The sequence below is a fragment of the Nesoenas mayeri genome, assembly GCF_963082525.1.
Source record: "Nesoenas mayeri genome assembly, chromosome: 10".
NCBI classification, from domain to species: Eukaryota; Metazoa; Chordata; class Aves; order Columbiformes; family Columbidae; genus Nesoenas; species Nesoenas mayeri.
In genome coordinates this window covers 7,810,253-8,385,117 of record NC_137560.1, presented here as the reverse complement: position 1 = coordinate 8,385,117, position 574,865 = coordinate 7,810,253, and the positions used below count along the sequence as shown (strand labels likewise).

General features: G+C 43.1%; 16 protein-coding genes across 31 annotated transcripts; 9 read left to right on the top strand and 7 right to left on the bottom strand.

The window, feature by feature from the left end:
• Positions 1–118,534: 118,534 nt before the first annotated feature.
• Positions 118,535–151,428, top strand: SFMBT1 (Scm like with four mbt domains 1; the record flags this gene model as incomplete). The annotated part of the gene is made up of 20 exons (XM_080350357.1): positions 118,535–118,603; positions 124,926–125,020; positions 129,781–130,021; positions 130,473–130,561; positions 131,485–131,731; positions 133,220–133,317; positions 134,417–134,518; positions 135,696–135,846; positions 137,721–137,803; positions 139,256–139,382; positions 140,079–140,192; positions 141,606–141,648; positions 142,926–142,990; positions 144,436–144,575; positions 146,467–146,576; positions 148,217–148,392; positions 149,140–149,318; positions 149,502–149,747; positions 150,254–150,382; positions 151,288–151,428. The coding sequence occupies exons 1-20, from the start codon at positions 118,576–118,578 to the stop codon at positions 151,426–151,428; spliced, it is 2,604 nt and encodes an 867-aa protein (XP_080206483.1). The 5' UTR covers positions 118,535–118,575.
• Positions 151,429–158,703: 7,275 nt separating this feature from the next.
• LOC308044263 (store-operated calcium entry regulator STIMATE-like) lies at positions 158,704–196,514 on the top strand. 2 transcript variants are annotated; one of them, XM_080350831.1, is made up of 8 exons: positions 158,704–159,113; positions 177,044–177,092; positions 178,864–178,959; positions 182,581–182,702; positions 188,775–188,887; positions 189,807–189,884; positions 190,767–190,916; positions 191,811–196,514. In XM_080350831.1, the coding sequence occupies exons 1-8, from the start codon at positions 158,939–158,941 to the stop codon at positions 191,925–191,927; spliced, it is 900 nt and encodes a 299-aa protein (XP_080206957.1). In that variant the 5' UTR covers positions 158,704–158,938; the 3' UTR covers positions 191,928–196,514. The 2 variants fall into 2 exon arrangements, with proteins under 2 accessions (XP_080206957.1, XP_080206958.1); XM_080350832.1 differs by lacking the exon at positions 189,807–189,884.
• Positions 196,515–198,697: 2,183 nt separating this feature from the next.
• On the top strand, positions 198,698–202,808 carry MUSTN1 (musculoskeletal, embryonic nuclear protein 1). The gene is made up of 3 exons (XM_080350833.1): positions 198,698–198,772; positions 201,612–201,732; positions 202,478–202,808. Exons 1-3 carry the CDS (start codon positions 198,764–198,766, stop codon positions 202,582–202,584), a joined length of 237 nt encoding a protein of 78 aa, XP_080206959.1. The 5' UTR covers positions 198,698–198,763; the 3' UTR covers positions 202,585–202,808.
• A 4,114-nt stretch (positions 202,809–206,922) lies between these two features.
• ITIH4 (inter-alpha-trypsin inhibitor heavy chain 4) lies at positions 206,923–225,394 on the top strand (the record flags this gene model as incomplete). The annotated part of the gene is made up of 22 exons (XM_080350487.1): positions 206,923–206,994; positions 209,445–209,605; positions 210,052–210,156; positions 210,851–211,013; positions 211,117–211,227; positions 211,312–211,440; positions 212,318–212,434; positions 212,994–213,162; positions 214,130–214,246; positions 215,737–215,918; positions 216,808–216,990; positions 217,563–217,702; positions 218,291–218,445; positions 218,922–218,954; positions 219,726–219,758; positions 220,342–220,395; positions 220,718–220,756; positions 221,231–221,344; positions 221,987–222,161; positions 223,632–223,786; positions 224,657–224,759; positions 225,319–225,394. The coding sequence occupies 22 exons, from the start codon at positions 206,923–206,925 to the stop codon at positions 225,392–225,394; spliced, it is 2,586 nt and encodes an 861-aa protein (XP_080206613.1).
• Positions 225,395–229,621: 4,227 nt separating this feature from the next.
• Positions 229,622–250,437, bottom strand: LOC308044107 (inter-alpha-trypsin inhibitor heavy chain H3-like; the record flags this gene model as incomplete). The annotated part of the gene is made up of 19 exons (XM_080350583.1): positions 229,622–229,751; positions 229,851–229,962; positions 230,891–231,063; positions 232,173–232,377; positions 232,956–233,069; positions 236,917–237,191; positions 237,582–237,721; positions 238,623–238,808; positions 239,765–239,946; positions 240,193–240,318; positions 240,619–240,787; positions 241,574–241,690; positions 242,248–242,373; positions 243,019–243,129; positions 244,053–244,215; positions 244,631–244,735; positions 245,724–245,890; positions 247,042–247,065; positions 250,348–250,437. 19 exons carry the CDS (start codon positions 250,435–250,437, stop codon positions 229,622–229,624), a joined length of 2,715 nt encoding a protein of 904 aa, XP_080206709.1.
• Positions 250,438–251,576: 1,139 nt separating this feature from the next.
• Positions 251,577–268,837, top strand: NEK4 (NIMA related kinase 4). Its single transcript, XM_080350551.1, has 16 exons — positions 251,577–251,813; positions 255,145–255,411; positions 256,332–256,529; positions 257,380–257,487; positions 258,068–258,222; positions 258,866–259,007; positions 259,807–260,232; positions 260,667–260,720; positions 260,948–261,091; positions 261,934–262,074; positions 262,462–262,528; positions 262,928–263,034; positions 263,973–264,061; positions 264,741–264,946; positions 266,558–266,691; positions 267,371–268,837. The coding sequence occupies exons 1-16, from the start codon at positions 251,721–251,723 to the stop codon at positions 267,461–267,463; spliced, it is 2,424 nt and encodes an 807-aa protein (XP_080206677.1). The 5' UTR covers positions 251,577–251,720; the 3' UTR covers positions 267,464–268,837.
• SPCS1 (signal peptidase complex subunit 1) lies at positions 265,941–271,512 on the bottom strand. Of its 2 annotated transcripts, XM_080350550.1 has the most exons (5): positions 271,032–271,512; positions 270,356–270,415; positions 269,975–270,061; positions 268,990–269,153; positions 265,941–266,064 (listed from the first exon to the last, which is right to left on the bottom strand). In XM_080350550.1, the coding sequence occupies exons 1-4, from the start codon at positions 271,425–271,427 to the stop codon at positions 269,031–269,033; spliced, it is 666 nt and encodes a 221-aa protein (XP_080206676.1). In that variant the 5' UTR covers positions 271,428–271,512; the 3' UTR covers positions 265,941–266,064; positions 268,990–269,030. The 2 variants fall into 2 exon arrangements, with proteins under 2 accessions (XP_080206676.1, XP_080206675.1); XM_080350549.1 differs by lacking the exon at positions 265,941–266,064 and having other exon boundaries at positions 268,965–269,153; positions 271,032–271,506.
• Positions 271,513–271,727: 215 nt separating this feature from the next.
• GLT8D1 (glycosyltransferase 8 domain containing 1) lies at positions 271,728–278,584 on the top strand. 3 transcript variants are annotated; one of them, XM_080350546.1, is made up of 11 exons: positions 271,728–271,784; positions 273,237–273,298; positions 273,409–273,507; positions 274,104–274,320; positions 274,979–275,096; positions 275,637–275,721; positions 275,912–276,024; positions 276,594–276,760; positions 276,953–277,065; positions 277,737–277,857; positions 277,961–278,584. In XM_080350546.1, the coding sequence occupies exons 2-11, from the start codon at positions 273,283–273,285 to the stop codon at positions 278,040–278,042; spliced, it is 1,131 nt and encodes a 376-aa protein (XP_080206672.1). In that variant the 5' UTR covers positions 271,728–271,784; positions 273,237–273,282; the 3' UTR covers positions 278,043–278,584. The 3 variants fall into 3 exon arrangements, with proteins under 3 accessions (XP_080206672.1, XP_080206674.1, XP_080206673.1); XM_080350547.1 differs by lacking the exon at positions 271,728–271,784 and adding an exon at positions 272,410–272,484; XM_080350548.1 differs by having other exon boundaries at positions 277,737–278,584.
• Positions 278,585–279,624: 1,040 nt separating this feature from the next.
• On the bottom strand, positions 279,625–288,991 carry GNL3 (G protein nucleolar 3). The gene is made up of 15 exons (XM_080350709.1): positions 288,922–288,991; positions 288,628–288,686; positions 288,094–288,231; positions 287,376–287,489; positions 287,126–287,209; positions 286,467–286,602; positions 285,458–285,561; positions 284,374–284,509; positions 283,750–283,837; positions 283,183–283,366; positions 282,558–282,700; positions 281,724–281,860; positions 280,948–281,162; positions 280,544–280,625; positions 279,625–280,457 (listed from the first exon to the last, which is right to left on the bottom strand). The coding sequence occupies exons 1-15, from the start codon at positions 288,932–288,934 to the stop codon at positions 280,369–280,371; spliced, it is 1,722 nt and encodes a 573-aa protein (XP_080206835.1). The 5' UTR covers positions 288,935–288,991; the 3' UTR covers positions 279,625–280,368.
• An 86-nt stretch (positions 288,992–289,077) lies between these two features.
• On the top strand, positions 289,078–353,950 carry PBRM1 (polybromo 1). Of its 8 annotated transcripts, XM_080350332.1 has the most exons (31): positions 291,256–291,954; positions 293,034–293,189; positions 293,915–294,012; positions 294,605–294,752; positions 297,055–297,198; positions 297,908–298,024; positions 298,582–298,650; positions 299,500–299,598; positions 300,702–300,787; positions 303,352–303,450; positions 304,864–304,955; positions 309,534–309,750; positions 318,273–318,414; positions 318,959–319,056; positions 322,141–322,417; positions 323,486–323,591; positions 324,859–325,501; positions 326,336–326,547; positions 327,456–327,641; positions 329,057–329,214; positions 330,121–330,387; positions 331,775–331,920; positions 332,224–332,381; positions 333,039–333,222; positions 334,463–334,673; positions 338,630–338,831; positions 342,671–342,829; positions 346,559–346,714; positions 349,097–349,167; positions 350,374–350,590; positions 350,916–353,950. In XM_080350332.1, the coding sequence occupies exons 1-31, from the start codon at positions 291,916–291,918 to the stop codon at positions 351,086–351,088; spliced, it is 5,130 nt and encodes a 1,709-aa protein (XP_080206458.1). In that variant the 5' UTR covers positions 291,256–291,915; the 3' UTR covers positions 351,089–353,950. The 8 variants fall into 8 exon arrangements, with proteins under 8 accessions (XP_080206454.1, XP_080206455.1, XP_080206457.1 ...); XM_080350333.1 differs by lacking the exon at positions 342,671–342,829 and having other exon boundaries at positions 291,259–291,954; XM_080350328.1 differs by lacking the exons at positions 291,256–291,954; positions 303,352–303,450; positions 342,671–342,829 and adding an exon at positions 289,078–289,192.
• Positions 353,951–357,898: 3,948 nt separating this feature from the next.
• Positions 357,899–359,824, bottom strand: UQCC5 (ubiquinol-cytochrome c reductase complex assembly factor 5). The gene is made up of 2 exons (XM_080350410.1): positions 359,663–359,824; positions 357,899–358,248 (listed from the first exon to the last, which is right to left on the bottom strand). Exons 1-2 carry the CDS (start codon positions 359,811–359,813, stop codon positions 358,181–358,183), a joined length of 219 nt encoding a protein of 72 aa, XP_080206536.1. The 5' UTR covers positions 359,814–359,824; the 3' UTR covers positions 357,899–358,180.
• Positions 359,825–360,020: 196 nt separating this feature from the next.
• Positions 360,021–386,400, top strand: NT5DC2 (5'-nucleotidase domain containing 2; the record flags this gene model as incomplete). The annotated part of the gene is made up of 14 exons (XM_080350409.1): positions 360,021–360,801; positions 368,195–368,379; positions 369,166–369,240; positions 371,142–371,197; positions 372,632–372,725; positions 375,031–375,159; positions 378,858–378,918; positions 379,597–379,699; positions 380,188–380,289; positions 381,987–382,068; positions 383,723–383,809; positions 384,297–384,437; positions 384,672–384,736; positions 385,193–386,400. The coding sequence occupies 14 exons, from the start codon at positions 360,021–360,023 to the stop codon at positions 385,452–385,454; spliced, it is 2,223 nt and encodes a 740-aa protein (XP_080206535.1). The 3' UTR covers positions 385,455–386,400.
• Positions 386,401–387,586: 1,186 nt separating this feature from the next.
• On the bottom strand, positions 387,587–444,623 carry STAB1 (stabilin 1; the record flags this gene model as incomplete). The annotated part of the gene is made up of 69 exons (XM_080350582.1): positions 444,528–444,623; positions 438,807–438,943; positions 437,218–437,333; positions 435,955–436,040; positions 434,804–434,873; positions 433,805–433,900; positions 433,230–433,346; positions 432,213–432,409; positions 431,866–431,999; positions 430,313–430,440; positions 429,074–429,165; positions 427,393–427,515; positions 425,698–425,832; positions 423,820–423,882; positions 422,758–422,871; positions 422,360–422,413; positions 420,921–421,001; positions 420,462–420,620; positions 419,526–419,588; positions 418,068–418,169; positions 416,997–417,083; positions 416,521–416,632; positions 415,795–415,978; positions 415,441–415,534; positions 414,393–414,551; positions 413,388–413,483; positions 412,913–413,008; positions 412,568–412,615; positions 411,610–411,740; positions 411,113–411,224; positions 410,807–410,884; positions 410,324–410,425; positions 409,742–409,849; positions 409,126–409,257; positions 408,804–408,932; positions 407,978–408,034; positions 407,077–407,172; positions 405,801–405,996; positions 405,241–405,336; positions 404,128–404,173; positions 403,071–403,150; positions 402,086–402,211; positions 401,229–401,302; positions 400,810–400,884; positions 400,190–400,309; positions 399,133–399,180; positions 398,923–399,006; positions 397,873–398,019; positions 397,568–397,705; positions 396,829–396,888; positions 396,546–396,722; positions 395,917–396,003; positions 395,306–395,452; positions 395,064–395,129; positions 394,285–394,486; positions 393,508–393,657; positions 392,545–392,649; positions 392,028–392,135; positions 391,646–391,839; positions 390,924–391,068; positions 390,328–390,461; positions 389,832–389,997; positions 389,511–389,617; positions 389,172–389,291; positions 388,610–388,762; positions 388,363–388,482; positions 387,991–388,137; positions 387,693–387,857; positions 387,587–387,625 (listed from the first exon to the last, which is right to left on the bottom strand). The coding sequence occupies exons 1-69, from the start codon at positions 444,606–444,608 to the stop codon at positions 387,587–387,589; spliced, it is 7,791 nt and encodes a 2,596-aa protein (XP_080206708.1). The 5' UTR covers positions 444,609–444,623.
• Positions 444,624–452,390: 7,767 nt separating this feature from the next.
• On the bottom strand, positions 452,391–483,561 carry NISCH (nischarin). Of its 5 annotated transcripts, none has more exons than XM_080350343.1 (21): positions 483,356–483,561; positions 477,625–477,708; positions 476,688–476,870; positions 473,378–473,426; positions 471,558–471,721; positions 469,931–470,026; positions 468,182–468,277; positions 467,456–467,608; positions 466,163–466,231; positions 465,504–465,689; positions 465,169–465,297; positions 464,612–464,725; positions 463,674–463,782; positions 460,955–461,076; positions 460,023–460,078; positions 458,211–459,518; positions 457,400–457,574; positions 456,051–456,204; positions 455,330–455,458; positions 454,218–454,379; positions 452,391–453,739 (listed from the first exon to the last, which is right to left on the bottom strand). In XM_080350343.1, exons 1-21 carry the CDS (start codon positions 483,440–483,442, stop codon positions 453,111–453,113), a joined length of 4,254 nt encoding a protein of 1,417 aa, XP_080206469.1. In that variant the 5' UTR covers positions 483,443–483,561; the 3' UTR covers positions 452,391–453,110. The 5 variants fall into 5 exon arrangements, with proteins under 5 accessions (XP_080206469.1, XP_080206470.1, XP_080206471.1 ...); XM_080350344.1 differs by lacking the exon at positions 483,356–483,561 and adding an exon at positions 478,413–478,431; XM_080350345.1 differs by lacking the exons at positions 452,391–453,739; positions 454,218–454,379; positions 455,330–455,458; positions 456,051–456,204; positions 457,400–457,574 and having other exon boundaries at positions 459,207–459,390.
• A 5,234-nt stretch (positions 483,562–488,795) lies between these two features.
• TNNC1 (troponin C1, slow skeletal and cardiac type) lies at positions 488,796–495,053 on the top strand (the record flags this gene model as incomplete). The annotated part of the gene is made up of 6 exons (XM_080350356.1): positions 488,796–488,819; positions 492,606–492,636; positions 492,878–493,024; positions 493,936–494,050; positions 494,159–494,295; positions 494,913–495,053. The coding sequence occupies 6 exons, from the start codon at positions 488,796–488,798 to the stop codon at positions 494,942–494,944; spliced, it is 486 nt and encodes a 161-aa protein (XP_080206482.1). The 3' UTR covers positions 494,945–495,053.
• Positions 495,054–501,498: 6,445 nt separating this feature from the next.
• On the bottom strand, positions 501,499–504,160 carry RPL29 (ribosomal protein L29). The gene is made up of 4 exons (XM_080350406.1): positions 504,116–504,160; positions 503,800–503,844; positions 502,985–503,049; positions 501,499–501,695 (listed from the first exon to the last, which is right to left on the bottom strand). The coding sequence occupies exons 2-4, from the start codon at positions 503,834–503,836 to the stop codon at positions 501,582–501,584; spliced, it is 216 nt and encodes a 71-aa protein (XP_080206532.1). The 5' UTR covers positions 503,837–503,844; positions 504,116–504,160; the 3' UTR covers positions 501,499–501,581.
• Positions 504,161–574,865: the final 70,705 nt, after the last annotated feature.

Here is a 574,865-nt window from a genome sequence, read left to right as displayed (position 1 = left end):
TTAAAAGAACAGCACGTAACTTCCTTCCCTGGGGTGGATGTTCTCAGCATTAGGAAGAAAGGTCTCTTGCTGTCTTGGCTAGCTGACATTTTGGGTAAGAGTTGAGTCATTGTATTCCCAAGCTTCTGTTTCCGCCTTTCCTGCTTCTAGATGACTCTCTAAAACCATGTTAGTGGGACTGAACATTTAACACTTCTGTGCATTGCCTTCAAACATTGTCAATATGTGATACTGGGCTAACTTCCTAACTGGTTGTTTTCAGTAATGATATTTGCATTTTCTCCAAATGTTAGTTTAGCAGCAGAAAACAGAGCAAGTCCTAGATAACCTTAGATAGCTGAGCTCTTTTAGAAACTGATGTGAGATAAGCTGGTTTTCATTATCATGCCAGAAGGCTGTGCTGCCATCCAGCAAAACCTGGACAGGCTGGAGAGTTGGGTGGGGAAAAAAAAATAATGAAATATAACAAGGGAAAGTGTAGAGTGTTGCATGTGGGTAGGAACAACCCCAGGTTCCAGTATAAGTTGGGGAATGACCTATTAGAGAGCAGCGTAGGGGAAAGGGACCTGGGGGTCCTGGTGGACAGCAGGATGAGCATGAGCCAGCACTGTGCCCTTGTGGCCAGGAAGGCCAATGGTACCTGGGGTGGATTAGAAGGGGGGTGGTCAGTAGGTCAGAGAGGTTCTCCTTCCCCTCTACTCCGCCCTGGTGAGACTACACCTGGAATATTGTGTCCAGTTCTGGCTCCTCAGTTCCAGCAGGACAGGAAACTGCTGGAGAGAGTCCAGCGCAGGGCAACAAAGATGATTAAGGGAGTGGAGCATCTCCCGTGTGAGGAAAGGCTGAGGGAGCTGGGGCTCTTTAGCTTGGAGGAGACTGAGGGGTGACCTCATTAATGTTTACAGATATATAAAGGGGGAGTGTCAGGAGGATGGAGCCAGGCTCTTCTCGGTGACAACCAGTGATAGGACATGGGGTAATGGGTTCAAACTGGAACACAGGAGGTTCCACTTAAATTTGAGAAGAAACTTCTTCTCAGTAAAGGTAGCAGAACACTGGAACAGGCTGCCCAGGGGGGTTGTGGAGTCTCCTTCTCTGCAGACACTGAAAACCCGCCTGGACACCTTCCTGTTTAACCTCATCTGGGTGTTCCTGCTCCATGGGGGGATTGCACTGGATGAGCTTTCCAGGTCCCTTCCAGTCCCTGACATTCTGTGATTCTGTGATTATCTTGCAGCGTGAGAGCACGGGACCACACATGTTCATCCGACATGCCTGACGTGAGGAGCAATAATGTGGGTAGCACACGGAGAATTAGCAGTGTTCAAGGCATCTCAGCACAACAGGGATTTTTGCTTTCCTTTTGAGATTTGAAAAAATGATTATATACTGTTTAAGGTAATTAATTTATGTATTGCTTCAGCAAGCTCTTATCCTGGGTATTATAGTAAAGTGTATTTCCATCAGCAGTTGTAGTCTTTCATCGTAGCAAACTGATAATGGGGGAGGCAAGGCCTGATAAAATTAGGAAGCAAACTCTTGATCATTTGGGTAATAATATCTTCTGCTCTGTCCAGACCTCAGCTATCAGAGAAGTCAGGCAGAAATCTGGTTGCATGTGTTTCCTAATGCACCTAGAATTATTTGGGAGTAGAAGGAAGGGGGGAGAAATTAGAAAGCTAGGTCTGGGAAAGGCATTGTAGTGAGGGAGTTTTTGTTTGTTTGTTTGTTTGAGGGTTTTTGGCTAAAAATAAAAGGCATTTGGAAAAAAACCCCAACCAACCAACCAAAAAACCCACAACCAACCACACAACAAAACCCCCAAACCAACACTTTAAGAAAAATTAATTAATAAAATTGACAGTTGAGATTACCCGATCTCTCATCTCAGCCTACAGGTTTGTAGATGCTGCTCTTCTGGTCCACCATAACATGGGTAATTCACCGTCTGTGTTGACTACCTCACCGCTGAGGAGGGATCATTTGGGGGAGTATGTTACCGTATCAAGGATGCCTCTTTGGTTTATGTAAGTTGTTATGAGAGTAACACTCCTGTGAGTTATTAATCTATACATTGCATGTCACTGTCTTCATATGGCTGATTTTTATGGAGGACAAAGTAAAGGTGGCATTCAGAAACAACCGTCCTTGTTCTGGGAGCATCCACCTGAGGAGTGCTTGCCCCTGGCAGCATGATGTGGTCGGCAGTGTTTGCAGCAGAAACTCTTCTCCAAAGGCAACTTTGTGACAGGCTCCCTGGGGCTTTGACTGGGGGCACGGGGGTGCACAGGGCAGATGTGCCCTTGGACCAGGCTCTCAGCTTTTTGAGCTGTCCTTTCCTGAGCTGGAAGCACAAGTCAGTTTTGAAACTTGCTTGTGCTGTTGCTCGTGGGCTGCATGTGCTAGTGGGACATGCAGGTGGCAGGAGGCCATCGCAGGAGCTTCTGCTTTTGAAGCAAGTCTTAGATTACAAGGGAAAGTGAAGAATCTCTTCAAATATTCCTATCTGACATAACTTCACCCAGTTATCTGAGGACCTGAGTTCTTCACGAACCTAATGGATGCTACAGTGCAGCCCTAACATCAACTCAATTACAGTTGCACCCGTGGAAATTACAGTGGAGTGCAAGCACTGTCTCTGTGATCACAAAGATGAACTGTGTTAGAGCTGACGACATAACCTTGGCTGCCTGGTGCAATGCTGTGGAATAGAGATCAAGTGAGCAATAAACTTTCTAAAGAGATTTAAATTGTTCCAGTCCCATCCAGGTAAAACCCTAGAAATTTATTATGATAATTCTGTTCTTAAAATAGTAAACCCCACGAAATGCTGAAACATCTTCAGCATCTAAGACTTCAGACTCTTCCCCAAGGCCATGTAACTCTTTGTGACTTTACACTTGACTTAAATTACTCCAGTTAATATATTTTTGTCCTCTAACCTTTGTCAGAAAGGTTAAAATAATTTGCTAGCAAATGATAAACTCATTTTGTACCGAAGCACTCTCAGGAGTATAATGCTTTCTTTAACTTACAAATATATTTCTGACCAGCATGGGCAAACTTCATGAAGGATTTTACTTTCTACCACCTGCTGTGCCCCATGTACTAATTCACTTCTACAGGGACTGCTCATGAGCTGAAGAGAGTAACTTCTGCCACTATTTAAAAATAAATAAGTAAATAAATTCAATACATTTAGATGCATTTCCATCTTCTTCCCCTTAGATGTGCTATGGGCCCTGTCAAATTACACCATGTGAAAGGCCAAGATAAGCAGGTTTCAGTCCTGCACCAGTGGCAGGTTTTCCATACATAAACCCCACAGCTTTGAAGTCCATTATCTTGTCATTCTGGGTTAGAAACTTCTTTTTTATTGGAGAGAGGGCTCCTTGCATACCACATCAACTGGGTTTTCACACTCAGCCATGGGAAGTCTGATCGGCACCAACATAGTTTTCAGATCATTTGTGAGCGTACAATGTGTTTTCTAAGTTGGACTCGGGATCAGTAAAGTGTCTAACTTCATTTATGAAAAATTATGAAGTAGCAATGACAAACCAGAGTAGCAGTGCCGGAGCACTTTGATGCAGCTCTAGTGGGAACAGCAGGTCGAGGACATGAGAGGTGGGAATCTTTTCCTGGCGCTGGCCCAGTGGATGCTGCAGAACTTCGTTCTCCTGTCAGTCTCTCCTCTTCCAACCCACAGAGCCTGTCTGTGATTTCAGGGCTTGGGGTTAGGATCTTACATACATGGCTCACCTTTGGGTGTTAGACTTGCGGTTCCCCAGGACAGGTTTTCTGTGCAAGGAGGAGGTTCAGCGCTTGCTGACAGTCCAGACTTTGATATGCCAAGTTCACTGCTTTCTGTTGGAAATCCTTCTCATTTGTGGAAATTCTGCTATGCCTTTGAGTGTGAGAAGTATGTGATTCTAGCTGTAGGACTGCTGTGAACTCATTGATAAATGCACAACTTTAAGTTGCTTTTCCCTATGCAGGATGTATTTATTTTATTTTGTTTGTTTTTCAGATTTTGCTGGAATGACTTTCTAAAGACAGGCACATTCTCTACACAAAGCAAGGAAGAAAGCATATTTAATTTGTTTTCCTTTAGAAGTTACACCCCTTTGGCATGGCTTTCATTTACAACTGCAGTGATAACTAAGTAATTCATCTTCAGCGCAAATCAATAAGAGAATCTTATTTCATCTCCGTTTCCTTTCGTTTTGTTTTTCTGTGCTATGCCACTTTTCTCCTGACTGTCTAATCCCTCTGTTTGATTGGAGGCTCAGTCCTGCCAAGGATTGCCTTTGGGTAATTGAGTCACTCACTCTTCTTCCTGCAACCTCTGTGCTATTTGAGAAAGGTTGGAGCACTCAACTGTTGTTCATATACGCTGAAGTTTAGCTGAATGTAGTCGTGCATATGAACATTTATGTGAATAACTATGTCATTTGATTTCCTAAATTGCCCATTCCTCACTGAGCTGGCACACGGTGATTATCCTCCGATAGCCTTGCTCTATCATCAGTGCTGTTTCCTCCACAGGATCTCTGCTCCTATTCTGCATGTGCTGGATGAATCAGGGAACAGATCCTGGCTGGGCAATGAGCGGAGCTTGTCCCTGCAAGATCTCTGCCTCCCCTTCCAGAACCTGGGGCTTTTGCAACAAAGGGGAAACATGTAGGAAGAGGTCCTGGATTCATGGTTAGTGATCACCCCGGTGTGGGAGAGTCCTGGCAACACTGAAGTGTGGTCTTAGGCATTGTCTGTCGATACAAACTGTATATATTTGTGAAGACAAATGAGAAGGATTTTTTCTATGTTCTAATTTACAGCAAAACACACAGTAGCTTTTAGTTTTTTTCTGGGTAGATGGAGGGAGCTGGAGCACCACATTTTGAACAAAGGTACTGTATAAGCAGCATTCTGGTTTGATACATGTAACATAGACATTCCCAAATCGGTGGTTTGCTACATTATATGAAATACCTAAATTTGTAGATACCATTATTCTGAAATGTTCTGGTCAAAAAATGTCCTTTGCTGCATGTTTCTGGTGGTCTTAAGTAGCTTCAGTTGGGATTTCATTAGGGTTTATTCCCCTCCTTTTTCTAAGTATGTTGTTTTCATATAAAACTTGCAAACTGCCAAAGCAGAAGCAGAGCATCTCTGAGACATCAGTGGGATGTCTCTCTGCCTTCAGTCTCTTCTCTGAGCCAGCATCCATGCTCTTTACATCCTGCAGTAAAGTTATGTGGGGCTCTGTAAATACTCTGCAATGGCCAACAGAGGGGAACTATTACCTGCTTTATTGCCTAAAATATATAGCTTGGTCATAAAGGAGAATGGTGACCTGAAATACAGAACTGCACCACTTGTAGAGCCACTAGGGTGGCACAGTGATCTAGAAGTGTTGCCAACAGAATTTCAAGTGATTTGTCCAAGATTTTCTGCTTTTGCTTAAAATTTTCCTGGGAGCTTAAAATACTCTTGTCAGTCTCTTCCTGATGGAATCCAGTTGTGGTACCAGCTATAAACAGGATCTCCTTTGCATTTCCTTGTGTCGATTTTCTCCTGTGCATCATTCAAATGGTCTTTGAGCTGGTGAGCAGAATTGTTGCTTCTCCCCTTTTGTGGAGAGCACTTCTGATGAGCAACCAAAAGAATGGCTGCTTCTTCCAGTTTAACAGCTGTTTTAATGAAGTAACTGAGCTGTAATTAAACCTTTGACTTATTAGTCCCATATCATTTCAGTTGCTCCTGACATGAAGCAGAGGTATGAATTTTATTACTGTGAGTTTCTAGCTGGAGAAACTGTCCAGGTCAGAGAACATCTCTGGATGTCAGTCACATCAGTACTGAGCACTAGTTGTTTATTATCTGTATGTAAAGACTTCATTAAACTTTCCAGAGACAAATTTTCAGACCTAATATATATTTTACAGTTCTTCAAAGCTTTCCACTCATTGCAGGCAACACTGCAAGTATCTATTGAGCTTTAATCCATGGTTTTGAGGCGTGCTGTACTAAATACAGAGAAGGGTCACCTGCGTAGTAAAACTTGAGCGTGCTCTAGTGGTTCATTTGCAATAAAAAAGGGGGGGAAGCAAAATTAGTGATACTCCAGCAGAGGACAGGGTGTAGCCTTGGCATATCACTGCAGAGGTTTCGAATGTTCAGTATGTGCAGTTTTCTTTAGGAAAGTGTGCTAATGGATGTGCTGTCAGTTTGCTGTTTTTAACTCGTGGATGTATGTCAGATTGTTAAGGAAACAATAACAAACCCATGCTGAACCGAATGGCATAACCAGGAGGGGACAAACAACTTCTAACTTTTGAAGTTCCTGATGCCGTGACGAGCAAGAATCTACAGATATTAGGCTGCTTCTCATAAGAGCTGCTTTAGCTTATCCAACTTCTTGGTAATTTACAGAGACCTTTTTGGGGGGGAGGTAGGTAAAAATGTTCATCTTTAAACACTTCTAAAACAATATCTGTGAGAAAAGGAAGGTGACACTGAATGTGAGGCACAGTTATATCTGAAAGTGAGTTCTCTCAGAAGAAACTCTGCCCGTGCCCAGCTAAAGCAGAGCCTGTCTCGCGTCACTCCACATCCCGCAACGCTCGCTCTGATACCCAAACTGTGCTGAGGAGTGGGCACCTTGTATGCAGAGGAGCTGAAATGATCGTTCCTCTGCAGCAAGAAGCTGGTGGAGCCTTTTAATCAGCCTTTGGGCTTTGAGCATTGGCAATTCAGTTTTTATTCCATGTTACACTTTAGAGCTTTCTATCACAACTCTGAGCCTTCATAATAGTTCTAAAACACCCTCCTGGTGATTCTTACGTAAATACAGGGCCTCTAGAAAAAAAATCCAGATGTGAAACTTGAGGTAAAATGTTGACAGTGGGCACTGTTGTTCTTTGTGAGAATACCTGTCACCTGGTGTGGAGGTCTCGCGTGGTCACTGTTCCCAGTTTGAGACCAATTATTGCTGGGCAGGGAAGAAAGAATATGCAAGAATTCTGTGTAATAACCACTTTTAAGATGCCTTTGTAGTGAGTTTTTTGTAGCTGGCAGTCTGCTAAACTGCTTACCTCCCAGGGACCGTTTCTGATGAAAGGCCCAAGGCAGTTTTAGCTGTAGGTTTTTGCAAATTCCCCTCAAAAAGACCTTCCTGCTCTTCTTGTTGTCGCCCCTTTTGTTACGTAGTTCTCACTCATTTTTATAGACATAACCTGAATTTTTATAGGAGCAAGTAAGGTCAGACTCAGCCTTTCCATTTCTGCTGTGATTTGGAAACTGCTTGCGTGTTCAGGGAGCTATTGTTCTCCAACCTCAGCTTGGAGAGCTCTCACAAGGATAACGCTATCTCATAAAATTAAAATCCATGCAGTCAATTACTGGGATTTTTTGGTTAGTAATTAACCATTTTGATTGACATTCTGTCTGGGTTTTCGGGGAGGGATTTTGCTCTGAGGAACTCAGTCTGCACATTTAATAGCTTGGCACTGAGAAAACCTTGAAATATTAAAAAGATACTTTAATATAGGGTATAGCATGGCTTGAGGCATCAGAACTTTTTAAAAAGTTAAGTGTTTGGTTTTGTGGTCAGAAACTCAGAAGTACTCAGCCCATATACATAGAGGTCTCTTCAAATCTGTTCACAATTATGAATCCCAGCTCTTTTGCAATCTGACTTCTTTGTTTTTGAATTAAAATGTAGTTTTCCTTAGGCTGAGAGGGCCACAATAGGAATCTCTTCTTGCTGTCAAGCACATTTTTGCTGGACTCAGCTGGCAGCAGCTGTTACAGGAACTTGTGCAAAATCCTATAAAACCTGGGATTTTTCTAGCATGCCAAATGCCACATAGTTCAGGCCATATTGGATTAAAGTAAAGATCAAGTCCAGGCTGCAAGACCTCTCAGAGGGCTCTCTGCTTGTCTTGCCCGCTGTCTGTAAAGAAGCCTGGTAGGCTGGCCCAGTGCTCATCTCTGCTTGTTTTTGTGGAAGCGAAAGCCAGTAGGAGCGGGTTACTGCTGTTGCAGTTGACTTTCTTTGCTGTTTGCCTGACTGTTGCCGTTTCCTCTCTCATCACAACCTGTAGCTACAGGCATCAAGGGTAATATGGCATCATTTGGAAACTGCAAATGAGGACTTACACAGTGCTTATACACTCACATATGCAAAATCCAAATTGTCCCACATGGCTCTCTTTTTCTTAAATGTTCCAAAAGGTCTGTACCAGGATTGGCTTCATTTTTTTTCCTTCTAACCAAGTACTTTTCAAGTGCTAAGTGATTCCAGAACCACTGCCAAAAAAAACAACCAACCAACCAACCAGCCGCAAACCATTGAGAGAAAGTCTAGGGCATTCATCCATATTTTCCAAGAAGCAGCCTGAAATTTTGACAGTGCTTCTTTGGAGATGTTGGAAAGTGCTGTTGAGGGGTCAGGTCATTACTTAATGACTTGTTTTGTAACTTGGCTCTCAATAAGGTGCTCTCAAGATCTGACAATACCTTAACCATTGTTTCTAGTCATACTTGCTATTTTTTCACCATAACGCTGTCCAGCATAACTGCATTGTTTCTACATCTTCAGTATTTTGAAGAGGATGTGTAGAGTTATCACTGGGATGTGATAAGTGCCTTTAAGGAGCAGCGAGTGATCAGAATTTACCTAGAGCACATATTATGGGCTTATGAGAAAAATGCAATTTACTTATTCCCTTGAGAAAGATTTCTGGATGTTATAGAAAGTTTATAAAATGGAATATAAAGGAATTAACAATCTTAGACTGACTCTATGTTTATCCCCAGAAAATGAGGCTTTTTAAGGTGTGTCAAGATGGGCACCAGGAGAGGAAGCATCTGTTCATCCTTTTTTTCTCTTTTTTTTAAAACCAGCATGTGATGTTGGTGCTTTCCCAGTGCTGGGTAATTGAATTCAGCAGCCAAACTGAATCTGCTCTTCAGATGCACATACCCTTTATCTTCTATAAAGAGTCAGGACAGCTTTAAGCATTCAGAGGATGATTGGGCTGGGGTAACTGGAGTGTAGAAAGAAAGACCATCTCAAAAGCTTAGATAAGAAGCTCAGTCCTGAACAGAAAACCCATCATCCAAAAGTCTGGGTGTAATGCTTTGACAGACAAACTTTGCAAAGCAGAGAACACAGTCAGCCCTGGCAATCAAAATGTCAGTGCTTTGGACAGTCCCAGTTTTCTGCAGAGAACTGAAACATCAAATCAAACAAATACACTATGTTCAAGTCAGTGAATGCTGATTTTCTTTTGAGATGCCATTACCTGCAGGTGACTTGCAGTGGCTGCTGGTTTGCGTGCTTGAATCTCAGGAAAAACACGTGCCCAAGGCCTGATGGGCTGTTTGGCTGAGGAAGGAAAGGACCTTTCTCGCTAGGGCTGCCAGTGGCTTTGAGACACACCGAGGCTGAAGGTGGCACTTGCCTTGCTGGGACTTGCAAGCGGTTGAGTGTAGGCTGCTGATGGGTGACTGCGTGTGGTCACTGAAGATTTTGGTGTTACATATATAAAAGGCATAAAATACAGACAGATATATAAATAATATAATATCTACAACATATTTGTTTGCAATATGTAGCATTCATATAAAAGACAGCATTATGTCATTCTCCAAGGGGAAGCAATTACCTTAAACAGCAAAGGAATATTTTAGATTATTTTTAAACTAAAGAAAGTTTTCCTGAGCATGCCAAAGCCATAGCAAGTGTAGATTTAATGCTAAGGAATGTGTGTATTGAAAATACCGAGTGACTAAATGTCAGCATCAAATGGAAAACAGCGGCTGACAGTGAGTGAGTGGGAGATTGGGCTGTCACATCAAGGGAGAAATCAATGCATGGAAACAAAAACGAAGTAACATTTTATCAGCTAGTTGGATAACTTATAATGATGTTCAGCTTTTGGACACAATGCCTTAGGCAGACTGCTGATGTGTGAGGAGCCCCAGCATAGATCTGCCAAGTCATACATATTTTTAGGTGTTCACACAGTTTTCAGTGGGTGCGGAGAGGAAGAAGAGTTAAAAAAAGCAATATTACATTAAAAAGTGCTAGTGCTCTGACATCGTGATCTCTGGGAAATGATGCCCATTAGAGAGGAATAGGACTCTTAGGGAATAGACTGCCTTAGCAAGAAATACGGATGGTTACTTGACAGGACAACCGCAATTGCATCTGTACACAGTCACTGCTCTCATATAAAATGATTGCTGGCAAAAAGTGAGTGACTTAAAACAAAATCTAAATTTTAGAGATTTTCTTCATCCTTTTAGTTTGCTTCCCAAGGACCCAATTATCTGGTGCATGAAAACAGATGCTTATATATTCACCATGATCAGTCAGTGTTTTGCAGGTGTGGAGCCCCCTTCTTTTGGCATGATTTTCACCTGCGGTTTGTGACCTCTCCCAAGGAGATCTGTGCCAGCGTGTTGCTCTTATTTTCTTTTTTCAACAGTTTCATGTGCATCTGCATGAAAGTTGGCTCATGACTTATTAGCAGAACACAGAAGTGGTTTCTCTCTATGTCCCAATGTTGCTTCAGTCCAGTCATTCTTGTTAATTGCATGGGAGGACCAAGGATGGGAGAGGAGGCTGCTGGAAGGGCAGGGGCAGCCTGGGCAGCACTTTCCCTCACTAACAGGCATTTGGGTTGTGTAACAGAATTCATTTCCACAGTTCCTTAAAATCTGTGTACTTATGGCTGATCCTTTCTCTTAATCTTGCTGCCTTGAGAGGGGCTGCAAGCCCTGCAACTTGGGGGTGTTGCTGGTTGCTGCTTTGGTACCTCCCTGCACTTCCAGGCTGGGCATGAGCCTGCAGCCCCAATTTCCTCCATCCATTCGGGCAACACAGTTTCACTGTTGGGCAGGTTCGCTGCAAAATTTATGAATCTTTAAAGCAATGGGACCTATTAAAAGTCCTAATTTTAAATACCTTTCTCTGTGGTACCTAAGCTGGAAGTAAAGCACCACATGGGCTTGGTTGCCCCCATCCTTACAAACGTCTGCATGTTTTTCCCAAATTTTAAAACCTGTCATTGTGTCTAAAATGTGTTAATCTAATGCGTTCAGATTTTATAGGCTAACAGGTCACTTCAGTCAATGATGCCTATAGGACTGTGCTGTTACTTAAATAAAATATTTCAAAATTCCGATGAAACAATTCAAGCAATAATGTTACCCACCTGAGATCGCTTTGGTTTTGCAGTTTCTTTGTGCCTGAAAGGTGTCACTACTGACCAGAAAAGTACAAACCAGCTGCTTAGGCTGATATTTTTATACTGTTTGTTGTCCTTGGATGTTAGAAATAAATGCATATGAGAGTCAAGCTTTATAAAATTGAGCTATGTTTTATTATTTGAGTCTGTATTTCACTTCCAATTAGTCTTCTGCGGGTGCTTATTTTGACTGACCTCTTCTTATTTGCATTAAAAGCTCAGGGAGTAATTTCCATTTCTGAAGACCTTTGCTTATGTGACTTTTGCTGTGATCTTGCCAGGGCTAATGCACTCAGCAGGCGCAGGGCGGGAGCAGTGCCTCGACCAGGAGCTTCCGAACCAAGAGGAACTGCTAATGAAATAATGATGTTATTCAGCAGATAATACTCATTTGCTTTGGTGCTGACTGAAGTGGAAGTTGCATTTGGAATTAAAGATTACCATCCTGATGATAGATAAAATAGAGGAGGAATAAGAAGTGTTGTTTCTTCTAATCTTTCCCTTTGAAGTGTCTGCATGCATAAAAATTATTGTTTCGGGAAGATGCACGTTTGAAAGCCAGAATGTACTAATGTGTTGCTTTTCAAACCAAATGCCTTGGTATGCTTTTAGAAAACATTGATGAAATGTCTCTGGCATGAGAGAGAATGCAGTGAGGTTTTTTTTAACAAAAAGATTGTTTCTATTTTATCCTACAGGAACATTCTGGATTGGTTTTCTTTGCTGTTGGCTACATGTGAAGTGGCAGCTCAGGCTGAGAGGATATTTATTTCTGTGGTGCTGGAGCCTTTGGTCAGTGCAGGTGGGAAATGATTCTGTCCAAATAAGTTCCTCCAGTAACTGAGTATCCTTCTGGATGTGCCCTCAGCTGACAGACATGGCCAGTTCAATTTAGCTTGTGAAACCTACCTGCTTTCTCTGATTTCAGGTAGCAGGTCTCTGTAGCTCCCAGCGTATTTTATACTCAGATCCACAAAGCAAAAGACCTATATGTCATATATAGAAAATTTGAGTCATTTCTACAGAAAACATTTCAAGAGTCAGTGAAGCAAAAATTCTGTGTATGTGTTCTTTGCAGGTTGAGATGTTGTCTTAATAGCACAAAGAAAAATAACTCAGAAGAACCTTTTGTCTGTGCCAAAAGCTGGCGTTAGGGAGTATGGACCATAACCCCACAAGACCTGCATGGGGATGTCGTAACCCAGATCTTGTCTAAAAGTCTCATCTGGGAGAAAGTACTGAGAGCCAGTGAAATTTAACTTCTTTCTAATGAATATTTAGTGGAAGGAAAACATATTCTAGTTTTTAGCTGTAGTGATTCCAGTGTATTGTTGATCATTAACTGCATTGTTTTCATTTGGGGCAGTTTCTATAATTATTTCACTTTCTCATTCCTTGGCTCCCATGTTGTAGGGCCAGCAGGCACTGGTCTGTAAGTGAAGGATGATACAGCAAAATGATTTAATTCTTGAACAGCACAGACTGCGAAAGGCATCAAAGCCTGTCAACTGTCCATCTTCACCAGCTAAACACCTGGGTAGGGACCAGGCAAGGGTGGAGCAGCCCCAAGGGCTGTTGTGTCACACACCGTGCACTGCGGGTTGACCAGAGAGACAGAAGTGACCCCTCAAGCCAAGGTGCTGAATCAGAGCGCCACGTCCATCAGTGGCCATGGATTCCTTACCCTTAGCATCTCAGGAGGAATTCTGACCATCAGTGGGGTTGTAGGACAATGTCCCCGGTTTGGTCACAGCGTGGGCATGTGGAGAAGCTAAGCCATGGTCGGAGTTGCTGTGAAATGTCAAGCTGTCTGGTAGAGACTGAACAGCGGCCAACACAGTCGAAGGCTGAAGAAGCCAGTAGAGTTAGGGATCAGGTAGCTGACAGTGAAATTTTGGGTTGGTTAGATGTCGTGTGTAAATGGTTTCTTTAATTTACTGACTAATTAGTGCAGTTTGTGAAAAGGCTCCTCCTTAACAACCTTAAAAGCAGCCTGGGACAAAATGTGCAACAGAAAGCTGCTTTTTGAGGAAAGATCAAAAAGTACATTTTTCTTATGAAACTCCTACTTTTTCTTCTATTATTTTCATATGATTTCATGGCCTGCTAATACCAGCAAAGTGGACTGTTACATGTCAAATCACGCCAGCTCTTCCAGTCATCTCATATGGTGTAATCCCAATACTGTATTTCATTTTTATTTACTTTAAATATTGCATTACATTGTATTTTCAGCTCAGAAAAGCTGTTATGCATTACCAAGAAATATTTTTATACTGTGATTAGATGCCGTGATTAGAAAGTAATACTGCTATTGGCGTGTCACGCAGGTTAAATAAGAAACATAAACAATTAAATAAAAAAGTGTTTCAATTTACCTCAGTATTAATCTGGAGGGGAATAATTTTTTACCATTTTAATTTCAGTGTCTTATCCTTCAGAAGGAATTTTGAAAATGAACAGATTTTTAATTCTGACTTGTGATGCCCACTTTGGACTGAAATCAAATCTGGAAATAGTGATGCATCAGGAGACGCTGAAGCCTCGTACTCTGGTTTGTCATCATAACACTTTCTGCTGCAGCTTCTAATCAGGTGAGATCTGCAACTAAAATTGATAGAAACCCTGCCTGTGGAGTTTTGGCCTTGAGAAGTGTGCTGTGAACAAAAAATAATCAGGGAATCAATGCCAGAAAAAACCCATGATAATCCGAAGAATTGTTTCTAAAGAAAAAACTGCACTGAAAGTACTAATGATAGAGTACAACTAATCTCTCAAAAGACATAATACAATGTTGCATGAGAGAAAAACTTAGTATAATGTTACAGAAATAGGTGAAATAAAATATTGTGATTGTTGAAATTCTGGTATGTTTAAGGATATTAAGAAACAGTAACACCATGGCAATTACAAATCCAACCTGCAAGGGCAAGTCTTGGTCCATGGTAAATAACTGAGTTTCAAGGCATTTCTTGGCATTCCTGTGATGCCCAGTCCCTGCTTATACTCAGTATTGGGAATTGTCTGCCCTCGGGTTACACAGCCCCAGTGCTGTAGTTTTTGTCGGTGGCTTGGGGTCTGTGCAGCACTAAGTCTGCAGGACTGAGTCTGATCCATGTTATTTTGTATGTTTACGCTATCCTCAGGTGGCAATCTCTTTCTCAGTAGGAGCTTAATTGTCCAGTGTCCTTTCAAGAAGAACTGTGTGATCAGGTGGAAATGTTTTGGAAACTGATGCTAGCTGAGCTTCATGCCAGTATAAATTACAATCAGCTGTAATTATATACTTAAGAAATATTATCTAATATGACAACCTGCTATTTGCTTCTGTGCAAAAACCCCCACTGTTCACCTGATCAAGGAGATCTTTGTTTCTTCTGAATCTTCTAAAGAAAGTTGTATGTCTCTGAATGTATTGAAATGGTAGCCAACATAAAGAGATGAGCTGTGTGTCCCATCACTTGGTTTTAACTACAAGTAACAAAAAAAGGGTTAAAAACCTTCCCTGCTCTGGGACAAAAATGCTCTTCTGGAGCAGTTAATTCAATCAATTGGCGACAGACAAATGACCTCATAAATCAAAGCAACCTATGGAGAGATCAGCGTGGAAATTGCAAGAAGATATATCAGTGGTAAAAGTTGTCTTACTGTGAGATTCAGTGCTCCCTCTGGCTGTTTGGGAGGAGTTAATGATGTGTGGAGTTAAACCCTCTGCTCTTTCCCCACACCCCGTGACTCTCAACAAGACCCAGTTTTCTCTCTCAGATGTAGGACTGACCCAAAACTCCTGCACCACAAGATGACTTGGGATAAAAGGAGTCCAATGAAGTCTGTTTTTCAGAGCAACTGCAGGAAATAGGTGCTAAATGATTACTTGTGTAATTTAAGTTTGAATTAAGAAAATCATAAGTAAGTTGTTAAATCACAAGGAGGATAAAACAAGCAGCAAAATATGCTTCCGCAAAAGCTATTCCACTTGTGTGTATAAATTAGGAGACTGTGTGCTCAAGTAGAGAATTAGGCTGAGTTGCCTGCTGTTATGCATTTAAATGAAGCAGGAGCCTAGCAGCTTTTTAAAAATCTGGCCCTAAGTGTTGGGAGTTTTTTGTTTGGTTATTTGTTTTCCTCAGGGAAAAGATCATCTAATCAAATTAGTGCTTTAGAAGAAAGAATACTTTAATAGCAAACGTGAGCGAGGAGCTCTAACTACTGATAAAAACTCCACTGTTTGGGTGAAATTTGCTGCCATTGGTAAAAGGCTGAAGTGGCTCTTTGCAGCCAAGTTGCTGGTGGAGATGGGAGCAGGGAGAAACAGTGCCATGATGTTAACAAAATGAATGGTGTTTCTGTCCTTGGGGTGGGCACTGATGGAAGGGTTGTTTTAAGTTTACTCACTTTCTTTGCCTTACATGCTGCTGCTGCAGAGCTGCACCGAGGTTTTTGAAGAGGGAAGGCCCTGGATGTCAGCTCAGCAGTATTCAGTCACAAGATTTCTTCCTGTTAATGTTTCATTTCCACATGAGATTGCATACAGGTTTCTATAGAATTTCTCTCCTTTGATCTTTTGAACCGTGTTCTAAAATAGGCGGCAGAAATTTCCTAGAAAGTTTTGACCTAATTTCTTGTCCATATGAATAGACACAGTGGTGTTTAAATCAGCTGTGTCGAGGTGGTGTAAGGAAAGCAACCTTCCCCCAATCCGTTTGCAAAGAGGTTGTGCTTCGAGCACAGCACCACAGCTCAGGAGACTCAGCTCTATCCTCTCCTTGGCTTTTCAGCAGTTTGTTTCTCTCCCTGCAACAGATAATTTTGCCAGTTTATCAAAAAGCCTTTATCTAAACATGCAATTTCTGTGTGAGCTGAACACAATAGCCCATGTGCAAAGTATTTTTTGTACAAAGCACCTGTATGTTTCACCTTCTATTGTACTCTACCAATACCTGAAAATTATAATGTAATACAAATACTTTTCCTGCAGAGATCAGTTGCTAGCAGGGACTTTCAAAGTGAGTTCAGTCTAATTGCTGTTTTTTGGAGCTCTACAGAACAACTTATTTCACTTGAATATTAGGATTTTTAGGTCTGCAATTAGAAGAAGATCTGAAGGTGCCTGCACTGTCTCTGGGAAGGACATGGCTAGAAAGCCAGTCCAAAATTCAAACTTCATTCACTTTGCCTGCCCCTTTTTGAGCTTCATATTTACTGTCTGTATCTGCTGCAGCTGGAGATCCTCTGACAGGTGGAGAGGCAGAGGATAACAGGGAGCAAAGGTGCTGAGCCCCCGCTGCCTGCACGTCTCTCTGTGCATTTGGGAGAGATGCAGGAAGCTGAAGGGAACAGTTTTCATTCCTGTCCTTATACACAAATGCTTCTAATGCCTGGGAGCACTGGGCCCTGCACGAAAGGAGGTTGCAACAGCCAGTGGCTGGGCAGCAGTCCTGGGAGTCAGAAGGTGTTCAGGAGGAGGGACTGAACCTCCCCACATCCAGACATGCATCCAAAGCTGGAAGGAGGTTCTGAGTTTGTTCTTGCCATACACTGGACATGTTTTCATTTTTGTTGTTTTTGTAAAAGGCACCAACTGATTGAAGTTAAAACTGCCCATGTAAATATCTATATCTGCTTCAGTGTAGATGGGATTTCTGCTGTGCTACGTGCTTTGCATGTGCGCTGTCTTGGAGCTCACTGGTAACAGGCAAGAGACACTGAATCTGTTTGAATTATTACTGGGCCAGTGCTAACTTTCTAACTCTCGTGAAGGCCACTGTTATTTTTAAAAGGAATGCAATGTGTCCAGATATTCCTGCTCGAAACCAATCAGCCTCTGAACAGTAGTTGTTTCTGCAACTTCCACTGTGTTTTATGTCCTAGGCTAAACTAATCTATGGCACAACTATATTATCTACAGGACAGAACAACATCTGATAAATCAACCCTCAATTTCAATTTTCCCTTTATTCTTTTTCCTTTTGTGTCCTGCTGTCGTTTCTTCGTTCCCTCTGTATGTTAATCTGCTGCTTTGTATCTTAGAATTTTTAAGGCTCTTCCCTACTACCCAGCTTCTCTCCCATCATCTGTTAACCTTCATGACACTCTCTTCCCTCTTCCCATGCTTTCTCCCCTGGGAGTTCTCTTTTGTGTCCTCCAGGACATCCTCTGCTGATACTGTTGGCTTGTTTGATACATCAGCAGGCAGAAAGATGACTTCAGCATAAGATAAGCCTTTAGGATGGCAGCCCAGCTTGGCCTTTGCACTGGTTGAATTGTTTCCATTAATTTAGTAAAACTATAATAAAGCAAAGTTTTTATATAGACAGCCACAGAAACATCATGTCTTTTCTTCCAAGTAACTTACAGCTATTTTGAGAAGAAACCAAATGTGCTATTTGTTCTCATTTCTTCAATGACTTCAACACATCTTGTTTCCCCAAAACCTAAATACCAGTGCAGTGATGTGCGGGGGGCAGGCAGGAACAGTTGTGTTCATGTCCTTCTGAAACAGGACCCTCCAGTTTCTCCTGCAATAAGGAACTATATTGTGCTTATAGCAAAAGCTTTACCACTGCTCTGTCCTCATCTTACCCTTAGCCTACTACATCCTACAAAGACATGAGTGTGTTTGGGATGGATGATGCTAAAACAGAGTAAGGACTCAAAGATCTTTTGTAACACTTTAAATTTTATTGAGAACTTTGTTGAGTAAAAAGTAAGATGTGCAAAGGCCTGCTCTCTGGGAAGAAGATTAACAGCAGAAGATTTTTCTTTTGTTTTTTAGAGGTAGGAGAAATGTTTGCGGTGTGTGTTTAAGTCCAAATCAGTTTCTGAGCATTTCAGTTTGCAACATCCACTCCAGCTTCTTGCCATAGGAGCTGCTGGAAGACCAGCAGAGCACTGGGGTGTGGGAGTGATGGGGCTGGTGACTCCTCAGACAAGGAGGTGCCAAGCTCTGCTTTGTTAGGTTCTAATTTTGCATTGCTAGGTTCTAATTCTGCATTGCTAGGTTCTAATTCTGCATTGTTAGGTTCTAATTCTGCATTGCTAGGTTCTAATTCTGCATTGTTAGGTTCTAACTAATTCTGCATTGCTAGGTTCTAATTCTGAATTGTTAGATTCTAACTAACTCTGCACTGTTAGTTTCTAACTCTGCATTGTTAGGTTCTGATTCTGAATTGTTAGGTTCTAACTCACTCTGCATTGTTAGCTTGCAATAAGAGGACACTTTCCTGATGTTATTAATTCCCGAGCATCTTTCAGGGTGTTCTATTAGTGAACTGTGCTGGCTTTTAATAACCAAAATAGGTTTTAGTTTCTAAAGCGTGCTGATGTCTGTGGCCGGGCTCTGTGAGCTATGCTCCTGCTCCTCTGCACTGGCAGAGTCAGTCCCACCGTGAGCCCCAGTCCCGGCTGCAGCCTTGGCCATGGGGAAGGGTTTTATTCCACCTCCTGGCTCAGTGCTGTGTTCCCAGTGCAGAGCTGGGAACCTCACCAGGTGAGGGGAGCCCTCCGCACCCCATTGCCGCAGCACGGGGACTGCTGGAGCCTGGCTGGGTGCTGCTGCTCCTGTTCTGTATCTCCAGGCTTTCTTAGCCCCGTGTGTCACTACACCTATTTATACCGTGTTAACAGCTTATCCTTTACGCGATGAGTTAGAGGCCTGCTAATCTTGCATCATTTGTAGTCCTGTCTAAATTCTGATCTTTACAACCGTTGCTCTAGAAATAACAAGATTAATCAAATGCCAGAAGATTACTAGAGCTTCATACCGGTCAAAATCTGTCTGGGAAAACATGTTAATCACTTCTGCCTTAACCTCAGCACAGAACTGCATTTTCTATTTCCTCTCCTGTTCTTATCAGTGGTGTCTTGTGTAATGTGGAGCTCTGTTTTTGACAAATTCAGAAGAAATTACAGCGCTTCTTGCCTTCTTGTTTTACCAGATACACCTGCGTTTAGATTTCAGACATTTTTAGACATCCAACTTAAGACGTTATACAGAAGAGGCAAGATCTGAACACCAAAATTCGCATGTAGAAATACGATTGCAGAGAGTTACAGAATTATTTGTAAAGTTTACCAAGTACTGCAGAAAAGCAGTAAACAAGTAAAAGCAGAAGGGTAAGATAAACTATTCAACAATCCATTTATCATTTTTTTACTAATTTGAACATAAAGCTTTTTCCTCAGTAAGCAGAATTCATTTCAAGCCTTTTGGCATAAATGCATTTACTTTAACAGTACAAAATAAAAAAACCTGGATCTTTATTGCCATTTTGAGAATGTGAATAAAAAATAATAAAAAAAATTAGAACACTTTCCAAAGACTTAAGCTTTTTATTGGTATCCAATGAATTATTCTTGCTGCTAGAGCTGCTATGGACAGGGTTGCTGCAAAACTTCCCCAATATTGAGCTGAACTTGAAGAAAATCGTGATGTGCCCTTCTGGCAACATCACCACACCAGGAAAGAAAATAAAGAAACAGAAGTTTTGGGGTTTTTTTCCTTCTTTAGGAACCTGAATGTGTCTCACAACACCACAGACCAGTCTGTGCATGCTACCTGACAAGTACATAGGTATCCCAAAGTATATACGGTGTACAGATAGATCCTGTATTTGAATGCTCACTAATTAAAGAGACAATTAGCAGGAGATAAAAGAAGAAAATATATTAATTTGTTTTGCTCTTGTTTCCATCAAGGTAGCTACTGATACCCTTGCTGTTCTTTTCTATCTTCTTTGTCTGATTTTTAATTTACAGAATGACTCCACTCCCTAGCACACTCATTGATTTGTTTTAGAGAGAAGTTGCCTTTACTCATCTGCACACAGCTCAGGTAAGTTTCTGTTTCTTCTTAATTTTTTAGTGATTTTACAGTGGGAGATGTTCCCTAGTGTGGTCCTCTACAACTACTGCTATTTAATTAGAGGGGGGCAGACTAGAGTATATGACCATCTGGCTGCAGCTTCTGTGTATTGGGTTATGCTGTATGGTGATCAGATCTCAGAAAATCCTGATTTTTGCACGAGACCATGTCTAGCAACTCAGGTCCTGGGCCAGGATGACATCCTAGATACAGCGCTACTGCAAAAACTCTCAAAAAGACTTTGAATAATCATTATTATAAATGCTGTAATAGGGATTTCTATTATTGTTATATAAATAACTCCAAGGAGAGGCCTTATTAGGTAGAAGACAAAAAAATCCATGTAACAAATATAGTTTCTCCTGATACTTCTGTCTCTGCAAGAGGGGCATGGCTGTACATGTATATATCAGCCTCATTAATATAAAGGAAGACTGTGAAGAAAGCCTAAGCTCATTCAGACTTTCTCCACATGGAAGAGTCTGTAGGATAGGGAAAATATTCATTGACTTGCGGGAAACAATAAAATATCCCAAAGAAAATATAGAAGCCAATTGTGTCACCATTTGCAATCTATAAATACCCTTGTGGCAAACTCAAAAGATCTCAGTTTATTTGTGACTAGGAAATGGAGACCAAAACCAGCCTCATATATAAATACACTGGATTTTACAGCCTCATGATTTATTTTCTCTCCTTCAGCAACGTGGGTTATACCACTGAAACAATACTGCAGTCATAATAGGAAAACTGTCCTGCTTGGGATTTATGAATTTATAAAGGATATAGTCAGTTTTGTTGTGTGATTCAACAGTAAATCACTACTCAGAAATGGCAGGGCATGCATCAGGTGGGAAGGTGCTCATGGAAGGATGCAGCGGGATTTCCAATGCAGCCACTGGGCTCTGAATGGTCATAAAGGCAACCGCGGCTGAGCAGGTGACCTGCCCTAAGTCCAGACAAAGTGCTTATTGAAGCACGCCAGTAGCCAGCACTAGGAAGATAAAGCTCAGAGCAAATATTTGGAGGGTTTTTTTTTTATTAGGAAAACCATTCTATAGGGCTTGGATTTAACTTTATGATTGCTTCACCCTTTCCTCACCTCTTGGCTTACTTTCTGCCTGTGAATAGATTAGGACAGGTCACAGTTATATGCACATGACTTTTATTTTCCTGCAAATTTAAGTTTCCGTTACTTTATCTCTGCATTATATAATACACAGTGTTTAATAATGTGCTGCTGCATCTATAAAAGGGTTTATCCTCTTTCACAATTGAAGCTGGCCTAATAAATTTTATAAGAGGAGGGGAGGATAGAGGGTTCTGTCCCCAGCCTGATTGTCGCAGGGAGCACTCCGCTTTCATCCTCACAGAGGACGTGCATGTTGTGAGACATGTTTCCGAACAGCAGGCACGTTGCTGTATGTCGAGGCTCAGACTTCAAATGAGCCATAATCAGGCATTTCAGGCCCCCACTTATGCTGCTGAAGAGTTGGCCTGATTTTCAAAAGTACCAAGGAATCGACATCTCTTGATTTCAGTGGGAACTAGTCAGTCCTCAACACATCAGAAACATATTGTGCTGGTTACTTAGAAACCTGCATATGATTTTCAAGTCTATACTATGGGCCTGTCTTTTTTTCATTGCTGAAACTAGACTTGGTTTTCCTCTGCTGCATATGTTCTTCATATGCTAAGTATCACTTTTGCTTACTCTGCAAACAGTGGCTTTTCTGGTGCACTTGAGCCTCAGAATCCTGTAGATGAGTACATGTTGTGTTCTCTAGATCTGCCTTGGGGAAGAGGAGTTGAGGAGTCAGTTTTGGTAATCATACAGCTGTTTACCCTTTACTGCATTTGTCAGAATTTCTCCAGTTACTTTTGCTGAGCTGGAAGTATTTTTTGGTCTCGCCTGAGACCCTTCTGTCATTGACATGATTTATTACCACTGATGTCTACAGGTGACAATTCCCATTCCCACTTTGGTACACTAGGTCCTCTGCTTGTTGTCTCTCATCCAAAAATCAGCCAAATGTCTGCTCTCCCCTCTCATCCCAGACCAAATAAGCCAGGTGCACATGGTGGCCACAGCACCCACCACAGAGAGGAGCATGTGGGTCACTGCTCTGCTGCTGTGGGGATGCTTATGGGGTGTAATGGAGTATAGGAACCTTGATCTCAGCCATGTGTTGGAGCTTAGTCTCCCCATTGGCATCCCTTTCCTCATGATGGGGTGCACCAGTGCTGTCCCTGGGGTGCTGAGGATGACTACAAAGATAACTGTGATTTATCAGCATCCAAGCACAAAATGGATAAATGCTACTAGACATAAAAATGACAGAAGACCTGTAGCTCAAGTTAACAAACCAAATATAGACCAACAATGTGGTGTGTTGTGGCATGTGTCGTCCTGAGATGTGTTGTTGGATATATCCTGTCTATGTCATAAAATGTTATTATTTATTTCAGTTAAAACTGGTAAGGTCTATGTCTGGCTTTGCCTCCAGTTCTGAGCAGTGTGGGATGAGAAGTGAGATATCTGAGATATCCTGAAAGACAGCCATAAGAAAGATGAGAGGTCAGAAAAAAGTTATCTGTGAGCAAAAGCAGAGTTTTAGCAGAGGAAAGAAAAGTCTCGGCTATGACAGCAGCCATCCCGCAGGTGAAGGGACTATTTCCCTGTTGCCCCGGTCTCTTTCTCCATGAGGGCAAAAGGATGTAAATTTTGCAGCAAAGCAAATGCAAAGTGGATATGAGGAAATGTTTCTTGACTGTGTTGAGAGAGTTCAACAACTTGCATAGATAGGTTGTGAAGATTTTAGAGAATCAATTAAACAAACAGGTTTGGGATTGTGGGGCATTGTTTGATCCCTTACAGACCAAAGAAAGTGACTGTCTCTGTCCAGGGAACTGCAGATGCTGGAGATCTGCTGAGCCTGCAGTGCCAGTGGGTGGACGTGCAATGGGTGGTCCTGAGTGGAATAAAGCTCTGGAAGAAGGTCACTGAAGGAAGAAGGGCAAAAGGGGATGACTCTTCACTTACTGGTGTGACTGGAGGTATCAGTGGTTGTTACAGCCAGGTGCTGGTTTCCTTCCATCTGATGACTGGGAGCATCCTGCTCTTTTGACGTATGCCTGAAATAATTCACAGGCTGGAAGAAAGAGTGAGTCTCTGTGGATGCTTCTCTTGCCTCTGCGCCCAGGGGTTTTCTTAGATGATCTTGCAAAGCCTCTCCCAGCTCTCAGTTTTTACCTACCCATCATAGGAGCACTGTCCTTTGAGGTAGTAGAGTGCCACAGAAACTAAATTTTGAAAAGGCAGCCAGAAAGCTGCACAGGTGTTATTTTCAAACCAGAGAGCCAAACAGAGCCTTTATTCCCACATTAACTTGGGATATGTTTTTGTAAGCATAACAGTGGAACAAGCTTGCAAGCAGCCTTCCTAAGGGCTTGGGTGGGTTAGAGGTCCTGTCCCTCTGGCATCAGTCTTACAGCTTCCCTCACCTTTGGTCGGATACCGGGGGAAAGGCTTTCTGTCTGGATAAATCTCTTCATTTCTTGAGCAGCTTCCCGTGCTGCTGGGGAGCAGCATGGGCCGTGCCCAGGAGCAGAGCAGCAAAAGAAGCATTGCCAGGCCCTGATTTCTCCAGGGCACCTCAGCTGCTTACAGTCCTCTATGCAAAGTACTAAGCAAAGGTTTTGTGCAGCCATCATGAGACTAACTTTATGACAGATGCTATTGATATTGTTCTGACACAGGAAGCATGTAAAGAATTAGAAACAGACTCCCCTGAAAGGAGTAAGACAATGGGATATATTACAGTATCAAAATGTACTTGACAGGCAGAATGTGTATATCACATACTGAAAGAAAGTGTTTGGTGAGTGATAAATTTCATATTAAAATATATAAATCATCCACTTGGAGGAGAATTGGGCTCTCTGGGCAAGTAGCTTAGCTACTACATATGAAATGTTGCCTGTTAGAACAGATATATTCATTTCTGAACCTGATAATCATTGCCTATTTATTTTTATATTGGTTCCAGGGTAAAATTCAGAATTAGATGTATCATTCACAGCATCTGACAATACTGTGTCTGTTACTGGCTTGATTGTGTTATTCCGGTGTTGTAGTGTAGTGACTAGTCCCTAGTTAATCAGTGTATCTATTGATTAATATATATTCCTGTTACAGTAAATATATATCATAATAAATTAGATAATATAACCGTAATAAAACTGCTATATCCAGTATGTAACATACTACATCAAAATTAGGAATTACTAATTGAAATTATATCCCCTAGTATAGCATTCTATAAATCAAAGGCATTTTCTCTAAAATCCATGCATCATTCAGAAGATTAATCCTCCAGCAACTGTAAATGTTTTTCTACTACATTCACTTGGCTAAGCTGGATAATGGTAATAGCTGTAGAGTTAAATACACAATACAGTATGTTAGAGCTGATATAGTGGTTATTCCCACGAATTGCCACTGCAGATCACGCTGTGCCAGCCACTGAGCCACAGAGATGGTCCCTGCACTGCGCCCACCGTGTCCTGTGAGTTGGGATTCGTCAGCTTGCAGGATTGAGAGGAGGTTGTGTGTACAACATATGTGGAAATATTTTGTCCTGTGCACTCAGACACAAAAAACTGAGACACAAGAAAAATACTAATTTGAAAGAAACATTGGTGATGTGAATGCTCCCAAACCCACTGATACTTTTCTCTTTTTTGCTTCCCATTGGAAGCTTGGAAGACTTGGGAGAGGCATTTCGTTTTCCCTCTGCAACATCCCAGAGCGCAGATGGGAACATCAATGGGAACTCCTCCCGTTAGAGGGCAGGACAGCAGCTGAGCAGCACTGCACTGACCCAGCAGCCTCGCATGGACATCAGTCTGAGTGAGGGGATCCTGCCAGGGGCCCAAGGAAGTGTATCTTGAGAGAAATGCCTTTCATGAATGATTTTAAATATGTTCCTGTAGGGATCATCACTGGCCCATCCATGAGGGTCTTGGAGAAGCTCCACTTTGCAGAGCTTGCAGTGAGGAGAAATACCAATTGCTCTGGAGTGAGAAAAGAATGAGAAGAAGCAGGTGAGACAGCCTGAGCTGCCTTATGTTGCAGCAGCTTCACAAGATGTCCAGGCCACACACAGAAAACAACTTGGAGGTTACACAAACCTCTCGTGCTTACTTTGCATTTTTGAAGCAGAAGACTGGGCATTGGTCCAAACCCATAATCTGTGCAAGGGCGTGTCACAACAAATAAGAGAGGGATAATTAGAAATTTATGAAGTGCCTCTCTATAATGCTACCTACTGTTTACTTACCAACAATCAAAATTTAGCAACTGATGCATTTTAAGTAGTATAAATTGAAAAAAAAAAAAAAATTCTAAACAGCTCATTTGCTCTTAGTTATGTGGATTTTTTTTGAAATAACCCTATTTCCTCAGTGGGACCAATATCTGTGCACATGTGTGTGTCTTATAAAACGGTACTGAAATGTATGAGAGCATAGGAATACGGTGTAGCAGATAATAACTCTCAATTTCATTGTTTCAAGTGTTGTTTGGTTTTGATTTTGGGGGGTTTTTTGTTTGTTTTGGGTTTTTTTTCCTGCCTTTTTTGTTTGTTTGTTTGTTTGTTTTGTTTTTCTTAAGTCAGGGGAAGTCCAGTTCACTCAAGACAATAGCAGTCTGAGAACTATTCCTGTACTTTCTAGCAGTGTGTGAGAAGATACATGTGCATGTAAGAGGTAAGTCTAAAAGCAATAGAAAATGTAACATTTTCTTCATTGTCTTCCATTACAGTTCTGTACTTCAGCTGGCTGGAGTGGCTGTTGGCTTTTACCCCAGGTAGGACTCTGTTTCAGTGGTATCCAACTCCTCTACATTTAGTCCAGCAACATAGTAATTTGACATAACCTTTAGGGAAAAAAAAGGGTGCTTTAGCAAGATATTACATTTTACATTTTTGATGTGTTGTAACTAATATAGCTGCATGGATAGTCTTATCCATGGGCAAATCTGAGAGTATTAATCTACCCATAGCCTAAATTACACCCACACAAAGATTTATTTTAAAAGTGAACACACAGAATGTAGGTCAGCATTAAGTATTTTTATCATCTTAAGAAACCCCCTGAAATCAGCAAAAGAAAATAACATGTACAAGCAAATAGTCATCTGATAATTTTTTCTCCATAAAATCAGTCAAATTTTAAAATCCTTTATTGTTTAGTTACTTTTAACCCAACTGACATAATTCAAGCATCTTATTTTCTGCATAAGTAGTCAAAACCAACCATATGTCTAATTGCTTTCCCAAGTTGTGGTCGTTTTTGAGCAATTGTATCACTGGCTGTGTCTCCATCAGCGAGCGCTGTGGTGCCATGTACGTGGGAGTGAGGCCACAGGTGCTGAGGACTGGACATCCACACTATGCCTGTTGCTATGGGGAAACTTCCCATGAGCTCTAGTGAGGTCTCAGGGGCCAGCGTATGAGGTTCACGGCTCACGTGCGTTTTTGGGTTTAGCTTGACCCCAAGGGGTGCAGCTGTCACACTCCCACACTGCTCTGCAGTGAGAACTGAAGCACAATAAGGGGAGGGTGATGGGGAGGTTTGCACCCCCCTGATAACAACCGCAAAACTGGCATAAATGCACCCACTGGATACCCCCTGTTATGGGCCTGCTGTTGCAGCTTGAAAGGATATTCAAGAAAAATCACTTCCCATCAATTTTTGTGATCTGATCGCTGCTGAGGCTAAACAGAGAACTACAAGGCAGGGACAGGTCAGGCTGCGCCGGGTCCTACAAGGAAATCACCCCTCTCCTCCTGCCTTAACACAGCTGGACCTGGGCACTGTTCTCCACTTCTAGCATTTGCAGGGCCATTGTTTGAGGGAGAAGACAGACAAACCCTGTGTCACAGACAAAAGGATTGTACATCATGGGGTAAATGATCCCTGAGCACAACCTGACAGGTATATGAGACACCTCAGCCTCGCTCTCTGCCTGATTTGGCTTCAGGCTGTTTAAATCCAGGTCTCCCACCAATGAGGTCATTGCTCTGAAAAATGTGCTTTCAGACTTCCTCTGTGCTTTCTGCCTGCTGCGGCAGCGTGATGCTGTCCAGCCCTGCATCACCCGCGTGTGCAGGCACCTCTAGGCTGCCTGGTCGTGCCAGTGTTATGGCTGGGTGGTTTAAGGAGTTGACTTAAGCATATATAACGGTAATCCTGTTAGACATCATCAAGGTCCAGTCTGTGTCTGTAAAAAAAATACATGTTGAAATGCTGAGCGACAAGATGCAGCAAAATCTAAAGTATGGCTTTGTGGTGTTAATGCTTGATATTACTATGTGGAATAGGTTTTCATGCTGTGGACAGGGTGAATGGCAAAATGGATTCAGGTCTTTTTATTTTCTTTTTGGCTTGTTATTATCTAGAGTAAAAGCACTAATTACTAGAAGGTAATAGCTAGTGTGTTACTTACCCTCTTAATTACTACCCTAATTATTAAGTGCAGAGATAACCACTAGTTAGAACATATTTGCTTTCTAAGACTTTCTTGTTTATCTGTCTCCTCACTCCCTCTTTTCAATGGCACTGACACCAGCAGAGTTGCTGAAGAGAGAATGCCAATAATTTCCCCTTGGGAAATGAGTCATTTTGAGCCTTCTGAACACCGTTATGATTTTCATTCTGTTGTAAAATGCTTTTCACCTTTGAACTGCTGGCTTGTGTTAGATTCTGACATTAAAGCACCAACATTTGAAATTGGAAGGAGGAACTCAGGGGACCAGAAAAGGTCACCTCAGCAGCACAAGGTCTTGCTCAAGGTCAACTTTCTGGAAGGCGTCTGAACAACATTGTCTTTGGCTGCCCGTCTCTAAATCCTGAAGCATTCAGATGTCATTTTGGGATGTACTTCATGTAACCCCACCGATAACGTCTCGCTCTCCATCCTTTGGAGTTGGAGGCTGTGGTATCTGGATGCTGTTGTCCCATGCGTCTGCACTGAGCCCAGGAGTGTGGTACCCACTGCAGAGGAGCAGGTGTCTGTTCGAAGTTCGACTACGATAAAGTGAAATGTCAAGAAATTACATGTGGATTCTTCATAAAATAGCTATTTAAATATGAAATTAAGCATAAATACCTGCCAAAAATCCTATATTGAGGTGATTGGTATATATGGGCCACTGCCAGAAGTTGTAATAAAACAACCTTTTTATGGAATCCTAATAACTTTTTCCATGGAGTGGCACATTGTGAGTGACCAAAGCCAGTGATCGAAGATTCGTGGCAGAGAGGAAGAAAGATCTCTTGATTACAGAGCACAGTGTACAGAAGTTCCTGAATTGGATATGCTGTAGCACACCAGAAAAAGTACTTTGTTAGCTGTAAAATCTAATGGAAGGAACAAGACATCCCTGTTCATTCTGACCTTAATTCTTGGCAGTGTGGATTGCAAAATGCTTAAAGGATGTGGACTAGAAAAGATGTGTTACCTATATGTACAGTTACTGTTTCTATAGCCTTATTAGTATGCACAATGCCTCACACTGATTTGACATTGTCTCTACCCTGAGGAGCTTGAAATCTAAAGGCAAAACCCTGTGACCATCTGAAATCTGAACATTTCAAGGAAGGCTCTGAAAAAAGGATTCATGAGGCTGTGAACAAATACGTTCTAGCTGACATGTCAAAAGCAGGGATCAGGCAGGGAGACAGAGGTACACAACTGGAGCAGAGGAGAAAAATAGCGAAAGAGTCCTAATTGTTGTCAGCTTCATTGCAGCCTTGTTCACCTGGAGAGACTTCGCTACCTCCCTGTTGGTGAAGGTATTTCTGATTTACGCTTACCTAAGTGAGAACGTCTTCCATGCTTTTACCCAACACAGCTGCTGCTGGAGTGGTTTTAACTCCTTGGTCCCTTGCCTTGTTCAGTGTTTGGGGGTGCACAGGGCCCCTGAAGGAGCAGGCACCAGCGCAAGCAGAGGCAGGAGGGCAAGCGGCTCGTTGTGCTGCTCCCTGTGGGAGCCCATGTGGAAGAGCTGCACACGGGAGAGCTTCCTGCACCTGAAGCTGGTCCCGGTTGTTCCAGCAAAGTGGTGATCTTCCACAGGCATTTTTGACATTGTGCCTTTCTGATTTTAGTCCTTTTAGGTCCATCAGGTACAAGCAGTTGCAGCGCCACTGTGGCCATTTTACAAGAAGCTGCTGCCATCAGCGTCTGTCTCTCGTCTGATGTAAATGCTCGAAATGTCTTTCTTTCTCCCTCCCTGCTTCTCTCCCTCCCTCTTCTTATAATTGTGCCTTTCCCCAGGGGAAAAGCCAGCACCCAGCACTCCTCACACCACCACTGGCTTAGTGACCCGCTACCATGAGTGCCCCTTTGGTTACACACTCTGAGTCCCTCCTGTGGTGCAAATTGCAGAGGCCTCAACAGCATTTTGCAGGGCGTTAAGAGCCAGTGTGGGTTTCTTTACATTCATGAGCTGGAGCTGCAAAACAGAGTTTTGCAAACCAAGATGCTCGTCAGTCTCAGGATATGTGCATGCAGGAGAAAACCAGTGTGTTTGCACTATTGCTTGGAACCTGCCAGCCCATGGGGCAGCTGCATGAGGACCCTGACCTTAGCACAAGCTGTAGCATCCTGCAGGCTCCTGCCTGTGTCCTGCCCCTGTGCACAGGCCACATTACTTGGGTGTTCATGCCACATGGCACACATTCGCGTGTTGTGCAGACGTATCTTCCACTCAGCCAGAGAAAACAGCTACCTCAGGGTAAAGCCACTGCGCTGGGAGATAAACAGAGCTTTGGGGATGATCATAATGTGCCCAAAGGTTTCCTGAGAATAGCAGTGATTGCAGAGATTGAATCAGGATGAGAAGCAAAGGAAGCTTTTTTGGTCTGTGACCTGGAGGTCTGGAAAACAAAGAAACCCCCCACCTACTTTGTTAATTAGGCAGAAAATTCTCCAAGGCAGCAAATAAATGCCCAGGCTGGGACAGAGGCACCCCGTGGAGCTGGCACACGCTCCTCTGGCTCTGAGCTCATTGTCAGCCCTCTGCAGCCACGCAGCCCTGTCCCCTGCTCCAGTGGACCCGCAGTCCTGTCCCCTGCTCCAGCCACCCTGTGCCCTGTGTGCCCCAGCACAGCTCTGCCCTTGCGGCTGCTGTGTGTTTGTGGGGTGTTTCTGAGCTACAAAGAGCACTCAGTGTGGGCTGTGACAGGAGTGCAGGTTAACTATCACATGATTGAAAAGCCTTTTCTCTTGTTGCCTTCTGATTAGACACAAGTTCATTATTGACAGTAGGAAATGTTTGGCTTCCCTGAAAGACACTCAGCCTGGGGAAGAGATGGGTTTCTTTGTGGAAGGCCAGGTATGATCAGTCCTTTCAATTCCCCTCTCTTGGCAGTACTGCAAGAAACAAAAGGCTTCAAAAGATAACCCCCTTTCTGTGCTGGGTTTATAATAGCTCTTTTTAAATTTTTTTTTTTAAATTTTCCTTTTTCTGCCCACCCCCCCACCCCCCGCCATGTTCTGCCAGAGGTGCTGCAGCAGGAGGTGGAGAGGAAAAAGCTCTTTTTGTGGAGGCTTTGCCACATGCTGTCCAGGCCCCATTTTTTAGATGGGACCCAGCTCCCTGAGCGCTGGTCAGTTGAGGCTCACGAGGACTCAGCAGAGCGTTCCGTAAGGTCACTGAGTGTCCCACTGCCAGGTAAATGCCACTTGTCCATCTTGCCTGGGAGGCTGGGATATTGTGGTGTCTCCCACATCATTTTAATATATCTTTGTATTGTGTCCTCTTATAGGCTTTTTCAGTCCTGCTTACAGCAGTTAAGCTTTGGCTTTCAAGTTTGTCTATTTGTAACCATGCAAGTGCTTCTATGCAGTGATCACAGGAGCTTTCAGAATGATTTGTTTATTATCGTGCTCTAATACAAGACTTTCTTAAAACATCATGTACCTTGATATGAAAATTTGTGATCACTTAAAATTGAAAGATGCCTGTTGGTGTTAGAGCATTTTAAAGAAGCTAATGATTGCTGGGATGGGGGCTAAGAGCACAGTACTTTCTAGTTTTGTGTTCATTTTATGCTTTCTAGCACAAAAATTGTATGCAAGTGTGAGATTTTGCATGCACAGAAGTCCATGTGCTGAAGCTGCCTCTCAGCATTTCCTTGGGGCCTCTGTGTGACATGTGTCTCTGGGAACACATTTAGTCACTGTACGCATAAACATTGGGGACAGAGAGTTCTTCCAGGCCTGAGCTGCTCTGAGTGGCCTGAAATTTCATAATTATTCGCAATAATGGCCCATGGATAAGAGATAGTTTCCCTATGGAAATCATCAGTAAAGTAATTTCTGAGAGCTGTGCTGCTCTATGCACGCAGCAGTCCCTGGGAAGGGGCCTGTATTGGTGTGTTTGCCATGCACAGGTCTCTTGTCCTCACTGGTGACTGGCGGAGCTGAGTTCACAGGCACTCCATACCTTGCACTGGGTTTCTTTCCCTCCCAGCCTTACAGGTGCAAGGAAATAAAATAATAAAATTGTTACCGCAGCAGGAGTCCATTTGAATGGGTAATTGACGCACAATGTAAAGATATTCGAAAAGGTGGAGGGAAAAATAATCTAAGTGTCCTCCATTTACTGGGAAAATGTATTGTTATTTATGAATAATTTTCACTGTTGAAGGAAAGTGTAAGATACAATCAGAGAGACCATAAAAAATGAAATGTGTAAAGCGTTATTTACATTATATTGGAGAAGAGGGAATCATTGGCAGAGAGAATGCTAATTTATTTGAATACAAAATCAAGTTATTCAGCATTGCATACTTAGTTTGACTTCTGTATAAAAAGTAGTCCATATTTCTTCCTGCGCTAGAAATGTGAATTCTAGTGAGCACTGTAATGGCTCTGTCCCTGCTTGTATCTCTATCCTCAGACCGTGCAGGAGTCAGGGGCCAGGGCAATATTCTGCTGCAGTAGGAACTGAGCAAACCTAGAGCTGAATGAAAGGCCATCTTCTAAAAGGTTTCCTGCCTCTGTAGTGAGAGAAACAACGAGCCAGTCCCATCCAGTATGGGACACCAGCTCTGCTGGAACTGGAGCATGAACAGACCAACAGTCTCCTGTGACCAGTTCCTTCACTAATCACCACGACGTGTGCTTGGGCGTGAAGCTGGAAGCACTGGGTTCCAGAGGTGTGTGCATATTTGTGCGTATAAACACACACTGTTAATAGGTGGTGAATAATTTTCACTACCTCTTGCCACTAAGGACTGCGAATTCTAATGAGTGGCTGTGTTTATCCTCAGGACGCCGCTGGCTCTTGCAGGCTGCCGGCCTCACACAGTGCCGCTCTGTTGGAACAACTCTCCCTCCCCTTTCTCCCAGCCCTTTGCAATGCTCCACAGCTTCAAGTCACCAACTTGGTAGCCAAGGACTGCTTCATCTATGCAGAAAGATGCTTGCATTGTACAAACAAAACACTTTCAGTGCTATGGGTGCTGCTGTAGAAAGCAGAGCTGTGTGCCTGTTTCCTGAAGCCATCCCCACAGCCAAATAAAGCTGCTTGCGTTCACACTGGCACAGGGAGGAATCCCAGAGCCTCGGAGTTACTGGATTGCCGTGTGCCTTGGGGTGGTCCAGAGGCAAACGCTGTCACTGTCCTTGCTACTCCTAAAGAATGACCGGTTTTTAATGAGGTTTGCTAGTCATTGTCAACATTCAAAGGTTAATCACTAGATCCAAGAGATTAAATTATTCCTGTAAGATCCTCTTTGAACTGTTAAGCCTACGTAACCAAAGTTACATTTGGGGTACATTTGGGTGTATCTGTTGCTTTTGCTATAGTGCTAGAAATAAGACATGAAACATTCTGGTGCGTGTTCCCAGAAGACAACGTTAGCACAGAAAGAAGAAAAAAAACAATGTTTGTTTAGATCTTAAGATGTATTTGGAGACTGGTGCTGCTGGACTTGTGTAGGTAGATGTTGCATCTGATTTGTAGGAGTGTTGATCAGTAAGAGAAGTGGGTTTTTTTGCTTTTACTGTTTCATTCTGCCAGTAATAGAACATGAAGAGCATGAAGTGTCATAATCTCAGATTTTTACACTCTGATATTTTACCATAAAATTGATTGCTTCCTCAGATTTGAGAAATTGGACTGTGCTGAACAGATTAGGGTCTGTTAGCACTGGGCAGCCCTGCACATCCTTTAAACAGATAAGCACTCCGAAGGGGTTTGTACTATTAGAAATTCTACCCCAAAAAAATTACTATGTCCGCAAAGAACATTTTTCAACTCTTCCTGTTGACAGAAAAACAGCCCAAGTGTTGCCTGTTTATATTAGATCAAGTGAGTGCCATGGCAAAAATGGTGCTTCAATTCAGCTTGCACCCTCTCTTTCCAGTGGGAAAGGGAGTTCTTAATGAAATGCAGAATTTTGTGAGTGTGTTCTGCTTTCCACGAGAAATGACAGCTCCTGAGAAAAAGAAAAAGCCTTCAACTTGGGGGTTTGGGTTTTGATAAAGGCTTAAATGTTTTTGTGAGAGCTGAAGGAAGCTTCATGTTCTGACCCAGCAGGGCAGAAGTGCAAGGAGTAAATGAGGACCACGCCTCGTGAAATACTGCTTTAGAAACTGCGAAAGATTTGTTTCCCCTGACAATACGTTCTGTTTGCTGTCGTGATTAGCTGCTTCCTCAATCACTGCTTTTATGCATTCAAGGGAAATTCCAAGTGCTGCTCTTGGTTACCTGCAACACTCTGTGTGTGTGTGTGTAACCATACTTGGTAAAAGATACTTGGAAGGGAACAACTAAAGAAAAAGCGCTTTTGCTGTTCATTTTAACAAGAGTTCCTTCAACTGAACACTGAAATAAAGCTCAGCATAACAAACAGATGAAAGACAATTTCATGTCACACCCCCTGAGCCAAGTGGATGGTGGTTCTAGATGCTCTGGCCCCCTGGATCCCTGAGAGCTACATCTGCACACAAGGCTGTGGAATGTTCTCCGAATGCCACAGTGTGTGCCACAGGTTCTGAAAGATGACTGATTGCTCAGTATTACCTGCAGGAAGCTCCGCTGCTTCCCTCAGGTTGACGCAAACTATTTGGAAGGTGTTTGCTACACAGGGATGCAGCCAGACTGACAGCTGAGTTGGGATTTGGGCCAACCTGCGGACGCCTGACCTGGTGCAGCGGGATGGTGCCATTGTGGGCTGAGCCAGCTCAACGCTGGAAAGAAGGAGCCCAAAACAGGTTGTCCCTAGAGCAAGGCAGTGTGTCCCTCTGTATTTTATTCACACGAGCAGCTAGACTCTAAATGCCCCTTGTATAAGCTTGTGTATGGATTAAACGTCTGCATGAGGCAAAGATGATAGTACAAGCTACTCTTTTTTTACCTTTGCAACACCCGGTGCCTAATGCATACCCCGTGAATAATGTGCACAACAGTCTAGTCCCAAAGTTATGATGGTACAATTTTCTTTTCACTCTGAAAGTAAACAAAGGGGCAGTGTTATCCATCAGGAATAAGGAAGGTGGGCAGGCTCAGCAGCCGCGGGGGCTGACACGGTCCCTCAAGGAAGCGGCTTTCGCAGACATGTCAGCAACGTCCACTGCTCTGCTGGCAATCCAGGAAGAAAATGAAAGTCTGCCAAATGTTTAAAAATCATTCCTTTTATTACAGCATTACTCACTGCCTGTAACTTTGTGAAATATTGTTTGGAAAGCTGATTGTTTAAATGGGTGTGGATATAAAATCAAAGAAAATGCTGCCCTTGGAGGCAAGGCCATAGTCCTTAATTTCAGTCAGAAGCGAATAAACAGTAACTATTTTTCTTCAGCCTTTTGCATGTTTTTGTGCTATTAAATCCACACATGCTTGTATAAGGGAAGAAGCAAGAAAAAAGAAAACCACTTAAGATAAAAATAAATCCTATGCCTTTTCTCTGTTAGTTTTGGCCTAAGACTCCTGCTGAGCCTGAAGTAAGCACTGTGATACTGGAAGATGCTGAATAGTTTATTTTTACACTCGTTTTTATTTTTCCCTTTGGCCCTTCCTTTTTTTTTTTCTTTTCAGGGAGTATCTCCTACCCCCTGCCTATATGATCTGTGACCTAGGGGGCTTCTTTTCCTTTTTTAAAGCTTATTCTGTACAGATTTAAAAGATTCTGGTTAATTCACAGACACAAGTCATACTTTGCCACACGTTGTTCACAGAATGCAGCCAGAACTCCTCAGGCTCGAAAGTTAGATTTCTTCCTCCCTTTGATGCCATTGTTTTCGTGTTTTTTACAACTTAAGCAAAATCAGAATGGGACTAAGAAGGCTGATGTGATGGTAGGATGCACAGGAATTCTAGGAGAAAAGGTCTGACTGATCTGTATGTTTAAAAAATGATGTTAGTTTACAAACTTTGTAGTTACTAATGAAAAAAATCCTTTGAAAATCAAAACAGAACTCAGGGATTTCAATTTGAGTCAAGCTGAGAAATCATTAATTCAGTCATCACTACTGAAATCAGACTCACTTGTTTGCCAAAGAATGCAAAAATGTCTGTTTGGTGTGAAACCATTAATTAACCAACGTGAGCTTTGACAAGCTGGCAGGTCTGACCAAGCTTTCCAGATAGCACAAGTGGAGGTTCAGCATTAAAATGAAACCTGAAAGGAGCACGTTGAGGCTCCTGTCCATTTTTCCCAATGGACCGTTGCTTCACTTGCTCTCAATTCTAATACTTTGCAGCATAATCAAACTTTTTAAGTGTTCATGTTTAACATTCAATCTACTTTGAAAATTTTCAAGATGTATTTCAAATTAAATTTGGGTTTGGTGTTCTGAGCATGACAGGAAGATAGTTTGGATAACACTATTTAATATGACTACCATTTCTTTTTTTTTTTTGCTTTGGAAGCTTTTATGAAAATTCCAAATCGCTACTTAAAAGTACAAATATTTACATAGATAGATGAAAATCTGGCTATGATGCTTGTTTTGCAGACTACATTCCAGAACCAAGACATTGTGGTAATATCTGTAAGAGACGTATTACCGGGTTCCAGAGTCAGGTTGGTGTATTTTTTCCTAATAAATTTCAAACTGTGTACATATTTACTGACATCCTCAAATATATCTAATTTTAGGAAGGTTTTGAGCATCAGTTGTCATGCTGTATTTTAGAAATACAGTTCTGTACTTCATTTACCCTCAGCCAAATGGATTCTATAATTTGAGCTCACAAACCAGCAAATCTTAATCTTTATGAATTTGGGGGAGCATACAGTTAATTTGTTGTTATTCCCATCCAATTATGGACAAATTTACACATGAAGAATGGCAGGTTCCTTCATCATTATTTTTTGATACCCGTGGTGTGTGCATGTATACATACAGTTGAGAAAGCAAATCTGTCTGTTGTCTTCCATCCTATAAAATTTCTACTTATCTGAATGTTTGTATTTTGGAGAAAATGTAAAGAAATAGAAAGTTTCCCCACTGATCTTTAAATATTGCCACTGAAATAAGCAATCCTGCTACCAGACAGCCTAAGTGAATGGGTACATTTGTAAGGTTATGAACTAAAAAAAATAAGTAGTGCAAGGTCCTAAATTGGATTGCTGGCAGCAGCTCCTCATGGTTCACTTAAGCCAGTTTAGTGAAAATGATTTTCCTTTTTGTTTGCCTGGAAAATGAGATTCTGTGTTTAAGTTCATTACGTCTAACAGTTTATAAGTAGGTGAGTACCAAGCTACGCTCCGTTCTCTGTGCACTGAACTCTCAGATGAAAGTATCTTTGTCTGTGAATGTGCTGGTTTGCTCCTGTGTGGATGCAGAGCATCCACCGTTGTGCACTGACCTCACGGACATTTCATTTGTACCCCTTCATTAAGCTCGTGCTTGGGTTTGCAGCCTCAGCAGCTGTGATGCTTCAATATGGGGGAAATGCTTTTTTCCCCCTTTTGATTTTATTCTTTGCTTCTCAACATTAGGCACGACTGAAACATTTCTCGTAGGTCACTAATAAAGGCAGACTTGAAGCACAAACAGGATGCTGTGCTTATTGATCCAGATTCCCTAATGCCTATAGAGATGTAGGAGATGGCATTGGGTGTGGGCCACCTTTCCTGTTGGCTACAGTGGACACAATGCCCGGTTCTGCCCGAGGCTGGCTGGCTGCTCAGTGCCATGGGGACTAGATGCACTTTGGGATGCTCTTTCACAAGGATCTGTTTCACACAAGGACGGGGTGCTTTGCTGTAGGCAGGTCAACCTCAGACGTTACTGTAGATCTGTAACTTGTCCTGAATCATCACTAAATCATGGCTCTTCTGAGAATTAAAAGCATTTTAAACTCTGTTCCTGGTTTCCTCAGCCACCTCTGATTTCACATGGGTGCAGCCACGGTGAAGGCTTTGCTGTGGGTCCCTGCAGCACCATTCCTGGGTAAACCAGTGCCAGAGGCACCTCACTGAGTGTGTGCCGAGGAATCTTTAAGACACTGATGTCTCACTGTTTTGGACTAATCTCATTTTAAAGCACAAGTATTGAGAAGACAGAGTATGATGAGAAATGATGGAGGTTTAATGAACAACTTCAGTTAGAAGACTATGAATAACTTGAAGAAGGCCTTTCAAAGTGCTCTCATGGGCTGAGAAGCAGTCCACCCTCATTCAGGGTCTGTAAATAAGATTGTCCCCAGGGTTCTGTTGTTCATGCAACAGTACAACTGAATTCTTTCTGCAAACCATGGGCTCAGTTTGGATGCTGGTATTATTACAATTTCCAAAAAGTTTTTATAAGTACTGCAAAGAAGATGGAAACGCAGCAGCTTGGCTTCTTCCTGGTGCCTGCCCCAGGCCCCACACAGCCACAGTGACTGCTGCTGCACAGTGGCGCGGCTGTGGGCCAGAACAGCCCTGACTCCTCCACAGTTTACATAAGGGCCTGTTTCTTTATGTAAAAACATAAAAATTAAATCTGTTGCTTTAAAGGCTCTTTCTTCAGTTTTAGCACCCTCCGAAATACTCAAACAGACTTTTAAAGCAGATGCATGTAGCGCGCTGTGGGTGAGGATTAAGCAAGCCCAGATTAATTGTACAAGGAGTAATCACGTGTGGAAACACCCGCCTTTCCCCTTGGGGGACTCCAAATGAGCGGCAGTGTTCAGAGCAAGCTTTGTTGTTGGTTAGATCCACCTCCTAGCTGGTTTCCTAATAGCAGTGCAATACTTGATACCATTCTGCCTATTAACCTTTTATTTTATGTTCTGTTTATTTTTATTACAGATGACAATAGGGAGACCAGTGTACTCAGCTACTCAGGTTTATTTATATCCAGCCATGGTGTTGCCATCATGACTGGAACACACGGCACAGAACTGGGATCTTTTACTTGATTAGAGAGAAAATATGGGTGTTTTAGGCAGGTTCTTGGGGAACACAGTGAGCAAGTTTGATTGTAGAAATGGTCACTCCATGCTGCCTGTAAAATGAAAACGTCCTTTCCAGAGATCTGTTGCAGCATCTGGAAACTGATGATCACCTGAAAGCTTTGACACAAGTTTCAGGCAGACGACAAAATGTGTAACAGTAACTAAGCAGAGGCATGAAAAATGAGTTGTCTTTTTCTCCCTGGAGAAGAGATCCATTCTGCTGGAGCTGGATAACACTTGGAAGCTCACAAAGCTCCTTTTCATTAGAGAAATGAAAGCCTCGTCATCCCTAGAGCTCTTAATTAGGCACCTTTTGCCATTCACACAAATCTGTGTCTCTGCTGTCAAGTCCTATTTGTTTTAAAAATTGATTCATTCATTTCGGCTCTTTTGTTGGGCAGCAAAAGTGGATAGACCAAATGAATCCAAACACTTTGTAAATTGTAAGGGTTTTAGTATAATGAGCGTGGCCAAACCAAGCTCAGAGAACACGTGTATGCCAATGCTGTGGTGCAAAATGCTCACAGAGCAATAACAAAAACCACGTTCAAAGAGAGGGCTGCAGAGGAGAGGAAAAAAGCATATATGGAGTATTAGCTACCTGCAGACCTATATGACACTCTTGCATTCATGGTGGGTATTAATCTGCAGGCATTACTTAGCAGTTAGATAGCAAGGATCAGAATGAAAGTGCTAGATTTTAATGATACTTAGGCTGAATGTTTTTTAGTGCAGCTTTTCTGATGAGGAATGATTTAAATCTTTTATTTAAAGGAGCTGGGATTTCTTTTTCACCACCTCCGGAAAAATAAAGTCTTTTAGGTACTGAATATAAATTTACACTGTTTGTAAGCCTTCCTTTGAAGCATTTCTCTCTTATTATGCTAATATTCGGTGTTGTTTCTGTTTACAAGGAGGTTTTTAATTCAGACAGGAAAGAACTCCTCTTGTACAAACATGTAAATATATATATGTGAATACAAGTATTTGCATGTAAATATTTTATCTTTATTGCATTCTTGTTTTAAAAATCTCAGCCGACCTTGAAACAGGAACAAATCAATCACCATCACTAGTGAGACCTGCGTGGAGTGTCGGGGATGCAGGGCTGGAGCTCATCAGTGAAGTCAAGCAAACATGGCACCAGTCTCATCACCCAGGAAGCGGAGCCTTCCGTGTGCGCGGCTGCTGCTTTCCAGGCTGAGCAGAGTCTCCAGTTATCTGCATTTTCAGGTTTGGTTGATCTTTTCAGGAGGTGACACTAAATATGTGGGATGTTTTTTTGCAGAATTTTGTGAAAAGACACTAGGTTTGTCCAAAACCTGTATTTTAGGCCTAAAGCTACTTTAATCTTGTCCTTTACACGGATAAAGGGCTGTATGGCCCATTATTAATCCGTGGGCTGTATTTTGGAAGGGGAAGGAGAACACAGGCAAAGGTATTTAGCTTATGTGGACTCTGCATGTTCAGGAGAGAGAGGGTTTTAAATAAAGGCCAACATGGCTAGTGGAAAAGAGGAAAGATCATTGATTTGAAGTCCTGTAGGGGTCATTTTCACATTATCTGATTGTCTTTCAGTATATACATCTTTTCCTTTAGAAGTGGTATCAGTTTGGGTCGTTGCTCTCTGTGTTTTGTGGCTGCGCAGATGAGCTGTGCCCTGAGAAAGCCTGAAAGCCTTTCCTCACATGCACATGGAGGCATATAGACCGTGTGTTAGATGCATGATGTATCCTTGCAAACTCCCATCAGCCAAATTGTACTTACACTGGCGTCTCAACTGTCAGTGTGGAGTTTTATTCATCTTTTTTCTCAGCTTGTTAAAGAAGTTGCCAACGGAAGTATCAGTGCATTAGAAACCACTGCTTAAGAAATTATAAAGACACTCATCTCTTGTGTTTCTCTGCTATTAGTTGTTACTGGTGGTATTACATGAGATCCAACGCAAATACCTTTATTTAGTTGAATACAGTAACGTTTGCTTTTGAGTTTCCTCTTTTTCAAAGATAAGCAAGTCTTACTCTTATTTTATTGATTGAAAGTTGAAATGTCCATGACAAAGCAGCATTAACAAGTTGTCTTCAAGGTTCTCACTTCCTAGAGGACTGAATCAAAAAGGATTTATAAAAGGGGTTCACACAGAAGGAGCTTTGCTCTTTCTCATGAGCAGACAGTGCTTGCAGTGCCCAGTTCGCGTTGCTGGTTTGTATTTGAGGCAGATCAGATAATAGATGTTGCCAATGAGGCCTCTTCAATGGTGGGTGCTCTTTGCTGCAGCATTTCCTACATGCTTTTAGCCCAAGGTTACAAAAGTGCCTGTAGTCTATGTTTTGCTTATAACAGTGAGAGATGGTCCATGCATATTTGCATTGAATTAGCTGGAATTTGCAGCACAAGTTCCTTTGGATAATGACAGCGAAAGCATTAAACATCAAGGCACACTGGAGCTGTGTAAAACCCAGCAGACTCACCATTAAGACTCCAACTTCTTTAGTTGTCACTGTGTAAAAATATACTTGGGTCTCCACCTGCAAAAATTCAGAGCGAAACTCTACTCAGAAAAGTGGTTTCATCTCATGGTGTATCAGGGCCAGGCATCTGCTGGTGTCAAAATGAAAATGTGACACATTGTGTTTAGCTAGACCTGAGATGAAGTTTGAAAATTGCTCAAGCTTGGAAAGTTTTACATGGTTTGGGAGGAGGATGAGCTGCTGAAATGCTCAGCTGAGCTATAGCAGCCACTGTAGCTCTCACATACATGTTGGGCAACACAAGATTAACAAATCTCAGGCTCGAGAGATAAAAATCGTTGGAAGAGAATATGGTGAACCCTGCAAAGCCCGGACTGTTTCTCTCTTGATTTTATCTGAGCATTGGACTGCTGAGTAGATGGCAAAACGATATAAAAATCTGCAATGATTTGCTTTGTCAGCATGTTTGTTTAACCATGAACAGAATCACTCGTTCAAGGTGACTTAAAGGTGCAGAGTTTGGCCAGGGCTTCTGTTTTTATACTTTAATTGAGTATTCAGCTCAAAGCTGTGTTTCAGACCTCAGTAAATCACAATTTGGACTGGTGTTTTCACCGCTCCATCTGAAGCGAGGACCTTCAGGCTGCCCCTGTTGTGAACTTCCTTCTCCATGGTGGGAGGAGACATGAGAAGAGTCTGAATTTTGGTTTTTCATTGTTTTGCTCTGACTCAAGACATGCCTTCGAAATCCAGGCCTGGCTTTGTCCTGTTCATCCTAGCTTTAGAAGAACACCGCTTAGCCCCTCCAAGCAGTGCAGCTCTACCCAACCTCTGTGCCCATCGTCACCTCCTCCAGCCCCCCAGCGGGTTTGGGACAGTGACACTGGGCAGCTGGTGTCAGCCACACACCGCAGGGCAGTTTGTGGTGCTCAGCTGCCCCGTGCGTGCAGCTATACGGAGGCTCCAGTGCCCCCGGCTCCCACCTGTGCGCAGGCAGTTACACAGCTCTGCTGTCTGCAAACAGCTGTGTTCCAGCTGCTCTAACTGCTCCCTGGAGGATCCATCGTGCTGGGGAGTCCTCCAGAGCTGTGAAACTACAGCAGTGTCTCCTCAGTGTGCCACAGCATCCTGACAGGCTTTTTTTTTGTTCTTTAATGATGATAGTATCACTGTGAGTACAGTTAGAAGGCTGAGGGTCTTGGACAGCACAGAGGGACTAGGGATGCTGCAGAGCTCTGGGAGCAGCCCCTGCAGGTTAACCAGGCACTGAACCAAATTAAACAGCCAATTATTGACAGGGGAGTTCTGCCTCTCTGGAGCCAGTACAGCTACGTGTTGCTTTGCTGTGACAAATAGAGGAGCCATTTACAAGGGTCTGTTTACATCTTCCCAGTTCACTCAGCTCCAGTAATTATTGCTAGGTCTAATTACCACCAGATGGCTGTATTTCAGTGTGGGTCAATATCAAAGACCCCAAAAGCTTCTGTAAATATGTGGCTTTTACCTGGAACCTTAGCAAGGCAGAGAAGTTGAAGTTGTCACAGATAGTATCTCACAGAAACATTGATTTATGAGAACAGTCGGAGTTTTGCTGACAGATATCAAGTATTTTGTTGACATTTTAAAAACAGCCACAAATAAAATTGGTAACATTCAATTAACCAAATTGGAGCAGGAAAGAAAATGTGTTAGGGAAGGGGAAACAAACGCTTCCATTACATAACAATAAAACTTTATAGGCAAAAGGCAACCTGACAGTACCAAATATCTTTCAATATTGTCTGCTCAGGACAGCATCATAATGCAAGACTGAGTAATCCCAGGAGAATGCTGCTGTACAAACATGCAAACCTCCTACAGTGTTTCAGTTAAACTGAGAGTCTGACATAATTTTCAGACCAGGCTGTGATGTGGGGGCTAAGAATAATAACTTCAGGTATGTCTGTTCAGTGCCTTCTTCATGAATCATTGATGTGAATTATTTTGTTTTTCAGCAGCACTAACAGTCCTATAATGGCTTCAGCAGCCCCTTTGTGTTACTAACTAACTGCAGACTCAAGACACTGCTGGGCTGAAGATGCCAAAAGAAAGGATGGTGGAAGGTGCTGTGTGGCCAAAGGAGGATGCAGACAAGCCATTGCACCCTGTCTGCTTTGCTGTCCTCCGTCGTGTGGGCTGACTTGAGTAGCATACCATGGGGATGCCTCCTCTCCTTCGGGTGAGTAGAAGTGAAGTGCTATGAGAAGGAATTTTTCTGCTTCTTTTAATTTGCTAACAGTAGAACAAAAAACCCAGCAAATGCACTTCCCGGGACAGCCCATCCAGTCATGTTTGTGTTGGCTGCAGCCAGCTTGGTATGTAAAGTCCAATACTGTTGAGCAAAGGCATCAGCAGTGCCCTCAGCTCACAAACAACGTGTGAGAGAAGGGATCTGGCAGGTTGTCCATGGAAAACTCTTAATCTGAGACCAGAGTATGTTCTGTAACTGCAGGCAGCAATGGACAGGAGTCCTTATTTTTCTGTGGCTGCTGCCTTAAGCTTTTAGGAGTCCTATGTGATTAGGCTGAGAGATGTGATGTGGTGAAAGACTCAAAGGCTGCATTAGTCACCATGTTCTTTGCTAAGTGAGTAAAATAAGAGACTGTGTAAGAACCATAGTCAGAGGAAGGAAGTTATTGTCAGTCCTGGATACTGAGACTCAGTGGGTTTGCCCTTTTTAAAGTTTCATACATTACAGCCTTCTGAAAGATTAATCAATTCAGGGGTCCTAAAATTGCAGACAAATACCCCAGCATTAAAGGGCAGCCTTGGCAAGGAACAGGGCAGTCTGAGATGCTGCAGCTGTGGGAATGTGGCCACAAGATGCTGACTGACTGGAGGGCAAAATTATTTGGACTCACAACCATTTCCATTGCTGCTTTAAAACAGATTCTCTGAAAATGCCTGTGTTGGGAAGAAGCAATCCTGTGCTTTAAGCGAGCTGAATTTCCTTGGCAAACTCCATCACTGGCTCTAGGAGAGAAGTTGTTGCTGAACTCACACGTGTAGGGAAAGACAGTGAATTACAGAGGTTTGCAGCCTCACATGGAGAGAAAATTGCAGGATTCATAAAGCTGAAGCAAGTGTGTACAGATGCTTCAGAGACCTCTTGTGCAAACAGGCAACACCTTAACTCATGGACTTAGAAGCAGAATTAACTTTGTCCTTCAGCACTGGTTCACTTAACTACTTCAGTGCCATCATGAATGCTACTGAAACAACCTCTGGGATGACCTTTTGTAGAATTGAGCCTATGAAATCTCATGCCTTCCCCCAAACTAATCATCATTTTCAGCAGCTCTCACTGGATTTAGTGGCTGGGCCCTGTGACTGTGTTCATCTTTTACCTTCCAGTCTCTAACAATTTATTATTAATATTGGACCCTAACAGACATGACTGTATGCACTTGATTTTACCCCTTTGTTTTTTAATTTAGAAACAGCTGATTCTATTATTACAGCGTGAAATACCTGATTCAGCAGGTATAGCATCACATGATGCCATCCTCAATAGCCAATTTCCTGAATTAATTTCAAAGTTCATAAAATGCGCTAAGCAAATTAAGAGACATGATCGATCACAGGCTTATCCATCCTAAAGCATCACAGCACTGCTCGATATCAATGTGAGTCAGAATTTGAGATCGCCATCACATCAAATATCAATACGGTCAGTTTTACAAGCCATGGAGCATTCAGGTTCACTCAGGAGCTTATAACATGTTTGCTTTTCATTTAGTTCATGCAGAATTCATTATAGTTCATAGGAGAATTTGATTTTATACTAGTTAAATAAACATATTGGACTCTCTAGATGATAACTCCTATATATTTTTTTAAAAGTTCCTGCGCTTCCTCTGCAGAAAATGAACTTCGTTAAGCATGTGCTGTGTGTACCTATTGAAGCCCCTGGAACAGAGCACTCTTATGAGCAATCTCTTATCAACAAAGTGCTGTCAGCAGGCTCTCCAGATCAGATTAGAAAACCTCCATGGCATGGAGTAGGGCATTTAAATAACCAGCTCTGTCGGTCCCTTGGGATGGGCCTGTCTGTGAAAACATTCCAAAGGGCATAGTTCTTTGAAAGAAATCGAGGACTGTGTTGTAAAATGTCCTGTGTGAGCCTGGCAGAAGGGAGTCTCGAGGTGAATGCCGCCTAAACCACTGGTTGTTGAAGTTTGCTTTGAGAGCTACTCAAGCTGCATTGCCTTGGTACGTTCCTGGAGCTACCGCCCTACAACTGCAACGGATGACTGGATGAAGCCACTGAGGCTGCTGATCACCCCAGATCCTTATCCTCCATGGAAGCAGGGCTGGTTCCCAGGGGTTTCTCAAGCCATTCCTCATACTCAGCCATGCCAGATCTTGGGCTGCCTCCACGGTGGTTCTTTCCCCGACTCACCCAGTGCCTCCTCAAAGTCATGTATCCATCTGTCCTCACACAAAGAGCTGCCCTGAAGTAGCTCATCTGTATGTATGGCAACAGAGCACCAGACTTCTTCCAATGAGAACAATAGAAGACGATAGCACACAAAATAGAGGCTGCTACAGGCAAGTAGCTGAAGAACAGCACGAGGAGGTAGTAGACGTGAGTCAGACGTGCAGCAGGCTGAGTATGCACTTTGCTTTTGTTAGAAAGAAAGCTTGTGGCAGTCTGAATGCATCTTCCAAATTTCTGGAGCCAGTGAACATTATTTTGATTTGTCCAAACTAAATGAAGGAGCTGCGTGAGCTGGTGTAGATGGTCATTCTCAGAAGGAAGAAGCAGTTGTGTTCAGGCTTTTCCCCTGACCTGAATTCCTGGCTGCAAAGCAAAGCAGTTTCTTAGCTGAAAAGTAAATGTCAAAAGATATTAGAATTAAATCATTTCTTATTTCCCCATATCAAAGAAAATTAAGTGAGAGGGATTAAATGGATAAATGTATCAAGTAAAGCAGCAGTGAAAACAATATACTCTCTTTCTACAACTGTAAACAATTACTACTGTGTGATTTGGAAACTGTCAATTAGCCCTAACCACAGTGAATCAGAGCTTCTTTCTGGTGTAATGAAAACAGAGCATCTTACTGTCACATCGGTATAGATTGAATTAACCTTAATGACTCCTGTAAGGCTAAACCTTGCCTTGGCAGGCAGATTGAACACTGTGTGTTGTAAGCTTTGCCTTTAACTTATCTTTGTAAAACTTCCATTGATTCTACTCTAATTTAAACTAGAAATACAGAAGTTGTCAGGTTTGAGCAGACCACTGGTGCAACTAATTTGATTTTTTGTTGCTAACTCTAACCAGTGATGGATGGCCTTAGGGGAAAAAAGAAGAATTCATTCCCTGTCCCCTCCCCCTTTCTTTTTCCCCTTGTGTCCCTCTTCTAATTTGTTTAATTAAGTGTGATGCGATGCCATGGAGGAACAGATTTCTTTACCGTCAGTTGATGACAAGTTTAGGTACTGAAATGGAAATATTAACAGCTCTTGTATCTTCAAGCTCCCTAGCATTATTCTTGCCAGTGTAAATGTCAAACCTCGGTTTGGAAATAATTCTTCTGTATCTCCTGTATTAAACAGATTATTCTAAGAAGTTTCCAAATTCATTGCCAGGAGACTCCTTTTTTATTGTTCAATGCTTAGTTTCAGTAGGAGAAAATGTAAATAGGACCCTGTCACTCCATGAGCACCACTATCTGCCACATCTCCTCTTTCATTGCTAATTTCTGGCTAAAGTTTATTTGATGGATTTTATAGAAGGTCCTCTTAGAGTTATCCCAGTGTAACAAAATCTAATTTATTTTCTTTCAGTTGCAGGGAATCTGTCTCTTCATGTTGCACTTATATAAAATCACCAGTTCTTCATGGGAAGAAAGATACAAGTTGATCTCTCAGCTAGAATAATTTCTTCTTGGTCAAAAGGTTGGTATAGCTTTATTGATTAGCTTCTCCAAAATATCTGTTGGCTTTAAGATCCCAACCTATGACATATTAAAGTGATTTTGCTATGGGCAGTTGCTCTGCACTTCAAAATTGAGCCCACTGGGGTTTCAAACTCTTGATTTGAAAATGAAGGTACCAGAAGTTAATTACTTTTTGTATAAAAATATTATATGGTTTCAATTTCTGAGATATATTAGTTTTACTTTGCTCATATCACGTGATGCTTTGCTTTAACTGAATCTCTACCACACTTCAGAACAGTTCAGGTATTAATACGGCAAAGCCACTGTTCTTGTCAACCTTATTGCTGCACAGATTTTTTCCAAAACTCTGTTGCTGATGTTCAAAGAATATATATTATCAGCTTATTTGTCCCACACATAAGCAAATAACCTGCTTATGAGCTAGGAAAAAAGCTCAGAAATATTTTAATCCTGATGACTACAAATACCAGAACCTGCCACAGTGCAGATTAGAAGGTTGCAGTTGTACTTGAGTGAAAGAGGGAAGGAGTCCTTCAAGCTGTGAACTTAACTGGGAATCTCTGAGTAGAGCGTTTTCCTACTCACATGTGAAGCTGGAACATGCTGCTGGCATCTTGCTGCACAGCTTTGCAAGCCTAGCTATGTTTGAATAGTAGCTCACTGCAGGCAATGTACTACAATATGTTTTTTTAAATTCAAGTTTAACTACTTTTCCTGTCTTTATTCCTTGCATTGGTATGTGCAAAAGCTTCTCATTCAAGTGGAAAACTAAAAGATAAGCGAGTAAGAATGAAGCAGTCAGGAGGTTAACCTGACAGTTCCCAGACCAAACAGGGAAAATGTTTAAAAGTCAAGCATCTTTAATATCAGGATAGAGGAGAGAAAAACATCACAGACACCACATCTGTGGGAACCTATGCAGGATTTAATGGGCTTTCAGAGTGCACAGTAACTGCAGGGCTGAGCAAATCTGAAAAACAAGTGGATTTAGGGAAGACTGATGAAAGACTAAAGGCCCAAATTGTTGCTAAAGCTTCCATTACCGAGAACTATTGAAAAATAATTATAATAAATCAGGAGGTAACTGGAGATGTCACTAACTATAGAATGTTTTGTTTGAAACTCAACCTGTATTTACAGCACAGGTGTGTGTGCACACGCGCGGAATTGTACAGTTCAGTGTCTCCTAATCCAGTTCTCAAACAGTGCCAGAATGCGTTTTTCTGCAGAAATCTCCTTAGCAGCTCTGTTTGCAGTCAGGAGTTGCATGTCCCTACCCTGCAGATCAGGTGTAGTGAGCATTTCTGAGCTGGTGTCTCATTCATAACAGAGCAGCCAGGCCCGTAAACTTGGTTTGCTTAATCACTACAGAGGCCAGGATTCAAAAATTTGGATGTAGCATTAAATGCACATGGATGACTGTGTACAATAAAGCTGCTGCTTAGTGTTGCAATGTAGATGAGGGTGTGGTGAGCTGTGATGTTATACGTGATTTGGAGGAAAATAGATAGGAGATGCTAATGTATACAAAATTTGTATTAATCTCATTTATCACAGAGCCACCCCAGCATTAATACTGCTCAGACATGGTGTTAATAGCAGGGTTTTGAAGTTCTCAAGTTTGAACCATGTATTTGTTTCCAGTCTTCCATATTGTTTCAGTCCCTTTCTTCTTCCCTTCATGCCCTAAATCAAATAGGACATATCTAAACTTCTAAAGGTTTCCAGATGTGTCTTTTATGAGGTTATTGGGAGGCAATAACTTTCGAAAGGTAGAAGAGTTTTGGCTATCTAGTGAATTTAATCAAAACAGATGCATGTGAAATTGCAGGGCTTGTGTGAGGACAGGCCAACGTCAGCTGCGCACGGGGAAGCAGGAGGAGAGCAGCGCATCAGAACTGAATCAGGACTCCCCTTCTGCGGGGACGATCCCGGGCTCAGATGTGCACAACCTAAATGAGGCCCAAAAGCCATGACAGGTAAGCTGCGATTTACATCTGACTGAAAGATGCTGCCAAGATATCTTTTTTTTGGCAGACTCAACAACACGGACGTTGGGAAGAAACAAAGTGTAAGTCTAGACCTTACATTCCCATTGTACATAAGATCGTTTGCAGAATTTGACTTCAAATGCAGAAATTTCCAGCCTGAGAAAGGCTGCAGTCCTGGTAGAAGAGGAGTGACAGCAGGGCACGCTGTGGTGCTCATGGCTCCTGACTGCGTCTGTACCCTGAAGCACTGTGCCTGGTCCCCAGAGAGGGACCCTTCTTCCACAAAATCCAGGAGAGACACTGCAGGCCTCCAGTCTTCTACTGAGATTGCACATCCAAGAGATGTGACACGAGCTGTGTCTTAGTCTCTGCAAGCAGTAAATCAATGCTGAGCTGCTCACCTGCGCTTGGACCAGCTCCATGCTTTTCTAAGATGCTGTGTGTCCAACCTGCTGGCTACAAGCCCAAGAGGTCTCCTGATGCTGCAACCAGGTACCACTGACCCTACGTGTGTTCTTTTCCTATTCTCATTAGTTCATCTGCTTCGCACTTTTATAGCCTCACTACAGAAGTACTCACTGAATATCACAGACACCCAGTTTGTTCAGCTGCAGTTCTTTTGAGCTCGTATTTTCTATTTAAAATGCCTAAGTTGTTACGTGAAATAACAAAATATTATTCTTATTTCTGAGGGCTGAGACTGCTTATACAGAGGCTTGAATTGCTATTGAACACTGTGTAACAGACTTTCGTGAAGAGAGTTTGTGTCGTGTTGTAATTTGTGAGTCTCCCAAGGTATGCAAAATCATTCTGTGACTATCCAGTAGCCATAAAAAATATGTGAAGAAAGGCAGGTATCCCAAAATTCTGCAACTTCTTTTGGATATAAAGGTATTTTCATTTCTGAAATGTTTATGCAGCTTGAGGACATTTATTTGCAAGATGCAGACTGCTTCAGCAGTACCTAGAGAACCTTAATCTTGGCTGGACTTGACTCTAGGTGCTTGTGTAGTACAAAATAAAATCAAATTAAGCTCTAACTGAAGTAATTTAATTTTAGTAGCCAAAATTTATGAAGGAAACAAATTTCAGTTACACCTGTGTATTTGTAGAAAATGAATTTTCAGTCGTTAAATATAAGTGTTCATAGACAAGCTTGTGCACTCAACCAGGGACAGCAGAGAATCAATATCACCACTGAGCAGCAGCTCAAATTTCAAATATTCACAGCTTGTAAAGTCAAACTTGTGAAGTTTAATTGACCAGGAATAATTTGAGGACAGAGTGATCTGTATGTGCTTCATAGGCAGAATGCAACCAAGTTATTAACTAGAAATTATTTATTCCACTTTAGAAATTATGGGACACTTGCAATGGGGCTGTGCTTTTGCTAAAATCTTAACTTTAATTTGCTCATGGACACTGCATGTTCCTTAACTAGAAAAGGAACTACAATTAGGAGCTTGTTTTCATGTAATTCCCTCCCACCATCGCTCTTCCAAGTAGTTTTTAAAATGTCTGACCTTGATATCAATAAGCACATACCTCCTGCTACAGCCACACAGCGTTTTAGCCGTAAAGGAGAAGATTAACAAGGGATCCATGATCCTTTTTGCTTCTGTGACTTTCAAGTTCAGAGCAGAATTAACCTGTGATTTTTGCCTCTGCTTCTCTGCTTAGAACAGTGAACTAAATGCCCATTTTTCTTCTTCAACTGCCAGTGAATATTAACTGTGTTTTTTCCTGTAGAGCCTTGTCTGTTTGGCAGAGCTGAGAGTTTGGCTCATCCAGTTTCAGTGTCATATTTTTGTAACCTATGGCAAAGCCTTGCTTCTCCGTGCAGTTGTTTAATAACACCCATCTCTGGAAATGCCAGGCGGGAATCAGGATCTGGTGGGGAAGTTGCATCTGGGGAAATGGGACAATCTTCAATCCCCCAAATGCTGTGAGTATTGTATTCGAGGATGTGAAAGCTCAGCTACATGAGTGTCAAGAGAAAGAAAGGCAAAAGTGAAGTGAACAGAATTTAGAAGATGGCATTTCAGTTCTGTTTATAAACTTAAACCTTGGCTTCATTCTAAATGCTGTTGGTGGAAATTAAGCCACTTGGAGGAGTCTGTAGTGACTTGGAGATCCTATATGAAATACTTTGGTGTCATGCATGTAATCTGTCCTTCCTTTATCATGTCTGTAAACCTGTTAAATTAATCTCCAGTCAGGTCCCTTCACTGGCCAGCCGGCCAGGCTGCCTCTGCCTTGGTGTGCTCAGGCATCTGGGTTGGAGCAGCAGTCATAGAGCTGTTAGGTTTGCAAATTTGGCATCCTGAATTAGACAATGTCTTTATTCTCAAGCTCCAGCTCTCAGGCAACTGGTGAAACTGATACCCTGTAACGCATCTGTGAACTAGCTAGTGACCTCATAATACAAAAAAACATGAAATGGAACCAATTTGGATAGGTCCGCACTTCATGCCCGGGTATAGGTATAGCTAATATACAAATATGTATCAGCTAGAGAACAGATACAGAGCCCAGTGATACTCACTGTTTGAAAAAATTGTCACATCCAGACTCCAGCATTTAGATTTTAGAGGACGCCATTGGTAGCAGAGATCTTTCCTTTTAAATGATGAAGATGAAAACTGAGCACATGACAGTTGCTTTCTACAGGTCTGCCTTGGTGTTTTATCTTTAGGACTTAAGTAGGTAGCAATGTTTGTGCCAATTAGAAATGTGAACTCCCTAATGAGGAGACATGGTTATGATGCATGAGTTCCCCTGCCAAGGACCCGGCATCCCTGCCACGGCGTTCAGCTCTTACTTCAACCTGATGAATGTTAAGAACCTCTTAATATTAGAAACCTTAATTGTTGCATTTCAGAGAAGGTGCTGCAAGGCTGTGAGGCCGGCAGTGCTGAGCTCAGCTGTCTGCTCTGGGCCGGTCTGGCCCTGGGGCTGGCTCGCCATTGATTCTGCTCACCTCCCTCTCACATAGCACAGGCTGCATCACCTTTCTGTCAGGCACCTTTTTATGTCAGCTTTCCTGTAGGTGCAAGCCAAGCAACTGCTGCAAATTATAAGGAATCTTTTGTGCTTTGCCCTATTTCAAAGCCCTGTTGTCACTTAACTGTACTTTTTTTTTTTTTTTTTTCAGTATTTAAGCAATATGATTTTGGGGCTTTTTTTGCTTTAATCCAACTTGTTTGCAGGGTTATCGGTGTCTCTTCCTTGTTGAAATTCTTATCCAGCTTTTACAGCTCCAGTTCCTTCCTGTAAACCATCCTGAGAGGCTAACATCTCTATTTTCAGGTCTGCCTCAGATCCTAAGGGAGGGCAGCCTTTGGCCAGACTCTGACCTTATTTATGCAATTTTAAAATCTTATGCAGCACAGCCCACTCAAAGACCAACACACCTGATGTGTCTGGGCAGAAGCGTAACACCAGCCTGAACAGCAGTGGTCAGACAAAAGCTGTGATCTACAGAGAACTTGTCTGGGGGAACTAATGTGGGGTTTTAAAATATTCTACAGGATTAACCTCGTAGTTTGCGGTTCTTTACAGCTTTACGTGATATGTTGAATGGGAATCCTGCATCATCTTCTAGATGTTTCTTTTGTGAGAAAATTGACTGGCAGGAACACATTTTTTGCCTGTCACTCCAGGTGAGATGACTCCATGGATTTCTGTAGTTCACTGACTGAAAAACCATCAGAAAGCAAACTTTTATGGGCATGGAGATTACCAGCAATGTGAAGGGAGACAACAGTGAGGTAGATTTGTTTTTCATGCAGCTCACTGGAGAACATTTCTTCCCATTCATTCCTTGTTTTTTTTCTGGAGTGGACAAGGTTGTCTTCCTTGACACTGGCCTTGCATCCCAGCACCCATCCTATGCCCTGGTCAGAGCAGAAGAGTTGCTGTGGTCTGGTATCTAGTCAGCCTGATCTAGACTTCAGTGGACACAACTAAACTGTGATTACACACATATCCCTCTTTTTGCCCTTGCTGTCGAGAAACGCTGAGTGATGTACGCTCAGTGGTGGCAACGGCATTCATACATGTGTTTCATTGTACTCCAGTACCTTGGTTTCCATGGCTACCACAGAAATTGCAGGTTTGCTATACAAATTGGTAGGAACTATTCAGAACACCAGCCCATATGCTACAGCCTCCTGAACCTCATTCTCCTCTCCTGGGCTCAAACGTGCGTCTCTCTGTCAGGGGCTGTAGTGTTTGTCTCCATCGGGTACCGCAGGTCTTTGCCACTGCTGGGCTGCTTCTGGGGAAGCGCAGGGCACAGACCAGGTCGCCCCTTGTGCTGCTCTCAGTTGTCAAGTTTTTGAGCAGGGAAGATGATCTGCATTTTGATGCACAGCTGAAGTGCCTGAGGGTTTGTTTCCTCCCTAGAGCTTGGTTATTCTGCTCTCAGGTGTAAAGCAAGTGAGTAAAGGCATATTTCAGCATGTGGTCATGGAGCTTTATGCAGAAAGGCTGCAGGTAGAGCATAAAACCAGCCAGAAGAGGTAAAACAAAGCCCATCCAGGCCAGGACCTGTTGTGACTGGAGACTGACAGCAGAGTCCATAGGGAAGGTTACAGGAATGCAGAAGCATCAGAAGTACTCTCTGTGTGCCCAGGTAGCTGCAGCTCTGCTTTCCTGAGTCAAAGGTGGTATTTGTGTGTTTATTTGCTTAGTGAATTTTTGCTATTAATTTGTCTAGTTGTGTTTGAACTCATACCCAGTTTAACCTCTGTAACAGCTCAGCAATAGGCTTCACAGCCTAATCATCCGCTGGGTGAAGAAATCCCCTTCAGCTATATCTTTCTCAATGCCAGCCATCTGGTTCATTTAGTCATTCAACAACCAGAAGCCATTTCATAACTGTGATTATTACCCATCTTCATGTCCTTTCCCCTTCTACTAAATCCTTTCTGAGAGGGACAGTGACCCAAACAGCTCATGGTTGTCAAGCTGCAGACACGTTGTGGATGTCTCTGTTCCTTTCCTAGTAAATCCAGATATCTGGATTGTTCCTGAGCACTGAGCTGACACTATCTGTCAGAACACAAAGATTTCTTTGCTGGTAGTTACAAAGGCAAAGCCCATCACTGTACATGCTGACCCAGCTGTCTGTTACAAGAACTCTGCCAAACTCCTTCCTTGGGAGCAGCCCATCCTCTGGCACACCTTGGTCAATGGGGTTGAGAGTATGGCTGCTTTTGGAGACTGGATCTGCCTTTGGACTTGTGAGGCAGAAGTTTGGATTCACACGCAGTTGTAGGTTCCTTTCCATGGAGTGACTTGAAGGGTGGTAATTACAGAACTAGACTTGTCCTGTGACAGCCTCTGAAGTGACATGGTCACAAAGCCCACTCAGACACTGTATCCTGAAATCACCAGGTTCCTTGCAGTGCACGCATTATGCCTGGCACATTCAGCCAACCACGAAGTGTGTTTATCTGGTGATAATCAAATCAATAGAGTGTGTTATTGGAGTTATTAAATAGCTTTCCCAAGGTTTATAGAATAGCTATTTTTCAATAACATTTTGCATCATGCCACCATGAAAAAGAGTTCATGAGGATTTCTAAAAGTCTGTTAGCAATGTACCAATTTAGTTAAGCATTGTAAATGAACTCAAAAAATCATGAATAAAACATGAAATAGATTAAGCAAGATGAATTGAGCGTTGAAAGAAGATCCAAAATATGTTTTGGCTAATGCTCATAGCATTAATTCTAGAACTGCCTTCTTCACACGCTTCATCCATTCAAATATCTACACTGCCTTGGAAAAGTTTCTTCTACATTTTCATCTTTTACCAACTTGAAATTGAAGGGGAGTGACCATGGAGGATGGCTTCTAAGAGACATAATTCTGGCATCTAAAGGGATGTAACTCACACAGGAATGTAACTTAAACACACAGCATGTGTTTAAGATGGTTGAAAGTTTTGTTGCCAGATTACAAAAAATTACATTAGGGATGTGGGAGTTTTAATGGTTTCTTCCTTTCATGGTAGATCTCAGTGTGTCTTTGCAATATTTAATATTTAAACATTTCTTTTAAGATAAATTTTAATTCTGACTTTAATCACTTGCATTATCTTCTAACATAATTTCAGTTGTAGTTGTCTAGAAAATTTTATTTTGTCCTTTATAATATTGTTCTTTGGGTTTTACTTATTTTTGTGTATTCTGAGTAACTGTTGAAACAGGACAATACCATGGACTATTTCTAGCAGTTTGACAATATATAACATTGACCTTGCTAAGAAGCAAGGATATCCATTATGTTTCCCAAGATTAAGAACATCACCAGATTTACTCACTAGCATTACTGCTCCCTCCCCTAATAATGTATTTTGTGAATTTGTCCTCTAAGTTTAATGGAGGACAGTGCTAGCAATCTGGAAAATTTGGCAACGTTACTCATTGTAAAAAGCCTATTTACATATATTAAACATGCCTTGCTAAAGTCTAACAACTAGAGATCCCTGAGCATCCCGGCAGCATCGAACCTCTCAGGTACCCTTGCAGCTCTCAGCATGCCTGTGCTGTTTGGTGGGGTTAATTTATGCAGCTGAGTCAGCTCATAATCACTGTGAAGAAAACAGATCCAGATGTTTATTGTAAAGCACCAAGTTCTTTGGACAGTGGCTTTTACCATCACTGCAGAAAACAATAAAGCATCAAGTCAGGCAAAAGACCCATCTACTGTAATAATCTGTCTCTGATCTGTAGCAAATGGTGGGTGAACAGCATAAAGACAGGGCAAGCATATGGTGGTAATCCTGAAAATACTCTCCCAGTCTTCAGTCATCTGCAGCGTAAATATTTCCTAAACCAGTGATGGTGCTTGTTTTGAAGAGCCTTGACTGAGTTTTCTTCCATTAATCTGTCCAGTAAGTTTTGAATCCCTATGAACACTTGCATTTACAACCTGCTGTGGCAAGGAAGGTCCAGTGATGTGGCAAGGATCTTCTTCCAGTTTATCCTGGTTGTCTGCCTGGAGCACTAGTTCTGGGAAAGGGAAGGTGTAAAGCGGCTCTTATCAAACTCTTCAGGCTGCTTTTGGAGGCACATAGAGGAGATGTCCACATAGCAATCCTTGAAAGCAGGAGTAACTCAAGTTCAGTGAGCAAACTGTAGCTGGGAAGTAAAAACTATGGCTTTGGATGAGCTCTATTCCCATCACTACGTTTTCTCTCTTCCATGTGTTCACAGCTTAGTCTGCTTTGAAAATAAGTGCACTTGTGGTGCTGTTTGAAACAACTCCGCCTCCTTTGAAAAATGATCTGAGTGTGCAGGTAGGGCTGGACAGAGTACAATACATAGGAAATTCAGAGCTGTTTTAAACTCCAAGTGAGCTTCAATTTGCTGTGCTGTGGGACTGACCCACTGCTGTATGCAAAACCCTTTTTGGACACTTGTAGTTTCTCCAGCAGCTGTCAGTCTCCACAGCAACTCCTGGCTGCACTACTCTTGCGTGTTGATCCCTGTTATAATTTATCGATGTTACATCTGCCCCATTCTGTACTCTGATTAAATTAGAATCCCATTAACCACAGCTGGCTGTCAGACAAAGGAAGTGTTTGATCTTATTTTCAATATAAGACATGCCCTCTGCTCTGCCGCACGTCAGAAAATTTCCAAGGAGTGATAAGGCTGCAGTTTTGATAGGATTCCTACATTTCTCCAAGGATTTGTTGAAAAAGTGGCAGCTTGGTAGCTGAATATTAGATTATTAAATTGCACAGCGCAGTGTCGATGTAGTGTCTGTGACATACAAAGCGCTTTCTGAAGAGCCGTCCACTCCCTTGTGCTCCCTGAGATCAGCCCTTCCCCAGCAGCCTCCTCAGATGCCACCGCGGCAGGACCTGCGGAAAGCCACCCCTTCAATCCGTCTGATCAACCACGCCAAGAGAAACTGTGGCCTGTTTCAGGATGAATGACAGACCCAGTTGGACAGTCCTTTGAGAAGTCCTGACAAAAATCCCGAATTTAATGCACTCTTTTGTTTTTTTAATTCCTTTTTGTTGAAAGAGCAAACTATCAGTAGAGCATTTGTCTCAAGCACCATATGCTGAATATTCCCTTTGGCATTTCTAATAAAGCTCATGGGCCTTGCCAAAGCCAGTGTTCAAAGGATTCCTTATGCACATCACCCTTACCTATATATCTGGTCACATTCCCATAGGGATTAAAAGCCCTTACTCATCAAACGTTATTTTAAATGCAACGCAATTTGCTGTTTCGTATTAAGGATATTGGGCAAATCATCAAAATCTCTGCTTGCTTGCTATTGTGTTAATATTTGCTATTTTCCTTCAAAAAGCAGTCCGCCTTCTGCAATCTTCCCTTGAAATCAGATTACTTAACAGCATTTTGTTCTCTTCTACCATTTAATGCTTTCTACTAAGCAGTAATAAACCAAAACTGAAATACAAGATTTTATTTTAAATCTTCACTCCTTAACTATGCACCCTTCAGACTGGGCTTGGGTAATTTCTGAATTTCAGTGTCAAATATTATGGCATCTATCTGTACAACTCATTTGTACTATACAACACTCTCACTTGAGAAAATCCCCAAACCAAAACCTTTTTGTACCAGGTACATTCATTTTCTGTTATCAAAGGGAAAAAAATAGCTTCAGACCACTAAGCAGCTGCAACCTTTTATACAGACCTTATTTATCTGATATTAACTGAATTGTGGATTGCACTTTATAGAAATAGAAAGAAATCCCTGCTCTAAAGCAGGTGGCTGCAATGCCAGTAAATGTCACTCAGCCCTCTCCAGATCAAAAATTAATTGTGCACCCACCATGAGAAAGTGAGCAGGTTGAGGCACTTATTATATTGTGCTCTGTCAGGTTATTAGGTTTTCACCTCAGGAAATTCAGCTTCAAATGCCACATAACCTACCTTAGCTGGTCACTCTGGGGCATGTATGCAATATACACAAAAAGTTAATAAAAATACATCAGGCTCCCCCCACTGACAGCTATTTAATTACCAACCATTTGCTGCTCACACAGAGGAACAGCGTGTTGTCCTCTTGGGTGCTTCATTAGTACTATCCAATTTTGGCTATGTCAAGGTTTATTTTGTGGTCAGTCCTTTGAAAATAGAAAAATCAAATATAATAAAAATATAACCTGTAGTGTTGTAACTGTTAGGGTAGCAAATATTGCTTTACTGAAGTCAGACCTTCCAGCATGGTTTCACGTGCTTATAGTTTCTTTTGTTGTTGTTTCAAACTATTTTGAGGATAAGAATGACATTTCAAAAATGTTCAGGTTGTATTGTTCTTCAACAGAGCGTTCTGACCAGGGCTTGCAGCCGCTCTGTCACCACAGACCTGCGGGGGGTTCGAGGTGGGCTCAGAGGATTAATCCCTCTCCTTTCATCTGCAGCACAGCTCGCCAATTTACCTGGTCCGTCAGTCCACCCAGAGGTTAGTGAGCACCAAGGAGCATTACAGAAACGCAGCGTTTGCAGCTGAGTTAAGACAGGACAGCATCAGCTGTGAGGCTGTGCTTCCTTCTCCTCTATTAATTTAGGGCTCCATTCTGTTTAAATAACCAGATCTCATCCTATGTTCAGAAAGAATGTTATTAGAGTGAGGGACTCCTTAACAAATTTTGTTGGAGCATCTAATAGATTCTTTGGCCGTCACATTTTCTGCTTTTTCCTTGCTCAACGTGATAATCACAACAGCTCCTGGATTTACACACTGGAATGGGATTAACACATGCACAACATTATCTTTCCAAAAGTGCAATTTATATTTATCTTCCTCCTGCTGCTAACCACATCTATTGATTTTCAGCTGCTGCCTTTTTACCAAAGCCTTGCTGCAGAGGGAGATTTAGTCAAATAAAAGGTCCACACCTGCTCCTTATGAATGGCTTGAGGTTCTTTAAATCTTTTTCAGAAACAGGACTGTGGCTCTGTGCTGGAGCCGTGATCATCTCATCCTTCATCCCACATGGTCAGCCTTGTTTTTCATGGTGTGGTCACTTAGTAAGGATGGCAGCCCTGAGCAAACTGGGCACTTTGTCTCTGAGGCTGGATCTGTTTTGAGCTGCCTGTTTAGGCTTAGCTTTGCTGAGAAAGAACTGGGTGGAGAGTAATGTATTTGTTTTCCAGGATACATCTGTATGCTACTGCACTATCTGCTAAGCACTGTGAGCTTCAGCTCCAGGTTTTTTCTGCTTGGTATTGAATAGTTGTCCCTTCGTGTCTATTGCATCCAGTTGTTTACTAGGTAGACTCAGTGTGCTGTCAGCCAGTCCAGGTCACCAACAGCTTCAGTTGGTTTTACTAACCCTTTTATCTTGCCATATTTGCAGCCAAGCCCTGCAAACAATCACAGTGTTTTGTCGTGGCCAAAGCACAGCAAGTTCAGGCTCTGCAACTACATCCAGAGGCTTTGCAACTATATTCAGGGGCTTTGCTCTCAGTGACTAATGCTTTTAGGATTTTCTTTCTAGAGGCTCTATGACAAGTTTCAATGCTCTCCTGAAAGCTGCAGCCATCAGGCTGGAGAAGGCTCAGGCTGGTATTCCTTTCTGTAACTGTGTCCCCTTCCCAGGCTTGGTGAAGGACTGACTCCAACACTGCAGCTCAAACTGTGAAGCAGAAGCTCTCTGCTGAGCTTGCTCCAGCCCACGGAAAATGGCCTGTGGGAAATCATCATGCTTGGGGTCACTGCTGTTCTGTATGGCTGTTGCTGTGCACCAGCAGCAACCTTTTGTGTCTTGTGCTATTTTTCAGTTCAAAATGCACAGTCCAGATGATGCTGTAGCACTGTTGGTTCTGTGCTTTTCTGTTGCTTGGTTTTACTCAAGATTGCTGAACAGAAGTGATTCTTTGGCTGCCTTATTCCCTTTGCTAGTTTAGGTTGTGGACATGTGAAATGCTAAGTATTCACTTTAAAAATAATTCTGTTTGGTGAGTTTTCTGAACCTGGTGCTGATGTGCATACGTTGCAGTAAGCTTTGAACTCCATTCATCAGTGTAAATTCATTACCTGAGTCATTCTTGGTTTGCAGCAAATAGGAAAGGTATATCCCATATTAAGTTCCTAGAAGTATTTCTAATCTATCTTTGGTAAAACACTGTGTTCTTAGTGGCTTGAAAACTTGTTTTAATGTTGTTGCAATTGAGATGGGAAGAATACAATCTATAATACTCTTATTTTATTGTATCTACTAAAATGCCAACACTGTACTTTAAAATAGTCCTATACCTGAGGTTATTACTGGCATCTATATACTAAAGGAATAGAATATGTATAACTTACATATGTAGTTAGTCACCTGCCACTTTTTTTCCATCTTTTATGATGAAAGCAAATTCTAACTTTCATTTCTTCCTCTTCCCCAGTTCAGCCTGGCAGGTAAAGACTCACCATAGGAAATAATGCTGAGTGCTTTCTCTGGGGATTCCTTTGCCTTGGCTTCTGACTTACAATTTTTTTTTCCCCCTAGTTTAAGGTCTGATTGAAAAAAAAACCAAAACACATGTTCATTTGTAGTTGCTAAATTTAAGAAGCAGAAAAATGAAAGGTGAGGAGGAAAAGCACTATCCAAATCAAGCCATTAGATATCAGTGATTTAAGAAGTCACTGCATCTTTTTGAGATACTTACTCTGTTATAGTTCTCATGGAGGAGACAAACGCTTTAGTTAAGCCAGCTGTCAGGTTTAGTGGAGCTGAGCAGTATATTACCATCCCTGCCCAGTGGCACACTAGTAACTTCAGAGCTCTGCCACAGATCATGTGTAAATGGTACCTTGTTAAGCGTTACCTTCATGTTAACCAGCGTTATGTAGAGATACTAGCATCTCTCAGTGCCTGGCCTATTTGCTAGAAGTTTACAACAGCCAGTGCAACTATTTGCATAAAAACTAGCACAAGGATGTTAGCTCAGCTGCTAACACAGTGAGTTTGAAACTCTAAGAAACAGTCAGATGTAGTTACACTGCGTCCTAATTACTCTTCTTCCTTCTCACTCAATAACCGTAGAGACAAAAATCTTCATTTGAGCTTTTTAATCAGGCAGGTCACGAAAGCAGCTGCAATCACATGTTCTTGACTGTGAAGAGGAACAAACACATTTGCTTTCCACACATCCATCTACCTGGTGACTGACAGAGCCCCCGAAGATGGACACCATCGTGTTCACCACAGTCTTTTTCCACAAGAAATACAGCATCCCTTGGAGGACCTTGCCTAAGCAAGCACAGGACAGTGAACTCTGTAGCATGAGTCAAAGTTGCCACCTTCTAGCGTAGTCATGAATATTAAGTCACACTCTAAAATGATTATATGGAACTTGCCCTGCCTTAGTAAGTAAATGAGCTTTTGCTCTGTATTCAGTCTTTTCAGGTGAAATAGATTTGTCACAGTGTTTTGGTTTTGTTAGTATGGAAGAGTCAACACAGGTCAGTGAGCAAACTGAATTGTCATCTGTATGCATGAAGCAGAATTGCTGGCTACATCTTAATCAGCAGCGAGCCTGGAACATCAGAAAAACCCTTCTCAGCCCAGCCCACCTTCTCTGTTGCAGGGCCAAAGGGGCTTTCTGGGGGCTGGTATGAAGCACGGTCACAGCAAGGGCTCCTTGGGGATAGGCACTGCTCCTTGGCTTGTCCACTCCTGCTAGAACCATTTTACACAGTGAAAGGATTTTTTTTTTCCCTTTTATGTTCCCTAACAGACATCAGAAGCGATTTCCTGAGATAAGTGCAGTATAAAATTTTAACTCAGTTTGTATAGCTTCACTCCTTCTAGAGAGAATGTTTTTTTCTCCTTTATAGTACGATGTGCTTCAGCAAAAGCAATCTTATTCTTTTATCAGTGGCAGCTTGGGATGGGCATAATATTTACAAATGATGCCATGAACAATTTATGCAAATCACCCAAATGAGAACCAGTAAGCTTTTATATCCTGCCAAACAATCATGTATTGTAGAAATGCCACATTTTACAGTCAATTTGAAAAAGGTTTTAGAGACTTTAAAACATTAGTGCCCTATTTTTCATATTGCTCAACATATACAACAGGATTCGTTAGTACCATGAGTCCAAAAATACAACCTTTGGAATGTGAAGGAAAAAATAACCGTAATGGATTTTAGAAACCTAAGTGACTTTGAAAACCTTCTTGGAACTTCATAATACCGTCAATTTTTTAAAAGATCTTGTCTAAAATTGAAAACCTGTCTGACTGCAAAAAGGCGATCTGTGCCTTTCTACTAGCATAAAAATACCGTTTCTTAGTGCATGTAAATGAGCCATTGTAAAATAAATCAGCAAAAAGTAATGGATTCTCTTAATGTATTAAGCTCTCCAAAGGGCTCTTCTACACTGCAGAATTTACTGGTGTCTGAACTGAGCTAAGGATCAGTAACTGCATGGCTACATTAACTGATTTTTAACTTTGTTCCATGTTCCCTTTGGTGGTGTCCTGAAAAGCATCAGTTTTGGGAGGTTCTGCCTGCCCAAAGTAGGGTTCCTGGGAGCCACAAAGCCAAGGGGGATTTACAAGACCCCCCCTTTCCTAATTCACTGTGGGGCTATGAGTGAAAGACCAGTGGAGCCAGTTCAGCTTGGCAGCTTCTACGCTGTTGATAGCTCATTTTTTAGCGACTTATCTAAATCTGAAGACACTATTGAATTATTTGTGACCTTTTATTTTACCAGCTCACAAGGGACATTTGGATTCTTGGATTGAAAAATAGCACAAGTTTTCCCTTGGAAATAAAATTGTTGCCCACAGTAGTAATCCACACAACTATCCTCCCCATGTTAAAGAAAGAAACAAAGGAACATCTTGCGGGGTGGGGGAATAAGCAGCAGCAAATATTTAACTGGTAGGTAATAGCAAATTTGTGGGAGCTACGAAGCAATAACTTTAAAAAATGTGTTTCCATGTTGTTTTTTTTTTTTTTCAAGCAAAAACATTTTGATGCCACAGTCCATCTGAAATCCTTACAAGAGCTTTCCACCTTCCCTGTAAAGAGCCAATAAAGTGGGCTTATTTTTTTTAAAGCTCTTTTAAGTCTTCATCTTCCTGCCAGATTTTACTTAAAAGGTTACAGAGTAATGATACTTCTTTTCTGGTGTTTTACTGAAGTTTGTCTACTGAGCCAAATACTCTTGATTTGCATGAGGCTGGCAGTGTGTGTCTTTTTTTTTTTTTCTTTAAGCAGTGAACTATTTACTGTTGGATAAGGGCAGAGTTGGTGACTTTCTAACCTTGTTTTTCCAGTCAGCTTTTCTTGTTAAGGCACACAATCATTTGGTTTTGATTGAAACCATGACAGAAGCACCTGTGCTGAGTTCCTGGGCTGGATGAAGGCCCTGCCAGCAGTGGGGACAAGGGGAGGGCAGGGGGGGACGTTTGACATGTGAAAAGAAATGCACAGGGTTAAATATGAGGTAGAGAAGAGGGGACAAGGGACACGTGTCCATGCAGTAAAACCTGTATGAGGACAAACGTGTGTTTGTGTCAGCATTGGCACGGTTGGCGGGTGAGGACACGGGAGGCGGCCATCTTGGCCACAGAGGCCTGAGGTGCCAGTGAGGACCTGCTGGAAGCAGAGCCTGTCCCTTTCCAGAACCTTCTCCTCGGTTCCACTGGTGGGGTGGGACGGGCTGCGGCTCCTCCGACCAGCTGCCCGTCTTAGCAGAGCCGCAGGGGTAACCAAGTTCTGTTGAGGGGCTGCCGGGCACCCAAGAAGGCGTCTGCAGGGAGAGGCCGCACCGAGGCCACGGGGCCGTGGCAAACTTCACACTGCTGTGGGAGCACTTCCCTTCAGCCTGGGACACCATCGGGATCGGCGAGGCCTGAAGAGGTGAGACGGTGCTGCTGTTTCAGCTTTCTTAATTTCACTGAGATGTAGAAGTTACTGAGTTTTGCTCCCTGGAGGGGAGTACGGCCCTGTGTGCTGCGGCTACGGGCCGAGGGCATCACAAACTGTGCAGTGAGCAATTACAGGTCATTTTTCTGACAACGTGCCTTTGGAATGATTCCTTTCTACACAAATTGAGTTTGATATCATGGGGCAGGGCATCGCTAGCTGCACCTTCTTCCCTGCTCTTTTCCGCATTTGGAAAATGTCCTCTCCCCCTTACTGCCCAGGGATGGCGGGTGTTCGCAGTCCAGCCCAACACCCGTTGCACCAGCTCCTGTCCTATCTGCCAGCAACAGCGATGTAATACTGGTAACTTCGTTTATTAGGCCTGAATATTGGGGCTGGATGAAAATGTTGTCACCACTATGAAGTGTTCTACAAGTTTTTGGAATTGAGACAGTAACTATTATCCTTAGTTCTGCTGGCAGCTATTTTATGAGCTATTTCGGCAGTGCTGTGGCATGTGCAATATATATTGTGCGTGTTCCAGAGACAGGAAGGGATGATGAATGGGTAATATGTGGCCGGCTTTCTGCTTCTGTTGATAAGTGACTGATAAAACTGACAAATAGCTAGATTAGGTAAACAGAGCCTACATAACTCATTCAAAGTGAGTAACTGTTTACAAATTATCAATTGTTATCTGCAAAACTTTCAATTAGGAATGATGGATCCCAATCTTGTGCGGAAATAATGGGCCAGTGATTACATGTATCAGGTACATGAACAATAAAATTGGCCATCTGACAATGCTCGTCCTCAGGACAGGAACTGGCAAGAAATAGAGGAGATAAAAATGGTCTTTGGACCAAGCGCAACCATTTTTGATCCATCAAAAAACAAGAATCTGAATACAATAGAGACTTCAGGATTTGGCTCGTAAATACAATCAGAATAATTTGTAGGCTCTTTTAGAAGCTGTTGTAACTAGGTACTACTCAAGGACCAATTTCCATCTCATTCCCATGAGTAGTGTTTGCAGAAAATGTAGAATGTGTCTCTTTTTATTAGAACAGGAAGAAATGCCTGCTAATATAATACCGCTTCATTTCATAATTCACTGTAGGATGAAAATGGGATTTCAGAACTGTTGCTGTTTCAATCTCATGTTTCTTTGTCCAAAGTAAAAAGCTGCATACAAACGATGTTAAGTTAAATAGATGTAGCTCATCAGTGGCTATATCACATCTGTACCACATGTTAGAGGTGGGGGAGGGTTTGTGCTCGGCTCTGTATGATCAAGTGCTTGCTTTTAATTTAGTGAGTCGTCTCTGCAACATCCTGATAACAAAACATGGCTTCAGATTCCTGAGATAACATGGAGTGCCAATTGCACATCAGAGAGAAAATAACTTGGCTTGCTATAGCCTAGATTGATCCACAAAGTAAGAGGTTATAAACTGTAATGGAAGTGCTGACACAAACAAATGAGATAATACACTCCAGTACAGCTCTCAGCGCAGATGGAACATGCGGCTCTGAAGTGTCTCTGTGGCCTGAGCACTGTGCTGGAGCGGAGCGATCAACGGGGAGCTCAGGTGATGCACGAGGGCCTGGGTGCTCTCCCTCTTGGGGGTTTGGCACCCTCTGCTGTCCAGTTTTTGAATGAAAAAACACAAAACCGGAACTAAACAGGGAACATAAAAGAGCAAAGGGAACTCTTAAATCAGCAGTTTTGGTAATCAAACCGTCACACTTTTTTGTGCTGCAGAAAATTGTGAATGTTTAAAAAGAAAGTATTATTCTTGCTTCACGATAGTAATTGCATAATTACATGGACTCTGTTTCTCATAAATAAGGTGACCGAGTCTTGGCTCCTGGTCCCACTGTAAGGCTTCCTGCCCATTCACGTTGGGTGCAAACAAAGCACAAATTCTCTGCTCCTGGAGGGATCTCAGATATGCCAGAGCGTAGGGAGCTTTTAGTGCCTCAGCAAGGTCTCTGCACGCTTGTGACAGAATTAAAACAACCACATTGGAAATGCAGTGAAAACAAGTGGGTTCATACCTCAAATGTGGCATTACTGTTCTTGCTACATGAGCATCTTGTCCTGCAGCTGATAGCACTGAAAATTGGGTAGGGCACTGTATGTATGTTTTAGCTATTTAGCTAATTGTTTATTCACTCTAGGGTTGGGTGGTTTTTTTTGGAAACAATTAACAAGTTCTCTCCTTGACAGTGAGATGCAGAGCTTCACTTCAGTAAGAGGAATGTGAAGAGGTACCTGGCTCTGCAGTAAAGGGAATTTAAACCTGAGAACCCTGGAAAACAAGATTTTCAATTTTTTGATTGTGTAGCTACCTCCATTGAATAGCTCCTATATTTGATTGACAAGTTGAAAAATTTTCCATAGAGTAGGCATAGCAGCCAGTAGGAAACAGCCTTTGTTTGTTCCTTATGTGTTTAGGTTTTTGGATATGCACTTGGGTGATGTATTCAAGATAAAACCAGAAATTTATCAACCAGATCTGCATATGCACAGTGCCACTCTTCCTTTAACAGGATACTGGGAAGCCAAGGCTGTGCATCCCAGTAGAGGTCCTTCAATGGCTTCAATTATTAAATGGCTTCAGTTATGGCTTTATCAGTTTGAGTTATCAGCAGCTTCAAGTATGAAATCAATGTTGGCTTGACAAGAGTAGGACAAAGCACCCTTCTTCTGAGGGCACAGACAGCTAGATCCTGACAGACATTGCTTCATTCCTTCTTGTGTTAGATCAAGTTCTAAGTCACGTTCCTCTGGCAGTTAGTCTGGAGTCCAGAAGATACACGTAATCCAAGGCAATACAGACATATGCCTGTGTAAGGCATGTTGCATGAGTTTCAGATGGGGTAGGGAATGCAGAGCCCTCAAGCTGTGCGGTTCTTAGGGCACCAAAATCAACTGGTGGCCGTTCCTTGCGTGAGCTGGCTGACTGTGCCTGCTGATGTCCACTGTGTTCCTGGGGAAAATAATCTGGGGAATGCAGCTAGAGGGTAAATTACCACTCATTTCTTTTATGTTTCACTTCACTCCAGCAGTCTCCACTCTGCTTCCTTAATAGAGCATAAATAAATGGATTTACTAATCAACTGTTTTTCTTTCCATACCCGCTCTGCTTCTCCTCACATCTTCTCAGACCTGGGAGGATAACTACAGACTCAGAATGCTTATACTAGTTTCTGTTATAAGCAGAAGAAAATACACTGATTCTAAGAAATTTCACTTTTGGAAATAGCTTTGGTTTGCTGTTGCAACAACCATGATCTTCTTAATAGGCTGCAGCTCTTCGCATTCAGTCGCAATAGAAAATAAAATGGAGGAAGTGCAGAAGGCAGCACTGGCATGATTTGCATATAGTCTTTGAAAACAAATAGTGGATGGTGGCAACTGAAAATTGGCTTTAGATTAGGCTCTTACTGCAAATGGTGTGTTCAAGTCAAAGAAAGAAAACATGACCTTGTGCAAAAAGTAACCCTCACTCTAGCGTATATCTGAAAAGAAACAAAAAAAAGAAATAGTTATTTTAAAAAGGACACAGAATTAGATAGAAACCTGAGTGGCAGGGGAAAGCTAAGTAAAACCCAGAATCCTGATTTGAGCTCTCCAGCGCGTGGCAGCCATGGTGCCCAGTGCTGTCTGCACACGGGGCAGTCTGTTGTCGAGCTATATATTCAACCACAGATTGTTTTCCCCAAGCATCAACCAAGACATTGTTTTTATTGATTTATTTTGCTATCTTCCCACTGCAGTGATAGGATGACAAAAGAACCACCTGTGGGTATCCTAATATATCTAATGCCAGCAGATTTTCAGGTTGAATAAAAACAATAAATCTTTCTAGGCACAAAGGGGAAACCATGAGGTAAGTTAATTTGGGAAACTAAAGAGCATGATTTAGGAATATTGGGTTTGTTAAAATGGATCAGACCGGTCCTCCTGGTTTACTGTCCTCTCTTTAGAGACAGTTCTTAATGGATGACACACAAGAAGACAAAATAAGCCCCAAAATAGTGAACTGTTCCATGGTTCTTCAAGGGACTGGTCTGCTTTCTGACAGTGCAACAACAGCTGTGTTACGCCAGCAAGCATGAGGTCTGATTCTCATTGTATTATGTGCATTACAAGTGCTCCTAAAATTATGTGGCATTTCTTAAAGAACTGAGATACAACACGGATGCTCATGGCTGTGCTGATCACCACATCTGTTGTGGGACACAGCCTGTGTTTTTCCATACAGCAATACAGTTAGGTGTGCTGTACAACTTTCTGATCAATTAAGGGAGAAAATTAATAAACATTTAAACCTGTTCAGTTGCTTAATATATTCACAAACCAAGGCTAAAACAGTAACTAGTCAAAGAAGGTGTAGAGCCTGGCACATTAGAAAACCAGGTTTCCTTTCTCTGCAGTTCTTCCAATTGGTTTTCCTGTCTCCTCAGTTCCATGAACAGGCTGAACTTGTCTTGTAAGGTGCTCCTAAAAGGGCATATTAAGCCCCCATGCTAACATAAGGCTCTTGAGTTCTAAACTGCTTCATACTAGTAATTTTACACTCTTTTGAGCTTTCTACAAGTAGATGCTTCCAGAGTAAAGCACCTTTGAACTGTATTGCTCTGCTTTCCCCTAGACAGGTGCAGCATGGGCTATGGTGAATGACGTTCCCTACGAGTGCTGCTTTGCTGATGTATCTCAGCCCCGACTCATTTTCAGAGGTTCATCTGGAAAGTTTCATTTTTGCTTTACAAGAATTTCAACTCCTGGTTTCTGCATCTTATTTCTCTGTCTAAATCTTGATTCTCACCTCAGGAATCTGAGAATTTTGCTTAACCCTGATCTTAGATGTTTGATAATGAGGCTACAAGATGATATATACATGAGCACTGCTGTTTATGTAGCTCAAGAATGCAGTTTTGCATGATCTGGCAAATTTTCTAATGTGCTTCTTTAGATTGCTTAAAGGAACATAAATAAAGGCTCAGTACATCTGCTTTAATCTGTGCCTCTGAAACCCCCAAATAATATTGGTACTGGCTGGCTCTGTAGAGACAAGGCAGTAATACACACATGCCAACTTCAGACCTGCACCCTTCTCAGACACGGGAGAAAAATCAAATTGAAGTGAAGGTATAAGAGCTCATGAGATATTTCAAAGGAAGCCAATAAAAGAGAAAAGCTAGAAGCTGACACTCACCAGTAACAGGGTTCTTAAATTCGATAAACCCACAAACCAAAAGAAATGAAGCAGGCTTTGCCACTTTCAGGGTGGATGGGATTTTAACAAGATTCATAGGTATTCAAAAGTAATGGCATAAATTGGTTATTTGAAGTCAATACTGATTTGTTGCCAGATTCTGCATATCAACAGTTGCACCTGAGTGTCCATTTACTTTCCTCAGAAATAAATATTCCTGCCCAGCTGCATGTGCTAGTTGGAAGAGAATCAGTTTTCACCACTGGCGAAGGGACAGGTGGTTATCTCAAGCCACATGGGTCATTGATTTATCAGTGGTGGTGTAACTAGGGAAATGTATAGGGATGCTGTCAAGATCATTTATTTAAAAGTTTTTTTTTGGAAGAAGGATGATAGCACATTCCCAGGTAAGAATGTGGGAGGTTCTCTGAATATTTGGACTTATTAGCTGATTGAGGTAAATTATCTCCATTTGATGTTTCTGGCTGGCAGTGTTAATTTATTTGTACAAAAGTATTTAATGATGCAGGGAGATTGTTATTGGTGGTTTAATTATTGTTTTGATCAGAGCTTCTGTATGGGTGGCAGCACTCTTAATAAGATAATCATACTTTTTCATCTGTTAATGAGTCTTTGGAGTATTCCCAACACAGTTCTAAGTCTTAGTTGTTTTCCCGCTCTTAGTTTAATTTCTGTGTTTCATTTGGCTTGCATAATGAAATGAGATGGGCTGCTTTATTGCTGTTTATAATCTGTCTTCCTAATTTTGTTTTCTGTGCTTGGACTGATCAGGATTTTCCAAACTACATAAGCATTTCTAATCTGCGGGGATAAATCACTTTGCTCATAAACTGAAACAAATAAATTGGGTATTTGTTCTTAGGTAAATTCCAGTATTGTTTTTGCACAATCTCATTGTGGTATCTAAACTTTAACATTAAAAAGCATGTTGTCTGCCTCCCTTTTCTATCTGTATATCTTAAAAAACCCCAAACATTCCCTGTATCTCTTCCTGCCAATACTTGCTAATCAGTATTGGCAAGATCATAGTCAAATACAGCAAAATACTGACAATACAGGCAGTATTTGGAAGTCAGTCTTAGTGAGGGTTTGCCCTACTTTAGTCGAGGGTACTTCAGAATTAGGTGGTGATGGTGATTGTCTTGTACAGATGTTAAGTTGAATTGTATGAGAAGCTGGAAAGTGGATAGAAATGTTAAGAGGTGAACCATAAAACAGCGAAGTTAATATCATATAAATAGAGGGGCTTTGCTTTTCTATAGGGATGAATGTTCTAGTTCTTATAGTATCTTCTATATAGAGTATTTATATGTGCAACTTGTCACTGTTTTGTGACCATGCTTGCTTTCCCTCTATTTCATTTTTTAATTCTGAGTTTATTTGGCGTGGATCTTGTTTGCCTTGAAGTCAGCATTGGTTGTGTGACAGCAGTGTGCACACAGCCGTGGCTCACGCTGCACAAGTGTCACAGCCACGGGGGACATGAAGAAGCCAGTGGTGTGCGAATGTTCACACATGCTGCCTGCCACAAGCAGAAATCGTGTTTCAGTCCTCTCCTATATTCATACAGGAGCCACTGCAAAAATTGTACTGTGAGGTGATAGTTAGGAAGTTCCTCCTTCTCCTCTGGAATGTTCTCATCCTCTTGATGCCACGGAAAAAGAAACGTAAACACCGACACATATACTAGAATATGATCCTTCCCCTTCGTTTGCCTGTCGTGCTAACATCACTTGTTGACTGAACATCTCACAGAAATTGGAGGAATCATAAACCATGCAGAAGTCCAAAGTGAACATCACTTAGTGAGATCTGACCCTCTTTAATCAGTCTATAATTAAAAATAAATCGAGACAGCAAACTCAAGGAGTTAATGAGGAGTGCAATCTGATTGTAATATTGGAATCCAAATCTGTCCAGTCACTCCAGAAAGCCTGACCTTATGGTGAAATAAAACAAATATTTTCTATTAAAAACTATGCTTACAGAAAAAAAAAAAAAAAAAAAAGGATTTAATATTTTCTTCATTAACTAGCAAACTCTAATTTCATGTGAGCAGCTTTCTTCTAACATGAGCACAGTGCAGCCTTAAGCACACTTGGTGAATGGCTGCTGGAGGGGCAGAATAAATCTTCTTGATACCAATGGCTATTCTTGGGCAGTTTTTAATGCTCCAGATCAGCTCACTCTAGAGCACAGCCACCAGCCCTGCTCTGCACACAGAGTGTGTGCTGTGGTAACCAAGAGCATCTTTCTTACTGCCATCAGGAAGCATTTTGTAGCGGTTCACACATTCCTTAGATAATGAGCAGCACTCTCCTAGCTGTCAAACACAGGTGATACTTGTGCAGTACTTGGGTGACGTGACCATCTTCTTACTGCACAGCTTCAAAAGCATGAACTCAAATTGCTGAAGAATATTTTGCCTTTGACCAGAAGCAATTCCTACTGCATGTCAGCATGCAAATGTGTGAAGGAAACAACTTCTAATTGTTCTATAATGTGCTGAAAACATTACGTGGGCTTGGGGTTTAGAACAACCTGTGCTAGCAGAGTACTGAAGTACTAAAGGAAGAGCTTTACCTTCCAAGCTGGGTGATGGCTTTTTGTTAGGTCACTGGTAGGATCTTTTTGGGACTGCTTCTCTGGTTTTTATGGGATAAAGTGTTTCACTTGTGCCATCTCAGGAAGCTTCCAGAGGCAGAAGGAGTCCTGGTAACATTCTGGGGATTTGTTAACAACAACAACCACAACAACCCCCCACCAAAAACAAACAAACCAAAACAAAACCAAAACCACACACACAAAACCAAACAAAACCCCAACCAATCAAACATAAACAACCTGGGCTGTAAGGAACTGGGAGGAACAGGGCTTACTGTATCTTCTTGTATTTTATCAGGTATTATAGATCTGCAGAGTTAGCAATATTTTGCTATTGAGTACACATCGTGAGCTGGGGAAAGGGCATCAACCATATGTGCCTATAAGTAACCTGGGAAAACTGCAAGGTTACAGTTTCTTCGCCTAGCTCTCCCAGGTTTTAGCCTGAGACCTTTTTCCCTTCTCTGTTGTGACCTGTGTGTATGTGCCTTACACATACGTGCAAGGTCTTCAACTGTTCAGCTATGAAAAAACAATGGAAAGCTGGTGAGTATCCTAACATCCAGTCGGAGGAAGGAGGAGAGCCTGCCCTAGGGAAGGTGTAGGATGGTATGGCACTGCTTTCTGTGGCCAGTATCTCTTAACAGGGGCAACATTATGATAAAACTTCAGATACAGCTTCAAAGTGCCCTCTTCTGCTGGCAGCCTGGAGGGAGAAGATATTTATACATGCCCCTTTGCAGAACAGCATTTAAGCTGTGTGAAAGATCGTGTGCTTTTATCTCCACCTGTGTGCAGGGGGACTTAGAATGAGGAGCAGGATTCCAGATCTGACAGACTGGACTCTCACAAGGCTCAGCTTGAAGCTTGTATCACTTCATCAGTGACTTGTTTCTTTTATGAGTGAAGGGTTCAACTTTCTGTCATTATTCAAGAAAAGTTGTGAAGGAGTCTACTTTATGCCAGTTATCTCCATTAATTATTACCATATGAACCTGGGGAACCCACTTAACACTGAACATCATATATAGGGAGCTGGTCCACAAGTACAGATTAAAGCAAAACCTATCTTAAGAGATAAGTCTAAACAGACTAAACAAAGGGCAGGGGTAAATTACACATCTATGAAGTGAACGGCATTATGGCTGGTAAAAGCCAGGTTTCTTCCATGAACTTGTTTTCCTTACAATGTTGGGAACTAATCTGTGGTGTAAAATAAACTGAACAACCCAAGTGAGGTACAAAAGATATTAATAGGAAATAATAAAAATAGGCTGTACAGCAGTCAGGTGAAATAAGAAAGAAGCAAAAATGCAGTCAAGCACGAAAGAGCAGGCCTAGAAGCTGAACTGGAGGGAAGTTGGAAGGTGGGTGTCCCATGCTGCAGGGAGCAGTTTACAGATGCTTGCTGAGTGTTTAAAGGCCCTGTAGCTTTTTTTCTCAGTCACTAACTTAAAATGACTGATAAGGGAGCTACACGGCCCCTGGAGCCTTCTTGTGCCAAGTCTGGAGTCTCAAGACTGGAAAGCCAGCAGGTAGGGAAGAGAAGGTACAGAGCAAACTACTTCGATCTCAGTTTCTTCCTTCTGTCCTACAGCTAAACCTGATCAAGCATATCAACACAACAATGAAAAGCCTTTTAAAGAGAGCAGTCTTAAATACTTGAAACAAAGGGAAGTGTTGCCTCAATAACTATTAACTTCCCCAATGTCCACACCATAAGCTACCAGCACAGGTGGCACTTGCTGCTAACAGCAGGAGCATCTTTAACAAGGCCACTGAAGGAGATGGATGCTCTGAATTGCACTTACCTTGTGTGCCATCAGCATCCTTTGGCAACAGCAAAGGGAGGAGCCTGAGTGTCTCTCCCCTTCTGTATGTATGATGGTTCCTTTGGAGATGAACAAGTTGTCTTTCACAGGGCTGTCAGCTGAGCCTTTCACCTACTTTGAAACTGACATAATTTCCAGACTAAACAAAGTGAAAACAGGAAGCAAAGCAGAAGTCCAGGGATGTCACTTGGTGACCCACAGAGGCTATCTTCTGGGTTACACTTCGTCTGATTCATTGACCACAGAAATGGTAACTGCAAATACTTAAAGAAATGTGTGTCTGTGATTATTATCCCAAAAGTACAAGCTGTACATTGATGCCCATGGGAACAATGGAGAGCACTGAATGTTAAAAAGTCTTTGGCAATTTTTGTTCTTTAGCACTGTAGTAAAAAACTGCATATTTTGGAATAAGAAATGCGCTTCTAGGCTAACAGCTAAACATCAACAGCATTTGCCCAGAAACTCCCTATAGTTAGGGAATACTTAATGAGTTCAAACCACTGTGTCAAGCTCCCTGTGAAGCAGAGAATGACACTAACTGGGCTTGGGCTCAGCTCCTCTTGGGGCATCCTGAGCCATGTTGGTTTGCCCTGCAGCTCTTGTAATGCCACTGTTTGCTGCAAAACCACCAACTTGTACCCCATTAAGGGGTTAGGTTGCGGATAGGGGCCAGGGGGGGGGCAGGATTTCAGCAGCACTCTTGGATTCCCTGCATAAGATACAAATAGATACAAATAATAATTCTAGTAAGACCAGTATATGGTACCCATACGTTTACACTAGGTGCAATCTCTCAATCTTTACTCAAGCAAATCTTCTACTCTAGAAGCAGGGACAAAAAGTTTTAACCAACTTATATCTGATTTGAATTAATATATCTGGAACTTAAACCAATCACCTCTGTGTTTTGCTCTTGCAGACACTTGTGATGTTCCTGTAACTGAATTATGTCCATTTCACTGAAGGGGAATGCTCAGCTTCCTGAATTATGTTTCAGCCCAAGCAGAGAGTTACAAACCCACACCAGTTCCATTCTCAGCACAAGGATGTACAGCCTGAGCCTGCTATCTGTGCACTCCAAAGTTCAGTGCAGACAGAGGGACTTCTTGGCACTTGCAATCTGTAGGACTGTGGTCCTAATTAATGTGGCAAAACAAAGCCAAGCTGAATGTTTCACTGAAAGGAGCAGAAAATCCTACTTAGGGAACAACTGGCTGACACTTAACGCCTGGGTACTGATTATCTAATGCTGTTCACACAGCTTGAAAACTTTGCTTCAAAAAAAGATTTTCCTTACTATAAGAGAATGACAGAAACAAAAGGTGGTGTGATGCTAGGAATATGGGTGACTTACTAAGTCCTGAGGATTTAGAGAAAATTTAGAATCCCTCATTAATCACTTAATGTAAACATAAAAAATAAGTTTTTAATGACCAGGAGGCTGATGATCCTAAAAGACATATGGCTTATTTTGCATGAAGCATTCAGGTTTAATATTGTAGAACAAATGGCCTACCACAGTCTGCACCAAAACAAAACCAAAGGCCAAAACATAGCAAGAGGTTATAGGGAAACAGGTGAACCACTGTGGTTCTTGGAGGCTGGTGTGTTGCCACTGGTAGCTTTGATTTAAGAAGTGGAGCACACTGAGAAGTCTGTGGGTGGCCTTGAGCCGGGCAGTTTCACAGAGCTCAGGAGCAGACTGCTTTACAGCAACAGTGTGTTCCCCACCTTTCTGGCACGGCCAAAGGTGTCGACGGGTTGCACGGAAAGTGAGCTGCTGTGGATGAGGGGAAACCTCTGAGCAGGCTGGATGGTAAATAATCTTAAAATTAGGACAAGATGCATGTTTTGAGGCATAGTAGTATCTTCTTAAACTGCACTAGCACAATTGCTGCTGCTGATCTATTGCCTGGAGTACCAGAAATGGGATGGAATATAATAGCAAGAAGTCATGCACTTAAAGATTAATTAGAATAACTGCGAGTAAGCTTGAAGGTTCATCAAATGTGATATTATGAGGAGAGGAATCCAGGTTCGTTATTGGTTGTAGGATAACTATGATGCCACTGTAATGTGGTCTTAAAAATGCTAATGTATTCTGGGATGCATCGAGTGAGGTATTTTCAGTAGACAGCAAGGTATTAATATCATTGTACAAGGCAGTTGTTAAGACCTTGTTTAGAACAGTGCACACGGGGTAGAAGGTATAGAGGACACTGGAAGAATGGAAAACCTATTTAGAGAGAAGATTAAAAACACAGGAGAAAGACTGAGAGATGATGATCTAATTGCTATTTATAGGGGCATTTTAGGTAAATATCAGCAAGGAAAAATATTTAATTTGAAGGGTAATAATGGTAAAGAACAAATGGCTATAAACTGGTAGTGAATACATTTAGACTGGAAATTAGAAAGTTTCTAGTGTCAGAAGAGTGGATGAGTGGATGCTAGAAAAGCCTCGAAGATAGAAGCAAGGCACTTAGGCTCTCTGAACGCAGGGTGCCTGTACAGCGGTGTAGTTATCCAGGTCATCCTCCGAACTGGATAATAAATGGTGCTGGCTGTATTGCCGTTCCCACAAAAGGACATAAAAGAGATCTAATCCCCATATGATGTGTATTTGGAGTGTGTTAGCCCCATGTCTCAGGTTTGCTAACACACTAGAGGATCCAGAAAGGCAGATTCAACTTCCTTGTGGTGTCTTTTGAACCTCTTCCTTTTCAACCTCCTCCAGATCACCAGAGATGACACAAAGCTCATGTATCATGGAGCTTCTGTGACTGACAGTAATAGGACACAGCAATGTGTAGTGCCAAGACAGAATTTGTAGATGTTTCACAGATCAGACTGGTGTGGATCACATGTCTTTTTCTGCGTTGTCTTGCCCTGTTGTATGTACCAAGGGCTAATTTCCAGGATCATCTCAGTATTTTGAAAAGGTGCATTTGTTGTTTTTGCCACTCTGAGAACTTTGCGATACTTCTGACTTTTGCTGTCTTCTTCCTGTTGCACACTGTAGTTTGGGGGCTTTTGCAGGAAAAGTCCTCGGTTTCTTAGAGGTCCTGCTTTGGAAAGGGGGTGGCTTCGAGGACTCGCGGGGGATACGGAGATGTTCTTGTGGACCAGCGGAGACTGGCTGTCTGGTCGGAGCGGCCAGGAGCTGCACTCCATTATCCAGTTGGTGTCTGCCGGGACTCAATTAGGCGGTGCAGAAGCAGTTTAATTTGAATAGTTAATTCCACCGTGCCAGCCCGACGCCGGGGCTCAGCCCGCGGCGGGGCCGGATCGGCATGGCGAGACCCCCCTCTAGCGGATGGCCCGGGCCTCGCCGCGCCCCTCGGCGGGAAGGGCAGCGGGCGGGCCGCCGCCGGGCCTCGCTTGTCTTAACGGCGAACGGAATAGCGGGGAAGAAGCTCTCCAGCCCCAAAGGGACCCTTCCCGGGAAACCCCGGGGGGGCTGCCGAGCCCCGGGGATGCTCCGTGCCCGGGCGTGGGCCCCGCTGTCCCGGGCGGTGCGGGGCCGCCAGGCGCGCTGTGCTCCCTCCCGAGCGCGAGGGGAACGTCTCCGCTTTTTTCCTTTAAGGCAGTTAGAAACGGAGGTTTCTTATCTGCGTGGAAAGCAACATCTCTCCTTTAGCTGTGCACATCCCGTCTGGTATCGCACTTGCATCAGTCGGGCGTGATTTGAGTTCGGCGTATCCCCCCGATGCCACCGCGTACAGACCGGTGTATGTCATTTGCCCGCTGGATGCGTAATTAGCAAGTTCATGGTTACATTTGTTCTTCCTGCCTGCTGTTCCGGCACTGTTAGGTCTATTTATTTCTTGGCACTTCTCTGCCTCAGAGACAAACGATTACAGTGTACTCTATTCCGCCCGCTCTTCCCCTCTGAACACTTATTTCTAGTTGCCAGCAACTAGTGTCCACCACGACGCGAGAGGCACGTACGCACCGATACTCGCCGCCGTAGATGTTCAGACAACGGCAAGGCGGGTTCCTGCCCCGCTGCGAGCGGGCTGGCCGATCCGGCCGGGCGGCTGGGAGCTCGTCCCTCCCGCTGGCGAGCGGACCGGAGCGGAGCGCGGCCGCAGCGCTCCCGCCGCCGTCTCGGCCCGTCGCCGCCGCCGCGGGCGGGCGGATGCGCTCCCGGGGAGCGCAAGGGCTTTTCGCGCTCAGCTCTCGCTGTTCCCCGCCGCCGTTCGTTGCTGCCGCTGGCGGGTTCGTTGCCGGCCACCGCCTCGATCTGCGCGAATCGGGGGAGGCTCCCTTTCCACCCCTCGGTCTCCGTCGCACGGGCAGGAGGAGCGCGATGTTGCACAACCCGCTTCCTTTTTCTTTCGCTTCGCAGCGCCGCGGGCAGCAGCGGCGAGTGCGCGGGGTGCCCGTCTCCAGCCCGGGAGAGGGGACCGGTGCCGCCCGCCCGCTCCCCGCAAGCTGCGGCGCCGGGGCGGCCCGCTGGCTGCGCGGCCCCGCGGTGAGCGTCGCGGTCGAGGCCGCGCCCCGGGGACACAGACCAACGGGGCCGATCTGTCTCCGAAGGGGATGGGGGCTGAATCCTCACCGGGGCACGGGGAAATGGAGACGGGACCGCGCATCCCGCGGGAGGCACGGGCCGCCTGCCGGGCCGTGCCCCTGCCTGTGGCGGCGGAGCGAAGGCGGCCGGGCAGGGCGGTGACTCCCGCCCCGCCCCAGCAGAGTCGCGGCGGTGGCGCGTCCCGTTACCGGCGGCCGAGCCCGCGCTGCCCCCGGCGCGGCGGGAGCAGGTGTCCGGGGGCAGGAGCCCAGGGCAGCGCGGCGGGGGCGGGGCCGGTGGCGGACCTCGCGGGGCCGGACGGGCGAGCGGCCCGGGGGCGCGGCGCGGCGGCGGACTCGGCGCGCCCGCGGCAGGAGGGAGCCGGAGCGCCCGAAAAGCCGTGAGGGGAGGGGAGGGCGGAGGGGCGGGAGGGGGGGGAGGCAGGCGGGCGGGCGGCGGGCGCATGCGCTCTGGCGGGCCGTGCCATATTGGAATGAGGCAGTGAGCGGAGCGCCGGGGAGCCCGAGCCCCGGCAGCGGCGCAGGGCTGGAAAAACTCCCCGCAGGTGAGGCGGGCGGCAGCGGCGCCCGCGCGCGGTCGGAGCGGCCTCGGGCGCAGCTGTTGGGGGCGTTTTGCCGGCGGGGCGCGGGGCCCGGAGGGTTTTTCCGGGCTCCCGAAGTTTGGATGCGGGAAAAAGGCGGCGAGGGAGGAGGAGGAGGAGGGAAGAGGCAGGCGGAGCGCGGCGGGGAGGCGGCGGCGGCGGCAGCGCGGGGGGAGCCGCCTTCGCCCGCGCCGAGGAGCGATGCGCGGGGCTGGCCAGCCGCCGCGCGCAACTGCCCGCGCGCAACTCTGCGCGCGCCCGCTAGGGGCCCGCGGCGTCCCGCGGCGCGCTCGGGCCGAAGTTGCCCTCCTGGCCGGCCCCGCGCCCGCCGAGGGGGCGCCCGCCGGGGGGACGCGCCCGGGCCCCGCCGCCCGCCCGGCCCCCGCGGGAACTTTGTGCGCGCCGCGCCTCCGCCCCGGCGCGGCCGGTCCTTGCCCACGCCCGCGGGGGGCCGAGCCCACCGAGCGCCTCTCGGTCGCCCCCCTCCCCCTCAAAATGGCGGTGGAAGGGGACCTTTAAACCCCGCTCCGCTCCGCACCCCCGTCGGGCGCGGCCGTGCCCCGCTCGGCGCGGCGCGCGTCCCGCCCGCGGCAGCGGCTGGCGTCGGTCCTCGTCAAGTGGCCCGTCAGCGGCCGGCTCTTCGCCTCCCGTTCTGGGTGGGTGGGTGGGTGTGGGGGGAGAGAGGCGGGCGCCGCCTCCGCGGCCGCGCCGCCGGCTCTCCCGCAGCGCCGCCGCCCGCGCTGCGGGGCCTGCGCTGCCGCGGGGCCGGGCATTGTGTGCGCGCCGCGCCCGCCGCCGCCGCTCCGCACCTCCGGCGTCTCCGCGCCCGGCGGCGCTCCGGCGAGCGAGAGCCTTTGTCTCTCGGGGAGTCGGGCTGCGCTGCCCGCCGCTTCTGCACCTGAAGTCGTAAATCCGCCGCCGGTGACACGGCCGGGGCGGCCGCCGAGGTGCCGGGGATGCCCCGGGACGCCAACTTCGGGCGGGGGAGGAACCGGCGCCGGGGCAGCGGCTGCGGGAGGGCGCCCGCCCGGGCAGCGCCGGTGGAAACGGGAGGGCGGAATGCCCGCATGGGAAGGACTGTGCAAGTTTTCCGTCTGTGGCTTTTGCAAACTTGTTACCAGGGCTCCCCCCGCCCCCCTCCGCAGTGGAAATAATGAAAGGAGAAGAAAAACAACGCGGCAGTTAATTGTGAATTTTTAACTACATTCGCTATTGCAGTTCCACAAGGCCCGTATTTATTCAAAAATAGGCCAGTGATGCCGGTTTCGCAGTCACATGTGTGCTTTAGCAGAACAATTATATCCACTTTGGAGAAACTTGTTGCCATTGTAAAATGATTTTACGTTGTAACCTTTATGTCTGACAGTTTTAGCCACTCTGACAGCAGAATTCTGGTGGGAGAGGTTTTATAGCAAAAGAAAAGGCCTACCTTGCTGTTTCTTTGCTATTCCTTCCTTCATGAGAGCTGGCTGCTGTCAGTAGCCCAGGAGGTTACCATAGCGAACATCTCCGTAAGGCAGAATATAAGGTGCATCGTGCAAAAGTCATGCAGGAGAAGATGATAGCCCATCTTGTAACTTCAGAAATACTGTTGTTTTGCAACTTACTTAAGGTTTAGGATGTATGTGAACTGGTCAGAAACATCTGGTTTGTAAGAGAAAAAGTTGTTAATGGGAAATAATATTGTTCTTAGTGGAGCAGGGGCTGTAACTTGTAGTGTCTACAGTACTTGGCAGCATAGAATCCCAATCTGTTTAAGGTCTGTGATTGCTGTTTCAAAATAGCCAGCTTTTTGGGCAAAGTAAGTCAATGTCAAGATGAAAATATATCATTAACTGTTAACATGGGTTTCCTGCGTAGTAGGTATTACTGACATGGATTTAACAATGAAAAAGAGTGAAAAAGCATCCACCTATCTCAAAGATCATCTCTAGAAAGATTTAGTGGGCATCCTGCCTTCAGTTCAGCCATTTCCTCTTTTACTTTCGGCTTGTGAATTAGTACTGTGATTGAAGGATGAGAATGAAATCTAGTTCTTCCCAGAACCTGTGTTAGTGGGAAAATGGGAAGATGCTTCTGGACACAACAGACAACCAAATAAAATGGATAGATCTCACTCTGCCTTTCTTTATGACTTACACTTAAGATATAGCATGAAGTGTTGGGAGAATGGCTTTGTGTATGTTTGGTGTACATCTCTGCTGGGCAGTTACACTGCAAGACTTATGCATCTGGCTATGTTAAAGCTGGCATGCACGTTCTCCACTGGAGACAGCAGTGCAAGATAGATAGCTGAGAAACAGTGGCAGATCTTAGCAGTTATTGATCTGTACCGTTTTTTCTTTGCAGTTTTTTTCCCTCCCTACTATTAATTTGCTGGTATTGAATTGTCTTATCTGAGTCTTAAACCTGGCAAATCTCCTGAGCAATTGCTGTGTGGAAAAGAAAGGTGGGTTAAGTGTAAGATGACATGTTAATGACTGATATAGTTTGCATGGTGTGATCCCTATATTTTGGGAACCCTTTCACTGCCTCATGGGGAAGATGTTAAAGAGTATTGCAAAAATACGTTTGCAAGGCTGTATTTTGGTAACACGTTACAGGGTTTTTGTTGTTTCATGGCTGATGAATGGCAGCTCTAGACCTTCACCTCTCTGTCATGCTTACTTTTCGCATCTACTATATTTGCTGGACATCACTTTAACATCATTACCATGCTTCCACTTGTGAAGTTTGACTGGAGCATGATCATCATGTGCTGATGTAGATGTCAATACAGTCGCTTTGCACTGGTTTGACTTAAGTAATTGTCCTGCAAGTGATGCACTTTAGACATATAGCAACTTAATTACATGAACATGTTGACAGTGAAATGACTCATGTTAAATTCACTGAAGAGTCCTTTAAGTGCAGGAGAAATTGAAACCTGGGAGGTGCTTAGTAAGGGGTATTTTGGTGAGAGAGCTTTCAATACCTAAAAACACAGGGCTTGCATTACGTCCATTGTTCCTATGTGACAATGGCAGTGTGGCAGAATAGTCTTTGGATTTGGTTTCTTGAGCTTTTAAATGTGCTTTTTTGTATCTTGTAGATTGATTATTGACTTAAAACGATGTAGCCTGGGCAAGTTACAAATGTTTTCTGGAATGAAATTGTCTTTCTTTTGTGCTGTCCATCTGACTCATCTTGCTTGATGATGAGCAGGTTTTATATGTTGCCTTTGTTTTGGGAGCTTTGAGCATCAGTGTTGCTGCTGGTGGTGGACTTGACTTAGTGCCCATTTCCTTCTGCTTTGGGGAAATGGCTTTCAGTGTTTGGGTCATAGGTTCACACTTGAGGTGGGTATTGTTTGTTATTTATTTATTTTTCCTGAGATTACTTTCATAGGTGGAGTGTCAGGGAATAAAGAGGGGGTAAGGTAAGGGAGTCGTGGTGGTGGTGGTGGTGGTTTTTTCTTTTGATTCAGATACTTGCTGAGCTTGTCCAGAAAGCAAGTGTGCAAGATTCTGAAAGGAATATTTGACAGTTCACATTCTCAAAGTTTAGCAAAAGTTGAAAATGAGAGTAAATTTTTATGTTATATATTAATATCTTATTATTTTGAAAGCCATGTCATTAGTGTAATCGTATTTTTTATAGATATTTTTTCTAACTTTAACCCATAATTCTTTCCGCTGCTCTTTTTTTTTTTAATATTGATAAAGCCTATGAAAGAAGCTTTGAGATGTTATTTATTGCTCATTTGATTTTAGAATGGTTTTGGTTCTAAGGGTACAGAATATATTTTTTTATAAAAGTAAGACCTGATGCATATAAGACACAAACGCGTTTTGTGTTCTCTCTGTAACCACGTTCAATTTTTCTCCCTTTTCCTGGACTTTGCTGGCAGCCTTTGTGGGTTGGTGGTGATCATGGAATAATAATATGTTTGTTGTTGTTATTATTCTGCTGCTCCTATCTTATGGGTGAGATTGTATTTTTTTAAAGTGTTCTTAACAAAGGCTAGTCTGTAAAACTGAAGTATGACAACACAAGTTCTATTTTGCATTCTTAATAGGGCTTCTCTTAGGGGAATCACTTGTTTGAATATTTTAGATGTTCCTCTATGAGAAAGAAGGGTGTGAGCTTAGGCTGGAACAAGATATTCTGCATATTAGTTGGGACTCTCCAGGTAACTCTCCGTGTCTCTGGGAAATGAGTGTATTCTAACAAATACAAAGCTTCATAGTAGCTACAGCGTCCTATATGAATGCTTTAAAAACACTTGGAGGTTGGAAAGTGGTGAGTCTTAGAGGTAGCTTTCTGCTTCGTTTGTTTTCGTGGTGTTGGATGGTCACCGAGGAGCCTTTTCCTGGGCGCTGTGCACATAACCGAGGCCTGGGAGCCCCGAGCCTGCCAGCCCGCAGCACAGGGGCTCCTTCCTCTGCCTCCCCCTCTTCTGCTTCCTCGCTTTCCTCTCCTGGATCCTCTGCATATCTGCATTGGTCTTTCTTTCGGTGGAGACAGTGATGCTTAGATTTATGTTCCTTGTGAAAACACACATTCTAGTACAACACTTGTAGGATCTTAATATCATTGAGACCCCTGCCCCTCTGTCACATTTTCTTTACTGGGTTTGATGAAAAGTTGTGAGAGGATAGGCAGAAAACTGTGTACATGCAGACGTGTCAAATTAATCAGATGAGCCTTGTTTCCTGAGAAAACCAGCTAAGCAGTAGTGCACTTCATCAAGTTTTGCAGTAAAATCGCCGTCTCTTGTGTAGATACCTGACTCTTAATACGAGGATTCTTGCTCTTTCAAGCTCATTTTGTATTAATAAGACAGAGTAGTTTTAAATGACTACCTTTTTGCTGTGCAGATTGCCTCTCGTAAATGATGCTCAAATAGAAGTTCTGCCTTCATGTCAAGTAGGTGGGTGCCATGCATGTTTTGTTTTGGCTTTTTTCACCCATTCAGATCTGTGAGGTGAACTGATTGCAGACGCTCAGCTATAGTTCAGGTGAGTTGCTGGTTACAGAGGTAATCTTAACAGTTTGTTCAGATTATGTGGACGTTTAAAATAAGATCATTGTCCCTAGAGTCACCCTGAGGAGCAGCTTGCTGTTTTCCAAGGCCATTGTTTATATTGCTGTAGCACTTCATTTACACTGGTTTATTTGCTGTTACACTTGAGGATGCTCTTCTTCACTGCAGAAATGATCTCTTTCTTCAAACAGATGAGTTGGGAAGGAGACTAGTGGAATTTGATGTTATCTAAAAATGATGCAGCTCTTAAACCAGCTTGGAGATTTTCTGAGAGTACTGATGAGAGAGAGAAGAGATGCATCTTGGATTTTATTTTTTTTTTCCTGTAAGAGTAAACTCAGCAGGGCTGAGTGACCTCCTCCTCCATTTTGGCTGATTGGAGTCGAGGGCTCTCAGCTTGTCTCAAGAGGTGCTCTGTCTTGCAGAATTGGGTCATTGGTTGAAAGTAATGGTGGTGCTGGGGAACCCTGCAAGGTTTTGCTGTTTGTCACTTAATCTTTTTCAAGGATATAAGGGACTGGAGCAGTGATATTGAAGTGGATTGGAGAAGATGAACTCCATCGTGGTGTACTTAGAGGCTATACTCTCTATTTCTTCTGGGGATGGGTGAGAGAAAGCCATAAATAGCACCTTCGGATTTGTCATTGTTTCCAGAAGAAACTGATGAAGGCAGGAAGCAAAGGCGCTTCCCCTCTGGTGTTGGTGCACATTTATTACAAGTGGCTCTGGGAGTTCTGTGGATGTCTTGCCTCTCCGTACTGGAGTAAGTGATGCCTTGGCATTTCTTATCTCTTTCTTAGTCTCTTGACCCGTGAAAATATATATAAACATAAGATCTTATTTTTTATTTGGGCTATTATTTTTCTTTTTGTAGCTTGATTGAAGTAAATACATTTGGGAATACCTAGCTCCTCAGGAATTGTAGTAACGTGCACATTTGCAGCTCCAACGTGCTCTTTGCTCTGTGCATGGGGAGCCATGGCCTCTGATTTAAGAAGGACAAGTTATAAAAAGTATTCTAAATCTAAGGACTGTGAAACTCGATTGTAATGTAAAGCCTAGTCTGAAACTAGGGTGGATATGTATCTTTGTGTCTGAAACTAGGGTGGATATGTATATTTGTATCTGAAACTAGGGTGGTTGAGCATCTTACCCTCTTGTCAGAGCATCTCCTCTTGAAAGGAGGCCACTGTTGGCCTCAGAGCCCATTAACTTTGCTCTGAGAATGAGGATGCGGTGCTGAAAAAGCCATGGTGTTTCTAAGCAGGACTGAGCAATGCTATTGAAGCCTGACAGGTGTCTGTATTATATACACAGGCTCTCTCTCTCATGTATATTTTAGTATTTGTATTTTCCTAATGTCAAATTCCAAATGTTCCCCCATTCATGTGGTAAGTATTAAACTGTTCAAGTGGTGTTTCAAATAAATAACAAGATCCATGCAGCAAAATTGATGAAGAAATGCGCAGGTAGGCAGTGGGCAGCAGGCAGGCGGGGAGAGCGCGGGGTGCGCTCTTCTGGTTGGGCCGGCAGGACTCGCATAACGTGTGTCCTAAAAGAGACATTCTTGAAGAAGACAGTGGTTCCTTCCAGGATTAACTCCGCTCATTGCTCTTTAAAGTGTTACCATGAGGGTTCAACTAATGGCCCTAAGAAATAATGAAAGCCTGGATCAGTCAGAAGTGTTACATATATAGCACTAATTGGCCAATTGAACAAAACTAATCAACTCCTTTTAAATGAATGTGAGCGTTTACACAGGCATATGAAAATCTTCCCCTCTTTCAGGGAAGTTTTTTCTCCTTTATTTGCAGAACAACACCTAAGTTAGCAGCATGGCTTTTTAGTCTAGCAGCCAAGAGCAAAAGTCTCGCTTTTTAAGGTGATTTTTTTTATGTCTTATATAATTTATTAAACTTTTAAAATACATTTGTGGGAGGGGGGGGAACTGAATTTTGAATTCCCATTGCTGTTATAACCAAATCTTACTTTTTGAAGTTACTCTCTAGCAAATTCAAGCATGTGTTTTGTCATGAAAACCAGTGTATTTAGGGAAGTGGCTTGGCTAAGCATGTTAATCCAGAGTTTATTGTGGTAATAAGCCAGTTCTGGATAATTGTAGCTTAGCTGCAAGTGTAGAGGGAGTGTGTCCAACAGTTCCTTCATTTGAGTTTGTTTTCTTTTCAACCAGTTCAGTTTAGGTAAGTAAGAGTTAATGACTGGAAACTGAAAAATTAGGGAAGTCTGCCTCCTCCTCTTCCAATCAGGGTGTACAAGTAAGGAGCGTAATAGCTGGAGGGATAAGGTGACAAGAAAAAAAATCCCCTTTCTTAATTGCAATTAATGTTTCTTGGTTTAACTCTATGTACTTATTAAATTGAAGCCCAAAATACAGTTTTCTTTGTATCTGCTTTTTGTATATATGCTTTTAAGGCAAGAATATTACTTAGCTAAGTAAAATGAAAGTGCGGTTTTTATTTCTAATTGGTGTCCAATTTCCATCTAAAAGCAACTTGACATAAATTGTAATTCTTACTATTATCCAATAAGAAATACAAAAATTTTCTTTTTTATAGTAAAGCTAACATTTTTATTTAAATATTCAGGCTTAATCTTTTGCATTTATACTTTGTTTTCAAAGAGTGATTGAATCTTGCTGGGAACTATTTTTAGGTTATTGAGAAGTTGCAGTATCACTTAGTTTAGTATACTTTTTAAAAGCAATTTATATAAATGCTCTTCTTTTGTGCTGTTACATAGATAGTGACATCAAACCTGCAAATGTGAGTGATATATAACAAAACAATATAACTGCCTATCAGCTAGCAGAGGCACCTTTATAGAAAAGCAGCAGTGTTGATGTTCCTAGATAGGTGTCTTTTCAGAGAGCTGGGTGGCGGTGGTTACAGTGGTCAGACTGGGAGAGTCTCTGAAACAAGCCATGTCTTTGGGGTTTCAGAGACTAATAGTGTAGGAATTCCTTATTACCTGTTCAAAAGGGAGAAATCTGTCTTACTGCAATGCAAGAACTTGATTCCTTACAGAAGGCATAGCAAAACCCACTTTAATGTATGAAATTACCCTTTCTGAGTTCCTGTCTCAGCAGTGGGGTTTGGAAGAGACACCAGCTGCTGGAGGTGGCTGAGAAGTTTCCCTGCGTTGATAGGAGGAGAATGGCTTTAAGTCCAGCTTACGCTGTGATGAGCATTATTGCCATGATGTGTGGGATCAGTAGGACACCTAGGACTGTGTCTCACCTCAAAAAACTTTAGACATGAGGATAAGAAGCAGTGAAGTAGAGCAGGACCCTTTTCGCTGCTGCTGACTTGGCTGTGCAGGAACCAGCCACTTGCCCCGTTCTCTGCCCACTGGTCTGGTCCTCTCTGAATCCACAGCCTCCCCTGGTTGTGAGTCTGCAGTTCAATAGTGTGCAATGTGAAAAGGTGCTTCAGTTTGTGTTTCCTGGTTCTTGTGGTAGGAGAAATAGTGAGTAACCTTTTCTTAATCTTCTTTGTCAGACCGGTTTTGATTTTACACATCTGTTGTGCCCTTCCATAGTTGCAGTGTTCGACTTGAAGAAGGAACCCGTTCTGTTGTACAGAGGATGCTGAAGCCTGTCGACAGCTCTGTGTGTGCACTGCTGGGCTGGGCAGGACTGCTCTTCCTGGCTGTGGGTATTTCTGAACCTTGCCATAAAACCGAGTTGTACATCTCTCTGTTAGTGTAGAGGTACTTCAAGCCTCTGATCATCTTTGACACCGTTTCTGTGCATCTTCTAATCTCGCCATGGCCATTTGACACCAGCACTACATGCCGTCTCAAGGGGCTGTGGATTTCCAGAATTGTAGCACAGTGTTTTCTGTTTTCTTTTCCATTCCTTGGGGCTTTTAGTGAGTATGGAATTGATGCTCCAAGAGAATTAGTCATAACAATTTCAAAATCTTCAGTTGCTGTAGCTAATTTAGATGTCATTGTATAAGTGAGGTTGTTTCTTTCTCTGTGTTGTCTTATCTTGCCTTTAATTTCATCTTCTATTATCCTTCTGGGGTTCTTAGCAAACAACGTTTATTTTTCATCTCCGAAATAGTTCTGTATTGTCTTAAAACTTTGCACTTGTTTCATTATTTGTGTGCTCCTCTTAAAAAGCAGGACTCAGCACTGACTCAATAGTCCTCCTTGTGTTGTGAAAATTTGCTTTTTATTTCTATCATTACTTCCTGCCTTTATAATCAGCATTTGCAAGTACAAGATGATCTTCCAGAAAATGCTCCAAAATTGTTCAAGTCTCTGTGGACAATAGTAGGTCCTGGGAAGACAGCCCTGTGTCTGTGGACTCCAAGCGTGCGAGATGTTTGCCTTCCTTGTGTTGAAGACACAGAGTGGGAATTAACGGTGCTCAGAGTAGCGTGCGCTGGTCTGATGGATTTTCTTATTCCAGTTTCAAGTGGGTGTTTGTGTGCTGAGCCCACAGCAGGGGGAGCAGGGAGAGCAGGGTGCCCAGCTCTGGGGAGATGGGCCTGAGGTGCCAGCTTGTGGCCGCAGCTTCTGTCCTGGGTGGCCTTTGGACATTCGTGCAGGTATTTCGCAGGGGAGAAGAGGAAGGAATTAAATTGGATGAAACTAAATTGTATCCTTATAGCAATATTAATACTGCAAAAAAATTTCCATATGCAAGAGACTTCAACTAGCAATTCTTAGCAGTTACAATGAGCTATTTTTTATTTAAGTTTTCATTGTGGTAGTGGAGGATGTATAGACCAGAAATGCTGATACCACTTACCTATTTCTGTTATGGTTTTGACCACCCTCTCACCTGAGGTGACCATTGAACTTGGTTTTGGCTTTAATGCCCAGGTTGTATCATCCATAGGAAAACTCTTACTTCTTGAAGTTATTAAATGAAGTTCTCTTTGACTGAACTACTGTGCAGCATATGGTAATGAATTTAACACTGATACTTTCAATGTTAAAAAAAAAATCTTATTCTGAATTTCCCAGGTTGTGAATTTTTTTAGATGTTATTAATTAAAATAAGTAGTCCAGGCTTCCACACTACGACCAAGCCTACATGCTGTGGTGTGCACATAGATCACCAGTTAGTTCAGTTTGGAAAATGGCAAAGCGAACATCCTCAGTCCAGATGAAGAGGTCACCCCAGCCTCTGTACGGTGCTGTGTGAGTTCCCTGTGTCTGATACCTGTGTGATGTGCACAGGAGAACACGCGTTTTGCATTTAATCTATATTATGTGGGAATATACCACAATCCAAAGACTTTATATTCCACATAAATTACTTCTCTATAAGGTAGTAAGTACATTGGAGATTGTTGAATCGGGAAGCCAGAAAAGTTATTTCATTTTGCGATTAATGAGTTTTTTTCTGTCAGCCCTTTTGAAAAATCCATTCATTATTTCTCTGTACCTCAGCAGTTTTCTGTTCATCTTATGGCTGTTCACTTCTTCTGGGTGTGCCCGGCCCTGGCATAGAAGAACAAGCTTTTAGTCTTGTGTGTTTAGAAGACTGTTTTTGTAACCATAAGGGCTAACAAAGTACCTTACAAGAATTAAAGTTAAGATAGTGTGGAAGTGTTGACCTCAGCTTTGAAAACTTTTAGGGAGTATTTTTTTTCTAGGCTGGTTCTTCACTCAGATTAGGTGCTTGCTTTGCATAGAGATCCAATAATTCATGTTTTTCCATTCTTGTTACTCCTCGCAGTGATCATGGCGATGCTTGTCTGAGCAATTTCTGGCTGCAGCCAAGGGCAGCACTTCAGTGGGCCGTGGGATCCTTTACATCCAATGCTGCACTTGCCGCTTAAGGTTTTGCTGGCAACTCCGTATCTGTGCAGGGCAAATCCAGACAGACTTGGGCTGTCAGCAGAGATGTTTCTTGAATGCAACCAGGTGAATGGTTTTCTTCTCTGTTTAATCAAGAGTATATTTAAAATCTCATCTCCCAGTGGAAGTACGTGATTATAATACATACAGGTATTTGTAGGGGTTTTAGCTCTTTAAGAACTTCCACGGGCCTACCATTAGATGCAGGGTATTGTCACGGGAAGAAAATCTAGGAGACTTCATAAAATAACTTTTTAAGGTAGTGTTTTCAGGATTAGGGTATTCTTTGATTTTCTGAGGCACTGTTTTTATTGCATCCCACTGGAAAATTGGAATTCTGAGTTAATAATCACAACTATCGATTCTGAAGTTGAAATGGAACTTGAATAGAAGAGTCTTATCGCTCTCTTGTATTTATATGTTAACAACAGAAATAAGGTTGCATATGCTTGAAAAAGTATCTACAGAACTTGGCAAGGATGGAGCAGTAAAAATAATTCAATGAAAAAAAAAGTGTAGATTTGAAAACACTTTTGACAATAGTGTAAATATTCCATTGTTGTCAAGATCAAGCTTTGAAATTGTACTCCTAAAAATAGAGAAATCTTCTTCAGTTACTGTCTATCTTTTGAGCCCTTAGGCTCAAGTCTTGTTTTTCTCTCTGTATGAACAGAAGTGCAAAAAAAAAAACACCTTAAAATGAGAAGAGATTTTCATGTAATTTTACCAGTCCTGATGCTGAGGTAATAAGAACATCATCACGTACTGTGAGCTCTTCACTAAAACCCTGTGCTGTCACTGTTCTTAGGCCTTTAGGCCTGTTAATGTTCTTGTGATTTGCAATTTGTATTGTTGAAAGCGGATGTCTTTTTTAAATTCTTTTTTTATTTTCTCTATTTTTAAGCTTTCAGTACTTTTAAAGGGACGAATGGGAAGGAAATGTATCAGTTAATGAGCAATAATAAAAGACAGGGCCATATTTTTGTGGCATTGCCTGGAGAGAGAGAATTCAATGATTTAACACAGCTCGTAATATTGTAATTCCATTTAGGAGGAAAAGATACGGGGAAAGCTGTGTTTTGCCGTCACAGTGCATAGAGTGGTAGAGTCTTAGCAGTGACTCAAATGGAGCTTTAGCAAGTGAAACCACCGTTTCAGTGGGTAACGCAGAACCAGCTCAGGAGCTGCAGTGACGATTGGTGGCCGTGTGGCTTAAAGATCATGGTTGGTTGAAGATGTTCCAAGATCAAATGCGGGGACTTTTGAGGATTATTTTTGTTGACGCCTGGAGTCTCTCAGAATTAATCAATCCACTAAGACTTCATAGCCAGCCCTATGGATGTTTTTCTCAGTTTTCTAGACTTAAAATGCCACATTTAAAACCTTGTTGCTCTGAAATGTTTTCTCAGCCTGTTATGAAACTTAATGCACTTCACGAGAAACACTTCGGGTGTTAAAGCAGCACCCGAGCCTATTAAGTAATCCAGTCTGGAAGGTGAGAAGTAACCATATTTCTGTGCTTTTAGCCTCTTATTATCGCTGCTTGGACATGGTGTTAAGAGATGTGCTGGCAGTGGAACTGAAATAGTGGCCAAATTCTGCACTGTAAGTAATGGCAGGAGGAAAAGGGTTTTCACATATGAAAAGTTAAGTATCAGGTGAACAGACAGTCAGGAGAGTCTATCGGTGATCTAACGGCAGCTTGTCTTTGTGACATTTGTTGGATCCTACAGGTAGAACAAAATGCTTGTTACAGTACCCCAAATCCACAGGTTCAAATAGACTCTATATATGTGTCCTGTAAGTGTCTGCTAGTTGAATAGAATCTTTCTAAGCCTTGTGATGGAGCTTGGGACATTGGTATTTCTGGGATCCCTTCAGATATAAAAGGGCATGTTTTTGGTTATCGTAACAATGTACCTCCTTTAGATACACATTTATTTCCATTAAAAACATCTTTGCTAATCTGAACTGGAACCCTTTTAAAACAAAATGCGAATGAAATCTTGGAAAGCAGTGGGAAACCTCAGGACTCTGTAGTGAAAGGATTGAACTCTGCCATCCACAGCCTCTTATGAATAAAGTTAGCCTTCTAAAGATAAAAGGAAATTCAATTACAAAGCCAGAAGGAGGGTGAAGGGCTATAATTAAAACACATAATCCTAAAAACAACATGAACAGTGCTTTTTCATGTTATACTTAAAGCAGTGCGCTTTGTGCATGCAGTTGCTATTGCTTAAGATTATTGATTTAGTTTCCTAGGGGAAACGCTTTTTGAGAGGATGCGAAAAGGATGATGTCTGGTGCTGTAACTGGCAGCGTAATTTCACGCAAGCATTGTACTTATGGGCAGCTCAGTGGAGAGTTTTCCTTTACAGCTTGCTAATCTTTCCTTAAAAAGAACAAATCAAAACAGCAAATGAAGTGCTGCTTCTGCTTTTTTTCTCACGCAAACGGCAGTTGTCCTCCCAGCCCGAGGACGAGCGCTTCAGACGGCAGGAGAAACCACAGGCAGCACGGGGCCAGCTCCGTCTCTCCTGCTCCATCCACACCAGCCGTTGCTCCTCAACCTGTAGTAGTTTGGACCCCGACTCTCAAAGCGTTTGGAGTCCAACTCCCATTGAAGCAATCAGCATTGTTGCCTAAAACCTTCAATAGGTTATGTGGCCCGAGGTCCACATTAGTCTGGCAACTTGAAAATTCTCTTCAGAGTTTTGTGCTAAATGTTGATTCTGTGTGGTAGTAAATACACATCTGCTCAGCATCACTGCTTCTCTGCCAATTAGCTGCTCAGTCTTATGCTAATGACAGGAGTTGGATTAGAGCACCTATCTTTTTGGAAGTGAAGCATTTGGCTGGAGCTAGAAGTGTTTCATTATCAGGACTGGCTTTTATGATAACAATATTCTGATTCCATCGAGCGGGGTGAAGTTGTGTGTACACACTGACCTGCTCACTGCTGCTCTGTGGGAAATGAGGACGTGGAGGTGTACGCGAGTCACTGGAGTCAATGGGCTGTCTGTCTGTTGGACCCCGTGCCTTCAGCAACCGCGGCTGGTTTGGTGTCACAAACATGGATGGTGTCAGATTTGATGGAGAGAAAGAAGGGAGAGAAAGAGGGGAGAGGAAAGGGGAGAGGAAAGGAAAGGGGAGAGGAAAGGAAAGGAAAGGAAAAAGGAGCTGGCAAAACAAAAATGAAGGTGAGTGTAGAGTGCACAATTGAACGTGAATGTCACAGTCAAGAGGTTTCAGAATGTCTTTTGAATGCTTTTCTCTTATGCTATTAATACCATTCAAAAACTCATCTCTTTCCCAGTACTCTGGAGTTAAGTATTACCATTTCCTTGGGTTATTTAATACTTTAGACTGATAGCTTGATAAAGTTTTAGTACCGTTATTTCCTGAGTTATTTTGTGCAAAAAATTTATCAGTGATGAAAATATTTTGAATTACTGTAAAGTAAGTGCCAATTTCATGTAGTAGTTGATGTGCATGTCTTGTTCTCTGCTCAAATATTGTGTGCAAGTTTATAGGAAAAATTGCTGCTTATATTGAGTGAACTTAATGTAAAAAATAAAAAGGCAGTGCAAATTTTGTAATGGGTTTTATTAGTAAAAAAAAATTATCCCTTCATTTAGTCTTTAACATGATATACCTGATGCCCTGTTTGTCTGCTTTTTAAAAAATAACGTGCTATCAGTTTAGTTCCTTTCATAAAACTAATAATTAAAAAATACGCAATTAGAAACTAAAAGTAGCTCTGCTTTTCAGCTGGAGAAAGCGAGTGTGTAATCACAGTGCTCCGGTGAACAGGTTCCTGGAGTCAGGTTGCGACCAGTGCCCTTTGCATTTTGAATCTGTAAAAAGGGCACAATCCTTCCAGAAAAAGTCACTGAAAACCCTGTTTCTGCAAGAGACAAGCATGAACATTTTCTCCTGATCTGGTGGGAAATACAAGTGGAGGAACCTCAACATGTTAATAGTGTTCTTAATGAATTTAAATAGTTATGTGTGATTCAGATCCTTCCCTGAGGATGTTTCCTGGTGGTTTGTGTCAGACAGAAGTGGCTTCAGTTTGAAACTGGCATTTCCCAAGTACATCTTGCATTGGAAGTTTCACGGTAGCTTTTAAATGAGTTTAAGTAACTGTTACACTTTGAGGAGCTTCATCTGTGATGGGTTTGATATAATAATGAGCTGTTGGCAGTGGGATGGTGTTGCTGGAGAATGGAGCTGGGGTTGGGGGGAAGGTCTTTATGGTGGCCAAAACAGCTTTTGGGATGGATTGAATTAATGGTGGAACTGCAGTGCAAATATTTGGGTCTTGAAGACTGTAGGAGTGACTTTTGTGTATTTCATTAAACATCTTAGGGAGAAATTTGAGTGTTGGCAGAGAACCACAGCAAGGGGAAGGGAGAGGCTTCTGAGAACAAAATACAAAACAAACTTTCCTTGAGTTTTTGGGGAGTCTCTTGTGGTGCTGAATGTTGAAAATCTTTATGAATCATTGTAACAGCCTGGGACTTTGCTATAGTGTACCGTCATATTGTACAAATGTATTCTTGATGTTTTTGATGCTTTCTCATGCAAAAAGTTACAGAGCTCAACATTTTCCATGTGCTGTAGGTGCTGAAGATGTGTAGAGAATGACCTACAGAGCAGGTTAAATACAGAGCAGTTGTTCTTGCTCACAAGTGACTCTCCGTTCCCTCACAACAGAAATCTGCCACTTTTACCATTGTCACTTTTGTAAGAGTTGGGTATCTTTATAAAAACCTCAAGATGCCAACACTCGGTCTTACCTTTTGCGAATGTTTGTGTCTTCCCACTTTTGATAGTGGGTTGTTAGCTCTGAATCCTATTTATTATTTCCACTGCCATTCTAGGGATATATTTCTACTAGCACTGGCTTTTAGCAGTTGTTTCGGTTTTTTAATCATGAAGGTTGTTCTGGTAACTGGGCACCCATGGATGTGTTGCAGGCTGTGTGTAGATGGACGTTAATTGACTTGGTCATAAGACATCGTTTTGGCCAACATGGAGTTATTTCTTACACTATTAATATGAAGTTAGAGAGTCCCCAAATGTGCATGGTATTTCTCTTTATCTGTTTAAAGTTTGCTTCAGAGAAGCAAGTGGAAGTTATTTAGTGGAAAGTGAACCTAGTTTTAGTTTATCCCCTGACTAACTTGAGGAAGGTTGGCCTGTGATTTTGAAAATTTAAAGAAAAAATAAAAAACTGCAAAACTCTACTACAAATCTGCTAGTACAGAGTGGATTCTTTGTCACTAGTTATGCAATTCCCCTCAATAACCAATCAACTGTAAAGCAATAACTTTTAGCAAGATTATTTTAACTTGAACTTTATTTAAGCTACTCTGTATTGTTATTCCCTTACATCAGTCAGTGAGGCTTCGTGTGTGGCTGTTCCTTAACCTGATTTTATCAAAATAATCCGGCTTTATAAATTGTTTTGAGCCTAAAGAGATAGTTTTGGCAGTCCTCTACGGGAAGTTGTGGTAATAACATTCTCTGGTAATTATACAGATATTTGTTAACTTTTATTTAAAACGCAGAGTGAGCTTAGGCTAAAACTCTTCCCATCAACATAGACACTATAATATTGCTAGGTAGATAAAATTTAACATTGGAAAACGAAACCTTTCCTGGTTTACCTCTTACCACCCTCTCCCCTGCAAAATGACAAAGCCTTTGCTGTCTTTATGTGAATAAAAAAAGGCTGAAACCGTTTGTCCTGTCTTGAAAATAACACAAAGTTTGCAGTAACATTAGTTCAGAGTTGCAGCAGATAAGAGGTGTAATGTGCCTTCTGGGTTTTTGTGGGTTGCCTGTCAGGTTTTAAAAACAGAAATGGAATATTGTGTTAGAACAGAAACAAGATCGCATCTACCCAAATACAAGAACCTCTTAAAATTATAGGGAGTGACATCAGGAAAATTATGGAGTTCATGTTTGCTCGTTCGTGCTATCGGTATGTTTTTGGGCAAAAGATGAAGGGTGTCACAGTGAACATAGTGGCTGGCAGGAGGATTTTGAGTCTTGCTCAACGGGGGTGGTGCTGGATTCCCTGGCTGCCCCCCCGCGGGTCCGGGCTGCGCTGGGGTCGTGAGTCCCGACAATAACCGTGCGCCAGCACCGCGACACCTGGAACGGAGCGGCCATGGTTTAATGTGCATGTAGTGCACAAAATATAACGATTTGTTTTCCTTACTTAGCAGTTCTGTGTTGCTTGAAGACCTTCCATAATGGTCTTTTCCTTGTGAGGACAAAAACCAGAAAAAGGTTAAGAAAAATACTTGGTTTTGGCTGTTACAGCTTTTCAGTCATTGTTATATGTATGAAATTGCGGTGAGTACATTTGCCTCTTCTAGTTAAAGCAGAAAGGACGCATATCTAATTTTTATTCATGCTGTTAAGCCTGGATTCTGGCCAATGTGAAGAGTGTAAGGAGCACACCTGGACTGTTGTTGCTGCCTGGTGGTACCTGTGTTACTTCGTATTGGGCCATCTCACAGACATCATGGGAACAGCTTTTGACCTCCCAGCCTGAGCTGCCGTCACACTGGCAGCCTGGAGCTTCTTCACGTGCGAATCTTTCCCTCTACCAAAACTGGTTTAGTGATAGATTTCTTTACACCTTATCTCTGCTCCCCCTTGCTTACCGTGCGGTTCAGCTACAGCAGCAGGGGGTATTAGTGTGAGAGACTTACGCTGATCGAACTGGAGCAGCTCTGAGGTGAGCTTTAATGTCTTGCAAATCCCTTGAGCCGTCCAGCTTTCTCAACGTAAACGTGTCAGGTGGCCTTTTCAGCTACTTGACCGTGACTGATTATTAGTGTGCAGACACTTGTACACTGTGCAAAATTTCCATCTTCCCTTTGCTTGATTACAGTTTCTCCCTAACCACGAGGTTTCCTGTTCTTCTGGTGGCATCTGATTCTCCTCCTAAATTTATACAATCTATTTCTCTGATGTTGTCATTATATATATAAAAAGCTGAAAGATATGTCACTGAGCAGATGAAAATCTAGATATTAGGTCTTGTTTAATCTGATATCTAAGGCAATGCTGCTGATAAATATGTTTTAATGTTTAAATTAAACACTTTAAGGTTTATCACTTAATACATTTTAATAACTGAGATGGCAATCAAACTTGCTGTTGGAGTAAGTGCTCCCTGAGGGTCATGTAGAAAAAATGGGTAGAAATTTTGAATAAGGAAGGTGTGGTATGAATTACTGTAGCGGGATTTCTAAGAAGTGCTGACATGTTCCACATGCTTTCAGCTGTGCTGAAATCTGATTGTTTTGACCAACTCGAGATCTGCAATTCCTCAAGTTTTTTATTAAATTTTGATTTCCTGCGTGACATGACATTATCATGATGTCATGCTGCTGGGCGTCTCTTGCTTCTCACTCACTCTGAGGCAGAAGTGGCCTGTATGGATTAGCTTTGGCCACGGGACTCTGCACTGGAGATGGAGATGCTTTTAAAATGAATCTCTTTTAGCTTTCCCTTTTAAAAAATTACCCTTATTATTGTCTCTTTGCAAGAATACCCTTTTTTACTAAAAGGCTGGTACCGCAAATTACAATAGTGTAACACAGCACTTCGAGTATTATCACAGAAATCCCACGTGGCCTTGCACGCCTGAGCTGAATTCTCTGTTTTCTGTTTGTGTTGGAAGCAGAAGGCCGGTGTGAAGTACAAGTGCAATACAAAGCAGTGTAGGCACCTGTCCTCTCTTGGGACATCAGATATAGTTGTTCAGCAATTTACAGTAGTAGTCTGAGTCTCTAGTAAGTAGAAATTTGATGTGAAGGCTCAGGTTGTACCTGGGGCGTTACCCAGCTCCGCACCAGATGATTTGCCTTCTTTCACACTTTGCCGGTACACGGTGTAAAGTGTTTCTTCAAATGGGATACTCAGAAAGCTGCCAGATGTTGTTTTGCTGTCTGCAGACAACACTCCCTTATTAGGTCTTTAGGTTGATTCATCAGAGAAGAAAAAGTACATGCTGTTAAAGTAGATTATTTTCAGCTTTACTGTTTAAGACAGAAGATCTGGATTGGGCACCCAGAATCCCATATTGCTATAACAGTGAAATGGCAGTGAAGAGTAAACCAAATTTCTCATTTCCTCTTAACAACTCCCCAAGAGCATTTGATTTCAGTAGTTTTTCTTTAGATACTGATACTGGATTAATTTAGTTATATTATAAATTAATAAGCCCTCAGAGCATTTAACTTAACTCCTACTTTATTTATTCCTTTTACATTGTTGTCTTTAACATCAGTACTGCTATAAATTGTGGAAACTAATTTGTGTGTCCTCTGCCCACAGTCTCTTGATAGCAAAGTACTACAAGCTGTGCTATATGATGACTAAAAATCACTATTACAGAATTGGGATTTTTATTTGGTCGCATCTATTTAAGATCAAGAGGGTGTTTCTAAAAGACACTGTCATTTATATGCCTTTTGGGTAGTTATGAATTCTTGGTAATAGATGTTTATGATGTGATCTCTTTATCTTAACTGGCTGTAAATGCACAAGCTCTGAAAATAACAACTTGGGGTATTGCATGATAGGAAAGTGCACTGAGAGCAGAGGCAGCCAGCCTGTGCTTCACTCAAGTCGAGAGCGTGCCCAATATTGCACAGTATTGCTAAGCTAATCTAAGTTGTCTGTGTTCAGTGACAACTAAAACCAGAACTCATTACACTTTTAGTAATTTGGATTGAAGGAATGGGAAGAGTTTCTGTCTGAGCAGTTCTTTGGCAGTGCTGGGTGTAACTGCCTGACGGCCCTTCATCATGCTCTGGCTTGGGGATCAGTTCAATGACAGCCAGTTGTACACGCGCTGCTCGGGTGTTGATGGCATTAGACACCGGGCATTGCCACTGCTTGCTCAGTTTTTTGTTTGTGGTAACAATAATGAACCTGACTCTGGAGAAGGGAGGTCAGGCAACTTACAGCAGCTCTAAATTTTAACTTAACGCTGTGAACGGCATTTGTCTCTAAAGTCTTTAATCCCCAGCTGCCTCTGAAGGTAAGTGTCCTTTTGGGAAAGCTTTTCTGATCAGCCTCACCTATATATTTGCAGGCAGTGGAAGTACCTGGAAACAGCCAGCCTGAGAAAAAAGCCAGTGGTAGATTCCAAATTTCCTCATTTTTCTCAGCACCTTGTCCCCCAATATCCCGCTGCTCTCTAGAGGCAGATGCGCTGGGTGATAGGACACCTTCGAACTCTGCTCTTTAGATGCGTTCTCTAAGCCCAGCAGAAATTGTCCACATTCACTAGTCCAAAGCAGATCCAGCGTCATAAACCAAAGGCAAATGGAATAAGCCTCAATTAAAAAGAAATGGTTTCCCAAGAAGAAATATTAAGTAAAACCTACAAAACAACTTCATCTTGTATGCTGAGTGATGAGTGAAATGGTGGGGCTGAAGACCCACGTTCTTGCTGCGGTAGAACGGGGTGCAGTTGGGCAGGAGCCGGCAGGCAGCCCGGCTGTGGCTGCTGTGCGGCTTCAGCAGTTCCAAGCCCCATCGCTGCGTCCCCGCCAGTGCTGTGCTTCACCAGATGTTTGTTCTGCTTGGCTGCAGCACGAGGCTCAGAGACGATGCCTGGAGGCTGACAGCGTTTCCCACTTGAGGGGTTACTGCTGCAATGGATCCGGCATCTTTAACATGATGTATACCGTGGGTTTCAGGTACAAGCAAGTAGATCTTTTCCTTTTCTGAGTAATAACCTCCATGGATCTGGTCCAGCTGACTGCATTGTGTAGAATAGATATCCAAAGCTTTTGATAGTTGCAGATAAAGTGTTATTTCCTGTTCTGTTCAGTAAGTGCTAAGAGGAGAAAGGAAGATATCCACCAAGCCTAAATCAATAAGAAGTAACACTGAATTATCTTGACAATGAACCTTTTTTTATTTCATCTGAAAAAAACTTTAGAGGACAGGCGCTCTGTTCCTGACAGTGACTGATGGATGCGGCTCAGAGTCTGAACTGTAAACTGGCTCTCATATTGATTAAAATGGGTTTGTGTACCTTGCTGGGGGAGAATGGAAAAGTTTGATGTGATGAGCACAGATTCATTTTCTTATGATGCTATTGTATGGATGAACCAAGTGTTTTCAATATATTTTGGTTTCAGTTTGTATTCCTGGTCCATGGTAAATGAAGTTGTGGTACCCTTAAAAGCAGCTGAAGTAAAGATTTTCATTGAGCACAAGAAGCTGAAGTATGTTTCTCCTCTTAACAGTTTTTTTTTTTCCCCTTGGAACAGGCATAGTTGCTGTCAGATATAAGTTCACTTGAGTTTTGGAGGTACCAGACTGTGCTATAGTGTAAACACAGCTGCTGTTGAGTAAAATAGCTTCAGTCTTCTCTAAAGTATACAAGTTCAGTGTTAGTGCAATAATAGATGCTTATTTTATTAACTGTTAGTCTGCCTGTCGGCTTTCTTGGCCAGCTAAAATGATGAAGTACCCCATGTGCCTGGCCTGCCATTAATTGATAAGGGATGCACACGGGGAGCGCTGCTGTAGCTTAGTTGAGAAAATCTACTTCTTCTGGTCACCCCCAGGAATGAATAGAGGGGTTCCTTCCTCAGGCTGTAGTATGGAATGCGTACATGTAATGATGCGCAGCCTTGTTATTTATGCCAGTTGGGTTGGTGTCTAGAACATGCCCGAATGTTGGGTACAGTTGCATGTACTTTAAATACTAACACAGATAAGGTCATCTTGTGTTCAGCACTGAGTGGGAAACTGGTCAGGAGCAATTAATCAAGTACTAGTGAGTGCTGATAGACATAACCTGTCCTAATTATTATAACTCCTCCTAGTTATTATAGTTAACTCTACTTGTTTGTTTTTATTGCTGTATGGACGCTTGTATTTCCAATGGATCTTTTCCTAATTTATGTAAGTTTTCTTTATTTTTGTTTTTTAGCTTATCAAGGACAACTTGACTAATACATAAGTTAAATGGCATGATACAGTTTAGCTGATAAATGCCAATTCCTGCATGGCTGTGCTTATTTCACATAATCTGGGCATAATAATTCTCAGATTAGAACCAGCTTCAAGGAGGCTCCTTCCATAAACCTATGTCTCTCAGTTTCGCAAATTCTTGGATTAAAAAAGTAAAAGTGCACTGTGGAATTTTATCCTTGTAATAGCTTAAATATAATTTAACTAAAACAGCTCAACGTTATGTGTGTGACCGTACAGTGATTAAATACTTAGAGTTTGTCAAATACCAATATTTAACATTTTAACAAGGCTGACTTCCCATGTGCTATTTGTGCTATTTTTTTGATTTTGAAGACTGCGGTGTGTAAATCTCCTGAAGTTCTCTTTAGCGGCACTGCTGTTCTCCTCAGGCCACAACATATCCCCTGGATGCTTAGATGCAGGGCAGATTTACAGCGGAACGCTCTGCCTGTCTGCTCAAATGCTCAGGGACAACACCTGAAACTCTGCTCGGTGGCTGCAGAACCAGCTCATGTTTGTGCCTCTGCTGCACATCCCTGCTCGGCAAAACCAGGGTCACGGAGCTATGGGCTGTGCTGCTTCACGTGCTGCTCTTGCAAGTTAATTCCTGCTTGAGAAGTTTTGGGAGTTCATGTTAATGCAGAACAAATGTTTTTTACTCCAAGCTCCTTGGTTTCCAGTCTGTGCTTAAATATTTCCTTACAACTCCACCAGAATGGCATCTTTGCTCCGTTGTACTGTTCCAAGCAAAATGGGTGTCATTCCACAACACATCGCAGAATGTGCATATGTATTGTATGATAGCCAGGATGATGTCACACTAATGGGTTTATAAATAACTGCAGTTATGAAATCTCATTCATCTTTGCTGCTGGAGTTGAGTACTGTACCTGACTGGAAGGACGAAGAGGGTAGTAGTTGCTTATAAATCTTATAAACAGGGAGATTGAGCCTAGACTTAGTCTCCTGCTATGTGAGTTTACTCCAGCAGAAAGTTTAGTGTGGGGCAGGGATGAATGAGTGGATGTGGAGCTGCCTTTCTGGGGTTAGTGCAGCCTTATTCTGGTTTAGTTATGCGTGAAACTATAGCCAAGTTGTAGAGGATGCTCACAAGTATTTTAAAAATAGGTAAGGGGTACAGTCTAGAACCAAACATCTCTTTGAGATGCATTTCCTTATTCCATGCTGAGGCTGGGCCCTGAGGAGCTGTGATTCTCAAGGAAAGCCTGACCTTTTCTTCCAGGTTTCTCCATTTTCTGTAACATCAAAGGTTTTTGTAGCACATGTTGAGGCAAGAGCTTATTTGGACATTATTAACTGTTAGCGCTTTGATTTCTGCTCTCTCCGTTGGTACTTGTTTGTGGAGGCATGGTGCAGGTGGAAGGTTTTTTGTGATGCAGACCCAGGAGCAGCATGATGTCCACTGTTTCTGCACCAGGTCCAGGTACAGAGGTGAGCAAAGCGATTTTGAGTTTCCCTGTTTGTATTGGGGTATTTTGAATCAAAAGTGTGAGACAGGTCTGTATTTTCACTTCACACGCCAAAATCTAAACTCTGTTTTATCTTCATCTGAAAGTGAGTGGTAGGCTGAAATAAAATTTAAGAGGGGAAAAGGACAGCTCTTAAAAATTTACATTTATTCAAATTGTCTTCCTCATGCTCCCTCTGCAGCTCCTTTCTGCTTTTCTCTGTCTTTTTCCAGTTCTGGCACCTGAGAGCTGGGAGAGTGAATCACATTGAGCATGTCCCTGCCCTCTTGGGTTGCCCTAAGCCAGCATAAAGCCACAATGCATACAGCCAATTTTGGCTAAAACCAGCCAGTAGATTTTCTTTTTCTTCTCAGTAACTATATTTTATCACAGTAACTGATGTACAAATGAACTGACTTATAATTAATATAAAGAAAATTTAACCCAGTTGTTATTTAAATCATGTATTAATCTTGGTAGCAGCACGTGTGGAGTTTTGTACCATCATGCAGTGAAGACAGTGTCGGAAGTTAAAGATAAAACAGTAAAAATCATTGAAAGCTGACAATTTAGAAGGCTGTGAGAAATCTTTACAGTATTGTAGTAGTGAATGCTGTGGAGTTCATGGATGCGGGAAGTGAATGAGCTCTTTGGGGTGTTGGTCTCAGAGCCTTTTCTCTCATCACAGAGGTAGGTGCGATGGATTCCTTTGGCTGAAACAAAGGAAAGCTTTGAGTCCCGAAAGAAACTGGGTGTGTGGACTTGGGATGGCCGTTGTGTGGGAAGAGTAGGAGGTTTTGTTTGCTCTCTATTTTTACTAGGAGATTGACAGAATGAAATCTGTATATGCAACAATTTATTTTGTTATGTTTTGTTTATTTTTCCCTGTATTCTTTAGATCTAGAAAGTGCTCACTTTCACCCTGAAGTGCCAGTAAGTGGGACTTGTAGGGCAGGAATTTTAAGTGTAGGAGAGATTTGCTACAACAGCGTGTTGTAGGTCAGTAAAATAAATTACCAGATCTTTTGCCAGAGCATTTGATTTGCTTGGTCCCCAGCTCCTTCATGGCAATCTCTGGACCAACTAGTTAATGTTTGTAAGAGAAAATTTTGTTTCTGAAAGAATTGATAATTTTCTAGGTGCTTATTCTTTCACCTTTTGTTTCCTGATCCTTAGGACAACATTGCAGTGATTGTTTTTACTGACACCCCTGTTTTCCCTCTCCCTCCTGTGGCTCCCCCTCTCCCCAGTGTTGGGTGATCAATGAGAAAAAGCCTAATACCTTTCCTTTCTTGAGGCTTTTCTTACCAAATTTAACCTTTTGAGGCACGGAAGTTCCTTAAATACGTACAATATAATACTGCTGCGGTCAGGGAATGCACTGGTGCTTAAAATGATCTTTTTCTTGTTGTCTGAGAAATATTGTGGCGTTCCCACTTTTGAATCCAAACAAAACTAAGGATGAAGCAGTGCTATTTCCAAAGCTGTAGTCAATCTCCATAATAAAAAATGTTGAAAAAGTAACTCGTACCAGCAAAAGAGTACATGCAGAAGATAAGGTTTAAAATCCCATGGTCTAGAAAGAAAGACTGCTCAGAACCTGCCTTGCTCAAGATCTCAGAATAACGTTTGAACAGGAAAAGCTCCTGATCTCCCTTACCTGTTGTGTCTGTAGCAAATGAAGTGCCAACGTATGGTTTTGATGTTCTGGCCTTCAGCACTGCAGTGCTCTGCCAGGCTGCAAGAGCACTGAGGTTTTTAACTAAGTGCTTTCTTAGTAATACCGAGTCCAAAGCTGCCGTGTGTGCGGGCTTTGGCCTTCCAGTTTGTGAATGCGTCTTTTTGACTTGCTTGGTACGAGCCCATTCTTTGTGGGGTCCTCCACAAGTTGGTCTCCTGTTTCTCCTTTGGAAATCCTTGCTCCAATGTAAAGGCTGCTTTGCTGTGCTCTCTGGTCTCCCTTCCCTCCACAGCACTGTTTTTTCTCTCCTCCTCGTGTTGATAACATTCATTTTAGAGAGCTACAAGTGATGGCAGGTGAGGAACCTGGATACAGTTCACTGCCACTGTAACCTTCCTGTGGCTCATCAGTGTCTTCACCTTTGCCTTCTTGCACTGAGCACTTAGACTTGGAAAAAATAACCTGTGCCGCTATGGCAAAGCTTCCTCTACCTTCAGTCCAAGAATTAAAATGAATATGACTTGGGGAATTGGTGGACATTTCTCAAAGTGCAAAGTATCATTTTTCTGTGGAAAATAAATAGCTTGCACAGATAATCTAAAGCATAAAGCTATGAAATAAGTTCTGCAAAATTAAAATTCAGGTGGGGGTTATGCAGATTGCCTTATTTGAATATTTAAATCTTCTGTAGCTTTTTGATGACTGCTTTATCATTGTTTTCCATATATATGCAATGATGCTCATTTACAGCCTTCCCCAATCAGTTATAGAGCAAATACCACTGCTATAAATAAAATGTCATTTGCAGGAGACAGAGTTTTGTAAGTTAAATGAGGAAGAAATGTTCCCTTTGAAGAAATGTTAGCCGTGATCAGTTGGTCAGGATTTTCTCCATAGGATTATTAAAAGAACTGGTTGAAATGTACATTTTTCCATTCCACTTCTTCACTGATATTAGCCAAGGAGTATTTTTTTTTTTTTTTAATAGTGTTTCAAAGAGATAGTCTAACAGCAAAAAAACTCTCTGAATGTTGTTGGTGTTGCAGCCCGGCCAATGTAGTGGTTGGCTCTCAGGAGGGAGCAGTTGCTGCTTGTCACCATCTTGGCTGCAGTCGCACCCTCCTCCCTGCCGGGGCTGCTGCCTTCATCCTGCACCCAACTGGTTCTTGTCCAATGCGAAACGAATCACACTCTTGTTTTTTCTTCTTCTTTTTGTTTTCTTGGTCAGATCATACTTTGGCTTTTGCTTCTGCACTGTCTGCTAAATAATTCAGATATTTCTGTCTCGTTATTCAGTATCACTGGCTTTGCTGTTAGCATTTGAGTACTGTCAGTAAATGCATATTTGTCACCACTGGGGAAAATACACTTATTTTTACTGTTCCAGTCTGAAGCTCCGGTGGTATCTGACAGGTACACCGCGTTAGCAGCTCATACGACCACATGTCAGACCACTGAGCTGCTTCTGGTCCTGGTTCCATCACAGACTTTCCTGCACCTGCAGGGAAATCACAGAACCTCGTCTGCAGTTTTTATCATTTTTCGTGGGAGTGATGGATCCTGCACTGGGCTGGTGAGCCTTGTTGAATCAGTTTTAAAGTAACTTACAGTAGATTAGTTTGAGGTGATTATACTCAAGACGTCCTACCTCTACAGGCACTGTGACATTTCATCAGCGACACTATCTTTGGAAGATATGGAGCAGCTCAGGTCAGAATGCATTTCGTGGTAACAGCGCCATTGTTGTTTAAGAGTGCACAGGAAACCTATAAAACAGGCTGGGGATCAAAGTCAGGATCTGACTACCAAACTCACACTGCAGAGATCTTTTTTGAACAGTTGGTGGAAGTTAGAATGTAGAATAACCTGCCATCAACACTCTTTTTGTTAAAGAATCTTTAAAATATGCATTGTAGGAAACCGAATTCTGCCTCATCTAGGATTTCTGACTTGAGGTGGCAATTTTTACTCAAATAGTTGAGACAGAAAGTCGATATATTTAATAAAAATGGAATTAGAAGTTCTTATATTCATTTTTGGATACTTGACCAAAGGGATATAGCCTTTGAGATGCATTTCCTGTTGGCTCCCATGCATGGTAGTATCGTGGATTTTTGCTTGGCTTCCCCTCTGTTTTAAGATGGTAATTCACTTCATGTTTTTCCTTTTAAATTAGGGAATGCCTGTGAGTAGGAAATCAGTGTATTCCTGTGAAGATCTAATATTTGGATGGGCATACAGGTTGCATGCTTTGAATTGATGCTTGAGCTGATCTGCCAGAGGGAAGGAGAAGAGAACATGTCTTTATGGAAGTAGTAAAGCCTGCTGCTACTTCATTTTCTGTTCTGCTGGTGTTTCTGCACTGTGCCAGCAGTGCGCTTTGTGAAGAGCGTGTCAGTCACAGGTTGCAGGAGATGTGAGGAGGAGGAAGGGGATCCCCTCGCTGCTCCCCGGCCCCAAGCTGCCGTAGTGCAGGGCATGGAGAGCTGAGCCATCAACAGGGGGAGATGGTACCTGGGTATTCTGCTGCCACAGACACCTGCTGCATCCTGAGGTGGTCATCCTTTTCCTCCTTGTGCAGTGCCGTGATGACATCAGTGATGCTGTATGCGAGGCAGTGTGTGTTTTGCTGGGCCTTGGGCAGGAGCAGCAGCGGCTGGAGGAGCAGCGGAGCTTGGTCCCCGCTCGGAGCTTGGTCCCCGCATGCGTGGGCTCCCAGGAGCAGGGGGAGAGGGTGTGCAGAGTGGGGCTGTTGCAGATGCGGTGCCGGTGCTGGCACTTGCCCTCACAGTGCTCTTTGGGGGCATTCCAGAACTTCATGGTAATGACATGGTGCCTTTCACAGTAGTGAAGCACTGAGATTAAGCCTGAGGTGATCCTGAAGTGATGCTGAACTCTGAAACATGGGTTTGTGAAGAAAATGACACAACAGGCCTGGAGTCCTGACTTCTGAAAGTTTGCAGTCTCCTTTACTCTCAGGTTTCATCTAAAATGAAAATCTGCTTATCAGCATTTCAGAAAGCAAGGCCTGAGTGCTGATGGTCTTGATGATGAGGTGGCTTTGTAAAGTGTGTTGAGTGTTGGGTGTGGTTGTCACTTTGAAAAATCCTCCTTCTGTTTATCACATCCCAAAGGGATTGGCTCCAGCACTGGAATTCACTTAGTAGGCCGAGGCTTTACTGCTGGGTCTTTGCCAAGGAAGATGATGCTCACTTGCACTTGCAAAGACAACTTCTGCAGCCACAGGCTTTCCCTGGTTTATTTCCCTGTTGTGTGACCTGCACTGGCTACCCAGGAGTAAGTCAATTTCTTCCTGAGGACTATTAAGAGTTCCTAGTCTGTTTTGATCCAGCTGGATGTGTTGAGAGGAGTGCTTTTGATAAAACTGTGTCCTGTTTGCTTCTGCATCTTTTATTTGCAATAATAGTTTGGTTGATTTGTTTGTTTTTTGATGCCTCTGCTTGTTTTCTGTCTGTGTATATAGATTGTATGTTCAAGGATCATGAGTGTGCATAAAACCAGATTTTGTTGTTAAGTTTTTTGATTGAAATTATTTTAAATTTAAATAATTCAAGTTTAATTATACAGTACCAAACCTACAAACTTTGAAAGCAGTGATTGTCCATCTCATTTTTTACTCTAGCCTGCCATTGACAGTTTGACTGGTTTGTTTGCTCAGGGAAGAAAACCTGACACTCCATGTCCATGAAATGTATGAGTGAGATGCCACTCCCTTTGTTGTCCTCTAATATCAGTCCAAATATTTTAAAAATAGGAACCTAAAGTTAGACCAGCAAGTCTATTTTAAACCCAAATCTCGGAGACTGGCTATAATTTCACAAGTGATGTGCACCAGAGAGCACCAGTTGAGTAGGATATGTGTTAGAATTCGTGCTTGCTCTAGGAAAATGGGATCCACATAACTAGATGTTGATGTGTTGATAAATAGGTTTAGCTTCTAACCTTTAAACTTCTGTAGTGGTGGGGTGGAAAATGTTCCTGGGAATAAATGTCCTTGGTGTTAAGCTGGGCTTTATTGTGGATCTCGGCTGTCTGGAGGTGGTGTGAGCCCTTGCTGGCTGATGGGGGCTGTTTATACTGTGGTTGTGTTGGCGTTTGAGGGAGAGTTGCCCTGTGTCTTGCTTGTGGTTTAGGAGCTTTTCTGAGAGATGCATGTAATTACCTTTTTCTGTATCATGTACTGTTTCAATGACATGACAAAGGAAGGAAACAAGTAGGAGTATGCTTTTACATATTAAAAGCATTTTATATGATTGACCTTTTATTTAAATGTCGTATTTGCAAAGTACCTTCCTTCTCCTCCACTACTTCTCCTTTAATTGTTGTATTGTCTGCAGTGGTGACATCCATTAGGTGGTTCTCTGGAACAGTAGTTCAGTTTCAAAAAAGGATTTGGAAGATAGTGCAGGGGGTTTTTCCCTTTACATGCCTTGAGCGCTGAGCCAAGTTGAGTGTCCCGCTCAGATTTTATTCAAAGACTTTCCTATAACGTATGCACAGAATGAGGCAGGAAAGAGGACTTGTTGGAATAAATTGAGCCTCTTAGCAGTATTACAGAGGTATTTATTGTAACTTCGTTAAGACTGCATTGACCTTCGTACTTTGTCTGCGGGACTGACATCCCTCATGCATTGAAATTAGTTTCCAAATCTGGTGTTCTAACAGATGAATTTTTTGCAGATTACTCCAGTAATTTTAATGTTTCACGCACTTACAGATGAATTTTTATCTTCGTTAATTGCCTAAAATATATGTGCACTGAATGTACTTTTTGGCTTAAAACACCTTTCTCTCACATAGTGGATAGCTGAGAATTGTATCCTTAATTATGTTTATCTGTTGGTGTTTCATCTTCTACCACTTAGCAATGGAAGTGCTCTTCCTTGAGACCACGGAAAGGGCGCGATTCTCTTTTTTGTGTTTCGGAGCTAATAGTTGTTAAGTGCTTATGTGGTCCATTTTGCCACCTATAGCTTTCCCCAGGTTGCTTTCCCCAGGGTTCTGTGCTGCAGGTCTCAAACTTTGGCGCTGGTTCAGACTTGTCTCTTGAACAGTGAGCGAGTTCTGTGCATTTTTGTTTCAAGCCAGAGGAATGAGACTGGTGGTGACTGACAAAAAGTTTAGTTATTTCACTTAAAAAGTCTAAACCAGGCTACTGCACCCATTTATGCAGTGTGGTTACTGTGGGGAAGCTGAGAAACCAGCTATTTCATAGTGCTGTTTGTGGTGGTGTACATTTCAACTTAAAGGCTACTCAAACCAAGTTTAAAGGGTCCCTTAATCTGATGGCTGGTACATTGCTGCTGGCAGTTTAACTGTTGCATATCACTTTCTGTTGGGCAGCCATCCGTGTCACATCATTATGTCGGGTGGGATTCAATATTTCAATGCCCCAGGGATTCAGAAGTAGAGATCGGAGTAATTTTCTTTCCATGTGAGTGCTCTATTTTATCTCATGAATTATACTACATGTTAGTGATGGAGTATTTACTCGTTCACGCTGCCTGTCTTTATGCAGAGGATAAGAAGTTGACAAGCTGTTGTCTGGGACTTGGGAGCAAAAGAAACTTCACATTTTTCCTTCATCTTATCCAACTTGTAACTGTAGGCAATTGTATTCTTGCTATAGGATACATAATAAAAAGTTGCCCATGAAAACAGAGCAGCCTGTTCAGTCTGGTTTCTTTGTTTCTTTATATATCTGATAAACTCCAATATTCTTGTAGTCTGTATGTTGTAGAAAGTAAATGGAGAAAGCAGAATAATGCTGGAGATTTTGCATTTAAAAATCAAAACGAAACCTGAATGCCTTGGCAAAAACTCCACTATCTTAAATGTTGAAGAATCAAAATAAGCAATTCTTAATAGCTTCTATTTGCCACCAGTTATAAATACAAAGGGACTTTTTGGGACAGCCTGTTGTGTGCTCTTCCCCAGTCAAGTAAATGCTCTGGCTGTCTGGTGGCATCTGAATTAGCTGGGAACAGAGCTGTGACTTTTACATTCTCACCTGGATTTAACTCCTAGTTTAATGGAAATTGCTTTACCAGCTGGATAGTGCAGCACAGGTTGTAAAGACAGATCTCATGATTTATTGAGCTAGACCTGAGTGTTATGACATCTATTAACCAGACTTTCCCATTCTAGGTGTGTTACGTGTATAGTCAGGAGGGAACTCAAATCCTGGAAGCACCTGGACTTGCAGGGGAGGGGATGGGATGGGATGGGATGGGAAAACTGGCATAAATTGGCATAAACTAAATGAAAGAAGGTAAATGCCACTTATAATATCAGCAGAATTGTGTTAAATGGATAGTTTGTTGGTTTTTCTGTGTTGTACAAGTAGCTCTCACAAAAGGTTGAATTAAAGGTACGAACATTGGTCCCATGTTGTTGCAAAACATATTCTCCTTTTCTCTGGTAAATATTTTTAATGCTAATAAAAATGCATATTCATGGACAACATTTCCACATTTATGAGGCAGAAAGGATTGCCAAGCTGTAACCTTTCAATCTTCTGTGAGGTTTTTGTTTATTTGCCCGTATAATTGCAGCAACTTGCAGTATTTAACGTGCAGTGCGGGGCTCTGCCCTGAGTTCTCTGGCGGGGCGATGGGTGTCTGCTCGGGCTGGATGGGATCCTGCGCCTCTGCTGAGATGCAGGCTGGGCTGCTGCTCCCTCACTGCGTTATTTGGATACCCGTCTGAGTCCTGAAGTTGTCTGTGCATGAAGAAGTGATGATTTTCAAAGGCTGTAAATAACTTGGGGGTTTGCTGGTTCAGTGAGAACAGAGCAGTGTGTGCCGGTGTTCTGCCCGCTTTGTTTGTGGGCACTGGGCAAACCCCAGGAAGATGGTGTAAATGGAGGCTTTTAAAACTTTTTTCTTATAAGCCCTTGGAATAAAACCCAACATGTTTATGATTACAACGGGCTGCCGCGGCACAGGCTGTTGAGCATCCCCTGCAGAGGTGCTTGCGGTCCTGCGGTTCATCTGGAAGGTGTGAAGCATGTTCCGGAGCCACACAACTTGCTGTACGTCTGGGTTACTATTGAGGGTTACGTTCCAGATTCTCCACAACAAATCATTTGACCCCTTTCTATTTTCTGATAATTTCTTTGAAAATGTAAGAACATAATGTGTGTTCTTTAAATGCAGTTGTCTTGGGTCTCAGTGTCGCTCTTTCAGTTGGAAAGAAAAGCACCTTGGAGTTCTAAAATAAATATAAAGGAGCTGGCAGGGATACAGAAGGGTAGAACTGCTATGAGTACTGGTCAGACAGCAGAGATTGCAGTGCAGGTGTGGTAGAGAAATATAAGTTTTAATAATTAATCTAACTCTCGTGATAGTAGTTCCTATTTGCATATATATACATATATAATCTTGATGTTTGGCGGGTTTTGTTCTCAGAGGCCATACAGAAGCTGTTCAGATAAGAACACTTGAACATTCTCTTGGCGGGCAAAAAGATGAAAGGGATTGCAGGAATCCTGAGCCTTGTCTCCAGGAAAGCTTCCTTTGCGAGGAGCCGGAGCCAAGTGCTAAGATGAACACAGTTTTTGTTCTTGCAAGGACAAAGCCCAAATAAATTGACAAGAGTAGAGAGAGATTAGAGAGGCTGAAAATTCAGAAATTTTTCTGCTTTTGATGAAATAACAGTTTCTCAGGAAGGATAGATGGCTGTTGGTTAATAGTGTGGTCCTTGGACAGAACGTAACTGCATAATGCAGAGTCTGCAGCCAAAGATGCTGAAGGAAAGTTGGTCACCAGGACAGGGCACCTATGGCCTGTTACAAAAGAACAAAATTACATAGTTTGTCTGTAAGAGACGGGGTACAGAGGTGATGGTGGAAGGTGCTGAACTCGGACTGGATTTGGTTACAGTTGGTCTAGCAACTGCAAAAAAATGTGGAAACGTAGCTGCCCCCCTTATTTATTTTTTAAATAAAGGAAGGTTTTGCTTTTGTTCTGGAGTACTAAATACGCTATCAGGTTGGCCCAAAGAAAACGTCGGTGATCGTACCTACAATAAAGGGCGATTCAATGGTCTGTCTATCTTTGATAAATCCTTAGAGAAGCAAGCAAATAAGCTTCTCTTTACAGACCCACTGTTCCAGATGCGTGTGTAAAAGTAATGCTTTTCAGAACTGCAAGTCAGCCAAGGGTTTCTGCTCTGCGCATTGGACAGGGTAATTCCTTTGGCAGCTGTGACTTCAATGAAATCAGTAGTATTTTTATTACTTTGTTACAGAAGCCTCAAACTTTATTTTGCCTATCTGTTGTCTACTTTCTGGGTTTACAGGGCTGTCTTGGAAAGGTTTGGAGCAGACTAGCAGTGCCAAGCACAGGGCTCTGTGGCAGCTCCTTCCTGCACAGGCCACTGAAATTGCTTTTTGCTTGTCACAGAACAGCAGTTAAAATGACTTGAAAAATCGGAATTCCAGCATAAGTTAGAGATTGTAAGAAGTCTTCCACTTTGTCTTTTGTTTGTGAAGGGTCAGATATTAGGAAGACATTTGTTTGTTATTAATACTTACTTTGTTTATACAACTGAAAATTAGAAAATCTTTAAGTGTTATCCAGGCTTCCAACTGTTAGTGCCTAAATAAGAGAAGACAAAATTACGAGAAAGGTCCTATACCATATTGTTGCTTTAAAAGGCTCAGTGAACTAGGGGCTTCATGAAGTGTGGGACTGTGGAGAACATTTCTTGGAGAAGTAGGACCTCTGCTGAGGGTTCCAGCAGGGAGTGTGACAAGACACTGTCTTGAGCAAGAGGATAAGGTGTAAAAGTAAGTATATATAATACTTTGCTTCCCAGGAAAATCATTTGAATATCCTGTCTGCCAGCTGTGTACTGTCATTTGGTGCTTATGGGTACAGAAGAACAGGTAATGGGCGCTTAGAGAAGCCATGATGGGGGCGTCGAATCACAAAACACGAGAAATGGGAATTGTGCTCCATGTGGCAGGTTAGGCAGAGGCTGGTTTTGTGCCTGCCCTGCTCTTGCACCGTGTGGATGGAGTTACAAATTCTTGAGCTGGGGAGAGGAGAGCAAGCAAAGCACAGGTGGATCTCTGGGCTGTTGGTGAGTTGCTTATCGGAGCATAGCAGAAGTGATCATGCAGACGTTGGCTGATCTGTGAATTTGAAACACTTCCTTACCATCAGAGGTATTAAAGATTTCTTAACACTGAATGCTGTTGTGAATATTTGCTTACTTTTGCCTCTCTCAGTCCTGATTTCAAGGGTGAGATTTTTCAAAGGAGGCAAATACTGGCCATTGTGCCCTGATGGAGATGGTCGCTGATTTGCTGTGACAGGTGATCAGCTGTGTCCTTCCACTGAGTTGGCAGCAGCGTCCAGCCAGGCTCTGACGTTTCTCCCAAGACTATATGGCTGTCCTAAAGAAATGTACTGACCCTTCTGTGGGGGCTTTGCGTGTTTCTGTACTCTAAGTGCGTTGCTACAGAATTGTGAATGAAACTTGCAATGAATAGCTTGAAAGTGAATTTTCTCCAGCGGTGTTGATTTTGGTTTTGATGGAGAAATTTGCTTACTAAGTATCTTACTTTTTTTGTTCTGAAAATACTCAATAATGGTACTCCAGACTACTGTGATGCAAAAACTCATCAGTACACTTGTAATGGATTTCATAAAAGTGTTTGTGAGGAATCAAGTACTACACATTGTAAGTGGACCTAAAATAAAGTTGGCTCAAACCCGAATAGTTTATTATGTTGGGTGCTGTCTGTGCTTTGGTTTTTTTTTTTTTTAATTTATATATACATTCTACTGGAATTTAAAACACATCAACTTAAGTTGTCATCCTAGGTGGTCCCTTACATTTCTTGACTTTCTCCTACCAGTGGGGATTGGCAGAGGCTCAGGCTGGGTGGAGTCTCTTTGTTCTCGAGGGTGCACATGTGTTTTCCAAAGGCCTGATGTTCTCTGTCTGCCTTATCTCCCAGGGTAAAGGACCCTCACAACCGCGTTTCAGCTACTTTAGATCTGCTTGGATGTTGATCAGGCGTGTGGCCTGTGAGTACCCAGTTGCATACAAATCTCAGTTCCTAACATGTCCCCTTCATCCCCTGGAGCCACCGTCTCATCTTATAGCAAAAGAGGCAGCTGATGCCTGTATTCAGGATTAACTGTAGTAGTGTTAGATGAGGAAAAAGGTTTAAAAAAAGCTTGAAGCTGTCTTTTGCAGGCTGTGGAAACGGCTTGTTTCTGCAATAATAATAAAAGCAGAGAGCAAGCACATATCCGGAGCTGGCCCGAGCTGTAACTGCAGTTGTGTGGCAGTGTCAGGCACAGGGCACGAGGGGCTGTGTCCCCACGTCAGAGCCCTGGCACTGCTGCCGCAGCATCGGGACTGCTGGCAGGTAGTGGTGGTGCAGGCTTTGAGAAGGAGAAGTCTCTCCTTCCAGCTAATTTTGTCGTGAGAGCTCTAGATCTTAACTACGGAAGAGCTTTTATGATGAGCTTGTGTGTTAGTAAAATGAATTGGGAATATTCACTGAGTTTAAATGTCTAAGGATGCACAGGAATGATGGGTTGTAGGAACAACGGGTTGTTTCCTGTTTGTATGTGCACTGGGAAGGGGTGGCTGCTGATGCTGGCACTCGGCTGTACCTGTTTTGTACTTCACGTTGTTCTTTCTGAATGGTTTTCAGACAGAAGCTTGTAGTAGAGGGGAGCTTTTGTCCTCAATAGCTTTTCTTTCTGAAATGCCAACAAGAATCTCCACTGCAAACACTGGACCTCATTAGAAGATGTGCTGAGCCCAGCACTGTTCATGCCATATCTGGGAGTCCTACAACAAAGAATTTGTTAAAAAAAGTCTTGAGATGAAGTACATGTGCCAATGGTGTAATGGTTCCTCATAGGGAACAGGTAATCAGTATTTCCTTGGGGTGAAAAAGCAAAGGTATATGCGTGAATGGGCATAGGACCAGGAGGACATAGCCCCCGTCTCCTCCTTCCTCCAGGAGATGGTCCAAAAGTAACGAAAAGGCCCTTTGCCTTTGCGTGTTGGTGTTGGCAGTAGATTGATCTGTGTTCAGTGGCAGAGTTGCAGGTTTCAGGTGCTGAGGAAGCTCTGCCCTGCCCTGCAACCCCCTGCAACAGGTTTGCTGCCTGTGCAGAGTGAGGCTCCGTATTGTAGACACAGGGTTTTGAAACAGATTTTACTTGGATGCCTTTGGATGAAGGAATTTGCTGAAAGCTCATCCTTTCTATAGCTTCTTCCCCAGTCTGTAGGGGTGTCTCACGTCCCCATTGTCTCATGCGCCTTTGTTTTAAAATAATATTAAGCCTCAGACACCAGCTGATTTACTTTAATTCAACATCCAGCTTATGTTTGATTTCTTTTCATATTCAAGTGAGCCATCTGGCTTTAATGAACTGTAACTGTTTTTAATTCTGCCTCCAGTTGCTAACATCTGAATATTTCATGTGCTGATAGGAGACTTGAAATGCAGAAGTGCGACTGAAGAGTCCAAACTATTTTCAAATCAGTCCTGTTCCAGCAGCACTTGTGCTCCCCTCCCCTCGAGATTTATCAAAAGATAATCTTTGGGGTGCCAGACTGTAAGCACCAGCCATGGCGGGTGCTAATTACAAGTACTCTCAATTTTGTGTACATAAAACACCGGAGCCGCTTATGAAATCCTGAATAACTACCCAACTTGACTTGGGCAGAATATCAATCAACTTCAAGAGGAGCTGCCAGTACTTGGCATCTTTTAAATAAACAGCCTCTTTGGTGCTTGGTTTGGGTTGTTTTTTTTGGGGGGGAAAAGGGGTGTCTAATATATTTCCATGTTGCAAAAAAAAAAGATGAAGTTAGTTTTGAATTACCTAGTTTAGCTGTGGACATTGAGAGCTGGATCTCGTAAATTGAAAATATCTTAATTGTAATTAAATTCTGAGGGTACTTTGCCAGGGCTACACCATTAGAAAGCAGCAGCATATCCTTGGATTTGTTGGACTACAAGCCTCACTTGGCCTTTTTCACAGGATTGCCTTTATTTTGGCTTAGCGTTGTGACAGCTGATAGAGTAGGACGTTACCAAGAAATATTTTGATGAATGATTAAGAAGTGTTTCATTGGTTAGTTCTTCACTGTGTGCCAAGCATCATGCAGGTTGCCAGTGACATCACCTGCCAGCATTACCCCGTAAAGGACGGAATAAATGGAAGGTTAGACTGTCTTTTGGCAAGAGGACAGTCTTCCCAAGGGTGGTGTTAGTGTATCCTGCACCGCCTTGTCCTGAGAGCCTGGAAGAATGTAAGGAACCAAGGGAAATTGGTGGAGATTGGTACCTGTGCTTAATTTCTCAGTAACTTTCTGAGAGAGACAGAGCTCAGTTGGGAGTTCACTTGTGACCTTGTGGGTGTATGCTGAGCACGGTCTTTTTGAGCTTGAGACAAGTAGGTGAGAAGCAATATAGCAGAAATTGGCAGCTGAGTTCTCTTCCAGCTGCGTTCCTGAAGCTATAATGAATAAAACTGTATTAATATCTTCTATACAGTAGATTTTTGTGGCATCGAGCTACCATTCAATAAGAGTTCTAATGATACCTCTTGCTACTCTTAAAAATTATTTGCACATGAAATGAAAACTTTTAAAGTTGGCTGTACTTTTTATTGTACTTGAGAACTTCCCACACTGCTGAGCACTGTTGGTGGACATTCCTTTAATTCTGTTCAAATTTGTTGTTTTATTTGTGTGTGAATGAAGCTACCAGTGCTGTGCACAGGAGATTTCAGCCAGAGTTTTCAGTGCTTTGCGCTGCAGTTCCCTTAAATTCATTCCGAGGGCTGTAGCTCAGTTGCAGGACAACTCTGCCTTCTCACTTTCAGTTGAGGTGTCGCTCCAGTTTGTTTTGACTTGTGTGACATTGCCAGCTAGCGAGCCTGGGTGCTCCACACACATGCCCAGGACATTTGCAGCCTGCTACATGGCATTTTACGATTAATTCTGTGGAAATCCTCCACAAAACAGAATCGTGGTGGTTTGGGAAGGTTTGGGGGTGTGTCCCCCCCCCCTTTTTTTTTTTCCTTTCCAAATTCTCTGTGTCTAAACAGTGGAGGCAGGTCTTGATTAACTTGCTTTGCATGGGGGCCAGGGGAGCCTGAAGATAAGGGCTATCAGTGGCGACACTGACACTGTGGGAAGGGATGGGCAGGCTGGCACAACAGCTGCTCTCCCACCCAAACTTCTCTCCAATAGAACCACTTCTTCAAAATGCTTCAATTTTTTAACACATAGACAGATTTTCAAAGGAAAAAAAAAAGCATTTAGTTCCATCCAGTCCAGTTACACCAGCAGAAGTGAAGCCATGGTTGCAGCTTTGAAAGCAGTATTGTCTTGGGAAATCTCTCATTTGTGCGACTCATTTTGAAGGAAGATTTGCTGTGTTTCCATCTTTTAGGCAACTTGCATTTCTTACAAATTTGTCCAGGCTGCAGTAGGGCAAACAAACAAACGAAACCAAAAAACCAACACCCAAACAAACAAAAACACAACAAAAAACCCCACACTTAAAATAGGTTGCTTTCTTTTACCTTAAAAATAAAAAAGGGCCCTCCTGCAAAACCTTTTTTAAGGATTATTGGGGAGTCTCCATAGACACTCTAGGGATACAAAACTCAAAAAAAAACCCCAAACCCCCAGACTTCTCAAGTGTGTAGGTCTTCCCCTTTCAAAAGCGTAGTTATTCACAATGTGTTTAGGTGGGAAGTGCAGCCTTTGTTTTTTAAAATGTGATTTTTAGTCCTGTACATTACTTCTGGTACCTTGCTTAAAAAGAAAAAACAGGTGCTTCCTTAGGCATTCTGCAAGAATGCAAAGGTTATTTGAAGATTATGGGCTTTTACAAGATTTTTCATGCAAATACTCTTGGGTTTGGGGCCCCTTCACACCCCATCTCATTGATTTATGTAAACTTTTCAGTCAAAGTGGGATACTAATAAATAAACATGTAACCTAGGCTTTTATTTACTATACAACTTTACTTTAATAGAGAATTTCGTAAGGGAAAAATACTCATAGTACGTTGCCAATGCAGTGAACTAATGGGCTTGCTTGAGACCTGTCCTTCCTTGCTTCCTACCATTAATAATGAAATAGTGATTTAGTTGCTCGTAGGAACAGGTTTGAAAGTTGTGGCTTCTCATCACAAAATGTGTAGGAGTGTATTTCTGCTCCCTTCTTTTTTTTCCCTTTTTTTTTTTTAACCTGGTGCGTTGGATTTGTTGTGGTTTTATTCTTGGTTTGGTTTGGTTGGTTGGTGGTTTGTTTTGTGTGGGGTTTTATCTCCATTCATTGGTTTGGTTTTGTTCTTTTTTAACCTGGTGGTCTTGCTCCATGACTTGGTTAGTTCCCTAGTTCTTTAGCCTTGTGAGGGGTTGAAGAACCTTTTGAGCGGGATGGCTTTGTTTTGGGGCTGAAGAGGTGTTGAAAGTCACCTTTATAATTGGCTGATTTAGGAAATACTTTTTTCTTAGTATAAGTTTGGTCCACAGATGAGAGGCGCGGAATAGCTAAACATACATAAACACAGTGAGGTGCCCTTGCTTGCTTCAAGGTTTCGTGCTTATTGGTGGTGTAATGTTTTTAATGTATCTTAAAAGTAGTTAAAATCCAGTGAATGTTTTCTTATGAGTTGTTCCTTTCGGGATTTTTTCAGGATTGCTTCTTGAATGTCCTGGCTGCCACTGGGACTGAAGGTGGGAGGCAACTCATGACCATCAAAGCGTGACCTCCTCGGATTCCCCTGCTTCTGGCTGCTGGAAATAACCCCTGGGCTGCTGTGGAGATGAATGGAGAACAGCAATGTGATGCAGGTAACGGTCTGGCTGAGCTCCCTGCCTAACGAGTCTAAAAACTTGACAAGCAAGATGGAACAGGCCCAAGCACAGTGAATAGTGCGTGTCTCTGATGCTGCGTACTGTACACAGCGAGAAACTTGAATTTCAGTGACTCTGGGTTAGATTCTGATTATGGGACTTCAGTTTGTTATTGGTGTATTTCTAAATCAAGGTGTATCATTGGCTTGAAGGGGAACAAAATCTCACCCACTTTAGTAATTGCGTTAAGAAGCTGTGTCTTTCCTCTGCATGGTATCACTGTGAGATGGGCTTCTGATAAGCTTAATGGCTGTAACACTACTATTTTAAGGCTTTTGTCTGTCAAAGTAGTTAATATTATCTTGTTCTGTCCTCGTGTTCATCTTGTTCTTAATATGTCGACAAGGTTGTGCTGCTGATTTAAAAAGTCAGGTAACTGAAGCTGCTTGCTGCCATTGTAATCTGTCCTGTTTTTCTGCTGTGCCTTGGTGTGCCTGCTTTGATGAGTTTGGGATATCAGCTCCTAATCAGCTGCAGAATGGTATATTGTGGTAAATTAGCTCAGGTTTTGGTTCACTGTGAAAGACCAGGCTGAGGAGAGTGTCGGTCTGGGGTGGCTGGGGGTACTAACAGCCTTGTGAAACAGCTCTGGGCTGTACACTCCTATGGGGGTAGAGCCCACTCATTTGTCTGATTTGTTCCTTTTCCTTGAGGAGATCCCTACCTATGGTGTTGTATAGATAATATAAAATAAATTTTAATTTGTAGCTACCAGTGTTAACAACTGGATTAGGATTTTATCTGAGTATTCGTTCTCTTTGGTACTTGTCCAACAAGCAGCTCTTCTCATAGCACAATTCGCTATTGGTAGTTTTTGTGCCTTTACTTTATGGAAATCTAATTGCTGTCAGTGTTACTGAAGAAATGTTAAACATAATTTTGATCGACAGTGCTTTTAGAAGAATGCTATCATCTGTTTTATGATGCAGAAATATGCTTTTTGATTATTAATTATAGCCAATCACTCAAGTTGTTGTCAACATTAGATCCTCAAATAAAGAAGAAAAGGCAATATGTACAAATACACAGAATGTATCCAGGCACATGCAAATACTCTGTCCTGTGCTAGTGGAAACTTCTAACTTCTGTCATGTAAGTGTGAGAAACAGAAAAGGCTTTGTGCAGCTGAGAAGAATGGTAAGGAGATGTATACATGGTTAGCAATGTGCTGTTCACAGTCTGATAGCACATCCCTCTGTACTAAGACCTTCACTGACATTTTTCCATCTTCCTCAAAAAGTATCTGAGTTCATAGAGTCCTCCCTATGTGCTTTTGAAATAGCTGGTGGGGTTTGATAATTGGCTTGAAATTACTCAACAGCGATTTTCCTGAGCATCCTTTTTGTGCCTGGTTTGAGTACAGGTGGCTGTGAAGAGCGAACATTAGCTGAAGAGAGCTCTACTTGCTGAGTTCAAAGACGATTTCCAGCAAATGCTACCCATGTAAGCACAAGCACATCGGTTTTGCTGGGCCCTCTAATATAGTTTCCTGAAGTGCTTTGAGTTAGACCAGTCCCAACCACTACTGGAACGTTCCCTTCATAGTCTTTGACTGGTGTCATTTTTTCCATTTGATGACAATTAGCAGTTTCTGGAGATTCCTCTCTGTCTTTTTGGTTTTTACATACAGGCTCTGCCTGCAAGAACCCGGGCAGTGGCCGGGGTTGTTGGTTGTGATGCTCCTTCTGCGCTACGAGGGGAAAAGACAACTTTTATTCTTGTCACAGGCTTTCTCAGCTGCTGAAATTCCAACCTGTCTTTATTTATTCATGGCTTTGCAGCTGGTATAGATGGAAAAGATTAACTGTTATGAAAAGCAGATTGAAATATATCTACATTTCAGGGTGAGAAACCTTTAGATTAGCCTTAATTGAAGGTCTTGCAGACTTCAGTGTGATGTACTTAAATGTCCAATATGACAGTTTTCAACTAAATCACATTAAAGATGCATGAAAATTTTTTGCAGTGAGAATTTAACTGGAATCCAAAGATCAAAACAGTCTGCTGTAGACTGTTTCCATTGCAGGTATTTTTAAGGGCTAATATCCTTAACATTCTGCTACCTTTTTGTGTCCAAATATTATGTATTTATGTATCAAAGAGCAGCAGGACATAATTAATGATAAAATTCAGAAGGGAAGAGTTAGTGTTCACAGTAATGTTAGTAGAAATAGCGACAAATGGGAATTGATATACATATCTAGGAAACTTCTAATATTCTTACAGACAGTTTTCTCACCTCCAGAGTGAATAAGCATTCTCCACAGAACTTCTGTAGGACACTTTGCAGATTTTACTGAAGAAAGCGTTAGCTTGATTTGAAAGCTTTACTGCCAAAAACTAGTTATATGGCGAGGCCACAGAGACGACAATTGCATCTGTTTTCTTTCCCCACCTTTACCAAAGTTGCACATTGCCACTGAGCTATGTATGGCTCAGTCATCCTGTCTAATATAGAATAACATTTCTCGCTGTAGGAGAAAGCTGTATTCATTTTGGACTTGTGACAATTAAGGGTATGGGGAGAAAGAGAGAACATATGTGTATGTACACGCATGCAGCATTGCGTTTATAAATTGTGCTTTAGGATTAAATGGATTAAACATGGTTTTGATTGTTGTTATCTGTCATATTAATTTGCAAGTTTTCTCACAGTAGTGAGAATTTGTGGTGTAAATACCTGAGGTTTAATTGGGCAGTTTGAACGCAGACTGATCAGGACAGTTGTTATAAAACAGACATATGGAACTTCATTAAGCTCGTCCTGTGTGTGTCCCGGGATGTGCAAACGTGCAGGATGGTGCTGTGCAATGGGGCAGACTAGATCAAGGGCTTGATCTGAGAGGGCCCTGCTCTGCCGCATCTGTCCTGCCAATAAAAGCAACTGGATTCCGACTCAAAGATTTCCAGCTAGTGTGAGCCTTACCAGAGAGCTGGTCCTTCGCCATGCTCTTGGAGCGTTTCTGCATTCAGATACTGAAAAGCAGATACTTGATTTCTGAGATGTTTCATGGTTTAGGTAGTTGTACCGCATGCCACAATTAAAAAACTGATTTACTGCTCTCACTGTGAAACCTCATACAGCATTTTTACTCGGAGCTTTGTGCGATGGACACTCGGTGTTGGGCCAGCTCAGCCACTGGAATGCCGTGGCAGGGCCGCCTGTGGGAAGCGGCAGGTTTGGTAGGTGCCGCAGCCCGGCTCTGCAGCCTCCTGAAGGAGGGAAGCGCCTCAGCCCCAGCTCTGCTGCTCAGGGGTTGCCGTGCCGCGCTGATCGCCAGCTCTCCTTTAATTGTAAAACCTTAGTGACGTGTAAACGCAAACTGAGTTGAGCTCTTATGAATGAATGGAACAGTAAAAGTTTCAGGTGCTTTAAGTTCAAGAAGAAAAATATCCCTCTGACTCAATGAAACTCTCCAAAATAAAGCAGGAAGAGTACTCAGTTTGTGAAGAGTGTTGGACAGGAATTTGCAATTGTTCAGATTTTTTTTTTCCCCCTGTAAAATGAGTTGCAAGAGAGCTCCTGGGTGTGCTGGTGAGGCGTGGGCACTGTGCAGTGCAAAGCAATCCAAGCCCTTCTCACCACAGCGCAGACCTGGAAGGAAACAGCTTTTTTAGATGTGAAGACATCCAGGCTACAGAGACCAGGGATTAGTGGAGTGACAAAGGATTTGTGGTAACTCCGGTCCGGTTGGGAGCTGGTTTTAACTGTAGTTGGAGGCAAAGAGGTGGCTGAAGCAGCCTGCAGACTGGCTTTCCAAGAGCTCCTTGTAGCAATTAAGTGGCAACATAAGTTACTAATTGACCCTTTCAGTGTGTTAAGTGACCTGTGCCTCATTTAAGGAGCTTAACTGCCCCTTAGACAGTTATCTGATGATAACAGGTTATTGAAGACTTGGTGCTGCAGCATTTGGTAAAGAGCAGCGCTGGAAAGCCTCAGGGTCCCTGTAGGATTCCCAGATCGAGCTACTTGGCTTTCAAATTGTTAAAAAGCACAGAGCAGTCACGTTGCTTCGTGTTTCTCCTCAAACAGGAACACATTAGACCCTGCAAGCCGTGCTCTTCACATACCGAATGCTCAGGAGTGGGAGGGAGTGTGGCTGTGGGTGCTGTTGAGCAGGTGCTGTGGGAAGGTGGGCTGGGCCGGGCTCTCTGGGCCCCAGGACAGTCAGACTGAGTCCACTCTGGGTTTCAGCTGGCCATGGATGTTGTGTTCGAGCTGATGGTTCTTCCCACTTCGGTTCTGCAGCTGTGAACTTAAGCATTTTTATAGTTATATTAAAGTAAAATGCTGTTTTAATGAGTTAAGAAATCTTAATCTGTTTTAAAACCTTTTTGCAATGAAATTTTATTTTTATTAGAATGACTTGCAGCCAGAGCTTTGATCAGCTCCACACTAGTGTGCAAACAGCTCTGCTTTGTGCCTTAACCTCTTTACTCCCTCTTTTTTTTTTTAAGAAACTTACCTACTTCTGTCCTTTTCCACATCTATTTCTTCAGTAAATCAAAAATTATCCCCTAAAAGTGATGGTGATATTCAAGCTCTGAATTTTTTGAGCTCTGAGGCTTATGAAAGGCCAGTATAACCACTTGTGGTTTGAAAATAGCAAAATGCAATTGGATTTGGGAGAGAGAAGAGCTGCCTTTAAAACAGATACTGTCATCAGCAAACAAAAGCTAACTGAATATGCATTTCTAAATTTGGGGAAATGATAATTAATGCCCAGAATTACAATGAAAAGTCAAAGATAAACTTAACAGTCAGTTTGAAGAGAAAATGAACCTACTTTACGCTCAAAACTTGTAGTTTTTTTAGACAATTTAAAGTAGCTCACACTTCTGGGCAAATATTTGCCCCTCTCTGTCTGAGGACCAAGAGCTGCTGTGAAGGACACTCAGCAGGTTGTCAGCTTGTCCGCGGCTCTGATAAAGGTGTGTAATAGTATTTCATTCATTTATTTGGGCATGTAATGTTTCCTACTCAAGCTACTCCTTGAAAGAACAGTTACCACCTGCCCTGAGACAGGATGAGTGTATAGGAAATGTTGGTGTCCTGTAACCTCTGCTGCGCTCTCCCTGCGCTTTGATACACAGAGATTTCTCTGTTTTCAAATCTAAATGAGGTATCAGGTTTCCTGGTACCCAGAGATGAAAATCTCTTGTGGTCATTCATAAAGACAACTATGGTGTAGATCACAGAATCGGTCCAAAAGTGAAGATGAAAAGCTTTACTTGTATGTCACATCACTGTTAGCCCTTCCCCTGCTGAACCTGAAGCTGTAGTTTGTGTGCTGAGGTTAAAATTGCTGCTTACACAAGGTGGGACCCTCCTTGGACATCCCAGCTCTGCCCGTAGGAAAACAATAAGGTGGGTGCGCGCTGGGTGAAGAGAGGACCTGAAACTGAGCTGGGTTGGTGGTGGCAGCAGAACAGATTATGTATTGGAGAAAACTGGAGTAGGAGGGGACCAGGCAAGTGAGCCAAGAACTGATGGGGAGACTGGGACAGGATTGCCCATAATAAGAGAAAATCTGACTGATTTCCAGTGTGGCTCACTGCAGCTGATTGCTTCCCTAACAGCCTGAGTGAGTTTTGAACTTTGGCTTGAGTGGTTTTTAGCACATTTTTGCTTTAAATGCATCCAGAAATGAGGTTTTCATGGTCTAAAGAAGCTGTTACACCTTATGAGCTGTTTTTTTAAGTGACTAATTTGAGCGTATTGTTTTAATTTGAGTTGTATCTCAAGCTGTTTTTCTTAGAACTACCTTGAATTATTCTCTGTGCTTTTGGTATTTTATAACATCTAAATAAATACTATCAAACTTAGAAAAGAGGGGAATCATATTTCATTTTTAAAAAAATCTTTCCAAACCTCTTACTATCAGTATTGCTGTTTGTTGGATGGTTTTTAATTTAATACACTGACAGTCCCAGGCACCCAGAGTTTGAAGTCTCTTATATTTGTAGATATGAATACAGAGCTCTCGTGCCTATGTTCTACTCTCAGAAATTGTAAACAACTAGTGCTTGAATGAAATCCTCAGGATCTCACTGTTTTTCAGACCAAATCCAACTTAAAGTGCCCTTCACATACAAAGAAAGGCTGAGTAGTGTCTCTGTGTTTAAATGCATAACTGAAGGTCAGTGCACACTTGCGTAGTCAGTAATTTGGAACTGAAGTGGGGTTTGCTGTAGTTTTTAGTGCCGTAAAACTTAAACAGCAGGTTGCTAAATAGAAGGCATTTGATTTTTCTTCCAGATGCTGGTTCCAGTGTGGAAGAAATGGAATTCAATTGGGATGAGTATCTAGAAGACACAGGAGCAACTGCAGCCCCCCACGGATCTTTTAAACATGTAAGGGACTGTTTTCTTACCATCTCCTACATTATTTTTTCACATACTGAATGTTTAGGTTTTCTTTGAATGAGTTGATGCTCTCAAATCCGGAAGACTAACTACAATCATGTTTCTTAGACTAATGAGAAATGAGGAATTTCACCTCTTAATTATTGTTTCTTGTCTTCCTCTCTGTACGTAGCACTGGGCAATCCTATCTCCGCGTGCTGAAAGTTAAGGGGCTCCTAGTCTTTTCTGCACCAGGACATAAGCTTGATTTTTCTCATAAAGACCAGACTGGCCAGTCTGTTGTTTTTTTTCTTCTGGTGATTGCTACTGGACAACTGCTGTGGAGGGAGCTGGCTTTTGAGATCTGGTGGCATACTTCTTGAACTGCAGAATTCAAATGTGCTCTCAGAGTTTTAATGGTGGCTCTCAGGGAGGTCATGGAGAAAATAGCTCTGCCAAACACTTGACTGTAGTAGTTAGAAAACTGATTAGGATAATTGTCAAGCACAGGCTTAATGGATATGATGAAGTCTTGGTAAGCTCTTGTCTTTGCTCTTGGATATATTTAGTCAAATGTTCATTGGTAAAATCCTGGAGTGTGCACGGTCCTGTTGGGTGAGATCTAAATGTGAAATCTGGCATTTTGCACTGGGTCATCAGTGAAGGTGAGCTGTGTGGAGCTGGTTTCCAGACCTCCTGGATCTCTTCCAACAATTGAAACACCTTCCAGGCTGCCAGCCTGTATCCTAATCCAATTCTTTACTAAAGTTAGTGTTTAATAGTCTTTCAAAGACCCACTCTGGAGGGTAGTGACTTGTGTGTGGCACACTGCTTGCAAAGCACTGCATGGTGCTTGGGCTTTCGGGTCCAGTGTCACCACTTTGAGTATAGGAGACTTAAATCAGCAGGAAAACAAACTGATGACTGTTCACAGAAGGATGTGCAAAGCATTTTGAGTCCAAAGGTAAACTGCAGGAGTGCAAAACATTATGGAATTTTTAAAATACGTAGTAAAGATGCACAGTAATTGTAGACTTTGCAGAGGCTCTTCCACACCTTGAGATTGTAATTGTAAGCTTTTTGTTCAAAGTAAACATTCAGGGTTCTCATTTCTGAAGGGGCATATGCTTGCTTTGTTTTTCCTTAGTATACTAAGGCTCTAAGCAGGAGCAAGCTAACTCAGGGCGGTGGTGTCCGTGCAGACCACGTTGAGAGAGCAGTGTGGGATCAGAGCAGAAGTGTGAGGAGCGGTCTCTCTGCTCCTCTGGTGTGCTTTACCTTACGTGATCTCTGCTAAAGAAACTCGCCATCATGGCTCGGACATTATACAAACTAATTGTAATGCCAGCTTTACAGTGGTGGCCAGCTGAATTAACACTGCAGCCATATTTTGTTAATTTGCAGGATCCATGCTTTGAATGACTTCATTGCCCCTGCACTGCGTTCTTTGCCAGCTCAGCAGTGTCAAACAGGAGATCTGTGGCCATCATCAGTAAAAACACGCTTAGGCTTAAAAAAAAAATATCCACTTTTAAAAAAAATTATTCATTATGCATGTAGAACACAATGCAGTTATGCTGGTGCCAGTAACACTGTAGCAGGGGGTGCTTTAGTGAGCAGGAGGTGGCAAAGCCGTGTCCCCCATCCTTTCTGCTGCCCTCTCACAGGGTGCACACCCGAGGAGCAGCACTGGGTGAGCTCGGCCGGTCACTGCGCACCTGGCACGGGGGGCTGGCCTGGGGACTTGGGGTGCCGGGAACACAGTGCAGGGTCGTGCCCGCCTGTCCAGAGGGGGAACCACTGGGCATTTAGTAGTAGAGTTGCCTTAGAATTTGTCTGGAGGTCAATTTTGACGTTCTCTGTAATAAACTTGGCAGAATATTTTGGAAAGTTAATGCTGACACCGAATTGACAAGCAGAGAGAGGAGCGTATTTACAGCAGTGTCACATCGCCCGGATCTTGCTGTTAATAGAAATTCAATAGTGCACGGTCACGTGCTCGGAATTTCTGCTGTCCGTTAGAAGGTAATGGTGTGGAAAAGGTAGAGGAGGAGAACGTCAGTGCCTCCCAGTGGAGACTGACAGCCTGTCTGTGTGGTGAAGCCCTAAAAAAATGTTAGCGTGATTACCAGGTGAGAGATTTTCAGTGGAGAGCCTGCAGGCACTGGTGTCTCTGTGCTGGTGACAGGCGCTCCCTCCAGCTGGAAACTGTGCGGTGCGAGTTGTTTGACTTGAATGACTGACCTTTATAATCTGCTGTCAAGAGGGAACTACTTTTATACTCTTGAAAAGGCAGAGGGGAAAAAACCCTAAACTGAAGAATAATATTGGCACAAGAGCAAATCAGTTAATTAATTAAAATAAAATTTAGATGGAAGCTTAAGGGGTTTTGTTTGTTCTTTCTAAAAATTGGAGTAGTGAGTCTGTGACCAGCCTCCCATTATGAGTGGGGGGTGAGAAGTACCTAACCCATGTTCTAGGAGAGTACGTGATCAAGTTAAGAAAATCTGTGATTACACAGTCTGTGTTAGCAAAGAACTAGACTTGCTGATGGGAGGGAGAACTTTTTAAAATCTTATATTAATTCTGAAAATTTTGCTCTTACTATGAGCAAGATGCATTCAAAAATGCAAACTACTTCCTCAAATTCAGCATGTTCTAATGTTTAATTTGTTTGCACCTGAAAAATTAAATAATATTGAGATCAAAGTGATGGTTTGCCTACAATCTACTAGGAAAAAGAGCTTACCAAAAACCTGGAGTTGCACTGGATGCCAGTGCTGGCATCCCACCCGAAATCTAAATATACTTTCTCTAGAGCTGTTGAATGTTCTTTTTTATTTCCTTTCTGCAACTTGTGTATGTGTGTAAATAGATATTAAATATAATTCAGTGTTCAACAGCATCTGAACACATGTATTTGCTATGTGTTCTTGCATGCTCTCAATACGTTTTGTCTGTTCTTCATAATTACCTGTTTCTGAGCTGAGTCAGATCCTGGGTCTGGGCTGTGACGGGGCACGGAGTGGGGGACAGCACGGCATGGGGCTGGGGCTGCCCGAGCGGTGCTGTCGCCTGCAGCCCCCGCCGTCCCACCGTGTCTCACCTGCCTCTGGAACCCGCTCTCAGACCCACTGTACCAGGGAAAATACTCCTAGCTTGGCCACAGCCCCTCCTGGCAGCCAGTCAAAAGAAACCAAGTTGAGTGCTTTAGCGGCTGGGCGATGTCGCCTTGCCCAGCTGCCAGGAGAGGGTGCTCACTTCTTGGTCTCTGCTCTATCCACCGGGGAACACAAGTGACAGCGCTTGAAAAATGCACCTGACTTCGGGGAAAGCTCCGTCTGCTGCCGTTGGTTTTGGTGAATGCAGCTCTCTCCACCGGAAGGCTTTGCGAAAAGTTTGCGCATAGAGAGCTGCACAGATTTCCCAGTTCCTCAGATTTTGTGTCGAGCTCATGGCTTTTCTTTCAGGAATCGCAATGTGAAGTCTTTTTGTAATACCTCTTCAGCAAGGCAGCTGCCTCTTTGAAGCTATGACCTCTGTAATATCACTTCAAAACATCTGCAGGTATTGAGTCCTGCTGATTTTGTTCTTAGGAAGGGTTTTCTCTAAGTGAAGGGCATTAACCTAAAGGATGTGAACAGTTAACAGAAACATATACTTTTCTTTCTGATGTGGTTTTATTTTTAGCAAACCAGTATGTGCTGGCTGATGAGACTGTAATAGCTGTGGCGGTTACTGAACTGTCAGTGCAGAACTGGTAATAAATAACCCAGAAAATACCTACTGCATCTGCATCACACCAAAAGCCTTTCTTGCAGTTGATTCAAAGAGGAAATGGAACTTGGGACCACTTAAGAAAAAAACACCAGTTACATTCATTTGAGGACAGGGGATCAATGTATTAGATTTTTTAATTAATACTGAAGCCAGAGAATGAAGTGTAGCTCAGAAGCATACTCTAGTGAGAGCAGAACAAGGTTGTCCTGCTCTTTCAGGAGTGTTTGGGCTGGGAGAAGTTAGGGATATGAGAAACTTAATGTTTTGCTTTCTCTTTTTATGTTTATGCTCCAGTACCTGCTGCTGTGCAGTCCGATTCCTCACCTGCACACAACACATGCACATACGCATGGTACTGTTATCAAAGCATGAGTTCACTGAAGAACACATATTGTTTATGTTCTATAGCAATGCTGTAGCTTAGCTGTTTATGTTCTGTAGCAGTGCTACATACAGAATTATTTAGGTTCTTGGACAGAGACATTAAAATTCCCTATTCTGCAATTTGTACAGATTCATGCCTTCTGAAGTGAGCATGGTGGAAGAGATAGTGGTATCGTTATCTAGAGCACATGTATGTGCGTTAAATAGGCTTTTTGTCCAAGGAGGTTGAAACACATAGTTTAACACAAGAAGTCAAAGTTGTGCTGCCGAGTTTGACCTTTAGTTTTGCTGAGCTTGGCAGCCTAGCTTTGAGTTGGAAGCTTTTCAGTGATGGGTGAAGTATCATCCAAGGCAGGAAGATGAATTGCAAGATATCGATTTAAGGTTGAAAAGATACTCTTGAAATGCAAAGGAGGTCTCATTAATGATGATTCTGTGTACATTCCAGTTTGGGTCGCATAATGTGATGAAGTTGTTTCTCTGAAAGGACTAGATAGCATTTGGCTTGACATTTTTTTGCTAATGAACATGTCTAAATAGTTCCCCTTGCTGTTCCATGAAGTTTCTGGGACGTGCTCATATGTGATGATCTTCTTCCTCTTCAGGTGGATACAAGTTTGCAGAACGGTTTTGCTCCTGGTATGAAGCTGGAAGTTGCTGTCAAGTCTGACCAGAACACCTACTGGGTAGCCACCATCATTACTACCTGTGGGCAGCTGCTCCTGTTGCGCTACGATGGTTACGGGGAAGACCGCAAGGCTGACTTTTGGTGTGATATCATGACAGCCGATTTACACCCCATCGGCTGGTGTGAGCAGAACAAGAAGATTCTCAAAGTGCCTGAAGGTATTGGCTCCATATGCAGAAGCGGGGAGTACACACAGAAGGGTGCTTTTGTCCTTTGTGAGCCTGGCAGATAGTCTTCATAAGTGGTGTTACGTGCCGGTGTTGTTGCTGAAATGACAAGTTGAGGTTGTCTGCAACGTTCATCCGATATCCTGTGACTTACAGTAGGAGGTTGCTCTTTCACCAGGGAGGAGTTAGTTTAATTTCAGAATTGGACTTATTTTTACAGAGGCTTGTGGTTATCTTAACCATCTCCCAGCAAACTCTACTGCATTGTCATTTCCTTTAAAGATTTCGTTGTTGTTTTGTTCCTTCTTTTGAGACGTTACTGGCGAGTGTGTAGCAGATCCTTGTGAATTAGGCAGTGCAAGAGCATGGTGATGTCTTGTTGTCTGAATGATCTTTAACTGGCAGGAAGAATCACAGTCCATCTTCTTCACTTTTCACTTAGGTATCAAGGACAAGATACCTGACCAGGAGGAATTCCTCCAGCGGGTGCTGAAGGGAGCCTGCAGTGCTCCTGCCAACCTGCTGGAGGGGGTAAGTGCAGCAATGTGCTACATCTTGGGGTCTGTCTTGGTATTTCCCTTTGTAATTAAGGAAACTACTATTCAGATTGTCAGTTCAATTCCATTTTTAACTTTAAGGAGCATTGCAATATGCTGCTGACCTTCAAGTTCCACTCTCTAGTGTTTCCTATTTAAAGTATTTAATTTTGATAGTGTTATCCTGAAACGTATCTGTCTCTGCAGGTTTGGGCTGTTCATTAGTGCTATCAAAAGGAAGACCTTTCTCAAACTCCCTTAGGTTTCAGTCTTCCTCCTGTTCTGCCTCTCCTTCATACAGCTCTAAGGAAATAGTCCTTTATTTATCTAGCTTTCATGGTGGCCTCTATCTCAGTTGACTCCTTTCACCAATTTTTGGTTTTTTTTACTAATGGGCAAGGTATTGTTTCACTTAAATCTTGCATCTTTGTGAGTGAAGAACCAAATTTTTATCCCTCTTCTGCACTTCAAACAGTATTTGCACCTTGTTTCAGTGTCTGCTTGTAAAGTACAGAACATAATTTTTTTGAAAAATGCTGTTGGTGTCTTCTTTACAACTAGCATTTTAATCTTTGTATCTTTTCTGTCTAGTCATCTTTGTATGCTAGATGACTCAGTTTTAGAAAGCAATTATTCATGTTTCCTTCCAACTTTGAATATATAAGTGATAATGTTTTTGAAAATGATGATGAGGACTTAAGTGAAATATGTGACTGTCTACAGGCAGAGCAGAAGCTCTGATGCAAGCACCAGCAATTCTCTACATTGTAATTTCTGCTGTCCTGTGTTAGTAAGGGCCTGGTATTTCTTTACTTCTATATTCATACTGTATTAATGCAAAAATAATACACATAAAGAAGTGGAAGTACGGGATTTGGTTTGGTCTGTTATACAGAATAATTTGTGTTCTTTTTGTAGCTCCACAGAGGGAAAAATCCATTGGATCTCATTGCACCAGGCTCCCGACTAGAACTGCAAAACACCTGGGATTCCCTGGCAGCCTGGATAGTCAATGTGGTCGAAAATGTTGGTGGGAGACTTAAATTGCGATATGAAGGTCTGGAGGATTCTGACAAATTTGACCAATGGATATTCTACTTGGACCCTTTTCTTCATCAAGTGGGGTGGGCAGCTCAGCATGGATACAGCCTGCAACCACCTCTAGGTACTTCAAAACACAGATCTTTTATATGGTGATGAGAGGCTAGAGAATACTGCTGCCGCTTTTCGCACGTGGTCAGTGTGCGATCTGACAAATATTGTACCTAATGAAATGTAAGTGGAAACACCAGTAAATAGTCCTAGGAGGACTTTCACCCACTCGTTCAAAAGTTGCTAAATGGTTTTTTTGGTCAAAACCTTCCACCTGTCCATGGAGAGGCAGGAGCTGAGGAAGGGGTTGCCTTCATGCTTAATTTTGGTAGGCTCGTATCCTGGCAGGAGGAAAGTCGTCTGGTTTGGAATTACTGCTCAACAGGAGCTTTTGCAGCTGGGACTCTCAAGTCCACTGGACTAATTAAAGCCTTGTATGAAGAGGTATTACATGATTATGAAAATGTCCTTAAAAGTGGGTGCCCAGTGAATGAGTGTATGGAAGTGGAGGCAAAGGGTGGGACAGATCACCGTGTTTTCCAGTCCTGTGCATGTCAGGGTGGGTCATCAAAGAAGTGGGGCGTAAAATGGCTGAAACACAAATGGATTGCTCATGAGCCGAGCAGCGATGTGATGTGTTTCCTGATGAGGGGAAACCTTGAAATAAAACTGGAAAATGTTGAGCATTTACCCTAAAGCCTTTCTGCAAAGGCAGGTGTACATCTATGGTTCTGGCACACTGTGCTGTTAGTTGGGGAAGTTCAGGTTGGTTAGAAAGGCTGGGGTTTTTGTGAGCTTTTTTTAAATGTTTTCCCCTTACGGCAAGAAGAAATCATGCTGAGGAAAACAAACCAATTTCTGTTGAAATGACCGGGCATACTGTATTTGCTAGTGCTTGAGCAATTTCTGCCAAAATCAGAGTTGTGAACAGGGAGACACCAAATCACTGACAGAAACAAGATGGGTGGATTCCACATCACTATTTAAGTGAATAATGGCTTTAAAAAAGATTAGTTAGATACTAGACTTGTTTCCTTTTTCTGTCTGCCTAAGGGCCTTTGATGTACTCACAGGCTTGACTAGGGGGATCCTTTGTGCATGACACTGGTACAAGTCGTTCCTCTCCTATCAGAGGGGTGTATGATCTGCAATTACAGATGCTAAAAGAGTAACTTCTGCAACTGGGACAGAACTGTGGGACTTTTTTTGAGCTTTCTGCTTGCTCACACATAAAGCAGACTAGCATTATCCAGGTAGGGTTTGTTTTCTGGTCACACATTTCTCCAGAAGTTTTCCTTGGTGCTGATGTGAACTCTGTTTTCTCAGAAAAGCTAGACTGGGCAGCGTAGGGGTGATAGTGCTGCTTGACTTCAGCCTCTTTTTGTAACACATACAAATGTCTAAGAAAGCAGTAAGTTTTTAAGAAGGAAGGTACTTGCACAGATTATGAATGGATGTGAATTTAGCACCTGGAGGAACACAAATCAAACTGAGTTTTCTGAGGGAAAGGGAGAAGAAAGAAGACAATTTCATTCACTGTTTTCCTTTCTTTTCACTCAAGCTATTAGGTCCTTGAAGAGTGAAGCAGATTGGCAAGAGATCCTGAAGAAGGTGAAAGAGGAGGAAGAGGAGTCGTCAGTTCCTACAGACCTCTTTAAGGTAAAGGCACAATATGTGTCGTTTAATGCTGTGTTATATTCCTAATAAATGATTCAGGGAAGTCAGTCACTGTTACTGGAACTTCTTAGTCTGTTTTGGTTTGGTTTTTTTAAAATTGTTTTCATTTCTCTGTCTTGAAAAATCATACTATGATAAAATTCTTGTTAAGTTAGAAAACACACCTGTCACAAGTATGTGAGCTGTTAGTGATAATACTGGGAGAAATCCCTTGTTCTGATCCTTTATAATGGCATCTCCGGTTGTTCACCAGCTGGTCTTATGGATTGCCGTCCTTCTGGAGGAGCATAGGGTCACTGCATCCTCTCTAATTGTGTGAGCACTTTGAAAAGTTTAACGTGTAACACCTAATCTGTAACCCTGTAACCCAATAAAGTCACACATGCTGTGTAAGGTATCCTGTTATATCCCAAGTGGTGGGAAATGTTACTAATTAGTCTGGATTTAAACATACGTGAATTAAAAAAAAATAAAAAAATCTTGATATGTTTTGATAAATAGGAATGTAAATTTAGTCCTTCCAAGTTCTTAATTCATTTTTCTCAGCTTCATTTGGACCTCTTAAGTAGAACAGAACAGGAGATACTGTTGCTCTTTAATGTATTGGGTCAATATCCAGAGCAGGATATACGTAATTGTGGAGCAGGAACCCTGTTTTGCAGGTTTTTATTGGGCTGAAAATGAAGACTTTTATAGTTCTCTTTTAGATTTTATAGTTCTAGTTTTAGATTTTATAGTTCTAGCTTTAGATTAGCTCATCACAAGTGCTAAAGGTTAGAGGGAAAAAAACATTTTTATTGACTTGCCAAACCAGCCTGTTTTGTGAAGTCCTGCTCCTGTGTGGACAATATCAGAGGAAGAAATCCTTGGGACTCAGTTTTCTAAAACTCATAGAAAACTGTTGGTCTCAAAGGGCAGTTGGCGTTTTCTTCTCATTATAGAGAGGTTGCTGGTACTCCAACATGTTTATTTCTTAGAATGAACTAATAAAAACTCCAGTTATCCCCTTCAGCTGAATTAAATAAGTTACATCTTTTTGAGGGTGGAAGGCAGGTAATCACCCTGATGCTTCATTTTTCAGGATAAACCCGTGATTGGAGTGCATGCGTTCTCTGAAGGCATGAAGTTAGAAGCTGTGGACCCAGTGGCTCCTTTTGTAATCTCTCCTGCTACAGTTGTCAAGGTACAAGGGTTCTTTAACTTGTCCTACTAAGAGTCAATTCAATTGCTACTTCTGTTCCTAAATGCTCAGGAAATTCTCATGAATTGTTTATCTTAAAATCTTGAACTAGTTTTCAAATGATGTATTCTGTGCGTCTCCCTTAGGGGACAGGTTGCCAGGCAAAAGAAACCTGCTGATGGTGAAGACATTGGATTTGAAAGTAGGGGAAAAGTTCTATAAAGATACAAGCTCAAAAGGTCAAGTGACCGAAACTGTCAAACCCAGATTTTTAAAATTATATATAACCCTTGTAATCTGAGTATCCACTTGAAGACAGATTTTGGGGGTTTGTTTTTGCGAAAGTTAATGTTGTTGCTATGTGTAAGCTCTGATGTTTAAGTAGCCTGGATTTCAAACAGGGGCCCATACACGGATTTAAAAGTTGAAATGAAAACTCCCCCACATAATCAGGTTTTGAGCAACTTCCATCTTCCTGGCTAGGAAACAGGTGAAAGGTTTTAAAGAGACCTGCTTTGATGTAGTCAGCCAAAATGTTGCTGTACAACAAAAATCTAGGACATGTTTTTAAATATTTTTTTGTTATTTTTCAGGAACTGTTGTTTTTTCTTTAATACAGAGAGTCTCTCAATATGATATCTTACATTTTGGTGATCCATCTCCTTAATGTACAGTTTCTTCAAATAAGATACTCACTTACTACTAAAAATGCACAGCTAGTTTCTAGCAAAGCAAAATCATGTACTTTTCTTGATATTTTCTTGTCCTGCTCCTAGTTAGTTCAGGAGTGTAGTGGTTTTACTTGTCACAGTCCATCCTAGGACACAGTTTGGCCTTGTTAAAATAAGCAGTTTTGTTATTAGAGAATGATAATAAGACTGGAAACTCTAATTTCTCTGCATTTTTCATAAGAAAATTTCATATAGCACTTGATCACCTTTTCAAGTGCTTGTACATTGTCTTTTATTATTACTTATTTTTGTTAAGTTTCCAGATAATGCAGAGGAGTCTGCTGGTTTATGAATCCCATAGATTCTATTTAAGTTCTTTTTCTTCAAGGTAAAGGGTTTCCATCGTGCAGTGTTGCTGCTTAGTAAAGTTATCAAAATGGGGGAGAGGGAGCTGTAGATCAGAATCTGCCACTTATAAGACCACATGGTTCTCTTTTGGCTAACTACAGGTGTTCAATGAGAAATATTTCATGATAGAAATTGATGACTTGAGAGCAGAACGTACAACCAGCCGCTCTTACATTTGTCATGTCAACAGTGCTGGTATCTTCCCCGTGCAGTGGAGTCTGAAGAATGGTTTGCACCTCAGCCCCCCGCCAGGTACGTCCATGCAGGCTCGGCACATGGGCTCCTCTTGCTGGGAAACAGGTTGCCCGTCCCCACAGTGCTGTGTTTAGCACAACACTTTCGCAAAAGAATTAACACAGAGAAGCACAAGCAAAGAGCAAAAAAGATCAAATTCTGAGAAACGGGAGCTTTCTGTTAGTGAAACTGAGGTTTCCTGGGTAGGTGCCTGGATTTGAGAAGATGACAGTGGCTGGGGATGCTGGTCATGCATAAAAACCTGAACGCTTGAACGAATGGAGTGTGTGTTCCAGGGCTGAAGGCAATCTTGATTTCAGCATTAATTAACATGATATCAGAAGCCTATGGTCTTTGCACTGAATTTTTGCTTCTGGTCAAAATGGAACATTGTTATCCGCTGTCTTACAGTATTTTTAGAATCTCGTATCAGTTAGAAGCTAATGAAGCTTTTTTTTTTTCCAAGGACCTATCAGGCAAGGTAGCAGATTGCTGAGACATTGCTTCAGGACATAAGGGAATTGGGGAGTGATCCTCAGCTACTGAAATATTTATGCGTTTTCTCAAAATGGAAATGTCAATGGTGATGTAAAAACAGGGACTCAGTACTTTTATTCACTGTCACAGAATTTGGAATGTTTTGGTTTAGCTGCTCATGATATCAGGGGAACAAAGAGCATAAGATCTTTGTCTCTTGCCTTTCCTTGGGTAAGGTACAAAAGGTGGCTTTGCTTGACCCAGCATTACCTGGAATTTTGCATGTGAAAGGTGAAATCTCATTTTCTAGGCGTGTGAGCGGAGCTGACAAAGAGTTTAAGCTTCCTCTCTCATAGGCCCACCAGAAATGGTGGAATTCTGGATTGTGTGGAGTCTCAAGAGTCCTATTGGTGCTGATAACACCAAGAAAAACAAGTAGTTCCTTCTGTGGTTAGGCCTTCTCTGAGGGGGTGGTTGAACTTCATGTTTTTAGATTGTCATGTTGATACTATGTATTCAGACTAGTTTTGATATTTTTTTTTAATTTCATTATTTCTTAAACCCCTGTCACAGGCATTTCTTGTAGCGGAGCTCTACCAGGGTACAACTGCAATAACTGCTGCGGTTGTCCCCTTGCTGATCCAGTGCCAGCCTCAAGCTGTCGTGGCCGCACGCTTCTGCACCCAGCTCCTTCCAGTTATTTGCTTTTTATTAGATCACAGGGAAACAAAGTATTTCCTCTAAGTAGAATTTAATTTGTCTTTTTCTTGGAGAGATGGTCTGTCTCTTGATGGACTCTGTGTTAAGACTCTTTCCTTTGAACATATGAACATATGATTTACAGCTGCTGGCAAACTTTATGAGCCACCAAGGACAACTAACTGCTCTCTTTAACGATGTGGTATTTAAGATGTGTTTGAGAGAGTAATATGTTGGTATTGAGCACTTTTTGGATGCTGTACTTTAAAAAAAAATAAAAAGTTTTGGAGCTGACATGACATTAATGAAGTAATCTTGTGGAAACTTTGCCAGAATCTCATCTGTACCCTGTGAAAAGGATGCAGAGGCTTCCCCACGTTTCAATCGCTGCTCTTGTCTGCTTAGCATATGTGCTCGATTCATGCTTCCAGTTGCTCTCTGTGAAGTCACTTCTAGTTTGATGCCATTTCAAGTCAAAACCAGGACTCAAGGTGGGGCAGTGCCCAAAAGCCCCTCTGTGATGAAAATAAAGAGGATTTCTCAAATATGTGAGCACCACGCTATGGACTGACCTCAGATGGCTTGGGGAAGCTCTAGTCAGCTGGCAGCCTTGAGTGACCCAAACAGACTTCAGTGATCTCTGCTTCATGTCAGCTTGAAATGAGTGATCTGCTCTCCTGCTGTTAAACTAACCCCTTTGCTTTTTCTTCACCTAGGTTATCCTGGGCAGGACTTCGACTGGGCAGACTACCTCAAACAATGTGGTGCTGAGGCAGCTCCCCAGAGCTGCTTCCCTTCGGTAAGGTTCTCTTGCAGTGAAATCTCTCTTCTGTTATGTGAATGACCCTCTTGATTCCAAGGAGAAGAACCTTTTGCATGTTTTTTACTTAAAGTGCCTGTGATAACTGAGGAAATGGAAAGGTTAAAAAAGCGCAAATGTATGTGAACAGCAGTAGGTGCGTGCCAGCTTCCTAGATAAGTAAGTGGTGGACCAAATGCTTCAGTCATGATACAGCAGACTGAAAAGAAATGAGTGTTTTGTGAAACTGAGATATGTAAGAGTCCATGAAATAGTCATAAAACAGTATCAATCCTTCGCACTCCTGTAGTTGTGGAAACAAGGCCTTTTAATAGACCATGTTTTCATTTACCTAATGTACTCTTTCAATCTTCCTTTCAGCTTGAAAAATTCATTCCATTGTATTAATCAATACCAAGTCATCTTAAATTACTACCAAATAATCATTTTACATTATTCAGTGCCTGAAGTACTTGCTATATTTTGGGCTTCTGTTGGTGCAGTGACAGTGTTGCTGTCTCCCAAAGCAGAATACTTTGTCAAGCAGAAAAGGGTACTACTAGCACCTGCCTTCCAGTTCCATTTGGAATTTCATGTTTCCAATCTTGGGCTATTGCAGTGCATGGGGAAGAAATTAAAATCAATAATTACCATTTTTTGAAAAGGGTGTTGGTGGCTGTGAATTCTTGTTGCCCCTGTCCTGTCTTGTAAACTGTTGCATCTTAAAACAGGTCATTGAATTTATTATCCATTTTCTGAGAAGACTTGATCACTGTAGGCTAGTTCCAGAATTCATAACATATTGATCCTGTAATAATGTTGCAGGGTGGCTCTGGGAGGAAGCGTCCTCTGTCTGCCTGTTGCACCTTCTCTTTCATTCACACACTTCAGAGCTGGATGAATATCCATTCTTAAGTTTTAGGAAATTTTTTATATATAGGGACTAAATTGGTGAATAAAGCGAGATCTTACTTATATAAAAACTGTAAAATGAAAAGAAAGCTTCCATTGCTGTCTGCCAGAACTCATTTGGATGAGGCAGAAATGTTATTTGCATAGGTAAAATGGATTTCCAAGCTAATATAATAGAAAAGAGGGCCTGGTCAGACTATTTGTTAGATTTATCACTTGGGCAGCAAGCAGCAGAGAATTCCTGGTTGCTTAGAATGCACTCAATCCTTTCAGTGAGTCTCAGTGTCTTTATTTTTGAGTACAAACATGTTCTTTTCTAGGTCTGTCTATAGAGCCTTTTTTAAACTTAAATTCTTCGTAGTTCATAATGTATCTTACTTGTATTCAGTGTGCAAATTGTCTGAAATCTTCTCTGACTACATGAATATCTTTTTATGTTACTCAGACTCTGAGGCTTTTATGTGTTGCTCCTGTTCATAGCTATTCTTATCATATAATGAGTATACAAATGGTATTTTACTGAAATATTCTTTTTCCTAGTTAACTTCTGACCACGGATTTAAGGAAAATATGAAACTTGAGGCTGTGAACCCAGTTGATCCTGAAGAAGTTTGCATTGCTACAGTCACCAAATTGAGAGATTCCTACCTCTGGCTTCAGCTGGAGGGTAAGCCTGATGTGGGAGAGGAGAAGAGCGCCTGCATTGCTGCTTCTGTAGTACCATCATCAAACCTCAGGAGTGTCTGAAGCAAACTCACTGCTTGCTGAATATGGGCAGCAAATCACCGTTTCCTCAATGAAAACACAGCAAAACCCCATTTGCACGGTCTGTTTCCCAGTTAGCCCTGGATGGCGGTTGGTTGTTTCAGCGGCAAAAATGGCCTTTGTGTGTCGCAGCGTGTCAACAGCAGGCTAGTGCACTCTGTAAAGTGCTGAGCAGTGTCTTTTAGAAAGGAAGGGCCTTGTAACTTTTTCACAAATGAGTGGCTTGTGTTCTGAGCAAGCTTTGATCAGATCTAGGAAAAAACTTTTACAGAGGTTCTTGATTAAGATAGAATAGGCCTGTGTCAGCCGTTTTCCGTTATAATCCCATTTCTTGATTGGAAGTACATCAGCAGGCACTTACTGTGCACTGTGCATCTCTGCTAAACTGTGGATGGCAAATTCCCGTCTCCAGCCTTTAGGAGGAAGCAAATGAGGCCAGGAAATAATCTGATCAATAAAAGGCAATGAATAAACAGTTGATATTGTGTTGCAGATATGCCCTAAGTAAAAGCAACTTCACTGGCAAACATGTAGCAAGCTTTAAGAAGCTGATGTGCTTTATGAGTTGGTTCAATTTTTGCTTCTCTAAACTCAACAGGCTCCAAGAAGCCCATCCCTGACTGTATAGTGAGCGTGGAATCAATGAATATATTTCCAGTGGGTTGGTGTGAGACGAATGGATATCAGCTCAGACCTCCTCGCAAAGCAATAGGTACCAGCTCTGTTCTTTTTGCATTGGTTAGCGGGGTTGATAGAGATGCCGAGACCTTCAAGAGCAGGCTACTGCAGACTTACTGTAGGCATCCCTGAACTTGGAAACGCTCACCATGTGCACAGAATTCATGCCTTGTCCAGCTGGAATCCATACAGCTCAAACCAGGCAGTGTTGGTTTGAGACCCTTGCAGACTGTATGAGCACGTGGAAACAATCTATTAGACACAATGCAGAAATATATCTGTGTGTATGCACACACACCCATGGGATGCAGACACTTCTGTCTGAGCTGTTCTTATCATGGGTCTGACCCTGATAGGGATATTACATTTGCACTTGTGCAAGTGAAATTTTACATTTGCACTTGTGCAAGTGAAATTAATGCTATAACAAAATGGTGTGGAGTGTGTATACATTCTGGAGTTGAAGTAAAGAGGACTAGCTTTCTAAATGGGCCAGATGGTAATGATTCCTGAATGACAAAATGTGGAAAAGTAAATCCTACCTGGTTAAACTACTCTAATAAGTAGTGTAAGACAGTGTCTTCTCTCAACTGGTCAGTGAGCTCTCTTTATTAAAGTTTAATGAAAGCTGGAGAAACTGAAGTGCTTCCTGAATGTTTGTTAAGTAAAAAATAATAACAACATTGTAAGATTGAAATGAGCTGTTATTTACCACAAATCAAGGGAAGAGAAACTAATCTGAGACCTGTCTGCACTGCCAAGGACAAAGGAGGAAACAGCGGGAACCTAATTAGAGAACAGGTGATTTAAAAACAAATCCAGAAGTTTTCTGGGGACAAAGCCTGAAATTGCATTCCCTTGTTTGATGTTATTGCTTGATTGAGAAAGCCGGAATTAGCAAGTGAACCCATCACCTGGCTGACTTTCTTAGTTGCAGCGGTGTTTTCCTCCATAGCCATTGGCTTAAGCCACACAGGTTTCTAACCAGCTAATTTCATTCCATTTCAAAGTTAAACAGTGTTGAAGTTCCCTGTGCCAGTGATGTGGTGAGTTAGGCCTTTGAACCTTGAGTGAGGTTTCGGTACCTTGGGATGCTGAATAGGAAAGCATATCATTCCATTTTTACTGGTGTTATAGGTAGTTTAGGGGCTATGGTGCAAAGAAAGATGCACAGAAGGTGAGATTTCCTAGAAGACTGGGATATGCATGCCTGATTTCATGAGTTTTTTTAGTGAAAGTTAAAGTAAACCTTTTGGGATACTTAAAATTACATGGAGCAGCATGTGTCTAGTGCAGCTGGGTCGACTAACACTGCAGTGACTTTGAATGTAAGTTCTTTTTGGTGTATAACTTAAAGGAAATGAGGCTAGTATATATATTGTACTAGAAGTTTCATTTGTTTGCCTCCCACACTTCACTGTTTATATTTTCTTCTTCTTCCTTTCAGTAAACAAACAGAAAAAAATTGCAGTAGTCCAACCAGAGAAACAGTAAGTAACAGGTTTTTTGCTTTTATGGTTTTTGTTGGGGTTTGAGTTGTGGGGTTTTTTGTTCTTCTGCTTGGCAAGTCATGTTGTCTTAGGGGAGATTGAGCTTTACAGAAATGCCACACCGAGGGCTGAGAGATTCCACCATCCATTTATCTTAATGCTGGTAGTTCCTGTTGATGTTGAAAAAGACCTCTTGCTCTGCTGTAGCAGGAGATCAGAAGCATGGAATTTGTTTTCGACAATGCTAGTGCGACTCAGCTGAATTATTTAATAGGTCAAGTCATTGAAGTTCTGGGGTTGAAATTGCTGATCTTTCATTTTTAAAAGATTGCCTTATCTGTGGGTACTGGAGTGCCTTTAGAAAAAAAGTAGCCTGATCTTAAGACTATGTTTCTAAGTCTGTGCTTGAGCCTTTTTTTAATGGTGGTTAATAAAGAAAATTACTGGTTTTCTTTTTAGTTGTATTCCCTTCTCGAATAATACTGTTTCTGTAATGTAAATATGCTTAGAAAACGTAGCTGCTCTAGCAAGTAGCTGTGATTTTGCACAGCTGATCAGAAAATTTGGCTTTAGTGTGAGTGCTGTCATTTAATAGATGCACTTCTAATAGTTCCTTCCCACATTAGATTTGGGCCAGACTAGCCAAAAAGGAGAGTTCTGCTAATATCTACAATTTGTCTGTAAACTCTGTGTCACACATATGAAAGTCCTTCGTGTGAGCCCGCTCACAAATGCTCAGTCGAATGCCTGACAGTTGGTTTTATTGACTCTTGCAGCTTTACAAACACCAGATCTGCCAGTAGTCCTGCCAGTGCTTTCATTGCTTCTAAAATACTGAGCAGACTGTTCTCTGTTTTGTAATTAGGATTCTTATCAAAGTACTTAAGTCATTTTGGTTGTATTTTGCTTAAAATGCTTATTTTTCAAAATGCATAAGGTAAGACTGTACACTGCCTCGTGCCATGAAACGTGAAACGAAGTTAAAAGGAAGCAGAAAATACAAACTATTGTCAGGAGTTTTGTGCGATGTGTTTATCGGCACGATAGCCCATATATTGCAGTCAAGGAAGGACTGCTGCTGGTTGTAGCAGTACAGTAGTCCTTTCCAAATTGAATTTGATAGATTTTTCATGTTATTATTGTGAAACAGGGGATGTATAAAAAGCAGATTAATAAGGCTGGACCTGAAGGAAAACAAAAAGGTTGTATTTTAGTAACTGAGAGGTGAGCATCCTTACCATCTGTCCCTTTTCCCAACCTCCTCCTTTTCATTTCAGAATTTTGTCTTCAAGGACAGTTCATGATGGACTAAAGAACCAGGAACTGAACTCATCTGACTCAGGTACTGAGCAGACAGGGCAGGCTCACGAAGACAAACTCCTCTAATGGTTCAGCTGCCTCATTGCTCAGCTGCTCAGCCCTGTGAGGAGAGGGGAGAGGAGGAAGGGGTTTTTCATCCCTATGTGATTTGTTGAACTTCAAAAAAGAATGAAACAAACAAAACCATACAATTATTTGTGTCCTGCAGTTGGTAAGTGAATTAAACCTGGAAATTAGATTTTTACACCAGAACATTTTCCCCCACAGCATAAGATATGTGGAGCCAAATGCGCACTGTGACCTATGCAGATGATTTTTTATTGTCACCTGTTATGTTTAATAATGTTGGGAGAAACATAACAGGCGTGCTACATCTGTGCTTTTGAGTTGTTAGACTCTAGCTTTGGGAAGCAGGTTTTTCTGGTTTTTGTAACTTCATCATCACGATAAACAAAAGCAATTCAAACAGTAAACTGCTTTGTGTGCCAGATGGCAAAATCTAATAATTTTCTAAACTGTTGCAAGAATGAATATGATGAATAAGTACATCTGTGGGTGAAACACTCATACAGATCTATCTGTTTGGCAACAAAATGCCTTTTCTGCTGTTTTCTGTATAGGGAAATGCACATCTGAAGCTGCACCAAGTACAAACTTTATAGAAATGATTCGTGCTTGCTTAGAATATTAATTGGCTTTTAATAGAGTCATAATGTAAATTTGACTTCATTTATCTGCCAGTTACCAACTACTGAATTTAAGATCTTCAAGTTATAGTGTTGCTCAATCAAGAAAAACCTCAACACTACTAGGGTAAAACTATTTTGTATTGATACGTAAGTATCTTACAATACATATTACACATAACTTTAAATTTGAGCAGCATTGAACCATTTAATAGGTTTAGCAAACTTGATGTCACTCCATCAAAGGTCACTTCATCATTTGTTGCGTCTTTTCTTTGCTAATTGGGGGAGAAGAGTCTAAAAATGCAAAGCAATGTGATATTGCAGTTTGGGATAAACGGTGGAGAAGAGCTTTGCCAGCTTCTCTGGTGGCAGAAGTTTGGGGGAGACATAATTACTTGACTGGGAAATGTATCCATAATTGCTGTGTAGGAAGTGCTTCTGCTACCAGAACTTGGGCTTGTCTTCTTGCCGCTCTCACCATAAACCAGCAGACTAACCAGGAAGAAATGTTTCTTTTCTGACAAATGACCAACTTTATTTCCTATAGTTTTACAATTTGCGAGCACAAGTGCGAAGTATGAAAAATATTTTGGCAACATGGAATAACTAGTGCTGTCATGGCAAAAGTGACACTGAAACTACTCCAAATTCATGCCATTCAAGACTTTTTTTCCCATCCTTTTTTTATAACAGGCAAAATTATGTGTTGCAAGAAGTCAGTCTTTGCTGGGGAGAGGTTGTAGCATGTGATTTAAATCTTTGCTTTCTCATTTCTCAGTGGTAATTAATGGGAAGTACTGCTGCCCAAAGATCTACTTCAACCACCGGTGCTTCTCGGGGCCGTACCTGAACAAGGGCAGGATCGCGGAGCTTCCTCAGTCCGTGGGACCCGGGAACTGCGTTCTTGTTCTGAAAGAGGTGAGCTGGTTGTACATGCTGGTCCTGCAGATAGCCGTGTATCGTAAGCACTAGACAGCCTCTCTACTTAGAGACGGGCAATTAATAAATTCAAGCTGATCATGAGTAAAGAGTGTTTTTTCTATAAAATCAAGTATAAATCGTGGACTGTTTTATGAATGGCTGGAAAAAGATAAAAGTTTCTCATTTATCCGAGTTACAGTCAGCCTTCTACTGCTGAACTTTATTTTAGGTTAAATCAAAGTAGGTTGTAATTACAACAATCGAAGGAGTTAGTATCTTTTTATAGCTGTAATAAATGCTTCAATTTTAATGAACAGAATTTAGTTTCAGATAATTCCAAAATTCCTTTGCAGTTTGCACTATTGATGTTTAAACAGAGGAAAATACAGATTTTCTTAGTAGGAAGGGCAAACTATTTTTGGTAATTGAAAGAATTTTCTGTGTTTTACAAGTTGGATATGATTTGCAAAGATCAGATGAAATTGTGGTTTTGCTTTCTAATGGAATTGAGGGAGAGGAAGGGGGAGTAAGAGGCCGTTTATTAATGCCAAAGAGCCTCTTCTCCAGAAGGTGTTTCACAGCAAATTTAGATCCTTTAATGCAAGAATTATTTTTCCAAATTCTCCAAAAAGGTCATGGGGTGGTTATTGTCTGACCTGACAGGCTGAAAGTTTCCCAAGGCGTAACTGTATGAACACACTTGAGCTCTCATTAAATGATCACATTAAATGCAGGAATTGGCTCAACATCTCTGGAATTTTTACCCTCCCAAACATGTATCATAACCGGGAGAGGCCTTAACGAAGTCTGTTTGGCAGACATGCTGTAAAATAAGAGTCTAGTTGACAAGAGTCAATCCAATTATTGAAAAAGTTCAGTTTTTGCATACAGAAAATACCCCATCCTTTCTGCAGGTTTCAGTACTCTGATGTCAGCTTTGCAGCACTCCAAAAGAGCAAGTGTGAAATGCATTTAACCTTCATTTAACATTGAAGGTTTAACCTGCTTCCTTGCCTGAAAGCATGAAAAATGCGCAGACCTGCTGATGTGCACGTGCTGAGTGTTGCTAACAGACCAACCAGTCTGCTCCATTGTGTTCATTTCAGTTATGACTCTCGCTCAAGGTGTGAATCCTAGAGTGAGTTTGGTACTTGCGTTATATTTATGATTCTTCTGTTGAACTAAGGACATCTTAGACTGCTGCATTAGTAGGACCAAAGCTGCAAGCTTGTTATGGCAGTGTTCTGTTGCATCCAATTTGGGAATGATTTGGAATAAGCATGTACTGAAAGTAAGAAATACAATTTGGATGCACATTTTGTGCTATCCCCTGCTAACTTCAGGCTCTTAAAAAATTTGAGTTACTTTACAGCACCAGAGAAATTCTCATTTTATTATAGTACAGGCCTTATGATGGTTCATGGAAGCAAAATGGGAGAGCTTAAGATTCTACAGTAGGATTTTGTAGCAAGAAGTGGGTTGGCAGGCAGCAAAATCCTGCAGCATTTTTTGGCACATCTTCACTTGTCAAACAATCTCTAAGATAATCTCTCAGATTTACCCAAGGTTGTGCAAGTTTTGTAGGATTCAGCCCTGGGATTTAATGTAGCGACATGTAATACAAGGGCAATGACTTGGAAGTTGCTGGGTACAGTCGTGACTCTGCAGACAAGCTCTGATGGTTTGGCAAGGCCCAAAGTGTCGGCTGCTCTCAGTTTTCATTTTGGCAGTACCAGACGGTATCTGTAACCCTGCTCTGAATGAGTGCTTTGATGCTAAATAATTTGGATGAATAGAAGTAATTTCCTCTTCTACCCTGGCACTTTAAAACAGATTCATTATACAAGTAACAGAAATGTATTTTCTCCTCTTCCTTCCCTCGCTGTAGGTTCTCACTTTGTTGATCAATGCAGCATACAAACCAAGCCGTGTCCTGCGAGAACTGCAGCTGGATGAAGAGGCTGCGTGGCACGGGCATGGAGAGACCTTAAAAGCCAAGTAAATTCTTGTCCTGTTCCCCACCTGGTTGATCCCAGTAGCAATGTTCTCTGCTATCTATGCTTTAACTTCTCACGTTTCAGAGAAGGAAAAATTGCTTATACTGTATCAGGCTGCTGACAAATTAAACTTCAAAATCTTTTTAGATTTCTTTATGACTGTCTGGTGAAGTGCATCTGATTCTAGTGTTCCTTAATGTGCTCTGCTACTTGCATGCAAGCAGCTAGTGGTGAAGTAAGAGTGCTGTGGTACTGGTACAACACAGCATATTCTCTGGCAGGCCTGCAGGTTTAAAATAGTTTAGTTCACCTGAAGATATTTGTCACTATTTGAAAACAGAAGCACATACTGCTTAGGAAGCTTCATGGCATTTCCACAGCAAATTTTCAGTGGAAGAAGATTCTTCTGTAATTGAGTTATATTAGTGCTCTGAGATAGCCTGGATGGAAGTCTTTCTACACCAGCTTGCCCTAAAGCACTCCCTAGTTTTCCTGCTGAGCTTTTTGGGTTGCAGCTTCTTTGCAAGATTATTCTGTGGCTAGGAAAAGAGCAGGGATCGTGTTTGCATATATTGGATAAATCCAGATATTCCTTTATAGTCTTGTAATTAGGTCACTCTCCATACCAGAGATTAGATTTTCCCAGTGTGCCTTAGCACACGTCCTACATAGTGTCGAACATGTCAGTAATTCTTTTGTTGGATTGGTTTCATGTGTAAAAAGACAACCTCTCCGTGCATTGAAGGATCACTCTGAATTTGGACAATAGGGAGATCATATGAAACTTTAATGTAGATAGAAGTTGTAGCTGAAGAATAGAGGAAAAAAAATATTTTGTTTGGTTTCAGCAAAGTTGCTGTGTGCTTTCTTTTGTCACAGTAGTGACAACGGGGATATCTGGACTATGATGATGTAGATCTTTTTTCCAGTACATTAACTAGATCCTTGCAGGCCTGAGACATCCCTAACAGATATCAGCACATGCCAGTAGCTGCGCTGGGAGAACAAAGCAGAAATGATGAATGGCTCCGGCAGATACTTCACAGTGTGGCTCTGTCAGTGTCGTGGCAAGGCTGATGAACAAAAAGAAGCCTTTTCTTGATTTAAATCAAACGAGCAATATGTGGAGTCATGACAGGTGACTGTCGTCATGAATTGTTCAGCAGTTAGTGAAAGCTGACAGTAGTTCGTCTGTTTGCTGTAGTATGTGCATAGAATGGTTCACTAGAAGCCGTCTGGTGTTGCCTTTTCTGGCTGAATTGGTGCTGTCCATCTTGGTTTTAGGGACCAGCTGTCTGCATCACAGTGGACACTTCTGCAGTCCCATAAAAACAAAGAGCAAGCCATCTGTGAACCAAGAAAACATCTAAATTCTGGGATAGTCCTCTCAGATGGTATTTTATAGTCCCTGGTAGGGCAGTGTTGCTGTGTTAGTACTGCAGGCATCTCTCTGGTGCTTTTTTTCTTTGCATGAGAGACAGGATTACCTGTCTCCTGGACTTCTCAGTCCATAAAGTTCCTCTTTGCTCAGATTTTCCAGGAATTTGATCTCAAAGCAGTGTTCTTGCACACCCGTTAATGAAGTACTTTTATCCTGGTGATGAGAGGATTCCTGAACTATGACCATATTTTCAATGCTAGGTACAAAGGGAAGAGCTACCGTGCAACTGTGGAAGTTGTGAGGACGGCAGATCGGGTGGCAGATTTCTGTAGAAAAACATGCATCAAGCTGGAATGTTGTCCAAACCTCTTTGGCCCTCAGATGGTGCTGGATAAATGTTCAGAGAATTGCTCTGTCCTGACAAAGACTAAATACAGTGAGTAGATGATTTCAAACCGAGGTGGGCTTGGGGTGCTATATTTTGGGTTCTTCCGGCTTTAGCTCCAGAAGGAATCCAAAATACACTGTTTTGCTTACACAAGGAGCAGCTCAAGCACTACATACACAGGCCTACAAAATATCTGTATGCCAGGGTGTATGGGAGAAAAAATTAATTCTATATTGTGTGGTAGAACCATGGCTTAACTTTGTATTGTGTGCTTAAAGCTTTATCTTCCTAAGACAACTTTTGGGACAAGAGCTGACTCCAATACTGTAATTTAAATGGCATTGTAATTGCTTTTAGCAGTTAGTTGTGGAACAAGATAATATACTTTCAAGCTCTTTTCTTAGCTTTTTAGGTTTTTAATCTTTTTAAAACTAACCATTTGACACTGTGAGAACAGTGCATTGAGGCCATGTTTATAAACTACAAAACCTTACAAAAAGCACCATGAAATTGGATCAACTCTATGGCTGATGATTTTTGTCTGAAATCTGATCATTTGGGGCTTCTCAGAGACAGAGGAAGTAAATCTTTATAGGGCAAATAAAATTGATTAGTAATTCTTCTTTACACCAATTTGAAGAGGAAAATATAGACATACTCATTTTGAAGTCTTGCATAATTGGGATTCCTGTTGGGAAATGTCCTGCTGATTTTCCAGCCCTGATGACAGACAAACATAACTAGTGACACTGAAGGTGCGTTTCAAAGCAGTGCTCTTTTCTTCTGTTCCGCTAGCACACTATTATGGAAAGCGGAAAAACAAGCGCATCGGTAGGCCTCCGGGTGGCCACAGTAACCTGGAAGTAGCCATGAAGAAGCCAAATAAAAGACGGAAGAGACGAAAACATTTTTTTGTTCATAAGAAAAAACGTTCTTCTGCTTCAGTGGATAACACTCCAGCTGGATCTCCCCAGGTATGAGACTTCCTACAACTTTGATGCGGTATGTGATCTTCGACCAGCTTCAGCTGAAACAATAAACTGTTAGTTCCTTGTAGCCTCAAACTGCAGCTGACAAATCAGTGGCAATTGCAGCTTTTTTCCTGAACTTCCTATTTATTTTTTTTAATTTCATCAGTCTTTTTTCTACCTCTTCAGGGCAGTGGAGGAGAAGATGACGATGACCAGGACGAGGTAGATGAAGAATCTCTGACAGAGGATAGTACTTCAGAGCACCAGGATGAGTTGCTTGAGGAATCAGAGGTATCGGAGAAGAAATCGCTGTCATCCTCTCCTACGCAGAGTGAACTGTCTCATTCCCTGGCTCAGGACCGAGACAAGCGGAAGAGGAAGCTCAGGACCTTTTCCTTTTCTGATGATGAAAATAAACCTCCTTCACCAAAGGTAACTTCCAACGTAGATTTGTGTGCCTGCTTGCTCGCTGTTAGGCAGGCACAAATATCTTGGGAGTATGAAACGTCATACGTGTATTCTCATAAAATACTCTGTTACGCCATAAAAGGCATTGTGAAGACACTACAGAGTAATCAAAAATCATTATTTTTATTACAGTCGCATTACAGGACTGTAATAAAGACTAAACAGCTGTAGGCAGAATGGTGAACATTTCCCAGCTGTGAGCACTCCTCTTCGTTCAACCTGAGCAGCGATGTGGTGTCGACCAAATCCTGGGTTTAGACTCCTGCTTGCTGGGGGATCTGTTATAGCCTCCACCCTCACACAATGTTGTTCTGCACATCCCTGCTGACCAAGAAACCTCTACAATTTGAGCTCTCATTACAGCTTTGTTTGGCAGCTGAATGTTTGAGTGTGGCGAAATAAACAGGAGTGTTGGTCCATTGCATATGTAACATTCTGGGAATTCTTTTTGTGTTGGGTGGCTTGACTAGGACATAAAGATGGAAGTTGCTGAAAAGCTGCAGCTGGACAGTAACCCTCTGGAGTGGAGCGTGGCTGACGTCGTGCGATTCCTCAAATCCACTGACTGTGCACCACTGGCGAGGATTTTCCTTGATCAGGTATTATTTTCTGTCTGTTAAAATGTTAAATCTGTCACTTTGCTTCTTATCCTCTAATGAATCACAAAAATAAGCTAGTTTAGATTTTATAATAGGGTTTTGAGGAAACAAATACACGCACAACCTTCCACAATTTGGGCGAGGAGGGTTAAGGGAATGGCCAGGGTTCTTCAGGTTTCTGAGTACTCCGTGGAGGATGTTTTGGTCTCTGGGACATCCGAATCCCAAAACTATAGAGAATACCTGCAGTCAAGCAGCGTGAAGGCAGGAGCCTGTTTCCTTGGAGATACAGTTTTGCCCTTTGTGTTGACTTTTCCAAACAATAAATGTTTTCCATTCTGCAAACTAGCTGCAGATGTATTAGCTGTACTAGCTATGTTGTACAGCTGCACAAGTGAACGTTTTTGTGTTGAAGTATGACAACTAGAGTACAAAGATGACTCAAGTTAACATTGTTCTTGCATCTTGGATAAAATTTGCCATTATATAAAAAATAACCTATTCAAAACTGTATTACTGGAACTGGTGATGAGCATGGCTTCTGATAGATGTTCCAGAAGATGCACTTTTCCTTGTAGAACCTCTGTTTCTCTAGAAAGATGCAGAGGTTAGGTAAAGTGGCTTTCTGCATTAAATCTTCTTGGTTTCTGTTACTAGGTTTATTTTTTTTTAAATAGCATCTCATGAGCTTCCGTCTCTTAGTCAGTGGATTTGAGCTGACATTTTAAGAAAGGAGTTACTTTGTTGTGAGAAAGAGAGCTTTTTCGTGTTAAGCTGCCTGGAGTGGCATGAAAGAAACAGCTAATTCACAAACGGTCATGAATCTGAAATTACAGCAAGTCAAAGCTGAAGGAGCAAGGAAAATCAAAATGCAAAGTCACTCTGGAGGTTTTGTCTTCTGACAGGAGATCGACGGCCAGGCGCTGCTGCTGCTGACCCTGCCCACCGTTCAGGAGTGCATGGACTTGAAGCTTGGGCCAGCTATTAAACTTTGCCATCACATCGAGAGGGTCAAACTTGCCTTTTACCAGCAGTTTGCTAACTGAGGAGCAGCCAAATTGAAGTGGACCTTTGAAGCACAACTACAAAAACATGCTCCTTTCTCTCTAGCAAGGAAAGCCAAATGAAGTTAAACTGGGGCCCTGGTGACCTGAGAGCATCTGCCAGCCTCCGTTTTTCACTTTGACAAAAAGAAGACAACATCTGGAGCAAAATGCCAATGCAAACATAAGGGGCTACTCTACCAGCTGCCAGCTCGGGAACACAATAGTCTCTTGCTCTATGGTTCCCTTTTTTTAACGTGTTTTTTAATGATTAAAGTCTCCTCTGGTGGGAAATGACATTTCAATAGTTCTGTTGGCACGGAACTTTAAAAGGAGAAACGGATCCTGTTTACGTTAGCATGAAAGCTGCCAGAAATAACCTTTCTCTGTTCCTGGTGATTCACAGAATCCCTTTCCCTCCCTGTGGATGAACACTTTGCTTTACCACAGCACTGGCTTTGGAATGTGCTCTTTGCACATTCGTGTGTTAATGTTGAGTTTTTTAATGAATTTGTTCATTGTTAGGACAACAATGTGGCCAAGGGGTTCTGAATGTACAGTATAGCAGGAGTGTGGTTCCTTTTGGTTTTTTGTTTGTTTGTTTATTTTGGGGTTTGTTTCATTGTCGTTGGGTTTTTGTTTTGGTTTGGTTTTACTACCTCTGTAGCCTGAATGGTAGAAGTGATGAACTAAAAAGGGAGGGAACTACTTCTTCTGGACAAATGGTCTGTAGCTGCACAGCAGTCTCTCTTCTCTAGGATGTCAGGAGTGCCAACCAGTGTCAGCATCCAGAGCTGCTGCTCCAGAGCTTTAGCTGAAACCTGTGTAGGTTTGACCTGGCTGTTTTGTTTTTCTCAGATGTCAGAAAACTTAATTATTTTGCACTTCTCTTACAGACAGGCTGTAGGAAAAAGAAAGAAAAACGAAAGAGAAAGTGCCTCTGCATTTTCTATATTGTGGTTGTAAGATAAAATTTACGTGGGGTTTTTTTGTTATTTCAGTTGTGTGAAGTCATTTCCTTTTGCTTATGGCAAACAATTGGGCCGTGCACACAGACCTGTCAGCAGACTTTTGCTTTGCTACCTGACCATCTTTTTAGAGAACAAACTAAGAAATCTGCCATCAATAGAGGATTGCGACTTAGCTCTGCCAGTGTTTGCATACTGGAAACACCTTGTGAGCATGACTTTTTAACTATTTATAGCTGCTCAGGATCAGACTTGATGAAATTGTGGGCGGGGGGGGTTTGCTTTTTTTAAAGGAAAAGAACCAGAGGGACATCTAGTTCCATCAGTAGACCCACAGCAGGATGAACTGCTGATTTTAATTTTCCGGGGCAATAAAACCCAGTCAGCCACTTGTAGACCTATGCTTTACTCTTCAACTAACAGGGCTTACCTTACTTTCCATTAAAGATGTGGGAAACTTGCATCAGTCTCAAGATCTACATCAAATAAGCATTAGGTTTCAGGTGACACGCATTCATTCACTCTGCCTGTTCTCAAAGTATTTGGAGGAGCACAGGCAGGAGCTCTGTGTGCAGCCCTGGTCCTTTATCTCCTGCTCAAATACATTTTTGCAGAAAGCAAATGAAAACTGCAGAGTAAGCAAAGCAAAACAACTGGGGCTTATTTCTTTTGCCCCTCAGAATAACTGCCTAGTCAAGGCAAAGCTATTTATGAAAGTGCTAAAATGAGATATATTTTGTTCCAGAATCAAAACCTAGATGTCAGACAGTGTACTAGCTGAGTATTCTTGAGTGAGGGAGGGAGGGCAGTGTGTAGCTAGGACAATTTTTTCTCCCACGTTCTAGGCAGAGTCTGAAAACAATTGAATTGAAATCAAAGTGTCCCTTCTTCCCCACACCAGATACATGGCCAAAAAATGACATTTTGGCTCTTCATGTTGTGCTTAAGACATCTGCCTGCACTCCATTCCTTTAGGACAAGCTCAGTGATAAGCCATTAGGCCTGGAAACATTTTTGAAAGGAACATTGCTGCTTTGCTGTCAGCATCTTGTCTTGAGGAATTTGATGAGCAGAGAACTGCTGGGCTAGATAATGATGCTTTTGGATCATATTGGTCATTCTTCAGGGTTTCCAGAAATCTATTGCACTGATGCCCAGCAGAATCGACCTGCCTAACTAAGCGATGTTGCTTCCACCTTTCCCCATGGACAGGTAGATGTCTTTTCAAGTAGTTGTCAGGAGAGACCACAGCCTAAAGAGTAATTTAGTGAACCTGTTAACACAGCACCTAGGGTTTTAAATACAAATGTCATACTTCTTTTTCTCAGTAAACAAAGCAGTCAGCAGTTTCAGAGGTTAGTGGGATACTTACTGGTCACCTTTGGCATGTTTTATAGGCTGGATTTTTCTGCCTTGTTTTGGGAGGCACTGACAGTCTGGTCCCAATGGGATCTTTTTTTGTTGAGATTTTCAAAAGGGATGTTTTCATTATTTGTGAAATGTTTTTATGCTGCACACGGGTACTGTACACTCTGTTTCCTGGAAAAAAATGCACTCTGTTTTATTGCTGGATTTAAAAGGGATAATTGGGGCTATATCTTGATGGATGGTGTTTCTACCTGACTCCTTTTCAAGTTTCTCTGTGCATGGCAGACGACACAACTGCACTTATATTTGTTTATCGTATTCCAACATGACTTGAAATCAGCTCATGTGCTGCTTTAGTTGTTCTGATTCTTCGAAACTGGATTTTGGGTAGCCGATGACTGAACCTTGGCTTTGGGCGATACCAGTGTGTCACCAGCAGGAGTTGCTGGTACTGCAGTAACTTAGGCTTCAGGGATTTGTGCTGTCCTCTGCCACATCCATTCACTGTAAGATACGACAAAGCTGGAGTCCGGGAGAAAGGCAGTAGCGTCTTGCATTAATGTCTTCAGTACAAGAAAACAAACCCTCCATGGGGCCTCGCGTGCTGTCGATGTGGATGGTAAAACAAATTTCCCTTGGCTGACCCATTGAGGGTTTGTATTCTTGCTTGTCTTATTTTCAGATGCATTGTACAGTCTTGGTTTTGCACATCATAGCTTTAGAAACCTGGTGGTGCCTCCGTGTGGCACCTGTACTGTGCTAAGCTTAGTCCTGTGAGGCAGAAAGATGTTGGTGGGTTACTATCATGTGCTTTCTGCACCAGCACAAAGAGGCCATAATAGAGAAGTATTTGACCTCCAAAAATGTCATGGAAGGTTAATGTGGTAGAATTATCGCCCAAAGCTTGAGCAGCTTACAGTCCGTCCTAAACTGAAAGCAGTCCTTCCAGCAGAGGAGAGGTACAGCACTGCTCTTGGTGAATGAAGACTACTATTTTTTCCCTAATGCTAAACATTTCTGAAAGTTGCTCTTTGAGGAATGAAATAAAAGGCAGATTCCAGGAGTGTTTGCAGTCTCTCCTGGGATTAAGGGAAACAGTACATGCAGAGTTGGGAGTGGTTGTTAAGATTTTTCTCTTGTCACAACTTTCAGCAGTATTTTGTTGTTGTTTTAGGATTTGCTAGCGTTTGATCTTGATTCCAATGATGCTTTAAAGGAGGGAAGGAGTATTTAGCTGCTAGGTCTACAGAAGTGTAAATATATTTACAGTTGATTGGACTGAGCACTCCATTCTTCTGTATAAACTACAAAGACTTGGTACGTTGTTAGCAAAAGGCAAAGTGGCTTGTGAGATTTTTTGAATGTAATGGAACAGGCTTCAAAACTACCAAGCTCAAATTGGAGACTGGATACCTTTGGACCAAATCTGTTAGAGAAGAAGTTACTAGATGAAGTAGCCTTACCGGAAAGCCAAAAATACCATGATCCTCTACAAAACTGCTCTTTAACCAATTACACAGTGGCAGACTGGTTACTGCCTACTGTGACCTCAAATTATCTAAAAGTAACGAAGCACAAGACACAGGCTCTGTCTGGAGACTTCAAGTGTTGGCTTAAGGCTCCATTTTAAAGGGATGTTGTGCTGAACTGAGCCCCCACGGCAGGGTGCTGCCAACCTTCCCCAAACATGCACGTAGCCTTGTTTTCAGAGGCAGCCTTTTGGGTAAAGGACTAGAATGGGACTTGAGAACACCAGATACAACAGCCTCTTTTATTCGTATGTGTTCTAAAATAATAATAATAATCTGTATGAAATACAGCAAAAAATGAGTTAAGGTTAGTGACACTTTGTCTCCATGGACGTTTCTAGCTTCCTTACGGTCGCAGCTGTTGTTCTGAAGTGCACCAGACATACGGATGGACGTTTTTATGAGAAGACAAAGTTATTCTGTTAGGTGCAAAGCCAGCGGTGTTTGGCTCAGCTTTAAGCCATGGAAGCGAGCAGGTCTTGCACTGACAAAGTTCAGAGGCAGTAGGTCTAACTGACTTAGCACAACCACGGGCACAGAGCCCGGGGAACGCCCTCTGGCCTTGCACAGTTCAGGAGGAACAGGCCTTCTGCTCGGGACCCGGGGTCGGCTCACTCCAGTTGTGTCAATGAACAGTGAGGTCTGGGCACAAATGAATTCTTGCCCGCTCTGGAAGTTGTTGAACACCAGTTTCCAAGAAACCTTGTGGAAAAAGAAATCTGGAGGTGTCATGTTTCTCCTCTCCTCTTTCATGTCTTTGTTTAGTTTTTATAAATTTCTGTCTGAAATAAATTTTAAATAATCTTTATAGACAATCAGAGGTCTTCTAGGAGACTCTGCCCTAAAGGGTACCTGCTCTCCATCTGTGGGCCTCTTTCTTTTACTAACTCATTGGAACTAATGCACTTTTCCTGTATTTTGCCTTTTTTAATTAGCTGCTTGTTCTTAAACAAAGATTTAAATGCATATTGTGTTGTGTCCCTTCTGCTTGTTGTTTTATCTTTGTTGTTTTATCTTTCTTTAACTTTTAAATATATATATATATATATATGCAGTGAGACTGAAGTACTACATGGAAGAGAAACATGCACAAGAAAATATGCCTATTAAGTCCCACCATTGTTTGAGCAGCTGTAACAATTTAATCAGAGGATTTTTTAAAAAAATATTTTGGATGGATATTTTGCTTGTTTTGTCTGTAAATAGTGTACATAAGTTTGTGGTATATGACAGTTTTAAGTGGTTGTAAGAAAATTAAAAAAGATACTTAAACTGTTACTGATGGCTTTGGTGTTAATATAATGATAAATACTGCTGCTTACCATGAGCGGTTTTCCATCTTGCAAACCTGTGGGGAAAACTGTAGAGCGTGTTCCATTACTTGCATAAAAGGTAACTGCAGACCACGTGAATATCACGCGCACAGGCTTCATGTTAAGAGATTGGTCGTACAGAGTCCCCTCAAATGCAGGAAACCTACGTCTCTGAGCCTTCTGCTGAGGTAACAGATTTTGTGTTTCACAGGATGCTGAAGCTAACAAATGAGCTGGGGACAGAACCTGTGAATTGAGGTCATTTACTGCTTTCTTCGAACAGGAAGAGCTGCCTGGTGCAGCCCGAAGCAAACGTTGCAGATGCTGCTGCTCCTTCTGGATGGTTTTGTAAAGCTTTACATTGTACCATCAAGTCAACACTTTAAAAAGAGCTGGCTTTACTTTCTCTCAGTATTTTGAAGGTCCACAAGATGTTTCAGAAACAGGTCAGCCTTGCAAAGTTTCCTTACTTGTTCCAACATACTGTCCTCGCGTGCTCCTGAATGAGCACTTACTTCTTGGCTGCACTTCACTTGTCTTGAGCTGATTTTATACTGGGTGCAGAAAATGCATAGGAGTGGGATGAAACTGGTTTGTTTAGTGCTGTCTTTAGACATCTATAAATATGTAGAATTTAAGGTAAACCTTTTACTTGCCTCCACAGAGCGCCGTCTATTTGCGAGAAATATGAAGGCTTGTGAATAGCTCGTCTCAGGAGGCAGCGTCGTGTTGTCTGCCACAGGTTTCAGAAGGGCTTACAGAGTCACAAGGAGCTGAAAACCCTTGAAGAGGTATTTTTGGCCAAATTATTTAATGTATGGAATATGGAGTAAGTTATCTTTACAGGTTCATGTCTGAAACATAAGTTTTGTGTATAGAAGATATTGAGTAAATATTTAACCAACATAAGTGTCTGGGTCAGGGCACATGTGTGGAACATCGAATGTTCAGCAGCAGCCATGGAAGCTGAAAAAGCCACTCCTGAGTCACAAGGAAATAGGTCAGACCTGTGTTTAAGGTGCGGTGCTTGATGGCTGTGATCCCTGTGGGCAAGGGGGAGAACAAGCAACCTATTTTGATCCTTGCCCTTTCTTTTCGAGAACTCTATTTGCATTCTTGAACTCTTGATTTTAATGCAACTCAAACCAGAGGAGTGTTGACTTGGGGTGCAGAGGCCCTGGTCAGGGCATTGTGCTCTGTCAGTCAAAGAACTGAGAGCATTTCTTTTTCTAGCTGCAACTTCTATACGTCTGTGGCACAGCCCAAATATCAGAGAAAACACTGCTGTGTGCCAGTACTGTTCGTTATTGCCTGCCAGAAAGTAGTCATGTAGGTGGGTTTGTAAGATAAATGCAACAAATGTTGTTATTTGAACAGCTGTTGCTTCATGTGCTCTGCTTGGTTTTCTGATAGACTTAAACATGTTGTACTTCCTGGGTTGTACTCATAAGTGAATTAATATTTAGACTGGGATTTTAATTATTTAAAGAAATTCAGTAAACAGAGTAAGAAAAAACTGCAATGCAACATGACCTCGGTGGATCCCGCACTAAGAACCTGAACTTGAGCAGCTCTGCCTGGTGATTAAGAGGGTACGATGGGATGGATCAGTCAGACTCGCTGCTCAAAAGGTGCATTTTCTAAATGGAAGTGCTGACGTATGATGTTTTATCCATTGTGCCATCGGTTGCCCTTTTAAAAGGACAAATTTCTCTATTTTTTTTCTTTCTACTTTGATGTCAGACTTGCCAGAGCTGCAGCTGCTGGGTATCGCACCTCGGATGCAGCGGTTCTGCCCGGGGTTTGGGCTGCCAGGGCTCCCCTGCAACTCAGGATCCCCTTGGATGCTGGAGCCAAATAGCGTTTGTAGCAGCTCCAAGTATGAGTGGGGGTGTTGGAAGCCCAGGCGCGTTCGGAGCTCCCCGCCTGGCTGCCGGCCGCTGCCAGCGCGGGGACGGCGGAGTTACTGCGCCTGGAGCCCGCGCCAGCTCCGCTCTCCTCACGGGAGCGCTTTTCCGGTGGGACCGCTCGTTCTGGGCTCTGCGTTGGTTTTCCCTGGAGGGGGCGCAGCCCACGGCAGACAGCCGGACCCCTCCCGTCCTTCCCGAGCGCCCCGTCCCGCCGTCCCGGCGCGGGCGGCACCGGCGCCGCTGAGGGACAGACGCGGAGCGGCTCCGCCGGCCCGGCCCGGCCAATGGGAAAGCGGCGCGGGCGGTGACGCGGCGGGGCGGGCGGCTCGGTGAGGAAGCGAGCGGGGGGCGCGGCCTCGCCCGCCGGTCGCGACGTCGCCGCCGCCGCCATGCGCCGCTGAGGCGGGCGCTGGCCGGGCCTCGCCATGGGGGCGCCGCGGCCCAACGGCAGCCTTGGCCTCACCGAGGGGCCCCCGCAGCCGGGCGGGGGGGCGGCGGCGGGGCCGGGAGACCGCGGCTGCGAGAACGGGGCTCTCATGGACAGCTTCGGCATCTTCCTGCAGGGGCTCCTGGGCGTCGTGGCCTTCAGCACCCTCATGCGTGAGTGGAGCGGGGGCGGGCCGCGGCCTCCGGGCCTCGCCGGCGCCGCGCGGCCTGGCAGCGCCGGGCTCGGGTGGGCTGCGGCCGGCCGGCTGGGCTCGGGCTCGGTTAAGGGTGCTGTGACCTCGCCGCTGTGTCCCGAGGCCGCCCGGGGGGAGCGCCGTGCTGTCCCGGGCTCCCGGCCGGGCCGTGGCGGCCTCAGGTAGCGCGGCCGGCGCTGGTGCCAGGTGAGCTGGAGCGGGACCGTGAAGTGAGGCCGCGGGACACGGCCCGGCCGCCCGGGGGGGACGCGCCGCTGTTCCCTGCGCCGCCCGGGTCTGTGCCCGGCTGGGCCGTTTGGGGCATTAGCACCGGCCGGGAACGGCTGCTGGGTTCTGAAGACACACGTTTTGGCTCAACAGTGTTGTTTATGAGACTGTGTTTCAAGTACTTCAAGCAAATGCACTTTTTGAAATTTGCTTTCCTTTCCAATTTATCACTTTGGGGGTGGGCATGTAGCCTGCCTTGCATACAACCAGCATGATGTGGTGGCGTGTGTGTAATCGCTTGAGTTTAGAATGTACAGAAGGAAGAGGGTTAGGCTGTATCGGTTTTACTGCAGGTGTACCGTGTCATATTATCAATAGCAGAGTAACACACACTTGTTTAAACAAGGGCACTGTGTTGCGTGTGCTTAGAGCAGGTACTACACCTTGGGGTTGGTGCTGGCAGTGAGCTCGTGTGGCTCAGCAGCTCAGCTGATGAGCAGTAATGAGCAGTAAGTTGTTACAGTGCTCGTTTGAGTTTGGTAAAAAGCTGGAGGCTGTAGGGTCTCCAACCCTGCTGCTCTGAGGGAATCACAAAAGCCTGGAACAGCTCTGGTAGAGTTTTCTCTCTGTCCCATACTGTACTTTATGTCTTTTCTGTTGAGGAGCATAGAAGCCCGGTGCCATTACTCAGCCAACGATGAAGTTACTCTTAACAAAATGCAGGGGAGGGAAAACAGAGCATCAGCTGCGAGTATTTTACAAATTGACTGATCTGAAGACTAAGATCCTGTTTACATTAGAATTGCATATTCATGCTAGCATCATACAATTACGGTTAAGTCAGAAGTTTGCTAACATGCTATATTTGCATAACTTAGTGCTTCACTCATGGTGAACAACTGCATTGCTCTTGTAAAAACTAAGCATGTAGCAGTCATCGCTATGTTACTGGGTGACAACAGTAGTCACTGCTGTAGCATGTGGTCAGTCAGAGCATCCTGAATAATTAGAAGTTTTAGTTGTTTCCAGACAAAAGTACCTCTCTTTGAGAAGATTATGTGTATGCATTGTTGTTTTTAGAATTAGGAGATACAAATAGACAGTTCTTGTGGATTGTGCATCAAATGGTGAAAAACTGCAGATGTTATTTGTCAGGATGGTGTCTTTTTTTCTGGAAACGGTATAACTTATTTTTATGCATTTTACAGTAACGCTGCAATACTCAGTGAAGACAAGAAAAAGTGAATACAGAAAGTATGTACTAAGAAAAGAAAAGCCTGGTTGTTGGCTGCCCTTCCTGACTTTGGTTAGATATTTTCTAAACCATGAGCTGTTAGAAGGATACTCTCAATGAAGTGCTTGTAATTGTGGAAGAAGGGAGTGAAAGGAAAGCAGCCAGTCCTTGAAATGGTACCCGTGAGAAAAAAGAATCTGTTTCCAAAGGAGACAAGAGTAAAAAAAGTAACAGCTTGTCATAGTTGCAATTGCTTACATTTAAAAACAGAAGGATAGTATGTTTGTCCCAGTTCTGATAGCCATGTTCTCTTCCACTTTATTTTGGGTCTCTCCCCTAGCAGGAGGAGAAGGTGGCCCCACCAAGTGACCAGTTACACCAGTAAAATAGCAGTTTTCTCTTAGTTAAGTGCCGTGCTGGAAGAAGTGATTCTGTTCTGTCTGCAAGTTTTCTCTGTTTCAGTCCTTTTTATATCATAATGAAAACATCTGGTATGTTGTTCCAAAACCTTTAAAAGTTGCCTCAACAAGTAGGACTTCTTGTGATCCGTGTGGCAGTTCTGTTGTGACAGAGAAGCAGGAGCTTGTGGCTTTGAACGGGCGGGAGAGCGTGACCTCTCCTCAGCAGTCCCTCTGCACCAGCACAGTCAGTTGTTCCTGTCCCTGAGCTGCTGTGGCAGGAGAGATGACACAACTTCTGGAGCTGGATCACGGAGCCAATACAGCAAGAAAAATAAACAGGGACATGTGGTTATTTTTAAGTTGGAGTGTTTCTGTGCTCAGGTCCTCTGGCCATCCAGCACAGCAGAGCGGGTGGCGCTGCGGGAGAAGCTGGTGGCTGCAGGCAGGGACTGCTGGGGAAGTGGCTCTGCTCTCAGGTCAGGTGGGTGTCTCTTTGGGACACAACTTATAAAGGGCAAGTCACCTGCGTTTTTTGGGGTTTTGTTTTTTTTAAAGGGAACACTTGAAGATGACACTTCAATACTTTGCTTGTAATTATTATGCAGAAGTCTCTGTAGAAAAAGAAATGAAAGTAATAGCAACAGCGATACATTATACAATTGCTTTTTGTGCACAGAGGCTGTTTGAAAAATATTGGATTTGACAGGTAAAGAGTAAGAATTTTTGGTAAGTGGCTAAATCAAAGGCTGACTGAGACTTGCCCTTTTCTAGATAAATCCTATCATGCTTGTGTTCAATGGAACAATTTTTTTTTTCTGATCACTGTAACTACCTGTAAGAGGAGGAGGAGGAGGACCTTTTCTGTGCCTCACTGGTACGTGCTTATCTACAAATGACTGAAGGACTGTTCTAAAAGCAAAATTGTTTAAGATCTGACACTTCAGTTTACTATTTCCTTGTGTGTGCACCTACTCAGTTGCTGTAAAGTTATGCTACTGACTGACGTGCTGGTGACATCAGCTAAACTTTATATTTTAAGGGCTAAAATGTGGTTAAGTGTCAGGTTTTTAATTTGTTGGAGATGTGGTGATTCTCAGGCAGCACAGAAACTACATTGCTGTGACTATCTTCTAATACTTCAAAGAAAAGTTTTTACCCCAATTACATTATCAGCCTACCTGGTGTGTGCCCTCACTGCTGAATTGGCACAACCAAGACACGACAGGAACAGAGAATTTCTCACGCTGAGCTGACAAAACGATCATTTGAGGTTAAATCTGAAGTTTCCTGTTTTTTGTAGTTCTTGCCTTGTTCGGTCACACGTGGAGTGAAGAACAGTTTAAGTTCCTCTTTTACCTCATGGTAGCCTTTTAAATGAGTGATTTCCAGATTGAAATATCCAACCTATCATAACCCCCTAATCTTTTTATTGTAGAAGGTGCTTTAGCTAGTTATCACATATCCTAACTTTATACAGGAGTTTCCCTAACCCCCATAACCAAAGAGTAGAAGTCTGCATTTGTTTTTATTGCTGTAAGTTGTTTAAGGCCTCTCAAATCCACTGCTTCATCACTCTGATTTCAAATCTCATCCTTGTGTTCTTTGTGTAAAGCATTTGTGCGCTAGAGAATTATGACCCTTTCCTGATATCTGAATATACATAATACTGAGTGCCCCAGTGTGTTATTTAGTCACTGTGAATTAATCCTCATTGCTTGGAGTTCAGTTCTCCTCTGTGAAGCTAAAGGTGTGTTGAAACACTTTCACCCAGTCACCACAGGTGTTCCAGTGCATCCTAATTCATAGTAAAGTCAGATGAGACAACTTCTGGTGCTTCTCTCCTAACCATGGGCTCTAACTACCTGTTGAAGGGAGCTTACTGATCAAAAACTACCTCTTTTTGGCAAGTCTGCGTGGACTGGCAGCCCTTTTTGGTTCTGGCCACTTCTCAAGTCTGTTAGCCTGTGTTTTTAAAGTCTGTTGCTTAATTCTCTTCTTGTCCCTTCTGCCTAAGTATGCATTATTTTCTACCAAAGTTTATTTAAGCCAAGTCACTTCGTAACAGGAAGACTTAATGGGTTTCCCTTGATGGGAGAGATGTATGTTTATGCTTCAGCTTAGTAACCGAAAGATAATTTTTTTTTTTCAAAGTTTGCCAGTATAATGCTTGTATTTTATTTCATGGGGACTTTGATGTAAAATGGCAGCTTTACTTCTTAAGTGTTTTTTGTTCTGTCTTGGGGGTTTGTTGTTGGTTTGGTTTGGGCATTTTTGGTGGCATTTTTGTGTGTATGCAATTTATTTTTTTTTTATTTTACTAATGCCACAAAGCTGGCTTTAAATATTTTTGTATAGTATTATATGTTTTTTCTGTAATCTCAAGCACCCTTTGAGCATTCTCTGGTTAGGCTTTTGTTGGTAATGAATGATTAGAGAGTGGTGTTTGCACAGTATTCCCACACATGTACAATGTAGATGCAGTTATAAATCATGCTGGATTTATTGGCCAAACCTGTAGAAAGGAAAATGTGGAAAAAAACCCCATTGCCTGTCCCTTTCCCCTGACTGACACAAACTGTTTCAAGTACTTCATCTTGAATATGTAGTTTATTTACTAGGCTTGTTTGTCAGAACGTTGGCACCGTATCAGACTGTGGCTGTGTTTGCTTTGGGATACCGAGGAATGGCTGAGAAATTAGATGTGAGTTACACTGAAGAATTATTTAAACAGAGGAGTCATTTGGTCCTCTGCAGGTAAAAGGTTTGTGTCTGTCTGTGAGGAAAATGTAAATATGCTGTAAAGGAGACCAGAGTGTGTGGGTCTGTTGCCTTTTTATGGCTTTATTACAATTTGTGTCTGTACTGAGATTGGGAAGGGTAGAAACTTCTCTGTTAACAAGAGTGAAATTATTGGGTACAGATGTGGTGAATAAGTGAGTGTGTGGGTTTGCTGTTGAGGGTTTTTTGAGGGTCACAGCTGGGGGAAAAAAAAAGTCATCTCTTTGCTTATAGTGCCTTAAAGGAAGTACCTTAAAAAACTGTATCCTTAATGCCAGTTTACAGCAAGGTTTTCCCACCTGATAAGTCATGCAAGGAAGATGAATGCTTCTTCATATAATGAGCTGTCTTAGTAGGTAGTTTAGTAAAATTCAAAAGGCTTTGGCAACAATATGCTTTTCAGAGGAATGATTTAATATTTTCATCAAGGTAAGGGAGTATTATTGTGAGGGATAATGTTCTGGAGAGCAGGGACTTGAGAATGAATTAAAAGTAATTCCAGTAGCCTTAAAAAAAAGTCAGCTTAAAGAAAACTATTAGATACAAAGTTGTTTTCTATAGCAATTTTCTTTCTGCTTGAGCAGATTTTAAAAATGTGAAAGTGGTGGAGAGTTGGCTTTGATACCTCATAACATCAGCAGTGAAATTTCCTAAGATGTATGGCAGTGGCCTGCTAGCAAGGTGGTGTTTATTAATAAAAGGCATTATTTTAAAAGATTTGATACTATGCTGACTTGATAATATCCCATCCTTGCATGTATTCGCTCTGAGTGACGCAGTACATGTTCATGTGAATTGCCAAAGGCCACCTTGGAAAATGTTATTTCTGTGGCTGATTTTAAAACTTGTCTCCTATAGAAGTTTTAAATCACAAATAGGACATTTCGTATTTATGAAAATATGGACAGTATTGTACTTATACAGTGGATCACATTTTGTGAAATACACTTAATTATTTTTCCTAGAACTCTTTGCCAGTGCAACCTCCTGGTGAGTTGCCAGATATATGCAGAGCTTGCATTCCAGTGTGTATTTGGGGATTGCCCAAATGTTGTGGTCTGTAATGACTTTAAGGACCACTTTCCGCCATCACAGCGGTGGGAATGAGTCCCTCTTAGGGTAAAGGAAGACTAGGAAGATAAGCTACTGAACTGCATTGAAAGGCAAGATCTCGGGTAGGAGCAGAGAATAAATTGTTAAAAAGGAGGTGCAATAAATCCAGAAGCTGCAAACAGCGCTTTGTCATGGGCCAGCCCGCGGGGGCGGCCCCGGGAGCACCCTGGACAGCTCCGGGCAGCGCTCGGGGCAGCGCTCCAGCAGCCGCCCGGCCTGGCAGCACCGCTGGCCTCGCTGCTGGGGGTTGGTTCCGTGTCATCTACATAAAGCAGATAATATGATTTGACAGTCAGTCTGCAGGTTTGGCTGGCTGGCTGGCTGCAGGCCAAGGAGGAAACAGGATGGAGTGATGTGAGTAGAAGGAAGGTGTTATAACCTCTTGTTCCTTCAGGCCCAATCCATGGCAATTAGTAATGGTCAGTATCATAGTGGGCTATAGTAAAGAACAAGCCTTATTCTGCAGGTTAAGTGTCTGCTTGTGGCTCCTGGACTTGGAAAAGCCTGTTAGGTCACTTCGGTCACAGCCAAGTAAATTATACCTTACAATGACCAAATGTTTTGTTATGCCCAGATGGTAAAGTATTGCTTGCATCTGTGTTGCATGGCTGTTTCTTGTTTGTTTTAAATAAATCATCAGTCTTTTCAGTGTCTCTGAGACATCCTTACTTGTGTGTTTTGAAACAAAAATGAGAGATACACAAGGAGCATAGCAGGAAAAAAAAATGCAGCCACATGGGTAAATTAGCTAAGTAAACTGCTTTAATTTACTGTGCTGATACTGTAGTACTCTTTAATATATAAAATGCGGAGCTGGAATAAATTCTATCCATTTTGAGCTCTGCAGAAAAAGACAAATGTTGCTGACAAACTTCATGTTGTATAAAAGCAAGTATAATAGTATTGGGAACAGCTCAGCTGGTCATTTAAGTGAAGCAAATAACCTGAAATGAATTTAGGAATAACAATTTTGGAATTGTTTCCTATATTGAAAACAGAAGACTAATCTTGTTTTATAGCGTAGTTAAGTATGTATCTCTGCATTTACTGACCATCAGAGAAACATGTTTTCATAATGTTAAGTCCCGCTTAAACTACATTTCCTTGTTTTGTTTTTATTAAAACTGCTTGCAAGATGCCTGTTTCTTTGTTGAATATGGACTTTATTGGGTGACCTAATATCCTACTAGTGCCAGGTAATTATTACTTTAGTGTCACTAAATGAAGCAACTATTCTTGAAATGCCATGCCAATAAAAGTTAAGGGGAAAAGGGTAAGGTATCAGTTTAGGCAAACAATCTGTAATCTGCAAGTAAGTTGCTCTTTTCATTAACAGTTGTCTGATGCCCTTCTCTGTCTTGTTGGCTCAGAACGTATTACATTTTCTTATTGCTCAGCTGATTGCTGGATATAATTATGCTCCAGATAATAAGATTGTTCTAAGTATAATTACACATGTCATTCACATTATGAAATGTTTAGGAAAAAGGGTAACTTATGTTGACATTTGGAAACTATTAAAATGAAAAATTATCCTGAACCTCTGAGGCTGTGTTTAATTAGAACTAACTTCTGGACTGTTAGCTAGACTGTTGTTTAACTGTAAACTGCATAATGAATGTGATCTTGACTAGTGTTTTATAATTAAATTTGTAAGGAGCTGATTTGCACAAATACACAGTGTGCATTTTTGTGTTCTGGAGTGATATTAATTTCATGGTTAATGAAGTTTACATTCTTAAACTGGTATTTAATAAGGTCTTATCTGTGTGGGTTTTGTTGATGAAATGAAAAATCAGGTTGTCTTTCTCATGCCTGCTGGTAGGAAACGCTTTGCATTCTCAAAGATTTGATCACAGCAAAATGTAATCCGTATGAACCTTAATATGTTGAATGTCGCTGGCAGACCAAATATAAGCTTGAAGCTTGTATGAGACTGCCTTTGCAGGCGGTGTGGTACAGAGGTGGGGGTTTAGCCAGGAATGAATAAACTTGTTTGCATTGTTGCTCAGGATATGAAAGACCTGTTTTTCTGCCACTGACCCTGAATCACAAATTTTATATATATTTGTTGTCATAACCTTGTACATATGTTGTCATGTGTAATGAATGTTGAGGATGAAAACATGCTACAATGGGTTCACAGTTCAGATTCCTCGTAGCTCAGGTTCATGGTGCAGGTTCATAGTTCCAGGTGTGAGCTACTTCACAGCAGTACTGAGCTAGAGTAGGGAAAGGTCATCCCAAGGAAGGTACTAAACTTGTTTTCTCTGTTGTTCATGATGCCTTTCTCTCTAGAGGTTGCTATTTGTTTTTAATAATAAAATATTTTTAGAATTTGAAGTGTTTTGACTTCCGTCTTCTTAACTTGTATCACATTTTTAGCTACCCCAGGTTCTAAGACCAGTGATTCCTCCTCTTGTAGTGATTAATGTGTGTTGGCTCACTTGATGGAAGAGGAACACAATGCTGCGATTCCTCGCTTTATCTGCCAGGCATTAAACAGAGCTCAGCAGGACTTGTGAGTTGTTCAGGACACGAAGAGTTGTGACAAGAAGTTTATTTTTATACTTAGTCTGGTTGAGGGGCCTCTCCATTGCTGTGCTCCACCGATGCTGTTGAAATAGAAGCAGCAACGGACGTAACTAGAAATTGTTGGTGAGAGCTGAACTAGGGAGAGGAGTTCCTGAATTTTTAAGTGTTTCAAATTTGACATTAATTTTTATAGGACTGACATCAGTTTGGGAACAGGTAAAAGTTAAGAAGTCATTGTTTTGGTCTTGAATGCTTAGACTCTGACAAATACTGTTTTATAGGGCTAGCTGGCCACCTTGACTAAGTACTTACAGAAACAACCTTTGCTTGCTTTTTGTTGTTCAACTCAAGGGTTTTTTTCTATTTGTCAAAAATACATTTTTTTTCCTCATGGAAAAAAATACTTTACAAACAACTGTTCATAACTAATAACATGTATCCTCTGTCTCTAATAATTTGTTGAAGATGTTATGCTCCAAAATTTTTATTTCTTTTTAGAATAATTGCTCTTAATTTCTTTTGCTGGAAAATAACAGCTACTCTGCATCGTCTTCCAGCATACCTTTCTTGTTTTGAGGCTGATCGTGTGAATAGCAGTGTATGTTTGTTTATATGCATAGGGTTTTAATGCTTTCGTTGCAAGGTAGTTGTAATGTTAGATGATGAAATAGTCTTAAGGAGCTTTAAAATTAAACAAGGGGGGAAAAAACCTCTCTCCTCCATCTGATCTTGAACTTTCTTGAACTTTGTTATGGCACCATGTTTTTAGTGCTGGCTTTAGGTTTTGGTATGAAGCTTTTATGAAACTTGCACAAACGTTAAGAGATCAGAAGCTTTATCATTAAGAAGAATGCTCATGCACATGGAAGTTACTACATGTTTTTGTCTAGGTTTCAGAAATATAACTTATGCAGTAAGTTTTATACTTAGTTGTTAGATATGTTATATCAAAGAAGTCTGTGTAACTGGCTGCTGACTCTCCTTTTATGATACTCAATCTGTGTAAAAAGAATGTATCAAAGCAGGTTGTGTATTTTTTGTTCTTTTTAAAGCAGTTGGTGTTATGTGAAATGTGTCTTGCTTACTATTCAATGCCCCAATAGTTTCACCAGCCTAGGAAGTATGAATTTGGTAAGCAAAACTATCCAGAATTTAAATGGACTCTCAGCATAGAGTGTACATCTACCTTTGACCTCTTTGATTTAATATATCTGCTGTTTATCATGTCTACAAATGGAAGCACCGTTTTTCTTTCACATTCTTTTGGGATATATCTGAACTCACTTTTTTTGGGTTTCATTTCTGCTTTTGAAGCTGCTACACTTACTGGCTTAATTAATATTTTAAGGAGTGATGAGTGAGTTCATAGCTGTGCTTTGACGATTCTGTCAGTTCCCAAGAGCTGGTTTAAAACAACTGACTTGAATGACTTAAAGTTCATTGATATGTGTTGTCATACTAATAACATTAGGAAACCTTCATGTATTATTGAGTGTCTTGTGAGTGCCTTAAGTGAAAATGGTGTTGTGAATCATAAATTGCTGCTTAGTGCACATTAATGTGGATTGATTCTGTTTGTTTTGTACTAAATAATTCATGTTTCCCAAATGGTTCTTATTTTTAATAGGGAAAAAAATCCAATTGAATGCAGCAGACTGTATTTTTCAGCTCTCACTAGATGTATGTATTGCATGGGAGGAATGCACTGTCTGTTTCTCTAGCCTCCTACCTCTTTTTTTGGGTATTTGTTTAATGACACCTGATTCAGAGTACAGAAGCGTTTGCAAGAGGGCTGTTAAACTTCCAAAGCAAGTAATACAGGCACTTTCAGTACTGGAGGCTTAAATTTGCTTTGCTTCAGGTATCTCATGCCCATCGAGGAAACAATAGTGTAGGCTTCTCTCTCTGAAAGTACTGTGAAGTTGTGATTTATTATGAACTTTCAAACAGAGCAGGCCTTGACCGAACTGTGCTACATATGCCAAGTGTAAAGACAACAAATATCTGTCTCTAAGATCAAATCTTCTCTTGGAACTTCATATGGATAAACATTTCCTAAGCTACTTGTGCTGTTTATCTTACAGTTCTTAAAGCAGTTACTTGCAACCCTATAGCATTGGCATGTCTTTCAGGAATCGAAGGACTGAATACTTTTCTTTACATGGTGCATATTACATGCGTTTTCTGACTTATTAAGTGCTGCAATAGACTTGTAATTGAGAGCCAGAACTTGTGTCTAATTCTTTGGCTGCTAAGTTTAGCTATTTAAAAGTAAGCTTTACCTTTTTAAAGAAAGGGGAAAAACTTGATTACAGTGGCTATGGGTGAGGTATGTCTGGACTGCATGCACTACTAAGACACATTTGTTTACTGACAGCCAAGCTAATGCTTCTGTCAGAACTACACTATCATATGCTCCCAGGATGCATGAGATGAGCCTTGGTGAAATTGCCTCAGACTGAGTTGTATGCGACAGGTAATATGACTTATTTGTGTGTCCCCCAGCCATCCTTTACGAGCTAAGCATTTGGAAGATTTGTTTTGGGGCTTGAAATATGTGTCAGGAATAAAAAGCTCACCAACCTCTGGTAATGCATTTGGCTGCACTTCCTCAAGAAACAACATGGTTTGTTTTATTCCGAAGCTCAGGTAGCAGTATTTTTTTATTATTTTTCTTTTCAGGTAGTTGTTTGTCCTCATCCTCCCTGTACTGTGAAGGAGAACTTCACATTGATAGCTGTGCCCTTAGCTATCACAAAACCTTTGCAGAGACAAAATTTACAGACAGACTTTTAGCTTGGTGTGGAAGCAGGTGGGAAGTAAATGTTTTTACAGAGGTAACTTCCAGTACCTGTCTCCAGTGTTTATCCAGCAAGCACTGCTGCCCATATGATAAATTATGTGAAATCTAGCGTTAACACATCACTGTCCATCATCTTATGTCATCTGTGTTGAGTCAAAAGAGCCCTGGTCATGAGATAGCTGGGCTTGGCTGATGTTTGGCACCACCGTATTTAATGTTGCAGTAAAACAAAGTCCCTTGTTCTCTGCTCTAACAAGAATCACAGTCAGACCCATTTAACTGTCACAAAGTTTTTGCTGTCTAAAACCCGTAGCCACAACTTTATTCTAACTGCTGCCGTTGGAGCAAATGGACTGGGATAAGAGCTGCCGTTCTGCAGGTACCACATGGCTGTTCAGACACTGACTCATGAGTCTTACAATGTCCCTGAATAACTAACTAGCTGGGTCATTAAACTTTACTGTGTCCAGTGTTTCTATAAAGTTTCTCTCTGGGTGGACAAGTTCTTAATTACACACGTATCTCTGCAGAAACACTGAGGCCAGGGACACAATGAAATTAAGAGGTTGGGTACCTGCATGGCTAATACCGTTTTCTGTCTTGCAGAAGTTTTAAAAATGCTTTTTGCAGGGAGCAAAGCTAGTGAGCACTTCATTCAATATATCAGTCTTTAACATGGACTAGAATAAAATTTTCCTTTGAATTACTCTATAACTTTTTTCATCATGAAGAAACCATGGTTCCTGATATGTTTCTCCAATACAACGATATCACTGGACGTAGCTGGAAATCAGTTGCTCTAGTGCAGTGTCATTTCTGCTATAGTATAATTGGTGTCCAAGAGTACTGACAAGTCTAGGTCATTAAGCAAAATTATAATGAAGAATTTTGAGGTTTTTATGTAGAGAAATAAGCATCAGGCTTTCAGGGTGTCCTGAAATTGAGCATCTCAGTTGTAGTTAATGGGGTGCAGGAAGAGAAGGAAGAATTGTAGCAGGGCAAAAATTGAATTAGCCAGGACATAGTGCATTTTCGTTTTGTCTGGAGATATGAGCAGTAAGCCAAAAACACTTGTTCTTTTGTTCTTTTCTGCAGTCCCATTTATTATCTCTTTTTAAAACAAACACACCTCACCTTGCCATTTTCCTGTCTTTTTTAAATTCTGACTAGAGGGAGATTCTGAGCTCGTAGGTGTCACAAAGGCTTTTGGCCATCAAGTGACATGTGGCTTATGCACTTGTGTACCTCTTTCTAAGACATCATTTTGGCCCGTTCTCATTAGGCATGTTGTTTCTTGTAAAGCTATTTTAAGAAAGAAATATTCTGTGTGTGAGAAATCTGTAACTTCTTATTCCTTTGTTACTGCTACCAAGAAAATAGTAGTGGGGATAAAAATGTGAGAGAAGCCTCTTAAAAGCTTTGCTTAGTGGGAAAGGGAGGTAAGAACAAATGTATGATAAATGTCACAGGTAAAGTAAAATTCTTTGACAGCTGTCATTCTGTGGTGGTGTGAATTTTCAGGAATTACTAGCATGCATGAACATATTCATAACAGACATGCTTTCCACCATTGTGGGAGAAGCATTGATGTTATGATGCATGTATTCTCCTGATAACCAAATATTCTGAAAATAGTTCTGTTGTCTGAGAGTAGCCGTGTGAAATTCTGTGTCAGATCCCGAGTTTGTATGCTAACGCTTGGTTTAACTCTTCAGCTGTTACTCCATACATAGTTTGTAAACCAGCATTCTACTGGAAACTTTAGTACTTGTCCTGAATATTGGAAGTGATGTGAATTGATAGCAAAATAACCCTTCAAATCACCAGAGTCTTGCGCTGTGAGGGCTGTGTTGGAGGATCTGTCTGGTTGCAACATGTTGTTCAGGAAGCCCAGCAAAGCCAACCTGCTGGAGCGGATTCAGCACTTGTGGTGGAACCCAGTACAGAAGCTGAGGCTGCAGCAGATTTCTTACTGTTAAGTTCTGTGCATACATACGTGTGTGTGGGTTTGGTTTTTAGTTAGCTGTTCTTTGGTCCTTTGATAACTGGCTCAAATCTTGAAGCTTTTAAGCGTCATACCACAGACAGATGATTTTTAGGCATACAGACTGATTTTTGTCAGAAGGGACCCCAAAAGTTACCCGCTCCTGCCTCCTGCTCAGAGCAGGACCAGCCTGTGTCCCCTTCCTCAGAGCATCGTCCAGGTGAATTTTCAAGGTCTGTGGGACTGAAGTCACCACAGCCTCTCTGGGCAACTTGTTGCTGAGTTTAATTGTTCTTGTTGGAAACTTTTTACTTCTGTCAAGCTGGAATTTCCCTGGCTGCAGCTTGTGGCTGTTTCCTCATGCCAGTTGCCTGATGCCCCTGCGGGATGGGTCTGATTCTGTCCTTGCAAAAACTGCCCACATATGTGAGCAGGTTTGCGTGGGGGATGTATGAATGAGATCCTGTGCCTCACTGGCCTTTCCTTCTTTTGGTTTTCTGCCTCTATTTGGCTACCTCAGCTGTTGCTTTGCTGAGGTCTAATGACACAAATGTGTAGGAGGTTTACAAAATGAAACATTTTTGCACATGCTTTGACCTATTTTTGAAAAAGTTTTGAGAAACACTGGAAATACAGGTGAAATTCCCAATTCTCTCCTCAGAAGAGCAGTGTTACTGTAGTACAGCTGCAGAGGACATCAAACCTGTTAATTATTCTTTAGCTTATTTTCCTTTTTTTTGAGTTTCAACTTAATAAGTTAGATAAGTCTTCTTAGATCTTTATTTGGATCAGAAAGATTCTTATTGTGAGCTGCCAGAACATGTGTCTAAGAAATGCAGCAACACATGATCTGTAGAAACATTTCAAACATTTGAGCTGGGCCAGTTTTGAGCTGCTACAAGAGCAGCCATCCAGAACCTTGGAGTTCTTAAACACGTGTTGAAGTCACTTGACATCAGCAAAATATTTCCTGTGGGTCTTTTTGGGAGGATGAAGGAGGGAGAGGAGGAAAGGCCAAATTCCAAGTACAGCTTCAAGTGTTGTTGCTTTTCATATTGACACTTTGGAGAGATTTTACTTTATTCCTTGTCTCTGTTCTTATATATGGACTTTATTCTTCCCTGTGAGTCTTCAGTTTTCTGGAATACTGATTGCAAAACTCCTGTGTTAGAGTAACTGTTAGAAACCCTTTTACAGTACTCTGGCATTAATTATTCCTAGAATTTCAATGAAATGCGAAGACAATTTAATGAACTTGAATTTTGCATTGGCAATACTCTGCCTTCTATGCTTATCTATTATCTGTCCATCTGGCAGCTCACATGCTTGTTGGCAGAAGTGCTTTTATTTCCTTTCCTGAAAATTTCTGGCATTGAATGTATAAACAAGCAGCACTTCTTTCTTCATTTATAATTCAGCGTGAAATTCTGAACATTATTAGTTAATTAATATTAAATATGGTGAATTCTTGCAAGTGCGAGTGTGACGCTGTGAAGTGAAGCATATGGAGCGGTCCCACCTCCCCGCAGTGAGAAGCTGGCAGACTGAGATCCATCTGTCCGCTGACACACGCACCAGCGCATCTCGGAGCTGCCGCCGAGCCAGCGCAGGCTGCCAAGAGGAACCGTGAGGGCTGAGAGCACCCGCGGTCATGGCGCGTTTTGGGGACAGCAAGTGGAAGACTTGCTTTCCTCTCCCCAGTTTGATAGATGCTTAAATAATTTGTGGAATCTTTATTTGAAAAAAAATGTGCTGACTTTTGGTTGCAAAATTAATTTATTAGTAGCAAATGTGTTATGGACCCTGAGCTCACCAGTGTGGTTTTTGCTTAGTTTATTTACTGGGAAGGCCCCGGATGTCTGCAGCCAGACAGAAAACATGCACTCCCTTGCTGGGGGAGAAGGTGAATTGCTCTCAACTGGAAACACTCTGTTATAATAGTGTATTGTGCTGGGTAGGCAGTGTAACCCAGATACCGCATCAGGGCTGTGTAGGAAAATACCTGGTGATATCCGCATGTGTCAGAAATACCTGATGTTCAGGCATAGAGCTGCAAAAAAGCAGGCTGTAAAAACAACCCTGTTTCCTAGGGATCTGCTGGGCTTTCCAGTGTAGAGGTGTACATATTCATCAGGTCGCAACTCCCAAACCATTTAGACAGATTGTCTCATTTTATTTAGGAGGTAGAAATTTGTAGTGTGATCAGCCATTTAATACATTCCCACAAGACGTCTGTAGAGGCTTTCAAAGTTAACCCTCCTGTTGATTGTTAACTCAAATGAAACGTTGATCTCAGAATTCAGCAGAGAAACAGGCCTTCTGAAGTCTTTTTCTCACTGCAGATAAAATTTGAAATTGCGCTAGTTGAATTGGTTTTGAATATCCTATTCCAAAACAGTTTGGTGAATACTTTCGAGAAAGTAATTAGTCCACAGACCTCTTCTTAGTGGTAATAGACAAAAGCCTAAGCTTGGAATTCCCCACCCCATGGAAGTATGCAAATCTTACCAGTTTAATTTCTGTTTTATCTGCAGAAAAGCAGCTTGCACAAACTCCACAGTAAGTTGAAACTTGTGTTTCTTGCATTTATTTTGTGATGCTTTGTGGCTTCCTGTTGTTATGCAAAAGTGACACTAATTAAAGTAATCCGTAGTGTGCCTGGAGAGGACTTGTCATAGACAGAAAATTGATTAACTTAGCTGGATATTGCTCACTTTTGACATAAGTTTTATATTTATGGCATGCTGTTCACAGAGAAAACTGCTGACAAATGTTACCTTTACAACTTCATATTTGGTATAAATGTACGATCTTTTTCTCTTGTCACTTTTTAATTTCTAATGGTCGTATTATGTGGAAGTGAAAGTTTCCCTTTGTGCTGTCAGCACCTACAGGACAGACAGTAAAATGGCCAGTTGTTAGTGTGATGCTCCCTGAAAGTGCTGCCCTTCCATCTTGGAGGTGATTTTTTTTTAAAATGATTTATTTAAAGGCATTCAGGTAATTCTATTAATGCTATATTGTACAAGGATGGTTGGCTTTGGGGAAGGTTGCCTTACTTGTGAAAAAGTTGTGATTGGTTCATAAACCAAAATGTGTTTTAAAGGCTTGTAGGCTAGGTAAGCATGACTTACATACAGCATCCTATTTGAAACTTCATTGCTAATACCTGGAGAACCAGGCTAATATACCTATTGATATTTTGCCTGACCTATAGCTGCTGTGGTTTGTGCCTTTTAAGACAGAACCTCTGCAAGTGGAGGGGGAGGAGGGGAATTGAGGCTTTAAATGTCTTTTTCTTCTTTTTTTAAATAATTTCTGAAGTTTTTTCTATTTTTCAAGACTTAAGTTGAAGGAACTGGTGAGTGGCACTGGACCTTGGACAGAAGAAGTAAACCCCATATATAAAACCCATCTTTAGTGGAGAGGGTTTCCATTACGTGTTATCTTTGGTCTGTCTTTGAGATATATAAAGAATTAGTATCTTGCAGCTGTAACAGGAAACAAATCTGTGTTACGAGTTAGGCCAGAGCTGGCAGAGGCGAGGCGGCCCTGGGCCTGACCCGTGGCTGGGCTGAGTGTGTGTTCCAGCATGGAAAAAGGTTTTCTTGCCCAGAAAGAGTTAGAAATGAAATTTCCTAAGACAGGACTAACTGCTGATCAGACAGTACAGGTCTGTGGACCAGCTAGTCTTCATGTGTGAGCGACTGTTTTTATCCCCCTATCTTCCCACACCTGTTTATCCATGAGTCATATAGATCCTTTCCTTTTCCTGCCTTTGGTTCCTCCCCATAACAACCCATAGTAGGTCTTGTGCAATCCCAAAAACCCGCTCTTCCCCCGCATCCCGTACCGTGATGCTCCGATCAGCTCCGTCCCAATGGCTCTCCGGAGCTGGCTCCCCAGGAGGGGCGTCACCCCTGGCTGCTGGTGCTGTGGCTCTCCTGGGACAACTCTTCTTCCAGCTTCTTCATGTTTCCTCATCTGCCTTTGGGCTTCTGCTCCTCTGGGCTTGTGGGGCTGGACCTGGGATGGGCCGATGGCTCCTGGGATGTACCAGGGAGTAGCCAGGTAGGGGGTGATTTGGGCTCCCCTCCTCTGTGGGTGTGCAGAGGAGCTTTCTATCAGATACCCAAACAATTTGTATGATAAACTGTATGAAGATTGAAATAGTCAATTTTATCTTTTTTTTTTTTTGCCTTTGTATGGTTGGCATTATTTTTAATATTGGATTTTGTTTGTTTTTAATATGTTAATGAGTATCAGCTGGTTTGTGAAGGGATTATCAGACTTAAAAATCTGTCATGCCTGCCTTTTGCAATTCATTTTGCCCACAAAAGTCTTATTTGTCATCCATAAAATAAATATACTTTGTCAGAGAATATATTTGCTCTGGTACTAATTCACTTGATTTATTTTTTATGTTAGATATTGCCCCCGTATTGTGAGAATACTTTCCAATTTGACTTTTGGTCTTCAGTGAGCAAAAGAAACAGCTTTTTCTAATACCTGCTTTCCTATCAGAAATTGAATTTTCTGGATGGGCGGTCACAGAAGCTCAGGCCAATGAATGGGAGTCAGCAATAGATTATTTTCTCAGGCATATTGGCAGTCGGACTGTGGATCTGTAGGAAATTGAAGGTGACAGAAGGGAGCCAGTTTCTTTAAAAATGTATCCTTAGAGACTGATAAAGTAAAATGCAGTTATATAAGATCTAATTCATCAAAGAATGTAACATTTCTGCAAGGTGATTTGCTTTCACTTTTCTTTTTTTGTTTTTTGTTTTGCTTTGGGATTTGCCGATTGTCTTCAATTTTTTTTTTTTTTCCTTAGTGAAACGCTTCCGAGAACCAAAGCATGAAAGACGGCCCTGGAAGATCTGGTATGTTTCTGCATGCTTCCTTCTTAATTGTTTTGTTTCTCGTGTGTTTTAGAAATTGAAGGAATGATTGTTTGCATATGAAAATTTTAAAAAGGAAAAGTGATAACAAGAAGTTGGTGACTGACCGTGAGGAACAAAAAAAGTTACCAAAATACATGAGTCAACAAAAAGTTCTCTTCTGTGTGTTCCCCTGCTAGTTCTTTCTTACTGAACACTGTCAGGAATCTCTACAAAGGTTTAGACATGCATTTAGATACAAAGCTTCGAGTTGTGCTCCCTCCTGACAATGGAAACTTACAGTTGCATCTAAACATCTCCAGCCTTCCATAAGCTTACAAGAAGCTCTCAGCTGGGCATCAACAGAATTCTGTGTTCTGTAGCTATCCTGCTATGTGCAACGTAGGGAACAGTATGGTAAAAGATATACATAGCCATAAAAGAATACAAGGCATAAAGGGAGTACTTGTTTTTATTACTTTTAAAAAGTAATTGGATTGTAGCAATGCCAACATAACCTGTACTAGTTTTGAGACCGGTGTAAATGTTAAGCTGGCATTCTAGCTCATGAAGACTTCAGTGGTTTAAATTCATCTCATACAATGCTGGGTTTCAAAACTAATCCTGACCTTTATTTTATTGAAAAAATAAATACAAAATCTTTGTGCACTACAGCCTACTTCAACCTGAAATTCTGAGTAGTGCAGTGATAGCCCTTAACTTTCAAGCAAAGAATCTTGTTCTGTGACTTGAGTATTGTTATTTATAGTATGGTGTACTGATTAGATAAGTAACTCACTGGCTTCCTGCCTTGTCTCCAACACTCTGCTTTATGTGTCGTGCAAGAGTTGTCAGAGGGGAGATGAATTCAGGCATAAAATGTTGTTTGGATCTGTTGGAGTGTTTGGATCTTTTCAGACATGGCAACAACAAAGTGGGCATTGGTCTCTGTAAAGAACACACTCTTGCCTACAGGATACTTTTGACACAATTCCTCTATTTAACATGTAATAAAACATCCACTGGAAGTTTTGGTTTTGTGCAAAGGATGATGATAGAAGAATGGTATGGTCTGGAGTCCATACTGAATCGATGGGGATTTTTTACATTTTCCCAGTAAGTAGCAAACTACTTGCTCTCTAACTCAGTCATCTGCTTTGGAGATAATATTTTCACGGTTCTGACTCTTTGGCTGTGTAGTCTAAGTTTCTGCACTACAGATAAAATTCAATGATACCAATTCTTGCTTTCAGGTGAAAAACATGTTGGATATTCAAGCAAGATAATATAGATGAAGGACTCCTTAGCCAGCTATTAAATTGTTCACCAGGAAGGACATGATGAGGATTTTTGGTTTTTTCTGTGCCGTAAACTTGATAAAAAGGCATAAACATAAAATAATTGAAATATCTAGGGAGGCTGGGATACTCATTGTTTACAGGAGGTTATTAAGGACTTAGGTTTAGAGAGGATTAGCTCTTGGATAATGCATATGATACCAAGAGGATATCCCTAGACGTTAAATCTACAGTGGTAAGGTTTCCAGTTACTATGATTTGATTTATTGTTAGCAATATTTGAGGAAAAAAAAAAAAAGGTAGAATTTAAAATGGAGCATTGTTAAATAACCTGAATACCATGACAGTTTATCACTCTAATGTTCCACATTTTAAGAAAAAATGAATAACTGAGATGGAATTCCACTTAAAATAAATTTGCAATGTCTGTGGTGTAAACAGTTTTGTGTCTTTAAAACTGTTTTTACTTTCTACAGGTTTTTAGATACTTCCAAGCAAGCCATAGGGATGTTATTCATCCACTTCGCAAATGTCTATTTATCAGACCTTACAGAAGAAGACCCCTGTTCATTGTGAGTGTTTCATTTCAAAATAATTGGTCGTTATGGAAGTTCTGCAGTTGAGTTTGGTGTATGTGGATGATAATGCGAGATAGAGCTGAGAAGCCACTTTTCATGGTAAAAATCAGTCACTCTCTAAAACCTGTGCTTTAAGCTTAGCTGATCATGGATTAGAGTTCTGCTCTTTTAGTTCATGGCTGACAGGACCCGAGCAGGCTTTTTCTGGGCTGTATATAGAGATTTTATACCAAGGGTAAACTCTTACTTCTCCCCTTTCCAGTTAATGAATGAAGACTTAGGATGGACACTGTAATATGAGGCCGTTAACTGCAGGAGGTGCTCAGGACCAAAGGAATAAATATAAAGTTGTGAACACTTGCCTCCAATTTCAGTGTTCACTGCAGGAAAGCTTTAGTATGAAGTCAGGTTGCTTTCAGGGATATTTAGCAAAAATTATTCATGCTTATGTTTTCTTCTAAAACCTGCATTAGCTACTGCAGCATTATTTTCATTGTGTTAGGAGCAGGAAATCTTGCTCAGTACCCAGGCAGTTAGTACAAAAATTAATTTTGTGATGTCACGCTTGGAGCAGTGTGACTAAGCACATCAGCATTTCACCGTAGTGTATTAAACCTGAAGATCTTTATGACTAAGACTCCATCAGGCTTTTTGCAGGAGCTCCTGAAGCAAGTGGTAATTGTTTGGGTTTGTTTTTGACAGAGCTCATGCTCAAAGCAGCTTACACATTCCTGGTAACAGAAGCTGTGAAATTACTTTTAAAAGCCCAGTAATTTGCCCTTTAAAACCAATCCAGCTTCTTCAATGGCATCTGTTCACTGTTGTCCTCTGGTAAACAAAGAGCTGCATAGCTCCAGGAATATGCTTGTATTGCTTCACAAGCCTGTTTTATTTCCCTTATTCCTCCTTGGTTTCTTTTGTGTTCCTACATGCTATAAACGTGCCAGTAAAACACTGCTTTTCTGTTCCCACCACAAAGCCTTTTGGTAGGGGAAATGCATTTATTTTATTTTAACACACTAACGGTGAAGCTTAACTTGTAATTATGACAGTTTCAATAATACCAGACATCATTGTAGGATTTTCCTCACTTACCAATTGAAGAATTTTCTGATAGACTTAAAAACTGGCAGGTGCAAATTACTTTCATTCCTTTTTTATATATAAAAGTACATATTCAGATAAGCTAACCAAAGCATGTCTAAAATTGTCAGTGTTTAAACATAAAGATTATTACAGTATTTTCAAATTTAAAAACTTTTTGCTGTGTACTGAGTTTTCAAAATAAAGGGTTTGCAAACATGTGCGTTCTTTTCTATGTTTTAATATAGCCTACATAACTTTATTTTCAAATTCCACTTCTCATGTAAGTGTAGCATGACACAAAACAAGTGAGAGGGTGAGGTAGAGAACTGTTATTCACTGTTCTCAGGATAACAAAAATTACAATGTGGAGCTATATAATTTCTCAGACAAGGGTGCAGGTCTTCCTTGTTATTAGAAAAAATAGCATGTTCCATCAACCAAAGCCACTTTTCTTTTCTGGGGAAAAATATATCTTAAGTGTGCAAGTGGGTCAAAAGTAGTGAGTAAAAGCAACATTTCTATCTGTGACTTTGAATTTGCTGAGTAAAATTATTATTATTTAAACATGGATAGTTTTCTGTTCTTTCCTGTTTTGTAGTTTGTGGGTTATTTTCAGAACAAAACCAGAGAATGTAGTTTTAGAAACCATTGTGGTGTAAAGCTTGGAAAAACTAAAACTGGAAGTTGCCGATGGTTTGGGAATGTAATGCTGTCATTCAGGCAGGTCCGTGATAATATCGAAGCCAATAAAACGTCTGTTAACACACTTAAACTGATAGGTTATTGGTTGAATAATCTTAAATAGGAAAAGCAAGCAGCGCAGGGAACTCAAGGGCCGTGAGTTTGTGAACCCGACCTGCACCCCCTGAGCCTGCAGGCAAATCCATTGATCTGGTAGTGGCAGCAGCTGGTGTGGTGGTTTGTTCCACGGGAGCTGGTTAAGGCAGAGCATCGTGGAACAGTGAGTGTGTTGCCTGCATGTCCTGAGCCTCATGTGCTGGGGCATGTCGGGCACAGCTGGCCCGAGCACAGCTGGCCTGAGCACATCTGGCCCGTGCTGCCAGCCCTCATGTGATGTGCGGTAGGTGTGGGCTCATCGCCCTGCTCCCCAGGGCTGCCTTCCTACTGCAGACCTACAGCAGCCCCTTGTGGCCTTAAAATGACTTGTGTAGACTTGTAATTGCTGAGTTTCCTCTGCCAAACCCTGGACTTTGATTTTAATGTTTGTCTAATACAAAGTTCGTTAAAACTCCAGTTTGGCGCACAACTTTTAGAAAATTACTGTTTTTTAGAAAGTTTATGGGTAAGTGTTGGCTGAAGCAAGATACATCCACTTAATTTTTATTTCTGACCTGCTCTTAAAAGGCATTTTGAGGATCAGAACAGCTGCTCCTGTACTGTTTTGAATGTTTGTATTCTCGCTTTGCTTTCCACTTTCTGATACTGTTTTGTAACAGATTTGCCTGTGCAGCCAACAAAAGGCCACAGGTCTCTAGTTTGCTAATTTTATCCCTGCAGATAAGTTCCTACAGACTCTGGAGTTTACCTTAAGTATTTGGAATTACCAAATAAGAATCTCAGCAATGGGGATTTACAATGTGTCTTATATATAGCTGGCTCTTTGTCAGCTCCTGTTTTGTTCAGCTAAAATTGGTGATAATAAATAAATCAAACTGAGTCAAAAAATGCTCTGAATTTCAGCTGCTCCATTTAATGAACCTAAGAATTAATTAGAAACCTGTAGTAATCTCTAGTTTATTGAAGCATAGGTGAGAGATCCCTGAAACAATACAAATAGCAGAGCCATGCAGCAGTTGTGCATCCATGAGGGGTGGTTTGTTTTGACTTTGGTTTGGGTTTTTTTGTTGTGTTTGGTGGATTTTGTTTTTCTTTTTGTGGTGGTTTTTGTGGTTGTCTTTATGGTGGGGTTGGTTTGTTTGTTTGTTTTGATTTTTTGGGAAGGCTTGCTCCTGCTTATGTCAGATGTTTATGGGACAAGAACCAAAGTGTAGGGAAGTAGATCACTTTTCCTTCTAACACTAAGTAAGTTGAAATTTGGCCTAGGTAGTGACTGTGCTCTCTGGGCACTGCTCATTGCTCCTTCTTGGGAGTGGTTTGCATTGGATTCTTTACCTTCAAATTCCTTGAGATGTCCTTAAGGTAACTTCTCTTTTTAGTCCTTTTGTATTTTCTTATTCAAATCCAGGTTTTCCATGCAGAATGGTAGAACAATGCAGAACAAGAAAATCTGGTAAACTGGAGTTTTTATAGAGTATGCACATGCATAAGCCAGAGCTCACAAAAGTAGAGATTGGAGCTTAACTTTAAGGACAGAAACAAAATATTGAGATTCTTCTAAAACGACTTAAATTTAGGCTATGTAATTACAGAAGTGGGTAAATTATTATTCTCAATGCTCCAGCTTCTCAATATATATGCAGATCTTGTATCAATCATTGTGGTAAAATACACTGAACTTGTAGAAGATGAACCCTTGCTCCTTGTTTCCTTTTACATTTTTCCTTTCAGGTACCTTATCAACTTCTTGTTAGATGCCACATTAGGAATGCTGTTAATCTACATTGGCATACGTGCAGTCAGCAGCATTGTGGAGTGGCAGCAGTGGGACACCCTTCGCTTTGGCGAATACGGTAAATGTTTCTGTTCTTGCACTGGAGTTACTTTTTGGGATACAATCTCAGAATATTTCAGCTAGTGGTTAATACATCTTAAAATTATTGTACAATTATTATAGTGGTCATTCTAACATTTCACTTCTCACAAGGAGTCTTTAAAGTTCTGTAACTCCACATGCACCTTCTGTGTTCAAAAGCTCAGTAAATTGCGAAGCATTTTTTGAGTTTGGAACAACAGCTTGAATATTTTTTTTAGGAGTGATTGAACAAATGATGATATTGGCTGATGTCAAGGAAAGAATTACATCATGGCAAATTTACTCTGACACACTTTAAAATAAATGATAGCTGGAAGGTCATTTCCTGGTAAAGTTTTCACTGCACGACATGCCGTTGTCTGAAGATACAGGCTAAGAGTTCTGCCAGCCATCTTTAAAGTAAACAACCACATACCTTCAGTGAAGAGAATGGCAAGATGGCCTGTGCTTGTCCTCAAGTCATGATGATTCAAACTCCTGCGCACAGAGCTTGTATCATGGATGAAAAATGCGCGTGTCTTTCTTGCAGGCTAAGGGGTAGACTAGAAAAATCACTGTCGTGTGAAGTTGTGGGTTTTATCGTCCATTATGTTAGCCACAGAAGTCCGCTGACCTGCAGAAATTGTGGATTTGCAGATGTAGATGAGATTCATATATACTCAACATGAACACTTAATTCTGTTCAGCTTGTTGTTTTCAGATTGCTTAGTCTGTCTGTCTGTCTGGGATTCTGTACTGATGCTAAAAATTACATCTGAATCTCCTCAAGATAGGAATGAGAGGGAGAAGTCACCTCATAAGAGAGCTATGGATCTTCATCAGAGAGAAAAGCAGACAAAAACCCCTATGATTTGAAAACAAAAAGTCAAAATAATGTTTGCCTAACAAAGCAAAAGCTCTCATAGCAGTTTCATAGTTATCATTTGGGGTTTTTTTTATTTTGTAGATTTCTTCATTTTTAATGATCCTCAGTGGCTGACAGAATTGAGAATAAATAAAAGGCCTTGCCAAGTTCAAGTACTTTAAAAGCTTGGGAAGTTTACAATTAAATCAAGTACCATTACTTGCTGTTTGCTACGTCAGAGGTTTAAAATAGAGATGATGACAAGCATCTATCCTAGGAGAAATAACTGCCTGTACCATTAGGGCATTTTCTGTTAGATCTGTGCCTTGTGGGGTACAGTTTGTGACCATTTAAGCTGTTTAAATCAGCACTGCCACAACCCTGTTTATCTGTTTTTTCCCACATGCTGCAGTCCAATATTTCCACTCTTCTCCTTGGACTGCTGCACATCTGACTCTTCAGGGACCTGATTCAGAGAGCTAAACCATCAGAAAATTCACCATATGTAGCAAAGTAAATAGTTCCTCCAGATCAGTCCCCAGACTTGGGTCTCTGAGGGATTAGGTAAGAACCAGTGCCCTGGGAAGGGAACAGGGTAAGGAAAGAGCTCAGATATCACTGAGCTCCTCCATCTGACTGAGCTCTGGGACCTGTTGCCCAAAGTCCCTTTTAAAGGTGGTTGAACAGTTTTCAGCCCATATCAAATTGTCTTTCCACCCACAGCAAAAAACTTGGTGTATCTGTTACAACTATTGGTAGGTACTTGCAATCACATCAACTACTAGGTTTTACTTCTGCCTAATATCATTCTATGTTTTTTCTTGTGTAGTCTGTTCTCCTCTCCCATTTTAATGTCCTCCTAACAATAAGGGGGTCTGCGTGGATGGGAAGATGTAGGGAATATATTCGCTCTCCTGAAATTTGTCTCTATCTCTTACTGACTTCCAAAATTAACCTGGTTTTGTTTTTAGTTAGCTATGAGGCATCAATGATGGCAGTAAGTAAGCTCTTAAAAATCCACAGATGGACTTGTTACTTGTGTTCTGCTGCAGAGGTTCTCTGCAACTGATCCATTATTGTCCTTTTCAGTTAGGAGATGTGAAATGCCTACACTTGTTTATCAAGTATTCTTTCTGTGTGTGTGTATAAGCAATGTATGAAGTTATCTAAGCCCTCCTTATTTAGTTGTTCTGTTCAATATCAGATCATTTTAATAGTGACTGACTTGTCTGTATCTACATTCATGTGCTGACCTTAGTGTGGTGGTGGTGTGTGGTTTTTTTTTTTAATCAAGCTATCGTAAGGACTATCAAAAAGCATATTGTAAATCCATGTTTCCATTGATCATGTGGGAGAGACTTGTGGTATAAAGAGAACAGGATAGCAGTGGAAAAATATTAGTAATGGCTATGCAGTAGGGTTAGACCCTATGTGAGATATCTGTCTAAAAAGGACAATTTGCATTGGATTGTTTCCTACCCTCTTCTGTTAATTATTAGTCTTGTTTCTGAAGTTAAAGCCCTCATATCACCATTTTATTTAAAATTTTTAACTTGGGCCTCTAGAAAACTCTTGTTTTGTTCTTCATAAGGTTCTTTAAAATAATTAAATTGAGTAAGGTAGAAGGGCAGACTAAAATGTAGTCCTATGGGGTGGCAAGTGTGTTTAGACTTATTATTTTGAAGTTGAACGTGGATGGTTGGCAAACATGGGGATGAGGGATCTGCTCCTTGAAAGGAATAGGAGACTTGTGGCATTTTGTCTGAAGTAGTAAATTCCAGCCCTCAGCTGGGAGCTCAGTGTGAGTTCGGTGTGTTGGCAAGTGTGGCAAAACAAAGGAGAATCACCCTCCAGAAAACCCAAGTCTCTTCTGGTGACTGAGCGATGTTGTTTGTGTTTCTAGAGTTTAAATAGTCATTTGTCTCAAGTTAATTCTCACTGTGAGCTCATTTTCCTTCTTAGCTCTATTACTTGATCCCTGGTGATTCATTACTTGAAGCTGTCACAAAAATAGCAGTGTCCTGCTGGTTTTAAAAGCCTCTTCTTTATATGGAGGATAGTTTTTAAGCATAAATGCCTCAAGGAAGGAATGGTTACCAAAATATCAGCATTCGTAAATGGTTGCTGTGTGTATAGCAAAACAGAACTGCACACTGATTTACGAACAAAGTAGCAGGAGGCTCCCTCAATGGTGTCTTTTTGTCAGAATTTTTTAGTATATTGGATTTGTCTTCATGTTTCCCGCGTTGTATTTTCAGATTCATTGCATCAGCAGCTGGATTTTAAAACAAGTGCAGAATCTGTTAGTATATTTGAGTATTTAAAGAGGAGAAAAGCAGTCATGATCTGTAATAAAAAGAATGTTCCCTGCGTTCTCCTTCCCTTCTGGTCTTAGGCTACTTTAGCTACTGCAAGGAGAAAACAGGTGACTAAATCCCTCTTGGTGACAATGAACTTTATTGGCAACTAAATTGTGCTGTGGTCTTTTTGCTTGTCTCTGCAAAGCTTAGAAATTGTATTTGATGCATCTTTTCCCGCTGGCTCTTTGTTTGCAAGTTACAGAGCAACCTACGCAGAGCCATATAGGGTAAATAGCACTTTAACACTTTTTAAAATTTATTTTTGGTTAGTTCTTTAAGTTGCCATTTTCTTAAGAAAATGTCTCAGGATTTGAAGACTAGTGAGAAGCTACAGGGTAGAGGAGCCACAGGTATTTTGTTCAAGAGCCGTCTATAAATGTACTTCTACTAAGTGGCTGCTGAAAGGAGTGCACACCAGTATACGCTACTTTTTCACTGCCCAGCATTTTCAAAAAAATGTTGCCCCAGTTTTCACTGCTGAGGGTTCAAATTTTTCAGTTTTAGTCTGCACTTTTCTTGCAGTAACAAGATTTCTACTGATTTGGTAGCTTATTCTAGACCGTAATTTATACATGACAAGCATAAAATCAGAATTCAAGACAGACTGTCAGACTTTAGAAATTAAATTAGAGCTTTATGGCTTCAAAGTTCTAATTTGCGTTTGTGTACTGAATCTTTGAACATACAAATGTCCCAAATATTCTTGAGAACACCTCTTGGATGTGGTGATGTTATTAACTTACAGTTTTTTCATTTCAATTGCGTATTTTATAAAATCATAGAAAAAAAATTGGTTGGAAGGGATCTCCAGAGGTCAGATTATCCAACCTCTTGCTCAGAGCAGGGTTAACTTCAAAGCTAAGGCAGGTTGTTCACGACATAGTCCAGTCCAGTTTTAATTTATCCATGGTCTGGGATTTAAGAACCCCTGTGAACAACCTGCGGTGCTTAACCAGTGAAAGCTTTTTGCTTTCTGTCAGAATTGTATGCACACCCATCCAGTCTATATCTCCCCAGTTTTTCTACAGGGGTGCTATTGGGAGACTGCCAAAAGACCTGGTGAGTTTAACATAGATAGCATGCCTGTTCTCCCCGCTTCTGATAGGAGCTGAGAGATAACGTTGTAGATGCAGTAATGCACACAGAAGTCCTCAAGTAGAATTTAATATATACAGCTAATTTCAGTACAAAAACAAAACAAAAACCACCACACACCACAGTGCCCCTACCCACAAAATCATAATGGAACAAAGCGTTCATTGGTGATGTGCACAACGCTCTGAACAGAGAGTTTCACATCTTTTGGACAGAAAAAAATCTCATGTGACAGAGCTGGAATAGATGCAAAATTGCTTTAGCTGTCTTTGCTTTTAGGAATTAAATATAGATTGGAAAAGGGCTTAGAATAAACTGGTAAAGTTTCGATGGTAAGTCTGTAGCTAAGGCTAGATAATTTTTATTCATATTTGGTAGTTAATGAAGAAAACTAGAGAATGCTAATAAAAATGTGGAGTATAGAAATTAATTGATAAAATTTAATTCTCAAATGTAATTCAGGCCTTGTATCTTCAGAAAAATCATGATTGTTCAGCTTTGAAATACTAGTGTTTCCTCTTTCTAATTTTCTAACTCTTGTTTTTACAACAGAAGCTGTATACTGCAGCATGTAATTGTAAAACCTGAGCATTTTAACCATTTTCCTCTTGGACTATTGAGCATTGATCACTGTCTCTTACTGTAAAACTTGTTTAGGAATCTTTCTTTGGTTTAGACTCCAATGTGAGTTATCAGTTTATCTTTGTACCATTTAAACAGCAAACAGTAAGTCTCAAGACTATTACTAAGTATTAATACTGAAAACCTTTCAGAAATGTTCCAGAAAAGGAAGTAGCTACTATCCATTATGCATTACAAATAGATAAAGGCATCTGAATTTCCATTGCCCATTATTCATCCCCAGTCTTAAAGTTTTAAGCTGCCGTTGAAGATGTTGCAGAAGACGATTGCGAAGACTGAGCTAACACCCACTCCAAAGCTTCCTTTGAGTTTCCAGGGAAGTGCTGCTTTAAGCTTGCCTTCAAAGTTTGTTAGGCATACCAGGCCTCTTTTTCTGGTTTTATTTTTGTTTTTTCTTTTTCATGTCCTTGCTTTCATATAGTATAATAGTCTACATGAGTTTTCATGTTGAAATATTTGTGGCCTTCATTCTGTTTTGACTGATAACTTAATGCACTCAGCTTTTCCCTCTGCCACAGTGAGATGCAGCAGAATTTCAAACCTATTCAGATTGAAACTAAAATGTCATCTTAATCTCTTGTCCAATTAATTTTTTCATAGCGACTCATAGCAGTTGTTGCTTCAGTTATGATTGGTTAGTTATGGTAACTAATTTTGTAGAGATTAAAAATATGTTTAAGGCAACGTAGGGAGAATGGCAGAAGCCGTCGTGTTTCTGCTTAGACTGAAGGGAAAGTTGTTTTTCCCCGAGTATGCTTCCCTTAAGTTTTCCCTCTTAAGAAACTTGATACTTCATGATAGAGGGTCAAGAATAACAGTTTGATGAGGAACAAATGTAATGCAACTGCATCTGTCTTGATTTCATCAGATTATGTAAAACAGTGTATAACCAGGTACTGCTGAATCTGATAAACTCCTGTCATATCCAGTTTCTAACTGATAACGTTTTGGAAGCTGGGGGGAGGCTGAGGGAGGTGGGAAGGAACAGCACTAAGGAAATTGGAGAAGGATATAGCTGCCCTGCCTTCTCTAATACTGCTTTTCTAACATGTTTACAGTAAAGTAAAATCAACCCTGTGCATATATTGAACCTCCTCCTTTCTTGCAGGTGACCCCGTGCAGTGCAGTGCTTGGATGGGCCAGTGTGCTCTGTACATAATGATTATGACATTTGAGAAAACCATCATCATTATAGTGCTGCTTATACCTCAGTGGAAAGAGGTTTGTGTTTTTACAGCATTGCAGACCAATGAATTTCAGGTGGAAGCTGTAAAGCAATAGACTTGGGTTTATTGGTTTGGCTCAAGCATCGTAACTGTCTACAGTCAATGCTGTTTAGTTCTGTGGTGGTAGTATGATCTTTTGGTAAAATTAGGATACTGCTAATTAGTCTTTCTGGCATCCATTGCCAGGACTGTCCTATCATATTTTGGAGGTTTTCTGTATACTGCAATATAGAAAATTCTATCTCCTTGTCTGAGTGCTCTTGGAGCTACTAAGCAGTTCTTCCTTCTCTTAATTCTTTAACCCTTACTTACAGCTATTTTGTATAGCTTCTTGTGATATTCTAAAGAATTTTCTTTGCTCTGATAGATCTAAACTGTAGAATTTCAGAAATTTGCAATGGATTAGTGAATGCATTGCTGATGACTGGATAAATATTTATTTTGATAGAATCTGTGCAACATAATATTCAAAGTAGTGGTGCACGCTGTTATAGCCCGCTGTATAGCACGCTGTTAATAAACCAGTTAGTCCCTATTGTATGCTCTGGACTACTTTGGGAGCTGTCTTCTCCTTACTGTGTGCTTTGTAAAACTGTTCTGTTTAAATTTCCCAAAGATGGAACTTAAAACATGTTACTGTGGAGCATGCAGCTCCATGTTCAAGATGATTCTAACACGGCTCTTCAGACTTGTATAAACAAAAATGACAGGGAGAAGTTTGTGGCCAGCCACACTTACTTATCTGTGGTAATTTATAAGCTGTCCTAAGTACTTTCCTTTTCTACGAAGCTGTCCTTTTTTTGTACATGTGAATTAATTCTGTAGCATTAGCTCGTATGTGAACAATGGCTCTTACTAATCCAGCTATGTGCACATGCTGCCATGATCTGAACTTAATCCTTTTCTTTTTGCAGGTAGCTTTATTGAATCCCATAGAGAACCCCCAGCTGGAGCTGGCTATCGTCATGCTGATAGTTCCCTTCTTTGTTAATGTTAGTACAACTTGCATGCTTCTGTGAGATGTTTACTTGGATATCTTTCTGCCATGTGTTAATTAATTAATGCTAGTCCTTAAAGTACAGCGTACCTTGGTGCTTAAGTTAATTTTTAAAGAGGAAGGGTATTAAAGAATGGATAAAATGTCTGGATATGCAGATTTTACAAACCTGAAATCCATATGGAGCTAAGTAACCAGGCTCAGGAGAGGTGCAGAGATGCCTCAGAGACATCTTTGGCTTGATGACTTCAGTAGCTTGAATGTAATACTGAACTACTGACATAGAGATTATAAAATTACCATTAAATTGGCTTTAGGGAACAGTTGGTCTAAGGATAGCTGCGCTGTGAAGTATCTTGTGTCTGACCACAGCTAACAGAGGCTGCCTGTGACAGAGCAGAGGAAAAGGGCAGGTGCCCGGTCATCCCTCCCAAAGTGTGCTCTTCCCGCATTTCGGGGATTTAGGGCCCAGAGCCAGAGGCGATGATGGGTGTCCTTGCAGTTAATTACTGCTGGTGATTTTTTTTTGCTTTCATTAATTTGTTCAAGTATGGATTTTATCCTTGGAGAACAAGAGGTCTGCTGCTCTAAGATGTCTGCCTAAACTTTTTGTGTTTCTACATGATAAGTTAATATATTATCACTCTGAATAGCAGCTACTTCTCTTATTTTCTTCTACAGAGGAATAAAGTAGCTATGTTCTGGAACATTCATGCAATGTGTAGTAGGCCATGTGACTGTATGTATACCAGATTTTTCCTGTTTGGCCACTGCAGAATGATTGTCAAGTTTTCTTAATTCTGTCCAAATATTGACCAAATGAACATATGGTACTCTGAGGAAAACTGAACTGTCACTTCTCCTTTCTCTTTAACAGGCATTAATGTTCTGGGTAGTAGATAATTTCCTTATGAAGAAAGGGAAGACAAAAGCTAAACTTGAAGAAAAGGAAGCAGGTCAAGATTCCAGAAATGGAAGTAAAGTCCGATACAGGAGAGCAGCATCACATGAAGAGTCTGAGTCAGAAGTATGTAGAGTTAATTATTGCAATTAATACAATATCAATCCAGTCTAGCCCTCATGCCATTGATTTCATTGTAACACTGTCAACTTATTTTTGATTTTTCTGTGTGTATACCTCTAACAGTAGTTCCTGGTATTTGCAGTTGAAAACTAGTTAAGAAAAATGGCATTGTTGCACCACTCATGGTGGTTAATTCCCTTCAAGATGGGCAGGAATACATAAGAATATATTTAAATATCACAGGTGAACTGTGTTACAAATGCTACTAGAACACACACGAAATACAAAGCTAATAGACAACAGTAATTCAAATAGAGTTTAATAGCTTAAAGTGGGAGGAAGCCGGTGGAGACAGCTGGCCTGATTTTGGAGAAGCTTCTACATCCCTGCCTTAGCATGATTTTATTCTAAATCATACTAAGCAGGTAGTTTTCAGTTCAGTTGGAGGCTGGGTGGTCTCTCTGAAGGTGAGTTGTTACAGCTTTAGTTGGTTAATGTGCCTTCTGCATTAGAGGCAGTACTATTTATATGGGTTTTTCTTTAACAAAGTGACTGCCACGTTATCAATGTGGATAGAGAGCTTATATATTCTCTTTCATTTTAGCAGCAAGCTGGCCCCACTGTTCTGGAGCTGCCGGAATGACTTTGGGTTTAGAGTCAGTGATTGTAGTAGAGATTAATACACACGCGTCCTTCTTCAAAATTTACTGGAGGTTCCAGACAGGATGTGTGACATTGTTTAGTGCTGGCAATAAATCTGAATTGTGTTCTGTAAGCTCTTTGTTAAGCAAGTAATAAGGTGCTTTGCAAACATAAAAAAAGTAGAAGGTTAAAAATACAATGAAGAAAGAATGTGGCTTTGATCCATGATACTGAGAAGCTGTAATTTGTTTTTAGATCCTTATTTCAGCAGATGATGAGATGGAGGAATCAGACACTGAAGAGGACCTGCGTAGACTGACCAACTTAAAGCCCATTAAGAAAAAGAAGCATCGCTTTGGTCTGCCTGTATGACACGTTCCTGACCTGTGTATTTGCAGGTTTCGTCGCAAAAACTTCAGTCAGTGGGTTTTAATGTTGCAATTGCATCTCCCTTTTCATACAAACTGACTTAAAAGCAAGGTCTGCCAACAGAATGCAAACAGTTGGAAGACTTCCAGTTCAGTTGCACTACAGACACACTGACCAATTATGCAAGAATGTCTTTTCATCCTGTGGGAAGAGCACAGCGTCCATAAGGCCTGGTTGCTAAGAGGATTTGTATCTGACGTTTCAGAGAAGATCATAGAAAACAGGGCAATCTTTCACTTGTGGTTACTGATGATACAGTTTAAGATGTTCTCAAAAAGGCATCAGAATCAACTAAGTTAAAGGAGTGTGTTTTATTACTAAAACTGGCTTTTGCAGCATAATTCCTAGAGCAGAATAGTTTATGGTTACAAGCTGTAACTTAACATTTATTTTTTTAAGTACAAATGTTTACTTGCTACTGGGTACCTATGGGACTAATAGGTGGAACAAAGATGTATGTTTGTTTGTTTTTCCAAGTCTCCTCAAATCTATTTGACTATTTTATATTTAAGTTATATTTTCATACAGTTGTATTTAAAGATTCTCTTTGTCAGAGAAAAGGGTGCAGTTCCCTTTTGTCTGCAGAACAGGTCAAAAGATTTGTAGTGAAAATCTTATGTATCCTTGTGTCCTGGTTTAAGGGATCGCAAAGGGAAAAGCTCTGTCACTGCTGAAGTCACCAAATATCACTAAAAACGCAGTCCTAAGTGTGCTTTTGACCACATAATTTGAAAATACCTTTTTAATAGGAGGTGGTGTTTGCATATTTGACGAACGTGCACTTTAGTGTATAACAAGAATCTGTTGCGTTAGGTTATTTGTGAAAGATACGGATGACTGTTTCTGTTTCTGCAAGTCTCTGGTGTGTACCTCTCAAATGACCCAAAAGAGACGGAACTCTTCTTATACTTTTTGTTTTGGGCCTCCAGTACAGGGCTGTGATCTGATTGAAGCAGTTGTGCTACAATGTTGCAAATAGTTCTGTCCCTTGTTTTTGTTGGAAAGCAATCTTCTATTTAATGCGCTTTAAAAAAAAAGGTTTCTTCTTTTTAATTTCCATAAAGTCCGATTATCCTTTAATAGTAGTAAACAAACAAACAAACAAAAAGGTATAATATAGTTGCTACTACTTATTTTTTGTGATTTTTTCAGTGTCTGTCTTCTGATAATTGACGTGTGCAGATCTGAAACCTACCAGACACGTTTTCAGTGACATCCTTTTGCTTTGCATAGTTTCTAGATGATTGTTTCTGACAGCTTTCCTTGCTTAGCAAACCTTGTGCAGGGCAAGGCGATGTGTCAAAAAGGTGACAACAGACCTTAGTTGCAAATCTGTTGTAGCATCTGGACATCAGAATTGTTCCAAGCCTTAAATCAAACAGTTTCATTGGAAAACTGCTCAGAACTTTTTAAGATTTTTTACATTTTTTATAGATTTACTAGGTCTTAATGCGATTTATTATCCAGACCGCTTCAATGGGGTTCTTGGGCCTTAGTAAATGCTGAACTGTGCGCTCCCATACTTGGTTTCGCTATTCCAGCATTCCTTTTCACTGCTTGGCTGCCGAGGTGAACACAATGTTCCGAGACTTCAGGTCCACTTCAGCGAGTCCAGCCGGCTAGGAGGGACATTTTACCAAACCGAACGTTTCCGAGTTTAGTTGAGCCACTGACCTGTTACTGTGCACTGAAATACAATAACTGCAATAAGTACTGGTGTTTCTTTTAGACTAAATTTAGAAACTAATGACAACGGAAGCTTAACTGAAGTGGGGGGTGGGTGGGTGGGGAAATGCCTCTGATCACTGTTGCCTCTGGTTTAGGGGTTTTGTTTGTTGGGTCTTTTTTTTGTTTGTTTTTTTGTTTTTTTAGTTTTTTTCATTGATAGTGTGACTTACATCTGAACTATTTACCACTGGGTGGGTGCATATCACCAAAAGCACAGTACTTCCAGGAATTCATTTTCATCAGCAGAACAGTCTCATACAGGTCACTCTTCCAAAGGGGTTTAAGAGCTAGGACTGGGTCTTGTCACAAGTGTCAGCATTTATTTTTTTTAGCATAGGATTTGTTCTATTTCAGATAGTGAAATAAAGCTATTGAACATGTGCTATGTACCACTGCACAGCCATCACTGTCCTCTTCACCCATCAGAGATAACTGAACAGCGCACACAAATTTAACTGTACGAGCTTGCATTTTATTTTCCTGTTCTCACCTCTTCTCCAATTACCAAAATTATCAAAATTATTTCTCATCTCATGTTTAGTCTGTGAAGTGTCAATATAAAATTATGGCCTTAATCATATAAAAAAAAAATCATTTTGACCAGACCTCAAATTTATTGACCAAGTACAAAACAGTGTAAAGCGCTATGGAGCAGTTTCTCAAAGATGGTTATAGGAAAAGTATATGAATGCCTGATTTTTTCTGTCTTAAGTGCTCAAATGTCATTTGGTTTGAGAGTTTGATAGGCCTAGCAAGATGATGTAGTAAAGCACTACAAGCCAAAGAGACAGAACTGTTTTAAATACCACAGTAGTAACAGGAGCAGCATGTCTTCAGGAGGGAAAAAACAGCTCTTTCTCTGCTAAGTTAAAAATTTTATTCACAACCTTAGCTAAATAATAAAAACTGTGGATTTTTTTTCTATTAATTCTTTGTTATCATGCAAAAGAGATGGAAAATATAGAATTGACAGTTTTTGTAAGATGAAAGTTGGAATTCTTGCAGTAGGTACAAGTAGGACAAGTGTTCTTGTCTGACGAGCTTGTGTGTGTGAGAAAGATGTGCCTGGTGCTTCACTATGTCTTACTGTTCGTTGAAATGTATTGGTAGTACAACCTGAAATAGTAAATTTTTCCTAAAGAGTTGATTCAGTAATAATATTATGACATGATATCTTTTGCATTATCCTCAAATTGCCTCTCTAAATTTATGCCTGGTAAATGTACCTCAGGACAACTCATAGCAAAGGTTTAATTTGGGGTGTGCTTAAAAAAGTGTGATTCTGTTTAATGGAAATAAGCTATGTAGTATATGCCAAAGTAAGAGAAATGAATTGTAACTTACAGAAGAGACACAGAAGTACTGGTGGAGATCGAATTTACCACAAATGGTCAACCTAAATGTATTAACTGTTTCTAGTATCCGAACTGTAACACATCTGCATAAATTTAAAACACTGGTGTTGTCTAATATGTGGTTTTCAAGTTCTGGCTTTAATATGTTCAGGTCCCCCTGTCTTACTTTAAGTAAGTAAATGCTGTATGTTAATGTTGCTAACTAAAATGTACTATAGCTTTTCTTCAGGGAAAACTCAGAAATTGAGTTGCAAATTAGAGCAATGCAAAGCAATCCCTTCCCGGGCGCGTGCTCCGCTGCAGCTGTGCCGGGAGGGCGGTGCGGGCTCTCGCACTCTGCTCGGGGCCGAGGCTCGCAAGGAACTTCTGCCACTGTGCTTGACTAACCTGTGTTTGCAACTTTGCTGTGCTTTCTACAGGAGAAACCAGTAATGGAAGTGAATCAATTCAGCCACATCGAGTCAGAGTAGATCTACAGCACAGGCCTGCAAACTTTTCTAGGTGAAGTTTCCAGTTCAGTTACTGAAAATGACTACTATGGTTTTACAAAGTAAAACTGCAGTATCTTTAAAAAAGGGACTCTTTTGTAGGTGTTTTTGTCTTGCATGGGTGTCCATCTCAAATGGAATGTTGGGTTTGTAAGTAAATTCAAAGTATAGCCTATGTGAGCAAAACCAGCAGCTGAATTCTGCTGCCCTCTGTTTGGACCATGTGTTTTGCCAGTGGATGGGGGTCAGCACGAAGGACACAGACAACAGGTTCAAATCGTAAACTTTTCCATAAGTTTAAAGCAGCCAAAAGAAAGGGAGCAAGGCAATGCACCTAATCATTACTACAGGGAATTAAGTATAGCGATTAAGATACATCACCAGTTGCCCTGATACTTTCCCATCATCCAGATCTGTGCTTCAGCTGGGGAGCCCCTGTCACAGCGAAGGATCAGAGAACCTTTCCCGGCAACTGGGAGCTTCTACGCAGTGTGTCCACTGGTAGGTGAGGTCTCCATCGTCGCTGTGAGAGGGTCCTGCCTTTATACAGGTTAACAAACAAATCCATGTATCAAAATGCACAGAAACATCTGGTAGGATTGGCATTCTCACCCGGGCACATTCCAGATCTGGCCAGGATCCCGGGCGCATCTGAGAAGCTCCTGTTCCACTAATTGATCTCTACCTTTGACAACTTCTGAGGATGATTCCCATGGTCATGTTTGGCTTTGACTACGTATTTCTAAACAAGGCCTGATACTTGGTTTCTTGGTGTAAACGAGGAAACATAAATATTTTCTTACAACATTTCATCTTCACTAATGATTATATTTTATCTAAGCTACATCTTTCGCTAATGACCATACAGATGTCACTAATGGTTAGATACTCATATAACATTTGATTGGAAGGTTCATCTAGAGGTCAACTATGGTTCAGGGCCTATTGCTCAGGCCTCAGTACCTCACCATATTGTTTAATCAGTGGTGTTACCTTAAACTTCTAAGAGTATCTGATGTAATTACATTGTATAATGGTTTACAATAAAGTTTGACTTATTACGGATTTGTACACTTGTCTTATACTTGTTCTGCTTTGAAGCGTGCATGTTTCGATGTTTATAATGTGCTGTTGTGGGACGCAGGCTTTGCTACTGGAATTCAACTTCAGAACTGTGGATCTCAGGATTTCAACCGGGTGAACAGGATTCCTACTCTGAAATGTAACTATAGATTTAGGTTGGGGTTTTTTAAGGAAAAATAAGCCCATGATCTGTAAGAGGAAATGGTTGTTCAGTGTTGGTTTAGGAAATGTATCATTAAAGGGCACAGAATTGCCCAGGTGATGGGAGATGTCTTAGAAACTTCAGGGTTTGCTGCCTACCTGTGCAGGTGCCTCATCTCATACCCCTGAATGGCATGCAAGCTGAAGGTGTTTTAATTTTGTTTGTATAATGTTTTGTATAAATTAAATTGCCATGAAAGCAAAACTGTTGCTTTTCAGTGAGGAATATGTAGTATCAGTTAAATGAAGCCATTCTGAAAGCTGAAGCGAAAAAATAGTTCAGTGTCTTGAATTCTAAGTATTTGCTTTAAACATGCAGAATGTTATTTTCCTGTTGTAATAGATAGTGTCAGAATACTGATGACTATGGGACTGTATAGCAACATCTTAATAGAGAAGGGGAGGTGTTACTTTGCACAATAGAAAAAAAAATATATATTTTTCCTAAAGTTGATTGGTTTTTTCCTTCTGCATTGTTAACAAACTAAAAGATACTGCTGTTCTGCAGAAACGTTTGCTCTAGTTTACTAAGCCATGAGTCTAACAGAAATTGAGTGTAAGGAATAGCAAAGTATGGAACATCTAAACTGCTTCTTAACCTGCAAATAATTCCCCCACTAGTCACACAAAGGAAAACATCTCGGGCCTGGGAGGAGTTCAGCTTCAAATGCACACACGGAGGCCTGGGGTATGGTTCACAGCCAGCAAATCCCGGAGTCCTGATCGTATGGTGCTGGTGCTGTGGTATTGGTGTAATGTTTTCATAATAATAAATGCCAATTTTGTCTTACTTCCCATGCTGTGCAGCGTCAGTAAAATACAGGCAGAGCTGAGAACAGGCCAGGCAGATTTCTACCACTACAGTGGTTGATCTTTGTAGTGCAAGGCGTTAGGAGGTCTGACACGTCTGCCTTTCCCATGTTACATACCTGGCTGGTTCGGTTCTTTGTAGGTGCTGGGTGCAGTCACAGAAGGTGATTTTTTTTGCATCCTGCAAAGAATTAATGTAAAAAAATGTAAAAATAAAAGGGAAACAACCTTCTCCCAGTAATACCAAAATAGAATCTATGCTTAGAGTTGTTTTTTTTTTTTCTATTCAATTAGAAAATTCTTTAGAGAGCAAATGTTAAAAGTTCTTGAAAAAGTTTTACTACTGTCAGCATGTACAGTGGGGAACACTGAACTTACTCATGTCTGAGTAAGCTGTTCCTATACAGACGACAGGTGAAATGATTAAACTTGCTAATACCACTGTAAGTAGAAAGTGATTTTCCTCTCTCAGTTGCTGGCATCAGAGCAAGCTCAGCAATAGAAGTGTAAGGGTAAAAGCATATCCTATTTTACTAACTCACTAAAATGCGTTAAATACTCTTCTGTTAAATCTCCCTGTGCAAAAGCAAATTAGGGTGCACAGTGTGGTGTTTTGGATGTTGGGTTTATATAATCTTCAGAGAAGGCATGTTTTGTTATGCTGGGAAAGAAACACAAACACTTTTGCCTCCTTGCCCCCTTATCAAGAGGATTCAGGGTCAATTTTGTGTCTGTAACAAAGTGTTGCCTTTTAAAGTTATAAATAGAGCCCCAGTGGACTCCCCGGGAAGCCAATTTGCGGAGGATTGGGGTTCCCCGCGGTCAGTGCCCCAGCTGTCTGCTCCTGTCCATCCCCAGCTCCCCCGGGCACGGGGCACAGTAAATACTGCAAACCCGAGTCATCGCTAAGAATAAACCTTCAACAACAACAGCCTCTGTCAACCTGAATCATCCCGGGTTCTGCTTTGGGAAAATGACCCAGCTAATGACTTCATGTTAGATGCTCTATATAAGTCAAGGAAAAAAACAGGCGTTTGCAGAGCGCACGGGCTGGATTTAATCAAAGCCGGGAAACCACCGTGGGAGGGATTACAGGGCAGTGAGCGCTGCAGTCATGTCCCAGGTACGGGCAGATCTGTGTGCGGATGGCTCCCCTGGGGCTGGGTGCCCAACAGATGTGCTACGGTTTTAGTTGATTTCTTGGAATAGCTTACTGGCAACTAACTCTCCTTAACCGGTGAATTTGGCTTTTCGGCTCTGTGTGACTTGTTTGATTATGCTGAAGTGCTTGAATGCTTTATTGATATATTTTAACAAGCAAGTTGTTAGAAGGGGTTATTTGATGAAGAAGGAAAGTAGCTGCTCTCTACGTGATTAATTAAAATTTTCTGTTTTACTATAAATATGTCTGTAGGAAGAGAAAAACTATTTCCACTGCTCTGGTTTAGGATGTTTCACAGGAGTGATTTCTGCTTTTCCAACTTTCTTTCTCAGACAACAGTTTGAAATGTTGGCAGTAGTTTTGAAAGGACATGGCTATACTGAACTGCGCTGCCGTGTAAAGCTTAATGTATTAACATGCAGGAAAACAGAGCATGACTGAACATTGCAACTGCTACAATACGATATCTGAGACTGAAATTTTGCATTGCACACTTTTATGTTCATTTTGTAACTAATGGTTTGTCTTTACTGTGTGTCCCAATAATCAGTTTCAAAGTGATCTCAGAATTAGCTCAGAAATGTTGGGGTTTTCATGTAAATGTTTTCAACACAAGCTACGCACGCCTGGCAGAGATCTCCCCAGTGTGAGGATTTTACGTGGTGGGTGGGATGGAGACTGGGAACAAGGGGAGGGTACGAAAGCACAGTCTTTCGACCACACAGAGTAACTCGGTTTGGCTTATTTTTTTACTCCAAAGAGAGACATTAAAAAACCAGTCATGTGTCTTGTAAACCAACACTTTTTGACTTGTGACAGGAGGAGATAAAGCGCAGGCTGCGCTGCTGTGCCAGCTGGGAGCGGCTCCTGGCAAACCCTGGGACAAATGTGTTTGTGTTGGGAGCAATTAGCAGCGGGGCTGGCAGGGCTGGGCTCACCTCTGCGGCTCTCAGCAACCTTTCTGTGCAGCTTTTCGGATTTTTAGCTGGGGCCCAACTAATCCACAGCAGCTATTCTGCTGGAAAATCCCCATGTAATCAAAGCATTTCGTGTTTTATGTTAATGTAACTGGGTGAAACTGAATGGTTCTGCTCAGCCTGGCTGTCTCTCGGTGCATCTCAAGTGCCTCCTTTCCTTACCCTGTCCCCAAGAAGTCCCTTGTCCCATTGGAAAGAAGCCTGGTAGTTATTACCTCTTGCCAATAATGGGTGGAGAACTTTAGTACGTTTTGTATTTCCATTAACAAAACAAGGTGGTTGGTTTTTTTGGTTGGTTGGTTTGGGGTTTTTTGTTTGTTTTTTTCCTTTCTGTGTTGGAGCCAACACAGGTCTGTACGGGCTGCCTGTGCACCATGGCATGGGCATGGGGAACCCTTCCCATCACATGCCAGTTTTCATTACAAATGGACAAATGAAACTGTGGGTGTAGGTTTGTTTGTTAACCAGCTAACCTACCAAAAGCTGTTGTGAACTTTGAAGGCTTTGCTACCACTCCTTCCCCTTCTTTACTTTGGCTACTAGCAGAGTGTTTTCCCCAGAGGTCTCGTGAATGTTTCGTTTCCCACAACACATTCAGATGGGATTGACAGCGAGCTATTCTGAGCGTTCCCGGGAATTTACAGCCCGCAGGAAAGATGCCGAAGGCTCCAGTGCAGCCAGCCCGCCCTGCGCAGAGCCAGGCGTGCAGTCCTGTCTCTGCAGGCTCCCTGGGAACCGCCGTTCCAGCCACTCCTGGGCCTTGAGGGATTTGTTTCTCTCCACAACAGTTTTTAGGTTTACAGGCAGTGCCTAGAAATGTGTAAGTGGGCTCCACCACAGCCAGAACACAGATATCAGAAGCTCTACGTCTGTAGCGATGGTCAGAGAAGTTTCTCTTTGATGGTTCAGTGTGCAAATCTGTTTGTGCTGGAGTGTGGGGGTCTTTAATTCTTTTTAATTGTGTGTCCTGTGGCCCTGCACCCTGCTGCAAGGTCTGCCTGGTGGGACCTTGGCTGTCTGTCCTTGAAACAGTACACTGAAGAGGGAATGTTAAGGGTGATTGGCATTGTGTCTGACTTTGAAGTGCTAATTCAAAGGTAGGATAGGCTGATATGAACCAATGTTATCCTGATTTTCTTCCAGCAACATAAACTGTAAACAGATTAGTACTTGGCCATTGCAGTGCACCACCTGATGATGCATCTGTTTCTATATTAGATTTCCTTCTCCTTCTTTGGGTTCTGAGTCCAGTGTTTCAGATGCATTTAGTACATGCTTGTAGACAAGGCTGTTGACTGCTCAGATGCTTTTTGTTCCCTAGATTTCAGATCAATAACTACAGGTCAAGTGTTAAGTTTATTCCAGCTAAATCAAGCTAGACTTCAGAATCTCTCTGGCCAATATCCCAAAGAAGCTGTGAGTAGACTGAGGCACAAGCACAATTTAGTAATGAAGTTTTTTTCCTTCCCAAGTACTGGACAGATTCTCAAATTACCAATCTGTGTTTGCAGAATGACCAGGCAGGGCTGGATAGAAAAAAAACCTGAAAATAATGGAAAAAAAAGAAGCAGCAATCCACTCTCTTTCAAAGGCTGTACAAACAAAACACAATTTCAGAACAAAACAGCAACAGATTTTGGTAAGGGCAGTGAAATCATGGTTGCACAAAGATTTGGAGTAGCTGAGTGAACAGTCTCAGAATTGAAATAGGTGGAACACTGTATTAGCAGCTCTGTATGTGTAGCCTTTGGGTTAAGGCGCTTTTGTTCCCTGTGCTTCTAAACATGCCATACTGATGTGTGGGAAATACATGTGTTTCTTAGCCAGCCCCTGTGAAAAAGAAGCGTCCCCCTGTGAAAGAAGAAGACCTCAAAGGAGCCAGAGGAAACCTTTCCAAAAACCAGGAAATTAAATCCAAAACCTACCAAGTGATGAAGCAGTGTGGTAAGTCTCCTTGATGGAAACGATCAAGCAGTCTTCCAAAGTTAAAATATCCACTTAATTTCATTTTTCAAGTGAAAGCATGTGCCTCTGAACCAGCAGCCAGCAGTGCCGCCAGCCTGGCCTGACCGTGCGGGGACTTTGCCTCCATCCCCGTGAGAGCACTGAGAGGTGTCAATGGGGCTCTGCTGGGGGGATCGCTCTCCCTGGCTGAATGAAGCGATAGGGAGAGCCCAACTTTGCCTTCTGAATCAAGATTCAGACAAAGCCCTGGATCCATAGGCAATGTCAATGGCTGCCCAAGTTGAAGATCTGGAGGTCTGACCATAGGCAAGGGGATGAATTTCACATGTTTAGAAATCGGGGGGATAAAGGGTAGAAGGTGAGTGAGGAGAGAGTGGGTTCTTGAATACCCCTGTTGCTCTGGTTTTGTCTTGTTTTTCCACTACCAGTGACAGAGTCTAAGGGAAAATGATTAATTTTTAACCCCTTTCAGCATGATAGCCTATACCACAGTAGTTGCCAAGTTTCTAAAGCACTTGCAGCAATTTGGGGCCAGTCAATGGCAGTGACCACATACAGGCGCTGTCATGCTTGGGATGAGAGCGCTGTGCTTAAAACTTGGGAAGTTGATGAATGGATGAAATATTTATCAAATGTGTATATATGTATTTCAGCAGCACTAGTTTTACTCACCAAATTTGGTGTGCCGCTTCACTGATTGCATCTGCTGATTTTCTTTTCCAAGAACAAATGGGCTCTGCAGCACCCTCCATATTCAGCCGGGATCGGACAGGGGGTGAAACAGTCTTTGAGAAACCGAAAGAGGAGCCGGCCAAGAGCGTCTTTGGCTGACGGCGGAGCTGGATGTGCCTCACGCAGATTGTTCTAACTTCTTCCTGAATTTCTGCCCCTTACACTAAAGTCACTGTAGACCGAAGTAACTAATTTCTACTCTAAGTCATTAAGTAGGGAATAGACTCATGTCAAAGGCTACAACCTTCACGTTAATTTTTATTATCTGCTTTATTTCTATCTGTTGAACAGTAATGGTTTAATAAAAAAAGTTGTTGGACACAGCTTGGCACACTGTGGTGACTTATTTCAGTTCAGGCTTACATTTATTCTGTGGACACTGTAGTGTTGCGAGCCATGATCGAGTCTGTCAAACACACACATTAAGCCTCCAGGTGATAGTTTGTGTCAGTGCAATTTCTTCAGACCGTGCCCTTGCCAAGGGGCAGCTGAGGAGGATCTGATCAGAGGGAGTGTCCCAGAAACCTGGAGAACTCACCCAGAACTGTGCTGACCACGACAGTGCCCTAGAGATGCCCCTCAGGTCTGGGGTGTGCTCTGGGTGCTGCCGCCCCCCTCACAGCTTCCTCTCAGACCTTCCCGCCTCAGCTTCCCCGCTATGTGCCCCCTCACAGCTTCCTCTCAGACCTTCCCGCCTCAGCTTCCCCGCTATGTGCCCCCTCACAGCTTCCTCTCAGACCTTCCCGCCTCAGCTTCCCCGCTATGTGCCCCCTCACAGCTTCCTCTCAGACCTTCCCACCTCAGCTTCCCCACTATGTGTCCCCTCACAGCTTCCTCTCAGACCTTCCCGCCTCAGCTTTCCCCCATGAGCCCCCTCACGGCCTCCCCTCCTGTCTTCCCACATCACACCTTCCCCTCACGGCTCCCGCACAGCCCGGGGCAGCGGGGCCGTGGTTTGTGCACACACAGCTCTGCTGGGAAGCGAGATGCCAGGCTGGCAGCCAAGGGAGGGCTTTCAACCCATTCCTCAACAGCTTTGACATCACATCCTCAAGGTTCTGTTGGATCAAGTGAGAAGGGCTGACAGACCAGCAGCACGGGCGTCATGTTCCTCCCGACTGAAGAGCCAAACAACCTTCTGGGTATCTCTGTACCACAGCAAACTCACTCTGAGAGGAAGCTGGTTTTTTTTGCAACTCTCTTTGCATCTTGATTTGCTGCATTAAACATCCCCCAAGGTTATAAATTGGAATACTTTGTCTCAGGTGGATCTTTGTGTTCAAACACAGGTGATGCTCTGTTGGCAGCTGCCATGCTTCCTCACACTCCCAGTCCCAGGCATCACGTCTGCGGACAGTAAGGTAAGTGCCACCTTTATGTAAGGAATTGCTTTCATTTTGCACATTAGATCTAATTAAGAGGTGAAAGTGATATTGAAGGGCTCTGTGCACCATGAAAAATATCATCTTTGCCTTTTGTCTCCCAAACACTTCACACATAAAATGTGCTGATATCTGCAAAGCTCTCAAAGAGGCTGCGGAGTGCAATGTACATAAGGCAGCAGCAAGTATAAAGCTGCCTGGAGAATTATTTGTCATCTTTTTCTTCATCCTTGCAAATCTAGTAAGTCCAGTTATGGAAAATGTCTTTTCTTCCTTTTTTTTCCTTGTTTTCATAATGAGAAATAGTGATAGTGACAGACAAGTATTAGAATGAAGCCCCAGGGTTAGAAATTTTAGGTCCTTTTGTACTTAAAGGCATCTTCTGTTGTGGCGGTGGATTTAGAACCTTCCTCTGAGGTGAGGTGATTCCACAGCACGTTCGCTCCTCGCAGTAAGAAGCACTGGGAGCTGCAGGCTTGGTGCCCCGTGCAGCAGCAGCAATGGGCAGTGGCCATCAGCGACTGTCCTCGGGGGTTCCTACAGAAACAGGGCAAGGTGCTCAAGTCTGGGGACAAGGCTGAGCACGAGATTTTCCTCTAGCTGCTTCAGCAAGCCGTGAAGAGATGCGGGAAGCGTTTCAGAGTTTCCCTGGGTGCTGACCAGCTCTGTGCACCCAGAACAGGGCAGAGCGGACTGTGTAGCATAAATCTGTGCAGTTAAAGCAGCTCTTTAATGTTTGCGGGATTTTACGTGTGGGTATTAAAAAACTGATGACAAATCCAATTAATTAAAGCTGAAGCTTTGGCTCTTGGGGATCTTAGGCCACTAAGTGTATAATCCTGTGTACTTTAAGGGATTAAAGCATTACCAGAGTTGTAGAAGTTAATAAAATGTGTAGAAGTTTTAATTTTTCTCTTGAAAGTATACATATTTACATGTCCTGCTATAACCAAAACAGTATTTGCAAGTAGTATAAACAGTCTGCCAGGAAGAAGTGAAGTTTATTTTTTAAAAAAGTTATTTAAAGCAGAAGCCTTGTAAGACCAGGCTGCGCTCAACGGGTTGTTTATGGTAGACTTGTAAATGTCTGTCAAAGTAATAAATTACTGAGCCCTGCATTAGCGTCTCCTCGCAAATCGTAGGCTGCTGAAGTGTGCTTTCCACCTGGATGCTTTGTCTGTAAAATAGCAATGAAGCAAACACAGGTGCATGTATTTCCACAGGATCTTCATGTTAATTTAGGACAATTAATGGCACCATCTACCATGAAATTATAAGAAGAAAACCACTGTCAGAAAGCAATACAAAAAAGTGGTGTTATGTGGACAGACTGCAGGTTTGGGTGAGAAGGGGCTGCCTGCCCTCCTGGAGTTGCCAGCACAGGGCAAATGGGCAAAGAGATCATGGTGGGAGCGAGACAGGATTCAGCCTTTGTCTGCTCCAGGCTGAGGGCAGAGGGGGGTCGTTGTGGGTTGCATCTCTCCACACCACTGGCAGGTTGCACATTAATGTACCTGTACATGTGTGTTCATATAAATGCATATAGGAACTGGAGGCTTACACAGCAGCTGCATATACCTGAGAGATCCTCTGAACTACAGCCCTGGGGGATGTTATTTTTCCCGTCTTGTTGATATTTTCGAAGTTTCAAACTTTTTATTTTCTTGAGCTGGGAATGAATGAACACGTGAAGCCTGCTGAAAGCTTTCCAATAAAACAAGCAAGCCCCAGACATGTGGCTCATGACAGTTTGCTCCCTGACCCCCATTTCTCACTTCAAGGTTGTAGAGCTGAGGAGATGAACCTTTGAAATGGGTTCTGCCCAGGGTCTGTTTATTCCACTGCCTAAAAAAACAGTTACTTCCCCACAGTGCTTTTAAAATGCTTTGTAGAAGAGACAGACATTACAACTACTTGGATAGAGAAATATCTTTTAAATAGTCATACAAGCTGTCTTCTGTTAGGAGGCTACCTAAACACCATATGAGTGAGCATGTATTTGAGGAATTATGTTAGTAAAACACTGTCCAAAAGTATTTGTGTATAAATTTGGTCTAAGACAATTTTTCCAGGCCTGCAAGCGGACACTTGCTGAACAAAAACTTCAGAGGAATTGCTCAAAGTTCCTGTTGGATGAAGATTATATTATAAAAACAGGAGATTAAAAGTGCCATTCCACTCAGTTTCCAGGCAGATTCAGGTGCAGAGCTCTCCTAGCGCTAACCTTTTGTGCACACAGCCCTGCTGAGTGCACAGGCTAAAAGCAGCTATGCAGAATCCCCGGCTGGATATGTTGCAGCTGAGTTAGCGGCCACATAAGGCCAGATGTGCTCCCATGCACAGCTGTCATTGCACTCATTTTTGGATGGTTTGTGTCATCTTTGTGCACTTAAATACATGTACGTGCAGGCACTGACTCAGCATCTCTCTCCCTAGGGAGTCCAGGCATGGTCTGATTACTTTGTTTTTACTGTTCAGATGACGACAAGCCACAACTGACTTTGCTATGTGACAAAGCAGGATTATGGCCTGTCAGAGGAAGCAAAAAGAGATGTTTCAAGGGGGCAACTCCGTGCCTCTGATAAGCCAGTTGGGCAGGGAGACACAAGGTTTGAAGAAGTCACCAGCTGTAAAATCTAATGTGAATGTTGCATGTCTTGGCAATCTCCAAATCTCTGAAGTGCTTGAGGACATTAAGGATGTGCCCTTTCAAATTATTACTGTTGAGTATGGTAGAGATCCAAAAATGCAGTGTGTTGCACAGACCAGATCATCTACCTGAACAATTTTGCATGCCACAGTGAGGTTCAAGTTTAAAAAGAAAACATAAGGATTTCTTAAATTTATGCATTATGAAACATTAAAATTCAAATGTTGAACAGCAAAGATCTGTTGGAAAAATAAATGTTAACCAAGTCCAGGTTTTACCTATGTTTAACATGTAAATATTAAGTTTCTGAGCCCCTCAAAGTCTACATAATATTCCCAAGTACAAGTTACTCATTAACTGATTAAGGTAAACCAAGTTTTCATTTGAAAATCTGGTCTTTCCAAAATGGAGGAGAGAACGTTGCTCACATTGGTCTTTTCCTCACTTGTAATATTAACAGAAACTATTGCTCAAAAGGTACTTGCTCTATTTTTTTTTTTAACATTATCTACTTTCGTCATTTGGTGATCCAGTGGTATTGCAGTAGCCAGCCAGGTAATGCAGGTAACTCTTCTGGTAACCACCACCTGTGGAGCTTCAAGTGTATTATGTTGTGATTTCAGAGCTCTGGGTCGTTTTTTGGCCTTGTTGTTTGGTTGACTGGACTGTTGCGGTTTAACAGTATATGGCAGGAGAGCATTTGCAGATGTGTCTGATCAGGCTCTTCCCCAGTGATGTAAAATATAACATTTGAAGGATCAGTGGGTCTCCCTCAGCCACCAGATGAAGTTTGAATCTTGACACAGTGCTGTAACAGCAGGGCCAAATGAGGACCACTGCAGTGCTAGGAGGTTTCTGACAGGCATTTAATAACGTATACGGAAGGGACAAAAGGGGAGCAGACTGTTATTTGTACTGTCTGGAGGAGCAAACTGTGTTTTGTATCATCTCAGGGTGCATGTGACTGATCTTATTTTTAACATATCAGTACTAGAGAAATTGAGGAAGCCTTATGTTAGAAGGTTTTTATTTCCATTGTGCCTATTCAGAAAAGCATGAAATGCAACAGAAATGCAGGTGTGTTTCTGGGAAGAAGGGAGGTCTTGTGGCTGCTGCAGCAGTGGCTGAGGGCTCTGCAAGAAGCTGTGCATGTGGTGTATGGGCTCTGGTGCCTTGGGGAGCCTTGGTCACTTCCCACTGCTACCCCACCTGGTCCTGGGCACCTCCTGCCTCCTTCGCTAAGGGCACAGCAATGCCCCTCACCATGCTGCACCCCGCTACATGCTCCTTCGTGCTGCTTACAGCTTAAAATGCTGTTGGGGCTGGGCAAGCTTAGGGGGCATAGGTCCCTGTCCTGTCATTCCTGCAGCATCCCTTCAGCAGATGGTTCTCAAGGTGGATTTTGCACAGGGTAAGTGTTGCACGGGGCAAGCTCCTCCTGTACCAGAAGGATGCTCCATGGGCAGTGATGGCCATCACGTGCCCGCGCTGACCCAATGAGCCATGATTCTGGGCTCAGAGCTGCTCAGTCATGGCAAAACCTCCCCTCTGAATGTGCCACAGGCAGATTAGAGCATGGCAGGGCACCAAATGTGAGCAGAGATGCTCGGGGATACTCAGGAAGCCCTTGGGAAGAGAGACTCCCAGGAGAGACAGCCCCAGCTTGGGCAGGGGGGCTGCAGCTGGGGGTGGGCAGCAGGGAGGCACAGGCAGGGAGAGGTACCCAAACTGCCAGGATCAGGAAATTGTGCTCTTCCTGAATATTTTTGGGTTTTATGCCATTGTCCTGGGTTGTCAGTAGGCATCAGGAGATGGAGCATGCTCTGGCAAAGTATAATGAGAAAAGAAACAGCCACCCATTACCCGCAGGGCCCTGCAGTGGCACCTGCTGCCCTAATGCCTGAGCACAAAGTTGAGGTCACAGCTTTGTATTAAATGGCCATGTTCAGCTTGATCAAACTTTTGAATTTCAGCCAGTGCTCTAAGAGAAGTCCAGTGGATGCTATTAATTGGTCATCAAAGTACAGGAGACAAATTATCAAAATAACTAAATAACAGTTAGGCATTCAAAATATTTGTGAGGCTGGAAAAGTGAAAATAGAAGTTCAATGATCCCATCTGATGCAGATTTTTTAATTTTAATAAACTATTGTGAGGCTGTTGATGTCCAGATCAACACTTCTTAGTGTCACTGCTGAAAAACAGGTAGGGCCTTTAAAACAGACATCCTAAATGCAAAAGGAGAGTGTTTACAGAGGCGGGTTCTCCAGGCAGTTCCTGGTCCAGGCACCCTGTATGGTGTTCATGGGCAGCTCCAGGACGGTGCCCTCCTCCCATTGGGGGCCCTGGAAGCACCAGACCAGGAGAAACACAAGCGCTCAAAGGGCATCCCTGCTTGTGCAACCAGCGAGGGGCTGGAGGCCCACGCAAGGTTTCAATCCTGCTTAACTTTGTATGTGACACAAGGCACTGAGCTGGAAAGCATTCAAAAAACTCAACAGCTGGGAGAGGAAATAAATTGTCACACAAAATGCCAGCAGGTCTCTTTGCACAGGTCAAGTGCTCAAAGAGGCATCTGATTTTTCTGAGGTTAATCATAGGTGATGTACTGGGGTGACACAGCAGCTGCTCCAGGGTACACTGAGGTGAGAAGACCACAGAAAAAGGCTTGATAGAAGCCTCCTGTGGAATGACAGCACACAGATTTATCTGCAGATTTTGCGTGGGACTGTGGTCGCAGCTGCAGAGATGTGAATAAGCAGATGGCCAGTCTGGTCATGAAAAATTTCCCCTCCCCACTTCTAACCTTCAGACAGTTAATTCCTTTTCTGATAAGATCCAACTTTTCCAATAACATCACCCAGGTAAGGACTGCATAGGAGCAAAAACTGAGTGTTTCCGTTTCAGCCTGTTTATTTTTTTCCCAGCATGCTATTGAAATCTACAGCCTCCACGTGGACTGCAAGGTCACATCACGATTTGCTCACACCATCATCACCAGTAAAATTGCCAACCGAGCTAGTGAGTCAAGAGAGGCGACCTTTGAAGTGGAGCTACCCAAGACAGCCTTCATCACCAACTTCTCCATGTAGGACCAGTCGTCACCTGTGGTGTGATGGAGGGTGGGGTTGAGGTGTGTGGGGGGTAGGGGTTTATCTTTCTTCTCAGGAGGTGCTGAGTGAAAAGCACAAAGAGCTGAGCTCTGAGGGGTCCTGGACAAAATGCTCCGTGGGGCAAAGTAGTAGGCAGTCAAATTGAAACAAGGCACCCAGGGCAAGGCTACCTGCTGCACAGGGTGGGTGAAAAATGTGCTTGGTGGTGGTCTTTCTCCTGCTCCAGCCTCCCTGAGAGCCTGCAAGGAGGAGAGCTGTGTTGTGGTGGTGACTCCTGGCATCCATCTGGATGAGGAGGGATGTGGGAGCCGAACAGTGTCCTCTGCTCACACCCTTGGGGCCACAAAGTGCAGTATTCCTCTTGTTTCTTTCCCCAGCACTTTCATTCTAATATTAATTATTTTTTATGGAAACTGAACAGGTCCATCGATGGTAAAGTATACCCAGGAATAATAAAGGAGAAAGCTTCTGCTCAGAAGGAATATGACACTGCGATCTCACATGGGCAGAGCGCCGGCCTTGTCAAGTATGTTGGCATCCTGAGTAAGGTTGTTCCAGTGCTTTTCCTCAGCTTCTTGTTTGGCTGGGGGCAGGTTAAAACCCTGGAGTCAGCCACCTCAGCAGGCTAAATGTGAAAAGCAGCCTTGGGTTATTTTGGGGAGCAACTGTGTATATGTGTGTACATATATATATACACACATGTATATATACACCTATATACATGTGTGTATATATATATGATTTATATCTTCTCCTGCAATGGGCTTCAGTGGGAGGTGTCACCATTTAGTGTTGCCCAGAGATTTGCTGTCATGTGGGAGCATCTTGCCAGGCTGTAATGTTGCTCAGTCATTGAGTTTGCTTCCCCACAAGCACAGAGGACTGTGGTACTTGAGCAGACAACATGCTTTTGAGTTGTATTTAATCTGTGCTTCCCATGTCTTCAGCCCCAGTTCTGCCTGATCCCAGCATTCAGAGGTTTCTGCTCCATTTCTCAGTTTGCATATGCAGCACCCATGACATGCTAATGTAATATATATGAGATATATAATACTGCCTGCAATGTAAAAAAATCTTCTCTACAACGAATAAGATTTACTGCTACTCTTTTTTTAATTATTACATGTGGCTCGTTGGCCATTATTTAACACACTTCATAAATTTTGGCCATCACACACAAACCCTCCCTGCAGGAGGTAAGTCTCTGTGCTCCCTCCCAGAATCACAGGCAGAAAACTGGAGCAGTTTCACGTGTCCGTCAGCATTGCAGCCACCAGCAAAGTCACGTTTGAGCTGATGTACGAGGAGCTGTTGAAGCGGCAGCTGGGCAAGTCTGAGCTGCTGATCAAGGTCCGACCGAAGCAGCTTGTTAAGCACTTCCAGGTGAGCTGCCCTGGAGAGGGCTGTGCAGGGAGCAGCAGAGGTTTTTTTGGGCACGGCTGTGTTCCCTCTGAGATGCTGACGCTGACTGCTTGTCCACTGTCAGATTGATGTGCACATCTTCGAGCCCCAAGGCATACGCTTCTTGGAGACAGACAGCACATTCATGACAAACGAGTTAACGGAGGCGCTCACCAAAGTGCAGAATGAAACCAAGGTAAAGCAGCAGCTGCCAGATGTTGCTGCCAGTGACAGCTTTAAGGTATGTTTCTTTTAATATTTTCTCCTGATTGCTTTGCAGGCTCACATTTTATTTAAACCAACTGTAGATCAACAGAAGATAAATCCCGAAGTCGATGAAACCCTCCTCAATGGTGACTTTGTTGTGCGCTATGACGTTAAGAGAGTTGCCACTGCAGGTGATATACAGGTAAAAAAGAAATAGAAATAAAACACCTTTCAGATCACAGATACATCTGAATGTGAGGTGCAATCAGCAAAACAGCAGCATTTACTTTGAAGCACCAAGAGTGGTGCAGGAACGGATGGCAATGTTCAGTAAATCTCCAGAGGCACCAGGCACAATGCAAGAATGGATCACCCATGAAGAAAAATCAGTCTTTGAAATTTTGTTTTGATACTAAATCTATATTGCCCCTTTATAGACGTCTCTTTACATTCTTTTTATTATTGTTATTATTTTGGCTGATCTGTGGTGTATTTGTGGCTTCTTGTAAACAGAGTTCAGAGGAATGTGATTTATACAACTATTTTAAATGACTACTTGGTTTTGTTTGGTTTTGGTTTTGGTTTTTTTTTTTTGTGACAACTGAGACATAACTAAAGAGAGCAGTAAAAATATTTCTGGACCAATGCATATCCTAGAGAATAAAGTACTTTATTTTCCATACCGTTTCACTAATGAAGTATACATGGATATGCTAAAAGATGACAGTCACAGTCAATAAGCAGAGATGTGCTCATAGGTGATAATAAAGAGGTAAGATAATATATAGTGATTATACAGATATATCATACACATGGCACTGAAGCATTATATATATTATATACATATATGCACTGTTCTCTGGTAATTTGCTCTCTATGGATAGTCTCACTTCCAGCTTGTAAATGCATTTTAATAGCTCTTTGATTTGGGCTTATCTAAAAGAACAGAATGCTGAGGATGCACCTCCTCCCCCTTCCCCCCTACCCCCCGCCTGCTTCTTGCTATGCCAGAATGTTAAGATGCAATATTTTTTTATTTAAATGTAATTTTATACATGAATTCACATTCTATATTTCAGATTGTCAATGGGTATTTTGTGCATTACTTTGCACCCCATGAAATGCCAGCATTTCCCAAAAATGTCGTCTTCGTTATAGATCGAAGTGGCTCCATGGCAGGCAGAAAAATTGAACAGGTAAATTATCTCCAAGTACTGACCTCTGTTTGCATCAGTCACACTCACCAGCATTTTGAGGAAGTGACTGTGAATTTCACTTTTGAAATGCATGCTGGTTTTGTACACAGCAGCATTTTCAGACATACAGAAATACCTGAAAATACGTAGGCACAGATTTAAGCTGTTAAAGTGCAACACTTGACTGATATGGCTGTTCTCATGAGTGCCATACCTTGTTGCAGAGAGCACGTTTTCTGTCTCTATCTTTGCAGAATATTTGCTTCTAACTTTTTTCTTTAAGGAATTTTAAAGAATTAATTAGTCTATTTTAGTTTTATTGGTGGCTGACTATGTGCACAGCTTTGCACACAGGTAGGATGCCTGCGTGCTTTGCTCATAGGCGGAATTTTTTAATGACTAAGTCCAGTGAATGGGCTATTTCTGATGGGCCCAACCTGAACAATACCATTAAGTCTGAATAAGGGCATCTTGAATGCTGCTGTGTTATACTGCAATTCCAATCCCAGCTCTGGCAGAGAAGTAGAAGTTTTCATTGTTTGTTTTCTCCTTGGAACAGACGAGGGCTGCCCTGTTGAAGATCTTGCAAGACCTCCACCCAGAAGATCATTTCAGTTTTATCACCTTTAACAGCAAAGTGGTGGCGTGGAAGAGCTCTTTGCTGCAAGCCACTGCAGAGAATGTGGCAAGTGCCACAGGATTCATGCGAACTCTGTCTGCTAGTGGAGGTACATAACCATAAACATGCACCAAATAGAATATATTGCATAGAAAAGAATACTGTTTTTTTTAGTCGTGTAGTGCCACAGAACTACCATGAGTGCTCACAAAGCAAGTAAGTTTGTGTGTTAATTTTAGTATTTATGATTAACGAGTGGGGTAGAAAGGCTGATTATGAGAGTGGATTAGTTGTTGACTACCTTATGATACAGATATAGGGAGAGATGTTTAGATCACATCCATGAACCATACAAGCCACCAAGTTTTGTTTCAGATTTTTGTAACAGAGATGTTTGAAAGACTTCCAATAGACTTCCAATTTTTTTTCCTGAAAAATGTTAATCAACTCAAATTTTTAACAGTGATTTGCTGATTTTTTAAAAAATTGTGTCCCCTTGTAAAATGCATCCAAAGTTACACTCCTGTGTAAGCCACACTACAGAAACAAAATAGTCAAACTAGTCATGAAGCATTTCAATTGCTGTATCACTCAGCGTGCTTTGTTTTATTATTTATTTTTAAGCACATATAAAAGGCTATATGTCTTGATAACATTATGCTGTTGGTATTAATGCAGGGGTTTTTCTTAATCCTGAGAGCTAACACCAATAAAGCCCACTTGTGCCCTGTGCTTTTCTTTGGCTTCTCAAATAAGACTAGGAGACACTTCTTAAATGTTGGTTAACAGATGACAGTGTGTTTAGTGAAACACTTTTTAATGGCTCTAGACATGTTTGTATTTCCCATGACATATGTGTGGAAAATGCTCCCAAAAGAACGCTCCAGCATTGCCACTGCAGCATAATACACTGTATCTGAGCCCAGTAGGCTAAACCCATAAATCCTCATCTCTCTGAAGGATTAGTTCACACAGAAAACTTTCAACAACTCTGCAGGGCCTGGGCAGATGAAGTGCCTCGATTTCTTTGGGTGATTATCCTTTTCAGGTGAGTGATGCCTGCTTTCTCATCACAGGCACAGATATCAATCATGCCCTGCTGACTGCAGTCAGCCTGCTGGATAAAGCCGAGAAGCTGCCAGAACGGAGCGTCTCCATGATTATTTTGCTGACAGATGGCCAGCCCACTTCTGGTGAGTAAATCCTAGACTCAGTCCTCTTTCTTTTTGATTTTTTTATCTTTCACACTTGCATCCCAGATGCTGACAGGCATCTGTGTTTCAGAAGAGCTTTAGTATAAGCAGGCTGGGCTACCACTGGATCTGTGTTGAAGAGGGGGTGATTGAGAGGGCTCTGGCAAGGGATGTAAGAAGTTATGACAGAGCCTGTCTGCCCATGACTGCACATCCTTTAGCCAGGAACTGTTTTGCTAAATACAATTGGCTTCCCAGCTTATAATCTTCAGGCAATTGTTGGACATAGTCCAGGCACATGACAGTAAAATGCTTAGAGTGAAAGAATGGACATTTTGTATATATTATATATGGTCCTATTTGAGAGATATTGCTTATATTTCTTCACCCTCCTTGCCCCAAACTTGAGATATTTTCAAGGTGTCTCTTGTTTTGTACTCCTTTCTATGTCTAACTCTTCACGAGTTATCAGCCATGATAGCAGAAACCAGAGGGCTGAGATAGAAATATTGGGCTAAATAAACAGCAACTCTGAACGTAATGGCACAAACATGACTTGTTCTGAACAGGAGTTTGTCTCAGTTTTATATGACACCAGCATCTCTAAGGCCAGCTATATTAATTCAGCTATAAGCGCCCTTAATAAGATCAGTCTCCCTTTCAGTTTGTGTGATCTGTACTGGTTTGTGGTTGGCTTATTTGTTTGGTTTTTTTAAATAAAATTCAGCTCACAATGCTGCCTGCTCAGCATGACCACAGTGAACCTCAGATATCCTCAAGCACATTGCACATCCACAAGTTGGCCAGAAATCAGGCGAGAGTGGTGTGCCAGGCAAATATATGCAGTGTTATTGCCTACACTGCCTTCCTGCAAAGCAGGCTGAAAGGGAAAATCTGAGCTGCTTCCACGATATTGCTATAGTCAGTGACAGTTTCTGCCTGGCAATGTTGACAGAGAAACTCTCCATACTGGGGCATCAGCAGCTCTTCAAATGGGTAAGATGACAGTGTGAAAATCTTTTCCCTTTGTCACCCAAAGAGGCTGGGGAAGGAGCATGGCTGAGTTAATTTGCAGTTTGTCTGAATTACACCATTAACCAATCCATTCTTCTCTGAATTCATGTGCATAGTTTTTATGGATGGTACTTGTCTTTCCAACCCTTGACCAAGTGTTTCCATCACTTGTAGTGTGTGTCCTTTTTGTCCTAAAAACCTTCTCTGACCCCCATGATCTTGTTAAATATTTTGCATTTAGCGATGGCGGTATGAGTAGAAGTTAGTAAAAGTCATTAACGGGGGGAATCGGGTTCTCGCACTCCAAGTGCAGAGTGGTGCTTTCATGTCCAATTCAGTTAAAGGAATTCTGTCCCATGTATTTTTGATATTTTATTCTGAGTTATTTTTAAAAGACTTTAGGCAGAGTTTTCATTAAATCTGCTGCTGTCTTTTTATACTTAAACCCCCACCTCATGTTTTTGTTTCAATTACAGGTGAAAGTAATGTGGAAGTAATTCAAGAAAACATTCAGAATGCAATTAATGGGAAATATGCTCTTTTCTGCCTTGGCTTCGGGTTTGACGTCAGCTATAAGTTCCTGGAGAAAATGGCCCTAAGCAACGGGGGAATAGCACGTCGTATATACGAAAATTCTGATGCAGCCTTGCAGCTCCAGGTCAGGACTAAGGAATATGCCATAAAATTCATCTATCAGCTACAGGTTGTGCCTACTCTTAGCAGCAACACCACAGATTTTTCTGAGATTAAAAGTTTGGTTTGAGTGTATCTGCTAATTTTGGGGAGGGAAGAAGTCAATTTTGGAGTATCTGAGCATTTGTACTTTAACCATGGTCCAAAGTTGGTGTCCTCCTCAAATCAGCTGGTCATTTGAACAAGCCTGGAAGCACAAATATTTCTGTACATCTGCAAAAAGACAAAGTGTCTGGTGGAGGTGAAGGTGGAAAAACTTTGGTTCTTGGGTCTGATTTCAAACCACTTGAAGTATCACCACTGGGAGCTGTTTGTTATGGGTTCCCTAAAAATCATTGGGTAGTCTGAGGCACCCACAAGCAAACTGCCTCTGCAGTACCACCAGCTGGGATCTTTCCTGCCCATCTGGAGAGGGTTGTCAACTTTTGGGACTTTCCCACTTTTAAGAACCTGTTTTGGCTGGATTTATGTAATATCAGCCCCAGTCCAGAAAGAAGAAAGAGCGAGATTAATCCTCAGGATTAGTCAAATTGGAAAAAAAAAAACCAAACAGATGTGAAAAGTGGTTAAAGCGAAACACCTAAAGGGGATGGGATGGTGATAATGGCCATGCTGCTTGGGCACTTGAATTACCATGGGAAATAGAGTTTATTATGGCATCACCAGCCTGGCTGGAGAAAGGTGTGCTGAACCCTGGGAAGAACCTTTCAATTTTTTTCAAGATTTGCAGCAGTCTTACAATCTTACATTAACCACTGCTGCACATGTCTGTTTTTAAGGGGATTTTAGACATTCAAGACATTCTTTGCACAGTTTTGCAGTCAGTTGTGCTCACTCTCTCTGCTTCTTTTTAGGGCTTCTACCAAGAAGTGGCTACCCCAACACTAATGAAAATTGAAATGCAGTATCCAGAAAATGCTGTTGAGGGATTAACCAAAAACAATTTCAAGCTGTTTTTTGAAGGATCTGAACTTATAGTGTCTGGAAAAATCAGCAATGAGCTTGATCTTTTGCCAGTAGAGATCAAAGCTCAGTCGGTAAGTCTTTAGTTTACTAACTATGAAAATATTATCTCCCTGATGTCTTTTATGGTGCTATAGGAGACTTCAAGAAGTCTTTTGTGTGTAATATATGTTCTCCACATTTGGTCCTTCAGTTGTTTTCCCATTTTAGGAAAATATTTTAGAATATAAACAATTTTCCCTTCCTGAATCTGCTGCAAAAGGAAAACCATGAGGTATAGCCATTAATAAACAAGCAGCAATTTTAATCCTTTCAAACCCATAATATTTTGGCCTTTCAAGCAGTTTTAGGAAACTAGTTTGTGTTTTTAGAATGAAGAAGGAAGCCTAAATTATTGATCTCAAAAATATTTAAATAATGGAAAAAATTAATTATGTTTTTTTCCACATTGTTTTGAGTCCACAAATATATGTCTAAAGTACATGCTGCTTTGGTGAGTCAGAGTTGCATTTTCCAATGGGAAAGGACAACATTGAAGTACCAAGAGGGCTTTTTGGCTCTGAAAGACGTTTGTTTAATTTTAATAATGTGACTCTAAAAGAGGCCTGGAACTGTTCTTTTGATGGTCAATTTTCTCCCACTTCAGCATGCTAGTGACTTGACTCTTAGAGAAGAAGCAAATGTCAAAGAGAAGGAGCAAGTATTTCAAAATCGAAGTTACATCTTTGGAAATTTCATAGAGAGACTGTGGGCTTACTTAACCATACAACAGCTTCTGGAAAAATCGTAAGCTATTTTAATGTATTCACAAATTATGTGATCGGAAAATACAAGGAAACAGAAATATTTCTGCAGATAGTATTAAAAACATAGCATATTGGAAAAATACCACAATGCTGTATGAGTAACATGAGGTATTTTTCAGTTCATGATTATGATAGCGCTGTATCACTAAATACATCTATACATACATATGAAAACATAATATAAAATATTCTTCATGACATTACTATGAAATATATTTTAATTACGTGGCTTGTGTTGAACTGTTATTACACATCCAGATATATTGTCTGTAGATAAGTGAATGGCAATAGCTAGTAAAGAGAACAATAAATATGTCCTTAAGACATTTCATAGATCATGTATCTATTATTTTTTATGTATTTGAACCATATATAGGCTCCAGTGTTGCAAAAAATTAAGCATCTCCATCATTTCAAGCACGTGAACATCTAAGTTATGCCAATAAGGCTCCTCATCCTTCAATGATAAAAAATATTTGTTAAGACAAAGCTAATATGAAAAAGAATCAGAAGGTGACTTGCTCATGGTGCCTATATGTTATTTCTTCATCATTAACACAGACTTTAGTATTTCAGCGCAAGAAGAGGACCAGAAAGCCCTGGAGGCACAAGCCTTAGAGCTGTCTCTGCAGTACAGCTTTGTTACACCCCTCACTTCCATGGTGGTCACCAAACCCACTGGCCAGCAGCAGATGGAGCTGGTGAACAAACCCACTGAAGCTGGTAAATGGGGCCTCAAACAGCTCCCCTCAAATATGCTGTTTTCATTGATGATTTTTGTTAACCTCCAGTATAGATTCATTTTATAGTGACATGACACAGCAATAAACCATTATCAGAGGCAGGAGTTCAGGGATTAACTTCCTTTCAAAATAAAACATAAGATTTTTTTAGCATGTGAAGTGTTGAAATGGGCACTACTATTGAAATGGAAAACTGTTTAAATGTTAACTAAAAGTAATTTAACAGTTGTTACTTAGCATACACTACGCTACAAAAGTGTTCTGCAGTTTTATCTGCAGTATTGAAGTGTAAAAATGAACGCGGGGCAGGAATGCGTGCCATGGCTAGGAGTCGTGCATGTGCTCCATCTACCTATTCTTTAACACAAAAAAAGCTTGTCAACTGAGCCCAACACCCACTTCTCCCCTATTCGGTATGACTGTGTGACACTAACCTGTCCCTCTTGCTTCTGTTAGATAATGAGAAGCCTAGCAGTTTTCCAGTGGGAGGTAAATGTTTTCTTCTTTTCCAGTAGCATGCTTCCATAATGGTCTCCAGTGGGGGGAATGGAAAGGAAAAGCTCATTGTGGTTATTTTATAGAGCAGAATATCTGAGATTTGGAAAAATATGTGAAGCAAAACATAAGCAATGGCTGACAAATTCTGTGCAGGGTTTGGGTGGATAACGTGGCCCAAGGGAGAAAATCTTCCATTCAGAAAGTGTGGAAGTCCAAAATTGTCTTTACTCAGGAGGAAAAGCTGTTCTTCAAGTGAACAGCGCTAATGATGTTTTCTGCTTCTTCCTACCATGTTAAAAAAATCAAGCTCAAGGTATTTTGAATTAATTCTGAGGATGATTTAGGAGTTTTTCTCTCTCTTTCTGGCCCCTTTGCATAGCCTCCCATACCGGGTGCCCCTTCTACCAGAAGCAGCCGCCCTCGCATCAGGGATGGGCAATTTTGCTGCACAGGCGCCACTGCTCTCTCTATTGTCGCCATGCACAAGACGGGTGAGGCCCCAGGCATCTGGCAGAAAATCACATCCCATTTTGCAAACCTCTTCCTCACAACTAAGAGTAGTTTTTGTCCATTTCTATCCTTTGGCTGGAAATATTTTCCAGGGATCAGTGCTCATGTTCTGTGGACTTCATTACTGCAGTTTACTTTGGGAAAGGAAAGCAGATGCAGCTGAAGAATTACAGATCTGATGTTTGAAACGCTTTTGTAAGGTGTGTAATATGATGATGAATGAAATAAAAATACTGCCTTTTATTTCTCCAGATGCTTATAGACTGAGGAGCAGATCAGCTCCTGGTGAGTGCTTCTCCTTTGTTTTTATTCAGAATAATTTTATAAAGATGATAGCAACATTACTTTAAATACATTTGGACTGTGGACATCCACTTGATAGACAATTTAGTTTTTATTATATGTATTTCAGTCCACAGATATTTTATAGTGAACTATAAAATTTTGAAAACAATCTTTGGTACTTTTTCAGAAATAAAAAATTACCTTCTGAAAATAAAATGGGAAAGATCTGGAAAAATCATACAGTAGTAAGTTGAAGGAAATGGATGTAAAAATCATAATTTTCCAGTCCTGGGGTTTGCTGCATGGGGCACAGCAGTCTGCACGATGACAGTGCCAGTCCCACAAGGGAAAAATCCCAGGCTGCTGCAGAGACAGAGCCTGGCACCGCCACAAGCACCTGTAGTGCAGAGCAGAGAAGGTGCGGGCTGCTGCCCGCACAGGATCTGCACGCCTGCACTCGTGACTGTAGCCAAAAAAGTCAGTGGGCAGTGAGCAGGAGGAATTCCCTGTTCTAAAGGGTAGGGAGGGAGATGCAAGCCACAACCCCAAACCAACAAAACATTGGAAAAACCTTTTATTTCAGGTCGATGGCGTCTTGAGTCCAATTCTGGCAGCAACAAGAAGCTGTCGTCAGTAGGTAGCTATTGACAGTTGCGTGCGAGAGGAGCTGGGGTGGGTGTGCTGGGTTCAGCGCTGTGGCTGTTGCAAGTACAGCGCTGAACCCTCCTGCAGCTCAGGCTGAGCATGTCCTGCTGGTGTGGTCAGTCTTAAGAGAAATAGGCACTGGATGTTGCGCTTTTTTTCCCCCTTGGGGTATCTTGTTTCAGGCAAAGCTCTCCATAGAAGCCAGTGAACAGCTCTGTTCAAAAGGCTTCTATCACAGTATTCTTCCTGGTTTATTAGCCAACTTAGAGAAAAATGTTTCATTTAACTCTTCTTACTAATTTTAAGTATTTCAGTTGCCAGGCTAAGAGATACAATGAGAGCACAACCTCTTGGTAAGTAATACATACACTAGTCCCATTTTAATAATGAATATAACTGTAATGTACAGTTGTTCGTACAGTAATTTTTTTCTGACTACATCAATTCCATGTTCTTGCAAATCTTGACTGGTTCTTTCCACATAAGTGAAAAATACCCCCCTATCCCATGAGAAAGTTGCTCTGATTCAGGGATATGACCACCAACAGAAATATAGTACAGTAGATCTTCAGTCTCAGCTTTTTAAAGGGTTAATTTTCTTTAGTAAACTCTAAGTTTAAAAATCTGTTGCTTTCATTTGTATCAAGATGCTGTGTCTGTGTGTGCTTTTCAATAATCATTACTGTGTCATTTTTAATCATTCTATTCTATAAAAGCTATAACTAATATTTTAGGTATAAATTGATTAAGTAATATTGCTGTGCCTATCCAAAGGGCACAGGCTAGATTTTTGTTTGCATGCTAACATTGTTCTTCTGGCTTTTCAGCCAACGAATATCCACAGCTTCTCCTGCAATTACCCAAACAAAATGAAATTATCTGTTTAAATACTGATGGAAAAGAACAGCCCTCTGTCCACCTTCTGTCAGATCCGGAGCAAGGTGAGTGAGGCGGATTATCTCTGATAGCAGGGGCAAGGAGAGTCACTTTGGTCTGTGAGAGCAGTTGGTGTGTTTGGGAATGACCCTCTTTTGTGAAAGGCCGTGTCAGACCTGCTGCCTTGCAACGATTGGAGAGGCTGTAGTTAGTATTTCCTTTGTATTAGCCAATATTGGCTTTCACTGTGCAACAGCTGAGGGCACTTCTCACTGCTCTGGTTGTGGGTCATCTCCTTCTGCTGGTGTGACATCCATGGCCTTTACGCTTTTCTCCTGCCTAGCCCTTGGGGGCTTCTGAGGATGCAGAGACCTTAAACCCCATGGTCCCTGCGTGCCTGTGGAAAGATGAACATTCTTAATGTGTTGCAGTTTTTCTGCAGTCTTGTACTCAGTGGAGCTGTGGCCCCAAGTGTCGATTCTCAGCTGCTCTGATTATGGAGCAGAGCCACTTCTGAGATGAGGCGGCAACGTGGGCGTAAACAGACTCTGGTGACCCCACCACAGACTTGGGGCACGTGGAGCTGAAATCTGGGGTAGACTTGAGACCCCCAAGTTGTTTCAGCAACACAGCTGAAACAGTTTTATTAAGATTACTAGTACCTTAAAAGCAGAGTCACCTGACAAATTTGTGTCAATGTTTTAAAGGACTCACTGTGATGGGGAAACTTGGGGACAGAAGAAATCACTTTGTGCAGTTTGAAATTCTCTATGTGAATCTCCCTGTGCGAATCCATGTCTCCGCGGAACAAATCCTCCTAAACCACAATAATGAGAGCACTCAGCTGCCATGGACAGAATCAGCCACCTCCTCTATCCACGGGTAAGAAATGTTGTCCTGTCCTTTCCCAAACTTGAAAATGTGTCAGATATTTTTTTTTTCTTCCAAATCTCTGCTTTCACTCATGTGATTTGCTTCAAGTGCTTCTAAACGTTCTTATCCAGTGAGTAACTCAACATGACCGAAAGCAGGGTACCCTCATAATCCCCCACTTCAAATACTCAGGAAAAAAAGGTTTGTTTCAATTCTCCATGCCCGTATAAGAGAATCAAAACAACTGCACCACCAGCCTGCCTTTCTGCTTTGATGTCAGAGGCAGAACATTTATCTTCCAGAGAAAAGGACCCACCGTGGCGTGTAGCAGCCCCCATGCCACCATCACACCAGCTGCCACCAGGCACTTCGTGTTCCCTCGGCCGCAGAGCAAGGGCTGAGAAGTGATGGCTTTGACATTTACTGTCTCTTTTATACATTAGTTGGCTCCACACAGGCTGAAGTTTTCTTTCTCCTCAGTTTTAGCAATAACATCTAGGTGGCTGCCATTTTTTAACGGGAAGGCATAAAGTGTTTGAATAGCTGTCTGTAACTAAATGCCCAGTACTTTAAGTGTAGACTTCATTTAAGTGTGGACTTCATTAGACTAATTAGAGGAGGATCCTTCACTACCACAAGAAAGAGCTTGAATGTAGCTTGTTCCACCAGCCTTTTTGCATTGCCAGAATAAACCTCAGGGAGGATCTGCTGTTGGTCTGGGGCAGACAAGGACACACAGCACTCCCTCCCTTAGAGGCAGTTCTAGGCAATAACACAAGTCCTAAAACAACTGCTTTCAATTACTTTTGTAATCCAGATGGAGCCAAGAACATGCTGGATTTATGCCCTTTTATAGCTTGTCATCTACCAAGCAGAATGACCGTTCTGCTTCAAACCAGTGCCTGAGCCCCTGTAGCCGCAGCTCTTTGTACACCAGCATGTGTGGGTGCATTTTTGTCTAATCTGAACTGCAAGGGAGAAAAATGACAGTGGATATTTGTGTTCTGCAAGCCCACCTGGAGTAAAAATAAAATTGCTGGATCAGAAGGAAGACAGAGTCTGAAAAGACTCGGTAAATATCTGAGAAAAAAAAAAATTGACTTGTTTTCAAAATAGATTGGATCATTTTATCTACTCTACCCCTTTTCTCATTAAAATGATGAGAAAATGTTATTCTTTTTTCCCCATCCAAGCGTTTCTTGTTGTTATGGATGATAAGCTATTTTTATCAGCAAATGTTCTTCTCTGGTGTATTTGCACGTAACCTGATGTGAGAAAGATCTGTTGTGTAGCATACATAGAAAAGAAATGCTATTTAATATTTTCTGCCTTAAAAACAACCACCAACAGATCATGAAATATGCAATTGCAAATACATAAAAGGCAAAAATTAAATTAGTTTAATTAATTTATGTCAGCCAGTTAAATACGTATTCAGTCTTCATATTCTTGGAAATAACATAATCATTTACTTCCTAGGCTGAGAGTTTCAGTTGAAAAGGAAAGGAGCGTTACAGCATCGTTGTCTGACACGGTCACAGTAAAAATTTCCTTTGTAAAGTTTCCAGATGATTTCCTTGGGCTGTATTTCTTGAACACAGACCGTTTTTCTGACAAAGTCAGTGGAGTTCTGGGTACGTATCATTATGGATGCGTGCAGCAAGGAAGGATAATCTTGTAACGAAGCTTCTGAGATGAGAATATAGTGGGTCGTCTTTTCAGCCACATCATAAGCCTTTATTCAGATTTTACTTCCCTGGGTCCTGACAAACTCTTATGAAAAGCAGAGGGCAGGCAAGGCAGCAAGAATGCTGTAATTCAGGGAGTTCTAGAGAAACTTCATGTTTACTTATTCTTTTCAGACATCTTACATCACCTTTTACTGAAGAGCAACCCAGACCCTACTCTGTGAAGAGGGAAGGTCTAACCCTGGAAATGTAACATGAGCTTTTCCACTCATCAGTGGTACAACCTTGAATAGACGATTATGGGTTTAGAAAATGTTAAAATAAGACTAAAATAATAGTTGAGCTTAACCTCAACAGTGCTGTGGAATGACAGAATTTATGCATCAAATTCATATGATGTCAAATAATGGACTATAAATAATGAACAAAAAATTGTAAACAGTCAGGGTTACAAAATGAAATCCAGCTGGTCCTGAGCATCTCAACTCCAAAAGTCCTGATGGGACTAAAGTTGAAGTTGTTTCAAGAACTTTGCAAACAGAGAGGCTGCATATTCTAAAACCACAAAGAAAACGTGCAAACCCATCAGAGCAAGTCTGGATCTCTCTGTGGAGGAGCGTTAGGGATAACAGGGGATCACAGCTGAAACACAAGGATTTTCTTAACTTATTACGGGAGTCTCCAAATGTGGTCTTTTTGTTTTGTTTGCTTTCTGAGGCAGATGGCTGCTTTCCTAGTGTTATAGCTTTTGGGTTAAATGAATAAGAATACTAGGATGTTTTGTGTTTTTAAGTTATTTGTCTGTCTGCTCCTTAGGACAATTTTATTCAAAAGCACAATTTGAGAATAATTCCAAGATCAGTCAGAGAGCTGACGAAAGACTCCTAAGTGTGTCTGGATCTGAGCACAGAGTTACCAGGTAACAGATTTGGAATAAGGTTGAGTGAGGGACATGCTTTGAGATGTATTTTATCAGCTAATCCCAGAGACCAAAAGAAATTAAACTAATGGAGTGTTTGTCTATAACAATATACCCCCTTGGTGTAAATGAGTTTGTGCTTGAATTTTCCCCTAACAGCCTGAATTTGTTGCCTGTTAAGTGATGCTACAAGACCCAAGGCTCCTAATTCGTTGGGGGGTGAAAATAATACCCTGGTGCTGTGGTTTGCATTAAAAAAAACAAGTAAAGGTTCTGGTGCCTTGTTTACATGGATAGAGGTTGTTTCCTCAGTTGGATTTACCACAGGAAAAAATCTTTATACTTCAGTTGTTTTTGGCAAGTGTCTGTGATGTGGAAGAAATGCTGAAAGTGTGCAGCTTCTGTTTGCTGTCCCTGCGTGTCCCCGTCACCGCTGCCTCTCGCTCTGCCCAGGCACAGTCCCTCTGACTCCTTGTACCATCTGCAAACACAAGGTCGATTCCGGGCCTGCCCTTTGGTTATTTTATCACGATTTTTTCTTGTTTTGATTTTGTTTCAGGCAATACAAGAAAGATTACAGGCTTGAGTCAACCAGTGACCCTGTTCCATGCTGGTCAATACATGTAACTCCATAGAAAAGAGTATTCTGGGAAAAAAAACTATGCAAATTACGCTGCTCCAAATAATTTTTGCTAGTTCTTCTCATCAAGAAAACCACACAGTTAAAGCCTTACCTGTTACTATAGATAAATGTCACAAATATTTTACCTTGAAGTAATTACACTTTCTAGATGAGAATGTGCTTGCTTGTTGTTTGTTATTTTAAAATGTTTTGTAATATTTAATCGGATTAGATTGTTGAAGGTTTATATGAATGAACTAAATAAAATGGACATAATCAGCTCACAGTTTGAAACAGACATACAGACTTAGCTTTCCAAATAAAAATAAGAAGTGCCATCACCCAATCCAACAAATGTGTAATGCAAACAGTAATAGATTTCTAAACTATACACTCTCTACTCAGTTACAAATGATGGTGTTCTTGAACGATGTGTTTTGTATAAGGAGTATGAAGTTTAAAGCAGTATTAGTTTACCATTTCTCTCATTTTTTATTTTATGAGGGGGGGAAAGCAGATTTGCTCTTTTATTCTTTGGCAATAGTTCAGGAACAGTGTTCAAAGCTTGTGAAATGAGTAATAGGACCATAAGCAGGGACAGCAGCTGTCTGCAGTCTCGCTCATTGGTGCAGACTTTGGGGCTCTGCTTTAAAAATGGCTGCAAATCAGACAGTGGCTCATTGCAAAACAGACCTCTGACTTGTTGCAAAAGAGCATTTCAACCCTGAAATTTAGCAGCTTTTTTTTTGGCACCATTTCATACCTCATTTTGTAAATATTGGAAGATGTTTTACAAATAGTGAAGTACTCAAAACAACATGTGATGCACGGAGGTAACATTTCGGAAGAATCATACACACAGAAGCCTCTGTCCATGGAATGCAATTTGTGATTTTAGTCTTCATTTTTTTTCATAAATTTTAATTCCAAAATGATTTTGTGTCTTAGAATTTCAGCTCCTGTGTATCTTAGAACCCATAAATGTAACAGCATTGTAGAAAGTTTAACAAAAGTTGCTTTCTATCCTGCCAGTAATATATAACTGGAAAAACCTTATCATTTTAAAGCAATGTACTAAAAGGGAAGCAGTTCTTGCCAAAGTCAGTAAGATAAAGCAAACTATGTGATTAGAAAATTAGAATCCTCTTTTTAAAGTCATTGTGTAGACACTATGCCAAGATATGTTTGTGTGAATTGCTTGTACTTTCAAGATGCATATTTGGCTGGACAAATTACATGACAGACAACGCAGAATTTGGAGATGCCAGATTGCTTGCTTTGCCACATCATAAACAGGCTCACCGATTTGAAAATCAGGAGCTTATTTCCATCATAAATGAATTTGGCATTTCAATTACACGCTGTTGATACTGAGTTTTATCAGCAGACTTACTGCAAATTAAAAATTCCCTGCTTCCAGTTAGAGGGTGTCTACACATTGCTCCCTGCACCTGACTGCAGGAGCAGGGAGGTCTGGCTAGAGGACATCCGCCACCTGGTCCCCTCTGCTTTAAGCCAGGCTCAAGTGTGCACAGACCATTCTTGAGAGCTCTTCTTCTAACCCACCTGATAAAACCTGCAATGCTGGAGGTTCTCTAAACGTCCCTGTTGCCCTGTCACTGCAATTCTCCCTCGCTGCAAAGAAGCAGAGCCTGCATAGGAGCAGGTACTGGAAAAAGCAGATCCTGCAAAGGTGCAGCTCCTGCTAACCTTGATAGACAAGAAGCAAACCAGCTGTCAGCCTTACTCACAGCATCTTTTCACATAGTTGGGGTTTTTCCCCACACTCTTCCTACAACTTCTCTGCAAAGCTGTTCCTCTCCTCTGGACTGCATCCAATCCGTCTGCTCTGCGCTGAGGCGCAGTGCCCACAGCTGCACAGGGATGGCACCTGGAGCTCTCAGTGTCCCAGCAGCGGTGCTGGACCCACAGGGAGAGCTGCCGTCACCGTTTACAAAACCAGGACAGCCGTCCTTGCTGCAGCAGTCTTATGTCGCTGGTGTGCCTGGCCACTGTGACACCCAAATCCTTTCTGCAGTGCTGCTTCCCCTCTGCAAACGTGCTTTCTGTTCGTAAGTATGTCACAATTCACTCTTTTTCATTTGAATTGTGTCTGAATTTGTTTAGTCACTCTCTTCCTGTCCTTTCCAAGCCCCGAAGTGAGTTCTGATGGGCTTCTGATTTCCTAAGCTCCCTTCCCTTGCTCAGGAAGCTGGAGGCAGACACAGCAACGAATATTTTGCATTCTGCAATTTCTAATTCCAGTGCAGAATGCACAGTATATCTTACACTTTTGCCTTTCAACCAGCATTGTACCAGTCAGTGGCAGTAGTAAAATTTATCTGACTGTAAGCATATGTTTGCTACTTCTATTTCTCCTTATTGTCACCTTTAACTACATTTCCAGTTATCTCCTATCTTGCAGCAATCTTGGAAGAACTATGTATTAAAAAGGGGATTTTTCTATCTCCAGCAGTGTAAATGGGAGTCTCTGCGGCTGCCACAGAAGCCACGCAGAAGCAGAAAACAGCCTTCAAGATCAGCTTTTGGCTGACAATTCACCCACAGCTGACAAGGCTCCCGCCACCTCCGGAGATTGGCCTCATCCCCATGACTTAAACATGAAAGCTCTGGCTGAGGCCGTGCCCACCACCACCTTGTGCCTGAACTTTGCCAGCCAGGTAGGTCAAGATCTGCTGTGTCCGGCTATGGTTTTTTGTTCCAGAGGAGCCCCGAGTCTGGGACCAGCCCTGATGGGCAGTCCCACAGCTCCTGCCTCGGGATCCACAATGCATCACTGCTTTATTTGATTCAATCTAATTCCTTATCTTGCAATAAAAAATTAGAACCATGTAAACTTAACCTTACCAGTTTCAATTTTCTGGTCTTCTCTCTTTCCTTTTTTCCTCCCTGCCTTCCTCATTTTTCAGTAACTTATCTTCTGTAAGAAACAACTGTTTTCTTTCATTATTTTTGTGTGAATTTAGCAGGCAGAGCTATCTAGCCACTGTGACATATGCATCCCCTGCAAGAACTGATTTTTTTTCTTCTTCTATAAAACTTCTATTTTCAGTAAAGGAATTTGTTCCTGGAGGAGGCCTGTGTCTTCCATAAATTTAACAGTAAGTATATTTTTCCTCTTTTTTTCCTCTTTGATTTTTCTGTTGCATTTTTTTTTCACCTCTACCTTTGTTCTTCCAATTTAGCCCATGACATCTTATGTCATCTCTTTTTTTTTTCCCCATTACACTCCTCTTTCTTTGTGTGTGCATTCTAGTTTCCCACACACTGACTTTCTCTCCTTGTTATAGAACAGTAGGAAACATTCTACTTTGCCCTATAAGGCCACAATTGCCTTGCTATGGCTGATTTGATTAAAAGAAAACTTGAAGTAACTAAGCAATCTGCTTATTTTTTGCTTTGAAGTAGTAGCTTATAATTTCTTCCAGTTCAAAATAAATATATAAATAAATGGGACATTACCTGTCCTGAAATACATATGTAAATCCTGTTATGGAAACAGAGGGAGGAATTTTACTGGAAGACTCTAAGGCTCTTATTAAAAAAAAAGACACCATCCAAAAGACAGCTACTATTACTTGAATCTGAGTGCTGTTTGGAACTGTGGTATTTAATTCATTTATAAAGATACGGGCATTCAAAAGTTAGGTTCACATTAAAAGACTAAAGTACAGAACTCCTGGATGCTAAGAGTCAGCCAGCCTGCAGCACTGCACAGGCAAGCGGCCCGATGGTTTGAAGTGCTACTGAATGCTCCTGAAACGTGCTGGGCTGTCAGCTGTCCTCTCATGCTGAATTTCAAACTGCATTTGGCATCCTGGGCTCTGTGAAACTGGAATGAAAACACTGATCGCACTTGGAATAACAAAACAAGGCATTAAGTACTGATGCTTTTATTAAATCACTCCTGACACATAGTTATTGATTTAAAACTGGACAGAATGTTCTCATTGTGTTTTACAAAGTAATGTTTTAAGTCAGAATTTTAAAACTAGTAAATTATTCAGTAAAATGAGGATATTTCAGTGGGTGAGTGATATCTGTGCACACAAGCAGAATAGCTGTTTAGCACTTAACATTTGATGAAATATGCAGCAAAACTCTGTCTTAGCATTGCCAAACACAGTAAGCTTATGTATTTTTAATAGTTCTTAAACACTGAAAAATACTATTATTTCAGACTCCGTATACCCGTGACTTTACAGGAAGCTGTAGTTGTTTAAAACAGACTGGAAACAATATAGTCTGTATGAACACCATCTATCAGCCCAGCTCCATTGTTATGAACAAACCAACACGGGATGTCGACGCCATGTGCAGGATCTCCTCTGAAATCCTTCTGCCAGCCCCTGCAAGGGAAAATACAGTCATGGGCGGCTCGAAGCAGAAGCTGCTCTTTGACAGGTAATTCTTCCTCAGTCTTTGCTAAGAACTTAATTATATTTTACCTTGTTACTGTTAATTCATTGTTTTTAACAATCATTGTGGCATCTGGTTTCTTGGGATCAGACCCAGGATGAATTTCAAGTATGGTGAAGTCAATGGGGCGGAAAAACTGTCCTAAAAATAGAAGCCAGAATTACCAGTTCAGGCATGTTGCATACAATAAAGCAGAAAGAAACCAAACAGAAACCCCAGAATTTTTACATTCTTATGCTGTTTTCCACGTTCCCTCAGGGTTTTGAATGGATAAGCAAACACCAAGTTTCATGTAAGGTTGAACTTATGCCTGTGGTTCACCAGAATTCTATGCGTATCATCTGGATGTAAGTTCCAGCTTCTGAATGCACAGTAAGATAAGCTTTTTTCTACATATCCTTCAAGATATCCTCACTTTGTGTCTTGTCTATTCAGTTGTATCATCTGAGTCTTTAGCTTTTTTTAATCAAATAATGCATGTGTTGCTCTTTGAAATTTTGGGATGTGATATGCTCAGAACAAGGCTGACAAGTAGGGAATTTTTGCCCTCCTGCCAGGATCAGCTTTCACACACTTTTGCCCTGTCTGGGCTGGTGCAGGATGCTGCTGGTGCTTTGAGTGCCATAATGAGCATAGAATTTAGATCACTTAGTGAGGTCACAGATGATGAAAACAGTGATGAGCTGTGTAAATCAGTTACTGTATTTTGTGCTTAGGAGAAAAGTGATAAGATGAAAGGAGAGATCAGACTATCCGAGAGACTGAAAGAATAACGTAGTAACAAAAAAATCCATATCTGTAGGCTGGATTTAGGAAGATAAGAAAGGTTTCGAGATGCCAGTGAGGACAATGGACGCTACAGATTTCAGGAGCAGCAGAGGATTTGATGAAAAGATAATGCATAAATCTGAGCCCAGAATATATTGTCAGAAATTTTAATATGGCAAATCAATGTCATCTCAGCTTCCTCTGCTATCTCAGTTCAGAAAGGCTAAGTACAAGATTGTGTCTACAAATGATGTAGTCTCATATGGAACGACAAACACGAAAACATTAAATGAAGTCATACCTAATAATCCATGGGTCTGTTCAGACAGTTTATCACTTCCCAATGTATACAGTCCTAGGAAGTCTTGGTGGAGAGGATGTTTCTTCCATACTTGGTGCAAAACAATAACAAATGAGGCACTGCTGCCCATTGAGACCACCAGATTTTTTTTTCTATTGATTATCAAAGTTAAACTGAGGAAAAAAGAAGAACTTGACTTAGAGCACTGTGCTTCCCAGAGTTAACAGCAATGAGAAGAAACTTGAGAAAAAAAACTATGTCCAACAAACAAACATGGCTTTATAAATTGCTCAGTGTTTTTTAAAATAGAGGTTTTGCTGCCTGGTTTGGTCCATGTGAATCTGTGTGCGCTCCCAGACAGTCCATCACATACCAAATTACACTGGAAAAGGCTACCTGGCCTTTAAACTTTTCAGCAAGGTTTTTCTACCAAAACCTGCCCTATAACAGCACAATTAGTCACAGATAGGTTAGTGACATGTAGATACAGCACCTCAGGCTCAGTAATAAAAACATTACAGATAAAACCATCACTTCCTTGCCTGGATGCTGACACCTTTTCCTCTTCTTTTTCAGAAAAGACAACTCCCAAACTGCCTAGGTTAGTGCTAGGATACTGAAGATTTGCTTCTGCTTGTGTTAGTGATAGCGCCAGAGTGGCTATCATAATAAAAAAATAAGAATGCAGTATGAACAACAGTTTTGCTCCGGTGCTCTTGCTGTGGCACTGCCATGCTTTGAGAAGGTAGCTATTTTGTTACAGCTACACAATGAAAACATGAATGAGGAGGAGGAGATGCTGGCCATTCCTTCTCTAAACTTCCTTTTTGACAGGTATAAACGATTCTGTAATAGATAAATCTCATCAAAAATATACCTGCTGACAGGGTAAAATGTACTTATTCTACAAATATCACCAGTTCCGTTTCTTAAAATGGAGACTGTTTACAGGAAATTATTATATCTTTGTTTGAAAGGTTACACACTGTGTCTAAAGTAACTCTTTAAGTATTTGCAAGACACTGTTGTGTTAAGCACAATACCCCATCTAGTTTTACCTTAATCATACTAATAGAAAATCAGGGAAAATTCTTCACTTATTCCAAGCAGAGGAATTTATTAATAAATATTCAGCAGTTAGAAAACAAAGTACAGAGCAGAATTCAGCAGGACGTGAATAAATTTCTCTTGTATATTCAGAGAAATCTTAGAAGTATATTATTGACACTAAAAAAAGTGTAGAAAGTAATACAGGAGCTGCTATTCTTTTTGTAAGCCTTACCCTTCTTGCTGCAAAGTGACTGAGTCAAGCCAGGTGAAACCTGTTTTTTCATTGCCCTTCTGTACTATGATCTTCTCAGGCGTTACTGTCAGTTTTAAATCCAGGTGCTTATTTGCAATGCCAAGTTTTCCAAAATATGTGTTTTGGATCTTTGCGTCACTATTTGCCCTCTTATCACCAATGAGTTCTCCATTGACTGTGATGCCTAATATAAAAAGGACACATCAAGTATTGTTTTACAGATAGGACATGATCAACCGATGTCAAGGAGTGTCATAGAAATTTAACAACTCAAGGAAACAAATATGAGTTGAAAAATAGATCAGAATTACTTGTGCACATTTATGCCAAAGTAGAATAAAGCTCTGGTGGCTGTTCTGTGGATTTCCACAAGGATGACAATCACTTTACTGAGAAAAGTTTAATATTTCCTAAAGCACAAAGAGCCTGTGATGGCCACAAACAGACTGTGTGACACTGGTCTTTCTTTACCAGGAATTCCATGAAATGGAATTCTAAGGATTATTTTATCGCTTGTACTACTACTCACTGAGGCAAATTATGCCTCTCAACTCTCACAGTGGTTTTCAAACAAAGGTTGAAAGTTCATTTTGGTGCAAGAAGTGAAAACACAGTCATGGTAATGGTACCCTGTCGCAGCTACAGGAACTTTACTGGAAAAAAAGCTTAGGCAGTATTAAAGAGATAAAATGTCTTAAGTTTAATGGCTATTTCTTATAAGTATCCTGATATACTGTATTTAAAAAAAAAATAAAAACTCACCTGTAACTGGGTCATTTATTAAATTTAACACAGCACCTGGGTTTTCATTGATATTGAAGCAAATGGCATCTTCTTTTTGTGGTACCGATATAATGAAGTGTGGATCTCCATCAACTGTAAAGGCAAATCACTGGTATTTGTATCGTGATACACAGGTTGAAAGTTCTGCATCAACATTTAATGTTGTGGCAATAGAGCTGCAAATGCTGGGGACCAGCAGGAACTGGCCCCTGCACAAGCTGTATGCCCAGCTTAGTCCAGCCCATCCTCCAGCGGAGTGGTGGGGACCCAAGGAAGCTGCTACAACTCCCCAGAGTGAACTACGTCCTTTTCCTCCTCACCATTCCCAGGTATGTGACATATATCCTGCGTTTCTTGACTACTGCAAAATTTGGCACGTGGATTGCAGGTTCAGAATGGCCACCTCTAAGGTGGTGTTTATCTCTGAGGGCCATGAAAGTATTACCGAGGGTGAGAAGGTCACCTGAACAGAGAACAAGCAGTTACCAACACAAGGTCTAGCAATGGGAAGGAGGACTAACAAAATGACCATATGCAATCTCAGTGACTTGATCTTTAAAAACCATTTAGAGATGTTTAAATTAAAATACTAGTCCCTTGGAAAGAAATAGAATGGCTGCTTTTGTGGGAGGGAATTATCTAAAAGACTCATAAAAATTGTGCAATTTATTCTTAAATACCTTCTTCTGTTCCCCCTCTAGCAGACATGACCTAAACTACTCACCACTAGTATGCCATGTGAGGGATGAACTATATAAGAAAGATTGTGGAGCTGCAGACAAAAAAGAAAAAGAAAAATTAGAAAAACTCACACCAAAATGGAATATTTACACATTATCTGTACATTATATGCAAGATGTCAGGAAGTTAATATGCTACGTAAATTGCTAATTCCATCCTTGTTTTTAAAGCATATAGTCTATGGAATGATGGTTTGTGCCCCATCTGAATCAAGCAAAGCTTCAGGATACAAATGTATTTGTAGTCTAAACTGCTTTGAGGGTTTCTACAAGGGCCAAGTAATGTATCTGTAGGATACAAATGTCTCAGACTTAAGGATTAAGCAAGGAAATGCAACATCACCCATTGAAAACTTCTGAGGTTTTGACATCTGCTTTTTCTGGAATGAATCTGTCTTTTCAATGAGGTCTTGAGAAAGCTAGACAGAGACTAATCTCCAGAGCAAAACCTTAAACCAAACCACCATTTCCACAGTTGCCCAAACAGCAATCTGAAGGATCAGTTGCTGTCTCTTTCCTTCTCTTGAATAAAACAGTTTCATTTTGCATAAGTAACTGAACATATTAATTTAGCCAGAGATGGACATCACAGTCCCTTGCTTTATCTAATTCCAAAGGACATGCAAATTCAAGTCCATCCTCTGTTCTTTGGAAACAGCTTTCAGGAAAAAATGGTGGTCTGATGAACTGGCATTTACTCCCTAAAAGCTATTTAGCTGAAACTTTTTCATCTGGCATTGTTCAACCTTTAAGTGTGTTTTTAGCAGTGAGCAGAATTTGGTAGCATTTGTTAAAATACAGTTGTAAACCCAGAAAATGCAGTTTCTATCTCTCTGGTAATTTTTATTGTTTGAATCAATTTCCATTGATAGATGCTACTTCATTCAGAAACTTAAGCTAATGACTTACCCAGCCTGGCAGCTGTGATATCCTGTGCTGTGAATGAAAGAAGATGTTATTTTAGAGGGTAGAAAGAATAAAAAAGAATCTATCTCACCAAAACCACCTGCCAAATCTAGTAATTAGGCATAAATTTCTACGCATTTTTAAAAAAGAAAAACTTAGTCAAGCCAGTTTATTTAGTACTGCAACAAAGCAGATGGCATAAATTGGCAGAAAGCACACCCTACTTTTCAGCAAAAATGTTCCTCCTCTGAAAGCATGGGGTTTGCTCCCTAAGGGGCTGGCACAACCTGCTCTTCTCTGATTCCCCTGTGCCACCTTGTTCTAAACTGTGCTACTGGAAGTCAGTAAGATTTACCCACCCGCTTCCACATTTTTCTAGTCTTCTGCTCTTTTTACAGCTGAAACTACAGAGAGGTGGCTGCAGACAGAGCTGTGCTGAAGAAGTATCAATCCCAGCATCAGTGCAGACACCTCTGTAACGAGAGACGGCTCCACAAGGTACCTGGGATCAGCAACCTGGGAAGCAACTGAGTCATGCTGGGCCTGAAATCAGTGATGGTGGGATGCTGCAGTTATCAGAGAAAGGAGCAACCACACTGAAAATGGTATTTACAAACTTTTTGCCAGCTGAAAAATTTTCAATCTATTTATAACGTATTCTTGTTTATTCACCAAGAATTTTATGACAATATTATGTCTTAGATCACGTAAGTGATGCAGGAAATCAATCTCTAATGGTTAAAAATATTAAGTAAATATAATAAGAAATGTACATACCTTCGGCTGTTACCGTGGGCAGGTAAGAAATAAAGGAAGAAAAAGAGAAATTTACAGTTTCAGTTGTATGATTAAACAGACCCTGTTAAAACATTCTAAAAAAGAAAGAAATTTAAAACTGTTTGACAATTCAACCAGATAGCTTCAGTATTTTACAATTCCATTTCTTCCCAATGACAAAACTAAATATTTGTAGATCAAACAGAAACTCACTGAAAGTAAAAAGCTCTTTTGTGGGGCAGCAAAACTGCAATTAATTAAGCATATGACAAGAGCACTATTAGTAATTGTTCTATTGTTATGCCACTTCCTCATTGCAAAATGCTCCTTACTGGTTTTATACTTTTGCAGTTTTCAAGGCATAATTCTGTTAATACTGACTGGATGATTCAATAATCCTATTTGTGAATCTAGATTCTAGGGTATGTAAAAATTTTCTTCTTTTCCTTTACAGCAGCAGTGTTTTGAGTATTTTCTCCTATTACTGCTCTATACTTTCTGTATACAAAGAGGATTTACTTGGAAAGAACTCCAGAAAAGGGCCTTTGTATTGCAAGTACCTGGAAAAGGAAAGCAAAATGCTGAAGATCCCTCTGTGTAGATGCTACTTCTGTCAGATCTTTGGGTAAGATTTTCCATTTCATGGAGTTCAGCTGTAAACTTTAAAGCCATTATGTTGTATAATGACTTGAATGTTAAATTACACAAGAAGTGTTTTTATGTCAGTATCTCATAATGAGGGTTACGAAAAATAATGCAAAAATCTAGAAGCCAGCAAAGAGCCCACACAGAGCCTGGGAGGAACTTTTAAGGGCACTAAGCAAAAGTTTTGGGAAAAACAATAATGGATGCAAATAGAGGAGACTGAAAAGCCTCACAGGAGGTTTGTCAGACCCATTGAATGAGGGAGAGATGAGGATGGCCCCAAGAACACACACAGATGAGGGCAGAGGGGCTTTGGGGTGCACTGAGTGGACAGCGTTTGCTTTACTTTCCTAAAGAGGAGTAGAGTCCTTCTGTTTCACACTGATTAAACAAGGAGGCTGAACTTGCTCTACTGAGCAAGGAGTTAATAATTAGCCAAACTGTAATATCAGAGCAGTTGAGAACAAATTGTGCGCCTTCAATATAATTGCTTGTCTTTCTGCAATATATATGAATACTGTGTTTTACAGCTGTCATCTCCATCTTTTTCCAAACTGAGATATCCTGCACAAGGAAGATCTCAGGCAAATTTTCTGTTTTCATGTTTTCATGTAGCAAGATGTTACTATATCTCACACTAAGCTGAAGTATGTAGAAAAATGAAGGAGAAAGTGATGTGAAGTCAACTGAATATAGGTGGATTATTAGATTAGAAATGCTTCTTGTTTTTAATTTTTTGATGTAAATTTACATCTTTAGCTTTAAATACAATTATTTTCAATTTATAGTATTTTTGTCTGTATGATTCACTACAAAAGATGGTTTGATGGAAATGAGCTTTACGATGAAAAGTAACTTTGCATAAACCATACGTATGCAAGATTTTTCAGAAACATTTTTAAAACTGTGCCCACACAAAAGCCTTTCTTTAGGGGAACACCAAAGGAACATTTGGCTTCCCAAATAAAGTAAAATTGTGAAAATGTCTATACCTTCAATGGGTTTATCAGCAATCCCATCTTGATTGTCGTGGTCTTCTGGCTTTGTTACCACCATGGATGTCAGTGGCGTTACAAACTTGTATTTTAGTGAGAGATCCAGGGCTTCAGCTGTAAAATTCTCCTTTTCTTCTCCTGTAGCTGCAATACTGAATACAGACAGAGTCCCAGCATCAATGATTGCTACATTACTCACTGAACTCTGGAATAAATATTTTTCTTTAAAGTAACGTCATTTCTCTGCAGCAAATTTATCAATAAAGAATATTTCTTGGAGAGCACTTCTGATTCTGCTGGCTATCCAAGAAAAAGGCAAAACTGCGTTTTGTATTAGCAATAATTTGAAATGGTTTCATTTGCAACCTGCAACAGAAATACTGAGGCTGGGGAGGAGAACAGGTTGGGGGATTTTCCTTACTAATTTTATGCTTTTCCACTGGCACCTCAGTGTGATGTGAATTTGGGCTTCACATCCTAGAATTTGCACCAGTCAGATGTCTTAACGGATTCAAGGAAGATGTTGTTCTACATATAGTTACCGTTTTTCCAGGAGTTGTTCAATGGTGAGATAAGCCCAGAGCCTTTCAATGTAATCTCCAAATATGTATTGTTGCTCTTGGAAAGCTTTAGCTGTTTGCTCAGCATCCTGTTGTGCAGTATATGACAGGGCGTCGTTAGCCTGTTAGAAATAAGGAAACTTCTTTGTATCATAAGTAGCCAGACACTTCCAGAACCTCCCAAAATGAAGATCTTCACTGAAAAACAGTCTTGTCCTACACAGCCCTTGCCCAGGAAATTGTCAGTGTTGTATTAGCCTCTTTGTTCTGTTGCTTCTGTGAAAGCTAGTATTGTGTGCTATAGGACGTAATGGGGTTTCCAAATTCACACGGCATTTTTGTTCGTTAGAATTTGGCTCCTCAGGATTTATAGAACTTTGATTATGACAGGGATTTTATATAGGTACATGTTCAAGCAGATACAGTGGCTAACGTACTGATAATACATTATTTGTATTTGAAACATACCTAATTTCTTATAATATATTTAATACACCACAGTTTATATGGCATATATGCAGTTCACAGTATTTATGATAACATAATCTATAATGTTTGTGTTGTGTTTCTTGAATATCAGGGCAAATATTTTTACAGAATCCAGAGCTGGATTTGGATCATTCAGTCCCTATTAGAAGTAGTGTTCTATTTTTCTTCACCCAGTGAAGACTAGTGTCTGTGAACACTGAACATTTGGCTCCTGAAATAACCAGGTAGCGTATTTAGAGACTAAACTGGATAAAACAAAACAAAGCCCAACCAAAAAACCACCCCAACAAACCTGTTAGCAAAGCTAATCCAGTCACACTGCACAAAGTTGTTCCAGACTGACCCTAGTACACCTGACTCAGGCAAGTAACTTGTGGTTTTAAAAGCAATTACTTTGGCACATTTAGTTCTTCACATATGCAGTAACACATCCTGTCACTGGGTAAAGAAATACCAGCAAATATTTTAAGTATTGCCATCTTTGAACATTGATGTTTTGCGTATCTTACTTAAGTTAAAGGAATCCATACTTACGCCTTCACCTCTCACATCTACAGTCAAACTGTTTTGGTTGTTGTCTATAAAGCGCCCAGCCACCACAATCTCAGACCCATCATAGAAATGCTTAAACGTGTTTTTAGTTAGGTCTGATATTTCATTTTCTGGGTAGTTTAACTCCACGTCTGTGAGCATGGGATTTGACACCTCATCATAAAATCCCTATAGGATAAAAAAAGATAAGGAAAACATTGTTTCTTTGGTTCATAGGTAAATTCATAGGTAGGTCCGCAGCCAGGAACATCCTGCTATTTCAGTGATGAAAACCAAAAGTGCATTTTACAAGAAATATTTAAATATTCAGTTAAATCTCAGAGTATAAGGCCTAAAAATCTACAAATAATGAAAATGAGAAAGGACATACAAATTCTTCAGTCTCACTAGGAGAAAGGAAAAATATCTGAGAAAAAAATGCTATGGATCTTGAGATCCACCAGTGTTAATCAAGGGGGATCCCAAGTGCCCCTCCATTTGTTAGAAGTAAGTTTCTAGATCTATTCTCTGCAGAGACTGAAATGACAACATAAGCCAAAGGAGACTAGAGATCTGATTTTGGCAGAGCTTGCAGTGAAATCCAGTATCCAAATTATTTGGTGAATTTTTTGAATGGCTGCTATTGGAAAGTGAGAAATAAAAAAGGTCAACTCTGTACTGCCTATACCTGTTCTCACGCCTTATATGACCATAAAATGCTTCAGACATATGGTAAGATACACCTGCTTGCATTAAGTTCCTAAAGATAGAATATCCAAAGCCTTTATGCTCTGTCACCCTTCTCCTCCCTTGACATGACATAACCTACATGACCTGTGAGGTACAGAAGATATGATAATTGCAGCCATTTTGTGTCCTTCAGAACCATGACTCGTGTCACACTATGCCAAGTTTGGAACCCTTTTCCATAGTCCACAGTATCTCCATTTTACTGTCCTTCCACATTCTGCTTATATAAGGAAAGGGAACAATTAAATGCAACTAAAATTCTGATTACCACAGGCTCCTGAGTATCTCGGTACCAGATTACACTTCGAGGTTTTCATTTTTTTCAAAATAAGAACACCTGTATAGTTATCTGACTTAATGTATCTCTCATCTAATTTAAGGGGTGATTACTGTACCTGAAGCTGTAAAGCTGAATCAGAGTCAGGATAAATCCGACGGGCTAATCCTTTATTCTCCAGTGCCATCTTCTCCAGGAAGTTGTAGTCAACACCATAGCCAAAACCAAGATTATATAAGGGATATTTTCCTTCAATGGCTTTTTTTACATCTCTCTGAATGTCCTGAGTGTTTGATACACCTACATCAAGCCAGAAAAAGTTTGAGTTTTCTTCATAAATAGATAAAATTATCACAAAATTAAATGTGGCTGGTCATGTTCGGATTTCTTAGGAGGCATTACCAAAAACTTGTTTTAGTAGTATAATGCTGGTATAGTAGCATTTAAATCGTGAAAACATCCAGAAATCAAAGATGGAGGCCAATTTTAACAGAACATTTTTTGTTAGTTAATTCACTCTCATTATTCCATCCAACACAAACTTACCTACATTTGGTTGGCCATCTGTTAACATGATAATAATAGAAGCACTTCTCTTGGGCACTATGTTTTGTTCATGAGCATCATTCAGCATATTGATTCCCCTCATTATACCACCATGTAAATTTGTCGCTGCACAGTAGACAGAAAAATTTGGTTTCAGCACAAACAGTCAAAATAAAGGCCCACTTTTCGCTGGAATCTGATGAGATCTCATTACAGTATGAAAATGGAAGATTTGGGTTTGCAAGCAGGGGAAGGTTCAGACAGTAAAGTATCTGGGCTTTGGAAACATAAGAAAAAGCAGATGTCATATTCTGACTAAACTTTTGGAGTGTCTCATCAGTAATAAAAAAAAGATTAAAAAGCACAGACCGAATTGGTAAATTAATTTCCAGAACAAGATACTGGCAAGTCCAGTAAAGTACTTACCGCCTGAGGTGTCAATGCCCCGGACAAATGCCCTTGCTTCATCCAAATTCTTAGGAGTAGCCTTGATTAGTGTTTCTTTCCAGGTGTGTACTTCACTACCAAACAGTATGAAATTGAAGAAGTCATCTTCTTTAATGTCATCTAAGATTTTCAGAAGTGCTTCTCTTGTCTATAAGCCAAGGAGTTTTAAATGTATGGTTCAACATTTACCAAAATAGGTGCTTAGAGGTTTTATGTGATTAATCTCTCAGCATTTGGGTATTTTTAAGTTTTACACAGAGTGTCGTGCAAAAATTCTGAGCTTGTTCTGTCCTTGCCAGTCCCTGTGTCTACTATGGAGACTCTACTAATAACTCTAGTGAAGTCAGCCGGTTGCAGTTCCACGTGGTAAATCTTTGTAGCTGAGAGGAAAATCAGGTCTCATGTCATGGCTCCTTGCTTACACTGAGGTAAGCGGGCATTGCAAATTGAAGGTGAAGGGAAATGAGTAGCTACAGGCTAGGGGAGATGCTCCTATGCAAGCAAGCGTGGCTATTTTCATGCAGCAGCAAAACCTGAAAATTCTGAGCATTAGCTTAGAATGAGGAGTCCTAAGTATGAAAAGAGCTGCTGCATCCCAGTGGAGATGGAAATACAACATAAATACTGCATAGTACTGTATGCACATTTTAATTTTGGAACTGTCCAGTACGTGTGACAGAGCATTCTGGAAATGTTGATGTTGACAGTTTTGAACTAATAACATTTACAAGTAAGTAAATATAGCCTCAATGTATAGAATTTTGTTCTACATTAACACTTCAAACCAGTACTAATGGTGCTGAGCATTAGAAACATCTCAGCATAAAACCACTTGATACAGCTTAAGCCATGCATATGCACTCTAAGCCACTATGTCCCTTCCACCACAACTGAGGTTTGTCCATTGGGACTTTATAGTAATGTGATAACTTACCTGTTCTATTTCTCTTCCAGACATTGAGCCACTAATATCTATTACAAAAATAATATTCTTGGGCAACTTTGGAAGATTTGTCGGTGCAAAGAAATGTACAAAGTAGCCATTGACAATCTGAAAAATAAAATGTAAACAACAACCAACCAAACAACAAACAATTTTTGTATATTATAAAGATAAAATGGATAAAGAAGAATTTACTTTCATTTAGTGTCTAGCTGCTGAGTGGAATAACAAGCTTTAAAGGTCCTGACCAGTCTCACCTCTGTCCATGAGCCCAGGAGCTTCAATTTAAGCACAAGCCTGGCCCTTTAGTCCCTGCCTCAGCTACACTGCAAGAACACCTAGTCTCCAGCTGTGCCACAGCCATACCTGTTCCTGTCCATGGACTCCACTGATCTGGATCCCACTCTGCAGCCTGACTTTCCACCTTGAACTCGGGTTGCCTCATCACCACAAACTCCTCTTATGACCTGGACTCTCAGCTGATTTCACTGACATCTCTGGGTCTGCCTCGCTCAGGAACTCCAAGGAGCGGGCTCTTGGCTGGCGAAAGCCCCTTTGCTTTCAGCTGTATTGTCATTATCAACTCCTTGTCCTCCAGGTAACAGCTGGCTCCCCTGACTTTGTGCAAGCTAAGCTGTTCAACAATTTCCAGCTGACAGATTTACCTGTAAATTATCCGGAGTTGTTCTCTTCACATCATATCTTACAATGAAGTTACCATCCAAGAGAGACTGTGAGCAATGTGCACAGGTTCGCTGCTGATCAAGGGTTGGCTTGAAAGAGATATGGCCCTGAAAAGAAAAGCCTTCATTACATCCGAACCTTAATAGCTGAAAATTTTCTACAGAACACAAAGAAGTTTGCATTTTTGTAAAACTAGTATGTTTATATTTGCAGACATAAGAATAACCTGTTTTATCAGCTTAGGTATTAGTTTGTATTGACACACATTTATATACTTATTGATGGGTAACTGATACGTGAAGGATGCTATCTAGCACTTTCTTCATATGTTTACTTCCCCTTCTTCCTGCGTTCAGCCCTCCACTCTGAATGACACTTTCAAGAAGGCTGTTGGGCAGTCTGCGTCTTAGGGATTCTACCAGCTCCACACATGAGCAAACTACTTGTTACTGACTCAGCTCCTCTGTAGGAAATGGTCCTATTGGTATCCAAGTTTCCAACTCCTGCTGCAGGACAAGACCTACCAGCCTGGGTACAGCACCATGTGAACAGGTACGTGGCTTCTGAACTGCGTGGAGATGCCCTTCAACTTGCCAGCTTGGAATTCAGAGCTTGTTTGCACAGACAAGCCTTTCCTGTGTTTTCTCTAAGTTTTTCCTCTCACTTTCATTGCTAGCCACTACAGCATTTTGCACTGACATTATTATTTCAGCATTATAATAATCATAAATGGAATGCAGTAGTCATTGTACCTTTTTCTCTGAAAAAGTTTTTTTTATGATATTTTGTAGTTCATTGGTGATGAACGTTCCTTCCGCTTCCAGCTCACTTATTCCCTGGGGCTCAAAGATATCTACTTCGATCTGAAATATTAATTGAAAATTCATTGTCATTGATTACCCCACAATATATCAACATAGCCATTTACAGGGGGATCAGCAGGCAACTAAAGATGTGAAAGAGGGATGATTTTTGTAGAAGAAAAATAAATTTACTTTTGTAATTCATAATGGCAGATCAAATCCACAGTGTGTGGAAATGCCATCAGCCAAGCAGACCTTTTTATACACAGAAGTTAAAAACACAGCTAGAAACAAATAAACCTTAGGAGAAATATAACTTATTTGAAAGTTAGATACTGGAATTTTGTAAAATGTCAATCCTCAAGTCCTTCAAAAATATAACCCAGCCAATAGCTGTGAGTTGTGCCCAACTTTGACCTGTATTTCAGAATCTTTATCATAGTATGTTTAAAATAATGCTCCAGAAACTCTACAGATACTGAGTTTTGTGATGATTTCTACACAGCATTTTCTGGTCATACAAAGGAGAAAAAAATGTTGCCTTAGAGCTGGGTTTTAGCAAGGCAGATTGTAGTGATCAAAGACAAGTTTTGGCATGCAAAAGACAATATTCTAGAATGTGATATATGTATCACTGTAATTCAAGACGATGTAGTGTCATGGTGGGATGAGAACAATGTAGTTTGTGCTATAAAGGCATTTTTTAAAGTTATTGGTCTTCTATTTTAGCCCAAGGCATCATAATGACTTTTTCAGGTTTCCATACGTCATTTCTTTTGGAGGGTTAGTAGCTGAACCAATTGGTCAGGCTTACAAATAAAAACCTGCACTAAAGCACACCGGTGTGGACTCCCCACACAATTCATTAGAAACATCACCTGTGAACCAACGGGAATGACCACGGTACTCCACTTTCAATAGATGTACAGAATTTCATCATCTCTTAAGTTACAGTAGCCAATTGGATCCAGTTTGCCATTTACCTCAAAATCTCTGACAAGCTGCTTCGGTTTTACTTTGATGAACATCTCATATTTTCCGAATTGTCGCTTCAGCAGTTCCTCATATGTGAGTTCAAAATTGACTTTACTGGCTGCTGCAATGTTGACTGACACAGTGAATTTTTCTGTTTTTCTTCCTGAAGCTCTGTATTTAAGTGCGTAAGAAAAAGAATATCCTTTTTAACAATATTTAATGTTTGGGTTGGTGGAGTATGATTTTCAAAGATGAGTAAAAAAAAGATGGGAATTTTGATCTCTTGCTAAAATGATACTAAAACTGTAGAATTCACTCAATTTTACCAGTGAGCTTAATCCCAGGAACAGGTTATACAAAGTCAGTAAAAGTTGCAGAAGCAGTCTTTCCATAATTGTAGGTATTGCCTGTGTAGTAAGAAGTTTTATTTTGTTTTTATAATTTACACTGCAATGACTCTAACTTAATGATTGTTCTTTAGTCCTGTGAAAAACAAACTTCAGAAATATGCCAGAACAAGCTATTTCCAATCTGACAATGTGCTATGGGATGATGTTGTGGAAGCCACACACGACATCATTCTTACTTGACAAGACCAGCAGTCTGTCCCTTTGAAACAGCCTTCTCATATTGCTTTTTTGCAGCTTCTTTTTCCTTTACAGTTCCAGGATAAGTGACACCATCAATTGTCCTGCAGATGAAAAAGACCTAGTTACTATAGGTAACCCTCTGTCTATTGATTGGTTTGCTAAAAAGCATCTTCAGGAATCTGATATTGCCAAGGTTTGAGCACTTTCACTGAAGCCAGTCTTGTCAGTGAATTTGGTTGGAATGAAGAGCTTTGTGCTCAGTATCCTAAGAGAATCTAAACCAATTTTTACTTTGAAAATTAATTAGATCAAAACCAAGCTGATGGCAACACTGCTTCCACCTGCCATATTCCTACACTTTAGCAGCACGACAATCTCATTTCATGTAACGGCAAAATGAATGGATCCAAATGTGGTTATCTACATCTGAACATTTCATCCTTAAACTCCTTACACCATTAAACAGGCATTTCTCATAGGAGGTTCATCTCATCCTATAATAAAAGTTCTAGCACGCATTAAGAATAGCTGTGCCCTAGAAGTTACTGTTTCTTTTTGCTGAAAATAAAAGAGGCATAGTGTGATTAGCTGAGATGGAGGTGTTAAAACCAAATTAAACCTCCTAATGGTGTAAGAATTGCATATTATTGCAATGAAAGGTACAAATGTAAAAGAATAATTCTATTTCCTGCCTTTGATTCAAATATGATTTTTAAATGAAAATAAGTTAAGCTATAATGTCATCAGGGAAATTCACTAATAGAACTTCTCTGGTTTAAGAACACCAGAGTAAGTAAGCGGTGTTTCTGAAAAGACGAATGGATCTCCAGAGAAGATGCTCCGTTCCCTAAGGTCCATGATGATGAACAGAAATAACTGAAAATTAGTCATCTTTTCTATAGATGTACCAACATTTGCTTTTCTCCAAGTATCTTGCATGTTAAGTTAATAGAATCAGAAAATTACCCAGGAGGCATTTAGAAATCTATTCAAATAGCAAAGTAAAAATGAACATTTTGGTTCAGTTTCTCCCAGTTGCATTTGCATAGATTTTTAGTCTTTTCTAACGATAATATAAAGATTACACACATGCTGAAGTTGGTAATGAAGGCTGTCTTAGGGAGTTCAACATCAAAGACAACTTCTTTGTGTACATTTCCACGATTGACAGCTTTACTGGTGATGACGTTGTGGGCAAATCGTGAAGTTACTTTACTATCAATTTTCATGCTATAGATTTCTATTCCATTGACAACCTGTAGATTGAAAAATTAAAAACAAACATACAAAGAAAGAGCTAGCTGTTACACTGATCGGCCATGATCATATTTATAGAAAGAAATAAAGGCAGGACATCCTATCACTCCAAAGCAAAACAGGAAATACCTGATCATAAGAAGAGTTGTTTCCTTGGATACCTGTCACACTGCCATCGCGGTGCTAACTCCACAAGTTCTAACTACAGCCTCTTTAACAAAATACTACTGGCACAGTAAAGACACTGATGTTCTAAGAATCTTTTTTTTTTTCCTCTATTAAGACTGTGACTTTTGCTTGTGGTTAAGTCAAAGAGCACAACAACTTGCTGCTGCCTCACTATATTAGTGACTGTAATTATCAGTGGATTGGATAACTCCTAGAGCAGGGATTTAAGGAGTCATCTTGTTTAAAAATAGACCTAAACAATTTCAGATGACTCCAAATTCCATTTTATGTTATTCTCAATATCTTAACAACTGGGGCTTATCTTTCTTTAAACAAGTGGGTAGGGAAATATTTATTTCCTTTTGAACACTCATGCATAAGGTTGCTGGAGACTACAGGAAAGCAGAGGTAACAACAGATATAACTCCATAGGCAACTCCACAACGGCAGGGTTTGCTTCTTGCAGCAAAAACAGCACTGGAAGGAACCGTGGGGGTTTGATGGTGGGCCTGATCTCTAGCTGGTTGATTGAGAAGGTCCCCAAACAATCAAAGCGTTTAAGCATTGCTGAAGTAGAGTCTAGGTGCCAAGTGGAATCAGCCTCAGAGCTGAGGTCTCTTGGCTTCTTTAGAAATAATTACAACATAAAAGTAAAAATAAAACCATCACAGACTGGATGTCTATTAGAGATACAGAGGTGAGTTCAAACAACTTTGCTATTTATTCAAATACAAGGAGGTTAAAAATAATTTGTTTATTCTCTTTTCTTGTCCAGGAGTTTCCATCAGAGCTCAGGAAGGAACTGCCCAGTTAGTCTTACTGCCTAGAACAAGCAACGCTGGGCTACTCCTCTCATCACACCCACTCAGAAATATCTATTTGCTCAGACTGGACTCACAGAAACATATTGTGAAGATAGTAAGAATATTCTTGTCACTATAAATCTTTCTCAGTAGCCCTGACAAAACCAAGCCTTACTCACCAAGTCATTATCAACATTTCGCTTCTGTAAAGAGAAAAATAGGGAAAAAATAATTACTAAGGTAGGAAAGCTGCATTTAGAAATAAATCACTTAACACCTATGTAGTTGTCTTGTGCTTCCAAGTCCAAAGAAGTTGTCCAGTTATACAAGCATCCAAACCATCAGGCAGACCCATCCTTATGCTCTTTCAGACTTACTCCTAATTTTTTCCTGTTTCAACCCAACAGCCTCTCATTCTAATGTGAATAAGTAAAACAGAAATTCAGAGAGGAGAGGCCGTCACTATGACAGGCTGCCTGGAAGGAAAAAAACAAAACAAACCAAACTTGTTAAAACTTTTTTTTTTTGCATATTTGCTCCCCAATTAGGTGAAAATATCAGAAGTTCTACAAAAACACAATGTACTCTCTTCTGAAAGAGAGGATAGGCTTCAAATGTACTTACTGAATCATGTTAAATAACAGCTTGTGTAACTCAGTTCCCGTAAGCCTGGCTGCAAATACCTTATCTTTTTTGGCTACAGGAGCTCTGTGGGTCACATTGTGCACAAGCGTGTTTACCTATTCCACCAAATCGAGGGGTGACAATGAAGTGTCAAGCCAGATACGCATCTCATGGGGATTTAAGGCTTTTGTTAACTTTCACACTTAGTTCTACAGGTTGGAAACTGAGACACAGAGCATTATTTTTTGTTTGTTTTGGAGGTTTTTTCAAGATAGTATATTAAATCTATGATAATGTGAGGATGGAGGAGGAACTTCTCAGCTTTTGTAAGAATCTGGCCAAAAGGTCTGTATACATTTCTCTAGGTTCATCTTCCAAACCGTTATTGCCATACAGGTGATTTCTGTGTGTACGTCTCTTCTGTTTCACAAACCTATGTGGGCTTTTTTAATGCCTGTGTAGAACATGCACCAATTCAAAACTGTCCTTTTTCCAAACTGAAATTATCTTTTCTATATCTATACTGCCATTATAGCTCATCATTTCACCTTACAAAACATGAACTAAGGTACTGACTCCAGGAAAGGAACAGCTGAAAGTCACTGAAATGTCAGGTTATTTGGTACACGCTTTTCCTTAAAGTGGAATTACCAAGCAGTTTAAGAATACAAAAAGGTGCAAAAATACATCCTTTAGTTACAAATTCTACAATTCTGACTACTAACTCCTAAATTAAAAGATACTTTACCTGCATTTAACTTTTACAGAATTGCTGTTGTGCACATGCCTTATCAGAATTATGGGTTTCACAGTAGTTTTGAAACAGTTCTGTTCTGATTCTGTAAATATTTTGGGTGGGTATCCTGCCATTCTCATTAAAAAAGAAAATACAGAAAAATCTCTTGGTGAAAGGTATTAACCACTTAGTACTTGGCTGATCTTCAATGGAGATACTCAAACCCAGCTCGATATGGTTCTGGGCTACGTGCCCTAGCTGACTCCGGTTTGCACAGGGAGTACATCCCGTGACTCTGTGATTCTATGACAGTTTTTTCATTCTTAATGATTGACTTGGATGTAGTGAGAGACCTCACTGACATCAAGGTCATTTTAAGTCATATGGGCAGAAAGTGAGAGTGTCCTGTTAAAAAATGTTATGCAATTCTAGATCAAACTGAGATTTTCGTATCCTCTACCTTGTATAATTACAGTTACTTGACAAAATGTTTCTATAGTTTTTCACATATTTGCCAGTTGGGGCAATTATTAGGAAATTTTTCAGTTGTATAACAGTAATGAATTCTGCTTTTTTTTAATACTATTTTGCTGTGGCAACGGCAAAGAATATAGGTGCAAAAAATCTATAGAAACTGGTGAGGAAGAGCAGAATAAAAAAGGAATTTGAACTCCCAAGAAAACAGGGAGGGAAAAGAGGGCTCCCATGACAGCACTTGCTGAAAGAAGCCCTGATTTTACAGCTTGGGAAACTCAAACACAGCATGACTAAAAGATTCAGCAAAGACTATACAGTTAACTTAAAGTGACCTCCAGGAATTCACAACACTGAATGAGGCATTTCCATATATCCTTAAGCACTACATAGGAAAAATAAGGCAGGAATATTATTTCCAAATCCACAGCAACATTAAAGATTTTATTATTGCACGTGATGCTAATTGGTTATCACAGAGAAGAGACCATAATGCAGCTAAACTACAGAAACTAAACTTCTTCGTGAGCTAAGTAGGAGTCTCACTGCTGCCAAAATGAGAGATTCATAAAAGGAAGGCTGTATCACCACTACCTGTGCTTTGAATATGTAGTTCTATGGGTAGTTTTTAATCTAGAAAAAACCTTTCCCACCATTAGTAGCTGCATACATAGGAACAAGGTGTACAAGTGCATGTATGGATCTTTGTATCGGATTTTTATTTTCAGCAGAATTTCATCTACCAGTTGTGTTTACCTGACCGTGGCTTTAAAAGCAGCTTTGACAGCTTCAAGGTCATCAGCCAGACAGAATTCCAGCTGTGCTTCACCACTCCTCACTGGCATGCTGCTTGCTCAAAGGAGCAAAGTCAGGGATGGAGACTGAGACCTTCACACTACACGACAATCTCCTCCATTTCAAACAAATTACACTTGTATAAAGTATATAACAAAACTGGGAGAATCAAGGGACTTTTCTGTAGTGTTCTGTATGTACAGATAAAGCACTGCACTAAGCTTTGGCTATTTTCTATTTAGAAAAGCTGTAGCATTGCAAGACCTACAGAGAACAACAGGTAGTATGGTAATCAGGAGGAAAAAGCTACATTATAGCTGGGCCACATAATGTTTAAATAATAAGAACCCATGGCAACTCCAATTTGCAGTAATAAGTCTCAAGCTGATTTTAAAATGTTAGATATGTTATTATCCTGATTTTCAAAGAAAAAGTCTTGGCAAAGACTGTTACCTAATCAATAGAAATTGACTGTAAATTGCTTTGTCCTTTTCTACTCACTAACCTACAATGCTCCCCAAAGACATTTGCCCTCTGTAACTTTTCATAGTGTGTAACTACTGAGAGGAAAATAATTTATTGAGGTGAGGAATAGTGGCTGGGAACTTAACTGAAGAAGCTTAAGCAGAACATGAGGAAGTGCTGCCTTAGAGATCCAGTGAAAACCAGAACAGCACCTTTGAGGGACACAGATATATTGAATGCTATGCTAGCAAGCAAATCTTGCAAGAAAAATCCTACTGGGGCATTTGAATACTGGACATATTTATCTGGATGCCATCTCTGATAAACGTTGATAAATAGCAGGAAGTTAATCTATGAAGAATGGGAGCCCCATGCATGGCTGATTACTTACCTTGATGTTTCTGACATGTGTTACCAAAAGATCTGACGATGCAAAGGCAGGAATCAATAATAAAATGAAAAGTAATAGATGGTTTTCCATTTTGGAGAGAAGTTTCCAATCTGAACGATATGCATAGATATATAATGCTTTGTTTATTGAGTGTTAATAAATAACCCAGCATGAGAAGTGAGATTAAACATTAGGCATTTGAGGAAAATCAGTTACTGAATTTTGAATTTGCATCATCTGCAGAATATTGCTACAAAGTAGTTCGAGAATTTACAGAATATTTCAGCAATGTCTCTTCTATATAGTATCTCCACACAGAAATCAACAGCCGTTCCTGTACAGACAGCTGAGATTGATCTCTGCTCCAGACTCAACCTCTTTTCCAAATGAAAACCGTTATCTTTCTGATACCTTCTTAAGCCTGGTCCTGGCCCGAATTTATTGCAGCCATAGCAGAGCTCGAAGTCTCTTAAACTCCTTTTATGTTCCTCTTCAAAAACTACCTGCCATAATCCTGCATATCACTCAGGCACCCGACTTCCATATCATTATTTGACATGTCTCATGTAGTGCAGAACTCTCCTATTGCTTGCTTTCCTGCCCATCTTCATGGCTGAAAACAGCTCCAGGGTCCTGCACAGTCGATACCCACCCAGCCTGCTGCTGCAGGGCCCGCTTTGTTATCGTGACAGCATTAATTGTCTCTTCATCTTTCTAACAGATTTCATCTCCTCCCCTGAATGAAACACAGACTTTGAAGACTGGGGGTTAAATGCTCAGCGATAACAAAATTTACAGAACTTGAGGTATTTCCTGGTGTTCCTGCAGGCAGCTTGCTGAGGGGCACAGCCATGCGAGGCCCACAGGACAGCTCCAGGAGCGTCTTTTAAAGCAGCCTGGAGCTTTGAAACCAGTTCTGTGCTGCACCGGAGGGTGGCAGGGCGGCTCTGCAGGGCGGCGGTGCTGGGGGTGCTGTGGCACAGCTGCCCACAGGCCCGTCACTGTGTCCCCAGCCTTCCCTGGGGCTCAGCTCACGGGTCTCATGGAGCAGCACGCCACGGACTCTCGTTACACACCGTTTTTGAGAGAACGGCGTTGTTTCTCGGGAGGGAAAAGCTGCGGCTCAGCGCCCGCCTCGCACCTCCCTGCCCGCTCTTTAACATGGCCGCCGCACCCGCCTCCAAAATGGCCGCCGCAGCGCTGCGGGGCGCTCGCACCATAGAGACGTGCGGCCGTCCGCTCTGCGCGCCGCCACGGCGTCCTCTCTATGGCAGTGGGGAGCTGTCGGCATCTCTATGGCAGCGGCGGCCGCGCTGCCGGGCGGGCGGGTCGCGGCGGCCGCCAGGCACTGAGCGGGCCCGGGCCGCGGGAGGATGCCCCTGGCTGCCTACCGCTTCCTCCGAGCCGTGGGGAAGGGCAGCTACGGGGAGGTGAGCCTGGTGCGGCACCAGCAGGACAGCAAGCAGGTACCGAGGGCCTGGTGCGGGGGCACGGCCGGGCCTGGTGCGGGTGCGTGGCCGGTGTCGCGGTGCGGCTGTGGCCAGGAGCCGGGGCTGAGGTGCGGCCGCAGCCACACGAGCTGTGCTTGCCCGTCCAGGTGTTCCTGTTGCCTCCCTTGTCTCTGAAGGCTTTTATTAAAGGTGTGGAGAAGACTTTTTTTTTTTTTTTTTAAACCCCTTTTAATCTCAAAAAATATCCAAACAGCACCCTGCCAAATCCTCACTCTTAAAAGATTTAAATAGAACTCCTTATTGTTTTGTCAAAGGTGTGATGCCCTGCTTTGGGGAGGAAAGCCCAGCTTTGACAGCCCTTTGGGCGACAGGAAAACACAGCTGCTCTTCTCAGCGTGAAGCAGAGAAGGTCCTCCTGGCCCCTGGTCTCTTTAAGACATGTACGTGTGATGGAGATTAAAATGACAGCAAGGATGGAAAAAGCAGCTTCTGGCATTGACTTGTGTTGGCATCAGCTCTGCTGGAGGGAGATGGGCCTTGTGTTTGCTAGATCGACTGGGGCAGGACCTGGCAAAGTTTTGGTTATGTCAGAGTTGAAGTGCAGGCGTTTGGGTTCTTTGCCTTTTTGTCAGAAGTTTGATGTAACCTGTCTTGCCTGGCCAAAGCAGATGTGTTTGGTAGGAAATGCAGGAGGGTAAGGCAAAGGGGACGGAGCACACCCACAGAGCAGCACTGCAGAAGCCTGGGGTGAGCCTGGTGCCCGGGGTTTGGCTGGGTGTGCTGGGAGGGCTGTTTTGCGCGGTGCTGTCAGGGCTCATGTCCTGTGTGGGGAGGGAACCTGGGGCTGAATCTCTCTGACCCGCGGGTTTGGGGGCTGTGAAGGCAGCACTTGTTCCCTCCAGGCCACTCACCGCGGTGCAGAGTCCAGTGTCCCCAGTGTTGCCATCCTCATCGTCCTAAAAGCAAACAGCGCATTGGGTCGCTTTCAACCCCATACAGGTCCTTGGATTTCACCTCTTTGTCGTGCTGCTGATCGTGAACATTTGCAATAGCCTTGCTTCCTTATCGTTGTTATTTTGTCTTAAATATTTGATGCCTTTTACTGTGTCTTATCTTTTGCCAACTTTTATGAACTTTGTTCTGTAGCAGGAAGATCAGGATTTTTTTGTTGTGCTTTGGCATAGTGCTGCATGTTCTGTGAAAGAAATCATGTTTTATTTAAGCGTATTTGCTGTGAACAGCTCAGTGGGTTTTTTTGTTGGTGTTGTGGGGTTTGTTTGTTTGTTTGTTTGTTTTTGTGAAGGTCAAGTGGCTCCAAGTGTTTAAAGCAAAAAACCCCCCAATTTGTACAAAATTTGCTATCAAATAAAGCAGAAGAGCATTACAAGAGACTTTGTGGGAATCTTGCCAAGATAACATGCTCATTAAACCAAATATAACCAATGCCAGATTTAAGTTAGGCTGTATGCATGCTTTTTGCATTTTGGTAGTATATCATGTAAAGACAAATGCTGATACAAAGCTAAAAGCTTTGTCACATTGAACACAGTAGTTATAGCATTTCTATTTTATTTTAAACTAAGATGATGCTGTACACAATTCCTTTTGTTATATTCCCCTTGAGAGCTGTACCTTGTCACAGGTTGTAAGAACCGAGGAGCTTGCCTAACATCCAGCAGATTTCTGAAATGCAAAATCATGAGGTACTGTTGTTTTCTGCATAACTGGTTCCCTTGCTATATGGAGGGCAGTCTTCCTCAGCACTAATTAGTGTGTTGGACTAAATTAATACGGCCAGCCTGGGGAGCAGACACCCTTTGCAATTGCCAAGGGCACCAAAATCGAGTAGATAATTTTTCTTTTCTTTGGTGTTTCCATTTAAAAGCTCTCGGGTAAGAGTGGGGTCAGGTGTATAACCACGGCGTGATTGTTCTGTGGAAAGCTGGTGCCCTAAAAGTGATGACCGCAAAATTTACACCAGGTCAGACCTAAATATTGGTGCCGTGTATGACGAATGTGTGCTATGGATTTTATTATCTCATTAGCAGCCTCAATTATATTTTTGCCAAAACCTGAAATTCCTTACAAATACATTTGATGTAGTGTATATTAGGAAAGTAAATAAGAGCTTTCTTCTGTAGTTCTAAAAAATTCTAAACCCATCTTAATACAGAATGAAAGAAATTTAGGATCGAGCATAAGACCTTTTCATTCTCTCAGTATGGCCAAGAGTCTCTATTGCCCTGTAATAGGTGATTCTTCAATACGTTTAAGCCTGCCTATGCAGAAACTCATAAACGCAACAGATCGTTAATGGTTATCTGGTGCTTTTAAGGCAAGTTTTCAAAAAAGCAAATTAGATCTGCTTTCAGGTTTTTTGAGAAAGTATTTTTTCAATGTGCCTCTGAATGTACCAACCCTCTGGCTGCATCTCTGCTCACTCCATTTCTTCTCCTGATGGAAGCTTTTTCCTATTCCCCTGTGCTTCAGTGTTTTGTAGGCTTTTTGTACAAAGTCATTAGTCCCAGGTCAGTTCTGCCTGGAGCTTCTTCTGCCAGGTGCAGGTTCTTTAAGAAGAGAATGAACAGACCTGAAAAGCTCAGCAGCATGTTCTGCGCGTTCAGAAATTCAGCTCTGTTAGATGTTTCTTGTGAATATGAAAATGAAGAATTTGTAATCTGAACCTTGGAACTGATATTTTAATAACTTCTTTTGAGTTTCAAATATATGATCTATATTCACCAAAGTTGCGAGATGTTATTTCTTGAGTTTCTCTTTTTTTTACAAAGAATATATGTTTCATTTTTGAAGAAGCAAAAGGGAAAGTCCACTTTTACTTAAAATAAAATGTAAAGAGTTGAGCTTGGCTTTTCTAGGAGAGAAGAGCAAAATTGTCTAGCCAGACGACTTTTATCATAGACATCCATTTAAATTTTTTGCATGTGACTGCATACTTTCTTTAATGCTATTATATTTTTAAAGTATATTGAAAGTAAGTTGAAATGGCACATTTTGAGAGTGTGATGCACGAACAGGTATTTCAGGCTTAAGAAATGATAGACATACATTTACAATGGGGGGCAAGAGGGAAAGATAAATGTGAATATTAGCCAAAAACCCACAAAACACCACAAAATTCCTGTGCAGAGTTTTACCAGAATAGGCACACCTGTTCAATTTTTACAACATAATGGTAGAAGTGATGTATAACTGCTAGACAAATTGCAATCTCTGTACAGAATAATGCATGGAGATTTCAAATACTGTGTTTCCCTTAGATTTGGGGAATTTCCCAGGGCTTGTGCGTAGTTACTTTGTGTCTCATGTCTTGCAATTTCTTTTACAGTATGTCATCAAAAAGTTAAACCTCAAAAACGCTTCCAGCCGAGAGAGGAAAGCAGCAGAACAAGAAGCACAGTTGTTATCCCAGCTGAAACATCCGAACATAGTGACCTACAGAGAGTCCTGGCAGGGGGAGGATGGGCTCCTCTACATTGTCATGGGCTTCTGCGAGGGAGGAGATCTGTACCACAAACTTAAAGAGCAGAAGGGCAAACTTTTGCCTGAGAATCAGGTGGTGGAGTGGTTTGTCCAGATTGCCATGGCACTGCAGGTAAAATAAAGTGTAACTTAGTCACCTTCAGATATAAGTTTAATTTGTCTCTTTTTGCATTTAAAAATTCCACAGTTGGTGGACAGATTTTGAATTCCAGATTGGCTGTGCTAGTATCTAAGTACTATGTTTATTAGCACATTAAAAATCCACAGGTCATTGCAGTCAAATTAACTTACTATTTTAGGTAAGAAATTGCTATTATATTTTACGTCTACATCTCTATCACAGTAGACAGTGGCAACCTCCAGGGTATTTGTAGTTCTAGTCTGGAATGCTTCTCTGATTTGAAAGTTTAGACTACTAATTCATCACTTCTGTTAAATCTTATCTCAGTCTGTTGAACTTCAGTATTTGGAGGTTATCAAAGTTGAAAACCATTCAGATATGCATGTTGACACTAAGAAATTGTACAGAAAGTTGTATTTCCAAGCTACCTGTCGTGGCCAGTCATACACAAGTCTACAGTACGGCCTGGTCTTGTTTATTGTGAGACTGATTTCCTATCCCTGTTTACACAAAGCACACATGAGGTTTTTGACTGAAGTTTTATACTGAAGACTAAAAAATAACTGTCAAGAAATGGAGGCAGCAGGAAGTAAATTAAAGTCTGAGTCTTAACTTTAGATTTCTGTTTCCTCTTTCGTGCTGGCTTGTTAGAGCCACACAGGATGATTTCACTAATGCAATGCTAGGTTCTGGATTTGTGTCTGTTTCAGTCACCCTGAACGTTAATTCACTACTATTATCTTTAGCTGGGGCGCTCCTGACTTTGACAGCAGTGGTTGTGTCTTTTCTGCACTCGTATTTTCCCTCTTTGACTTGTGTAATATGATTTTACTTTTCAGTGTAGAAGAACCAATTAAAAGTTACTTAACTCTATTTATGTGTTTGTTTGTTGGTGTTTTTTTTCCCTCCAGTATTTGCATGAAAAGCATATCCTGCACAGAGATCTTAAAACTCAAAATGTTTTTCTGACACGAACAAATATAATCAAAGTGGGTGACCTAGGAATAGCCAGAGTGTTGGAAAACCAGTACGACATGGCCAGCACTCTCATAGGGACACCGTACTACATGAGCCCGGAACTCTTTTCCCACAAACCCTACAACTACAAGGTAGAGTATGAGAATGCAAATGTCGTTTCTGTTTTGTTAGGCAACTTATTTTGTTTGTCTGAGAACTTTATAATCTTATCTATTGTCTTTAATTTCATATTGCTTCAGACTTTTTTTAATGTCCCCAAAGATCGAACAAAAATTAGGGGAGAGATTAGCAGGGGCCTTTGTTTCTGGAACTGTATTTGCTGCAGTAGGTGGGAATTCATAGTGTATGGTAAGTTCTCACAGCCAAGGCGTTCGGCAGGCTGCCCGTACCTATCGCAGCACGCCAGTGTAAACAGAAATATCAGTCTCTGTTAGATAGCTGCATTTTCGAAATTGATGATATGACAGGAAGCTTTATGCTCAAAACTCTGTATTAGACATGACAGCAGCATTAAAAAAAAAAAAAAGGAGAGTAGAGAAATAAGCAGTGTTGCTGTGAATTTAAAATATAACAAAGTAAAGCAAATGTGCTCTTGTGTACCTGTTCAGCTCTTTCTGCAAACCAGATGTACCACAAACATGAGCAACACCTGAGGGGAAACTGATCTTCCATGGAAAATCAAAAGATTTTCATTTGCCAGTTAGAATCAATATTGTACTTAAAAAGAAAACAAACAAAACCCCCTACAAACAGCAACTTTCTACACTTCAGAAAAATGTGATGATATTTGGAAGAAAATAATTCAGTTGATCAAAATCACAAATAAGAGTGAGACTGAAGCCAAAAGTTTGCAATGGAGTTTGGTCTTAATTAGTTTACTGTCATTAAAGGCCTCTTTGAAAGCAGGTGAATAAGTCTGGAGATAAAACTTCTACAATGAATTCAAAGTTCCCAAAACTTTTTTTTTCCCCTTTTTTTCAGTCTGATGTTTGGGCATTAGGTTGCTGCGTTTATGAAATGGCTACACTGAAACATGCCTTTAATGCTAAAGACATGAACTCTTTGGTTTATCGAATTATTGAAGGAAAGGTAAAAGCTTTGACATTTTTTTCTGTGCTTAGACTTTCTGTCTAGAATTTGAGATTATCTTTTCCAATCAAATATTGCATGGAGTTAGAAATATTTTGCATGTTATGTGCATCATCATGTATGTTGTAAGACCAGTATTTCATGGTGGTGTATGATGTAATATCAGACCTGGGGAATTACTCATTTGTAGGTATTTTAGTTACCCTTTTGTGTACCTAGTATGCTGGTTAATTTGCTTCTGGTTTAAATATTGTGCAAAGAACTAAATCACTATTCCTGTGAGGCCATTTTCCTCTTAGGTAACACTAGCTTACTGAAGTGTCCGTCTTGCTTTGGCATATAATAAAGTTAACATGGATTTATTCTATATAAACTTTTAAGCCTATTCACAGAACTTTAACTGCAGATATTAAAAAATGACGAACAGTTCTTAGACAAAACACAATTTCTGTATTCTGCTTGAGGTTAAGCACTTGGGTAACTTTCAGCATATGAACAATGCAACTGTTTTTAATGCAAAGTATGTAGCCCCTATTGGCAAATATATTAAATAATATCAGACTTCCCTTCCGTTTTACAGTTGCCACCCATGCCAAAGGATTACAGCCCACAGTTGGTAGAAATAATACGAACTATGCTCAGTAAAAAACCTGAGGAAAGACCCAGTGTGAAAAGCATACTGCGACAGCCTTACATCAAGCACCAGATTTCTTTGTTTTTGGAAGCCACAAAGGCGTAAGATATTTTCATTTCAGTGATTCTGTGCAAAATACTCACGTTACTTGTGGTCTGTGCTTTATAACTTTTCCTATTTTTTGTAGCAGAAGAAAATTTGGTCTGCTATGTGCAGTTCCAAAGCATGTGAGCACATGAGTTTCATCAGATTCATTGAGAAATGGAGGGAGTTAGAATGGGAACTAGTTTTTCTTGCAAATGCAGAATAAGGCTGTGCAATGGTTAGGACTGCACAGTTTATTCACAGTTAAAAAAAAAAAAAAAGTAGCATAAATATTTTCAAGGAAGTGATAGGAAATATAAATATACATATTTTCATATGGTTCTTTGAGGCCATTTATCAGCAGAGTTGTGACATCAAGTTCCTTTTGATATTCACTGATAAAATAATTTTTCTTTGTCAGGTTTAGTCAATTATGTTTGTGTCTCAGATAGGACTGATCTTGGTGCTGTGCAGAGCAAGTGTAGGATTCTGGCAGAGTCTGAATGGTGTTTTTAAGCTCCTTTGATGGAGATTAAAATGATTATGTTGTGCACACTCTGTAAGCTGTTTAGTGGAGTGGATTTTCTTTTTTAATTAGTATAATCTAAGGAAACATCTTAACGTCTTGGTGATTGAATGAATAACTTACTTTCTTTGCAGGAAAGCAGCCAGGAGTCATAAGAAAACAGTGGATTCTAAATCTAAAGATCCTTGCCCTGTGGTCTCAATGAAGGACGAATCTCATAGCAGGAATGTTCAACACCAAAACCACTGCTCTGAGCAAGCCAGGAAATACAAAGTTGTGAGTACATATATATTTTTAAACACTTTTTCTACAGAAAATCTTCATTGTGTAAGAAGTGCCTTGAGCATTCGTGATAACATAAATCTGATTTTTAGGAATGTGTAAAATTTGTATTAAGGAAGGAATTGTGTTTAGGCAAAAGTGGAAGTAAATAAAGAGACTGTGGATCAGTAAAACTAATTGCAATATCCTAACTATAAGATGTTAACTAAACAACATGCAGTTTTTCATTTGTAGGTCACTCAGAGTATTGCAGGTCAAATATGTATTCAAATATTTGATGACAAGTGGTAATAATTTTTAAATATATTGTTTTGATTGGAAAAAAGTAATTGTAGTTACAATCAAAAATTGTTTATTGTTGGAATTCTTTCCAGTGCTTAGAACAAACCTTTTAATGCTTCATCTTGTGCATGTTTTTTATTTTCTGTAATGAGTCTGCTTGTCTGGGTTTAAGCTTTCAGTGCTGAAATACTGAATGTATGTGGTATAAGTACATCTTAAAAACTTGGTATTTGGCAATACAACTTTATTTTCATGGTCCTGCTGAAAAGTAGGTGTGCTGCATATGTATGAACCAATACCTGAAATAGGTCATTTGCAAATGCAGCCTGTATCTCTTTTCAAATGTGGGTTGCTGCTTTTTTGAGGCTCTTAATCTGTAATTGATCATAATTTCATTGCAGTTTCTGTGTTCTGGTATGTTGATGGATTTCCTTCGGTGCTTAGAGTATTCTTTTGTATGTGCATAATACCAAAAAGTAATTAATTTTTTTTGTTTTTCTTTTAATTCTAGAATGAAGAAGACCACATCATCAAATATAAAGCCACCAAATGTTGCCCCTCAGAGAAAGCAGGTGTTGAGTTGGAAAGAAAACCAAGCAATAATGATTTGAACAACCTGGGAGACTCCTTAGCTACAGTTAGTGAAGTGAATATTGATATCTTACCATCTGAAAATATGAAGTGTGGAAGTGAGAAGCATGGCAGTGAGCATATTCCAGAGAATAATAAAGCAAAGTATTTAAATGTTCGAGGCAATTCTAAAATAACATCCAGTAGCCCACCAATTAAGGAAGATGGACTACAGCAAAGAGCAAAGGGAGCCGTTAAAGCTGAAAATGTTGAGTCTGAGGAGTCTTCTGTTGATGCTATAGAAGAAGATGGTGACACTTTGAAACTCCTGCAGCCTATCTCAAAAGACCAAAAGCAAACTGACCTGGTAATACATTAATGTTTACATGAAATAGACTTTGAAATAGGTTTAACTAATGGCCAGCTCTTAACATTTAGAGAACTGCTGCACGTTTTTCTGTCAAAATAGGATGCTACTGATACAATTATTGAGATGCTTAAGTAGTTAGGAGCCTTGTGTTCAGGTTTGCAAAGGCAACACAGTGAAGTAGTTTCAGGCTTGCATCTACATGATGGAAATTCTGTTTTTTACAGGGAACAACAATTTTCCTTTCCAGCTGAGAGATGGTAAGAATAGTTTTGTAACCTCCTTGTTCTGTGTTCCAAGTAGGCCTGGCTAATCTCGACTTGGTCCTGAATTGGATGGGGAATTAATAGGTGGTGATAGTATTTTCATTACATTTTGGTCTACAATGAGATTTTTGTACACACTTTCTAATGAGAAATCATTATATATTGTAGAGCTTGGATTCTACTGAAAAGCTGCTAGCACCATTTGTTCCTGTTGTAATTCAAGTAAGTGTCCTCCTTTGAAGGTTTAGTATCTTTAAAATGCTGGTAGGGCAGGTATTTTTTCTAACTGTCTATCAAGTAAGGGTTTTATTGTAGATGGAACTGTGATATGTTAAGGTGGATGCAGTCCAAATAGTAAAGTGGTGTGTGTTAATTGTTTTTTTAAGTGTGTATGTGTAAATCTGGAAATGGCATGTCTGCATTTAAAAATATATACCTTTACTTCTCAGGATGATGTCTGTCATGGAGCTTCAGGAGGTGCTCAGGAAAAAATTGCCTCCCACTTGCAGCCTCATAGTTCCGTCAGTGAACCCTCTCTCTCCCGGCAGCGACGGCAGAAGAGAAGAGAGCTGGCTGAAGTCTGTTCAGACAAGGTGCAGATACCCAAAAAATAATTATCCTCTTTTTTACTCTTTGAAAATGGGACCTATTTTTAAAAAAATGGTGGGTTTAATGCTGCTTTTGTATCTGTATAACTACATTGGTAACAAAATGCAGGATGCTCAGGATGTCCTTTAGAAGCCGCCTGTGCAAATCCATGGAAATCTCAGTAACCCTCATAGGTGGGAGGTGGGTGAGCCAGGTGGGCACGAAGAAACAGTGAACTGTGGGCTTCACCTTTGCTGTGCCATGGTCTTTCCTGGCAGTTCGCATCAGGACTTCTCACTGTTTGTGACTGCAGAATACATAACAGTACTTTTCCTGACTGTTGTGGATAAGGCTACTTGTAGTGAGTAGTAGATTGCTAGTACTTTAGAAGAGACATGTAATGGCTGCTCTGAGCTTATGAGTGCAAACTCGAGGAAGAAAATCTTGTCATGGACATAGAATAGGGTTCCTGTCAATGCTTCCACACTGAGCAGAGATTTCTTTGGGGAAGGGCACCAGCTATACAAGGACAGAGAAGAGGGTGATTGGCTTTCAGTATGATATCCTGGTTTTCTTTTGTTTTTTGCTCTTTGAGGGTGGGGACAGTTGTTGCTAAGGCATTGGCTGAAAAATAGTCTGGAGGGCAAGATGTAGAGGTGGAAACAAGGGAGGTGAATGCAAGCAGAGCTGTGGAGAGGAAAGGATGAATTTGGGAGATGTGAAGAGGTGACGGTAGGATCCAAAACCTCTGGCATCCAGCCTTACCATTGAAGAAAGTCTTCTGGACCACAGAGTGTTTTAACTTCTGTATTAAAAGGTATAAAATCTTGCTCCTTTCTCTTTCAAGTTCAGAGCAAGTGCTCCTCGGCCTTTACCTTTTCCTTCTGATGGGAACACAGAGACGACACAGAAGTGTGCAGAGCAGTGTGGTGCTGAAGTCTCTGAATCTGTAAATAGCACGAAAACCAACCAAGCTGCCATTTCAAAGGTTAGTGCTGAATGTTGTCTCAGCTTATTTTTGTCTGAGCTATTTGTTCTCTGAGTATATGCACAGTGAGTAAAGAAACATATAGTAGCTTCCTACCTAATGAAAGTCTTGTCAAGGACCTGGTCAGTGTGGGATGAGAAGCTGCCTTGCTGAACCAGGGAGGTCAGAGAGGTCAGAAGCTCCTTTTCTAGAGTGGACATTAGTCTCACTGACCAAGACTGTTTCATAGTAAATAATTAGCGTTTGTTAGCTGATCAGAAGGTCTACTGTAGGAGCTCTTTCTTCCAAGTCAGTTGAAAAAGGGGTTTTTTTTTGCTTTATAGGTGATTAGGTAACAAAAACCACTGTGACAGTTGCTAATTAATATCAGATTAACTTTTTTTGAAGGAGCGGCCCTTGTCAGCAAGAGAACGAAGGAGGCTGAAACAGTCTCAGGAAGAGGTGTTTCCTTCTGGTAATGTTCATGTTTGCATGTTAGCATTCTATGTATAAGTAGGCTGATAACTTCTTTATGAAGAAATGATAACTTGCTGTCTGTTCTTCACTAACATCTTCAAAAAGATTCACTAAGGTTCTAGTTCTGTGTTAAGTAAAAATTTCTGTTAACATGTCTGTAGTTTTCTACCCTTATTCAGTTATGTTCAATTGTGTTTAGTGGTGACAACTTGTCTTTGAAATGCACATGAAGTGCAGAATATACACCTTTCAGATAGAAGCTTCAGTGTTTTCTCTTGGCAGAATACCTGCCTGCCTGTCTTCTGCCAGGTGATAGACTTTGTCTTGCATGAGCATGAAACTAATTCAAGATACATGCAGCTAAGTTGTAAATATTGTAAAAATGTCATCCTTCCAGTGATTCCAGCAAGACGAACATCAAATAGTGCACTAGTTGAAGCAAAATTACATATGGAAAATCACGTTAAAGTTGCTCAGACCTCATCAGATCCCAGTATTTCTCAGGTAAACTGGGGTCACCTGCTTTTGAAATATTTAAATGTAGGCACAATTTGGGAAGAAAGTGATATTTAAAAAAACTCCAACTATGTGTGGAAGAAACACTCAGTCAATAAGAGTGCACAGTTTTTTTGTAAATACTGCTTTATAAATCTGGGGTAGAGTACGGATCTCTAATCCATGTTTTTGTTGGACTAGATCAATTCAACATTCCAGGCTCACTGTGCATTTTCACTCTTCTTGTCAGAGATGAAGACTGGGGATCTCTTACTGATTGCTATGGGCTCTCAAAATTAGTGTTTATTTTATTTTGGAAGGTACTTTGCATGTTTTACCTGTGTGTGTATGTTTATAACTGATACCTAAATGCAAAAACTTCATCTGCATTCATGAAGTGAGATTACATAAGGTTAGTACACGCTAGTAGTATGTGCATATGCTAGTGATGTTTTGGCATATTATGCTACACACTGAACACAAGACTGTAGAGACACAAGTGGTTAAAATCTTTGTGTATTTTAGAGAATGCTGGGAAGTTACTGAACTGATAAAAAATTATTTCAATATTATTTTTAAATGTGTATTAAAGACCAATAGACAGGGTAATAACTCTATAATATAGCTGGCTAAGAACTGACAGACATCTGTGATTCAGTTGTTTTTAAGAGCCACTTTGAAGCATCTATAGTGGTTAAAATGGTTAAAACTGCATGACTGAGATGTAACGCTAGTCAAATAAGCATTTCATAAAGTATTTTGATGATGTCCAGTCTATTAGCTTGTTTCTAAACCCAAAGGTTACACTTTTTAAATATTATCAAGCTGAGTCTGTAAGAATATGCTTGTTGAAAGGGTTTTTTCCATGTAAGAAAAATGATTAATACCATATTGATAATTTACTTTTGGCTATTCAAATTTTTATCATTTATTACCTTTTCATTTAGAGAAAGAGAGAAGCCCATTGCCTGTCTGATGATGAGTTAAGCTCTTCCACAAGCTCTACAGATAAGTCTGATGGGGATTCCAAGGAGAAGTAAGCATTTTGTGTAATACTGTGCAAGAGTTTTGTTTAATACTGTGCAAGAGTTTTCGTTGCTATATTGGACCTCGACTTGGAGCGAAAAAAATATGGCAGGAATTGCTTTCACACTTAATCTCTGCATAGTGAGTGTTTCAAGAAATATGTGATGCATAAAGAAAGCAAACTCTATTTAATTTTTGTCTTTCTGTAACTATAAACCTCCCATGCTGAACTTTTGGGGACATGTGGTTGTGCACCTCTGGTTTTTGTCAACTGTAGCTTCTCAGGAAACCAGCCTTCCAACATCAAAGCATATGCACTGTCAGGATGCGTTAAAAGCATAACTTAAAAGGTGCCAATGTGCTTCCTTTCCACTGTGAATGAGGCTGAATTTATTTCTGATTTTGTCAGTGTAAACAACTTCAAAAAAAATATTTGTTGCATGACAACAGGTGCAGCTACACAGGTAACAGTAGCCAATAGGGCTGTGAATTGTTGTGAGGTGAATGGGCTCTGAGCCTTTGTTAGGTGAAACACTGCTGATGTTCTAGAGATAAAACTGCACCACAGACATAATTTAACATGGAATACTTAGCAGGATGTCACTAAATTTACTGAAAGTCCTTTGAATGCAAGGTGGAAGTTGTATCATGAATACCGACTGAATTACATCTTATTTCTCCTCTACTAGTAAAAGCAGCATGAATGAAATGAATGACTTGGTGCAGCTGATGACACGGACACTGAAAATGGACTCAAAGGAGAACTCTGAATACTGTGTAACCTCAAATCCAGCCCCAGAGTTTAAACTTCATAGAAAATATCGAGACACTTTGATTTTGCATGGAAAATCACCTGATGAACCAGAGGAATTAAAATTTGAAGAGATCCCTTCAGGTCTGTTTGTGTTATTGCTTTAAATGAAAGGCTGTCAGCTGTTAAGAACCAAAGAAAAACTGCTAGCGGTCAACAGCAGACAATCCACTCTTACTTTGTCTCAAGTCCCAACAATGCTTATAGAAGTAAACATCTTCCTAAATAATTTTTGTGTGAAACTGCTCTAGCTGTTGTTTACTTGCCAATGAAAGGAATGTGTGATCAATCTGCATAATTATTAATGAAGAGAAAAAGCTGGTCTGCAATAAGATTTTTTTCCACATGTGACTTATACGTAAAAGCTTCCAAAATGAAAGGTTGCAGTTGAGTATTTTGAAATAAGATTTTAAAGACATTCAAAAGATCTGATAGCTGTGAAGCTTTGTGAATGATGGATAAAGCTGAAATTGTACACAAGGTTCTATGAACACAGCAGATGTTTGTATGAGTATAGAAGTTCATTCTCACTTCAGAATTTGAACAAGCTTATTTTTCCTATGGGTACAAGTGCAAGAATTGAATCACTTTTCATATTTAAGGTCTGGTTTAGACCGTAAGTATGTATATGTATTCCAAAAAGCAAGCAAAAAAATTGTATTTGCTATGACTGTTCTTACTATACAACAAATGCAAAAGCTGAGGGTAGGTTTCTGAAGTCTCAGACCTTCTTGTGCTTATTGTTTTAAGTGATAAAGATTGTATTTCTAATCAGTCCAGGTGGTAGGCAAAGCAGTGGGAGAACACTGGATTTCGCTCTAAGTTGATTCTGCATAGCTAAAGTAAAATACATTTCCAGAGTTTGTCTCTAAACAGGTATCACAGAATGTTGGAGGTACAAACTTTGGTATTTTTCTGTCCATTTTTCTCACTCTTAAGTATTATATAGTGAGATCCTCCAGCTCTTTACTTACTACCATTTGAGATTACAGGGCTACTGCATTTCTAAGCTGACATTTATTTTAATTAGATCAGCTATTTTATTTTCAGAAGGTGGTCCATCCTACAAAAGGAGTGTTGGGGATGGCAGTGATTAAAAGAGCAAGTTAGAGTTCTCAGTTCAGTTCCTAATGGAGCCTCCTCTTAAAAAATGACACTGTCTCCTGTTGGCAGCGACAGCTGAGGAGCAAAAGATTCAAAGGCTGTTGAGACAAATGGGCAGATGGCAGAAATGATGCCATTAGTGTTTTACAGTGGCTAAACGTTATATTTGCTGTAAGTACAAGTGATTGAATTATTCTTACAATATTTGGGTGGTGGTGTCGTGTTAGAGAATAGTGCAAATATTATTTGAACAAAAAGCAATATAGTATACAGGAACCACCTGAAACAAAGTTACAGGGACCTAATTGTGCAAACTTTGTCTGCATTGTCTGTGTACCGTCTGGTGTCTTTAGAGTTAGTGTCTAAGTGCTTCTCATTCACTGTGTTTGTTGATCGTTCTAGCCAGCCGGTTCAGCTCAGCAGTTACTGCATGCAAATGGTCAGCTGGAATTCTGTGGTAATACTCTGGTAATACAATGTTGTCCCATATTCTGCTTCTGCATAGAGGATGAGAATTGACTATGCTGAGAGTAATTACTGCTGCATTGATTTGTTGGTGGTGATTTGTTTTGTTTTGTTTTTTTAATATAGATAAGTTATCGGTTCCTGCCAAGTTTAGGAGGATGGTTGAAATCCTGCGATCTGATGTGGTGCAAGGACTGGGAGTGAAACTTCTTGAGAAGGCGTACAGCATCATGGAAGAAGATGATGAAGTGAAAAGAGAGGTGAATATCTTTCATAATAAAATTTTAAAAATTCATTATAAATCTAGATAAATGAACAGGGTCTTTACTTCCTTTCACCTCTCTCCTGCCTTTAGATAACATAGTAGTGCAAACCTTGATTCCAAAAATGGTTAGGCAAGGGCCTAAGTATATTGTCATTTTCTTTAAAAAGTTTGATTCTGAATGTAGATTATGTTTCATTCCAAATTCTTCAGAAAGCATCAGAGCCTCAGAATTGCACCCCAAGTTTGTGGAAGATGCAAGGGATGCAAATAATTTTACTCTGTGGTATTTCTCCAATAATAATTTATTTTGAACTGTAATTATTTGCCCTCACATTACTTTGCCTATTGCCCCTTATATCCCAAGTGAGAAACAGTTTAATGTCTATTCCTAATAGAGATGAGTGAGCAATACCTCCAGCTCAATTGATTCAGAATTTGGTTACAAATAAATAAAATACTGCACATATAACCCCTGAAGATCTGATATATATTTTAAATTGTTGGGTGAGATTTAGAACTCTCTTCCCTTCAAAAAACAAAGGCTCTTCCATCTCTGCTGTCGTTCTTCACATGCTGCTTTCAGCTGAGTGCTTTGGTATTTTTTTTGTTAATATTTTGGCGGTTCCCACTTTTTTCAATGTCAAATTATGTGGGTTTTTTTGTGTTCTAAATAGCTGCAGTTGCGGGAGCACATGGGAGACAAGTATAGAAGTTACAGTGCGAAGGTACGTCATTTGAAATTTCTTGAAGAAAATGTGAAGTTCTGACCAGAACACTTTCCTTAGAGAAAAGGACTGTTTATAGCTCGTCTGATAGACTGGACCAGTTTACAAAGCATGTTTATCCATTAACCTCCTTTGCTGGAATAAGGAGGTGAACTTGCAAAAAGTTACAGTTTGTAGTAATATTTTTTCATGTTAAAATGTGAACCGGGGTATCACTTTCTCAGAAGAGAAACTTTTTTTAGTTTTTATTCTCTTACTGAAACTTTTTAAAGGTTGCTTTTTATAGATGCAGAGGGACAGATACCAAGTTTTGTATACAAAAGAGTGTCAAAACAAGACATCTTCATTTGAATTTGTCATAGCAAAATGTTTCAAGTATGGTCATATACTAAATATGGTAACAAAATCTATGCCAAGGCTACAGTGTGATACGTTATAAACTATTACATCAAATAGTTATGAAAATTTAGCAGGAAGAAACAATTACTAGTTTTTGTAGCACCAAGATCCCTCTGGGTTCTGTAAATTGGCAAGTACTAAAGGAGGTGGTTGTGCTGCATTGATGCCTTTGCTTTTGTGTCGTATTGCTAAGGCAGTCACCAAGGTGGTGGAAAGTATTTGGTAACTGGGTAAAATAAGTCTGGAAATGTTTGAAAGGAACACAGCCATGGTTACCATGGTCCCAGCTGGAGAAATCCCTTTGCCTTAAAAATACTAATTCCTTTTAGGACGAAAGTGCTCAAGACCATGGTCATTTAGGGAAATAGGCATCTGAGCTTTTTTCCTTTCTTTGCATTGAGATTGTGTTGCTACACACACCGAAGCATTGTCATGTGCTATCACTACAGAAACAGCATGTGTTCTTTTTAAAGGATAAAGAATTGAAAAGGGAATTGATTTTGCAAAATAAAATTGTAAATGAACAGCCTGTCTCTTTCATGCCTCCAGCTTAAATATTGTAACCTCCCACACCTCTGAGGGACACCAGCGTGGCAGTGAGTAGTAAAAACATGCAATACCTGTGGATCCTGCTGCCTCTTGCATGCTAAACGCTCAGGTGTCAAGAGCTATTGTTTTATGCTGAGCCAAGATGGTACTTTCTCCACCTACACAAATTTATTTTAAACAAAAAAATGCCACTCTGCAATCTCCTATCCTAAAACACTTTTCAATTCTTAGCATTTTTCAGAATGATGGCATACATGTTTCACAGTGCTTGTCACAACCTGACACTACTGATAGCTTGTTTTATACACAGTGAAAAATATTTTAGTAGAAGTCCAGCTGTATATTATCTTTTAAGCTATGGCAACAGCTTAACTAGTCTTCATTTAATTTGTTGTGTTCGTTTTACTAATATACTTGAGTGAGATGTGACCGCCAGTAGCTTTTTAAGTTAATCTGCCCACCCCTGCCTTCCCAGTGACTTCACTGAAACTCCAGCCAAAACAGAGAGCCTTTGTGCTCTCTGCAGATCTTGGTATACTCGTGGTAGTATACAACATAATAATAATAAAAAAGAACCACACACTAAACCAAAAAGTATCTCCCAGTGGAAATGCATTTACCAAAATTCAATGAAGTAACAGCAGGAAGAACCACATTGTTTTTAGCTTTTAGCATGTCTCTTTGGCTTTCTGTCTGCTGACTTCTTGTCTTCTGCTCCTGACTCTTGGACAGGTAGCCACTGGAGAGGATTGCGGCGGTACATAGGCCACGGAGGGAGGGTTAGCTTAGAGAAAAGGAGTGAAGTCAGAACATGTAAATCAAGACGCTGGATAAGTGTTCTGTACAGCTTGTTAGGAAAATCTTACTCCCTAACTATTGTACCAGTTAGTTTTAAAGTTCACAGTTTCATAGTATCAAGATACATATCCATATATGTATAGGTTACATTGTATACCTCATAGCCATGCTTAGCTAAAGGACCCCAGCTCCTTGCAAGGAGGGGAATGAAAGCACAAATGCTGAAGAGAAAAGGATATCCCTGGACTACAGAGGTTACGCCAGCACCCTCCAACACCTCTGTGAAACCCTCCCGTTATCTAGCATCACAGATAAGTAACTGATAAGAACCATGCATGAAATTGCATTCTGTGTGCCCCAGCTGGAATGGGACACCTTGTGTGCGTGAATAAGGAATTCCTCTTGTAACTCGCTACTGGTGTTCTACCCTCTTTCCTTGGTTGGCACCAGCCAGCTGAAAAATTTTTGTGACAAGCTACTACTCCAGAGAAAGCCTTACAGTCCTTTCTGTTATCAATGCTGTCAGCTTGACGTGAAAGTGACACCGAATTAGTTTTTCATTTCAATTAAATGTTATGTAGCAGTATTAAATCGCAGTGTTCTCCAAGATCTTACTAGTATTTGAGAAAAGGCACTTACTGGCTTGTAAAGCACTTCTAAAGAGATTTGAGAAAAGGCACTTACTGGCTTGTAAAGCACTTCTAAAGATAAAAGTATGTATTAACTATCTGACTTAAATACCAATTTAACAATTATTTCAGGTTAAATAGTGCATATATTTTCTGGTTTGGGGAAAAAAATTCTTACCAAACATGACAAAAGAAACCCAGCCATAACTATGTAGACAGTCCACCCAAATTGTTCGGTGATGTATCCATAGATGAAACCAATTATCTGGGGAAAAAAAACAAAACCAAAACCATTTCCTATGCCATGATTAAGTTGAAAGGCCGGGGGAGAAGTAGAAAAATACAGTTCATACATCTTTCTAACTTTGTTTCCAAAATAATAGGCCAATAATGAAAGTAAAAGATTTAAAGAAGAAAAGTCTTGATCCATGACAGCCAATCTGATTTTGTCCAAAGCTTTTAGTGAACCAGTTAAGCCAAACAATCAGAAAAAAACCTTGTATGTAAGATCAGAATAATGAAGTCCGTATGTTATCACCTATAGTTCTAGTATACGTACCGCAGAGACAAGAATGATTCCTTGAAAAATCTGTTCTGCTAATTTTTGGCCCTTGTAATCCTGTGGAAAGAGATATTTTTTTGTCAGTTACCCAAAACACAGACTAGTTAAACTCTTTCAGGTTAGAGCCTGGAGTCAGCCTGACCACAGGTTCTCAGCTTTTTTGTTCAACTTTCAAAACAGACTGGTATTATTTTTATTACAGTGTCTGGATTTCAAGTGTAAAAGAATGAAGAATTAACTGAATTAAAATCACTTAATTCATTCCCTACAGTCTCGACCACATCATCTAAAAATGAAAGGAAGCACTGTCTGTTCAGGATAAGTGATGTAAGTTCAAAATGCCATTGTAGTTAGCTTCGTGTTGCTATGTAAAAGCCATGACACCACAAAAGAGAGCATGTGCAAAACCTGTGCTTGCCTGACTTTAGGAAACGTGGCTCTCGCTGGGAACACTGTTTTCTGGTTGTACACGGCACAGACACAGAAGTACAGGGGGGTTTCCCTGCACTGCTGTGTGTGACCTGCATTGTGCAGCACCTTAAAGCTCGAATTTTCAGAGCAAGCCCCGGCAATTACACGGAGCCGCAGACGCACAGCGGTTCCCCACACGAGCTGCCGGCACCGCGCGGGTGGGCAGCGCCCGCAGCGCCCGGGCCTCCCGCGGCCGCCCTACCATCTGCGTGGGGATGGAGCGGAAGATGTTCAGCATGGCGGCGGAGCGCGGCTCCTCACAGTCCTCGGAGCTGTCTGTGTCTTCCCCGTCGGAGCCCGGCGGCGACTGCCGGCTGTTGGCGTCGCTCGGCGCGGCGCTGGCGAAGGCCCCGCGGGGCAGGCACAGCGGCTGCCCGAGGAGTGCCTGCGCTTCCAGCAACAGCGGCAGGAGCCTGCTGAGCTGGCCGGAAACACGCCAGTCTTGCTCCGCCCCGTCGCCCCACGGCCAGTGGTGCTGGTTTACTGCTACAGTCAGCGGCTCCACGCTGCCCCGGGCCTGGGCCTCGGTCTCTACCGCCTCGGCCTCCACCGCCTCGGCCTCCACCGCCTCGGCGCTGTCGTTGCCTTGCGCCGCCATCGGCAGCGGCCGGCGCGGGACGCTGTCTCCCCGGCAACGGCGGCCTCGAGCCTCAGGACCCCAGACTGAGGGGCCTTCGTCCGGCAGTTGCGAGGCGCCAGCGGTGTCGCCTCTCCGGGATCGGCACTGAGTTGGCAGCCTGCGTGCTGCCCTTCCCGACCAAGGCTTGAGCTCTCCTCCTGAAGCGCCGGCAGCAGCCGCAGCCCCGCTAGTGCAGCAGAGAGGGCGCGGCCCGGCCTTCGCGCCTCGCGGCCATCAGGCATCGCGGCGGGCACCTGCGGTCCGTCAGGCCGCTGTTGAGCGGTGGCGGCCGCGGCGCATTGCCGAGGTGGCAGTTGGCGGCGGCGCGGGCGGACGGTGAGAGGAATGTGAGGGGGGTCTCGGTAGAGTCGGGCTCGGCCCTGCCGGCCTCGGAGCGAGTCTCCCGCCTGGGCTGTGTCCCGCGGGAGCCCCGCCGAGGAGGCGGGTTTGTGCCGCCGAGCGATGCGGTGAGGCGGGGGGAGCGGGGTGTGCCCAGCGCAGGGCTTGTGAGCCGCGGCCGCGGCGCGACCGAAACTGCGGCCGGGCAGCGATGGGCGGGTGCTGGAGTGTTTTAGCGCGGCTTTGTGTTCGCATGGACAACCATTTCTGGAAAAGTCGGTGTGTAAATGCTTTTAGCGCGGGCTGCTGCGGTGTCCCTGAGGGCAGGGGCTGTGTGTATGTCTGTGTGTGTCTGTGTGCGTGTCTGTGTGTCCGTGTCTGTGTGTGTGTCTGTCTGTGTGCACTCTCACCTTCGCTGCCGCAGGGCCCGGGGGCTCTCGCACATTTTGAAGAGAGACCTTCCATAACGGAGGGCTGCGTGTCTTGCCCGGTGTCGGCACTGCTGTGGACATGGCACACAGCGTTTGTTGCCTGCGCTTGATAAATGTGTCTTCCCCGTGCAGGAGACGCAACAGCGGAGAGAAGCTGAAGTCTGACACACGTAATGGTCATAACACAGTTTGCGGTGTTTTAATTTGTCTATTTTGCAAGTGTTTGAATATAGAAGTGGTTCTTGAGCCATGCATGGTGTTGTGCTGTGAGTGCTTTCCGTGTGTCACCCAAGAGCTACTTCGCACTGGTTCTGGTTTCACAATGACGGGTACCGTTAAATAAGAAATATGTGTTTGGATTGCATACCCGAATCACATCATTGCTCTGTGTTTTTCTCTCCTTCTATAGCATGATGATAATACCTTCTTTTACAGTTTTGTGATTTTTTTGTTTTGTATGGTGACACTGATACTTCAGCTGATATTCTGTTATATTTTATGTAGACAATTCCATGGTTTTGAAAGCGTATAATGCTGCTTGTTAAAATCTGATAAACACCGTGTCCTGCCAAAATCTTGCAGTTACTTAAGACTGGAAAGAAATGTATAATCATTTGCCTTATTACTGCGATACTTCCAGTTCAGATAGTTAAATAAATTGGTTCAACAGTAAAAAAACCAAACATACGTAATCTTCCAAATTATTTCCAGATGACTTTTGACTGGCAGAAAGAGTCGAGTGTTATGTTTGTTTGCTTGTTTTATGCAAGCGTAGTTAAGTGGCAATATCTCTATGTCTCCCTTTTCATCTCCGAGTGCTTCTTTAGATATGTAACTGTAGCTACGTACTTACTGAGATACAACACTCTGATATTGAAATGTAACATACTTTTGTTTTTGTTCTTTAAGAGAGGCAAACATTGACTGCATTCAGAAACCCTCTGGACACAATAGTGTTGTGCCTTGTGTAGACATGCGCTGGAAGTAGAAAGTGACTGCTGTATTTTTTCTCTTGCAGGTTTGCAGGAAACTTATACTAATAAATAAAATAAAATAAGATAAAAATGTCATTAAGGAAAGGTATGTGCATATGTATGTGTCTAATTTTTAAAAAATCTCTTTTGCACTTTTCTGAGTTTCGCAGTCTTTCTCTGCTTATATTGATAAACTTTTTTCTTTTAAATTTTCAGTGAACATTTCCATCCTTATAGTGGCAGTTGTCATATTTTTGCTAGTTCTTCATCATAACTTCCTGGGCCTCAGTGACTTCTTAAAACAGGAATTGTCAGGTATGTTGGTGGGTTTTTGTTGTTTTTTATTGGTGGGAAAGCACGTGCTCTGGCCAGACAGAAACCTTCTTGTGCTTTCAGCTTAGATAATGTAGTGTGATCTGTGATGGACTAAATGTGGGCTGTACTTAGTGCCTCAATCTTCAGTGTGAACATAAATCACAACGGTGACTTTAATTTACAATTTCTGTCGTCTTCATTGATTTCTATCTAAGAGGAAAATAAAGTAGAAGAAAAAGAGGGAAGGGTGATGTGGAAAAAGGCTAAAAGCTGGTTGGGGTGAGAGGAGGAAGTCAGTAAGATTATAGACATGACAGAAGGGACCAAAGGTAAGTGTGGCCTACTGTAGTTTAAGCCTCATTTTAGTACCTTGTTGTGATGCATAGTATGTAGTTTATTTGTCAAATGTTTTCTTATTAACATCTCAGATTCTCAAGAGCAAGTGCCATATTTTAAGTGTTTGATACTGGCACACTGTAATCCACAACCCAACTGAGACATCCAAGTGCTTACATAGTAGAAATAATGGCAGGTGTTCGGAATTTTGGCATGATAATAATGTCTGTTTATTATGTGGTACCATTTGTACTTCACAGATTCAAACCCAGTAGGACTTCAGCCTATAGATTTCATCCCTGCAGTTCCCCAGAGGCTAGAAGATGAAAGGAATGATAAGGAGATTTCTGTGGTCATTGCAGCATCAGATGAGAGGCTCGGGGGTGCAATTGCAGCCATGAACAGTATTTACAGTCACACCAAATCCAACGTGGTTTTCTATATTGTTACTTTGAATGATACTGTGGATCACTTGAGGTAATTATCTTTTCATTAGCTTCCCACAATGTTGTAAAACTTCGTATCTCTGAGAAGAGGGAGAACTGACTTTCCCTGGAACGGCGTTCCTCTAAATTGTTTGCAATCCTACATGCTGCTGCTTATTGCAGCTTTTTGGCAAGGCTGCTGTGGGGAGTCCTGCAGTTGTTCCCTCTGGAAATATTTCAAGGATGGAGAAGAGCTGTCTTTTCCAGTGGGGTTATATGCAACTGGTGAGGTTGGAGTTTGTTGGTGGAGGGGTTGTACAAATTACTTCCTACATTTCATCTAAGCAATTCAGATGCTGGGAATGAAGTTTCTCCATTTTTTGATTGTTCTTTAATAGTTTTACCCACATCTGTTCACAACGATATTTTTTGTGGAGGATCTGTTATAACAGGACCATGTATTTCTAATAAAATAAGAAGCCACCTCATACTTTCATGTATCATGGCTGTCCAGTACCCTGACAGTGGACATGCCCCTGCAGTCGTACAGGACACCACTGGTATCAGCCATAGATTACATTCTATATGTACGTTTGTTGGATAGGGAAGTGAATGGCCAGATCAAGATCTGTGTCACTGTCACTCACATCTCCACTTTTTGTTTGATTTTGTCTCACTTGACAAAATCTGTGCCTTTCTCCTGTTTGCAGGCTGTGGCTAAGTAACACTGCTCTGAAAAATCTGAGATACCGAATTTTGGATTTTGACCCTCGTGTCTTAGAAGGAAAAGTACAAGTGGATCCTCAAAAGGCAGACACCCTAAAACCAGTGAGGATGATGTTGATTACTTTTTGCAATTATTAGTTATTAGCAATATGTTTAGATTGACTTTTGAACACAACTAGAGATCAAAATCAAATCCGTTACTGTAGAAGAATATTTGATAATCAAATTCCTAAATTTTCAGTAAGAATAAATTTCCAGATGGTGCGAGGTGGATTGAATATCTACATATGCATGCCTAGTATCATTTTTTGCTGCTAGCTACAGTGACACATAGCAGCTTGCATGTCAAGCATGCCAGCACCTCTGAGACACTGCAGGTATACACGGGGAAATAAGAAATTCTAATATAGACCAGTTTTAAAGTTAGTTTATCAATGCACCAATTCATAGGAAACCAGAAATTGACGGAACCTGTTTATTTTAAATAACTCCCAGGATCTTGCTGCCTATTCTGTTTCCTTGGTAGAAGTTGTCTTGGACATTAGTCCCTTTGAAAAGTGCCAGGAGTAACAATCGATTTCACATTTATTTGGACAAGTTTGCATTTAATTCTTCATTTCTCTTGCTTTTTTGTTTTCGCAGTTAACCTTTGCAAGATTCTACTTGCCCTATTTGGTACCTCATGCAGAGAAGGTCGTCTACGTGGATGATGATATAATAGTGCAAGGTAGGGGACCTTTTCTTAGGCTTTTGCCACTGGCCTTATGCTGAGGTCAGTCACCAAACACTTTGTAAATATGAGTGAGTTGGATTAAACTGTGTGGTTTTATCTGCTGTGGCAATGGACTGAACAAAAAGTCACTCAGTGCTTCACCAGGATTGCTTTTAATTTTTCTGTGCTCACTTCTATTTTTCAGATGATATTCTTGAGCTTTACAACACTCCATTGAAACCTGGACATGCAGCTGCATTTTCAGATGATTGTGACTCAACCACTAACAAAGTTGCCGTCCGTGGAGCGGGCAATCAGGTTAGTTTAATTCTGATTCAGTGGTTTCAATACTATACATCCCAGGCTTTGGAAAAGGGCACTGGGTTTTAATGTACTTGCAGGCTGACTGCCATGTGCAGTGAGCAGAAAGGTGTGACTGTCCCTGCCCAAATCAATTTAGTCTGACATTTGTGTTACAAATGACGCCTGCAGTTTTAGGCACAGTAAAAGCACTGAATTTTTAGTGTGCTTTACGGTGAGAGCAATTCCCAGTGTGGAACAGCAGGAGATCTTAGAATATCTGAAGGAGAATTTTTCATTTATGAGTGTTTAAGAAGGACGTTTTCTGGGAGTGGTACTGTATTAATAATATGGTATTGGTAAGATCATGCAGAATTCCTTAAATATGTAGTTTATGTAATAATACTTTTTAGATGTTAGACCTCTTAGGCTTTCTTTGTCTCATGTTAAGGGAAGGGGTATTTGCTTTAACAACTTCAGGCTATGCTTGTCTGTTGGAAGTTGTGTGGGATTTTTCTTTAAATAGCAGTTCGACTGTATTTTAAGCTAATTTCTACTCTCTTTTTTTTTTTTTTTTTCCCCCACAGTATAATTACATTGGGTTTCTAGATTACAAAAAAGAAACCATCCGAAAGCTTGCCATGAAAGCCAGCACCTGCTCTTTCAATCCAGGAGTTTTTGTTGCCAATTTGACAGAATGGAAGTTACAGAACATCACTAAGCAGTTGGAGAAGTGGATGGCACTTAATGTAGCGTAAGTACCCCCAAGCTGGTGGTGACAGTGGGTCAGGGAGTGGGTTATGGTGATGGCATCTAACTGTTAAATGAAGGACTATGTATGTGTTGTGTGTGTCTGTGGATTCCTATCATGCAGCTGCAAGTGAAAATCAACAGCTCTAGGGCCACACAAGCATCCTTCCCAACTTCTTTTCATCTTCTCTTTCAGAGAGGAACTTTACAGTAGGACACTGGCTGGCAGCATCACAACACCTCCACTGCTAATTGTATTTTACAAGCGACATTCCAGTATTGATCCCATGTGGAATGTCCGGCATCTCGGTACGTATGGAACATTTGTGACACTGCTTCACCAGTGCTTTTCCAGATCTGTAGCTGGACACCTAGTTGATGATGCAGCAAATGGATCTTTCCTTCCTCTATTTTATACCTTGTTCTTTAACAAACACTGCTTTGCAATACCATCTCGGTGCTTGTGGGCTTGATCTTTCAAGTTCTTTTTTGATCTGCTAGGGGGCTACTTCTTGAACCGGCTTACTCTCAAATGACTTCGCATGTTCCTTCCCTTTTTCCACATATATGTTGTATCTGAAGTGATTCCAGGTGTTTCTTCCACGACTGTTGAGAGGAACAGACATTCATACCTGTTCTGCTACTGGTGAAACCCCAGTGCTGGAAGAGCATTATTAGGTTTTGTTTCCAATGAACAACACATAGGCTGCTGAATACATCTGGGTATTAAGGAAGGGTTTAAAGAACTTGGGAGTTAAGGCAGTACATAAAAATAAATACTGTGACGGACCACAGTGACATTCAGTTGCACCTTAGTATGTTTTTCACTTTGCCCTGATTTCTGCCTCCCAAATCACTTCCTTTTTCCATAAATGACAAGATTTCCTTTGTTAAAAACCTTTGTTTTGAAATGAAAATATCGCATGTTGGTGTTTCTGCTGCATTTATTTCAGGCGCTAATGCTTCTTTTTCAATAAAAGGGTCTAGTGCTGGAAAGAGGTACTCTCCGCAGTTTGTGAAAGCTGCCAAGCTGCTCCATTGGAACGGACACTTCAAACCATGGGGAAGAACAGCTTCATATGCTGAAGTCTGGGAGAAGTGGTATGTTCCTGACCCTACAGGCAAGTTCAGCCTGATCCGCAGACATTCAGAAGCCTATGAAGCAAAGTAGAGTCAATTTTAATAACTGATGGCATTTTCTCAGGAAACTTCAGGAGCCAAGCAGAACATTTTTTTTAGCCAGCTTGTTTTACAGAGCAGCCCTTGCCTTCTGGAGCACAAGGTAATGCGCTTATTCGGGTGCAGTTCTGAAAGGCACAGTTCCAAAGGAGACTCACTTCGCTTGTGTGACGGAAGATGCTACTCCAGCAGCACTATAGAAAGCAAAGGAGGATCTCCACAAACTGGCATTTTCCTTAATTCATTTCTGTCTGCTATGTGTTCTTCTGCTCTTTACTACAAGTCTAGAGGAGAATCATTTTGTCAGCTATAGAAAGTTTCTAAGATACAACTTCAGCTGGTGTTTGCACCATGCAAATCTTGCACAGCAATGTACTGTAATTAAGGGCTGCTTGGGTTTTGTTCTCTTGTTTTGTTCTCTTATCCTCTGAAATAATCAACAACCCTTTCCTGCATGAAATCTCCTCCCAACCATTTTTGTGTCTTTCATGCAGAATTCTGCAAAACAGAATCCTGTTTTTTTATTTAAAGATTCATCTTTCAAGTATTATTTCACTATGCAAAGTGGTTTTAACTGCCAGTGAACACTAAAACATTTTTGTAAATAGGTGGCTAAAACTTTGTTCAAAAATAAAAGCCAATTTAACATGTTGACTCAAAGCTTGGGTAAATGGCAATCTGATTCTAGACTTGATCTGATACATGAAGTATGTTTCCTTTGTACTTAAAATACAGGAAGTGATTGAAACTAGAGTCAATTGATCTCATCTTTGTGAAAGCAATCTCATTCTAAAATTGTGCAAAACGTTTATTTTGGGGAACAGGCTGTATGAATCACAGATTAATTTTGTTAAGTTCCTCATAGCTCTTTCAGGTGAGCATGGTTCTGCTACCGAAGTTTTTCCCACTGTGCTTTTCCTGGTCTGGCTGTTTAAACTCATCAGGTAAGATTCCTGTGCCCTTTTGCAGCTGGTTGCCTATTGCCTCCTACATATGTTGATTTTTTTTTTTTTTACAGTTATAATGTTGAGTAGTGGTTACTACGAGATGTATATCCCAGCAGCTGTTGTGCCAACTATCCCATTTAATACAGGTTTGAACTCAAGTTGTCATTTTTGTTCAATAGTACTGCTTGTGAACAGTCCTCAGTATGTTCAAAGGGCTTTGTGTTAATGCAGCGATGGGCTCAGTGTTGTGTTGTCTGAGATGCAGGGCAGCAGAGAGCTAAAGGGCTCATTCATGTATATGAGTTATGGTTTTAGTACTGCTTTGTAATTTAACAGGATTTCCAACTACTTCACTCATTACAGTCACTACCTATAGTTCTGTTTCTGTCATGGATGCTGATCTGTGGTTTGTTATCTATCAATTATTTTCCTTGGTTTTGATGAACAAGAACCATTCTTGTCCTTGAAGTGGTGAGGAGTAATAAGTTCAGCTGCCAGACTTTTGAAAGATTGCACTAGATCAGCTGACACCAACTGAATTCTGATGGCCAGGCTGTTTTAGCAGGTTTCAAGAAAATGTACGTGTCTTTGTCTGCATTTCATACTTTTTTTAAGCTGCAGAGGACTTTGCCTCTACATACATTTAGGGAAAATACAACTCCTAAAGAACACAGACATCAGACCTTTAGGTTAACAAGAAGAAAACAGGCACATGGGAGGAAGATGCTTGGTGTCAGGTGTTTATTCTAAATTGTTGGGCAAGTGCAGGGTCTCTTGGTCATTCTCTTGCTCCCCCAGTTCCACTACAGGCTGAGTGCAATTACAGGTCCGTACAACACAGAGCAACGTTTTGCTTTACAGTTACCAGTTGTTGCCATGTATAATAGGTGTCATCAGGAAATGCATATTTTGTTCGAGAGCATCATAAGAACAAGAAGCTTGTTCCCTGGTGAAGACAGATTGCTAATATAATCTCAGTTACCTTTCCCAGTGAAGCTTCTGAAACAGCACTTAGATAAAATACCTGATGCCGAGCTGAAATAAGTGGCATTTTCTAGACAACTTTTACAAAAGAAAGTTCTACAATTTTTTGCAGAAGTATACTGAAAACTTAACTGATTTGAGTCATGCTCTAGAAGTAATGTCTCTGTAATCCTCTGGAAGGGAGTATGAAAACTTACCATGAAATGTAATTGCTTGAACATGACTAGAATTACCTCAGTCTACTAGAAATTTTTTTAAATAGGCTTTTTTTTTTAATACAGGAAATAAAGTTTAGGAGTTAAAAGCTGAATACAGTCAGTTTCCTAGATTTGTATAAATCTGAAATGATCAAGGGAAATACACTAGTATATACATTATTTGATACATCAATAATTATGAATCTTTGCAGCATTCCTCAAACTTCTGCTGTAACACAAGTCTTCATGACTCCTGTGAAAGCCAATTCTAAGAGTCTCCAAACCATGTCTTCACGCATAATTCCTTACACATAGTCTGTGTTAAAATCATAGGCATCATCTTCATCTGCTGTCTTATCCAAGTTGAGTGACAGTGAATTGGAATGTTCGCTTTCTGAGAAAAGAAAATGTGTAAGTGAAACCACTGCAAGTGCTAAAGTACTAGAGCCCATCCTTCAAGCCAAGGTTTTTAATACAGACCTGCTATCTGTTTTTCTGAATTTGTAGGACTTGTCTGTCGTTTTCCAAGCTTTGCTTTCCTGGTGACCTGAACTTTGCTTTCCTGCAAGTCAGAGAGGTCAGTCATCATGTGTTTATTCAGACATTGCTAATGAAGTCTATCATGCAAATAAAACCTAACAAAGAGAAATGATCACATGGATGCCCCTTGTATAGCTGGTCAGGAATGCTGCCTTAGAACTGATTATGTTGTTGTTTCCTTAGTTAAGCAAAAAATGCAGCTCTTATCTCTAGGAGAAAGGCTTTTTGATTACTCTTAGTAGCTCCACAGTGCCTACACTTCTCAGTTTACAGCAGGATACTGACTGGGTATTGGTGTCAGGATCAAAAACAGGTAGAAGCTGCCTAATGAAATCCTGATTTACCTCTTCGACATCCATTTCTTCTTCTTCTTCCACATCGTCTGGATCATCATCACTTTCTGTGAAATCCTCCTCTTCTTCTGTGTCCCCCTCCTTGCTTGTTTCCAAGTTTTCCCACTCCAATGTTTCCTCTATCACTTTATTTTCCTCTATTGTCCCATTTACCATACCACTTGACTGGAAAATTATGCTGCTTGATGGACTGGGGTGTTTCAAAGCTGGGAAAAACATAGGGAAGTGTCTGTTAAGTCAGTGTTAGCACCAGATGTAACGCCTATTCCCTGAGAGAACAGCCATAATTAGATCAGGGCTAGAAAAAGTCCTGTCCTGCCCCTTCCTTCCAAAAGATGACACTCCCACATAAGCAGGTAGAACAAAGAACAATTCTCTGAGAGTAGCTCTCCCCGAGGCTTCTACAGAAAACTGCTAGGAGCTGAAAGCCTTGGATATGAGTATATGTTGTACTACGTAAAATGTATTTTGTTGGCCTGATTAGGCAGTGTCTATGTGCTCTTAAACATTCTTTTCCCCTGGTTCCAGTTTAGGAGAGTTAGGGCAGTTAAGCAGAAACCAGGAACTAGCAGGGGTAATTTGTGTTAAACCAGCACACAGATGCACTATTCTGTTGCATCAGACTCCATTTCTTTTCTAAAAGGTTCATATTCACTGCATATTGGCAAAGCTATCATGTGAAACCCCAGGGCTTCCATTCAAAACCTCCCATTTAAACTACTACCACCACTCTTAATGGTAGCAGTGCCTTACAGTAACAGTCCTACCTTGAACAGTGGTGTTGTTTTCTTCTTCTAGCTTACTTAAATTAAAGCACTCCTGCATTTCAGCTATTTTTTTTTCTGTAAGATATGGTGGCGGTCTCCAGGATCCTGGAGGTTGTGAATGGTAGCTTATTTTAGCTCTGGGAAAACAAAATACTAGCATTAAAAAACAACCAAAGATAACTCTCTTAAACTTCCCAGCCTAACCACTCATTTATTATCATCTGTTTAACAGCAGTTAAATAGCTATTTAAATTTGACTCTGAAGTTCTCAATAACAGTATTAAGTGGATAGGCAACTCCTGAGAGGAAAAACTGGCATACTTTGTCACTGCAAATCTGCCTGTAAAATCATGAGCTGTAAAAGCAGCTGAACCACTTGAGCAAGGGAAATAGTCACACTGAATTACTGGGTTACATTTATTCCCACCCTCAGAATACAGGAAACACTATAAATTTCCACAGAAAATTTGCCATATCCTTTCCTGTCTGTAGAAGGATGACTAAATGGACTGAGTACTTGAGAGGAAGGCAAATTCCCCTAACAGAGCTATAGCAGAAGTCAGCAAACTGGCTGTGGAGTAACATGCAACATGCTTTCACTCTTTCCATGTATCCTTCACTACTTTAGAAAATAACCCATGGATGGCATTCCCTAAATCTGTTAGCCAATCCAGCTCTCTTTAGCCAAATAAAATGTTTGGGAGGGGGGAAGGGGTGTTGGTGAAAAGCAGCCTCTCCTTTCTAAGTATTTCTCACGACATTCAGCTTCTGCTGTGCTGGATTAAGAATGTGAAAAAGGTGAGCATCATAAAGCAAAATGCATAGCATACATACCCTGTCCAGTCACATAGTAGTAATTTAGCTACATTCTCTACATCAGGAACGCCTCCCTTTTTCAGCATGCCCCTTTTCTGAGCAAGTAAAGTTAAAAACTCTTCAGTGTTGCTGAAATCTGCGATGCTATAGTAAATCATTACCTAATGCAAAAGAAAACAGTACATTCAGAGATAGATACCCACTTTTCTTTTAGTTTTAGGAATTAAAAAAAGCAAATCAAATTGGATTACAATTAGGGCAAAAAAGAATGTGAAGAGCTGTTTTTCTATTGCATGTGGGAGTAAACAGTACAAAGCAAAATGCCTACTTTATCAAATTCATTTGCTATTCACCCATACTAGTGGGTGTATAGAGACAGCACACTGGTTTGTGAAAAAACAGAACAGAGTCAGAATTAGGCTTAGGTTAAGCTACTTGAAACTAGAGTGAAATCAGAGTTGGATCTGAGGTCTTCATGGTAGTAATAGGAAGCAGTCAGAGTATCTTCATTTTTCACTCTGTGATATTGTAAATGAGATCTTAAAACCAGTTTGTTTGGGTTTTTTAAATCAGAAAAGTTATTGAGCAAACAGTCTCTGGCTGACAGGATGCAGTGAGAGATGAGGAAAAAGAAAGAGCTCACCTGCTGTTTACTGCAGTGATTTAGAATGGCATCTGCTGCTTCAAGCACATCTGCTGACCCTGATTCTTCTGTGTCTATGATACTTCTCAAGGCCAGAGCTAGGGCACTGTTGGAAGGATCTGCAATTATACTTGGACTGTCTAAGATCTTTGTCTGTTTATCAATGTGCACAATTTGCATGGACCTGTTGAGAGAGAAATGCACTGTAAGTAGATAAATCACCTAGCAAAGGGCTGGTAGTGGTCAGGGATGCAAGACACAAAGCTCAGCGTTGGACTGAATGCACTTCATACAGAGTCAGTTTTTGTGCTTTTCCATCATTTGCTTTGTGTAGGACAGAAATCTAAATGTACAAAAAGCACAAGTTTATACACTGTATCCCCCCGTGATGGCTTGCATCACACAGCTCAGTCTTTCATCCTGGCAAATTGAAACCTGCATTTGAAGCTGCACAGAGGGGCACACTTTGCCCTAATGGATGGAAATTGTACACAAACAACAAACTCAAGGTAATCAGAACACAACAACAAACAGTGACATGAACAGCTTTTATCAGACTCAACGTACTTGGTAACACCTCTTGTTAGGCCAACATTGCAAGCTCGAACTCCTTTAAGACTGTTGATGATGCTGCTCTTTCCCACGTTAGGAAAACCTGGACAAAACCACATAAGTCCTTGTTAGTTAGATAAGAACAGCCTATGTAACACTGATCAAAACCGCTTCTTCTAGGTGCCTTTGGTAAAGTACATCTTCAGTGTGAGATCAGAGTTGGATCTGAAGTCTTCACTACATAAGTAAGACAAGGTTTGTATCCTCATTTCTCACACTGATAATAAGAGGGACATGAATGACATCACTGAATGTCACACCACAGATCTTATCAGACAGGAGGAAGTCAGTGGAAGCTTGTGGTATGTAGCATCTTGTTCTCTTGTTTCCCTACGCTGGTGAATCAGCTCAGGCCTCACACAATGTGTCTTTCACAGATCACATACAGTATGTTTATGTAAATGGAACACAGATTGCTGTCAAATACAGTGCTGCAGAGGTGAGTCTTAGATGAAAATAAGAACATTTACTGGAAAGCCAACAAGAAAGTAATGTGTTGCTTTATCCAATTTGCAATATAAGATACCAAAACTTCATAGGAGAAGAAGGAACCTCTTCCCGTCTCTCCCCAACACTTACCTACTACGCCAACCTGAATGGCTTTGTTCTGAGTCTTGCCGTACTCTTGAAGAAGTTTCACAAGGCATTTGCTTCCAAAACATTCAGTGGTTCTTGATAGATCAACACGAGAACGTCTTTTTGTGACTTGCTCCTGCTACGTGATTCAAAGACAAAAAAAAACCAAACCATGGTCAGGAGCTATTTAGGAAACTAAATATGTATGCTAAGGTTTATTTATCTACTGTAATGTTTCCAACTCTTATCCTCTATTAGATGTTGCTGTGTTCTTCTAAATAGAAGGACTTCGCTTAATAAGAAATTGGGTAATCAATTAAGTGACAGTAAAAAAAGCAGCCATCAACTGCTAAGAGAAAAAGGAATGTGAACTGGTTTGTGATTTCAGTTCAGGCTGTGTTGCAGATTTGTTGTGTGACCATAACATAACCATGTACATTCAGTTGGTAGAATCCTTAAATCTGCAAATTCCCTCAAGAGGCTTCCATTTTTTGGAAGTTTTTCAAAGCCCGCTCTCTGTGTTGCAGTTTCTGCACCATTTTGCAGGAGGGCCTATTTCACTATGCTGGTATCAGGGTTGTGTGAAGCATTATGTATTAATACAACTCAAATGATCATCTTCAAAGAGTTGAGACTAGGACACAGGCAGCGACCCCCTTTATAATCTTCACGAAATATGTCAGGTGCTACCTTTATCGATGGCCACAGTCAGGATGAATGCACTAGTACAGCCTGCACCATTTAACCTGCAAAACAATTCAGATGGAACTGGTGCAGCCACCCTGTGTAGAAGGTGAAAAATTCCTCATCTTCCTCTCCTCACTGTCCTACTTAGAGTTAAAAAACAGAATTGCTTTTACTCTAGTCCAGCATCCTGGGCACAAATAGTATGTATTTCAACAATAATTTCCCCACTGTACCACAAAGCTTAGTCAAAGTGCAAAGGTGTATCTATCAGTCACAGCAGTATCAGCAAACACAGGGAAAAGGAATTTTAAAGAACAAGAGGTCCTGTTTCTCAACATGTGTCAGCACATGATTACAAACATATACAACTTAGTAATGAGACAGCCTGCAGTGCTCTTACCATAGTCCTGTCCTTCATCAGCGTTGCTGATTTAAAAGCGACTGTTGGAAACTCCTTCTTCAAATAATTCAACCATTTCTCTAAGTTCTCCTTTGGCACTAAATCTGGAAAAAAAGAGCACAGTCCTTTCACTCCTGTGAATCTTAATATCACTGTGTGAAGGAAATCTAAGGTGGAATCAGGAACCAGGCTGTATTTCCTGCCTTTAGTATGCTGCTTTGTTACAAATAATGTTTGGCTGAAAATCCCAGTAAAAAAAATACTGGGTACCCTCCCCAAAGACACTCAGTGTTGCAAGTTTTAGTCTGTATTTTCTGCCTCAAGCAGAAGATACAAAATTACGTGTTTGGTCCCTGTATCACATTTTTAATGCTGGGGTCTTGCTAGGAGACTTTGTATGGCACAGAGAGTGATGTTCTCTGAAGGATTATCCTATCATCCCAGCAAAGGCTGCTCTAATACAAAGTTCCCTTTGCTCTTGCTGTCAGGATTTGATTTTCTTTTTGCTGGTGAACTCAGTGATTTCCAGCCTTTTTAGCTGGTTTCACCTTTTGTGTAGATTCTTTCTTATAGCAATAGAAGAGAGAAATTACTTCCCAAAGCCAAATTTCAAATCCAACCACTGCATTGATTTGCTGATCCTTAACTCACTGTTGCCTGAGCAGGGACAAGCATCGTCACCTTTGCCTATTCACCTACATTGACAAAAATGTTAAAAATTGTAAGATGCTTAACTTCTGTCAAATTTGGCTGAGACTGGCCAATGCCTTGAGATGTTACTGCAAAAGGAGGGGGCTAGTGTGCATTTATCTGTCTGTAGTGTTTTCTTAGCAAACTAGCCTAAAAGGTGGAGGAAATGTGACCCCTTCAGTAGGGCAGTGAGCTCAGAGTTGGATCTTATGTCCTCAATGGAATCTCAGATTCCTTTGAATTCTTCTTCATAGCTCAGTTACTACTACAGAACCTCACAGTGACCAAGTAACACTTCAAGAAAACCTGTGCTTCTTACCAGTTTTGTTCAGAACCAACAGTAGCTTTTTGTCTCCTCCAGAGCAAGTTACAGCTTGCTCCAGTTGAGGACACCGGCAGCCCATTGGATCTCTCGCATCTAAAACCTCTAGAACCACATCTGAGGCCTCAATCACCTAGGTCAGAAAAAAGAGCAAATACTCTCAAATAAGACATAACAGACCATTGACAGATGACACTCTGGAATAGCTGTGGCTTACAACAGTTACTGTTGACTTTCACAGAATGATTCATGAGGTTTCATAAGACTGTTCTTGTTTGAACTCCTGTCTTCTGAACTACAAACCAGAAAGCTGAAGCAATTTTCATCTTTTTCCTCCAAAGGCAAGAAGTCCTTAGACACTAGTCCCAAATTGCTGCAAGAGCTCTCTGATCACTATGTACTGATATTAACCCAAGAAGTCTAAAAGCTCAACATGCTGCATGTCTCAGGAGCTCACACCAGACAAGACTGAAACTCTCAGTTTCTGTCATAAAATCCCTTACTTCAGTGTAGAAGTTTATTGCAACCAACCTGTCTACTCTCTGGCAGCTGTAATGCAATAAAGGCAGCTGCACAGTAATGCAATAAAGGAAAATAACAAGTGGTCTCATTGCTGACTCTCATCAAATTATATAAAAATAGTTGAAGTGTCTCACCTTCTGGAGCTCCCTGCAAAATGATTTCTTCGAATTTTTATTCAGCAGTTTCTTAGGCTTTGCTTTAGATTTGGCAGAGGAATCCTGAATGCAAATAACAATGAAAGGGAATGATAAAACTGAGAATTAATGTATTATACTTCCGTGCATATACAGCATGCAGATGTAACACAGAACGTACTGCTTAAGAAGATGTAGTTTCAGGATTATTTTTATTGCTTCTTTAAGTTTCAAAGAATCAGACACCCACCTTGCCCTCTGCTTTTTCCTGGATTTTGGCTGCATTCTTTTTAGCTTCAAGCTTCCTCTTCTTTTCATGTTCTTTCTGTCTGTTGAGCTTCTGCTTTTGTTTTAGTTCTTCAAGCTGATGGCAAACAAAGACCCAAGCCAGATGAAACACATTTGAGGATGGTAAGAATACCGTTCTGTCTCCCCTTTACTTATTTCTGACTGAAGTTCCTGAGACAGCTTAGTTAGAAGTCGTGCCCGTCCAAGTGACAGTGGGAACATTTTTTGCATTCTATCCTGAAAAGAATACTCTTGCTTTCAATCGCCTCGAAACCAGAGGCAATACATCCACCAGCTAGACCCCAAAATAACAGCCATGCTCCACACTGCAGAGAGCAGATCCTTATTTTCTGTACAATCACATAATCACAAGACTTAACTTGTAGCATTCTGATGGGACATCTATGTATCTTAGCATCACAGGCACTTCTGATTACACTAAAAATGACATTTCCAGCATGTTCATACAGACTGTGATGAAATGAAGGTTAAAAATAAAAGAGCAAATTGCTACATACTGTATAATACTAGAAATAAATACATTATTTTTCCAAAGTACACATCTACTGGGACCATTTACGGTCTACCATGATTGCACCTCTGGGTGTGCACATGTACACACACAAAGCTTCCTTGAAGATAGGAATCGTCTCAGTTCTTTCCCACAAACTGTATTTTACCCTCTGCTTTCTTTGCTCTGCCTCCCGCAGAAGCTCTTCCTTAAATGGTGCAGCACTGGGAACACCAGGATCTTTCTTGGGCTTTTTGCGTCCACGCTTTTTGGCCTCCTTCCTGACTTTTCGGTGGTGTTCTCTGATCTGAAGATGGGAACAATAATATTTTCTTAGTCGAAGGCAAAAGAAAAAGGGATGTATCTCTTGTAAAAAGTGTTACATTTCTGACCTTAGATTGAAACGTTTTGATTGCATAATGTCTCATTGTAAGGTTACACTTGAACATACCAGCCCCGAATAATGCCAAATGGAATGATGTAAGAAATCTACACTTATTTCTACATCATCTTTCGGCTAATGGTAACTGGAAAGCACATTCTTTGTTGCAGTTCAGACTTAACATCCAAGATAACATCCTTAACTGCGCACACCTCTACGTGCAACGTGTTTGTGTAGGAATACATAAAGCACACCGTCGGTGCTACAGCGGCCAGCGTGGAGCTCCAGCCCCGCGGGCAGGGCAGCCCGGGCCTCACTCACCTTCTTCTGGATCTTGTAGCGCTTGTGGCAGCTCAGCCTCTTGCTGGCCTTCCGCAGCTCTGCAAAGTACCGCGCCGGTCAGCGCCCGGGACAGCCCCGCCGCTCCCTGCGGCCCGGGCGGCCCACCCCCGGCCCGGGCCGCCGCCGTCAGCTCGGCCACGGGCAGCCGCCCCCGCCCCCCTCCCCGCGCCGTTCCCCCGGCCCCGGCTCCAGGCCGCCGCCCGCCCCGCCATTCCCTCTCCTCAGCGCGCTCGGCAGCGATGCCGCCCGCGCGCCGTCCCCGCTCCCGCTCACTGGGCCGCTTCATGGCGCCGCCGGCCGCGCTCGCCGCCGCCCCACGTGCCGCGCTCCTTCCTCCTGCCGCCGGCGGGCGCTGCCGTAAAGCGAAGCGGCCCTTCCTCGCCGGAGGTGTCGCGCCGCCTCGGCGCGTTTGGCGGCCGGGCGGGCTTTGCGGCAGCGGCGGGCTCGGCGGGCCGGAGCGGCGGCGGTACCGGCAGCGGCGGCGGGGCGGGCGGCGGAGGGCGAGTGCAGCCGCGGCTGTCGGAGGCGGAGCGGAGCCGGCTGGGTGAGCGGCACGGCGCCGGGGTCGCGCAGGCGGGGCGGCGGGCCGGAGTCAGGAGGCCGCTGCCTCCCTTTGTGTGGCCGCCGCGGGGAGGCAGCGCCGCCCGGCCGCGCAACAGCTCCGCCACGGCGGGGCCCGCGCCGGGCCCGCCGAGCCCCTCCGCCTCCCCGTGTCACCCGCCCCGTCCCCACCCTCCGCGGCGGCCCTGGCCCCCGCCGTGTCGCCGTCCGTCGCGGGTGTCCCGACCCCGCGGGCCGCGGTGTTTCCCTCAGCCCTCCCCGCGGTGCCGTCCCCAGCGCCCCGTCCCACCCGCGGGCCGAGCTCGCAGCTCTGACAGCGGGTGGCCGAGGGCAGGCGGCGGCGGCGCGGCCGCTACCGGGGCCTTCGGAGCGCGGCCCGGGGCGCGTCCTGCCCGGCGCGGGGGCAGCGCGGCCCGGGGGACACGGTCCTGTCAGGCCGAGAGCGCACAGGCGGGTCCGGTGCCCGGAGAGGCGTTTGTCTCCTCCTCCTGCCGACAATAACTCCTCACAAACCGGGCAGGGGCCGCCTGTGGGAGGGTTTGGGGAAATCCCATGTTTTGCCTCTTTGTTTCTTGTCCCAGTGTTGATAAAACGATCGATTGATGTGCCGTGTCTCTCACTTCTTCACCAGCTTGGTCCTTTTATAGTGTCTGGTCGGTGCCGTCCTTCCTTTCCCGTGTTGTAGCTGGTTCCAATGTGATCGGTAATCGGGGGAAATTCTCGCTGTGTTTCCCTCCCTTGTTCCATTTTCTGAATTTAACATGATTTATTGAGTATTTCTGTTGAATGGTATAACGATAAAACACTTTCTGTGGTATCTATATTTTTTTGGTGTTTTGTTTGTTTGTTGTTGTTGTTTTTTACTTGGGGGCCTAAAATTAAATGTGTGCTAGAACCTCATTGGCTTATTTTAAGCATTTAAAACTATTTGTTTAATTAGGTTAGACTGGGTATAGGTTAGACTGGGTAATACTTGTGGCGATCAGTCTAGTACAGCTTTCAGGAGAGGCAGTCTTGCACCCATTGTGTATATGTTAGTATACATGTATACTAGTGATGGCTAAAGCATTTTTTATAGAAATGTGTATGGTTATGTGACATTTTTATGGGTAATGTGAGCAGTTAGTAAGACACTCAAGCTCCTGTTGCACAGGAGATGGCTCATTTGTAGAGGTGGAGATTCTTGGTGCAACTGTGTAGAGTCTTGTAAACTAGTAGCTACATTGCAGAAGAAAATCTAGGAGACATGTTCTTACGTAAAAGAGAATACATTTCTGTAGACAGCAGGATTATCTTTGTTTATGAGCATGCAGATCGAGAGATAAGTTTGCATTTTGGAGCCTGACATTCGGTAGGAGTTTTACATAAGCAATTCTCACTGAGTATTCATGATGTTGTTCAGCCTGTTGTATGTGTTTTGCACCTTCCTCAGTTATTAGAGGAGAAAAATGGTTTTAGAGGCTGTGTACAAAGTGGCCAGGTGTCTTGGTCATCTAAGTGTACACCAGCATCTCCGTTTGGCTGAGAGCTGCAGCACACGTGCCTCAGGTAACGGGCATGGAGAAGCCCGAATGCGGTTTGCAGGCAGGTGCTGGTTGGGGCTCTCTATATCGTTATTTCAGGAGGGCCTTGGACTGAGTGTACTTTCGGGTTCCTGGATGAACCCGAATTATTGGTTCCAGTAGTCTTGCCTGCCTTTCTTTCATAACCAAGAACTTATGTTTTCCAGCAGCCTCCCCAGCAGCACGTGCCTGTGTTAGCTGTTTGACGCTGGAGCTCTCGGATAAAAGTTGGAGGCAGTGCCAAAAGCAACAGGCTGGCTGGCTGTTCCCGAGATGAATTGCCAGCTAATAAAACACAAAGATTCTCTGTATGTGCCTGTAATGAAAACGTTCAGAATACCGAACAGGAAAACAATCTCTCTGGGATTTTACAGAAGACAGTAGTTGTATGAACTAAATAGAAATAATAATTTTGCCATAAAATAGTTCTGCACATTTTGCATGAAATTTCTGAAAAAAATGAGATTTGGAGGCTGCTTAGTAATTGACATGGATATCTTCAGTGAACCTGTGTGGCTGGATCCTTAATGTTGCTTACTTATGAGGATAAAATCCACTCGGAAGACTGAGGGAGGTGCATCATTACTAGAGACTCTATTAAATGTTCTTGACCTTTAATTTTTTTTTTTTTTTAAATTTTTATAAGCACTGTAAAACTTTGCATTCCATAAGTTTTACTACTTTCTATTTTTTTTACTCTGAGGTCAGATATTGCTTATGTTTACTCCCTGCTGTGCTTGATGAATCATTCTTTAGCAAGTGGCTGTAAATTCTGTAATATGTATTCAGGAACATTAGAGAAATGTGTTTTTACTGTAAAAATGACAGAAATGTCTAGCGTTCTGTGTACGAAATTACTTAGAGGGTTTCTGCTAGGCTAAAAAAAGTCACCTTCTGTTTCTTGCTTTTTTCTCTGTCACTGTAATTATTCAATTTATTCTTCGATTTTATTATTCAATTATCTACCTATATTATATTTGTTATTAATATTTAATAAGCTACCTAGCTATATCTACTCTCAATTTTCTTCTCTCCTTCTTTCCTTTTTCTTGTCTTCCAGTTTTGACTGTACTAACACCATTGCTGATTTGCTACTCTTAGAGCGTTCCCTTCTCCCAGTATCTGTACTTGGCCATCAGACACTATGAGGAGACTGGCTTTTCGAGGTGCTGGTTGTACTCTGGTAAATCTGGCAAATTATTGATTGTATGTGCACCATTCTCTCCATTTTTCTTCCTTAGACTTTTGCTTTTCTTTATCCTAACTGTTAATTATTCCTGCCTTAATCATCTGTGTGCTTGAAATTGGTTGTGTCTAACATAAATGCTCTAATATGGTTATGTCATGCTGCCATACCTTGTAAACTAATGGAGTGCTTCCTAGAAGAAATTCCTTGTTGTGGTTGGAAAATGGGTATAGACTGGGATAGATGGATCTATTCTGTCTTCAGCCTTTGAGATAGCTACAAATAAAGATATTTTTATGATACTGTCACTGGAAGCGGGGAAAGAGCCGACAACTTGTTTTTTAAATCACCGTAGCTATTGGATGGTGGTTATTCATTTGTCTTTGTGTTGATAAATGGAAAACTACAGCCAAAACTACTTCTTGATGCTTGAGTTGTTCATCCTACACATAAAGTGGGAGTGGTAGTCACATGATAGTCCAGACCCTTTTTTGGCTTGAATATAAGACAAGGTATTCAGTAGCCCTTTGAATTTTAGTTTGTACTTTGTTTTGTTTGTATTTGTGGGTTTTTTTGTTTGGTTGGTTGTGGTTTTTTGTGTTTGTGTGTGGTGGTGTGTTGGGTTTTTTTTTAATTTGGCATGAAATTATGTGCTTTTACACCAGAACTGAGCACTTGTCTCTGTACAGCTCTTTGCTTTAAAACAGCCATTCTCACTTAGGTATCATGCATGGGATAAGGTGTCAAAATGTAGATAGTTTAAAAATGTGTCCTAGTAAGAGCTGCTAAATACATTTTCATCACTGTGAGCCCTCGGCCTTCTGACATTGCTGTCATCAGTGACAATAAATCAGGAGAATTTATCATAGATTTATCGTATTTAATGTAGGACCATTTCGATTTCCCTTTACTCCTGCCAATTTTCAAAAAGCTGGTGTTTAGATATATGGCTTAACTGAACTGTAGTGTATACCAAATGTATGTGACTCATCCTAAAGCATTCTAGCATCGTAGTTAGCTCTCACCAGAGTTTGGATGCAATGCCACGAGTTTAAGAACATCTGTCTTCATTATAGAAGAAGTTGGATTCCATGGGTTCCAAGAGGCGAAGAGCAACCTCGCCTTCCAGCAGTGTCAGCGGAGGAGACTTTGATGACGGCCACCACTCCACAAATATACCAGGCCCAAGCAGAAAGAGGAGGAGACTTTCCAATCTCCCAACTGTAGATCCTGTTAGTATCTTCTTATTATGCACAACTTTGAGGCGGGGGGGGGATACTGTGTCCCTGTCTGGGAGGTGCTGGATTGTAAAATGGATGATCATATGTAGTACATATGCATTGGCCCTGAATCTGTTGCTGCCTTGCCTAAGCTTTGTTTAGGATCTCGTTCAGCTTTGGCTTGTTCTTGTCTCCCCAGTTTCATCTTTTTCTTTCCCGTTTTCCTGTTGCTGCTTTTCTTTTTTTTTGCTGATGATTTTAGCAGATGGAAGGATGTTGGAGAAAGAGCTGAAATCATAAGCTGCAGAAGTTGAGAGCTGTGTCTGAATAGCAAATTCAGAGAGAGCTAAGTGGGGAATGGCACAGGCAGTGATTGCTGAAGTGTATGTCTGTTATGCCTTTGAGTTAACAGTCTAATTTTAATTAATTGCAGGGCAGAAGAACCCCTGTCGTTTTAGATGTCTATAACTCAGAATTGTACTGAATTAATTTACATTTTAGGAGTTTTACTTAGAATTAGCATTGAAAGAAAGCTCCTTATGTTAAAAAAAAAAAGTAAAATTCTACAGTACCTGGCATACTTGTCAGGTATTGTTCTAATGTATGAGATCCACCAATTTCTACACACTTCTGCTTTAGAGCCTGCTGGTCATTGGCAACATTGTAAGCAGGCTTTGATTTGTTAATCTCCTTCAAATTTTCTCCTATTTCATTGCTTTATTGTTCTTGCATTTTAGATTGCTGTATGCCATGAACTTTACAACACCATCAGAGATTACAAAGATGAACAAGGCAGGCTCCTTTGTGAGCTTTTCATTAGGGCACCGAAGCGAAGGTAAGATCATAGTTATGGTTGTGGCTTGAAGCTGAGATTTAATCAGGAAGTAAGTGGATATTGAGGAATACTTCAGCATTAATAGCTATCAAAAATTTAAGCTGAATTTCTCGTAGTTTCACATGAGCGTCTGATCTGAGTATTTGATGCAATTATTCAATGAGACATGCTAACATTGGTGCCCAATTTCAGTCAAAGAAGGATATATTGAATTAATATAAAATGTTACCTGTGACACTTGCCTGAAACGTCTGTGTCTTTGACTATAAAATATTCCACATAAGGGTTGGAATGTAATACTAAGGGCATATCTTGGGGAGATTATTAGAAGTGACCCTTGAAAATGCAGTAAGTAGAGACTGAATTTTATCTTAAAATCAGAAATTTGAGGATGGCAGCAGAACATATAATAAAGTGAGCCTACAGATAGGCCACTGTCCTCATCCACTGCCCAGATGTTTTATTAACAGCTGTAACAAAAATGTACTGGAACTTTCTTTGTTCTATTTAGCCGTAGACGCATACAAACTTTAGTGCTGTGGCTTTGGTTTTACTTCTTGGAATACAATGCCTGTTTTTGTCATTGCAACAGAAATCAGCCAGATTATTATGAAGTGGTTTCTCAGCCAATTGATTTAATGAAAATCCAGCAAAAGCTAAAGATGGAGGAATATGATGATGTGAATGTGCTGACTGCTGATTTTCAGCTTCTTTTTAACAACGCCAAGGCTTACTATAAGGTGAGGAAAATACATATAAAGGCTCAGATTCATTATAAAAGTGGTAGAGATATGTTCAAATTCTTCCTTGGTTTGGCCAAAAAACTTCTGTTTAGCCTTTATTATTGGTAAGAGAACGGCATACATTGCAGTTATTTGCATATATTTCTGTAAGGTTGATCATGTCTTTGTAAGATGTTCTACTATAACAATTTTTCTGTTGAAAACTATAGAGTAATGTGAGGAAGGGTCTTCATGTAGTTTTCCAAAAGGAATAGAAAGCAAAAGTAAGATATGTAAACCGAGAAAAACATTCTTCTATCAAAGCCTTCCCATTTTAAAACCCACTGTATGTCACCAGAAAGATAACTTTTATTCCCAAAAGGAAGAGTTTATAAATAACAGCAAGCTTACAGTAGGAACGTTGAATCTTTCTCTTTCATTGTTGGCTTAATAATATGAAAAAAAGACCTGTTGATTATCATGGTCAGTGATGACAGATTGTAATGGTATGTAAAGATGTATTTCATCAAGAGTGAAACCCTCATGTCCATTCCACCACACTGGGTACATGCTTTATTTTAAATGGTAATGGTTTTTATTGCAGTTGCTGTAAGAAAGTGTGAAAAAAATGGATTAATCTCATTTAACGGAAGGCTATGCTAAATATATAAAACAGAACTTGTATGTAGTCACTGAGATGATATGGCAAAACTAAAACTGCTAATATTACCTCTCATATATCTTTGACTTTGGAGATGATCCAAATGACTGCTTTCTCAATAACCCAATCAGTGTAACCAGGTGACATTCAGAAAAGCAATGTTTATTTTGTTTTCATTTGTGTGTAGCTTTTTGAAAAATAATCAGATTAATGCATTTATACATTCTGGTTCCAGTAGGGAAAGTACAGAGATTACCAAATTCATTGTGTACTCCTGAAGCTTTGCAGGGCACTCGCCCATTAATGTTGGCTTTTTCATGGTTTCTATGTGAGGGAGGAGGACTTGGTGGCATGAAAAAAGGATTAGAGTTTTACAAAATGTGTGCTGCCTTTGTCTGCAGAATAATGGACTCAAAATTATGCCTGTATTCGTAAAAATCTTGCATGTAGAATAGAACTAGGTAGTCACCATTCTAGGATGAGGGAATGTTGATGTTTCCAGAGAAAGATGGAGCTATGAGCTGGAGGTGTGGCACACAAACATAACCTTATCTTTTTTCATCTTTTACCTTACCCACGCAGTTCTGATGATGCACATAAAACAGGGACAGCTGATTCATTGTCAAGGTCTTTATTGCAGCAGGTGTTTTATTTGCACTGCTAGATTAGAAACCTTTGTTTTTTTAGTATTTCTGTTCAAGTCTTGCATTTTTGAGCCTCCTACATTAATATGGAAGGAAGAAGGCTAGTGGAGCAGAATACACTTTAAATCTGTTTTTCATAATTAACACCTGGTCTAGTGTCTTGAGAATATTTAAGCCTGATAAGGTAAGTTTAAGAATAGTTCTCATGTTGGTTTCTCATTTGTATTACAAGCTGTTAGAGCTTGAGAGAGTGAAGTAAGAAGAATGTCATCAGCAGTAAAAAGGTGACGTGTCTGCAGGAATACCTGAAATAGAGGTTAAGTGACAGAGGAAAGGGAAAGAAAAATATGTAAGAGTGGAAAGGCCGTCTTTTTTTCTGGGTGATGTTCTTAAGGAACGATGTTAATAGGCACATACTTGTCTGCCACTACCAACTGTGTCTATGAAACTTAATTTGCTGACTAATGCTTCTGGATCTTCCAAAAAATATACCCAGGTGTGTATCTAGGTGGTAGCATCTTGTCAAGCTCTTTGGAATTTCACAGTTAGTGCTGAGTGTAAATCATTGCAGTGCTTTCAGATATACTGGCTCATTTATTGGCATTCTTGTTCTGTAGGAATTAATTTTCAAGTGCCATACAATGGCAGCCGTGTTGGCTTAAATCACATTTCTGTCTTACTGATATTTAGTCTGTTTAAGTATCAGTAGTGTTATGCTTCAACAAAACCTGGTGGTTTCTCCAGATTAATCTAATAAGCTTGTCCAGACCTCAACCCAAGTAATTTAATTGCTAAGTTTTCTGAAATATTTCAATGCTTTGGAATGATAGAGGTGTTATTTTCTAGTACTTATAGTAATTCTTAACATCTCTGTCAAAGAACGACTGAAGCGAGAGTTTCCCAGGTTTTCTGTTATTTATTTAATACATTAAATACCTTTCAACTAATAATTTGTAGATTTCCCACAGATAAGAATGATTTAAATTTGAGTAGAATGTCTGATTTGTTTTTGCAGCCTGATTCTCCTGAATATAAAGCTGCCTGCAAATTATGGGAGTTGTATTTGCGCACAAAAAATGAATTTGTTCAAAAAGGTGATGCTGAGGAGGAAGATGAAGATGAGGAAGGACATGACAATCAAGGCGCAAATTCTGAATTAGTAAGTGTGGGCATGACCACTGCAGTTGGAGGCGGCCGTGGCTCTGTGTGTCAACTGACTCTGAGAGGGACATTGGCCTCTGCGTGAAAAAGCATTAAGTCTTTCCCTAGTTACATTATAACCCAAAAGGTATTTCTTGTACGAGTTTATTAGTTAATAATTTCACAGCACTATATGTGTGTTTCACTTTTGTATAGCAAAAAAAAGAAATTATGAGGTTTTTTCATACGGAGAAAACGTGGTTCTAGTTTAGTTTAGTTGAAACTAATATGACATGTGCTTGGTATCATGCCAGCACTGAGACCTGCCAACTGCATGTCTGCTGGCAGCATTTTCCAGTGGGTCCCATTCAGGCAGTGCAGCTCTTCCTGCAGTGTTTTATAAGCCAGATGTGATGACAGGAAGTTTGGGCTGGTCTGGTTTTTGTGATGTTGGGATGCATGTTTTCACCAATGTTGACGACCAAGTCTGTCCTAACAATATGTAATGCTTGTCTGACAGTCCACCGTCTAAATGCGAAATTGAAGTTTTGTCATGTGCTTTCCCTAAATGCATAAACAATGTTGTTTTCAAAAGTTGCATCCGTGTTTTATAGCTGATTTTTTTTTTTTTCTGGTTTTGAAAAGTAAATTAATGCATTTCAGTGCAACTCGAACCACTCCACTGTGGCTGCTATTAACACTTCTTGTGATTTCATTTCTTACATTAGTCATCTCCAGGTTACCTGAAGGAAATTCTTGAACAGCTTCTTGAAGCTGTAGCTGTTGCCACAAACCCATCAGGACGCCTCATAAGTGAACTGTTTCAGAAACTTCCTTCTAAAGTGGTGGGTATTTTAATAATATTGGTTGTATTCCAAGTTGGAAACCTGGGAATTTATATAACTGATGTTATATGCTGTGATGGACACACTCAGTGTCTCATCAGTGGCAAACTCCAGCTGCTTTTAGAGCTTCCCTCCTTTGCTCTGACCAACTCATTCCCAGCCCTTCATTGCAGATTAGGGCTTGCCCTGTTCTGCCAGTTTTGTTAACAGTTTTTTTTTTGTGTGTGGAGTTTTTGGTCTTTTAAAATATGTCTGATTTCACTGTTCTGTTTTAGGGTGTGGTGTAACAAGTTTAACCAGCAAAATTAATACTCTGAAGACCATCACCACGTATTTGGCTTTCAGACAGAACTGTTCCTTTATGTCAATTTATTGATGAATTCTAATTCCTTGTATCTGCCTTATGATCTGGCTTGCCCAAATTAAAGCCTAGTGCTATGTTTATGAAGCTTGCGCTGTTCTTATCTGCAATTAATTTAGTAGCTCATTTTATGAGGTATTGGAACAATAGCTTTGTGACTGTTTATAGTAATGTATACATTACTTTTGTTTTCCAGCAATATCCAGATTATTATGCGATAATAAAGGAGCCCATAGATCTTAAAACTATTGCCCAAAGGATACAGGTACAGTATGAGTATATGTTGTAGTATAGACTTATTTAACAGTAAGCATTCTAAAGTTATTAGAAGCCGGGATTTATGGTGGTAGGAAAGGCAATGTGTTTTTCCCTGCTACTTAAAAATCTGAACACTCTGCTGGTTTAGTGGCCTGTCCTGGGTTAATGCTGGAGAAGTAGCTGTGTAACCTCATTTAGGTGTTCCTGCTCCAGCAGGAGGATTGGACTAGGTGATCTTTCGAGGTCCCTTCCAATCCCTGTCATTCTGTGATTCTGTGATTGTAGACTGTGATGTGCTGGCACTGAGCTTGAAGATCTTGGGTTCCTTGCTGGTTAATGCTTTAAAGTAGTTCCTTGGCAAGTACTGCTGGTGTAAAACATTGAGGTTTTGAAGCTTGGTCCTGCATTATCACCTACTTTTGTTCTGGTGCTGTAAATAGATGTTTTGTACTGATGCATTTTTCATCTTGCGCCTCCAGTAATTTGAAATGTTCTGTTATTCTAGCTTTTTGTATAATAGCGAGGGATAGCACTCAAATTAATAGAGCTACAGAATAAAGTTAAAATAACATTTTGTCAGAACCCTTCAAAATGAAGATAATCTGCTGTGCTAAGTATTTTTTTCAGTCTTTTACTTAGCGTTCGTTAACTTTATAAGGACTTAGAACTTATGTTTGTTTCTTTTTTATTGCTGACTTTTTCCAAATACTTACCTGTTCTCCTCATAAATATGTTCTTGTTTTTCTATAAATGTTCCCTTTATTCTATATGAATTCCCTTTGCTTTTCACTATTCACTTAGTTCTTGTGCTATCTGAAGGCTGCCACCTTAACCAGTTCTGTTTTTTGTTGTACAGAATGGAACTTATAAAAGCATTCATGCAATGGCCAAGGATATAGATCTTCTGGCAAAGAATGCCAAAACCTACAATGAGCCTGGATCACAAGTATTCAAGGTTAGTTTCAGTTGTTCATAGTTTGGTTTGAGCTCAGATTTTCTTTACTACTTTCTGTGCCAATTGATCGTTAAATGAATCTAGGGCATGAGGCCCTAAAGACTCTTCACATTTCTAAAAAAATACCTATTAGTGGCTTTTTCATATTGTTTTTAGTATGATTGGGGTATATGTAATTTTTTCTTGAGTTATATGATTTTTCCAATTAAATTTTATCTCAGGATATGAATTACATGACTTCTTTGGAGGCATGAAGGATCCTTGTGATTGAAGTTGAAATGGCTGAAACTACAGGTTCAAGTGACAGGGGTAGTACTCAGCTGTTATCTCTTTCCAGATGGCAGAAACTGCTTGTGGTTTTCATCATAAGCTTGAAAACTGGAGTCATGCCTTCTTTGCATAGTTTTTGAAGATCCTTTTAGTTGTATTTTTGTGACCAAGTTGCACCTGCTGTCTTTTTCATACTTAGTGCACTAACATTTTGTGTACAAATTACCATGTTACTGTTTCCAGCTACTCTGGAATTAAGAGAATTTCAGTGGTAAATTATTCCTTTATGTGCTCAGTATTTTAAGGCCTTCGTAGTAAGAAACCTTGTATATGTATGATGTTATTATGTAAGTGGTTCTTGGACTTCTCCAATTGCACTTCTGTTGGGATTGTAGTTTCAGTTTCTAGTAACACTACTCACACTTGTATCCTCACTCCAAACTTGTAATCTCTATTTTGTGAACTGCTGAGTATCAAGTCCACGGGTATAGAATGAGTGAGAGCAAGCATTGTGAAACTCAGTAATTGTAGTAACTTTTTGATTGCAAAGTCACAGAAACTCATTGGCCTGTTCAGCTGGAAATGGTATTTGTGTATATTTGCAAATTGTAGGTAGCTTGAAGCTACTCAGCTATTCTGCTCAGTTTTTACAGGCCACAGTGCGTGTATTTCAGACAGCGTATTTCTGTGCTTCATTTCTGATGCAAAATTGTTTGATATCAAAATGTAAAAGCTGCTTCATTTTTGGTTTAGATTTTTAGATAGGTGGATATACCTGCTGAGTATAACATTCTTCACTTTCAACATTAAACAAAAATTCTTTTAATTGACAGGATGCAAATGCAATTAAAAAAATATTTAATATGAAAAAGGCTGAAATTGAACACAGTGAGTTGGCCAAGTCAAGTCTCCGAATCAGGTACTGAAAGTAGAATTCTTCTTATAATCTCATATAAAAATCTCTATAGACGTCCCCTTAATTTTGCTGTGGGAAATAATTGCTTGAAAACTTAGTTTATTGTTGTTTTATAAGTTATAAATTGTAAAATAGTGTTTGGAAGGAAACTTTTAATTTAAATACTTCTGTGGTGAAATATTTCATTGTGAAAAACTGTCAGTGCATTTTTTATAACTTAAGCTATAGCCAACTTCCACCATCTGTTTAATCTGTTTAAAAGTCAATAACAGAAAAGGACTAGTGAGGAACAAGGTGCATTGTTGTCCTTTACCAAAAATGCTGGATAGATATCCTTGAACCTTGTTAAGAGCTGAAACATAAGAGCTCAGAGTTAATTAGGTAGGGGCAGAAACATAGGAACAAAACCTCAGGCAGAAGGTATTTAGAGGGAAGTGCACATTATATAAACTCTTGCTCAAAAACCGATTTCTAGCTATGAAAAGAGGCACAGGGCACTGGAGATCTGAACTTTTTAATCAGTGAAATACAGATTTAGTCTTGAACAGGCAGGTATAAAACACTGTTGATAGCTCTCCTTGTTTGATGGAATTATTTTATTTAGGAAACATCATTTTCTTCCTGTGAAAAATCCATGGTGTACAGAGAAGTGATGTGGTCATTTTAGATGTTTCTTATCTGAAATGCTATTAGACTTATTCTCATATAAACCTTTTACTTGTGAGTAGCACTCTAAAGTAGGTTTAGGTGTTATTTGCCAGTAGAACCGTGTCATTTATCTAAAAAAGTAGAGCAACATATTGCAAGTCACCCAAGGAGTTAGCAAACTTTTTACAAGGTGAACTCTTTTTATGTATTTGAGCTGTTTAGTGGAATTTGAAGCTGGAAAATAACTGCTGTCATTTCCTGCAAAGGTTTGTATGCTACAGCTGAAAACATTAACACTCACTTTACTGAAAGGCAGTTAAAATGTTTTTGTTGTCTGAAAAATGTGTAGATGGTGTCGGTTTTAAAAGTGTTGCCTAGGATTATTATGTGTGAAAGAAATGGAAGTTACCTGATTTTTTACTATTTGATGCCTTGAGATATTGGACATACAGTGTTTTTTTCTGGTTCATTTGTTCAGTGTCAGTGTGCTTCCCATGTTTTGGTGCATTGTTGTTGAGCACTTAAAAAATAAAGGCAAAAACAGTGTTAGGGAGTAATTCCTGACACATAGTTTAATACTTTTCCTTTTTAAAAGTGTGTGTAGTGCCAGAAGACTTTGATTCTACAGCCACTGAGTGTACATATTTGTTTGCAGTAACTAGAATTACATATAGGCATTGAAGTTTTATATTTAAATCGCAACTTTTATTTTTCTCAGTGTCTTGGCCATTGGTGAAGCTCGGGATGTCACATGTGTGTCATGTTTAATTTGAGGCTTAACCGTTTTTCTCCAAAATAAAGCTGTTTGCATAAGAAGGGATGACAGATAAATCACACTGATATTTGTTAGTTGAATTCCTCTCTTGCACTGCCAACCCATTTCCACTTCTCAGCTATTTTATTCTAGATGTTCTCTCATGTACTGTGTTCTCAACAGACCTGCAAATCCTGAAGTAATCTGAATGTCAGGATAATTGACAGCTCCCTTCTTTGTTTCTCTAACTTGCAAAAAAAATTATAATGCTTGAAGCAGGCTCCAATAATATTGGGCTGAATGCAAAAAAATGAGGTGAGAGAAAAGTATCATGAAAACCAAGCCTTTCACCTGCTGTTCTGCATTTCACTGGTTCTTTTTTATTGAACCATTGTTCTTTTTTTTTGTTTCTTTCTGCTGAATTTGCATCACAGAATCATTATTTTTTATTTAATGTCCTAACTGCTTAGCTGTCTCAAAGCAGGGTCTCCTTTACCTGTTGCTGATTTTGTTAAAATACCCCCATAAGTTCATTTAAAGTTAATTTACTGTATTTTTATTCTGAATTTACATCTCTTTGTCATTGGTGCATCAGGCTCAAATCCATCACAATGCTACTAACCTAAGTTCTACAGACATGTTGCTGCTGTGCCCAAAATCACGCTTTTCAATGGCAGAGTTTGTTGTATCCTTTGTCCTACTAAATTGCTCTTTGTTGGTGCATTTAACTGTCCTCCCTTAAATGAAGTGGCAAAATAAAGTTGCTTGACAATACGTTCTGTCAAGCAACTTGACAGTGATTTTGTTAATATTGATAAGACACGGTTGGATCTGTACGATGAGCTTTACCTGGATGCTGAGGAACGTTTTGTTGCCTGCTTTCACTGCTGTTGTAGGCTGAGCTGTGTGTGTAGCTATTAATCCTCAACCTGGATGTTACCTTCCTCTGACTTCATAAACAAAATCGATATTAATGCTGGGGCACTAAATGAATCTTAGTATTACTTTACTTCTAGCTTTAAAGCATTTTATATCTGTCTCTGAACTTTTTGGCTGCTCTGTCAAAGTAGTTCTGTAAAAAGCTTTATCCTTGCTGCGTCTTTCCTTGGGTCTAAGGTGGGCCTCTTTTTTTCCCCTTTCCTTGGCTTGGCTCTTCTGCCTTTAGGACTCCATCAAATTTGACTACTTCCAAGCTGACAGGTCCTTCCTCACAGGGTAAAGGCAGTGTTGGTGATGAGAGAAATTCTTCTAACAAATATTACCGGTAAGTAAAACTGTGGAGTTGGAGGAAAAGCTGGGTTGTCATCATATGGAAAAACTATTTTGTTTTTAATTGAGAATGCTCTTCAGTATTGACTCAAATACTTTTGAGATTCAAATATATTACAGTCAAATATCAAGTATGATTAATAAGTTACTTTGCTGTAATTACTCTTCCATGTTTGATTTTATATTTAACGTTTCAAAGCACCTGTCATGAAATACTCTATATGCAATTATTTTCTTAGAAATTATCTGAAGAACAGTATGTTAAACTTCATTATGTCATAGAGCAGGTGAAAAATAACATGGAAATGTGTTGTAAACCTAGAAAAGCCATATTTTGAGACTAAAAAGAAATGACAAGTAGGACTAAATAATTAAGAGATGGGTGATGGAAACCAGTGGAGCCTGTAAAAGGAAAGTATTGCATTTGGGATGCATTTATGGCAGACTTGCTGGGTAGACAGGATCACTGGAGGCTTTCTGGTTTGTTCCTCCATCCATCACTTGAGAATTTTGGTTACAGCAGGGGTCTCATGTCTCCAGTCTGTGGGTTACTGTGTGGAAGCAGTGCTGTTGGCTGATTCCCTGCCCACGTGGTCCGAATGCACGGCTCGGCACCACAGCTGCCAGGGTCTCTGAGGGACTGAGCATTTGTACCGAGTTGGTGGCATTTCAAGCAACCCGTCTGCTTCTTCCAGTTTCAGTCACTCCCGCAGGGCAAGGCTGAGCCCATTGCTAAAGGTGCCTAAAGAGCCAACCTAGCGAAAAAGCAGATTGTCAGGTGTAGCCTATGGCGCAGATATGAAATCCTGTGCCCCAGGTTTGGGACCAAAGGGAGGAAGAGAGGGATGTTGAAGAAGTCTTTGTGGACGCTGATTAACTCCCAACTAGAAAGCAGAGGAAGCTGCTTCACACACAGGCATTGTGTGTACTGAAAATGCCTCACGTGTGTTTGGGAAATGGGGGAAGATATAGCCTTTACAGCTTGCAGCATACTCAGTTCCTTTCTGTATATGAATCCCTGAAAAACAGGATCAATTAACAAAGTTATTAATTGGGAAAGACTTGTTGTCATCCCTCCTTTCCCCCAGTAATTCAAATAGTCAAGTGTTCAAAACAGGACAGAAGATAGCTAGCTTGAGCTCTAGCTTTCTGATTGTGTGACCAGTTTTTCGGTTGGAAGGACACCTCTTAAAATAGAGGCAAACTCATGGGTTGTTAACGGTTTTGCTTGTTAAGGGCTCCAGTCTTGTCTTGCACAGTCATGTCTGTGTTGCTGATAATGTAGGCAGCTCTCATGAGCTTCACTTGTTTACTGATGTGCTCTTGGTGACTGTTAATGGTTAACATGATAACCCTTTTTTTTCTTTTTTTTTTTTTTTTTTCAATTTTACACTTTTTCTCTTTGTAGTAACAAAAGATCAGCCCAAGGGGATCGTTTATCAGCAATAACCATGGCACTGCAATATGGATCAGAAAGTGATGAAGATGCAGCTTTGGCTGGTAGGAACTGAAATGCAGTTTCTCATTTTATTTTCTTTAATAAATATGTCTGCTAAAGCAGAACTGTACAGCTCCTGATAGATTAAATTATCTTTATTTCAAATATATTTTGCAGTGTTTCCAAACTCAGGATGTAATTGTGTTAAATCGAATCCCTCTTTGCTCTAAGTACAAATTTATAAAGGTACAGCTGGTAAGACAGGGTAGGCCAAACCTGCTTGCATGTTTTTGATTTAGTGTGTGAGTTTCCAAGTACACTTATCCGAGTTTTAGGGTACTGCGCTTGTTTTTATTCCTTCTGATATGAAACAGAAGAGGAGGCACTGGATAAGACACTGGGTGCTCCTTGCAGTAAGAGAGATTTACAGTGCTGCAATTGTTTGAGAGAAATCTCCCTCACGCTGGCTCGTTCTCTCTGGTGCCATTGGTACTTACTAGGTTTTATTTCTTTAGGGTGAAGATAATCTACATGAGGTATAAGGATAGATAAATGTTAGACCTTAATTTAGAAATATCTGGTCTAGCCTTGTGGTAATGCAGCGCTGCATGCAGGTTTATGTTCAAACAAAAGCACACACAGAAAGGCATGCCTTCATACAGCATCCTTAGTGTCAGAATAAGTGTGCTTTAGCATTACACTATAAGCATGTATGCTATAGTATATGCATTGTGTCAGATATTTCAGTGTTGATAGTAAATAGTTGATAGGTTGTCTTTTAAGTTAGTCTGCCTTCATAGTTACATTCTCAGTAACTTCTTTGCATTCATCTCAGAGCAGGTTTCCAAAATGTTTTTGTACATATACCATTGTTTTATTTTTTCTTTACATTATTTCTGCATTGATGTGAAATGATGCATCTCTTCCATATGTATTTTTGTGGTATTTATTTCACACCTGATAACTGAATTGTACTCACCACTGTTTTCCAGTGGATGGATATGCTGTAGAATTTTCTCGGATCATCTTAGATTTTGCTGCAAGCAAAAGCATTTTTCTTCCCGATTAGCCCAGAGGTTCAGTTGTTGCTTTAGAGCAGCTGCTTTCTGGGAGGCGTGAGGAGTATTTATTAGCTTGGTTCAGTGCGATTGTTAGCTGCCATTTTTGCAAATTGTAATTCTGTAAACACGGATAGCTTTTATGTCTTTGTGATATAAATTCTTGAAGTGATTCAACAGCTTTCAGGTGCCACCTTTACAATGGACATTATTGTAATTTTCATGGGGCCTTGTGTATGCATCTGAGATTTTTGTCTTGCTGCTGTTGGAGCTCTCCTGCCTGTATTGCATTCACTTAAGAGGCAATGTCAGGTTTTTTTTGGCAGACCTGTGTTACTCTTAAGATTTTCTGTCCATCCAACATAGTACTTGGACATCCCTGTGCTCTCAGTCTCTGGATGAAAAGGATTTTTATTTAAACCAAGTGGTCTTTTTATTAGTTGCTCTGGTGTTCCATCTTTTTTCCTTCCTCTAGTGCTCATTAAAATAAATGGGAACTCGGCTGCATGACTGAACATTAAGACAACTTTCTCCTTCTTGATACAGAGAATGGAATCTTTATGACCTGCTTTTGTTGTAGCAGTTGCCTAAGCAATGAACAATATCTGTTTCCAACTTGGAGTTTATCCTCACAGTTTCAGAGAAGGTGTCATGGTGTGATGGAGCTTGTGGAAGATTTCCAGCCCAAATGTACTGGGACATGAGCAGCTGCTGCGGCTCCCTTGCTCCTCGTTATAAATCTGTAAAGGCAGGCATAGTTGGTCATTATGTATTACTTACAAATAAGCGTTTCATTTTGTAAACAAAGCTATTTTATTATAATTTCATTTAGAAATGTTTCAGGAGTGGATGCTGCTTTTGCTTTTACTGGCATCTGTCTTCAGTCAGCCTTTGAGCATTCATTGACATTTAGGTGCTTTGGGACTACAAAAGAGATGGTGTTTAAAGCAAATCACTCACTGAGTAAAGACTAATTTTCTTTCGCATACATTCAAATACTCTTTTCACTCTCTGCACTTTTTCTGCCTTGTCATTGAGTAAGAGTACATGTGTATGACACACGCGTTTATATCTGATACTAAAGCTCAGTTCCAGTGGTAAATTAGATGGCTGCCTCCTTTTGCAGCAAAGTCAATTTAATATCACTCTGTTATGAAGCTGTCTCTTCATTAGGAAACTGTGACTGTGGTATGGAACAAACAGCAGGAAATACATTTTCTTTGGGACCATTGAATGGAGTATGTTTTGTGGTTATGGTTTACTGTGATGATGCTTTTTTTTCCTGTATCTGCTAACTGCAGTTGTGGTAACAGCTGCATGAAGGGGGAATAACTGCCTGGTACTCTCCACTGCCAGCCTGTGCTTGGGGGGCATACGGGACCTGGTGCTACTGCATATTAAAGAATCTGCAGTCTTGCATTAGATTGTTTGTTCCATAGAAAATTGATTTTTCTGTCTTCTGATCTGAATAATACATTCTTCAGTTAAGATAACAGGTTTCATATTAGGAGAACACTGTCATTTTCTGAATATGTAAGAATACTTAATGTTTGACACATCACTTGTAAAGAACATACACATCATAATGACAATATTTACAACTGTATTACAATATTTTGTAAACACTTTCCTTGTGGTACCTGTTTACTTTACTCAGATTTTTATTTTAGGGAATGCCTTGTTCTACTTTTAATACAAAGGAAGTATATTTATTATTTAAGGTATTGAACTGCTTTGTTGCCGACTTCCATATGTCAGAGAACAGCAGATACTTGACTAGTTTCTCTTTTTTTTTCTTTCATAAAAACAAGTTCTGCTTTTTCTACTCTGTTTCTTGTTTTTTTATGGAGCACTCAAAACTGAACTATTTTAGTAAACAAACTGAATTGAACTGTTTGAGTAAACAAAGCCAAACCCAGTATTTTGCTGTATGTTCTACTTTGGAAACTTACTTTACCTGATAGCATTCTCTTAGCTGTCAGCATTTATCTCCATGTGTTAGTTACAGGAGAACACAGTGCGACCTCCAGTCTTTCTACCTTATTCTGTCCAGCTCTTGCTTTGCTGGCTACTGTGTAGTAGGTGCTAGGCCGTTAGGTGATGCTGATTGGCATACAGATACATAATTAGGATAATTTTTAGTGTCTTCCCTGAACCAGTAATGAGAATCTTTGCTATATGTTTGCACATCCTCTGAGGTCTGCTTGTATTCTAGCTTGCATCTCGCTTGGCTGGTAGGTCCCATGTGTCATACGCTCGCGTAGGACTACAGCATCAGACTGCAGAGGAAAAACGATAGTACTATGTTGTTATGCAGTGTCCCCTGGCTTGGTCAGCATGTCAATATGTCTTTACTGAATTTGGATAGAAAGCTTGAAACATTGCCAGCCTCTGCTGAGCAGTAATGAAAATGCCAGCTGGAAACTTGGCATGAGCATTAGGGAACTGTCTTCTGTGTAACTGAATTACCCAGGGTGTCATCTGCCAAACTTTACTTCAAACTTTGAGAAGAGGGGGAAAAAAGAGTCAATAATTTAACTCTAGCATGTGCAAAACCACATAGATTTTGTGTTATGCCTGTCGGCAATGTACAAATTACACTGTTGGTGTTACTGAGGAGCATTGAAGGTTGGCCATTTATCGCTTCCCACCCTGTATTTCCCCTACTGGTGTGTTTTCATTCCTTTTGTGCTTCTGTTGCTCATGTAATGTTTCTCCTCATTTTACCAGCAGTAAATGTTAGTTCTTCATATCTTTTTTTCCATTCATCCTAATCCTGAGACATAATACATGCTTCATATAACCAGAAAAGTTTGCTATAAAATTTATAAACACTTTAATATGAAATGTTAATGGGAATCGTATAATCATTCTAAAATATTTATTTCTCTTTCATTTAGCTGCAGATATTGTAGGTGCACCTTCAGGCCTTAGTGTCAGGCTTTTTCTGCTGAACTTCACAATTTTTGAACTGAGCTGTGATTAATTTGGTCTAAAGGATTATAGGAGTTCTGAAGTCACCTTTTTGATATATGTGCAAAAACTAATTTTTAATTTGGCCATTTTGCTTAACTGACTAGGCATCTTTGAAAATTCCAGATATGATTTGTCAATTTTTATTCTCATAGTGAGTCCTTGTCAGATAGCAGAATGGCAGTAGTTCAATATACAAATGTATTTGGCACAAATACTAGTATTAATGGTTGGGTAGGTAAATAAGGATGTAGCCGTTGCGTAGGTGGCGTGTGGTTGAATAGTCCTGTTACGTAGTCTCATATGTGAACATCTCTCAGCACTTGTGTGTGGCAAGGCGGTATTACCACTGGCAGAACTCAAGTCTTGTCTGATGAGAGAGATTGCAATACCTGGATAAAGTGCTTTTTTGTCAGCTTGAGGCTCATAAGATATATTCGTGATGTCTTGTCCTGAGGTATAAATCTGACTGCCAGAGAGTGGCTGAACACCCTCGACCGAGGGACTGCCTTTTCTTCTGATTTAGATCTTTGTCCATTTGAAGTCAACCAAAAAACCCACTGTGAGTTGTCCTGCTGAGTTTCCCATTTTTCTTTTCTCTCTATGCAGCTGCTGCTCGTTATGAAGAGGGAGAATCTGAAGCTGAGAGCATTACATCCTTCATGGACACTTCTAATCCTCTATATCAGCTTTATGACACAGTTAGAAGTTGCCGAAATAATCAGGGCCAGCTCATATCTGAACCCTTTTTCCACTTGCCCTCCAAGAAAAAGTATCCTGATTATTATCAGCAAATTAAATCGCCTATTTCCTTGCAGCAGATCAGGTAAGAAAACAGAATGCAAACTACATCTGGTGGGAAACTATTCAAGGGTTTCTTTTATTTCCAGAATCTGATCTTGTGGTCAAGTTCTCGATACCTAATGCAGTGTATAGCATCTTTCCTCTGTGTTGGGTTGCTTCTTGTTCCAACTCAGTCCACATCAGTCTTTTGATCATCTTTTATAGACGGTTGCTATTTGGTTTATTCTCCATGGACTTTCCTTTGTAATGTGCCTGAAAGATTCCAATGTGAATAAATCTGCAGGCTAGGTGGGCAGCAGAGAGGAAAGCTTCTGAAGAACCCCCTGTTGTTCTCTTTCCTTGACCATTTTTTAAATTAATAGTCTTCAGCAATGTGAATTGTAGATATGTGCAATTACGTTTCTTTTGTCTTGGTCACAGTATAACTGTGCAGAATAATTATTGTCATTCATGATGTATCTAATCTGGGCTGAAGTACCAAAGCAGTACACTATTTATAAATGTTTGAGCCATGGAAGGTTCATCAACTGGCAGAGCGCAGTTGTTGGATTAAAAACCTGAGTAAAAAGAAGCGAGCAATAGCTTTCTTTGGTGGTCCAAGGTAAGCTAATGTGATGGGTCCTGAGTGCATTAATAGAGCTCAGTGGCACTGCCCAGTCTCAACTGGGGCTCCAGTCCCTGCCTGGCCTGCACTGCAGAGTCCTCAGCTCCTGGGGAGGGGGGGTTTAATCTGTCACGGGGTGTTTTGCATGTGCTAGGGAACAAGTGTGGAGCTGCCACGCTGCTTATCTATCCATCAGTGGCTATAAAGCATTTTTTCTTATGTCTTAGTACAGCTGTTGCCTTGGCAAAGAAAGTGTCTTGTCTTGAACGAAGCACAGAATGTACTTGATGGAAATAAAAAAAGGTGAAATTGAGAAAAATCACTGACAGTTGTTGGTGAGCTTTTTGTCTCAATGTACCAAAGAATATCGTCTGAAATGATGTATAAACAGATTTAATTGGGAAAGACCTTCCATTGACAATATCCTTGATATCAGTTATAGGACAAATAATTTGCCGTAGGGAGGCAGCTGCATTTCTGCTTTCCTTACAGCGTAGGCAGGTAAAACCTGGCCATGTGAGCAGTACAGAAATTGCATGCAAATGTATGAGGAACTGTAGGAAAGTATTACTTATTGCCTGAGAGCTTAGAAAATAAAAAGGAACAAACAATCTTTTTAGAAATAGTGTTTGTAGCTCACAAGCTAAAGTACGGTATTTATAATAGTCCAATTTATTTTAGCAAATTCTGAAATTCAACTGTTCTTTAAATCACCACATGATCTTCCCTTCTTACTATACTTCAAAAGCCTTGAAGTGATGTACATGTGTACTTGAATGATGTGCTTTAGGGAAAACTGAAGCTAGTGTGATTTTACTGATACTTCAAATATGTCTTTATGTATTCAAAACTGCCAGTCATTAGGAGTGGAAGTTTTTTGTGTTTGTGAGTTTTATTTTGGTTTGGGTTTTTTTGGTTTTGTGGTTTTGTTTGTTTAGGTTGTGGTGGCTTGATCTGTGTTTTGTGGTGTTGGGATTTTATTTTGAGTTGTATGTGCAAAAAGAGTATTTTTCTGTTCACAGGTGGGGACAGAAAAGATAATTGTCCTAGTGAGAAGTTGAAGGTGTTGGGGTGAGGCCTGGCATTCCTGTCTCGTCTGTCGCGCTTTGGTGTCTGCCTGCCTAGGCTGTCCTGCCACACTGAACTGTGAAATGAGTGTCGGTTGCAAATTTTACAGCTAGTCATATATTTCTGGAGTTTGTATGTCTTAAATGCAGGAAAATCCTTACAAAATAATATATGGTGTCTAGAGGGTATAGGTTTTTTTAAATTAGATGTACATCATGCCTATCCCGGTCTCTCAGTCACTTCGTGAGTGTTATAAACCTCAGTCATTTGAGGTGAGTGCTGATCCTGGGCTATGTCCAGTCAGGTTTTGAATATCTCCACAAATGGAGACTCCACAATTTCCCTGGGCAACCAGAGCCAGTGTTTGACTACTCTTGCAGTAAGAAAACAAACCCAACAGCAACAAAATCCCCCATATTTTGTGGGGTTTTTTTTTGTGTTCAGGTGAGATTTCATGTGTTTCTATTTGTTCCTCTTGCCCTGGCAGCAGCCACAGCTGAGATGAGTCTGGCTCCCTCTTCATTCGCTCCCACCAGGCGTTCATACACACAGTGATATGAGCTCCCTGACCTCAAATAGGACAAAATTCAGAACTGTAGAACAAGAATGTTGTATTTACAAGGAAAGGCATGACACTGTGAACCTGTGACTTTCAAACTTAATGTTGTTGGTGAAAAGTGATTCTGTAATAACAAATGACCGGAGGAACGGCTGGGAAATAATGTAACAGAATGAGTTCAGTTACTGGGAACCTAAGTGCCAGATCCTGGCATCCTTACAAGAGCTGTGTTTTGTTCCTTGTTAAATTTTACAGCATTAGTGATTCCTAAGGCAAGTGGGTCAGACTTTTCTGTGCCGGAGGAGGGAAGCGCCCCAGGGAATTCCCTGTTAGTGGTTCTTTCCTGATCTATTTGTGAGGCCAGTGTGGGTGCCCAGGCACCGAAATTGTTGTCTTCATTGGCGTGCCCAGGAAGCTGAGGTTGTCACTGAGGTTTAAGAAAGTGCAAGGATCTAGCATAAAACATGGTTAGTTTTGTGTGGCGTCTACTATTTGAGTATTTGAATTGCATTTTTCTTAAGAACGTGCATCCTGTTGAACAGTTGTCTGCGACACAGGTATCTGAATGTCAGATTTCACTGCGCTGGGATGTGTTGAGGTTCTCCTGAAATGGGGAAATTTGTGGTGGCTCTTGTTGCCTTTGGATTCATTATTAATTATTTGATTTGAACATATACTAAATATAATCCGGTCAAGCATATTTTGCCTTATAATTTAACCACTTCTACCAATATGGCAAATAAAGGATTGGAACTTATCTTGAAATACAGGAGCCTGTGTGGGTTAAAGCCTAAATAGTTTATAGAGTTGAGATTTATTTTTTTTTTAATAATAAGCCAAATACAAATTAAGTTCTTAATTTAAAAAAATAAATTAATGTTTTATTATTACATTGACTTTGGAAAAATAATGTGGCACTGTGTAACGGTTTGCTTAATTTATGAATGAGCAAATTGGGAAAATATTCTCTGCAGAGGAAATTATATCTCTGTAATATTTAGAATAGCTTGTATATTTTCACTTTATCTGAGATTTGGCAATTTTTCCATTCATTTTTTCACTCAATATAATTTAATATTCATTGGATGTTGTAGAGTTTTAAAATCTATAGGTATAACCAGTTTTCTTACCTTAGCAAGTACTTTCAGTGTATATCATATGTGTGGCCTTTAAAATATCGCAGGTTCAAGTAAACAAGGTTCTCAATGCACTTTTTATAAAAAAGTTATTTCATTCCTCAATAGGGCATCTGTCAAATGCCTTTATTGCCTGCATTCCTTGTTACAATGGTTTTTCCCCAAAGAGGCTGGACTGGTCACTGGATCTCACAATTTCAGAGCAAGAGAAGTTACACGATAACTGGTTTTAGACGCGTGTTTGAATATTGTTTTCTTTTTCCATAGAATTGTTTAGGCATAGCATGTGACTAATAAAATGGATCTTTTCATTATGTGGAGTGAGTATCTTGCTGTTCTTCAGTTATCAGCATTTCCAGGTGCAATATCTGGAATGAGTTTCCAGTAGAGCTTTTAGGGAATTGAGTGCTGGTTTACTGTATGGGTTTTTTAATTGCTATTCTGGTTTTGACCAGATTAAATGTCACGCAGTGTTGTTTTCGGCCTAGTGGCCTTATGAAACTATGACCTACATTTTAAACTGCGTTTTCCTCATTTTGCAAAGGTCATTATGTTTAAATCATATTCTTCCAAGTTTTACTCATGCTTCCTGCATATGATTGTATCACCATCAATGATTTCATAGAAATTTCTCTTGGTTTCTGGTGTATAAAGGTTAGTTTGTAGTATGTTGGCAGTGACTTGCATTTGAATAGACCCATGAATTTGGTTAGTTTTGGCCTGGCTTTGCAAAATAAATTGATGTTTATAAAATTATTTCCTTCGAAGATTGGTGAGATTTTGGTTTTTTTAATTTATTGCAAAACTGCATGTCATACTGTAAATCCAGAAAAGTCATGATATTTGAGTTCTGCTGAGTTTGAGCATAATTAAATCTGTTCAAAGTACATCTGTGAATAACCTTCTTAATTAAGATCATCCCATTGTTTTCTGACAGCAAGTGCATTGAAGAAGTAGGAGGTTATTTGCCACCAGGATTACCTTTGTGCCTGTGCAGTTTTCATTTTCATATGTGTGACTGGAAGTTGTCTGTCTTTCCAGACCATGTGGAACAGTCACTGATTTTTACTGAGTCTTGATTTTTACTTTTATTTCATGAATTCAACTATGCATGTAGATTGTTTGCTTAGAATCAAGCCTCGCCTTGCTTATTTGGTTGTGGATAAATAAATGCTGATAAATGCAAGATTTTATTTGCTGGTAGGGTAGTTTGGATCATAGCTCATCCTTGCTTTTTAAGGTAGAGTTTCCTTTTGTCTTCTGGCTCTAGGTTAAGATTTAAAGGACTAAGATATAGTTAAGCTGCTTTTCTTCACTTGTGAGCTAATGAGGTCCTCACCTTCTCCATCAGCTTAAAGATTTTGTTTCTACAAGGTCACGAGAGAGCAGAGAATTAGTGCACATAGAATTATATACTTAAGATTAATGGCAACTTTAGATAGTTTTTTTCTGCGTTTTGGTGCTTCAGGGTTAGACTGCTGCATTGTGATGCGTGTAGGTCACTGTCTAAATACACGCAGATGAAGCTGGTGTGGGATACAAAGGCTCTGCAGAGTAAGTAGTGTATTTTTAGGTGAAGCACATGACAGTGTTCTGGGCTCTGCAGGAGCTGCCTGTCTGCCTCTGCTTGGGGAGGTAAAGCAAATCCCAGACTTGTTAGTGTCAAGTGGCTCGGGATGTGCTGATGTGAAGAGTCACCAGTTTCTTTTACCATGTCATGAAATCATACAGGACCAATTTAGAATTCTCTTGATGTAAAAAGAAGGTTGTTGCAGGCTGGATACATTCCCTAGGAAACACTTTTGCCTTGCTCGTTCTGCCTGCAGCTTGCTTTGGATTTGGTCTGCTGCGCAGGATGTGATGAATTCTCCCTTTTCCCAGTTTGATAAAACTGGCACCTAAACAGAGTTTGAACAGGATCAAAATATGTTACTACTAAGCGAATTTGATTTATAATATCACCCTGACAGTGTTACTTCATAAATTCTGAGCTTTTGTGTGATAAGGATGTAGAGTTGTGTATCGGCTTTAAATATCAGGAGGAAGGACATTGATATTTGATTTTTTAATCAGTCTAATCCTTGACTGTCATTGATTCTCTCAGGGTATTTTTCTTCTTTTCACCCTCCTCCCCAACAGTTTTAAGTTGGATACAGAACAACTCAAAATAAAGAGGAGTAGTACAAAAGGATAGGAGGGGGAAGCAGTTTGAATGGAAGTGGTACTTCAGTTGAGGTGTAGTCCTTTGGGTTACTGTTTCAGAAAGCTGAACCCAGACCGCCTGCAGCAGCGATCGCAATAAAAACTTACAGTTCTGTAATTCTAATATATTAAATAAATTGGAAGACTAGAAACTTTTACAGTTTTTCTTCTTCCTGCTGTCCAGTCTCTCAAAGCTTGTTTTAGTTCTCTGGAAGAAAGCAGACACGCCAGAGTTGCACAAAAATGTTGATAAACTACATGCTACTAATTTTTAAGCAAAATTTGAGACAAGAGTGGAAAAGTGAGAATGTTGCAGACACACTCACTCACTTGCAAGAGGATGAACTGCAGAGTAGGACTTGAGAGGACTTTCCCCAGCTTGGTGGTTATGATTTCTGAGCATGATTCCTTGTCCTTTGGCAGCTGAATCACTTTAGACATTTGTCTTAAATATTTAATATTCAAATCTAAGGCAGTTGTGCTAGTCTTCACTTTATTAGATTCTTAAAACCTAATTCTGCCGATTTGTCAGTATGAATTGTCACTTGGAAACAAATCATGCTGATGCCATCTGCATCCAAGGGGAGAGGGAAGTCTGTTGGTCAGCATTTCTGTCCAGTGCTGCTCCTGAATGGATTTATACACAGGACTGGCCTTTTGAATTTTTTTGTTCTTAACCTCTACAGTAGTTTAGCTGACTTAGATACCTTTTTGTAAGATGCAGAATGGCCTTCAGACATTATTTTTGTTTTCCCTTAATCCTTTGAAAGCTTGAATCTATTTTATAAACGTTTATAATAACAGCAGTAAACCAGGAGATTACTGCTTGTTTACTCACTTAATTGCCTTACATGCCTTGACAAATAAGAATGTTAAACTATTCTGTTATGAAAAAATTAAAACTCCCTTTTGATGTTTTTGCTAAATACCGTCTTATTAATTGGGGCTTTTGATGCAAGTTTTTTAAACCTTTCTACTCTGTTTTCTTGAGTATTCTCTTAATGATGTGTTAGCTTTTGTAACACCAAGTGTTTGTGTGCTGAAGTTCTGTAGTTGCTTGTCAGTATTTTGCTGGACTACAAGAATGAATTACAAACATTTTACCCCATAGATTTTGCTTTCTCTACCAGAGGCTGTTCAGATCAGCTGGAAAAGTTGTAAAGTGACCTGTAGTGTTTGTTACCAGACAGTGGCAAGAGCGTGAAGTAGACTCAGGGTTTATATCCTTGCTATTTATGAGCATATGCATCATATCCTAGTGGTCTAGGGCAAAATAATCCTGTATTTATTGGGCTTTTTCTTTTGTTTTTGACTTTTTAAATACCAGTTACATACTCCTTAACATGCAAATAATTGTTGGTGGAGTCTGACAAGGTAGAAATGGAGGCTCGCTTTGCCTTTTCTTCATGGCAATTTAATTGGTACCCAAACTTTTTTGCTTTTGTGGGGTGTGTGTGTGTGTTTTTTATTATAATTTGTATTTTTTACTAATGTAATGAAAATTATATTGGTAACTCTCCTCTTTGGAATGGCAGAGTGACTGAAGCTGACAGGAAAACTTTTGATCACCTGTTGCTTCAGTTGGAAATATTAAAAATAATCTAAAAAAACCCATAAGTATTTACAAGATACTGATATCTTAAAGTCTTAAAAAACATACATGAACTTTAAATGGTTCATTTTAAATGAGAATGGCAACAAGTAATTTTCTCCACATCTTACGTTTAGGATATTTGTCCAAAATGGCTTTTGCTTTTCTCACAGTCGTTGAGGACGTACTGGTTCTTCAGATCTGAAAGAAATGAAGAAGAAATACACTACATCTCAGGAAGGTGCAGGCAGCTGCTGTCCTGGCAACATGCAGTTAGTTGGATGTTTCACTTCAAAATGTATTTCCATCGCAACAGCTTTATAGACACACGTGCACATCTCCCTAGTTTTTACAGCAGTTTGCAGCTCTGTGCCACCTTTAATCCAACCATGATGTTCTCATCCTTGTGTGAGCAGTGAAGAGTCCTGTTCAACTTCAGTTGAACATCATTACTCTTTGTTTGCTGGTTCAGCTGTAAGGTCACATTGGTGGGTAAGGTTTGGAGCTAAGAGGTATTTATTTTGTGGTAGCACTATGCTTCATCAGGCAGGTTGACATTTGACCGGGTTTAAAGGTGGTGAGCATGTTAAATGTGCATGACTGGTGGATGTGCGGGCAAGCGGGTCAGGAAGGAGGTGTGAAGGAGAATTACTGGATTTTGCAGTTGTGATAGTTCGGTTGTTGCAGATTATTACTTTCTGCTGTGTTTAATGAGGTGTTGGAAGCTTTGAAAAAGTTGGCTGAAGCTTTCACCACTGTGCAAGAAAATATGAGAAAACACATTACATTATTGGCAAACAATGCACTGATTCATCTGTTCAACATATGGAAAGGGCCTTTTTATGTCGTTATTCCTATTCTAATTTTTCATGTGAAGCATGTTTCTGCAGGTAGCATCGATCAACAAGCAGGTGGTTTTAAGAGGAGGCAAAAATTGGAGATTAGTATGAGAGGTGTTGGGCACTTCTGTTTCTCTCTGAAGATCAGTGGAATGGGTGTGTTGAGGAGGGCAGCGTGTGTGGGTGTGTGGAGCTGACCCGGCCCCCCGACATCACACCCACGCCCCGCGGGTCACAGCGGAGGCACCTTGGGGGCATCTCAGCCCGTTGTGCTTCTACCTCGTCTGTACCACGTCTCATCTGACTTGTCTGCGCAGCTTTCAAGAGGGCAGGTTTCAGGATTGTTAGAGTCATTCTTTAAGAGGAGATATGTTTCCCTAATATAGTTACAATTGGAAGATATTACTGCAGCATCAGAAAAAGAAAACACGTTCTTATAATCAGAGCTCTTTGCATATCGATTTTTCATTAAAATGAGGATGTTAAAGAGCTGGTTTGCAATGTGTAACTTGAGAAATATCAATCAGATATCCACTTTTTTGCAGAACCAAACTGAAAAACCATGAATATGAAACTTTAGATCAGTTGGAGGCTGATTTGAACTTGATGTTTGAAAATGCCAAGCGCTACAACGTTCCCAATTCTGCCATCTATAAAAGAGTACTGAAAATGCAGCAGGTTATGCAGGTATGTGCAGTGAAACAATTAAAAGGATATAACTTCACACATGAATTAGTTTTCGTAATTAATGCTTTTCCAAAAAAATTTTTAACTAGACTTGTATTTGCAGTTTTAGTTTCTTGCTTAGGGGTAAGTATGGGAGTGAAGAGCGTCATAGGGTAATTTTTCTTCACCAGACATTTTGCCTTCTGTGATTTCCTTCAGTCACTTTTATTCCTTACTATGGCTCTTAACACAATTAAGTTGTGCAAAAATTGATAATGTGGAGTTTTTTTAGGATTTGCAGGTAACTGTAGGATGCTAAACCACTTCACATTTCATGATGTGTTCCAGCTAAGTGCTACAGTCTGAAATGGCATAATTATACTGCTATTGTATCTTATGTTGGCCAGCTTGTTTTAAATAAATAATTGTAAATATTTTGATGGTGGTTTAGTCTCAAAACCCATAGTTGCATCTTCCTTTGTGAATCTGATCTGTTCTGATGTTTAATATTATTCTGGAAATGTCCAGCAGTGAGTTTGGCTTCAATGATTTCTTCTTTTTTCAGGCAAAGAAGAAGGAGCTTGCTAGGAGAGACGACATTGAGGATGGGGACAGCATGATTTCTTCTGCTACATCTGATACTGGAAGCTCAAAAAGGAAAAGGTATGCATGTCTGTAGTTCCTTCATACCATGACATTGCTGCTACTTTAACTTGTTTAAGAGAATATTAAGCCATGGTTTTTAGCATTTGTGGAGGGATTTGTAGTTCTGAAACTTAACCTCCTTAAGGGTTAGATCTAGTTCATTCAAAGCTGTTTACTGAATTTGTTTTCCTGATTTTTGGCCTATTAGTTGGTGGTTGTCAACATAACTTCAGTAAGTGGCGTGGATGCTGTAGTTGCATTGAATTAAGTAGTTTTGTTAGTGGATTTCAGGATTTTTACTTGTGCTTTCTTTTTTTTAGCCTGGTGTGTGCACTGTCTTGACAGGTTGTTAGCAATTATTGTTTCTTATCCACTACTTCTCCAATATATGACTATTTATGTAGTTTGGGTACCAATTTCAGAATATAATTAAAGTGAACACTATAGTTGAATTATTTTTTTGAAAGTTGATAGTATTACAAATTATTATTACAAAGATCTTTATTTGGTGAAATCTCCTGGAATAAATATTTTCATTTTGCATGACGTGAACTCTGCTCGAGAATTCACCGTGAATATTAGAGGACTACTCTCCCTTCTGAATTTGCGCTCTTTGGTTACTTACCTGTTGGCAGCTGGGCTGAAGAGGGTATTTGACAAATAAATAGATAAACTGAGTATATAATATGTTGATTATTCTGGATACTGTAATGTAAACAAAGTTCACAATGATCTAAACCATCCTCTTTTAGTGGGCATTAATGATGGCTTATAGAAAGTATTCTTTAACAGTGACAGCTGTTGTGTAATGTTAGTGTTGTATTTCACTCCAACAGGTGATAGTTTCTCTAGTCTGCCCCATGGTATCATTTGGAATAAGTCCCACCTTCTGATAATGTTATTGCAATGGTAGCAACTGCCAGTGTAAAGCTATAATTCATCATCTTTCTTTGGTGTGGCTTATGAGCTTCAGCTTCCTGTATTTTTAGTTCTTTTTTTTGCTCAAAGTGACAGCAGTTGTGGGGGGAAGAAGGGAATGAAATAGAGCATCAGCAAAGATTCACTTAAGAGCAATCAAGTAAGTGCAACAATGTACACTCAGAAAATCTCAACGGAGAAAATGTTAACACAGGTTTAGGAGGTGGTACAGTCTGGGGATGTGAGGAGAAAGAAAAGTACTGGAACAGTAAGGCAGACAACAGTATGAAATGAAGATCAGGAAGGAAAGAATTGCAAAAATGTCTGGTTTTGAGATCTTCAGATTTAAAGAGAACTATTAGCATAAGCAGGCAAGTCAAATGTCATCAGTGTCCTTTTAATCCTATATGCTTCTGTCACACAAGGTGACAGAACACTGAAATGCTTCAAAGAAGCATCTGTCAGGCCTTGTCATCTGAGAACAGTAACAGAGAAAAAGTTGTGTTCATAGGTAAGGGAAATAAAAATTATTTCATTTTCTTCATGCCTGGAGAGAAGCTGAAAATGCTTTTGATGTTGTCAGTTCAATACTTGTTATCAGTGTCGCTTGCTGAATGATAGGAAATAAAAGAAAATTATCAATGCTGCTGATGGCAGAAGTGAAGCACTGAGAGGAATTCCAAAGTGGTGCTGAAAAAGGAAAGTAATAACCCAGGCGTAATTAATCCCATTGGGAAAATAATAATGCTGTACAAGACAGTTGTTTGAATGTCCCCTTTTGTGTATCAGATATGTGACCTGAATCTTGAATATTGGCAGGCCTTTTACTATTGCTGATTTGGTTTTGCTTTACCTGTTTTCATTGAACTAAATATTAAAACTTGGAGACATTTTAAAATATGGAATTTGGAAGCATGTCTCTGTTCTGGCATTACTCATTTGCTAGTGTGAACCACTAACTAACAGTATCCAGCAGCGAAGATAGTGCAGAAGAAAAGTTTTAACCTATGGAAGATACATTTTTGAATTTTTTCTACAGGTTTTGACATTAATTTCATTAGTTATTTTGCTGACCTCACCAAGGTGCAAGAGGTATCTGAGGCATGAGGCTGTGCTGGGCAAGGTAGATTTTAATGTAGGAGGAACAGATGCAGATGATGGAAAATCTGTCATGCAGTTTGGTTTCTAGCAAGTTGTACAGTGATGATTTGTACATTCTGCAAATGAAGATAGTTGACTTTGTTGTCTTTACAGATAATGTAGTCAAACTTATAACTACCCAAATAAGTCTTACAGAGATTGCAGTTGGAAGCAGGTTTAAAAGTGCTTTGTGGAGAATACATTTCTGGAAGTGCTGTGGAATCTGCGCTGAGATGATACATTCTTAACATAAGATTTCCCCTCCCTTATCTGATTTGCTTGTAGATCATATAGTATTTGTCCAGGGAGCCATGTGTAACTGTGTTCCTGATAAGCTGTGTCTTGGTTGCACTGTCGCATTTCTTGAGACAGTCATAATAGCTACATATAGGATGACTGAAGTTTGTAGTGACAGCATGTATGTGGCCATTTTCTACCTGGGTTTGCAGATTTGGTGCAATTTATTGATTTGTTGCTTCATTTGGCTGTGGTTGACAGATATTTAAGCAACTGAGACCCTTCTTATTACTACATTCTTGATGTTCTTCTTTTTCTTGTACTGAAGAAGATACAGAATAGCTCTAGACTCTGATATTCTGTATTCAGCAGATGAATTCATGAATATGCAGGCTGAGGAGTTTTTCCCTGTCTGCACTAGGTCTTGAGGTCTTCGATTCAGATGCCTAGTCCTGACCTGGTTTTTTTGTGACTAGAAAGTGCTTAGAGCTCCTTTTGACCTTTGCGCTTTTGAAAACTAGTTATTTTCTTTATTCTGTACCACACTTAAACTCAAGGTGAACAGGAAAAATATCATACCGAGTTTGTTCCCTGTTTATCTGGCAGACTGCTAAATATGATACTGTCACTGTTTGCAAATGGACCTGCGATTCTAGTACACTGTCCTAATGTGTGTATGTTTAGGCAATTGTGGTTGTTTTCTCATGGTAGAGGATAATGTCATTTTGATATTCGTTTTGGAAGTGTGGAGAAGAGCCCCTGACATCTATTTTTTTTCTTTTTTTTTTCTCCTCCTTAACCTAACAGTAAAAAGAATATACGAAAGCAGCGAATGAAGATCTTGTACAATGCAGTCCTGGAAGCTCGAGAACCGGGCACAGGCAGACGGCTCTGTGATCTGTTTATGGTTAAGCCATCCAAAAAGGACTATCCAGACTATTATAAAATTATCTTGGAGCCAATGGACTTGAAAATGATAGAACACAATATCCGCAATGATAAGTACGTAGGGGAAGAAGCCATGATTGAAGACATGAAGCTCATGTTCCGGAATGCGAGACATTATAACGAGGAGGGCTCCCAGGTGCTGTTCTGATTCTGCAGTCACACTTACCTCTCTGCTTCTTTGCAGACATATAAGTTATGTTAGAATGGTTTAGCTTTGGCTGTTACATTATTTATGATAATTGCTAACTGAACTAATTTAGAAAGATGACTTTTTCTTTCTGCCAAAGCTTTAAATTGTCTTCATCTATAGTTGTATGAACATGAAATGAAACACACTCCTTTGCAAAGGTTAGACTTATTTCCTGTTAGCGAAACTTGTTCCTCCACTACAAAAAATGTCAGCTCAATGTTTCCTATTATGTTTTAAAAAATAAGCTGATTCCTAAATTCTCGTTATTCAACCTCAGTTAATCATGAGAAGTCATCAGCATGTGATTTGGAGCTCAGAACCTCTTGTATTAGTTGGAAAGAAGCTGGCTTTGTTTTCATGGAAGTGGAGACTGTGAAAGATCAGACTCAAAGACCTGACTTATTTAGTGGAGCAAAAGGATTCTGAAAGGCATATGCTTTTCCCTTACAAATGTATTGTAGAGTGTTTCTGTATTGTGATGTTTCTTAGCCAGTAAGCATGATGTAGTGGAACAGAGTGGTGGTAGGAAACCTCCAACTGTTACTAAAGAGGAACTTGACCAGCTACTGTACAGGATTTCAGAATGAGGTTGTATTCACTGGGGTTGGATTGGAATACCCGGGAAGACTGTTCTAGTCCTGCATACCTTGATGGAATCACAATGCTTCAAGAGATCTTTAATTGCTCAGCATAATGATTTGAGGAAGAAGTTGATAAGACAACTGCACCTTGTCATTTCCTAGTGTTTGGAATAGAAATGCAATTTTATTGGATAATTTATTCAAGTTGTCTATCTTTCTGATTCAGATGGCATTCCTCAGTTCTGCTTACCTATTTAAGTCTATTGAAGGTATACATTTGAGAAATAAGCCCTTGTTTTTAATCAAGTACTTGGTTTTGCATTCAGCTTTTTCAAACTAACATTTAAATGTTTCTTGGGGGCTAGTTCTAAACTAGTCTGAACACGGTAAACTCTGTTTTGTTTTGGTTTTTGATTACTTTACTGATTAATAGGTATACAATGATGCCCATATGCTGGAAAAGATCCTTAAAGAAAAAAGGAAAGAACTGGGACCCCTAGCTGAAGATGATGATGTTGCATCCCCTAAACTAAAGCTAAGTAAGGCAACCTCATACATTGCTATATGCACCATTTCAACACTTACGAAAACCCCACAATACAGATTAACAGATCTTCCTTTTAGAATAGAAGACATGCTAATTTACACTGACATGCAAAGTGGAATATTTTCAAAATTGTGACAGCAATAATGTGTTTTGTGTATGCATATAATAAAAACTAGTTGTTGCATATAGCATTTTCTAAGAAAAGTAACTTAGAATGAAGAAAGAAAACTTAGGAATGGTTGGAATGACTGATATTTAGCCACGTGGTGTTATAAAGTGTCAGATGCTGCATTATGTGCTCAGTAACACTTCATTAACACAATGAACGTGTGCTGTTTGGATTGCTGGCAAGCAAGGTGCTTCTCAAACTTAGTAAATCTCTTAATTTCTCTGGTCATATGTCTGGGATGTCCACAGAATGATAAAAGAAATGTGAGCTTTACTTGGAAAATTATTAAAAAACATTAAAAACACCAAAGCAAAATTTCCAACAATATCTGTTCCTAGAGCTGTTGCCCTTATGAACTAGAGTTGCTACTGCTCAAATCTTACGTCCCCTTAACATGTGTTCAGAATTTAGCAAACTGAGAAGGATAAAATTGTACAGATCAGCTTAAAGAAAATAACTGCACACAACCTACTTGAAATATACAGCTCTTAGGTAAGATACAGGTAGTAGGGAGTTCACCGGCAGAGACTGTGCAGTGCAGTAACAGAGAGCCCGAATTAACCAAAAAGCTAATCTGATTGATAATGCCATGCCTTATATTACATTTTACCTGTAATAACCCTCTCTAATTTGGCATAAATCTGTCATAAGGGAATCTGATAATGTTTAGAATGCTTAATTTTAGTGATAGCAAAAACCTTGTGATGACTGGATTTTAACAGCTGTAGAGAGAAATTCATGTAGAGCTAGTAAGACCAAATTGAATTTAGAGGAGTTACTAATAACGTTAGGCAGGGAAATATGTTTTCCATGGTCTGAGGAGATCTTTGCAAGGTGGACCACATAGAGGCATGATTCTGTGTTTGCCAAAAATAACATTTAAAAAAATATTCATAAAATGATGAAAAAGAAAAGAAGCTACAAATTGGAATGGGCTCCATGTTGTGAGTCTTCTGCTCATACCATAAAGTAGTTCTTCAATAGCAATTCTCCAATGTAAAGGAGGTGGACAAAGAAGTGTGCGGACTCTGGTTTTGTAATTATTTTTTCTTTTTTTTCTTCTTTTTTTTATTCCTTTTTGTCTGCTTAGGTAGAAAAAGTGGCATTTCTCCTAAAAAATCGAAATACATGACTCCAATGCAACAGAAGTTGAATGAGGTGTATGAAGCTGTTAAGAATTACACAGATAAAAGAGGCAGGCGATTGAGCGCCATCTTCTTGAGGCTGCCTTCTCGGTCTGAGCTTCCTGACTATTATGTGACCATTAAAAAGCCCGTTGACATGGAAAAGATCAGAAGTCACATGATGGCAAATAAATACCAGGATATTGACTCCATGGTGGAGGACTTTGTAATGATGTTCAATAATGCTTGCACATATAACGAGCCAGAATCTTTGATTTATAAAGATGCCCTGGTCCTGCATAAAGTTTTGCTTGAAACTCGGAGAGAAATAGAAGGAGATGAGGATTCTCATGTGCCCAATGTCACCTTGCTAATTCAAGAACTTATCCATAACCTTTTTGTATCTGTTATGAGCCACCAGGATGATGAGGGCAGATGCTACAGTGACTCCTTAGCTGAAATTCCTGCTGTTGATCCTAATTTCCCCAATAAACCTCCTCTGACTTTTGATATTATCCGAAAAAATGTTGAAAATAATCGCTATAGAAGATTGGACTTGTTCCAGGAGAATATGTTTGAGGTACTGGAGAGGGCAAGGCGAATGAACAGGTGAGTGAAGCCATATTTTTCAGGTATCCTTTGTCTTATCATGTAAGTTTTGCATGTTAATGTTTGACAAAGGCTGAAGTTTTTTTTTAAGGTCTTTGCTTCCTTTGATACGGGTGTTTAGAAAACTAAATCTCAAAAGCTCTATCAGGTCTTCAGTGGAATGTATGCTTTCGTTTAAAAACGAGGAGGTAATTTTGATGTTAATCTTCCAAAGGCACACCTCATGAAAACCAGGTTTGTGCTAACTTTCAAATTGAGGAAGTGAAGAGGAGCTGTTCACCAACTGCTTGACTAGTGGATTACTTCTTTAGAGCAATCGCGGTTGTATGAGTTATGGTAATATGGTGCAAAAAATATGAACACTTGCAAATTCTTGCAGTGTTTTATTTGAATCAGGTAGAGTACTTGAGGATGTATCAGTGAGTTCTCGTCTCTGAAGGAGTTAAAAATTATATTAAAACATTTACTAACGGGAGTATGGGTAATTAAAGGAAGACAGTTTTCTTAATAGTAATGTTATTACTTGAGTTTTCAAGACTTAACAGATTGAAGAGGGCAAATGGCAAGTAATTTGGTCACAATGAGTTACCTTTGATTTTTGTGGTATTTCAGGACTGTATACAACAATACTGGTTTAGGTAAACTATAACACAAACTGGCAGCAGAGTAGCAGGTGGAGCATGACTTGCCTGTTTCTGCTACTGCTTGTTATGAGTAAGCACAGAAGTCTGTTGGTAGAGCGAAGCTTTAGTTTTATCAGTGATTGATGGGTGTGTGTTTAGAATCCTATTTGATGCTACACAAACTATGGTTCTGCTCTGTATTTTTACACAGGACTGATTCAGAGATTTACGAGGATGCAGTTGAACTTCAGCAGTTCTTTATTAAAATTAGAGATGAACTTTGTAAGAATGGAGAGATTCTTCTGTCACCCGCTCTCAGCTATACCACCAAGCATCTTCACAATGATGTAGAAAAGGAAAAGAAGGAAAAGCTGCCCAAAGAAATAGAGGAGGATAAGCTGAAAAGAGAGGAGGAGAAGAGAGGTAGCTACTTTCTTTTAATTAATTTAAAATGTATTAATTGAAAAACATACCTATGCATATGATGTATCCTTTGCTGTTGCTGCAGCTGCACCTTCTGAAGGGACCTTAATAGTCTGCTTGTCCACCAAAGGTCTTGTATTTTATTTTGATCCTTCTCAACCATGCCAGATGGCTTCAAGAAAGAGGTGTAGGTAGATGCTAACCTATGTAAACTCTTTCATCAGAACACATTAGCATACCAGCTATTTCAAGCATATTATAAAACAATTTTTTTTTATTAGAGCCATTATGTAGGGCAAGAAAGCTTCTATGTAGGTCCTTTATGTTTCACAGTTCACGGCTGTTACTGTCCATATAGTCATTGTGGAGCATGTCTAGGGGAATGAATAAAGCTTTCTGTTCGTTCCTTTCCACAGATGGGAGCAGAACTGTTAGCTCTGTCCTTGAATTGTATTCGTAACATGGTTCGTCTTCCTGCATAGCACTAATATCAGCATCAGTAAAGTCTGGTTGCTCCAACCAGGCTCAGTATTATAAGGGGACAACAGCTGCGATGCCCTTTTTCTGTTTTCCTTTGAGAGTTAAAAACCCCAAAGAAAGCAAAATGTGCCTTTCTGAAGGCTTCTGAGCTCCTTGCTGTCACTGGGTTCTTCTTAACTCACTGGAAGGGCTCAGAAAAATTGGACCAAAGAAGGGAAACTCAACCTTCAGCAGCACCAGTAGCAGAAAAGTTAGCTGCACAAAGCACACTTAAACCTTCCTTCATGCTGGAAGTCAGTGACAGGGATGTATGTGGTATCATGTGGCACTTGTGCACACAGCAAAGCATAGGGGCATTCATATCGGCAACCTTGGCTATTGTGGAAATGTGGCATTGCTAACGTCTGTTTTTCCCTTCTTCCAATAAGAAGCGGAAAAGAGTGAAGATTCTTCTGGGTCAGCTGGGCTGTCAAGCTTGCATCGGACCTACAGCCAAGATTGCAGCTTCAAGAACAGCATGTACCATGTAGGAGATTATGTGTATGTGGAGCCTGCGGAACCCAACTTGCAACCTCACATAGTCTGTATTGAGAGGCTATGGGAAGACTCAGCTGGTAAGGGTGTCTTTGCTATAGGAAAACAATACGGTGAAACTTCTTACTATTTAAAACTTCCAATTTGAGCCTTTTCTGTATAAATGGTATTTATTTTATTTGCAGAAGTATGTGTGGGCTGGTGAGTATTTTTCTTGATTCTGAGTTGCTTTGTTCCAAAGAATATTGCAAATACAAAGTTCTTGGATCAGTACAAACTTTTTTGTTGTTCTTCTCTACCTGTCCTCAAATGGTAAGCATCCCAGAGAGCTGGCTGTTCTAAGGAGGATGGGCTCCTTCTAATTTAGGCACAGAAGAACACTTGGGGCTTTTCTGCACTGAGAAATCCAAACCAAAGTCAGGCACATTTTAACTGCAAACGTTCCACAGAATGACTCAATTTCAGAGCTTGCCTTTGTTACATTTCAGAATTGACATGAATCTTGGATTTCTTAGACCAAATCAAGCCATAAGAAGTACTGTTTTTCTTTCGTCAGTGATGCCTTCTGTTTGCGGTAGTTACTTAAGTTTAAGGAAGGGCAGAGATGTGGCAAGTGTATCAGATAAGCACAGTGCACTCTCAGAAGTCCTGGAAACTGCAGTTGCTGAGGGATACAGTGGAATGAAGCATTTTGGTTCCCATTGTTTTTAAAGGAATGGAATGGATGCATTACAAGGACAAATTAAAAAGACTGTGACTCTTAAATTTGGAAAGGAGAAATGTAAGGCAGGATATAATTAAGGTCCACAAAGTCCTGAAGTGGGTAGATAAGTTGAATGCAGAAATACAATGTAACAAATCCAGCAGTACTAGAATTAGTGGGCACTCATTGACAATAATAAATCAGATTAAAACACGTGAAAGTGTTTGGCTTTTCAATACAGCAGGTAGTGAGCTTCCTGGCTTCCTCAGGAGTTTGTGGAGGCAGATTATATCAGCAGGTTAAAAAATGAGTGAGACAAGTCCATGTACAACACATTTAAACCAAATAATAAAGAGAATAAGCACCAAATAATAGCCAGATAAAGAGAATAACTCTCTAACGCCTTTAATGCAGTGACTAGGAGGAGTGGAATGAGTTACGGAGAGTGGCTCAGTTACCCAAGGTTCTTCAAATAATCAAATGATTGTTGTGTAGAATGTGAAGCTGTTTCAAGGCCTGAAAATCAAGATTTATAAATAAGAACTGATTCCTCCTTTATTTTGCCTAGTCAGGTTTTACTGGGGTAAAAACAATTGCCTGGCTTTTAAATGAACTGATTTTCCTTAACTGAAACAGTTACGGAATCTTGTCCTGTTTTGAAACAGTTTGCTCACAGTATGAATGACTATGTGGCTGATTAATCAAATCTATAGTTGTTTTTTCTTGCTCACTAGAGAATATGCCACTTTACATCCGTTTCTCTCTCACGTCTCTTTTTTTTTCTCTTAATAGGAGAGAAATGGCTCTATGGCTGTTGGTTTTATCGACCAAATGAAACGTTTCATCTTGCAACACGAAAATTCTTGGAGAAAGAAGTTTTCAAAAGTGACTATTACAATAAAGTTCCTGTTAGCAAAATTTTGGGCAAATGTGTAGTCATGTTTGTCAAGGTGAGAGACTATTCAGACTAATTTGTTAAGCAAATAGAATGTTCTCCGCTGTTTTCTTGAAGAGCTGTAGGCATTCTAACATAGAGACAGTCTACTAACACTTAAGTAAAATAATTCTGTTTGTATTCTTCATTTGCTTCATGACATATGTAGTTCATTCAAGTGATGGTGCTTCCAGGTGCTGGTTGGTTTGTAGAATCATATGTTTATTAGATAATTAGCTAAGTGATTTCTCAGACCATGTAGTAGAGAAATTGCAGGTAACTTAAATGTTCCCATAAAAGCATGTAGATGTAGGTTTGGTAGAGGGGAGACTTGAATGGCTTCGTAAGAGGATGAAGTGTTTAATCTCTGTCTCAAGTTGGATTCCGCATCGCCCTTGTGCTGGGGATTTCTGTCTTGTTCACAACACATCTCAACCAGTGTTCTGAAGGTCGTGTGTTTGTATGGAACAAAGTGCTCCGGCCACCAAGTATGTGAATGGGTGTCAGTGTCACATATCAATGAGCACGGAGCTCCCCCCCCAAAAAAAAACCCCTGATGGTCGTGTCCTCTTTCCAAGTCAAAGCTCAGAAGTCTTGTGAAGGTGGTTTTGGGCTACAGATCTTGTACTTGCTAATGTACCATTTTGGTAAACAAATAAAGCCTAACTGTTCTCACATAACCTGTACTGAAATTAGCTTCTCCTCTAAGGACGAGATTTCTTGTTTGCTTTTAATTTTTAGTATAACTTGAATGTCAAACTAGAAGAAAAGAGCACAGCAGAAAGACTTCATTAATCTAAAAGCGTTCTTGATATAAATGAAGAGAAGAACTGGGAAGCATGAGAGGGATTTCACTGTGTGTCTGGGGAATATGTGTGTGTGTGTTGCCGAAATATTTAATCTTTTTTTCTTCAATCTGCAGGAATATTTTAAATTGTGTCCTGAAAACTTCAGAGATGAGGATGTCTATGTCTGCGAGTCACGTTATTCTGCAAAAACAAAATCTTTTAAAAAGATTAAACTGTGGACTATGCCTGTGAGCTCTGTGAGATTTGTCCCACGAGATGTACCCCTGCCTGTGGTCCGGGTTGCTTCTGTATTTGCTAATGCAGACAAAGTAGATGAGGAGAAGCAGGCTGAAACGTTGGAGGACAGTAAGGTGGACGAAAGTATCCTTCATCTTGAAAAGGTATGGAAGATAACAGTGGAACATTGATTATGGTTGACATAATAAAGAATGACGAAGTGTGAATCTCATTACTTCAGTTCCACAACATCCAGACAAAATAAAATATAAAGAAATATGTTTATGTTATAAATTATGTTGAACACATTTGTAGATAAATACAAAATATAAATAGACTAAACGGAAAATAAACTGTGCACATATTTGCTAGATTCTACGAATGTTTCAAATGCTTTCTTGTGATCATGTGAAAGTTGTTTTTTGTGTGGGGGTGGGTTTTTTTTACCACTTCAGAAGAAAAAATACAACTTTACAGTAAAGCTTCCCTTAAGCCTAAAGAATCAATAGAACTGAAAGTCTAGTTTTAGTTCATGACAATACTAAAATGCTTTATTGTGTAGCATTTCAGTAAAACAGCCAGTAGCTAGGCAGCGGTAAGCAACACATAATTTTGTGACCTATTTATGGTTGAAAACTTAGCAGTTTATGGTCAGAATGCTTAAGAATGTTTTTGTCCAACATACTGGGTAAAATGATTTATTGTATTTAGAGACAAAAAATAAATTTAAATAAATGTGTTAAATTCAATTAAGTTGAAATAAATATATCTAAAATAAATTTAGAGCCATGAAAAAATAAACAGAGTCGTTAAAAAAGCCACTTTATGTTGAGTTCTCTTAACAGAACCTCCGAACAGAATACCAGGCATGCTCATTGTCAGCTTTAATCAGACACTTAGTATATGTTATGGTATTTATTCATATGATGACAAAAGAAGGAATTATTTCTACCAAGAGAATAAACATTTTTGGTGTCTTTTCCTTCCACACCTTGGGGAGACAGCCTGTGTTTTCATTGGCTTTCTGAAAACCTAGAAGGTCAAATGAGGCACAATGTCAGTTTTAACTAAAAAGTAAGACATTAAATAGGGCAAATGGTATCAATTTGCAAGCAATACATGGAGTATTTATATCATTATATATGGAAGTTGAATCATTAAATTTCTATGTATGTTAACTTGGTCATATACTCAATTCTTGCCTCTTAAGCATGTTGTACTTCAAAACAGACCAACAACGTAGGCTAACAAGATTTGGCTTGGCCAGTTAACTTTGAAGCAGCAGAACAGAAGAGGACCTGTAAATTACTGTTCTGGCAAAATTACAATTCTGTGAAATAGGAAAGCTTGTGACATACATGGAGGGTATCTTTGGCTTTATTTAATTTTTAGATTTCAAGGCTCCTCGCTTTCGCATCTACATTTCTGTTTAGTGTTTACCTGTTATTGGTAACATAAAGGTAGAGCAAAGTCTCTTACTTCTACCTGGCTTCTTTTTATGTGTTTGTTTTTCATTCATCCACAAGTTTCTAAATGGATATTCTTCTGCAGGAGAAGGAAGACGTTCCAGTAGAAATGTCCAATGGAGAGCCTGGCTGCCATTACTTTGAACAGCTCTGCTACAACGATATGTGGCTTAAGGTTGGGGACTGCGTCTTCATAAAATCCCATGGGTTAGTGCGACCTCGGGTGGGAAGGTAGGTGCAGCTTCTTCATTTGCAGTTTGTCTATAAAAATAACTTGGACAAAAGATGGACTTGTTGCAAAAAGTATAAAAGAGGTTGGGGAAAAAGAATCTTCTGAAGGAAGCTAAGTGTTATAAGCTCTTAATAGATTGAGGCAGAAGTTTAGCTGCCTAATAAAAAAGTTATACAGTTGTACAGTTGGAATAGGCTGTTCTTCTGTTCTCACTGACAGTCTTCCTGACCAACCTGCACCCGGTTGTCTCATTGAGGACGGATGGCCTTTCATTTATATCAGTGGTTTGGTTTTCCTTGCAGAATTGAAAAGATGTGGGTGCGAGATGGAGCTGCGTACTTCTTTGGTCCAATCTTTATACATCCTGAAGAAACTGAACATGAACCAACTAAAATGTTTTACAAGAAGGAAGTGTTTTTGAGTAACTTGGAGGAGACTTGTCCGATGACTTGCATTTTGGGTAATTATTAACAGCTTTAAATCCAATGGGCACTCTTTCTTTTCTTACACAATCTAAAGTAATTTATAGCTATGTGTAGGCTTGATTCCAAGTATATTTTTTTCACATTGCGTGGGGAAGGAGCATTATTCTATCCAATTCTAATATATATTCCTATATGTGCATTCACCTACAGTGAGAATTTTCACTATAAGAAAGTTTTCTTACAATAAGGGAATTACATGTATATCAAAGCCAGAGAACAGAAAACTCCATGATTCTTGCCTGTTAATATAATTACTCCAATATGTGTTACCTGGAAAGTCAGTTCAGAAGGAAGTTGAAATTTGGTTTGTTGCATAAGATGATAACTATGTACTTTGTTTTGTAGTTATGATGTTGCGCTAAATGTAGTCAACTGACTAGCAGTCATGGGGTTTTGTTATTTGCAGGTTTTCTCATTCTTTAAAACAAATCCAAAAGCTGCAGTGAGTTCATGTAGGTTTCTCATGAGAGGCATTATTTAATACAGATATCACTTGGTGTGTTTTCCATAGTTGGGCCAAATGTCGGGAATCCTCCAGACTTAAGAGACTGGCAAAATCTTGAATTTCCATGCTTTTTGTAAACAGCCTGCAAGTGTGGCTGCCTTCTTACCCAGCTCTTTCATTTCTCCAGGAAAGTGTGCTGTTCTGTCATTCAAAGACTTCCTCTCCTGCAGACCAACAGAAATCTCTGAAAACGATGTTTTTCTTTGTGAGAGCCGCTACAATGAAAGCGACAAACAAATGAAGAAATTTAAAGGGCTGAAGAGGTTTTCACTCTCTGCAAAAGTTGTAGATGATGAAATATACTATTTTAGGTAAAAATGTGATGGGAATGTGGGGGGTCACCTGAGCAGTGTTCTCTATTGTAGGGGACTGAGCCCGGCTAGCAGCCACCCCCCCACCAGCCACTCACTCCCCCAGCAGGATTGGACAGAAATTGGAAGGGTAAAAGCAATAAAAAGTCCTGGGTCAAGATAAAGGCAGTTTAGTAAGTGAAGCAAAGCTGCACACACAAGCAAAGCAAAATAGGGAATTAATTCACTACTTTCCTCAGCAAGCAGGTGTTTAGCCATTCCCTGGAAAGCATGGCCTCAGCATGGGTAATGGTTACTTGGAAAGACAAATGCCATAACCCCAAACGTCTCCCCTTCCTCCTCCTTTCCCCAGCTCTTATTGCTGAACACAATGTCACAGGTCATGGAACATCCCTTTGGTCAGTTTGGCTCAGCTGTCCTCATTGTCTCCCCTCCTGACCCACGCGCACCCCCAGCCCAGCCTGCCTGCTGGGGGCACAGAGTGGGAAAAAGACAAGACCTTGAGGATGTGCCAACACCGTTCTGCAGGAACTACAACATCCCTATGTTGTCAACACTGTTGTGGTCACAAATCCAAGATGCAGCACCAAGCAGGCTACTGTGCAGAAAAATAACTCCATCTCAGACAGACCCAGTACATTCCAAAAATGTCATAGTTGTAGGAGAAGGTGAATTTTTACTAATCTCAGTTTTGGGGAAGAAGTCCACATAAAATCAGTCATTTCATGGTCTTAATACTAGTGGATGTTTTCTTTTTCTTCTCCTGACTTTAGAAAGAGTCGTTACCTTATCAGATTAGTAAATTCTTTTAAATGTCATTAAAATAATTAAGTCCTCATTATGGGTAACAAATAGCTTTTCAGTTGGTGAACACTGATATTAATAAAAATATTAAGTTCTAGCTTAAATAAAATATAAAATCTAGGGAAGATGTGGTGTTAACTGCTTTCTATTGCACAAATTAAGCATTGCTGCATTGAAATTGCCTTCTAACTCATAAAAAATTAAAACAAACAAAAATCCTTCAATCAAGTGACTGAAATGAAACACTGGCCACAGACACTGAATGTTTTCTACTCAGTCTTCTGAAAGGAAGCACAGGCACATCCCGGGTCACCATTGTTTCCGTGTTCTTCAGTGATAAGGGAAGATTGGTTTTCTCTTAAAAAATGTCCGCTATCTCCTATAAGGTATGAGCATATTTTTCATCTGCTTTTTGTTTTCCTCCTCCACCTTTCAGGAAACCCATAATTCCTCAAAAGGAACCATCTCCACTACTGGAAAAGAAGATTCAGCAGCTAGAAGCAAAATTTGCTGAGTTGGAAGGAGGCGATGAGGACATGGAAGAGATGGGGGAAGAGGAAGGTGATATGACTGAAACGCCTTCTATGCCTCAGCTTCCGACCCCATTAGCTAGTGAATTGGATATAATGCCTTATACTCCACCACAGGTAAGGATCTCCTTGAGAAAACTTTAAACCTTTATTTTCCACATTCTTTGCCCATCCTAAATAAGCAAAGCAACTGTAATATTTTATCATACACACAGAAGAGATTTATACTTCAGTTTACAAGTCTATGGAATAAACTACATGGAACAGTTTGGGCGTATCCACTATGATATCTTGGTGATAATATTCTATTAAAATATTTGTAAAGGAAATCATTCAGTTAGGGAAAATCTAGGGTACACTTTGTAGGATATGTTAACATTATTTCTAATTAGTAGATTTTCTGTGACACTTGTTCAGAGATACCATGTCCTTATGTTTAACATAAAGTTGGGATGTAAGGGTTTAATTGTATATCTCAATTTATCTAATGCCCACTTTTAAGCTTTTCCTTAAATTTTGAAAAAGCTAGCTTTTTGAGTATTACAGTTTTGCTACATTTTTAGAAAATGCTGTGTATCATCCTCAAAGGAAAAAAAATAGCTTTTTTAATATTGAGTTAACCATTCTTACTTGGAAATAAGAACTTGTTAAAAAAAGTCAGAAGAACTGATGTCTTAGAATCTTACACATTAATTTGCTGATAAATAGGTAGGAAGTAAATGAGGAATCATGGTGGTTCTTTGCCACTTGAATGCAGCATGAGTGATTTCTGCCACTTAACTGAGGCACTGTTGATCCCCTTCCCACTTTTGCTGTGTTTCATACACAAGCCCTGGTGTTCGTGTAACGGAGTATTGAAGCAGGGTTTAACTGGAAATTAACCTAACCAAAAAAAGTTTGGTTGCACATGGATTGGACCCCTTATCTGTGTAATCATGTTGCCACATCCAAGCCAACACCAGTGTCGAAGAGGCGACAGGAATGGCCTACTGTGAACAGGAAGGTTTGAAACCAGCAATCTGGCTTTCTGCTGCATCGCACTGGCTGTGAGCTGGCAGCCTTGGCTGTTGGGGAAAGGATGTGACCCCTGGATAGAAATAACTGTCTTTGGGTGTCACCAAGAAGAGCTGATGAAGTGGAAAGCTTTAGCTTGGTTTGATTGTGATTTTTACCGTGGGGTCAGACCACCCAACATGTTTTGCTGTGCAAGGTTGGTCTTGCTGCTTTTATTTTAGTGTGCTGAATTTCTGAAGTAGCATGAGAAGTCTTGCAGAGTATTACAAATAGAAAGCATGTTACCAGCATTAACTCATGTAACACTTTAGGAAGAGCAAGGTAACTTTTTAAAAATCAAAATATTACCCTTGTTAATCCTGGCAGCTACTGAAAGCAGTTTAAATAGGGATCATTGGACATGTCCTCAAACTGCCTTCTGCAGCGTTCACTGTCTTTTGATCTCCTTTGCTTTCTCTCTTTCTACATAGCTACATTTTGCTCAGATTACCTTGACAAGTTTTATTTAAGCACTAATATATAATATCTCTCTAAAAAGCCAGTTAGACAGTTGCACAATTTTATTTTTTAATTGTTTGTAATGGGACAGTCTTGCAGAGCTTTCAGGATAACTGATCAGAAGTCAGGCTCAATAGATATATCCAACATGTGTATATGTACCTTTGGACCGATGTGAATTCTGAAGTCTAGAACTTGAAGTAAAAAATACAAAAACAAATAAGGGAAACTGAAAAGGCTCAATGGCAATGCCTGCTGAGAAGTGAATGGGGATACACAAGTGCCCTGTCGGATTCCTCACACTGCTGGCTTGGAAAGAAAAGGCACGTTGTGTCTGAGCTGGCACTCGGAGCACAATTTAACTCCAGTGGGGAGAGAACTGACGTACAGCAGAGAAACAGACTTTCTTCTTCACATTATCTGTTCTATTTATGTCCCTAGTGAAAACTGTCCTTTTAAACTGAGCTCCTAGGTGAAAGGCATGTGTTTGCTTCATGTTCTCTTAAATGTATAGAATTTTATTTAACAACTAATAAACCCCAGAACTTTACAATTTTTTTTCCTTCTGCTAACAAAGAAACTCTTGCTACACCTATGAATAAAAGGAGTCGAGACAAGTGAATTGTGGACTTTGACAAATAGATGAATGATGCTTTTCTGCTGCAGTTTGCTGTGAATCAGGTTGAACCTAAAATAGAGAAAGATGCAGAACTTCATTATTTGCTTTAGCAAAACAGCTGAGAAAAGGCATGAAAGCAGGTCCTGGTTTACTTCTTAACACAACTAAAACCAAATATGCAGTTATCTGACTCAAATAGAAGAGATCCTGTGTCTGAGATGTAAAGGAATGGACAAGATAAAAACCAAATTCAGAATTCTTACAGTTTCCCAAACTCCTGTTTACCCTCCCAAATGGGTGGGTAGGCTTTTACCTTACATTACTGTTATCCAAACTGTTGCAGGCACTATAAAGGGAAAAGCAGCTGATAAGCTTGTAGCTATCGAAATACAGATGTATGAGAGGCCAAATATATAATTAAACTTTCCTGTTTCTGAACTGAGAAATCTCATCTACCAATGTGGGCTTGCCTGAGAAGCCAGAATGCATTGTGCCTGCCCTGTGTGTCATCCCAGAACCTGCATGGAGCTTTCTTCACCTCCTCCATCTTAGACACTGACTGAGAAGACTTCATCCCCAAAAGACAAGTGTTGTCTTTAGGTTCATAATGAAAACGCTAAGGATGGATTGCCATTTGAAAATCAGTACAGTGAAGTTTAAAATAGCATGCAAGTATGCTTCAGTTTACCCAGTGCCTCGCTTAAGTTGATGAGCAAGACTTTTTGAGTGTCTTGGTATCACTGAAGCTTTGTTTTTAGCTGAGAGAGGAGTGTTGAACTGTGGGATCAAAGTGGCAAGGAGAAGTGGTCAGTAACGTGGCCAGAATTTCAGGGCAGGAAGAAAACAGTTGCATCTGTTTTTATTGGCTTTTTTTCCTTGCTGGCTATTTGGAAACAATGAGACTTTTCAATATGTGAGAAATGTATGATGTTTGGGATATGAGAAGGGCCTTTGGGGGTTTTTGGCTTGATGATACATTTGTGGGCTTTAAGATCATAGTATGGGTGAATTATGATCTCCTGTGACAAATATAGCTGGAAGGAACCTTTAAAAAGGGGGTTCCAGAATAGGTAGATTTTTTTTGATGACTGAAATTTCAAGGAGCTCTCAACAGGGTGTCCATGGTGGGAAAAGCAAAGGAGCAAAACTTTTGTTACCTATCAACATACAAAATGTGTTGTGAACCTGTTTGTGCAGCTGGGCTTTGAGGTTTGCAGGGAGAAATGGCTACTTAAGTCATGGGAGCTGAACACCAGAGAGAAAGGAAAGTCTGGCAGGCAAAGCAGAGAATGCTCAGGGATGAGAAGAGTGGAGGATGGAGCCAGGGAGGGCAGAGGTTGCAAAGGCCCCGGAGGAAATGGGGAAGCATTTCCCTCAAATGTGCAGTGGCAAATAAAATGTTTTACTCAACTAGTGTTTGTGATGTTTCTGAACAGCATAATGGATGAAATCTGTGACATAACACAATGACTTTTATTCTCTACTGGCCTTCCAAAATAGTCACTTATTTGCTACTCAGTGTTTCTCAGTCCAGTCCTCTCATTCAGTTTGCAATGATTTCGGATAATAGTAAATGTTCTGTGTTGTCTTACTGAGAATTTTTTGAAGCCTCAGTTATAAAGGTGGCAATGTCTGGAAGGGTTGAAAAGCATCAGAACATTGTGGGGTTTTTTGTTGTTTGTTTTGTGGTTTAGGTTGGTTTTCTGTTGATTTTTTTTTTTTTCCCTTTGTACTTTTCATAAGTATGTGCATATGCTCTTCCATGCGTCAGTAGGAGATGCAGCCTCTCTTTTAGGGGCTGTATGTTTGGATGGTCCTTGTGCAAGTATGTTCAAGAGAAACGTGGGAGTATTTGGAAATGCTATTTCTTATAGCTTAGAATTTTGCACGTCAAGAAGCTTCTCTTTTGTACTCTTGTGGTCATAACTGCTTTTTCTCACAGTCCACTCCCAAGTCTGTTAAGGGCAGCACCAAGAAGGAGGGATCAAAAAGGAAGATCAACATGAGTGGGTACATCTTATTTAGCAGCGAGATGAGAGCTGTGATTAAAGCTCAACACCCAGACTACTCGTTTGGAGAGCTCAGCAGGCTTGTAGGAACTGAATGGAGAAACTTGGAAGCAACAAAGAAAGCAGAGTATGAAGGTAAATAGAAACTAAGATGCTAAATGCTTTTCTGCCTTTTTTTTTTCTTTCTCAATGCGTTCATTACTGTTATTCAGATGGCAGGTTTAATAAAAGAAGATATTTATGTTTGTGTTCTGGACGTACCTTAAAGAGAAGTTCATATTGAGAGATGACTGAAGAGGAGCAAAGAGCATATTTAAGTTTTATAGTGCACAGCTGATAATTTAAATGTCTTTGCCACAAATAAGCAAATGAACAGAGACGAAGAAAATGGGGATGAATTAGAAGGGGCATGAAGCCCCTGGGTTGGAAGTCAGTTGGAAAAATGGTTTGTGAAAGTTTCCTTAAAGGAGGACTGGGGGGAATTTTGGACAAGAAGCTCTTCAGAGCTTTAGCGGCAGGTAAGAAGGCTCACAGCGGAGCAGGTAAAAGGTATTTGATTAACACTACTTAGAGTCTTAAAAAGCTGTGGTAGAATAAAATAAAGGATACAGAATCTGTAATGATACTGTAAATATGACCTATTGTTCAGTCTCCGTATTAATCAATAGTTGTAACTGATTTTGCGGGGAGATTTCAAATCCTGAAGTAAGCCTAGGAATATTTCATAGGCATGAGATACTTTAGACGTTTCTCTTTCTTTCTTTCTTTCTTACTGATATTGGTCACTGTGTTTCAACTTTACTGGATTAAAATAAAATACAATTGATTTTTAACAGCAGGTGCTTACCCAAGCCAAATACATTGGCTTAACATCATCCATAGTTAATTACTCTAGTTAATAATGAGTCAACACTTCCAATAGTAAAACCCATTTTTTTAAGCAACTGTTACAATTTTATTGGAAGAAAATGCTACTTTGGTTAAGAAAGTTTCAACACCCTGCAAAGTTATTGCCTGATTAAGTTACAACTTTTTTGCTTTTTGAAAAATGAGGTTTGGTAGGTTTTATGCCTACTCATAACTCTAAGACAGCTTTGATCTTCAAACTAGTAGTCTGCATGCTATCACTTCCACCCTCAGCTGCCTCAGTCCTTTCTGAATGTGCAGTAGTAGCTCTTTGCAGTTCTGGAGAGTAAGACAGCAGCGCTCAGCTATGTGCAAGTTTTCTCTGCAGGTGCTGTGAAGGGAAATGGTAATGCTCTTTCTTTCTGAAAGTACCATGGCCTTACTTTTTTCCTGTTGTAGTTTCCTTCTCCACCCTTCTAGGTGCATGTGGTGTCTTTTTATTGACAGATTCCTCCTTACAGCCTAATTCTTCAGCAGTAGGATGGGCTTGCATGTCATCGCTTCCTAGCTTAGCGCAGCTTGACATCTTGCACTTCTGCAGGAAGATGTACCTGTAACATAATGGTAGCAACAGTGTCTGTCCACTGTATTAATGATTGCCTACATGCTTCTATTTTAATCCTCTTTCTCAATCAAAAATTTTCCAAAGCTTTTGAGTTTTGGGCTGCAGTTTCTCTAGCTTGGTGTCTGCCCAGAACTAGATATAGTTTTATTTGGTTTTTGAGGGGTTGGAATGGGATAACAAGGTGTCTGAACTGTGTTTGCTTACCATGTGTGAAAGGAGAGGAACTCTTCTCCTTCCACTGTGAGGAGCCAAAATTGACAGGCTCTCTAGTGTGGCTGTGCAGCAGGGAGCAGGGACAGGCATGGTTTGACACTGCAGTGAACAAGTGCCTTTCTGTGTTCTGGTGAAAAGCAGTTTGCATTTTAGATCCATTTTGACACACTGAAAATTTCATTTGGTATATGTGCAGGGTAACAGTCACTTTTTTAGCAATAGTTGAGCAAAGAACAGGCTGCATTGGAAATGCCTACATGGCTAACTGCCCTGGGAAAACTCCTCAGAATAAAATACAGTAATGCACAGGATTGAGGTAAAAGCCTCTTTTAAGGAGAAGCTCTGTTCAGAGCAGAAGGTCTCTTTCCTGTCTCTTGAGATGTGTCAGGAATGTTGAGTGATCTCAGGTCCTGGCCTAAACAATTTGGGTTTAGTATTAAGGTGAATGCTCAAGGCTGAACTTTGAGGTACCACCTTTGGCAGTGTTTCATCTGTGAGTTCTGTGCAGTCACAGCGTGAATAGAGACCAGGGAAAGCCTCGAGTGTTGTTCTCCCTCAGGTCCTTCTTCAAAGCTCAGCACTCCCAAGTCTGATAAAACTGAATGCTTAACACTAATTTCTTGCTCAGAGTGTCTTCAGAATTCTGCTTTTGTCTGACCATTTTTTTTTTAGCTGGCCAAAAGTATGTGAGAGTCAGAACAGCTGCTTCATCTTCTTCCCAAATGCTTGCTCTGCTCTGAAGAGAATTATCTCATTTTTCTACTTTAGGATCTACCTTCAAGTGTCTTGTGTATTTTGTGCCCAATCACATATGAGTTGCCTGTAGTAAATTTAGGAGTTTCTGTGCGTCGTCATCTCTTCCAGAAATGCCAGAAGTGAAAAGGAGGAGGGAAATAGGGAAATGCCTTTGGAAATGAAACTGGTCTTTCAGTGTATAGAAGTAGTGCTAGAAGCTGCACAAACAGACTCTACAGGAGACAAATGCGTGACAGACTCTTGAGGTCATACACTAGAGAAAACAAGTGGCATTGGCAGGATGCGTAGCAATCTCCTTCATGAACAACTTCTTAGGCTTTGTTTGACAGAGGACCTCGATTGCTGTTTTAGTGGTAGTTTTCATCTTTCACCAGCTGTCAAAGAACTTCTAGCCCTGCATTGACTTATTAAAAATTGCTGGAGATGTATGCTGCATCATTTATTCTTTGTTGTTCCTCATTGCGTCAGTCAGATACAATGTTCAGAGTAAAGAAATCGGCGACTTGCATGTCCCCAAAGAACCTTGAGTGGGCATCCAGTAAATCTCCTTTTTTTGTTTGTTCGGGTGTTTTTTTGTTTGGTTGTGTTGTGTTGTTTTGTTTTGTTTTCTTTCTTCTTCTTCCCATGACCCTTTGCCTCTCCCTTAATATAAAATTGTCCTCTGGTCAGATTCCCCTGCAGTAGATCTTTTGTTCTTGCAGTCACAGTGAGAAACTTGATTGAGATAATGACCAGATTCATCGTGCAAAGGACACACATGACCTCCAGTGAGCAGCACAATGTGAGTTAGACATCTTCAGGAAAAAAACAATCTCAAAGGGGAGCAAAATGGGGAAAATGACAGGAGGAGGCAGAGGAGAATATTTTTGGTTCATCAAACTGCTGCTTGTTATGTTCCAAACACTAAGGACCTATCTACACTAGGGAAACTTTGCAAATGCTTCCCAACTTTGTCACCACTTTTCAGCTGCATCAGTTGTAAAATATATGAGGAGCCCAGGAATGAATGGGCCGGCAGCTGGCACTGCTGTCTGCTACTTGCATCGTTCTTGAAGGCGCGGCTGATAGACATGGTGTGTAAGAACTTCCGCAGCAGCCGGTCGCGGGTCTGTGCCAGCTGCCGCCCTTGGCTGTAGCTGGTTTAGCTGAGCCAGTGGTGTGAAAAGAGGGAACGTTTTGCCATGTTTTCCTAGTGTGGACTGAGCCTAGTGCTGGACTGCTGCTTCATGTTGGTAACACTGGTGTTATTATCAAATCTGTTCTTTGACTTTTAAAATTTTTTATTTTATTATTTATTTTTAATTTTTTAAGAAAAAGATAAAACTTTGTTGAATATTTTTTTGTGAAAGGTTCTCTAAAAGTCTTAGCTGCAGCCACATGAAATCAAATCATATGCTGTATAAAAACATTCATCTGTTCTACTTTATATTTGACTAAACTATGCCAGTGTTTGACTAGTCCTTTTTAATGAACAGATAATATTTTGAAATTCTGGGTTACAAAACAGAACTGAAAATCTAAAATACTTTTACAGAGCGGGCAGCTAAAGTTGCTGAGCAGCAGGAGAGAGAGCGAGCAGCACAGCAGCAGAATTCCTCCCCCCGGGCAGGCACTCCTGTCGGGGCTCTTATGGGGGTGGTGCCGCCACCAACACCAATGGGAATGCTCAATCAGCAGTTGACACCCGTTGCAGGTAAAATGTAGGAGCTATGACCATTTTTTCCTCATCCACTATATCAACCCCCTTCATAACTCTGAACACTCTCTGGGGTCACGTTGTTCTTACGGAAGGAAAAGCTCAACCTCTTCAGTCTTTCTTCATGATGAGTATACATAACCACAACAGTAGCCTGAGAGTCCCACATTAGTTGCTCCGGTAGTGAGTAGCCTGTTGAAAATGCAGGGAAGAAGGGTCCTCCTTGTGCAGTAGTTCTGTTCTGATTGTGTGCCGTTACGGTTATTGACTCTGCTTTGCAGAGGTCACGTTTAGCCCTGCTACAGCAAGAGGGGAGTGAGCTAAGTACCCTTCTAGTGCATGCAGCATCAGTGGCAGTGGTAAAGTAGAAGGAAAATTATTTATTTTTATTATTGTCAGGAAGGTGAGAGGCAAACAGATTTTAAATCCAAGCAAAAGTTTTACGGAATTGCTGATTAGACACTGGTAAGCGGAGCAGACTAGGATCTAGAGCCATTGCAGAAACAAACATGAAATGCCAACATTGCCAGTTTCATCAGGTGATTTTTAGAATAGAATTGAGCTTGGGGAACTCTTCCATGAGGTCCCTTTTACTGGGTGTTATGCTCATGACCAGTCATAACTGGACTTGAGTTCATAGGGAGTATGCTTGGAATTAGTATTTTCAGGACCAGATCTGGAGACTGTGTGGTCCACTGGAGATTCTTGTGTGGGAATCAGCCATACATCGGTGAGAAAATGGATTAGGTATGACTTGATAAGTTGATTTCCTTACCCCATTCCTGATTAAAATAAGTTGATTGCTTCAGTCAAGGTCAAAATAGTGCTGAGTAGGTAAAGATGAGTATTCAGAGGTTTTTTGTTTGGAGTTTTGGGGGTTGATTTTTTTGATTTTGTTTTAATTATTTTTTTTTAACTTTCCCTGAAGGCATTCCAATTATTCCATTTATTCTTTTGTCATTTTTCTTTTTCTTTCTCGTCTCACAGGCTGCAGCCATATTTAGAGCTGACAGCCCAAAGTGTTTTTCATCACGGTCTCTAAATCCCTTTTCAGTAAATATGCTGTATGGATGTTCAAACTGAAGGCACATTCCTTATTTGCTTCATGGTCTCCAGATTACAAAGCATTTGTTTACGCTGAGTTGCATTCTTTCATTTCACATTGGTTGTTGGTTTGGGTTTTTCTTCTTGATAATTTCCCTCTGAACTGTTTGCAGTTTGTGTGTGTGTACACATCTCTGTATATATATTAAGAAAAAAAACAAAACTCAAGTTCTGTGGTGCCAATCCTTTTTGTAAATAACCTACTTCAATCTAGATTATGTAGAAGCGTCATCCTCTTATGGTTTTTTGGTTGAGTTCTTGTTTTGTTGGCATTGAGTCACTTGTGCATTTTTTTGGAGGTAGGTGTTGATGGGCAGCAGTACTTATTATTAACACTTTCTAAAAACTTTTCCCGAAATGTGCATTCTGCACACTACACATGCTAACTTACTTCCTGCGGCAGCCTCCTCAAAACAAACCTGTATTTAAGGCCATCCTCTTATTCAAGCTGTTAAACTTGTTCAGATCTCTTCACTTTGGCATTTTGAAATCCTTCCTTAAAGTGGACGATCAAGTGGATCTTTTCAAACTCTTTCTGTTTTTGTGGCCCGTTTGAAAAACACGGTCTTTCATCTTTTGGTTTCCACAAGTCTTACTTAGAAATATCTTATTCTGTTGAGACCTCTTTCACATCCTCCATCATTTGGTTGCTTTTCTCTAGTTCAGAGAACTTCTCCATTGCAGAAGTCCAGAGAACTTCTTCATGGCCCACAGGTCCAAGAAATCTGGATGCCTTCTGAGACGCGTTTCTCTTAGCGCTCAGCGCTGTAGTTTCTTGTAAATTTAGGCATTGCAAAAGTTTATATAATCTTACTTTGTATTTGAAAGACCTTGTAGATCTCAGCCATGGGAGCTGGAAGTAGTTCACCCATGTTTACTAGTTTAAAATCGAAGTGGTAACTCATACATGGGATATGAAAGTATCTGCTCTTATAACCTTATAGTGACAACTTTGTTTAATCCAGCCAGTTGTTGAGTGAGTATTTGACTTGGAAGTGTAGAAATGAGCTTTCATGATCAATAAATATGGGTTTGTTTCCTTGGAGGTTTGGTCTTGTTTTGTTTGTTTAAAAGCTTTGGAAGTGTATGTAAATGCATTGAAGGTACGATTGCAGCTTGTGGTGCACTGGAAGTACCAGACAGTGGCTACAGTGAAAGCCCTTTATTCTAGGGATGCTTTTGTTGGTTTTCTTCTTCTACTTTTTCCATTAGAAATACGAATTTCACTATGTTAATATAGAGGTACCTGAGACCTATTTGTTTAATAAGTGTCAATTAGTTGTCCTGTGGAAAATGAAAGTTTGAGGGAGATCAGTTCTTTATTTTCTTGTTGTTTGCTCCATGTGAAGCTTTTGAAATTTCAGGTTACTCACCTCTGTAGCTCTTCCTGAGAACGTGACAAATTTAGCTTGTATTTTGGAGCTATTCGATATGTTTCGATCCTGAGCTCATGACAGCTTTGTTTTCAGTCAAAGCTGGTGTGAGGTGTGGGCCAGTCTTAGTCCAGAAAGCCCTGTTCTGAAAGTTTCTTTTCCGAGTTACTGAGTGTGTGGCAAAGACTCAGTAGGTGGTTTCTGGGAACAGACTAGAGAAGCCCCAGCAATTTTGCATTTCTAACCTTGTCTCATCTCTCTAGATCTGCTTCTGTCCTCTGTTGTATTTTCATTGTCTTTCCAACCCCTTTCCTTGGTTGCCTGTCAACGCATCCATTTAAATGAAAACAGCTGAGGGACAAGCACATTACGTTCCAGGACCTAATAAGTGTAGTGCAGTTATCTTGTGGAGCTTCACCTCATGGACAGCAACAAACCTGAGCCAAAACCAGAATAAGCTCTAGATTATCTTACGTGCAGGAAACTAAAGTTACAAGCAGCAACACAAGCCCATCTTTGTCGTGTCATTGATTTTTCCTATAGATACCTTGAAAACCTTGTCACTGCAGATGCTCCTTGTAATTCCTTCTCCTTCAGTCTCATGCTGTGGGTTTCAGTTGCTGCAGCCCAGCACATCCAGTGCTGTCATGTTTAAAATTTGATTTACTTCCTTAGTGCGTACTGCCAATTGTTTAATAAAAATCACCCCTGTCACTGCCTTTAGTTTTAAGAATGCAAATGTTGTAGGGCCTTTGTGTGTTAGTTTTGCACTGCAGAAAAATGTATAGGTTTTTATTTTTGTTCCAGTCAAGCTTGGTCTCTGAGCTTGCCCACATAGCAGGACTGTACATGGAGCTTGTGTAGTTAGTGTTGTGTTTGTAACGTCTATGCAGATGGCAGAGCTTCAAGCTGTATTAAAATTGCTTGCGTTAGTAACATTTTATTGTGGCTGAATTTGTTCCTTGTGTTAACATATCTGAATATTCAGCATTTATTGCCCCATGAGAAACATACAAATACACTAAATACTAATTCATCAAAGGTATAGTGTTTCATATTTATAACTTTATTTTTAATTTTTGTTCATTTGTGCAATATACTAATTGTAGTATCATCTTGCTGTACTAAAGATGCTGCTTTTTTTTTTTTTTTTTGCCCTTTTTTGTTTATTATGGATAGTGCATGTCTTACTGTGTAGACCATATTGCATGTTATTGATGCATGTTTGAAATTTGTTGTGTCCTTCAAGGCATGATAAGTGGCTATCCACCGGTGCTGCCACCTTTGCAGGGCCCAGTTGATGGCATTGTTAGCATGGGCAGCATGCAGCCACTTCACCCAGGGGTGCCCCCACCCCACCAACTTCCGCCAGGTATGCCAGGCATCCCAGGCATCCCACCACCCGGTAAGAATGTCATCCTCATTCCCTCCTTATTTCATTTTCATGTACTTGCTGTTTAATCAGTTGTTACAGAAATGATCTGCAGCTTGTTTTGGTCATAGCTTTTGTTTCCGAACATTGAAGGTTTGTTTAGCTGCAGCACCACACAGTGCACTGCTGAATATATGAGGTATATGCAACACATTGACAGAACAGCATGTCCAGTAAACCAGCAGGGAAAGGTTACTGGAGAAACTGGTGGTGACGCTGCTCCAGCAGTAGTTTTGCTTCAGCCAAAAACCTTGACAATTGTGCTTGAGCTTAACAGAGATCTGAAAAGCTGAAATCAGCCTGTTCATATCCTTATGTCATTTGAACAGCATCCTTCCACTCTGCCTTTTCTTACTTGAAGTGGGCTTAGAAATGAAATTTATCACTGTCATTCCTATCACACTTTCAGTCTGTTAATGTTTATCAATAGTCAGACTGCGCTTAAATGAACCCGGTCATGTAGGACCCCTTGGCCATTGGGCCACTGACATGTGTTGTTATAAAACAGCGTTCAGATTAAACCTCATTAGTGGAATAATAACCAGAAACATTTGTGGATAAGATGATTTTAGTATATTATTATGTCCAAATTTTGAACTGGCTTTTCAGAGCGTATCTACTACAAGTTTGCTCATTTTTTGCCACACTTGTGATGAAAAGTGAGGCTGAATGAAATATAAACATTTTTCCTGTGTTAATGCCATTAGCATGTCCCAGTGATGGGAAAAAATATTCATCTGCCCCCTCATCATGTTTTCTACTCATTTTTTCAGTTTTTACCTCTGATAACTCATGTGTCTATTTAAAAGAGTGCATACCATGCATTCAGCAGTTGAACAAGCAGTGGAGAGAAGTGGTCTCATTTGTCTCCCCTTGCCCACTTGCAACTGCATTTATCAGAAGCTCTGTTAAGACTTTATCTATATGTAAATTGTGTTTTGTTTGTTTGCTTGGTTGGTTGTTGCTTTTCTTTTTAAAACCATCAGTATTAGGTGTGCAGCTTGCAGCTTCTTCGCTGGTGTGCAAGATTCACTGTAATGTCACATAGAGGGAGCAGGAAAACAACCGAGTGTCTGTGACATTTAGCACACATCAGCCAATACAAATGTTTGGGAGGTGAATCCAGGACGACGCATTTCTTTAAAGAGTGTTTGTCACTGGAGAAGTGGGCTGTGTGTATGGTGTTTCAAACTGAAAGGACACGGATTAGGGAAAAAATAATGCCTGGGAACGGAGGACCACAGGACAAGTGGTGCTGAATGAGGCTGGGTGGGCTCAGGGTGAAGCTGTGCTCTGACGATGGGAAGGTGAGGGTGCCCTCCTCCAGACCTATTCGCTTTGTACCAAAACAAAATCTGTGCCATATTCCACAACCTGTATTAGCAATGTTTTTCCAACTCGTGACTTGCTGTTAGTTCAGATGCATTTAGAATGGGGTCTGTGATCAAATGGAAAACGCATCTGAAATACACTTTAGTGTGCAAAATGCAGGGTCACATCTTTTCATCACTGATAAAAAAAATCTGCATGCAAATTAAACCTATAGGAAGAGCACAGCTAGTTAGCAGCTTTTCCAATGAATGAATATGAGAAGTGACATAGAAAGAAAATCAGGAGCACACATAACTTTCATTCTTTCAGACCAAGGCATCTGTATGTAAAGTATCAGGAACTACATGACTCATTTAGATTTGTAAATTTTTGTATGCAAGACTGGCATGGGTATTTTCTGCTGCACTCTGTGCAACAGGGAAAAGCCTCAATATGTTTGAGAAAAACTAATGATTTTTATTTTTTCAAAATTTCTTTCGAATGTTCATTGGTCTCATATATAAGACAAATAAGGGTTAACCTGGAGGTTGCATTTTATGTTAGTGAGATCTGATGAATTTGTGCAATGGCTTGGATTTGCTCTTGCTGTCAATGTATTTTATAAACCCGAACACAAGGAAATGTTAAACATTGCTAAAGCAAATCAGCATTTACTTTCTGAAAGGATTCCAGGAAGATCCTGTAAAGCCAGAGGCATGTATTATAAATGAGAAGATTTAGCCAGGCAATCACTAAGTAACGTGGAAAAAACCAAAACAAGACAAAAATTATTCACTTTGCATTTCTTTAATTCACCAGGCCACATATCAGTGTTTGGTAGTTGTCAGGTTGGCTTTTTTTTACATTCAGAAATTTCTAAAGTGTTTGTTTTTATTGGGGAGAGTGGGATAGTTAAATGTTGTACATCTGCTTAAAATAGCTGTGAGCAAGGATATCAAAGTAAACATTCTTACTATAGAAGACCAAAGACATATTTGCCACTACTCTGAAATAAGACTAATTATTTTATATTTTGGCATATAGGTGTTATAGGCCAAAATGTGTCCCCCATGGTAGGCACTCCAGCACCCGGAGCAAGTCCTTTTGGACAGCAGGTGAGTCATTTTTGCATGTTCTGTGAGGCTCTAGGGCTCTGGATTAGCATTTGAACAATATCTCAGTTAAGACACGCGGGTGGGATGCACATGGCCTTTCCCAGGGAGAACACGAACCACACGTACACTGACGTGATTAGAACCAGCTGATGTCTTACACTCAGGCTGTGCGTCTGTATTTGTTGGTCAAATTGCTATTAGACTAATTAGGTTCTGTCTAGTGGGATAACTTCTGCAGTATAAGCAAGACAGTGTTTTGGTTTGTTTTCCTTCTGTTAGACTAAGGCGAGTCATTTCAACACACTGTTAAGCTGCTGATAATGTAGGTTTTGCACACTTGGGTGATGCAGAAAGGATGCTTTCCGCTTTCTCAGCCATTGATGAGTGTTTGCTCCCATGTTTCACAAACTGACAAAGCAGATGTTCATTGGCAGTTCAGAATTTGTGAGTTTAGATAACAGTATTTATCAGATGTTCCTTCTCAGTGATTATTACAGATGAAGTGTTCAGCACATTTCCAATTTTATTGACTAAATTTTTGCATCATAAAGAGAAATGTGATTTTTGCTGGCATGTGTAAAGAAAAACAGAAGTTAAGTGAGAAAGTAGTAGAGTGTGTATGTCATGACATTGAGTTACTCCAGACCACAGGATATCTGTGTAAAGAGTTCTCAGTGCTGCTGCTTAATCATTATGGTGGGAGTTCTTCTGTGTGACACGGATTTGTGTGTGTGTGTGCCTGCGTTTTTTGCCCGACAGCGATTAGCATTTATTCTGTGGAAATATCCCAGTTGTCCAAGAATCAGAGTCAATTTGGATTAGAAGTTTTAGAGAGAAACCCTGCACTTCACAGACCACGCAGACTCTGATCAAATTAGAGAAAGTGTGAAATAAAAAGGAGGCAAAAGGAATGATTAAGGTTAATAGGAGAGAGGAGAAATGGTGATAGTAACCAGAGTATGTTTACACAGATTAGAAGTATGAGCAATGAATAAGGTTTGTTTGCACTTCCTCTCTCTGTACGTGTCGGTCACTGCACCAGAGCGCCCTGGCTGAAGTGGGCGTCTTCCAGGAAAATGTCCTTTTGCCTTTGCTCATCATCTTGTGTTGAAATTCCATTGCGTGAGGATGACCTGATGCACAGATGTGAAGTGGTTTCCCTGCAGTTCCCCCTGATGTGATCTTTCCATCGCTTTGTCACTGCAGATAGGGATCCTCGGCCCGCCAGGACAGCAGGCGCCCCCTCCGTACCCCGGCCAGAGCCCAGCAAGTCAGCCGGTTATGCAGCAGCCCACAACTCCCATGTTCGTGTCCCCTCCACCAAAGACACAGAGGCTTCTCCACTCTGAAGCCTATCTGAAATACATTGAGGGGCTCAGTGCTGAATCCAACAGCATCAGCAAGTGGGACCAGACCCTTGCAGGTGAGGCTTTTGATACAGAGTGGGATGTTTCTGAATGAAACACACTTCTTCATAACCATTACGATTTTTTTCTTTTATGGAAGATGCTAGACTGCTGTTTACTTAACAAAATGTAAACATGCAAGTAATTGCATGGGAATATATATGGGAATATATATGTTATCAGCAGGCTAATTCCATCAATGTTGTATAAATCTAAGAATCAATTGTGTGCTTAAATACTAGGCGTAAAAGTTATGCTGTATAGTTATGTTCGCCTTTTTCTAGAAAAATGATGGTGAATACCAAAGCCAGTAGATAATTAGACCATTTCTTTACCTTCCAGCACGAAGACGAGATGTCCATTTATCAAAAGAACAAGAGAGCCGACTCCCTTCACACTGGTTGAAAAGTAAAGGGGCTCATACCACAATGGCTGATGCTCTATGGCGTCTGCGAGACTTGATGCTACGAGACACCCTTAATATCCGTCAGGCATACAACATAGAAAATGTTTAGTTGCATAATTGCTTCTTTCTTTGATACTGGCATATAAGGAGTTTTGTGGAACAATAGCTGTTTTAGTTACCGGGTGGGGAGAGATAACCAACAATAATTTGTATTGCATTTTACTGTACATTGCAAGACCATTTTTATATAAGGACACTTTTAATAAGCATATTTCACTTTTTGTTATATTAAGTTGACTTTATCAAATACACAGATTTTTGCATATGTTTCCTTTGTTTGAAAGGCGATTTCATAATTGGTTAAGTGCTGTCAAGGATTCATCTTTCTTATACTTTATTGCTGAGAATCTGATGCCATTGTTTTTATATAAAAGAAGAAAAAAGAAAACAAAGTATTTACAGATTGGTACAGTGGAATGTGAAATTAGTCATAGTTTACATCTTAGAAGAATGTGTGTACATGTGCTTGTGTGTGCTAGCCACTTCAGCAGAAATCTCGCTTGAATAGGAACAGGGAGGATCTCGTAAAAGAAGCTAAAGGTAAGATGTGCATTGACGCAAGGGAAAAATGACATTTCAAGTCAAAACTGAGGCAGCTGAGGGGGCCACAGCAATCATGGAAGTGCTAGTGTGGACGGGACAAGGGCGTCTTGACCTCTAATCTTGTCCAGTCCTGTCCAGGTATTTAATTGTGTAGCCAAGGTTGTTGTGATCCTAAATCAGTAACAGAATAGGTGTGCTGGCCTGCCCTTAGAAGGTGAAACGTTCCATGTCCCATGACCTGCTCTGGGGGTTCTGTGATGTCCATGACACAGAGCAGGGGATGGGGGAGTTTCTTCCCTAAGCAGTTGTGGCTGCATGTGGGAGAAATGTGCAGAACTTGGAACCAGTAGAGCTCTTGGAAGGTAAGTTAGAGGAGAAGGAAAGCTGGGTTGTTTTGCAAGGGAAGTAACACAATATTTTTGAGTTCGCACATATTCTGTTAATGATTGGGCATTGGAAGACATTTTTGTATGCTTTCTTTAAGTGTATTGATTCACCTTAATGAAAATTTTGCAATGCAAATTTGAGAGAAATTTGACAGTTATTAACTTTAAAATAAAATACTACTGTACGGTATGTGTAAATTCAGCATACCTAGTACGTTGGAGAAATAGAGTACTTGCATTGCAGCCTTCAGAGGGTTTGGGTTTTCTTTTCTTTATTTTAGCTATATAAGGTAGGTATAGACTCTTGCCAAATGTCAAGGTTGTAGCTGCCTTCTGCAAAAAACTTGCCTGTCCTCGTAACTAACCAACCTTTTGGACTGCAGATTTTATTTGTTTAAAGGTAAAGCCTTTCATGTATTTAAATTTAGAAAAATATTTAATAGTTTGGATTGCATTAAGTAACTGGGAAATCTGTATTAATTTGAAAAATTGCAGAAATGTGGTCACTCCAACTCAGTCCAAAAGAACTGATTTACTGATAGACTTCATCTTACTCCTAGAGAAGTTCATCATGTGGAAATGTTTTTTGAAGTCTAATAGTACAGAACATTTTTATTTGAGTGCATTTGGCAGAAGGTTAAATATTTTTCTTCAAATACTTGCATGACTTGGGTTCTGTTTTGCTGATGGAGGGAAGCGACATGAGCAAGTATAAACGATTATTTAATTTTAGTAGCTAATTTCTCTCCCTCTCCTATTGCAATCCTCCAGTCATTGCACAGAAAAACATGTAAGTACAAGTAGGCACTTAAGGACAGTCTAGGTCAGATGTGCAATGGAAGTGAAGAAAATGAAGCTAAGCAACATATATGGAAATTAGAATTTTGAACCCTACAAATAGCAAACTTGTGGTACAGAAATTCTTTAGTGGCCTTTGTAAATGACCACGTTTATTTAATAAAGTAGAAACTGAATAGTCTTAGACCACCCCCATATATACAGTATCATCTTAAAATGTGTTTAAATTGCCATAGGCTTTGCAGTCTTTAGCCACAAAGATGGGATGTTGACACGAATCAGGCAGCAAGTCCTAGTTTTTGAGTATTTGGAACTATCATGGATTGTACTAACACACCACCAGACTCTCCTTCTTCTCAGCATTAACAAAAATTACACCAAAGAACCTGGGATGGATTTTAGTTAAGTTATTGTTTTATTTATTTTTCTTTCGAGGACTGGATGGGACTCCCTTTGGAGCCTGTATAACTCAGATGTTTAATTTATCTGCTGGTCAGTGAGGAGCAGACGCGCAGCGCTGGCTCTGTCCTGCCCTGGCCTCTGCTCCTTCTGCCCAGGAGGGAGAGGCTGGAAGTGCAAAGGAAACCTGGCTCGGCCCGAGGCAGTTCAGAGCATTACCGCTGGGCTGGCCCTCATCAATTCTCTTAAGCCTTGTTTATTTATTTCAAAATCATGTCTCTGTGTATGGGAGACATTTCAGTCAATTGCAGTAAAATTTAGGATATAATGGCTGCAGTGTAGAATTCAAAACCAGCAAAAGAAACTGTTTTCTGACACTGGTTAAAAAGAAAAAAAAAAGACATCTGTCTGTCTTTCTCTCTCTTTGTGGGTGTTTGAACCCCTCGTTTATTTTCCACTGCCGTTCATTGTACTGGCATAGGCAAAAATTTCATATTAAAATAAAGTATGTATGGGAAATGGTTGGCTTCTGTGAGAGTGGAAAATAGATTATCTAGGACTGGTATTTTCATAAACCAGTTGGAGACCATAATTATTTGTTCTCTTCCTCAGTCCCTTCCATGAAAAATTTACTGTTTGTGTAAAAATTCAAAATGTTGATGTTGGTGACTTTTTTTTTCAGCGTATGTTTTCGGACCTGGTTAATCCGTGCTTGGCTTTTCATTAGATCTTGTACTTCTGAAGGTTAAGCTGCTAACCAGGTTTATAACATGTATGTACCATCACTTTGTTTACCCGAGTCTTTTTAATTTGAATAAAACTAGTTCACAAAGTGTTTTGGATTAACCAGGTTTGAGTGTCCCATCAAGAATTTTGTTAGGATTTTCTTTCGAGGAATTTTGGCTGTTGCGGATCCAGGTTTTGTCAAGTCCTTGGGTACATGCATGCTTGTCTGTGGGTAAAGAATCCTTTTTATATTGTTCTGTGTATTGTAAAATGTGCCTGGTAGGTGACAAGAACAGTGGTGCTGAAAAATATGGTTGAAAAATCAAGCCATAAGGAGCATGGACAGTAAACCCTGAAAAATATGTGACTCATTGGGAACAAGCTGAGTGGAGATTATAAGATTCAGCCAGGCCCAGTTGTCTCCGCATTAATTGCTTTGAAAATAAACAGCAAGCCTTAATTTCATACTGGAAACTAACCTGGTTCAGGACTCTCTTTTATGTAGGTGTATAATACAGGAAATTAGAACGGTAATATAGAAAATAGCATATTTTACACAATAAAATTAAAAAACAGAGAATAAATTTCCTTTAAAACCACAAATGGCAAGAAAAATTAAGTTACAGCAACCTCTCGAGTCTCAAGCTGCCCCTGGCATACAATTTACAAAGAGAAAGCAACAGAACACGTAACATTATATCTAATTAACGTGCATTCATGTCTCAGACTTGGGGAATAAATGCTGCCATATCTGGTTTGCTCAATTTGAGATACTGAAGAACATCCGTAGGGGTATTTAGCCCCCTCTCAACTGCAAGTGCATTAAATCAGGGTGGCACTTCAAAAATGGTTGGATACTTTGAACATCAAGTAAGAAATGAGATCTGATTCATTTATATATGTTACATTTTCCAATTAATAAAATAAGCCTCATATTCCTTTTGCTTACTGCATTTTCCAGCGAGTCTTAATTCGACCACCGTATGAAGAAACAAAAGGACAGTTGGTGCAGTGCAGTAGATCTGGTGATCCTGAACAAAGCGATTCCCATCCCTGGCAGGGCTCGCAGACACGGTGGTCTCCTGTGCTCGGTCCTTCCCGTGCCAAGAGGGATCAGAAATCCAGTGCACAGATTGTCATCTGATAAAGAAGGCAGCAGGAGAGACGGGAAAGGAAGCAGAGGAGGACACACTGAATTACACAGCAGCACCAGTAACCAGTGTGGCTCAGGTCAGGCTAAGATAAGCACGACGAAAGCCTCGGTCAAAAAAGGTGAAGGATGGTTGGTCCTTCCTGGAGTCTTTGCAACTGTTTACAGGGAGTGCCCAAATTCAGTTTCTGTTGGATGATTTTGGGAGCAGAACTCTTATTCTCTCAAGGAAATAATTCACCCATACAGGTAACTACTATTTTTTTAAATCTTGATAAGCTGGGACAGAACTCTGTACCGCTGTGCCAGGGAGGAGGACAACCTGAGCACGTACGTGCTTGCTTTACTGGAACTACTTTTCAGTACTTTCCTGGCTTGCAACAGGTCTTTCAGCAGGCAGCAGTTTTGGGTGAATAACAGCAGGGAAATGGTCAATGAACAGGTCTGTTCTTTCCACAAAATCATTCTGAATCGGTGAAATTGTCTCAAGTGCTGGAATGGTGAACAGCAGTGCTCACACCTAAGAATCACTGTTTGTGCACAGATGACTATTTACTGCTGCTGCTTTACCAAGTTGAAATTTTCTGTGCTTGTAATCTATACTGGCCTGACTTCTGCAATTTGGAAAGCTTTCAGCAGGGATGCTTTGCGAACTCTCAGAATCTGCTGCAGTGCTGTAAAGTGAACATGTGTGATCAGTGTTGATAGATGCCAAGCTGCTGTCTGGGCTGACACCAGCTTAACTCCCTCAAGAAGGGAAGGACGTGCGCAACCCCAGAACTGGCAGGGGCTCAGCAGCACCTAAAACGAGAGCTGTGGTCCTGGCATGCTCCTGCGGTGCTGAACAGAAGCAGCGGTGTGTCCCAGGGCCGGGCTCCAAGCCACAGAGAGTTCTCACCTCCCCCCCATCACCCACCAGCACAGCAGACGCATGGTGGAGCTGGAAGATGGGAAGGAAATGGGGAATCATGAGCCAGGAAGAAGACAGGAAGGCAAAGAGCACAGAACTGGGTGTCAGCCAGGATAAAACTGAGAAACCACATGAAGACCATGCTTGTTGAAGACTGGGTGTAGATTAAAATGGATACTAAACCCCCAACCATGCTCAGTACTGGAATGGGCTGGGCACTGGGGCCTTCCAGCTACTCTTATTTCCAGTGTTAGTGAGACTGGCAAAACTGAAGAATGCAGAAGGATCAGCACTAGCAAACATGTTATGGAATCAAGAATACAGTTCAAACTTCTGAATGTCAAGCTTCGCCTTCTGTCATAACAGATCTGTGTTGTCTGAAATGGTACGATGCCAACTCAGGGAAGGATTTTATTCCTGCACTGGTCAGAAAAAACAGTGACACAGAACTCCCTGATACCAAACTTCTTGTGAGCAACTGCAGCCTGTCTCTCACTTTCTGCTTAGTGAGCTGGAGACACCTAAGGTATCTTCCAGATGTGCCTGGCTCTCTGCACATCAGAAACAGTTCTGCAAAATAAGAGCTCTGAAGTGAAAAATTGGACCATGACTCTGCTACTATTACAGGAGTGCTAAGGAAAACCACAGGAAGTTTTTGTACCAGGCTACTGAGTACTGAGAACTAGGGCAGGGAGTTTGCTCTTAAAAAAAAAAAAGTACTGAAAAACTGACTTGTTCCATGGAAACCAAGAACTGGCAGGAGGGAGCTCAAAAAAGGCTTGAGAAGTAAAGACAGATGGAGCTAAAGCTCAACAATTCTCAAAATCTGGCTTTTTATTAACGCTCTATTATTTAAGGTATTGCTACAGTTAGGATTTACTTCAGTGGAATGACCTGTGACTGCAAAAAAGCAGCTTGTGAGTGTTTGAGCTTGGGCTCTACCTTGGAGCCAAAGTCAAAATCTAGCTTATTACTTCCAAAATAGAGCTTTTCCCCAAGTAATGAACATGCTATCCAGTCAAAATATGCAGTGGCACAGTCACATCTTTAATTCCCTGGCAGTTTTTTGTCTCCTGAAAACACAAGTAGCACTAGTCTTCCAGTTCAGGTTCTTGGAAGACACAACACGAAGTACAGCAGCTTGCAAGTTGAGTACCTGCACCAAGACATCCTCCAGAACAGCTGTTGTCGCTTTAGTTGATGAGAACTCCTGTGTAAAACAGCTGTCAGGAGTTAGCACAGGAGTGCATGTAAGTATTAATATATGAACTCTCTGAGGTTTTTTAGGCTGAACTTAAGAATTGGCTCCTTTGTGGAACCCTCAACATATTCACATTATCAGAAATGAAACAGCTGCATTAAATATGATCCTGACTGATTATACTGCACCAGTCACCAACATGCTGTCATGCACTTGAGAGCTAGTGTCACTGTTAAAGAGTAAAATCAAACATTAAAAGCTGTCCAGGATACAGCCGTTAGCTGTTTGCCTTCTTTGGGGAGACAGGAGTCCTGCAAACAGAATTCAGGTTTGCTGGGACTGCTGTTGCATCTGCCACTAAACTTGTGCCTGGTACCAAGTAAATGCATCAGGCGTTGCTCCCGCCAAGCCCTCAGCCAGATTCAGCGTTACAGCAGCAACACTGGGAACTCCAGCCCTTGCAGGCAGTGGAGCCGAGATGCACGGATGACTTTCCAAACACTGTGTGCTGAGTAAACACTGAGCAGTAAGTCTGACCTCTCCTTTTATCTAGTTAGAATTATGCCACATGGGAAAGAAAACAAATCAGATGCCAGCGCAGTTTCTATCAGTACAAAGGAAACTAACTAAAAATTACTCTTATTGTGCTGAGATATTGTGTATGCAATATGTAACATTTCTTTTCCACTGGTCTTGCCACAAGAATGGTGTCAGCAAGCAAAAAAAAGCAATAGCCAGACTTTGTTTATTCAGTTTAGTTTATTTAAAAGTGCTACACAAACATTAAATAAGTGGCAGATGCCTAAACACAATGAAGTTTTTGCTGTTGTATTTGGCTTAAATACAAAATGTTACAGACATGAAGTAGATGCGAGAAGAATAAAACTGCCAAAACCATTTAAGAGTAACACAAACTTGTGGGTTACAGTTCATCTTGCAGAAACAAAAATCGGAAGAATGTGGCAGTAATGCTTCCTTGGTATTAACACAGTTGAAGAATCCAGGACCTTCACCGTGAAACACTTCAGCTAAAATTCATTTTTTTCCATCCTGGCCTCGTACTGTCTTTCAGATCGTTTCCTACGATAAACATCATCTGCCAGAAAAAGATTTTTATTAGTGTTTTCCAAGTGCAAGGTAGTATTAAATGTATGAGGCCTGTCATCTCTTTTTAAACTTTTCAATCCCATTTTCTCTTGAAGACATGAACAGGCAACTGAAAACTCAAGCCAACACAATCCTTACTACCACCTAAAAATAGCTCATGTTGTCCCTCTTATACCAGCTAAAGTTCTTCCCATTTGTCCTGATAGAATGTTTTTGTAGAAACACTGTTTCTAGTAGGATAGAGTCATTTCTTGTCTACTTATCCATGAGAGTAATTAAAATACAAATGCTCAAACTAGCTGAAGCTAAAGGGAAATTAAATTATAGGCACAAAGTAAATGCCCAAGGACTGCTAGCGTGGCTTTAGTATTTTAGCTTTAAAAAAACCAACCCCACAAAAACCCCAACATAGTAATATGCCAACCTTCATGGTCTTAGTTATTCTTCTGGCCTCCCCTTACCATGATCACTCCTAAATATCCATCACCAAAATAAAAATCTCTCACTGACAAAAAACAGAGGTTATCAGTCTTGTACACTGTCATTTTGCATGGATCTTGGAGCAGTAATAAGGCTAAAATGCACCATTATTGTTACTGTAGTACAATATAACTTAGGCATAGCAGTTTCTTTTGCAAGAAAAGGCGGCTCGAGCTGAAATATATAGGCTGCTACATACATGTGCATTAGCTTCTAACCTGACCTTATTACTATACAGGTATGCCTCAGGCCTTATTAAACTGAAAAAAACCCTCAAACACAAAAACCACAAACCACCACAACTAAATCTTTCAAAAGCAGCAGTTTTATTGCAGTGAGTTTGTCAGCTCTGGAAACTGTATCAAGCTGTTTTATTCTACAGCAGACTCAACTAGATTGCCCCTGCAATGAAAACACTCCCATAAAGCACAAAGCAGAGCTGATCCTTTTTCTGAAGCACACAAACATTTCTAGCAAGGTTTCTTGAAGAATGCCACATTAAAACTAAATGTTTTCATGGCAAGGAACTGAGTGCCATTAGCTACAGTCTCATGACTCATTTTCATACTTCAACTACCTAATTAATAAAAAAGTCACGTTTCAAATGAGCCCACACCTACATTTAAGTTCCGACAACCCTGGTGAGTCATTTTAAATGTAAAAAACCCCTAATTTAGTATTCTAAATCAGGTTTGTTTGTTTCTCCCCAGTATCTTCTGCTAAGGGGGCAGGATCTGGTGTCTGATTTGCCGACTGTCTTTAACGTCCTAAAGCCCGGGGCCCGGCCACCAGCCCTGGCCAGGCTGGCGCTGCGGGCCCCGCCGCTGTGCTGGGCCCCGCTGTGCTCAGCCCCGCTGTGCGCTCGGGGCCGGCCGCGGTGCTGGGAGCTGCGGGGCCCGGGCCTCCTGCCGGCCCTCACTTACAGAAGGTCTCCTTGCCAATGCGGACGTTAATCATGAACCACTCCATGGCTCCTCCGAGGAGGAAGAAGAAGGGCAGGAACCTGTACACGCCGAAGCGCCGCTTCCCAGGCACCAGCTGCAAGAGGCGCTTCACCCTCTTGCGCATCAGCATGACCGGGGCGGGGAGCGGAGAGCGGCACCTCGGGGGAGGGAGAGAACAGCGGGAGGCAGCTGAGAGCCGGAACGGCGCCTGCAACGGCCCCCCGCGCCTCGCGGCCCGACCCAGAGGCCGAGCCCGCGGTGGCAAAGCCGCGGAGCCCGCGCTGCCCGCCACGCCGGCGGCCGAGGATCCGGTGAACGCGGTTCCCCCCCCGCAGCCATGGCGGCCCCGCCGCCCCCTCCTCCCGGCCCGCGGGCGCGCAGCCAATCAGAGCGGCGCCTGGCACGCGACCCCGCGCCGCGCGCCCCTCACCTCCCGCGCGGGCTGCCGAGCCTTGGAAACAGCCGAGCGGAAGGACGTGGTCGGCGCCCACGTGACGCCGCGCGGGACGGCTCGCCTCGCCTGATTGGCCAGGGCGGGGCCGAGGGCCGGGGCGGAGGCGGGGCTGTGGTGAGGGACCACCGGGTCCTACCGCCCCCCGCCGCCCCCCCCGCTGCTGCCGCCCCGCCTGAGGGGCCGCCGCGCGGTCGGAGGAGCCCGCCCGGGCCCCGCCGCCCCCCGCCCCGCTCCGCCCCCCGGCCCCTCGCGTCCAGGCGTGGCGCGGCCCGGCCCCCTCGCACCGCGCGGCGGGGATTGGCCGCCCGGCGGGTGCTGCCGCGGGCCGGGGCGGCGGGGAGCGGAGCGGAGCCCCGGCCGTGTGCGGGCTGCCCCAGCGGGACCATGGCGCTGGGCATGGCGGCGCTGCGGAGGGGCGGCGGCGCGGCTCCCCGGCTCCTGGCCGTGGCCGTGTCCTGCCAGAGCTGCCGGCCCAGGGCCAGCCAGTGCCCCGGGGACGGGGGCCACGGGCAGCCCAAGGACCAGCAGCCGGCGGCCCCCGGCAGAGCGCGGCGCGGCGCCGAGCCCGGCCCCGCCGCGGGCAGCCCGCCCCTCCCGGCCGAGGGAGCCGACACCAAGACCTACCTGTGGGCCAGGTACCACGAGATGAAAAAGCTGGTCTACGGTAAGAGCCGCTCCGGGCGCTGCGGCTGCCGCCTCTGCCGGGCTGGCCCGGTCTCCTCCTTTTTTCCTCGTTTTTTTCCTCTGCATCTTGGTGCCTGTCGCCGGGTTCGGAACCCTTGTCCCTGGCAATGCCCCCTGCACGGCGGGGGCCTCTGCGGCGGTTTTATTTCTGCCGACATCTGCCCCTGATGTTCCTCTCCCCACCCCGGGCTTCCCTCTGGGATCATACTCGGCTGGTCCCCACGCGGTGCGGGTGCTTCACAGCCGGCCCCCCGACACGGGCATTGTCGTGGGAAATGGTCTAAACGAAGGGCGTGTTGCGTTTGTCTCTAATTTGCCATTGGTTGGCATAAGAAAACGTGGTTAGATGAGGACAAATAGACAGTGACGTTGGCTGAAGTGGTGAGGAATCCAGGGTCCAACTTGAAGCTCCCCAGTGGCACAAGGGTGAGGGTGGAGAAGCTACAGCTGCCGGGATGTCTCCTGATCCTCAGCTCAGTTTGTTACACACCTGAAACACCTACTCGTGCATGCACAAGTGCATATTTTTGTTCCTCTGACTAGGAAGTTACCTGGTTCCATCAGGTACGCTGACATCTCACTAAGCAAGGACAAAACTAATGCCGCTGGCCAAATCTGTCCATGCACGAACCAGGAGTGCGGTCTTTTTGGCAGCAGCAGATCTCCATTCTATTAAACTCTCCTAAAAATGTGAAAGAATAGCTTTTGTGGCATAAGGGTGGCGAAGTTTTCCTACCGTTTCTTGATTCTTGTAATGCTAAAGGTAAGCACTGTAGAGAGTGAGGAAGTGTGAATTGGTATATCCTGTTAAATAGTTCTCCGTTGGGTTTTGTTTAAGGGTTTGGAGAAGGAAGGCAACCAGCCATAGGCGTCTGCAAGAACTGTCTCGCTCTTCTGAGACTCGTAAATTCTGTCACTCCTTCCTCCCCCACTTTTCAATACATGAGATTTGACATGAAATTTGAAGTCCTTCACGATGCACAAATATAAAGGAACTGTCTGATGATCTGTCGGGTGCTCAGCCTGCTGCATCCCAGGTTTTCAGGATGTGAGCTCCTTTGCCTGAGCCGCTAAAGGCAGCACAGGGTGCTGGCAGAGGACAGTTAATAGGCTGTGTCACAGCCTTTTGAGAAAATGTTCACTTTACTGTGTGACAGATTGTGAAGTTTGTAATCACATAGTTACACTTCATTGGGATGCAAGAGATACAGTTATTACTGGAAATGCAGAACTAATCAGCAGGACTAAATGCAAAATAAAGTAGCCTAGGCATTATGGAGCAGGTTACTTTCAGGTAACTATCAGATATGTTAAATTAGAGGGCCCTCATTTGTTTAAAAAAAATCTCCTGAAACCAAAATTTCAAGACTGTGCTGTTATTCAAGTCTTGTCAAGGAGAGACATAAACTTCATTCAAGTTCCTTGTAATTGTTGCTTTGACGACTAAATGGAGTTGTGCAAAATGTGGCATCAGTCTGTTCCTTTGTTCTCGATTTCTGACTTTGATGTAGAGGTGAATGTGGTTGGGCTATGGGTTTGGAAACACCATCATGTCTTGGTACTCATCAGCACTGAGTTTGGGAAGACTCCTGTGGTGCCACCTTCTCCCTCCTCTGAAACCCCATCTTTGTGAAGTCCTTTGCCCTGTACTGTCAATTGCTGCTGTTGCTTTTGGAGAGAGGTCTCTGCCAGGAGAATTTATTATGTGTTTTCAGACAAGCTCTTGCTTAGGACCTGATTTATACAGAGGGAATTCCATTGATAAACGCTGACTGAGTTGGACAGTGCAGGATGTGTAAGACCAGAGGTTCTGTGCAGTGAAGCTCCGTGTTGGTGCAGGTTCAGTGCCCACAGCCCAGGCGCTGGAACACACACGTCTGTGCTCTACCAGGCCTGAACATGATGATAGAAATGACAGCACAATATAGTGACACAAAAGGTGCTACTGAGGTAAAAATTGCCCTTTATAGTTGACTCAAGAGAAGCTGTTCTCATAATTATTCCGTATGCCTTTTGCAGTTTTGACTCTTTCTGTTACCTATATTTGAGAATACTGCTTCCAATTTGTGTTTTTCTCTGACAAAAGGAAAGGTATAATGGCATTTGTCGGAAGGCTGGTGTTGAGCAAGACTTGCTCTATTCTGGTTCGATGGCATCAAGCGCCAAGGAGGGCTGATGTACTCTCTCAGTAAGCAATGTCTGAAGTCCTGCACTCTAGGAAACATCCAGTCCTGAAACCCAGTGGAACTGGTGAGCGAGTGATGATTTGGTTGGAAGCAAGTGTGTATGTTTTTTCCCAGATCTTTCAAACTTGTAAATGTGGCTATGATAAATCGGCTTTCCTAAGGAACCTTAAAAATGACTCTACTTGCCTCTGTGTGACAAGCTTGAGTGTGGTTAGATGTGAGAACCACTGAGAACTGAGACAAGTTTGCTGACAGCAAGAACTTGGTGAGACACTGATAACACCGAGGGTGTAGCTCAGAGGTAGTCTGCGCTCTTTTTAGTTTGTGTGGATCAAGAGATACCTTTGCATCTAAATGATGCAAGCGCAGTCAGCAACCTGTGCCCATCGCACTGGGAGATGGGAGAGACGATGACAGCCCTGTGTGATCATTGCATCGGTGATTTTGGTGAGGCAGAGGTGCTTTTTGCAATCCAGCATATTCTGATTCTTGTGTTGCTAATCTCAAGCAGGCACAGGGATTTAAGGGCCTCACTCTTTGCCTAGCCAGGAAATCAGTCTGGTGCTATGATAATAAATGCCCTGTGAATCGCTTAGGGAGTGTGTGTATTTCACAGACTGTGGCATCTGCAGATTGAGCTGGGACTGGGAATGACGATTAGCAGCCACAACTGGAAGTGTGACCGGTTTTTTTAACCTTCCAGTAATGCTTTCCTAAATATAATCTTCTTTTTTTTTTTTTTTCTGGTAAAGAACTCTTATAGCAGCATTTTTCTAGTACCTTTGTGTATATTAAAAATGTGATTTTGGAATGAAATGGTATTTTTTAATATTGCTTTTGGCAGTTTGGTTCATTGGCAAGAAAGCCCCAAATATTTAGGCATAATGGTATAAATTCAAGGCTATGCTCCAGAGCATAGAGTAAGTTTTAGCACTCTTTTAACATCGCTCCTGTCATCTGATGTTCTTTAAGTAATAATTCCCTCTCCCTACCTTTTTGGAAGAGGCGTCTGCTTCAACTGGTTGGACTCCTTGCAGGAAATGGTGCAAAACAACACTGCAAAAGGGATGAAGAGGCACTTGGGAGGAAAACTGGCAGTTTGTCTTTAGAAAGCAAGCCAGTGTGAGCAAAGGGAAATTTTTGATTCACGAGGAATGTGGAGGATGGTGGCCATCTGCTTTTCAGTAGCGTTCTTTCCCTCATTACTCTTGCAACGAAATTAGTGCAGATGTCTGCTGTGTTTAACCTCTGGGAGTATGAGGGGTGTGAGATGGGTGTGAGTTGCCTTTTGAATGTATTATTCTTACTAACGTGCTGGATCTGAGGCCGAGGGAAAAGGAGCATTTCCTGCACGGTGCCCTTGGTACCCCGGGGAGCTCAGACATGCTGGGCACCTCCTGACCGGAGTGTTTTTCACATCACAAGGGGCCATATGGTGTCTTGGCGTCTCTAACCGTTGCTCACAGTTAATTACCTGCTTTCATTTGGATCTATGCTGTCATGCTGGGAAATGAGTGTTACTGCATTCTGACAATGAGGGCTATTACCTGGGAAGAGGGACTTGTGCCATCATGAAGATATTCCGATTTAAGCAGCTGTTCAGGGTCTCACAGTGGCAAAATGAAGGACATGTTGTGTGTTTACCTGGCATTTACACTCAGGTGTAAAAGAGGCATGAGATCAAACACGCTTTCTTGTGGTCTGCCTTTGTTGCTGGTTCATCACGTATGGTGGATATGTAGACACTTCCCTTAAAACTGTCAGAGTTGCAAACCGGAGCAAATTGTGCAAGTATGCAGATTCCAGGGGTTTGTATCTATTGCAAGAGCTGTTTTATCTCTGCTCTCCTCAGATGTTCATGTGCCAGTTCTCCCCCAGATCTGCCTTCCTGGGTAAGTGCTGAGTAGACAGTGACTAATGGTGATACTGTCTCCCTTTCTAGTTAGGACCTAGATGGAAAGAGTAGTTGAGATTACTGTTCTTTTGTAATAACTGAAACTGGTTTTCATTTTGTTTTTTGCTTGTTTTGGTTTTGGTGGGTTGGTTTGGGGTTTTTTTTGGTGTGTGTTTTTTGGTTTTGTTTTTGTTTTCTTGCTGTAATTTATCAGATCTGTCCAGCAATCTGTTCTGGTGTCTTGGCAGAAGAAAAGCAAAAGCTATCATTCTTGAAAAGATGGCATCTTTGTGCGCTTCCGGAGCTGGTCTGTTTTGACTTGATGATTGCCATGCAAACTGAGGCAAAGATCCTTGGCAGATTATGTGCTGAATGTCGGCAGAGCAGCAGCGCCCAAGTCTGTAGCCCAGGACTTGTTTTAGTGCTCAGAATTTGCAGCCACCCAGGTGATGATCTTTAAAAAGCAAGCAAAACCAAACCGAAAAAACACACACACACAAAAAAAAGACAAACAGAAACAGTAAGCCAGGCATATTTGGGCTCTTGTATTGAAACCAATGTTGCATGTGCTCCCAGCGTCTGTCTGCGTGAGGGTAAGGAGGAGATGGACACTGGTTGCTCTGATGAGGACGATGCTGCAAGTGCACATTTACACTAAGTCGAACATGCAGCGTGAGCCCATGGTCTGAAACCCAGAGATTTTCCTTCTCTAGGAGATCAGTGACTTTGGAACCACAGTAAATTTAAGATGGAGGGTGGCAGCGTGGAAAGCACAAGCTGTCAGCCAGCTGCTGCGAGTCGGTTTGGTGACGGTGATGTGTGATGGGAAATGCAGCAAGGAGATGTGCGGTGCTCCTGGAAGCGTGCGCAGGGAACCCATTGTGTGCGGGGCAATGGTGATACGGCGTTTCGTCTAGTGTATGCCTCTTTCTTCAGCCCTTATGAGGTAGGAGAAAACATGCTGTGTAAGTCAGTGACAAAATGTCTGAGCAGGGTGAAAGGAGCTGGGCAGGAGGCTGACAAGACAGCAGAGGGGCTCTGTATGTTTGAGGCTGGCTGGGAGGAGTATCACTTCATCCCATGGGTCTGAATATGCTTCATAAATCATACTGCGGCACGGTTACTGCTCACGCTTCTGATCACAGATAAGACTCATTTCATGCGCTTGGCAGATCTCAGACTGCCCTGTCCTTGTTACTAAACCACTCTGCTCCCGTAGCTTTTCCCGACCGTGTTTTTGCAAAAGTTGTGGCTGGTTTGTAGAAGCTGCTGAATCTAGATGGGTCTCGTGTCTCCTGTAAAAGGGGAGATGGGGCTCAGGCAATGGGCTTTGTGCTGCTCTCAGACTAGTAAAATGTGTCGTCACAAATCTGTTAGCAAATGGTGAATGTAGGAAGAGCTTGACCTCTCTGTAGGGATACGGTAGCAGCAAGTGGGGTGCATTTGTCATTAAAAAAAGCAAGGAGAGGAAAGCGCTGTATATTTGCACTGTGATGTGATTAGAGTTGTGTCATTTGCCTTGTGAGGAAGAAAAACAACACCCTGCAAATCTCAGTGTATGCTCTCAAAAAGTTATCTGGGGGTTTGGACAGGAAACGGAGCTCTGTTTGCTTATGGTACAAAGAGCATTTATGATGAGAGGATGAACATTGTGATCATCTGAATCCTATTTACGTTTCCCATCTTTTAAAATCCCTGTGGAAAGTACTGTGGTTGCGTCTGCTCTCTTCAGCCTCTTCCAGGACCTTTGCCACCAGCAGCCACTGAAAGAGGGCTCTTGTTCTGGCTGTGTAGCCAGTAAGTCAGCCCTCCTGCGCTAAAATACTGCTTTCTTTTCTAGTAATTCCTCTCTAGTTGATCTGGTGAATTGCATTTGAAGGCCAAAGGAAAGTGAGCTGGGAGAGAGGGATGGGTATGTTTTGTAATGTGTCTCTCTCCTGAAAAATAAGTACTATTATATATCTGAATCCTCTTTCTTTGGTCACCACTTTGAATTAGTGCTTGCAAATGTACTTTGGACTTTTACCTAAATTCTGTAATAATTATAGACAAGGTCTTTATTTGGAATGGCTGGTATTCTTTCTAATAATCTATTTTTTGTTCTAGATTCAGATGAAACTTGGTTTTATAGCAAGGAAGCACTAAAGAACCGGCACAGGGGTTCTTGCTAAAAGCCAAAAGTTAAGGTAGGAAGGGAAAAAAAAAAAATCCTACCTGCTTATGCTGTGTAGGATCTGGAAAATGTCTGCACTTTTCCTATCATTCAAAGAGAAAATTACCCATGTTTGAAGAGGGAGGAAACATCTCCCTCCCCTCTCTGTCCCCAGTGTGGATGTGACTGGGCAACCTGCTGCAGGGAATGATTTTTATTGCCCTTTCTCATGGTGCGATGGAAGCTCTCGAGGCGCGGGGAGCCTGCGAGGGTCTGTTCTCGTCCCCCCGCGGCGGTGCTGCTGGAGCTCTGCGCTCTCTGGAAGGCAACGGTCAGGTGGTTCTGCTGTCAGGTCACTTAGTCCCATTTTCCCAGTGGTCTGGGGAGCAAAGTGGTGTTCACAGCATCTGGACCAGTAACCCTGTTCTGAGGTGACAAACCGCACACAAGGACTGAGCTGTTTCCACAGCTGTTTGTGACAGGAAAGCAGATAACTTGTTGCTATCAGAATTACATGCTCCAAGAGCATAGCTTAATGTGAGGGTTTTTTACGTTTTGTACAAAACTTTGGTTTATCTCGTCCATTAATAATAGTAAAAAAGCCCTAACAATACCTGCAGGATTGCCCTGTGAAGTCTGGCTGCTTCTGTGAGAAACAAAAAATGCCAAAAGGCAAAGCTCAAAATTTCTGATTTGAAGTAATCTAGATTTCTGAAAGGGGAGAGTTAGCCTGTTTGTCTTGCTCAAGCTTTAAGCGAGGAGCGCATGTTTTTGTGGTGATCCATTGCAGCCACCTTTCATGTTGGTGACCCTGCTGAAAATGCAGCTGCTGTGAGTTAGAAACTTGACACTTCAAAATGTCAAGCCTGCTTTGCTTCATGTCGGCCAGAGACCTGAGGACTTTGTTTTGCGGCTTCACAAAAGGTCAGTCTTACTGTGAAAGCAGTCAGCATCATCACCAGGCACAGCCAGAGGACTCACAGGGTGTTCTTTCGTGGGGAGGATCATCTGGGTGTGTTAACGGTGGCAGCGCTCTGCTCCTTTGCTGCTGCTGTGTGGTACTTCCAGCTGCTGTCAGGTCCAGTTGAAATTTCAGTGATCCTCACAGTTTCTCTAACGTTTCCCCTTTCCTTTCTTTTAGATCTCCTTCCACCAGGAGTTTGCAATCTCCTCAACCCGGCCACTATCTACGCTAACAATGAGATCAGCCTGGGCGATATTGAGATCTATGGCTTTGACTACGATTACACATTAGCACAGTATTCTAATTTACTACACTCTATGATTTTCAACACTGCCAGAGACATCCTCATAGAACAATTTAAGGTAATGATGTGCTAAGAATTTCCACTCAATAAAGCTTACTGCTGTCTTTGGGACGCCCCAGACATGCTTGCAAAATGCCACATTGTGTACGTGTCAATTACTCGTTTTATTGAGACAAATTTCATGTTTCACAATCTTTGATTGCAGAAAGTTCTGTTTGTATGTGGAGTTAATTTCCTTTGAGACAACTTACCATGCTCTACATTCCCAGGGTTTTATAAATATGGAGCAGGAACCTTAGTGTAGAAAGGTCTGATCTGTTTTACTTACCTATGGAAATATTGCCTACAGCATTGCTGGTTCAAGGCACGCGTGGTGGATAAACACGAACCGTGGGCTAACACTGAAGCTGTGTGGGACTTGACATGCGCAAGTCGGTGTGGATGCCTCTGTATAGCATGTCCAGTAACAGACACTCTGCAATAGGTGTTTGGTCTGTGTGTTTTTATGGCATGTCTTTCTTTTCAGAGGGAGTCTGCAGTGCCATTGCTTTGCCAAATACGTGGATAGAATGGAGCTCACTAAAAGTGTCCTCACTGAGTGAATCTTACGTTTTCTCTAGTGTCCCTTACACAAGAGAAACAAGTTTTGGGGATCCTGACCCTTTGTCTTTCTCCATTCATCCACTTTCTTTGTTGAAGGGCCAAAATGAAGTGCACCTGTTCCTTGGTCAGTTTATGCCTGGGGTGAGATGACTAGCAGGACTAAACTAGCTCAACAGGTGAAATAATTTTGTTGATAAGTCAATGCTTATGCCTCTAACGATGTCGCTGTTTGTCTTGCCAGTATCCAGAAGGGCTTGGGAAGTATGACTACATTCCAGGCTTTGCCATACGCGGACTCCACTATGATGTGCAAAAGGTAAGCTGTACAAAGTTCAGTCTCCTGGGCTTTGTCTTCCATTGTGGTGGTTTTAGTAGGAAATACTTTCTGTAATTGGTTGAAATAATATCAATCACCAAATGATCAGTGGGTCTGGTGCATGTGCTCTTTATTGTGTGGGTTTTCCTTGCTTATAAACCTTCCAAGGGAAAGATGTCTTTTGTGTTTGCATAGGCTCTAGCAGAATGGGACATTCTAGCAAAGACCTCTGGTAAACAGCCTTGCCAATTTAAAAGTCAATTAATTCCACAAGCTAATTAATAGAAAACTCAGCTTGTTTGTGTGATCATTTATGTCTTTCAGGAAACTTAAACAACAAACTTCTATCCTGCATCTCCCAAGTACTTGCCAGGAGCAGAGGCATTATGTCCTACTCTAATAATAGAAATGACTTGTCAGGAGAATGCTTTAGGAAGCCTTCCCCACCCCCCACCTCGAATAATAGGACTGCCTGGAAAAAGATCCAGGCTACTTGAGATGCATGCTTCTGGGGAGCACGGGCAGAGTGCAGCCTTGCTTTTAACCCTTTTCAGTGCTTTAGACGGATTCCCCGAAAGCCAGATGCCCACTGATGTCGTGCTGGCTGCTGCCGCCAGGCAGTCAGGTGGAGCACAGCACAGAAAGTCACTTCACCGTAGCGGCTTTTCCTATGTTGAGCTTTGAGTAAAGTCAGGGAAGCGGGTAGTACAGGCGGCAGCGTGTGGGCTGTTCTCCAGCTGTGGGGAAAAAAAAGAGAGAATGAGGAAAAATACCGAGTTTTCCCGTGTCTTTTATCCTACCTGAGGTGAGAGCAGAGCGGCAGGCTGCTTATGGCTCCGACTCTGTAAAGTAAGAAGTAGATCTGTGAGAAACTGAAATTTCTTTCTGTTTAAGTCTCTGGCCGATATATCAGAGGGACACAGAGGTGACTAACCTAGCCAAGCAAAGCGCCCTGTGAGTAGAAAGAGAGAACTCTGTTTTCTCAGGATCAGAGTTTGCAAAACACATGAAAAACTGGGTAGCACCTAGATATATCTTTCAGCCTGTTTGCTTGCACACCTCACAAACTAGTGGGAGGTCTGCCCACAGTGTAACAAGCTGCACTAATATGGTGTCATGATAAAAGAAGGTGCCTGAAGGTTGTGAGTGCTCTGTGGAATCAATTACCTTGTACTGTGGCAGAAACAGCACAAATCATTTGATGCTGTGTCTTTACTCGAGCTGCGGAGCAGCGTGGGTTTAGTTTGAGGGTGCTTTCTGTGCCTAGAGAACTTGTGTTATGGCTTCAGAATGGATGGAGGAGAAGGAATGACTCATTAATAGGGAGTCTAATACAAAAAATGCGAAGAAAGCTGCAATGTTACCAGCCTGCTGTGCTCCTGAACATCTTTGCTTACATGTCGACTGGGGAAGGGGAGAAGTGGCGGAGGGGAGAGCTCTTGTGTGAAGAAAATGACTGTGTGCAGCTGCGCTCTAAATCCAAACTTGCCCACTTAGTTCTGCTTAAGATAAATGTGAGGAGAAACATCTATTGTGCACACAGAGCTCCTTTGGAATGTGTGTGCTTTTGTAAGTGAGATAAGAAGAGACTATCTGAGTCACAGAAACATTGTTCTCTCCATTTTTCAACTGCATCCATGTCCATACGCTTTGGAGTGTAACACACAGAGGTATTTCAGCTCACAGAAAGATGGTCTTTTGCCAGAGAGGCCAATAAAAAGTCACAGTATGAATAAGCATGTGTAAAAGTGGCTGAAGAGTGAGACTTAAAGTGCACGGATGTGGAGTGTTTGTATTGAATTTTATTTTCTAAATGTCATTTGTGTGAAACCTGAAACTTACTTAAGGTTGCAGTGTAAATCTACCCAATTGTAACAGTAAATATCTGTCCCTTATTACAGAGCCTTCTGATGAAGATCGATGCTTTCCATTATGTCCAGCTGGGGACAGCATATAGGTCTGTCAGTTCTGAAAATCATTTGCTAAATGCCCATATATGCAAAGGCAGATTACTAAATCTGAGTGTATGTTCATGGCTTTTTTTCTTCTGAGCAGAGTACAGTCTTGTCTGGCTTATCCTGTTGGCGCTTGCTTCAAACGCTTGCCTGGCATAGAATTGCAGGGAGTTCTTTTTCTCAAGCATTTCAAGCCAAGTGTGGGTGGGAAGACCTGGAGCTTTTTGTAATGGTTTAATAACACATCTGGTCACGTACTCGGCGTGACGTCTGAGGTGCAGCATGCGTAGGTTAACGGCTGTGAGCACACAGCGCAACTAGGAAAGGACTCCTGTCTTCTCCAGGCGGGAGTCTATCCCAGCAGTATCTGTTTTATAGATACTGGTAGCAAAACTTCTGTTAATCTGTGTTGTATTTCCTGAGCCTGGAAGCAAATGTTTGTTGTTGGTTGGTTGGTTGGTTTTTTTTCCTTGAACTCTGGCTTTTTGCTGTTAAGCTTCAGTTACAGTAAATACACTGAGAATATTAACAAGGTAGTTTCATAATCAGAGAGAATTGGCTTCTTTCAGTGCTGGTTTTTTTTTGCGGGGGGGTGAAAAGGTTGGTACTGCCCCATATTTCTCTTCAGTTTCATAGAGATTTTAGCGAAAACACATTTAAACTTTTTTTTTTTTCCAAAGTGTCATTTGTAACTCCTTCTTGGAGTGTCCTTTTCCTAAGCTGTCCTTTGCTTTTGAGCAAAACGGAGGCGGCTTTTGATGTCTCAGAGGCTGTACTGTGATCGCATAGGAAAGGAGAAAGGGAAAGTTGCTAACTGCTGGAGTGAGCAGCCATCAAAAGTTGTGCAAGAGGCAAAACCTGCAGCAGTCAGATAATCCCATATTCGCAAACAGTACAGCGCACAGCCATACCTGTGATAATGGCATTTTGGGGTAAAACAGCGGTCTCTGTTGAGTGGTCTTAGCGAATAACTCATTTTTCTTAGGAAAACGGGATAGGAAGGAAACATGATTTTCAGAAAGGTCTTTCCCGTACACCTTTGCGTTTAACAGTGAAATACCTTATGGAAGCGACCTCTCCAAAACTACGGTTACCCAGTGCTGCCCGAGTCAGGTCGTGGGGTCGATTTGGTGGGGCAGTTCTGTTGGCAGATTGATGGCACACAGAGCGAGGCCTCTGTCTGAACTCTGCTGGAATGTGGATAAAGCCCCTCAATTAGCTTGAAGGAGCAAACAACGTATCTGAAAAATGCCTTCGGAAAGATTTTATGTAAATCTTAGGAAGCCATGGAGCTGTCAGGCTCTCTGTCTTTTGTGTGAGAGAAATGTGTGAGTTTTAGAAAGGAGCCTGTTTGTCATGTCTTCTCTTTCTCTGCAGTTTGTAGCTCTGTGCAGACTGGTGATTATTGACAAACTGTTTCTGTTGTTTGTGTCTAGAGGGCTCAAACCAGTGCCTGATGAAGAGGTAATTGAACTCTACGGTGGTACGCAGCACATCCCCCTGTACCAGATGAGTGACTTCTATGGCAAGGTATTGTAAGCCCTCTACTGCTGTGATGCAGCCGCTCTTTTAACAGCCAGGAAAACAGAGTGAATTGTATGAGCGTGTAAATGATTCCAGCCTCCCCTGTACTCCAAAAGGCTCAGTCCCTGGTGAGCTGCAGTGTGTGTTTTTGTTCTAGTGGGAATTTGCCCCAGAGGTTATTTAGCAGTTTAGCATGTGAAAGCCATCTGTGAAGCTTTCCTAAACACCAGGGCTATTGGCCTAGAGATGAATGACTCTGGAGACTGACAGGGAGATGTTCCCTCCTTGTTCCTTGGCCAAGTGTAGCTCCCAAGCTACCAGGGCAGCCTGCAGTGAGTTGTTCGGGAAGGGTGGGTGTGTGTGTGTAGCAGCAGGGTGCTTGTAATGTCTTTCTGTCTTAGGTTTTTGGGTAGAGTTATTTTCCTTCATGAGGGGGATCCCTCCTCCATACCTCTTCATAGGGTTGGCCTCCATGAGTGTTAGGGTTTGTTTGGGGTTTTTTTTGCAGAAAAACTTACTGCCACAGTAAAGGACTGAAGTTCTGTCTGTAGGAGCTGTAGAAATCCTTTGGTTGCCTGAACTAGAGGAAGTTAAGAGGAGTTTTTCTTCCTTAAGCGCCTAGTGTGGTGCAGTGGGCAAGGGGGCCCTTTCCCCTCAGAACTGCTTTGTTTCTTGCCCTTTGTTAGTTCAGTTGCCTGAGGGGAAGCTGGAAGGAGAAGGGCAGGCTTCCTCTGGTCATACCCCTTGGAGTCTGCTGTGTGAAGTCTCCGGCAAGGTCACTTTTTGACTTCTCTCTCCCTCTTGGGAACGATTAATCTGAGTGGTTGCTTTCTGGATAAGTGTATACTCTGTTTATAGCTCAGTGTTTTTTCCAGCTTTGAAATAGGATGTTTCCGTTTCAAATGTGATATCTGTCTGTAAACTGCACAGAGCCTCCCTCTGTTTAACTCTCCTCACTGTTGGCCACCTTGAAATGATTTCACCTCTCTTTTTAAATAATGGCTAACATGAAATTTGCTTCGAGTTGTGGCCTTTTGTAGGACTAGGCGCTCAAGCCAAGGTGCCTTTCTGTGTTTCTTTGTATGTACCAGGTGTCTTCTTCTCTCTTGTAGTTTAGTACTGAAAAATTCATTAATATTTGGCTACAGAAATAGAAATAGTAGCTTATTCTTTCCAAAGAGGTCAGTTTCCTCTCCTAATAATCCTAATAGGTGGATCCCAAAGAGAACAAAAGTGTATACAGCTGAAGACATTGGCACAGCTTGTGCCACTAACACGTCAGCGGGAAGGCACCTGGGTTAAGATGACTGCTGGTGTGCAGGTGCCGTGCGTTGGTGTGGAGTGAGGGATCTTCGACCTTGTCCTCTTTGGCCTGCCGTGCCGATGTTGCTGCCCGTATGGGTAGCAGGAAGGTCTGCCAGGTCAGCAGTTCCAGGAATGAGGCATAAGACAAGTGGGACTGATGTAGCTGAGGTGTGTAAATATTCTGCCTTAAGGATTTTCTTGATCCTCTGTTGGCAGGAGTGTGCGGAGAGCTGCCAGCATCCCGACACCTGCAGTAGGTAGGCACAGATCTTGCCCGGGGTCAAACAGTGCAACTTGTGTTGTTTTCAGTGGCAGGACTAGCACTGGCCTGTAGTGAAGGTGGGGAAGTTATAGGTGTTGTGGAAAAAGCATATGTAGCATTCTTCCTGAAAATGCAGTCCAGTTTTCATCCTGACTTGTGTCAGGATGTCTGCTGTGAGGAAGCTGAGGCCACTAAAGGGAGGAGGGGAGGCTGGACTTGCCTTGTAGGGTGATGTCGCAAGGCACCAAACCAAAATCGCTGTTGACTACCTACAAGGTAAGTCTTTGCTGCTAACACTGAACATTTAACTGTCTCCTCTGTGCTTAAGGTCTTGGTGGAACAGGTCATTGCTGTGCTGTGCTCTGCTAAATCCCATACCTGGTGATTTTGGTAGAAACTGCCTGTCTGTGTCCTTCTCGCTTCTTTCCCAGAATCCCTGAACAGGGAAAAAAATGGTGGGGGCTGTTTTCAGGAAATTTTGGTTTTACCAATGGGAGAGATGTTCTCTTAGCAACCACACATCAAAATGCACAAAAGTCTGTTCAAAGGACAGTGTTTTGGTTGAAAAGAGATGGCTACTTGCTGAGTGGCGGGGACTTTCCACATGAATACTTTTGTTAGCCTGGAATGTCTTCCAGATGGTACTGGGTGATATGAGTTTGTTTGTTGGCTTTACCTTTTCTTTAAAAAAAAAATTGTATTTTTTGTCTAATGTGTCTCTCTAATTTTTTTTTTGCCTTCCAGGGTCCTTCACTTAAGCAGTTTATGGACATTTTTTCTCTTCCTGAAATGACTCTGCTCTCTTCAGTCATTGATTACTTCATAACTCATGGCATTGAGTTTGACCAGGTGCATCTTTACAAGGATATATCTGTAAGTAAAATGTCAGCTGCCCCATAGCTCACACCACATCAGAATTGTGAGCTCTTTGGCTTCTTAGCACGTGAGCTCTGCAGTACCCACGCCTAAGGGGCTATTAGTGAATAGCCTAATATGACAGCATTGCAGCCCCTTTAGGTTAAAGTATTACCAGGGAATATTAAAAGCTGTGTTTTCAGAACACGTGAGGTTTCTGCCTGTACTACAGAGTTGGTGTTGCTGTACATTATCTCTTGCAGGAGTGCCTAGGCTGGTTAGTTTGAAGGTCCTTCTGTGGGAAATATGTCACAAAGCTTGTGTAAATGTTTTCTGCTTCTGCAGGTTTTTAAGCTTCGTGTTTTCCTGTTAATATCTCATTTTTCAAAGAGGATTGTTCTGACCATGTACCAGTTTGCTTTATACGGTGATTGTTTTGAAACACCTGCCTTTGCCTGCTCTGAGAATCCAGCCCATCCCTTTGCACCTACAGAGCAGTCTGATCCTTTTGGGATGTTCTTCAGTGGGTGACTGTAGGTTTTTGAGAGCCAGATACTCCAAGGTGCTATCTGTGCCGTCCAGCTTCGCTCCTGGCTTTTGGAAGGGCTGCGTGGGACTATCAGTCTTGTTAGCGTGAACTGTTTGACTTCTCCATGCTGTAGGTGAGATGCTCAGTGCTCGAGATCGCTGCCGTGGGTGACTCTGTTGGCAAACGATGCATCTTCTTTGGTAGCCAGGCCTTACCACGTGACTTTTTGCGTGGAGAGGGGATTTTTGTTTGTACCTTATGGGAACCTTATGCTTATCCGCTGGTGGTGGCCCATATGTAAACTGTTCAGCCTTCTCATGAGGGAGACAGAGCTCCACGTCTGTGCTGCTGCTTTTGCGATAAGGTTCCCCCTGTCAGCTTCGCACAGACAAGGATTACAGCTGATGTTCTGACCTTCTGTTGGTGCTTGATAAGAGTGTGCCAGCCAGTTTCTCACGAGACCTCAACATTTTTCTAGGGTGTTAGTAGTTGTGGTTGTTTTTGCTCTTGGGGTGGGAAAATGACAAAAGGGGATACAGCTGAATCCTGAGGCCTTTTGTCAAGAGTGTCTTCTGAGCCTTCTTTTGAGGTCAAAATGGACTTGTTCCCAGTTGAAAGCTTGAGAGCAGGTGGGTGGTTGCCATAGCCTAATATGTACTCTATATAAAGTAAATGGTGCGCTCAAGGCCCAGAACTCTTGAGTGCTAATCCTGGCATTTGTCTTTGCATCCTTTGCTGAGGGATGTGGTTATTCCTGAGGAGTGACTGAGACAGGCAGAGAGCTCCAACAGAAAATCTGTGCCAGTGCCTGTCCTGCATACTGAAAAGGTGGGTACGGCCCTGTGCGTTCACCAGAGAACTCCTTGCTTTTTTCTGTACAATCAGGATAAACAAACATTTTTGCAAAATTTATCCCTTTTCAGTATCTGAGTGCAAGCACAAAACAAGAATGTTTGCAGACATGAGCACAGAGATCATAGAACAGTTTGAGTTGGAGTGGATCTTCAAAGCTCATCTAATCCACCCCCCGCCATGAGCAGGGACATCTTCACCCAGATCAGGTCGCTCAGAGCCCCGTCCAGCCTGGACTGGGATGTCTCCAGGAATGGGGCATCTGCCACCTCTCTGCCACCAGTATTTTACCACCCTCATTGTAAAAAATGTCTTCCTCATGTCCATCCTGAATCTCCCCTCCTTTAGTTTAAAACCATCGCCCCTTGTCCTGTCGTAACAGGTCCTAATAAAAAGTCTGTCCCCGTCTTTCCTAAAAGTCCCTTTTAAGCATTAACAGGCTGCAATAAGGTCTCCCTGGAGCTTCTCTTCTCCAGCTGAACACCCCGACTCTCTCAGCCTGTCCTCCCAGCAGAGCTGTTCCAGCCTCGCATCATTCCTGTGGCTCCTCTGGCTCCTCTCCAGCAGGTCCGTGTGTGTCCTGTGCAGGGGGCTCCAGAGCTGGGTGGACTCCAGGTGTGCCTACACGGGCCAGTGTCCGAGGAGACTTGCAAAGCTCACAGTGGGTTAAGACATGTCCAAACCTGACACTCGTCTGTAATTCCCAGCGGTAATCCCGACTCAGCGCTGTGTCAGGGAGCAGGCTGACTAATCTGCGGGCACTGCACTGAGCCAGAATGGAAACCCTGAGGCAATGGTGAGGTGGAAGCTGACGTGTAAACCAAATAGTCCCGTCATACCAGTTCGGTGTCTGTGTATTTCAGATTAAGAACGTACAGCTTACCCTGCTTTCTTTTGGAGGAGTTTCTGAGCTCTGTTTGACACCTCCCCAGGCTACCAGGACTTTTACCTCCAGGAACCTTACAGTTCTTCCCCTTCCTTTTTTTCTTTTTTTGGTTTTCTTTTGCTTTTTGTGGGGAGGGGTTTAGGAAAGGAGCACACTAGAATCTCTTTCTGCTCTGCACAAGTAGTTTTGACACAAATCCAAAGTGCTCATTGGTTTTAGTGCCGGTGCTGGTCAAGAGAAAGATGTTTTCTTGTTAGCACTCACTTTTTGTTGTTTCTTTCCAATAAGCCAGTTCCTTGGTGAATGAGATGTGATCTCTGCCTTTTTATGGTTCAGTTTCACATGGTTTTGAAGAGGTGTGCCCCCTCCTTCATCATCCCCCATCTAAGCTGTGAATTCTGGTTCCCTCCCAGCTTTGAAGGAAATGATTTTTGGGGTGACGAGCAGGTTTCACCAGCACTGCCGTGAGACCCTGTGACTGTGTGGCGTTGTGTGCAGGTGTCACTGCAGCAATGTCAGTGGCGGGTGCAGGAATCCAGTCTGAAAGGGCAACTCCTGAGTGAGCACACACAGTGTAACAGGGGTTTAAGGGAAAGGTGGGATCATCTAGATTGTCAAGGATTAAAACGGAACTGTTAAAACAAGCATTTGTGTGTGCAAACACTGAAAAATTTGTTGCTGCTCTGGCAATGGTTTTGTGTATCTGGCATATCTCATTGACTAGAGACTTGGGAAGAATCTCAGTTGGGTGTGTCAAAAAATGTGTTGCATCTTGGCTCCTGGCCTGGAAAATAGAGGATATTTGGATGCCCCTGACAATGTGTTTTAACTTACATCCCTCTGAAAAGTGGGCAGCTCTGTTTTGGCCAAACGCCCTCACCCTCCTCGTGGAAGCTTCTGCTCTGGCTGTGCCCGCTGGCCATGCGGGGCCGGGAGCCGTAGCCCTCCTGGGCTTGTGGGCAGCGTTTGGGAACTACAGCTGCTCACCGCTGCTGCCACTCGCCCCAGCCACGCTGCACCCTTCGCCTCACATTTCACAGAGCTTCCACAGGCACGGGATGGAAGAAAAGCCAGATAGTGTCTGGCCCTGTGCTGTTTTGGGGCAGTAAATGGTTTTGGAGTTGCACAGTCTTGATTGCCGTGGTAACAGTGTGTTAACGTGCTGGTTTCCAGGACAGGGAAGGAAACTCTGCTTTCATTAATAGGTTTTGAGGTTTTTCCCCTTGTACTGCATCAGCTGAGCTATCTGTTGGGTCTTCTATTTGACATGTTGGTGAGCCTCGCTGTGCAAGGTCCTCTGCTTAGCGTGAATGTAGCTTTTGTTCACTCAGCGAGAAGAGGGGATGTCGTTAGTGTGTTGGTCCGTGGTGGTGGCAGTAGGCTTGCATGCTGGGAAACAGGAATGCCACATGTAAAACTGAAACTTTTTTCCCCTGCCCTTTTCTTTAGGATGCAATTAGAGATGTACATGTGAAAGGAGTGATGTACAAATGGATTGAAAAAGATCTGGGTGAGTTAAGTAGAGCTCTGGTGCCAAATCCATTTTGATGTGTCTTGTGCTATATGGCATTCTGTGTGAGGTGGCTGTGTAGGCCCTACACACAGTCACAGGAATCACAGGGACACCAAAATTCATTAAATACTTAACTGTGGCATGCCTAAAGGCAGCTGAGGGGTAGAGCGGCATTAAGAACCAAGTGGTCTTTAGGGTCAGGTGGAAGATCTCTTTTAAAATAGAGCAAACCACCACCGCATTGCTTGTGTTTCTGTTTTTCTTCAGCCCGTAAGCGAGGGGTGACAGTGCTTGGCATGATGGGAACATGCAAAGGCATCATCTGGGAAGGCTTTCTGGTCCCTCAGGGGAAGGAAAGCTCCTGGTAGCAACATGGCCTGGAGTGGCTGTGCCTGTCCCTCATGATTAGTTGGTATCAACCCTCTTTTTTGCCAGCCTTTTCAGTTCCTCAGTCTTTCTCTTCCCTTTAGATGGGATTGATGAGGATAAGGATGAGGAAGACCGTTTTGTCACCATGGTGGTTCTTTACCTGTTTGCCTGATGAGGATCTAACTCAGTCCTCTTGCATCCCTATCAAATAGGGGCTAGATTTGGTTTTGTTTTTAAAGAAATGTGGTCATGGCTTATGCCAAGATTTTTTTCTTGATGATGTCTGTTTTATTTATTCCGATACAGAACAGTATATTCTGCACGGGGATGAAATCTACGCTGTGCTAAACCGCCTCGTGAACCACAAGAAGAAACTTTTCCTCATTACAAACAGCCCCTTTAGCTTTGTGTGAGTACCGTTACGGCACAGCCATGGATCACCACGGCACAGCAAGAGCTGCGCGGTGTGGTCTTTCCTGTGAGCATCTGAACTACTACACTAGAGGTTTTTGTGGCAAGAGTCATGAGAGCGCTCTGGGAACTGGTTGTGGTGAGCGTTGCGTCCCCCAGCTGTCTCTACATCATCACCTCTCACATTTTGAAGAAGACATGAGCTACAGCCCCAGTGCTACAGAGCTGCCACTTTAGGTCACCCCTGTCACTTCTTGCTGCATCACAGAGTTCTGACTTTCCCATGGTACCAGAGAAAGGGTGGGACAGCTTGAAACAGGCAAAGTGCTACATGAGTCAGCTGTGCAAGAGGCAGCCTTGAGGGATTCACAAATCTCTGTGCTTTCTTCTCTGTTACTGAGAGTACCTTTAGGACCCGTGTAAAGGTGCGAAGTTTGGTGAAAAAGAATACTGAATCTGTTAACTTTTCTGTTCCTTTGCCCCTAGGGACAAGGGAATGAAACACATGGTTGGCAAGAACTGGCGGGACTTATTCGACATGGTCATTGTGCAAGCTGACAAGCCCAACTTCTTCACCGATCGGCGGAAGTACGTGTCCCGGGGCTGATGTACCACACTGCTGCGTGTGGGCCCGAGGTTTTGCGCCTGCTTCCCTCGAGTAAACGGCTCCTTTCACCTTCCAGAAGAGTAGCGGTTTTCTAAGTGTAATCTTGGTCCAGCAGGCATCCAGCCTGCTGCTGCCCTCTCAGATACTCTCTGAGGACATGAGAACCCACCAGTCTGGGAATAAGTGGATGGAATGGGTTCTGCCAAGCAGAAAGCCTGTTTCCAAAATTGGTGATCTTAGGGCACATCAGTTTTGTCACATTCTGAGCTTAACTTAGATTTTTAGGGGTAATAATGTATTTTAATCTTTAGAAAGCAAGGAGTGGAATGATGTGTAGGAGAGCTGGCCATTTCTTGGCTCTAGGTCTTGAGAGTGTGCCAAAATCTTTCCTTTTCCTGTTCCCCACAGCAAGTATATATGTGGTTTGTTTTTTGGGAGTTGCTGTGGTGTTGGTTTTTTTTAGTTACAGGATACATGCTGTTTGGTAATTGGCAGCTCTGGAAGCCTTTGTACGTGGCAGCTGGGTTTTGTGGTCAGTTATGAGCTGTCAAGGGACCAGCTGACAGGCAAGCTGCTGTCCTTCCTTTGGTCTTTGGATTACTTGCTTTGGGAACTTGTGTCTCCTTTGTTGCCTCAGCTCATGACTGACTGGGAATTACTGCCCTTGAGGGAGAAGTCTGTTCTTTTCTTTTTATATATTTTCTTCCCTTATTTCCCAGGCCACTAGCATAAACAGGAGTAAACCTACAAAATGGCTTTGTAAGCTGTGCTGACCTTGTGAAGATTTTCTTCATGGAATGTGGGTGAAGTGTCTTAAAGATGTAGTCTGGAGCTATGACGCTCTGTCCCTCTAGGAGTTAAAGTCTTACGGCTGCATGATGCCCAAGGTCCACACATGGTGGGCCAGTGGAACAACAGGGCACATCCATCCAGGGTGAGGGGAGCCTCCTGAGTGGGAGCTGTAGTGAACCGTGGCGTGTTTTTCTACCCGAAGGCACAGGAACATCCATTATTTCTGGATGAGATTGTACTCGCAGCTTCATATCAAGGCTTCTGATCCCAGACATCAGAGTCTGGAACTTCTATCCCAAGAGGGACCAATGTTCCTGTTGAGCATGACTGTTCATGGGGGTCAAGTAACTTCAGCCTTGCTTTGTTTCTTCTGTCCAAGTGGAAAGTAACCAGGCAAGCCCTCAGGAACAACAGGAGGCAGCTCAGGTCAGCCACCGAGATCAGCACGGAGACTGCTTTCCATCCGCTCTGCAGACTGCTTTATCCTATTAAGACATTCCACAGTCTCTGTTGTGCTGGGCCATAGCCAGACTGGAACAGGACACAAAGTGTTTGATGGCAAAGCTGCCTTGGCCTTAGCATTTCAGAGGGAGTCATTATTTTTATTATTACTTCCCTCTTTTCTGTAACTGAAAAGCTAGAAGAGTTGTTGGAGATATTGGCATGAAATGGTTACAGTCAATTGGAGCATTTTGAAAAGTTATTTTCCTCTCACACTTTCTCTTTCCCTGAGAAAACAGAGCAGAAGCTCCAGAAGGTCACTTCTCACGTAAAGCTTTTATGAGTTGTTACGTAGGTAAAGAAGTTTTCCAATTCAAATTGTGGTTGCTGGGTAACAGTCACCAAAAAATCAAAAGAAGTTGCTATATCCCCCATTTTTTTCCAGACCTTTTCGAAAACTGGATGAAGATGGTTCACTGCAGTGGGACAAAATAAACCAGCTGGAGAAAGGAAAGATCTACAAAGAGGTAAAGTGAATGGATACATAAGGGTATGAAGCAGGAGCCTGAGATGGTGGGGACACCTGCAGTTTTAGAAGTCGCTTGCAGATGTTTGTAGTTGCTTGTGGATGTTTGATCTTTGAAAAGTGAAAACTGGAAGTCCCTGAAAAGAGCACCTGTGATAGTTGAGGGCATTTGTAGGAAGACATGCTGTGGGCTCTGTGTGCTGTGCTGGCTGGTGGCAGCAAGAGGTGCCCTCTGTCCGCATGCAGAGCTCCAGCTGGCCCGGTGTGACACTGTCCCCCCCCAATTGCTTTCCGCATGTCTCTTGGCATGCTGTGGAGCAATAGCCTTGTGATTTGTGAGCCTCTGAAAAGCCTTTCAGCTTCTGCTGGGATGTAACCATTACAGTAAAGGGTCTTTTCCTATATCAGAAAGTCCTGCCAAGGCTGTGTTGACTGTCAATGTGCAATAAGCCTATCTCTGAGAATGGTGAGAGATGCTTCATGGCCAATGTAGAAAGGCTGCTCTCCTGGTGATAACAGCTGTTACAGTTGCAGGAGGCAGCGCTGAGGTAAGGTGTAACAGAGCTGCCTGGTAGGAAAACTTGTCATCTGCGGCTGGTCTGTCCCCTGAGAACAAGTTGCCTCTGGCGTTAGGACGGTTTGTTCTTGGTGATGTGAGCTGTCCACTCCCACAGGAAGAAACTGTTAGTGAGGTCGCAGTCAAGTACCCGAGACCTGACCAGTGGTAGAAAAGTCGGTCATGTCCGTGAGCAGCACTGTTGGGAAGCCTCTGGCCTGGCCAGGGGGTCTGTCAAAGTGCTCTGCTAGAGTCCCATCCTCTGCCAAGAGCGAGGAGCTGGGAACATGCGAGTAGAGCTCATACAGAGTCTCTCCCAGTGGGTCAGAAGCTCCCTCAGGAGAAAAGGTGCACCTGAGCCATGGGGCTTATTGCTGAATTAAATCCTGCTCTTGACCACCCACATCCTGTGGCCACAGGTTGGTCACTCAAGTGAATAGTGCACCAGGGAAGGGAAAAGATGAGGGAAAAGGAGGGATGGGTGGGATTTGGGCCTGCTCTCCATTTCTCCCCCTCCAGGCTGTTCATCTGATTGCATCAAGGTCATTGCCTAACTGTGGTTTTTGAGGTGTGGCAGAGTGTGTATCCTGGTTGCAGTCCACCCTGTCCCCAGCATTTTTGGTTTCTTGGAGTGCCACAATATGCTTCTTTCTAGCAAGTGTTAGCGGTCATGGACCCTACTGTGCTGGTGATGTCGCTAGAGGCCCATGAGCTGCCCAGTTCCTGCTCGTGAAGCACAGCTGTATGGCAGCTATGCTGTGGGAGTCTCATTAATGGGACCTCAGGGATTGGTGTTTTGCACTGGGGACTGGAAAGTTCAAGTGATGGCCCTCTAGTTCCTCCTTTCTGATAGACGTGATGTTTTCTCTTTTGGCATATATATTCTCCCATCCCTCCCCTGGTCTGCAGTCTCAGGAGAGGAGTGGCCGGCTCCTGGAGGTCACATAATGGGTCTGTGACTCAGTGGAGCTCCAAGTGCAAGTTCCCTGGTTGTCAAGCCCACTGTTGTTCGATTTGACCAGAGCACAGCAAAAAGACCATCTTCCTCCCAAGGCTGTGGCACATAACTACATTCTCTCTGTGCTCCTTTTACTTGCAGGGTAATCTCTTTGATTTTCTGAGGCTGACAGGCTGGCGTGGGTCCAAAGTGCTCTACTTTGGTGACCATCTGTACAGTGACCTTGCGGTAAGTGAAAAGGTGTCTGCTCTGCGGTGAGGTGGGAGGAACCTGCGTGACTGCTGTGGTTGCGGCTGTGTTGCAGTGCAAGGGCCCTGCTCCAAGCGCTCAAGGTCTTGGCTACGCTATGCTGGGTGCTCAGCAGGCTGCGCCTTTCAGGGCACCCCTGAGACACAGCAGCATCCCTGCTGTGCTGTCAGGCAGAAGCAAGCAGTGGAGAATGGGCTCCTGAAGTACTTTCTGTGAGCAAAGAACATCTGCTGGTCTGTTAATTTGAGAGCAGCTTATGTGGATCCCAGATGTCTAGGTGCTTCACACAGCTGATCCTGGGGGCCAAGAGACGACTGTTGCTGCATGACTTGAGCCTGGGCCATCGCTGCCTGTCCTCTGGGAATCTATAATGGGAACAGACTGCTCTTCTAGGAAACAGGGTGTTTGTGTTTGGCTTTTGGTCTTTATGTTGAATTCTTGTTTGTTTTTTCACCCCGATCTCTAGGACCTCATGCTGCGTCATGGCTGGAGGACTGGAGCCATCGTTCCTGAACTGGAGACGGAGATTCGGATCATAAACACAGAGCAGTACATGCACTCCCTGACCTGGCAGCAGGCTCTGACTGGGCTGCTAGAGAGAATGCAGGTAAACAGCTCCTGTCTGAGTGAGTCAGGTAACATGCTGCCTTCTGAGTCTGCATTTTGAGCTTAGCGTGGGCACTAGGGGACATGCCATATTGCCTGTGTTCTCAAAACTATGTCAGCCTCCTCCTGGTGCAGTGGGCTCGTGGATTTGTGAAGTAAGGTGGAAGCTGGGGGGAGCTGAGGTGTGGCCTGCAGGACTGATGCTGTGTGGTGCTTTCTGCTGTTGTCTTTGCAGATGTATCAAGATGCAGAATCAAAGCAGGTATTGCTGGAGTGGATGAAGGAGCGTCAGGAGATCAGGTGAGCATTGTGCCTCTTGCTCAGGAGGTCTCCTGGCGGCTCCCAGGCCTGCACTGGCTCTGTTTTTCTGCCCTGTTTTGGGGACAGTGGTGCCGCAGCTGTTTGGCTGTAGTCCTCCCTGGTGTGACTTGTCTGGGGTGGGCAGCAGCAGTGCAGTCCTGCAGCCTGGGAGGTGCAGCTGCTGTGAAGGTGGGGGAAAGGGAGGTGGGGCCACCCTGTGCTGGGAGGGGTTGGTGGGCTCTGCAGCTCCTGTCTCTGCAGGTGGGTCCTTGCCTGTGACAGGTACAGTAAGAGCGCATTGAATATTCATCAAGTGTCTCTGCATGGGGACTGGCTGCATCGTGGCCTGCGTGATCCCAGAATGTCTTCTGGGGTGGCCCAGGTCTAAGGGATTGGAGTGGGAAGAATCTGTCACCATGGCCTTTGATCTACAGAGGACCATCTCTTTCCTATCAGGTCACTGACGAAGAACCTGTTCAACCCCCAGTTTGGAAGCATCTTCCGCACCTTCCACAACCCCACCTACTTCTCTCGACGGCTGGTGCGATTCTCTGATATCTACATGGCATCCATCAGCTGCCTGCTGAACTACGACGTGAACTTCACCTTCTACCCCCGGCGCACCCCTCTGCAGCACGAGGCTCCGCTCTGGATGGATCAGCTCTGCACAGGCTGCATGAAAACCCCGTTCCTGGAGGAGATGGTGCACATCCGCTGAAGGGCCAGGTACTGCGGGACACGGCGCAGTGCGCGGCTGTACGCAGGGCTGGCTGCTCAGCCAGCAGCACCTCTGTCTACCACTAAAGGGCGTTTGACACTTACGTATGTGTACAGATGGTGTGTTTATTTTTCCCTTCACTGGCCCGTCCCTTTCCCTGAGGTGCTTTGCAGGCTGGACAGAGGATGGGGGCTTGTGCTGGGCCATACTTGAGGCAGAGGAAGTACTTGGTAGGAGCAGGTGAGAAGGACAGCCAGTGCGGGAAAGCTGCAGCTCCCTGCTCTGTGCCCAGAGAAGTGGTTCTGAAATGAACTCCTGAGTCTCTGATACTGGGCAAGCGCAGCACGGACTCCCAGGTGTGGGGTGACAAGGTATGTCAGGGCCGTAGCTTCCCCCAGAGCCTTGGGAACTACGGCATGAGTGATTCTGCAGAGGCACAGTGAGGGGACAGGGCTGCTGAGGGGGCAGCCAGGGAAGCACAGCAGTGACTGCATCATGGATGACAAAGCATCAGCCTTGTTCCCTACCCAGAGCTGGTACCAGCAGCCCTCAGCCCCATGCCACACTGGTCTGTCCAGCTGGCGCCACTGGTAGGTCACTGTTAAACGTGCAGGATGTGCAAGTCTTGCATGGGAGTTGGGTAGGAGTAGGACAGAGGGTCTGTAAATAAGTATTTGGTGACATCTGGTTTTTTTGCGTGAGCCTAGTGCTATGTGCTGTTGGTATTTTTGGGGTTTGGTGCCATTAATATTTTGGCAATTGATGCATGGTGGTGCCTCCTGAGGAATAAAGAGGCAACAGTAGTGATGCCAGAACAGAGAAGATGGGGACAAGGGTGACAGCCAGTAGGCCCAGGCAGGTCAGAGCTACTTTAGGATGTGAGGTGCAGCAGGTATTCCTCACCCAGCCTGGGGCCATGCTGGCTTTGGGTTGCCCTGAGGGTGAGGCAGGGCAGTGGGGAGGGGCAAAGGGGCAAAGGGGCAGGGAGGTGAGTAGGGGTGGCTGTTTGTGCCACCGTGATGCTGGTTGGCCCTGGGAAACAGGAGAACGTCATGCCATTGGAAAGCTGTGTGTATGTGTAGTTGATGGCAATGGGATGGGATCAAGGGCAGCCCTAGAGTGGACGGGAAGGTGTGTGTGTGGTCACCAAAGGATGCTGGAGATAGACATGCAGGGGCAGTGAGGGGGTATTTGAAGGCAGAGCTCTTGGTGAAGGTGCTGGAGATGGTGGTTGCCTTTGTCCACCTCTTCCTCCCCTCACTGCTGCAGCACTGGCAGGTAGCACCAAGGGTGACAGTAGGTGTTGAGGTGAGCGAGGAAACAGACAATAGATGCATTTGGGTTGGGTCTGGCAGGGAGCAAGCGAGGGAATAGGTGAGCAACTCAGAGTGTCTGTGCGAAGGGGAAGGGTTAGAGCTGGGCACAGGTCGCTTGTGAGCACTGTGCTGTGACAATCACTGTATGGGCCAAGCATTGTCAGGCTGGGGGGGCAGATGAGGCAGAGGGAACTTTGGTGTGGAGGACCCTCTGCCTGGAAGCTCCTCAGAGAAAGGTGCTGGAGTACGTGTGTCAGCAACCCTCCGTGAGATATATATACACACACACACACACACGTTTCTTCTCCTGCATGTTCGTCCCGCCAGCGCACCAGGCTGGCCGGTGCGCCACTCATGTCTCGCTGCCTCGTCTCTGTGCCCTGTGCCAGCCTGTCGCAGATTTCAAACTGCCTTGCTTTCAACTGAGTGGCCTGACAATTGTTAACGTAGTTGCTCTAATCAGATGTTTGTAGTACGTGCATGTGCCATTTCACATCTGTGCTGTGTGCTCAATAAAAGTCTGCAGCATGTGTAACTAACTGACTAACCTGCTCACGTCCCGTTCCTTTGCCAGCCCCGGGGGTGCAGCTCCGGTGGCCGAGAGGCCAGGCCTGAGGTGTCCATCCCGGAGCCTCCTGTGCCCATAGTGCGGAGGACACCGGGATGGGCCGGGGCGGGGTTGGGCTGTGGGCGAGAAAGGGCTGGAGGCCTCGTGCTGGGGCTGCCGGGCAGCAGGTACTGGCGGGGTGGTCGGTGGGAGCCGGGGCGGCTCTTTATTCCTCGGCGTCCCCCGGGCCGGGCGGCGGGAGCGGCCGCTCAGTGCGCGCACCCGTCGGCGTCGGTCAGGAGCGCGTCCTGCGGGGAGAGCGGCATGAGCGCGGGGCGGCGCGGGGGCGCGGGGCGGGGCGGGGGAGGAACTCACGTGCAGCGGCTCGTAGTCGGGGGCGTGGCCACCGTAGAGCGGGTTGGGGATGGCGACGAGCGGCCGCTGGAGGCGGAGCCTGGCGGCGCGTGGCTTCGCCTGCGGGCGCGCGCCCTCCCGCTGCGGCACCGCCTCCTCCTCCGCCTCGTCCGCGCGGAGATCCGCCTGGCAACGGAGGGGCGCGATTGGCGGGGCGGCTGGGGGCGGGGCCTGGGGGGGGGGGGGGAGCGTGGCGCCCCTCCCACCCGCGCGACACACCGCGGCGGCGGGACCGCTCCACGTGGCTGCCCGCACCCACCTGGAAATACCCGAACTGCTCCTCCCGCCGCCGCCGCTTCACACAGTAGTAGGCGACGCCGGCCCCGGCGGCCAGCACCAGCGCGAAGCACAGCGCTGACAGCGTCCCTGTGGCCACTGAGCCCGGCGCCCGCGCCACCGCGTTCACCTGCGTGGAGAAAGAGCGGCTGGGTTACGGCATTCCCCTGGCAGAACCACGGGCTCTCCCACAGCTGCACACTGCGGCTACCTGGTGGGACCACAGGCAGCCCGGCCAGCAGAGCAGAGGACAAGGCCAGTCCCTGGGGGGACTCTGCCACCTCGTCCCCATTCCCAGGCCTGGCACCAGCTCTTTCAGCATGTGCCTTCCCTGTTCGTGCCCTTGGACACTCACCTGGCCAAGATGCACAACAGGCGGTGGGATCCTCAGTGGCTCTGCAATCGCATGAATGATGCCATTGAAAGCTATGATGTCCCACTCCACAATCATTGTGTCATTGATCCCTTTGGCATCCTACAGCACAAGACAGAGAAGATGTCACCCAGCCAGAAAGCCTCCCCAGTGTTCCCTGTCTCAAAAGAGCTGTGGTGACAACTCATGTTTTGTCTTTTTTTTTAACCTCTCCAGAGGTTAAACCTACAGAGTGCTCTGTGCTGTTGCCCACTGGAAGGTCTGACACATGGAGGTCATATCCTGACTGGGATGGGATGGTGGTGCCTGTTGTCAGGTTGAAGCTGAAGAGAACAACATTGCTGGATGACACATGGAGCTTCAGTTCTTCTCCCGTCAGTGTCTGAAAAATCAACAGGGAGCAGGGATGAGGAACAGCTGGGTTGGCTCTCACCCCCACCTTCCTGCTGTCAGCAGCCCCAACCTGGCCTAAGCCCAGACACTCTCCATGGCCACAAGGCAGCTCAATTTATGGGCAACATGGCACAAAACTATCACACAGAGAAGAGTGGGAACTGCCATACTTAGGAGTCAAAGCTCAACTGGAAAAGGCTCTGAGCAATCTGACCTAAATGGCTCTTCTGAGAGAGGGGTTGGACTAGAGACTTCCAGTGGTCTCTTCTCACCTAAAGTCCTCCCTCCTTCCCCAGACTATTTCATGTCACCATCATAGTGGACCCCTGCTGTCCTCTGGGGCTCTGATAGCTTGTTCCATGAGCCTTCAAAGCCGCCGCTCATCCCTCCTTGCTTACCTCATTGTCTGCAAAGCCAGAATTCAGAGGCACAAAGAGAGTTTTGGGAGCAGAGTCATCAGACAAATAGAGGAAAAAATCCAGTCCCTCTTCTGTGTCATTGGCAAAATCGAGCAACATCTGGAAAAGATGGCATATCTTCCCCATCAGCATGCTGCAGGAGACTCAAGGCTGTTACTTTCCTGAGCCCAGGAAACATTCCCCAGCTCCAGAAAGAAAAAGTCTCTGTTTGTACCCTGCACCCCACACGCAGACCAAACCACCAATTCTCCCTGTTCCACCCCTCCCTCCACCTTGTTGCTGGCTGCTGGCATAGAGAACCAGGAGAGCATCACTTACGGAATAGAAGGTGGAGAAGCGAGCATTGTCGGCAAGTACATCGGGGAGTTTGCCGCTGCACCAATACCCATCTCCCACAAACCCATCACGGCAGGTGCAAGTCAGATCTGCAAACAAAAGCCAAGATGTGACTTGACTTGCCAATGGTGGCTGCACTGACCACCTCTCCCTTGACTCACTCAACACGTTTCCTCCAGACATGGGCAAGGGGAGAGGGGGATGTACCCATCTGCCCATGCCTCATGCTCTAAGGACTGCTGCCTTGACACGCCTCTTGTCCCCAGCAGCATTGTCCCCAGGGAATGTACTCACACCACTCACCCTTCTCCCGGTAGCAGAACGCATCCCAAGTCTCGCTCAGGTTGCTTCGGGAGCCGTAGTCCACGATGCCCACTCGGTTAGCCCCACAGCTGGGGTTGGGGTAGGCTGTGGGGTACCCAGCTGTGCCATTGTCCAGCCAGCCCACCAGGCACAGATGGAATCCCATCTAGCAGAGGAAAACGAATTAGATTAGATTACAATATCTCTGGCCCACGTTTTCTGCCATGTGCACACTCCCATCCTGCAGCCTCATCTGACATCCCCCCAACACCTGATGGGCTGGGCACTGCCAGAGGTGTCATCCCAATGTGACTGGCAAGACCCACCAGCCTTCCAGGTCTCGTGGACATAGATGCAGCAAACAGTGCCTGGCTAAAGGGATATGGGGTTGCCCACGCACCAGGGAGAAGCTGCCACTGGACTGGGCTACCACTTAATGTGCCCACGTGAGGCGATGGAGCCAGCCCCTGCCCCACCTCTGTCCCCCCGTCCTGACCTGCTGTGCTGCCGCCAGCTGCTGGAAAGTGGCCAGGGAAGCGCCTTCTGCAGCACAGGCTGCCTGAGCCTGCTCGTAAGTGAAGCCGTACTTTTTCCGTGTTGACTGCAGATGAAATACGCCCATAGTCTTATCTGCAAAATACCAAGGCCAGGGAGCATCAGTACTGGACAGAGAGCAAGCGGCCTCGCTGGGGCTGTCGCATGGGTCCCCGTGTGAGTGCAGACCCCACTGCCAACGTGCTGCACGGGACGGGTGGGACGGGGACAATGCCCAAGTGAGGGCAGCGTGGGATGCAGCATGTCTTCCTCTGAGCTTCTCACCTTCCACAAGGGAGTCAGTGCCTACTGGTAGCATAACCCCACTGGAGGCCATCTCACGTGTCACACAGGAGCAGACAAGCATGGCTTGTCTTCCCCCATATGACAGGTAGGGGAAAAGGAGAATGTGAAAAATAGACCAAGCTACAGAGACAAGTTCCTGGTCCCTTGGCCATCCCACCCTCCAGCTCCCTTGAGGGATGCCCCAGCCAGAAGGTGAAGGATAAGGGAATGGCACCTCTCTGTGGAATATCACGCAGGGTTGAGCATGCTCACCATGAAAGTGCAGGTTGGTGCAAATGGCCTCCCGATGGCACTGCCCGTTGTCTTCCAGGCACTGGTCTGTTGGGGGCACAGCCTTTTCCAGGCACTGGATCCCATCACCAATGTAGCCCTGCTTGCACTTGCAGCGCCGCTCGTTCTGCAGCACAAAGGAAGGCCGGCATTTGTGTGAGTGCAAACATGCAGATGCCAGCTGGGGAACTTTGTATCGCTAGGAAGTTGAGGATGAGCCTTCAGAATGCCTCCACAGCCCATTGGGACCATGACAGAGCTACAAAAAGCCACACAGCTTCTGTCCTACCCCCACATCCAACTGAACATGAACCAAAAAATGTCACATTGAATCCTCATCACATGTTGCTTAAAAGACAGCTGAGCTTCAGGGTACACAGCTCATGATTCTTGGGCTACACCACGCTCCCAGCCTCATTTTCTGGCCTGCAGTGAGCAGCTGTTTTCTCAGCAAAAAGGGCTAGCGTTGTCCTCAAAGGACCATCCTGGAGCCCCCCAAACAGTTAAGAAATGGCATGACTGACACAGCTTATGCCCTTTGGACAGAGGAATGCGGAAAAATGGCCTCAGCATAACATCAGCAGGCCTGTCACCACAGCCTGGCAGCAGAGCGAGGGCATGGCCCCTGCCTGGCAGTGAGGACCCGCAGGACGAGCGCAATCACCAAGGGGATGCAGGTCCCCAGACCCACAGGAGGTACTCACAGGCCCAGTGCTGATGCAGTTGGCGTGCTCACTGCAGTCCCCGTTCCTACCATCTGCACACCTGTCTATGGGGTCACAGACGTAGCCATCGCCTCCATACCCAGGAGCACAGGCACAGGAGACGTTCACTCCAACCTGTGTGCACTGTGCATGCCTGGCACATCCCCCATTGTCCTGGCCACACATGTCGATCACTGCAGGGGTAAAAGCATTAGGTTAACTAAAACACCTTGCTAGGTGTCCTGGTGGTCTGTCTGTCTGTCCGTCCTGCAAGTCATCCCACCAATATGGCTGTTGGGAGATGGCCACGTGTTGTCTTGTCACGGCCGCTTTCCCCTGCGCTCGCCACCCCTCCAGCCCAGCCTCTCATGGTTCTCCCAACCTGAGCACATTCTCCCGTCTCCTTCGTAGTGCAGGTTGCATTCACAGAGGTTGCCGGAGCGGCAGACGGCCTGGGGATGGCACGGTGGAGAGCAGGTGGGCGTCAGGACTGAAACCAGAACACACATGGGGCAGAATGATCCAAGGGCTGCAACACGGGCACGGCTGCCAACACCAGCCTCTGCCCCAGGCCACCTGCCCATCTGCAGATGCCTTGTGCAAATGCAGAGGACTGTTACTCCATCAGATACACCTCAGGTCTTCACCTCCCCCTCAGGCTCTTCTTGGAGCACCTCTGAGCTGAGGGGCTCGATCATGGTCAAGTGGAGCTTTCCTCTTCCTCCTCCCTACCACCCCAGCCCTTGTGAAATTCAACAGCACGGGCCAGATCTCAGCATCCAATAGCTCCTTCTGGAGGTACTTCTGACCGGCTGCTTCAACAACCCAGCTATTGGGAAAGCGGCCATATGGCACCGGGTCCCAGGGAATAGCGGGTGGTGGGGCTTGGCATCCCTCACCGAGTCTGGTTTCACAGCGTTCTCCAGTCCAGCCCTCGGCACAGAAGCAGAAGCCATCACCATGCAGTCCTGCATTGCATATGCCATTCTCGGTACAGTTACACTCTGTGAAGAATGGATAAAAACAGTCACAGCATCCATGCTGGTGGCAGAGAATGGTCACGCTCAGGCCACAGGACGGCCACGAGGCAGAAACGTGGCTTGTGTGGGCAGCACATGAGGGCAGGCAGGGCTGTGTGCACACATCCTTTCCTCTTGCTGCCAGCACTGGCTTCCCACAACATGCACCCCTAATGGAGGAGGGGAAGCCTCTCTGCACCCACAAACCCCCATCATTCTCCTCCCCTGGGCATTTCTAGAGATGCATTTTTCACACCGAGTCCCTGCAAACATACAGCCATCAAAAACTTTCCTGCAGACCCCCTAAGGCCCAGCTTGGGATGGGAGGATGAGGAGCTCCCTTTTCCTTCCCTTTGCCTCACAGGGACATGGTCCCTTCTGAGCACATCCCAGGAGATGCTCTTTCTGTACAGGGCTCATCACAAATTACAGATTGATCCCCCAGCTCAAAATACGTGTTAATACTTTCTGCCAGACTGGGGCTCTCAGCTGTGCTTGACAAATGAGAAGGGGCCTTTGACCCTGGGGCTTTGGCACCAGAGGTGAGGCCACCAGCAACACGGCTGCACTGGCCACAGCTCCCGGCACATGCCACCCAGCCTTCTCCAACCACAGCTGGGTTAACAGCTGTCTGGCCACGAGCCCAGGGAGGGCTGTCCCCAGCCCCAGAGGTCTGACCTGAGCGTTCTGGGGACCGATGCATACATGGCAGCACTAGTTCCCATGCTGTAGGCTGCAAAGAGGTCAGTGCAGCATGTACACCCTCTCCAAGTAGCACCCTGTGCCGCAGCCACCTCTGCACAAACCCTCTGCGCTGCTGCCACCCCACAGTTTCCCCCATACCTCGGCAGTCTGGCCCGTATCTGCCCGGTGCGCACAGCTCACAGCTGGTCCCGATGAAAGCCTGGCTGCAGTTGCATCTCCCTGAGCCACCAATTTTGTCGTCGCAAGTACCACGGTTACTGCACGGCGCCTCCAGCCCTCCTGGGCACGCTGCAAATGGAGCGCCTTAGTGAGGCTGTGGTGACGAAGTGACCCTGTGCTGGAGGGGAGCCTGGTGCCATGTGAGCTGTTGCTTATGAGGTGCTTGGACCACAGAGCCCACTCAGCAGTCAGTGCCAGGGACATTGCATGACAGTAAATCTTACGAAGAGGGGCAAGAAGGACACATTTGGCACAGCTTCCAGCCTGGGAAGACCCTCTGCTGCAGTGTGCTGGGTTTGTGCTGGCCTGCCCCATGCTGACCGGGCAACAGCATCATCCAAGGACATGGAAGTTGCCCATAGATGGAGCACAGAGGGCAGGTATAGGGGAATGGTTGAGCATCAGCAACATCTAGGTGTGAGTGACATGTCTGACAGCCACCCCCAGAGCCCTGTGCCGAGAGCTTTCCATAGGGACAAGCGATTCTCCAAGGAAAGGGAATTCCCTGTTACACCATCCACAATACGCTCCCAGGGGATTGTTCCCTGCCCCAGACTGAGGTTCGCTGCCCTGGGTTTTGCCCAACCTTCCCCAGGGAAGCACATCTATGGGTGCCAGACATCTGTGTGGAACCAGTAACGCCACCTTCACACAAGAGAAAGGGCCGGGGCAGGAAAGGGTCGCGCAGCTCCTTACCCCAGCAGTCACGGCCATAGTGGTTTGCGCAGCACTGAGGGACCCACTGTGTGGAAAAGCAGCTCCTCCTGCAGCCTGGTTTCTGTCTTCTGAAGGGGCTCCACAGAGAGGGTGACCAGGACGGCCGCAACAGGGAGTTGCGGTGAAACAAGAAAGTGTTTCTTGACAGCTGGTTTCTGTAATGGCAGCGCTTGGCTTGCCCCTGCGAGGAAAGAGGCAAAACGCAGTTTGCCACATTGGTCACTGATGTCTCACTTTGACTGTTCTTGTGCCACTCATTCAGTTTTATGACAAGTAACAGAGGCTTCCTAACATGTGATGGAGCTGGTGGCAGAGGAGGTACAGATGGACCTCAGGGACATGGCCCAAAGTCCAAAAGAGAGAGACAACGGGCAATGCAGTGAGAGGGGGGTACAACCACTGCCCCCACAAGGCTGCTCACCATCTGACCCCTGGGCCATCTCCAGCAGCCAGGCTGAGCTCTTTTGCTATAAAGCACCGAGAGAAGCTGTCAGTGCTGCTGCAGGGGTTAGGCCACTGTCACCCATGCAGGGACTGACCCAGCAAATACCACTGGAGCCCCCAAGCCCGTATTGCTCAGCCCAGCTCCTGCCGTACGGGACCGCATGACCTTGGGGCGAGGCCCAGATGGTGTGACTGATCTGAGGGACTTGCCACATGCAGGTGTGTCTTCATTTTGCTGCTAAAACATGAGGGGTGTGTGGGTTTTGTCATCAGCCCTTAACAGGCCTCCTTGGTGACAAAGGTGTGAACTTTACCCGTTGAACGGAGCCAGCAGGGCAGGGTGGCTCGAAGCCACAGGGTCCGCAGCTACTTGTAGATGCCTGGGGAGGGAAGAAAGAAACTTCACAACAACTCAGTATGCACTTCTGCCTCTCTTGGCTGCTCAGAGCTTTGCTGAGGAAGGGCAGCAAAGCCCTCGCGATGCGATATCCCTCTGCCCAGGCATGGGGCTCAACAGACATCACAGATCCACACTGGCCTCATCTCAAGCACTCACCTGCAGCTCAACAAAGGTGAACTCATCACATCGAGATCCCAGATCTGGTGGCTCCAACAGCCTATCGATGCCATGAGCAATGCCCGCATTGAACTCCATATGCCTCTGGATAATGGTGGCATCACCGTTCCCCACCAGAAGCTCCCCCTGCCAGAGGAAGAAAGGGACTTGTGATTTTGGTGCATCCTACCTCCTGGCTGCACCACCCAAAGGTTGTCCTTTTTGGCTGTCATGACTTCCCAATCAACCCTTGTGTCCTTGACCAGCCTTCCCAATTGCCACTTTTCATGGCTGTCTCTCCTAAGAAATGGTCTCTGTCCATGCAACACACGCTCTGTTGGATCATGGCACCATGTGGCTGGCTTCTCAACCTGGTGCTCATCGTGAAGTGCATGTGCAGGTACCACACATCTCCACACTTCCCTGCCAGCTGCCCACAGAGTCTCAAGCCTCTACAGGCCCAGCTGTAGTCAGGGGAATGGGGTGTCCCAGCCTGCCAGCACCCCAACTTGCTGTTCACTCCTGCCAGTGACCAGCCATCAGTTGCGCCATGGCTATGCCCAGGGACACGTGCTCAGTGGAAAGCAGAGCCCAGCATCATCATCACTCACCACGTGGTTTTTGCTGCAGCTGAACGAGATGGTGAACCCATGCATGGTCCTTACGGATTCAACTTGGGGCATGTTACCAGCAACAATCTAAGAGGGAAAAAGGAGACTATGAAGGGAGAGACAGGCAAAACTGGCAGTCTGTACTACTGATGGGATGGTGCCTGGTGCGGTCAGTAGCCACACTGGGAAGGGGTGAGATGTGGCAGCACAAGAATCTGGTGTGGGTGGAAAAGCAAAACTATTCCGGGTTAAGTCCCAGATTCCTGAACAGTGAGAGACGAGCGTGCACAAGCAGAACCTGGATTCGCTCAGCTGGACTCTTCCCTTGTTCATCACCACTATAGACAAGAGCCTGTTGTGAGCCTTGCGCTGGCACTCTGGGGGTGATGTGGCCTCCTGAAGAAGCTGATGACAGAAGGCCTCAGCTCAGCCACACTGCACCAGAGGTTCATGATGAAGCGGTAGTTGCCTCAAATGCTCAACAGCTTTGGGTCTTCTGAAGACAACTATTATGTTGCATGTTCTACAGCAGCAAAATATTGGGCATGGTTGCTCTGGCGTAACCATAGGCACATGGTGGCAACACATGTGGCCTCAGGAGGTTGGACCCTGCTTGTTGTCACATTTACCTTTGTGTCCCTGATCATGTGTGCTTTGAGATAGGAGGCCAGCACATCCCGATGCTCCCTGTGGTACAGCCACTTCTGTCTTTCCTCTGAGAGGGCATTAAATGCAGCATCTGTGGGCCACAGCATGGTGAAGGGTATATGCAGGGGGTCACTAACCAGTGGAAGCAGCTCTGCATCCTGTCCGAGATAGGAGGGGATAGAAAGAAAGAGCCACAAGCCAAAACTGAACGTGCACATGTACACACCACCTCGCCACAGCGCAGAAGGGAGTCAGGTCGCTCACCTGCAGCAGCTTGCTATAGATGGTGTACCCAAAGGCCTCTGCCACTTCTGTGATATTTTGCTGCAGGAAGAAGAAAGAAACAATCGTCACTCAGAGGTGCCTCTCCAGGACCTGGAGCAGTAACAGCAGGGAGGAACCAAACGGTTAACAGCTACAGTAGCTGAACACAAGTTTATTTCTGTCATCATCATGCTGATGGATTTGTCCTGGCAAGCACTGCATTCTGCAGCTGCCACTTTTCTGATTCATCCTGGGTAGATGCTGCTATGGCAGGAGCTGGGATGAATTTCAGCACACTGTTGCGCTGCACAGAAAATGTGTTATTTACTGTGAAATACAGGATCTATAAGCTCCTAGCACTTGTTTGAAGAGTACCAGGGAGACATCAGCCATCTCATAGTGCAATCTATGCTGCACTGGAAAAGGAGTGTGACGGCTGGCATGGGACATGATCCCCCTGCCTACAGCCAGTCCTGTTGTTCCCTAGTGATGACTCACAGCTCCTTCTGTCCCAAATATCACTACGCCACAAATGTTGTCACCTTCATAAGCCAAATCTGTGTCCTCAGACATGCCCTGCACAGCTAGGAACAGGGAGGAAGAGCACCCCGCATGGCCTTGGGCTGAGGGCTCGGGTGGAAACCCTTATCAGGACAGCGCTATCAGCTGTTGGGAGAAAGATCCAAGCCCCATCCTCGCCATGGCAGTTATCAGGGCACAGTCACTGCTTCAGACTTACCCGTGAGACCTCTGAGGAAACGTTACGGCCCACCAGGTCACTTGGAATGAGGATCTTGTTGATGAAATGAATGACCCCGTTTACGCCGATGATGTCACTCACAACCACTTTGGCTTCCTCATTGAGATAGATGCTATTCTGAGAGAGAAGGGGTGTGATGAGGTATCCTCACCCACAGCACTGCTCTATAAGCCATCTGTGGGCCATAGGCAAGTCACTTGCCACAAGCACAGTGACCTTCAAATGACAGCAAAAGTGACATCCTGATGAGTGGGACAGAGAAGTGAATCATAACAGAAAACTACCTCTTTCATGGTGATCTTTATTTGGTGGCCAGATAAAGATGTAAGGGACTCCTGGGCTTCCAGGTCACTGGACAGCAGCTTCTGGCAGCCCACCATGTGGTAGCGAAGCAGGTCCCGGAGGAGACCTCTGCTCCTCCACTCCTCAAACTACAGAGAGAAAAACAAGAATGAGATCACACTGGGGGCACTTTGCCTTGTGGGAGGGCCCAGATCCAATGAGGGAGACTTGGGTTGCTCAAGCCCCCTTTGACCCACCCCCACAGGAAAGCCAGTCACCCCCCCAAAATGAGGTGAATGCACAAAGCCATTTGAAAGCTTTTGGGAAATTTCATCCAGCTTGACAAAACCAGCATTCAGGTCCCTTTATGGAGGACAAATGACCACACTGGCCTTGAGGAAGTGACACCTGGGATATGTGTTTGTTGGGAATTGTCTCTTTACTGGGTGGATTGGGGGTCATGGGACCCCCAAGGTTGAGACTAGCATTGTGAAGCTGCACAACAGGGCTTGTGACCGATGGTAATAAGATCTTCTATTACACTGACACCAGAAAGCTGTTGGTCAAGAACCTGCCTGGTTCACAGGGTCATGAATAAGGATTTCTCCTCCCTCATGTCTCCGCTTGCCCCAGACATCCCCCTTATTGGGATGAAAAGGAAGGGACCGAGAGAGGCAGAATGGCAGGGCCTGAGGCACAGAGCAGGAATAAGAGGACTTCGCCACAGATGCTGTGAAGCTTTGCTGTAATGAGCCCCTAACAGTCATGGGTAAAAGAAGTCACTATGCATCACTGATCTGGCACAGTGCCTCTGAGGACCATGAGGCAGCGGCCTCAGGGAGAGTCTCCTTACAACAGGAGCCATGTCTACTCCTGCCCAGATTGTCTCTGCAGTGAGCTGGCCCCAAACCTCTGCTCTTATGTAATGGAGAATGGAGGATGCCCTTAACCCACTGCAGTGCTGTCCCTTTGCTTCAGTTCACCAGTCAGAACAGCTCCAGGAGGGGACATTGCCCAACACCTGACAGCACTTGGGATGGGAGGACACTTACCACTGTGGTGTTTCCTATGAAATCTGTCCGTGGGACAAAGACAGTGAAAGGCCCTGCCCCACTGAGCTCCTTGATGTTTTCTGCCTGTGACAGAACAGCATTTGTGGGAAGGGAAACAGAAAACATGGTTCCAGTTAGCAAGACCCTTTGCGGAAAACCCTAAGTGAGATTTACTACACAGAGACAAGGACAAAGCTGTTTGTCACCAACCAGTATCATCTTAAAGAACACGGATGCATCTTCGATCCTTCCAAGCTCCTTAAACAGAAAAAAACAACTGGTGTTAGCAGAGTCCCTTTCACTTGACCCTGGCCAGCCCACATGGTGACCTGCTCCTTCCACTCCAGGCCACTCTCCCTACCCAACGAGGCACCGGTTCTCTTGACACACCACAGTGATCTTTCCCTCCCTCTCTTGCCAGCACTGCAGGCACAGATGATGTGGAGGTTACAAAGCAGGCATGACATCTGCCTGGACCGTTCACCTTGCAGATGCTGCAGGATGGAGCAGACAGAGATGGAAGCTGGCTGCTTCTGCAGCGCCTGTCTCATAGGTTTAACTGTCCCTGTGCTCATGAGACATGTCAAGTGCTTCACAGAACAACCTCACTGTGCTGCCACTACCCGTTCTGGGATCCTGTCCAGAGTGGCAGACATAGGCTGGGCAGAACAAACTCCCTCTCTTTACACCACACCGATTTTACTTTTCAGCAAGAGCAGAAGCACAGAACTGAGTCCATCTCTTTTCTGCTGGTTCTGCTGTGGCCATGACAGCTTTTATTTGCCACTACCAGAAAAGGTCACCAGTTTGGCTAAGGACAGCCATTGAATTGGTAACAGAGCCAGAGCCAGATTGCCACCTTCCAGACTGGATCCCAGGTCCTGGCATGGCCACAGGAGACACCTGCCCTGATCCCACAGACTGGGAGAAGTGGGTTCCCTTGAGGAGAAAAAAGAATTGCTTGTCATATTGAGAAAACAGCATCCTGGAGGTATGACCAATGCTGCTGAAAGAGCAGCAGAGTGTTCACACCACAGATCCCTCTGGAGCAAGGTCACTTTCCTATGATTGTTTCCCCAAGCTGGCACCTCAAATCCACCTGTGATTTATGGACAGTTTGCCTCAAAGCAGCTGTATCCCCTCCTACAGCGCACATGTCAATATGTCACTACAGGTCTGCTCATCTGCACTCACACTTGGAGGGGAGGGACTAATTTGCTGCAGAACAGGGGGCCTGAACACAGAACGTGCTGCACATGTTTCTCACCTGAAATACTTTTCCACGGCAGCTGAAGCCATCTCCAATGCTGTGCCAAGAGCAGGAGCAGTTCCGAGTGCCAGGGCCTGTGTACTTGCAGAGCCCAAATGGACTACAGCCTCCATTGTTCTAGCAAGAAGAGCAAAAGGCTTCCATGGAGGGGCACAATCAACAACTTGAATGGCCACTTGCATGGGAGAGCAATCCAGCCCAGCAGAAAGAAAACCATTCCTCCCATCTGTCTAGTGCCTTACAATAAACCTCACCCAAATCCTCAAGGACTTTTCAGCACAAAATCCTCCCATGAAACAAGAGAGATTTTGAGAAGGCAGCGATGCCATAACCACAGATTACTTTTAAACTTTTGAGCACGTTCCACAGAAAAGAGAAGCAGAGAAATAAGCCCACATGCCTCCAACCCTATGCCATTGTTACCACAAGAGGGGGGTACCAGGTGGTCAACATACTTGCAGGTCATACACACGAGGAAATCCCTTTAGTATGTGAAAAGGCAAGACAACGAGGTCTAGACAAGCAGGCTAACCCTGTTCTTATTGTTAACTGTTGGGAGAAAGGGATGCTTCAAAGCCGTGGCCTTCACCTCTGGTAACAGCAAAATGCAGACATACCTGTTCACACAAGTTGATGGGGTTGCACTGGCTCACGCCATCCCCACTGTAACCAGGAAGACAGTTGCAGGCAACCTGGAGGGAGAACAGATGCTCAGCCTGAAAACTGGACCCAATAAAGAAAACACACATAGCTGAGCTGAGCATGTCATATAGTACCCATGGCGACATCTGTGAATAACCATGCTTGTGCCAACAACAAATATAACCCAAAACTGCCTCCAGCCTCTGGCCAACAGAAGGCATCTGCTCTCAAGGAAACAGTAATCTTTTCTTGCCCTTTCCAGGCAACTTTTCTATGTGGAAGCTAATAGGCACAAGGCAGAGCACTGCCATGGCAATGATTGTCTTTGAGAGAGCTACAGAGCTGTGACAACCTCCATAATAATGTTGCCCTGACATCCATCTCGCATACTCACCTTCTTTGGGCCTGTTTTAATGCACTCTGCATTGCTGTGGCAGCCCCCGTTGCTTTCGAGACAGAGATCAATTTCTGCAGGAAAACAATAAGGTTACATTATTGCTGAGGGCTGCTCAAGGCAGCTGGGAATTGGTGACGTGAAGAGCTATTGGGAAAGTAACAGAGAGGCCCTTCCCAGCTTGGGAAACATTGTGGTGGAAAAGTGACTTGTGACAGCAAAGGAATAGGGAAGAACTGCAAGTTGCAAGTTCTACTCCTGCCACATGTGGGTCTCTGAGTTGTCATAAATCTGCCCACAGAAAATCCCACACGTCCCTGGGTGTGATTTAAAGGATATGTGAGGACTGGACTCTCCCACAGCTCCATCCTCATCTCAGAGGACCACTGCAGGAGAGTGCCCCCACCCTTTGTCTCTGGACCTCTCTCTCCACAACATGCACCAAGGCAAGAAACCTCTCAGGGTTGTTTTGGTTTGAGACCAGAACACTGGTCTGAGGCCATCCAGCGAGACAGGTGCCAAGGACAGTGTGGCTCTCTGCCCGGCTCTGGGTGGCCCTGTGCAGGACAGGGATGACCGCTGCACTAACCATGACTTGGGAGAATGCAGAGCATATATCTACAAGTATGTATGTACACACATACACATATATGTGCATACACCTTGACAAAAAGCAGAAAGACAGTTGAATTAACATCAGCTGGTAATTACTTGCTTTGAAATATCACTGCATGAACAAAGTGAAAGGAGAATTGAATTTTTCAATCCTTAAACTTGAAGTTTTAATGCTTTTAGTCTGAAATTCCCCTTTGCATGGTGCCTCACCACTATCAGCAGAACACGTGCTGAGCACTCACCCATGCAGAGCGTCCCGTCTCCAGCGTAGCCTTCCTTACAAACACAGGTTCTCTCTCCTGGGGACACTTTAGTACACACAGCGTGTATGGAGCAGCCACCATGATCGATAGTGCATGGATCTATTTCTGTGACCACAAACAAGAGAAGCTGGATCAGCTCAGAGCATCTAGGAAAGATGAACTGCCAGAATGAACATCCATCTTAAGAAAAATCACAACATCTTATTAAAATCCCTTTATTTCTTGATGAAACTGTAGGTCCTTTAAAGGCATGGGGCCTCATGCGGATCTGAGACAGTCTGGTCCAGAAGTCATACTAAAGCTTAAGTAGCCCCCAAATTGGACTATCCATCACAGTATTTGCTCACTGAAGACTAATGGTTAGACGAATAAAAAAAGTATTTTCCTGCATAACATAAATGTGGTTGGTTTGTTTGTTTTTTCTGCTTTTTCTCCTCACTCATTTTCAAATAAGGGCAATACTGAAAAGAAACTGTGATATCTACTACCAGTGTTTTGACTGCTACCATTTTATCAGAGTGGGGTTTTTTTGTCTTGTCCATTTCCTTTTGACATAGACCAGGTTTGTATGTAGCTCTAGAGCAGTATCCTAAAATTCTACCTCATTTTGGCACAACTGCTGCACTGCTTCTACCCAATTTTGGCATTGCCAGCAAATAGAAGGTGCATAAAATTCTAGGGAATTGAATCATCCATATTCCAGGGATTTATTGCCTAAATTGTTGTATCTTTGCCACCATATCAGAACTAATATAACCCATTCATGGGCATTTTTCTCCACACTGCCCTGCTACATTTCCCTGCCTTTTTATTAGTCTTTTGCAGGCTCTAGCTCTGGACTGGAAAACTCTACCGCAGCATGGCAACATCATACGAGTTATTTCACAAACAAAAGCCTTGTCTTTGTGTAGCTTTCAACAGGTGTTTGCAAGTCTTGAACCTTGCCCACATTTGTTGGACACACCTGTGCAATGGGTCCCATTCCCGGTGTATCCAGCAGAACAGAAGCAGGTAGGTGAGGAATCTGTGGAACTATTGAGGCAGCTGAAACACAGAAGGGATAAACAATGGAGCCAGGCTCTTCTCGGTGGCAAACAATGATAGGACAAGGGCTAATGGGATCAAGCTGGAACACAAGAGGTTCCACTTAAATTTGAGAAAAATCTTCTTCTCAGTGAGGGTGACAGACACTGGAACAGGCTGCCCAGGGGGGTTGTGGAGTCTCCTACTCTGGAGACATTCAAAACCCGCCTGGACATGTTCCTGTGCGACCTCACCTGGGCGTCCCTGCTCCAGCAGGGGGATTGGACTAGATGATCTTTTAAGGACCCTTCCAATCCCAAACATACTGTGATACTGTGATACCGTAATCACTGACGTCACCTCCAGATTTGCTTGGCCACTGGGAAACCCTATACAAGTCTGGCATACACAAATCAGAGACCACAATGACCACAGCGGGAACATGCCTGAAGTTGCTGTGTATTCCTTCACAGCGTCAAATACCCAAGTCACTCTGTGGCACCCAGGCACAGGTTCACACCTCGCACAGTGCACTGTCACCAAGCCCATGTACTTCTGCACAGTACAATGGAGACGGCTGGGTCCTGGTGCCACAAAATAGGAGACCAGGTAATGGATGGAGAAGACAACAAGAGGGAGTCATAAGAGCAAATCACTCTAATTCCTTGGCAGGGGCACACATGGCTTATTCATGGCTGGGTGATTTGCTCCATGGACAAGGCCAGACTTGGAGTACCTTCAAGTCTCTTCTCCCAGCCACACATGAAGGATGAATTTGGAAAGAATTTATGCTCAGATAGACAAAATAATTGGGGAAACTGGATGCAGCTTAGCACCAAAGAGAGTTCCCAGAATGGAACTGACATTTATGCATCTTTAATGAGTAGGCATCTTCTCCCAGGCCCTGCAAAGCCCTAAACACAGAATCGCCCCTATGTAAAACACATACAAACACACATGGCTTTCTCAGAATGACCCAGCCCTTTGTCTGTACTTACTTGGCCATTTGATGGCAAGTGTTATTGCATAAGTCAATCTTGATTACTGCAAGAGAGAACACAAACGTGACTTGGCATTTTCAATTTAGCAATTGTTGGGGCCATTTCTGCCATCTAGAATAAAGATCTCTGCAAACAGACTCACTGCCACACTTGTGGTGCCTTGACTGATGATGGGACACACCAGCAGTTATACCAACTCTCCTGTCCTGTGTGGCAGGAAAACCGCATGGGATTTATGTTTTGGCACTTTGCAATGGAGTGGATTTGATGTTTTCTGTCTGAGTTAATGGTTCAGTTTGATCCTACCTGTATGGACTCCACTGCTAGGAATGAAACAAGGACTGAAACCTCATTAATCCAGACATACAGGGCCATTTTGATTTTCCTCTTTTGAATAAAAAATATGAACATTTTCATGCTTTACATTTACACTAGAGAGGACAGCTCCACTCAGTTTCCATTTCTAAATGCCCCCAAAACATTTGACTTCACTACAAAGTCAGTCTTTGTGTGCCAGCCTTTAAAATCCCAAAATATTTAGGAGCTCAGGTTCCTTTCCACCCCAATGGTAATCATAATCACAAATCCCAGAGCCAACCATCTTGAACATATTACTTTGACACATCATGACAGATTTATTGAGAACTTCAGACCATGGCCTGAGCTCACCTAAATCAATGGATCTGTGAGCAGAAAAAGCAACTCAGCAGACACACTGAGGCCCTTTGGAGGCTTCAAATCAGGCCTTGCCACCTTCCTCGGTGAGTAACAGGGGTCATAGTCAGCCCGATCTGGCTCGGAGCTTCCATGGCAAAGGGGTGTTCCTGAGGTGTTTCAAATCCCAGTGGAGATGGAAGCAGGGGATATGCTTTTCTATATATGAATTTTACCCAAGGGCTCGTGTGCTGTTAGGGAAGTCACACTGCAAATGCAGCTTGTGTGCAGGAATGAGCTAGCACAGTCTGATGCACTTTTGGGAATGCAAAGTACATGTGACTGTGGTCACCTTGCTCAGCTAACACAGAACTGCTCTGGCAGCTGAAGAGGATCACACAGATTTCTCTGCCAAAAAGGCAACGTTACACCATAAGCCCCCTCACACTCACGTACGTTCTCGGCAGGTAGGACCCTTCCACCCTGGGAAACACTTGCAGCTCCCGTCCCCTTGCAGCCCATCGTTGCATATGCCATTGTCACAGGCACATTCTGCAGGGAAAATATGAACACTTATCATTGTTAAACCAACCAGGTCTTGCAAGCAGAGTCTTGCTGCCAGTTCACTGGCTGCTCTGTTCCTAATCCAACGCATCAAACTGACATAAAGAAAATGTCACAGGAGTATCAGCTCTTGTTGCCTCTCTACCGGGCCAAATACCCCAGAACAGCCCACCCACCTCTATTTTCTGTAGTCTGGGTGGCAGCAGGACAACTGGCACAGTGCAGCCAGTCATGCCTTGGTTTGAGGATGAAAACTGAGGCCATTCTCCGGCTGACCCCAAGTGCTCATTCCCGTTGTCCCTCTCTCGGTGGCCTGTAGCTCTTCGCCCGTCTCAGAAGCCTCAGGATACTTCTTCCCTCCCATTTGCCCTCCAAAGAGGTGAGACATGGCCACTTTTCTCCCCGTGCAAGCAGGATGGTAAAAGACAAGCTGCAACAGCCATCAGCCTCACCTGATTTGCAGTCAGCTCCATACCGGCCCACTTCACACATCTCACAGGCAGTGCCGTGGAAACCCTCCAGGCATCGGCACTCCCCGCTGCCCTCCATACCGTCCTGGCATTCCCCGTTCCCGGAGCACCACTGGCCTGGCTTCCCTGGGCACATCTCACACATGTGTCCGTAGTAGCCGGGGCAGCAGATGGACCTCTGGAGGACCAACAAGAAGAAGTTGGGGTGAGCCATCTTGTGCAGTGCAGACAAGGTACAGCTTTATTGTTGAAGCTACTCTATTCCTTTGATTATGTGATAGCTGTAATTTCTGACAGCACATAGAAGGGTCAGATGTGTGCAGGTAGGATGGAGTGAACCCCCTAAAATGGGGTGCTCTTCAGCACTTCACGTAAAGGTCCACACTGCCCTTGAGTAACACCGGTCATTTGGTGAGTAATGCAAGTGTTCAGTCCTGTGCCCATCCAGCTGCCCGTGTCCCTAGCGTGTCTCACCAGTTAGACGCTCTGTTGGGCAGAGAGAGGCTCTGCCAGAAGGCGGTCTGGTTCAGAAGCCTAATTTAACTGCTCTCACTTCTTTCTGCATCTATGCATGGAGGGAGGAAACCATGATGGGACCAAGCTGGACAGTACATTTGGAGAAAAACACTGTCTAACAAAGGGATGCAGAAGTGCCCAGTGAGGTATAGGTTCTGACCGAGGCTCTGCATGTGAGTGCTGTGCATCCAGCTCCTTCTCCCTCTTCTCAGTCTCCCACTCCCACATTCCAGGGAGATGCTTCAATACCAATATAAGAGCTCAAAGTCACACAAGTCTTTCTTCTACCATTTCCTCTTCAAGCATTTTCTCTCAACCACATGTTTTCACAAAACTGGTAGGGGCCATAATAGCTGTGAGACCACCTGGTCCTCACTTTGGTTTGGCTCCAATTAGTCATCAGTCATTTGGGAAGGCACATGCACAAGCAAAATACCATCAATCATGCCTCATTTCCTTAGGAAACCAGGCTACAAACATTCAGCTCCTTCTCTTCCTCTGCAGGGCAAACCCCAAAGCAACAATACCAAAGCAGCAGGCCACAATCCATCAACGTGCAGACATTTCCGCAGGCTGTTTTTTTCTCCAGTGCCTTCTATCTCTAGGATGGAGGGCGACTCCCAGACGAGCCCAGTCTCAGCTACGCAATGGCACAAATGCAGCCAGGACTTCAGCACAGGCTGTATTTCTAATATCCATCTTGCTGTTGTGAAAATGAATCCAAGGCAAATGTTTTTCTTACCAGAGAAACTTTTGCACAGGTGAAATGGCAGCCAAGTATTCCTGAATCCCCAGAACGTAATTCACAGCGAGCAAGATTCTTGCTGCCTGGCGATTCCTGCAGATACAATTAACATTGATGCAGATAGAAGATATAATAATATTTAGTCAAACAGATTGTACATTTTGGTGCGTGTGGCAGTGCTCTTGACTAACAGAGGAATAGTGCTTTTTATCCTACAGGAAACAGCCCTAAAAATTTGGACTTCCCACAGCTGAGAGCAGTGAGGCATCCCAGATGTGAGGTCACCACACACAGTCTATTTTGCTACCTGCCAAATCCATAGTATACATGTCAGTGTGAATACCGAGAAAAACTAATTGGAAAATTTTTAGCAGAGAGTAATGAAGGTTAAGAAGCCAGATGTGGCTACTAAGTAATTCATAGCCAGTATGGAGATTCAATGTTTAGTTGTTTTCCTCTCTGGAAACATTTGTCACGCACTCACAAACAAGCTACAGGCACAACCATCTCATCTGTTTGAATAAATCAACAGCCTGGAAATTGCTGTTGGCACCCCTAAACTGGCTTTCCTTGATGATAATGTCATAAGAGCAAAAGATCAGAAAAGATACGTCTTTTTTCCCCCCTAAAAGGAAAAATTCTCCACACTGCATACTCTAAAGGACTCCTGAAACTCAGGTGAAGCCTGGTGTCAGCCCTGTGAGGAGCTTCATGGTCCACTTTTGCTTTTTTCTTGCATAAACCTGTTTTCTCTAACAAACGTTGCTGGTGAATGAACCACAGAGGACTCAAGGCCGCACTTTTTCAGGTATCAAGGTGACAAACACAGAGCAAAAAAAGGACATCAAAGCACTATCTGCAAACACTCTGTGAGATGTCACATGAATCAAAGACTCACCACAAGAACAGCTCCAGGAGGACACTTGATCCCCTTGTCACACTTGCCGCATTTTGACTAGAGCACAGAGAAGAGGACAAGTCACATGTGTGCCCCCTACCCATGTCACACCAAGACACTAATCTTGGATAACAAATGGTGCTGTACAGGCTGCTGGCTGGGACAAAGATGTATTTATCTCCATGGCTCAAGACAACAAAAGAAGAAAAATCATAATGCGTGACCCTTAGGTCTGCTAACAAAGACTTCACACAAGGTCTTACTTCTGCAGTCCCACAGAAGAAACCCGAAGAGAACCCATGGTACAGCTCTCCTGAGTTTCTTAGCTGTGGCAGAGCTTTCTGCAGGCCTGGAGTTCCTTCACGCAAGGCTGTAAAATGCTTTTTTCCTGATCTGTAGCAAGGCTGGCTTGCCTCAGTCTGACCCTGCGATCTTCAGATGGCCAAGAGCCACAAGGTGCATACAGACTGGATTTTGGCCAGGACTCCCAGGTAGATCACAGCAGTTCCTAGGGAAGCTTGTGGTCATGGCATACAAGAACCTGGCTGGATTCTCCTTCCACATCTGAGTATCTACGAGTCCCTGCACCCTGAACTCAGTGTGATGTGCACAAGAGCTGCAGATCTGCTGCATTAGAAATAGAGTCTGAGGTTAGGAGGTGCCAGTCTCCATCATGTCCCATCTCACATGAGGCCCATCTGGGGTCAGACCACAAACTACTGTCTCATCCACGTGGAAGAGACACCGTAGGTCTTCTGCTATTCATCAGTTTGGTTCAGTAGGTGGAGAAACCCTGTGAAAAGGTGTCCTTGGTAATCATCATTACCCTTTGTATGGTGGTGGTATTGGCAGTGCAACGATTCTTCTGTATCTGAAGGACCTGTGAAACCCCAATCAGCATGCCGTTCTTTGTCTCCATAAATTTTCCATCCAAAGGAATATTATTGACAAACTTCTGCAAAAGAAAAGGAAACAGCTGAGATAATAACCTTCAACTCCTTTTTCATGGATTGCTGAACAGCTGTCACACAGTCCCAGCAGTTAAACTCTAAGGGCATCCAAAAGAGTCATGGGTGTATGCAGCCATCAGCCTTAGAAAATGATAGGTCTAGCCAGGTCCTCAAATGGCAGGAGTCTTCCCTGCTTACCTGGGTGCTGTTCTGATAAAACATTAGCCAGTAGGAGAGCCCTAACATGCTGTTCTTATGGATTCCACTTCTCAAGTCCGCAGGTAAGAGCTTCTCTCCCAGTATGACATGGTATTGCACTGTCTCGTTGTCCTAAAGCCGCAAAAAAACCCACATCTTAGACTCCAATTCAGTCAGAGCTATGGCATGAAAAGAGTTCCTAAGCAATCTGTGACAGCTAATTAAGCTCACAGAGCTTAGTAACTCCCTATCAGAGATGACTGATCACAGCTGATGACTCTGTTACTGGACGAAGTCATAAACCTTTCAAAAGGTTCAGAGTTGCCACAAACATGCCACAGCCAGACAGAAAGGGGAACGTGTTGTGCCATCTATCCACATTCAGATCTACTCGGAAATTTGAACTTAGAGTCCAAATATTCTTTTCAGATCCCATTGCAACACCTCAGGAAACCCTCTCATTTCTTTCTGCCACATTTCTCCTAGCGTTTAGCATCAGATGTGCTTCTCCTCTCCATGCTCAAATCAACTGAACTCAAGTTTATGATCTGATAGTGTACATGTCCCTGCAATTACTGCAATACATATTCAAACTGTAAGCAAGCAGTCAGCTTACCAACTGTGTCACATTGGCAGCATGGCAGTACTCCTCAATGGAATTATTTCCAGGAACAAAAACTGTATATTTTTCAGAGGACTCAATTTTTCCAATGAGCTGGTATTGCTAAAAAATGTCCAAACAGTAGCATTAGCAATTACACTTGTACTCATTAGAAAAAAAACCACACATGAAATCAATTACAAAGGCAAGAGCGCTAGAGGAAATGCTTGAAAACGGGATATACAACTTCCACACATGTCTAATTGCTTGTTCCTCCTCCTGGGCTTCTCGATTATGAACTAAACTTCCTCTTCCTTCAGGTTTCCCTGCCCTGTACAAGCAGGAGAGAGCCTGCAGTAGACAGGTTGCCTTCCACTGTAATAACACGCCAATGACGCAGAGACCTCACTGCAAGTATGTAATCCTTTGTTGCTCAAAAGAGCTTTCCTAGAAGAACACTCTGGAATGGAAGGAAACTATTGGTCTATCTTTTATCACCAGGCGGTCCAAATTTTGACCCACCAATAGGGGGTAAGTTGGGCATTTGCTCAAAAGACAGTTCTGTCAACCACAACAGTGCTCATGTCAACTGCTTACCTGTAGCAAGTCCCCGAATATGCTGAATGAGGCAACTGTCTCCAGCTGTTTCTGCAGACCTGGAGGACTTGGTGGGACATCTCCTGAAGGTGGCAACAAAACCTGTGGAAAAAGTGAGTTCATAAACAAGACTGGGCAATGGACTCTGGGGGAAATCACATTAGACTCCTGCTCTGCTTGCAAGAAAGGCAATTAGGAACGGCCTCATTTTACACAATTCTGCAATAGCCTTAACTCTTCTTCGGTCAGTCAAGAGAAGAGGAACTCCCCTCCTGCTTGCCCCAGAAACAGATATTTTAAACATTAAACACTGCTGCACAGGAAACATCTGTCAGGACCTTGTGACAACCAAATATATTTTTGCCATCATATCTCTTCCTAACTGTCCAGACATGTATTTCTCCTTGGTCCCATCACAGACGCTGCAACACAAGCCTGCTGCTACCACTGCAGCATTTCCCAGTATCACATGTACCAACATACCTGACTGAGGATGTGAATAATGCCATTGCTGGCAGGGATGTCACTGACAACTATACTCGCATTCTGGATGTTTAATACCTGCAAAAGTATCAGAGGAAGCAGCAAAAGGATTAGAAATTGACAAGCAAGTTCAAAACAAATATATAGTTCATTGAAGGTTGTGCATGAATTGCACAGGGTACAATTTTTGAAAGATGTCTGAGTTTGAGGGCAACAGGGTCTCATCCAGGCTCTCCACTGGATACAGCAGCTCTTGAGCAGTTTAATTTGATACTGGTACATGCACATTATGTAAGAAACCCTTACGCCGTTCCTGGTGTTTATCTGCCATCTGGTCCGTGGGTTGAGTGTGGGTAATTCTGGCCTGTCGTACTTCTTGAGCTTTTCACCACTGAAGATGCCTTCAATAAAGTGAGCCCTGAAGGGAACAAAGGCAGGTAGAGAAGAAAGAAAAGATTTGGCCATTGTTTGTAATAACAGAGAGGTAAGATCATACCACCCAACATTCATGTCTCTCACATGAAGCAGTTGAGCAGGGAGAGAGAATGATGGAGGGAATTACTTGCCCTGATGCCATCTGCACCTACATGAGAGGGAAAATCTCTCTTTGCAAATATATGAAAAGTAAGCCACTTCCCATAGTCTGCAGTCTGCTATGTTTTAAATGCCTGATAGATATTTAATCTTGCTCCTATATTTATCTCAAGATAACTCCTCATTGAACCTGTACAAGCAGAAATCCAGCTCATGGCTTCATTACTGTTGTTTGGCAATATAAAGCAAAGGCAGGAGTCTCCTCGTACCTGACTAAAAATGGCAGCATGTAGGTGGTCAACCAGAAATCTTTCTCAGTCTTGCTCAAGTTTTTGATAGCTGCCTCCGATGGCACCAGGACAGTGACATTCATTCCTGCTGGGATGCTGAAGAGAGACTTCTGTTGTCCAAAGCACAAAAATGAACAAATAAGACATGCCAGCACCACTTCCATACCACAAAATATAATCAACAGTCATCTCCTGTATATGCTCCAGCAGCGCAGCAGGGTTTCCTGTGCATGGCAGGTAAATGCTGTTGGCAATCAATGAAGGCCACAGATGGTTTAGCCAAAACAGTTGTCACTTGTTTCCCAAGGGAAAACCTGCTGCTTTAAGCCCTACTTTCATATTTCAATTAATCTTCAAACCCATTCAAGCATATCCATAAACCCTTCCTGAAGCTTCAACATCAGTTTTGGGGGAAGGATCAAGATTATTCCTGGCAAAGGCACTGTATGCAGCAGGACAGGTAAGCTAAAGCTCCATTAGATGCCGTACATCATAGCATGCTTCCACAGACTTGCTGCAGTCCACAAAGTGCCTCTGCTATTGCCACACCAGAGACCAGGAAGCAGTAACAAGAAAAGGAACTAACATGCAGTCTAACTTCTCAAAGCATGCTCTTCTGAAACATAGCTATTATAATGCTACCCCTTTTTCTTTCCCTTCTGTGCTATTTTATGATGGCCAGGAGTTATAGATGATATAACCACAAAATTAAGTGTAACATAGACCCAAGCCCCCCAAAACACACTCAGTATCCTCACTCTTTCACAAAATCCAGGGCGTTTCTACACGCCTCCTTTGTAACAATTTCACCTTTACTATTGTTTTGTTTTTCTCTAATGAAAAAGATAAATAGAGTTACTCTTTCTCTAGCAGCAGCGTTCACAGAGACTTTATTTCTATAAACTTACCCCTGCAGGCATCCCATGGCTGTTCTTACCTTAAGCCAGTCATAGAATCCTGCAAAGTGGGAACTCCTGGCCAGCTCCTTCCAAATAGAAACAACAGAAGGGTTAACCCCTGCAGTGCTGGGGGACCCAGCTAGGGGAAAGGAGCCCTTTGCAATAACAAATCTGTCAATAACAACTTAGAAATTATTGCCAATGGTTTCACAAACACATTGGCCTTGGCATCAGTTCTGTTTCTGTGGCCTTGGGCAGGCACACGTGCTGTCAGGCTGGTGCTGGGAGAAGGAGTCAACTCAGGTAACATGGAAAAGGAAGGTAAGAGCAGAGCCATTTTTCTCCAATATCAAGAAGACTTCAGACATTTACTTTTAACTCACTTTTAGAATGTCCCCATAGCATGTCATGCCATCCCCCATGTAGCCTTGAGGGCAAGTGCAAGATCTCTCTCCTCCTCCAAGGTGTACACACGTAGCCTGCAAACACAAAGAAAGAAGAAATTTGAGAGCAAACATGAATTATGTACTGTTACAGCTATCTAGGAATTGAGTTCTGAACTCCCATGGTGTGGGCTAGAGGACCACACAGAAGCACCTTCCTCCTGTTGCCTTTATGGTGGCACTGAAATGATACCTCATGCAGCAAAGCCTAGGTGATGGCTTTGATTATGTGAACTCACAAAAATCAGAGGATCCATCTGGGTAAATCAGGGACTAAACCTTTATAATACCTCAGTAGCATGCCAATAAGATGGTGGAACGTAAATCCTTGCAATTCTTTCAATGCCACGGCTGAAAAACCTCTGTCAGGGAGCAGAGGAACCTCCACTGCCATGCCAGTGGTTTAGTTACTCACCAAGTCATGGCAGCCACCGTTGTCCATGAGGCATGGGTTGATTGCATCACAGTTGTGGCCATCACCAGCATAACCCCTCTTGCAGACACACTTGCTCTGCAAGAAAGAGACATTTCAATTTTATAGAGCTATCAGAGTGTCCCCATTTGCTACCCAAAAAAGGCCTAAGGCAGCAAAACCTATTCTTAATAAATTATTTTCCCAAGTTTTCTTCCTCATCCCTCAAGACCTGGAATTGTGGAGATATTTATTTAGCAGGGCATCATCCTCTACCACAGCACACACGCTGCCTGATTACTCAAGCACATTAATCCTTTGTGTTGTTTGGCTTGGGGAGCCACTCAAAGATGATGATTTCCATCTTTATTTCCAGCTTTTCAGGGAATGACAAAGACTTAGTGAATGGTAGAAAGAGAGGAGGGGTTAATTTCAAATCTTCCTGCTTTCAAGATAGCTAGGACAGCACTTACACATCACACCTTGCTAAAATCTGCTAAAGATGTGACACCTTTGTCAGGACATTGTCCAATGCTCCTCTGGCTCATTGGAGAGAAGCACCTTGAGAAGCAGCATCCTGAGTAGCCACTTCTGTGAGCCCTCCTCTATGTCAAAATGCCCAACTGCCAGCCCAGCTCCCTCTACAGACTATCTGAACAGCTCCACATGCTTTTCTGTAGATTTTAGCATTGGCCAGAGACGACGCTGTGATCTGGGAACAAGGAGGACACAGCAACTGATGCCTTATGCCGAGCCATATTCTGGAGTGTAGTCTCTTCCCTTTGCTGCACGGAAGCTTCAGAGTAGAGCAGCAGCCTCTAACATATCAGTGGATCTCACTAAATGCAAGCACACTATGTGGTTTTAGCTGCAGCCACTGTTTCTGGCAGCAGACAAGCAGGCTTTGCTGCTGTCCAGCCAAATCTCTAGCTCTGGTGATCCCAGGACATCTCAAAGTACATGAGGAAATGTTAAGTTCACCATCAGACTGCTTGGCATTGATCATACCTGGCCAGGACCAATATAAACGCAGTCGGCGTTGATGTGACAGTTCCCTCTGCTCGCCAGCATGCAGTTGTCTATAGCCACACAGGCCTTCCCGTCCCCAGTCCAGCCCGTGTTGCACTGGCAGGTGGCGGTACCAGGGCCTGTACTGGTGCACACGGCCTCCGGGAGAAGGAAGAGAAAAAGAATGACACTCAGCAGAAGAAGGGAGGGAGTGTGTTGCAAATACAGCAACAAATCTCCATCAGATTCTGGAGAGTTTCCGAATGACCAATTCTGATAGCAGCACTGGGGGGTGGATGCATCTTCTCCGGAAAAGTCCTAGACAACTTCATAATAAAGTGATTCTGGAAACATTTAGTGTTTTCAGAGAGGCAGACACTTGTTTCTATGGTGGCTCAGAACTCCCGGAGTATTCTCTACCATCCTGTACAGTTCTTCCATTACAGATGAAATATTCCTTGAAGAGGAGAAGCACAATCTCCTGCCTGGACGTGTGGTGTGGAATCAATGATGGAGGGCAGATCACCTATCCAGTGCCATCCTACTTCCTTCTACATGGACCAGTGTGTTCCTCTCACTGAGGGGTCTAAATTACGATGAGGTCTGACCATTTGCCAGTCATTTCCATCATAAAGCACCACAGGTTTTTACTAAGGATAATAATGTAGTGTTGATTGTTACTAGAAATATGAGTTGGAGCTCATAGGTAAGCTACAGCCTGAACAGAGAAAAATAGAGAAACTAACAGATGTTAGAAGAGCTTGAGGGGAAAATCAATAGAAACCAAAAATTATCTGTACAGCTAATCTCTATAGCTGCCAAAATATTTGGTGCAAACCAGCCAAACTGTCACTGGAGTGTCGCATTTTGGCACCAACCCAAATGATTGACACCTTTATGATGACTGTCATGGTATCTGTTACTGTACCCCATGTCACAGACAGGGAAAGTTATCACACAAGATGTGTAACAGTTCCAGGAGTCCTGGATCCCTGCTCTGATTGATAGGAGCTGCTTCTCTACACTTCAACAATCTGACCCCACTTACATTCTGCGAACAGCCTCCTCGTTCTGGCTGACTGCACAGGTCAATGGGCTGGCAGAAAAACCCATCACCTTCGTATCCATCCACGCAGATGCACCTTGAAAGTATAGGCACAAAAGGGACACAGATAGAGCAGGCCATCTGAAAGCCAGCAGAGAGCAAAAAGGCAGTTTGAGCCTCTCAAGCAAGCAAGAACCTTTATTTGCTTTCTAGAAGGCTGGCTGCATTACTCAAACAATCCTGTGCACCAAATACGCAGAGATACATACACAATTAAAGTGCTGGCAGCCTCACAGCTGCTGTGTGCCTGTACAATGACCATGTGCCCACTTGAATGTATATGCCAGAAAGACTGACCTTGCTGTGTCGTTGAGGCTGCAGACAGCGTTCTGGTGGCAGTACTGGGACAGCCCGCTCGGGCCACAGTTCTTGGAGGTCTGGTCACAGAATTTCCCAGTATAGCCTTCCTTACAGGACCAGGACTGACATACACCACCACTGCCAGGCCTGTTGTCACAGACACCATGGACACAGCCACAATCTGTCAAGTACATGGAGTAAGATCAGTAACTGCAGAAAGTCTAGAATCCACCACAGTGATGGCATTTTGTAGATTCCCAACTTTCCTTCACAACCTCTTGTGATGCCAAATATCATCCCAATTATTTCTCACAGAGGGATGTCTGCTTAGAGCCATCTGTCATACCTCAAAACCTGGCCATAGAACAGATCCTCTGACTGCCTAGGCCCATATTTTTTATAGGCTCTAAGGACAGGCTCAAATTTAGGCTATCAAGCTCAAGGTTCTTCTCAACTAGGAAAGGAAAATGTCTTTTCTTTTCCTAGCAGAAGAGATCTAAATCAAAGCCCCACACCTAAATTTGGCCAGTGTTTCGAAGACCCTCATCACTGCTGTTATATCAGCCATGTTGTCTCCACTGTTGTTTAAAAGGACACCCATGATGACATTTCTGTCACTTCTTTCATGACACTGGTCTTGCCAGAAAGGAATCCAGGATACACAAATCTGCACTATATCCTTGCCTTACATTTTCCTCTAGTCTCTCCATCAGAATTACCGACCTTCATCACAGTTCTCGCCGTGCTTGTTTGGGTTTGAACAGATGTGGCAGGCTGTTCCTTTGAAACCTTCAAAGCAGTGACAGTTGCCATTCCCTTGTATGCCATCACTGCACTGGAAGGAAAACAAAAAGAAAACCACAGTGACTGAAACTCAGGGAACCCAGGCAAAGCCAAGGCATTCATATCTATCAAAGGCACTTTGATACTTGCAGTAAAAAAATACTTTGAAGGGTGGTGGCTGTAATACAAAATCCTGCATAGCCAGAGCTGTCCCCAGCAGCCATGACATGATGCACATTAGAGCTCAAGACAGAAAACCCACTGATGAGCATATGCCATTCTCCCTTGATCTTCTGCTGCCACTGATGTGGGCTTAGCCCTGGAGCACAAATTCTGAATTGTACTTATTGACAACTACACTCTTTAACCACCCTGTCTCAGCTTCTCATTGGAACAGCAGGAACTTTCATGCTTACATTTCCCCGGCCATAGCATGGATTGGAATATCCCCCGGGGCATGGCATGCAGTCTGGACCAAAGAATCCTTTGCAGCATCCAGGTCTCTGAAACAAAATAAAAATTGGTAAAGTATAACGTGACTTAATAAGAATTGCCAGGAGTAGTCTTGCCCTCACAATTCTGAAATCCTGGTCCTCCTTATCAAGGACTGAAATAACCTGTCTCATTTGGTTTCTGTGTTTGTAGGAGCTCCTGCACTTAGATTATTTTTCAACAATATCTTTCTGCTTACAGCCTATTTTTCTCAGAATAAATCATTATTTCCTGCTCCCTCTCTGACTTCAACTAATACAGTCCCTGTTTTCTACGAGCTTTTATTTCTTTAATAGTGCTGGCCCACTCACTCCTACTATATCCATGCTGAGGACTGCGTTCCTTTGGAGGGATGTAGCAGTTCTGGACCACAGGCCTTGTCACAACTGACCAATGGGAGAACAATCACAAGACAAACAGCAGCATTTAATGACACAACCACAAATCATTCCGTGCAGTTTGGCACAGTGAGAACTCAGGAGGTCCAAACAAACGTGAGATCCATAAGCTCACTAAGAGCAACTTTCCCAAACCATCTGACAATTTTCTATAAACAGGATGCAATCACTTCACAGTTTATGGCACTTTCTCTGTGCTCAGCTTCCTTAGGGAGACACACTAAAACCAGTGCACTCTCAGAGAAAACATGCCACAGCTGACACTGCAACATTTGACTCAAGGCTTCCTCCAGCTTGGCTGGTCACAACTAGTGTGCTTTATTTTATTTATTTGTTGTACTTGGGTTTAACTGAGCTGCTTTCTAACATTCACATTCACAGCAGGTTGGTGCCCTATGTTTCCTCTGTGTTTGCCACAGAGAAAGCGGGCAGCCCATTCACGTGACGGTCCTGGGGACAGCCCTTTGCACAGGACAGCTTTCTTCTCGCTCCCATCCAGCCCTGCCTCAGTTCAAGGAGTCAGAGCTCTTCTTGATGAACAAGGAAGAGCAACACTGAGCTCCTTTCAAAGGGAATGATGTCTTCCATCACACTCACCATGACGGTTTGATTGCAGTACCTGGCGCACCCCTTCTTCAGGACATTCAGGCCTTGTGGATCATGGATGAAGACACATTCTTTTGGAAATAGCATTGGTTCCTGCATGAACAAAACAAGTCGTCAGCACTGTAACCCTCCTCCCCACTCTTTTTTGCTGCAGGGAGCAACTGTGTCTATCTCTGAGCTGAGGAAGTTCACAGAGGAGCCAAGGTGAACAAGATACTGTCATGGCATGCCTTGTCAAGAAAGAAGGAACACAGCAGCTTCCTCTTGCTCCCAGGAGTCCTCAAGTCTGAGCCAAGGTGCTGCCCTTTTGTTCTGATAATAATGTCTATGATAACGGGGAGAGTAAGAGTAGGGGGAGAGGGTAGGGAGAGATGGCGAGGACCGGGGGCGAGAGGAGACAAGGGGGAGAAAAGGGCAGAGGGAGGAGAAATAGAGGGTAAGAAAGAGGGAAGGAAAGAGGCAGGAGAGCAGGGAGGCAGCAGCAGAGAGGGGAAGAAGGGGAATAAGAGAGAATGAGAGAGAGAGGGAGGGAAAAGAGGGAGGTGTGACAGAGAGAGTGAGATGGGAAAGGACTGCAAATAATTTTGGAACAACGCTCAGTGACCTGTCATGGAGTTAGACAGGGGTAGAACTGGGCGTCAGATGATGCTGGCCTCACCTGCCTCAACCAGAGAGGAAAATGAGCAACTAGTTGTTTTGCAGAACTCTACTTCAGACATTCATGCCGAGACCACATCAGCAATTTCTCCTGCAAGTCAGACCGCTCAGAAGACACCCAACAGTTAACAGTGGTGAACACCTCTCTGACTTTCACAAACAACATCTTGGGCCTGGCCTTCACATGAGGATTTCCTGGAGCTTGCTGTTCTGCTAAACTCAGCATGGGATAACTCAAACACCAGCACCCAGCCTCCTCCTCCTCCTTACTCCACCTTCAGCTAGTTCTGCTCATCTCTGAATCAACAGGGAGCACAGGTCAAGAACAAATGGTTTCTCATCCTCTGCAGTGCACAAAGCTTGTTGTGATTCTCTGGCCATAATATAGGCAGTGGTAGCACTGGATGGTACTAGAGGGATTAAGCTTGGTTCTGGCAGTCTAGAGGGGCTGGCACACTCAGAACACAAGCAGGAAAGCTCTGCCTGAGCCAGAGCAGAAGTGCTAAAAGCTGCAAGTCTGGCATTTTATTTAGCCCAGACGGTCTCCCAGCTCTCTTCACTGATTCAGCAAACAGCCTTCAGAATAAGAAATAGCACAGAACAGTTAGTGGGTGGCAGTCTGGGATCACACAGCATGGATATGTGATGAGTACATTTCCTCTAACAAGCTTCTCTACTTGTTGCCATTCCCTGCTCTCTAATTGAAAGTGGCTTGGGCGAGAAACTGTCTATCAGTATGGCTGTAAGTCATCATGCAAAGAAGAAACTAGCAAAATAACCACAAATATTTACCATTTCTCTGCTGCCAGGTGGGCAAATGCTGTTGTTGAGGGCCTCACAATCCACACAAGAGCCCTGTTAAAAAAACAAGAAGGGAAAACTTAATCTTCTCAAAGAAACCCATTTTCCATTACAAGAATGTTACAGAGCTGCTTACTGCTCCCAATATATATCCAAAACATCACAACATATATCAGAAACATTCCTAGGAGAGAGTTTCCACACTCTGGAATGGGGTAAGTTTATCACCTAAATAAAACGACTCCTTTGTCTCAGGAGATGCTTGCACCTGACTGCAAGATGGGGTCTGTCTCCAGCCTGTGGGTCTGTCAGTCCCTAGTCAGGCAGCTCTGCTGCAAAACACTTTGGGCATCCATGCAGCCGGCCTCACTAAACCAGCAAGTTGTGTGGACCCTCTGGCCACTTGGGATTAACTGTGTCTCTCCAAATCAGGTACCTCTTGCCTTTTCAGAGCCTCATCTTCTTTCTTCAGTAACCTACCAATGATCAAATTGTGGAGCAAACACCTAAAATAAGGTACACACAACTGTCCAGGCGAGAATATGGCACAGCATTTGTAGCTCCTGCTACTGAATGACTGCTTCCCATCCAGACTACAGGACACCAATGGTGATAGCGATGGAAATAAAGCATTGTCAGCTGATTTTGCAACTATGGTGTGAAGATCATATAAGGCCTCATGAAAAGGCAAAGGTACTTGCGGGTGCAAGGGAAAAACAACCTACAGGGAAGATTTGTTGATTGCCAGCAAAGGGGTGCCAAGTGCTAGAAACACTGGCAGGGCTGATACTGCTCAAGTTCACATTGGGGGACCTCTCAGAGAGAACACATTTCCCAAATGCAACTTGGACAGGTTGCTTTTGTCCTTGCAGGTGAGTGTGGGGTCTACAACAACTGCTAGCCTGAGAATAGGAGAAGCTGACTTACCATCACAATTTTATGTTGCTCTTCATTGCATCTGTGAGGCAAAATGGGAATTATTGAAGGAGGGATGAAGATGCCATCCAACATATGAATAATACCGTTTGATGCCACAATGTCTCGCATGCTTAAGGGGATCCCTGGTTCATCCATCAGAATTCTTCCCTGATGCAGAAACACATATAATTTATCTGCATTTTAGCCTGTTAGACTGTATAAACTATGTAAAGCCAATGCAGGAAACAAATGGTACACAACATCAAGTACAACCACACAAATGGTCAGGCATCTTAGTGGAGTCACAGGCTGGATAAGAAGCAAACTAATTCAATGACCTCGTTTAAGACTAGTTTTATAAGCAGAGGAAGAAGGAGAGATGGGCTGAAACTACATTGTTCAGAATGACATCCAGACTTTCTCCTACCTCCGGAGGTTTTGCCCAAAAGGGTTTTGATTAATACTTACATCTGCACTGATGTTGATGGTGATTATCTGGTTTGCCATGGTAACAATTTGTGGCATCATTATCAGTTTCTCTACAGTCACCTGAAATAAAAACACAAGGGGACAGCATCATGAAAACGCAGAGTCATTTTGGAACACCTTACAGGTCCTTCCACGATTCCCGCTGCTTAAAAAACATTATTAAGGGGACTTTAATGCTTACATTTCACAAAATCCCTTAAACAGAAACAACGGATCGGAGGGAAATTCAGGACTTTGTGTGAATTGTTAGCAATACCACAAACACAGCAGTGCTGTGGCAGCAGCCTTGGTTTAATTCGTTGTGTAACAGTCCAGCACAGGTGAAATCAATTCTCACTAATAGTGTCTCTTAGTGATACAGCTGCAAGTAGGGTCAGACTGGGGATTTTCCAAGGCACATTTAACAAACAATGAAAGATCAGCCAGCAGCATAACAGAAAACATATTTTGACTTAATAAATAAGCTTATTTCTAAAGGCAGAAAACAGGTAAACTGCAGCTACTGTGCCAAGAAACTTAATGATTTGAGAAGTTCTGAGAACCAAGACAATTGTTAATTTTGCATCCAACAGGTTTTTGAAGAGTAGCTCAGCTAGTTACCATGTTGTTATTCATCAATTGCAGACAAAACTAGCTTTTGCTGTTTTGTCAAAGTGTTGCTAATTTTCTCTGTTGGAATTAGGAAAATCACAAGGACTGACATTTGCTTCTCAGTAAAGAATAGGGATAATATTGGCATTTCTTGATGAATGATATTGTACCATTTACCGTAATGCTTGAGTATTCACTCCATCCACAAGCTTTGTGTTTAACCTTGAACATTTCACTTGTTTATCATATAAACCAAAGCATCTTGTTGAGGCACTGCATTGATTTTATTTACCCTGCCACTGCAGTACACAGCACTGTTGGTGCAAGAATTGGCGGTACCGTTTCAGACCACAGGCTCACTCGCACCTGTTCTCCATCTCCACCTTCAGCCAGTGCTGGAGCCCAAGGAGAAAGGAAAAGGAGCAGGGAGTTTGGGCCAATTATTTCCTTGGCTGTAAATTTTGTGTTACTGCTATTAGTGTTTTAGGGAAACTGCAGGATGGAGAGTTGATAATTAAGGTGCACTCCTAATTAATTTGCCTGCAGCAAATTCTACTGGATAATATTTTGATTGTAAAGGCCACCCAATTAGGGAGGAAACTCAGAGATTTGTGATGGAAGAGCACAAGCTCTCCTTTCTGGTAACCACTTTCATGGTAAACATTTTGCATCATCAGATCCTGAATCACATCTTTGCTCCTCCAGGGGAAGCCCAAGAAGTAGCAGCTGAAGTCATCAACAGTCCAACCCCTCTGCCAAACAACACAGTTGATAATATGCTGGCCCAAAAGACTCTGATTATCTGGACTTAGAGCTGCCTGCCTTACCGCTGCTGAAGTGTAGATATGATGTTTCACAAGTTCCTGAAGCTTATTTATGCCCTAGGGAAATAAGACAGCATAAAAACGAGATTATCTTTCAACCAATGATTGACAATGCCAATGCATATAGCAGTGAATTCACATGGCAAATAAGTTACTTTGTCTTTCCCTACCCATACCCTGGGTGAGGAAAGAAAGCCAAGCATCATATTTAAACAATCTAGCTATCCATATTTCTCATTGCATGTTCCATCCACATTCACTTCTCTCCCAAACCCTTACAGAAACAGACAGTTTAGCCGTCCCCAGGAAGAGCAACACAGCTCAGATACGTTGCACAAGCCATTCCAGCACAGCCCAGTGCAACACAGCTCAGGATGCTTTGAAGCACTACAGGCTCTCACCTCTGTGAAAAGATAAATGAGCCGCCCATCTCTCAACTTGTCCACAGCATCATTGCTGGGTACAAACACAGTAAAGGGGCCTGGTCCATCTAGTATTGCAGGCAGGCCGCAATTCTGCAAAAATAATAAAAGATTTCATTGTGGATCTAGCATGAGTTAGTGAGGGGTCTCTAACAGGAAGGGAGAAGAAACTCTAAGCAACCCACTAGAGGGACAGCTGTTGAAAAGCAAACATATACAAGAAGCAATTGGACACCAAGGACAGACATGTAATCTGACAGAGGCATAAATGGCACAAAAATACAGCTTGGATGATTAAGCCACTGGTGTGAATGCAGCTAATGTGAGCAAGGGAGTACCGGGGTAATACTCCCTCTGCGCTTTAAACACACAAATACATATACAGAGATTAAAATTGTATTTTTGCCTCAGGAGAAAAAAAAGATAATCCAGTCTATAATCACAGTTGCAGTTAGTGAATTTTGTAAACAACAACAGCCAAAGAGCTGAAAACAGACCAAGACTGTTGTGAGCAATGTCAGAGCAGATCCTGATGACTCTAATGGAGGCAAAAGGAAAATCAGTCTGTCCCTAGTAAAAATACCAACTAAATGAATCCCGGGCAGCAGCCTTAAGGGTTTATATCCTGAGGACTGCATTTATTTAGAGATCTACACCCAAAAAGCAGGTAACTACAATCTAGCTTGGCATGGACAGACATGAAACCTTCATTCTTTGTCCTGACAGTGGTCAAGAACTAAATATGCTTTGGAGAACAAACTCTCAAGAGAGGCGAAGGGGAAGCGAGGAGGTAGGTAGGAAAGTGGCATGTACGTTTGCCACTTGTGCGAGATCCCCTATAGATGTGAAAACTCCAATCTTCCATTGCATTTGCTTATAAAATACACAAAATAAGAAACGACACAGAAAAAAAGCATCCAGAAAAAAAGACGAATGACTGAGCTGCATTTAAATGTTACTCAAAATACCCATAAAACCAGCAGCAGGATTTGCGACAGCAGCACTGCCACACCTTCCCGGGGCAGACACACACACGCTTACCTCCAGTATGGTTTCAAATCGACTGAAGATCTCCATTGAAGCAAGGATCTGACCAATGGTTTTCTGCAAGAAGTTACAAAGAGGAAAAAAACACCTGGGGCTGAAGCAGGTTTTGAGCACAGACTGCAATACTTTTGGCCAGTTGATGTTTGTGGTTTGCATGTAAAGATCTACAGAAGACCATCATCCTCAAAGTCTTCAAACCCTCTGTTTTGGACAGTTGACCTAGCAAGGACGAACCTGCAGCACCTTAGGCACAAACTCCTTCCCATGCACAACAAACCAGATTTTCCAGGGCACCATGCACTTGAGCACCCTTCTTTCTTCCTACTCCCAACTGCAGATTAAATTAAATGAAGAGGCGACTGCCCACTGTCATTAAAACTAGAGAGACACAAAAAAACTAGAGAGATACAAAAATCAGTTCTGGGCTGGTAGGCAGTGGAGCCACCTGCAAATGAGCCCCAATGCTGAGAAAATACAATACACATGCATATTCCTGAAAACACAGAGGAAACAGATGCCTTCCTTTTTGCCACATTGCCCATGAAGACAAAGGTAACAGGAGGAATGTCCCTTCAAGCATCAAAGCTTGTGAAGGCACTTGTCTGACCTTTATTTGCAGGAACCTGCATGGCTTTTTGGCAGAAAGTGCTTCCTGCAGAACACACAGAGGCAATGAACATTATTTCAAATGGACACAGGCACAAAGGGATTTGATGTCAAAAATGTCTCACGTGATCACTGGCCTTCATTGCAAAGCCAATATCACAAGGGAAGGGAAAGTCTGAAGGAGTCCAGAGACAGACAAGCTCTGCAGGGAGCACTGTCACTGTCCTGCCATCCCAGAGCAGCTGCAAACCCTTCCAGAGAGGTACAGCTTCACCTCTGGACCTCAAACATTCCTTTTTGGAAAACATCCTCATGCAGGTCATAAGACTGAGAGCATCTTAAGTGACAGCAGATGTAAACATCAGTGATGGGCATGATCGAATCCATATGAACAGCCAGAACTTGTACAACTGATAGACCATTCCCTGGGCACTTCAGCTGAAGAGCTACTGACACTTAACACTCCAGCTGCTCTTTAAACACACAAAATACAACCATAACATTAAACAGTCTGACTGTATAGACTAATTACAATGGTGTAACGTAAGTGCAAACTACTAATAAAATCCTAACAAATCCAAGAGCTTGTGTCTTTCTATGAGTAATTTTTTTGCAAGGAGGTAGGAGGTAACTGGGCCTGCTTTCTGCATATAGAAACAATATAAAAATCCTCAGGCATAGCAATGTAGTAGCTATAGCAAAAACTTCTCCCAGCTAACAGGGAGAAGTGCTTGGCAGATCTTGAACCCGAAACCCTTACCCAGGGTCTTAAATTCAACACATGACTTCAAAATGCAGAAGTCTAATTAATATTTGTCCCCATTTTACATATTTTTAATGCAAAGAAAACTTTTACATTATCATTTAAAAATGCAGTACAAACCAAGTAAACAAAATCTCCATTTGATTTTTAGGAGAACAATGTTTTTTCAATGTTTATCCTGTAAGATACACCTTCTGTAAGATGCAACTGAAAAAGAGTTCATTTGCTACGGAGTGATCTTACTCCTGAAAGCAGAACTTTACTCATTCCAGCACTGTAAAAGCATCACTGTGAGGTCCATTTATGCAATGCTATTAGCTAATTTTAATTACATGCTGATGTAATAATGCCTAATAGGCCTTATCAGGAGTTGAAAACAAAATAAATAGCCTTTTCTCTTTAAAAAAGCCTCTCTGATTTGGACATTTAATGACAAAAATAGATTTTTTAAAGCATTCATTCTGCTATGCCATGAAACAGAAGAAATCCGAATGTCTGTGTACCTGTGAGTTTCTGAGGTTGTCCATGCTGGTTTTTCTCCTTAGGGTGTTAACTATATGTATGATGCCATTCACTGCTGGTAAGTTCGACTGCAAAACAGTGTAGAGTTCCCCTGGCAGGTCTTGATATCGAAACGTCTGGACAATAAAAAAAAGTTATTTTCTTGTGGCATACGTGTTTTATCATGATAGATCTACAAATCACTGTTCCCTTCAGTGCTCTCTGCCTATGGATCAGCAAGGTCAAAGCACAACCAGAGTTACTCTGGAAAAAGTAAATTTAAGGGGTGGCTTGTGTGTAAAACAAACATCCCACCTCTACTTGAGTTTGGGTAATATTTTGACCCTGAAGGGTACTTTTATTACAGAAAAAAGACCTACTCTGGAACAGTCAGCTCTAGAGTTTGTCTGAGTGTGAACAATGCTTGATCCCAGCTCTGGATCACTAAAGGGTGCAGTGACCACCAAGCAGCTGCTGCATCAGTCTGCCAAGGACAAGGAGAGAGGCACGGTGCCTCCTGCACAGGGCAGTACAGAATTTGGAGACAATCCTGAAACTACAACTTTGATTGCAACCTTTATTGGCTCATAATGCCAATAAGGAGTCTTCATAGCAAAGGTAAACGAGACAGGTTCACTGAATTGTAAGGTACATATCTGGTCCTTCCATATTGTGTACAACCATTCATTGAAGTTGAGTACAGGGAGATGTTCCAAGGGTAACCTACAAACTAAGCATCAAGGTATTGGTGCTGCAGCTATAATCAAAGTTAGGGCAAGCACAACTTCCCCATGCTTTTCATTTCACCGCATGCACTTCTTGAACTGCTCCTCCCTGTCCTGAACTTTAGTCCACATCACTGAGGATTCTGGCTGACACAAAGGAAGGGGAGGGTAGACTTCCCAGATCAAAGGACTCCTGAGTAAACAAACAGGAAAGAAATTTAAAAGGAGCGTCCACAAGCTCAGTTCAGATTCCCCAGCTCCAAATAGTGCTTTGTCCTTTTGAAGCATGCAGGGTGCATGTATTACGACCTAGACCTCGAGGCCAAGGCTGGATCCTCAGAGAGGAAACATACGGCTCTCCCTTAGTCAGCTGGGAGCATGCAAGCAGGAAAAGCGCAGGATGGAGAGAGAACAGTGGATGTTGGAAAATATGAGTCAATTTAAAAAGGGAAAAGGGAAAAAAAACCCCACTCCATATCAGAACATAATGATGAAAATCTCTTTGCTAGGACAACTAAGAAAAACAAAACAGAAAGAGAAGAAAAGGGAAACTGGAAGAGAAAATATTCAGCATGTGGTCACACCCAAGCACACAATCTCCAGGGAGAAGCATTTGGTCTGAAAAGAGACTTTGGTGCATCTTCCATGTCAGCCGCAAGGATACTGTAGCTGCTAAAGGTGTAGGAAAAAGGTCTCTTCTCCAGAATATATATGCAGACCAAAGAAAGATCATTCACCAGTCAGATTCTGGCTAACTGGTTGTCTGCAAGACAGAAAAAGTGTTTGCTTGGGGTGTCTGGTCTTAAATTGCCTTGCTCTGGACTCCACAAAGGAGCTTGTTGTTCTGATTGCAGGCAGGTTGATTAGAGAAAAAAGGTTTTCTGGTTAAGAAAGTGCACCAAGAAAACTACACTCAAGCTTCAGTCTGTCCTACATGAAAGCACCAGCCCAGGACTTCAGGAGATCCCTTACCGGGCTATCAAATGTTAGCTGATGTCCAGACAAGGTCCACACAGTCTTGGCTTTTATCATGTCTTCTAACAAATGCAGACCAGGAACGATGTGCATTCTGCACAAATGCTCAGCAGTTGTATCCTTTGGGGAATAAAGACCACAGAAAGAAGATAAATCACATGTTCTTTCAAAAAACTCGTTTACTGAAAGAGCCATAACGCTACCTTTGCCTCAGCTAACACAGGGGAATTCTTACAGTATGAGACTGAGCTGCCCTCTTCATTTTGGTTCACTGGAGTAGCACTGTGGCAAATCTTTTGCTTCTGTTTGTGCACACACTCAAACACAGGGAGACTGATTAACTTTCCCGTGACTTTAGAGGAACCCCCTTGACAGAAACCTATCGGACTTGGACAATTTAAAAACTATCCTTGCATGCTCTGTGTTATAAAACTTGCTGAAGCCTCCCATACGCAATCTTGTAGGTGGTCTAAGCTGCTGAATTTACATTTAATTTCTTCCTTTATCTATGGGCTTTCCATCACTGATGTTTTTTTAAGATGATCCTGTGTAAATACTGATTTAGGTGGAACTGACCCTTATGGGAACAGGTAGACTAGATAACTCAGGGGCCTTTCCTGATGTATTTTCTATGAATCCAGAAGTTACTATGACTGAGGCACAGGGCTTGACTTGTGTTAGCTGAAAGTTCTGCTCAACAAGGAGATAGCTCATGTCCCAGGCATCTGTAGGTTAGGAGTTGCTCCCTAGACTCTGTGAGTTCCTGCTGCTGCACAGATAGCTTTGCCATCAAGCAAAGGAATGATATTTCTAAACCAGTTGGAAATGTAACGTTCAAATGGGGTTGGTCTGTCTGGGTTATGTTTAAGACATTTACCTTCTCGTATCCAAGTGCTAGCTGTAAGCTAGCTGCCACCTGACACACAATGGGCACCTTGCCTAGCATGCAGTTAAAATCCCTACTGCTGCATTTGTAGCTCATGTGTGCTGATTTTTAGCTCTGTCCTGGGAAAATGGCATATATACATTCTCACCCTAATGACTGATAGGCTGGTTGCAGGTCTAGCTGGGCAAAAACTACTGCAAAAGAACACAATTTAGTTAAAAAATTTTAAAAAAATAATGATATGACCTGCGGGACCTACTTGCTGAAGCCTAGAATTCTCAAACTCTTGTCCTGGCTCCCATAACAGTTTTCTTCAGCCCTTCTGTCCTTGCTTTCCCAATTACTAAAATGAGCTCTTCTGAAGAAGCTGACACCATACCCACACCTAGAGCCAGAGGCCCAAAAACCCATACTTTGATGAAAACCCCAGCCCCTTTTGAAATCCCTACCGTCAAGTAGTGAAAAGCCACTTAAAGTTTTGAGAATAGTCACACACAGGAGGTTTGAGCTTTAAATGAAGAATGGCCAGAAAAACTTACACTTCCTGACATTAAAAACATACTCTGTCAATATTGAAAAGAGAGATGTTTTAAAAATAATGTGAGAGATATAACACTCTCTATGGGACTGCAACTCAACCAGACAATGAAGAGTCTTCCTAAGAGATCGCTTCTATAAATACTGCCTTGCAAAGTTCCTCTCTCACATGTCAATCAGTTTTTACATGCTGCAGAACTCAGGCATGGAAGAATCCTAAGACAAGAAAAATTTGCAAAAACCAGGAAAACTTACATTAAATTCCATGCTATCATGAATCGGAAGAAGGGATGGTACAAAGACTGTGAAAGGCCCGTATTTAGTCAGCAACACTGAGCAACCAGAAGCTGTAAAAAGAGTGGCAACATGAAGTAGTTATTTGACATATGGATTAACTCCAGCAATAATTATTCTTCTTGTTAACAGCACAATTCAAGCTACACATTTTTGGCCTGATGCAAGTAACTAGTACTTGTTTACAAGGAACCAGAGGGACTTTGGTATTGCTACCACAGCCCAGCTTGATTGCTAGGAGTTTTAAGCACATTCCCATGAGATTTCTGAAGGATTGCTGGTGACTTTGGACCACCGCAAATCATTAGGTTTTATAGTCCCACTGCACAGGATTTAGGAACCCAGAGATATTCATGCAGTTGCCTGTAGCACAAATCATTATGGAAAAAGTATGCAAAAAATAAGTGTTGGCCACAGTGATATCTAGCAGAGAGGGGTATTCACAAAAGCTAAGCTGAGTTTTAAGTCTTATCTCTATGCTCCTGTTAAGTTAGTGGAGACAGAGAAGACTGTGCAGAGGATGAGCTGGAGAAGGTTTCTAACATAAACATGCTTTGACATGAGCTAAAGTGTTCTCATTCTTCCCTTGGATTACAGCGAGGCAAGAATTAACCTTTGTAGATATCACTCCCCACTTGCAGTACATGGGTTCTAAAACAGAAAAGCAGTTCCTCACTCAGGAAGTACCATGGCGTGTAGAATAAAGCCTTTTGATCTCTATAATAGCCACTAACATGTGCGTGCTGGCAAGGAGGCAGTTTAAGGGCTTTGTAGATGTTCTACTAAGTAGAGGACCTATGGCACACCAGGCTCAAGCATCAAAGCTAGAAAACTCGGCGACAGCTGAAAGATTGCTGAGCCTTCAACAGAGACACTGCGGGTGGAGGCACACGGGTGGTTCGGTACAAATGGGTTTGAATCACACCTCCAAGGCACATTTTCCTTCTTCTGCAGATATGGAACCTCCTTCACTGGGGCTGTTAAATACCTAATACACATCCACAGTGCTCTCTGCAACAGTCTACTCAATTCACAGTCTGGAATGGGTAGTAAGAGTCCAGAGATGTGACATGCTTGATTTTGCAGCCCATGGTCATACACTGTGAAAAAGATCTATCACGCTGAAAACCTCTCAGCCTTTTCTGACACACTTGTCCCCACATTTGCCCCATTCCCCAAACAAATTCAAAAGACATTTACCAAACATTTTCCTGGCGACACTTAATTTCCTAGCAAACCTTTCTCGTGAATTACGACGACTTATCTCAGTCAAGAGATCTTTATAGCAACTTCTCCCATCTCCAATCTCCCCTTCTTTACACACACAGCTGAGAGACACAAATGGAACATAACAAACCATTATAAAACAGTTTGCAACACTTTCAACAAATGTGAGTGCCACATGTCAGTATCTACATTTGAAAGACAAATCCCATCTTTAAGGTATAGGTAAGAGCACAGTAACTTCTGCCTAAACCAACAGGAAAAAAGATGCACTCTTCTGGAGTGCAAGCAAATTTGGACCTGCCCAAAGAGAACACAGATGCTCAGATACAATCAACATAACGATTGTCTGCTTTAGCGTTCAGGGTACAGACAGCCACAATATATTTATTGACACCTTTCTAACTAGATATTCAGTCAGTACCAGTCATCACAGCATTTGAAAATTTGAGGTAATGCGTAAAAACCACAAGCTAAGGAACTATTTCCTACATTTTCACTATGTAACCCCTCAGCTTCAGTGAGAAGTGCCAGCTCAACCACATCAGTTAGCTATGGTTCATCTAAGACTTAATGAGAGCCCCAGACAGGCTAATGACTTTTCCAGAAAAGCTTATCTACATGTGAAAATCTCCGTCCTGATTCACACGGATTTCTAGTCATTACTCTTAGACTACTTAAGATCATTGGCCGATAACCATGTTTTTTCCCGTTTGGGTTTTGTCCAAGTATCGGCACTGCTCTCTCTGTTTCAGGGATGCAAAGACATGCGACACAGGGGAGGCATCTGACGTGACTCCAGCCTCAGAGGGCTGAGTGCCAGCTGCTGGGGAACAGATCCACTGAGGCAGAGCCTGTGCTGAACACCGTGTCCTGCCCTTTGCTAGCGGATCTGCAGAAAGGGAAGCCACCGCGTTTCAGTTCTGGCTTGGAGCACACAATGAACAAGTGGATGCCAACAGTTTTAGCAGCAATGGAGAAGGAAGGGTCAAGGAGAGGGACTGCTCTTTCCCTCTTCACTCTCAGTGAAGCTCCACCTTTTCTTGGCAACACATGAAATCTTTGGTGTTTCTTCCCTCAACTTCCCCCTCCCCTGTCAATCTGCAGCTCTAACTCATTTCTTGCTTGCAGGCCCAAGCGGGAGGAGAGCCAAAGACAGCCCTCAGAATCAAATGTGGGCAAAGGTGACCAAACAAAAGTCATGTCTCCCTTTTAATGATTTATAATTAATTTATAATACCCTACTACTACCACCAACTTGGGTAGCTACATTCCTATTTCACATCACAGAAGTCTCTGATGCCCCAGATTTAAAGTATCTTGTGACCCACACACCAAAATTTACAATGACTGATGTAAAACTCTTTACTTTCAATGGGCTTGTTACAAACAGGCTCTTCTCAAAAGATGACTCTGGTCCATTCTCCTCAGTTAGCTCTCAGTTTCTTCAAAATTCAGCTCCTCCAAACTCAGTTTCCATTCTAGCTGCAGAATAAGCTTCTTTAATAGCAATCTTTAAGCTGGCTTACCTAGGATACCCCTGGGAATTAATTTCACACGTAGAAGTCACGTCACAAAAATACTGCCGGCAATTGTTGGGAAATGCAGAACACTCAGACAAAGGAGGTCTCCTACTCATCCCAGGCTTGCAAACACAAGATGCCTAAGAGAAGACAACAGAGTGATTGCAGAGCTGCATGCATCATATTTTACCCAGTAAGTTACCCTACAAAAGAGCTGTCTGTTTACCCTTTGCAAAAGCTAAGGTGAGGAGAACACATTTGACCAACACAATGGTGTTCTCATCTGAAGAGCTTTTCATCTGGCCAGTTTTCAGACCCTTGCAGGTTGCTGACGTGCTGTCATTGCCCCTTACCTCTCCTGGATGTCTGTAGACACAAATTGTAGAGTTTTCTGGGCAGCCTCCATTGTTATCAACACAAGGGTTTATGGGCTGGCAAATCCTTCCATCTCCTCGATATCCTTCTTTGCAGGTACACTGATACTTTGGTGGTTCAAGAACCTTACACATGGCAAAGGGGGAGCATGGAGAAGAAGCACAAGGATCCTGAGCTGCAATTAAAGAGATGAGAGGTGAGAGTAACCAAACTTCTGTTTTGAAAACAGCACATACTGCAGCACAGCAGAATGCAAAAGGCCTGGAAAGAATGGAGTATAAGAAATTGGAACTAGATGATTTTAAGGTCCCTTCTAATCCAAACCATTCTACAAGTCTATTAATTTATACTATTAAACTTACAAAATTTCACAGGAAAATAAAATCATTTCAGACAGCAGACATTTTGTTTTTGTTTTTTTTTTAAATCTGAGGAATTTGGATGACACATTGTTCATGTTACATCAGTAGCAGAAATGTGAGTGACAGAGGATGCTTGGATTTATTTCTGAATTTATACATATTTTTATATATATATATGAGGATATATGAAACCGCAGTTTGGTCAGGAAAAACTGCAAAAAGCTAGTGAAAACAGAGCTATCTATATCTAGCTAATCACATGAATCTTATTGACTTTAGTAAAACCAATTCACAAGCTCAAATTTGAAATCAGTGAAGAAATCCTCCAGTTAGATGCCTTATTTAAACTGGTACAGACTCACCAATATCCCATTGTCATGGTTATTCAGTACATAGTTATAAACGAGTGCTGGATGGAACATGCAAGTCTAATTAATTTATTGCTTTCATGATCAAGTGAGAGGAAAGCAAAAAACTTAGCCCTTAATCTTAAAGGGATTCCTAAAAATCAGGTTCTTAAACCTCTGCAGTGAAGTAGGCATTGTATTCACAGTGGTCAAATTAATCCAGAGACACCAGTGCAATAAGATTTTTCCAAACAGGGGACCATTTAGGGTCATAGAAGTTTCTCACCTTGGCAAGTGTTCCCACTTCTTCTGTAGCCCATCTTGCATTCACACATTGCGGTCCCAGCCCTTACCACACATTCACTGTTGGCCTCACAGGTTACGCCTTTGCAAAGGGGAAGCTCTGGAATCACACAGCAAAGAGAGTTTCCCTTTGAGCACGCATGGCACTGTTGGAAGATACAACTTACCTTACAAAATATCTGGAAATTAAGGTAAATGTGGTTTCCAGAGGCCCCCAAGCTGGCATAATAGCTAGGGAATGTGAACAGGGCGGACATCTCTGAATCACTGGCAGCCTAGGTAGTCAGATCCCACAAGGCTCAGAGAGAAGAAATGATCTATCTGGTTTCCAGAGAAAGAAAGAACAGAGGCACAAAGAGATGGTACATCTCGGCCACTGTCACAGAGTGGGGAGCAGGCCCCAGCTTTTCCCTCTGTCTAGATCTCCAGTGCTCAAAGCATCTTCCCTCTACATTCCCAAGATATTAATTGCCACCCAGCTCCTTTTGGGACACATGCATCCAAGCCCATATCACCGTTTAGCTCTACCAGCCCCTCTGCAGCTGTCAGTGTATTTACCTTGGTCACATCTGGGGCCAGTGTAGCCTCCATAGCAGGTGCAGCTTCCATTCCCAGCGACGCCGCTGTTGCATTCCCCATGCACGCAGTCACACACTGCAAGGGAAGTCCAGACAAACCTGACCTTCAGCTACAAGGCAGTGCATAGGGTCCAGGCATACATGGGCCAACTGCCCTGGTGCTTGGCACCCCGATTTCATGCTAATAATCCACAGGAAATGTAGCTCCTTTTAAAAACAGGCCATGACAGTCAGAGCTTACTGAGGGCAAACTGAATGCCCTGAACTCAAGAAGACAAAATACTGCCTGGTAAGAACAGCTTTGAATGCAAGATCTAGACCAGCTTTTCAAGCACATGTTTTAACTTCCCACTCCTCTAAGTCTCCTGCAGCCAGTGTAGAAGGAGGCAGTGTTATGAGAGCCCAGCACATCTGTGATCCCAGCACTGGTGTCATGTGAGCACAACCACCAACGTCACACGTATCTCACCTGTGTGGATACAAGGGAACCAGGACCTGGACAAAAAGGGCTTCATTAACAGTCAGGCTGCACTGGTTTAAATCGTTTCCAAAAATGCCATTCATGAGAAGCAGCCCTGTGTGCATTAATTTTGTAGGGGGGGCAACAAGGAAGAAGTTGAGAGACAAGTGAGGCAGTTACAGGAGTCTGGAAAACAGTTGGGAAGTGAGTGTGGGTTGCTTCAGGGATGTAGCAACAGCCTGGCTAAAAAGAGAGCAGAAACTGTGATAGCTCTGATAAGGGGAGAGAGAAATTTACAACAGGAAAAATGGACAGATTTGAGTGAAGTACTGAGAATCATTTATCTAATGGGACAGTGGAGAAGGGCACAAAGACAAAATGCCAGGACAGCTGGTATCGAACACTGCCAGCTGGCATCCCCTCCTCCTCTCCAGCACCCTTCCTCATTCAACCTACCACTCCTCTTCCTTTGCTCTCAGTTATTTTTGTGGAGGTTTCACTTGAATAACTCATTCTTACCTGACTGACAGTCTGGGCCAAAACGATTTTCATCTCGGCAATTCTGGCACGCAAAACCACTGTATTGCTCCTAGAAGGGCCCCAAAATGTCCCAGATGTTATTTTTCTGTATCACTGCATTTTTCCACACACTGTTACAATTCAAAATCTCTCCCCATTTCTGATTTTCTGTGACAGCTGAAGCAATACAGCGAAGAAAACTGATCTTTTCAGTGCTCTTGTAGTATTAACCAGCCCCCATGGCAAAGAAGATCACAGTGAAAGCCGACACACAGCAGGCACGCAAAACGCCAGCAAAACTCTGGTGGGCACTGGGGAAACAATGTCCTGATCACAAACCAATAGTAAAGTACCAGCTGGCTTCTGATATCTCTCTGAAAAAGGAACTTGGAATTCACTAATGCCAGTGAGACTTTCAACATAGATTTTACAGGGCATGGGGACCTTCAGCATATAGTTTAATTGATATAAGGTCTCTGAGTTAAATCCAAAATCAGCTTTCTCAAAGAAGGGCCCAAGAGGTAGGCTTTTAGCTCATGATGCTATTAATTAAGGATGCTGTAAACACATACAGTTCCTAAGACAGAATTTCAAGTCTGACACTGATCCATTAAGCTGAAAATTTTAGAAACACATGATTCAAGTGTGCAGGAATTGTTTACGCTTTTGTTGTACTAAGTCTGGAGCTGCAAAGGAAAAAACAAACATCTGTCCTAAATTCTCTTCATTTCTCCTGCTTTTCCTGAGAGAGGGAGGACCTGCCTGCTAAGCAGCAGGACCAGTTCATTTGATAAATATATCATCCAAGCCTGGAAAAGGTGCAGCTCATTAGCAGCCAAGTATCTCAGAGCTACTTGCAGCCACAGATAAACACTGATTATTTAAACTGGTCAGAGGGTTAAATTAATACAATTCTTCTTTCATTTCTCACTAGAGATCCTTCCCAACTCCATACCCTCACCAACAGTGTCTTAGTGCTATTGCAGATGACACCAGCCTTCTAGGAAAACCACAGACACTGATGCTGGAATGAAAGAAACTGCTAATAACCTTGCAGGCAAAAGGGCCTTCGTCCAAAGCATCTGCACACACACACTATACAACTACATCTGACAACAGCACATCACCTCCAGAATAAACCACACACTGACCTTGCAGATGCAGGTCCCGTTTTGCTGTATACCATCCAAACATGTCCCATGGCCACTGCAGGGATTTTGAGAGCCACCCGGACACTCTAGAAGGCAAGAGACAGGTGAGACAAGATTAAACAACCAGCACTGCATCCCCCTTTCTACCTCCTCTCCCCCCAGGCATGCCAGTTGTGCAAAAGTGATGGCCTCCTCAGCTGCAAAGCCCCTGCCTGCTTATCCAATACACCTAATGCTGGCCCAGAGCTGGTGAATATGGCCAGGAGTGGCACCAATGGGCAATGTGGCTGCCAGCTAAGAAAAGCCCATTATTAAAAGTCTAAGGAAAAGTCCCAGTGGAGCGTAACTATTACAACAAAATTTCAGCAAAGGCACTGAAACATGTTTTGAGGTTGATCCACTGCTACCAGCATCAGTGAGAGGCAGCATCAACCATCTGAGGGCAGTTCTGAAACTCAGGACAGGTGGGAGCCTGCTTTGCAAAGACATTGAGCATTTTCAGCTGGGAATGTGCTCAGACAAACACAGTCCACACGTCTTCAGAGTGGGGTACTTCCAAATTCTGGAGACTTTTTCTGAAAGTATTAGACATGTGATTCCTCTGACAAAGCCAATTGCTTATTCACACCACTTCTGTGAGAGAACAGGCTCAAGCTCTCAAACAATCTTCTATTTTCTGCAGGACTGGAGAGCATCTTTCCCTATTCCAGCAATCAGTCAATCATATGAGAAGTGTTCAGCTTAATAGGTCTTCTTTTGAATTTTTGCAACAAGACAAAACAAATTCTCTTTACTTGGCACAAACCTGAGCGGGAGATTTGGGACAGTTATTTCCATGTTGGGTTGGAATTGCAAAGTATTTGCTGTGGCTGAACGGCTGACTAACTCCAGACTATAGAGGAGAGCACGTGGCGCATGCACTGCAGGCCAGAGGGACATCAGAAAGAAATATCTTCCTCTTCCTTTGGAAACTTTCTTAAAGAGGAACAAAAACATCCCTTTCCAAAAAATTATTTTTAAAGAAGAGACAAAAGGAAGTTCTACCAAAGGAGCTTATGTTATGTGTTAAATGTAAGAGGATTCAACTCATCTGAAGCAAAGAGATTCCTTCCCCATTATATTCCCAGACAGATAACAAAGACCTTGTGAGTTTTTGAGGAATAATGAAAATTAATCACCTCAATGCATATTTAATGTCTCCTATTAAAACTACTGTGACTTACACAATAGCTAGAGAGTGCAATAAAAAGTTCAAAAACTTACCGAAGCACTCCGAACCCCAGAATCCTGGACAGCACCTTTTCTCCTCAATTTCTTTCTTACATATGTGATGGCATCCTGGCAGGGAAAGCGTATTTTCTCCTAACTTGACAGTGTATCTTAAAAAGAACAACGCGACGTTCATGATTACAACACAAACATACCACACGCCTGTTGGAGGGGTTCTAAGCAATCTCATTGCAGTGCACTGAACTCTGAATGAAGGAAGGGCACTCATTCCCTCTGCCATACATGCACACGATAGTCTGCACTTGGCTTATGTCTTCTCTGAGGATGCCCATTGATTTGAGCCTCAAAGATTGGTTACAAGAAATCTGCCAGGGACTGGATGTGAGAAAGGACCTTGGGCAGTCTGAGGGCATCAGGACAGAAACCTTGGATGCTGGAGAGTTAGACAGCACAGAAACAAAGTCAAGATCTCCAGGGTGACACAGCATTGGACTTCACACTCAAATAACCTTGAAAGAAAACATTCTCCTTGCAGGAATTGTCCCTTTCTGTCTTGCACTAAAGATTACGGATTGGGACGCTGGAAATTTGGATTTAATAGCTGTGTTATTTCTCTACACAAGCTTGGACAAATCCATTAAATCCAGAAAAGAAGTATATTCTTTTCAACCCTTCATCCATCACCTCTACGCACAGGGTATAAGTCCTTGACAGCAGCATCTCCTGTTCTGCACGTATGCAGTACAGGACTATTCTTGGGTCTGTCCAACAACCACCACAAGAGCAGATAACATTCAGAAAAGCTGCATACACTCACATTATTCTTACACTTCATTTTATTTTTGGCACAACATCCTTCCCAAAGGGAACTTGGAAATTGTCTCAATAGCACTGCCGCTTTGGCTTCAATCTGACTCCTATGTGTGTCCGCGCAAAAACTGCTATAGACTGCAAAACTGTCACAGCTATTTTTAAAGTATTTTGACAGAATAGCAAATCACAGAAAACAGTAGACAATGGAGCTACATATTAACAGTTAACATTCACTACTGAATAGATACACAAACAATAATCTACAGTGTTTCATTTTCTAAAAACTTCCTGGTAAATTCAGTTTTCCTTCACCATTTTCCTATTAGAGCCAAGCTCAACAGAATAAAAGCAAGGAACACATGAACAAACAATTGTCATAAAGTGAACTAGGAAGGTAAAAAGTTCAGAGGATTATTGCTGGAAGCTGGGAGGATACACAAGGGGACCTATCATTATATTATTTTCCTAATAATCCACTATGGAATTCTGGGTCTATATCAGGTTTCCATGCTAGACAGACCGCTGTTAAGTTGCTACAGCAAGATGAACAAACTCAGATTATTTAGTGCAAGTTAGAGGTAATTATCTGTGTATATAGAGACTTATGTCCAGCAAAAAGTCCATGGGATTTGCAAGGAGACAACCTAACAAAGATAGGGTCCATACAACCATTTTTACGCATCTGAAAACAAAACTGCTTGGATCTCTACAGCTCAAAAAACATGTATGTTCTCCTGAAGGCACACACACTACTGCTTGCATAGCAGGGCTGCACCAAAACATTAACATGGTTAGGAAATAGGTCTTACCTGCAGTCCCGCACTCCTAATCCTTGCGTGGTCTTTAACCACCCTCTTGGACAGAACACTTTAGGCGCTGCAGCACAAGCGGTACACGCTGTATTCAAGGTAAACATTGTCTTGACATTGCATCGCATGGATTGTAACTTAAAAAGAAAAAACAGAAGGGAAATCAGCCCAAAATTAAAATGTTAACCTAGTCACTCACCTTGCCAACCTTTAATATGTTTATCAACATTGCACCATTCTTTAGATACCACTGGGGAGGGCAGTGGCCAGTGCAGCTGCTGGGAGGTGCATCGCACACTCATATAGGCTAAGCCATCACGTCACGCTGCTGCGTGCTACTCTGCTTGGATCTCAGCTAGAAGGCAATAGGGCAGATCACAGCTACTTTATCTTCCCCCTACACCTCACAGCAAAAATTCTAACCATTTCTAAAATAATCATAACTGTGCACTGTTCATTTAAGCTGATCTTTTATAAGCATGTGGTAACGGTATGTGAGGACAAGCCCTAAATCAATAACCCTTGCCAGAAGACACTGAACTAAAATGCAACACGGCATTTCTCTTTTCCATGCCATTGATATGGTCCAGTTCACTGGAGGTTTCATTGCTGTTCCACAGGTCTGAAAAAACAAATGTGTTAGTTCAGTCTATTTCCCAGAGCTCAGGAGCTGCTCACACAAATATTTCTCATGGCAATTGCTTTCGAGAAGGTGCAGGGGGGTGTGTGGATTAAAAGGAAAGATGCTCTGCACCTCTCTGACTACCTGGGTGCACCTAGGTGAGAAGGATGCCATAAACACTGGCAAGAAGATCAGGTAGGAGACTTAGATCATTCACATGGCTGGTGATAAATTCAGCACAAGTACTTCCACCCAGCCAGAACAACTTAAGGGGTTCAGGTTTCCTCACAGGGTTTTTCTGTATCCCTGTACCTACCAACCCTCCTTCCCCAAATGAAACACAGCCAGAGCAGGTGACAAACGTACAGCCTCAGAGCAGATCATCATCATCATATACCAAACTTGTCATTAAAGCTCATGATTTCACCCCAAAAGCATTTCCTTGAATTTCTAAACTCCTGAAGTCAAGCAACTGCAGAGAAACCTCATTGCTCATTTAAAAAAAAAAAAGACAATGTTTGCCACTGCCGATGGCAGGGAAGAGCGGGGAGGCATGGACTGTGTTTGCGCCAAAAGGTCACTGGCTTCAAAAACACAACACAGCTCACCTCAACTGTGCCGCTACAGGCACTGTATTTTCTAGAAATAAAAATATTAGATCAAATTTTGGGAGGAGGCCTTGATCTGTGATTTTTTAAGCCATTCCTGAACAATGTTGCTTATGCAGAAGCTCTCCCATGCCCAGAACTCCTTGTTTTGGATTCCCACCAGAAATGTGAGTTTTTCTTCCTCTGAACCTAAGCCCCAATGCATACATTTGCCTCAAGGCAAGGGAGGAAGCCCACGGTTTCCTACCAGTTATCAACAGCTCAGGAAGGCCCTCCCAGATGACAGCCAGCAGACCCTGTCAGGAAAACCTCCTGAGAGATAACCCGCAAGTCCCAGGTCCACAGGGACGACACCCTGGAACAGTTTCCTGACTCACACCCACGTTCCTTCTGCCTGGAGTTATTGAGCTTTTTCTTGTCTTCACGGATCCATCTTCTGCAGCCATTCATGCAAGAATGCTGCCCAATGAAGAAAGTGATTTCCGTGTCTGTGGAATCTCTTATGCCAAGGACTCCCTTGCATTATAAACAGTTCAAAACCAATCTGAGAGCCACCAAATCCACCTATACATGTCCTGTGAGCACAAGCTTTACTAATTCTAGCCAGCAGGACAGAGGTCAGTTTTGCTGTTCCTCATGTTTCCACCCCACTGGCACACAGTGTAGTCTGAGATTTCCCCTTTTTCATGAAGAAAAACAGAATAGACAGCCAATATGGATGGATAAATGAGGTGCTACCTCCGGAGTACTCAGTGTCCAAGATCAGCAGTGCCATTGATGGGGTGGGGAAGAAGTTCATCCAACGAGCTGACTCAAGAACAACTTAGGACTCCAAATTAAAGGTGAGCTTTTGAAAGGAGCCAGTTGAAGCCAGGAGCACAGTTCTAACAGAACAGGACATTTCATGCCTTTCTAGTCCCACCAAGTCCCAGCTTCACTGAGACAATGCCTCAGAAAGAGGAATGGGAAGACTTCCAAAGAAGAAACACACAGGTGGATGCCTTCCCATAAGTTATGATGTTGATAGTGTCAGAATTACCCCACAAGACATTATCAGGTGTTTGAGCTACCCTATCTGTATGAAAAAGACCACACAGACAGTAGAGCACAAAACACTAAATTAAAGCTCTCTAATCTTCTATTTCATCTTTACTTCCAGGTATCAGGAGTTGGCTGTCAGACACAGCTGGGCCATTAAATGTGTTCTATGTCATGGTGGTGGAGGAAGACAACATTGTTAGCATATTATTCCATTTTCCTTCTCTTTCCTTCATCAATGTGGCTCTTTTTCTAAATGGAGATGGACACTGGGAGAGGAGAAGGGTGATCGCTCCTCCCTGTTGGCATCTTCACTTATTTGCAGGCCTCTAAGACAAGACAGTTATTGTGGAGCATCCCCCTACCCTGCCTTCCTGTAACACTTCGTGAGCTTTAGGCAGCTTTCCAGTAAGATCTTCCCCTTTTTATAAGGATATATGCTTGTGTCAGCAGGAGCAGGCAGGAGGAAAGAGGAAGAAAACAGCTATGTGGAAAATAATAAAAAAAATATTTCCCTTCTTACTTGAGTGACAGAACTGATGAAGTAGTAGTTTTCTGGAGTGCTTTGCGTCTTAGGAAAGCAGAAGAAGGAATCAAGAGACAGAAATGCAACGGTTTGGATACTCCAAGTTTGGAGAGGATAAAAGACAGACAGGAGTTGAAGTCAGAGGTGGCTCTTGGGGCACAGCCTCATGGAAAACAATGATGTGGTGCTCCCTAGGGCTCCTCTGTGGCTGCTGTTTGTAAATTTGAAGATGCTGGAGAGGAAGCAGCAAGAGGGAATGTGTGCCCCTGTGATGCAGCGATGCCGTCTGGCAGGCCCAGAGTCAGCGAGGTGCATGGTGGCAACATCAGGGAAAGGGGGTGAAAACAGTCACCGTGCTGACCAGGTGATGTTGTGAGCCAGGACTGTACCACACTTTGGGTACAAAGCAACAGGAAAGGAAGACTGGTGCTCTCAAACAGCTCCAGAGTTCGAGAAGGCTTTTAACACAGAAGACATCTAGCTGTGGCTGAAAGAGGTGAAGAGCCTGTGCCCACCCTGAGCTCAGCCTGCCAGGGCTGGACTCTGCTCTCCCTGCACTCACACGCACATGCACGAGCAGCTGCTGCCCTCTGTGCTCAGCTGAGACACATCTGAGCTGCTGGATGCTGCAGTGCTTCCTTCCCTTCTCTCGCTCTCACATAGATGCCCCCTTACTTCTCAAGTGCTCATGTTTCTCTTATTCCACCTCAAGAAAATAAGCTGGAGAGTTTTTTTAAGGACTAGTTTAATTCCCCTCATTTTTGCCCTTTATCTTCTCCTCTCAAACCATAACACAAATCCTATTGCATGACAAAACCTCAAGGAAGAAAGAAAAACACATTTGGACGTCAGTGTTCGGCTCCAACAATCCTGGGAGCCAGTTCTGGAAACAGTCATTATCTAATGAATCACCAAGTTTCCAGTGCATTTGCCCTTTACAAAACAGAGCTTAGACACATGCCTGAGTCATTATAGTCATGTACCTCCCCAAGAAGTTCTCAGCAACACTTTGGCTGAACAGACCAGAGGCTCCTGGACACCAAAACTCTTCGCGTTTGTCCAAGGAAGGCACTTTTTGGCACAAGAATGAACAATTAAGTTCAGAGTACACGTAACACAAGATCTGCTGTTGCTCTGGGTGTTTCCCACCATCCCAGCTGCAGCGCACTGGAGGCAGAGAGGGATGCAGAGAGCATCCTCTCATCTTCCACCCACCTGATTCCACCTCCAGCACAGCCCGGGACTGGCCTCCTCCCAGCAGAAAAACTTTCAGGGCTCTCACACAGAAAACAAATCAGGCAAACAGATCCGCTGTCATGTTTGAGCCTGAGGTAATATCACTGAAATAAAGCTAGCACAAAATCTCTCTTTTCTCCCTTAATGGCCCCGGCAAGGCTCCTGCAAGACAATGGAGGCCTCTTGTGGAATCACAGCACTTCTATTGCAATCAAATCCAATAGCCATCCTCAACTATATTGGACAAGACTTCCTTAGACCCTTGCTTTTCCTTACCTCCCATTGTATCCTTTCAAACATTTCTTATCTTTCTCCAAAAAAGAGGAAAACTGAGGAAAAACTCTAAAAAGAGGTTATTTTTCCTGGATTAAATAAACAGCTCCAGAAGTGATTCAAGACATTTCTCTTCTATGTGAGTGGGGGTACTCATTACCTGGTATTTTAACTGTTTCATACCAAGCCAGCCAGCCACCTCAGTGACTGCAGAAATCAACACAGTGCCTCAAAGTCAAGAGACAAAAATTTACACTTACACCAGCTGAAGCTGTGAGCCCATGACTCTGAATGCGCTTCTATACTGGAACCCATCTGCCTGGAACCAACGCCTCCAACCAAACAAAAACCAGCAGTACTGACACTTCTTCAAACCATGTCTGTGCACGTCACCTTAATTAACCTGCAAGCTTGGGGGTTCATACCTTATTTGTATGCTTATTAGTCATTTATGGCCCTTTTATGAAAGGCTCCATACAAAGCTTCCACCCGAAGTCCTGACCCTGAAGCATCTTTTCAGTGCTCTGCCTTTTTCTAAATTAAGTTTTTCAGACTCACACGCACCTTCCTTACCACGGGTCTGTCCACAAGGCCCCCCTTTGTCATTCAAGACAAAACAACCCTTCCGTAGCATGGACGCCCAGAGAATAAGATTTCAAGTGCCCCCACACAGCTTGTGACTTTGTAGGCCAGGTCATTCCTGCAACAGCAGGACACAAGAAGGGTGATGGCAGAAGAGAAAATAGTATGAATTAGTGTCAATTCTAACCTACAGAAAGTGGGATGCCTCACCATGGAGCCTAGAGATCTACCAGGGCATTGAACATTCTTCTAGATGCTGCTGCTAAACACAAAAACAGAGATAAAGGAATCAAAAGAAAATAAATAGAATGGAAAAAAAGTTGAAACAAAATGGAAAATACTCCACACTCCTCACTGGGGAGCTGCTGGGAAATGTACTTGAAACAAGGGTATTTAAGCTGTTGCGAAACAACAATTTGATGAGGTTTTACATGCTTTTTCTATAAAATTATCCTGGGAACCTATGGACCTGTCCTGCCAGATGCTAAGCTCCCATCACATGTACTGAAAATAACGGAAGATGCTAAGTATATTCCTTTCATACTAATACTTTCATATTCAGTCCTGAATATAAATACAAAATTAATCTGATCTAAAACTCAAGCAGCTCCTTTCTACCTTATTTTTAGTTCCTCAGTTTAGACTACACACATACCCACACACAAGCAGAGAAGATACCTTGCAGTCCTGAAGTTTAATTATGGATGTTATTCTGCACCTAACTAACTAAACGTAAATGGAAAAAGGAATTTTGGGGAGGACAATTTCATAACGTGCAACCAGCTAAATAGGAAGAACTTTTCAATGAACGTTTAAACAAAGACTCACAGACTTACCCTCTGACTCTGGCAGTCAGCTGTGGGAGCGAAGCACGCTGCTAAGAAGAAAATCAGCAATCCAGGAGGGTGCATTTTCATGCTTTTACAGGCAGGACCCTTTCCACAAAAGGGGTGGCAATAGAGGCTGCAATTTCTGTAAAATAAGACCGCCTACTAAGAATCAGATCCAAGACAAACCAGAGGTTAAAAGTAAACAGGGAGAGAGCATTTTCGCACTGTGCTCTTTGGCTGCAAAGCCTTCAGAAGTGGATCTGCTACTTCCAGCGTTATGTCTGAATCAATATCACCAGTTTTTTCTTTCTTTTCTTTTTTAAAATGCACAAGCAGGACTCCTTAGTAAAAGGTTTACTCAAAACAGGAACATCTACGGATTTCCTCTTACATATCAGTTCAAAACAGAAGGAAGGAAATCCTTAGTTTTCAACTAATTGGAATGAAAAGCAGTTAACTGTATGCTTAACTGAAGGCAAATCCAATCGGCAAACTTAAGTACCATGAATTCATGAAGGGTAAATTAATTTCCTTTTACCACTAATGTTAACATGTCCACACCACCTCAAACAAAAGGTAGACCTGACCATTACCTATCCCAAAGTATGCATGAACAAAGCAATGCGAGTGATGTGCTGTGCTTCAGAGCAATAATGTAAGCACATCCCTCCAATCAATCAAGCACTTTGGGTAGGCTTTGATATTTATTTAAAGTATTTGAGTTTCTCAGCAAGCAAAACATCACATTTTGCAGGTGCTATGGCAGCAGTGGCAAAATACATCATTTTCCAAACACTCTGCTGACAGCTTGATGAATGCAAGGAGCACTTCCATTGCACTCAGAATAGGAAACTCCCAAAATGGGATTAAAAAAATACATGCTAGCCTGAGGTATGGCCTGCAATCGAATTTCTCATTTTGAACATTACAAACAACCAAGAATTGATTATTGACAGATTTTATATGGACTTTGTTTCTTTATGCTCTACTGAGCAGTCTAAAGACTGCTGCTGTTGGTAATAAATCCTACTAAGCAATGAGGTATCTTCTAATTTTTGAGCCATTAATAGTACATGAAGGTGTCTAAATGAAACCAGCATAGGAAACTGCTCTTGTGCTTATGTAAATATCTGAGAGCATTAATATTCTTTTGTCTCCCCTCCTGCCAACTACACATACTAACATATAAAGTATATTAGAACTGCTGTACTTACTAGTGCTGTTAATTGTCCTTTAGCTCTTCCTCCATCCCCCAGACAGCAGGAAGAACAGCAAAGCACTATTATATATCCACGAACAGGAAGCAGATAAGGCACACACCATCCACAGCGACCCATGTGAGAAGCACCAGCCCACAACTCAATCTGACGACTCAGTCCGCTTGTCCTGCTCCAGGACAACTGCAGCCCTGGTAAAGCCACTCTGGCAAGGTCAGAGGGCTCGCACAGCTCTGGAAACCATTTGGTACCCTGCAGATCTGTGAAAGCAGGCAGAAGCTACATAGCTCGGACCAGTTTCGGTGGGATAGCAGTTACAAAGGGACAGTGTGGACATTCTTGTAGAGGGGGACATTAGTATGGAAGCTGTACAATGTTTTGTTTACCTACAGTCATGGTGCTAGACTGCCCATGTAAGCAGAAGAATGAACCTGCTCCTCTGCTCCATGCTACCTGTTAGGCGTACACAGCTAGAACAGGCAGCCCAGAAGGATGCTAAGCACCTGGTGATGGTCTTCCAAGCGCTGGTTATATGACATACGGATTAAGTTGCCAGTACTGGGCATCTGCAGATAGCTGATAAGCTTTTAAGATTAAAATAGCTTACCCTGAGGCACTGAAGAGGCAGGGGGATCTTTTAATGAACCTTCAGACCATTTTCCAAATGGTTAAACACTGAAAACAGACAGGGGAAAAAGGATGCACGAAGACTGATTCTGAGGCTTTCCAGTGCTGCTCATCATCACTGCATCTGAACTACTGAAAGGAAACTAGGAAAGGAAGGGAAAGAAAAGCTCGGTAAAATTCCTGTCTGAATGAAATAAATCGGATTCACAGTAACATCAAAAGTTTCACAGCCAGCTTTCTTATCTGACCATAACTCATTTAAAGACAAGCAATGCAACAGCAATATAGAGGCTAAAATTGCAAACACTGAGTACTGCCCCTGTACAGTAGCAAAGCATAAACTGAAAAATGAAAAGGTCATCTGTCATCAGATGCTGCCTTCCTGAGCAAGCAGCACAGGCAGCGCGTTTCAGTCACTGCGTATGAACTGCTATGAGGGAATGGGAACTTACTTTGCTGGTCACTGCTGCTGGATCTGGAACACCAAAACCTGCATCAACTTCAGATCTGCGTGATTCTGGGCATTAGTAAGAAGGTGAAGTACCAACCGCCTTCAAATTAATGGGTGGCCAAGAGCCATTAATAATGCTCAGTGCACAGCAGAAAGAAGCCAACGTGGTCACAGTGGCAGTAAAACCAAAGGTGGCTACAATGATATGGACACAGGAAGCAAAACTGGCTGAAACGAACACAAATTACTGTTCCACTTACGCTGTTCCCATTCTCTTCTGATAGATAGATTCCTCCTAGGCAGATGGATGGATTTTCTCATGGGTGACATCAATAAAACGCTTATCCCTCAAAGGCAAAATGCATTGGATCAATTTTTTTATTCCACTGTTTTGTCCAACAGCCTTTACGATTGTCGATAAATTAAAAAACCAGTTTCCTCACTCATTTCTATATGAGACCAGACCATATACATACACATCTGCACAAAACATTTAAATCCCCCAAAGTTCCACAAAGCAAGATCCTGAGATCTGTCAGAGCATTCAATACCTGATTGCTCCTAAAATGTCAAGAATTTACAGATTAAATACCCAGTGGTGCATTAGGAATGAATCCATGGGACTTGCTATGTCACCAGCAATTAAAGGAATATGTGAGACAGAAAAACTGGGAAAAAACCCACCTTCATCAAAGGGAAAATTTATAGGCAAGACTTCCAAGGGTCTGGTAACATAGCATGCAAATGGTCCTGTGCAGGCAGGGTAGAAGGGTTTCTTTCGCATCCTAGTCAATGTTTGACTGAAACAGGATTGTGCAAATCCAATTTTAAAACATACAGTAGGAGTTTTCAACTGTCAGTGTGTTTATCTGTGAGCTTTAGCATGTGGGCTTTATTTGTTTTGGAAAGCATGGATGCTGAATTATCAGTCAAGTGTCTCCTGCCCACACAGCAAAGGTGGTTGGTTTAGCAGTTGAAGTCACAGATGTGGGTCTCAGAAGCATCATCTTCAAATTCTGGCCCCGATACAGGCAACTACTACAAACTAAGAGTATTTTACTCTGTAGTCTGAGTCTCCCAAATCATCAATAGATTGTCAGCAAGCAGCATTGGTACTCAGGATTTTTTCCTCACTCAGTTTTTTTGTTTCATGCATTGATGAAAGTTTGGTTCCTCTAAAGTAACTTATCTAAGACTTGGTACTTTTATTTGTGAACACAAACATTATGTTGAGAAACTGCTGGTGAAAACTACTCAAGCTGCTCCATGGAAAAAAAAATAGTCGCCTGGGTAAAGGAAAAGGACACATCTACAAACCCTTCCAGCCTCCCTGCCTGTGTCATGCTGCATTTTAAAATGCTGGGTCACCAGCCCTCCTCTGTGAAGTGTGTGCAGCCCTGGCTAGCTTGGGCAATTTCCTGCTATTGAAATATTTTGTTTAAGCAATCTTTACAGAAATTACAGAGCCAAGACAAATGATTTACCACCCAGTACGCCATGCCACACAGTCTCTGTGGGAGTGGAGCATTTGATTACATCCACAGTAAGAAACAGACTCTCATTCCACTCTTCCGGGAAAGAACATGAAATCTCTTTGCTCTGAATTGTGTGTTGGAAGGCTGTGGCTCTACAGAGGTACCAGCAAGGGATTAAACAGGTCAAGTCAGAAGTGCTGGTGTGTAGGAAGAGCGCCAGCTCTACCATACGTACTGAACACGCCCCTGAGGCTGCTGGTGCAGAGGCTGGGAGACAATTCTATCTTTTCTTTTTTAGCAACCTAGAAGAAACAGGAATTTAAATGCAAAAAAACTGAAAGGTCACACAAGTAGTAGGAGACTGTTTATCTCACTCTCTCACACATCCAGTGATCCGATGCTAAGCAGACAGGTAGAGAGAGATGACTGAGCACAAGGTTGTGGTGAAATTCAGGAAGAAATTATCACAGCTGCTCACATCCTGTTAGTTCAAAACTTCGAAAGGGCAGAAATACAGATGTCTGTACATAAATGCTGTACATCCTGGCCTATTTATTACTAATGACTCCCAGTTCCTTTACATATGCTCTTGTAGCAAAAGCCAGCTACATATTCCCATCTCTTGGTCTTTCTTTCGTACCTTTTCCATCTGTTAAGCAGTGCCCCGCAATTGTACTGTCAGGCACTAAATTCCTCGCCGATATTCAGTATGAATTGGATGTCTGAGTAAAACTGTTTGAACAAACAGGCAGAGCTATTGAAACTCAGCACCTGCTCACATCAGCACAACTGTTTTCCCAGAGTGGTGCTGCTTACCATGTTATCCATAAGGGACAGAAAGAGCTTATAATGTGTTTGACTTAAGCTATAGCAGTTTGCCAAGGAGTGCACTGAAGCGCTTGCCCATGAATAGCACGACAGAGACAAGAGTTGGGATCCCACTATCTCAGCATTTTCAACAACTTCAGAGATGCTGGGAATTCTCATCATCCTCTCTAAGAGGCCTTAAGTTTCAAAGCATGAGGGCCTCTATGAACAGCTTATCAACACCAGCTATTACTCTTCATGTACCTATTCACACTTTTTTTTTTTTCCCAGTGTTGGCCACAGCCTTTCTTTAGCATCCTCTTCTTCTTATGAGTTTCATAGCCTCCCTTTTTCCACATCAGTTTTTAGCTTAAGTTACTAAATGCCTTTCATTATCAGGTAAACAGCAGGAAACAGCAGTCTGCGGTCTGTCTGCTAAGCCACAACTTCACGCTTTTCCTCACATTGCTGCTTCTCCGCCTAAGATTTGGTATGTTTGAAGATCAATACCACAGAGGTAAAACTTTTTGACCAGAGGGATTCACAGAGGAAGCAGGGGCATTTTGTGTTACTTGACTCCTTATCTAAGCTGACAAGAACAGGAAGACAAGTCAGAGGGGCTGATGTAAAGCCATCACTGTTCAGTGCACACACAGCCAGGCAGATTACAGTGCTGTGGACACAGGACAGACAGGATGCAGCCATGCTCCCGCTTCTCTTGCAAAGCAAAACACAGTCTAGCTCAGGTCAGCACCTCATTTACCTTCCTTCCTAATGAAATTCATTTACAATTTTTCAATTGTAAAGTTTTAAAGGAAAGTTTTAAAACATTTGGGTAGATCCTCAGCAGATGACACTGAAGGTGACGGCCTGGGTCCTCCTGGCACACACCTACATCAGCTGCATGGCCAGACCGGGCAAGTCTCAAGATGGTTTAGGAGGTACTTTCCTGAGCGAGGTCTCCCCACCTGCCTAGACATGCATCTGGTCATAATTTTAGCTACTTAGATACTGTCTTAATGCTGAACAAGGGTTGGAAGCTGTAAAAGTTTGGAGTATAAAGGGCTTCATAGCACTCTTGCAAAATGAGGGGTAGAAATCATGACTTTTATTTGACCACAACTGCTGACAAAACTACTTCATTTCGCAGAATTTCTGCAGAAACATTGTGGAAAGCTGAGAAATCTCTGTGAAATGAAACTATCATAACATTCAAGATTAAGGATTGTGTGTTTTCAATGAACACTCATTTAAATAAATGCCTATATTTAGAAATAAAAGATTATATTAGAATTAGACAAAGACAATAGGCTGGTGTTGAGGAATGACAAAAATTTTTCAGCTTAACATCGCACTTAAATGAACAGAAATTGGTACCCACAAAGTACTGTAACACCAGCAGGTTTTAATATGGGCAGGGGTCAGATATCTGGTGGCAGAAAATAGGGAATTCTTGTTTTGGCTTTGATTGGGTTTGTTGTTTGTTTCTTTTTTTCCAGGTAAAAATGAAAAAGAGCTAAAGTGTCAGGGAAAAACTTTGCCAGGTAAGGCACAGACTGTGCAAAGTACAAAACATTTTTCTATTCAAAAATGCCCTGAAGTAAACAATTCTCATTGTTTATACTAAACTGAAGAATCAAGAAATACTGCAGTATGTACCTTAAAAGTTATTGAACATTTTGTTAAATCTTAAGATGTGATCAGTGTTTATAAAGATCTTACAGGAGAAAAGAGACTCTCTGAAAAGAGACTTTGGCAGTTCCAACTATGTAACAAGCAGAGGGTTTTCCTCACTTGTATAATACACAATTCTATTGTATGCGCTAGTGTACTGAAATACATTTGAGCAGTTGGGTTTTACAAAGGATGATTAAAAACAGAACTCAGGTCTATCTCAAGCACAAAGCAACCCCCAGGACAGGCCTTACAAATAAAACAGAAGCTGGGTTGACTTATCCAGAAACAATGACAAGTATAATGCCCAGTATAAAAGGCCATGATATTTCATGTTGGCTCAAACCCTAGGCATTTCCAAAGGACTCATTACAGATTCCCTCTGCATTCACTTGAACCAATAACCGTATTTGTAAATGACTTTTCATTTGCAAAGGTCTCAAATGCTGGCAGATCAGACCATTCAAGTTGCCACAGGCTCCTCTTAAGTGTTAACCCATGAGAATTACACATTAGTGATTAACAGACTTACTTCAGAGAGAACTAATGAAGACTTAAAACTTTTAATTATTTTATCCCTAGGATTTTTGTTTTAGAAGTTACGGGGTTTTTTTTCTACCTAATAACAAAATTAAGCTTAAATGAAAACATAAGTATCCTTGAGACTTCAGGTAATAGAAGACCTCTGAAGTACAGGAAAATTTAGTTTCCCCTAGAGTCTACAGTACCTACCTTAAGTGTTCAGTTCGGTCTAAGCTTGAGAGGGGCTCAGTTTCCTCTGCTAAACTGTAACCAGAGCAGCACGCAGGTAAAGCTCCTCACCTCTTTGGTTGCTCAGGGAACTCCACTGCATCCTGCAGTACAACTTTGCCTGTCTGTGTCTTTGTCATCCTTGCACTGACGGCCACATTCCTGGACTCTGGATCCTAAAGAGCAGAGCCAAGCTCCCCATCGGCATGGAATAACCCTCCACAGAACCACCAAATTCCCAGTGCCAAACTCAAAACTTGTTTGGCCCAGGCTCTGAGCAATCTGTTTGAAGCCTGCCTTGCTTTGAGCTTGACTTTTGGACCTCCAGAGGTCTCTTCCAACCTGAATTTTTGTGTGTTTTTTTTTTAAGGAGCATCAGCTGGTACATATGTAGCAAAACTGTCCTTCCTTTCTTAATCCCGGTGGACACAGAACAGTCCTTTTCAAAGCCTCGGTATTTGTCTTCGTAACAGTGAGTAGGGATTTTACTGTCAATGGGGGAGGCTAAAACCTCTTGGGCATTGTAATATTCAAGTTAAAGATGACAGCTTGGAAAGCAAATCCCTAACATCTCATAGAGAAGCAAAAGTACTTGAAATAAATCCTCAAATTGTGTTTAGAAGCTGCAGATCCTCAGTTTCCATGACTCAGCTCTATTTCTGGACCAGTACGAGCTTGCCTGTGTAGAACAAACTATTTTCTTCTTTCATCTTGCTGCATATTTCATACTTTACAACACACTCTAGGAACATAATATGCGCTGCTGTACTGCCATATGGTATCCTGCAAACACAAGATAAACTTGAACAAAGACAAGGCCAAAATAAAACTGTCAAATTACACTTTATTTGTATTGACAAAATAGGCAAAAGAAAGACTTCATGTTCAGAGATACAAATTCATTATTTGCTGACAAAATGCTCATACTCATGTTGGGTATTTCCCATTTCAGAATGATACTGAGTGAATCTTTAACAGGCAATTCTTTTTTATCCTAGGATAAGGAAAAAGAATGCCCATGAAACTCATTTCATATGAAATTTGTCACCTGCTTGTTGCTCAAATTTTCCTGCTAAGTTCATGATTGGCAGCAAATAATTACATTTGGCCTCAAAGAAAAACATACGTAAAACTGTAAGATCATTAAATAATAAGCATTAGCAGCATACCCAAAATACTTCTTGTACAAAGAACATTGCACTTGAACATACACAAGCATTTACCCTTATTTACACATTAGAGTTTGTATAGAACAGCAAGACTGATATATACAGAAAAATAGCAGAAACCTTAACAGCCCTAGACAGTGTATCTCGTGTTGACTCCTTAATTTTTTCCATACAGTTTCCCAGGATGTCTCATGATTTTTTTCACTATATACTATTGCATAAAAAATAGACTTTACAAGAAGTTCAGTCCCCAGTTAACACTTCAGAATATTTCTATGTACTATTAAATGTTCACTGCACTAGGGAGTAAGGGAGTCCAGGTCAGCTCCTTATTTTAATAAAACAGAACTTGACAGGCGCTATCTAAACACTGTGCTTTACCTTATAGTAGACACTGAAATCACTCAGCTGTGCAATAATTACCCGGTGAGTTCCAAAGGCAGTTCCCTACCACACAGGATCTCCCACTGTCTTGCAAGCAGCGAAATTAATTTCTCCCTGCTTTCTGCGCTTGGGATGAAGATGTACCACTGGATCTCTCTGCTCCTGCTGCCTTCTTGTTTAGCATTTCCCTTTGGGGCACTATCATCTTCTCCAAAGTGATCCAGCGTTAAATTCTGCATCAGATCCTGATTCTGAACATCATCAAACACAAATGTAAGTGCCTGTGGATATGTCTGATAACCCATAAGTACTCTATCTAAATCCCGGATTCGTCTTCCATCCGCAAGCTGATACTTATCTCTCTTTGGTGGTTCCTTAGCAAATTCAGGTAGTGGGTAACTGATATAATCTTCATCAAAGAGGAACAAATCAGAGCTGGTTAATATAAGTGTTTTAGGCTGAAGCAAACTAGTGTTTTGGGCAGACCCTTCGACATGATTTACTTGAAAAGCCAACACATACAGAAGGATGTTGAGGGACGGAAGATTAGTCAAACCATCCATTTTCTCTGCCACCAGAAAGGCAAGGTCCCCAATTTCCTCTTCATTTGGATAAATAAATTTTACTCTGCTAGAGTGAATCAGTTCATAATTCTCCATTTTTCCTGCAATAAACATACATTCATTATACTTCCAGTTAGTACTATACAATACTTTCTTAACACATTAGGATAAGCAACAAACTTTGACAGCTGCAAGAATTCAAGTTTTATATCTATTTATACATAGTTTCACTTATTTACAATACTAGAATAATTTTCTTTGGGTTGCAGGTCTCTACTGGAGTCTCTCTTGCAGTACCAATATACTTTTCTGCAAATTTCTAACCACATAACTGGTTCAGGGTGATGGCAGAAGAGGCAGAAGGAAATACAGCTGGATCCTCAAATCAGAGGTTATCCACCTCCCTACCAGCAGACCTCCTCCCCAGTTCAGATAAGGCTTTACTTGAGGCAAAGTCAGGCAGTTTGGTTAAAGTATTAACTAGGAAACACTTGATGCATAAATTTCCCTCAGAAGAGTTTTTATCAGTATGCTTTAGATGATGCCTAACTAACTCATGATGTAGAAAAGAGCACTTACCCGTGTTTTTACTCCCAAATTCGGAGTAGAAGTCTTTATCTACTGGCTCAGGTGAAGGTGTGCGCGCAAGCAGTGACAGAACTGCCATAAGCTGCTGTATGAAGGTGTGAGTGTTGTAACTGTCCCTTGTCAGGCAAGTGACTATATGATCTGCAGAATGTCCTGAAGAGAAGACAGAACATAAACAATTCACACATCTGTATGTGGCATTATCATAATTTCTTCACCCAACATGCAACTGACTCCAAATAAAAATTTCTTGCAAGGATTATTTCTCCTGAAAACATGCATCGTTATTCAGAAAGCTTTCAAATCCTTGGAAAAGAATATTACAATCCTTACAAATCCCTCAAAAAATGAAGAATGTAATTTCTCAATTTAAAATACAATGTAGACTTACAATTTAACTGTTCAACTCTTGCTGTACAAGTTCATCCTTATCATCTTATTGTTACTATTTATCTTATAGAAAAAAGTGCCTTCAGTTTTCTTTGTGAACTTGTTATACGTCAGGTCACTTCATATCATTTCCAGAAGGCAGATTTCCTTCCCTGCCCACCAGTGAGGTCTCAACACAACAAGAGAACGCTGTAGAACACAGGAATGTCTAGCTCATGTGTAGTGGGACTTTGAGGTGAAACACCAGTCCCAAACTTTACTCATGTTATTTCCATTAAGTTTTAAGTTGACACCATTACCTTTTGTAAATTTTACAGCTCTATTTTCCATCCAGAAGTCAACCATCAACTGTGCATTTTGCAACATGGGCAGTACCATGATCTTACTCTTTACTGCAAGCCAAAACCTCAGAACAACAAGTCTTTAGATTTTCCTTTTAATGTGTCATTAAGATAGGACAATTTTCAAAACCACTGTTGGGACGAATTAATTCACTGATATTAAGCTTCCCAGTTACCTCAATTACAAGATGTTGCAAGACTATTATCAGCCTATTGGTACAGCATCACTAGTGTTACACTAACTCAATTTCTTTTAAGAAGCAACAAAATAATATACTCTTTCATGTCACCAATAAAATAAAGAACAGAATTAATCTAAGACTAAACAGACAAAATAGAACTGGAAGAACTTAAAGCACAAGATGTACTCACCAGTAATTCGGAAGTATTGGTCAAACAGGCCAACATTTACTGACTGCAGGTCATTAAGTTTTAGCACAAAGCAGCAAGAGAGGTGGAAAGAGCTATTTTCACAATCTGAGTTTTCTTTGTTCCAAAAATCTGATGAAAAAGGACATATGATAAAGTCAACAGTAAAAAGAATTATTCTTCTTCTTTCCATAAGCATAATTTTTATATTCAAATTTTAGACCTATATCACATCTGAAGGAAGAAATTAGGAAGAAGGTGGGAATAGTGGCTAATGATTTCTCAAGCAAATACAACCAAATCTCCTTCTTATCAGCAGTGTTTCCTGAAAAAGCTGCCATATCTCAGATTTAAATCAGCAGATGCATTAACAAGTGACTTGGATGAATTGAACATACACCATGAGCTGCTTCACCTTTCATCTGCTGTTTTGGTTAAAGGGTCTTTAGCTGTCTGGATAATGCTAGGGAACACGAAATGACATCTGACAAAAGCGTGGGCACAACAGAACAGGGAAAGGTCTGTTTGAGAAGCAGACGTGACTCAAGACCCTGTTTTATTGAACATTAAAGCCTCTCATTTGCATACAGAAAACTGCACCAGCCTCTCCCTCAACTAGGAGGGTCCAAGAGTATTGACCAAAACCGGTATTTAAACTGAAGACAAACACACAGACAGGGATTAAGTTGATAACATTATTAAAAGATGAAAATAGCTATCTTACCCGACTGATGCTCATCAGCATGAATGAAAGAATCATCCAACAGAAAGTAAATGGCTTTTGTTGAGAGAAGGACACAAGCCATCACTTCCACATTGGGAGTCTTGTAAAACAGAACTGAAGACCACATGAGATGTCTCAACTCTTCATTTTCCACCTAAGATGTAAATTGGATTTCATAAATCACTTGCACACTTTGATATTTCAGATAGCTTCACCATCTTAGAGGCAACTTTAGACTACAAAAAAACCCCACAATTTGAAAATCTGAACACGCTAAGAACAGACATTCACCTGCTATTATAACTGCAGCAGCTTTGAGGCAAACACAGGAGCGGTCTACTAAAAATGTCATTTGTTTATGCAAGAAAACTATTTTTCTGTTGTGGTCTAATTCCTTATTTTCTGACAAAGACTAGAAAAGCTTTTTAGAAAAACATCTAGTGCTCAAGAAAAGACTTTCTAGGACAGACACTGCAGACAAAATTTTAATCAAGAGCTGAAAAGTGCCTCCAAGACTCAGCAAGTCTACTGAGCCTTCAGATGCTTCTGAAGAGTTGGATACAAAGATCCTTGAAAGAGGACAGAAGCACAGCTTGTCACTACAGCTGCTGTTCCACCCAGCATCTTCCAAGCCTCTCACTTGCTGAGCTTACTGTGGATCCTCAGATGAGTCACCTGCTTTATCAGCTTCTCCTGGTGTAAAAAAAGCACAACTTCTAACTTGTGCCTACCCAAAAGCTTTGGAAGTGAGGTAAGGGAATAATAAAAAAAAGCTGCTGTTTCTCAATAAGCTTTTCAATTGACATTTGTACTCGGACTACAATGACTAATCCCTCAAAAAGCCACATTGCGAATTTAATGTAAGATTGGTACTTTTAAATTTGTCATTCCCCACACAGACTATAAATCTGTTTTTCAGAAATTAGGTTTATTTGCTCGTTTCTGGAGTTCTGACAGACACGCACATGTGCTGTGTTCATGCACCCATATTACACAAAGGAGTTGGGACACAGATTTAGCTAGATACCATCACAAAATTATTTCACTCCAGTAATTTTCTTTCCTTTTGCAACTTTAAAGAAAATGAGAGAAACATTATTGGAGTAATCATCTTCAAGACACACACTAACATATACTCCTGTTCTGCATCAAGGATTCTGAAGACAAATTATGCCTGGCAGAATCCCAGTTGCTGTAGCCAGGAATCAGGTTTTTGACCAAAATGCTTCCAGGTTTTGCACAGCCTAAGTCTTGTTTTTCAGTTTTATCAGGAAAGTTCTTTTTAAAATACTGTCTAGTACTGAAAGGTCACAAGGCATCTTTTCACACGCCTGGGTTAGGCACAATACCTCTGCAATGTTGCCATGGAAAAACTCAACCAGGGCATTTCCCTTCAGCCCAGCCACATACTGCAGAGATGCAGAAACATGAAGGTGAACAGGAATCTGGTTATCTTCTGTTATCTTCTGCATAAGAAACTCAGATGGATATAAAGATGACAGCGTCAGGTGAGGTTTGCAAAAGCTAGAAGAGACCCAGAAAAAGCATCATCAACATTTAAGAAGTATGCAGCTCTTCCTCTACAAGAATTAAAAAATTAGGAACAGGCAACTTCTGTTCTTAATAGTTTAAATTACTTCTCAGGAGCACAGCTGTCAATCTACCTTGACCTCAGCCTGCAAGCACATGAAACAGAAAGTCTCCTTCCATTAGAAAAGACAGGGTGTTTCAAAAAGATGGACCCAACTTCAAAGCTATATATTTCACAACAGCAACATGTTACAATTACACAAAAAATTATCTAGCAGTAATCTAGCATCCAGCAGTTATCATTTGAAACTCTATGCCCCGTCTTTTCAAGTGGTAAGAATTTCATTCATGGGCAGTTTGTGGTTGTAGATACAGCGATTTCAATTTGGGTCCATCTTTTTGAAAGACCCTGTACATTTTACATTACAATGATAAAACTAAACGGCAAAAGGTAGACAGGTACAGTCCAGGCTAACCATTCACACATACTACAGACTACCAGAATGAAAAAGTACTTCATCAACACTACAGGCCAAAACCAAGTACAATGACAACTGCAAACGCACTGGCTAGGCCACATTAACTCCAGCGCAGTGCAACAGACTGGGGAAGATTTATGGGAATTGTTACCTTGCTGACTGACCATGTCTGTTTGCCTCCACAACGTGATTTCTTACAGCATCTGGTTTGCTTGAAGCTTTGAAAATAATAATAGTCTTCACATCCTGCAGGAGTGTCCTTAAAAGACTGTAGATTCTTAGGAAGTGGAATTTCTCATGAGGTAGAATGAACACTGCTGTAACAAATCTGTATCCAACAAGCAACTCCAGCACATGTCCATCCAAAAATGAACCCTTCTGCTGGGTGGATCCATGAGTCGGATGCAACACAAGAGATGCTAACGGAATCCTATTCAGCTTAAAAACACTTCCCAACTCTTCTGTGCCCATCCATTTACCTGGCAGTAAACTAAAATCCACCTTTACTATGTACAAATGCTGGGGTGTTAGAAATATCCAACATGGATGGACCACACAGGGACCGTGGTCAGAAGATTTATACACTGAAGAATAAAGTGCAGAGCACAAAACATTTTTTGATCGTTCTTTGCTATTGCCAGCTGACTCTGGCCGATGAAAGATGTTCTGAACATTGGTTTTATTCCCACAAACAAGATATGTTGGGAAACAACCTTTTATTTCGACATCTTCTGCTGAAATGCAATTCAATTCCATAAGCTGACTGAGAAATGTCTGGAGGTTTGCTTTTCCACAGTACAACGTGGAGCTTGGTAACACTGACATGTGGTGTTGAGAGTAACATGTGTGTAAACAGGAATAAAAGTCTTGAAGATTCTGGAAGTCCGAAACAATAAACAAGCAGTTGTCACTGGTTTTCACCTTCAGTGTTAAACAGATTTCTGGCAGGAGAAAGCCAAATTCTGTTAGATCAGTATATGGAAAACACAGCATTAATTTCAAGGCAGAGGGGATGTGCTGACATTTTCCTCTCAATTCCTGATGAGGAATCTCAAACACAGCTAGCATATCATCAGTCAAAACCAAACAGGAAGCAAACTGCCTGAGTCCCTTATGAATGTGAATAGAAAAACTCCAGAGAATTTTGACTATGTCAACACTCTCCACTGGGATGTTGTCAGATGACCGAGTAGTGCTGAACTCACAGGTCTGATCTCCTTCATGAAGTCCCATTTCAAAATACCCATCTTCTTTGTCTGCGGTTCTGGAATCACCCAGAGGGCTTCCCTTGTTCTCTGTGAAGGCAGGGGGTGATCTCTGCACAGTCTGCACTATCAAGGCAGAAAGGTGCTGGATAAAATCTTGGTTTGTGGCAGTGTATGACATACAATTAAAAGGCAAGATGACTGTGTTACAGGGGTCAGGCACTGCACAGTGTTCTTCCTCTGAATGATTCGAACTTCAAAAGAGGTAAAAAACCACAGTGAGTACAAGCTTGAGTTTAAAAACAGTCATAGCTACCTACAATTCATGGTGCTGCTTTTCAGAACTTTGGGGGTTACTCTTCTTACTACAGTTAAGTCAGTGTAATTTTGTAAAACATCTTCATACTGCACACAGCCATTGATTCTAAAGACTTGTGGCATGTAATTCTATAGAATGTAAAACCTAAAAAGTTTAACTTATCTTTCATTTCCCAACCTCAATATGTATATCCTTATGAGTCAAAGCACTTTACAATACAGCTATTGCTGGTTTTCAAACTACCAACTGCATTCAAGGGTTCAAAGGTTAAAAATACTATACCACGAAACTGATTCCAGTTAAAAAAAACAACCCTCAGAGGCAGCATACAACGAACAAGACTGATTTGCCTTAAAGGCCAGGTTTAAAAATGCAGCATCCACTGCTATTATCCAAAAGCTATCAAGGATTTCAAGAAGAACTTGTATAACTGGCTTACCACATATGATGACCGCTGCCATACTCTTCACATGAATCCAATAGAGAGGCAGGTGCCTAAGGAGAAGAAAACATCAGGAGGCTCTCAGCTACTTCCAGCTGCTGTCAGGCTTCAGCATACATGAAAAGCAAAGTTAATGTTGGCCTCCGCTTTTTAAAGTTGGCCAATGCACTGCAGAGTCCTGCCTGTTGTACTCACAGGCAGCTGAGCAGCTGTCCTTGGAGGATCCTCAAACACTACCAGTTTACTTCAGGTCGGGCATTCAGTTAAGGCAGGAAAACAATCAACTCTGCTGTTGACTTAAGAACAGATCGAACGTGTGACCCACAGACTTTCCAGCACACTACAAATGTTTATTGAAGTGAGGCAAAAAGTTAAAGGAACTTGACAAACACCAACTACGCTGGTAGCAAAGGAAGAGATTCCTCCACGTCTTGCTGTCTCACTCCTTGAAGCCATGCATATGAAGAGTGTTTCCAAAACAACAAATGAAATCACAATCCAGAAGTTAACAGCAGGAGTTTGAAGGAGACAAGTTAAGGCCTCTAGACAAGGAGAATGTTCTTCAACTCTAATAGCAAGAGAATTGCCTTCCAAAAACTAGTAACATAATAAGCTAAGATAGAAGTCTTACACCCAGTATCTATGTGGATATTAAATGACATGATACAAATACTGTGTAAACGTTTTAAAGTCATGACAGTGACAACAATTCTCTGCAACTCTGGTAGACATGGACTATGCATTTCATTTATGTGGTGGACTAACCCCTGCACTCCGCTTTGGGGCTACCTCCTTTTGCATTGTAATAGCACTGAGAATCAAAAAACCTTTGCAATGGATTACTATGATAACAGAAGGCTAATATCAGAAATAAGCTTGCAAAAACACTTCTAAAAATACCAAAAAATAAACACAAGGATGGCAGTTACCTGATTTTTACATGTGGAGTCCAGTATTTCAAAGCATCTCTGGGGAACTGTATGGTCTGTAGGAGTCGAACCACTGGACTGCAAAAAATTGCTGGCTAGGACTGTTTCTTCACAAATTATTTCTAGAACAAATATAAACAGCTGTTACAATCAGTAAAGTAAACCCAAAATTTATGTCTAATAGTATCTGCCAAGTAAGTGCAAGTAAAATTCTATAAATCAAGATCTAATCATAAATCATTAAAGATAAAGGATATCTTCACATAGTCATCAGGACAAAACAAGAGCAGGTACAATTTCAGTCTAATTAGAGAAGTATCTTTAACTGCACTAAAAGTTACATTAAAGACTGCTAAAGCTAATTTTTCAAGCTAACAATCAATTTAAATCTCAACATCTGATGTGAAAATTCTTCACATTTTGTTTCAACAGAACTAGTCAGTTTTGTTAACACTTATGCTTATTTTTACCAAAAAATTGCCAAGCTGGCAAAAAACACAGCAGAGCACTCTTTTTAAACTTCGTAGCATTCTCCCAAACCTCTGTAGGCTTCAAGTGAGCAAGTACAATATCTGTGTAAAACCTTCAACCAGACTCAGAAGGTCGAGTCCCTCAGATGCCACTCAAGACAATTATCTCACCTTACTTGGAACCTTTTTGAAGGTTTGAAGCTGACTCAATCAGTAAAAACTTACCATGAGTGCACATAAGCCAACATTCTCAGGGACATTTAGCTTTTTGCTTGTTTGATTTGATATTCACAGTATTGCACTGATACAACAGAGCAAATCAATTTTCAGTATTACCACTGAGCCAGCCAGCTCAAGTATATAAATGTATAAAATAAACAACAGAATTGCAGTATGGATATGCTTCTGGCTTGAGCATAAAAACTCCTGCCTGAATCCTCCTGGATTGATGGTAAAGTTTAGTAGATTGCATCAAACCATCTCATAGCCAGAGGAAACAAAAGAGGTATTTATTACTTTAACAAAATACTGTGTTAGCAAGAAGGAAACTCAAATTGACAAGAAAAACAGAACATGACAGCATTATTTTTGATTTTCTGTTTCCTATATAAATATTTAATCTTTTTCCATAAGCCATTTGCCAGTGACATTTAATTTGAATAATATGTTACGGAAACAGATGGTGTCTAGAAAAACTGCAGAGAAAGCAATTCACAGAAATAGCATAGCAGGAAATTAATTCTATTATTCGTCATTTAAGGTCTAACAATAAATCTAATTGCCTAGCATATTTCCATTTTTTAAAGGATTTCTCAAAATCAATATTTTGTAAAGAATCCTTGATAGCTATATGAGAAATAGCCTGCCCTAGTCCTCATTGTCCCACTATTAAAGCCTTCCCCAAGATTCTACTAAAGGAACCTTATGGAAAAGGATAAACAGCAGATAAACCTTGAATCATACACCAGCCTTCCTATAAAACTCCCAAGTACTTCGGAAAGAAACATCTAGATTTTTTTCTTGTCTTCTCATTTACTCTTAATTGCTGTAATAGAAAAGATTATTGACAAATAACCTTTAAACAGTCCCAGTGATTGCTAGCACACATTTTTACAGTTGTATGAAACTGCAGGGTGTTATACAGACAAACTGTGTCAGTCCTGTAACCCAAGTGTTTAATACTTTAAGGCAAGAATTGACTTTAAAAAAAGGCATTTTATCTGTAGATAAAGAGTGATCTAGAAGGTTTACAATTGCGAATGATGTACATAAATAGCAACTAAATCCATATCTAAGTCGCCTGTCCTTAAATCAAATTCTGTCAGAACAATTTCCATTTTATAGACTGAACTAAGAAACGTCTACTGATTTTGCAGAAATCACAGCAATGGACTTTCTTCATAGACTGAGCTTCTCAGACATGTTTCTCTCCCCCATCCACCAGTTAACTGGGAAGACTAGGCTGTTCTACCGTGAATTATTGAGAATATAATCCCTGCTCTTTTAAATGGTTATTAAGTCTTCTGGTACTATTCATATCCTACTTTAAGTTGTCAATTGAGCAAAAGAAAAAAAAAAAAGTATCTTTATAACTTCTCAGTCACAAATGAATATTCACATAAGTCAGTCTTAAGGGCTCCTGCCAAAGATGAAAGACAGGCCAATTATTTTAAGTGCCTGATGAAACAGGCATGCTTATTTGAAAAATACAATAAAAATAATTTTCAGGTAAGGTTCACAGGTGCTGTAGAACACAACAGATGTACTGAAATCACAGGCTCAGCCACAACACTAATCCCACAACTGTCTTTTACTTATGTCTTTATCTTCTCCCAGGTGTGACAGAAATGCAGCTCTTGCAAAAAGGCAATAATGGAACATATACTGCTTGGGCTCACGTTTTGCACAAAGAACAGGCAGAGATGCAATATTAAAACATGTCTATACATGCCACATATCTAAACTAGGAAAATATAATAAAGTCCTCTGCTTGTGATTTCTGCAGGATGATGCAGTAAAACAAATCCTGTACTCAAACTTCCACTGCAGTTAATTAACACTACAGTGAACAACAGGTCAGTTCTGCTGATCCACATACAACTTCCACTTCCTTAGGCAACACTACCACGTCTTTCTGCTTTGTCTTGATAAGCCCTGTATCCATGCACATAATATTCATGTATATCAATGCAGCTTAGAAAAGCAGAACCAAGAGGCTCAGCCCAGCAGCACGATACATACATGATTACCTTGGCTGGAGCTGACAGGACGAGGCAGAGAGGGAGAGGAAGGACGAACAGTAAGAGAAGAACAGTTTGATTTGGAGCTGGCAGCAGTGAGCCTGGAGTCCTCACTGATCTAATAAAGAAAGTATGCAGTGATTAAAGAAAAAACCTAAACACACAGGACGTTAAATCCTGAACTAAAATAAGTCTAGACAAACTCTCTCCATTTCAGTAAAAGTTAGCGTCAGCTTTTATTTTTTTTTTGAGGCAGGGGAGGGGTGTCACAGCCTCTGAAGTTTCTATTTTCACATTAAGTGGAATTCCACTAATAATTCATTTAGGAGTCATTCTGATCACTGACTAATCACTGTATTGACAAAACCAGCGGCAAGTTTCAAAAACCACAAGAGAATGAAAACAGGATTTCTACACTTTAAGGACAGAATAGGTTCTGATAATAAGTTTATTACCAAAACAAGACTAACCAACTACACAGCACACAGACACACAGGAGAAGGCAAGAAAGAATCAGATTTCTGATTCTTTGCCACTGCTAAATACCCACAAGAACAAAGTTTGGGAAAGTCACTTCAATACTCTGCAGCACAAGCAGTAAAATCACACCTCTACAATACTTGTATGAGGTGTAAAATACAGCCGTTAAGGTCAACTGCGTATTCATTGTGTATACCATTAAGTAATTTTATCTTTTTCTCCCACTTCCTCTCTCCCACGTCAGAACAAAAAACAAGGTCAGATAATTACTGAAATGACACTGGAAGCTAAATAGGAAAACAAAGCAACATTAAAAGTTCATACCACATTAAAGCACAAGGAAAGCAGAAAAACTTCAATGTTAAGTAAAGTTTATTTAATTCTGCTTAGATCTAATTTGTAGAAGTCCTCTTGTAAACTTCTTTTGTACGCAGCACGTTCTACTCCTCTCAAAGTACTAAATTCACCTTTTTATCAGAGTTGCTCAGTTTGTACTTCACCTCCTTTGCTTTCTGAATAGCTTTTAGCACTTCCACAGTGTCTAGTTCCTTTTCTGTGGTAACAATGTTATCTAAACAGACCTGGAAAAAGAAATGTTAAAACATCTAAAAATCTCCGTAAGGTAGTTCTGCAGTTTATTAATGTAATAATCAAAAATTAGCTTAATGCAAACTATGTGCATCTTTGTAGCCATTACATAAAAACAGTTATCACATCAGACCTTGCTCTAGCATGATATTAATTTAATGCAAACTCAAAAGTGCTTGTTAAGTTTTAAACCCCTTTAGCAAAACTGTGTTTCAATTTTATCACACTATTACCCAGTGAAGGCAGGGTAAACTTTACTTTAGATCCAGGAGCATAGTTGAATAATGTTAATACACTTTCACTGTCTAAACACCTTGTCCAACACACACTAAAAACTCATCAGGTTTTTAGAACATTCACACTACTTTCCTCATCATGCATTGAAAAAAACATTTACAAGTGCCAGCTTCCAAGGCATAAGTGCACTGTGTCTTACCTCTGCGGCCCTGTCCCCAAACTGAGCAAGTACTTTGGTCCGGTAATCAGGGATGATGCTCAACGGATTGCTGGATAAGACCACCTTTTCTAAGCATGGGAGGTTTCCTATATTTTTTACTTCATCAATCTGAAAGTTTGTGAATAAAAGGATTAATAGAAATTGGCTAAATTTAAATGAGCATACAGACTGAGCATTTATTGCATAAGCTACATACATATAATAACCAGAAAAAAATCGCTACGGCCACTTTTAATTTGCAGTTTCGCCCACTAAAAGAAATTGCTTGTGATCTAAAGCACAATTCAGTTTCGCACTGAAAAATCAACAGTTACCTGTTCTATTTTGTTGTTGCTCAGGTCCAAGTTGACTAATGAGTACAGTTTGTTAAGACCACACAGCCTTTCTAGCTGATTTCCTGCTAAATTCAGAGTCTTGATGTTTCCCAGTTTTGTGTGAACACCTTCTAGAGATGTAAGCTTGTTGTAGGATAAATCCAGGTGAACAAGGTTGTAAAGATGCTAAAAAAGCACAGAAAATCCATGTCATACACCAATTCATTAAAATTAAATAATACCAAAGACACAATATCATGCCTTGCTCATCTTTTTGTGCAGCGTTTTCATGCAGGACACTGCCTAGCATGAAAAACATGACATGAAATTGTTCACTACAGAGGCTCAAGCCTGTAGAACAGGAACTTCCTCAACTGCATTTTTACCAACCCACAGATACAGCTGGCAGTGAATTAATTTATTTAAGAACTAAATGTTGTATGTCAATATCGGCAAAGAAATTAAGATATCCAGAACAAGTAAGAAAAGCATCATTATAACTTCATGTTATAAAGGATACACTATCTGGGCTTAAACTATTCTTCACAAGGAAGATGAGCAACAAAACTCTGAAGCAAGAAAATTTATGTTTTAGCATCTCAGGCAGCCTGGGGCGGGGTTGGGGGGAGGAGGAAATCATCTCCAAAAGCCCCACTTACCTGTAAATTTTCTACCAGAGACACTCCATTGTGACTCAAATCCAGGAATTCAATCTTCGGGATTAATTTCTAGAAGAGGAGAAAAATGTGTTAAATGTGGTTTAGCTTATAAATCAGGCCATACTTCCTCCACTATCAGCTAACCAACATGCAAAGGAAAGTATCATCCAGCAGATGGTCTCTCTTCTCAACTTGTGGTATGAAAGCCTGCCAGGTAACCTAGTGCAACAAGAGTTGAATCTTGCTCTTACAAAAAACAGGTTACTCTGAGGAGTATGGTTAAGATTTTATTTGACACCTTGTTTCTCACTGAAGACAAATAAGCTGCTCCTAGTTTAGCCCCATTATCTATAGACCAAGCTTGCTAATAGATGTTTGTCTTCTATCAAACAGGCATATCTATGTTACATGGAAACCTGGATAAAGATGACAGTAATAAAAAAAGATAATAAGTTCAATGATTTGTTTCCATGTTTTCACTATAGTAGCCAAGCATCACAAAGTCACACAAACATCTTGAAAATGCACTTTAACCCAGAAAGCTTTTTATTTTTGGAGGATTCAAGCCTTAAATTGGATGCTGAATTTTGATATCAATGTATTTGCATTTACTTATTTTGGTTGTAATCTCATCAATGATTTGCCTTGTAGTTAAGGACCAGACTTGGACCTGAGGAACGCTAAGTCAACATCACAAAAAACTCTGAACAAGAAAACTGTGCTCCAAGTCCAGGATCTCTAGTTGAGCTACAGACATAGCTATTTCCTGCTTCACAAGAGTACTTCAAGTAAAAAATCACGTTTGTATTTGACACGTTCTTGTGGTGAATGCTAATTCTTTTTAATAACTGATTTATAAAATGTAATTCTAAGGTACTAGCAAAATATTCCAAATTTTGTTTCCATGCTCTTCATACTGTTTTGATGACAAGATGGCTTGACAACACTCTAAAGTTGAGCCCAAGAGGTGTTGTTTTCTTATTTTTTAACAAAAACTTTTGTAAGTGGCCGAAGGCCAATGCAAATAGTAAAAGTATGTTTTGAAAAGTCAGTATTTATGCATGAGTTGCTTACAGAGCACAGAAGGACAAACTTTTCTCCTTTAGCCAACAAAATATCAAAGTAGTAAAAGAAAAAAAATCTCCTAAGCATTAATTTAGGTCGCTAACCAACATGCAACTGAAAATCTTTCAGAAAAAAGATCTATAAAGCAAATGCAAAATCCCTGCTGTGTAATGTGCCACAGAAGATCAGTCATACTTTTTCTTCCACAAATGAAAAAATATTTCTTACCACTGAATCATCAATTTGAGAGATGCTGTTGTGACTCATATCCAAAGTTGTTAAAGTTCTCCAAGTTGGGATAACTGCTGTCACTGGACAACTTGAAGTTGCATCCTCTGGCTCCCACTGATCAAACTCAGAGGCCTCAGGCACTAGGATTTCCTATTTAAGATAAGCACTCTAAAATATTATGCTTACATCTTCAGTGGAAGCTAATAGCTTTAAAAACAATCCAAACCACCTTATATAAGTAAGGAAGATTTCTAAGCTTGTTAATCACCCAGATTAATGATGTAGGTCTTAAAATCTGAGCTAACTGGGTCAGAATTATTTCAGACCTACAGGGAGGGAGATCCAGCACTAGCAGCTGATCCACACTGGGAAAAGAGAAGGAACAATAAAGGGACTGTGAATGTTATGCTACCAGATACCCATTGCCAAATCAAAGCCCAGAGAAGACAAATGCATTCAGTTCTGGATAAATCACAGAAACACACATTCCAATAGAAGCATTGGAAATGTCCCTGGGAAGGGACACATGCAAACACTTCCTCCACTTATTAAAGCTAAGATTCTGAAAGGCTAACTAACCCTTCCAGTTTTGTTGTTTTCAAAGCAGAACCTACAACAGGCAGTACAGAAAAGTACATGGACTCCAAATGGATATTTCCACAAAGTGCATGTTATTTTTCATGTGCTTTTAAACACTCACCAGAAGCAGAAACTCACTCTTACCTTCATTGATGTTGCCGAAAATCTAACACTCATCGTGGCCAGAGCATGTTTTGATGAAGTCAGCCCTTTGATAAGCTTTCCCCCACAATGACTGATCTATTAAAAAAAAAAAGTTACAAAGTCAGAAATGCTAAAACAAATATGGGACATGGAAGAGACAGCTAAAAGCCCCAAGAGCAGATTCTCTACCAATTTGGAATGTAGTTACAGCACTCTCTTAACATCTCCTGAGATTATCAGGTCAGAAATACCAATATTTGGTTAAGCTAAAGCAAGAGATTAGAGACAAAACTACAGAAAAGTTAAATTCAAACATTTATTTGAACAAAGCTTCTTCCATTGAGTTTCTACCTGCCCCATGTGTTCTTCAAGGTGAAACTACCCAGGCAGTTTAACACGGCACAGTATCTTACTGTTATCTAGAGATATCTCAAACTATGCCTCTACCTGCAGACACATTTATTTAGGTGTATGCTCTTTATTGTAAATACAAAAAAATAAATGCCTTGGAAGTGAGGATACTAATCTAAGCTTTTAACACTCTAGTGACCTAATCAGACACAGTTTGATTACAAAGTCTTTTTTCTGTAGCTCAAGTTGGAACAATGTCACCAAAGACCTGAGACAGCCTCTGTGCAGCCACCAGCTCCTTCTCTGCACAGTCACATACATGGTGCGACCACGACAACTGGGACATTTGCTGGTGTATCAGGGAAACAACACTAAACAGAGACAGAGCTCCTGTCACGCTTTAAAAAAACTCTTTCCAGATTACCACTGTTAATTTCTGGACAAAATTTACTACTAGATGAAAATGTCAGTCCGGTGGCAGTTGATCAAAAACTTCATGAACATACAGTTACAAAAGACTGCAAGACCAAAACCCCTCACCCCCCCACCCCATTAGGCAAAGCTACCCCGAAACTAACCAAGCTCACAGGAAAGGGGAAAACTGATATTACTCTGCAATATCCTCTCTGCAGCAAGTTAGACACTCTCATTCTTCAGTTTCTGAACTGTAATTTCTTTCCTACATTAAAATGTCAATAAATGACTGTCTTCAGAAACCCACTTCAGTTCTTAATGAACTCAAGTCTGTTGCATCAATGACAGACCATAGTGTTCAAGTACTAGAAAAGGTACTGCACACCCATCAAAAGTGGACGCAGAGTACAGACTGCATGAAAAAAAATCGCATATTCTCTCTCTGGAACGATCTGAAGTGGTCAGGAAAGCATTTTGTAAAATACTCACTGAACAACTTCTAGAAACCCTGTCACTCACACCAAAAGCAGGCCTATGAAAAATTCTACAACTATCCAGCAAGAAGCACTATACCCAAAAGTGTACTTTCACAAGCAAATTTTACCTCAGGACATTTTCACAAATAGTTGGTGCTTTCCAAATGAGAAGTACTTTGTAATAAGAGATCCTGTTATAGCCCATTTGTCAGATCTTTAAGGCAGTGGAAAGCCACCCTGGTTTAGGCTTTCTGTGTATGCTGGAAATCACGTTCTTTTTGAAGACACACACAGTGTAAGCTATTCTAAACGTTTAAATTTGGCATCCTTATTTCCAAGACTTGTGGAAAAAAATCAAAACACATTGTTTCACAAATGAAACAGCCCTCCTAAACACTGCACTGACTCTAGCAACAAATCAAAGCATATAATTAGCAATTCTGACATATGCAGCAGACCTGGCATTCACAGAACCTCCATAAAATTATGAGCAGTATGTCAGCCATACCTCTATTTGATGAAGCGATTTGAAAATTGACAGATCAAAAGGCAAGAGATGCTCCTGAATGTTACTGGTTCCAAAAGGTCCCCCTGTTCCAGTGACCTAGTAATCAACATTTAAGAACAGAGTTAGTGCAAACAATACAACTTGTCTGCATTTCAGACAGCCTTACACAGGCAAGAGCACAAAGGCAGCTGGAAAGACAGCCAAAGTTCCATCCAATTTTTTCAAGTATGGAATGATTCATGAAACTTGCAGATGGACATTTCAGGAAAAAGAAGTTAGTTGCTCCAGCCAAGTGCACTGAACTTGAGCTGCCACCTTGTGCTTGTATTTTGTAGCACATGGGGCACACAAAAGAGGGACACAGGCAAGACTGACCAAGGCTTCATTCTCAGCTGACCAAGCCAGAGCTGCATTTACTAAAAACTTCCTTGAAACACCTGGATCCTCCAAGACAGAACTGTCTTCAATTCCACTGCAGGGGATGAAGCTCAAGGTATTGACAAGATGGGTTTGAAGAAAAAATTAGACATTGGTACACTTCTAATAAAAATGCATCCAGTATTTCTATGTCACCACTGGATTCTGGCCTTAAGTGGATGCCACTAGCATAAAAGACAGGTGGCTTCATTTGTTTGCTGTGGATATAATTTTGGGAGAAATCTCTAAGATTTTTGCCTGCTCTTATGGGTAACTTACAAGCTCTGAAGGTGCCCACTCACAAGCATTCAGAAGAGCCAGAAATTCTGAAGATGGCTGTTTTTCTAAACTATATGCTGCTCTTCAGGCAGAGAACCCTCTGTTCAGAGGATTCTATACACACAGAGAATGGCAAATGCAATGGAAGATCCACAGAAGTGCCAGCACAGCTGCAATTTTGCTTTTGCAACTTCCCAAATCCTCCAGTGAAACTTCCCTCAACCCACAACTTTGTTTCCCCTTTGAATACATCACAGAGTTAAAAGGAAGATCTTCATGTAATAAAGGGTCTAAACAGAATTTTTGAGCTATAGGACGCAGTGTTAAAAAAACCCAAACACTCAGGAAAAGTCTCCCCAGCTCACTTATTTGGTAAGAAAAACCCAAATTCCCTCCAGACAAAAATGATCTGTTTTGAGGCGATTTTACATTTACTCTGAAGTGGCATTTTAGACAGATATTCAGGGCCACCTCACCTATGAAACCGAGGGGGGTTTAGGGTTTTTTCTTTCAACTTTCAGATACAGTCGAAGATGAGAAAGGGGACTGGATTTACATAGAGATGCATGTTTGTATATGTATACATATACACTAGCCTAATACATAGTGCCTGCAAAGAATGAAGGTTGAAGAGAATAATATTTATCTATCTCCTCATTCCTACTGGCACCCAGTAAGACTGTGGCTGCATCTCTACAGAGAGCACTGCTGAAGAGACATCACACAGGAAAATCAACATCTTTACTCGAAAATTATATGTGTGTTTAAGGTTGGCAGAATAAACACCTGTTTAACATTGAGTTCTAAATGCTTGCAGGTGTTTACTATCCGTAAAGTTATTGTGCATTCAAACTAGACTCCAATGGTATGCCAAGAATCACATCAGTCTGGTCCAAACAACACCTCCAGTACTTAAGCAAGCACAGCTCACCTTTAAATACTTGAGCCTACAAGTGAAGTCTAGAATATGACCCAGATCTGTCTTGGCATCTCCATTAACACACGTAGGCTTTCCCTGCAGCAACTGTTGAGTGACAGCGTATAACTGCAAGGGTCTGATGGTGAAGACTTCTCCAGCCATTAACAACTGCTCTCCTGAAAAACAGAGTACGATGGTATCAAACACAATGCTGCAACTGTTACCAAAGAGTAAACAGTAAATGGAAGATCTAACGATAGGGATTAAATTATTGTCATTTATACTCTAAGCTAACAATTAAGGCACAAAAACAATGTCCTTTTTTGCCACTTTAAACCAGAGTAGCTGAATTAAGATTTTTTTTTAACAACAGAATAATCTAAGCATTCAAATGGAAACTCTCATCATACAAGCCTGAAGCTTAATGCAACTAATGGCATATTTCCCTCAATCTTAACAGGATTGGAATCAAAGTTCGTTTATATAAGAGTTACTAAACTTGTTCTAAGATGTCCTTAAGTTCTCTATAGCAGTTAGGACTTATTCTCTTCAGAAAAAGCAGCATCTGCCATCTGAAAAATAGACTTTACATCTTTTGCTACACTAAATGTAGAAGTGTAGCAAATATGTTTTCTTGAAGAGTACGAGGACTCTCATCATACTAAAACCAATGGAAACTCGCAGAACGGGAAATGCATTATCTGATAATATTTTTACAATCCCATTTCATTCTGGGAATAGTAGGAAACAGTATCCAAAAGCCCCCTGAAGGCATCACAAGAGTCAATGTGGACTACAACAGTCAGACCACACACACGTGGAATATCTTTCTCCTCTTCCTTTTCAGGACATCAGTTTGCATTCACAGACAAGAGAGCATCACCTTTCATGATAAGCAGAGTTCTCAGAAACGCTGAGAGAAGTAAAATTCCCTTTGGCTTCAGTGGGAGCAAGTCCAAGAGTCCAGCTGCACATTACTGAGAGGCCACACTAACATACAGTAGTCAGACATCAATGGTTCTCATATCATTGAGACCAGAGGCACTACAGGGTCAGGGAAGATTTCTTCAGGAGCTCCCTTAAAACATTCCAAAATTTGCTGAGTGGACTCTCTGAAATGGCTTCACCTAGAGTTAATTTTGTGCCAGAACACTCTGAAATGGCAAGCTGAAATCTGCTCCACCTATCGCCTCAGTCAACTGGAATTATAGCATAGCATCTAACACATCCTTTAAAACAATATTAGTGTGGGTTAATCATTTCACACGCCTCCTGCTGTTAATGGACCAGTTAAAGCTGTTGCAGTCACAGTAAGTGCATGTCATTTCCATCTGCCAGACTCAGAAAAGCACATCCTTTAATTAACTGACAGGAAGGTCTCATATTTCCTGAATTCTGGAAGAATAGTATAAATTTAGATATGTAAAGTGGTCTTGCACTTAACGCACACTGCATCAGGACTCACTGATACAAAACAAACTTCTTTACAGGTTACACTGAAACATAATACAGAAAGATTAACAAATGCTGCTGATCACCAGTACCATATGCTGTCCTTCAAGAACGCAGACTAGTAGGCCCTTTTCAAAACCTATATTCACCAATTTATCTGTTATGTTTCCAAAAGTATCAGAACTACTGCTACAGCTCCTCCCAAAAAGCAGCTTGGATCAAAGTGCCAACAGTAAGAAAAAGGTGAAAAGAAAGGGAAAAGTCTCAGTCTGATAAAGAAGATTCAGATCTCTCATTGTGTAGAGACTAAATATCCCAGGACATGAATGCATGCACATAGAGGAAACCATTCCCAGTTAAAATTCTTACAAGTTCTTTACCTTTGTGGAAGAGCTCTTCAGCCAATGCAGCAGTGATCCCATTGATCTCCTGCAAAAAAAAACCAACACTAGATTACAATGGTTTATTCACATACTTACAGTTCCAATTTTCAATATGTACTTTTGGTGAAGTCACTTTTGGTGCGACACAGGACTTCTTTTGCCAAACAGAAATCACCAGTGATTGTATCTTATGGATTTCTTTGTAACTTGAAAATACTTTTTAAAAATTACCTGAAATTAAATAATTTCCTTTGATTTTCATTTCCAAGATGGAAGATACTGAACTACACTTAAATAATCACATCTTGTATATATTAGAAAAGGTCAATAACAACTAGAGCAACTATTACTAGCCATCATTAGCCCAACTTGAAAAAACTTGGTTTTGAAGAAGATATTACAAAAGTACAGCATTCTTCCAGTTTTAACACTGAAACTAACCTAATGCATCAAGCATTCAACATTTCCTCAGAATATCATTAATACACAGAAAACTTCAGATTAACAGGTGTACTGGGAAGAAGAGATACATATATATATATATACACATATATACACACACATATAGAGATATACATATATATATATATACACACAAAGTAATCAGTCTTTGGGACTTCAACGCTATTATGCTTGCTGCAGAGTAATTCAAAAGAATCCCCTTTTCCCCTTCCTCCATCTTCTCCACCCGCCTCGATCTAACTCAAGTGGCTCAACCTCCATTCTGGGCACTGATAGTTCCAAAAGGAAAGAAAAAAGCTGAAAACTCAATGTAGGGATTTGTTCTAAATCTGAAGGCACACAAAGATGACTACAAATCTCTCTCATCTGAATGTACTTTCCACAAAAAGCAAATGCTCTGTGGAAGTCCAGAAATAGTTCTGATCATTTCCAACAGTTCTCTCTCAAAGGCTCACAAAAATAAAAAATAAAATCATCTGTGATAGCAAAGCTTCCCCCAGACACAAGCCTCTCATTTTAAGGTAGCTGCAAAGGGTAAACAGATATTATGGATCATCACGTAATGAATATTTGATTAGTTTACTTCGCTGACAAATCCCTCATGAATCATAACAAGGGAACAAACGCCCAGGACATCTGCAGCAGATAGCTCAGCTCATCTGATGAGGCAAGCATTTGAGCAAAGCACATTCTTAGTATAACTGAAGCCCCACTCACTGAGGCTGAACAAAGCCTCCACACCACAGCTTTGAGAACAACAAGCTAGAAGCTGCCTTACAAACAATATTCAGCAATTCAGACTCATTACACTCATCTGGCACGGACAGACTTAATTGAAAACTGCACTCTGTATCCCTTTCGTCATTTGGGACACAGAGCAGAAATTTTTTCTACATTTATAAATGAAATAAGATGATGACTTGGACTGTTCAGTGACTAGCACGCAAAAAAAACCCCCTCTATTCCTCTGTCAGACCTACAAGAGACCTCTGTCTCAGCTCTAACTGCGTATGTGCATCAACACCACAGACATCCACTGTTTGCAGGTGTGTCTGAACAGCAGTTTGTGGGTACTCAATTCCTTTCTTGTAAAAGCTTCTATCTGTAAATTAACAAATCGAATTTTCTAGGATGACAAAGTATAAGACAGTGCAACAAAACAAGCATCCTTGTATCACTGCACATCCTATTCAATGTTGAAGTAACAATAACGTTCTGCGTTGCTGTCATATCCATATATGTGCAACTGCTTCACTTTGTAAAGCTGTACCTGGCTTTTCCCTGTGACACATCGAGGCTTCAAAGTGGTTTTAGTGTATTTACGGTAGGTGTTTCTACTCCATTTAGTTCTATTAGCCTGGGAAATAAAATTGAATAATCCCTATTGCAAATGCTACAAATATGAATAGAAAAAAATATTGCAGCCTTCCTATATAAACTCACAAAAAAATACCATGGATTATAATGGCTCAAGCATGCACACGGGCTGTCTACTAACAAAGGTATTTTAAAAGATCAAAGTTCTACAGGAAGGTTACTTTCCAGTTGAATTGACGTGGTAAATATTTAGCTTTTCTGCTGAATAATTGGGGTTTTTTTGGTAAATATTTTAAAGTACACTAAAGTTCCAAGAACAAACAATTGGGTTTATACCTCAAGCCAGACTCCTCTAAAGCAAAGAAACGCAGATTAAGCAACAACTTTGCTCTTAATACCTGAAAAACAAGAGAGGGACTAGGAAGAATTTCTGCCTGCGTAAAAACATTCATTGACCTTACAGCATTGAAACATTAATCAAAAAAGATATCATTTAAGAGACAGAGGAGCCAGAGAACAGAAAAATTATTTAACCTCCTGATGACCAGGAAGTTTGCTCCACCTGAACAAAATTGTGCCTATGTAATCACATGCATTTTTAAGGCATTTGAAACCTCTAACTCATTTTAGAGGGCTTGATCATGACAAACTAGTCCTTCTCACTCAAATCTGCCAGCTGATAGCAGACTACAAAGCAAACCTTAAGCCAAACTCTAAAGTCTCACCAGGATAATTATATTCAGACAATACAACTAAAACAGGTTTTTCTTTGTTGCTAAAGATTAATTAACACATATAATGGGCCGCTTGTGACACATCTCTGAAGCCTTTATATGAAACCATGAAGAGCCATCTCAGCACATCCCACCCCAAAGCAATTATTGCTTCTCCTTTCCATTGTGCTCTCCAGTGCATTTTCCTCTTTGTGAAGCTCATTCTCCCCCTCACAATGTGAGGACTGCAAAAAAGCCTAATTATACACAAGAGATGAATGAACAAATTGCAGTCTGAACAGGAAAGCAAGCCACTGCTTCTTACTTCAAGTATCCTTTACAGTAACGTTCTGCCTGCTGACTGGAGCTATTTCTCCAGAGGCCACTCCATCAGTGTACTTCTCACGGAGAAGCACCATTTTTCTTCATTTGGGCTACTGGAAACTTTCAGTGTGAACCACAGCTCTGATCATTAACCACTAAGCAGAGGTGTATGTGGATCAGTTATGCACCACTGACTTCAGCCTAACAACCAATTCAGCTTCAGACTGATTCACAGCTTCCAACTATCTTGCTAATATTTATTTTCTCCTCTTAGAGTCCCTACCCACACTACATGCCAGTACAGGATCTACTGCAACAAAAAGTGGTGTCAAAAAAGTATTTAAAATATGCTTTGTTTGTTATATTGTGCAAAATGCTGAAAAAAAACCAGCTTCATCTATTTTGTGAAGATTCCATACAATTCTCTCCAAGTCAGAGGACTAGGGAAAGACACTCAGGCTTCCATTTTATTTGCTAAAAACATAACTTACATATAAATGAAAGTGTAGGAAGTGTGACAAAACTTTTGGAGCAGTAACAGGGAACTTGACTAGCAGGGTTTGCAGGTAGACCTCTAATTCCTTCTGTCTTTTCTCCACCAGGCTTTTGGAATTTTTTCCAATAATCTTCTTCGGAGGTAACAGATTTTTATCTATTTTCTTTTCTGAAACAAGCTGAAAGGCAAAGATGAGAGTTACTACCAAACTTACCATCTGAACTTGCACAGAAGATGTAACAGAACAAATTAATGGCACATTGCCTGATCCTGGTAAGATCCAAAAATAAAATTACTTGAGTAAATTTAGCTATTGACTTCAAAGTCTTAAGTATTTTCAGAAAGAACATTTTATCATAAAATGATGATAAATTTAATAATAGCGTGTTCCAAGAGAATCATTCACAGTACTGCAGAGCAAAATGTAACTAAGGTGATAAAAACCTAGAATAGATGGTGCATTTCTGAGAAAGCAGTCCAGTCTTGAATATAGTGGACTCTCCCTCATTTCCACCTGCTGTTTTTAATCAGCACTTGTTAGTAATTACCCCACGCTACGGTTTAAGTACAGTTTTAACATCCACCCCTCCCAGAAGAGAGTCTTTGCTCCAATCCAGCTTTGGGCTACCAGATCAGCTGATCTCTCTCTCTCAATAAAACATTTAATGACGCCAGCCTGAACTCCATTTTTTTCTGAAACGAGCTTCTGTCCAAGGTTGGAGTTCTCCAGGCCAACCTCCCCCAGCTCAAGAGGGGAGTGTAAGAGTAGCAAGTAATACTGTTCATACAAAAACACTTTAGTCTGCAGTTCAGACGGTATCTGGTAGATATTCTTGTAATTTATTGAGGGTAGAATTTGTCCCATAGAATGGAACTATACAAACTATAAAATGTTTTGTAAGAGACCAAGGCCACAATTTTAATAGCCTTACCTTTTCATGCAGGTCATGGAAATCACTGTAACGATGTTTGACTGTCCACTGATGATTGCCAACACTGACCTGAATAATGTATACCTGAAAGGAAGAAATTAAAATAAGGGAACTGCAAAGCATTTGTCTCAAAGAGAAGCTGACTGTGAAATGTGCTCATTAATGTAGCATCATAAGGTCATTCTAAATTAAAATACCATAGTTAACTGAAAACTAACGCAAACTCTAAGGTGACTTTATCATTGTGGGATGCCTAATTTCACAAGGCTGCTTCCCCACACAAAAACATGCAGATGCTTCTTAATGTAAAGAAATGGCTTTTGGTTTTGCAACCCAAAAGTTAACAACCAAGATTCCTAAGCTACTTTTTCTGAAGATTTCTGCTAACTAAGTTAGTATTCACAGCTATCCACACCAAGCCTAAGACAGCAGCATCTCTTCTTCTATCTACCAAGTTGCACAACAGGCGGAGGAACTTGGCAAGCGCCCGGCTGTCACTTCACAGCTAAGCAGAAATCTGGAGCTTAACCCGTCAGAAATCTAGACAAATTCTTTGGTTGGTTGGATGTTAACTGTTTTATTACTTTTAGGGTAAAGCACACAAGACAGCTTCCTGAGAGTTACATTTGTGCCCAAAGAATCACTACAATTATCTAAGGCAACACAGTGTTCCTTTACACAAAACTCAAGGCTTTTTAACCATGCATCTATCAAACAATTCAAGATTTTCATTGTAAGTAACTTTAGAGATTGAACAGTACTGGTTCTGCAGGAAACTCACAACCTACCTTTCTATATGCCAGAAGGAAGCCATCCCCAAGAAACTTCAAAGGTACAAAATAAAAACCGAAGTACACAACAAACAAGGCTCAGCAAAACCAGTTCTACTGCTACTGGAAAATAAATTAAATAAACTGTGTTATCCAATCCAACTATATTGCTTGGGGAAAACACCAATTCGTAATCAAATCTTGAAAGCATTTAATGCATTTGAGAACTTGCTTACCACCACCGATCACACAGACCTGACTCATAGCTGCTATGAGAATGATGCACATCTAGTTGCTAAACCCACTTGAGGAAACAAAAAGCATCAACAGTTTTAATTTTTACATAAAAGGCCAGTTTTCAATTACTGCTAGTACAGACCAGCACAATACCAAACATTAAATAGAATACCATTTGCATTTTAAAAGATTATCTGTATCTCATACCAACTATATTTTTCGAAGCGTCTGACACCGGCTTGCAGAACAAAGCCCAAGTCCTTCAGAGAACAGAATCAAGACATCTGACTAACCAGCGCGTACAGCAAGTGACACATCAGGGTGTAGATGAGGACTGAAGGCACAGACGAATACCTACACGCAACTACAGCCCCAGCTGAGGTCTGCGTCCCCATCATGTCATGTTGGGAAAATGGCAAATCAGGATTATTCACTGTACCAGTGACAAACAAGAACAGGAATAACCTGAGCATTCAAAAGTACCTCATAACACTGAAGAAAGCAAGAAGAGACTCAAAGAAACCAGAATATTAAAGTTAGAACTACAAAAGTACTACATTTAGAAGCCATAATAAAAAGACTAGTTCTTTTTAAAAGCTAAATCATGGTGGATCAAGCACTACAGCTCAATGCAATGCAGACTGAGTATACAATGCGTAAAACCTCAGATTAGATATTGAAAACACAGTCAATTTCAGAGCTCCCAAATGAGAGCTGTATATAAAACAGTCAGAGTAAATATATAATAAAGGTTTCCCATCCTTTTGCTGAAATGGTAAGCACTGATCACTTCTAGAAACACAGCACAGGGCCAAATGCATAGTCTGATCAGGAAACTGAGTGTTAAAGTCAGTGTTTACATGACACAACTCCTCAAATGAAGTCTTTAAAAAGCCACAGCATTGTCTGTGTAGAGCACAGCCAGAGCTGGCAGCACATGTTCACCACTCAAACAGCAGCAGTATGGAGAAGGACAGCAACTGATTTCACATCGATCCACAAGCTGCCATTATCTTGAAAAATAAATACAAATGCAATATGCTTATGCGTGCCAAAGACTTGTTTCAATACAGAAATCAATCATTTTAAAGCAAAAAAATGTTACACTGAAGAAGTCAGACATCTAAGCTGATCTAATTTGGAGTGCACTAATATGACAAGGCCAACAGTTTAAGATTCTTCAAGGACTGCCTACTTATCAAGCCAACTGCTAGAAGGCATCATGGAGAGATAATTAAATTCTCTCACACTGCACTAGCTCCCACATATAAATATACCATGTGAAATCTCCACTCATATTTATGTCATATGCATTTCTATTGAGCTAAAATGTAAAAACCGTTCACTTTCATAGGTATTCAACCTCCTGGTGTCTCTACCAAACTTCTCAGTGTAGCAAATTTTGTATGTCTTTCTAGAAATCAGTTGTTTTGGCTGAGTTCTTTGTAATGTGTCTAGCATATCTGTAGTGCTGTATTTTTCAGGATTTTCTAAACAGTCACATCAAACTCTTTGCAGCTAAGTACTCCCACTGTCAAACAGCATGCCTTTGTCTCCCTAAAGGTGAAATATTTACTACAAATTTTTAAACTAGCTGTGAAATGAACAGCAGCGATTCCAGAATGCCTCTTGTTTACTTCCTGTACACATTACAAAAACCTGCCCATCTCGCTTTACATGAAAAACTTGCATTTCTACAGTGTCCCTCACCCAACTTCACATACTCCAGTACTGTCAAGGAAAAGACAAGCACCTCATTTCACAGGTGACAGGCAGAGCGGCCCAGGGGCAGCCTGGCACACAGGCATGACCACAGCCAGTAGCTCCCAAATTCCAGAGCAGTGATGCAGCCGCATCTCCTCCTCCTCCTCAAGCACTCAGACAGTTTACACCCATTCAAGGAAGCCACAGTATTTTCCTTAAATATGGAAGGTAGTATTTATATTATAAACAGCTCCAAAAGACAGGAAAAGCAGGAAGGCAATTTTGGGCCAAACAAATGCATAGCAGGAAACAAATGAAGCCCTGGCAGCCTGGAGGGCTCCTAGCAATCAGCCAGGCTCAGCGTCTAGCTGGACCAGCACATGCAGGAGAAATACCCAGTAAAAGTGCTCATACTTTTCTAACCCAACAGAAAAAAACATCAAGTGCAGTATTTTTTTGCTGCTGGATTTATCCATACCTTGCCTTCCACCCTAACAACTCCCACAAGAATCACATTTTTTAAAGTACCTTCAAAATTGCACGGAACTGTGGGCTGCTCTGATATATTTTACAGGATTTAATCTCACAACTGTCAAACGGATGGCATTAAAGTAAGTCTCCTGTTATGAGCTCTGAAATAAAGAGTACAACGGGAAGTACACATGCCAAAAGAAAAACTACTCTCAAAAACAAGGCTGTAAATACGACCACTACCACCTTGACTACTACACATTAACAGAAAGATATAGCATGTTACTGCCATACTGTTATTTCCCTTCTCACCTTCACCAGACTTGACTGACTTTTACAGCACCTAATTTCATCACTTCTACTCCAGTAAAGGTCTTTCTCATGTCCTTAAGTGCCACTAATCTGCTTTTGAACAGTAAACACAAATGCTAATTTTTGTAAAACATTTTACCTTGGAAAGTTTTATAAAAATTCTGTTTTCTTTTAAAGATCTGTTCCTACATTTCTAATGGCTTGGGTCTAGCTCACACAAACTGTCTGCAGGCTTGGAGTCCTGCTAACAGTTTTAGGAGGTTTACACACATAGGTATGCTTAATGCTACACAACTCCTTCAAAAATGCAGCAAGAGAATCAACATAGGACCAAACACTGGTTAATCTTACCCTTCAAACACCCTACTTTTAAAGCTCCCAAGGAAAATGGCATTAAAACAGCATGGTATTTCCAGGTTCATAAACATTAAAAACGAAATCTGGCCTCAAAAAACAAGCTTCCTTAGGCTTAGTTGCAGCAGCTTAAAATATTGCCACAACTACCAGCTGATCTGCTGAACACTACCTGCAAAGTTATACACCTGAATGGCAGCTCAATCCAACACATTAATGGTATCACTAAAGGCTGGCTGTACTACAACACTGCCTTGCAGGCTTAAGTGGCAAAGCAGCTTATGTTTCACCTCCCGTGTCCACGACTTTCAGTGCAATTAGGGAGCAGAAGACATTTTGACATTTTCTCAACTAAATTAACTTAAATTTCTCATTCACTGATATTACAGAATACTCAGGAAAATTCTCAGCACCAACACGAACACTGCTGAGCTTTGGTTCACACCTGAAATGGAAGTTTCCAGTCACCAAGCCACAAGCCTCTCGGCTGACCAGGGACTGCGAAAATAAACCTGCTTCAGGGATGAACCACATCCTAACATACACAGCAGTAACATCTCAACAGCAGCATCATTTCTGTGAATACACATCACGTAACTACTGCAACAGAAAGAGCTGAAGCAATCTTCAAGAGTTTATTTTAAGCTTCTAACCAACTCCTTCACTGAATGCTCGTTACATTTTTGTCTGCAAATATGGCTACTCACCACCTGACAGTCGTTACCACACAATCATGTTTCAAGGGTTGCCAACTGGAAAGGAGTTCAGCCCTTCTTGAGCTACAGCTGTGAAACGCTCTGTCCTGTCAGAACTCAGAAATCACTCTCCTGTTGCCCCGTTTTCTCTGGATACCTTTTCAGAGGCAGGAACCTGAAGTATTACTTGTAACTGTTACACAACTTTACAGATACTGCCGTTCTAGACCATTGCTCCCCTTTCTCTTTTAGGTTCCTACAACACGAAGAAACCTGATGTCATTATGTGCATTCTACAAAAAAAAAAAAAATCATTCAAATCACACTAAAATAAGGTAGAAGCAGAAACCATTTTTTAGTTATATAACTAAAGGGCGGTGTGCTCAAGATGTGTTCTATCTGCAATTATGCTGAGGTTTGTTTTATGATGAGCTTCTTCCTGAAAAACAGACCAATTAACTCTTGGTAGAATGCAACCACTTAAAAACAAGTCGTACATCAAAAACTTAATTCCTTCCCCAAACAAAAACGCCTCTGGCAATCTTTCCTTCTTTTTTTGTAGGCTAAGAGAGGAACTGTCTATCCCAAATTATCTCATTTGAAAACAAGATTAGCTTTTCAAGATGGATTTTTACCGTATTTTCACATGAAGAAAAGATTTCCTACTATATATAATCCAGCTTTAAAAGCTATGTTTACTCATAACAATTTTTCGTAACTACATGCACATACATACATGCATACGTATGTATACGGACAAGTACACAGCATTTTCAAACCCAGCCCCACTAGAACACTAGTCCTCCCAAAGGGCCAAACCCACGAGGGGCTATGGGGCGATTTCCACGGGCAGATTTTCCCCCGCGGCCCCGCTCCGACGTTCATTTCCCGGCACACACGGCCCCCATGGGAGCAGAAACCGCTCGGCAACTTCTGCCAAATGATTCCGGCTCTGGCTTTAGCGAGGGGACCGAGAGCTGCTACCAGGTTTCCTCAGGGCCGGGATGGAGGCGGCGCCGGGCACCGCAGCACCGAGCGCGGCCCCAGCCCGGTACCCGGCACCGCGGGCTGCCCCGCTTTCCCCGAGCTGCCACCATCACCCGCTGCCCTGCATGTCCCTCACGGCCTCCCCACTCGCCCCCGGGGAACCCCGGCACCGGCTCCGCCGCTCCCCCCGCAGCTCCGCACCGTGTAAGTCTCCACCAGCTCGGAACCCAGGACTCGGGCCTCCCTCGGGGGCTCCTCGCCTTCCTCGCCTCCCGCCGCCGCTTCCATGACGCCGCGAGAAAAGCAGGAGACGGACCTCGGCTGCCGTGCTCACGCCGCCACCGTCACCGCTCCCCTGCGGCTGCTGCTGCTGCCGCCGCCACCGCCGCCCGCACCGGCCCCCAGCGCCGCCCGCTCCCCCGCCGCCGCCATCTTGGCCTACCCCCCCCTCAGGGTGCGGCCCGCCCCGCCCACCGCCTCATAACCAGGCAGCGGTAGAGGCGGGGCTGCCCCTGAGTGCGGGGCTTGGCACTGGGAGAGGCGGGGCTAGGGGCCGGCGGGGCGGGGCTTTGGGCGGGGCTGCGCATGCGCACTGGATGTCCCGCGGGGAGGGCTCGCGCAGTCTGGTGTGCTGCACAGCTGTGTGCCGTGGCGGGGAGCGGAGCTCTGCAGTGCTGCACGGTGCGAGGGAGTGCTGGTAGCGGGAAATAACACCTTAAGGGTTAACTGAACATATAATGGGTGCCTACTAATGAACTAACACTTTAAGGCTTAGCCACGCAATAAATGCTTAGTTTAGAGCTTTATGTAAACTTGTGTTAAGAAAAACAGAACCCCATCGAATGCCAAGATAAGAAGTTTTACTGCACCTAGCTGTAAACTTGAGGAGACAAGATAACAAAGATTTCAATTCAACATAATGAGCCAAATGTAAAAAGTTTCACTGTGATGAAGCTGAAGGAGCCTGCACCCAAAGACCCCTCCTCGAGACCACCAGGTGGCACTGCGCAGGCGCAACAGGGCGGGGTCAACGAGGAGACTATGGACATGGTCACCTGGGACTCTTCTTAATAAGAAACGGGAAAGCTTATGAATATGTAGAGGCGTTCCTGGGGTCATTATGAATATGTAACACCTTACTATATTTAAACACACCTCATATTGTTAGAAGTTGCCCATAAATGGTGGAACGATCCCCCTTGCGCCCGACGTCGAAATAAACATACCTGCTTTATAACTTCGTGAGTTGTAAAGCTTTATGACTTTATAGGTTGTAAAGTTGTTTCTGCACGTCAGTGCGGCGCTCTGCAGGGCTGTGCAGTGCTGCACGGTGCATTGTAGTGCGGCACTCTGCAGAGCTATGCGATGCTGCACGGTGCAACACAGCACTGTGCAATGCAGTGCAGTGTTCTGCAGGGCTGTGCAATGCTGTGCTGTTCCATGTAATGCAGTGCTCTGCAGGGCTGTGCAATGCTGCACGGTGCAGCACCACACTGCAACGTAGTGCAATGCTCTGCAGGCCTGTGCGATGCTGCAGTGTGCAATGCCGTGCAGTGCTCTGTAGGGCTGTTCAATGCAGTGCAATGCTTTGCATGGCTGCACAATGCAACACAGTGCTCTGCCCTGCAGTACTGTGCAATGCAATGCAGTATATGTGCGATGTGCTGTACACTAGTAGGCTGTGCAGTGCACTGCAATGCAGGCACCTCAAGGAGATTTGGGTTTGTCCAAGCTGCTTGAAAGTGTGGTATGCGCAACATGCACAGCACAGATCTGGCAATGCTGGAAGGTGCAATACAGGTGGATACTGGCACGGAATCTGAGATTGAACTGGCAAAGCCAGTCCCTGTCTGCAGAGGGCTGATCTTCCAAATAGCAGTGAAGCTGTGCTGCTGTGCTTATAAGCATCTGCATTTGGAAGCAGTCCAAAGCAGCGCCTCCCGCAGCTGCAAGCAGCTGTTGGTGGAAATCAGTGGCCACTGATCACAGCAGAGATGCCAAATGCTGTGGGTGCACATGTGGGTTTCAAAGTCATCTGGACAGAAAGTATTTCCTCAGCAGCAGGGAGATGGGGGCAGGAGAAGTAACAGCTACGAGGGGCCATGCTGGTGTCTGGCAGATGCAACCAGGCCCTGAGCAGCAGGTTAGCAAACAAACCTCTGCAAATGCAGCTGGATAAACCCATTTTGATTCGTTGTTTGTGCTTTATTATTTTTTTTTTTTTAATTGCAAAATGCTTTCCCTTGGTCAGGACTTACCCAAAGAATAATATTGTCTAAGGACAAAACACATATAGTAAAGGCAGCCCAAGAGGGATTTTCTAGCACTGTCCCAGTACCGGCAGGAGCTGCTGCTGAGCTCAGCGTCTTGATGAGATAATAAGTGGTTTCAGAGAGCAACTTTAATTAAGCTTCCTCTGAGTATCCTGTCTCCTTAATTAAATAACAATTTGCAGTGTTCCCGTGTCTGTTGGTTTTGATAGGTACCCTTTTCCTCTTCGTAAAGCAATTTCTACTTGCAGATACGTGGTGTCACAGCCCTGTCCTGGCTCCCAGAGAAGATCCATCAATGGGCATAATGCAGCTGGGGAAGAGGGTAAATGGGAGCTCATTCAGCTAAAGCCCTCTGAGGAGTATTTACATAGTGATATAGTTCCAGATGTTTTTCCCCATGGATTGTCAGCATGCTTCTCTTGAAGGAATTTTGTTTTAACTGAGGAAATGAGGCTCCAGGTGACCATTTAGCCTGTGACACGTGTTTGTTGGGGAAGCCGCAGCACTTAAAGGGCTTTGAGTTTGGTGGGTATGGCCCCGCTTTGGGCTGGGTGCCCTGTGCAGGGAAGGGGGACGCTGGAGCCTTTTGCTGGGGTTTGGAGCCACAACAGACTGCCCAAGGAGCACTGCAACCACCCCTGACCTCAAATGAAGTTGCAACTTAGTTGGGCTTCTGCTTTTTATTTCCTTATATTTGACCTGAAGGATGCCTCTGCTTGTTTTGCAGTGAGTTACAGATGCTTGGAAAGGAAAACCTGAACTGACGTTTTGGAGGAAAAAATGCAGTAAACCCTTCTGCCTGTCATGGTACCTTGGATTGACTGACAAGCGCAATGGCATGTCGGGATGCAGCTGAAGCCTGAGCTAACATGCTGTACCTAACCGCAGTGACAGCCGGTGTGCTGCCTGGATTAAGGGCACTTGTGCTGGCAGCCCGCCTCAGGCTATAGATAGTGGTGATCTGTCTCTGCTGTGGGTCTCACATGGGGAGGCAAGAGAAGCAGGAGAAGCAGATGGTTTACCCAGGACAACCCCATACCTGCCACAGCAGCCTCCCCCTGCGCTTTGCACAGCAGAGACTCTGGGTTTCTCTACAAATCTCCAAGTCCCAATTCTTTTATAAGCAAAGTGCTCCAGAGAGCCAGGGGATGCTGGAAGCTTTGGCTCAGGGCAGCAAGTGGGGAGGCAGGGGTTGGCATGATGCCCCTCACCTGTGCCTGCCTCCCTGGTGGGAACATCACCTCTCACTGCCCATGGATCCTACCCGTCCCCTCTAGGCACTGTGTCGTGTAGGTCTTTGTTCACGTTGGGCATTTGCAGAAGCACAGCTTTCCCATGTTGGCGTGCATGATGGCAGTGGCCCAGATTTTCCGTCTCTAAGCAGACAGAGACCCTTCTTCTGCATCCCGACCTGGATTCCATCCCAGCAGCTCCAGGAATGTGGCCGTGACCCTCTGAAGGCAATGTTAGAGCTCCTGCTCCTGCTGTGCGTCAGCCCTAGATATAATATATTCTGATTAATCCGAGGGGCTGTTTTCAGGGGGATGACTCAGAGCTGTCACCTCCCGGGACAGAGGGACAGGGCCAGGCACAATTCTTGCCCCCTGTTGCGGTGCCTGGCAGTGCCCGGGACCAGTGCCCACCTTCCTGCTGGCTCTGCTGGGAATCCTGCAGGGGAAAGCAGCCTGGACTGGGGTTCACCTTGGCGAAGCAATTCACTGGGAGTCCCCGTGGGGGTGTCCAGGAGGGTTTAAGTGGTGGTTCGGTCACCCATCCCAGCCTTCAGCTTCACCTAAGGACAGGCTCCAATGCCCTTTAACAAATGATTACTAGCCTTCACAGCCTTTTCTGGCTTTTCTCTGTTCAAGGTAACCAAAATATTAATATGTTCCCATTCCGAAGCCTAACATACTTCAACACTTAATTCCTTAAATGTAACTGTTTTCGTTTTTATTACATCTGCCATGCTCATGCTGAGAAGAGGCAGAGCCCGGCCGAAGCCTGGGTAAATCAAAGCCAGCAGGCACCCACAGGACCGCAGTTCCCAGCAGACTCTGTAGCAAGTTAATCTTTCAAGGTTGCAAAACCTGGGAGGACACGGTGTGGGGATGTGGTGCTGCACTCACCTGAGCCCTCACTTCATGCTGACACCACCACGGGTCTCTGGTGAACCCGCCTTCAGCGAGGCATCCCATAGGGACAGCAGGTTTTTGCATGCAACGTGATTTCTCTTAAAGGGAGAAGGGTTTTTTAGAATAGATGGGAAACTAACAGCTGCATTAATATTTTCCATTTTGCTAGCTAACACCGATATGAGCGAGCTGGAGATGAGACTTCACACCCTGAGACGCCGGACACATCCTTTGGACACAAGAGGGAGTCCTGAATCACCAAAAGGAGAGGTTTTTGCTTTGGTTGCTGTGGATTAAAACGCTTTTCCCTGCACTGAGAAAACACTGGTCATCACTTGGAGGCCTTTGGTGTGTTTTACTCTCCAGCGTGGTGGGCTAAATCCACGGTAAAACCATCAGCATAGATTTTCCCCATTTGCAGTGGCCACTCAGCTCACAGGTTGGGTGAAGTGTCCCGGTTTCCTAAAGGACTGGGAATTATCCTGAAATCAAGCACAACTGACAGCCAGCCTCCCCCTGTGTCCCCCCCCATTTTGCAGCCCCAGCTAAATGTAGAAAATGGAGGCAAAGCTGCCTCCACACTTCTCCCTGCTGCAGCATTGGGACCACACGTTCTGCCGGCCTCAGTGCCCACACATATGCGGCATCAGCCCCTACGAGACCATCGGCTCTGGCCGCATGTCCCCTGGCAGCACATGCCCCCATGGGTGTGGGGATAGGGAGCCCCCAACACCTCCTTGGGCCATTTGCTGCTGGACGAGGATATTTTGGGAAGCATGCCTTTCCCATATCACCCAGTTTAATTAGGCACAGTATAATCTTTCTAATGCAACTTCCGGGGGGGGAAGACGCAGCAGGTGGAGGGGACACGGTGGCACGTATCCAGTCAGGACAGCCAAATATTGCAATATATCTGCAAGGGTCTTGCCGAAATCCAGCTGAAAGGGCTCTCTTATTCTGTTATCAAAGTCACGAGGAAAGCTCCAGCTGCCCCGGAGCGGGGCTGGGGCTGTCCCCGGACGTGCCAGCCTCAGGCTCGGCTGTGTCCCCGTCCCAAGGCATGCAGGCAAAGCATTCCTGTGGGGACAGGGATGGATGGGATGGGGACGGGCGTGCGGGGCTGTCGGTCACATCCCCTGGGGGCGGGCAGCCCCCTATATCAGCCGGGCTGGTGGGGGCAGTGCTGGCAGAGAGTGGCTGTGACGTCCCCAGGCTCCTTGTCCACCCTCTCCAGCCATGGATGACATCTACAAGGCAGCGGTAAGTGCCTCCCTTGGGGGCTGTGCTTTTGTGGGGGGAATTAAATGGTTTCCAGGGATTTTATAGTAAATTTCCCACAGCTGTGAGTTAATTCAATGGAGAAACACAAATAAGAAATAATTATAGAGTGATATGTTTTAGTCAACATAATCCAGGACATCCATCCATCCCACTGATGGCTCTGAGGGTTTTCTCATAAGTGTGAAACCCTCAACTGTACTGCTAAATTATTTACAATTACCCCTCTGGCTCCCCCTGGTAAGGCAGGAGATGGCCTGTAGGTAAAGTTATAAATCTCAACAAAATGTTGAAAGTATGAGAGTTGGCTGTCAGTTTTAGTGCAGACAAAGCAGAGCAACATTTCCCATGAAATGAAGACTATTTGTATGGGTTAAACCTCACCCTCTTCTTTCTGGTGCTTTGTAATTCTGCCAGTGCTATGTTTCCCCCTTCCTCAGCTGCATATTTTTCTGGGAGACTTTTAGAATAACCCTTGGCTTTTGTAAGTTATTTCCAAATATCCTCCTCTGCTTTGCGGCTCCTGGTGTCTGCTCTGCAGAAATCCAGAATGTGAGGTATGCTCTTGGGGAACGCAGAGCATCCTACCGGCTATTTTAACTTACACAGCTGCACGCTGTGCTCACTGTGTAAACCCAAACTATTTCATCTGTAATGAGGACATTGCATTGTTTTGTTACTTAGACGGACAGTGATATGCAGATGCAATAAGGATGAAAATAGATTCTGGATTGCATGGATTGCTACTGTGTCCCTTCAATAACTGGAGTTAAGAGCTTTTTGGTGATTTAAAAAAACAACATAGTTGATCAGATTTTATTTTAGCCAAGAGCATAGAAAATACATCATACAAGTCCTATTTTAATTCCAAGGTTTTTAAAGGGGAGAATGATGTTGCTTGATGCATAATTGAGGAAAAAACCTAAATGCTTGCACCTCTCCTGTCCTTTGGTCTGCCCTGAACCTTGTGAAATGGAAACCCCCGAGTGATCCCAACAGTGTGAAAAGGCTCAGGAAAGGCTGTACAATTTGAGTCCCCCAACCAACACCCCAAAAAGGGAGAAAAATGTGACCTGTAAAGTCAAAGGAAGTCCAGGCCTCTCTAATTAAGCTTTTTAATTAAATATGTTCTCTGCAACTCAAGGCACAGGTCCTCTCCACATTGTTTATGGACCTCATGCCTATAATTAGGGAGGAAGGCTGAAGTGTTTTGCAGCCTGCAATACCAAAAGGGTCTGTCCACCACCTGGGGCAGCGCAGGCAGAGAGCCCCAAAAATAAAGTGTTCCCCACCCGCAGGCTCCAGCCTCTCCCTAAATCTCTGCCTCAGAAATGGGCAAAATCCACAGGTGAAGCTCATCCCCACCTGAAGCCTGTGGGCTTTAGCAGAGTGGGACCACGGAGGAATTTAGCTCAGAAAAAGGAACTGTAGTGATAGAGAACAACTCAAAAATTCCTACCTCAGATACTGAAAACTTACCCCAAACATAGAGCCCTTGACCAGGAAAATGGGCCAGGAAAAGACCTTATGGATTTCAGTAAGGATTTTGCTGCTGGTTTGAAGCTGGGGCACACTGGTAAATGTAGAGCTCAAGTTCTGGGCATTAACTGCCAGCACCTCTACAAGGCAAAACAAGTCCAAGCCTGGCATAGATGAGATAAACAGCTTTTTATGGATCCATTCCCCAAGACTTTAACTGTAATAAAACATTTACCTGGAAAAAAAAATTAAAGAACTTCAGGTTCCCTGTTTGACTTCAATGGAAACATGGGATAAAGAGGAGAGCTGAAAAAAGCAGAATACATCCGATTTGGCATTACCATGGCTGCCACAGCGCTGAGAGCTCAGTGCTCACCTTCCCACAGCACAACTAGAGAAACCCATCCCTGCAATGATGTGGAGGGAAAAAGGAATAAAGCTGCAAACAGCACCCATGTCCACAGGACACTATAAACAGCTCAAGACGTCTCTGTGATAGAAGTGTCACTCTATAGTTACAATGCATTTAATTTACATAGAGCATAGATCTACAGCTATCATTTCAGTAGTCAAGGAAGCTTCAAAAGTGAAGTCTTTTTGCTGCACGCTGATGGCGTATATTAGTGTTGTATTTATGCCAAATTCCCTATGGGCAGCCAGAGAACCCAATGGATTTTCATCTTGCCCACTCATGCCTAGATAAGGGTGTACAAAGACAAAGCTATTTTGGGAACATTTTGGGGCTCTGTTTAGGGGCACTAAGAACAGTGCCAGGGACAAGTGTCCAGATAAAGGGCTGCAAGGATAAATACCGAAGCCTGGGAACAATCGGGGAGCTCATCGTTATCTCCAGCACCTCTCTCACCCGGACTTATAAATAGAGAATGCACCAAGAGGGTCAGGTTACCCAAGTGGCCGTGGACATCGGCCGAGGGAGCCCTCGCTCTGTCCAAACAATAGCACAAAGGGCTGGCAGCTGCCTGCCTGCAGCGCCAGGGCCACCGTGGGCTTGGCTTTCCTCCTGCAAAGGCAATCCTGCCGCTGTCCTTTGAGCTCTCTGGCTCCAAAGTCTTCACCTCCTGATGCGTGGGGGTGGGATGAGGCTCTCTGCCCACTTACTTCAGGCTCTGTCCTGCTAAAAAAAAGCATTTTCCCTGCCTCTTGCTGCAAGTAGGAGGGATTTCCAGCTGTTTTTTTGCAAAACCACTCCTCTTTGGGGCAAAAGCATCTGCCTTCCCTCAAAGACAGGGTGCCACAAGTGCCAGGTTGAGGGGTTCTGCCCTGACCAAAACCCAGCAGAGATGGCATAGAGGGCTGCTCACATGGGGCATGGAGAAGGTAGTAAGGGGACATGAGTGGGGCCAGGCACACCCTGCACAGGCAGAGGTAAGTCCTGGCCAGGGTCACGTCAGTGTTTTAGCAGGTGCTGCTGAAAGGACAGGTGGACATGGCGGTAGGGTCAGCAATTTCAGATAAGCGGGACCTGCAGACAGGAATGAAGCCAAGGAGAGAAACACCCTTAAAGAGGCATGACACAGAGCTGACTGATTCCTCTTTGCTCCGCTCATTGATTATTTTAATTTCTTGATGCTAACTAATAAGCTCCCACTGATCACCTGCCAGAAAAATGGATGGTAGGGTTTGGGAACAATCTGCCAGCCTGTTTTGGCTAACGCCTAATGGCTCTGTGGGCCATTTCTTTGGGGAGATACCCAAAACAGGCTAAAGGGAATAGCAGCTTCCTGCAGAGACAGAAACCTTTGTAAGGAACATGACTTGGCTGGAAGTAAACCAGTGCCTAATGCTTTGGATAGTGCAGAGAGTTTCCTAAATGTAGGGCTGAAAAACAATTACTGGGGATGGTCTTGTCCACCTCTCCCTCCCCAGGGACCTCTCCAGCATGTCCCACATCCAACTTGGCCTCAGTCCTCAGCTGCACAGCCATCCCGACAGCAAATAGAAATTATCCCTAAATGGTCGATACAGGCAAAAGGTTTTCCCAGTGGGTCTCACCTGCTTGTGCAAAGGCTACAGATGCTGCCAGCCCAGAGCAATAATCCTTGTTTCAAAGGAGTTGGGAAACACTTTTTTTTTTAAGAGGAAGAATCTCTTAGACTGCAATAAGTTGTGATATGAAAACCCCACTGGTTGTATATCCCATAGTCACAAGAGTGATTCTTGTGAGGCTCGGTTGCCCTTTGCAAAGGCTGTTGAACAAATAACCTTACCTTTTAACCATTAGCAATGCTGAGTAAGAAAAATGAGTTGGTTTTTCTGTTTTCCTTACAGGTTGAGCAGCTGACAGAAGAGCAAAAAAATGGTAGGTGCATCTTCAGCCTGACACTTCAGCCTAAAGACGAGCTCCCCAGCCGGCAGCCCAGCCCACCTCTGCAGCTACACCCCACAAAATGCTTTGGCCAGTTGGTGCCCAGCCTGGGCAGTTCTGGGTGTATGCACTGGGCAGGCTGTGCCTGGGATGAAGCCTCTGCCCCAGGGCTGCCCACCCGTGGGCTCAAGATGTGGGGCAAGACCCCCACATCACCTCTTCCCTCTCTCCCCAGAGTTCAAGGCTGCCTTTGACATCTTCGTGCTGGGGGCAGAGGATGGCTGCATCAGCACCAAGGAGCTGGGGAAGGTGATGCGGATGCTGGGGCAGAACCCCACCCCAGAGGAGCTGCAGGAGATGATAGACGAGGTGGATGAGGATGGTGAGAGATGTGGATTTATTCTGCTCTCCGAAGGACTGTCCCCATGTCCAAAGGTGTGGGGGGCACAGTGCGGGTTGGGAGCACTCAGTGTTGCACACTGCAGGCAGGATATGTGCTGGGGACAACCACAGACTGTAGGGAGCAACCTGCAGTGCTGCAATTTTGAAGGACACCAGACACCAAACTTCAGCACACTTTCTTCAGGAAACATCCAGGCAAAGAGAAACCATAAAAATTATTATTCCTACAATGACCAGGTTGCTCGAGCTGATTTTGAGGGATTACAGATACTCTGAAATTGCATGCATCCCTTTAAAAGCAGAAAATACAGGCTGAATGTGGCAACTGCCATTTCAGAAATGCCACAGTTACAGGTTTCTATCAGCAGGAAAGTCTGTCACTGCTCAAAGTGTGCACATACGTATTAAGTCAATCTTGGTTAAATCAGTGTGCCAGTGATCACACACAACAAAATGCACCATGTGCCAGTTGGGCAAAAACACCATGCCAAGCAATCATAAAACAAAAAAAAGAAAGTTAAAAATTAGGCAAAAAACCCCCACAAAACTGTACTGCTGGTGCACACGTACACTGCATCAATACCTGCCTTCCAGAGCTTTTATTATGCACAGGTGTCTCTATAGCAGGAATTTCCATTTGTCAGTGCTGTTTCCAGTAGGACTTTTGGTTCCTTTTGCCTTGGTAAAATGATCACAAAAGCTAAAAATTCCATGATTAATTCAGTCCATGGCCTCAGTCACTTAATGCCAGTGTCCTGAAAGCTGTCTCTTGCTGTAGGGCTGCTCTCCTCAGTTTAGCTCCTTGGTTACTAAAGGTCAGCGCGATCTCTCGCTTGGTGTTGCCCATCCACCCAGCCTAGCACCGACTGATGGCGTTTGTTCTGCCCGCAGGCAGCGGCACTGTAGACTTTGATGAGTTCCTCGTTATGATGGTCCGGTGTATGAAAGATGACAGCAAAGGAAAAACAGAAGAGGAACTCTCAGATCTTTTCAGGATGTTTGATAAGTAAGAGCCATGACTGCAGCATGGTGGGGTAGTGGGAGAGGTGCACCTGCCCCGGCTCCCCCTCTCCAGCGTGTCAGTCCATTGCTGAGCTCTTCTGTCCCCACACAGAAACGCTGATGGCTACATCGACCTCGAGGAGCTAAAGATCATGCTGCAAGCGACAGGAGAGACCATCACTGAGGACGACATAGAAGAACTGATGAGAGATGGGGATAAAAACAATGATGGCAGGATTGACTATGATGGTAGGGGTCTTGTCTGCAGTTTGCTCCTGAGCCCTTGAGCATCCCCCGGGTAGCTCCTGCGATCTCGGTTGCCTTCAGGGATGGGCATGAGCTTGTGCAGGCAGTGCTGGGCAATGCACCTGACTGCAGCCCCTGTTCGCACAGGGATGGGGGTTCCTTAGGCTTGTGAAATGCCAGCAAGAGCCTGGGGCTCCCTTAACTCTCCCCATGCTCTGAAAGCCAGCCTGCACTGAGGAGCCCTGCCCATCCCCTCCTGCCCCCTAAACACAAGCACCAGGGCTGAAGGGCTGTATCTTCAAATGAGATGCTGCTGAAATGAGCCCCAGACCATTTCCAAGCTGAGCCAATGGCCGTGTTGCTGCTGACGTGCTCACCTCCGGCATTTTGGTGGCAGCTGAGGGGTGGTGCTGGGCTTCGGTGACATTTCCAGTGGGAGTCACGAGGAGTGCTTGCCACGGCCAGAGGAGTGGTAGCCATTCCCCCTCAGCCTCTCGCACATTGGGGGGGATGGAAGAGGAGATGGGGCTGGGGAAAGCTGCCAAGAGCACACTTGGCAGCTGAGAGGGCACTCTGGTCCCACCTCACACTGCTTGTCTCCGATGTCTTCTCCTTGGCAGAGTTCCTGGAGTTTATGAAGGGAGTTGAATAAATCTGAGGCCAAATCGACAGCTCTAATCTCCTAACCCCTCCAGCTCTCCTTCTCATCTCCTTGGCTAAGCCCCCCGGCTACCGGCATGAAGACTGAGCACTGAAAAGGGTGGCCATAAGGAAAATAAAATGCATTATTACTGAGTGCCTCGGATGGTCATTCCTTGAAGGTTTAGGGAGAGCTTCACCCTGGTTGTGTGCTCATGACTAATGGGAGCCATGTCAAGCACCATTGAATCACATCTGGGAAGATGACTCCACAGCTGGACCTTAAAGCCTCCAAAGAGGTACTTTGCCACCAGCCTAGGGGCAACCCCTGGCCAACAGGGCCATGGGTGCTTGGTGGGGAGCTGCAACGTTGCACCTCCTTGCCCCCACCGTGGTGAGGGCAGCAGGAGCTGGTGCTGGACTCAGGAGCTGGCAGCGGTGCCTGCTGGTTTAACTGGAGCATCAGCAGCATTTTAGTGACAAAATGAGAATTAACAATCACTTATGCCATCACCCACCAAAATCCCTGGGCAAGGGACACCTAATCTACACCCTGTTCCTGTCCCAGTTGTCCTGAAGGGACACTGCTCCCTCCTCCTCGCCACCCTCATGGCCTCCCTGTGACGCATGCAAAAATAAATATCTCTATTTTCTTTGGAAATGTGAATAAAAGCCATTCCTATGCTGGACTGGATACCTCTTTCCCACCTCACCCAGCCCGGGGGGAGGCAGGCACCGGCAGCTGTGTGGCACCTCATGGTCCTCCAGCAGCCCTGGGTGGGAGCTTCACTGCAATAACTGAAACACCCAGTTTCCTCTCAAAAATCCCATCCATTGGGGTCACAGGGGCTCTGAGCAAGGCACGACCCTACTTTGGGCCCTGGCCCCAGGCACAGGGTGACAGCAGGGCCAAGGAGGACAAGCCATGGTGTCTCTGAGGCCCCTGGGTGCCATCTTCTCCTGTCCCAAGGAAGTGTGGCATTCCTATGGCATTAGCAGCTCCCCTTGCACATAGCTGCCTCCTCCCATTGAATTACAGCCCCAGCACAGCTCATACATTGCAGTCATGTTGCTAAAATGAAACGTTTACCCAAGCAAAACAAACATTGGCAGGGCAAGGCAAGAGACCGAGCTGGTGCGAGCCCCAGCGATGCTGCCCTCAGCCCTGGGCAAATGTGCCGCCATGTCCATGCCCTTGGGCCTGCTGCACCATCCCTCTGCCTTTTCTCCCCAAACCAGCTTTTTTTTTTTTGTTTCGCCTCAGGAAAATAACACCCTGAGCAGCTGTATTTTATGTGACACACACTCTCATTTATAGCAATAATAAAATATTGTAATTCAGGGCTTGAGGTGAAAACAGCCATCAGTTGTTTGGAAGGACCCAGCTGTGTCTTTCCTCTGGACAACCAGCACCAAATATTTTGCCCAACCAGGGCTTATAACATCAGAGAAAATGCGAGCTCAAGCAGCTGATTTTCCTTAAAACCCAGGGTATTTTGGGAACACCCCTAAAGCAAACATCTGCAAGTCCTGCTGAGAGGGGTCTCCCTGAGGGTTCCAAGCCCTTGATGTCATAACTCCTGCTAATTCAGCAGAACTACAGGCACAACAGAAGCCAACGAACACAGAAATGTGTTGGGTCAGACAACCCCATGACAGGAAATGTTCCTGAGTGTTCCTGTCTTTGTTTCCAATGAATCCGTAGCCTAGAGATAAAAAACAATCATTTTCCACCTCCCCAGTGTAGCAGCAGAAGTCATTTACCATTGAGATCTGCTTCTGAGGACACAGTTTAAATGTTTTACCCCAGATCTGGACACCTTCACAGAGGCGCAAATACCTGGGCTTTGAACATGAGCCAAGGTGACGACAGCTTTCCCCATGGCCATGGCCATCCAAGTCATGGGCAACCCACACGCTCACATCACATCTCAGCAGGCATCACCACCAGTCCCATCACCTTCCTCTGTCCTGACCAGATCCCAATACCCAACAAGAACATCTCCAAGATATTCACCACTGCTTACTGATAGGCCTTGGCTCCCTAAAGACTGAACAAGTGAAAAAAAAAAAAAAAATCAGGAACTTTCCCAGCTTAACCCCCTTCCTTCAGCCACCTTGGTAGCCTGGGGACAGGCCTGGACCCTTGCTGCGATCCCAGGGAAAGGACGGCTGCAAAGAGCCACCCGGCCACGTGCGCCAGCTCTCCCCCCTTGGTTCAAAGGCACAGGCAGCAGCACCACTTGGCCTTGCTGCCTACCCGCTCTTTTCTGAAAGCAAAACAGGGAAAGTGGTGGTTGGAAAGGAAGAGGACCAAGGCCTTGTAGCAGCTGAAATTTGGCCCTAGAAGAGCTGACACACTGGGACCTATTTGGGCTTTTAAAATCCTTCGACCAGAGGTGGGAGCAGGTCAGCACATTCTGAGTGAAGTCAGAAAAACTGCTGCAAGACCTGCTTGTGTTAACACACCGACTCTCCTCCAGGAGGAAGGCAGCAAATGCCAGGGGGTGCTGCGGGTGCATTTCACTGTTGGCTAAAACACAGGAACAACTGCATTAGGAATCTAACATGACAGGTCAGCGAATGGGTTAGATGGCCAAAAAACTAGTAACTAGTAAAGGATCAGCCTGGCTGAAGCCTCCACAGAGGGGATGTGCCTGAAGTTGTGCTGATAATGAATGAAAACCACCCAGAGGAGTCCCAGTACCTACGCAACTCCAAACAGACCTGCAGTTTTCCCCGCACATGTAGTGAACCTTTGGTGCCAGAAGCCTTTAAGGAACGTGACATATATCCACAAGTACTACTTAAATAAAGCAAAAATCTTTTGAATCATGCATCCATTTTTTTTTTTCCCAATCAGGTTATAACCCATTTACTACCCTCTAAACCAGTCCCCAGATCTGTGTGCTCACAGCCCCCCAACAGGAGCTGTGCTGGCAGGTGACAGCAGCCCGTGCCACCGGACACAGCCACAGCTCTCAGGCCATTTGCTCTGCACACTTTAAATGGATTTGAAGTGGATTTAATTCCTACCCAGGTTTGCAGCTTTTCCAACACATTCAAGGTCTCTCTTCAGCCCTTAGTAAAACGTTGCTGTGTGAACCAACTGCAGGAAGATGCGAGGACATTTTGTACTCATCCCCTTAACAAAACCTCTACAGCTCGCCCAGTTACGCATCTGCCACCAGGGCAGCAGCAATATAACGCGAGCTAAGGCACATCACATAACCATTTCACCCTGTTGTGTGGCCACACCTGCAACAGCCTTGAAACTTGGGCTAAGCAGAACTCATGTTCCATTCACTGCTTTTTGCCTGAACACACTACAGAAAGATGGTGAAGGGGGAAGGAGCAACACACAGCCAGCCCTACTTTCAATTTTCACTGTGAACACCAACATCCCCAGTGAATACTCTGCCCCATCCAAACTTTTTGCAGTGCTTCAGTTTCTCCTCAGTTCCTTGCTCTTGGCTTTCAGCATGACAGCTCACCTTTGCCAGATGAGCTGATTCAGTATTTGGTTACATGCCCTTTGCTTCCCTTTTTTTTTTTTTAATCGAAGAAGGGAAAAAGGGAGCCAAGCTAAAACCTGATACCCAGTCCTCTTAACTGCAAAGAGGAGAAATCATCTGCAGCAAGCACAACGTACAGCAGCAGCAAGCACAAAATGTATAACCTGATGTACAGCAGTAGTAGAGACACACCCTCAAGCTCATCAGCTTCCTTCAGGATACCAAGGACTTAATCATCAGAGTTTTGAAGTTTTTAAATGTCAAAGATGACAGAGCTCAACATGATGGGAATAGTTTCAAGCAGGCCCCAGCTGCCAGTTCCGTCTCCCGGGCTCTGAATACGTAATCCTCCTGAAAAAGATCTTCAGCCTCACTTGACCAACAGAAATCAAGACAGAGAACTGAAATGATTTCACAAGACAAGCAAAAGAGGATGAAGACACACCAGAAGGCCATGTCAGCACAGACTCCCCTCCACAGCTTTTCCATCTGGGCTGGGGCAACCTCTACCACAAGGAGGGAAGTTGTTGACTGAGCTGTCACAGGGTTAGAAAACACAACAGATGATCAACCAGGCAGTGTCCTGTGGGACCACCATGTGTGCAGGGAGCAGACAACAACAAACCTGACACCGAGCTGCTGTGGAAGCTCACAAAATTCCTGTCTCTTGCTACACAATGATGCCTGGATTAAGGTTACGTTCCTCCGTGCTGCATTTTGTCACGCAGCCGCTATTTTGGTCGGAAAGTCAGCAAGCCCATATTTGGGAAGCCGTCCCACTGAAGGGCAGCGTGAAGGGCAGCGAGATGAAGAGGCTGCTCTGCAGGCAGGCCTGGGGGAACTGCCTGGAGCCACAGGGAGCCCAAATCCCGCTCCGTTTCTCCTTAACACCCCAACATCCTTTTCTCAGCCTGACCCTTGCCTCTCTTCCCTCAAACCGCAGCCTGTGAGTGAGCTGCTCTCACAGCACAAGCACTCTGGGGAAGATGTCAAGAGGGTTTCAAGATGAAATCCCTTCCTAGATAAGAAAGCCTTAGGGCTAGAGCTTTCATATGCAGAACTTAAACCAGTCTGGATATCTGCAAACACACAGGTGAAGGTACAGCAAGACAAACACAAAGTCCTCTGTTCAGAAGCTTTTTCTTTCACTCTTCTTGTTACAATGCACATCTGCAGCAGACTGACCTTCACCTACACAGCTGGACCAGCCAGCCTCCTCCAACACCAGCAGCAACCCCAGGGGACACCTCCCCATGTGAGGTGTCTCTGCCAGCCCTGACAAGGGCTGCAATGGGCTGCCCAGCAGCTCTGGGCCAGGGGTCGAGGCTGCCAGAGGTGTGTCACCTGAACTACAGCTGTCCTATCTTGCCTTTGGAGACAAACTCACTCAAGCAAGGACAGCACGAGCCACACAGCTCAAGACCTCCAATACCAACACACACTCAGATACCACTGAGGCTGCTGGGATTTAAGCATTGTGGACTTATCTCTGGATGACCTACTATGTGGCAAAAAAACCTCTCTGGGGAGGATTAACACCACTAGGAACCTCTCACTTCTTGGCCTCCTGCCTGTCCTGAGGGCAGGAGTGACCAGACAACCTTTTTGTCTTGACTATTTAGCAGACTCCAGCAGGTGGTATCAACCCTGTGACTGCACATCCCTCCGGCACAGCACCCCTCCCAGCCAGCACGCTGCTCCTGCACAGCATTAAAGTTCTTTCGGCTGACAACTGTCAGTATCCACAATAGTCCAAGAGATACACACAGCAGGAGTCAGACAGTTGGGGGTTGCTGACTTCCCTCAGACTTCAAGAGCCCTTGACACCTGATTTTTGAGTTAGCAAAGAAGGGAAACTGGGAAAAGACTTGTGAATTCAAGAATTTAAAATATTTAACTTATTTCAAAATAACATTGCATTTTGGATGTTGGCTAAGCTATTAAAGCAACTACATTAACTGAATGTTTTAGTTGACTATTATTTTTAAAATCCAGGACATGATCTGCTGCCACACTGCAAACTTCCAGGCCTTCTGTAGATTCGTGAATTTACACCACCGGGTGGACAAGTACTGGAATTGCAATTTCAGGAACAGTTTGTTGTATTTTAACAGGTGGCTCATTTCACTAATTACAAAAAAAAAATTAGCTCCTGAATCAGCTTTGCTGGCTGGTGGGACCTGGAGAGTGAGGTCCCCTCCTGATCTACAGGGCAACTGTAACAAAACCCTGTCAACAGAACTCTCAGGCTTTTGAATGTTACTTCCCTGATCTCACCAGTCAGGACATTCCATCAGGTAAGTACTTTTTGCTGCTAGAATGAAATATCTCCACTAAAATACAGTAGCTATGAAAAATATAGATATTTTATATTATCCTATAACCTTGCATATTCCCATGGTAGCTCCAGTAGCACTTTAGCACTTTCAAGTATTTCAGAATACAACACACACGACTTCTAACACCAATTGCTCTGATCTCAAACACCACAGCTAGCACTCCAAATCATCCCATTTTTGAGGATTTCTGTAGTTGTAACTACCATATCCAGACAGTACACCAGCAGACATGTGACAGCCCTTGGAAATCTCACCTTGCTGTAACAACATGAGGGACAATCATAAACACGGTTGTATGTGAGAACTCTGAACATCCACACCAGTATCACAAATAATTTTACCTGTTCAGAATACTGTCACCTAAGAATCCAGGCAGCACTTGCTTCAGTTGGTATGAAAAGAAACAAGTTGTTTCTTGTTTAAATTGTAGAACTTCACTCAATAATCATTTCACAACTTGAAAACAGGCTTGGAACTACTAAATGCTCATGGCCTGTACCAACCATCATGGCAGAACAGCACTGAGGAAGGAGCAGCTGTACTTTGTGCACATGGAAGCTGACAACACCACCATAAAACCTCCACCTGGCTTCATCTGCCAGGGAACATAAACACACTGGTCACTATACACAGGCCTGACGCACAACTGGCATCTAAAATACAACTCAAACAAGACTTCCGGAGGGCTCTCTTCAAATTCGGGAGGTGAAGACTTTTGTTACATCAAATTTTATTTTTTAAAAAATGCTGTAACACACATGCCAATAGGAAAACTGATTCTTTGTCTTAAACCGCGTCAGTCCTTTTTCTGCTGAGCAGCCTGCTTGGCATTGTTGGCCTGCATCTTCTTCAGCCCCTTTTTGTTGTGTTTCTTCGCAAATCTCATGTTCCTCAGAAACTTGGGATCAACCTACAAGAACCAGGAAAAAAAAATAAGCCGTGCTGTAGAAAGGACATATGTAAAAAACATGCACTTCTCCAGATTGCTCCAATTATTCCTAAATACTGGCTGTGATTAATTCAGAATTTTCTTCCCAATTTCGTACATCAACAGAATTATTTTAGCTATATAGCTAAATTATTTTGGCCATCCTTTAAGCTAGTAATTTCACTTAATTTCCATAAACAAACAAACCCAAACCCACAGCAATAAATATACAGAAAGGACAGGTTGAGTAAAGCTGTAAACAAGACAAATTTCATTTCCATGTCACAATACATTCTAGATCCTAAGCACCACAAACCAACCCTGGCAGGTGAGCACATACTCCTGTAATCCTGGGGCAAAGACCAACACCATTTCCTCAAGCCTCTCCTTTTTACCTTAAAGGAAAAGAATGCCTGCACAGAAAAGAGCATCTCCCAGTTTTTTTCAGCTAATGGCTGGCTAATGTACCCTGTCATGACTATGACCAGTTCTCAGAGTTATCAGCTACTGTCTCACTGAGAAATATTGGCCATTTTCCTGTAAACAGCATTTTAACTGTCACAAGTATCAGGATTTTGCCATCTCAACTCATAGGCACTCGGTGCCAGAAGACAGGCTTGGAAACTGCTGGGCTCTCTGCAGGAGGGAGCAGGACTGAACCCTCACCGAGTTATGCAGAAGCTTTTGTCATATCCAAAAAGATGATAATCACATCTACAGAGCAAACAAAATCACAACCCTCCCCAAAGCCAAAGTGTCCTGTTTTCACTTTCAGGTGTGGTAAAAGATCTGTTATATCACTCATCTAATCTCAGGAAAAGCAAAACGCTGTCATTTTCACATGTATTACCCAGAAATGCCAATTCCTCTCATCTTCTGAGTGAAATTCTCTGGATTAGTACAATATGGTAAAGTATTATTGAAGGGCAGAGAGATTCAAACCAGACTAGAGCTATCCAACTGCATGTGTTTTGCTTCATCGGAAGCAGCAGTTACTAACACCAACCTGAGCAGCACAGAGACAAAACTGGTCAATAACTAAAAAGCAGTTTTATCGACTTCATAGCAGTTTTATAGATTTCATGTGGGTTAGAAATATCACGGCTGCATGTAAGAAAAGCAAAAGAAACAGAAACGCACAGTGGTTCTGACCACATGAAACACAAGCCTTGGTCTGCAAAAGACGTCAGCCAAAATAATACAAATACTGGATTTTTTTCAGTTAAACCTCCATGGTTTAACAGCCTAGGAATATTAACAGAAATACTCACCCCTTTGAGAGACTCGTATCTATGGGATCTGGGTTTCTTGATGCCATTTCTGTGCCACTTGCGGGCTATGTGGAAGACCAGAAAACAATTTAAATTACCATTTCTGCTATTATTAAACAGCTGCCTTAGTGTTCCTTTAACTCCAGCAGACTCTACCAAAATGATGTGGAACAGAAAGTTCCTATACAAACTAAATGCAAATTAAAGACTCACCTCTATTCTCATCTCTCTGTCCGCTTTTCTCTCAGCACTCTATGAGTTTCTAATCTAAGGATTTCAGGCTCCTCATTAACCCATAATACACCAATGGCGACAGTGCTAGCACAATAAAAGGCCTCAGTCCTTAAGAAATTCAATTGCTCTTGTTCAGCGTTAAAGGGCACCATCGTTCACTGTGCAACACCAAGCAGGACCTACTTGTGAGCTCTGTTGACCTACAGCATCGATGACAAAAGCCCCTAACAGAACCATTTTACCACTGTGGCCATGTTAGGATGGCAAAGTACCACGGGCTGAATGCCATTCAGGAACATGCTTAATTCAAACATACGAAACTTGCTGCTTTTAGTTACATATTATTTCTACATCGAGCCCATTCAAGCCCCCACCCTTGCAGAGCCCTCTTTCCGGGGCACACCGGCCCACCTCGCACACCACCACCCCCTTCCCCCCACACCTTATCTCGCTGCAAAATAAAATAACGAAGCCGGAGCTGCCACAGCGAGCAGCTCCGAACAGCCGGTGAGAGCCGCTCTGCGGGTGCAGCCTCGGCCCCTCGGGCGAACCCCTCCCCTCCCCGCCCCGGCCCCGCTTACACTGGTTGTGCGTGGTGTGGTTCTTGGACTTGGCCATGGCTGCACCTGCGGGACAAGGACACACCGCTCAGCGGGCCGGGAAGGCGAGGTGAGATCCGGCCCCACTCCCCCAAAGGGGCTCTCCCGCCATGACCGGCCGCGGTACCGACCCCGACCCCCCCCGCCGCCTCCCCGCAGGGCCAAGCTCGGCCTTGCCCCCTCCCAGCGCGGTGGTGCCGGCTCGGGCGGGACGCGGGGAACCGGCCGCCGCCACTCCCGGAGCGCGGATGGAACCGGATTCCGCAGACGGAGCCGCACTGCGCGGAGAAACACTCACCGCCGCCACCGGGCCGGAAGAGAAGGGCGGGCCGCAGGGGCTGCTGGGAAATGGCGCCGCGGACCGGAACCCCGCGCCGCTCCGGTGCGCAACGGGAGCTGCAGCGCGGAAGGTTCCGCCGGCAGCCGCCCTTTCTGTGCCGCCCCGGCGGCTGCGGCCCCCGCTCCCGCCCTGGCCCTGCGCGTCGGGAGGGACCCGCAGCAACAGTGCCCCGCAACACCCGAGCCCCAGCAACGTGGCGACCCCGGTCCCTCAGAGACACGGTCCCTCAACAACACGGTCCGTCCCAAAACACGGCCCCACCAACATGGCGCCTCCCGGGCCGTGCGGCGCAGGCGGGTGGCGGGGGAGCCGGCGCCGCCGCTGCGGCTGGTGGCACCGCGCATGGCGGGGGCTCGTCTGCCTGCCCGTCCCGCCGTGCTGCCGGGCTCGGGAATGCGATCGCACGGGGGTTGTTTTCTCCTCAGCAGATTCATTAAACGCTGTTCATCTCTATTTGCGTGGCAGACAGGCTGTTGCAGAAAGGCCACAGACGGCTCTGTTTCCAACCTCTGACCTTTGGCAGCTCTGGCAGTAACACCCCTGAAGAGAAGCTGCTAATTTAATGTATACTATGATTAAGTTATAAAAGACATAGCCATCATTAACCGATTGACGTTATAAATGCTTCCTGACCACCTGCAAAACGAGGGGGTATTTTGCAAGTTTCAGATCCTTCTGCATGACAAGAGGGAGACAGAAGATTAAGTGATACATTGTTCAAAAGCGGCGTGCTTGGCTTATGTTTGACTAGTAATTAATAGATGTAAGTAAGGAACTAATCAAGTATAACTAACTTCATCAATTATTTCTTAGTATAGATATATTGTACGTTAAGAACTTCCAAAAATTGTAATCGATATGCAATAATTGTGTGAATATAAGCAATGCAAGGGCATCCGGTCTTGGGAGCACTTATGGAGGATGATCCCCAGTGTTCCCCAGCACTGATGAAATAAAGAATGCTGCTTAACAATATAATTCACTCTGCTGTTAAGTTTATTTCTTTGTTTCACCCCAGTGACCCCCAAAATCCCGCTGCCTCCCAGGCTCAGCATGGCTGTGGCTGGACGCGGCTCGGTACGGGGACCGGCTGTGCGGTGCCTGGCCACGCTGGCCTGAGAGATTAACATCTCACTCCTGCAAAATACACAGCCCAAGGCTTAGATAACACCAATATCTGAAAGACACTAAAAAGATGACTAGGATGGACAAATGAAGCTCTGCAAAAGCACCAACCAAACCGCAGCACTGAGGCCGTTTTCCCTTGACGGCGGCAGGACTGGGCATGGGCAGCCAGGCGAGAAGGGGGTTGATGCAGTTTCTAGCGGCCGAGAGTTGGAATTAAGTCTCAGGGCAGCTCCTGCTGCCCCAAACACAGGAAGATTTGTGACCCAGCCATCATGGAGTCCCAGCGCTGGTTGTGTGGCTGCCAGCGCTGATGCTGCAGGGACACATCTGTGTTTACGGACTGAGGCATCTCCCATGGGGGAGTGCAAAAGGAGAACAAGGAACCAAGGTCTGAGCTCGCCCAAGCCTGCTGGGTTGTATCCACATACCAACTGCAGCGTTCTGGTCCAGTGTTGCTGTGCTTCGAAATGCAAACCTTGGAAAATGAGCAAAAAAGGCCCAGGCTTTTCTGCGTTGTGGTAGAATGGAAAAATACTGCCATCTTTTTACGGTACTGCCGTTATTTTAAGATGAGAGGCATGAGCGAACTGCCTAAAATAACCCGGATTGGATAAAATAGCCCAGAGACCAAAGGCCCTGGACCAGTACATGGAAGAGGGCACCAGACTTTTTTTTTGGTGACTGATTGCTTGCAGAGCAATTAACTACTCTGCCTCAAGTCTGGATACCTGTGAACAAGCACTTCCTATTATAAAACAGGAAAAATGAGGAAAAAAATAGATTAGCCTTGGTAGGCAGATAATGCTGATAAAACTGAAATGAAAATAGGCAGACAGGAAAAAGAAATCCAGTGCAATTATTTCTCTTAATTTTCAGCAAGACCCAAGTTGTGAAATGTATTTGGTTTAACTGCCCTCCCGCCCCCATTCTGGGCAGCTGTTATTAGCAAGGACTGTAAAAATAGATCAAAATATCAATATTCTTTTACAGGCATTTTGCAGCTGGAATACGAGGTTCTCTGCAAAATCCTCCTTGATATGTAAACTTCTGACTTTTTAAGCTCTGTTTTTTTAAAATGAACTAGGGTCTGAAAATATTCGGACATCACTGTGGCCAGCACATCAGAGCCAACGGCAGAGAGAAAGCCTGACTTTCCTGATAACCCATAGAGCTGAGCTCAGTGGAAGATAAAACTGAATCCCAGAGGCATGTTTGCTTCCACTGTATTGCAGAAGGCAGAGAGAAATACGCTGCTAGGTCCCCTTATCTTGGCCATTAGATTATGAAAACTTTTGATCTTTTTCACTTATTTCTGAGCCTTCCTTCGTAGGAAGAAACGGAAGGGTTTATTTTATGGTTTCAGCTATCTTTTTCAAGTTCTTTCAGTGTCTCCCTGCAGTTATTGCTGCCAACTGGAGTCTTTCAGAGCTGCTGCTGGGGCTGCATGGGACAAGCAGTCAGACAGGTGGGGATTAGAGAAGCTCTGCTTAATGCCCAGGTGATATACAAGACCCGTGAGCCAAATTATTAAAAAAAAAAGTGAAAGTTTATTCAGTTTACAGGCCTGAGTGTAATCTGTTCAGGGTAGTTTTGTAAACCACTGCAAACCAGTGGAGGCTATCAGGTAAAAATGATGATCCAAGGCAGGATCAAGGCTGGTGTACACCACTGGGTGATCAAGAACCCTTGGATTTTCCTGTGCTCTGATGAGCTGTGTTGTCTCTAATTTTGGTGTTACTGAGAACGACTGGCCAGTTCAAAACCTTCAATCATACTTTTAGTGATTACAGACTTAATTAGTGCATGTTAGCCCAAGTGTCATCTGTTGAAGGAGCTCGCTTCATTAAGCAGGATGGTAATTACTCCAGCTGTAAAACAATTATGAAAAAATCATAGGTTAATCTAAAAATCTCACAGTGCCTTTGACAACTGTGTTATCTCGATGTCTTTGCATCACGCCCATTTATGCCGACTGATCTCTGTTAGGTTCGTCATGGCTTTCGTGCTGACACCACATTTCAGCAGGTGCCTCTAATCTCGCCTTCTCCCGCCCTGTGAGCCGACATTTGGACTTGGGGTAATGAATTAACATAACTCCCCATTAGTAATGCCTCTGGTACACAGTGTCCTCCACATCGGACAAAAACAGTGATAATTTCAGGTGCTGATTGGAAGGGGCCCAGCTGACTTTGCTTGACATGGACTACAGAGGGTGCGGGGTGTCCCTAAAATCTGCTCCCTTGAGGAGAGGTGTCTGTTAGTGGAGAGCACACAGTGATGCTCTCAGCTGTCCCAGCTGGCTCACAAGGAAGGTGCTCACCCCAGGGCAGCTCAGGCACTTACCACCCATCACCCTTCCCTCCTCGCACTGCACAGGCACCACTGAAGCCACACGGTGTTGCAGGGTCGCGCCTGCATTGGGAAGAACATTTTGCAGGGTACAGGCACCTTCCTGCCCTCCTCTCCTCCAGCAAGCAGGGGCAGGGCTGAGCCACCTGGCAGGTCCCCAAGATGTCTCACATTGGTGGGACGTGGTGGCTTTTGGGCAGCTTTAGGGCTGTTTCCAGCTTGTGGGCAAACAGGGCTTGGCTCTGCTGTAAGCCCGAGCTGGCCATGCTGCAGGGGAGTGAGGATGATGGACAGTCCCCAGGACAAATGGCAAATACGCCACCTGAGGAGCCACCTGGAGAAGCAGGGACACCAGGGCATGGAGGCACTAGAGGGAGCCTGAGCATAACAGATCCTGCTCTGGGCTCAAAGCTGGAGCACTGGTCCCAGTCAGGGAGAGAGGAAATCTCCAGGGAATAACAGCACCAACACTCAGCAACTTCCCCCTTGACTTGGCATCCTACCTGTTTTCTTTGTCCTGACATTTGTCACAATTTTCTTAAAGACATTAAGAAAAACTGTATTGCTATAGAAAATGCTGGCCTGCTAGTGGTGAGACAGCTGGCTCTGAGCATTTGCAATAGGAAGTACTTAAAACCAGTCGCAATTGTCACCACAGGGTTCCGGAGAGCAGGGGTTCCTGCAGGGCAAAGGGGAGCAGAAGTGCTGATCCACAGCCATGTGTATCCCCACAGGATGGGGAACTGGCATGGCGCAGCCCTGCAAGTGTCCTGCGCTGGTGGCAGGGACACAGGAACAGCAGCTGCAGCTTCTGCGTGCCACTGGGGTACTCCAGTCAGCACCAGATAGGAGAGCTGAGGCACTGAAGAGGATGGTGAGCTGCAATCTTTTATTTCCTCCAGGAATATTTTAATTGCATTGGTTTTGGACAAGGAACAGGGTCACTGGTCCCTGTCTAGGGTGTCTGATCCCACTCTGCCACCACTGTCCAGCAGGGATGGCACAAAAGCAAGAGTGGAATCTGGGTGAGCTGCAAATGGGCATCAGCACTATGATGGGGCACAGACTGGGGTACAAACACTTTGCAATGGTGTTTAGCCACCATGGAGAGATGGACATGCTTGTTCCAAGTACATCCGCAAAGCATATCTGCTTTTACAACGTCTGCACTGGGCCAAAAGTTGCTTTCAACAGGTAATTAAGCTTAGCCCAGCAGAAATCAGAGGAGGTGAGCAGGGACCACAAACAAAAGCTCCATCACTGCTCACTGCAGTCTTCTGTCCTCCCCAGAGACCATCCCTCAGCTCAGCCCTCTGCGCATCCTCCATGAGCATGTTCCTGTAAGCAGCTTCCCACCATGAAGACAGAAGGAAACATCAGGCAGGAGCCTGCAGTGCAGCCCTGACCTTCTCTCCAGGCCTGCCGCCTCCTCCCACTCTCCCTGGAGCTGGCACTACTAACAACTGCCTTCCTTTTGTTATTTTTCCACCTCCGCTTCTTCCTCCGGAGAGGAGGCCATGCTGGTGGCCCACATACTGGTGACTCATGGGCTGGGACCCGCAAGGAGCCAGCAAAGCCTGGCCAAACTTAGTAACATCTCATTTTCCATTGCCTACATCCTGGATGCGTATCCTGGCTGGGTGCATCACTGGAAAGATCTTCTCCAGCTACCTGCAGGGTCGGGGAGGACCAGCTTGACTGCGTTTCCCTTAAATTTTGGCAATGCAGGAGCTGGGCTGAGATGGAGCAGCCCTTGATGCAAATAAATTCCTTCTTCGTGAGTGTTTATCCAGCTTGCTGATAGCTGAAAACCATGAGATGTTCTGGACATCAAAGAGGGGTTTTCAGGCTGGCAAAACATGTAAATAAAGATCTATCGAGAGGACTGCACAGTAGTTGTTTTTTCTGGTGGCATTTGAATGATTCGAGGGGAGCTTAAGTCTTTAAAAGCTGATTCCCCTCTGTGTCCATCAGCCTGGTCCATCTGGCTGGATGTCCCCATATCAACAAATGACAACTGCAATCACAAACCCGAGCCTGTGGCAGCTGCTAGGAGGGCAGAGATGGTCTGTAAAGGTAGAGGTGCTGCTGTGGCTGGGCGCTGGGAATGGAAAACATCTGGATGATGAGCAGGGCTACCCCGAGGCTGCACTGAGCTGTCAGCAGACACGATGGCAGAGCACAGACATCGCTCCTGGGCAGCCACAAGCCCGTCAAGCAGGACCCTGTGGCTCCGCGCAGGGCTGCATATGGGGATTACACCAGGAAGGGAGCAGCCGTGTGCACCCAGCCCACACTTACTGCTTTAATGGGATTTTCCAGAATGCTTTTTGCCCTGGTGGGGAAAAGGAAGCTCACCTGCTGCTTCCCAAGGCCGGGGTGAACATGTGCGGCCGAGGTGACACCTGCTCAACCCGCGCTTCCCAAGAGCCCGGCTGTTCGGAAGGAGCGAGCAGATCCGCGGGCACAGCGTGCGCGGAGCAGCTGATCGCTGCGGGGAGGAGGCATACGGAGGCGGCTGGGAGAAACAGAGAGGGCTGACCTAAATAGATGCTGAGCTAATTTATTCATTTCTCGACTTTATTATTTAACACTACTTTGAAACAGCTCAGGACTTCTGGTTCCTCGCAGCTCTGCCGCTGACGTTGGGATGCGGTTATTTTTGACCTGATTTTTGCATCCGTCGTGCTGAAAAGCGCAGCGCAGCCTTGCTCAGCATCCCGCTCTCCCATCAGATGGGCCAGGCACGCTATGGGAGCGCTCCGACATAGCCGCTTTCTAGCCAGGAGCACAGGAAGGACTTATTTCAGATTCTGCTTCACCTCCTGCCTGGGAAGGCATTCAGATTTTGGCCTGCTTTATGCGTTGTTAATAGGGAGATTTATCCCCAATTTAGCTGCCTGGTGGGAGGATTGGTGAGTCGGTACAGCACGAGGCAGCCTTCAGCCTCCGCCGGCGTCTCCCCCCGGGCAGGCTGCCAAACGCAGCCCCAGGCTCTGCAGCACAGGGGCTTTCAAGGATAAACCTGGAGCCTGTCTCGCGTCCAGCCAGCCTCCTCTCTCCTCAAATCCCAGCAATCCCCTGCAACACCGTCTGAGAGGAATTTATTACGAGAAGGACACAGAGCTCCAGCTGTTCCGAGAGCTGTTCGGGCTGCACGTGTCCTCGGCGAGCCCATGACACGTTTTAGTGCTGCTGAGGTTTAAAAAGCACAAGCTGGGGAAAAAAAACCCTGATGCCTGTGCAGGCTGTGTGAACCCCTGCACCATTTCTGCACAGGCGAGAGGGGGTACGGACAGAGCTGCTCCTCCATGAAGTGGCTCTTACTGGGATTCAAATGATACGGCACCCAAATTGCACCATGCAGGGCCCTTTTATTTTATCTTTCATTAGGGTTTGTCACTTGATGCATAAATTTAGGCCAGTGTTGTGTCCAGTTACTCAGCATCTCTGTTATGATTTTTTTTTTCAAATGGATTATTCATTAGCCTGCTTGAGTCCTTAAAAGATTTCTAAGCAATAAAACCAGTCCTGATGCTATTTAGCTTGGCAGCAGAGGCATTTCAGCTCACAGCGCCTTCACATCGCTGGAGAGTTTTGTGACATTGCTGGGGGTGGGATGGTGCAAATTATCAGAAATGAAGCAGTTAACGAGGCTGCAAGTTCAAGTCTTCTGAACCAGCAGGCACCAAGTGAGGCAGCCGGGTGTGGGGCTATGAAGGTGGCTGCTGCTCCCTTCTCCGGCCTTTGCTGGCTAAACGGGGGCAGTCGGATCCTCAGCAGGGTCCTATCCCGCCAATTCACAGGGTGCGTAGCCTGTAGCCTGGTCTATGTCAGGCTTTGATCTGAAGGTGTTTCCTTTTTGTTTGGTTGTTGCTTTTTAATATAAAGTGATATAATGTTTAGATATGTTGGCCTGAGAGCCTTACAAGGCTAAAAAGAAAGTGAACGCATAAAGGACGGAGGCATCCAAAGTAATTTGAAGCTTCTCGTCCCCTTCCCATATGCTGGACAAGAGTTTGGTGGATGATGCCCTGATCTTCCTAATGCGGAGAGAAGAGCACTACATCATGCCAGATCCCCCAGGGGCTGGGGTCTTGATGCCTGTGCCTTAATCACATGGGGCTGACTAGGAAGGAGTTAAGACTGATTGTGTGTCACCCTGGGATTTAGGATCCATCACTTGGGCACAACTTCTGCCCTTCTCTGCTGTGGCAAGGGGTTGTGACAGAGAAGAGAGTCCGTCAATGAACCAGATGCTGGTTTTGGAGTGGGCACGGGCTGGGTTTCAGGCTGGAGACAAGGGATCTGGTTTGGCTGCCGGCTCGTCTTTATCTGCACAGAGAGGATTATTGGGGAGCCATGTTGACAATCTCTGCAGCTAAAAAGGAAAATGAACTTCCACACAAAGATGGTTTGTTTGTGCAAAGTGGAGAGGGAATAAAGAAAGCTGCCAAAAAAGCTGACATTAAACCCGCTGCTTACCTGCAGCTCATCTGACACCATGACTGAAACCTTTCATTTGCAGCAACGTAATCCAAGATGTTCTTCCCGCAAAGCAGAAAAGTAGGTTATTGCTCAAGTGGAGCTGGGGCGGGGGAAGGAGATAAGCAGGGCCTGATCCTGCCAGGTGCTGCGTGCCCTGCACTCCATCCAAGCGGGGCTGAAATGCTGGCTGGCAGCCTGATTTGGGGATTTTGGAAAGAGCTTGCATACAAACCCTCTCTGAATCTTTAGGCGAGGGCTGCCCATGCTGCCAGAGGCAGGGCAGCAGGCTACATGCTGCTTCGCCAGCTGTCATCACACTGCCCAGGACAGCACAGAGACCCCTCCACCCCTGGCTGCTGCCTCTGACCCTGCTGGGAGCAGAAATGTAGGGAAAGAGTAAAAAGAAGCCTCTCCTTTGGCACCTCCCTAGTTCCAGCAGCAAGGGCATTTCCTAACCTGCTCACTCAAGTTTAATATTTTTCTAAGGAACAGCTAATTCTGTCAATAAATTATAGCAGCATCACATGCATGTCACAATTTCAGCAGGGAAGGATGTGACCTGCCTGTCTTTTACAGCTCCATCAGCAAAGCCTCAGGAACAGAAGGAGCTGGGGCAGAGCTGGGCAGGTGGCCAGACCCCTGCCAAGGAAAATGCGTGGGACCTGGTCCAGTATGGGCATCTGTATCTGCTGCTCCCAGCACTTCATCTTATGCCTGACAAGGTATGGATATGGGCGTTGGAGCCATTTGCCTGCAGGGGATGGAAGAAGAGCAGTGTAATGCGTGAAAACCAGCCTAACAGGAGGCTACAGTTATGTTTCTAAGCATTTGGTTAAAAATCTCCCTTCCCTGACTATGTAGTGCACAGAAATCAATAGGACGGCAGATTGGTTCTAATTTCTGCAAGCTGGTGGTGCTCCCGCGCAGCCCCCATGCTTCCCTTTGGTCAGATCACCTGCTCCGGCCACTGGTCCCTCTTGGCTTTCCCGGGATGCAAAGACAGCTGCATGCTTTGCTCAGCAACAGTGAATCCTCCCCTCTGCAGCACCACACAGATCTTCCCCTATTTCTCTTTCTGCCTTTATATGTGCAGAAATTCACCCGGCTGTGTCTGCTGCTTGATTTTTAGGGTACAGCACCTGCTGCTTGATTTTAGCCATGGTTTTGTACCAGGATCTTTTCAGAAGGTCACGCTAATTAAAAAATCATATCCCCATCAAAATCACTAATGGAAATACCTCTTGGTGTGCTCCACGTGTGCTCCTGGGGCTCACTGTGATCAGCCCATCTCTCTTGGAAGGCGGCTTCTTATCCTGGCTGGCAGCAACAGGAACTTCCACACACGCTGTCCTCTGATACTGAGGACATAAATTATTGAGCAGCCCAGCAGCACTGCCCTTTCACAGTGTCAGTGCTGAGAAATGACTGACGCTCTCCCTTTGCACGTCATTCAAATGAAAACCTAATTGCACCACAGCTGGATGGGAAAGGGCTGGGACTGGCAAACAGGTTTGTTGTGGAGTTCACAGTTCCCACTAAGAAAAACTGCATTTGAACACTACTTTGTATATATTTTCTGGCTGTGTCTCTCTGAGCCCCAGCACAGATGACCATGCACACTGCGCCTGGGACATTTTGCTGGTGTAAATAGCACTTGCACCCAACCTGTTCTGAAAATGGTGCTTAAGGCCACCGAATTCAGCCTTATAGCAGCTGCCCTGTGGAGAAATGGGTTTTATTAGGGAGATGAAATAATATGAGCTGTGGCAGCACTTCCATTAGACCCACTGGCATCCCACCCCCTGATGTGCAGGTGTGGGGCATCTGCGCAGATGCAAGTTCATCATACTGAGCACCAGCAATAACTGGGCTGACCCCTGAGTGGATGCACCAGGACAGGGACTGCCAAACGAAGCAGAAGTGCAGCCCTCTCCTCTTGTATCAGCCTCATCTTAAGGAGTCATTTGTATTAAGGATGGCCTGATTTATGATTTGGCTGAGATTAAAATACATTTCCTTCCAGAGTGATTTTATCCAGACTTTTCAAACCACTTCATGAACTCAAATAAATCCTTAGGAACTCTCTGGCAGGTAGATACCTTTAAATCTCCATTAGACCCTTGGCACTCAGCAAACCTGACACATCCAGAGGTGGTAGGGAGGACAAAGTGCCCGGCTAAGACCTGGGAGCTGGTGATCTTCAAGCTTTATCCACTAAAACTTGAAACCTGAAGCCTCTTTCAACTGCTTTAGTGTAAGAAACAAAGCCATGGTGGCGTGGAGTCAGGAAAAGGATGCAGGAGAGACCACAGGAGTTCTTACTCTCTCTGGGCATCTGAAACACTTCTCCTTTCACCACTACCCTGCATCATCATGCTGCCACCCTTTCAGTAGCTGAAGGATGCTGAAAAATCACAGCTAAAGCTTTTTTTGTCTGCTTCAGCCACCTGAAACAACCTTCTGTTCAGATGGAAGCACCGAAGTGTTTCTTAAAACATCTCTTCCTCCCTCCTGCCATTAAATATTTAAGAGAGGAACGCCAAGGGAAACCATGCACAGTTACTGAGGCAGGCTGGCACAGCACTGGGAACCATGGAGAGCTTGATTTAAATAGCAAAGAGATGGCAGGTGCTCACAAAGCACCTTTTGGTTTTAGGTTCCCATTGCCCCCGTCACTGGGGTGCTCCCCACCGCATCCCCAGCATTGCATCCACCGGCTCGGTGGCTGAGCAAGCAACACGGATACAACCGAGCACTGCAGATCCCTGCAGGGAGATGCTTGGTGGGGGAAGGCAGGCTGGGCTGCACACATGCTTGCTGAGACCAGTCCTGCTTTACAGATCTGGTGAACTAAATCATATTGACCTGGAAACCAAGCGCTTGTCAGGACTGATGGGATTGTGGCAGTGTCTGGGCACCAGCCACGGTGGGACAGGAGCAGAGTGTGTAGCCCCCCAGCAACCAGGGGTCATGTCATCCCCACCTGGCACTTTGTCTCCGCATCATCACCTTCCCTACTCTGCCTGATTTTGGAGGGATGAAGGGTGGCAGAGGGAGGGCATTGATTAGACCCGGTGCTTTGCAGTTGCTGTAGCAACTGTGGTGTCTCTAGCAGCAAGAGCACACATTTCCTGCAGCTACACCGAGTGTGAGCTGGTTACTTGAGGGCAGATTACCTTTCTTCCCCTGCCAGAAGAAAGCTGCCCTGTGCCTCTGCAGCAACCAGAGCCCAGGAGGTGCAGGGGAGTGCGCAGCAGAGGTGCAGGGGAGCCCGCTGCCGAGCCCGAGGGACGCTGCTGCACCTTCCTGCTCCTGGGCAATCTTCTGCATGAGTCAAACCTCAGCACCTCCTCCAGACCCTCCACTGCTCCCCCCTTCAGCCCTCTGGCAAGCACAACCTGCCTTTCCCTACCCAGTCTGGAGTGAGGGGGTCACTGCAGCCATCCAGGCTCCTCCCTGGGGCAGCTCAGGCCTCAGTTAGCTTCCACACGAATTAGAGCATCTGCTTTGATGGGGAGGGATCAGGCTCAATCAAAACATTCTCGGTAGTGGAGGATCACCACAAGCTTTGCTAAGTTACTTTCCTGATAATGACTTTTCAATAAGAGCGCCTTTTTCACAGGATGGATTAACTGGGTGGCTGTTTCCAGTCATCTTGTAAGACTTTGCCTCCTAAATCTTGTTACTTCCCCATCTTTGTGCATCACAAGCCCTGACCTGCTCTCCCTTCCTTTTGAGAAACCAGAGAGATGGAGCTCCTTCAGCCAGCTCTTGAAATGCTTTGGTGCCTCCTCTCTGAGCCTCAGAGACTTGGCCATGGCACTGGGGTTTGGCCTCGAGGCACACTGCTCCAACGTGCCACCCTTGTGCCAGCACTGGCCTTCGGCTACATGCAATGGCAGGAGCCCACATCCATGCGGAGCCAATCAGCCTGGTTTGGGGGCCACCCTGTATATGTGACTTGTCTCTCTTTTCCTCCAGTAACGTGCCTTTACGTTCAGTTCACATAAAGCACATCCTGCTGGCCTTTGCCCAACAGGTCACATCAGCCAGCAGATAAATGGAGAACAAAGCAAACAAACCTTAGTGCGAATGCTTCAGTGTTGCTTACCACCCGTGGCTCTGGGTTGCATTTGTTTTGGTTTTGTTTGCAAAACTAAGCCCCAAGCCTGGCACAAATGCAGAGACCTGGCCTGTTTCTCCAGCTCTGATCCAGCCTTTTCACCACCTGCCTTTGGGACGGCTCCTTCCTGCCTTCCTTCCTTGCTTTTTTCCCTTTCTCAGATGGTCATCTTCACCACAGGAAAAGAGATGAGCGATGCTCAGGCAGGGGCTGTTGTCACCCAAAACAGAGTTTTTTTCACCCAAATAATCACTTGATGTGCCATTTCTTAGCTGGTGTTTTCGGGGCTGCAGCTTGAGCTTTACGTTCCCTGGGAAGTTTTCTTGAAGAACAGGTTGGCTGGTTGCGGAATGTCTCACTGCTATTTTCAGCCTGGGACGTTTTCCCTTTTTTTCTTCAAAGTACAACAAAAAACCTGTCAACAAGTCACAAAAGAGTGATCTCAGTCTAAAATACGAGCCCTGGCACGGGAGGGCATTTGACTCAGAAGCCACTTCCCATCTTTGGAGAAGTGAAGTATGTTCCACTTCGTCATCCCAAAGGTCTTTAAACCCTTATAAAAACAGAGTTTATTTATCTGCAGTCAGAACAGCCTATCTATTATCTTGAAGGCTGAATTCAGAAAGTTTCTTCAGAAATTTATTGGTTTCATTCCTACCAGTCTGAACAGAAGTTTTCCACAGAGTCTGTCAAAATACAAACGTCTCAATTCCAATTTCCTTCAGTCTTTAGCAAGACATCACATTAATTGTGTTAAAAAAGCACTTTTATTAGTTACTGAGAAAGCAGGAGTCTGGCAGCTCTTCTTGACCACTAGCTGTTCACTTTTGTGAAGTCTCCTTGCACAGCGGTTTGATCCAATGCAGTGGTTTTCTCCACCAGCAAACTCAGCAGCGCCTGGAGCCAAAGGGACCAGCTCCAGGCGATGATTATTTGCTTCAGGTCTCAAGAATTCCTACTGCTGCCCAGGCAAAGCCTTTCTGCCTCTCTCGAGGCTTTTCTCATCCTCACCATCAGAAAAAACAGCGCAGTGGAGGCCCATGGTCAGCCTGAGGCCAGGGAGACCCATGAGAGCAGTCACAAACACATCCAGAACAGCGTCATTTCTTCTACACCTGTAATGCTTTCAAGCGAACTTCAGGAAAGGCTTGTAGGAGTTTCATTTTTGTCTGATTTTGCCTAGGGCTCTGTTTCAGCCAACAGCTCAACCTAGTGATAACGTGGCGTCTACTTTGCAAGGAAATGGTGGTCATGAAAAAAGCCAGCAATTCCCAGTCCTTCCCCGATCTGATCTCCATGGGATGCTCTGGGATTGATCCTGCCAACACTTGGGCACACTGGAGCTGCGTGGGCAGCCAGAAACCCAAACTTCCCACCAGCTTCCTCATATCAGCCCTCTCGGCTTCCTTTGGTCAAGCCAGTGCACAGGGAGCAGGACGCCCGCTGCCCGTGCCTCGGGGCATCAGCCACCTGCAGCACACACTCAGTGCCCTGTGATACATGCACCACGGCGAGGTACAACCAGGTCACCAGCATTTAACGGGAAAACTCAGCTCTACTCCGCTTTTGCTATTAACTGCCCCATTCTAAAGAAGGTGACAGACATGACATGGCATTAAATGACACAACTTGAAGTTGGCCTTTCCCTCCAGGCATCTTTCTCAGCACCCCCAATGCCACAGCAAGCCGAGTTCCTGCTCACGCTTCAGCTCCACAAGTACCTTAAGGAGTGGCGGCACACACACGTGCAGCCCTCACATGGAAGGAGCCTGAGCTCTGATAATCAAGATGTTAACACTGAAAGACTGAGCAGGTTTCCCTTAGCTGTCACAGCTTGGCTGTGAGGAGCTTATGAAAAGAAAATAAATAAATTAGAACTTACTTGAAATAGCCAACTGATCAAAACCTGCAGATTTCTGGAAGCAGCCATGCTGGGAAGGACCATGTGTTAACGGTCTGGTTATAAGACCTCTCTTATGGTTGTGTTTTGCTGTAAATTAACATTAAAATATTAACGTAAAATAACATGAAGCATTAACTTTGCAAGCATCAAATATTGGCAGGGCTGGCAGGATTACACCCATCCATCTCCAGAATCAACTGCATGAGCACACTCACACCGTCATCTTCCAGCCAGGCACATACAGACACCCCATGCACAAGGATGGTCAGGACAGGCACAAGTGAGAACCCAAGATACATTGGGAGCAAAGATGTTCCTGCAGAAATAGTCTGTTGGCTGCTCAGGTATCTGTGGAGGGATCCATCGGTCAACAGAAACCTGGAGTGATGACCTTTCAGGTTGGAGGAAAAGCTGTGCCACCCAAAAAGCCCAGTTCAGCTCTAGTCACAGTCCCCTTCGATCTACCCTCAGTTTAACACAAACTCACCTGGGGAAAATAAATTCTCTCAGGCTTGAGGATGGGTATCTGATACCCAAGTCTGACAGCTAAAAATATTTTGATTGTAAAAATGCCTTCTTGACTTCCCTTGCTGTCAGAGTGCTCGAGGGGATCTGGAGTTCTCTTGCCTACAAGAGTGCAAAGGATCAAGCCCACGGAGCAACAAATATTGGGGAAAGCCTTTGCTCAGCACAGGCCCCTCACCTCTGCCCTTGATTTTAGGACTCCACTCCAAATTTTAGACCAGAAACATGCAATTAAGGGCTGAGCGAGGTCTGGTCATGGCTTCTGCACAGGACGTGGCTCCTGCACGGAAGAGCAAACACCAGTGCAGACGTGTATGGTGGAGGGACCTCATTGCTCATAATTTAGGCCAATTTTGCTTTCAAGTAATTGAAATCATCATTGCTGGAGGCCAGATGATGCAATTAGTTGGGTGCCAGGACCTGATGCTCTCACATGTACTTGGTTTTACACTTGTATTATTCACCAGCCTCATGAGAGCCAGCCTTGACTTCTTCTGGATGGATGGAGAGGAGACTCAGGCATTTCTATTATTTATCCCTTGTAACAGCCACATCCAGCCTGACAAACAGCCCTGTCACATGCCCTTTGCACGGCTGGGGAGAGCCTCAATTAGATGGTGGTGGCCACGTACGGGCCACCAGCCCCAATGTTTACAGGAAGCACCAGCACAGAGCATGGAATTAAAAAGACCACAAGGAAGTGAGGGATTATTTACTGGAGATTAAAGGACATGGAAAAACCACAGGACAAATCAGTGGGACCTAAGCAATGGTAGCTGCTATTTCAGTCTTCCAGCTGCTGGCATTCACACCGGTCATGCTGCAAAAGGAGAATTTAGGAGGAATTCAGCAGAACAGATGGTGGCCCTGCTTTTGGACCAGTAAAAGACACCAAAGAACAGACCCTAATAAACCTGCTGGAAGGATGGGAGGGATGTCTGCTCCACTCCTACCCTTCCTCAACCAGTCCTGTGAGTCTTCCTTCTCCCCTGCTGTGATTCCTGCTTTTGGCCTGTATCCCCAGCCCAAGCAGCTCTGGCCAGGCCTGCCTGCCAGCAAAACCACAGAGATATGCCCATGGGTTAGCCCAGATTAATCAAGATAAAGCACCTGCTCAAACCTGGGAAGAAGTGGGGTGAGGGTTGAGGTCTGACATCTCAAGACCTTCAAGACTGCAATGGGAGCTGGTGTTTTGTGGAATCTCCAAGGAAAAGGGGAAAGCTACCAGGTGAAGGTTAATCATGGTACTCCAATCCAGTCTAGCCAAATTCCTCTCAAGACCACTTCTTCTCCAGGCTTTGGCTTTTAGCTTAAGCACCCACAACCTCCTTTTCTCTCAGAAAGTTGAAACCAATCAGTACTGTGTCTGAGGGAACATGATGCAGGCAAACTTGTGGCCAAGCAGACACCTTACAAGTGCTAGCCCTTGTTTTAAGTGCCTCAATCCAAGCGCCCATGAGGTCACCTAATTTTTGGTGAGGTCTGCTTTTCAGCTAAGACTGGCCAACAAGATTTCAGTGGTTGCTCATGAGCTCTGAAATTTGGGTTGTAACTGGATTGGGTCTCATGTCAGCGAGTCCCCACCTCTACCTGCAGCCACAGATATGCAACTGCTGCTCCGGTGGCACTGGAGGATGGTCATGTACTCAACCTCACTTTTCCCCCAAAGTCCTGTGAGATTTTCCAAATGCTTGAATGCACTTTATCTAGCATCCCCTGTCCATCCCCACGGTTGATGAAGGTTGAGCTCCCCCTCCCAAAACAGCATTTCCAGCAGTCCTATGCCCCTTTGTGCTGGCTGCAGGGTGGCAATTCAGCCCTGACCTCATGGGAAGGTGGCCATGGACTGAAAGCCCAGCCCTGCTCCTTGCGCAGTCCGTGGTGAGCACGATCATGAGGGGATTACAGAGCTCTGTAAAGGCGGTGGGAGGGAAGGAGGCTCCTCTTGGTGAGGAGCCCACGAGAGGCTCCACTGACATTCCTTCCTTCTCCCTTGCCCTGCATGCACGTAGCTGAGCAAACACAAAGCGGCACGTCGCCTTTGTGTTTGACCCGGAGCTGTGCTTGGCTGCTGGTGCTGTACCACGGGCTCCGTCCGGAAAGCAAACAGAAGCTCAGTGGGTTTTTCTTTTTCTTTTTTTCTTTTCATTTTGTTCTCCCTACAACAAATAGAGAGAAAGGATGAATGAGCTTATTTTACAGCCTCAGAGGAATACCCAACCATTGTTAGTTTGACACATGCTGCAAAAAGTGATGGCTAAGAAAAGAAAAGCTTATTCTTTCCTGAATGGGTTGGCTGAAAAAAAACAAACACCACCCCACCCCAAAACCCCTTCCATGGGCCAGCAGCAGTATTTCCATCAGCTGCGTGGCTGATCCACAACCCAGTGATTTCCAGGCAGGACCTGACCTGCTGCACGTAACAAAAGGCAGGTGAAGATCTGGGTTTACATCATTTTTGAGGAGTCTGAAGCCCATGTTTCCTTCTCTCAATTCTCTGCAGCTAGAAAATGCTGTCACAAGGTCTCAAAGTCCTGAGTCCCAGGTGAGGCTCAGGCACCTGCAATGAGTATGTCAGAGGTGATGAGACACCGAGGGTGACCACCTCTGCTTTGGAGAGCCAGCATTGCCAATAAATAGGTTCAACGACACTTTCTCCCCTTGGAGAGAAGGACTAAGAGCCAGTGCATGCAAAGAAAATAGCCATGCCACAGCTGCTCAATTAATTAACTCAATTAATTTTAACCAGGACCTCTTGGGTGATTTCGCTGTGGCCATCTCTGCTAGAAGAGCTGGGCGCCGTCGCCTGCTGCAGCCTTGTCTGAAGCAGTAACTTGGTTCTGGAGCTGTATTTCTCTCCACTCATCATATACCTTGCTTCTCCCATGAATTCACATAATTTTTCCTGGTGGTAAAGTGGTAAAATCAACCTCAGGAGCTCAGAGTCTGCAAACGGGGATTCAAAGTTTGGAGTCTGTGGCTGTCTTGTGCAGTTCAGTGACACACAAAGGGCAAGAAAAAAAGAATCCCATTAAGGGAACAAGTCCTTTATAATTCACCCAAACAAACTTCCCACCTAAGCCACTGCTTTTTAACAGATTGATTGAAAAAAAGGCAGGAAATGCTCGTGAATATGCTCCTTCCCTGTCGCAGCTGCAATTCCACTTTCAAACACATCTGACTTTGGAGACTGGCTTGGATTTGTATGGCTGCACACTAATTTTCCTGCTTTATTCAGTGCTCAAAATGGCTGCAAAAAGGAGCTATGACAGACGCCTGGAGATGCAGCCCTGGACGCCGAGCCACCACCTCCCTCCGTTCCCTGCCCGGCGTGTACGGGCTCCCGGGAACAGCGACCGACGGGCGGCTGAGATTGTGTCCGGGACCATTTCCTTCCCTTTGCTGCTGTGTGCATCAACAGGTGCCTTAATTTAAAGAATTAAGAGTCGCTTTCTTTTAAAGTCTATAAAATCAGGAGATCAGCTTCCTTACTAATATCAGCAGAGCGCAAAACAGAGCCCAGGCAATTTTATCAGCTGTGGGAGGGTCTGTTGGAGAAGTGATGCACCACAGAGGGGATGAGATCTCATCTTATATTAAAGGCAGCCGCATACCCGTACGCTGCTGTGTAGTGCCCTTAATAGCAAAAACAGCAACTAGAATCTTCAAAGGGTTAATATCTGAACAAATTACAGTGAGGAACAAAAAGGGGATTTTGATTTAACTTGGATTTTCTTTTTTTTTTTTACCTATTAAGTGACCAAAGCTTTTAAGCTGCGCTCCAGAGCCCGGCAAGAGCCTCCTCCCCTCCCCATGCTGGCGCAGCTGCCAGCCGTGCTTCACCCTCCGGCTGCTGAGGAAGCGGGGAGAGGAGAGGGCCGGTGCTGGGGGGATGTATCCTGACCCAGAATTTCGTGGATTCCCCCGCACAGCACCGCGTGGGGAGCGGCGGGAGCCTCATTATGTAGAGGCGCAGGCAGGGGACTGGCTCGGTGACAGCTCAGTCGCAGATCAAATGGCTTAATAGAAACTGGATCCAACTGGTCCAGCCTTGTGGGTTTTGATTTAAACTGCAGTTATAAGGTGTGATTAGAGGCGGGGGATGCTGCGCCAAGAGCTCAGACATGAAGCAAAAAACATATATTAAAAGAAAAAAACCCTTCCCCTAAACCTATATATAGATATATTTCCATCATTAACACTTTGTCTGCCACTACCAGATACCCAAGGAAGTCCTGGGCCATCCGAGGACACCTCAGTGCTGCTGCTTAAAGCTGGGGGCTGTAAGAGGTCTGTCAACACTGCAGAGGAATTTGGCCACCGAAACACCAACATTTATGGGCTTGATATTAATAATAACCACAGCAGAACTTCACAGGGACTGACTGAGTCTCTCCTGCCCCACAGCTGAGAGCAAAGGAGACGATGTCCTCCCCAAAGCCCCCACGCTGGCCAGTGACAGCTGCAGCAGGGGCTGTTCTCTGGCTGCTTTCTTTTTGGGTTACTCCTATACAGCGAAGAGGGAGACAGTGCTTTTCTGGAAATGGTTAAACAACGTCTCTTTTTCCCGCCTCCAACTAGTCACCCAAAACTCAATAGTTAATCTGGCAAATGGAGACCTTTGGAGATGTTAACACAGTTCAAACCTTCAGCCGTATGGATAAAATCGCAATTCAATAAAATTGCTCATTCTTTATCTTCAGGCAGCATCATCATGCAGTTAATTTCAAGCTTTCCAGTAAGCTGTAATATATCTTTTAACCTAAGAGCTCTTTTGCATGACACTGAAATAGGTCCCAGTCTATATACATCTGCTGCCAAGACAAATGTATGGTTGAGCAGCAGTAAAGAGGATATAAAAGACTCCCACGTTACAAATGTAGGAGGCAGAGGATATTTTAGCATGGCAGTGGTTACACTTTTGGCAGCTTTGCTATAATAACCTTGTTTTCAGAGCCTTAAAATATTCCCTGTGCAGTGCAGACTGACATATTTGCTTTCAGCAGAGCTGTCTCAGGGGCTGGGGCTGGTGAACGGAGCTCGAGAACGTGGGAGAACACAAAGATGATAGAGTTAATACCACCCTACGTTTAAACAGGGTATTTCCCCACAAAATGCAAATATTTACAAATGCCATCAGGTCCTGGCAGGTCCATTGCCATGGATGCAGAGAGGCACTCAGGAGGCACCTGCACACAGAGTGCTGAACCCCAGGGCTGCTTCAGGAGCTGGGGGCAAGGGAAAGAAGCTGAGCGGGCAGGCCAAAGGCCAAAAACATGAGGGAAAAGGGGTGTCAGACACCAGCCTTGTGTTGGAAAAGTCCCTGGAGACATCCACTGTCTTACCATCTGATGGAGATCTCAAGTCACCTGCCCCTGCTGGGTGCCCATCTGGACCTCAGACGTTCCTGCCTCGAAGCACATGCACCCCATCTGCAGCTGGCAGGTGGACGTGGGCTTCCATGTGTCTCCCACGTCATCCTGAACTCTAATATTTATCCACCCAGGCACTGAGTTACCTATGGAGATAATTAGTAGTGACGACTCCTACCTTAGTGCACTCTGGGATGGCAAGAGTAGTAGCGAAAGCTTTTATCCAGGCAATTTCTCGAGCGGAAAAGGAGAGCTTGCCTCATGCAGCTGATGGGAAAAGGAAGCAGCAGGGACAGCATCGCGACTCGAGAGTTGTTGCCTGGTCCTGTTTGCTCTCTGTCTCCCCATCAGGCAAGGCAGGGTTGTCCTCCAGGTCCTCAGATGCTGTCACCATGATGCTGAGGGCAATGTGCTCTGCGAAAGACCAGCAAGTCCCTTTGCTCTGGGAACTCAGCCTGACAAGGGAGGACACAAGGATGATTGCTTTGAAACTTCAGGACGGATTTCCAGACACTCTGAGCATCAGCTGAGCCAGAGGCAGAGCACAGAGCAGCAGCAGAGAGGTGGCTTCCTACCTTCTCCTGGTCCCTGTACCCCCAAATAACATTTCCCAGTGTCCAGCCTGTGATAGGAAAGGGATGAAATCATAGAGTCCAGTCAGATCAGTTTGAACCATCAATTTCTTGCAGAGTGGATATCTGGGAGTTCAGACGGGCCAGGTTTGAATAGCAAAGCAAACATGAGACCGAGCTCTGTGCAAGAAAATTTTGGGAAATGGGCAAATGTTGACCTAGCCCAGGGTATGGGCTTAGTATCGAACCCAAAAGGAGCTCTGGGAAGTGGGGTCAGCAGGACCAGTCTGTGTCAGGTGCAGTCCAGACACCTAGAGATTTCTGTGGGTATGGAGGGCCAAGTTTAATAAGGGGGTAATTAACCAAACAATGCTGTTTTACAATGTTTTATGTGTACATACAATCCCAAAAATTCAACCCTGCTAGTTACCATTTCTGAGCCAGCAGGAAAAAAGACTTCGTATCATCAAGCCTCCTCAGAAAAGCTCATTGCTACTTGTGCTGAACTTGGATGGGGTCTTAGCATAGAGGATTTTGTGAGCATGTGATAGCATTATAGTTTCATGCTGATCTGTCCTCATTGTGTGCTATTAAAAATAAATAAAAATCAAGGCTTCCTAATCCACAGGCTGCTAACTGTGGGAAAAAAGTGTTTGTCACAGCCTTAGCAAGCGCTTTAAATGCGTCACACTTCTGTATTTATTTATTAGCGAGTGAATGTATGACCACATTGTTACTAACCTGAGTATCTGGACTGCAAAACCCAGGCAGCTCCTCTTGCAGGACAAATCCTTCATGTCTTCAGCAGAATCCCTGCACCAAGCAAGTCACAGGGCTGGGCAAAGGGTGACCCGACCTCTCTTGTGCATGGACAATTGGCAGGGTTTGGCAGTGCCTCACCAATAAAAGTTACTGCCTCTGGCAGGTTTCTTTTGGATTCCTAGGGAATAAAAGAGAAAGAAAGAAGTTATTTTGAAAGTAGATCAGGTATCAAAGAATAAAACCAAGCAGGTGCTTTTGCTACCTGCAGGCTGAGCCCTCTACCAAGAAGCCAGGTGTATATTCTTGCCTGGGGTGAAACTCCCCCCGATTCAAAGAGGCAGCACGACAGAACTGGGGCTCTGATCTCTGCAGATGCGTGAGGCCCAGGAGAAGGTCTCGATTTCAAACTTCAGGAAGCATTTTCATCTTATGTCCCCTCTCCAACCAGCAAGGCCTGGCAGTTCCTAGGGGGAAATCCCATGTGGACTGAGGAATGCTTTCCTCCTCTCCTCTTTGCAGCACAAGACAAGGAACCAAACTACCTTCTAGATGTGAGCTCTGGACAAGACAGTAAGTGTCTGCCATGGGGACTGCAAATCCTCCTGCAGGGACACTCCTGTCCTCTACACACACAGCAACAGGGTCTCGCACCTGCATTGGCCAACATTTTGTCAACTGGTCAATAAAGATGATGCAGTTCTAGAAATAAACACAATCCCAGCCTCTGCTCCAGTAAACAAACTTCCTTTTGAAGATGCCTGGGTTCAGCCTCCCCGGTGCTTCTGTCCCAGCGTCTGGCGGAGCAGCAGCCACCCACTCCTCATTAGCTTGATGGGTACCTCAGCAGCACAAATCACCTCAAGTTACCTTGGCCACCGAGCGCAGCGGATCCTTCTACAATGAAACAGCACAGCAGGAATTATCCCAGTCCATAATTGCTCTGAGCAGACAATAAACCAGCTCATGCTGGTGGAAGTAGCCACTCGGAGGTAATAACCCAGCGAGTAACAATAATGGCAGCAGATACTTGATAAAAAGCAGGGAACAAAAGAGAAAGCTTTCTCCATTATACAAAGAACGGATGTTTTCTGTTTGCTTCCTTCGGTTCAGAAATGCATTTAGCTATTTGGAGAGCGATGGAGCAGAGCTCACCCGCACGCACAGCAAAAGCGGGTTTCAGGCTGGGGGAGGAAAGGATCGTTTCCATTAGTAAGATCACGGGCAGGAAAATTAGTTTTCTCCTTTTAATCTTTCTTGGATTTCTACCCAGCCACTATCCAGACATTTTATTTTCTTCAAGAGAAATGTCTGCATATTGGTGGGGAAAAAACCCAAATCTGCTTTGGGTTGGTTAAAAAAGTGCATTGAAACACAGACATGCTTGTTCCCCTCACCTACACCCTGCAAGTGCCCCAAGCCAGGCAATGGGGGGCTGAGCCATGCTTGTCTGAGGCAAATCCCGAAAGCCAGGGGCTTCCATACACCCCCTGCTCCTGCACGTGTCTTGTGACCTCGAGCTGCCCAAGCTGCTGACACCGGGGGTCTGGCCCCTTGCCACGTAACCGCTGGCCTGCAGCTCCGCAGCACCACAAAGCACTCCTCAAGCACCATGAAAGGCACCGGCATGGTGGAGGCAGGTGGATGGCAACACAGCCCCGAGGATGTTTATTATTGCGGCTCTGGCTCAGCAGCAAGTGCCTGGCACAGTCGCTTCAGCAATACCTCTTTCACACTGGGCTCCCTCCTGCGCCTCCAGCAATGCCACCTGCCACCTCCCACCAAAGCCCCAGGAGGGCTGCCATGGGCACCGGCGCTGTGATGGGCTCCTGCAAAGAGGATGGGAGCTGCAGGAGACAGAAATCACAGCAGAGAGAAATCAAGATGTGAAAGATGGAATAGCAAAACCCAGGGGCATTTGTGTGGGGTTTAAAGACCAAAGTGCCAGCTGGGCACAACACGACCCTGCTCCAGCCGTGCCGAGCTTTGCCCTGCAAAATAAATGAGGCTGAAGACAGCCATCTGCAGTGAAGAGCGTACCAGGGAAGGCTCTGCAGGACTGCAGAGGCTGAGCACTGCTCGTTAAAGTGCTGCGGAAATGTGAATGAAGCAGATGAATGGATGGAGAAATGAATGAAGGAAGGAAGGGGAAGTGAATGAATATTGCATGGACTCACTGCCTTTCATCCTGGGATGGCAGAGCCGTGCAGCGCAGCTGATGGGCAGGAACCGTGTCGGTACTCCCCAGAGAAACCCCTGGTCAAAACAAATCAGATTATTTCCTGTTGATAGAGCCCTTCAGGGGGAGGCGAACAGGGAGATGTGGCATATGGATTCATATCACTTGAAGCATGAGGCTTTCCCCATACAAAATCCCTGCAACTCCCCCTTAATCAATGAGACAGATCATTACTTATTGAGTTGCCCTCGTTCTTGCTATTCCAGACACCACATGATTTCCATGGCAACGACATCCCAGCCGTCCCAGGCCTTTTCCTAACCTCTGTCATCTGCTGTCAAGCTACACCAGTGCATAACCAGGAGAGACAAGCACCAGGGCCACGAAGGTGCCTTTTGGCACTGGAGGGGTTAAACGTCCATTACTCCCCAATGTGGCCCAACTCTGCGAGCCCCAGGAACCCCTGGCAGCCAAGCGTGGCAGAAGGCTTGCAGGCAGCTGTAGGGATATTCAAGAAGCACATAGAAATGAAAAATCATTTTCTGGAGATTTTATCATGCTGTTCCAGAGCGCAATCAGCTGAACCCACCGGCCAGCCTGACTGCGACTGCATTCAGGGTGGTTTAATGGGATGATGGGAGGAAGCAGCGAGATGCTGCTTCTCCCTTTGTAATGCAGAGCAGGGTCAGGAGTGATCCCAGATGTTTTGGGGAGGAAAGGGAATACAGCTTCACTTCTAGTTTTGAGGATAAAACATGCTCTCTTATTGTTTTCTACCTTCTGAAGGAAAAACTAGCCTGGGATGTGATGCTGCTTCTCAAACACTGCAGGTACAACCTGATGTGACTGCCACAAGCAGCACACACAGATTCAGAGGAGCATCCAGCCCTGCTTGAACATGGTGCCATGGATCACCCCTCAATGCCAGTTTGATCCTGTTTGGCTGTATGGACTTGGGGTGTCGTCATCCCTGCAACATCATCGAGCTGCTCTTCTAGCAGAGCCTGCTCAGGGCTGTAAGACCGCTGAGCCTGGCTGTGAGAGCCATTTTGCAAAGGTTTAGCAGGATATTTAGGGTGGGATGCAAAGTTCATGGACTATCTGTGGGCTTGGAGTAGATTTTTGAAGTGGCCTCAAGAGCACAAAGCCTGCCACGCATGGGCATCTGGGCACACAGACGTGGTGTGCTGAACGAAGTGGTGCTGCAAGCCTCGCTCACACAGAAACCGCCTCTGCTGCCGGCAGGAGCTGGACGCAAATTGTTTGGTTTCTCTTCTTTCACTTATCTCACTCCCTCCATTAAGCAGCTGCCCCTCTGAAAGGCCAGGGAGGATTTAGGGCAGCTGAGCGCTGCTGCAGGAGCCGGAGCCTGGGCATGCAGAGCATTTCCCATCCAGCTGCTGGGAAGGGGCTGCGGCGCAGCACACCGGACAGATGGGCATCACACCTTGCCCAAGCCAGCACATAAAGCACCCTTGTCTGTCCCTCCTTCAATCGTATCACCCTTTCAATTCAAACACAGGTTTCACCCCGACACAATAGGGTTTTTTCCTGCTAGAGGTCTGCAGCAATGACCTCACAACAACCTGCATTTTTTATAAGCTGCGTCAAATTTTGTGGTAACCCCACAGAGTTATCGTCCTATAACAAAACCAACTGCTGTACTACATTAAGCACGCTGCTCATCTAGCCCAAATATTAATCAGCATCAAACGCAGGGCACCAGACCCAGTTCCCTCTCCTCCTGCAGGGAGTTTGGCCACTGGGTTTGGCAGTTGCAGGACTGGACCTGGACAAGAGGATCCATTTGCAGACTGGGCCAGAGTTTCCTTGAGGGCGGCTGGCTGCTCACAAACTCTGTGCAGGAGTCTTTACAATTGCTTGAATAAAGACCATTTATTTAGCTTCCCTTCACCCCAGGAAAAAAGAGATGCTCTATCCTGCCGTAACTTGAGCTAATTTGTTTTACCTGAGTATAAACGCTCCAGACTTGGGGGCGAGAGACACTCGGTTGAATTTTGGACCAGTTCCTTGGCCCCACGCTGTGAAGCAGCTGGCTGGGTTTGGAGGGAGCATCTGCACTCATGCCACTGTGACTTCCTCGAGTAGTTCAAGACAAATTGCTCCATGGAGGATGCCTGTCAGGGCAGCCACAGCTGGGATGTCTTTGGTGGTCATGGGTCTGAGAAGGGACAAAGCTTTAGAAAGGGTAGGGAGGGTTACACCATCAGCTACCTTGCAGGAACCACTCAGGTGGGTGCAGAGCTTTGCACAGAACTCAAATACATTCACACAACTTCATCAAAAATGGGTTTAAAATAAATAACTTGGTAAACCCTGGATTGAACAAGCTATCAATGTTCCCTTTATAATTAAAATATGAGAAAGAGCGGTAACCCCTGGGGTTTATAAGGGATATAGGGGTATAGCCCCAGCAAGGAGCCAGAGGTATAGCCCAGGTCAGGGATTAACCCCTTTGCCAGCTCTGTGAAGAGATGGGTGACCTGGCACCACCCAGCCCAAAGAGCTTTCCAGGAAAGGGCTGGCTGCTCCAAGGCCTGGGGGTGCTCTGGGGATGCTCTGGGGCTGCACAGGCAGGATGGGAGCTGAGCGGCTCCTTTTTGGCTGAACAGTCCCGAGCAGCTCAGGCAGAGCCAGCCCAGGCTGGAGCCCTGCTCCCTCCACCCACACAGACACTGTTTGGGAGAGAGGAAAGGCAGGAAAAAAAAAATAGAAGACAAATTGAGACTTACCTTGGTGTTTTTGCCTGCCACCCCCACCGCTCCCCTTCAGCCTAATCATTCTCTTCCTCTTCAATCAAGGCCAATTTGCAAGAGGAGCAGTTCCCAGTGCCTGAGTGCAAAAGCCTTTAATTACTGTCATCTGGGAGGCTGTGCCAGGCTCCCCTCCAGTGCCTTTTCATACTTTTCAGAAGACAGTGCTCCAGGACCTGACGCCCCTAACATGCCATTTGTCAGGCTTTATTTTAAACAAGCACTTGTTGCCTGTTAGAAGGCTCAGGAGAAAATTCCTCGTGGTCCATCTGCGCTGCTGCTGCATTGACACAGCGATCACAGCCAGGCATCGAGCTGATTTCGGCAGCCTCGCCTGGGCACCAGCCTGACAGCGGTCTCCTGCCTGCAGCAGCTCACTACACACAAACCTGGAGAACCACATTGCTCTGTCTCTTTGCTCTCTCGTCTCCTGTTTCTCAACTGGGCCCACACTGCGTATTAAATCAGAGATGGAGACAAGAGTATATACGGGGTCAGTGAGGGACAAGACAAATTCGGAGAGACCAAGCTGCCTGATGACAAATTAAGTGTCCCCAAAGCATCCTCTCCCACACAAGTCCCCAGGCTTGCATCCCTGGGAGGACATGCCCCATGGAGATGCATGTTCCGTACGTACTGTGTGGGTTTTGGTATCAGCCAGGGATTTGTATTTTATCCTGCATGGGAAAACATGAACACAGAACCCACATAAACCAATCTGGCACACCCAGCAGGGATGGGAAACAATTTTGCTGCTGCCCACCCTGCCACACTGCAGGCAGGACACAGGGCTGATGGCCTATTGGGGCAAGCCAGTGTGAGTTGCCTTAAACACAGCCTAAGCTCAACTGGGAGTCTGCCAACCCAGCGGTCTTGCAGCTTGGGCTCAACATACACTGAGATAGAGGAGAAAGGATGCTGGAAGGTTCCCAGATGTCCTAGACCAACACCCATGGGATGTGCTCTATGAATAACACCTACTAGAGTAATCTTTCTAATATTTTCTCTTTGGAGCATCACCTGTGGCAGAGAAAAGCTTGCAGAGGAGCATTTCTGGGGAGCCTCTGCCAGTGGGTGGCACTGCAAAACCAGCAGTATGGAAGAGGCAGCAGAGCAATGGCCTGGGGGTGGAAGAGCAGCGCAGCCACGGCACACACATGTGCTGCACATCACTGGCTGGACAGCCTGGGGGATTGGATACCGGCAGCGGGCATCCCGGGGATGCTGCAGCCCGGCTGGTGGGAGGAGGAAAGCTGCTGGTGGGGAAGCTATGAGGCATCAGCGAAGGGTTCAAGGTGCTGTGGTGGTGGAGGCCAGCAGCAGCGTGTCTTCTGCGGGCACTATGCGGTGTGAATGAGTCCACATCCACATGGGACAATTCATGGTTAGCCTTCTCAGTGGTAGGAGCAGCTCATCGTCTTCCTTTGCCATCCAACCATAACTTTATCTCTGCAGCTAAGAATCACGTAATACATCCCCCCAAATTATGAGGTCTCACTTCTGGCAATTAGGTGGGCTTCTGCCCCACACCGTGTAACCCCGGAGAAGGAGAACGTGGGTGTGGTGGGTGTAAGAGCTTTTAGCCATCTTGCCTGTAGGCACAATACCACTGGAAGCCCCAGAGCCACCAAAGATATCCCGCAGCCAGCATGACCTCGGGACCGAGAGCCTGGAGGGAAAGCGTGCGGCACCACACGCATGACACCCCCTGGTGAAGTGGGAATTAAGGATCTTGAGGTATCTGGGTAAACATGGCAAGTGGTAAAGCAGGCTCTAATTCAGAGGCTGGCCTGGTCTGAGAGTCCATGTTCAGGTCTAGAGTCTTGCTCCAGTCCCTGCCTCCTTAGGAAGAGGCGCTGTTTCCCTGCACAGCATCTACACAGACACCTCTCCTAATGGGTATCTTTGGCAGAGAAAGCTGATAGCATGCAAGATCAAAGGCTTCATCCTGTGGATTGTGGACTAGCAGAAGAAACAGGAGTGCAACCTCAAAAGGCATTTGCTCCCGTATCAGAGAGTTTAAAGATAAGCTTCCTTCTGCAGGGAACATGCAGACTGCCATGGTGGGGGTTGCTGCACAATCCTGTCTCCTGCCTGCCCACCTTCATGCTTACAGAAATACCTCGGTACAATCCGCTCCAGACTGGGGAAAAGCTTCGATCCGGCCCTTTGCTGCAAACGGATCTGATCTGCTCCTAGCGCTGAGCGCTCTGTAATTACAGTACATCCCACTTAATCGGGATGTGCTTAATTGGGAAATCCACTTACTGGGATGTCACCTAGGGAACCGATTTAAGCTTGATAACACTTAAGAGCAATGCCTGCTGCTTTATAGGGAAGGTAATTCTCCTACAGGGAGATACCTTCAGGTGGCTGAATCATGCTCCTTCTTCCCCCAGCACCCAATGCTCCTGGCTGCTTGCTCCTGCAGCAGATTTCAGCCTCCCCCTTCAGCAGGTTACAGCCAGGCCCCGTCCGTCCTCTGCACCAGCTGAACTGGCTGCCACCGTCAGGTGGGCAGCTCCTGGCTGCCCTTGGCTGGCCCCGCACACCCAGCACGTCCCACCCCCGTCCCTGTTTGAAGATGGTTTTTCTCCCACAGCTGGGACCTTTTCTCAAGAGGACAACATGCTCAGGTTTGGTCAAGCTGTTCTTTGCAGCAGAAGAGGGGCCAAGGTGACCCAGCCATCACCTGAACCGGGGCAGAGCAAGATCTTTAGAGACAACCAGCATCCCTTACCATCAACCCCAATGCTTGTCTTCCTCCCTCTTCCCTCCAACAGTCAAACACATCAAATGCCCAAGTAAAGAGAGGAAGGGGGCACAGGAACAGCCCTTAAAGACTGCACGTTTACTCAAGCACATGGAGAGGCCACGCTTATAGCCTCATTTCCTATGGGAAGAGGGTTTATGCGACCACAGTGAGTATTTGCATGCACCCACACACATCTTATAGATACTGACAATAACTGCTGAACCTCCTGAGCACCTTACTTCAATCAAACCAGGCAGAGAAGTAGCTTTTCCAAAGATAACAAATTCCCATGCTTTGTACTAATAAGAGCCAGAATGAGAGGAAAAACCCTGTGAACACCCAGCCCCTCGCTAGCTCTCAGGGACTTCGGACAGCATTGCTGCAACCCCAAGCCCCCATGAACCACATTTCCTTGGCTAAAGGCACACTAATTGCTCCGGTACCATTACTCCCCCAACATTCTGGCATTGCCTTGCTTATATCTGTCCTTTTCAGACTACTTTTTTCCCCCAAATGCACGAAAGAACACTGCTACACTTCTAAAGGGGAGCCTTTGGATGTAGGTTGCTTTTGCTACTGAAACATCTGTACCATATAGCAACAACACAACTTTTCAAGACGCTGTGCTGGTGTTTCTGCTCTCATCAACCACAAGGAGCTGGGGGGAGTCAAGCCAAACTCCTTGCAGGCATAATAGTGATTGCCTTTCAGACACTGCAAAATGCAATGGCTTGGCACCAAATGAGGGATTTTTATGGCTGCACATGTTTTGTGCTTCTCTGAACAAGCCAACTTCCAGATTAGCTACACTGGCTTTTTAAAGTGCTATAAAATATGCAAACGCACTTGTATTGTATAGTGATTTCTGTAAAAACAGGAGTCAAGTGCTGAAATGTCTCCTGATTTATCCTTTTGCTTCTCTTAACCCATGCTATGAGAAGGGGTAAATGCAATCCTCTACTCCCTTTTTGGCTGACCAGTCTTACAGCCCAGAGATAGGTGGGAGACAAAGTACCAGGTACCACAGCACTTGTGCCTTTCAGCCACTCTGATAATTGCAGAAGAGAAAACACCCTCAGTTCCCAAGTATCCCAACCAACATCAAACACAGCAAATGCCTTCCCAAGGTGCAACACAAGTTAAGTGGCAAATCCAGACCATAATGGGAGCACCCAGCTGGGCAAAAGCCGGGCAGCAGCTCCCACAAAGGTGCTGGACCTAATGCTGCAAGGAGTGTCCAAAAGAGCAGATCGCAACGATGAACTGCATTAGCAGGACCAGGCCTTTGCTTTCCTGCCAGCACAGTCACCTCCTCATCCTCTCCTCTTGTTCGTGCCCCTCTTTTCCTTCATGCTCTTGTCACATAGTCAGAAACCCACAAGGACGTGTCATGGGACCGCTCCTCCCATCACCAGCTTGTGTTGGCTTAAATATACATGCTCAACCATTACCAAGCATCACATCCTCAACACAGATGTCTCAAAGGCTTTAAAACCAAGCCATGCAGAGGCTTGGCAAAGGAAAACATCCCAGCAACCAAGGCTCCTGTTTCCTAAGGCTGGGTGGGAGAAATAAAGTATTAATTCAAACCCAATTTTAGCTTGAGGAGAACAGCATCATTTATTGGACACAAACAGGTTCTTGCCCTCCCCTGACACAGAGCCAAGCTGTCCTCTCGCCATCCCAGTGCCAAGGCAGCGCTGCCACCAGCCACCAGTGCTGCAGCCCTTGTCTGGCACCCAGCTCACTGCTGTCAGGTTCAGACGAGCACCTCTGGAACAGAGGACGAGTATTCATGAGCTAGTTGTTTTTAAGCGCGTGCCTTAGTACCATGCGTGTTCAAACCCATCCGTCCCCGCAGAGCAACTGCAGCTCTCTGCCGCCAGTACAAACAAACAAACCCAACCGGACTGCCTCTCACATCCACTTTTACACATAGGAAAGGCTGTGCAACAAGCCAGAGGGTCAGCAGACCTCAGACCTTTAAATTAACCTTGTATGTCTTTATATAAAAGCAACACTTATCGTTAGCATGGCTTATGGAACACAGATTTTGTGTGCTTTCTTAGTGCAAATTAAACATAATTATTTAACAACTGCCAATAGCACTCTTTGCAACAAGCAAAATGCATGGCTGCATCCTGAAAGCCATTTAGCATGACCAAGGTTAAAATGCAGCCTGTTTTTAAGATTTTCAGTGCATTTGCTGTCAGATACGGAGTGCTAAGTCTAGTGGTGGAAAGTGTGAGCTGGCTGGATGGGAACCTTCATACCATCGTCAGAATTATGGAGGTTTATTTGAAAGCACCTCAGTTACATGGCTGTCATCACATTAATAACAGAAATATGATGGGAGGGGATGCAGTGTGGAAAGGGAAGAGTTTCCTCAAACATCACAAACCCAGTAGAGATGCTCTATTTCCAAACAGATCTGCCCAAGCCATCAGGAGAGCATCTCGTCTCAAAGTGACAGTGAATCCAACCCAGCCCCAGCCCTGCCCGGTGCCCTCCAGCCTGTGCTGGCTTTGGGCCTGCTCTGAGGACTGATGGACTCCTGCACCCCAGCCTGCGCAGGGACACCCTGGGGTGACAATTCAGGTGATCAAAATCACACCAGCCTCCTGCTGAGCAGCTCTACCTGTCACAGACACACCAGCAAAAACAAGCACCACACATGAACACATCTTCTGCAAACGATTTTACAAGACGTGGCATAAAAACCACAAAGCGAAGGCAGGATCAAGCCTTAAGTGTTACTGGTTCCTTCATTTATATCAGCAGCTTCTGTTACATGGTCCCTGCTCCACCCGTGGGGTGTCAGAATCCTCTTCCCCATCACTTCGTTTTGGGGGTGACACTAAGCCAGCACACAACTGAGAAGCCGGATGAGCAGCTCTGGCTCTCCTGCTGAAGTCCTAGAATCTGAGCATCTGTCTCTTTGTTCTTCAAAAGACTGGGGATACAAATCTATGTTTTCCAGCTAATTACAAAGAGCTGGAATAGCAAAACTTAGAAATATCTGTTAATTGCAAATATTTGTGGACATGAATACAAACTGTATTGATGCACCAAGTATAAATACAGGCAAGGGCAGGGAAAGCGCTCGAGGCACTCCAGCATCTCATGGCTAATTAAAGCTGGGAGGAATTTGTCTCAGCAAGTTGTGAGCCATTTACTTCTCTGGTGTGACTAAGCCACCATGTGATATCTAATTTACCAGGGGGGGTGATGTGTTGCCAGCTAACCATGTTCCTGCAGCAGAGGTGGGCTAATTGAATATAGTTTGATGCTTCAGGGCAACCCCGCTCACCAGCTTAGCTGCACCTTCCCAATCCCCATCGGCCTCACAAACAGCGAGACAACCCAGTGGGAATTTTAATTGCGAAGGAGTATTCAAAAAATTCTAACAAAATCCAAAGGCCTGACCAGAATGACGGGTTCTTGTGGTTTTCTGCAGGGCTGTTTTTCCAGCGATGCAAATTTGGTTCTCTTGCAAACACTCACAGGACTTTGAAGCTCCCAGCTTCCTTCGAGCACTGTCCTTAACCATGGTAGGAAAGTTGCAGCACCACCTTGTCTCGTACTAGTGATGCAAATATCAAGATTAATTTCTCCATAAATAGCTGATTACTGATGATTCTTTCCTTTGTCTCTGGCTTCAGATGAAGAGAAGGAAGCACATCTCGTGGCAAGAAGACATTTCTCAGGGGGTACAACTGAGTTACAACAGATGTCGTATTTTGGGAACTGGCCTCTGTACCCTGCCGCTCTCCTTGGGGAAGGGTGGAGGAACTGAAGTCCCAGTTTCCATTTAATTTCTCCATTGTTTCCCTGGGCAGAAAATGCTTTTTTCCCTGCTTTTCCAGCCCAACTTGACTCACAAGCTGGGCTCATCCCAGTTGTCAGCTGGCCCTGTTTCTGCAGCTATGCCAGTGTTGTGTCATTTGCCAAAGCCTCAGCTTGGCACAAGGGGCTCTGCCCTGGATGAGGGTAAGAAACCAGCCACCTTTCAAGGGGTTTTGGGGGGGTCCCTGTACACCGGCAGCCTCCAAAGGTTCCTTTCTGAGCACCCAGGAATACCCACCTGCCCCCGTTCCCCCGGGACAGCCTGCACAGTGGGGAGGTGACCTCGCTGGCTGGGCTGATGCTGTCACTGCTGTATTTCGCACAGGTTCGGTGGTACCCATCCATTGCCAGCATTACAGCCAGCCAGCCACTGTCTCCGCAGCAGAGAGGTTCCCAGAGGACAGGCCGAAACTGTTCATCTGGAGACAGAGATCATTTTTAGAGGGAAATCCTGTTTGCTTTTCAAAATGAGGTAGGTTTTTACCAGCACACTTCCCCAGCCAAATGCACTTGTGGTATCAAATGCATCACTAAAAGAAAAAGGCTTGCTATGTCAAAACAGAGCTGTGGTTTTCAAAGCTAACAGGGAGAAAGCGCACTGTAAACACCTGGAGGAAGCGCAGCCATGGCTTATTAATAGACACTTGCTGTCGGACTTAACTGTATGACAAGGCTTTCCCTGTCCTCCCCATGTCCTTGCATGCCCTGTTCCCTCACTGAGCACTGGGCTCTTTAACCACACTGCACACCCATCAGACCTGCCAGCTTATGGATGGGGCACAGAAGATGGGATAATGCAGCTTGTATTAGTGCTTTAACCAACAGAGCGTCCACCATCCATCCTCAGCTGGTGCAGAGAAGCTCCTGTCCCTGTCACTGGTTCCTATAAAGGATCCTGCCAGGGATTTTGATGGGGACAGGTTAGGGCCTGAGAAAGGCAATCAAGGATGCCAAGTAGGGTCATTGCCCCAAATCCTGAATTGCAGGGGTTTTACGTTGCCTGAACTGCAAATAGGAGTTAATTTTGTTATCTTTGCACCCTGGCTCAACCACTTATTCTCCAAAAGGCTCCACAAAGTACTTGCTCTCTGATGTCCCTCCTGTGCTGCTGCATAGTGCTGCTGTCGAGACAGCTCCTGAGTTTTCCATCAAAAGCAGCTCCCTGATATTTAAGGCTGTTATGAACTGGACCAGATTTATGCATTCCTCCATAGCAAAGCCTTGCTCAACACAGAGTGCCTATATCTTTTGACTTCTTTCCCTGTGAAAGCCATAACAGAAGATTAACAACCCATTAAGTGAAGGAACAGTAACCAATCTGTACGCTATCATACTACAGGCATCTTGGCACGGTTGCAACAAGTTGTGTTTCTTTTTTTTCAGATATAGGTTTTTCTATTAAGCAGATGGGCTGTTTTTGGAGAGGGGTTGGCTATTTGCCTAGGGAGGGAGGGAAGGAAAACAGCCCTGAAACAGCCCTCCTGCCCCAGGTGATGCTGGTGAGAGTTGGCCCATGTGCAGTTAAGGGAGATCCTCAGAGTATCTTCAAATTAATGAGTTATTTCAGCATTTCTTCTCCCAGCTTGTAGATTGCTTAGGGCCTTAAGATGCACAGACTTGTGTTATTAAACGTCTGTTTTTGTTGACATTTTTATTTTTAGGAAATGTTACTGAAACATTCACCATTACTGCTTAAAAGTAATGGAAAAAGAGGTGAGCTCCAAAATCTGGGTGATGGGGACCTCAAAGCAGGCAGCCAAGCTGGGCTGGGATGTGGTCTGGCTTCCCTACAGTGTTTACAGCCTGTGCCTTGAGCAGGGACATGAATGAATGACGGCAGTGTCCCCAGCTGGCAGGCTCCCCCTCTGCTGGCCATGCCAGCCTCTCTCTGAGGGGTTAAAAGCGGCTGTGTGCCAAAGACAGGCTGGGATCAGCAGCTCAGCCTAAACAGAACCACGCTCAAAGAGACCTCTGAGCACCTGGGGATGCTGCCCTTGCCCAGGGTGCCGGCCCGAAGGACAGGCAGTGATGGAGAGTCTGTCCTCTTCGGTTCACAGGGATGGGGAGGACAGGAGGCAAGCTGCCTTTCTCAAAATTTGCTTTGTGGCTTCACGAACGATCCCTCCCCTCTTCCTTCATCATTAAATGTCTGTAAAGGGTTTGTTTGCTTGCTTGGAGTGCTTGGAGCTGCATTCTCCCTTGCAGGGCTAGCTCTGGCCCCATCCCTAGAAATGAGGGTTTAAATTAAAGGTAAAATCTGTGGCCTTGGCATTCTTTTTACTGCTCCTAAATGTTCATGGCACAGCCCAGCAGCAGCCAATACCTGGATCTGTGCATTTCTTCCTTTGCCTCCCCTGGACGTCAGGTGGGCTGCAGAGAGGAATATCCTGAAAGAGAGAGGAGCTACCCCAGAGTGAACAAAGCCACTGCACAATACGTTCCTCTGACATCTGCTGGCTGGTGGGGAGGTGCTGCAGGGATGCGAGTTGGCTGTAGCATCACTGACCCTTTCCATGCTTTCCGGCGTGGGGCTGGGCAGGCTCCATCACACCCGGCACACTCTGGTGCTGCCCAAAGTGCTGGTGGGTACGTTCCTCACTCGATTTTGGTGACATGGCTATGATAACCCATGGGACCTGCAACAAATCACCTCCAGAAAGCCACAGATCTCGACCCAGCATCCATTAACGTGCCCAGCAGTAAACAAAACCCTCTTGAGCAGCAGTGTCAGGGCCACAGAAGCTCAGTTAACTTCTTCCTGCCTTCTCTCTACCCCGGGCTGAAGGGGACACATCAGAAGCAGCGCTGGCAATGTCACCTGTTGGGTGGTGACTCCAGCACTGTCCCACAGGCTTTGCCCTCACCCTGGGGGGCCCACCAGGGCTGCCCCCCTGCCTGCTTTGCACAGGAGTAACCACTCATGTCTGAGCTGCCTAAAGCACAGCTTTTTGGGAGGCTTTTGCATTTTAGAAGCTTTGGCAAATTTTAAGTAACCCCAGTTTTGCTCTTTGCAGCAATCAGCTGAATATTTTCTGCAGTATCTGTCAGAAAAGCAAGTGCGTCACCAAGGCACAGCTGAGTTAAAAAAAAATAGAAATCATATTTTAGGTCGAAGTCATGATATTCCCTCACTGATCTTCGTGTGGCTGCTATTAGCATTAGCCTAGATACCATATTACCTCACACACCCACAGGTGTACACACAGGGGCACACGTGCTAGTTGATTTTTCCAGGGCTTTGCTGATATCAAAATCCTCTCCAAACTAATTTTCTGAGTTGCAAGAAGCAGCAGCTCCAACCTGTGAGAGGCCGTTGCAGGCTTGTCCCCTCCAGCCCAGGCTGGACGCTGATGCCGGAGCAGCAGGGCCACAATGGCCTCGTTGTGCAGAACACGGTGCGCTGGGCGCAACCCAGAGCACTTCACTGCAAAGACCCAAGACAGGCTTAATAGGACTCTTGCACTGTTCGCCTGCTAAGAGCCTTAACTTCTTACTGCATTATGCTGGGGTTTAGGCAAAGCAGGGTTCCCAGCAGGGCGCTAGATAGATTTCCTTTCCCATGAAAAGAGACTTATGCCTTCACGTTTGTTCCTTGTCCACAAATCTCATTTCTCCCAGGTAAAGAAGAGAGGATTTTGATGGATTATAATTAAGGAGGTTTTGTTCTGAGCAAGGAGGTGAACAGGAAGGTTAATGTAGGATATGGCTGCATTGCCAAAGGAAGAGATACTCTAATGGCAAAAGCCTCGTGAGAGGAGAGCTGTTGGGCTCTTCTCCCCTGCCTAGCAGATGGGTATTTACAGGCGCACATTGGTTGAATTTATTTTGCCTGGAGGTGGACACTGGACTTCAGCAGGTCACCCTCTTACTGTGCAGTGATGCTCAGCAGTGGTGAGTGACTGTAGGAGGAGGGGGTTTGCACTACTGGTATTAGGAAGCCCCACTGCATCCAGGCATCAAGAAAAAGCTTCTGACAGGACCACAGAGCTCACATATATAATAAGTGTTAGTAACTGCCAATATATAATATAACCTTTCCCAGGCCTCCAGCACCATTTACTTCAGGGCCCCAAAGCACTGTACAAACAGTAATTAAAACTTCCCAGCCCCCAGCTTTGCCAGCAGTGCTGAATTCATTTTCCAGTGTGGGAAAACAAGTGTTGCATGATTAAGAGAGACAACACAATTTCAACAGCAGACATTACTGGTGAAACATAAACTGCAGTATGAACCTTGGTCCTCCACTTCCAACAGGAAGATTTTCAAGACAAGAATGAGTGGCTGGTCTCTTCCCCATCATGTACACTACGCTTGTCCATCCCCATAACGTGCAACATAAACCTAATGTACCAGGTACATCTATTTGGTCTCGCTGGCTACAAATCAACTTGCTTTGCAGAATTAAAGTCTGCAGGGAATTGGAGAGCACTGGAATAAGGCAGGAGATGCCTGCAACAAGCGCCTTGTCCAGGTCCTCCTCCTGTAGCATCTCTCTGCCTTTACCCAGCACCACCAACTTCAGAGCTCCTTGTGCCACCCTGCTGACCACATGGCTGATTTCCTTCCCCAGAAACATGTTACCAGAAAAATCCTCCAAGAATATAAGGGACACTGGAACATATTAGGGCTTGGCTTACCTTAAAGCTTGCCTGCACACCAGAAACACTGACCCTTTGCTCTCTGGTTTACTTAACACAGTAATGAGAGAACAAAACCAAAATGGTCTGTCCCTCTCCTGGTTCCTGCCTGCTCCATGCTCCCCAGGAGCCCTTGGAGAAAAAGCACACAGCATTGGATGTGGACACAGCCCTTGGGTTCAGTGTGAGCTGCTCAACAACATGTGCTTCTTCAGGTGCCAGCGGACCGAAAGCAAAGAGCCTGTGGTGGGTTGCACCTGAAGACAGGGTTTTGCTGGAGCCCTTGGATAACATCTCTCCCTTCCCACGATTAACATGCTGGTTGTCAGCGCAGACCTGCGCAGTGCGCAGTCCATTCCCCTCTATCCCACCACTGCTTTGCAGGGTGGCCAGCCAGACCCCCCTGAACAGCTTGACGAATGCTTCAAGGCCCTCTGGGAAGAAAAAGCTATTTAAACGCACTATTACATTTCTGCCTCAGGGAACTGGGTATACCTGTGCTCTGCTGAGCCCGGATCCCCGGCCTCCAGCGGGGCTCCCCTGGGGTGGATACTGGGCTGCCTGGAAACCCCAGAGAGGCTACAGGGCTTGGCGAGACATGGTGCAGTAGAGGGGAAGGCTCCAGACAACCAGAAATTCCAGCCTCCCCTCTGCTGCCGGGCTGTTTCCAGATGCCTGCCAGCAGCACCTGCGCTCGCTCGCTCCAGGGAGCGATCTCGCAACCTCCCAGCAGCTGGGGAAGCGCTCATGGAGCCGGCAGCACTGCAGAGAGGGTTATTTAGTTATTTGTAATGGATTTTCCATACCTGTCAATATTCTGAGCCCTGAGTCGAGAGAGCAGGACAGAGACTCTGCTGGGAGATGGGCTGGCTCGAAGGGCTTTGGTGCAGCCTGTGGTTTTGCAGTTTAGCTCTGGGGAGGGCTTGGGACTCAGTCTGTTTCTCTCATCATCCCTGCCGTTCGATCCCAAGGGCAACAGGGATCCAGTTTGGGCTTGCTGCACTTCACATTTGAAGGAACGGTCTTCTGTGAAGGAAAAGAGAGACCTGGAAATGCTTTCATTGGGCTAAATTAGTTGTTGGGAATCCATGTACCCATGAAGAAAGCAGCCCCTAGGATTCAACTGGGAGAACCTAATTCCTTCCAAAGATCTAGGAAGAGCTGGGAGAGAAGTGGCAGGAAGGCAACAGGGAGCGTTCCCTGCAGACGATGTGATTTCAAATGAGTGTCTCCATGGCAGGGGTTTCCCGCTCGCCCAGCAGGCTGTGGGGAGGCCACACAGGGGTAGCAGAGAGGGGACCACTCCGCACCAGCAGCTTCACAATCCCCGCTCTATCATCCTTCTAGCTCTGGAAATGTCTGCTTTTCGCTCCAAGCCAAAATGGTACCAAGCTACAAATACCAAAAACCTCCAGGCCAAAGCCATATTCTTTATTTATTCGTGCTTTGGTCTGAGAGGTGATGGCCCAGCTCAAGATGCATGATCAGGGCCAATACTGTAAGAGAGCCACCTACGATGCTCCTAGAGAGCCCCTGTTGCTGGCCACAGCTGTGCCGACTTCAGCTCATGTACAGCAGCAGAGCTGCTGGGCAGAAACTGGGCTGAGCTGGAGCTGGCAGAGCATGAGGTTTCTGCCTTGACGGCACCCCGTTTCTGACCTGCAAAGGCACTAGAATTGCCACAGGGGAACAGGAATATCACTCCAATAAAGCTAGTTTCAAGAGAAATGGTTTCCCAGATGGCAGCAGAAGATGGAGGAGAGCCCACCCTCACCCAGAAACATGTGGCTGAAGGCCACTTCTGCCAGGAGAGAAGGTAGCACCAGGATCAGTGAGAGCATTTGTCTGAACTAACAGGCCATGGAGACATTGGAAGGAAAGTTTCGCTTGAAGCAAAGTGGACAAGTCTCTGCCTTCACTTACCATCCATCTGTGGTAGCTCTTTCCTCCTCTTGGCACATGGTTCTCATCTCTCAGCTGACATCCCATGGTGGAAAACACTAATCACATCCTCCTCCTAAGATGAGACAACAGAAAAGAGGCTTGGCAAGGGACAAAAGACCTCATGGTAGCCCCTGCAAAGCCAACCTTGTGGCCCAGGGTCCCCTCCAACACAAATCCCCATGGTTCTTGTTTGCTGAGCTGGGACAAAGTGGGTATCGGGGTTTTAGCAGATGTTAGTTAGAAAATAACCGTGAGAAAGGAATAAACCAATTAATTGCTGACCCACTGACAGCCAACACCTCTCTCCCACCTCCCACCACACAATAAAAACCTGTCTCTGTGGCTCAAGCAGATTTAGGGTGGCTGCAAAGAGTCTAAAGGAGAAAAAAACCCCTTTCCCACTCCAGCTAATAATATTTCCAGATAATCTGTTTGAGGCAGCACCCTCTGCGAACCAGGAAAGCCTTTAAGAGCCCTTAACACCTTTATTCAGACTTCCTCATCCTCCCCCAGACAGGCTGTGATTAATTATCCAATCCGCCCCGATCCCCCTGGGAAATGGCACTCGGTCTGGGCACTCGGTCTGGGCGTTCATCTGAGGATTTGCAGGGTCCCTCTGCACTCCTGCTCTCACTGTTGGCTCCAGATAAGCAGGAATGGGCTGACAGGGAATAAACTGCTTCCAGTCACGCGTTTACACTGGCAGGAATGGTGGATGTGGGAGGGAGGTTAATGCATGGCCGCGGCAATGTTCGTGGCTTTTTCTTTCGTTGGTGGCCACAGGCAGCAGTGGCTGGACTGTCCATCTCCAAGAAGTACAGCTTGTTTAGTTCCCACTTGGACTTTTGCAGCCCTCCTTACAGCTTTGCCACTCTCCAACTCAGTTTGCTCTGAGGATACTTTCTGTCCTACCAGTTCCCAGGCCTACCAAAGGCACTGGAAATGGAGAAGGCTGGAGGGAAGGGGAATTACTGTCTCTTGAGCCACTGCAGTAGTTGGGACACTGTGCCCAAGAGGTGTCCCTCGGTAGGCTATTACAGACTAATGCAGCTTATAGAACTCATGTTGTACACGCACTGTCCCACCTGTGCTACCTTTATCCGTCAAACCTTGGGCTTTGTCACATCACAGGGTAACTCTCCCATCCCTAAGGCTGCACACAGCTCCTCCTGGCCATGCAACAGGAGGGCATGAGCTGCCTCAAGGCCACAGCTTCACTGATGAATTTACCAAACCCAAGAGTGGCAAATTCCCTTTGTACCAAATGCCAATCTCCATTGCATTACAGATGACACTAAATTCACATCTGTCCACAGGCAGCCCTCCTAACTGACTGCTCCTGATGCATTTCATACCTGGCAATGCCCTCACATCTCCAAGAGCCTGCGAGCAGCCACATGTGCCTGCATGTCAGCTGTCTCCATTGAGGGCTGTGCTGAAGAGCTGTATTCTGACAAGCTCCAGTGTGGAACAGGGCCATGTCCTGGCTCTGCCCATGGTGTGGGCACAGGTGCTTCTCCTTCTGCACATTACTCCCCTCCTGCAGCCATCCCACTGGCAATGTGTGGTGCAGATTTAGCAACGCCCAGCTCAGCTATTTCAGCAGCGACAGCAGTTTTTACATGGGTCTGGCCACTATTTGGATAGGAAATGTGAGGAAAAACCAGGTGCTGCAGGAAGTGGTTTGAGCGATTTAGTAGGTGGCATCTTCCCTCCAAGTCAGCAGCACACTGAAACTCCTTGGTAGGGAGTTCGGGGTTCTGTGTTCCTGCAGGTGTTGCTATTTTAATGACATTCAGGCTTACTGCTTGTGGTCACCGAAGATCCCGCTTCTTACAAGGGCAGAGGTGTTAGCTCCAGTGTCCTGAGCAGGCTCCAATCTTCAGCAATTATGCTCTGCTGAGCCAAGAGCTGCAGGAATTTCCACTGAACACATTATCCTTCACTCTCTTCCCTCTATTACTACTGAGCAGTTTTCCCAGGTGTCAGAAAACAGCATGACAAGGGCATGTCAAATAAAATTATAAACGTCACATCACCATACTTCCCATTTCCTTGAAAGACCTTTCCTTGTTTTTCCCCATGCTCCCTCTCCAAGGTCCAACAATGCTAGTGCCTACTTGGCCTTGCTTGTGTAATTTCTCTGCTCAACTGTTAGTTTTGGTCTCCCCCAACCCACTGTGTGTTGTGCAGGTTACAACCATCCCCAGCTTTGGCTGAATTAGTGCATCACACCAGACCCAGACCACCAGCTCTGTCTGCCCAACTCTCCATCACCAGCTAGGAAGGTGCCAAGTGCATCTTGGTCCTTGACAGGAGATCCCAGCTGCTACCAGAAGATAAATAATTGATTATAAGACTGACATTAATGAAATATTAGACTGACTTTGGACAGACTAAAGCCATAGAAAGCATTTCAAATAACTCACCATCCTGAAAATAAAGTATATTAGTGGGAAAGATGTTGAGGTCCTTTCACAGTGGCTTTACTTCTGTTCAACCAGAGCTGATGCTGTAAGCTGACAGCAAAATGAGACTTCTGCTCAGTAGGGAATCCTGGCATTTCAAAATGCATTTGAAAATCAATGTTTTTCCTCATCTCTCCCCCCCACCCCCCCCAATAATTTGCAAACATTAAAATATTTTGTTTTGGTAGTATCTTGTACAAGAAAGCGAAATCCAAAACTAAACAAGTATTGAAACAAACTGCAAAACCCAGAGACACATGCTGGCAAAACCTTCAGCCAAATCACTGCCTTCTGCAAAAATTCTTCTATTTTGGCAAACCCTTGTTTTTTCAGGGGCAGAATGATCCACCAGAGACTTCTGAACCCGCAGCAAGGGAGGCTGAAGAGAGACACTGCATGGGAGGCAATGGTTAAAATGTCACCATTTTGATTTTCACTTGAAAGTACTCCAAGGACCACGGGAAAGATGTTCAAGAGCAAGAATTGTGCTTTGGCTGCCTGGGAAAGTCCCCATCAGTGCCTGGGCAGGGCATGGGGTTGCCCAGAAAACCCCTGCTTGTTCACAAATGCCATTGGAAGTAGGAATGTCACCTGGGCAAGTATTTTAAATTTATCTCAGCAACTGAATGCACCTATGTTCACATAGCAGATAGATTTGTGTTGGATAAGCTAAGCTTAGCCCGAGAGGTTGTTGAGGACTTGAACTGCTGGCAGTGCTGGGGACAGCAGGAAAGGGCTGTCACTGCCAGGCAAGGGACAGCGGGTATCTTTGTGATGGAGAGAAGCTCTTCATAGGGGAAAAGTGTTTCTTTGGGGCTGGTGGACAGGAGCGAGTGAATGATAGACAAATGGACTGAGTTTCCTAGCTCTGACTCTACGCAACACACACACAGGTACACTGTAGAGCAAGATTGTTGTCACTGGTCCAACACAGTGATGTCTTCTCTGGGATGGCAGAACTCCTCTAGCCTCCTTTGGAGGCCACATGGTCTTCTAGGTGTCCATGGACACCTGTGCAACAACAGCCTTGTGCAGAATTCATACTTGGTTCTTTTGTTCAAATCACTGCACACATCCCAATGGGAAACTCCTCTGGGATGTGACAACACCTGTAGGACAACACCCCTGCCTGCTTCTGACAGGCCAGAAGGTTCTGCTCCTCGCAAGGATGCTCTAGCCAAGCAGAGTGAGGAAGCACCTATGAAAGAAACACCTTTTGTGGTTCACCTTAAAAGGTCAGTTATCTTACCTGTGTGCAACGTGCTCAGAAGCTACCACATGTGATTAAATGGCTGGGAGTTATTAGATCACACATTGTATAATCCTCCCTGTACCTGGCAACACTGTTAGTCATGATTCATAAATTCTAGCTGTGTTATGATTCCCAAACAAATGCAGAAGGGTGAAAACTCTCTTCCATGGCTTTCACAACAGAAAACCATGAGGGAGTGACACAGGCTGCAAGCGAGACCCTCGTTAACCTGATACCCACGTCTGGGGACAGCAGTGCGAAGGTGGGGTCCTGCCTCCCTAATCTTGAGAACACAACAGGGTTCCCTGCACCTCCCTTCACCAAGACTCTGAGAGACGCATGAGCCACCACTTGTGCTGGGAGGTGGCTGGGGACAGAACAGTGACAACTGGGGGTGAGGGCAGGCAGCCTAGGAGGAGGCACATAGGAAAGAGACTTTGTCAAGCGGTGAGGGAGAGAGAAAAGGCAGAGGAGACCCAAGGTCCATCCTCTCTATTGCCACAGCATCTGGCTCTGGGCTAAGGATGAGTCACAAGAAGAGGGCTTGATAAGAGAGATCTTGATTTGCAAAGTGGATGCAGTTACAACCTTACAACCTTAGGGTCAGTTGTAGTGGCTGCATTAAATGGAATCAACTCCTGCCACACCGTGTGCTGACGAGGGGCTGTTTCTGCTCCTCTGCTTTCTTTGAAATGTTCTCACTGCAGCTCTTCAGGCTGAGAGAAAATCCAGCTGAGCTGCTGAGGACAAGCAGGAGCAGTATCTGCCTCCCTGAGCATTGAATTGGGCTGGGATAAGAAGAGGTGAACTAATCCAAGGAAGATAAATCCTCCAAAGACTATTATTAATAAATGCAAAGACAAAAATGATGGCTCAGGAAGATCCCGAGCGCAAACTTGCAAACTCATGCAGCTGAGTAGCACACACGCAGAAGGAGACTACCTAAAGGAGCTCCTGTGTCATCCTCAAAACCATCTGCTCTGGCCACTTTGCAAGAGCAGGACGAGGACTAGCTGGACCCTGCCTCTGATCCCAAGTGGTTCTGACCTTAGATAAAATAAACAGCTGCTTGTGGATGTGGTGAGTCTCTGAAGAGTGCTACAGCCACGCTAAGTTCTACTGACAAGTGAGAACCATTGGCTTTGCCCCAAGCAACATTCCTGGGTCTTCCACAGGAAGAACATGAAACTCGGAGAAAAGGAGCAGCCACCACTTCCCAAAGCTTGCCTGCTGATGACCCATGCACCCCTCAGGCAAGATCCAATAGTGACCCCAAAAGAGAAGCACCAGTAAAGCTGTGGAAATGATGGTCCCATGCCCATCCATCCTCACGTCATTAAAATTTTTATTTTGAGATGCACCAGCATCACCAAGTCCACAGGTATAAAACCCCATTAAATATTTTATTTTTATCAACTGCTTTTGGTAAGTGCCTGTTGAGGAATTCATGGGAACGTTTTCTCTTTGACACAGAGATACTTTCAATTATAAAAGATGGCTAAAAATAAAAGGAAATTACACTGTTCAGATATCTCTGGAGGTGGAGACAGGAGGGGGAACCATCGAGCAGAGCCAGGGAAGAGATTTTGTTAGACGAAAAGAAAGGCTACTTATTTTTACTGACAGAAAATGTCAGGAGGAAGCTGGACTTGAATATCTGGAATCTGTCACTCACCTTCTCTATTAATAAGCTGGCCTCAACTGTTTAGGGTTTGAGCCAGAGTACCAGAGTTAAGAGTCATGACAGTCTCTTTCTCTGACTGTGGAGGGCTGGATCACTCTCCTGAATAGCTCAGTTGTACACATATGGTTTTTAATGCACATTTTCTTTTTATTCTTTTTTTTTCAAACACAGAAGCCCAGCCTCTGACACTAAGAAGACTCTTGGGGATTTTTTTTTTTAATACAAGAGGCTTGGGCTGATGGCCTGGGCACTCAGTAAGCCTATGGAATGTCCTCATGGTGATATTACATTTACGTTCTGTAGCAAAAATGACCTGGCTGAGAGCAGGACTTTGACCATCACTCCTTTATGGACCAATCCTTTGACTTACTCCTCTGACAGCCACAAAAGGTTGCTTAGCTTCTCCTGCAGACCAACACCAGAGGGACACGGCTGAGCTGCAGTAACCATCTCTCTGCACATTTTTAGCCCTTTGGAACATTTCCAAGCTTACATCTCTTTTAGTGAGTAAGACTACTTGCACCACCAGGGGTAATACCTTGGGCTCAGAGAGTGCTCTTCCCCAGACTCCCATGCTAATGCAGCCGGGTGCAATCACTCCCTGACACTCCTCTCTCAAGATGAGTGCCCAGGAAGCCCACCCTGCTAAGTTCTAGGTGATATGAGCTAGTTTCCCATGTTCTTCATAAAATTTAAGTCTTACAGGGTGTTTTGCAAGGCCGCTCACCAACCTGGCCAGCAGCCATGTCGCACCATTGCCTGATGGACAGCCAGCCTGCCTGTCATTCTCCTCTTCTCAAAGTCAATTTTCAGTTCTTAGGATTTTTTAAAATGTGCTCAGTCCGCCGAGGCCATGGTGAAGCTTGGGACAGCATATTTTCCAGACACCATTATGCCAGTTGTTTGGGAAACATGGAAATAAACATCGTGTCTGGAGGAGTCCAACCTTTCCCAAGCACTGAGCCTAAAATGAGTTCCCACCAGGTCTTGGAGCTGCATCATGTTTCAAACACTGATGTACTCCTTTGCTGATGCCTGTTTATCAACAGTGACATAAAAAGGAAAATGTTAAAATAAAACACTCACATCTGTTATCATCTCAGGGAAAAGGGAGGACCACAGAAGATAAATGCAAGTCCTGTGATGATGCTCTTCTTCAAAAGCTCCAGTATTGCTGTGATCATGACAGTGTAACTATCCAAACAACACAGAGAAGATGTCATGGAAGAGTATCGACTTCGGTGCAGCAAGGAATGCACTGAAACACCAAAGAAAAGTTTAATTACAAAGGGAATCATAACTGATGGGGGTAATTGTGTGTGCCTGTGCTGTCTGACTGCTGATGCTCTGCCCCTGACATGCACAGCACAAACTTTGGGGCTCTGAGTTAACATCTAAATCTCTGATTCCATGTGAGATGCAAATTCTGTAACAATTCATTTGCAAGCACTCTGAAGGCTGCAAGTCTGCTGTCCGGACTGATGATGTGGGCTTGCTTCTAAGGGAACCCTGTAAAATTTGCCTCCAGAAAACCAGTTGACTCATTCCACTTCCAAAGGACAATATATTCTCTTTACATATGCTTTTATTTTTTCAAGCCACATCCTCCAGCAGCTCCACAATTTACACAGTGGAGGCTCTTTGCTGAGGACAATGTCAGGTTTGATACAACGTCAGTGCACTAATATCTGAACCTGTTCAGCTTCTCTAAATTAAAAAAATAATAAAGACCTATAGTTTTGGGCTTTTTAATAGCTGGCTTGTCTGCTGAGAACAATGAGACTTATGCCATGTCTGAGAATATAGCCAGACCCATCTGAAGAAACACAGAATTGAGCAGCGGTCACTTTTCTGGGCAAGTGTTCAGTGGACAGACTGCCCTGCCCATGGCCATGAAGAACATCAGCATATGGAGAGGCTCCTGATGTAAAGAGCCAGGGATGTGTCCATTTGCTTAATGAGAGCTGAAATCAGCTCAAGCTGATGCAACTTGGCTTTAGAGCATGTACTAAGTGGCCTTAAATGAGCTACTGCTTTCCAAGCAAACCAGATACAAATTTGCCAGAGCCCAAACAAAATACGGACAATATCCCCAAAATCCACGTCCACAGGAAATTTCAGACATACATTTGCATTACCTCTTTAATTAAATGATTCATGCTCAGCACAAGCTTCTATCCTTACTAAAAATCAGTGTTACTAATAAAAATAAAGGCAAGACATCAGACTGATAGCAGATGAGTCCCCCAGACTGTGGATGTCACTGCTGAGTATCACTGAGCCATCGATCCAGTGTATATGACAGTAAGGGGTGTCAGTACAGAGTACAGAGTCCTCACCAATTTCTATCACTTGGGCTGTGCTGGGAAGAAAACCTCGCTCTGCCACCCTCCACAACACTGAACTGCAACCTAATTTAAGTTCCTAACTGAACATATATGTAACATACTGACTGCTTCTGATCTGCTCTTCAGTGTCACTTCAGTAAAAAGTATGTCTTGCACTTTATACAGGTGAAAATGAAAAGGGGAGAGATGGAAAATGTGACACTGAAGCTGTAGAAGATCCATGGCTGTTTGTTACCTCTGTTTCTTCTCCACTGCAAATCAAAGACACAGGAAGAATACTAAAATTACTGCAAAAGGGCACAATATCGTTCTGTAGACAGGAGCTAAGAAGCCTCTAGACCTTTCTTCTCCTCCGTAGTATCTGTTTTTATCCATGCCTTTAGCAAAGCACTCTGCTCTAATTGGATTGGGCCATATTCTCTGAGCCACATGCACTAATTTTAAATTATCGGAGGCTTAATTAGCCACACTCTTCCTGCTTTTTTAGCAGCCATTTTAAGTTTAAAAATACTGTGTGTATTCAGAGTTTCGGAGAACGTTCCTATGTTAACCCAACAGGAAAGGCATCTTCAGCACAGTCCATCTTCTGCAAAACTACAACTAAACACTGAAAGGTCCAGCCAGTCCCTGGTATGAAATCTTTTGTTAGCAGATGTGTTGAGCCCTGGGCATTTAAGGTGTCACTGCACACCCGTTGGCCCTGTAGAGTCAGAGTAAATAGCCTGGCACTTTTGCTGCTTCTCAGTTTCCCTTGGGAAAACAGCAGATAAGTGGAGCTCGTCTTCTAAACAGCTGGACTTGATAATCTATAAGCAGAAAAAATATGTTCTCTGCTAGCCAGCAGCCTTCACCTGGCCACTGCCACATTTCTAATGGAATGCAGAGGAAGACTGAAGAATGGGTAGGCATCTACCCATTGCACACAAACAGCTTTTTACCAGGACTATTTCCTGCACGCGAGGTTTGCTTATGAGTGCTCCCTTCCCTTGTGAGTGGCAACGAAAGTGCAGTATAATGTTACTCTGGGAGGTAAAATAAAATAGAAACCATAATGAAGCTGGGTAGCAAGGAAGAGATGTTCTGGAAGGGCTGCGTTGTAACTGAGCTCGTGGTCAACAGTGACCTTCAAGAGAAGAAGAGGGAAGAATTCAGACCTCCTGTGAGGAGGGGATTATTTCCCATTACTCTTTTTGTTCCCCAAAACTTACCCTCTTTCTGCCAGATCTGAAGAATAACACTTCAAACAAATGTGCTTCATCTGTAGTCTTGCCTGGCAAGTCACAAAATGATGGGCGTGAAGCACAATTAGGAAGTAATCACACAAAAAAGCCTCTGCCACAGAAATGACCCAGCATGGCACAAGATCGCTTGGGGAGCTCTGCACATCCTAAGTGTGGCTTTCCTGGGTGCAATCAGCTGGCAAAGCTGCAGCTATTTGTTATATGCATGCACAATTTAGCTCCGGCACAGCCAGTAGCAGTTTGTGGGGTTACTCTGGTAATGACTCCCTAGATGTCCTGCAGCCCCTGGACCACATGACAGATTCATCACATGCCAGCTAAGGAGCTCCAGCTCCCCAAGGCCCTGGAAAAAGCAGGGCTAGAAAGGCTGCAGTAAGATTGCACAGCAGGTTGTTTCATTCAGTGCTGAACCAAGCAGAGCATATGGGGTTCCTGGTCAGCGGTGGTGCTCTGGGGCAAAGGCAGCCTGGGCCTTCAGGGATGTCCACCCCAGTGTCTCCTCAGCAGAGGAAGCCCAGCTCAGCTGCCAGAGATGAGCCCAGGGTGATTGCAGGAGCATCAGCGTCTTCAGGTTGGAGTCAGCGATCAGGAGCCCAGCACTTAATTCTGTTTCATTCCTTGGTCTGGAGGAGCAGAGGGCCCCAGGTTGCTGCTCACTGGTGAGCAAAGGCTGGAGTTAAAACCTTGGTTTGAGAGGGGAAAAAAGTCTTTGTTCCATGAACCAGTCTCTAAAGAGCATCCCTTAGAATAATGCAGCCAGTAAGATGAAATTACCATTCATGCTTATTAGAGATGTTCAATGAATTAAGAATTCAATTAAGAAAATGTTCCATTGCAGGAAGCTCAAAAATTAAGATTATCATTATTGCAGAGGAAGGAAACATTTTTAATGTATTAATTTTTTAAAACGACATCACCACAGACAATGCACTTATTTTTGCATCATCCAGGTCAGGAAGGACACCAGTTTTCCTCAGTGGTGGGAAGGGTGGCAAGCAGGTTACAGAGAAGAAGACGATGTAAAGGAGGTTTCCTGTGGGATGCAGAGCTCTGGAAGAGGCCAGGGCTGGAAAATGGGCCCCAAACTGTTGTCTGCAAGACACAGCAGCACCAGATGCCTGGATTTGACCTTTAGTCTTCACCTGTGAATAGCTCTATATCTTTTCACATCAAGAGCCTGACCTAGATGGAAGTAACGCCAATGGCCACTGTTGACCCAAACAGGGCTGTGAACCCAAAGAAAAAGGTGTTTCTGAGAACCTCCTTCATATCCCCACACCAGGGCAGGGATTTACTGCCTACACATCTTTTTTGTGGTATATTTGCATTGTGTCAACACCTGACCCAGGGAATATGTGTGGGGGCCCCTGCTGCTGCCTCTGTACCCATGAAATAAAGCAACGATTCAGTTCAAAGCAAAAGGTGACCCCAAGCATCTCTCCAAAATCAGTCTGGATGGAGCAGGTGGGTGTTGTGCGCCCCCATCCCCCCTTTTTTTTTTCCCCCAAAGGAACAGATATCACATGGGAAAAAAAATGGAATAGAATAAATTGCAGGGGAAGGAAAGGAGGATGAAGTTGCTTACAGGTCTTTCATGTTTCTTGTTCTCTCTCTAAACCTTGTGCACACCACTGTTTTAATTAATAACTCTGTCACCCCTTCTAGAGTTCAAACAAAGGAACACAAGGAGAATGTATTCCAGGCACGCAGGTACCTGGGGAAATGAAGTGATTGATTTAGTGTTTCGAGGTCTCATTCTAAGGCTCTAGCTCTTATTCAAAAGTTGTTCTCTGCTAAGAATTATCTGAACTGCTGCCTCAGGAGGTCACTTTGAAGCTGGGCTCAAATAATATTTAAAATGAAAAAAAAAATCAAATACATTGTTTGGACATAATTTGAAATAAAGACATGCACGCAAACACAACCATCAGTCCAGTGATAACATTTCTCTGCAAGAGGCTTTTGTCACCTTTTTTTTCCACCCGACACATGTCCACGTGCAATCAATGTCACCCTCTCCCTGGCACGAAGGTTGGGAGAGTCCTGCTCCAAGACCAGACAAGTACCAACACCTGTTTCAGAAACTGCAACTTGCTGAGCATCACTGATGCCCTGTCCACAGCAGCAGCATCCAGAGCTCTGCAGGCAGCCTGTTGTTCCCTAGCGATGGCTGCCTGCTTGGCACGTTCCCTTTTGACTTTGTTTTGGAGCAGGGAGGAGCACAACCGTGTCCTGCTCAGTCCAGGACACCCAGGAGTGGCAGCTCTGCTCAGTCTCAACCATGTGTGGTTTGGGTTTGCTGCAGAGCCATGGGCCTACTGCCCTTTCTCTCCGCAATTCAGTATCTGCCAACTCGCGCTGCACATCTCAACGTGCTTCCCACCTCCATCCAGCAAGAACATCCTCCTTTCACAGGCTAGGAAAACAGGACCTCCTAAAACCACATGGGAACAAGAGGCAGTCTCTGGAGGCAGAGGTTTATTTTTTGAGCAACTCTTTCCCTTTTGGGCAAGATAAAGAGTAACTAAAACTACCTGCAAATAACCTCTGTGGAGGTAGCAAGTGCCTCGTAGGAAGTTGCTGAAGTGGCACATTCAGGCTGTCACTGATCATCACTTTCCTGCACAGACAGTTCAATGATACTACTTTCCTTAATTGTATAAAGTCAGGAGATCAACAGTGCCATGGAGAATCCATGGGGAAAAAGAGACAACATCCATCCACCTCGGAAGGTTGCTCCAAAGAGAAACCCTGCAATCTGCAGGTGGTTGGTAAACAAAATGAGAGACACAAAATTCTCTGAAGATGCTGGTTCCATTTTAACGTGGCTTTAGCAGCAGGTAAGATTTGATAACCCTGTGCATCCACCGACAGAGGCTGTGCCACCAGAGGAGTTGGCCTTTTTCAAGATATTGAACAAGAAAAGGAGATACCACCATATCCAAAGCACTGGCAGCAGAGAATAATTTCTGATAAGACCAGAAGACTCAGCCTTTCCCCAGATGCTCTCCCACCTGAACCTGCCTTCCAGCATGTGAAGGCAGTAACCTCTTTGGTTCAGCAAATTTAGGACTTTCCCCTGGCAGCCAGAGAAGACACAAACTTGTGGTCCACTCCACGTGTGGCCGTGGTGGGAACTGTCTCTTCTCCAGAAGCTTCAGAGATGCTTAGATGAAAAGCAGCAGCACAGTTCAAGCCCGGGTTAGTTCCCCATCCCAGCCTACAATGTCCTTTTAGAGTGGGCAGTTTAAAAGGATCAAAAGGATGAGTCTGAGGATTCACAACAGACCTGCACAGTCAAATGGTGGCTAAAGAGAAGTGTGGTGGGGTAGGAGACAGCACCAGCCACAGGCCTGGTGAGCTGCTAACAAAAGAAGTCTCCACATGGATCCAAACGTTATAGTGCAGAAAAACAAGGGCTGTCCTCCAAAATCAGCACATAAGGAGGCACCAGGGACTTTGCAGGAAGGACTTTGAGAAACCCATGATAAAAGCTAGAGATGTGGGGAAAAAAATGCACCAGAGGCTTCCCAGAAGCAACCTCCAGGACAAGCATGGATGTGACCAGGTGGAGTCCCTGGTCACAGCGAGTAAGGGAAGAGCATGTAGCGAGAGCACCGTGGGCAGGACACAGTATGGCAGTCTGCCTCATGGTAAACTGCAGTGTGGGCTACCATGATCTCCATGAGGGAGGATGAAATGGACTTCAAACCAGGTGCAGATGCTGCCCTAATGGAGGTCCAGAAACACTCTGGGCGTGTACAAGAGTGTGAATGCTTCTGAACCAAGAACTAAAAGGAAAATATCCAGGAAAACATAAAAGGCAAAAACCTGGCTCAGGGAGCAGATTATCTCAGAAGGTCTGATTTGTGAATCGCTGTACGCTGCTTCAATTGCCTCCCCCCACCAAATCACAGTCCTCACTGTAGTTATTTACACTGAGCTAGTCCACAAAGACCCAGAATTTAAAATTGGGATGAAAACCACCATTTGCTTCCAAAGGGAGGAGGAACTAGAAAACGCACAGCACAATCAAATGCAAAACCATTTGCTCTTTCAACACCTATGAGCACATTTTTCTTTTTATGATCCATTTGAAAAACAGTGTCTTCTGCAAAGAACAAAAATAATCCTCCCATGAGGCACCCCAAGGCATGGCAGTGGTCCCAGAAGCAACCAGCTTCAGATCCACGTGACGTTACAGAGCTTAATGAGGGTGACATGTACCACCACGCACTGAACACACCTTTGGGTAACGCGGTGAGGCAATAGCCCTTCTCGAAATTGTGAGCTGCAGCTTAATTCAGCTGATCCCACTTGCTTCAGCCATCACAACGATGACAGCCCACCACCCCACGCCTACCCTGCTGTTGAGCGCTTGAGGAACCCTCCTAAAATGCAGAGTTTACTTTTTTTGGCATTGCCAGATGAGTCTCCAGTACATCCTGATCTCTGTGTCGCGGCTGTTGTTCTGAGCAGCCCCCAGTATTCTCCCAGTGCCTGGCAACTGGTAGAAATTGAGGGTGCATTTTAGGGTGCCCTTGAAGGATTTCAAAGCCTAGAGATCATGCAAACATGAAATAAATGTGGTTTTATGTTCAAAATACAACCCTTCGCTTTGAGGGGGGGCATTACTGCCAATGCAGTCAGGCAGAACAGTGGCTTTTCATATAAACTGGGATGCCATTTGCATTCAGATTAAAACAAGAGAAAATTGCCAGCAAAGTGGGACTAAGAATATTTATAGATCCTGTTGGCATGATGTATGTGTCTCCCAAGCAATGTTAGCTGAGTACAAAATTGAGAAACTTCAGCAATTGGTGAGGAAAAGGAGACAGACTGCAATGACTTTATAATGCTTTATACATTTTTTGTGTGAATTTGGTGCTCAAAGAAGGCAGCTATAACAAAAAGGTTTGAAAGCAAAGGTGAATATAGCAATGCTTTGTCTTTCTAGAAAGACCTGATCATCTCAAGATCTCAAAGCACTTTCAAACTTGGGGAGGACTTAACTGCATTAGGGCAAGAGCAGTAAGTAAACTTAAGTCACATACCAAACCCGTGCAGGGATGCCAGTGCCTTACAGGTGCTCTGAACATTGGAGCACTCTGCTCTTATTCTCATAATGCAAAAGTCTGTATGAACGGAGCTGGAATTTCTAACCTCCAGTACTTCCCAAGCAGTCTCAAGCAGAGGTTCATGGTGATACAGATCTGTGATGAGAGTGAAGAAGAAATACGCCTGTTTCCCCCTCTGCATGGAGAACGATTTGAACACAAGCTTATGAGGGCAAAAGGTTAAATGCTACTTTCAGTAAATGTCCACAGGAAAAAAACAAAACAAAACATAAAGCACACACAAAAAAACCCAAAACCAACCAACCAACCAACCAAAACCCAACCCAACCCAAACACACACACTAGAGAACAGGTATCTAATTGACTTCATAGGCACAGAGAAAATAATAGAAAGTCACAACCTGGGTATTCTAGATCCAGCTTATTACCTACTTAATTAATTTGTATTGCTTCCTTTATTTCAGAGTGGTTTATTGTAGTTCAACACCAACCTTTTCTTAATTGACTCTAAATAAGTCAAAATGAGCCTGATTTAAAATTTATGGCTGTCTAAACGTGATTCTTCACCAATACAACTCCTCACCTCCTTTTCTACTGGTGGGGCTATGTGTTTTGGCAAGCCTTTCAAAATTGAGTTAATATTCCAGCACAGAGCACTTCCAAGGGAGACCTGCATAACTTCTTATTCCCAGAACTGCTCAAAGCTCTATCAGATTTGGCTTTAAAAGCCTCAGCGCTGCTGGGAGGATTTTTGCATACCAAGGCACAGCTATATCACTATTCGACCTAGGTAAGGTAAGCTTCCTCCCCCAGCCTCAATGTGCCTCATGAAATCACACCCCCCTTTCACTTATGGCCTGTTTCACACCAGGCTGGTCTTCCAGTGTAGCTTCCACTGTCCTCACATGGACTCCAAAGTCAGCATTCCCCCATCACATGCCTCAAGGATCAGAAGTAACTGTGTTTCCCACACTTCTGCAACTCAGCTGTAGCTCCACCAAACTCTTGTTCCTTCAGAATTTGGTCTCTCAGCAGAAAGGAGGGACAGGGTAGAGAACAAGCAGGCGGAAGACACCCATGATGCCACACCAACATCCATCCACGTGCAGAAGAAGCTGCCATCAATCCATCGTGTGCAGGAGCTGCTGGTGAGCAGTCAAGTCCTGCTCCTGCTGCCTTCTCCTCCCACCAGCACACCACATCTCCACCACCGGGCTGGCATTCGAAGCCACTGTGTTTCCACACAGCCATAAAACCAACAGAAGAAATAAAGGGCTCTGGACAGGTGGAGGTGGGTGACACACAATGTGTCATTCTCCTAAATTCAGGTTTGAACGGAAAAAAGGAAACAAACTTCTGAGGATTCTACAACTCAACTGGTATTTAACGCTCCTGCCTATCTCAGTAGCTGAGTATATTCCTCTGTGCACTTGAGCATCATTTTATCTGCTCTTCCTCCATCACAGCTCTACTCCACAAAAACATAAAGAAAAATAATTACAGAAACTTCCTAATGTAAAGAATTAAATGCACAGGTTTCCCGCCCACCAAGTTGATATAGTTGCAATTTAATTTGCTACACAGTTAACCCAGGTAATAGAGAAACAAGGGAACGAAAACCAGGATCACAAAGTTAAGAAAACCAGGAAAGCAAGGGAAAAATACACTAAAAGGTAACTGCCTAGTAAAGGACAGGCAGCAAATTCCACCTAAATTAACTAGTGGTGGAGAGCAAAGGCAGATTTGTTAAATTACACTCAATTTCTTTGTTGGGACCCTCCTCCAGAATGAATACATAGCCTGGAAGGCCTGATACAGAGGATGGATGTTGGGACATTAAGCACTGGGGCTGAGTCACTGAATTGCCCTTGGCTCCTTTGCAGTGCCTGGGAACTGGGAATTCCAGACACTCTGGTGTCCACAACACAAAGAAAAAGTACAGAACGCGTATAGAAAAGCCCAGAGATGTTGTTCATACTTGTACCTCACTGGCTGCTGAGCACGACACTGAAAACAGAACAGGAAACTATAGCTTGGCAATACCAAAGTCAGGAAATCACGTATTTAGCGTCCAGCTACTGCTCGACTTAACATGCATGAGAGAACTACCACCTCCTGGAGCAGGTGACTCCCCAAAACTCATGGCTCTGGCAGAAAAGTTTTGGCAGGCGTTTGACCCCTATTCCCTAGCTAGCACTGGCTCCACATATTGCCAACGCAATGAGGACCTCTTGCTGCTTGTGGCCAGTGCAGAGATCCAACAGTGGGGATAACCACTGGTGCAGAAAACTGAGATGAGCATCTGTCACTCCCCGGCACCTCCGCATCACTGTCACCTCCCCAGCTTTGCCCTTCCTATCTGCCTCCTAAGCCAGAGCTAAGTGGGCCAACTGAGCCAAGGCTGGTTGCTTCTGGGATATCAGGGACCACCAGTAGGGCAGGGAAAAAGCCTCTCATGGCCTTCTTGATCAGCAGAACTTCAGAGAGAAGTCATCTGCTTGACATACCACATGTCTACGTCACCTGTCAGCCAGCGTGGGGCACAGCCAGCTCCATGGCAGGATTATCAGCTCCACTCGAATAAGAGTAATGAAACAATGCAAACAAGAACAGGGCTTAGTCACTTGTTCGAGTCTCATCCCCTTTTGTTTTTACAGGTGTACAGTGCACGGAAATTAGATGATTAGCTCATCAAAGCATCTGTCAAGCGGAGAGACAAACCAGCTCTTTACAAACGCATCCAAGTGACAAGACCTGTCGGATATGGGCTGCGGGGAATCTCTGAGTCTTATTTTTGGATCTTTTATAATCAGCCTTACCAGCTTATTAGTGATCTCCAGCACATCAATGTGGAAAGGAAAGATAAATATATTAAAACTTGCCAAACACGGTAATCTGAAAATGGTGGGTTTTCTTGTGAAGGATGTATATCCTTGCACTTCTACAGCACTTCCTTTTAACAAGAGCTGTACAGCTTGGCCTTTGCTCCTGGAAGATCTAAATAATTTGCCAAATGATTTAAATGGACTAAGTTATTTTATTTTTGTATTCTTGAATTCAGACACCTTAAAAGGAGTGATTTTAAGGCATCCAGTTATCAGCAGGCTTTGCAAACCAACAACAAAACTACTCACGTGCTTAATATCAGATATTTGCTTCACTGCTTTTCCATATCAGGTGAGAAAGGGTGATGAGAAGTTTAAAAGCCCTTGACTAGAGCTCAAGAGATTAAAATTAAACACCAATCTCTAACTCGGGCTTCTTGTCCAGCTCTGGACAAGCCACATCCTCCCACTGGAAGATGGGGAAAGGTTGCCCATCTGCTGCGCTCATGTCTGGTGAGACCTCAGGGCACCGCACAATGCTCGTGGGCATGGGCAGATTCCAGGTTCAGTTAGAACCACACTGATGATTGGGATATATGGTGGCAATCAAGTGCAAAGGGCCATTTAGTGGCCTTCAGGAGCTCAGCAATGCAGCACAAAGGTTTGTTATTTTATTTCATTTTTTAATAAAGGCAAAAGAGCTGGGACTGAAAGGGAGATTACTCATTTATTCTTAGATCTTCGTTGTTAATCACACCACACCTACTATGAGAGCAGCAGTAAGCTGTTGGCTTTACCACCCGGTTGGCTTGGTGCCACCCAACGCTCACTCAGCCACCACCGTCTCTTCCTCTGGGACCAACCCGGCTGGCGCGGAGAGGGGCGAGCGCTCGGACACGCAGTGCTACACGTCTGCACAGCTCCGGGCACAGCCGAAACTTCACGTGTGCTCAGCAGGCGGGGAGGAAGCGAGTCCAGCCAAGGAGAGATGTAATACGTGAAAACAAACGGAAATGACACAGCCCGGGCATGAAGAGACACGTACAGTCGGCATGGGGGAAAAAATTGGTTATAATGTAAAATCAAGCATTAGCTGCCAGTTCTAACTAGCTTATGACAGCATGCGCAGAGGCAGCGTTCAGCCTCAAACAGCCGCAAGCATAAGGCACCGGTGTGGGGAGAGGGCTAGGAACTTCAAAGGACTAATCATTAGTCTTGCTGCCCTGTCTGCTACAGACACAACAAAACAACCACGTTTAGGAGGTGTAGGCTGGCTAACAGCCTCCTTTTCCCCTTTACCTACTCATGTCACAGCAGAGACGAAGCAGCTGCCATGCACTTCAGGTCACCAGTTTGACCTTGGCTCATCCTTTGATCAGATGCAACAGTAGATAGATGCCTCCTGCTGATGACCATGGCCCTTTAAAATATCGATGGTGTTTACCATGCTCAGGTACTTCCTTCGTCCAACAAACCCAGCCACTCTCTTCCCCAGGATGCTTCACCCCGACACAGGCTGCGGTGCAGCACTGCTCTCCCAACACCACACGCTGCCTTCTGAAGCAGAAAAGACAACATTTGTGTTGGGCACTGCCCACCAGCACGAAGTTTTCCAACCCCTGCTTGCTGCTCTGTGTACTTTTCACCAGTTTCTCCTTTGGGATGATGTGGGAGGCTATTGTGTAGGTGGCTGTATAGCCTGTCTGGCTAAAATGGCTTTCCTCCCTCTATCCTTATTCTCATCCTTTTCTCCCTGTTTCTATTAATTCCTTTCCCATTCCTAAGCCTAAGAACATGTCTGAGATGCCCTGCTTCCTTCTAGGTCATGCCTACTTGTGAGCAGGATCAGCAGTGTGGTGGCAAGAGGAAAGCCTCCCTTGTCTGGCAGCTCTGGCAGCTCTCCCCAGCCAGCAAAGCCCAGTTCCTGGGATCTCCTGAATCACTGTGACCTTCTATCAGAACCTGCAGCGTGAGATGATCCAGTCCAAGTTTAATGTAAGAGTTTTGTGGAGGCTTTGGCAGGTCCCTCCTAATGACTTCACTAGGCAGGACATGGAACACACACGGCAGCTGAGTGGAGGGGAAATGCTGCACAGTCACCTTGAGTAACAGCAGCCAGTGGCTCAGAACCTCTCATCCTCTTCCAGCTACACGATACCACTCAATCAGTGCCAGCCCTGGGCCCAAATACCCAACACTAAGCCTTCCCTGAAGGTTAGAGGTGCTCACAACTTGTCAAAAGCAGCATGACCAGCTCCTTCAAAACAAGAGGAAGAACGAGGGAGACACATTCATCAGCTCCTAACTAGTTAGATCCTCCTATGAGCTGAGCTATTTGCAAAAACTGACTACCCACCTCCTTCCCTTGAAGCACAGCTCAAGTCCCAGTCTGGCTGCTCCCTCATGCTTCAGCATCTCCTCCCAAATGTATCCTCAGCTTGTTCCAGACTTGAGACGAGCTGTCAGCAGATGTCCTCTCCAGTGGGAGCGGCTGCCCTGTGTTAACAACTCAACACATACACTGGGCAGCTCAGGTGGTAAGCAGGGGAGGCTCACAGCTGTTGGTGATGCCCACTAGCTGCCCTCAAGACTGTGTGCTGATCATGATCAATTAATTAGCAAAAGGGAAAAAAAATCCCCCTCTTTAAGCATCCTTGCATAATATTAGGAATTACTAATACAAATAACTGAAAGGACTAAAAGAATTTACAGTGTCCAGCAACTTAGTGGACTCCAAGAAGTAGCAAGTCAATAATGTACTTCACATTTTCAACATTTTCTTGCTGATTTCCCTTTTTGTCCTACTCAGAAAAAAGCCTGGAAGTACTACAGCAACTGCTGAGCATCATGATCCTTTTGTAGAAAACACCACACTGGACCTGCAGTGACACACAACCAGACAATCAGAGTATATCTTTTTCATAAAGTTGGGAGCACTGGTCCCCAAGGGCACATACCAAGTCACTTAGCAGCTATCCTGCCATAATAGCTTTCAGCTTTCCAATATAACTTTTCCTGGGTTTCCTCCAAAAACTAATAAGACTAAAGCTGCCTGGAACAAGCTCACTCTGTAAAATTTCCCCCACTCACCACTGGACAGCAGATGTGCGACTGCAGGGCTAATGCCTTTGAGGATTTATTTGTTAGCTAGGTGGTCTGGCCAGGATTCTTCCTGTCGCTTCCCCTCCTGGACCTGTGCGCATTTGGGCCATTTCCAAAGGCAGCAGCGGCACCCCCAAGCACATCTGACCACACCAATAACTATCAGAGCACCTTGGCCACCCCTCCACATCACACAACCTCCCCTGTAAGGTTGAGAGTAGAAATGCAATGAGCAGTATGAGTGCTAATAGCCTGGATTCATCAAAGGAGCCTGAGTGAATGTAGCACCTGGCTGCTACCAAAGTTGGTGAGAATTGAGTACCTCATTGTCCTAAAGTCCAGACAGAGATTGCAATCCAGGCATTCCCATCCTAACCAACCCAATCCTGTAGGTAACTGCTCAACTCACCACTGTGATCTGGGGATTAAAAATCAACCATTCACACAAAGAATGTGTACTTGTTGTCTAGGAGCCAAGCAGTACATGTAGTGGTCAAATCCCAAAGGCAAATGACTTTGCTCTTCATATTTCACTCTTCATGAGTTCTCAAAGGGTGATAATATCATTAATATCTGCATGAAGCGTATTCTGAGTGGTTTCCTGGAAAATTACAGCTTGTCAGCAATTAGCATAAAATGAGTAGGATTTGAAGGCAGGATAGCCCATCATAAAGAGCTTTTCAGACACAGCTCTGATTCTGGTACTTTAAGCAGAGTATTTTAAGAATGATTCCTAAACAGCTACAGGTCAAGAAGATTTTTATATAATGGATGCAAGAAGGACTGACAGTCTAATTTACAACTGAAATCCAAAGAGTTTCTTGCTTTTGAAGAGAAAGTCTTTCTCCTTGTCTTATAATTTCCATTTAGAAGAAAATCTCCTGCAATGCACACCTGGCTTTTCATTTGAGCTCTCCAGAAGGTCCTAGGGAGAGACCATCAAAGACAGGTGAGTGCTTAAATACTCCAGGGCCCTTCTGTGCATCTCATTCTTTAGAAGCCAACTGAAATAAGAGCAATAATTTTACTTTACTCTAAGGAGTCTGCATAAGATTTCAGAAAAGGTGGTAATTCTTGAAGGTGTGCATGTGGATATAATCCTTCAGTTACATTCCTTCTGTCCCGATTTGGACAGCTGGTGGGTTTGTTCATCATCTGTCACATTGGACAAATAAGAAGAGGACGTCAGAGCTCCCTGGGAGTCTCCTTTGGGCCATAAGGTGATTCTCCTCCATGGCTGATCCTGAAGTTGGGATCCCATCCCCTCCCACAGTAGGGCTGTGCATGCACTTCGATGCAGGGAAGCAGGAGACTCAGCAGCATGAGAGCTTCCTCTCTTCCCTTTAAAAATACCAGATAATTAATCTTTCTACTGTTACACAGGTAAGGATATGAAACCAGACACAACAGCCCAGCGACAGCCAGGAGAGCCCAGGTGTCCTTCACCTCCTTTGCCAATGCTGAAATGTACCAGCTAAAGCTCCCTCTGTTCCACTTCAACCCCAAAATTCTGCCAAATCTCCAGTGCCAGAAATTGCTGCCCTCTTCTTCTGGGATTATGATGCATTCCTTCCTCAGACTTACAAACCCATTTCCTTCTCAGTGGCAGAGGATTAAATTGCTTTCAGAATCAGCGGAAACACTCTGTGCTCTTACAAATAACGTATTAGTATTAGGGTAAATTAATCTCTGATCTCATTCATCATTTGCTTCGGTCTTTTTGTAGACAATATATCAGTCTTTTGACAGCACAGATTTCTTACAGTATCAGAAGAAAAGGCTTTGGCATCTGGTTTAGCCACTGCAGCTCCAGCAGCATGGGAGTGTGGGGTGTCAAGGACAATCCTGATACTGTTCTTGGATGCCAGCAATCCAGTTGTAACGACCTGCGATGGCTCTCCCTGAACAGAAACATCACAGGCCCTGACAAATAACTCATTTTCACATGGCTTCCTATGAGTAACCTTCATCAGAAACCTGAGGATTCCTCACTGCAGGTTCATCTGTATGAGCCTGCTTACGTGAGGGCTCCACGTGCTCCCCGAATGACTTTCCTTCCCACTTTTCTCATTGTCTGTGAAGTGATGCAGAAGCGGATTAAATAAGCTATCATCTTGGTTAGTGATAATGAGAAAATTGAAACAAGCTGTTCCATAAATGTGATCATTATCTAGTAAATTAAATGAGATATTCAAAGTGTCCACCCAGCATTGACCAAGGAACTTCTCTTACTCTGCACTTCTTTTATCTGGGAGAAAGAGGAAATGATCACAACCTCCCACAAACCAGAGACTTCAATGGACGCACTGTCATTAAAACCATCTGGCTTTCCACACTTGCTGCAATGGACACAGCATGGTAACTACCGGCTGTTCAAAGAGCGAGAAATACAACTCTGGATATTGCTGGTGCTAATGGCCAGTTAACAGGGACCAGATTTTTGAGGTTTGTCTTCTGGAGAGCGGGGCTGGGGACACCATACGTCACCAGGGTGAGAACTGCTGTCATGCACATGCTGCTTAAGAGTCCACTGCAGATCACCGGGGGCTGCGGGAATAGCTTGGGGTTGGAAATCTACTGAACATGTTGAAAAAAAGAAAACTCAAAAAATTCAAAGGGCAAAGTAGAAGAACAGTTTTCTGATAGGTGGATGAATGAGCAGAGCAGTCAGAGCTTTATACATGGTCGTTACTGGGATGTCACTGAAGGCGGAATAGGGGGCAATAAGCCTATCCACCTCTTTCTGTCTTCTACCTATATGCCTGAAACACTAAGCCTCAAGAAAAAAATGCACTTCAAAAATCCCTGCAGAAATCAGGAGTTTGTATTTACTCTCTGGTTTTACCATCCAAAACATCGACAAAAATTTTCATTGCATTTTTCTTCACAATTCTGTTGATCCCATTTCCTCTTCCAGAGAGAAGGATAAAAACATGTCCTCTCCAAACCAGTTTCTCCTCATCCCCGACAAAAGCTGACTATGGGAGAGTGCCTGCTCCATGGCTGGTCTCTTGGCCCCAGCTCTCTGCTCTGTTCTGGGATGTGGAGTGTTTGCAAGAGACAACTCGAGCAGCCTGTGGGCTTCCCCAGGGCAGGGGGAGCTCCCATACCAGCAGCCCAGCAGGCCCGGGGTGGCTGACATGTCCCCAGTCCACACCAGGCCAATCTGCTGTGTTTACCCCAGCTACTGGCACACCCTGATGTGGGGTTGCTCAAATGTATGGGATCTCCGAGGAATCTGGCCCTTGAGTGGATGAGCGATCTCACAACATAAGCCATGCAGAAGACACATCCAGCGAGCTTGTATTTAATGGTGCTTCAGCCCGCAAACGCTTGTTAGATGCTGTCGCCAAAGTGCAGCAGCTCTGGGTTTTTTGTAATTTATACAAGAGTCTCAACAAACCACAAACAAGTGACCAAATCCTGAGATGCAGATCAGGCCCACAGTATTCCTCAAAAGCCAAAACTGCCTTAGGAAGTGTGCTGCTGGAGAAGAGGAACACACTAGCTGCTCTCCATGAGCACGCTTTTCTCCAGCGAGTCCCCTGCTCTCCCTTCCTGACAGTTTATCCTCAGGACAGAGAAAAGGTGCAGGCAAGGAGCACAACAAATTAATTCAGAGTCTGGAGCCATCTGAGCCCAAGGAAACCGTGAGTGGCAGCGGTGGGGAGCAGGAGCTGCAAGCTCCAACTGGCCATCGGAGGGCAAACTGCTCCAAGCATTGCTGCGTGGTTCAACGCTGGCATTGCTGACTTTGCCTGCACTCAGCCTCCTTTCTCGAAAAATAATCCAGGCCTGCCTTCCAAGGAGCTTTAATTATTTGGAAATTTTGGAAGGGCTCTTATTTCAACCAGACAGAAGCACTGGAAAAGGCAGTAAGTGAAGCAGGACACGCTGGGAATGTCCTGCAGCTCCCGGGCCAGCACAGGAATTCCTCTTTTCCCAATGGCAGAAACATTACGACAGGCTTCTGCACAACCCAGTCAAAGCAGGCTGCTAGGAAACCTCGGAGACGGTTATAAATAGGGATTGTCCTGATCTGGTGTTAACTCTTACTGGAGTGGCTTCTCGCTGGGTACAGACATCACCACCACTCCGCAGTCTCTCCACTGTACTGCCTTTGATCGCCCCAGCTCCCCCTTGTATTTTCCTTCATAGCCCATTTGTTTTCCTCCTAACACCACAGAAATCAACCCAGAATGGCCATTTTCGTGGCTGGCCTGTTTTCAGCATGTTTTCTGGTTGGCCTGATGGCAATTAGCAGCACCAATTAACAAGGAGTAGATAGTGCAGCCCATCACCACAGAGAGGGTCAAGGCGGTCAGAACAGGACCTGAAGATCTCGCTGTCTCAGCAGCATTCTCATCTGTCTGCACACACATCTCCAGCCCTTAATGCCATAGCTTTTTAGCATGGAAAAGCAGCAAGGTGGCTTCCTTGAAAATATCTTCGCCTCCTTATATTTGTGAATTTTAAGATAATGATCAATTGAGCTTCCTGTGCCTGGGCCAGTTCCTGAGTGCTTTATTTCTTTTTAGCCCTCTGTATGGCCCACAACATAGAGCAATATTCTAGCTGGAAAGCAGTAAGGATTATTAACATCAAGGAAAGGCAAACTTCAGAGTAGAGTGCCAGGACAGCTCCAATAGGCACTCCTTATGGCTGCATAACACTAGGATGGAGAAGAGCCTCCCTCCTTCTGAAAAACAAGAAATGTCCCCAGTACACCTCCTTCCACTAGGGAGAAGATGGGTCATGCTCAGTAAGCAGTGAAAGATTTGGAGTTTAGTTAAAAAACTGGGAAGCAAGTGGATGTATATCTGCTCTCTCAAGCCAGCTGTCACCTGAAAGTCCTTGGAGGAAACAAGTGGAGTTGCTCTATTTCTCCATTCCTTGAAGCTTCATGAAGCAACCAATGGGCAAAGCTTGTTCAAACATCGCTGCTCGAGCGGACTGTCACGGAAATATATTGGGTTGAAATCAAAAGGCATAGATTGCAACCAGGTTTTGACAAGAAGGTTTCCAAGACTACAAGAAACAAAGCAAATCTGTGACTGACTGATCCGCTGTCACACCCAGAACAAAAACCAGCCTTCAAAACTTTTGAAAACTGCCACAAAATGAACTTGACAACTACTGTCACCTCTGCTTTGCTGATAACAACCCACCCTGTCCATGGGACAGGAAGGACCAAACAGTCCAGGCTGTAGTTATCTCAGTGACCACATGGAGCTGGAGGTGCAAACCTGGTGACATTTCTTGCAGACCTGGCAGCCTTCCCGGTGCCATTAACAGTTTTGCTTGAGTAAGCGCCCATGAGGGTCCAGCAAGCTCCAGTAAGCACCAGCTCTGCTTGGTGAGCGGAGACCTTGCCAGAGCAGAAAAGAGAAGCACTCATGCAGAGAGGCAGGCGGCGAGGAGCGAAACTAGTTGGAATTCAGTGCAGGAGAGCAGGGAGAAACCGAGCACCAGCCGCAAGGGCAACTGCCCTGTGCTTGAGCCGCTCCTGGCCGACGCACAGCTCAAATCCATCTTTAAATCCTGACAGCGAGGAGATCAGGGCCCTGCTAATCCCACGCTCTCACATCTGCACAGCTCCATGGCGCAGCAGGAGGCTGGCACTGCTGCGTATTTAGTACCAACATTTCCAAGGTGGTCTTGGTCCTTTTGGTCTGCCCAGCCCTTTGCTGGGCCTGAAGGCTAAAGCCACACAACAGAAGCACCTATATTTTGTGAGGGAGTCTCAAGAGTCCACATGAAGCGTGATCCACAGCCTGGGGATGAGGGACAGACCTTCGGGGACTGAGCTCCCAGTTATACACCAAACCACCAAATCACAAACTGACTGTGAGCCCGGGCACTGCACACAACCAGATCGCTCAGGCACTGCCGGTTCAGGACGCATCGTCCTCACACAAACCCTGCCAAGCTGCTATCCTTCAGAAGCAATGGTTCACCACGGATTCTGCAACATAACAGACTAAGCCAGGCAGGATGTCTTTCTATTTTTCTTCTGCTCCAGTAGGAACAGGCATTTGACAGCACCTGATCCCACACCAGGCTTAAAGAGAATGTTTCCAGATCATTGCACAAATAATAATAATATTAACGGAATTACAGGAAAACCTTGCTTTTCTAACTCCAATTCCAGGTTGAAAAGCAGTGTTATTAGCAGTCACACATGAGCTCAATTGCTTTGATTAAAGAGCAACTGTGTAATCTCTGCCTGGACTCAGTCCTGGGTTTTAATGCCTGATTAACTACCCCCATGCCAGGATTATTTTGCATCTTTGCATATTTTGGAGTTCTACATTTCCATTTATTGCTACAGACAAGGAAATGTTTAAACCAGCTCATTTGCACTGTCAATTTAAAGCACTGTGTGTGAGTTTGTGGCTGAGTGGTGGCTTCAACACATTTCAAAGGGCTTTTAGGGGGATCTGCCACTTCTCAGGGAGCAAACCTAGGACAGGACACTCTCAAGTCAAGGCAGGGTGTCACTGTATGTCTCATCCCTCCTGCAAGACACCAAATATCACCTCCAGGAAATCAGCAAGTTACCACCAGTTTCAGTAGAAGTGGTTAAAAAATTGTCTCTTTATCCTGGGAATGTTCAGCCTTCCATAAGAAACATAGAAAATAAAATAGGTTTTAGGTTTTCAGTTTTTCATTTTCCAGCACAACTCAAAATTGCTGTGGAAAATACAAAACTTACTGTGTAAATTGTTTACATATCAAATTCTAAGATTCCTCCTAAGAAAAAAAAAAATCAAAACCAGCTGGAAAAAACTTCCTGGCCAGCTGTAACTACCTGCCTCCTAAATAGTTTACTCTGAGCAGCTGGATCTCCTTATTTACAGGCACTTGTCCAGTCTGCCTCCCACACCTAGGTCCAGCATCTTCCTCCTCTATCGCTATGAGCCCTCACATCCCATTTGACATCTCTTAGGACCACCTGAGATCTCTCTTCTCCTAAAAGAGGACAGCCGTACATCTAGATGAGCACAAACCACGCCAGCTTTTGCTGCTCTCCTTCTGTCTGTAGCTCTAATTGTGCTGATGCTGATCCAAAGCTGCCGTTCTTCAAGAGCTGCCCATGCTGGGCTTCTCCCTCAGCATAACTGCAATGCATTGACCCCAGGGAAGAGCGGCAGCTATGCTGGACTGAATAAGGACCTTAGTTGGAGGGCAGGCAACAGATCCACGGCCCCTTTGGCACAAGACAGACATATCCAAGGTTTAGAGCCAAGAGTGCTTGCTGTGAGCAACACCTAATGTCTCCAGCAACCATTGCTTCTACACAGCCCTATCCAGTTCTCCCATCTCCTATGTATTGCTAAGTATCATACTTAATGGTGTGATTTTTGCTGCAGCACAGAAGAACAAGATTTACAAATTGGGCAGGGTGAGATGGGGGAAAGGAGAGTTGGCCTTAGTCGCTACCTCAATACCAAAGAAGTAAAGAGAATATTTTCACACCAGTGCCCTTAGAGGAGAACAAAACATTCCTGTTAAATCAGGTAACTGGGTCACAGTATTGAGCTGATGAAAAGCAAAGCCCTGAAAGATATCCACGCTTTGGGGTGGCGGTGTGGAAATCTTCAAGCAACAGCTCCAAGAGTAACAGCAAAATGAAACAAAGAGCATTTCAGGTGATTCACGTGCAGCTCCTGCACGTCCACACCATGCTGTAGCCACCAGAAAAGGCTCACTCGTGTGTTAAGGCAGTTCTGCCACAGCCTGCCCTAAGCCTTCAGCATTTTCTTCTTCCTTTGTTTTTGCATGTGTCTAATTATTGAGGATGTTCATAGAGAAATGGGATCTCTGGTCTCTGGAAGCCCATCTGCTCCCACTGTTTATTTCCTGCAGTTATCACAGTGGTCTCGTAATGAATTCCAGCGTCACAACCACACTGATGGCTCTTCCCATGGGGAACGCGCAGGGAAACCACCCTGCTCGAGAAAGCGGGCCTGCAGTACCCAGCGGACCCCGAAGACATGGGAAAGAGCAGAAGGTGGCCCCCACATTTCATGAGGCTCCCACCAACGAAGGAACATCTGTGAAACAGGATTCGCTACAGCAACATGTCGCTCCAGGCTGAGAACCTGGGGACCTGCTCTGCAAAGCACTGCTGGGACACTGCGCACTTCCAGTCCCCCAGAGCTGGTGTCCCACTGAGGTCACTGTTTGGGCCGAGAAGCTGAGCTGACACAAACAGCCCTGGCTGGCCAGAGAAGGCCTCAGGGACTGGCTGAAGGGATTACTCTGGCCATGGGTTTTCAAAGGCTCAATAGCTTTGAGGCAGATCAACCCATGTCCTACCCCTCAATGCAAGCCTGTCACCAGCAGCCTCCATGACTACCTCCTACTGCAGCAGCCACCTGAGCAACAAACTCCTGAACTACAAGACTACAAGAAAAAGGTTAAAGGTACCAAAAAAGGGATTAAAACAAACTATGCCTCCACTCTTGCTTTGAAAGACAAGTCTTTTCTTTTAGGCTTGGTTTCACTGAGCCTTCCAGACTGCTGTGAACTCGACATAGTCTCCTTGAGGTGCCTCTTTATTCCCACCAGCTCTGTGACCAGGCTCTGCAGCCACTTTCTGCTCCCCTGGGGAGTCTCCAGCTGGTTTCTTGGGCAGTTGGGTCCCTTTTCAGGCTGGCCCTGCCTCCCGTCTCCATTAGGCTCACTGCCCTACAGCCAGCTTGGATGTTTCTCCCCAGGAGTGGGCTCCAGGGCTCTCTGGGAAGGTCGAACTTTCCCTCTGTCAGAGCCAGACCCAGAGCACACAGCCAGGGTAGAGCACGTCCTGCCAGGACAGAATCAGAAGCGGACACGGAGCAGACTATGCATACTATCAGATGGTCGGAGAAGCCAAATTTCCCAAGGGAATTAATCGTACCTCTAGCACACATGCTGTGGAATAGTTCACGGGGCAGATTGGAAAGAGCAGAGAAAGCAATGCTCCACAAGTCTGCGCACAAACTTTCAAATGAACTGTGCTCACATCTGTTTTCCACCTGTCCTGCATTCCCCTTTCCTGCATGCTGCACGCCTTGAATGTCTGCGAAGGCTTTGCAAGGCTACTGGCAAGCAAAACCGAGCTTTGCTGCCACCCACCCAGCTCAACACTTGGCTCCATCAGCTCAAGGGAGGAGCTGAGATTTGTCCCCAGCTTGTATGTACCTGCCTAGTCCATCCTACCTGCACTGTGCAGCAGGGAAGCCTTCACCCAGGTGACCTCTCCCTCCTCAAATGCTCCCAGAGATGTGGTGGCCAGCCCAGAAGCACAGGCAGACCAGGGGCATCCAAAGCTCCATGGAAAGTGCATAGGCTGCACCATTCTGTCCCAAGGATTCATACAGTAGGGATAACACTTTACATTTCAACTCTGCTTTCTACAAGCATGGCAAATTAATAGGGTTTCCTGAAAAATGCCCAGGAACAGACACAGCTAAGGTCTCCTTACAGCATGCAGATCCTGCTCACCTGGGCTGTCTTTGGAGAGGCTCACACAATGGAAGAAACACAGTAGGTTGTCTTAAGTGAGGCACAGCTTTGGGGATTGTTACCCAAAATACCAATTGAAGATGTGATGCTCCATGGGAGGAAGAACTTGATCAGGGCTCCTCGTGACCCTGACTGGCAGGATGAGTACATGCAGCACGGGAGAGTGAACAGACAGTGGGAAACTGAAACTGAGAAAATAAGGCAAATATATATGAGTGGCAGGTGAGTATCATCAGAAACACCATCAGCTCTGATGGGCTTTGGGTCATTCAACAGGCAGTAAAACAAAACAACAAAAGAGTTTGTTTCCCTTCTTTGCTCTCTTTCCAAGCAGCGTTGGTGAATCCAACCCGGCTCATGCCAGAGTACAACAGTGCGTGTGCCCACCTTCCTTCTCACTTGCAAGCTTCCTTATTTCAAGATTATACATCTTCATTTCTCCACTTTTCCAGAACAAAGACAGCACTCTTTTGTTACTGTACAGATACTTAGTCATTGCTGAACCAAGCCAGAAAAACCTAGTATGTCAGAAAAAGCATGAATAAAGTATTTGATTAGGGGAAGAGGGAAAGGGGAACAGATACAATATTTGTGTTGCTGATGCACACATTTATTAGAAGCAGTGGCGACACTTGGGTTGCATTCAAAAATTTCCCAATAAGGCCCTTAATCATCAAATTCTTGGCTGATGTAGATTAATATATATTTAGGGACTACGGTGGTAGCAAGAAGATAGGTACTTGGCTAAGGGTGCATCTCCTAAGCTGGACTGTTTTCTAATTTCTTTACCTAATTTCTAATAAAATGCCATTCACAAAGCTAATATCCACCACACAAATGGTCCTGTCCAGTCGCTTAGGACTTGCTGCCTGTGGATCTCAGTGGGGCTTCAGGGCAGAAAACACAGCATTTTTGGCCCTTTATGTCTACAGCCTGCATTGCTACTCGCTTCAAGTAGAGAGCTTTCCAAATCCGAGCTGACCCATTTCTGCCTGTGGCATTGAGGGCACCTCTTCCACTAATCTCCTGTGTCAGTGCGGTCCAGGAGGTAATACTTGTCTCTGGGACAGCAGGTTAGGGATTTACTGAGTCGCACACATCATGTATTTTAATTCAGTGTCAACCAAGGATAAGCCAAGGACCTAGGGCAAAGCGTGATCTGTTACAATTTCATGCTGAGTGGGTACTGGATTGTTAGAAACGCAGCTCCGGCTTTCAGATGAGAAGCCAAGTCTGAACGGCTGCCCAGCTGTACATGCTCCAGATTTAGGGAGAACAGTATATTCACATTTTCTCCCTTCTGTCGCCTAAGAGGACTTAACGTGGCTGAAACTAACGGTGATGAAAAAAATGTAAAGAAGTTTTTTTGTATCTATAAAATCAGAAACGGCACAGTCGCAAAACAGAAAGTGGACAGAAAGAAATGCATTTCTCTCAATAAGGCCAAGAGGTTTTGGTGATGGTGCTGTGGAGGGCTGGGTGAGCGGGGCCAGAGGAGAGAGGCGATGGGCAGTGACATTTACTCTGCAGACGTCCCTCCGCACGGCTCCCGTTCACTCCCTCTGTAAGCGGCAGTGGCCTGGCCGACCCCTCCTCGGGTGGCAATTCCTGTGCACACGCACGGCACTGCCCATCGCTCCCCACGCAGGGACCCTCAGGAACCATTCACCGAGACGTGCATCGCACGGATGCTGCTGGAGAGGTGCCCCTCACTGCAGCTTTGGACCCCACCTCTTCGCACCCCGCAGGCTTCTCGGTGCAGAAAAGGAGAGCAGGAGCAGATTTGCCAAGGCTTTAAAACACCCCAGTGCCATTTCTACCCTGGCACATCCTCCAGCTTCTGTGA

Bases quoted from the DNA above. Each gene is read 5' to 3' on its own strand.
- SPCS1 (XM_080350550.1), bottom strand. From the start codon at position 271,427: ATGGCGGCGCAAGGCAACGACAGCGCCGAGGCGGTGGAGGCCGAGGCG. The intron at 270,416-271,031 runs GTAGGGCGGCCG...CTCTTTCCACAG, and splicing joins GCTCCATCCCCACGCAGATG to GATTACAAGGGCCAAAAATT. The intron at 270,062-270,355 runs GTACGTATACTA...TTTTTTCCCCAG, and splicing joins GAATCATTCTTGTCTCTGCG to ATAATTGGTTTCATCTATGG.
- UQCC5 (XM_080350410.1), bottom strand. From the start codon at position 359,813: ATGCTGATGCGCAAGAGGGTGAAGCGCCTCTTGCAGCTGGTGCCTGGG. The intron at 358,249-359,662 runs GTAAGTGAGGGC...TTTTTCTGGCAG, and splicing joins CATTGGCAAGGAGACCTTCT to ATGATGTTTATCGTAGGAAA.
- NEK4 (XM_080350551.1), top strand. From the start codon at position 251,721: ATGCCCCTGGCTGCCTACCGCTTCCTCCGAGCCGTGGGGAAGGGCAGC. The intron at 262,529-262,927 runs GTAATGTTCATG...TCATCCTTCCAG, and splicing joins GGAAGAGGTGTTTCCTTCTG to TGATTCCAGCAAGACGAACA. The intron at 264,062-264,740 runs GTAAGCATTTTG...CTCCTCTACTAG, and splicing joins GATGGGGATTCCAAGGAGAA to TAAAAGCAGCATGAATGAAA.
- NISCH (XM_080350343.1), bottom strand. From the start codon at position 483,442: ATGGAAGCGGCGGCGGGAGGCGAGGAAGGCGAGGAGCCCCCGAGGGAG. The intron at 465,298-465,503 runs GTAACTGTTGAT...ACAAACTTTCAG, and splicing joins GCAACAACAAAATAGAACAG to ATTGATGAAGTAAAAAATAT. The intron at 455,459-456,050 runs GTAAGATAGCTA...CTTTTTCATCAG, and splicing joins TGCTGATGAGCATCAGTCGG to ATTTTTGGAACAAAGAAAAC.
- GNL3 (XM_080350709.1), bottom strand. The intron at 282,701-283,182 runs GTGAGCTCTTTC...CTTTTGCATTAG, and splicing joins ATCACTGCAGTAAACAGCAG to GTAATGATTTACTATAGCAT. The intron at 280,626-280,947 runs GTAAATCAGGAT...TCTGACTTGCAG, and splicing joins AAGAAATGGATGTCGAAGAG to GAAAGCAAAGTTCAGGTCAC.
- LOC308044263 (XM_080350831.1), top strand. From the start codon at position 158,939: ATGGGGGCGCCGCGGCCCAACGGCAGCCTTGGCCTCACCGAGGGGCCC. The intron at 177,093-178,863 runs GTATGTTTCTGC...TACTTTCTACAG, and splicing joins AGACGGCCCTGGAAGATCTG to GTTTTTAGATACTTCCAAGC. The intron at 188,888-189,806 runs GTTTGTGTTTTT...TTCTTTTTGCAG, and splicing joins TTATACCTCAGTGGAAAGAG to GTAGCTTTATTGAATCCCAT.
- RPL29 (XM_080350406.1), bottom strand. From the start codon at position 503,836: ATGGCCAAGTCCAAGAACCACACCACGCACAACCAGT. The intron at 503,050-503,799 runs GTAAGCGGGGCC...TCTTCCACATAG, and splicing joins CCACACCACGCACAACCAGT to CCCGCAAGTGGCACAGAAAT. The intron at 501,696-502,984 runs GTGAGTATTTCT...TGGTTCTTGTAG, and splicing joins GATACGAGTCTCTCAAAGGG to GTTGATCCCAAGTTTCTGAG.
- GLT8D1 (XM_080350546.1), top strand. The intron at 276,761-276,952 runs GTAAGTACCCCC...CTTCTCTTTCAG, and splicing joins TGGATGGCACTTAATGTAGC to AGAGGAACTTTACAGTAGGA. The intron at 277,858-277,960 runs GTATGTTCCTGA...GCATTTTCTCAG, and splicing joins GCTGAAGTCTGGGAGAAGTG to GAAACTTCAGGAGCCAAGCA.
- MUSTN1 (XM_080350833.1), top strand. The intron at 201,733-202,477 runs GTAAGTCTCCTT...TTCTTTTCCAAG, and splicing joins CCAAGTGATGAAGCAGTGTG to AACAAATGGGCTCTGCAGCA.
- PBRM1 (XM_080350332.1), top strand. From the start codon at position 291,916: ATGAGGAGACTGGCTTTTCGAGGTGCTGGTTGTACTCTG. The intron at 294,013-294,604 runs GTAAGATCATAG...TCATTGCAACAG, and splicing joins ATTAGGGCACCGAAGCGAAG to AAATCAGCCAGATTATTATG. The intron at 332,382-333,038 runs GTAATTATTAAC...TCATTTCTCCAG, and splicing joins TCCGATGACTTGCATTTTGG to GAAAGTGTGCTGTTCTGTCA.